We start from the raw sequence: 474,134 nt of genomic DNA on the forward strand, positions 1-474,134 counted from the left end.
AGGTACTGAAATAAACGCCTCTTGGCCGACTATGAATTCTCTGAATGGCAAGATTCAAAAACTCAAAGCAGCTTTCGTATTTGCATTTTTGTTCATTTGCTTGACATGGTTCCAACGTGGATATTTTATCGTTTATATCCTACCCTTCGTCCAAGTCCAGAGAGGCGGTTTCGCTGTGCACAACAACCTTCTGAGGCAAATAGGTTGAGAAATTAGTGAACTGTCCATAAGCTAGTGGGGTTTTGTTTGTTTGTTTTTGGCACGGGCGCCCCACATCGAAGTACAGTACCCAAGCTGAGGGCCACAGAATGACCCACTACCAGAAGTTGATATTGTGTTAGAGAACGTTGGTTGAAGGCATACATCCCTCCTACAAAGGACAACTGCCTATTTGTCACCAGGATGACTGTGTGTCCTGTTCTATGAAAGACAGGCCTCTATCTGAAGGGTTTTCCGATCCAAGCCTAGTTTAAAGATAAAATGAGCACTAGGAGAAAAGAGCAAAAGGAAGCTTGAAGTTGCCCATTAACCATTAGCACTGGGGCTACGTATGGAGCAGGAAAGTTGCATCGTCACAGTCTTCTTCACTAGGGTGTACTTCATTTTTATTTAAATTATAGTCATTATTTCCACATTTGCATGCCTCAATCCATATTAATTAACATAAGCAACCGCACCTTCTTTTGGGGTGGTGATGCATTGCCTCCTTTTTGGCTACTCAGGATGGCAGGCGCTCATTAAATTTTCTGCTTCAGGGCTTAATGATGCAGCTGGCCTTGGGCACTTTGCACTTTGGCTTGGAGCGGGGTGACATTTGTTGCCTCATGTCATGTTTTCAGACAGTCCCAGGAGGAGGAACAGAACTGGGAGACTCCAGGGGTCAGCAGTGAAATGGTGTGGGTTTCAGCAGGTACCCAAGTATGCCAGTCTCTAGTGAAAACGCACAACCATTGCAACATAATCCAATTTGCCTGGAACACAACTTGAGCTGAGCATGTCCCTATATGCCACCAACGGGGTGAAAGAATAGGCTTTCTATTGGTTGGGAGTAGTGCAACAACACTTGCAGTAAGTTACCTGAACCAGTTGGGGGCGATAGACAGAAAGGCAACCTATTTCCCCCTCACTGATTCCTTCTCTTTTAATAACTACTTGTTGGTAAATGGAATCACTTCCTCTCAGATTTCACTTGCTTCCTGCTTCTTCTCCAAGTTGGTCAGTCCAAGTATGAGATAGCATGTGACGGTGTTAATTTATTGACTCCATCTTGGCCACATGTAAAACTTATATTTAGGGAATGGCTTTGTTTGCCATGAATAATAAACCGCAACTTTTCTTTTTCCTTTCAACCAGCAGTCTTACCCAGACTATTTATTTCTGCACATATATATTTACCAAACTCGAACATTATTTAGTTTATGGAGCTAGAGAACAGACTGTACCAGATGCATTATTTCTGGTACTTACCTTCCTCTGGTGCCACCTATTGGCACATTGCAAGAGATTGCATAACTGCATACACCTGTTCTGAGGAAAGGTGCACTGTGCATCTCAGAGAAGGATAAATGGGATGTCCACTTCCACGCTGTAATTTAAACACTCATGCTACGCTCACCAGGAAGAGCACAACCCAATTGTGTATGTTTTCTCAGAAGTCAGCTGTTCTGTGTTTGTTTGGGTTGATTCCCAGGTAAATGTTCTTAGGTCTGAAGACAGCAAGCCCCAATACTTTTGGGACTGCTGTTTCAACACTACAGTCCTAGGCACCCCAGCTTAGGAAGGTACATGTCCGATAATTAATTCTTTATTGACAAAAAACGCATTCACAACAACATCCATGGTGCTCCATATACTTCTCACCTCTAGGCAGCTGCCCACAGGTTTGTGCCCTGCTGAGCAGTTGCCGTAACAGTGGGATCATGCCACACACAAGCTTACGTACCCTCATCTGACGGAGCACACACATGCATCTTGAGGCTCTACCTACATAGAAGCAACTGATGCTGTTGCCCCTTCAAGCCCCTCCTGGTTCTAGGAGATGGCAGGGCGGGGGATGGTGAGTCTACTGGCCCGTCCCTCACCTGAACAGTCTCTTCCTTCACCTCTGAGACTTCCTGCATGCCTCTCTCTGTCTCAGAGTGCTCTGAACCTTCTTCCTCCTCCCCACCTTGGCTCCTGCCTTGCAGGCAGCGCCAAACCCCATAAAACGCTGGCCCCCTCTCCTGGGTCATTCCCCAGGCCCCCTGCCTCTGCCGCACACTCTTCAGATCCCTCCCAGTCCCTGACAACCACACTCGCTAGACCGTAGCAGAAGATCTTCCATTCCCCCTGCCCCCTGAGCTGGAGAAGCAATATTCAGCTGCCGAGTGCAAGGGAGCTCACTGCTTTGGAATGGGCTGACCTCCAGCCAGTTATGGTACAGGGAGTTCCTTCTCAAAAGCTGACATACTTCTGGGATGGTTCCAGATCTCTCTGTCTCAAGCATGTGTATAATTTCTGCCAGGAGAAGCAGCTCTAAGTGGGGAAGCAGCCAAACAGCTTAATCCATGAGCCAGTTAAGACGGAGCGTTTAGAGTTGAATTTATATAATCCAAGGGGCCTTCGCATTACCTAAATGCCATAGAGGCTGGCTAATTTGGGGGTCAGAGTTTGGCCCTAACAGATGGGTAGGGTTGCCAGACTCAATAGTGGACAGGACTTCTGTGCCTTTAATTGCCCTGCTCTCTTTTGAGTCTGGAAACCTTAAAGAGAAACCAGCAGACCCTTTGCTTGGAAATTAAACCAAGGGTCTGCTGGTTTCTCTTTAAGGTTTCCAGACTCAAAAGAGAGCAGGGCAATTAAAGGCACAGAAGTCCTGTCCTCTATTGAGTCTGGCAACCCTACAGATGGGCTTTATTGTTTATTTATTGTTTATCCTTGTAGACACCTCATAAGCAACCATAAAGGTAAAGGTAAAGGGGCCCCTGGCCATCAGGTCCAGTCGTGTCCGACTCTGGGGTTGTGGCGCTCATCTCACTCTATAGGCCGAGGGAGCCAGCGTTTGTCCGCAGACAGCTTCGGGGTCATGTGGAGAGCATGACAAAAATGCTTCTGGCGAACCAGAGCAGCGCACAGAAACACTGTTTACCTTCCCGCCGGAGCGGTCCCTATTTATCTACTTGCACTTGGATGTGCTTTCGAACTGCTAGGTGGGCAGGAGCTGGGACCGAGCAACGGGAGCTCACCCCATTGCAAGGAGTTGAACCGCCGACCTTCTGATCAGCAAGCCCTAGACTCTGTGGTTTAACCCACAGCGCCACCTATGTCCCCATAAGCAACCATAGCTGTTGCTAATGATTAACAAGGGTGGGCAGATGCAAAGGCCAAGTCCTGCTTAGATTCCTAGGGCCACCATATTTGCAGTCCTGGAGGCCTCTCTTCTAGAGCTCTGGGCCAGGGCTGTCTCAAGCAGGTCGGGCGCCCTGGCGCTGAGGCACAGAGATCGCTCTGGCGCCCCCGCCCTCACAACGCGCAGCACAGCTTCCGCACGGCTTCATCACGCAGCGCCCCCCCTGCCGCCCTGGCGCCCTGGCGCCCCGTGCCACCGGGACTACACCTAGAGCCGGGCCTGCTCTGGGCTTTGCTCTTCAAACAGAAGCCATGTGTTCTTCTGAACCCTCTGGTCTGCCCTCAGTTTAAGCCTCCTACTCCCTTCTATTAATTACTTAAAATAGTGTCCTGCCCAGGCTTCACCCGAATATCACAGGGCGGTTCACAACGTAAAAATACAAAATGAGAACAGAAAATACATAGAAGACCATTGAATGTTAATCAGCCCATACACTTTCATCTGGCAACTAATGATATGGAATGAAGGGGCCAGGCGGGCCTCCCTGGGGAGAGCTTTCCACAAATGGGGAGCCATGCAGAAAAGGCCCGTTCTCATGTTGCCACCCTCTGGACCTCTCATGGAAGAGGAACACACAAAGGGCCTCAGATGATGATCGCAGGGTCCAGGTCAGTTTGGTTAGTAACCTGGTTTTTAAGGTAATTGAAAATATTATAGGGGTGTGTGTCATTTTTTATAAAATAAATAAAGGCAAAGATTTAAGTATGGAGTGCAATCCTATGCATGTTTAAAGGTAAAGGTAAAGGGACCCCTGACCATTAGGTCCAGTCGTGACCGACTCTGGGGTTGCAGCGCTCATCTCGCGTTATTGGCCGAGGGAGCCGGCGTACAGCTTCCAGGTCATGTGGCCAACATGACAAAGCCGCTTCTGGCGAACCAGAGCATCACACGGAAACACCGTTTACCATCCCGCTGTAGCGGTACCTATTTATCTACTTGCACTTTGACGTGCTTTCAAACTGCTAGGTGGGCAGGAGTTGGGACCGAGCAACGGGAGCTCACCCTGTCATGGGGATTCGAACCACCGACCTTCTGATCAGCAAGCCCTAGGCTCAGTGGTTTAACCCACAGTGCCACCTGCGTCCCTTATGCATGTTTACTCAGAGGTAAATCCCACTGAATTTAATGGGACTTGAGGTATGATACTGCTGCGGTACCTCACTGGCTGCTAATCTTTCTTTCATATATACTGCAGGATGTATTCCTAGTGGTGTGTAGGATTGATGATTAAGGGGCAGGGTAAGTGGGAATTCGTAACTGGTCTCCTCAGAGTAGACCATGATTTATTTCTGGAGACGGACCCACACAGCACAGTTTTACTCTCAAACTAGCCTCATTGAACCCAGAGTTTTTGCTTCCTGGAAGCACAGAGACAGTCCTGCAAAGTCTTCTGATGTATCATTTAATAGAAAACTAGATAAAAGTTCTAAATGGGGGTGGGGGGGAATGTTCCAACTTTATATTTTATAAATATCATTTTTTACTTGGGTGTCATTAGGAGACAGCAGTTGGGGTGGGAAACTTTGTGTGGCTCTGAAAACTTGCTATATTGTCTACGACCCGATGTACATTCCTTTGGGATATAAATATCAATTTGATTAGCTAGCAGGTCTTGTCAGCTACAGTATCTTATCCCCTGGGGCATTTGAGCAATGACGTGGTCCCAGGACTTCTGTAAAAGGCTTGGGGGTTCTTAACTAAAGCCTATATAAGAAAAGGTCTCTGCCCAAGCAAATACCCTAAGAGAAGAGCTCTTTCTGCCCCCTTTTCTTCTCTCAGCTTTGGGAAACATCCACAAGGTGAGTTTAGCCTTTCAGCCTAGAGATATTTTTTTCCTCCCATTTTTTATTATTTTTGCAGCCATTGGCAACAACCAAACCATTTAAAAAAAATAGCCACCTGCATGGAAACTTATCAAGATTCTCAGACCAAACAAGATGTCAAGCAATGAGAGGTTTATTCTTATTACCACAATTTTTTTTTGCTTGTTTTTGGCGTTTGTGCAAACTGGGGGAGGGGGGGAACAATGATCAGAGAAGAGCAAATTAATCTCCTTCGTGACCATCCTGGTGGAAAAAAAGCACAACCTGGGTGGACAACAGGATTTTGTAAAATAATAATAATAATAATTTTTATTTTTATTTTTTTGGAGAAAGGAACTCTGCTCACTGGTTTTGAATGGCAGCTCCCTTGCCTTGGACTGTAATCATTGCTTTTGCTGCTGCTGCTGCTGTTGCTATTTCCTAGCATACAATGAGAGCTCGTGCCGCTACCCCCCATCTGGTGGCTGCAGAACAGCCAATATCAACTTGAGCTCCGGCAGCTACAGCCGACTACTCTTCAGACCTCCTGCACCTTGTAACCTCTGCTTGAAAATGCTATTCGGATCTCTCTCTGAAACCCTGGATAGCTGCTGCCAGTCAGAGTAGACAATGCTGAGCTAGAAGGGCCCATGGTCTGACTCGGTATAAGGCAGCCTCCCTATTAGCTCATAAATTTCCTTTCTGTCTTTAACCTCAGCTAACTATCTCTCCCTCCTCCCCCTATAGCTTTGATATGGCTTTCGCTGGTATCCTGTCTGATGCGGACATTGAGGCTGCCCTGAAAAGCTGCCAAGGTAATTTCTATCTTTAAAAGTATTTGGTTTCCCTAGCCTCATGCAAACAATATATTTTAAAGAAATCTGTAACTTCCTCCCTGCTCTTCCATTCTCTATTCCTGGAAACAGACACTTTTTCTAAAACACGCTTTCCTAAAAATGCAATGCAAACAAACAACCCTTCCCCAAAAGTTTTCTTCTTCTTCAAAGCAGACAAAATAACATAACCAGTTATTGAAACACAGCCAAGCCACAACATTTTGTAAATTAGAAATTGCGTGTCTATGAACTGAACAAATTCTATCCAAAATCTATTCGGCGGTGAACTTGTCACGACCAATAACTTTGAGTTGTCTGCACCTCATAAAGAAGGCAGACTTAAGACAGATAGAGATGTAGAATATTTAAACAACAAAAAAGAACCCTGTTTCTAAAAGTGTACATCTGGCATTTCAGTTAGATACTTGTACTACAGGAGATGGCAGATCACACAAGCAAAGAAGCTAATACAAAACTAGGTTAGCCCTGGGTGAGGATAACTTTTTTGAAATATGGGGCTGTATCCAATGTGATTTAAATCTGTTAAATCAAATTCATGGTCCTCCTTCTTTGTGTATATTAACCACCACAAAGAGGAGGTGCGTCCTCTGTTTCCCCCAAAATTCATTCTATATGTAATTGATTAAAATTTGTGCTAACCCTGAATGACAACTGTGATAACACTATTTGTAATAATTGCAGATACAAAAAAAAGGTTGTTATTGCTTGTGCTTAGTGGGTAATAATAATAATAATAATAATAATAATAATAATAATAATAGGCTATAAGTGCAAAGAGCAATACAACCAGTGGATGTATTACAGTATAGCCACCCTCTTTGCTGCTATTGTCAGGAATCTTAACAGGAAAAACCCTGATTTCAAAGGCCCAATGTGTGTGGGCATCACTGTGGGAGAATATTGGGTGCCTCCCAAAAATGATCCAGAAGTTTTGCAGAAAAATCAGCAAAGCAGCCTTCCTTTTCTTGTGGTGGCTGTTGGGTGAGCAAAAGGAAATTCCAGAGCTGGGAGCAAATGGCCTCTTGAAACTCCCTACCTTGTTTGCCTGCAGAGAAATTACAGGAACAATTTCACCAAAATTCTCGGGGATGGAGCAGGGAGAAATTTCTAGCAGCTGGAGTAGCACAAGTTCCTTCCCCCCCTCCAAGGGATTTTCCCCACCCCATTAAGCAGCACCCAGAACTGTGCCAGTAGCTTGACATCCTCCTCCTCCTCCTAAAAATTGCCTAGATACGGTGTCATTTCAGGCCAATGCCAAAGGTTACTGCAGACAACAGAGTTTATGATCTTCCTGTATGTACCTGATATGTTTGGAAACCACAGCAAAGTGTGTATGTGCAAGACCAACATGTTGAGTTCGGACGGAAGGATCTGTCATTTTCAGTTCTCACTGTTTCTCATTTACCCAGTCTTAAATTTAGTTCTCCACATTTTGCAACAAGCTGAATATTTATTCATTTTTTTAAAAAATAATCCTGGTTAAAATTTAACAGCATTTATGTGCAAATTTCTCTGAGCGAACACATTTTTATATGTAGCTTTTACTGATGTACACGTTTTTTTGCCAGCAGTTTCCCCTAATATAATGCATTTTTATATGTTATTTCCATTGATGTCTTCGTTTTTATGCCCACTTCCTTCTAATATATGCATTTTTTTGTAAACACTGGTTGGATAACTGCATTGCAAAATTCGAATAAGTGTGAATTTCGAAGGATAGCTGTGTTTCAGTTCACATATCATTTTGGAAAGTGTGGATTTGATAAATCTGGCTTTAAATGCCCATAGAATCAGATTTCACCTTCACCCCTAGTGCCGAGCCTCTCAGAGAGACTATTCCCTAAGCTATAATTGAACTCTGCAATCTTAGCATGATTTAGAGCCAGAGTCGTCAAACTTTTCAGACCCTGGGCCAATAGTGCGGTTAGGTAATTTTAGACTCCGGGTTTAGTGACCTTAAGGAGAGGGAGGGCATTTGTTAGATGACAGCATGTGCTACTTCACCAGCCCTGCTGTGTTTGGGGCTTTTCTGGCTCATTTTGCATAGTGGGACCCCAGACCTCTGCCCCAAAGTCTTGGCCTGATAGCACCTCTACCTGGTGGGACTCACCTTATGTCCAACTTGCAACATGGCATTCACTTATATTTGTTTTGATCTTCTTTAAATATAGATATATATTTATGCATTCAAACAGAACATTCTGCAATCGCCTCCATTGGGGGGCATGATCTGCTTGTTGGTCCCAAACCATTAGCTGAAGGTGGTGATTGGCATTTCCTGATTCCTAAAGGAAGTTCTATCATTGTCCCTTTTTATACCTGTCCAGCCTGGTTTCGAAAACAAGACCAACTTTTGGGTCTCATGACTCCTTTTAGACTGATAATTCCAGCTGCTGAAACCCAACGTGCACAGCCGAAACTATGTGAATTTCAAGTTGCAAATTGCTTTGCATTTTTGTATCAGTGCACATCCAGCTTAAAATGCAACTCTTATTTACTGTGCCTATTCAAGAGGCCCATGGTAATTTGATTTGTCCTGGGCCCTTTGTTGAGTCCTATAATTGATTCGAGCAGGATTGCTACCCCCAAAGGCAAACTTCCCTGAAAACATATGGTAGGGTGGAAAAGCTAAAGATGACATTTTTGGGGAGACAAATCATGCTCATTCATGTACAATGGACAGAGGGTGGGGAATCTATTTCCTTTAACTTCTCCCCTCCTTTTTCTTCCAATATTTCACCATCTCTTTTCATTTTTCTACTTCAAAAGCTCCCGATTCCTTCACTTACAAAAGCTTCTTTGAGAAAACGGGTCTAAGCAAAAAATCTAAGGAAGAACTGGCGAAAGTATTTGGAGTCCTTGACCAGGACAAGAGTGGGTTCATTGAGGAAGAAGAACTGCAGTGAGTAGAAGGAAAAAAATTCCTTTCCCAGAGACAATTTTCAGTTTTACAATCGGTCATTAACCTGCATGCCATTGGGTCAGGTCCAAATATGCCCCCTTGTGCAGAAGGCACCTTATGTTCATGATGAAAAGGTGCGTTCCACTTATGGACAAACTATTTCATACCTGACACTAGATCCAAAATGAAACTAGATCCAAAGAAGTTGATTTGCTTGTTCAACAACTTGTGCAACCTTTTGCACAATCAGAAGCAGAAGAATAGTTATAGAGCTTACCAGTAATAAAAAAGGTAAAGGGACCCCTGACCATTAGGTCCAGTCGTGATCAACCTGGGGTTGCGGCGCTCATCTCATGTTATTGGCCGAGGGAGCCGCCGTACAGCTTCCAGGTCATGTGGCCAGCATGACAAAGCTGCTTCTGGCGAACCAGAGCAGCACACGGAAACACCGTTTACCTTCCCGCTGCAGCGGTACCTATTTATCTACTTGCACTTTGACGTGCTTTCGAACTGCTAGGAGTTCGAACTGCTTGGCAGGAGCTGGGACCGAGCAATGGGAGCTCATCCCGTCACGAACCGCCGACCTTCTGATCGGCAAGCCCTAGGGCTCTGTGGTTTAACCCGCGATACCAGTAATAGCATGGCACAAATTCTTAAGCATAAAGAGAACAGCACTGGTGACTAGGTAAAGGTAAAGGACCCCTGGATGGTTAAGTCCATTCAAAGGTGATTATGGGGTTGCGATGCTCATCTTGCTTTCAGGCCGAGGGAGCCAGCGTTTGTCCACAGACAGCTTTCCGGGTCACGTGGCCAGCATGACTAAACTGCTTCTGGCATAGCGGGACACCGTGATGAGTGTCAGAGTGCACAGAAACACAGTTTACTTTCCTGCCACAGGAGTACCTATTTATCTACTCACACTGGTATGCTTTCGAACTGCTAGGTTGGCAGGAGCTAGCAGAGATCAATGGGAGCTCACCCCGCCACACAGATTCGAACTGCCAACCATCAGATCAGCAAGCCCAAGAGGCTCAGTGGTTTAGACCACAGCGCCACTGTGTCCCTGTAGCACTAGTGACTATTGCCCTTTCATTCACAGTTCTCCGAAACCAACCTATTGAGCATAAATGTTCCTCAAAGTGGAGATGTATGCAAATAGTTCAGACAACTCTCTCTCTCTCTCTCTCTCTCTCTCTCTCTCTCTCTCTCTCTCTCACACACACACACACACACACACACACACACACACACACACACACAAAATAATGCTTTGGGCACAATCCAGCCCAAGTTAAGTACTTTTAAGTTTAATTGGTATCAGTGGGAAAAGTGTGCGTCAGGTAAACACACTGTTTGGGATATGCATGTTTTAAATAAATAGTAAATATATGTTTGTATCTTTCCCACTAAAATAAGGATGCTTCGAAGTGCTTGATTTTCTCTGCACTTTCCCTTAGCATTTGAAAACACTCCATTGTTAGTGATCAGAGTGCTACATATGCATTATTTCAGCACTGTATTATTCCTATGGAAGACGGTGGTGGGTGGTATTCAGGGCTAGTCCTACTCAGAGTAGACCCATTGAAGTTAATGGACATGATTACCGTGTTTCTCATATTATAAGACATGTCTTATATTTATTTTTTCCACACACAAAAAAACACACTATGGCTTATTTTCAAGGGATGTCTTATTTTTTTCCTCCTCCTCCTCCTGCCGCGGCTGGCATTGCTGCTGCGCCTATCACTATGTCTTATTTTCGGGGTATGGCTTATATTCCTTGAATGCTTAAAAATCCTGCTATGGCTTATTTTATGGGTATGTCTTAAAATATGAGAAACAGGGTAGCTTAGAGTCATTAATTTCAGTGGGTCTGTTCTATGTGGGGCTTAGCATCATCACCATCATAACTGTTATTATTAACCATTGCAGTCGTACTGAATGCAAAATTTGTGTATATATGCTAACCACTTATTCATTTCTTGAAATATAAACTGCTACACATGTTACATCCATACATACAATTACCTACAAGAGTACAAAAGGCTAATACATTGCCTGCAGATATTAAGTGACAAAGCTAAGACTTGAAGTAGGGTTTTTTCATAGGGTGGTCGTCACGTGTCTTAAAGAACAGTCCTCTGGTTGAAAGGCTGTCTGGTTTAAAGCTAATGAACCCTCCGAAGAGAGAGCAGGAGGGCACTTGAAGTTGTCCATCAACAGTTAGCAGCATCCGGAAAGCAGACAGAGCAGACAAACACCTGCTCCTGATGTGTCTTCCCCACTAGGGCGAGATCTGCTGCATTTTTATTCCAATTATCCTAAAGCTACACCTATACATATAAAGAAGCAAATGCACATTTTATGCAGATCAGTGCCCTCTTTTCTGGTAATGCCATTTCCTCTCTCTCTCTCTCTTTGGCCACCATTATCTTTCAGAGCTTTCCGAATATAAGACCCCCAGTGGCACCTTTGCAGCATTCCATACGAATTACGGAACCATACTCAGGGCTCAGAGGTTAAGAAACATAGCAGAACAAAGTAGCTGTTTTTGCATTCCTTAGTATAAGCTTCACCTGCCTCTCCCATCAAATTAAAGCACAAGGGCTGTGGAAAGTACAGGAGAATGGAAATGAAGCACTTTGAAGCACAGCAAGAGTGTGGAATTTGTTTTCCGTTTCACCCAGATTGGCAGCCCAAGTGGCAGAAAGCAGATGAGATCTCAATGGCCTGTGAAAGCTTGAATAATAGGACTGTTTTGGTTGGCGGGACGAGTGGGAGGGGAGTGACTTTTGGCATGTGAAAGAATTTGGGGTGGCGCAAGCAGTAACTTATATGAAGCGGGTATTGGAGGTGAGGGGATGCCAGAGGTTAACAAATTATTATGACTATTACAAATATATTTCTTCCTGCCCTATGGCTTTTCTTAGCAAGAGGGGAGACTTTGCATAGGCTTTTCTTTTCAGCAGAAAGGAATGCTTCATGGCTAACGCTGATAAAACCACACTGTAGCCTCACTGCAGCTTGCTAACCTATCACTCATCAATCAATTCTTCTTTGACAGAAAATTCATGCAGAATTTCAAACCAAGTGCCAGAGTGTTGACTGACAAGGAGACCAAGGCTTTCCTGGCGGCAGGTGACACCGATGGAGATGGCAAAATTGGAGTGGAAGGTGAGGATAAATTAGCGGAATGCTTACCCGTTAGTTCACCTGGATCTGACATGTATGCCTTGCATGTCCTATTATCCTTCATATAAGATCAAAATGGTGGTGATGGGGAGTTTATGACAACAAGCAAACTAAAAGCGATCAGGGCTTCTGGAATTTTCTTCCAAGACAAACTAAAATCCAAAAACAGAAAGGTCAGGTTCTATGATTCTATCTTGCAAATTGCCCAGAATTTGATTCTTGTTCCTTGTAAATATGATGTACTTCTTTGGTAAAATGGCAAAGGAGAGGGGCAGAGGGGCAGGGGTTTCTAACCTTCCCCTCTTCCTGGCCCCCAATCTAGAGTTTCCCTTGAAGAGGGGAGCTCAAATTGAAGAAAATAGGAGTCTCCTCCCCAGTGTAAATGGCATGTGGGGAAGGGTCCAGGCAGGGAACAGAGATTGGTAGCACAGTGGGGAGAAAGGGTTTGGTGGCCCATGCTGGCAAATTGTGTTCAAACATACACACAGTGAAAAACCTGGTGGGTAATGGTAGAGAGGTGTATTTATAGCACCATACATTTAAAGCGGGTGGCGCTGTGGGTTAAACCACAGAGCCTAAGGCTCACGATGGGGTGAGCTCCCGTTGCTCGGTCCCTGCTCCTGCCAACCTAGCAGTTCGAAAGCATGTCAAAGTGCAAGTAGATAAATAGGTACCGCTACAGTGGGAAGGTAAACGGCATTTCCGTGTGCTGCTCTGGTTTGCCAGAAGCGGCTTTGTCATGCTGGCCACATGACCCGGAAGCTATACGCCGGCTCCCTCGGCCAATAATGCGAGATGAGCGCCACAACCCCAGAGTTGGTCACGACTGGACCTAATGGTCAGGGGTCCCTTTACCTTTACATTTAAAGCACACCTTTACATTTAAAGCCCCTCCCCTCCCCCCAAATTCAGGAAACCGTAGTTTGCTAAGGGTGTGGGGAATTGTAGCTCTCTGAAGGGTAAACTACAGTTCCCAGGATTCTTTGAGGGGCATTTAAAATGTACAGTGCGTATGCAACCACTGAATTCAGTCTCTGGCAGAACTGTGTGACATCTTTAGAGAGAATCAATATGGATTCTGAAAAAGAAAAGAAAAAGCTGTCCAGTTTTCTCAACAGCAAAATAATTAAATCTGGGTTTTGCTTTTGCTTTTCTAGAGTTCCAAGCACTGGTTACAAGCAAGTGATCAAGTGGAAGACCAAGCTATTGTATTGTAAAACACTATTTCTTATTGCAAATCTACTATTTATTTATACATTTTATACAGTTAAATGGCATTGACAGTTGCCAATATATTGTTTCTTATTGTTAGAGGACTTTGTTAACTCCCAATGCGCTGTTTGATCTTTCTTATTGTCTGGTGTCACAAATTCGTAGTTAAAGGAGGTCTGCATCAAACAGAGACAAAGTTGGAATCTAAGGAGAAGAACTTCGAACTTTCATGTTTCACTTGCAGTAGGCGCTAGTAGGAACACTCAATAAATGTGAGATTTTAAAGAGAACTCTGGATCAAAAGTTAACCAACATCAATCTTCCTTCCAATCAAGGTACAGTATATGAAATGACAATGGGAGAATCATGTTGATTTTTGTTTATGTTTAAACAAAAATGTTGAAAGAGAATGTTTAAACTGGTCCTTGCCTTAACACAATCAGCTTCATTAAATGCCTTGCTGTAGTTAACTCTGGCGGAATTGTTCATTTGTACATATAAAGAGACTTCATCATTCACAAATTAGGGGATTGTTCTTTACTTGTTTAACCTACCGTATGTTGTTGAGTTTCCCTTCTTTCTTTTGTACATTACGAATGTAAAAAACAAACAAACCAGCAGCACAACATGTTAGCTTTGTTATGCTTTGGAAGCATTCATTTTTAGCTGATGGTGTGGATATGGGAAGATGGAAGGCTGAGTGGGGAAGGGAGCCAGAATGGAACTGGCAAGCCCAGCATGGAAATAGCACTCAATAACACACAACAGCAAACATATACTGCATTTTCCTGGACCCAGAGACAAGACCTCCTTCTGCCATGGAGTCACAGAGCCAATATAAGGAAGGCAGGAATTAAGTGTTGATAAAAGGCAAAGGCAGAAGACCCGTTGATCTTTCTGGATGGTGGCAGAGAAGGAACTAGGTCTGAATAGCTCATTTCTTCTCTTTGGCAAAGGAGCCCCCGGGGTGGGAGACATATAATACTGGTCCCAGACTGGATATTTAGACCTCCCACAGCATGGTCAGCTATGGAAGTGCTAGGACAAATTTGAGGGTCAGTTCTGCCTGCTTGGATTCTATTCCTCAAAGCTGCTCTGACCTGACAAGCAACCCCAGCAATTACTTTTGATATAGAGAAATAGGGGTGGTTGGCTTTTGCTGCTCAACTCCCCAAGGGATTGATTCCCCTAAGTCCATGATCGGTCAGAGATGAATGGATGGAGGCAGGGTGCTGTGAAAGTAAGGGAGATCTTTATTTTTCTGTTGCAAAAGAGTTCCCTCCCCTCCTTGCAAGGAGGCAAGAGAGACCCAAAACTAAGAAGAAACGTCTTTTTTAAGGGTTTGCATTTTGGCGTGGAGCAGAAGGACATGCCATCTACAGTCAGAAATTACATCACGCATAAGGTGGGGTTAATGTGGCTCAGGCTGGCCAAGGTGTGATGTTCCTGAGGATTTGGCAAGTTTTACATAGTTCCAGACACAGTTTGCACAAAACATTAGCATTTGATAAGACAATCAGGATGCCGGTCAGACATCCCTCAATGCAGAGCATCTGGGCAAACAATGACAATTAATACAAAGGAGGTTCATAGATAAAAGAGAGGAATCCCTTCAGGAACTTCCCCTGACTGCTATCTGCCTACCTGTTCTCAAGTAAGGGGGGTTAAGGAGGCAGAGGAAATATTGAGAGTCTTTAGGAGACCCAAGATGGCTTTTTGATTGCTCTCCTGTACTGTTTTAGGCATGTGGTTTATATACTTAGGTATGTGCGTTTACCTTGTGCAATTATCAACATTTATGGCCTCGGTCCAGTATACCTGAAGGAGTGTCTCCACCCCCATTGTTCTGCCCGGACACTTGAGGTCCAGTGCCGAGGGCCTTGTGGCGGTTCCCTCACTACGAGAAGCCAAGTTACAGGGGGCCTTCTCGGTAGTGGCGCACGCCCTATGGAACGCCCTCCCACCAGATGTCAAAGAGAAAAACAACTACCAGACTTTTAGAAGACATCTGAAAGCAGCCCTGTTTAGGGAAGCTTTTAATGTTTAATAGATTGTTGCATTTTAATGTTCTGTTGGAAGCCGCCCAGAGTGGCTGGGGAAACTCAGCCAGATGGGTGGGGTATAAATATATTATTATTATTATTATTATTATTATTATTATTATTATTATATTTGAATTCCTATTTAAAAATTTGACATGGCAATATTCTTCAGGATGCCAGAGAAGCCACCCAAGAAACAAAGGAATGGAGTTTATTGAAACACACCATATTGAAACAGACCATAGGTCTACCAGGGTCAATATACTCTGTATCAGGTTTGGGGGATTTCCAGTTCACGCTCCAAATACAGCCTACCAGTCCTCTCAATCTGGTCTGCTGGATTCCCCCCAGGCCATTCCCATAGCTATTGGGCTCTCTGTGTACGTGTGTTTAACTGTGTGTTTGTATACTTTGGCCGCTCCAACCAATGCTATGCGGCTCCCAACCACCTTCCCTCAAAGGAAAGAAAGTCCGTAGCAGTGTTTATGCATGTAGGAAGGAGGGAGGTTCTTCATCCCTGGTCCACAACGACTGCTGTCTCTTCTGTGTTTCAAGCAGAAGCCTTTCCCAGGCTGGAGACTTGAACCCGGGATCTTCCCACATGCAAAGCATCTACTCTACAATTGAGCCACAGCCCTTGTGTACTTCAAAGTACGCAGGTGATGCAGATGGCTCAGCTGCACATGACCATAAGGGTTTTGGCTTTGGCACCTTTGCAGTTTGGGATGCAATGAGATCAGCGAATTGCAAGGAGGACGAGAGAATTGTGCGACGTTAAGACTGATGGACAGGGTGTGGCCTGTGTGGTCGCTTATTTAAGTTCATTTAAAAGCTTGACCAAACTGCAGGAGGCAGTGGAAGACAGGAGTGCCTGGCGTGCTATGGTCCATGGGGTCACGAAGAGTCGGACACGACTAAACAACTAAACAACAACAACAAAAGCAACAAAAATCAAGATGGGCTTAATTTCATTCTGTGTAGTAATAGCTCAGTACAGAAACAAAAATTTGTACGGAGAAAGAATTACCTAGAAATAATCGACCACATGATGGCACTCTTGTTTTGCTCACAACCAAATGTTTGTACCTGGTTCAGAATACCAGGATAAGACAGGATTATTTCCACAAGCCTGTCTTCATTGCATCACTCAACTTTGGCAGCTGCCCACAATAAAGAAAGCTCAACACAAGGAATCCAGAATATTGCTTGCTGATCAGAAGGTTGGCGGTTCAAATCCCTGTGACGGGGTGAGCTCCCGTTGCTTGGTCCCAGCTCCTGCCAACCTAGCAGTTCGAAAGCACGTCAAAATGCAAGTAGATAAATAGGAACCACTACAGCGGGAAGGTAAACGGCGTTTCCATGTGCTGCTCTGGTTTGCCAGAAGCGGCTTTGTCATGCTGGCCACATGACCTGGAAGCTATACGCCGGCTCCCTCGGCCAATAATGCGAGATGAGCGCACAACCCCAGAGTCGGTCACGACTGGACCTAATGGTCAGGGGTCCCTTTACCTTTACCTTTACTCTGCCCTAGGAGGACAAGTTCCAAAAGGCCCAGGGAGATAGCACATCACAACCCTGAACTGACAGAAAAGCTACTTTCTCTCCAGAACTACCTTATCAAATGGCGGTTGCTTAGAGCTGATCAATATTAGCAGCCCCACAGCTTAGTCTGCCCCTGCTGTAATCTATAATTTGCTCTTCCAGGTTAGTTATATATCCACTGCCACCACATATGTAATTGAGTAGCGAGAGGTTGAAATTAAGAGGTATCAACAACAAAAAATCCAAACCACTATAATTCGTGTCGACTGGTTCTTAACCTCATCAGTACTAGCTCCAGCTTTCTGGGGGCCAAGACGTGTTCAGAAAGTGCCCCCCCCAATCTGTGATTCTATTTATCTCTCTTGGGAGACAATAAAGGGTTGTGCCTTTGTCTCAGCAAGGAGTGGGGAAATCAGCAGGGCCAAAAGGCTCCAGAGGTCAATCGATGGCCCCTTGCCGGGTTTAGAAATAACAAAGACCGTGAAAACACTAAATCATATATATATGCAACTGGAGGGAATGGAATACATAACACATATGCAATGTGTGTCTGAAGAGGCGAATAAGACTCAAAAAGTGCCAAGTTCAATGTGCAAAAAGTCCAATGTAATAAGATGCTAAGGTCTCTCAGACGTCCTCGCCTGTCCTGTGGACCTTGGCAAGGGCCTGATGGTGCCAATTGCTGACACCAGCTACGACCCGAGTGCATTTTCAAGAATAATCCCTGTCCCTGCTCCAATAGTTAATGCTGTTTTGCATTTTCTGCTTTTTTGCCTTCTGAAGGTCCAGCAAAATGCATTCCTACCTTAGTTATTACACTGGTAGAAAAGGGGTGCTTTTCTGTGTGCCTGAGGAAGAGTAAGGGGGTGTTTTCAAGTGGGCATGTGCTAGAGGGGTGGCAAGTGCTGAAGAAATGGTGGCATTTTCCTCAGTGGAGGAGAAAACTCAGGAGCAGCTTGAGGCTTGTGTGCACATTATGTTTGCCTTTCAGAAGAAATCGAAAGAGCTTAAAGCTTCGCTAGTAGCTGAGGCTCCAATACTTTGGCCACCTCATGAGAAGAGAAGAATCCTTGGAAAAGACCCTGATGTTGGGAAAGATGGAGGGCACTAGGAGAAGGGGACGACAGAGGACAAGATGGTTGGACAGTGTTCTCGAAGCTACGAACATGAGTTTGACCAAACTGCGGGAGGCAGTGCAAGACAGGAGTGCCTGGCGTGCTATGGTCCATGGGGTCACGAAGAGTCGGACACGACTAAACGACTAAACAACAACAACAACAAGTAGCATCAAAAACATTTCAGTAAGTCTCACTTGCTCTATGCTTATAATATAGATATTATGGAAAGCTTAGATTATGTTCAAAAGAATTTTTAAAAATGTGTTTGTTTTTCATTCAACCGGCATATAAATTTTATTAAGTAAAAAAGGTGAAAATCACTGCAATACCCAATTCAAAAGGAGGAATTTTATGCAAATCTATGCAAATTTTACAGTCGAGATGGCAGCAAAATGAACACATCGAGGTGGACTTTGATTCAAACCACTGAGGTCCAGCGCCAAGGGCCTTCTGGCGGTTCCCTCACTGTGAGAAGTGAGGTTACAGGGAAACAGGCAGAGGGCCTTCTCAGTGGTGGCGCCCACCCTGTGGAATGCCCTCCCATCAGATGTCAAGGAAATAAACAACTGTCTGACTTTTAGAAGACATCTGAAGTCAGCCCTGTTTAGGGAAGTTTTTAATGTTTGATGTTTTGTTCTGTTTTTAGTGTTCTGTTGGGAGCCGCCTAGAGTGACTGGGAAAACCTAGTCAGATGGGTGGGGTATAAATAATAAAGTTGTTGTTGTTGGTTTGTGTGTTGCTGTTGCCCTTTACACTGATCCACTTCAGGCTGCAGGAAAAAAAGAAGTGGGGCTGCATCGGTCTCTAGGTCCTAAACATGTCTTCACCCCCCAAGGCAGGCCATTGGTTCCTCCTTACCTGGGACAGTACTGGAACAACTAATAAACTATTGACAACCACTGTGCTGAAGAACCACCGACCTGACCAGAGTTGCGATTGCCCCCAAATTACAATACCAGGAGGCAATGGGGGCTTCAGGGTAGGCAAAACTGGAAGCAACTATCAAGAAACGGCAGGAGAGAGGTCCAATGACTGGGTAAGGTTAGCATCCCGCAAGAGTTGGCAACAGATCTCCAAAACTCTTGAATTCTGAGCTTGCTATCTAATTTCCAGGCAAACTGTCTCATGGCTTGACACTGAGGCTCCCCCGCTAGCTCAGCAAATCTGAGACACTTTTGACACTTAGCATTACATTAGGGACTATAAAAAATTGATGGTAAGACAGGTGCGGTGTCTGCTTCATTGATCGTTAACAGTAGATAAAAATGGGGGGGGCAATGGGGGGGGGAAACCTGCATCCAGGAAGTCCTTAGAAGCTTTTGTTTTTGTAACAGTCTTGCAGAGGATTTAATGTCAAAAGGGACAGTGCCTTTGCTTGTTTGGAACAGTGCCACTATATTTATAGAGGACATAGGAACTAGGATGTGATCTGGAAGCACAGGAACTTACTGAAGCTAAAAGAGCCTGGATCTTGTCTGTGTCAGGGTAGGAGACTGCCTGGGAATCCCACAAATGCCCTCTTGAGTTCCATGGGGGAAAGGTGGGATATAAATGAAATAGAATCATAGAAGTGTAGTCGGAGGGGACCCCAAGCATCACCTAGCAGGAATCACTCCTAAATAATAAAAGTACCGTATTGGCCCGAATATAAGCCACACCCACAAATAAGCCACACATTTAAAATTCATGGGGGGGGGGACAATACCCAAATATAAGCCGCTCCCTTAAACTTGGGTTACAGGCTGAAAACCGCTGCAGTTGGTTCAGTTGTAACTCCGAGCCAATTTAAGCCTTTGATCTTGCAAGCCCGCAAAAGTTACCGTACAATCCCTAAAATCGCAAATTGCTATTCAGTTGCTACAATTCCGCAGGCGCTCACACCCATAAAGGGCAAATGTAGAAGAAAACCATATGGGTTAATTGCACAACAGTCTCAAGCTCGCAAATCGGCAAGAAAACTTTTTTATTGTTGTTCCCTTTTACCATTTCTGTCTGCTTCAGCAGTGATATTGTAAAAGCCCTTTTTTTGTAAGGTCACAAACTTAAACCACACTTTTACTTTTCATGGTCGGAATTTGGAAAATAAAGTGTGGCTTATATTCGGGCCAATATGGCAAATGCTGAATTGGATTCCGAATTATTCTTGAATTTCATCCTCCAACCTAGATGCCCTTGGGACATGACAATTGGGGCACAGCACGATGAGGACGGCCAATCATTGCCTCTTAGATCTCTTAGGCATGTGGCTCCAGATACGATGACTGATGCCCATTGACGAATCTGCTCTTTGTGAATTTGTCTCCCGTTCTTTTGAAGCCAACTACCTTCCCTCCCATCACCACATCTTGTGGAAATGAGTTAAACATACATCCCATGAATAAATAACTCGTTTTGTTTGTCCTGAATCTATGAGCAATCCATTTGCGATGCAAGGGGACTCATCAGGTCTGCACTTGTTCAGCTCTGACAATGCTGTAGGCATCAGCTTCTTCTAGTCGCTGGGCTCCGAGTTGCTGCACTGATAATTATTTTAAGACAATGATCACAAGCGCTGGAACCTTAGAAGAGGAGCTGGTAACAATATACGCAGCGGACACCCTCTCTTGCCCATAGCTTTTACCGATTCTCGAGATGCATTTTCTAATCATCCTTTAACCTTTAGGGCAGAGTTATTGTTAAAATAACAGAGAAAACCTGAATAATTCAGCAATCCAAAGATCGCCCTCCCTGATTATGCTGCTGACAGCAACCAGAAACATCTTGGACAATTGCATGTAGCATCACGGTCACAAGATAATGTTACTGGGTCATTGACGACACTCAACAATCTGTTTAATGATCATCATAGAGTATATCAAACGGTAGCGACGGCAGCAGAGAACTGAATTGCTTTGAAGCTGTAAGCCAATCACACAGTTAAGGACACAAACTGTTGGAATTGATATGCTATTTACAAAACTACGTTATCTTTCTTTGATGTTTTCTACTGCTGCATGCTCCCCGTTTCCAACCAATGAGAGTTTCTTGGGTCCAAGCTACCCAAGGGCTTTAGTTTCTCTGAACGAACGAGAGAGCACTGGGAATTTATGGCATCTTTGATCACAAGGAAAGGCTCCTACAGCAGGCAGCAGATCCTTGACAAAAGCAAGGACACTCACAGCTTCAGTCAACTCACAGCTCCAACCTGCCTACTGCAAAACTGTTTCCCTGCCTTTCCCACATGCTCTATTCACTAGTATGTTGCTGAATGGAAGTAGCTTTTTACCTGTTCATAAATGACCCGGGGTAAGGGACAGTAGAGAATTTTGGTTCCGTTCACATTTAAAGACAAAGCTACCTGCTTTGCACTTTCCAAAACAATGCAAGAACAATGCAACACCGTAATCCCTTGAAATTTGCACTTCTCTGAAATTTGCAATTCAGTTCTCCAGCCAAGTTCAGTTCTCCCCATTTCAATTTCAGTTTGCTTTTTTTTTTTTTGTTATAATGCAAAGGTCCTCGTGGAAATTTGTCAGCATTTCAATGTGAATTTCTCCCGATATAGACATTTCTGGGGGGAGGGGGGGGACTGGGCTGGAGACCAGTGTGGCAAAATTCATAGAACTGTGAAGTTCTGTGGATGTCGAATTTCTGCCCCATCCCCTGTCAAGCACGACTCCTCTTCTCCTCTTTAGTGTTGCATCGACTGCCTTCTGCTTCTTTACCACCTTACTTTGTGAGCTTTTTGAGCAACAATGCTACTGAAAAGTAAATGGCTTCAGACAAAGAGATGTCATTTAGCATGAAAAAACAAAAACCTGGCATCTCTCAAGAGCCTTTTGGTCCGGTGTATGTAATTAAGATGCCTCTTTTTTTTAATTTGCCCCTGATGATTTCATTCATTCTAATTAAGGTGGACAGAAAGCAATGCTTCAGATAAGAGTGTCATTAATTAATAAATAAATACCAGTAACTGTAGATTACCACCTGTATCGCTATACAGAAGTATTGCCTTCGTTCTGAAATACAGTTCTTTTTGGCTTTTGTAACCAACCTTTCAGCGAGGATTAGTGTCACTTTGGTCCCTGGCGTCCGGTTTCAACCTTAAAGAACCTCTTTCTTAACAGTCACTGATTGGTGACATCTTTTTGGTCTTTTTAGCGGACCTTGTTGCCTCTTCGCTATGCAGTTCACTTATTTAAACATTTCCAAATAATTTTAACTGGAAAGCACTTTGCTAGCCATTCAGTTGTTATTTTTTTTCTGGGTGGGGTGGGGTGGGATTCTTCTTTGCATTTTTAGAAATCCATTTACATGGGATATAGAAGTATCATTAAGCTGGGAGAAGCGGTGGGGTAGTCTGATCCCTGCAGATAGTTAAGATAGGTTCCTCCCTATCTTAGTTCCTTTTCCAGTACAATATTTTCCTTTAGAATATGCTTTTAAAGGAATTTGTCTTAAAATGCATGTCGATGAGAAAGATGGCATGTGGGTCTATTTCATAGCCAAGCGTCCAGAAGAAAATACATTCATTTGTAAACTATTCCTTCTAGCCAGGCATCCCTATGCATCTTAAGCAGTATATATTGGAGACTCCAAAAGTTCTACTCTTACCCCGTTTCCCCTTTTTTTAATACGTAGTGATAAAGTAAGCCATGGCAGGGGTTTTAAGCATTTGAGAAATATAAGACATACCCCGAAAATAAGCCATACTTCCGCTCCGTGGAAACCAACCCCCACAGGCACCTCCACTCACAGAGCCACTCCATGCGGTCGGCACTGCAGGAGCGCGATCAGCTGTGAAGCGGCGCTCCAAGAGCTCTGCTTAACAGCTGATTGCGCTCCCGCCTTGCTGGCTGCATCCCCGCGTTCCGCCTTCTCGTCCACCGCCGTCCCTGCCGCTTCCGTGCTTGCTGCCACCGCTGGGCTCACTGCTTCTTCCTTGCCTGGCCTGGCCAAGGAGTTTGGAGCATGCCCTGCAGCGGCGGACGGAGCGCCTGAGGCAGCAGCCTCCGCCTGGCCCAGCCAAGGACGCCTGCCGCCCCGCCACCCGGAACCGGTGGCTGCTGCAGCGCCAAGCACTCAAGAGAGCCCAGCAGCGCCCTGAGCCGTAAAAACCGTACCGGTAATAAACAAATAAGACATCCCACTGAAAGTAAGCCACCCTGTGTTTTTTTGAGCAAAAAAAGTTATAAGATGGTGTCTTAAAGGGGAAACACGGTACTACATTCTGCTCCTAGTACATAATATTATGTTCTATGCTTAATACATATTCAGTTTGCTAGAAAACTATGTTGGAACAAATATGGTGGCTACATAGCGGCTGTCCTTACACGGCACCTTATAGTATGCCTAGAAGGACTATAAGCAAAGCTGGACAACAACAAACAACAACAACAATGTAATTTTGTGTTATTTTTTTTTAAAAGGGGGGAGGCACAGAATATCCAGGGCCCACTGCAAAAGAATAGGGAGCCAGGCTCCCTAGGTCACTCTCTCTAACAGCCACTCTGCTTCCAATCACAAAGCAGGAGTTCTGCTACAGAGCTCTAGCCCTTCACTGCTTGTTGTCGTATATTTCAACTGCAAATTGCATTCTGTGTTTTACAGTGGGGCATTTTTTTGTATTCAAGTTCCAAAATTGAAGCGCAGATCATCTCTTACACAACTCTGTTTAATAGCAACAACAGTCCTGCCCAAGTTTTCGCTGTCATTAAAAGGGTTTTACACTCTCATTCTTCTTTTTCCCAAGACAGCTGCGGCGTTTTAGGAAATGGCTTTGTGGTAGACGAGAAAGCGAAGCTTGAGAAAGGCCGTTCGCTCCAAACCATATCAAGGTTTCTTCTGTCCGGCTGACAGCTTCTCTTTCATCAGGCTGGCACAAAGTCACTCGGCGTTTTTCACCTCCACGTTCCTCCATAGGATCAGCAAATACGGAAGGATAAAAAACAACAACCAGTGTTTTCTGTACATTTCCCTGCACAATACCTAACTGCCACAGGGGGTTTCCCAAAGAGATGGCAGCTGGGGAGAAAAGGGTTAGCCCTTTCCTCAGTGTATGCAGCCACTCACACCCAACACCTCTAATGCACAGCAATTAAACTTAGGAAGAAACATTTGCACAAAGGTGATTCATTTTCCCAAGTCTAAGTGAACCCAATGGCAGAGCCAGATGCTCCGACACTCGGAGCAGCGTGCACCCGGGGGCGGGGAGAGTGTCCCAGGAGGTGAGGTGAGCATCCCAGGGGTGTGCCGGCCACACCAAGCTTCCTAGGTGGCGTGCCATCCATGCCAAACGTCCCAGGGGGCAGGGGGCAGGGGGCAATGTCACCACCCCTCAGGGATGACACCCAGGGCAGGCCGCACTCACCACACCCACCTTGCTCCACCTCTGAGTGACCCTGAGTCATGGGCAGTGGGGGAAAGGGGCAGCAGAAAGAACAGGGGTGGCCCTCCATGGGGTTTCAGCCCCCCTCATTACTGTCTCCTGCCCTTCTCACCAATGGTATGGCGCTCCCTCTGGCAGCTGAGACAGGGCAAGTGGGGAGAGGCACTGAGCTTACCTTCAGAAGCAGCTCTCTCCAGTAGGCCATTTACTGGGAGATACTAAGCAGCCTGACTGTGCTGGTCCTGTGGATAAGCCGAGAAGCAAGGTCCAAGTCCGCTCCACGGCATACCTGCCAAGTTCCGGCCTGAGAAATAAGGGACTGGACCGGAAGTAGCAGACCGGAAGTAGTGCTGCCGCCATTTTGGAACTGGGCAGAGCATGCTCAAAAGCAACTTTTGATGCTGCTCTGCCCTGTTCCAAAATGGCCACCGCACCAGAAGTCACGCTGCAGCCATTTTGGAACTGGGCAAAGCAGCATCAAAAGTCGCTTCTGAGCATGCTCCGCCCAGTTCCAAAATGGCCACCACACCAGAATAAACCGGGGGGAAACAAAAAAATCTGTTTTTTCGGCTGGTGACAGCCGGAAAAACGGGGGTTTCCCGGGGAATACGGGAGACTTGGCAGCTATGCTCCACAGTCAACGCAGAGTCAGTCCAATGTAGCCAAAGCAGGGTGCAGGGTAGGAAACCAGGCAAGGTCAGAAACAGGAACACAGACAGAGCCTGGCAAACAGCAATATTGCTCCCGCAACCTGGGGTGGGGTCTGACTGCCTTTTATCTCTGATGGGGTAATGGCTGGTCCCGATCCCCTGACGACTCACCACCCTGTCTTGCCTGAAGGCGAGCACTCCTCCTGTGAGTAGTCAGGTCTCTCCTTCTCTCAGACCTGAGTCTCTGCAGCTCGGGAGACACAGGTGGGTTACTAGACCCAAGAGCGGCCTCAGCCTCTCGTGACTCAGCTGTCGGTGATGACCCAGCTGACGGCAAGGAGGTATTCCCCACATCTGGAGCCAGGACAGGCTCAGGCCCCTGACTCGGCTCAGCCGGTGCTTGTTGCAAGGGAATCTGTGCAGGCTGAGGCTCCTCAGAATCAGGCCCCAGACTTGGTTCAGCTGCTGTCCGAGGCAGAGGATCCGGTGCAGACTGAGACTCCTCGGGTTCCAAATCCAAGCCTGAGTCCCAGGCCATCACACAGATTGGGCCCCAATGCGGCTGAATGCCATCTGTCCAACTAGCTGTAGCTGCTCAAGATACGCCCCCCCCCCAAAAAGCATTGCACCTTGCTTTGGTGCTGGGGAGGATATAAGGCAAACTTGCTGGGGTCAGCTGGTGGGGGCAAACCCAAGGAGGATACCCCCAGAGGAGTTTGTCATGTCTTTCAGGTGCAACAAGCTTGTATTACACTTACAAACACAATACATATATATTCTATTCTATTTATTTTCATTCCAAATCACCCCCCTACATATGTACCATCACCTAACAATATTAATTAACAGCCCCTATATTTTGCTTCTGCCTCAGCAAAAAGAACAACAACCAGTGATGGATCCTGCGCATTTTGAAGATCATAGTTATTTTCTATATCTACCACATCAATGGTAGCAAATAGCCACATTTGGAGAGGAGGTGTTAATTTTAAAATGTCTGTTTCACACTTTTGCATTCCCTGTTAAGCAAATTCACTGGGGAACAGACTGAATCCTGACAAACTGTGGCTTGCCTGAATTATGATATGCTGAAACAAGCCAGCCTCAAACTCTGGTTTATAAAGCTGACCATTTCAAAATTTCAAAATCTGACATCAGGAATCACAAGACAGAGAAACCAGTAGGAGAACACTTCAATCTCCCAGGACATTCTATACAAGATCTCAAAGCAGCTGTTTTATTACAGAAAATTTTCAGAAACAGACTGGAAAGAGAAGTTGCTGAATTGCAACTCATTAGCAAGCTTAAAACCATGGAGCCACCTGGAATGAACAGAGACATAGGATTCTTATCTCATTATACATGATCAAGCTTTCCTTAGCACCTCAGCCCTTGCTTCCCCCCCCCCCCCCGCAAGACCAATTGCAGTCGTTAACAGTCGTTAACAGTCATCAACAGGTTTACCACTCCTATCAGCCCATCACCCATTCCCATCACCCCCACCCCCCACCCTCTGAATATACATAAGGGTCTGGTGGCTTCAGTTTCAGTGTACCTGATGAAGTGTGCATGCACACGAAAGCTCATACCAAAATAAAAACTTAGTTGGTCTTTAAGGTGCTACTGAATGAATTTTGTTTATTTTATTTCAAAATAACGTTCTGATTAACCACTGCTTAGGAGTTGGATATAACAATAAAGTGTGGTTAACTAACATTTTAAAGGAAAGAAAGGGGAGATGTAGGAACGGTTTTAGGATCGTGTTGGCAAACCACACAAAAGCATAATTAATAGTCTTGCACTGGCAGGCCATGCAATACATTAATATAAAAGTACAGGTTTCTGGAAAGAGGTTGAAGGGACATAGCAGGGCAGGAGGTCATGACAGATCCAGGGATAGCTGAGTGGGACTTGTCAGATCTGGAAGAAACGGGTTTGAGCAAGGGAAGCAGGACAGAACCAGAGGGGTCAATCATGCCCAAGTCAGAGGGAGAACAATGGAAAGGTGGGGAAACACCAAGAGTCACAAGATGGAGAGGAGGGGGATGTTTAAGGAGTAGGCATGTGACAGGGCAAGGTCTGAGGAGTATGTGAGGACCAGGCACTTCCTGTATGGCGGAGTTTTAGGGTGTTGGCAGGATGTGACATATGTAAGGAGACCACCTCTTTGGGGCTTGACCGATTGTCATTGGATGAAAGATGCACCTCTAGTTAATCATTGATAGTTCTGAAAATTTACAATAAATGGGGTTGCCTGATTTTGTTCTGGGCGACCTTCTGGATATACATTCTGTCTCCCGCTGTGTTCTTTATTGCGCACTCCTCACATCTGGTGACCCGGCGACGTGATAAAGACGTGGCAACGATCCCTTCTCATACGAGACTGGAATAGTCTTTGAGCTCTCAGCATTCATGCTTCTCGTGAGTATGGGATTTTCGATGTCAACTCCAATTAAGCATGCAGAAGAGTTGAATCAGGTTTTGAAAATTTTTAATCAGACAGAAACTGTAACTTGGCAGGAATTACAGGAACTAGTTCAGGAGATTTGGTTACAATGTCCGTGGTATAGTGGAAAGGCATCTGTGGATTTACATGTCTGGGAGAAAATAGGGAAGCAACTGCTTCCCCCGCCACGTGCACCCCTTGCGTTAATCGCAATCTGGAAGAAATGTCGAGGCGCAATTGAAATGTTGGGCGTTCAAGGGAAATGTGACAAATCTAAATTTCAGCTCTCGGGGGAGTTTCCTGACCTCCCATCAGCTTCTAAGGCGATTGCTCCGCCATCGACTTTGAAAGCTCACAACCTGTCTGTCGCCTCTTCCTTGCCCCATGAAAAGGCTGGGAGGAAGGCTTTCAGAATGGGTTTCTTAAAGGGACAGCTGAAGGGAATGCTAGCTGGGGAGGAATTAGAGGCAGGGCTGCTTTCGCTGCCGCTTTGCTTTTGCTTCTTTCTCCTCCTCCTTTTGCTCCAACTTCATCTCTCCTGCTGCCCTCTGGACGGCTTGGTCACAGAAAGCAGTGTAACGGGGAGGGTGGAGCTGGAAGGTTTTTGGATGGCTTTCTTTTCATCCTCCTTGTGTGGGTTTGGTTTTTTTGTTATTGGAACTGCTGTGGGCACCGCATGGCTCCTGCTGTTCCTCCTGCTGCTGCTCCTCGCTCCTTTCGCTGCTTTGGCGGGAGCAGCAGAACCCTCCGTCTCAACAACCGGTGGTGCAGGGGCCTGCACTGGCCTCCCTCTTCCTCCTCCTCCTCCTCCTCCTCCTGCGGTCGCTGCTCAGGTGGCACTCAGAGGCGTAGAAAGGTGGAGGATGTGGACATTGTCTTCAGAATCATACTGAGGAGGAAAGAGGTGGCACACAAACTCAAAGCTTGTAACTCGTGCAAATCTAAACCATGGTTTAGTGTTATGTCCAAACAAAGGCAGGCATTAATTTTGTGAACCTGCTGCATACAACAGTGTTTCTCAACCAGTGTGCCTCCAGATGTTTTGGGACTACAACTCCCATCATCCCTAGCTAGCGAGACCAGTGGTCAGGAATGATGGGAGTTGTAGTCCCAAAACATCTGGAGGCACACTGGTTGAGAAACACTGGCATACAACACACGAATTCTACCACTGAGCTAAAGACTTTCTCCTTGGTACCCAACTTGCCATTACTAACCAAAGCAAATGTTTTTGGTCCTTCACATTGAATTCATGTGGAATTCCAATTTGATAATTGCACTTAAGCTTGACGAAAGCCAGTGCAATAATTTATTGTCAGGTTGAGAGTGTCCGTAATTCTCTCTGCTGGTTGAGTATTACACAGTTGGGAGCTAGGTGCACCCCAGGCCCTGCTGCTTGCTACAAAAAAACTGTTTTGTACGCTTTCTCCCCATTGGCGCAGGCCTAATTAAAGTCAGTGCAAGAACATATTGCCAAGATGGGAGTGTCGGCAATTCTCTCTACTATATTCTCCTTGGGTATAAATAGAAGGGGGGAAAAAACCCAGTTCATTAGTTAAGCAAGACATTTGAGCAGGGTCTCAAATTGAGCATCTAATCCATGAAAGGGTAACCTAAGTCGCTATTGTCACCTTTTGAATCCTATATAAGTTAGGTGGACAACTCCAAGCCAAAGGTACAATTTTGCCTGATATTGATTCGGCTCTTTCCCCCCCTCCCACCTCTTCCCTGCCGAGGGAAACCATAAAGGTGAGCAGCCCGTGAAGAGATTAAAGGGCAGAGACACCTGTGCCTGGCCAACTACATTGTAAGTATACAGCTTTGTCTCTAAGACTGGGCTATTATCTATTTACCTGTGAACTGTTTCCCTGCCTGGAAAAGCCATGAAAGGGACTAAGGGAGCAAAACATCTCTGAGTAGTAAGCATAGTGCTTCTTCTCTAAGATGGACCTGTTATCTATTTATTGGCTATCCTTTTACCTGTTGTTGTCCACAATACTAGGATGGTTAACCATTTTTAGTGAAAATATTCCACCCTTTCCATTTTCAGCCAGGGTGCTTATTTCTCTCTCTCATCATCTCCATCTCTCATATTTGTGCATCTCAAAATACAATGTTGTTTTGCGCAAAAATATGTAAGATACATCAAATAAGGAAGTAGGCCTGAGCCAAAGAGGGGGCCAATGATTTTGACGCTCAGTATGAGGACAAGGTTTATCCAAACATGGGACTCACACTGGTAAAGAAAAAGCAATTTATATGCGTTGTATATGCAATATAGCGTCGTGCCACCAGATGGTGATGCAGAGTCCCATTTTTCTCCACCTGTTTTCCCTGTTTAACTTTCCAACGCTTTAAACTGAACCGCTTCTTTGATGTTTTCTAGATCCAGCCATGGTTATGCTGATTGTGTAGACAATTTTAAAGATACAGATCAATAGGTTTTGTCTTAAAGCCAAATGCAATGCCCCTTGCTTTTTCTTCTCTCGTATATCTTCTGTTCCCTGAGTGAAAGGATGAGCTTGCTTGCCTTGTTATAGGACTTTGCTTTTTTGTCTTTTGGGACAGATTAATATGAGTATCAGCGACATCATCAGCCCTTCTGATATTGCTGCTGCAATCAGAGACTGTCAAGGTAAAATAGTCCGTGTAACTAATCTAAGAGCTGTATCTAAAACACATTTATACCACCCTAGCTCTCACGGCTTACTCACAAAGAATCCTGGGAACTGTAGAGCTATAATTCCTAGCACCCTTGGCAAACCACAGCTCCCAGGATTCTGTGAGTGAAGTGATCGGCTTTAAATGTATGGCAAGAATGTGACCCAAAGGTCCATTAGTCCAGGAATGGGGAATCCATGGCTCTCCAGATGTTGTTGCACTATAGCTCCCCTAATTCCTAACTTGTTGCCCATAGTGGCTGGGGTTGGTTAGGGTTTAATTCCAACAGCTTCTGGACAGCTACACAGGCAGGCACGGTCCAGGAGGTTTTGCCACTATAGCAAAATGCCCTGCTGCCTCCCCCTGCCCAGCACTGTCCCCCCCACCAATCCAGGCACCCTCTCTGCCCCCAACATTGCATCTGCACTGCCTCCCGTTCTGCCGCTGCAACTACAGCCTTGCCTATGGCAGACCCTCCAAGTGTCCCTGTTTTCCAGGGACAGTCCCAGGTTTACAGAAGCCGTCCCGGTTTCTGATTTGATCATGGAATATCCCGGCCCCCTGCTAGAACAGTTTGCTGACTCCCATCTTAAAGGAACCCCTTAAACCGGAACAACTACCGACCAGTCACAAATCTTTCCTTTGGGGGGAAGGTGGTGGAGAGGATTGGGCAGGGGGTATCTCCAAGCATCCTTGGATGCCACAAATTTCTTAGATCCTTCCCAACCAGGATTCGGGGCTGAGTTGATGTTGGTCACCCCGATGGATGACCTTTGAAGAGAGAGGATGGGGGAGTATGGCCCTGTTCCTGCTTCTTGATCTGCTGTTGGTTTTTTTATTACCTTGACCACGGTATCCTCCTGCAGAACTGGCACCGTTACAGGTGCCACACAATACTTGCTTTGCGTTTGTCATAAATTGAACTTTTTGTGTGGCACCATCCCACACTTTGGAATTCCCAGCCTATTGACATCAGGCAGGCCCCTTCATGGTACAGTGGAACCTTGGTTCTCAAACTTAATCTGTTCCGGAAGTCCGTTTGACTCCCGAAGCGTTTGAAAACCAAGGCGTGGCTTCCAAATGGTGCAGCGCGCGCACACACACACACACACACACACAACAATACCCGACAACCGCATCGGACATTCGGCTTCCAAAAAAACGTTCGAAAACTGGAACACTTCTGGGTTTTCAGCATTCGGGAGCTGATTTGTTCGTCAACGTTCAAGAACCAAAGTTTCACTGTACTCTTTTCAGCACCTGCTAAAAACATGTTTGTTTAGGCAGGCTTACCCAGATGTGTAGAACATTGCTGTGTGTTTTAATGTTTTCATCTTATGTTGATTTTAATTATTTTTAAAAAATGTTTTTAACTGTTATTTCAAACTGTTTTTGGCAATGGTTTCGTTGTTTTATTCTTCTTGTAAATGGCTTCGAGGTTTGGTGTTTTTAGTTCTGGGTGGGTTTTTTTTATAGTCAAGCAGTATATAGATTTTATGAAACAATCAAATAAATAAACCATGCCAGAGACAGAACTGCATTAAGACTGATCCACTCGACAAAGTATCCCTCGCAGAGATAATGCAGTGAGAAGCAGGCATGTGTGAAAGAAATCTTAAAACGCCACTTGTAAGCGCACGCATGCACAGAATCCATAAGAGCAGGCATCCCCAAACTGCGGCCCTCCAGATGTTTTGGCCTACAACTCCCATGATCCCTAGCTAACAGGACCAGTGGTCGGGGAAGATGGGAATTGTAGTCCAAAACATCTGGAGGGTCGAAGTTTGGGGATGCCTTCATAAGAGGATCTGAGCAACTTTGGGAGTCAGAATGCATAGGTACAAAAGACATGACTATCTTCATCTGTATTCCAAGCTCCTAGGTAACAGTAGCTTTCTTTTTCTGTCTTAGCTCCAGATAGTTTCAACTACAAAAAATTCTTTCAGATAAGTGGCATGTCCAAAAAGAGCAGCAGCCAACTGAAGGATCTCTTCCGCATCCTAGACAATGATCAAAGTGGCTACATTGAAGAAGATGAACTCAAGTGAGGCTCCACCTCCTCTTTTCTCTCTTTCTCTGACTTTTGAAGTTGCTTAGACATCTCTCTTCCTTTTGTGTTTCTCTCATTTCTTTGGCGCATCCTTGGTGTGAATATAAAATAAGCATGAAGCATATTTAACGGACATCCTGTGCACACTTTCTGGGTACTATGCCTATAAAGCACATTCTTCTCCCTCGAAGAATTACGGGCACTGTGGTTTGTTAAGGGTTGCTGGGAACTGTAACACTGGAAGGGTAAAGTACAGTGCCCAGAATTCTTTGAGGGAGAGAATGTGCTTCAAATGTGCTTCAAAGGCAGCGTCTACACAGCCTAAGCCCAGGGGCAGAGAAACCTGATTGGGCGTCTGGGGCGGCGCATTTTGCCCTGCACCCAGGGGTGGGGCCATCCGCCTGCGGGGAGCCAGGGCAGGGCGCTCTGTGGGGCCTCTGAGGAGGGAGGAGGCGGGCCAACTGTCAGGAGAGACGCATGGCTCAGACACACTGCAGGCCCCGCGGTGAGTGCTGCCCGGCATTCTGTCACCCCCTTCAGTGGTGACACCCGTGGCAGACCGCCCCCACTGCACCCCCTTCCTCTGCCCCTGCCTATGCCCCACTGAACACAGCAGGGTTTATTTTTGAACAAACATGCAAATTATTGAACCGCTCAGAATGATTTCCTGGGGGAATCTGCTAGTAGTCACTTCTACCATAAAAGCTAATCAGCTTGATTTAAAATAGCACTCCTGTTGCGAGAAATCTTTAAAATGTGGGAGGCAAAAAAAATGCCTATTCATTTGCATTCCACCTTATGTAACAACATTTTTAAAACTGGGGGATGAGGAATCTATGGCCCTACATATGTTGCTGGAATCCAATCGCCATCGGACCTGTCTGCTGGCCACATTGGCTCAGGCTGATGGGAGTGGAGTCCTTGAAGACTACAGGTTCTCAATTTCTGCTTAAGTTCCTTGCTCCTGCAACCATTCTCCATCTGATAGACTTGGTTCCCAGTTTTCCCTCCTCTCCACCGCCACCGTCTGTCAGGGAGAAGAAAATCTCCTAGGTAAAGGAGATTAGACAGATTTGTACAGGATAAAGCTATTGATGCCTCCTTGTTCCAATGAATATATTACCTCCAGTTAGTGTTAGGGGAAGTGAACTTCTGAATACCATGTGCTGAGGATCAAAAGCAGGAGAGTGCTTTTGTGTTCCTGTCCTGCTTTTGGACTGCCCTTGTCTGAGGCAGAGAGTGGGGGTTCATCAAGTAGGATTTGTTGCATAGTCTTGTCCCCTCTCCTCACATTGAGAGTCCCTGTCCTCAAATGCCTCCAACTCACGGTCTGATTCAGAAAGCTCAGGGGGAACCACAATTCAAACAGCAGGAAAGGAGCAAAGTGGGTGTGATTTTCCTCCCGAGTTCTTGCACACTTGCCTGTTCACACTTAGCCATGGTTTGGCCATACGTTTAAAGCACTCTGATAGCACTTTAAACGGCCTTGGCTTTCCTCAAAGTAATCTGGAAGTTGTAGTTTGTTGATGGCGCTAAGACATGGGTAGGCAAACTAAGGCCCGGGGGCTGGATCCGGCCCAATCGCCTTCTAAATCCAGCCCTCAAATGGTCTGGGAATCAGCTAGGGTTGCCAGACTCAATAGAGGACAGGACTTCTGTGCCTTTAATTGCCCTGCTCTCTTTTGAGTCTGGAAACCTTAAAGAGAAACCAGCAGACCCTTTGTTTAATTTCCAAGCAAAGGGTCTGCTGGTTTCTCTTTAAGGTTTCCAGACTCAAAAGAGAGCAGGGCAATTAAAGGCACAGAAGTCCTGTCCTCTATTGAGTCTGGCAACCCTAGAATCAGCATGTTTTTACATGAGTAAAATGTGCCCTTTTATTTAAAATGCATCTCTGGAGTATTTGTGGGGCATGGGAATTCGTTCATTTCCCCCCCCCCCAAAAAAATATAGTCCGGCCCCTCACAAGGTCTAAGGGACAGTGGACCGGCCCCCTGCTGAAAAGGTTTGCTGACCCCTGCTCTAAGAGTTGCTATGAGACCCTCACAGAGTTACAATTCCTAGAGTGGTTTAACAGTAAATCCCTTCTCACAAGGAACTCTTGGAAATTGTAGCTCAGTTCGGGGAATAGGGGCCGCTTAGCAAACTCTCAGCACCCTTAACAAACTACAGCTCCCAAAATTCTTTGGGGACTTAATTCCATGACTACTTAAAGCGTTGTCACAGTGCTTTAAAGTTTAAATGTGTGGTGTGAATGTGGTCTTAGTGTTACATGCAAACTAGGTCAGTGTCACTCTGGACTCCTCTTCGGGCGGCTGTAAATTCAATGGCATTCAGTTGTGTGTGCTTCATTCTTTCCTTACTAGGTTTTTCCTCCAGAGGTTTGATAGTGGAGCCCGAGTGTTAACAGCTACAGAAACCAAAACCCTTTTGGCAGCGGGAGACCACGATGGAGATGGGAAGATCGGGGCTGAAGGTACGAATGTGGCTGATATTGAATGGTCCGGCATAGGTTAATCCTGTCACCTTTATCCACTGTTTCTGCTGCCTTCCCTTTCTCCTAGAAACTGGCTGGCTGGCATCCTCTGTGAGATTAGTACTAAGCACAAATGCCCCAACAACCAAATATATGGGCCGGCCTGCATCTCTCCATGAGGGTAGGCTCTTTCACCTATTGGTGATTCCATTCTGCAAGTATTATCCTAGAAACTTGTTCTCTGGGGGGTGGATCTGACTTACCGGACTTTTTCATGTTCTGCTCACTCTCACAGTGAACCAGGTCAAAGAGCCAGGACTAACTGGGTATGTGGCTCTTAAATTCCAGGGAAACTACTGCCCCCATAGTCTCCCTCCCTCAGCCACCCATGCAGTGATTGGACTTCGAAAAGATTCCATTTATGCAAATGAAACTTTTATTTACTAAGCCTACCTAATTGCTGCATTTTCAACATGGACAGCTGGGGAGGGGAGGGCTAATAATCTCCTTGTCCTGGTAAACAACACTTCAACAGAGGCTCTAATGTGTGAATAAGAAAGCGAGCTTTAATCAAGGTTTGCAATGGTACAGGTACAGGAGGCTATAGAGTTCAAGAACAGCACCAGGCACCTGAGGTCAGATGAAACCTATGAGGGGTGTGGGTCTGCTGTCAACAGCAGGGAAATCACCAAGTTCTTGGTGATAGAATGGGGTCGGCCCCTATGGCTCCACCCGCTGCCCAGCCTCCCCTAATGGGACGCGGGTGGAGCTGTGGTCTAAACCACTGAGCCTCTTGGGCTTGTTGATCGGAAGATCGGAGGTGAGCTGCCATTGTTCTGTCCCACCTCCTGCCAACCTAGCAGTTTGAAAGCACAGCAGTGCAAGTAGATAAATAGGTACCACTGCAGCGGGAGGGTGAATGGCTTTTCCATGTGCTCTAGTTTCTGTCATGCTGTTCTGTTGTGGTTTAGTCATCCTGGCCACATGACCTAGAAAGCTGTCTGTGGACAAACGGCGGCTCCCTCAGCCTGAAAGTGAGATGAGCACTGCAACCCCATAGTCGACTTTGACTGGACTTAACCGTCCAGGGGTCCTTTACCCTTACCATGGCTCGTTGGCACCCTTCCCCAGTGCTACGCAATCTCTAGGGGGGGGGGGACAGGATGGGGCAAGATAGAGGCCCTTCTCTGGCCTTTAAAGGCAATGGATTGGGGGACCCATCCTCCTTCTATGATTTCCTCTGCCTCTCCTTCCTCCTCATCTAACAGCAACTGCTGCCGCAGCCTCAAGCCAGTTGGCGATTAACATTACAAAAAGGTTCATTCATAGGAATAGGGCCTCTACACACACACCCAGCGTAATTGTTGCACAAGCAGGATGGGGGGGGGAGAGAAAGGGGGAAAGAAAGAGGTGGCATTAATAAAATGGGTGACCTTTATCAGCTGTGGTTACACCCTTCCCAAAATGATACAGGTATGATCCGAATTGGGTGATGCAGTTCTCTAACAAACAAACACAGAAATGTGCAAACAACACCCCAAGGTGCATTATCTTAGGAGAACTTACTTACATTAGGGAAAATACTGGTACATACCAATATGCTGATAAATTTTCATAAGGAGCATTGCAAACTGATTCAAAGGTCACCTTGAGGCACACGTAAAATGTGGTTCTTAAGTGAATTCTTATTAATCATCATCACAAGTGAGAAACCAAAACTGACAAGAGTCACCTGTTGCTACATTTAGCCCAGTTTCCTGTTTCCAAAAGTGGCTATCCAAATGCTCCTGGAAACATAAGGGCAATAAGCTTCTCCCAGTTGTTCTCCACTCAACTGGCAATTCAGAAGTATACTGCTCCTGAGTTTGGAGGTCTGTACATAGACCCATTCTCCTTGATGAAACCTAGTTTCTGCTCACAGTCTAAAGGTAAAGGGGCCCCTGACCATCAGGTCCAGTTGTGTCCGACTCTGGGGTTGGGGCGCTCATCTCGCTCTATAGGCCGAGGGAGCCGGCGTTTGTCCGCAGACAGCTTCCAGGTCATGTGGCCAGCATGAGAAAGCTGCTTCTGGTGAACCAGAGCAGTGCACGGAAACGCTGTTTACCTTCCCGCCAGAGCGGTCCCTATTTATCTACTTGCACTTTGATGTGCTTTTGATCTGCTAGGTCAGGGATGGCCAACTCCCAAGAGACTGCGATCTACTCTCAGTGTTAAAAACTGGCAATGATCTACCCCCTTTTGGGGGCTCCAGGTCAAAGTTGTTGAGCTTCTTTTAGGGAAGAGGAAGGCCCATTTTTTAGGGGTTCAGGTCTAAATTGCGTAGCTTTTTTTAGGGAGGAGAAGAGCCAGTGATCTTCCAGTGATCTACCACAGACGTCCAGTGATCTACCAGTAGATCACGATCTACCTGTTGGACGTGCCTGTGCTAGGTGGGCAGGAGCTGGGACCGAGCAACGGGAGCTCACCCCATTGCAGAGATTCGAACCACCGACCTTCTGATCAGCAAGCCCTAGATTCTGTGGTTTAACCTACAGCGCCACCTGGGTCTAACCTTGTCCAAATTTGTCAATTTTGTTCCCTGGCACTGCAAAGTCTCACTCTCAAAGCTACAAGACTCACAGTCACCAACCTGTAGCACTTCCACAATTCCAGCCTCTATATTCCAATATTTTTCACACCTATTTCATAACTCCCTCTCTGCCGTATCTTGTGCTGTAACTACATGAGAGATTGCAGTGTAGACAAGCAACTGTCTGAATTATACAAGTCAGCTTTGCAAATGACTTTTTTTTCCCTTTTGGTGCAGAATTCCAGGAAATGGTGCTCTCCTAAGGCATTGAAAATGACCCCACGTGTCAGGAGAACTGATGCATCTACAGGAGATGATCCTCCAAAAGCTTGTAAACCCATGAACCCATTGCTAATTTTCTTTTTCTCTTGACTGTGTGTCAATGGTTGATAGATTTAATGAGGTATTGCTACACTAGTTAATAAAGGCGATGTCATGCTAGTGTAGACCTTGGTCATTGTCTCTTCAGTCACTGCACTGAAAATTATCTATATTTTCTTGTTCTTTTGCCCTAGCCTATCCTTCTGACCTAGAGATGGGGCATAAGGGGCTCTCCAGGTATTGCTGAACTACAACTCCCATCAGCCCTGACCATTGACCATGCTGGCTGGGACTGGTAGAAACTGGGGTACAACAACATCTGGAGGTCATGGGTTCCCCATTCCTGTCCCAAGCAATATTCCAAAATGTATAGTGGCTCTATTATGATGAGTGTCGTTTCTGATACCCAGGCTCAAATCTCAATATCTATTTTGAAAAGCTCGTGGTCTTAGCAAAGGATGTTCCACAAAGTGGGCTTTGTTGGGGACCAATGCTGTAAAATTAAAAAAGCCATTCCCACAACAATTTATGTTTTTGCAGTCATGTCATCGTAGACATTAAGATCAGTCCCTATTTCTGGCCCACGTTTCTGGTAAATTACAGTCCTTGTTTTTGAATGGCCTGTTTAAATTTTGAATGGTTGTCATTCTTCAGTATGTAATTCCCCCCCCGCTAGGGTCCCTAGACGTTAAGTAAGAAATTGCTGGATATAACCCATGCACACTCATTTAATTGCATATGCATGAACAATTAAGGCAGAATGCTGTGCACAGGCTTTTCTCTTGTACAATGTAGCTGCTAAGTTAACTGTTGGCCACACATTGTAGGTAGATATGGGGGAAAGATTTCATTCAGTTCATGTTTAAATGTGACTCTATCAAATTTGCACTTTTCAAAACAATATGAGACCCCCAAGCAAAGCCATCCTTTGAAATTCGCATTCATCCCATTTTTGCAATGCAGTTCTCCAACCAGATGTTTACAAAAAATGCATATGCATGGTTATATAATAATAATAATTTATTATTTATACCCTGTCCATCTGGCTGGGTTTCCCCAGCCACTCAGGATGGCTTCCAACAAAATATTGAAATTACATTAAAGCATCAGTCATTAAAAGCTTCCCTAAACAGGTCTGCCTTCAGATGTTTTCTAAAAGTCAGATACGGTAGTTGTTTATTTCCTTGACATCTGATGGGAGGGCGTTCCACAGGGTGGGCGCCACCACCAAGAAGGCCCTCTGCCTGGTTCCCTGTAAACTCACTTCTCACAGTGAGGGAACCGCCAGAAGGCCCTCAATGCTGGACCTCAGTCTTCTGGGCTGAACGATGTGGGTGGTTGCAATGTGCAGAAAAATTAAGATATCTGTGAAAATACAATACAAAAATGCACTATATTAGGAGAAAGTGCATATAAAATAACATAGAAATGTGCTTATCGGGACAAATTTGCACCAAAATGCTTAAGAATTTTCATGAGGATTATTTCCCCCCAAATTACTGCATTTAAGATTGGAAAAATTAGAAACTTACAGAGCTGAAAGTGAAAGATCCTGCTATCCCTCATTGCAGGACATTTTGCTTGCATGAAGGGGCATCAAATGATGCCCAACAGAGCAATCCACTTGCCCCATCCCTGGTGTCATGTACCTGGCCTAGCCAATCCCTGATGTCCACAGGCTGAGCTCTGAAGAGGAGACCCCACTCACAAGCATCTGCTAATGCACTGGCTTGCTTATGACTGGGCTCCCTGATCGCACTGACATCCTAATTGTATGGAGCCCCTGAGTGAGAGCAGCTGCGCACATATAAGGCAGATATCTCTTCAGATATCTATGCTCAACATGCAGATATCAGAGGCCACGGCTAATCTGGCCATGCAACATGAGAGCTAGCAGTCCAGTCCCACTGCCCAGTCATCATGTGATAACCCTTCACATAAATAACCCTCTTTCATATGTTGCTTATTTCAAATATATCCTTAATCGAATTTGCATCGGGGTTGGGAGCGGTGATGCAGCTTTTTCCTCCTGCACCATTTTCCTATGAGAAACAGCTGCTGCCCCTGGTCCAACTACTATTTGCCGCTGGAGGTGCTATTTGCAGTATATATATCATCACCATGGGGGAACGGCGAGCTTTAGGAGTGCTATTCCACCACGAAAGCAGCACAGGGTGAAAGGTTTAACCCTTCTCTGTGCCACAGCCCTAATTCAGAAGCATGGGGCCATGATTGCTTTTTGGTGAGCCCAGTCCTAAGCACACTGTCTGCTACTGAAAAACTTACAGTTTGACCCTAAGATGTACTATTTCTATTGGATGGTCTTGGTTTTATACCAATATATCTGCCATTTCCTCCACAACAATCCTAGGAATTGTACTTTGGTGATGTGGCTAGGGCTCCTGTGTTAAAGAAACCTAGCTGTCCCCTCTCAGAACTAAAAAGTGCTTCCTGGGGAAAGAGATAACAATTTAAGTAGTTTATGTCTATAGCAGGCATCCCCAAACTGCGGCCTTCCAGATGTTTTGGCCTACAACTCCCATGATCCCTATCTAACAGGACCAGTGGTCGGGGAAGATGGGAATTGTAGTCCAAAACATCTGGAGGGCCGAAGTTTGGGGAAGCCTGGTCTATAGCATGGATATATCTGAGGGTCTTCCTGTTTTTGTGTGTGTGTGCTTCCTTCTCCCCCCACTCTTTTCCAGTCTCTGCTGCAGGACAGGAGAAGAGGTATTGCTATTTAGTTTCCTGTTTGATCACCACTCCTCACCAGCAACAATTGCTCGTTTCTTCAAAACAACAGTGGCAGTGTTGAATATGCTTTTTTTTTAAAAAAAATGTAATAACATTTGACTGTGTATACACTATACCTTTAAAGCACAGAGTTACAATTCCCAGAAACCCTAAACGAAAGCCAGTGTACAGAATTCTTGGAGGGAAAGGATGTGCTTCAGAAATATACTGTGTACATGGCCTTCAAGTTTGACCCTTGCTGCTCCACTTCCTGTTCTGTGTTACCACCACTGCTTTGACCAACATCTGCAGGTCCCCTAAATCGTATCAGCCTGTTCTTGGTCATAGGAATGTAATGTTGTGAGTCTTAACAGTTTATAATGTAGAATGCTAACTCCTGAACCAAAAGGGTAAATATAATCTTCCGCCCTCTTGCTTAAGGAAGTTGTAGCTCTTTGCAAGAAGACTTTGCTGGACTGAGTGCAGGATTACTAAATTTCTGAAACATTTGCATAGGCATCTCTGCCAGGCCAGCAAATGCCTGACACACCCTCCACTGTTAGACCACTGTTTTGATTTTCTACTGGTGGTGCGCTTTTATGACTCAACAAGTTGTCTTGTTGGTTGAACCAAAATGAAAAGATGTGTTCATATGTGACATTAAAATGTGTTTTGAGTCTCCCTTATGCTTCTTTGTGTAGCGATTAAAACAGAAGAGAAATGGCATATACACAATGTCACCCACGCTGGTTTTAGATTTGTGTTGGGATTGGATTAAAACGAAAGAAGTTACAGTCTTTCCAAGGTACCGTAGTAGAAACCGTGGTAGAAAACAATAAAAGCTTTTGGTGTGCTCTTCACATTGAGAACTAAAGGCATTTTGTCAACTAACTGGTGCAATTAACTGATTAACATCTTGTTTCATTTGCATTTCTGTAACTGAAGGTAGAGTCTGATGGTGTAGGCTTAAATTCACCTATCCGTTCACATTAAAAATGCATCCAGAAGTCAGTTCCTTCTTGAATTAAAAAAATGTTCACCAAACTTTGGGGAAAACTGATGACGTGGAGATGCCAGCTTATAAGGGTGATGGGACAGCGGGGACCAAGGTTGTGCGCAAAACGTCAGAAGATGGGAGCAGAGCCAAACACAGCGGCCACGTGGCTCTAATGGTTGGGTGGCCCCTCCTTTGCCTCCTCCTGGCAACACCACCGGTGAGAGGCTACTTTGACCCACCTTCCTCTCCATGGTAGGAGGAGGAGGAGCCTCTGTGTTTTTTGGACATTGGGGGGGACCAGCTCCCACCCAAAAAATATTAGGGAGGCCCAAAAGCTGGCACACCCCTGTCTGGAGAAGAGTTCCATATCAAAAAATCTCTGAAACTCCCCTAGGAAAATCTCCATTACAGCATGCAGCAAAGATAATATGAAGAACCTGATTTATTATCTGACATTTAAGGCCACCCCTGTCTCAGAAAAACAAGATCAAAGATTCGACAGCATCTCCGGTCAAACCTAATGCATGTTTATTCAGAAGTAAGGCCCTCTGTGTTCAATGGGACTTATTCCTAGGCGAGTGGGCCCTACCAAACTCAATGGGGCTTATTTTGGGAAAGACATGTACTGTATAGGATTATGCTGCGATAAGTTTCTCTTACACATTTTCCATGGACATACACATCACTACTATAATGGCCATAATTGCTTTGGGTTAGTTCAACAGAGGTACATTGCTGCCAGTTTTACATATAAACAGAAGGATGATGCTTGAATTTAGGGGGTCTGGACTCAGGCCCAGTGCAAAATAGTTTGAAGAGCAAGGGAGGAGCTCCAGGACTTGATTCTCATTTCTCTAGAGCTGTACCAACTCCAGCTTTTAGGAGTTCTTTGGTCAAGGTACCCTCCTGTAACGTAAGGCCAAGTAAGGCAATATAGAATATAGCTTTGTCCTCTTCTGTGTGACGGCCTTCAAGGTGTTTGAAGAGGGCTGTCATGCCAGTCTATGCAGATGGCTCCTAATCTATTCCTTGTACTTCTCTTAACACATAATCCTTTTAGTAGAGAATGGTGAAGAAATTCAATTCCGTTTGCATTTAAAACGGATGTTATCAAATTCATACTTTCCAAAACAATATGGGAACCAAACCACAGCCATTCTTCAGAATTCACACAAATCCAATTTTTGTGATGCAGTTCTCTAACCAAACATTTACAAAAATGAATCTTTGAGTGGGGAATGTGCATAGAAAAGAGTATACTAGTGAAAATAACATACAGAAATGCATTATGTTAGGAAAAATTGCCTGCAAAAAAATGTGTGTGTTGGTTAAAACAAAATTCAAAAATATGTTTATTATGAAGGAATTCACCCGAAAATCTTTTCATGAAGTTTTTTTTAAAATAAAAAATCACGAATTGCTGCAGAAATGTGAAGAACTGAATTTAATATTGGAAAAAATGATAAACTGGGTGCTGAAACTGACAGCTCCTTCCATCCCTACCGGTACCTTTTGGTATATGAATAGACTGTGTTCTTTATTGCACAACAAGCCAAAGTATACAGAAGAGAAGTATAAAATGAAACAACATATTCAAAAAAAAACATAGGAATACCCTCCAGCAGCCAGTACTCTAAGGCACAGCTCTTCAGCAGCTATCCACAAGCAACCACTAACTTGCAGGCCAGGGCCACACACTGCCCCCTCCTCCGCTCAGGTGAGCTACCAAGAAAGGAGACCACACAGCTCACTGGGATCAAATCAGGCCACAACATTTATTGACAACAGATGAAGTGGTTTGGCATAGCCAATGGGTAAGCATTTATTTTCGGGGCTGCTTACTGGAAATGACATCGGGGTCAACCCGGCAGCAGGGATTCCTATAACTTACCGGTACATCAAATAGGGGGATCCCTGCAGGGATTGCAGCCTCTAAGAGCGCTGACTCCCAAGACCCCCGTCTGGGCAAATGGACAGAGGCAACTCCATCAAGGATCCCTTTAATTGGATAACCTATTTCTGGAGGGGAAAGGGAGGGTATAACCTTGCGGACTGATTTAAATCCCACAGGAGCAGACCCAATCATAGCTGCCAAGTACCCCGTTTTCCCCGGGAAACCCCCGTTTTTACTTACCTTTTCCCGGTGGTCCCCCGTATCACTTCGTCTCCCGTTTTTCTCCGTTATTTTCTCCTGCAGGCGGCCATTTTTTTCTGATTTGCCCTTCTATGGGCACCAAAAATGGCCGCCGCCGGCTTCAAAAGTCGGCTTCAAAAGTCGCATCTACGCATGTCCAGAAGTGCATAGACGCGACTTCTGGTGTTGGTGGCGGCCATTTTTGGTGCCCATAGATGGGCAGAGCGACACCGGAAGTTGCGTCGACGCACTTCCTGATATGCGTAGAAGTGACTTTTGAAGCCGGCGGCGGCCATTTTTGGTGCCCATAGAAGGACAAAATGACACCAGAAGTTACGTCGACGCAACTTCCGGTGTCACACGGCTGCCGGTCCCTGATTCTGCAGCCCGGGACTTGGAAGGTAAGCCCAAGGGATGGGGCAGAGGAAGGGGGTGCGGTGAGGACAGGTCTCCTCAGGTGTCACTACTGAGGGGGGTGACAAAATGCCAGGCGGCACTCACCATGGGGCCTGCAGTGTGCCTGAGCCACGTGTCTCTCCTGGGAGTGATGCAGTGGCTTGGGCGCCCACAGGCTCCACGCTGCCCCAAACGGTCCGCCCGCAGCCTCCCCCTCAGCTGTAGGGCGGCTGAGTGGAAGGAGGCAGGCAGGACTCCTTGGAGGCCTCGTGGAGCGTCCTGCCCTGGCTCGCCCTGCCCCCCCCAGGCACGGCTGGCCCCACCCCGGGCACAGGGCATGCACGCTGCTCAGGCACCAAAACAGCTTGATCCGCCGCTGTCAAGGGAAGTCTGATTGTTCCCTCAATTCGCCATGCTGATGCGGAGCAGGAATTCAAGCTGGGAGCACAAGCCTAAGCTCTCGCCCTGGCAAGAATCAAACCCCAACACACAGCCCTGCATTATTGGGGGGGGGGGCTGGCCATCCCGCATAGCTGTCACACCCCTGTAAGAGGGTAAGCAGACTTATCAACCACGCCTTACCTTTAAAAAGACAGGAATCACTAGACAATTATATTCTAGGCAGGGTTGACCCTAGTGGGAAAATGGCCCACACAGCAGAGAGCTTATGTCCAACTATAAATTTCTTTGGGTTGTTTTTATTTTATCAGACCATAACTGAGAAGATATTATTTCTTGATAATATTTTTTATCCTGACTTACCACAATGCAAAAATATTTTATAAATATACATACATATAAATCAACATATGTATACACCAACAACACTCAAAAAGAAGATCTTAACCAATGCCAGCAGCGGCTAAAAAAACAACCATTACGCAGCAGCAGGTATCCTTAAAAAGGTATTTTAAATATGGTGGCAAGAAAGCGCCTCCTAGGAATCTATTCTGTAGTCTGGGGATTAGCACTGAGAAGGCCTTCCTCCATTATGTAATCATCCACTTGTGGGATGTATCTTCACTGAAGCCGTCAAATACAATATTTCCTGTTTCCTAGAGTAGACACATTGGGGAATGTTGCTCCGGACAGGGAGGAGTTCCTGCTCTGGAGCATCCTTCCGTGTGTGAACAGGTAGATGGGCGTGACCCTAGCAGACCCTACAAAAGGGCTAGCCAAGCAGCCACCTTCCTCATGCAAAGTATCTGCTCTCTCATTAAGGCATGGTCCTTCTCCAGTGGAAAGGCCTGAGGAACTCAGAGCAGGGTTTTGGATGATGATCTCAGTAAAGAGGCACCATAGGAAAAATAATAAAGGATCTCCTCCAAAGATTGTTTCACAGTTCCAGAGATCAAAGCATTGCTATTCTGGACAGGCGTTTTTTTAAGTATGTGTATTGGGGTAAAGGGTAGATAAATCTTTAATTAAGACTGTTTGCCTTTAAGTGACATTACATAGTGAAATATACTTGGAGTTGTGTAGTGATTTCATGCTCTTTGTTGCAGCTCATAAAACAGTGAATGAATTTTCCCCCAAACCTCTGGGTTTATATACATTATTTACACAATGGGTCCCCTCTGATTGGCTGATTCTGCTTCCCTCCTGGAGCCTGATTGGGCTGCTCCAGCAGGCCAATCAGTTGTTGCATTCTAGGATCCTACCTGCCTATTGTTCTAGGATTCAAGCTTAGTACATAACACAGTTTCTCTGAAATCCACCCAGTCACATGAAACCTACCATTTCCAACACAAACATCACAAATGTGAAAGCACGGGATACACTTGAAGCAAACATTCCCAACATTTTTACATACTTCCTCTTGCAGGACATCCAAGACACAAAACAATCTGCTAGGAACTTCTTGTTTGCTGTTTTCCCACCGACTGAACACGCAGAGCAATGTTTGCTGAAACACATTTTTTTTTCCATATTTGAGTTTTGTTCTAATGCAAAACATTTGATATATTCAAATGCCGTTGTTTAGATTTATGTAGCAAGAAAACCACCTGCTAGACACTTGCCAAGCCATTCAACTAGGGTTGCCATATTTCAAAAAATCAAAACCAGGACACCCCAAAAGTTGTTGTGCTTTTTGGGGGCATTTGGCAGCCCTATGCCCTATTTCAGGCATCCCCAAACTGCGGCCCTCCAGATGTTTTGGCCTACAACTCCCATGATTCCTAGCTAACAGGACCAGTGGTCAGGGAAGATGGGAACGGTAGTCCAAAACATCTGGAGGGCTGAAGTTTGGGGATGCCTGCCCTATTTCAACCATCTTCCCAATCCCTGCTAGTTCAGGCGAAGTCAGAATACTAGCCTTGCAACATGCTAAGGCAGTGGCTTGACTTTCAAGTTGTGTTCCTAGGAACCATAGATTCTTCAAAAGCTTTTCAGGGACAGCCCTTAGTACAAAATGTTAGGGAGATTGAGAGATCTGATGGAAACCAGACATTTCCAGGTGGAAAATAGAGGACAGAGGAATTTTAAAAACAGGGATCAAATTACAGATAGCTGGAGAAATAGGGACCTACAGTATACTTAGAAAAGAAAGGTTATTGGAGGTTATTGGAGAACCAGATTCTTCGTTTTGCAACTCTGCTATAAGAAGCAACATCAAACTGCTGACTATAATTTCACACTTTTACCAACGCTTTTAGACCACAGGCTGTCAATGAACTATTTGACCAGTCAACTATATTTGTTTACTGCTGTCATCTCTGACACCCAGAGTGATTTATGGGGTATTTTTCTGTTATGTCTGATATTCTCTAGCTGACGGAAATGCTGCGAATAGTGTCTAGAAACACAGTCAGCAGAACTTAAGTCACAGTGCCCTGCTGTTTATTAAATTATTCCTATTTTTCCCTGAGATCTATGCTTCACCCCTACCGAAAGCTGAAACAGGAATAAAGTTGCTTTTCATTCTGCCAGGTTATCCACTGTCACAATTCATTTTAAATACATCTGACAAGCACTTTAATTTTGTGTAATGGGAAGGCTAAGAATCAAATTTCAGACAGGGGAACTATCTAATATCACTCTGCAAATGTCAAGGTTTGGTGTTACTATGCACACAATTAAGAAGATGGGGTGAAATTGGAACCACAATCATTCTTTCCTCCTAATGCTAATTTGTACACTAGCATTGCAGTAATCTGCCTAACCTTGTAATGGTTTATACAGTAACTGCTTATGAAAAAGCCTGCATCATCCCAGGACATCTTTATTTTATTTTATTTTACTTTTTTAAACACAACGTAATGCCCTCTATCTTGGTATTTACCGTGTAGTTCCTAAACCACAAAAATTATCTTACACCAATATTACCTGATACATGCATGGCCAGAACTGCGTCTCGCATTCTACCATAACTATTGCCCAAATCAGCCCGTTGCCCTAACTGCTCCTCTAAAGGGGGCTTCGGTTTCTGTTCCTGCTCAAAACCATTCCTCTCTTATAACGTTTGTTGATGGTGAGCACTTTAAAGAGCAGCTTGTTCTACATACATAGGGTGCCCCTACGATGCAAACCCTTATACAATTGAGGTTCTGTATCTCAGGAGCAGCATTTGTATGTGCAGCAAACTCACCTGTAAAAACATCCCCACCACCAGGTGTGGATAGCAGGGATGGGACGAGCAGGGACATGATGGCAGGTGCAGTGCCAGCAGGCACAGTCACCCCCTCACATGCTGCGGGACACTATTCCTGCAGAGATGCAGCAGGCATCCTCACTTTTTTTAGGTGTCTCTTGAAGACTTTTTTTTATGCTTGGCTGGCTTTTGCACTTCTTCCACAAGTCAGTTGCTTTATTTGTATTGCTTTCATTGGGTTTTCTATTTTATCATTGTACATAATTATTGGATCGTTTGTTTTTTAATTATGTTTTTTGTGTTGCAGTTTTGTGTTGTGAACTGCCTCATAGGGTATAGGGCAGGCATCCCCAAACCTCAGCCCTCCAGATGTTTTGGACTACAATTCCCATCATCCCTGACCACTGGTCCTCTTAGCTAGGGATCATGGGAGTTGTAGGCCAAAACATCTGGAGGGCCGCAGGTTTGGGGATGCCTGGTATAGGGCGGTATACAACTTTAAGAAATAAAATGAATAAATACCTTATTTTTCCGTGTATAAGACTAGGTTTTTTCCCCTAAAAAAATGACAAAATTTGGGGGGGGCATCTTATACATGGGGGCCATCTCCCCCCCCCATTTTCTTAAATCGGAGTCCCCAAAAATAGGGATCATCTTATACATGGGGGCATCTTATAGACGGGAAAATACGGTAAATTGTATTTTATAATATGCTCGTACAGAGAGGAGGAGCATCCAACCCTTATAGGGCTTACAGGGGGGCAAAAAAATCAGGGCCTATCCCAGATAAATAGCATTCATTGAACTATATAGTTTGGGCCAGTAAGATGGAAGTGTTTAAACCCAAATTCCTGCTTGGCTGTGAAGCTGATAGGGGTGACATTACGTCAGTCACTATCTCAGCCTTCCCTAACCTAAAAGGAACATCCAACTTACCTCATAGGGTTGTTCTGATGAGAAAATAGTAGGAAGGAGAAGCCTTTCACATTGTATTTCCTGCTTGTACTTATGAAAGTTCCCATTCTATCAATTTTACTTGCGCCTTTTCCCAGCAACTTCCCTACAATTGTTCCTCTTCGGTTTCTACAGTATTTCAAGACAAGATTCCTGTCGTGACTGTTGCTGCAGACACAATTACTGACCTGTGATCAGCAGTTAAGAAGCAGGAAATGCTTCCAAGGGGCCCAAGGAGATCTTTGGCTTTTTCAAGGGCTTGAAACTCCAGAGGACTAACAGACTTTAGCTGAGGTGATTTGGCATTAATAATTTTTTTAGAGAAGTTGAAAGAGAGAGGAGTGGCTGCTGAGAAGAAGAAGAAGAAAAACCCTCCTGAGTTGTGAACTGCCCTGAGATCTACAGGTATACGGCAATATATAAATTGAAAAAATGATAATAATAATTATACATGTTTCTGAGGAGAGACCTCTGGAGATGGTGAAGAGAGAACTGGGTAGAATATACTTTCCTACTGTGATACAGAGAAAAGGCACAAAAGTATCTGCTCAAGAGGAGAAGGTATCCACTCTGGCACCTGAACACAGGGGCTACGAAGAATCAGAGAGCCCTCTGTTTCTCCAATGGAAATAATGTCTAATGGGGTTACTTTCTAATAAATAGTTGCAAGCCTGTAGCCTTTCTTTCCTTTCCCCCTCCAGAGCATACAGTGGAACCTCGGTTTATGAACACCTTGGTTTACGAATTTTTAGTTTACGAACGCCGCGAACCCATCTGGAACGGATTAATTCACTTTCCATTACTTTCAATGGGAAAGTTCGCTTCAGTTTATGAACGCTTCAGTTAATGAACAGACATCCGGAACCAATTACACCCATGCTTCGGGTTAAGTACGCTTCAGGCTGAGTACTCCACGGACCCGTCTGGAACGGATTAATTCACTTTCCATTACTTTCAATGGGAAAGTTCGCTTCAGTTTATGAACGCTTCAGTTAATGAACAGACTTCCGGAACCAATTACACCCATGCTTCGGGTTAAGTACGCTTCAGGCTGAGTACTCCACGGACCCGTCTGGAACAGATTAATCCACTTTCCATTATTTTCAATGGGAAAGTTTGCTTCAGTTTATGAACGCTTCAGTTTAAGTACTCCGCGGACCGTCTGGAACAGATTAATCCACTTTCCATTACTTTCAATGGGAAAGTTTGCTTCAGTTTATGAACGCTTCAGTTTATGAACAGACTTCCGGAACCAATTGTGTTCATAAACCGAGGTACCACTGTATTAACAAGATTTTGGCTTTTTGGCCTAGTTCTAAGGTGCTAAATGCTTCCGTCTGCTCATGGCAGGTGCATGCATGCTGTCCTCCAAACCCTCAACTACCTCTAGCCACAGGGCGCAGCATCTTCCAATAGCATCAGACTTAACCAGTTTTTATTTTTGCTAAGACCAGATCTTAAGCAGCATTACCACCTTCCTGTCGCTGGCAGTGACCCTGGTCCAAAGGGAAACCAACAGTCACAGTTCTTAGCACGTCCAGCAAAACATTTCATTATGAAGGGCACCAACAGTAACCGATGTTGCACGAAATCCCTTTGTATCAGCACCAGATTTGCAACATTTTTGTCTTATGACTAAGAACCTGGTTTACTGTTGAGGGGGTGGGGGTAGGGAGGTGTCTGCTGGCCAAATCCTAGGCGATGATAATGCATAGCGAACGATCATCAGACTGAACTGGTATGATTATCCCATTCTGACAAAAGGTGGAAGGGAAACGGAAATTACACATTCGCTGGGACACATTTATGGGAGATAAACACCTACAAATTTCTGTACGTTTCCTCTTTCTAGTTATGCTTGTTTTGCTGCCACTTTTGCGTGCTGGGAAAAACATTTTAAAAACCCGTAAATTTAATAATAATAATAATAATAATAATAATAATAATAATAATAATAATAATAATAATAATAATAGGTGTGCTGGGATTGCAACCTGAGCCCAGCAGAGCTCAACCCTAGGCCACACCAACTAACCAGGGTCCCTCTGAGCCATAGCTGCCAAGTTTTCCCTTTTCTCGCGAGGAAGCCTATTCAGCATAAGGGAAAATCCCTTAAAATAAGGGATAACTTGGCAGCTATGCTCTGCATGTGCAGAGAGTGCCTCTCCTTGGGCTCCTGTGCAGTGTTTGAGTACATTGAGACCACCGGGTATAGGGCGGTATATAATTTCAATAAATAATAAGTAATTTGGGGGAGAAACACAGAGAAAGCCTTTCTCCCCTCTTTCCTCGCTTCTCAGGCGCCTCAGACCTTGGCAGAGAAACCGATTCCCCCACCCTCCAAGGCCGCCTTCTCGGCCTCTGCGCCCCGCGGCCCTCGCGGCGAACGAAGGGAACCGGGAGGCGAAGGGAGCAGGCCCGGGTCGGCGCCGCATCCCTTCCGGGGCGGCCGAAGCGGCGGAAGTGTCGGGGGTTGGCGAGGCGGCGCGGATCGGTGCCCGTGAGGGGAGCTCCTTGGCCGGCACCGGCAGGCGCCTGAGAGCCTCCTCCTCCGATGGTTGGCTGCGGCGGAGGCGGCGGAGTCAGGCGGGCCCAGCAGCAGGCGAGGCTCTCCCGTCAGGCCCAGGATGGCGGCGTCCGGGGGAGCCGGGCAAGAGAAGCAGCTGGCGCCGGCCCTGCTCAGCTTCTTCATCTACAACCCGAGGCTGGGCCCCAAAGAAGGCGAGGTAAGGGGGGCGAATCTGGAGGTGGTGGGGAGAGAGAAAGCGGCCCTTCAGTCTGAGGGGAGAAGGCTGCGAAAGGGGGGGGGCGTGACAGGCTCCGAAGAAGGAGGGGAGGCGTCCTTATTGTTGTCGGTTTTATTGCTAACGTTTACTCTTCTTAGTTTCTCCCTAATAATAATAATAATAATAATAATAATAATAATAATAATAATAATAATAATAATAATCGATTTTTTAAAAATTGGATTTTTCCAAAGATAGCAACGCAACGAGTTGCAAAGCCGGTCTCAGAAAGGAAGTGCAGAGGGGTTTGTTTTCACAGATGCTCAATGCAGTTAAGCCCGGATCGATAGTTAGCACACGGGTAAACATCACGTCGGAAACAAGCGAGGCTAAGACGTAGCGAGGTGGCTTTTCCGGCTGCCAAGTAAACACGGGAGTCGACAGAGGGGGCAAGATCCGAGGAAGGAGACTCTCAGCCCAAAGACTCTAAAATGACAGGCTGCTTGGCAAATAGGTCGAATCATAATGTTTTGTTTTGTTTTTAAACCAGAAAGGCGTTTTAAAATCTTTTATTTTATCTTACAGTGTTGTTTTTTAAAAATAATTTCTGTATTTTTCAGAAAAAGAAAAGAACTCTCGCATTTAAAAAGAACCTCCTCGCAGGCGTAACATAGTGTTTAACAGTGCAAAACACCATTTTTGAAAACTTTTTATAAAGAGTGGCAGGAAGCTGCATCCTTGATTAGGCGCAAGAGGGAAGTAAATTTATTACTTGATTGGTGCTATTTAACAGTTGTTAAAGTGCCTACATTTCTCTCTTTAAGCGCCAAACATAAGTTAAAATGTATTTGCCTCTGCCTGCATGCTCATATGCATTATGCATGCACATATCTTTTAACCACATTCAAATAATTCGAGAATTCCCCCTTCAAAGGATTCTGGGAACTGTAGTTTGTCAAGGATGCTGGGAATTGTAGATTTGTGGAGGATAAAGTCTCCAGAAGTATACAGAATGCCCTTAAAAGTGTTCTAAGTGTATGGTATGTGCTTTATTTCTAATGCAAGCATATCCAATGCAGTACCAGGTTTCGAGACTTTAAGTTGTATTGTAAGGTCGAGATGGCAGTTGGACAAGATCCAGGTATAACATTTACTTAAACCTGGGATCTTTGTGGTGTTGTGCATTATTTATTTAAGATGTTATATATCCTACATTCTAAGAGAGTGCGCTTAGGTGACTAGGAATAAAATCATAAGACAAATTCAAATTACTTTTTTTAAAAAACTTCAATATGTCCATAAAAGAGTACAATGGGCAGATCACTTTCTTTTTTAAAGCATTTCTGAATGGGGGGTGATAATGGAAAATGGAAAGTAAGGAGACCAGATGAACCTCCCATGGCACAGAACGATAGCTATCCTTAGATGTAGTAGCAGTTAACAAGTAGTATTTCTTAACTTTTCTAGGCATTGTTTATACAGTGGACCCTCCAGATATGAATTAAATTCGTTCCAGGGGTCCATACTTAACCTGAAAAGTCCGTAACTGGAGGTGCCGCTTCTGCATACACGTGCTGCACGATAGAGCACTTCTGCGCATGCACACGGTGCGCAGAGCACTTCTGCGCATGCGGGCGCCAAAACCCAGAAGTATACACTTCCGGGTTTGCCGCATTCACAACCCGAAAGTTACGTATCCAGAGTGGTACATAATTCGAGGGTCCACTGTAGAATAAGAAAGGGCATCCTACCCTTGAATCTAAAAGACATACCGTACAAACAGTGCTGCTAACAGGCTTTCTGTAGGGATCTGGTTAGCCACGGTGAGAACAGGATGCTGGACTACATGGGCCATTGGGCTGACACAGAGGGCCGCTCTTACAGCTATGGTCGTACAGATGACCTTCTGACAGCCACAAAAATGGGATGCTTTTGTATCTAAAGAGATTGTATTGGCATTCCACATGGAAGTTTCCTTTCATTTTGACAACTGTGGATGTACCTATACTGTTGTTGTTGTTTAGTCGTTTAGTCGTGTCCGACTCTTCGTGACCCCATGGACCATAGCACGCCAGGCACTCCTGTCTTCCACTGCCTCCCGCAGTTTGGTCAAACTCATGTTCGTAGCTTCGAGAACACTGTCCAACCATCTTGTCCTCTGTCGTCCCCTTCTCCTAGTGCCCTCAATCTTTCCCAACATCAGGGTCTTTTCCAAGGATTCTTCTCTTCTCATGAGGTGGCCAAAGTATTGGAGCCTCAGCTTCACGATCTGTCCTTCCAGGGAGCACTCAGGGCTGATTTCCTTAAGAATGGATAGGTTTGATCTTCTTGCAGTCCATGGGACTCTCAAGAGTCTCCTCCAGCACCACAATTCAAAAGCATCAACTAGTACCTATACTAGTTTGGATAATTTTGTCCTGAATAAATAGCTCCTTGTCATCTTTACCTATGTTATACATGTGCATCTATAAATTCCCAGGGTTCTAAAAAATGTTTCTAATAGATGCACTATAGTAAACAACAAAGTAAAATGCACACTGGATTTGGCAGAAAGGTGTTTTTTAAGGATTTGGCTGAATCCTTAAAGTGGATTACCGCGAAAGGCTTACATACTGCAGTTACAATGTGAGGTATCAGGACTTAATTTAGATAACTTTATTTGAACCTAGTTATTTTGTATTAATTGTTGCTGTTTACTTTTCTAACTTCAGGAAGAAAAGAAGATTCTTTTTTATTACCCCAATGAAGTTGAAAAGAATGAAAAAATTAGAAGTGTTGGTTTATGTGAAGCCATAGTTCAGTTCACAAGGTACTAAGTTCCACATTTTTGCCTATTCCATTTATTTCTGATTTATTTATTTATAAGGCACCAAAAATGTGTTAGGTACATTTGCAAATAAGCTTTAAAATGCACGTTGCTCTGATGGCGCTCAAGCTATGCAATCTGGTATTATACTTTTATTAGTTGTAGGTTGTCACCCAATTTAGAGAAATCTTAGGCAATTAATTGTGTAATTTTTATTTTTTTAGTTCTGAAACAAGAAGCATGCCTTTTTTGTTCTTTGATGATGCACCTATGTGTTTTAGCAGTCACCATTTAAGAAGAAGCAGGTCTTCTGTTCAATTAATTGGAGTACTGTATATATTTAGGCTATTTTAAAATCAATTAATCAATTAAATGTTGCATCCCTAGTTAATAGGTAAGGGTTAGCATTCCAATGTCTAAAGTGTTCATTCATGTAATATTTTTCCCCTTTTAGGACCTTTAGTCCTTCAAAACCGGCAAAATCCCTACACACCCAGAAAAATAGACAGTTCTTCAATGAACCTGAAGAAAATTTCTGGATGGTTATGGTACCTAAGTGCATTATACTGTTCTATTAAGCATTTATTTAGGATTTATCAAAGCTGCTTTGAGTATTCTAAAGCGGGGAGAGGAGCCTTCTGCCTTTACATTGGGAGAGAGCACATCTTCCCCTTTGGGACATGAATGGAAATATGGGGAGGGGAAGCATAATTTGCTTGTGTTTCCCCTCTCACTGCTTATTTGTAATTGTAAATGATTCCCGCAGGGGCAGCCCTACCATTGGGTAATGTGTGGCAGCAAATTTGGGTTGACATGAAAGGCTGGCAGATTGTTGATTATTTAACATATTTTTGCCGTACTTTTAATGGCAAGGAGCAGGAGAGCTGTTTGTGGAATAATTATCTCCGGTACCAAAATAACTTGACTTTCATTGGCTTGAGAAGTGGGAGTGGGGTACAGATGCTCCAGCAAAATGTCTTGATCTGGCCCTGAAAGAACTTTTTCTTCTATCCTTGCACCATAATCCATCTTCATCAGGATTAGCCAAAAGCTGTCTTGTGAACCATATATCTAAGCAAGGATTAAATCTACATCTCTGATATCCAGATATTAAGCATTGCATGCCACTGGCACCTTCTCAAAGATGATATGAAAATATGCTCCTCAAATACTGTAGTGTTTTGGAGATTACATGGTGGAAGGGAAGAACTTGAAACAGCACAATTATTACTATTATTTTATGCTTTTCTATAAATCGTTATACTCAAAAGGCCCTTTGGAATAAAAAAAGAACAAAATCAATTACAATTTGCAACAATAAGGCCTTAATATTCTACACTTTCCTGGGAGATGTAAAACATCAAAATAAACAATAAAACCATGCCATTAAAACAATTAACACAGCATTCAGATAAAACCATTTAAAATGGTTTGAATTAGAAGGTATCCAAAGCCTGTTTAAAAGTGGGACGAGAGGGAGCCCAACAGACTTCCCTTAATAGAGTATGGGGGCACCACCAAAATGCCCTGTGCCTGTAGTGACAATAAAGACAGTCTTTGGGTTCATGCAGATTCCTTTAGGAGAAGGTGGTCCTTGAGGTAACCTGTCCCTAGGCCATTACAAGCACTATGAGCTTTAAAACTTGACACCAGCACTTTAAATTCAGTTTACACTGAGTTTGGAAACAAACGGACAACCACACCTATCAGCCAATCACCCATTCCCACCACCCTTCTGAGTAATACGCCTCCCCACCCTCTCACTATATATAAGAGTCTGGTGACTTCTCTGTTTCAGTGTATCTGAAGAAGTTTGCATGTACATGAAAGCTCATGCCAATGACAAACTTAGTTGGTCTCTAAGGTGCTACTGGAAGGATTTTTTTTACTTTTATTTTTACTACAACAGACCAACACGGCTACCTACCTGTAATAGAATTTTACTGCTGGAGATTTAGTCTCCCTTTTGTATTTGATTCTCCTTTTAGTGTATTGCTGATTCTAAATCAATGAATAACATCTGTTTTGTTTCCACTTTCAAGGTTGTACGAAATCCCATAGTAGAAAAACACAAAGATGGTAAACCGGTTGTTGAGTATCAAGAAGAAGAGTTACTGGTAATTATTAGTATCTCTTGTGCTTTGTGTTTCTCCTTCCCCACCTGTCCACAGTGGGCCCTATTTGGGCACTGGTTGGATGGTGCCTTCCAGCAATTCCTGCAGCCAAGCTGGTGCCTATGTATTGCTCTGCTTTCTTTGGATCACATCAGCAAGGCCGAGAGAGGGGTCTTCTTGTCTCCTACGCTTGTGCCCCAGAGAGGTCACTTTGCTGCTGCTAACACAGCAAAAACAGCGCAGGAGGCAACAGTTACAAGTTTCCGGTCTCTGCAGTCACAGCAGGCTCTCTGATTCTCCAGCAGTTTGACTTCACCCCTGCAGGTGCACTCCATTGTCCCTAGAGACGTATACAGATGCCAATGACAAAGTTAGAGTATTTGTGCCCTCTGCCCAGAATATGACTCAGGTGGCCCTCACCTGAACAGTGATCCACATGCAGCATACCTGCAGCTGGGAAAATATGAGCTAACTCAGATAAGGCTCTCTCAGTAATGGCTATGAACTTTATGCAGCTTTTCTCCAATTACTATATGTTTTCTTGGAGCTGATGTTATCAGTGCTGCAGCATTGTTTTTCTTGATGTCCCTACAGAGAAAAGCAAAGTTAACCTTTTAAATGATGACCTCATAGGATTCTTCTTGTAGTAACTCTTTGATTCTGGCTATCTTACAGGACAAAGTGTATAGCTCAGTGTTACAGCAGTGTTATAACATGTACAAGGTAAGTTAGATATATATGATTTTTGTCAGTTTTCATGCTGGGATGTGAGAAGCAGTCTTCGCACCTCCATAGCAGAACACGATCATACTTTTTGATTCATGGAGTGCCATTCTTTTCCAAAGTTTGGGTAGCAGAAGCATCTCTTCGATGCTGAACACTTGTTTACTACATTCATAAGCCACCTTTCTGACAATTGTACTCATGGAAGTTAAGAAAGACAGCAACTGTTTTAGGCACATCTGATACCTGCTCAACCATGCCAAACCTGGAAGTGACTCAAAAACGTCACAAAAAGGGTCTTTGCAGGCTTTTTCAGTGGTGTTTCAAATATACGCAATTTCACTTAAATGCATGGTGCCTTGGAAAGTAACCCCCATGTAAATTGGGAGTTGCTTGTAATTTAAAAGAGTGGCTTACAGTCTGATGGAGAAGTTAAGAGAAGGGGAAAGGGGTAGGGAGCAAATTCAGGTATTATGGCCTCTGCAGGAAATAGTTCTGGGAAGGGAGATGCCAGATGGTCCCAGTCTGGGTGAGGTATCTCAGTTTCTTAAAAATGGCAGCAAATCAAATTCCTACTTCTGTTTTGGCAAAGGACTGTTGCAATTAGCTGATTATTGACCAGATACAGCATTAACTTTATAATGTGCAGTGTGCATTCCCCCCCCCCTTTTAAACAGTGTTGACACATGGAGAGATAATGTCAATGTGCAAAAACATTTGGTTGTGCCCGGTGGGATTTCTTTCCTTGAAGTGAAGACATCTTCGCATGCCAAAACACTTTGGAAAGTCTCTTCTGTTTTAAAAAAAGCTTCCCACGTGCTCCTGCACAAAACTAAAAAGGTGTGCAGCACCAGATGCAGTGTTCTTTGGATCCCGTTTTGGACCATGGTTTGGCACTGTGTGGATAAGCATTTAAGGACCTTTCAACTCCTGTGATTTCTGTGATTCTCCCTCCCTGGTTTGTGGCAAACCATAGTTTGCAAATTCATTCGAAGCTGCCACAGTTCAGCTTGCCTTGCAAACCAGCCTGCTAGTTGAGCAAATACATGTCTGTCTTGGCTCAAATCAAATCATATAAACTCATCTCTCATAAACCTACATAGATAGTTGTTGCTATTTGTATAATTTGCACAATAGGCTGGTTAAGGTGTGTGCAGGAAATCGCAGAAATCTGGTGCTTCATCTTAATCACCATCGTTCAGTATGTGAATAAACACCTAAGTGCAATGCAAATTTATTGCTCCTAAAGCATCTAAAATTAGGGAACTGGAATTACAGGATTAGCACTTCTACTTCCTTTGTCATTTGATAACATCTTGATTAGTGCATGTGCTTGTAATGACTCAATACTCCCAATTATTCCCTCCCGCCCCCCAATAATCCTTAGCTTTTTAATGGAACATTCCGAAAAGCCATGGAAGATGGAGGTGTAAGAGTTCTAAAAGACAGACTAGAGAAATTCTTCCATCGGGTAAGTTTTTATTATCAAAGCAGCAATAGAGTGTTAGAATTTGGAAGCTTGTTCAGCACTGGTGGCCTAATGATCCATGTTGTCTTGGGTGTAGAATGTTCTGAAAGCAGACATGCCTTGCTGTAAAATCTTTTAAAAAAGAAAAAAAGATGTATGCACCCTCCAACAAAATTTTGAAGAAACCTGCTTGCACTTCTGAAACCTTTGCACCCGCTTATGACTGGGTGTGCTGTAAATCTGTTGCTTTCATGAGTGTTGCTAAAAATGTGTTTTGTCCGTAGTACTTAAAATGTGAATATGACTAAAGACTAATAGGGAACAGCTTTATCTTTAGCCAAATGATAACTGCTAGAACGTAGCTGTTAAATTTGAGTGATGTAGCAGACATGCATAGCTGTCAACCCTCCCTTTTTTTGCGGGAAACTCCTTTATTCCAAGCCACAGTTGTCAAGCTTCCCTTTTTTTGCTGGAAATTCCCTTATTCCAGCGCTGTTTCCCGCTGCTATCCTGGATTGTTAGATATACCGTAGACTGTCCCCGGGACAGGTGAGGCTGCTGATCCCTTATTTTCAAATCCGAAAGTTGACAGCTATGGACATGCACAATCCTGTTCTTAGCATCTTGCCCCCTTATTAAGTTCCATAGAATATGCAGAGCCCCAGAGTCTCCTTTAATTCATAAGCTACTCTCAGAGCTTGGGCAATCCTTTCCTTATAGGATGCTATACTACAATTTTCTGCGTTGTAGTAGTTCCTATCCTATTACTCCTGAATGCATTTTCTTTCATTTCACATGACTCGCCAGCAGGCTCCACAACTCTAGTTTCTCCTCTTACTGTTCCCTTCACCTCTTGTCTTTGCCTCCTCTGAGGCAAAGGCAATTTTCCTGTATTCCTTTCTTCTCCTCTTCCTTTTCCAGCTCTCCTCTGTCCCTCTTCTTCCTCTTGGGACCTGTCTCCTGTACTCCAGAAGCACTTCTTTTATCCAGCTATCTTATCCTCTGAGGCTTCTATTCTGCAATGGCCAGTTGCCTCTCCTGCCGTCCGCTGCCAGCCGGGCTGACAGAGACGCAACACAGTGGTATCACGTGCCACACTGCCTTGACCCATGTCTTTAAAGAATCGCATTGCTGGTTGCTGATTACTGTTTTCACCATAGAGAAATACAGTATCTAGACATGCTTCCCAGGAATTTGTCCACTCGTGTGCTAGAAAAAGGTGGGCTTCATATTTCTGAGAGTCCAAAATATATTTTTCCAATGTTTGTAGTATACGTCAGTGAGAAGTTGTCACACAGATGTGAAAGGTGTCAGTGTCGGTCATGAACCTGCAGTTAGGATTGGCTATTGCAGATGGGGAACCTCTGGCACTCCAGATGTTGGTCGCCAACTCCCATCATTCCTTTTTTAAAAAAAAAACCAACTGTTTTTATTGGTTTTCTTTGTAACTGCCGTTACAAACTCCTAACTGGGCTGAGTTGGAGTCCAACACCATTTGGAAAGAAACTGCATCGCTGGGCCATTGGTTTTGAAAATTGCCTTTGCAAACCATAGCTTGCATGCTGGCTTATTAACGAGGTTTGGGCGAAAGTGGGTAACCTCTGTCTAGAACACAGCAGGAATGGAAGCTTTCAATATCCTTACCTTGCATCTAAACAGGAGAGAGGGCATGAGCCTGAGACTTGTGCCTGATTGTGTTTGTCATATCTTTTCATGCCACTGTTTTTAAACAAAGGCAGTCATTAATACAGATTTTTCTATGTTTATTCTTCAGTACTTGCAAACACTTCATTTACAGTCATGTGACCTGCTGGATGTTTTTTGTGGGATCAGCTTCTTCCCATTGGATAAAATGACTTACTTGAAAATCCAGTCGTTCATCAATAAGATGGAAGAAAGTCTGAGCATAGTCAAATATACTGCCTTTCTCTACAATGATCAACTCATCTGGTAGGTACCTGAGTGAATGGATGTCAGGACAATGCCTCAGATCCATCCCCCTCAAAGGCACCTCGTTTTGTATATCCAATAATTTGTATCTCATTGTTTATCTCCTTGTTAGAGATATGTTGCAGATTTATGTGGTAAAATCAGTGCAAAGCAGTCCAGGAGGCTTTAACATCAGCTGTTCCATGTTGAAATCAGTGGGGCAGGGGAGGAAGGGAAAATGTGGTTTCTACTGAACACTTGTCCAATCTTAGTCATGCTTGAACTGAAGTATTAAAAAAAAGTTCATTGATTTCAATGGGTCTTCTCTGAGTACAACTAACATGGGACATCATCCTCAATCTCTGAGGATCTTGGTAATAATTAGTCCCTTGAGGCACTAAAAATATCATTCTTCAGAGTCTTGTAATTTTGAAGTAAAAGATACGAAGGTGTGTAAATAAATAAAGGAACCCGAAAATTGGAACGGCGGTGTGTTTTCTAGCGACCCACAGCTCTTTTTTGCCATCATGACTTCACTGGTATGAAATGTTGCATTTTAAAAAGAAACAAAGAAATGTCTGCAGTTTGCAGCATCCTTGTAACTTAAACCTGGCAGTTCCCCTTCAGCTGCGTTTCTTTTCAGGGTGTTTATTGACACGGCACAGCTGCACCTAGCATCCAGTTTCATTCGAGAGTCGCAGTTCAAGGGTTTCCTATTCAAAAGTGATTAAGGAGTCAAGAACTAATGTGCTCCAAGCCTAGACAAGAAGTAATCTACGTATGACTGCATAAAATAATTAAATCAGATTAGGGTTTCCTAGGTTTGTTTTTCTTCCTCTCCCTTTTTCACTTTTACAGTAAGCTTATATTAGGAGTTCCACAGTAATGAAATAATAGAATTCATTCAAAAACTTACCAGAGCAACTAAATCATGTGGGCATGCTTTGTACATTCCATTGAGAAAAAGGGAATGAGAACTCCTTCCATTGGGGGCCAGCTAAGCCCTGGACTCACATCAAAAACTTAGGACCAAAGCCTAGGGTGTTTTTTTTCCAAGTTTCTAGGCCTTACGCCTACTGATAATCTGTTTATTAACCAAGGTTGAGACTTTATCAGTGCTTGTGTGTCAAAGCTAGTTATTAAATGTAGTGGTGCTTTATAATTTGGAGACATTCCTTTATTTTGGAAGCTTGGTGAAACTGGAAATGGAGCCATACCTTTCAAGAATGTTGGAACAGAAAGGCTTGAGTCTGCTTTGCAGAACTCTTCCTTATTCTGCAGATTCCAGTGCTCACTCTATGGTTTATATTCATGGATCCAAAACCATTACACTAAACTTGGATGTGTTAGGTGTTCCTGCAAATTATATTAGGCAGCCAGCATCTTACCTGTCATGTTCATACTGTACATAAGACACAAGACTTGAGGCATTGGTGAGGCATTGCCAGCTTGTGGGTCTTCTGTGAGCTATTTCTTTGTGTAGCCTGATTTTATTAATGATGCTCAGAAAGTCAGTCAGGCTGCATCTCTCGATAAACGATGACAGAACTGGGAAAGATCCTTTGACTGAGACCTTGGAGAGCTGCTGTTAAGACAGGCATAGGCAAACTCGGCCCTCCAGATGTTTTGGGACTACAACTCCCATCATCCCTAGCTAACAGGACCAGTGGCCAGGGATGATGGGAGTTGTAGCCCCAAAACATCTGGAGGGCCGCATTTGCCTCCAAGTAAACCTCCCCCAGCTGCTGGGCAAGAAATGTAAGCTTGTTTTGACACAATCTGTGACAGTTTTATGTGTAAGAAATTAACAGTACTTGAATCAGTTGACAGCCTTGTCATCATGTGCTATAATGTTGTCTTTCTTAACATTCCAGGAGTGGATTGGAACAAGAGGACATGAGAATTTTATACAAATATCTCACCACATCCCTGTTTCCAAGGCATATAGAACCAGAGGTGAGTCGTGTGGCTTGGCTTACTTAAACAGGAAACTACTATTATTTCCTGTTTAAATAACTGCTCAATTTTTCGTCTCCTAGGAGTGGGGGGCGGGAAATTTCCTTAACCATGCACTCTTTTGTTTCAGTTGGCAGGGAGAGATTCCCCAATACATACAGAAATGTCCGGAAATCTACAGCACTATGGAAGGTAGCAGTTTTACATCTGTTGTAGTCTTTCTTGCCACTGGGCCAGAGAATCGAAACTTGTGATCCTCCAGGTGTTGTTGGACTACAACTCCCATAATCCCTGACCAGGGGCCATGCTGACTGGGGATGATGGGAGTTGGAGCCCAACAGCATCTGGTGAGCCACAGCTCCCCCTTCCCTGGCTTGAGGCCTTGTTTTTACAAGGTCAGTTATCCAGAGGTAATAATTCAGTTCCTTTCAACCTCTGACTTACTAACGTTAATCGGATGCTGCAGTAAATTAAAGGCAAGGGAAAGGGAAACTTGGTGGATTAGTTCAGTTGTGCATCTCGCCACCTCTAAAAAGGACTGAACCCATAATAGTTTGAAATCAATATCAAACCATTCTGCCTTGAGCTGTAGTCTGTCCAGCTTATGCAGCGTCTATAACTGGCTCGATGCAATATCAAGTGGGCTTGGGCTCAATTCAGACACAATGCCAAATTTTAATGCTATCTTTTGTATTTGTATTGTAAAATTCTAAATGGTATTTTGCCTTCTTGTACACTGCCTGGAGATGCCAGGTGGTATATAGTGGGGGTTTTTTTTAATAAACAAAATAAATAAAGTCCCATCTTTGCCTTTCAGGTTTCTCACTGGACCTTTGAACCTGAATGATCCAGAAGCGAAATGTAGATTCCCCAAAATATTTGTAAACACAGAGGATACTTATGAAGAGCTTCATTTAATTGTTTATAAGGTAACCGCTGCACCTTTCCCTGCTCACTGAAAAATGAAGTTAGACCCCAGTTCTGTAGTTAGTTAGGTATGTATATACAAATCTTGCTGAAAGAGTTCAGCTTCTCTCAGTTCCTGGGCAATATGATCTATAGTGCTGGGGAGGAACCCTGAATTTCCCCCCCGGTTATGTCCTTCTGAGAGCCTTTGTAAGGCCGCAGTCCTGTGCCAACTTACTTTGAAGCAAATTCACATTTCTAAGCATGCATAAAATTTGACTGCAAGTCTGTGTCATCATGCACTGCAGTACTGTTTTGGGAAACACAGAAAAGCCCCTAGTTAACCATAACAATTAGCAATGAGAGTAGCCAGCTGTCATTCATATTTCAGGAGAGGAGCATTTTAATGACACCGGGCTTTGGAGACTTATAATTCCAGCAGATAAGCCACAGCTTGCTGCAAAGAACTGTGAGAGGTCTCTGAGGATGCAAAGAACTCGGACCCAGAGGTAGCCAATGTGGTGCTCTCTGGGTGCTGTTGAACTGCAACTGCCATCTCCCCCCCCCCCCGGTTGTTGTTTTTTTAAGAGGAGCCATGGCTACAAGTGAGTACCAGCTATCCCAGGCACAAAAATTATGCTTTGACAATTGGTTATGCTGGCTGGGGCTGGTGGGAATTGTAGTTGCAGTATGTTGAGGGCACCACGTTGGCCACCCCTGCTCTAACGCAGCTCAGAGTTCATTTCAGATCATGCAGGAACCAAAGTGTAGTGCTAGAGTACCGTATTGGCCTGAATATAAGCCACACCTTTTTTTTCCAAATTCCAACCATGGAATTTAAAGTGTGGCTTATATTCACAACCTTACAAAAAGCCCGATATCGCTGCTGAAACAGACATACAGTGAACCCCACCCCCTTAACTCTTTAACTCCTGCTGGAGCCCTGGCAAGCAGGGCTGGCAGGTGGCCTCTGGTGCCACCACTTCTTGCCCAGCTGGCCCCTGCCACTGTAAGGGAGCGGGGGGTGCCTGCCCAGTGGGGGGGGCAGCCAGTTGCGGGTGCCTGGGCAGGCCGCTGCCTCCACTGTTGCCCTACGCAAACCTCCCCCAGCTGCACCGTGTAGGGCTGATGCTGCAGGGGGGTGTGGGGACGCCTTTGGCAGCCCCTTCAATCATTTCCCAGTGCACCGTACAGGTCCTCTAGGGCCGCAATTTTTTCCTCAGACCACGTGGTCGCCGTCCGTTTTAAGGGAGCAACTTATACAGTGGTACCTCAGTTTGCAACTGCCTCGGGGAGCGACCGCTTCGGTTTCCGACCACCGCGGACCTGGAAGTGTTGACATCCGGGTTTCGTGGCGCTCGCGCAGAAGCGTGCCTCGGGAGCGACCGGCTCCCCGGAACCAATTGTGGTCGCAAACCAAGGTACCACTGTATTCGGGTATTGTCTTCCTTTTTCTTTCCCCCCCCCCTTGAATTTTAAATGTGTGGCTTATATTCAGGCCAATACGGTATATATTTTGCTGTTCACATGAATCTAAGATCCTGGGCCTGGGAAAGCTGAGGCTTGTATGTGGGACCCATTGTCAGTCAGAGACCAGAGATAGCAGACTAGATGACACTCTTCTTCCTCCCCCCCTGTCAGATCTTCATAGGTTTGGGTCAGGCATCCCCAAACTGCGGCCCTCCAGATGTTTTGGCCTACAACTCCCATGATCCCTAGCTAACAGGACCAGTGGTCGGGGAAGATGGGAATTGTAGTCCAAAACATCTGGAGGGCCAAAGTTTGGGGATGCCTGGTTTGGGTCTTAACCAGGGATGGAGAGCCTGTGGCCCTCCTGATATTGTGGGATTCCACTTTTAAAAATCTCTGATCTTTGGCCATGCTGGCTGGTATGGATGGAAACTGGGAGTCCAACTGCATAAGGAAGGCTGCATGTCTTCCAGAAGCTGTGGTCTAAAATATCTCCATGTCCCCATGAGAGCTTCCCCAGAATTACGAATTTAGGAAAGTACAGCAACATTCTTGAACAGAGATTAACTCCCAATAGTCAAGTGTATCCATGAGACAGAAAACGGATTATGATAAACATATTGTTCCTTGCAGGCTATGAGTGCAGCTGTCTGCTTTATGATTGACGGTGAGTATCAAGTAATATTCTTTGAAACAGCTGTGGAAGTTTTTCTCCTTGTTTTTGACAAATCCTGACATTTGAGCATTATCCATGGTTATTTGGGCATTAACTGTAATGATACGTTGTTGTATGTAGCTTTAGTAGCATCTTATAGTTTTCTTTTTGTTTAACTGTGTCAAGTCAAAAGGGTAAAATTTCTGTCCACAGTGATGCCGGCACTCTGCTAATGAGTCATCAAAGGGTAAATATGGATAATGGAGTAGAAGCACAGAGGTAGCCTGATCCAATATATGTTTACTCATAAGTAAGAACAACTGAATTCAGTGAGGATTGCTCATAAGAAACTGCAGAGAACAGGGGATTTAAAAAAATATATATTGTAGGTTCTTAAATATTCTTATGCACAGAATTGTTAGATCATCTGATCTTCCAGCTGTTTCAGTGCTAGCATCACCTCTTGGTCAGGTGGGGCTTCTTAGGTATGAGTTCTTATTCTGCATGTACAGAATCCCAGTGCCTCGTGTGTAACAAACAGTTGAATCTGCTCCATTATCCCTGTAAATCAGGGATGGGGAACGATTGGCCTTCCCAAATGTCGTCGGGACTCCAGCTCCCACCAAGCCCCAGTTGGCATGGCCAGTGTTTGGGAAGGATGGGAGTTGTAGTCCAGCAACACCTTGAGGTTGACAGATTGCCAATTCCTGCTGTAAATATTTGGTGTGATCTTCGAAATGTGATGTAGTTGAGACACAGAGGAGGAAAGTATCATTGGTTTGTTTGTTTTCCAAAACTGTTTCACAGCCTCTACACAGCCTACGTTGGATTTTTGCCGTAAACTTGACAGCATTGTCGGGCCTCAGCTCACAGTATTGGCTTCAGATATATGCGAACAATACAACATCAACAAAAGGATATCAGGGTTGGTCCTCTCTTTATTTCTCTTTCACAACACCAGATTTTTAACAGGGCCGCAGATATTTTAAGAACTGCCTAAAATAGGAGGCAAATCGTATTCATGGCAACATATTGACAATTCTGTGGTTTTTTAAAAGTTTCGAAACATTCCCTCCGCCTGATCTTCAGCTGACAAAGGCCCCTGGAGCTCTTGTCACAATGTGGAAAAAGACAGTCCCTATCCCTGGGCTCACAATCTAAGCAGCTGAGTTCTTCTGGGAATGGAAGCAAGCTACATTAGGCCAAGTGGCAACCACTTTGCATTTTATCCCCAAATAACTTTGCATCTCCAATTTATTACTCCTTACCCAGAAGCCTTCACTGTCTGTCCGAAGAGACAAACGCTCTCACCTACTGAATGAAGAATGTATACAGCACAATAATTCTATAAGATGCCGGTTTTGCAGTGATGGGCAGTGTCTTTAGGGAGGGCCTGCTTACCTCTATTCTCTGTTGCCTTTCGGCTGGCAGCATGTCTGCTACTATTTTCTTGCCCGCTGCATGCAAAGTGATGCTATGCAGCAGGTAGCTGGGTCTACCACTAGTGAGCGAATAAGACAGTTCCTTCACCAGTGGCTACTGCTGGGTGAGGAAATGCTCTATATAATACAGAGATGGGAACGGGATCCTCCCCCCCCCGCCCCCCCGGGCCCTGCAGGGCAACTCTTGGCAGGTAGACAAGGGCAGCTGACAACTTGAAAGGGCCTCACCTTCTGAAGTCTGTTTGAAAGTGATTTCAATACAAACCACTTGGAAATGGACTTCAAAGGTGATGTCTCTCAGCACCCATCAGCTGGTTGGTCCTGAAAGGCGTCAGTGCAAACTGCTTGGAAAATGACTTCAAAGTTATTTTTATTTTGTTTACTTGGAGCATTTGTACCCCGCTCTTCGGCCAAAAGGGCCCCCCGAGAGCGGCTTACACGGAATCAAAACAAGACACTCCCCACCTACAGGCTTGCAGTCTTAATAAGCAAACAAAAATACAATACAGTGGTACCTTGGTTCTCAAACGCCTTGGTACTCAAACAACTTGGAACCCAAACACTCCAAACCCAGAAGTAAGTGATTTGAGTGCCACACTTCCATTCTGAGTGTTACACTAAGGTCTGTCTGTTTTCGCTATTTATTTTGGGTTTTTTGTGGCTTTTTGCTTTGTTTTTGTGACTGTGACTGTGTGGAACCCAGTTCAGCTACTGATTGATCGATTGTGTGACTGCAGTACATTGTTTTTTGCTTTCATTTTATGGATTAGTGGTCCCATTAGATAGCAAAATTCATGTTAAATTGCTCTTTTAGGGGTTGTTTTTAAAAGTCTGGAACAGATCAATCCACTTTCTATGGGGAAGCGCACCTTGGTTTGGGAACGCTTTGGTTTTGGAATGGACTTCTGGAATGGATTAAGTTTGAGAACCAAGGTACCACTGTACAAAGGGGGAATGGCTGCCCTCAGACAACAGCTATGCCTTTAGCTGCCCCACACCTGACACTACACCTGACATCAGGGGTGGGGCATGTGGGTGTGGTTTGGGGGAAAATGCCTAGTGGGCCAAATTAGACCTTTGGGCCGAAGGTTCCCCACCCCCAGGTTATTACATTGTGGCAGTGCAGTATCCTCTTTTCTGTCGTCCTTATTTCTCATCCCCTATAATAAAATGGCCTCCCCAGAAAGAAACAGAGATAAGGAGCCCATTTATACAATTTGTGGCTGTTTGCAGATTGGATAGAAGAGGCATTTCTTTGCAAACTTTGCCCTAGTGTCAAGAAAGAGACCTTATCCTCCAAGGATGACAAAGGTAGAATTGCTTGGTTGGTTTCATTCTCATCCCAGGTTTGGAGGCAAACAGATGAAATACACGGGGAGGGAGCCAGGCCACACAGGTCTGCACTGCCCCATCAGGTCTCCTCTCAGGTGTCCTCTCAGGTATGTTCCCCAGGGAAGCAAAGGAGCATTAAAAAAATGGATATGGTGTTGCCCCAACCCCACTCACCCCTGCATGGTCAAAGCAGTACAGCGGGGCAAGGAGCATGCAGTTTTCACTGGTGTTTTATGGCACACATTGGGGTGTATGAGGAATGGGGCAGGGGAGAGAGGTTAGAACCTTGCCTCCTTGCCCATTTCTGAACAGCCAGGGTGATAAAAGGGCTAGCCTTCTCCTATCCAATGGCTGTGCTTCCTGGGAGAGACACACAGCTGACTCTGCGGCTCCCTGAGGTTAGAGGAACTTATTGGATGGTGAAAATGAATGTGCAGCAGAAATCTGTTCCTGGCAAGGGTCCCTCCAGACTGGTGTTTTGTTGCAGGTTTCTTCTGCAACATATTGTCGAGGTTCAGCCAACCTCTTTAATAAACCTGATCTGTTTGCTTAAGAGATGTTGACTATTGAATGAGCATTCATCCTGATTTGTTTCTGGGGAGGTTAGACAGTGTTACATCAAAGCATTTTCCCGTCACTTGCCTTATTAGAAAAATTCCAATCTTTTGGGGAAGTGAGTTTGTTTTGCAAAAGCTTCAAATTGGCTTTAATTGCAAGGCCTGGTTTTTCCGGGATGTGATTGAAACATGCTCAAAAATAGTGACCACCTGGAAGCACCCTGAGACAATAAAACTGCTTTAGTGGTGGGTTTGTGCTGGACTGTCTACCCATCATTTCCACTTTATGAGTTGCTCTGTGATGCTTCCCCATTGTTACTGCATTCTTGCCATTTGTGGCTTGAAGAGTTACAGGACTTCAGCAGGAGACTAACAGGATAGGCACTTGCTGCAGATGAAGCAGTATGACTGTCCTGAAACCTTTTCAGGCGCAAATGGTGTTGAAAGTGTCCCAGTAACCTCATGAGCACAACTCACCATGAATGCTCAGTAAAAAGGATGGGTTGAGGAGCCCTGAGCTCCAGAGCTCTAAAACCTTGAATCCTTTTAGCCTGCCGCTTGTTTAAACTTGCTGCCTGGTAACTCAAGAAGAAAGTTCCTTTTTGGAGGGGGGATAAGGTTAGCCCTTGTTATTTGCAATAGAATGAAAAAGCAGTTGTACTAAGTCAATTGGACTATGCAAGAAGTCACAAGGTAAGGCTCCTTTTTTAAACAGTAAAAACAGTTAACATTTCTATTTCCTGAGACCCTTTTCTTCAGAAGCCTCAGATCATCCACATTTCCTCTTGTCCTGCTGCTTTCCTCCGGGGAAAACTGCTCTTTAGCGCTCAGTCAGAGCAAAAGGCAATTCAGGTTTTCTCTGGATTGACGATTGCTCCAATTTAGCACTAAATACTGTAGTGGGTTTTCCCTGGGAAATGAGCTGGGCAAGCAAGAAACCTCTCAGAGCATGGGACAAACAGAAATGCAGATATATGCACAGTAATGAGACACCATTTAAATTTTATACAGTAAGTAAAATATAAACAAACCATAAGAGATCTACTGACCAAACAACTATCCCAGCTTCTGTGATTCAAGGTGCTTGTTGCAAAGACATTCTCTGAAAGCTGGGGCCATTAATAGTGCCAAAGCAAGTGATTAACTGGGGGTGTTGGCAGGAGGCTTAAAATATTAGTAAACCAAAAGGCTGTAGTTACTATAGTGGTTGCATATGTACCTTCCCAGACCTTAAGCTCTTCTTCACTCACAGGGCTGCTTTGAATGCCCCACCAAACAAAGTAACCACTAGGGTGGGGGCCTTTTTTGTCTATTAGCTGCTTGTTACTGCTATTCATTACATCACATTTTCATGCACTGGCAGGTCAGGAAAATTGCCCAGTGAACATTTTGTGCTTTCTGTCTATGACCTCTTCTGTTCAGCACATAAAAAAATCAGAAAAACTACAGCCAGCCCTTATGACTTCTGGGATCTTAAAAGACAGATAAACTTCTGTTTCAAAAGCAAAAAAGTCAAACCTTGGGGCTCCTATAAAGGCTTTGCCCAGGAACATGCCCAGGAACCTTTTTCCTGCTCCGTTTCTAAGCTGCTTTTCAGTCTTGTAGCAAAACCCCAACATTTATGGTGTTTACTGACTTTTAAGAGATTCAGCCACAGTTTAAAGTTACGTGTGTGTGTGTTTAGTTAGCTTATTTGTCCTTGGGGACATATGTTGCTCATCATCTTTTAAAAAAACCCTACTGTTGAATCTATCAAAGCTGTCAGTTATGCTTCTAACTGGACCAAACTGCTAGCTTTTATAAAATGGCGCTGGCAGATGAAAGTGATGGAAGCTTATCTGATTAAGCCTGCCTTAAACTTTGATGTGGTGGCATCCTGAGAACCTGTTGCAGCGTCTCTTTGTGCTAATACAGCTGGGTTGATCTCGTGCAGAGCAAGTTAACCAGCTTTAGTTTGAGGTGTCATGTAACATTTATTGCAAGCGGAAGCACCAAGCTGCAAATGTCAAAATACATTTGATTTTCCAGAATAGTAGACAACAGCATCAACCTTAGTATCTGTAGAGTTTAGAATCATCAAACTGACCAGCTCCTGATCTGTGTTTCTCAGATTGCAGTAAATGTGTAAAGGCCTTGGGGCGGGGGGAAGACAGGAAAAGGCGAGGGTGTTTTTTATCTTCTTCAATTTTTCAGAAACAAATGGGGGGGGGAGAACCAGATTTTTTTTCTATTCCCCCCTCCCCAGGCCTGTAAATCTCTAATTACAGGTGCATTTTGTGGCTCAAAGTGCAGTCTGTTTGTATTATATTTTTAAAACTTAAAACAAACATCTACAGTGGTACCTCAGTTTAAGTACACAATTGGTTCCAGAAGTATGTACAGTGGAAACTCGGTTTACGAACGTGATCCATTCCACGGAGGCGTTCGTAAACGGAGGCATTCACTCCCCGAAGGCACGCTTCTGCATGTGCGCGACGCACCAATACAGTGGTACCTCGGGTTACGAACGCGATCCGTTCCGGGTCGCAGTTCGTAACCCAAAAAGTTCATAACCCGAAAAAGGCCTGAACCGCCGTTTTGCACAGGCGCAAAGCGCTATTTTCGCGCTTTGCGCATGCACGGCGAAAACACTTCCGGGTTTGCGCAGTTCGTAACCAGAGTTGTTCGCAACCCGAGGTGTTCGCAACCCGAGGTACGACTGTAGAGCGATTCTGCACACACACATGCTGTCTGCGCATCTGACGCCGCAGAACCCGGATGTAAACACTTCAGGGTCTGCAGTGTTCGTAAATGGAGGCGTTCATAAACAGGACTGTTTATAAACCGAGGTACCACTGTACTTAACCTGAAGCGAACTTTCCCACTGAAAGTAATGAAAAGTGGATTAATCCATTCCAGACGGGTCCGCAGAGTAATTAAACTGAAAGTACTCAAACCCAAGTATGAGTGTAATTGGTTCTGGAAGTCCCTACTTAACCTGAAGCGTACTTAACCTGAAGCGAACTTTCCCATTGAAAGTAATGGAAAGTGGATTAATCTATTCCAGACGGGTCCGCGGAGTACTTAAACTGAAAGTACTCAAACCGAAGCGTACTTAAACTGAGGTATGACTGTATGTAGTTTTGCTTAGCAAATGTTGACCTGTTGAATTTGGACCACGCAGCCATCAGCAGATCTTAGCTGGGGTGTGATTGCAGTGCAACGAGGGACCAGATATGCTTTGCATGCAGAGGGGCCTTGTTTAATACCTGGCATCTCTAGTTAATAGAATCAGGCAGCAGGTGATGTTGAATACCTCTGCCTGAAATTGCGGAGAGCTGTTGTAAGTCAAAGTCAACAGTGCAGGGCTAGACATGATACGAGACTCTCTATGGCTTTCCTAACCTTTCACAAAAATCTTGAACCATTTCCTGACCTTGGTCTGCTGAACAAGAACAAATGCTTCTTGGACTATAGAAGGGGTGGAGAACCTTTTTAGTCCAGGGGGCTACACCTTTATCTCTCCACCTCTGCAGGCCATGATGATGTCAGGTGGCTGATAGGTAAGCAATCCCACCTACCTGTCAAAGTTGAGCCACAGGGCAGGGGAGCGGTTTTGCTTCACCAGTGTGTTCCCTGTAGGATTGAACACTCTGCTTAGCAGCTTAGTCTGGCTGGCTGCAGGGGTCTGCTTCACCAAGGAAATGCAGTGGCAAAGTGGCATGATCAAAGCTCTCCCCCCCCCCAGTGATGTCAGCAGATGGACAGCTAGATGTTGTTTAAGGGCAAGGAATGCCTTGGAGGTCAACCTGAATTTTAGGGTCTTCTAGCCAAAAGAAAACATTCCCCTCAATTTCACCTGGGGCAGCCTTTCTCAACTTGGTGCCTTCCAGGTGTTGCTGGACTATAACATCCGCCACACGCAACCATTGGCCATGCTGGCCCTCCTGATAATTTAGATTACGCCAGGTTGGGGAAGGGCTGATCTCTCAACTCTGGTAGCTTGGTCAGGTAGCTTGGTCACCAGAAATGTATCACAAAATGTGAAGGCCTCGTGTTCTCTGGTGTTGCACTGTAGCACCAGACTTCTTGTCTCTCTTTGTTTCCGGCTCAGCAGTTCTCAGGATCAGCTCCTTAACCATTCTGAATTCCCTGATTCTGAAGTGGCATTAGCAAACTGTAGACATCACTCCGGAGTCTGACAGCTGCTAATATTTTAATGACTTCCGGGAACAATTTTTCGATCCTGACTTAAAAAGTAAAGCATATGGTAATATGGTAGTAAGCCACTCTGGGTAGACGCTCAACCACCTTTGCAAAAATGGCCTTCCTCTTCTTGCTTATTTGACCATTTCCTTCCTTGTTTCCCAGGTCGGAGAAGGAACCTCAATTTAAATTTATCTATTTCAATCACATGAACCTAGCAGAGAAAAGTACAATTCACTTGAGGAGAACACCCAATATCTCGCTCACGTCGGTTCATCCTGACTTGATGAAGATTCTTGGTGATATCAACAGTGACTTCACTAGGTGACGTAGCATTCTTCCCCGCCTTTGTTAAAATCTGAATATCAATCAGTTTGCATAGTTAGATCTGGCAGTGCATACTTGGAAGCAATTTTCTTCTTCCTTAGCCGTAATGCTGTAGTCAAAGTAATACACCGGGAGTGTAAATCTTCTCCATAGTATGATAATAGTCATCTCACTACTACTAAAGATTCTGAGTGAGTAATGTTTCCTTATCTTCTTCATCCTCAGGGAAAAAAACACCTGTAAGGTCTATCATTGTATTATTACCTCTTTTTACAGATAGGGAAAGTGAGGCAGGGAGTGAAGGAATTTCTGAAAGCAAAGCAGTAGATTTATGGGTGAGATGAGATTTGAACAGAGGTCTCCCAGATCCAGGCTCGTTGTCAGATATTTTAACTACAGAATTTTAGATGGAATTTGTGTGGTTTGTAGAATTGGCTGTCTCATGAACAGGCAAATTTCTGTTAGGAGGTGAAGTTGTGTGTAATGTTTTTTTTTGCAGTCCCACTAATTGAAGCTGCTAGATCCTAATATTAGCGAATTCTGTGTCAGTGTGGTACAGATCCTACCACAGATATAAGAATTACTTAATTTATAAGATTTGAGGAAAATCTAAAACAATAAACCAAAGCTCAATCTGCTTGCTGATGTTTAAAATCTGCTTTATATATTAGTTACTGTCTTTTGCTTGGTTTTATTCCTTTGTTACTTATTTGAGGCATCCTAAGATTTGCACATACCAACTTCTTCCTTTTAGGGTTGATGATGATGAGGAAATCATAGTGAAAGCAATGAGTGACTACTGGATTGTTGGCAAGAAATCTGATCAGCGGGAGCTGTATGTAATTTTGAATCAGAAAAATGCAAACCTGATTGAAGTGAATGGTAAGAAACCATTTTTAATTGTTTTTTTAAAAAGTTTTACCACTTTTAAGTGTTTTTAAAACAATTTCATTACTTATACAGTATATAGAACTCATATTTTACAAAACGTAAGGGGACAGCTTTCTGTCCCAAGGAGCTTACAGTTTAAAATTGGCACAGGGGAGGGAAACTGCAGCAGAGCTACACAGGAGTAGAGTTCATTTATTTCAACTATCACCTCCTGGCAAATAGAAGGGGAAGAAATGGAGGCAGTGAGAGATTTTACTTTCTTGGGCTCCATGATCACTGCAGATGGTGACAGCAGTCACAAAATTAAAAGACACCTGCTTCTTGGGAGAAAAGCAATGACAAACCTAGACAGCATCTTAAAAAGCAGAGACATCACCTTCCGTATAGTTAAAGCTATCGTTTTCCCAGTAGTGATGTATGGAAGTGAGAGCTGAACCATAAAGAAAGCTGATCACCGAAGAATTGGTGCTTTTTAATTATGGTGCTGGAGGAGACACTTGAGAGTCCCATGGACTGCAAGAAGATCAAACCTATCCATTCTTAAGGAAATCAGCCCTGAGTGCTCACTGGAAGGAGTTGAGGCTCCAATACTTTGGCCGCCTCATGAGAAGAGAAGACTCCCTGGAAAAGACCCTGATGTTGGGAAAGATTGAGGGCACAAGGGGAAGGGGACGGCAGAGGACGAGATGGTTGGACAGTGTTCTTGAAGCTACGAACATGAGTCTGACCAAACTACGGGAGGCAGTGGAAGACAGGAGTGCCTGGCGTGCTCTGGTCCATGGGGTCACGAAGAGTCGGACATGACTAAGCAACTAAACAACAACAATGTACTTGAGCTGGGTTACAAGAGCCTGGCTCAGACATCACTAAACCAGAGTTTAATGTCATGCCTTGGTGCCCACAGGGCCTCCCCTGGCTCTGAAATTAGTTTTGAAAGAAGCATGTAATTGTAGCCAATCTTCTTCTTTGGCAATCACTTGTAGCTGAGTAATATTGTCTTCCATGAACATGGTCCGTAAGTGACAGTGGAGGCCAATGCTGGACCCACGCGTCCTTCCACAGTGAGGACGTATGTTTCTGGGCGGGAGTTGATCATGGTGAGGGTTTGCCAAGCGTGCCTTCCTCTTAGCACGTTTCTCCCTTTCGTCCTGAGTTCGAGCGTCTTCAGAGCCCATGACACCTTTGGTAAAGGCTGTTCTCCAGTCGGAGCGCTTGCAGGCCACTGTTTCCTGGTTGTCGGTGTTTATACTACATTTTGAAAGATTTGCCTTGAGAGAGTCTTTAAACCTCTTTTGTTGACCACCAGCATTACGCTTTCCGTTTTTAAGTTCAGAATAGAGTAGTTGCTTTGGAAGACAATAATCAGGCATCCGCACAACATGACCAGTCCAACAAAGTTGATTGTAGTCAATAGAATAGGTTGTGGCAGGTATGTGTGGTTTCTCCCGTTTGCAGATGTGCCCATGACTCCAAAAATATTAGTGACCCCTGGTTTAATGTATATGAGCATGTTGCCCAAAAGTCCTCATGCGGTTGCTCCCTTGAGTGTGCCAAGGAGGAAACAAACCAGAGACTAGCTTGTGAATCAGCACTCATGGGTTGTTTATCACTTAACAGTCATAATGGTTTGTTGCTGCGGACTTTTGAACTGCACAGCACACTTCTTACATTACTGTGGTGCATGGAAAGGAAGGGGTTATGCAGAAGGCTTTTAGATTTTATTCTGCCAACAGCGATTTTTAAATTTAAGCTGAACCTTTGAGAAAATGCAAACCTTTTCTAGTCATTTACGGATCACGTCACTGGAAAGCCACACAAGATCAATTTGTAGCTTGTAATTGGTGCCATACTTCTAAGTCTTAAAATAATATTTCCTCTTTTTCCCCTCAGAAGAAGTAAAGAAACTTTGTGCAACACAGTTCAACAATATATTCTTCTTGGATTGATCAGCCGGGGGCTAACTCTTTTGAAGATTGCTTAAAATATCCTGAAGAATTTTGGTTTACTGTGACAGGTTATTAGTCATATTACTGACTGAAATAATGACAGTAGTAGAGCAATACTTGCTTTGTAAGAATCAAATTTCTACTAAAACTCTACATTCTGATCATATGGTTTTTAGATTTTAAAGTATTTATGTGCAAATGAATTAAAATTAGTCTGAATTAAACATGTGTCATTCCATTTCTCAGATAATGTTATGTGAATATTTTACTGGAAAAATAAAATTAGTCATTGTTACAATTTTAATGGATCTTCTTCCTCTTTCTTGACTCTGGAGAAAAGTTTATAAAATCATATCATTCATCTACTGTTAGGGACAAAATGTTTGTAAAGTTGAGGCAATAGTTACCTTCATGAAAACAGAGAGAGATTTGACCACATTAGGAAATTAAGGGCAGCCTATTCATAGGCCATTTTGCACACAGCAACTTCCAAAAAGAAAAAGAAAAAAAGATTGTCTGGATTTGAAACAATGCCAGCATGAATTGCTAGCAGAACTAATACCCAGATAAAGACACCTTGATTGTTCAATCCTCCAAGTTAAACAATTGATTAATTTAAATGAGCATCAATTACATAGTACAAAAAACAGTTCTAAAAGGAAATCATAATTCATCAAAGTTTCATTGCAGTATGCATAATCTCAATGCATTTTTACCATCACATGGGAGGAAAATAGCTTTTCACATTCCAAATATTAAAAACACTTCTGTTAAAAACATTTTAAAGAACTAAAATCGGTTGCCTGATTAACGTGGGGAAAGGCAACATGGTAAACAGATTTAGATGTTTCAGTTTAGATCAGAGCTTTCTGCTGAATGAGGATGTTTTTGCAATGCCTTAAACCAGGCCTGAACTGCAAAGTTGAATGGCAGGCCTCAACCATGAAGTGCTTCACAGCCCCCAGTTACTATTGTTCCGGGCAAGTACCCGGTAGCAGCAGCAACAGAAATCTAACCCTCTTTTGGGGTGCCAGATACATATACTGCAGTTGGCTTGGAGGAGGGAAGAATGATGTGATGCACTCTAATCTTGCCTATTCTGACAGATGGTTCTGTCCAGGGTCTTGGGGGAAAGGGGGCTTCACATCACTCCATACCTGATAGAACCTGGGACCTTCTGCCTTCAAAGCATGTCTTCCGCCACTGAGCTGTGCTCCCCTGAAAAATTGAGTTGCCTTGAATTTAATGACTTTACTGACCCCTTACTGCTTTGTGGTCCTACGTCAAAGGAGCAGTTTGTGCAACAGAAATGCCAGATAGCGAACAAGTTTTTGCCGCGAAGGTGTTTCTTCCCAGATTACCATTCTGCAAACCCTGCTTCTATCTCTCATCTCAAGGTCCTTGTCTTCTATACCTTTTCTCTCTTCCATGGAAACAGATATTCAGGATAGCCAAGTTGTGTGAAATAACAACACATACCCTTTATTTTATTTTAATCTATATACATTGGTTCTACTGAAGTTACAGAAAGCATCGTAAACATCCCATTCTTGAATCAGAGCTAAAATAAACATCTCTATTTTAACAGTGTTGAACTTTTTTTATTAAAAAATGGAGTGGTGTGAGATATTTAAAGTGTGATCTCACCCCTGCACATTTCACTTGGAAATACTGTAAGTGGAAATCCCATTTCTTTCATATATTTTTTCCTAGCTGACCCTACCTGGGCATTACACCAGCAGTTTGGATACTTGCAATTCTATGCCTGTCTCCTTGCAAGCAAGTCCTCTTGACTTATAGTCTCATGTAACTCCACAGTATTGCAACCAAATGAAAGAAAGACTGCTTAAAGCGGTTGTGTTTGAAAGTTCTTTGGAAAAACCTGGCAGCGTCTGGAATTGTCCGTGTGTGGTTTTCTTCACAAAGTTGCTCGGTTTTATTGCTCCGATATTTATTACTCCTGTAATCCAAAGCTAACATGAATTGCAGCATTTGGATTCCGCATGCCTCAGTACAATAACCTGATATACTGTCATTTTATGCCTTCTTCTTCTTCTTCCCACCTTCTTTAGTCTTGGTGCTTGGCGGCGCCTGTGGTGAAACAGGGGATTCTTCCTTTGGCGAAGCCTGCAGCTGTATCGATGCTTCCTCCATCTCTCTGCACAAACTTTCCTCCAGCTCCAGAGCTGCTTGTGCTGCTGCGGCAGCTTCTTCTACCTTTCTGGCTTCTTCTGCCTCCCTCATAGCATTAAGCCTGCGGCCAGAGAAGTTAGGGAATCAGATTATCTTAAACCAAAAAAGTCACAACACAGTTCAGAACATGTGAGCCACGAAACAACAAATCCACAAATGGCACCCGTATAAATGGCAGAACTATATCAATAAGCTATCCCTTATCGAAACAGCCAGCTTCATGCTCAGATGCAAACTTTGCTTAATCATATCAGCCTAAGCAAGGGAAGTAAATTATCCCCTAGTGAAGAAAATGAACTCTTTTGCTAAAAGATGACCAGTGGTACTTGCCGTTGTCTTCTTGATTTGAGCATTTTGAGCTTAAGGGTCAAACCTGGAAGTGGCATGGATAAGTATGTTCTTTCAAGTTTCTTATTTTTCCAGCTACCCTGTTCACTTTGCTTCCTTAGCTCCATAGATATATTTCATTAAAAAATCAAGGCTCACTACAGCTACTTCTAATGCTAAGGCACAGTTAGCCATGTACGTCAACATGTAATCTCAATCTGGCATAATAGAAGGCAGACAATAGCAATGAAGGCCCGGTATTGCCAGCATGTCTCTAATGAAAACAGCCGGGCCATCTAGCAAAGCACCCTGTTTTATGGTGGGATAGCTCAGTTGGTAGAGCACGTGACTCTTAATATCAGGGTCATTGGTCCGAGCCCCACATTGGGCAACAGATTCCTGCATTGCAGGGGTTGGACTAGATGACCCTCATGGTCCCTTCCAACTCTATGATTCTATGGCTACATGTGGCAAGGCTCCTGCCAAATTTGGGAGCAGGTTAGAAGCCATGGCCCAGAAGCAAAAGCTGAAAACTCACTTTGCTTCTTCTTCAGCTTCTTGGATTTTCTTCAGCACAAGGAATTCAGCGTGCCGAATCCTGTTGTCTATAATGGTTTCTTTCACGACTTCCAAGTGTTTGTAGCCGGAAAAGAATTTGTTGACAAAAAAGATGTATATCTGGCTCATCCATAAATCAAGTTTGGCCTTCTGTTCGTTCTTTGCCTTTTCGAGGTCATCTGCAAGATGGCGGGGTGGAGGGGATGGGAAATAAACGGAGTTTTAGTTGTAGGGCAGAGGGCGGCCAGCGAAGCGCCCTCCAGTTATGTGTGATGCCTACAACTGCCATCACCCCTGGCTATTGGCTGTGCTGGCTAAGGATGATGCGGCAGAGCACCCCCTTTGGCCAACCCCTGTTGGAGGGGAAAGACTATAATAGCTTTGTAGCAGGACACACGCTTAGGATGCAGAAGATCCTATGTGGTCCCATCCAGGGGTGGAGGAAGGGGGGGCAGTGGAAGCGGGCCGCCCCGGGTGCCCTCACTGAGGGGGTGACATTTGGCGCTCCGCCCGCCCGCAACTCCCAAGTCTACCCCGGGCCGTCGGGGAAAGGGGCGGAACTGCGTCGCCTTGCCGGCGCCCTTCCCCCTTCCCCTCTTCATTTTGGCAGCTCGGGGGAGGCTTGGGAGTCGCGGACGGGCAGCATACCATTGCCACCTGCTCCCCGGCTGCTTCCGAGGGGGGGGAGCCTCCCCCGAGCTGTCAAAAGGAAGAGAGAAGAAAGGAAGGTTGCTGGCAAAGCACCATGGCTCCATCGTCGTCGTCCCTGCCCAGGAAGCAGCCCACCATGGGTGGCTTGCTCCACCCCCCTGAACAGCTCACCCCCTGGGACAATCGCCGCGGGCGGCTCTCTCCTGGGACGCTGGCCCCGCCCCTGGGTGCACAGCATGTGTGCCGCTCCGGGTGCCGGAGTAGCTAGCTCCGCCTCTGGCCCCATCTCCAGTTAGGAAAGATCAGGTAGGAAGTGAGTAGGCAGGGCCAGAATTAAAAGTGGGCTGAGCAACAAATGTGAATTTTACCTTTTGCATGGTAAGCTAGTTCCTTTCCATCCTCCGCCCAGGCAAGCGAGCAGCATTATCAGAGCCCAGGGAACCATTCCTCGGCGTAGGCAGGAGGGGGCAGTTGCTCCCCCTAGAAGCAGGGCCGCTGGCCAGCCTGCCCTGCTGCCCCCCGCCGCCCAGTGCCGTCTCCCTTCTCCCTTGCTGGCTGTGGGGCGGGCGGAGGGAAATCCAGCCAAACGCTTTGCGTGGCTCTGGGGCTTTCCCTCCACCCGCCCCACAGCCAGCCGGCTAGAAGGGACGTCTCCCTTCTCCCTTGCTGGCTATGGGGCGGGCGGAGGGAAAGCCAGCCAAACGCTTTGCGCGGCTCTGGGGCTTTCCTTCCACCCACCCCACAGCCAGCCCGCCCAGATGTCTCCCTTCTCCCTTGCTGGCTGTGGGGCGGCTTTCCCTCCACCCACCCCGGCAATCGCGGAGGAGGAGGAGGGGATCGGAGCAGCCCGATTTCAGGCTGATCCTGGCGCCCCCTCGCCCCTGAACGACCATGGCTTTCCTTGCCCCACTGTGGCCCCTCCCCCTGTGCCTTGGCCCCGCCCATTGCCCATTGCCCCCCCTAATTTTGATCCTGGCTACGCCCCTGGATCCATTCGAACCAGACAAAAGCACCCAAGGAGGGTGCACAGACCTGACATTTTGCAACAATGCTTTCTTCTAAGGAACCTTCATTTGAATGGTGGTGGGGTGGTGGTTGTGGGGATTGTTATTTTGCTATTTTGAAAAAATCAGTAACATTGCCTTTTCTTCTTTTTTTTAAAGGAGGGTGCAAAGCAGGGGTAGTGAGGGGTGTATCTCATGAGGTGTATGGCCCCGGGGAGAGTCCTGGGGGGCAAAGAAAAATGCATAGAGGGCTGTATTTAGACCCTGGGCCAAAGGCTCCCCATCTGTGCAATATTATTGGCTTATGGCTTATGGTTTGCAATCCACTGCAAAATTCAAGCACGCTTCGTTTGGGACTTAGCTGTGGGGCCGGGGCAACAGTCGACTGTCCTATTGTGAAAGCCTTCGAAAAAGGAAGGGGCAAGTGATTGTGTTCCAGCCTGGTGTTCTTTTACTGCCCTCTTGTGACAGGAGGAAATCTTACAGGGATGTGTACTCAAATACTGCAGCTCAGGGTGACCCTTCCAAAAAGCAGCACCTCTAGTTAGATTAGATAGAGAAGGGAATGCTTTTCAAATAAATAAAGGCCAACTTCTCGTGGATGCCAACACAATCCAGAAGTAAAGAAACAAAACACCCAGAAAAAAGGAAAACAAAGAAATATACTAAAAGGGCAACATCTTTACCTTCCCCAATGGTTAAACGTGAAAGCAAACAAAATAAATCCTAAGAAAGTTTTTGGGAAACTGCATTCTCCTTATGAAATTGTGTGTATGTGTGTGTGCCAAACATCATCATCATCATCATCATTTATTTATTTATTTATACCCCGCCCATCCAATAGAAAAATAAAACACAATAATCGATTAAACATCAAAAGCCAATAATAATATTATATATATACATATTTTAATAACAACTCCAAAAATGATTCTTTACATTGATAAAAAGATGATCCATACCTGATAGCTTGCTATCGGAAAAAGGTCTAGTTTTCTCACCTGCTAATTCCTTCATGTGAGCGCTAAGAATTGAATCTTGTCCTGCTTCCGCGCTTGATAGAGACTGAGCTGCACTTTCTTCATTCTCTTCCACGATAGCAGAGAAGGAGACACTAATGGCTGAAAGGAAAGGAAAGCATCTGCTATATATTTTGGAAAGTCATTTGTCTCTTTGTCTGTTCTCCATGCATTTCGGACACCTCTTAAGTTACCACAACCGAATTTTGCACTATAGTTCTTGAGATTAAGGAGCGAGTTTTTGTCTGTGTTTAGATACTACAACCGGATGCCCTTTTGAATCAAGGTGGTGGTGGGCTGAGCCATTCTGAACTGCACTGCCTTTAAATGCTGGTTACAGGTAGGTAGCCGTGTTGGTCTGGCGTAGTCGAAACAAAATTAAATTTTATTTTTATTTTTAGATACTTCTGCTTCAGTGTATCTGAAGAAGTGTGCATGCACACGAAAGCTCATACCTATGACAAACTTAGTTGGTCTCTAAGGTGCTGCTGGAAGGAATTTTTTTATTTTGTTTTAAACGCTGGTGTTGAAACTGCACCGAAATGTTTGGTTTATTCATCACCCATAGAACTCGGCGCGGTTCTCAACATAAAGACACAAGATGAAAATACAAAAAAATGAAATAACAACAGGAACAAACAAACAAAAAACTACATGGGCCAATAACACACCCACACCCCTGTGCCACAAACACATTTAAAACGTTGTTGTTGTTTAGTCGTTTAGTCGTGTCCGACTCTTCATGACCCCATGGACCAGAGCACGCCAGGCACTCCTGTCTTCCACTGCCTCCCGCAGTTTGGTCAGACTGGTCAGACTCTTGCTCGTAGCTTTGAGAACACTGTCCAACCATCTCGTTTAAAACATTACAGGATGTTAAACTGTCAAAAGCCTAGTTGAACCACATTAATTTCAACGCCAGTTTTTCCCTCAGCAAGAAAAGAGCCTGTAAAACCATGGCCGTCTTAAGCTTATCTGGCGCCGTGGTGCACGGATCCTTCCGGGGGGCCCCACCCCCACCCCCATGTTTCCCTCCGGGCTGGCAGCAGCTTGCTTGCTTCCCGGCCGACCGGCTGGCTGGTCCGTCCCTGCCTCCGCCTGCGCACACCCGCGGAGCGCCCAGGTGGCGAGGGAAAGTGGATCTCGCGCTCGCGGCCGAGTGACTGAGGGGATTCCTGCGGCCGAGGGAGAGGAGGAGGAGGAGGAGGAGCCATAGGGCTTAGTGGCTCATTGCGCCTCGCCAATGCTGGGGCGCCCCTGAGAGGCCAGCGCCCTGGCACAACGAGCCACTAGCCCCTATGGGAAAGACGCCTCTGTGTACAACAACAAGGCTCAGATTGGAAGGACCAGAATTTCTAAGGACCCACCCTGAGGAGAGACCCTTTTTTCTTTACTGGGAGATTTTGAACCGTGCCGGGATCCTTTGCCCTCTTTTCCTCCATCCTTGCCTTTTCCTTTCTGTGGTAATGAGAAAAGAGATAATAAAAAATGAGTTGCTGAGTTAGGAGATTGTGTTATTTTCAAAATCTGGTACCGTAACTAAGATAAAACATAAAGCAAAAATAAATATATGCCCAGATGAGGTTGTTCAAAAACGAGTTCATGGCAAAGACTCAAAAGAACAGTGTTGATGTTCTTTACTCTTCCATTTATTTGTTTAACAAAACTGAAACACTGCTTGACTGTAAAAAAATAAATAAATAAAAGACAACATCTAAGCGGTTTACAAAAACATTACATAAAATTATTCTTAAAAAGTTAACCGAGTATTTAGAAATATCCAGAAGTTGATTTAAAATCAACAGTAGCTAAAAAGAAATGAAATGCATGTAGCTTCTACCTGTCTGAATAGGCTTCCCTAAAGAAAAATGTTTTAAGCAGCACTGAAAAGATTACAGCAAAGGTCCTCTGCCCGGTGTCAAGAGGCAGGGAGTTCCAAAGTGTAGGTGGTGCCACACTGAGGTCATGCCCACAACAAGATTCTGTCTGGAAATTGCTTTTGTGCATGTGCCCAAGTGGGAGGGATAAGAGGTAAACTAACATTGACTGGGAACCAAATCTCAATGCGCCTCAAGTCCAGGCCTAACTGCCAGAACTTCCTACGGCACCCACAGAAAGTCTTGGTAAATATCCCCTCAAAAATCCACATTACCCCATTCTTCCTGCTCGATACCTGTTTGCACCAGCTCGGCCTACATTGAAAATGGCCTCTTCCATATGCCCACATTTCACTGGGCCCCAGGTCTAAACAATTGCCCTTGCATCTACTCTGACCAGAAGAAAGAGTGCAGAGTGCTTTCTCTACGGCTGAGCACGGTGAAGTATTCTATAACTGCCTCCCCAGCTTGAAAGGGGGTATAATAGGGGGTTGTGCCCACACCATGTTGTGTCCCTGTTTCTTTTTCTGCTCTTTTGGGTGTGGTAGTCGTTTTTGTGTTATGTCACGCAACCTCGGTGGCCATTTTGTGACTGGCGCCCACAGCACTCCAAAGGTGCGCAGTGGCCCCAAACGGTTGGTGATCGCCTGCTTCCATCACATGATCATCAGACAACCTACAAGAAAGCAAGTAGCAGTAGCAACATAATAAACAGATAAACAGAATGACAGGCAATTCAACTGCCACAATGCCCAGGAACAGGCACCCCCAAACTGCGGACCTCCCGATGTTTTGGCCTACAACTCCCATGATCCCTAGCTAACAAGACCAGTGGTCGGGGAAGTTGGGAATTGTAGCCCAAAACATCTGGAGGGCCAAAGTTTGGGGTTGCCTGCCCAAGAACCTCCGAAATAACTGTCTTCACCATCATTTGGGAAACTAAAGAGAGGCATGTAGGCGGGCCTTCCAAGGAAGAGACTTGTAGAGTCAGGGGGGCAACCACTGAAAAGGCCCTTTCCTGGGAAAGTGGCTTTAGACCAGGCATCCCCAAACTGCGGCCCTCCAGATGTTTTGGCCTACAACTCCCATGATCCCTAGTTAACAGGACCAGTGGTCGGGGGAGATGGGAATTGTAGTCCAAAACACCTGGAAGGCCGAAGTTTGGGGATGCCTGCTTTAGACTAAGTCAGACAGCAGATCTCTGTGATTTCAAGCAAGAATCTCTCCAAGTCCTTCCTGGAGATGCCGGGGATTGAACCTGGGACCTTGAAACAGCCATTATGCTTCATCAGCCCACTGACCTCAGACTTCTTTCCCTTGCCAACATCCACAAAATGCACGATCTTGCTTGTGGAAGCCTTGACGTGCTGGATTTCTGTGGTCTCCGTGCTTGTTTCGCCACTGCTTATACTTCTGGTTTGAATGGACTGATAATTTTTAAAGAATAGAAGAAAATAAGAGCAATACTGTAGTTAGTTGGAGGTGCTATATGGGGGGGAAATAAAAGACACTTGCACACACACACACACACACACACACACACACACACACACACACACAGAAAACACCCCTCTGAACTCCAGTTAGAGGTATTGTGCCTTACAGATATGCAAGCGCATAGGTCTAGATCAAGGACTCAGCTACATTGGCAAAGAAAAAGCACTTTATGTGTGTGTTGTTTATGCATTTTAACACAGTGGCACCAGATGGCGCTGTGGAGTTCCATTTTTGCTAACCTGATTTCTCATACAAAGTTTACAAACGCGTTTAACTGAAACGCTTCTTTGATGTGTCTAGATCCAGCCCAAGACATTCATTTCTGAGCGTGGTCACATCCACACCATACTTTTAAAGCAAATGGCTTCCCCCAAAGAATTGTGGCAACTGTAGTTTGATAAGTGTGCAGTGAACTGTGGCTCTGTGAGAGTTGAACTATAGTTCCCAGGAGAACCTATTAGCTTTAAATGTGCTTTAAATGAATGGTGCTGATGTGGCCTTTCTCCATCAAGCCCAGCATTGCCTAGAAGTATAATAGAATTACAGAGCTGGGACCATGAGGGTCATCTAGTCCAACCCCCTGCAATGAATGAATCTTTGGCCCAAGGTGGGGCTCAAACCCACGACCCTGAGGTTAAGAGCCTCATGCTCTACTGACTGAGCTTCCAGGTTGACAGGCAGAAGTATTTCCCGTCACCTGATTTTTTTAAAAATCTGAACCTGTGACATCTATATATATATGAATGTAAAAGGGGCATGTGGGTGGGTGTCCACTTTTCGCCAAAACCGCTTGACCGATAGCACTCAAATTTTGACACAACATCACATGCAGATGTCCAAAGGATCACAGAAAGTTACCTAAGACAGATGTCACACCTGTGCCTGGTAAAAAAAACCAAAACCCCTGTTCCAGAAGGCACCGCTCAGCCAAAAGTGCATGCTGGGAAATAGAACGGAGAAGCTGACAGTTCCTTTTCCAAGGGTGGGGGCCAAGGTATGGAGATACAGGGGGAGGGGCCAACACTCCCCGAGGACAACAGAGGGAAGGGTATCCTACCGAATCACAGGGATGAGCCGGGGGGTTGCGGGAAGGAGGGGACAGGATAGTTCACGGTGGGACCACTCACAGGGATGAGCCGGGGGTGGGGGGAGGAGGGGCCGGGATACGTCATGGATCAGGACAGGGTGGGGGGGAATCACAGGAATAAGCCACCGCAACGTGTGGCCGGGTCAACTAGTTCTACATAAAAATCCAGTGTCCTATCACTGAGTTGTTGTTTAGTCGTTTAGTCGTGTCCGACTCTTCGTGACCCCATGGACCATAGCACGCCAGGCACTCCTGTCTTGCACTGCCTCCCGCAGTTTGGTCAAACTCATGTTCATAGCTTCGAGAACACTGTCCAACTATCTCGTCCTCTGTCTTCCCCTTCTCCTAGTGCCCTCAATCTTTCCCAACATCAGGGTCTTTTCCAAGGATTCTTCTCTTCTCATGAGGTGGCCAAAGTATTGGAGCCTCAGCTTCACGACCTGTCCTTCCAGGGAGCACTCAGGGCTGATTTCCTTCAGAATGGATAGGTTTGATCTTCTTGCAGTCCATGGGACTCTCAAGAGTCTCCTCCAGCACCATAATTCAAAAGCATCAATTCTTCGGCGATCAGCCTTCTTTATGGTCCAGCTCTCACTTCCATACATCACTACTGGGAAAACCATAGCTTTAACTATACGGACCTTTGTAGGCAAGGTGATTGATGTCTCTGCTTTTTAAGATGCTGTCTAGGTTTGTCATTGCTTTTCTCCCAAGAAGCAGGCGTCTTTTAATTTCGTGACTGCTGTCACCATCTGCAGTGATCAAGGAGCCCAAGAAAGTAAAACAGTCGCTTTTTAAAAATTAGGACCCTTATGATGTTGCCCCTGTCCTTTGCCCCCACAATGGGCTCATTCCATGAGTCCTTGTGTTCTGTGGCAGAGGAAACTTGCACTGGCCTCGTGTGAACAGATCCCCCGCCCCCCGTTCTCCAGGGCAGCGGTCAGTGCCATTTGGTGTTTATTGATATCGTAGTTCCTCAGAACGGCTAGTGCTTTGGCCCCCAGGAGTCTTACCATCAGAGGAAAATAGGAAGCCCCCTTACCCCTAAAAGCAAGCCACCGGTCAGTCTAAGCTCAGTGTTAACCCTACCCCTGAGCTGCCAGCAACTTCTAACCCTAAGGCCCAGAGAAGTCAAAACAAGATGGTGTCCATGAATACAGCCTAAAACTCCTTTTTGTTCCCAGAAGATGTTGAGTAGTAGAATTCACATAAGGGCACTGTTGATGTTGGCATCTGTCTGTCTCAGGAGACAATGGAATAGTGCGCCTTGGGGGTGAGGTCAAGCTGCTGGAAGGCTGCAGCGCCTGCTGTGGCCGTAGAGACCGATACAGGAGAGACATGTTTTGTTGCAGCTTGGTCAGATGAAGGTGTCCAGTTCTGTTGCCGCAGATGCACCTTGGCGGTTCTTCTCTCTGCGGTCTTCCCAGTGGTCATTTCTCCTATTGTGCACTGCTATGGATACATGGCTTGACTGCCTGTCTCCAGGCACTGCAGTCGTCCGCGAGGGATTCCCACATGGCAGAGCTGATGTTGCCAGCCTTCGTGTCATGTTTGCAGACATCTCTGAAATGCAGAGCAGGCCTGCCAATTGGCCTGGTGCCAGAAGCCAGCTCCCCGTAGAGCACATCCTTGGGGATACTACCACCTTCCATTCTGTGGACAGGACCAAGCCAGCATAGATGTCACTGAGACAGGAGTGCAAATCTGCTGGGAAAGTGGGCTTGAGAGAACACATCATTGTTGGGAATTCTGCCTGGCCATGTGATGCCCCAAATCCTCCTGATGTGGAAGGCATTGAGGCGTTGCTCCTGATGGTTGTAAGGGGCCAACATACCCTGTCAAACCTGCCCCCCTCTTTGAAGATCCTAAGTTTGCTTGATATATCTGGCTTCCGTTCCAGAAAGTGCCCAAAACTCCATTTGGGAGGCCAGCAACCCTCGTGAAAAGCTGCTGCTGCTGCATGTAACTCATCCCTTACCTGTAGCGACGAGAGTCAATGTACACTTGGGCAAAAAAAATGAAAGGCACGAATACAGGATGGGTGACACCTGGCTTGAGAGCAGTACATGTGAAAAGGATCTAGAAGTCCTGGTAGACAACAAACTTGACATGAGTCAGCAGTGTGATGCAGCAGCTAAAAAAGCCAATGCAATTCTGGGCTGCATCAATAGGAGTATAGCATCTAGATCAAGGGAAGTAATAGTACCACTGTATTCTGCTCTGGTCAGACCTCACCTGGAGTACTGTGTCCAGTTCTGGGCACCACAGTTCAAGAAGGATACTGACAAGCTGGAACGTGTCCAGAAGAGGGCAACCAAAATGGTCAAAGGCCAGGAAACGATGCCTTATGAGGAACGGCTTAGGGAGCTGGGTATGTTTAGCCTGGAGAAGAGAAGGTTAAGGGGTGATATGATAGCCATGTTCAAATATATAAAAGGATGTCATATAGAGGAGGGAGAAAGGTTGTTTTCTGCTGCTCCAGAGAAGCGGACATGGAGCAATGGATTCAAACTACAAGAAAGAACATTCCACCTAAACATTAGAAAGAACTTCCTGACAGTAAGAGCTGTTCAGCAGTGGAATTTGCTACCAAGAAGTGTGGTGGAGTCTCCTTCTTTGGAGGTCTTTAAGCAGAGGCTTGACAGGCATATGTCAAGAATGCTTTGATGGTGTTTCCTGCTCGGCAGGGGGTTGGACTGAATGGCCCTTGTGGTCTCTTCCAACTCTACGATTCTATGATTCTAATGTTTACACTCGGAGAACTAACCTGACCAGAGGAAATGTCCTGAGCCAAAGGAGGCCCTGCAGCCGGGTCTATGAACTCATCTGTTCTGTAGGTACTTGTTGAACGACTGGCTTCTTCTGCTTGCTGTTTCAGCATCTCATCGGTGACGTACAACAGGGCACAGTCTAGCAGAGCTTCAAAAAACTCAAGGAAAACAAGCTGTAGCACAACAAAGGAAGACAAGCACAAGTCACTGTTAATTGACAAGATCAAGGGGTCCTCTGGGAAACCTTTTTTATTGATGATTTACGAGTCATGCCCACTTTCAGTACCGTTTGTACCTGCAAAAGTTTTGGAATGGACATGTTGCTTCTTTTTCAACCAGTGCAGGTCTTTCCTGCTGAAACCCAATTACTTTTGAGACCGCAATTGTGCTGGTTTATTTTTGTCCTTCTTCTGTTACACTACGGCCCCTCCAGATAGCAATAATTTGGCTGCACTGGAGAAGCGCTGCAGAACAAGCTAAATCGGAATAACTAATGCACCAAGAACATGTGGCAAAATATTCCTGGAGGGGGGTCCTAACTAGGGATTTGTGGCAGGGCTGAGCTGCAAGCAGCTGTCAGAGAGGAGCCAGGTCAGCAATTGTGTTAGGCGTTCGTACCAGGAGTCAGCGCTGAGGAACACGCCAAAACACACCAGAGGTAGGACAATCATTGCTGCTCAGGGACGCAGGACCAGGGGACCAGGAAATTCTTCATAGCCCTTTCCAACCTAGGAGGGTCCAATGAGAAGCCTGGATGGGTGGGGCCAATCTGGAGTCTGAGACTACTTGACTGTGGGTTCCAGTAATGGACCTCCAAGAGGTCTCACATCACTAAGTTATTGCTTGTTGTCAGTTCTAACAATTAATTGAGGAAGGGGGCTAGTTTGTGTCAGAATAGGACAGAGCCCCCAATCCTGCAATACTGTTTGCAGGATGCAAAATACAGTGGGGGCAGGTTTAGGGGCAAGGCGGTCTCAGGGGTCAGCAAACTTTTACAGCAGGGGACCGGTCCACTGTCCCTCAGACCTTGTGGGGGGTTGGACTATATTTTGAAGAAAAACAAAGAATGAATGAATGAATTCCTATGCCCCACAAATAACCCAGAGATGCATTTTAAATAAAAGGACACTTTCTACTCATGTAAAAACATGCTGATTCCCAGACCGTCCGCAGGCCGGATTGAGAAGGCAATTGGGCCGGATCCGGCACCCAGGCAATGATGCGTGGTGGGCAGTTGTTGCTGGCCGGATCATGGAACAGACGGTAGGAAAAAGCAAATGAGGCAGTTTAATTTCAGTCGCCCAAAGTCCCACTTGGAGTGGCTCAGCTCTGCGTTAGAATCGTATATGACTCACCATATTGATTAATTAGCAAAAGCTCTTTTCTTCTTAAACAAAGTTCCTTCTGGGCAGTCCAAGCCCCAACCAGCTGCTGAAGTGGGTTGGCTCTTTTCAGTGCAGCTGCAGAAATTTACACCCAGACCATATTTCCCCGCACTTTCCCTAAATACATATACCTCATGTTCTAAGTTAGTGTCATCTCCATCACGCACGCAAGGGCTGTCTTTGGCCAGTATATTCACAATTTTGGTTGCGGTTAATTGCTTGCTTACGAGTCTTAAATCCTGGAGATTTAAGCAACAACAACAACAAAAATGGTTAGTGTTACCCAAATTTCTCAATCCTCATTTGGCATGTGCTGCTACCTAGTTCATGTTCTCCCAAATGATACAGTACATGGGGCAAGTTTTTCAGTGTTGTTCTCCAGCTAAGTAATGTGTTAAAAATGCAAAAGCTATGATAAGCTGTAAAACAATGAGGTTGAATCCTGACAAGACAGAAGTACTGTTTTGGGGGGACAGGGGGCGGGCAGGTGTGGAGGACTCCCTGGTCCTGAATGGGGTAACTGTGCCCCTGAAGGACCAGGTGCGCAGCCTGGGAGTCATTTTGGACTCACAGCTGTCCATGGAGGCGCAGGTCAATTCTGTGTCCATGGCAGCTGTCTATCAGCTCCATCTGATACGCAGGCTGAGACCCTACCTGCCCGCGGACTGTCTCGCCAGAGTGGTGCATGCTCTGGTTATCTCCCGCTTGGACTACTGCAATGCGCTCTACGTGGGGCTACCTTTGAAGGTGACCCGGAAACTGCAATTAATTCAGAATGCGGCAGCTAGACTGGTGACTGGGAGTGGCCGCAGAGACCACATAACACCGGTCCTAAGAGACCTACATTGGCTCCCAGTATGTTTCTGAGCACAATTCAAAGTGTTGGTGCTGACCTTTAAAGCCCTAAGCAGCCTCGGTCCTGTATACCTGAAGGAGTGTCTCCACCCCCATCGTTCTGCCCGGACACTGAGATCCAGCACCGAGGGCCTTCTGGCGGTTCCCTCACTGCGAGAAGCAAAGCTACAGGGAACCAGGGAGAGGGCCTTTTCGGTAGTGGCGCCCGCCCTGTGGAACGCCATCCCATCGGAGGTCAGGGAGATGAACAACTACCTGACATTTAGAAAACACGTAAAGGCAGCCCTGTTTAGGGAAGTTTTTAATCTGTGATATTTTAATGTATTTTGGTGTTTATTGGAAGCCGCCCAGAGTGGCAGGGGAAACCCAGCCAGATGGGCGGGGTATAAATAATAAATAATAATAAAAGTAAATACGAAGGCATATATTTGTGAAAGCATGTCGAAATGCATTATGTTAGGTTAAATATGCTTTTTGAAAATGTGTATATTAGGCCGCCATTGCATACAAAAACAGCAAAAATTGTATACAATTGCATAGTATGAGAAATTTGTGCTAAAATGTTGATACATTTTCATGAGGGCTTTTTAAATAAATAACAAATAACAAACTGATGTGGAAATGCAGAGAATTTCAGGAAGTCAGGAAAAATGAGAACCTGAGGTGAACCAACACTGACAGATAACATCCGTCGCTAACAAGACCCGAAATAAATCCTTGAGATGGTGATTACTTTCAGCATCCAGAGGAAGTGCCTCATCTTCATGGTCGGTTCATACGGAGCAACAGGATTTGGTCGACAAAAGGCCCTGAATATCTCCCAACACTTGTCAATGTAATTGATTGCGTAGACTGTTTGTTGCCGTTCGCTGAACAAGATGCCTGCAGAGGCGAGCGGTGGGGTGGGGGTGGGGAGCCAGAGGATGAAATTAGGCCCAAACATCTGTGTGTAAATGACTGAGAAATCTGGGGGAAATGTAGGAAACCAAAATAAACAAAAATGCATAGCCCACCTTTTATTTGGCAGGCGTTAGGACAGATATTCTTGACCATCAACTTGCAGAAGCACTTGAAGAGGCGGGGGCTCGTATTGCTGGAGGTAAAACAGGAATCTGATATAGCAGTCACTACTGCGACATGCGGAGCAAACAGGTTTCAGAAATTCAGATGAGATTGCATTTTAGAGTTATGTGTTGTAGGGCTACAGTTTTTCCACCAGCTAATTGGTTTGGTTAATTTTTATTTTTTTTAAACTATGTTGACTATTCGTGGATCCAAGAACAATTTTTTTAAAAAAAACCATCCCTCCCTAACCCAGAAGATGGTGAAGGGAGGGGTTTGCCAATTGTATTATTGAGCTAAATCTGATCATATAGTTGCATTGTATAAGTCTGATTGTATGGCTTAGCCCCCCCCCCCCATATCCCTGGGATGTCTTGCTTAAAATGCTTTTTTCTTTGCCTCTCTCTGTGTGCCAAAGGGTAATGTAAGCAAGACAGAATGCCCTGCTAAGCTATCAAGGCCGGATGACTGTCTTGTCTGATGCTAGCAGTCTGACGCAAAGAGCAGGCAAGATAGATAGGAATTCAAGCCCCCACTCGAGGATGCTACCGGGGTAGCATGAGTCAGCATATGTTTATGCACAGGACAGGACACGGGTCTTCCTTATATGTACTTGTGACCCCCTTGCGTGCGCACATTTACAGAGGAGGGGGAAGGAGCCCAAGTGTATAAGAAGCTTTGCAAATTTGTGTTTCTTTACTCTAGTCGTGAAGCTTGATCACCAAGAGTCTCTTAAATTTAAGAATTAAATTCTTTCTCTGAACTCAACCTTCGGTGTCTTGTTGACTATCTCTGTCCCTGCCTGGGCGCAACTTAAGGACCCTTATCAGCTAATAAGGCTACAATGGGAGTTAGGCATTGCATCCAAAGTACCGGTAACATCCAAACAACATTATAAGTTCCTGTCATGGTCAACCATTTATATAGAAGGCAGCCAAGGGTTTACATTAAGCAAAAGGTTTTATAATGTCCCTTGTCTTCATTTTAAGAAACACATATAATAAAACCATACCAGTCAGTTTCAAAAGAGTCTTTGTGCTTCAAACCTTGTGCCCATTTTACTTTATTATTATATATTATATTATTATATATATATTTATATATATTATTTTGTGTGTCTCTGTGTGTACATGTTATATATTGGAATAATCAAATTAATCATTTAAAAAACTGAATTGAACATTCATCCCAATTTGCTTGTGCAGTGTTTGTACATCTTCCCACTAATTATTTGCTCAATCAACACTTTTCAATGCAATCACCTGTCACTTTCCAAAATTCTAGAAGTCTATTTTTTCAGAAGTAGGGTTTTTTGTTTTTTTTACCTATGGCAACACAGCACTTTAATCCACTTTTAACTGCACAAATCTAATTATCCAATATACACTTGAACCCCTCCAGCAACCTACTGACAGTCTGGAGGTGCCTTGTGTTGAGATTTTAAACGGGTGACTTTTCAGCAAACTATTCTCAGGTTCGGTGCTACCTTAGCTGATGAACTGGACAAGCCACTTACTCAAACTCTTTATGATAGATGTGGAATGACAAATAGATGAGATATGTCAAAAACATTCGGAGTAGCAAAGTCTCATATGGAGAGTGAATCTCTTCAAGTAATGTTTTATCTGAAAAACAAACAAAACACTGTACTGCATACAATGAGCAATGCAGAGGTAGAGTTCTAACTTGGGTTCTTTCTGCTTTTTAGATCAACTTGTTTTTCATTCCTGACTTTGATTGAAAATCTTGGTGTGTATTTTATGTTTTGTGTAATTAAAAAATTTTTTAAAGGTAAAGACATTCTTAAAACTGACTTATGTCATGCACGTAAAACAGTTATATCCCTTCCATCCAGTATGGATTACCGGCTACAATAACTGAACAGTAGCAAGAGAACTGTACCAAAAGTTAAGTTATAATATTAGGCTCTCCCCCCACAGTGGTGGCTTGTGCCCACTGGGAATGATAGGGCAGAATTAAGCAAGTGAAGTCAGAGCCAATGACAGGCAGGATCCAACCCCCTGATTGGGACATGTGGGGTGACTGTGTGTGTGTGTGTGTGTGTACACACGCAAACCTAAGGCTTTGCTTAAACTTGTGGAGGCTCTTCCATTTACCGCCACGCCATGATTTAGTGACACGTGTGAACTGAGCCAATCATTGCAACTTCAACGCAAAGCATTGGATTCATTAAGTTGCAAACAGGCTATTTACCGTACCCACGTTTACTGATTGCTGCTCTGCCACTACTAAAATAACATGGACAATCTATTATATTAGGAATGCAAACCGTTCAGGATCCTATCCATATCGGCAAGCGTAAGGTTGCAGTGGTGGAATCTGCAGTCCTTTAGAAATCGCCAGAACTGAAGCTTCGTCATCAGGAAGGTGTTATCCAGAGAATGGTCGTATCCTAAGCTGCTGTAGAAGGTGTAGATTCGCCTCAGTTCTGAGATATATCTCAACACAGCAAACTCTGTCTGGAGACATAGAAAATCGGTAATCAAGAAGTATAAGTACCATATATTCTGGCGTATAAGATGACTGGGCGTATAAGACGACCCCCAACTATTCCAGTTAAAATATAGAGTTTGGGATATACTCGCTGTATAAGAAATACGACCCGGTGTATAAGATGACCCCCGACTTTTGAGAAGATTGTCCTGGGTTAAAAAGTAGTCTTATACGCAGGAAGTATTTTGTTGTATTAAATAAGCTAGATATGTGCAATAAAATACGTTTGTACTTATATACCTTTTATTTATTAATATTTGCCAGTCTGATTTATTAATGAAGCTCTTTGGAAATAAGTGTTTTTCTACGCATTAATTGTGTCTGTGTATTATTATTATTATTATTATTATTATTATTATTATTATTATTATTCCTTTTGTATTCTACCTTGAAAACTCTATGATCAGTAACAATAATTAAGACTAAAGGAGGACTTCAATGATGTGCTACATTGAATTTTTCATCAGCTTAGGAATTTCAGTCTGCCAGACCGAATCGACTCCTGCTCCAGTGTGCTGTTCTGGGGGGGGTTTCCTGACCCCATGCAGAGATAATTTTAAGGCGTATTGGGGGGGATGGAGGAAAAGCCATATTGCACAAGCAGAGGTCCTTGTGCATCGTTTCCACCAACATGGCTGGTGGGTGAATCCTGCCCAGATATTAAGAGATGGATGGACTGACAGAGAGGTTGAAGGTTTACATTTCCAACACTGCATGAAGGGAAGACTCACACCTTCTATACCAGGCACGTCCAACTCCCAAGAGACTGCATTCTACTCACAGTACTGTATAATAATACTGCCTGTGACCTACCCATTGTCATTGACAGGCAAAGTTGTTGAACTTTTCTTAGGGGAGCCAAAGTTGTTGGGGTTTTTTTGGGGGGGGGGATCACTAAGGATCATACGATCGACCATGATTGACCATGGACATCCCGCAATCAACCAGTAGATCACCATTGACCTGTTGGACATGCCTGTTCTATACAACCTGGTATCAGTTTATTGATTTTGTTAAGGCAATCAAATACGGTTTTCACCCTCCATCGACTCATGGAACCTTATGGAGAGACGCTTTCATTCCAGTGCCTTTTTTGGTAGGTCTAAAAACTACAACCATCAGCCTCTGTTTTTCTTTCTTTTCTGAACAACTGCCAAGCTCTATTTTTCTTGTATGGGTATGTTTTGTTCCTTGAAATTAAAAATCATTTTTTTAAAAAAAAATAAATCATAAATGTAAAGCCATTTACCTGTTTGATTTCTTCCTCCCTGTTTTCTTCTGGAAATATAGCCAACAAGGTTGATATATCTATTTCTATATTCGTTCCCACTGCAGATGTACTATCTGGGCCATCGACAACTTTGATACTCTCTTCGCAACGGGGCAGGCGGTGGGAGGAAAGAAATCAAACTGATAATTATTTGTTACAAAAATTTAAAGAGCAACATCGGCACAAGCAGACCTGAGGACCCTGCTGGACACCTGGTGGCTGAATCAGGCTGCAATCCTAACCTCATTTACCTGGGAGCAAGCCCCATTGAATTCAATAGGACTGAGCAGATATGGTTAGGATTGTGCTTTTCAAAAATGTATAGAGCAAGTACAAATACCTACTGGAAATGTAAAGAAAAAGAAGGTACCTTTTACTATATGTGGTGGCCGTGTAATGTAATAAAAATCTTTCGGGAGATGATATACAGTGGTACCTCGGTTTATGAACACAATTGGTTCCGGAAGTCTGTTCATAAACTGAAGCGTTCATAAACTGAAGCGAACTTTCCCATTGAAAGTAATGGAAAGTGAATTAATCCGTTCCAGACGGTCCGCGGAGTAAGCATTCATAAACTGAAGCAAACTTTCCTATTGAAAGTAATGGAAAGTGGATTAATCCGTTCCAGACGGGTCCACGGAGTACTTAAACTGAAGCGTTCATAAACTGAAGCATGGGTGTAATTGGTTCCGGAAGTCTGTTCATAAACTGAAGCGTTCATAAACTGAAGCAAACTTTCCCATTGAAAGTAATGGAAAATGAATTAATCCGTTCCAGATGGGTCCGCGGCGTTCATAAACCGAAAATTCATAAACCGAGGTGTTCATAAACCGAGGTTCCACTGTATAATGAAATGGGGGGGGGGTGTTTAAAATAACATTTCTTTGAAAACCAGAAGCTTTTTTATTAGGAATTATAGGTATCAAGATTCCAAAGGGTAAGAAAAAACTATTTATGTATGTTATTAGCCCAATCCTGACCATTGAAGAACGGCAAACCAAGTTGATGAATTATGCTGAAATGGCAAAAACTAACTGGGAAGCTCAGGAACCAAGAGGATAAGAATTTTCAAAAAGAATGGGGGGAAATTTACAATTTATTGAAGAGACCATTGTAAGCAAATGGAAACATGAGCAGGATTTTAATCTCTCTTGTAAAGTAAAAAAAACTATGGATAAACTAGACGGGCAAAAATGTGGAGAACAGATTGATTTGCAGTTGTAAAGGTTGAAATTAGGACCCATGGGGGGGGGGAGTCTTGAGATTCAGAGAAATCTCTTTATATGGATTTGTAATTGATTTTGTTGTAAATTTATATTTGTAAAATCAAATAAAATTTACTTTAAAAAGAAAGAAAAAGGATTGCGCTATTAACCTTTCTCGAGTCCATGTTGTGTTGCCTGTGTTCACCAGTGACTTGTGGTCAGTGGACTAGGGGGACAAGGCCAGTCCCCTAAATGTTCCCCTAGCACCTCCTTCCTAAAGCCCGGGAAGCTTCTGTCCGGCTTAGGGAGGGAGGTGCGATGCTCACGCCTGCAACATCCCCCGTAATCGCCCTCGTAAGCTGGCACCTCTGTCCCTAACCATTCCCCTAAGAAAAAATCCACCACACGACACTGGCGTCTGCCATAATTCCACCCCACACATGCAATACGGAAATCCTCACCAAAAATGTGCATTTCTAAACATATTCACCCTCATAAAATACATTTTTTAATGTATTTTAACTCCAGCTGCCCTCACTTTAGTCCAGGTGCAAGGGGCCTTTAGTCCTTTAGACGTTGCTGAACTACAGCTCCTATCATTCATGGCCGTTGGCCATGCTTACTGGGGCTGTGGGGAGTTGCAGTCCAGCAACTTCTTGGAGGGTCCAAGGTGCTACACACCCAAATCAGCGAATTCATTTCCCGCCACACACACTTCAAGCTCCTCACCATTGCCAAAGGGACACGTCGTCCGAATTCCACTCAGATCTTGGTTATTCATGATGTCAATTTGAAAAGATGGATATTCTGCCATATGGTCATCTATAAACTCGCCTTCATAAACACGGCCATTCTTGAACACAAGCTTACCCTGAAGGGGGAAAAGGGTCGGGAAATTATGTCCCCAATGGCAGAGATTAAAAAACAACAACAGGCCAACTACACACCAGTTAGCATCATTGTAGGCAAGATTCTGTGGGCCACACTGAATTGCAACAGAATGCTGGGAACTAGCTATTGATGGGTAGATATAGTGGTTTTGCAAATGCTCTAATTAAAACTTTATTCTGCAGCATCACTTGTTTTTACAGCTCCAGTGAGCAGGCTGAGGTTTCATGCCATGTTTTTGAGCTTTCCATACACCAAATCTTACCATGCCTTGCTTCTTATTGTAAACCCACTGCCCATCATACATTGCTCCACTGGCAAAGAAGAACTTCCCATGTCCATGGCGGTCCCCACTGACAAAATCTCCCACGTATTCATTCCTTAGGGGGTATTGTGATCCGGGTATTCTCTTCAGGTACCAAGTGTGGGTACCATAGCCGTGCTGAAAAAAAGATTTTAAAAAAACCAACTCTCAGCGAGTGCACTAGAGTTAGGTAAACAACACCAAGGTGCATTGTGGGACAGGTTATTTGTTGCATTGCAACATTGCTTCAAGAAAGCCTTTGGTTGAAGTAATGACAGCCCAACTTCCCAAGAGGCATCTGTTTAACCAGAGAATATGGTAGAACTTGGATGAGGAACCTCAAGATGCCGTTGGACTCCAAATCCCATCAGCCCAAGCCAACATGGCCAATGGTCCATGGATGATTGGAGCTGGGGTCAAAGACCACCAGGAAAGCCAGAAGTGGCCCATCCCTGATTTAGAGTGTGTCAGTTAGGAGCTTTCCTGGTTTCTGTAAAATTCCACTTAAGAAAGATGGCTGCTCTCCATATAGACCAGGGTTTTCCAAACTTGGGTCTCCAGCTGTTTTTGAACCACAACTCCCATCATTTCTAGCTAGCAGGACCAGTGGTCAGGGATGATGGGAACTGTAGTCCAAAAACAAATGGAGACCCAAGTTTGGGAAACCCTGATATATGGACCATGCATAAGTCACACTTCTAAAAGCGGGGTACAATTTAGTCCTATTTTGACAGCCTATGATCCTTGCAAAATTATTAGCCATGGTGATCATCCGTGTAACAAGTAGCTTTCACAAATAATAATAATAATAATAACTCTGGGCGGCTTCCAAAAAAACAGAAATTCTAAAATACAGAAATCCATCAGACATTAAAAGCTTCCCTAAACAGGGCTGCCTTGAGATGCCTTCTAAAGGTCTGGTAATTGTTCTCTTTGACCTCTAGTGGGAGGGCATTCCACAGGGTGGGTGCCACTACCGAGAAGGCCCTCTGCCTGGTTCCCTGTAACTTGGCTTCTCGTAATGAGGGAACCGCCAGAAGGCCCTCGGAGCTGGACCTCAGTGTCCGGGCAGAACGATGGGGGTGGAGACGCTCCTTCAGGTATACCGGACCGAGGCCGTTTAGGGCTTTAAAGGTCAACACCAACACTTTGAATTGTGCTCGGAAACGTACTGGGAGCCAATGTAGGTCTTTTAGGACCAGTGTTATGTGATCTCGGCGGCCGCTCCCAGTCACCAGTCTAGCTGCTGCATTCTGGATTAGTTGTAGCTTCCGGGTCACCTTCAAAGGTAGCCCCACGTAGAGCGCATTGCAGTAGTCCAAGCGAGAGATAACTAGAGCATGCACCACTCTGGAGAGACAGTCAGCGGGCAGGTAGGGACTCAGCCTGCGTACCAGATGGAGCTGATAAACAGCTGCCCTGGACACGGAGTTGACCTGTGCCTCCATGGACAGCTGTGAGTCTAAAATGACTCCCAGGCTGCGCACCTGGTCTTTCAGGGGCACAGTTACCCCATTCAGGACCAGAGAGTCCTCCACACCCGCCCGCCTCCTGTCCCCCACAAACAGTACTTCTGTCTTGTCAGGATTCAATCTCAATCTGTTAGCCGCCATCCATCCTCCAACCGCCTCCAAGCACTCACACAGGACCTTCACCGCCTTCACTGGTTCTGATTTAAAAGAGAGGTAGAGCTGGGTATCATCAGCATACTGATGGACACCCAGCCCAAACCCCCTGATGATCTCTCCCAGCGGCTGCATATAGATGTTAAAAAGCATGGGGGAGAGGACAGAACCCTGAGGCACCCCACAAGTGAGAGCCCAGGGGTCTGAACACTCATCCCCCACCACCACTTTCTGAACACGGCCCAGGAGGAAGGAGTGGAACCACTGCATGACAGTGCCCCCAGCTCCCAAGCCCTCTAGACGGTCCAGAAGGATGTTATGGTCGATGGTGTCAAAAGCCGCTGAGAGATCCAGCAGAACAAGGAAACAGCTCTTACCTTTGTCCCTAGCCCGCCGGAGATCATCGACCAGTGCGACCAAGGCAGTTTCAGTCCCATGATGAGGCCTGAATCCTGACTGGAAGGGATCCAAATGGTCTGCTTCTTCCAGGCGTGCCTGGAGTTGTTCCGCAAGCACTCGCTCAATCACCTTGCCCAAGAATGGAAGATTTGAGACTGGGCGATAGTTGGCCATATTGGCCGGATCTAAAGATGGTTTTTTAAGAAGCGGTTTAATAACCGCCTCTTTCAGCAGGTCTGGGAAGGCTCCCTCATGGAGAGAAGCATTTACCAACCCGCGAAGCCCAAATATGTTAATGAGAGCTTTACTTCTATCGCCAGTTGCTGTATCGGGAGGTAATTGGGTGTTAGAAGAAGGAGATGGATCTCCTACCCCTCCACACTGCAGGCTAATGGAAATTGCCCTCCCACAGAGAGGATTTAAAAAACAAAACCCTGATGTGGCTGCAAGTCACACAATTAATCTAAAGTTTACTTGAGTCCTATCTGGACCACTTTAACACCCAAGCTGTTCAGCCCTACCTGTATGCCATTAACCCACTGCCCGGTATATTCCTGATTTGTCGTGAGCCACCGCATCCTCCCTTCTCCATGACGCATGTCCCTCTCCCACTGGCCTTCATAGATATTCCCAGATTTATAACTATGAAGGGAAAAAACGAACAAGGAAAGCAAAGTGAGTGGCAATTCCAACGAATAGGTGGCTAATACCCCAGAGGACAGGATCACACTTCAAAATGACCTTAACAGATTAGACAACTGGGCCAAAGCAAACAAGATGAATTTTAACAAGGAGAAATGTAAAGTACTACACTGGGGGGGGGAATTGAAAGGCACAAATACAGGATGGATGACACCTGGCTTGAGAGCAGTACATGTGAAAAGGATCTAGGAGTCCTGATAGACCACAAACTTGACATGAGTCAACAGTGTGATGCAGCAGCTAAAAAAGCCAATGCAATTCTGGGCTGCATCAATAGGAGTATAGCATCTAGATCAAGGGAAGTAATAGTACCACTGTATTCTGCTCTGGTCAGACCTCACCTGGAGTACTGTGTCCAGTTCTGGGCACCACAGTTCAAGAAGGATACTGACAAGCTGGAACGTGTCCAGAAGAGGGCAACCAAAATGGTCAAAGGCCTGGAAACGATGCCTTATGAGGATCGGCTTAGGGAGCTGGGTATGTTTAGCCTGGAGAAGAGAAGGTTAAGGGGTGATATGATAGACATGTTCAAATATATAAAAGGATGTCATATAGAGGAGGGAGAAAGGTTGTTTTCTGCTGCTCCAGAGAAGCGGACACGGAGCAATGGATTCAAACTACAGTACAAGAAAGAAGATTCCACCTAAACATTAGGAAGAACTTCCTGACAGTAAGAGCTGTTTGGCAGTGGAATTTGCTACCAAGGAGTGTGGTGGAGTCTCCTTCTTTGGAGGTCTTTAAGCAGAGGCTTGACTGGCATATGCCAAGAATGCTTTGATGGTGTTTCCTGCTTGGCAGGGGGTTGGACTGGAGGGTCCTTGTAGTCTCTTCCAGCTCTATGATTCTATGAATATTGTTTTAAAATAGACTGACATTTCATAAAGTCGCGATGCAAAGTCATTTCCCCAAGATGTGATGCAGCTACTACCGGTAGCAGATGGCTGTAAAGGGGGGAAAGAGAAAATTACGGTGGAGGAGAAGTATATTACCCATAAAAGCTGAACGGAACCTCCATGTTTATAGGAATGTACCTTGGAAGGTGACTAGATTTGCTCCCAATGCGAACAGCAACTTTGGAGGAGTAGTTTTCATTGCAGCAAGGAAGAAAAGGTTAAATACTCCCTCCTCACCTGCTTCAATCCCGATAATTACTGCTCCCCTCAACCAGTAGCTGCTACAGTATTTGCATTTCTTTCTTTTTTTAAAGTGCATATAAAATTAAAAGCTTCCCAAGATGCCACCTTCCCAAACTCTGATGGGTTTTACATTCCAAAGGTGGGAGAGAGGTCTCCAGTATTAGTCCTTGGCAGTATTTGAGATAGCCCAACCAAACACATAACACCATATTTGACTGTTAGTGCATTTCAACTTGATTCATGTTTAGGATACCTAATATGTAATTGTGGAATAGTGACGGATAAGCTCAGCTTGGAATGAGGAAACAATGGATTCTGCTCAGCCATGAAGCTCGCTTTTGGCTAATCTTAGGCCAAATCACAAGTTGCCTTTGTGGTTTGTTTAAGACTGGTCATCATTCTACGTTAGACAAACAAACAAAATCCAGTTGCAAGGGCCACTGTGGATGGTTTCTGTTAAAATAAATGTGTGGCCCGTCATAAATATATTGTTTTGAACATGCAATCATGATAATATGTGGTTTGGTCCTCAATCTCTCAATTTAGCCTACCTCACAGGGCTGTTATGAGGACATAACAGGGGAAACCAACAGAGGGTACCTTGGCTTCCTTGATGCACGTGTAATAAATGAAAATGTGAGTTTCCTGCAGATATGTGTCCTGCTGATATGTGTCCAAAGATCTGCTGAATCAGAAAGGTTCTAAAACTTACCATCTTATTCCCCATCCACATTTTACATTGAATACGAAGTCCCCTTCATACCAGGAAGAACCTTCCTTGTTGTAATAAATGGTGCCCTGAAAGCACATCATACAAGAGCATTAATCAACCAGTGCCTAAGCATTTGCATGTACTAAGGTAAAGTGTGCATTATAAATGCATGTATCCATGAAAATGACACCCAAAAGCGCATTGTATGTACTTACTGTATGTATATCAAGGGAAAAAAATGCACACAAAAAAGTGCAGGTTAGGAGAAAATAGCATTGAAATGGTCATGATTTTTCAGGAGGACTGAAAAGAAACGCAAACTAATGTGGAAATATAGAGCATCAAAGGCTGGGGGGAAATGAGAAACCAAAATAGCTAGATTTGCCCAATTTCAAAACCAGATTGTGAGGTAGTGGTGCTGGGAGGAAGCATGTTGGAATGGAAATCAGTCCTGCAAATATTATTAGTACTGACCATTGTTGCCCCTCAGCCAAAAGAACTATAATTCAAAAACTAGATAACTATGATTTCCATCAAAATATTATTACGGGTGGTAGTACATGTTCCCCGCTGAATCAAGGCATACAGCCCACGCCTCAGATTCCATCTTATCTGTCCTTTCTTTCTGTCGCAGCCCACAGATTCGCCTTCATCAAAGCAAGATTTAATGTCTTCCCATCCAATGTCCTGGGGCACAGGTTTTCCAAAGGCCAAATTTCAGTTTTATGCACGTGTGACAACAGAACAATAGAATCCCTCTACCACATACTGTTCTGTTGCCCCCTGCATATGCCGGCTCGGGCTAGAATCTTGTCTCCTCTAATTCTGGAAATCATGGACAAGCCGCTGGAGTCCCAATTAACATATCTGCTGCAAGATGATGATTCGACCAGAACACTACTTGTAGCAAGATATTTGATTTCAGTTCTTTCTTACAAAAAGAAGCAGCATAATTTACTTTACGTTTACTGATACAAAGTTACATCATTCGAGTAACCTTCAGATCTGATTAATGAAAAATGAAGGCCTGCAATGTACTAATGTTTTAACCATAGCTAAAAGCCCCACAAAATTACTTGAAACATTTAAATATGTTGTACATAAGTTCCTTGTATGAGGGGCTGCCTTATCTGATTGCTCTGATTCTTTTATGTCTTTATTTTGTCTGATTGTTTTTATGTATGACGGTTTTATACTGTTTTATCCTTGTTTGCTGTGTATTATGGGCCTATGGCCGAAATAAAGTTTATCTATCTATGACCATTGTTGCTTTCAGTCCAGGGACAATGTATAACTGATTACGGTTTCCATGTTTGCATTTCCTTTGCATTGAAATGAATGGAATGGGGGTGGAAGCATATTAATTATGTAAAATTCAGCCACAGTGGACAGCAAGAAGAATAACGTCCTTTTTTGTCTAAAGACAACATGCAGCAGAATGGAGACTGCTGTACATTTGAGTGACACAGGTCAGAATGGAAAGCACACATTCATTGGAGCTCAGCTGCTGCTACCTGCCATAATTAAAAGGTAAGTTCTCCCTAACAGGGGGTCCAGAAGAGGCCAAGAGCCCCTTCAAGCCTGGATCTGACCCTGTTTTGTTTGCTTTTTAACTATGACACCAATTGCAAAGTAGAAAACCCATGAAGAGTGAAAGGAGGACAGCTATCAGTCATCTTGTCAATTCCAAACCCCTTTCAGGCAACCCAGCAAATCTTTAATCTGTGTCTAGCAGGGCCGGATTTAGGTTTGATGAAGCCCTAAGCTACTAAGCCTTTACCAAAAGTGTCATGGTCTTTGAAGAAACTCGATCTCAGGAAATGCTAAGAGGAAGGCACGCTTGGCAAATCCACACCGTGATCAACTCCCGCCCGGAAACCAATGCCCCCCCGTGGATGGACGTGTGGATCCAGAATTGGCCTCCACAGTCACTTACGGACCCATTGTTAAAACTGTGTTTGTGGAAGACAATCTCACTCAGCTACGAGTGATTGCCAAAGGAAGATGCTACTGAAGGTAATGGGGCCCTTTATATGTCCAGCTGTCCTTTGTCAACAACAAATTGTCATGGGTATTCTGTGTTGAATATATGCTATATGGGAATTTATGGACCTAATAGGTATCTAAAGCCATTTGCACATAACAAAATATGTATTTTATCAAAGTAATTGTTGAACTGAAATACAATTAAGAAGTATGCAACCAGTCCACGCAGTATGTAGGCACCTGTCAGGGGGCATCCACAGGGTCCGGGATGGATGGATGAGGGAGGCAGGAGATTGGGTCGCAGGGATCCCCACCGGGAGAGCAGTCAAACCTCCAGCGGGGAGGAGAAGGAGGCGATCAGCACCACGGAGAAGGGGCTCCAGGATATTAGCTCGGAGCCCTTGCACCACCTTAGCCCAGAGGGCTCAGAGAGGGAGAAGCTACTTGCTACTTCCATTGCCCCAATTGTGCAGGGGACTCAAATACAAAGAGGGGAGGCGGAGGCTGGGGGTGTCCAAGTTCTTATGCTGGGGTAGAAACCGGAAGGGGGCACTCCTGGATTCTGCTAGTGACTAGGACAGTCATGAAACTGTTTGCTCTTCACTGTACATAGCATGCACAATAAACCTGTAAATAACCAGGTTGGAGTCCTGTGTGGTTACTCGTGAGCAACCACACCATGATTCTTACAGCACCCTATATATAGAAATGAGCAAACCAGTGATATTTTAGGGAGCAGGCTAGCAGGCTTACATCATAGGAGCCTACACAACACAAAACACTGTTGCTGTATGTAGGCTTTATTTTATTTGTTTTTTTATCTTATATTTTGTAAATGTACATCCAGGTAATAATAATAATAATAATAATAATAATAATAATAATAATAATAATAAATTTATACCCCACCCATCTGGCTGGGTTTCCCTAGCCACTCTGGGCGGCTTCCAACAGAAAAATAAAATAAAATAATCTATTAAACATTAAAAGCCTCCCTAAACAGGGCTGCCTTCAGGTGTCTTCTAAAAATCTGGTAGCTGTTTTTCTCTTTGACATCTGATGGGAGGGCGTTCCACAGGGCGGGCGCCACCACCGAGAAGGCCCTCTGCCTGGTTCCCTGCAACTTGGCTTCTCGCAACGAGGGAACTGCCAGAAGGCCCTCGGTACTGGACCTCAGTGTCCGGGCAGAACGATGGGAGTGGAGACGCTCCTTCAGGTTCTTTTCCTTTAATTTTTTTTAGGGCCTCCAAGGGAGTGGGGCCCTAAGCTATAGCTTGTTTAGCCTATACGTAAATCCGGCACTGGTGTCTTGACTTGGTAGCAGCTCTGAGCACAGGACAGGAGAGATCTTCCTGAACCAGAATGCCCCAGCAATCCAGGTGATGCTTCAGCCATGATGCTGTACTTACCTTGCCATGCCTTTTGCCTTCGACCCACTGGCCGATGTACGAAACAGGGTAGGTGCCACACTTGTACATGCCAAAGCCATGCCTGATCCCGCTCTTTACCTCTCCTTCATAGACGCTGCCATCTGGCCAGGTGTAACTGCCATGATGCATTTGTAGGTTCTTTACAAAGTTTCCCTAAAGAGAGGGGTGAGACAAAAGAGATTCACAGCTAGAGGAAGAGATCTATTGTTTTACCTGGAAATTGATGCTGAAGAACATTATACCTTTTCTTTTTTAAAAAAATCGAAAAGTATAGTTTATTAAGGGGTGCTGTTGGCGCTGTAGTCTGAACCACTGAGCCTAGCTTGCCAATTGGAAGGTTGGCAGTTCGAATCCCCGTGACGGGGTGAGCTCCCGTTGTTCAGTCCCAGCTCCTGCCAACCTAGCAGTTCAAAAGCACGTCAAAGTGCAAGTAGATAAATAGGTACCACTCCGGCGGGAAGGTAAACGGTGTTTCTGTGTGCTGTTCAGTTTCGCCAGAAGCGGCTTCGTCATGCTGGCCACATGACTGGGAAGCTGCCTGCGAACAAATGCTGGCTCCCTCAGCCTATAGAGCGAGATGAGCACGCAACCCCAGAATCGTCTGCGACTGGAGCTAAGGGTCAGGGGTACCTTTAACTTTAACTAATGGTTTATTAAGCCCAGGTTCTCGGTTTATCACTACAAACAAGCACAGACATAAGATTTAATATACGCATATGGCAATTTATCCTTGTGGCAAGAGTCTAAGGCATGTACTTGCAAGTTAAGGGCCTCCAAGGCAGTTGTAATGATGCTCCATTTAACACGACACTTTACCTCATATTTCACTCCATCAGCCCATGTGTATGTTCCTTGTCCATGCATGAGGCCTTCAGAAAACATGCCCTTCAAAATGAAACACAGATTTCAATCAATCAATCAATCAATCAGTGTTTATTACAGCAAACGGCCAGCATATTTAAACCAGAATTTCTGCATAATTCTCTACATAAACAATACAGTTATCAATACAGTCATACCTCTTGTTACGAATGCTGCGGGTTGCATAAGACATGGGATACGTACGTGCTGAACCCAGAAGTACCGGGACGGGTTACTTCCGGGTTCGGCAGTTCACACATGCGCTAACGCGATGAATGACGCCATGCGCATGCGCGGAAGCTCCAAATCGCATCGCGCAGATGCGCAGATGCGGCACTTCATGTTGCGTACTGCTCGTGTTGCGTACGGGGCTCCGGAACGGATCCTGTACGCAACATGAGGTACCACTGTATCTTCTTCTTCTTTGACAATCACTCGTATCCAAGTAAGATTTTCTTCCATAAACATGGTTTTAACAATGGGTCCGTAAGTGACTGTGGAGGCCAATTCTGGATCCACACGTCCTTCCACAGTGGTTCCAGAAGTCTGTACTTAACCTGAAGTGTACTTAACCTGAAGCGAACTTTCCCATTGAAAGTAAAGGAAAGTGGATTAATCCGTTCCAGACGGGTCTGCAGAGTACTTAAGCTGAAAGTACTCAAACCGAAGCGTACTTAAACCGAGGTATGACTGTGCTATTTTAACACTCATGTCTTCCTACAAAGAATCCTGGGAACTGTAGTTTGTTAGTGCTGGGAATTGTTAGGTGAGTGTTAAAATAGCATAAGAGTTCTTTAAAGGTATGGTGTGGACATGACCTTAATTGACATTTGCTGCCTGAGGGGCAACTTACCGTATTTTTCGCTCCATAAGATGCACTTTTTTCCTCCTAAAAAGTAAGGGGAAATGTATGTGCATCTTATGGAGCGAATGCGGGGTCGCTGGAGCCGAATTGCCCAGGGGCGAAAAGCAGATCGTGCTTTTTTTAAAAAAGAAAAGAAAGAAAGAGCTAAAGGCTAACAAGAGGGAAAGAAGAAGCCGTTCAGCAGCTGATTGCAAGAGATAGGGGAGGGAGATAAGGGATGCTAGCTTCCTTACAGCCCCGCCCCCTTGCCCAGGCCTCCATTGTTGAATGTTCTGCAGAGGGAGGCTGTTTGTTTCCCCAGCAACATGTGACTGGCTGATTGGATTATCTGGCTGATTAGATTACCAGAAGCTGCAGAACTGTGAGTTGAACAGGATTTTTTTCCCTTTGCAAAGTAAACTCAACAACTTTGAGCTGATCCATTAAAAATGGGGCTTTTCCTCTTTGCAAAAGAAACTACACAACTATGAGATGATCCCCCCAAATGAGGCTTTTCCTCTTTGCAAAAGAAGGGCTTTCCCCCTTTCCTCCTCTGAAAACTAAGCGTGTCTTATGGTCAAGTGCGTCTTATGGCGCGAAAAATACAGTAAATCTAGAGTCTAACACAGGCATCCTCAAACTGTGGCCCTCCAGATGTTTTGGCCTACAACTCCCATGATCCCTAGCTAACAGGACCAGTGGTCAGGGAATATGGGAATTGTAGTCCAAAACATCTGGAGGGCCGAAGTTTGGGGATGCCTGGCCTAACACTAGCAGCTTCTTGGTAATTACACCACTACAGTCACAGAGTAGTAAAAGCAATAATCTGAGCCTATCTCACAGGTTCAGGTCATACCAACACCCCAAAGATATTACACACAGAGCCCACCATCAAATGTTCCCACCTTGTATACATTGCCTCCTTGAAAATGAGCTGTTCCTTCTCCCTCATATAACCCACAGATTTTTTCTCCTTCGTAGCTACAAGAGGGGGGGGGAATACTTAAGATTAAAATTAACTGGTATTGAATAAATCCATATAATGAACAGACAAAATAATTTCGAGCATGAAATAGAAGCATTAATCTATATCAAATTGTAAAACAACTTTTCTCACCAGGGTGCATCAGTGGTGGAGAAGGTGTAACTAGTAAAGTTTTCACCTTTTACACACACACACACACACACACACACACACACACACACACACACGGCCCCCCTTTTTTTACTCTTTGGGGGTTGAGAAACTTCTGCAACAAGTTGTGGTATTCTGCAGAAGGCCAGCCCACTCTCCTTGCTTCCCCAATAAAGGGGGGGGGGAGAAACAAAGCAAAAACAGAGAATGAGTAATTTATTTTAACATTTAGATTCAAAGATAAAACTTGGTACTAATTATTCATTCTAACATCATTGTAGTCTTGGAGGTGTAAGGTTGCAAAATGGAATGGAACCCCCAGCAGATGCAGGGATGAAAAATATTGCTTCATTAAGGTAAGCAAAAGATGTAACAACTCTCACTCAGAAACCAGCAAGGAGTCATCTAATTAAATAGATTCCCAACCTCAAAGTAGGCACAATCTTTTTATATTTGTCTGAAATTTACAAATTGCCCTGAGCCCTTGGATTAAAGTAGGGTAGGTCTGCCATACATCTGGGATTTCAGAGGCAGAATTGACATCCATGGAGAATTTCTGAAATGTGGTGTGCTGGTTTTTCACATTTTGAAATATGGCAACCCTAAAGTAGGGTATATATTAGCAAATAAACTCAAAATAAATATATTATAGTTATTATATTATAATTACCTTACTCTGTTTACACTAGGGTTGCCAGACTCAATAGTGGACAGGACTTCTGTGCCTTTAATTGCCCTGCTTGGAAATTAAACAAAGGGTCTGCTGGTTTCTCTTTAAGGTTTCCAGACTCAAAAGAGAGCAGGGCAATTAAAGGCACAGAAGTCCTGTCCACTATTGAGTCTGGCAACCCTAGTTTACACTGCCAGAAAGAAGAGGACCCAGCCTCTAATTAGCTAGTAAACTGCAAGATTGCATCTTCAATGTAATGTAAACCATCTTTATACTACTTTAACAGTAGTATAAAGTATAAAGTACTACTTTAACAGTCATACCCCCACCAAAGAATCCTGGGAAATGTAGTTTGCTAAGGGTACAAAGTGTTAGGACACCCCTCATAGAGCTATATTTCCCAGGATGCTTTGAAGGAGCTATTAAAGTGGTATGAGAAGCCAGGTGGCGCTGTGGTTAAACCACTGAGCCTAGGGCTTGCTGATCAGAAGGTCGGTGGTTCGAATCCCTGTGACGGGGTGAGCTCCCGTTGCTTGGTCCCAGCTCCTGCCAACCTAGCAGTTCGAAAGCACATCAAAATGCAGGTAGATAAATAGGAACCGCTACAGCGGGAAGGTAAACGGCGTTTCCATGTGCTGCTCTGGTTTGCCAGAAGTGGCTTTGTCATGCTGGCCACATGACCTGGAAGCTATACGCCGGCTCCCTCGGCCAATAATGCAAGATGAGCGCGCAACCCCAGAGTCGATCACGACTGGACCTAATGGTCAGGGGTCCCTTTACCTTTACCTATGCCTTTGCATACATTTAAGCCTGTTATTAACCTTGATAAATTTAAGCCTGTTATTAACCTTAGGTACCAGCCACACATACATAGTCTAAGTCCTCCATCCCCCACCCCAGTCCTTCTAGTTTACCTTTCAACGATGAGCTGAGTCAGAATAGGCTCCTCATACAAAATGGGTTCTGGGGGTGGAAGTGCCACTGCCTCTTTCAACTCTTCTTGGGGAACTGTTTGGGCTGCCTGCTGTTCATCCACTTGATCCAGTGGGATGCTCGGTACAGAAGTAGCAGGTTCTACTGGTGGCTCGTGTGCAGGAGGAGGAGGAGGCAAAGACTTGTCTCCTTTCTTACTGTCTTTCTTCTTTTCTTTACCCATCGCAGCTGAATTATACCAAAATCAGGACTCCCTAGATACGGTATCTTGCCTTCACTTTTCAAACTTTACAGATCCTGTAAAGGGAGAGACGGGGAACATACACATACATATACATATACATAAGCTTCCTCTACCTGAGTCCAACAAAACAATCACATTCTTAAGCACCTGGTCCACAAGGAAGTTGAAGCACAGCTTGCCATCAGCCAACACCAAGGGAAGCATAGCCTTGTCATGGGATGGAGCATCACTAGGAAACAAGAGCTTAACACACTAATCTTAAAACAATAGTGTAAGTCAAGAGACAGAGGCTATGATCCAGCTGTCCCTACCACTCTACAAGGTGGCGTTTACATGGGAAGAGGGTTATCAGAAGAGATATCAAGGGCAATAAAAAAAAATAAGGGAGGGGGAAACAGAGCTCTAAGAATAGAGGGCCTGTCAGCCACTTACTATAGGATTTCCTTGTTTTAATTCAGACAATAACTGAAGTCATAAATAACATTCTTCACATGGGATTGCTACCGGAATTCAGGGAAGGAGGTGAAAATCATTGTTTTTTTGCCAAACCAAACAAGCCTCCTGCCCTTTAAATTTTGTACAAGTCCATTTCATGCTTAAGCAATGAACTTAAAGTGTGTTCATTTTAGTGGGAAAAATAAAAATGAACACACATATGCAATGCGGTTAAGCAGACTTCTGTTTAATAGGGAAATGGCTATCTGGAAAGGAGTCAAAACTTCTCCAGTTGAGTTCACTCATGCCACAACACAGGTGTTTTTGTGTGTGTGTGCCCCCCCCCCACCGCCCTCAATTGTTACTCTGTGGCTTTTTTGGCAGCATAGAACACAGTTGACCATATAGAGGTGCCTTGAGATGAGAGCTTATTGTGTGAACAGTGCTCCTCATGATATTTATTATTATTATTATCATCATCATCATCATCATCCACACACAAAATTGCCAGTCCATATCCCACTCCCTTCAGATTTATCTTTCCAGGGAAAATCCAGTTTAAACACACACACACAGAGAGAGAGAAAGAGAGAGAGAGAGAGAGAGAGAGAGAGAGAGAGAGAGACCTGTTGTGCTCTGTGATCCGTTTAACGGCAATTGAACAAACCTTCTCCAACATCAAGCTCCCTTCTGGAAGCCCGCTGGATCTAGTCCCTTAGTAATGGCATTTCTTTTTTTAAAAAGCTATTTTTTAAAAAAAGCTACAGTATTTTAAAAAGGATTTTATTTTTTTAAAATGAATTGCATCCACATATTTGGAAGACGCAAAAATCTTCAGGCTGGGGCTGCTCAAAGAGTACCTCCCTCAGACTTGGATGGAGCTGTTGGTGTCCATCGCTTACGCACACAAGCAAAAGGACAGAGAATTTCTAGTCTCCAACCTCCAGCAGAAATTCTCTGCAGAGATTTAAGGAGCAGCAGCAGCAGCGGTTGCAGCGTCTTAAGCCCGGACAGTTACCATAGCAACCACTCTCAGGGCGGGAGGGGTGAGAGGAGGACTGGAAGGGAGAGCATTCTTCTTAAAGGGACCATCACCTATTAGCCTGTCGCCACAGCCTCCTTTACAAAAGAAAAGAAGCTCGGTGGTGGGGGTGCCGCCCATACTGGCACTGATGGGGCAGAAGGAAGAGAAGCCAACAGTCCGTGGAGGGAGAGCCAATGGTTGGTTGTGCCAACCAGTCCCAGCCTTGTCCCCATTTTCCTCCCGGCTCAATTCTGTTAAAGGCCACATCCACACCAAACATTTAAAGCGCTATGATACCACTTTAAACAGTCATGGCTCCACCCCGCAAAGGATTCTGGGAGATGTAGTTTGTTAAGGGTTCTGAGAGTCGTTAGGAGAATCCCATTCCCCTCACAAAGTTACAAGTCTCCGAGTTTCCTGTGAAGCACGAATTATTGTTAAATCCACTCTGAGAATTGTTGCTCTGGGAGGGAAATATCTTAACATTTAGAACTTGTAACAACTGCATCTCCCAATAACCTTTGGGGGAAGCCATGGCTGTTTATAAAGCTTTAAATACAATACATTACTGGGGCCTGAGATGGAGGAAGTTGCTAGGCAATGTCACCCTGCTTGGTTATAATAAATCAGGGAGATGGGAGTTGTGAGGGGAGGGCAAGCTGAGGTTGGTGAGGCAAGTCCCTCAGTTGTCCTAATGGACTGTTGTTATTATTTTATTGTTTATTAAATTTCTAAACTGTAGGATAACCAGCCTCATATAGCCAACATGCTTAAGTCTACTTAATGCATGAAGGGGTTAATACCAGAGAGTAAGCCCACTTCCATTTCCTTGGGAGGAAATGGGTAATAAAGCCTACTGTTGTTCCTCCAGTCAACCTGAGCTCAGTGCATAATGTCTGAGCTGGTTGCTCCAAGCTCAGACCGCCTGGCTCTCACAAGCTGCACTTGAGTTCCTATACCAATAATTTAGGCACTTTCACCACTGTAACTAAGCTAAGTTTTGCTGCCTGTTCAACTTTTTCTGAATGCTGTATGGAAAACCACATGAATCTGACCCTGGAGAGTTTGTAAGTAAACCATTTTTAATGTGTGATCTTTTTCTATGCTAGGCGAAGAGGGGAACTTTGGAACTCACTTTAAGGGGCACATATTTTAAAGGTCTAACAGCCTTTAAAACAACATGCCTTACTTTGCTGCATATTTTGTGATTTTAGATCTCTGCTGGGGTTCTCTCACCAGAGTACTTATCCCAAACTGGATTTTGGAATTCTTTCTATATACTGCAACTATTTCTCCCCCCCCTCTTCCCTCCAAATGGATACTGATTATTCTGGAGATATTGGGATGGAAATTGTATCTTGCACTCTATGTTTATAACCCTCTGCAACCCTGAAGTCCAGAAAATGTTGGCATCGTAAAGCATTTACCAAGGCCACAAGCTCCCTGAGTGGGAGCCATGGTGCCAAGTGTTAATGTGCAGAATAATACATTTGAGATTATATATAATTTCAGTATCTGCTCCAGTAACTAGGTACCTGAGAAAAAGCTGGAGACCTCTTTTTGAGGTGTGTGTGAAACTATCAACTTGTGAATTACACACTGCTGCTTTTCAGATAGCTGAAATTTGCACAAGTTGAAGATTTGTTATTTTCTTACCCCAGCACAAGTTAATCTCATAGGTTCTATTCATTCACACAGGCAAATAATAGCATTTCCTGTCTTGCGTTGCTTCATAAATTGAGATTTAGCTACCCTAGCCTCCTTTTGGCATTTCAATTAAGCTCAACCGTTCGCACATATACTTTTAATTAAATTTATATCCCACCACAAAGAAGCTAAAGGCGGCAAACACTCAGGCAATAAAACAATTAGAACATCTAAAATTAACTCCCAACAAATGCAGGCTCCCCTTGAAAGGCTTGCTGAAAGAGGGAGGTGACACTGAAAAGGGAGAGAGACAGCATCTAACATTTAACAGGAGGGAATTCCAAAGGGCAGGTGCCACAAGACAAAAGGCAAGATGTTCCCCAGAGTCAGCTTCTGGTTTTAGCGTCTGGATAAGTGAGGGTACTGAATACACACCACAACGAATTCTTTAAGAAAATCATTTAATGAGAAAGCTGGAGAATGTTCATTTATTTTTTAAAAAAATATTTTAAATATCTATCTGTTATAAAAACAAAGGGCCATCCCTAGTAAGAACGTATGTACACAAATCCTTCCTATATACAGGTTATTTAATAAAAGGAAACTGTTTATAGCAGTGAAGCTACACTAATATAAATGACCAGAAGATCATTCCGTAATAGATTAACCAACCAGGGCAGTGCTGCCCCAACCCAGTGGGCAGAAAATGCAGTTTATTGGGTTCTCAAGATTATTAGGCGTTGGGACTACTTTGGATTAACCACCAAGGGAAACACCACAAATTGCCTCCTACCGTCCCATAATTTTGAGACAATTGTCTGGAGCATAGGACAATGTCAGTCTCCCAAAATGCTCCTTCTCTCTTTGTTCACCTACAGGGCAGGTGAAAAGTAACTGCCGTGGGGGAAAAACCCTGAAGGGAGAAACATATTTTCTCCCTGCCTCACACATAGTTTGATGTAGACCAGGCATCCCCAAACTGCGGCCCTCCAGGTGTTTGGGCCTACAATTCCCATGATCCCTAGCTAAGAGGACCAGTGGTCAGGGATGATGGGAATTGTAGTCCAAAACATCTGGAGGGCCGAAGTTTGGGGATGCCTGATGTAGACCAAAGGCAGCAACATAACTCAGACCAACCCTTAATCCAGAGAAACAGGTGCTGGCTTGATCTTCCGGCCTTTTTTGTTCTAAAAGGGTAGTAAAAGGTGTTGCAGGACTTAATGACAGCTCACCTGCACAGGGATAAGGGGAGACACTGTGGATCTATGCCAGTGTCCTGATAAAACATTTGCAGAGATCCAAGGATCATGGGGTTTGGTGCATTGTGGGAGATGCAAGAGATGGGCAGCTATAACCTCAGTTACACACACTTAATTGCATCAGCGCAGTCGCTTTGCCCATCTAGTCGTTTATTTCTTGAACAAAATGGTAAGCTTGATCTTTTGTGCTGCAAAGAGAGAAAGAGACTTTCGTGATAAATCACAATCCTATGAAAGAAGTCTCAATAGCATCCGCCAATGGAATAAATGCTAAAGATGTCCTAGCGAGCGTGCATAGAGGTTCGTTATTCTTGTGAAATCAGATCTAGATTGGCTATATGCCTTATGGTAGGTCTTCCGTGTGGGCAATTCCAAGGATGCTCAATCTCACCCATGTGGGTGACGAGTTTCTTCATCTCATTTACATTAAGCGCTGTTCCAACCATCACCTGTAGATGAAAAAATAAATTGTTAAAAGTCTCATGAGGGTCAGTACTTCCATTATCTATTTTTGGCCGACATACTTTACTTCCTTAATCTTTAAAAAGGAAGTTCCCTCCTATGTCCCATTACCCAGTAAGCAGCTTTGAGTGTTATTTTAATAGAAAAGCAAGAAATGAATATGAATCCATGGCGTGGGGAACCTCAAGGCCAGCAGATAAATATGTGCATGTTATTGAAAATGACTAGAGGCCATCTGTGAACGCTATTCCCTCCCAGATTCCGCCGCTCTGATCACTTGGGACAATGACAAAATCCGTAAATGGATTCTTGACAGGGACAAAGCGCTGGACCTGGCTCTATCCAATGCAGCCAACCTAGCCACGTGGTTTCCTCGCGTGAAGGGAGTAAGATCTATGGCACACTATCTGAGTGACCTGACGAACCCTACACAAAGAAGAGCCTTCACACTTGCCCGTTTCCACTCCATTCCCACAGCATTCTTACAGGGTATATTTTCCAACACTCCCCCCGGTCTTCGACTCTGCCCGTGTAACAAGGGAAAGATAGAGGATTTTATCCACTTTTTCTTTCACTGCCCCCTATACGACGCAATAAGACCCAAGGCTCCTTATACTAATTCCTCCACTCATTGCCTTGGAAGATGACCGCATGAAATTTCTATTGGTGGACGCTAACCCCAGGGTTACCCGCGCAGTGGCCATCTATATCTTGCAGGCCCTGAAACTCAGAGCTCTTTTGATAGGCTAACTTTCTCTAGACTCGGATTTCTCTAAACATTTTCTAACGGACAAAACACACATGATGCATCCTAGTTTTTACCAAATTCTGTTTTATATAGCATGATTTTATATTTGATGGTTTGTAAGTGTATTTGATACATTCCCTGTATAATAGCGGTAGGTTACCGCTTGGATCTTTTATGTGCTATGGCCAACCGGCTAATGCAATAATTTTTGTTGTTGAAAATGACCTGGATTTTATTTTGGAACAAACAGCAAACTAACTGCATGTTGCACTCTAATAGGAAGTGCAAATGAATGCACACCAATTAGCCGTTCTGAAAATACGGGTTTAGTGTAGTCTTCTTCTTCTTCTTTGGTGATCACTCGTGGCCAAGTAAGATTGTCTTCCATAAACACGGTTTTAACAAAATAAAAAAATTCCTTCAGTAGCACCTTAAAGACCAACTAAGTTTTTATTTTGGTATGAGCTTTCGTGTGCATGCACACTTCATCAGAACAATGATGTTTTAACAATGAGTCTGTGAGTGACTGTGGAGGACAATTCTGGACCCACACGTCCTTCCAGAGTGGGTACATGGGTTTCCGGGCGGGGGTTGATCACGGTGTGGATTTGCCAAACGTGCCTTTCTCATAGCACATTTCTCATTTGTGTCCTGAGTTTGTGTGTCTTCAAACCCCATGACACCTTTGGTAAAGGCTGTTCTCCAACTGGAGTGGTCGCAGGCCAGTGTTTCCCAGTTGTCAGTGTTTATACAGTCAAACCTCGGTTTGCGACCACCTCCGTTTCTGACCACCGCGGACCCGGAAGTGTTTACATCTGGGTTCCGTGGTGCTCAGATGCGCAGAAGTGACCTGCGGAGCACGCATGTGCTCTATCGGCGCTTCGCGCACGCGCAGAAACATGCCTTCGGCGAGCGACCAATTTGGGGAGCGACCGGTTCTGCAGAACGGATTGTGGTCGCAAACCGAGGTACCACTGTACTACATTTTGTAAGATTTGCCTTGAGACAGTCTTTAAACCTCTTTTGTTGACCACCAGCATTACGCTTTCCATTTTTAAGTTCGGAATAGTTGCTTTGGAAGACAATAATCAGGTATCCGCACATGACTAGTCCAACGAAGTTGATGTTGAAGAATCATTGCTTCAACACTGGTGATGTTTGCTTCTTTCAGTACACTGATATTAGTTCACCTGTCTTCCCAAGTGATGTGTAATGTGATGTGATGGATTTAGTGTACGGTCTATTTAGCAATGGATGTATACTTACAGACTTTCTACATGCTCGAGAAGCAAACATCTGTCTTACTCTGGAAGGCCTGCACATCACTCCAGGGCAGTCGCTTAACATGAAGATTAACTCCTCTATATCTTGTGGACCAAAAGTCCAGTTTTTGCTTGTAGGTAAAGAAATGAGTTTAACTCTTTGGGTAACAGGACCTGAAAGGTTTTAAATGAATAATTTAATAGCCCTTTCATCACTGTAAGGATAGAAGGGGGAATTTTCACATTGTTTACACCACACTTTTCATGCTTACATTGTTTAAAATCCAAAAGTAAATGAAAAATTCCTACTTATAATCTAAGACCTGAAATTTAGATGTTTAAATCGTACGTATGCTCTTAATGCAGTAAGAGCATCTGGTGTGGCGCTGCGAATGTAGGTCTTCACATTCAGCTGATTATTGACTGATTGATTGAATTTAAATACCACCCTATACCCGGAGGTCTCAGGGCGGTTCACAGAACAAAATCAAAATATAAAACAAATATATATATAAAATCAAAATAGAAACAACAACCCAATACCACACACACCCCTATTAAGGCAGCTGTTGGAAGATTGAGCGTGTCTCAAAAATAATTTTAAAATTTAATGATTTCTGCTTTCGTGTTACGATTTCTAATTTTTAAAATACAGAGCTGAAAAACGAATGCATGAAGAATTAAGAGAAACAACAGAGGAATTCGTAACAAATGGGTCCTGCTGCAGTTAGGTGTGATTTTCGACATGGCACCAACACAGGACAAACAGGAAGCACAACTGTTTCACTTCCTCTCCATTCTCATCTCTCTCTCATGTCCAAAATAGACCCTTTCACACCCCAGACCTCCAGAGATGAATGCCGCCCCATCTTCACAAGTCTGCATACCTCCCTGCCTCGTAACACTAGAACTCGTGGACGTCCAATTAAGGGTTCAGAACAGACCAAAAGAAAAAGCACTGAAACACATAGGCAAACTATGGGATTTTCCCCCACAGGTGGCAGTGGTGGCCACCAACTTGAATGGCTTTAAAAGAGGATTAGACAAATTCATGGAGAAGGTGATCAGTGGCTATTAGGGTTGTGCTCTGCCTCTAATATCAGAGGCAGTATGTTTCTGAATACCAGTTTCTGGAAACCACAGGAGGAGAGAGTGCTCGTACGCTCAGGTCCTGCTTACGGGCATCCCATAGGCATCTGGTTGGCCACTGTGAACAGAATGATGGACTTTGATGGGCCATCGGCCTGATCCAGCAGGCTCTTCTTATGAGAGTAGGAGATAGAAGCTGTTAACACTAACAGTTTAATTTCTTACCAGCCATTCACCATGAGCTTCCATGGTGGGTTACGATTAAAAAACCCAAGATTGAAGTTCAGACTGATTCAGACAGTAAAGAGAGATGTGAAAAACAGAAAGCACAAGGCAGAACATTTCCTGTTTTCTTTGCATGAATATCACAGTGGAGAGGTTGCACTCCGGACTGTTTTGCACATTACTATAGCAACATGGGAGCTGCTTCCCTAGTCTTGCTTTATTCCATAGCAACATGAAAGGTCTATAACGCTCAGGTTGACAACTGCTCACCAGGAAGGAGAGCACTACTGTGGGAAGGAACCATAGCCGTGGGCCCAGCTACTTGGTTCCTTTGTCTATACTGCATAAACTCTGTGAGAAGAAAACCCCAAGGCATTGCTAAGAATAATTTCTATTAAGATGTAAAGCTGATGAAAGTAAGACCAAGGAGCGTAGCTCCCTGGCTTTTTTTCAGGGCAGGAGCAATGACATTTGCCAGAACACCGTAACTCACAGACTTTTCTTGCTCTGGCAAGTGAAAGGAAACAAGATTTTGAAGTTTCATTTACATGGAGGAAGTTAGAAAAGGAAGGAAACAATGAAGCAGAGGCTAGATACATCTTTCCTTTTCTTTGATGGGGTTCCTGATCTCATGGTAGCGGGTGTAAGTGGTGACACTACCTTTGCAAGATTGCTTGAATTTCAGCTGGGTGAGAAAAGCTCAATGTGTTCTACAAGTTGAACCAATGCAGTCCAAAGCAATCCCTACTTACATGCCACATAGCTGGATGGAGATTACTCCCAAGGACCTATGTAAATGATTGTTGCATACTATACACTGCTGCTGCTTTTCGCTGGGTATTGGTGTTGGAGAGAAAGAGACAGCAAAGGAACTTGGGCAGATCTTTGTACCTTAGATATTAGCATCCCGTTTAGGCAGAAACTCACCATCTTCATCAATAACAAAATCAAATCCATTCTTTCTGAAAATGTCCAGGTTTTCCATTAAAATGCTTTCGCCTACAGCAGTTAAGTTAAGATTCTGAGGCCTGAAATAATGGGGGACATTGAAAAAAGAATAGGGTGTGAAGTTAGTGTGACAAGTGTTTATCTTGATACATTCTGGCAAAAGTTAGCCCCCACCTGATACATTTAAAGCAGTCTCATATCACTTGGGCACTGTAGTTTAAGGGTGCTAGGAATTGTGGGGAGACCATTTTTTAATGAATGGACTGTGGACAAACACGGTAGATAAAAATATCTATACTAGATATCATGTTAGAAAGTTATGTTAAAGTAATCAAGAAAAGATAAAGCAGGATGAGATAAAATTTGAAAAAGGAAAGCGATGTTCAAACAATAGGAAGTCAATTTTTCTTTTTGTGTTTTTTCTTTTTGTATTTTTGGTATAAAAGGTAAAGGGACCCCTGACCATTAGGTCCAGTCGTGACCGACTCTGGGGTTGCGCGCTCATCTCGCATTATTGGCAGAGGGAGCCGGCGTATAGCTTCCAGGTCATGTGGCCAGCATGACAAAGCCGCTTCTGGCAAACCAGAGCAGCACATGGAAACGCCGTTTACCTTCCCGCTGTAGCGGTTCCTATTTATCTACTTGCATTTTGATGTGCTTTCGAACTGCTAGGTTGGCAGGAGCTGGGACCAAGCAACGGGAGCTATTTTGGTATATTTGTACCTTATTCCTTCTTTATATTTGATTTCCTTTGCTATTTTGTATTTTTAGCTCTCCTTTGCATTTCTTCCTTTTGTATTATTTCTCGATTTGTTTTGTAACTTTTAAAGTATGCAAATAAAGATTTATATTATTTAAATAAATAAAAAAGGAATTGTGGGGAGACCCCTGTTCCCACCAACCAATCCCAGACTTCCCTGAAGAGGGCTTGTTAAACCACACTGGTAATTGTAGCTCTTAAACTACAGTTTCCACAATTGTTTAGGGGAAAGCCATGACTCTCCTTAAATGGTATAGTACTGCTTTAAATGAATAAAGCAGATGACGTCCCAAAGTTCCTCCAAAGAGCAGATCGAGATATTTTAATATACATCCAACGAAATGCTTTTTACTACTATCTTTGTTTTCTATTTTTAAAATGAAGTTCAGAGGGGGAAAAGGTTTGAGTAAGCCAAGGCTAACCTCAAATGTATCAAAAGACCTCACATTAAGCTTAGCATTCATAGGATCTTTGACAGCTAAACTTCTTTTTAAAAGTACTTAAAATGCTGTAAAACCTGCCATAACCTGTGGCCAATTTTCAATTCTAGCCCGACTGCTAAGTACTTAAGGCAGGCATCCCCAAACTCGGCCCTCCAGATGTTTTGGGACCACAGTTCCCATCATCCCTGACCACTGGTCCTGCTAGCTAGGGGTGATGGGAGCTGTAGTCCCAAAACATCTGGAGGGCCGAGTTTGGGGATGCCTGACCTAAGGGGTTCAGGACACAGGTTCATGGGATGTGTTTGCATATGCTAATTTATAGATTACCCCTGAGAAATTAAGATGGAGGACTGCTGGTGCCTCAACTTGCAAAGTACTTGGCAGTGGACCCAGACACCCTATAAGCAAAGTAAAGCACAAACTAAGGCTTTAAAAAGTGAGGCAGGAAGAAAAAGAGCTCCAGGGATAGGGTTGCCAGACTCAATAGAGGACAGGACTTCTGTGCTTTTAATTGCCCTGCTCTCTTTTGAGTCTGGAAACCTTAAAGAGAAACCTGCAGACTCTACCGAGTGGCCAGCTGCTCATCTCGGGACACTTACGTGATCAGCTTCTGCCCCTGCAGAACAGTGTGCTCTTGCAACATCTCGAAGTTGTACTTCTCATCTGAAGCATGTTGATCAATGATGAAGAGGTCCGAGTTCAGCTTGGCTATTATAAACCCTAAATTGAACTGGCCGATTATGTCCATTTTAGCAAACATCTCTTTCCTGTATATAGGGAAAGGGTGGGGAGAAAAATGAGCAGGTTAAAAACTGTTATGGTCTGAAGCTCAACATCAAAAAAACCAAGATCATGGCCACTGGTCCCATCACCTCCTGGCAAATAGAAGGGGAAGAAATGGAGGCAGTAAGAGATTTTACTTTCTTGGGCTCCTTGATCACTGCAGATGGTGACAGCAGTCACGAAATTAAAAGACGCCTGCTTCTTGGGAGAAAAGCAATGACAAACCTAGACAGCATCTTAAAAAGCAGAGACATCACCTTGCTGACAAAGGTCCGTATAGTTAAAGCTATGGTTTTCCCAGTAGCGATGTATGGAAGTGAGAGCTGGACCATAAAGAAGGCTGATCGCCGAAGAATTGATTCTTTTGAATTATGGTGCTGGAGGAGACTCTTGAGAGTCCCATGGACTGCAAGAAGATCAAACCTATCCATTCTGAAGGAAATCATCCCTGAATGCTCACTGGAAGGACAGATCGTGAAGCTGAGGCTCCAATACTTTGGCCACCTCATGAGAAGAGAAGAATCCTTGGAAAAGACCCTGATGTTGGGAAAGATTGAGGGCACTAGGAGAAGGGGACGACAGAGGACAAGATGGTTGGACAGTGTTCTCGAAGCTACGAACATGAGTTTGACCAAATTGCGGGAGGCAGTGCAAGACAGGAGTGCCTGGCGTGCTATGGTCCATGGGGTCACGAAGAGTCGGACACGACTAAACGACTAAACAACAACAACAAAAACTGTTATGTGTTTATCTTTAAGGGCAAGGGGAACTAGCAGCCCTTTAAGTTCCCTAAAAAGGTAAAGGACCCCTGACCACTCGCGAACGACTCTGGGGTTGCGGCGCTCATCTCGCTTTACTGGCCGAGGGAGCCGAGGTTTGTCCACGGAGACTTTTTCCGGGCCATGTGGCCAGCTGCCTAAAAGACTAGCAACTCCCTCCAGAAAGTTACAGTGAGAATCACAGTGAGTTGTGAAAAGCTCTCTCTGTCACCTCATGGTCAAGGACAGGTGTGTAAGCCCATACCCCAACAGGCAACATTGCCCTGCTGTCCCTCAAGCAGAGTATATGGGAGCCTGGGAAGAATTTTGCATGGGAGCCTAAGATGGAAAGCTGCGTCTCACAGTGCAAAGCAAAGCAAAGTTTCACCTACTCTACAGCGAGGATTTCCTGGTCACTGCAAATATTCCAGATGTACCACCCCAATTCCTTTCAAGTGAAACAGATACCATTGCCTTGCCAACAGAGGAATTTAAAAGGCACAGTCAAATACCTTATTTCTTTTCTTAATTCGTCTTCTGCCGTTTTATTTTCTCCTGGGCTAATTTTTGCCCTGAATTTCCTGAATTTTAGCGCTGCCTCTCTCTTCTCCTGTTCCTGGCTTAGCTTCTTTACTCTGCCCATCAGTGCGCTCAGAGAAAACTCCAACGGTACGGTTTTCTTCTCCAGTTCTACAGGTATGTCGTACTGCGACATGACAGAAGAACCCTGGTCATTCTCAGTCTTTGACGGAGTGGCCACCTGAGAAAGAGGCTGGCTCATCTTAAAACGTTTCATTTTGGGGGGTGAACTGTCTGCCTGCTGGGAAAATTGACTCTCTTTGCTTCGGTTCAATTTGCATTCAGCTCCACATAAATCCCCCCTCGCCTCAAGACCGCCACTTTGAACTTCTCTGAAAACAGGGAAATCTTCAAGAGGTGAGCCAATTGCGTTTTCACAGCTGGAACAGCTACCATTTTCTGGCGTGCTTAAACCCACTTCCGATTCTGCTGAGGTGCTCCCACAACCAGAATCTCTATCTTCTACCAATTTCTTGAGTTTTTTGCCTGAAAGCATGAATGTACTTTGATCCTCCTCTCTTCCACTCTCTGCCTCTTTGCTGGAGCCAGTCTTCTTCTTTGGAGAATCCAAAATGCTAAAAAATGCCGGAAGTTCTTTCTGCCCAGAGGAACTTGGTTGACGTTTGGCATTTTCAACACCATGAAAATGGGTCTTTTTTGCCTGGTGGAGAGAAAATGATTCCCTAAGTTTGGCAACAGTGATTGTTGTTTTTTCTTTTACGCTCGGATTCTGAGAGGAGGAGCCACGGGAAGTTTCCAAGGCAGGGCTTTCTGCCTCTTCTCGAAGCACTGTGAAATTTCCTAAGAAAGGGTGAAGAGAGGAGAGTTTTAAATTGCAATTTAAAAATCAACCCGCAGGAATAAATCAAGGCCCAATAGTGAACTCTGAAGCTCCATTTAGAGAAAGAACAACGAGAGCAGGGGTGGGGAACTGTTTCTGGCCAGCCAGCTGGATCCTAGATCCCCCCAACCCCAGTGGATCACTCTGACAGTTGGATGGAGGCCCGCCCAATTGTCAATCACCTGGCTTCATAATGACATTGGGTGACAAAATTTTTCTTTGTAGTGTGGCAAGCTATGCTACAAAAGGAAGGCAAGCTATGCTACAAAAGGAAATCCAAGTCAAGTGAGGCTCTGCAGTGTAGCTCTGCAGTGGAGTTTCCTATGGGGAACTTGGTCTTGCAGCAAATCCAGCAGACTGGCAGTCACCATCAATTGACGCTGACAACAAATCTGACATCAGGAACCACAAGACAGAGAAACCAGTAGGAGAACACTTCAATCTCCCAGGACATTCTATACAAGATCTCAAAGCAGCTGTTTTATTACAGAAAAATTTCAGGAACAGATTGGAAAGAGAAGTTGCTGAATTGGAACTCATTACCAAGCTGAAAACCATGGAACCACCTGGGATGAACAAAGACATTGGATTCTTATCTCATTATGCATGATCAAGCTTTCTTTAGTGCCTCAGCCCTTGCTTTTCCCCGCAGGACCAATTGCAGTCATCAGCAGTCGTTAACAGCCATCTGAAGGTTTACCACTCCCATCAGCCCATCACCCATTCCCACCCACCACCCTCTGTATATACATAAGGGTCTGACTTCTGTTTCAAGTGTATCTGAAGAAGTGTGCATGCACACGAAAGCTCATACCAAAATAGAAACTTAGTTGGTCTTTAAGGTGCTACTGAAGGAATTTTTTTATTTTGCTTCGACTCAGACCAACACGGCTACCTACCTGTAACAATTGGGAGTGTACTTTAAGGCTCCAGATTGTGCAATGGCACAATTGTTTACTTGGCCCATAAGACATCAGGTGTGGAGCAAGGAGATGTGATTCAAGGAAATCAGCTTAGCAGGCCAAATTGGGACCCATCTTGTGAAAATGCCAAGCTCCATTTCACAAACAGCAGATGGAACTCATTGATACCTGATGCCTTGTCCGTAATGTCTTAAAACTGGCAAGGCACTGCAGGAAATCACATTAAAACTGTGCCTGAGTTTGTCTAACTAAACAAGGCCACAATTCTAAGTGGAAGCGATTGGCTCCGAGCCCCAGGGAATACAGCTGGGCTGACATGCACTGTGTGTAGCCGAACACCATCAGTTGAACCAGACAGTTAACAATGAACTTTTTAAAAAGCATAATTACCCACTTAGAGAGGGAGTTGGTTTAAATGGCTGCTGTCATTCCTACCTTTAATATCTGGCAATGTATGATTGACGATGAATTTGTTAACGTCACTGCCAAACATTCCCAACATTGAAGTCTTTAGAGTCGCTAATAGAAGTTTCTCCTCCTGCAACATTATTTGCCTTTTGTCGGGTGTCACATTGATGTCAACACATTCTAAAAACAAAGACATAATATTGGCTTGGTTCACATGTAACATTTAGTCATGGTTTTCTTAAGCCAAGCCATGGCATGTTTAACAAATGAATGAACCAAGAGCTGTCCTGCAGACAAAAAGCAAATGAACTATGCCTTGTCTCTCCAAAATCTTCTAGCAACTTTTTGCCTTTGCAATTTGGTGAGCATCTGGATGGACAAACAAACCATGATTAAGGGAGGGTGTTAGGTGAATATGCACCTCCAGGCTCTAGTTAAAATAAGCTAAAGTTCATTAAAGATAAAGGTAAAGGGACCCCTGACTGTTAGGTCCTGTCGCAGACAACTCTGGGGTTGCGGCGCTCATCTCGCTTTACTGGCTGAGGGAGCTGGCATACAGCTTCCATGTCATGTGGCCAGCATGACTAAGCCGCTTCCCGCAAACCAGAGCAGCACACAGAAACGCTGTTTACCTTCCCGCTGGAGTGGTACCTATTTACCTACTTGCACTGCATGCTTTCAAACTGCTAGGTTGGCAGGAGCAGGGACCGAGCAATGGGAGCTCACCCTGTCGCGAGGATTCGAACTGCCAACTTTCCAATCGGCAATCCCTTGGCTCTGTAGTTTAACCCACAGCGCCACCATTAGTAAACAACAAATCATGGCTTCATATTGTGGTTTGTTAGCAGTGAACAAGCCAATTCAGGCACTTCACCCCAGTTTAGAAGAATTTTTATCAACAGGGTAAATTTTAAAACTAATGCACTTCAGAGTGTAAAGATTACCGTATATGCTGGCGTATAAGGCGACTGGGCGTATAAGACGACCCCTTACTTTTCAAGTTAAAATATAGAATTTGGGGTGTACTCCAGCCCTTTTTTGGCGGGGAGGGGAGGGGAGGCTGTCTTCTCCAGCACTCAAGTCTGCAGCCGGGGAAATGGTGGTTTGTTTGTTTGTTTGTTTGTTTGTTTGCTTAGTTATTGAGAGGGGGAAAGAAGCCAGAGAGAGGAGAGATAGAGAAGCAGAGAAATCGAGCAAAAGGGGGGAAAGAAACCATAGAGAGGATAGCGATAGAGGGGCAGAGACATCGGAGGCTCACACAGCCAGCGAAAGACGCTGAGCAGCAGTGAAAGAGAGAGCGGAGAGAGAGACAACGAGGCTGGCTCAGTGAGCAAAAGGGGAATAGAAGCCAGGGAGAGGGAGAGGGAGAGGGAGGCAGAGAAATCGAGCAAAAGGGGGGAAAGAAACCATAGAGAGGATAGCGATAGAGGGGCAGAGACATCGGAAGCTCACACAGCCAGCGAAAGACGCTGAGCAGCAGTGAAAGAGAGAGCGGAGAGAGAGAGAGAGAGAGAGACGGAGAGATCCCTTTGCTTTGCGCTGACAAAAAGAGAAGAGGCAGCAGCTTGACACCAATGAAATACACAAAACTGTATCTCTGCGCTGATCCAGGTGACAAAGCCATGAGGGAGCCATTCTCCCTGGCGGGGAGCAGCCCCCTCCCGAGCACGCTTCTTTGCGTTCATATGGTCACTGCATACAGTGGGGATGCGGCCGTTTTTGAGCTCCCCCCACCGTATGCGGTGACCGCAGATTCTTGGACCCGGCGTATAAGACGGGCCCCCAACTTTTGAAAAAAATTTCCTGGGTTCAAAAGCCGTCTAATACGCCAGTATATACGGTATGTATCAATTTACATCACAATCTGAAAAAAACCCAGCACACATTTACTTGAAGTAGGATTATCAGCTTTTGTACTAGACTTCTTGCTGCTTTTTATCAGCAGCGGGTAGTCAAGCAGCATGCCATGGAAAGCTTCATCTGCTGATTTCTGCTTATCAAACCTCTATTAAAAGGAAAGAAGAAAAACAGGCTCCTTTTAAAAAATGGCCTGGTGGCAACCTGCCTTATGAGTACAGTATTGGAATTGAGATTTACTTCCAACCAAGGGACGGAGAATCAGGATGTTTTATCCCAACTGCTAATCAACAACTGCACACATAAACATACTTAAATCTTCCAAGTTTTTCCTAGAGAAATGTGTGTGACTCACCGGAATTTGCACATATGTTAAGAGCCACAAACGGATACTGGTGTCTGTTGTACATGTGGTACACTTCATTCACAACTTTGGAAACCTGTCCAGAAAAGAAGAAGGCGTTGCAGACAGACTTCTATTTGTGCTCGCTGCGATTCAATCTGCTTTCTTAAAAAGCTTCATTGCACCACTTCCGTGACACAGTGGGTGGAAAGACAAACTACAGCTCAAAGGCTGTAAAAGCGAAGAACAAAGGCATTGTGCATATTGTGAGAGAGAGCCATACCTTGCCTGCATCACAGGGACGCTGGTTGATAAAGAAGAACTGCCTGTCTGTGGTACTTCGCCCGACACCGTGATCGCAACGGGAAACAAAGCCTGTGATACTGATCGAAGTTAATATGTCAAGGATATAGTTCTTCCAAAGGAGAAAAGCACAGAAGCTGCACAATTTGACACACTTTTCTTTCTTCCTTTTTTTTAAAAAAAGACTAAAGCTGAGGTTTGTGAGCTACGGTACCACAGACTCTCACACCAACAAATCTTTCACCAATTCTCAACTAACTTTCATCCTGGGAGAGGGCAACCTTCAGCAAACTCCTCAATCACTGCTGAGCGAGTGAGGAAGCTAAGCAATTATGCCAGGTACGCTGGCTTTAAAAATAAATATGAGCTTTTAATTCCTGGGTCCTTCTTCAAAAGTTCTCAAAGTCTGTCACAGCAGGTCTACCCATATCCAGAAAATAACTATCCACACATCCTTAAATATAAAAGATAAAGGGATTACAATATTTATTTTTTATTATTATTCAGCTGCTCTTAAACTGTGGGGAATGACTATTCCAAGCTGAATATCTTGACATGCTAGACACAGCTGGTACACCTGTCAGAGACACCCAGAACTTCGACCAGGAAGCTTGTGGGACTCATTTCACTTAAGCCTAATTTAGCTTATCTTTGCCCTAAATGCTTAAAATGAGAACACAGCAATTTTCACGCAGTCTCCTAAATTGGTTCCAGGTGGCAATGAAGACTAATAGATGTGACTGACACACCTTAAAATTGTAGAACTGAATGGTTAAGGCCACAATCCTAAACATATCTACTCAGAGGTCCCACTGAATTCAGTGGGCATTACCCTCGTGTAAGGAGGGATTTAGGATTTGCAGCCTAAGCCAATTAAACATAGGGAAGCTGCATAGACTGTGAGGTACGTACAATCTTCTACTTACGTATAAAAATTGGCTGGCATATCAGAAGCATTCAGGCCATATTCTTCACAGACAGCATCACTAGGAGGTAGCTGAACGAAAGGAACCAAGCTCTGCACCTGGAAATAAGTGGTAGTTGATGAAACTCGTTTCTCCTTCTCAGCCACTGCCCTTGGAACCTCCAAAAACCAGAGGTTCACCTACCAGCGCAAGGCTGCTTAGAAACTGTAAATAGTCTCCCACTTCTCTTTAAGCCTCTGGTTTTCGGAGGTTTAAGGAGCAGTGCAGGGCTGCTGACAAAGGGCTTTCAAACAGCTCCATGCTGCTCTTTGAAGGCCCAACATTCTGGGCTTCAAAGCACAGCACCACCCAATGTCACTAGGACAATTTTATTCCTGTCGTTAACTGTAACCAAGCATTAATTATGCAGGAGTAGAAGTACCTGTTGCATTAGTTCACTGTAGCAGCAGCAACCATACTACTAGTGGTTGTAACAATACGGATGATGATAATAATAATAACAGTAATACCTGCTTTTGTCCAAATATTGCTGCAATGTTTTCTTTTAAGTTTGAGCTCCCACTGGTGCACACCACAGCTTGCTTCTTCCCTTGGCCAACCTGATTGGTGCAGTTAATACGAACTCCTGTTGAAATGATACAGTATGCTTGTAACACGTGAACCATTTTTGCATACTCCTGGCAAAAACAAAGAGATAATGATTATTTTCTAGTGAATACGCAATGAAGCTTGCTTACACAGACTATGTGTGATCACTGCCATTTCCCTCCCACTTCAAAACACCTTTTAATTCATGGCTTATTATCCTACCTCATCACATAGAATATAATAACACAATAATGAGGGCTGGTGATTAGAACTGGTTAAAAGACTAAGCTGAGAACCACAAAGCCTCCCACTTACATTAACCTGCGTCTGTCACGAGCTTGCAAGACAGCTTGTCTAAGACTATCATATTCTCAATCTCTGGCCTACAACTGCAACATGGAGAATAGTACTGACCTACCTTAAAGGGTTGTTTTAGGGATTACCGCACTATAAGCACATGTGAAGTACATTGAACACTAAAGCACTAAAATAGTTACTACTATTGCCATTACCAGGCAAAGCCTCTTCTCTTTACCCAGGCTTTTGGCCTCTTTTAGTGTAGGTGGCGCTGTGGGTTAAACCACAGAGTCTAGGGCTTGCTGAGCAGAAGGTTGGCGGTTCGAATCCCTGCAACGGGGTGAGCTCCCGTTGCTCGGTCCCAGCTCCTGCCAACCTAGCAGTTCGAAAGCACTTCAAAGTGCAAGTAGATAAATAGGGACTGCTCCGGCGGGAAGGTAAACGGCGTTTCCGTCCGCTGCTCTGGTTCGCCAGAAGCAGCTTTGTCATGCTGGCCACATGACCCGGAAGCTGTCTGCGGACAAACGCCGGCTCCCTCGGCCTATAGAGCGAGATGAGCGCCGCAACCCCAGAGTCGGACACGACTGGACCTGATGGTCAGGGGCCCCTTTACCGTAGTGGCACCTTTAAGTCCTGCCTTTTATCTGCATAGCTGTGTTTTTAGTTTTTTATTGGAGGTTCTTAATTGGTTTTAATGTAAGTTGCTTTAGGTCACTCTGAGAAAAACGACTAACAAGTGTAATAATAAAAATGATAATGATCAACATTTATTTTTTTATTTTTTGCATCTACTAGACATATCCTTGAAGGAAGGCAGGTGTTTACTCAGAACTAGTTTCATGTTTATTTTTCTATCCTTCCCACTGACTTTACCACCTGGTAAAGGAACACCTTTATTCACTCCCTTCAATGGCCCTTGCCTTTGTTAGGATCTCTTACATTCATTCTTAAAAACGACGTTACTAGTAATCTGCTCCTACCTTCTTAATGTTGCGCTGAAATTCTTTATGTCGTACTGGCAAGGTATAAAATAACTGCTGCACACTGACAGTTGTCCCCTGTTGCCGTGGGCAGGGGGTCCTCAGAGTGATTTTCCCACTGTGGTCAAATACCAAGCGTGTGCCAACCTTTGCAGATTTGTGACAAGTAGTGATGGAAACTTCACTGGAGGAAAAGAACAAGTAAATGCTACAGGGGAACAAAAGCTTCCGGGAGTTAAAATACAAAACCCACCCCACATATAATGCCAACAATTTTAAATTGTAAAAACTTGCTTCTTTTAAACGTGGGCTCCCATTCTGCTCAAAGTTCTTACGGGAATGGGAAAGGACTGTGGTATAAGATGGACCAACCGCTTTGGCCAGAGCTCTGCACTTAAGCAGAGAAGAATCATACCTCAACGCACACAGGGAACTCAGAGCTTCACCTCGAAAGCCAAACGTTTCAACACGTGTAAGGTCAGAAAACTCTTGTATCTTAGAGGTATAGTGTTTCAGAGCTGGAAAAATAAATGGTAAGATAAAACAAGAAGACATTCAGATGTATTTTGTATAATATTACCTAGCATTAAAACAATTGATTCAAGGCTTTATTGCTTTATATCCGTGATGTGGTTTGGCATACGTTTAATTATTGGTTTGCAAATAACACAGCATTCTCAACAGTAAGTTCCATAAGACCATCAAGTCCAGAGTCTAAAACAACTCCCATCACCTATAGCCATTGACTATGCTTGCTGGGGCTGATGGGAGTTGTAGTTCAACAACATCTGTAGGGCCAAAGATCTTCCACACCTGGTTTGAGATTACCTAATTTTAGACTCTGGAATTAATGGACTTGTGCGCCCTGCCTCTTCTTTAAAGATGGCAACATGCATTATTTCAAAATGTGGTAAGTCACCCCTGCTCCGCTTGAGGACCCTCCTGCTTTTTCTTCTGACTGGACCTTGGACTTCTGCCCAAAAATATTCCCTGATGACACTGCCAATTCTCAAGCCACTCAAAAATCAGGTTTGCTTCTTCCTAGTCAACCAATGTCCCACTCACCAGCCCAGACTTCTCTGATCACCCAGAGTGGCAGTGTCAAAAGACAAAGCTGCCTTTACTAAAAAAAACTTAGTCAAGGAAACTGTTATAACTACAATAGTATTGCTCAGGCTTCCTCAACATCAGCCCTCCAGATGTTTTTTGCGTACAACTCCCATGACCCCTAGCTAGCAGGACCAGTGGTCAGGGATGCTGGGAATTGTAGGCTCAAAACATCTGGAGGGCCAAGGTTGAGGAAGCCTGGTATTGCCCATTCAGTTTGCATCTTAAGAGTTAATTCTGCTGTCAGTAAGTGACTATATACATTGTGCCTTGATTGGCTGTGAGTTCTGGGGGAGTTATTCCTCCATATATCTGGTTTAATGTTTCTGTACTGGGTACAAGGACTGAAGAAAGAAGGACAAAACCTCTCCGTTTCTTCCTCTGAACATCACATACACTATTTTTGTCCATTTTTGTTCAGTAAAGTGCTATCAAGATTTCTTTTCTCACTAGACTCTGTCATTTAAGTGACTTTGCTAGCAAAAGCAATGAGGGACAGGAAGTAGTGGAGACAATTTTCTTTCTGCTGCTTCCCCCCAATCCAACTGCTAACCCACAATTCACATAAAAGATACACTGCACAAAACTCCCTGTTCTGTTGAGGTCAAACCTATTCATCTGTGGCTCTCAACTCTCTCGTTACACTATATAGAAGACTTGAATATTGAAATATTTCTAAGGATGACAAAAGTACTGCTGCTAAAGTAAATGGTTTTAAAAATGCGGCTTTGCTGCATATGTGGTATGACCTAGCTGTATGTTTTTTGCTTTTCGCCATAAACATGAATATGGAAAGTAAAATTGGTTCTAAGATTATATTAATAGCTTCTCTTAACCAAACTGATCTGACAGATTTGCATATAGAAAACAAGACATGAAACAAAGCTTACTCAAGCCTGCGAAGTTCTCTTCCTCTACACCACAGCCGTTATCAGAAACTTCAATAAGATCTGCTCCATAATCTTTAAGTTTCACTTCTACAAATTATAAAGAATAATTTGTCACATAACAATTACAAAGCATCACCACATTTTGCCACATACAGGTTTACAGTAATGAAGGAATTTCTATACATTGTCCTTTTAACATTCAAAATGTATGCCAGGGCACTAGGGTGATGACCATAGCTGCCAAGTACACCGTTTTCCCCGGGAAACCCCCGTTTTTACTTATCTTTTCCCGGCGGTCCCCCGTATCACTTTGTCTCCCGTTTTTCTCCGTTATTTTCTCCTGCCGGCGGCCATTTTTTTCTGATTTGCCCTTCTATGGGCACCCAAAATGGCTGCCGCCAGCTTCGAAAGTCGTATCTACGCATGTCCGGTAGTGCGTAGATGCGACTTCCGGTGTCAGCGGTGGCCATTTTTGGTGCCCATAGATGGACAGAGCGACACCGGAAGTTGCGTCTACGCAACTTCCGATGTCACGTGGCTGCCGGTCCCGGATTCTGCAGTCCAGTGATGACTTTTTCATATTTTTTTCTCAAAAAATATTTCCTGTAGCACAAATGGATGAACTTTTGCCTATTAATGACTAAAATGAGGTATATTCCATTGAAATATTTAAAAAGGCCACGCACAAACCGTTTTTAAATTTTTTTGTATGCTGTTTTACCATTTCATAAAATTGTATTAACAATTCTATATATATTTCATACCAAATTTGGACACAACACCACATTCCACAATGGGGAGTGTTCTTAGCAACATAGGGTATACAAACGTCACACCTGCGCAAGGTAAAAGCCCCCTTTTGGGACCTCAAAACTCAGCCAGCAGACCCTGCCGGGCATGCTGGGAAAAGAACCTACAGGAGAGGTAGCAAAACATCATCCTCTAGCGGCGTCTATACTGTTACTGCAGCTAAAAAAAGCTTCCTTGTGTGTTTGATGACCCTATATAATGTTGTATATATGTGACTCTAAAGCAGTGGTTCCCAACAGGTGGTCCGGGGACCCCCAGGGGTCCGCGAGCTATGCCAGAGGGGTCCGCAAGATGCTATTAGAATAAAAAATATATTAAATATATTTCGTATGATAACAGATTTTTTGTTTTGGCCGCTCCCTGCATGAGCAGAGTCTAGCGCAAAACTAGAATTAGATAGAGGCAGTAGTTCTGCTGTATGCCATTAGGTGGCGCTTTACAAACACTACTGTTTTGCAAAGAGGCAGCGCGCGCATTCTACTAACGCTCACCTCCCCAAGATGCTTTGCACGCGTCGGCTTCATTTGTGCGCTACTGCGCAGGTACCCTGTCTTCTCCATTCCCCTCCCTCCTCCCTGGCGCACGCTGCCTCTTTGCAAAACAGTAGTGTTTGTAAACAAAGCGTTGTTTTTCGCGGAAGCTACAGTTCGCGTAGTTAAAAATGGACTGTTGGTTAAAAAGTGGTTCATCTCATTAAGAACTGAAAATTAAAACTAACTGTATACTGATGGAGTACTCTGTTGTAACTGTAAAAAACGTATAAATATAAAATATAAAAAGACTCTTAATTTGGCTCTCACTTTTTAATTTTAGGATTAGGAATTAATGGGGGTCCTTGTCACAATAGCGGCTCGATGAGGGGTCCTCGAGAAAATTTTGTTGGGAACCCCTGCTCTAAAGCTTGGGTTCAATTTTATATCTGCTTACAGTGACTTCAAAAATGGTCAAAAAACTGATAAAAAAATTTTTTAAAATCATTTTGTGCGTGAGGTTTTTTTTTAATCAAATCTCTTTGAAAGTAAGATTTTATCTAATATTTAATGAAAGCTCATCAAATAATGATACAGGGAAATGAGGTTGTAAAAAAGTCATCACCCTACAGGGCACTCTTAGTCAAACGTGTTTTTTTATTACTTCTGTTCTCTTTTCCATTTGTAAAAGCTGCGAGTCTGCAGACATGCCTCCCCCCCCCCCCGCAAGTGCAAACACCAACATAAGCAACATGCTAATAATAAGATTGCTAAACACACACACATTTGACAGTAAGCTTACCAACACTGGTAGCACCAGCATCTATGCTATTTTCCACCAGTTCTTTCACCGCAGTACACAGATTCAGCACCACTTGTCCTGAACAAATCCGATGGACAGATTTCTGGTCTATTGGTTTGATAGCTTTAGCAGGCTGGTCCCTAAAATAAATAAAAAGCAAGAACAAAAAAAACAGAATTGGCTTTCGAGCCCCAAAATTGTTTGCAATAATCCGAAAGGCTGAGACTCATAAATCAGATCATTATTAACCTTGAAATGAAGAGCCTCACGCTCGACTGGCTAAGCTAATCCCGCAGGTTTTTATAGATTGCAATCATTTTGCTGACGGAAGGCCAATTACTTTATACAATTTATGCTGCATTTTTGATGCTCTATTATTATATTTTACTCACGTTATTGCTATTTATTGTTTGCATGCCGCTTCGGGAGTCATGTGAATGAAAAGCGGCATATACAGGTGAAACTCGGAAAATTAGAATATCGTCGAAAAGTGCATTTATTTCAGTAATGCAACTTAAAAGGTGAAACCAATATATGAGATAGATGCATGGCATGCAAAGCAAGATATGTCAAGCCTTTATTTGTTGTAATTGTAATTATTTGTCGTTGGGCGGGAATGTAATTAATGAAATGTAATAGCGATGTTTATTTTTGTATTATTGTAACTATTTCTTTTATTACTGTGGAATTTCCAAAAGAAAGCATTTGTAAAAATTAAAAGAAAAATAAAAAATAATAAGTTGCATTACTGAAATAAATGCACTTTTCGACGATATTCTAATTTTCCGAGTTTCACCTGTAAATGCAACCACAGCCTTGTTACGCGCTTACCTAGGAAAAGCAAGCTCCATGGCGTTGCTTCGGGGCTGCTGTTTTTCTCGTTCTTCCTCGGCGGCGCTGAAGTTATTTTTTGCTAAATGTCCAAAATGCAATATGAAAACGACGCCACCCCGTTCCTCACAGGCCCTTCCGCGGGGAATGAATCAAGAGCAAGCACGCAGGTCTAAGCAGCGCCTCACTCAGAACGTCCCCTTCGGAAGAGGCAACCCAAAGCAGCTCACTTCGCGCCGGCCCTGAACAAACTACAGCTCCCAGAATTCCTTGCGGGAAGCGCCGCTCCTCTCCGCCTCTTTGACCGTACTGCGCAGGCGTAGCCTGCCGTTCCCTCGTTAGCGCCGCACTTGCATCAGATTTTACTCTCCTCAGGCGACGAAGCCAATGGCAGAAAAGAAGCGCCGCCTTTTCCCGCCAGCGGGAGCCAATAAGACCTTCGAGGTGTCACCCACCCGGCGCAGGCCAGTAAGAAGCGAAGACGGGGGCGGGTCACGGACGAACGCCCTCCAATGGGAGAAGAGCAGTGGGTGTGGCGTGCGCACGGGGCGGGGCTGCCTCTGTGCCAGTCAGTCAGTCAGTGAGGATCCGCCGGCAGGGCAGCCACGATGCCGATGTACAAGGTGAGGCCCTTTCACGGGGGGCCTGTCTCGGCGGCGGTCTTGGCTGAGCACCTCCCTGCCTGCATGTACCGGGTTGGAAATATGCACCGTTGCCCCGAGGGCGGCTCCCCGTCAGCCGCCTCGCCGCCGCTGCTTCACGAGGTAGGAAGGAGGCGGCCCAGAGGCGCCGCACTCTGAAGTGGGCAAGGTTCGGGGTGGCGGGCGAGGGCTCTCCTTACTTGGCCTTCCTTCCTAGGCCGCGTGGTGCGGCTCCTGAGCCCGGCCTGGCCGCCTCGGGGAGAGGCGCTCGCCAGCGCTTTCACTTTCCCAACCGGGGCTGAGGGAGGTTGTTGTGCCAAGGCCTGAGGCCGCTTCGCGTTGTACTTCCTGGCGGCTGACAGTCCGGTCATTTAAATCGCAATCCTTACATTACCCAAAAGAGACAAAAACCCACACCAGGAATCCAGGGAACTGTAGCTTTTCCCCTCCCTTCTACATTGTTGTGAACTGCCCTGAGATCTAGAGAGGAAGGGTGGTATACAAATTTAAGCAATAGTAACAATAATATATTATTATTATTGTTACTATTACTATTATTATTATTAAATGTTTCGTGTACACAGCTGAAGCGGGCGTATGTGGCTGCTGTTCTTCCAGGAATCTTGCAGAGCAGCACAAGTCGAGTGTTCCAAGTTCCTTCGTTCGGAATAGGTTTAGGACAGAGCTGCACTTGCCTAAAAGGTTATTTGGGAGTATATGCTACTTCCATATCATGTTCATGATTGCAGTTGGATTAAATGTCTTAATTACATTCGTTTTACCTATGCTAGTGGTGGGGGAAATGACCAGGCCGCAGGCCTAATAAGGCGTGCCTGGCCATTGTACGCAAAAACACACCCACCTGTCAGTTACCTGACAACTTAGGAAATTTTACTTTGTATTTATAGACCACTTGATCACAAATCTCTCTTAAGTGGTGTGCATAATAAAAAAGCCTATGACTGGAGTTCAGGGATATTTTGCTCTTCAGTCTTAGCACTGAGTAGCATAGCACTAAGATTGGATATAAGCCTCTTGCCCTATTGTTTAAAGGCAGCAAGCAGTTTCAAAGCAGGAAAACTCTGAATCACTTAATATCTACTTGTCAAAATGGGCTATGGACAGTGGGCCAGATCCAGCCCTACATCTATATCCAGTTTCTCACGGTTGTATTTCCCACCCTTGACCTGTATTGAACCTTGATATATTGGGAGAGTTCCCATGTGCATGTATGCATGATGATGGATAATACTAGCATGGAAACTTGTAGAGTGTTAAAGCTACAGCACATGCTGAGTTACATGGGAAATAGCCATCTGTTTTACACAATATTAAAACAGCTGAGTGAATACTAATTGAACTTTATTTAGGAGGAAGTTGATCCAGCTCTTCAGGCACTTGAATCCCGCCAGGAGGACATCTTGAAACGTTTGTATGAGTTGAAAGCTGCTGTGGATGGGCTTTCAAAGATGATCCAAACACCAGATGCAGACTTTGATGCAACAAACATAATCCAAGCAGATGAACACATTCCTTTATCTGCTAGTGCTGCAGAGCTTGACAATTTACTTGGGAAGGCAAGTTCAGATTAACTTTCTCTACACCACAATTCCTGTCTATTTGACTTAACCATTGTTGGAGTTTTTATGATGACAAATGCAGTAATTCACATTCAGGCCAACACTCATAATGATTTATCACTAAAGCATAGCTAAAATCCACAGAAGCACCATGTGATAGGTGGGAGGGGTACAGAATTATTTTAAAGCTAAGCTATAATGAGGTTATTAGCATTCAAGCCAGCACTCAAAATGAATTCAGTGAGTGGGGACTCATTGTTTTAAAACTAAGCTTGATAATAGATCTGAAATATTTCTAACAGCAAACCAGAAATGAAGCATTTAACAGTTCTGGAAACAAACAAAAACTCAGCTTAATTCAGTAGCCTGGTTTCCACATAATTTGAAGATATGGTTTGTTTTGTTTAACTGGTTTCTTTGCAGGTCTGAACCCACCCCAGCCAACTAACTGGGTTCTTTGTGTCCAATAAAGCAGAATATGAATCTGTATTTTGAAGCTGATGTATGGCTGTCTCTGCTCCTGTTAACAGTGGTTTCTTGTTATGTCTGTGCCCACCATCTTTGTTTAACCCTGGTTTGCTGGTGTTGCTTTGCTTGTCTAAGATTTATCCTGTTTGGTTCAAAAACTCAAAACAAGCTGTGCCTCACCATTGTATGCAAATCTGGCCTCTGTTTCAAAGTATCAAGAAAATAATTAAATCGTAACTAAATCCAGCCAAATAATGATACAGTATAATATAGGAAGATCTTGTGGGACTTGTAAAGAAATTTGTGCCTAGTTCTTTGATACCTAATGGGGCAAAAATTGGCTTTAAAGTGCAGGTTAAATGTTCCATAACTTAAAAATTGATCTAGTATCTTTTCTTACCTATCAGTTTTGGTTTTGGTGCTTGCTGGTTGCATTTTGCTTTGTTTGGGCATTTTATGGTCATTATGTTGGATGTGGCTCAAGTTGCTAGTTACTGTGCGTTCTGTATTTTAATCTTTTTTTATTTGTTTTATTGTATGATTTTAAAATATATTAAGTTTTTTTAAATAAATGAGAGACTGGTAGATTTGGATTAGAATGGATTTCCTGTAGTTTTTTGTTTCAGGAATAGAGTTGTTTCAAAATTAGTGAAATTAATGTGTCTTTTGGGAAAGTAAACATTTATGGGATGCTACTACTAATCATAGGAGAGGGAAGCCTCCTTTTTCTCTAACTATATATATATTATTTTTAAAAGTGGGACAAGACTTCTCTTCATGAGCCAGTGCATAAAATAGACATCCAATAACTCTACTAAAGGTCTGCGACTCTTTGTAGTTCTCAGCTGAACCATTCATCTGGTGGATGTTAAAGGTCGGCTGCCAATTGTAAAAAGCCTTTTGTAGAACTTCATTGATTTTGTGTGTCCTGCAGTAAATTAATGAGGGTGCTTGTGTGTTGTGCTAAGCAAGAGTGGGATGTGAACCGATGTATGAATGTGTCACTTGAACAACTTACTAATGGTGACTTATTTTCCTACAGGACTATGGAGCTCTGAAGGATATTGTGATCAATGCAAACCCTGATCACCCACCACTGTCATTGTTAATACTCCACAGCTTGCTGTGTGAGCGTTATAAGATACTATCAGCTGTTCATACACACTCATCTGTGAAGAGTGTGCCAGAAAATCTCCTGAAATGCTTTGGTGATCAGCCTAAGAAGCAGTCGCGTCATGAGTATCAGTTGGGATTTACATTAATTTGGAAAGATGGTAAGTCCAGCACATTAGGAAAAGGGGCACATTCATTAATGTTAACATGTTAGAGTACCACACAATTTCTTGATGTCTAATGACAATAAATGTGTATCTGCAGCAGATGGGCCAGCCGCTGGCTATGAATAAATTTGTAACCGGGAAGCTCAGCAACTAGTTTGTCCACAACATGGTCATTCTGTAGACAACAGAATACATTGTGAGAGGAGCTGTAGTAGAGGAGTCACTTCTAGTGCCAATAATAATTCACCTTTAAGCTTCTGTTCTCTTCCTGTATGATGCAGAAGGATCTGATAGGCACACTTATGGTGACATCAAATTATGTCCACCCACCTGCACAATGGGACTCCCTTTTCCCCCTTCCAATGTCCCAAATCTGTTCTGGGTGTCCCCCAAGCACCCACCAGAGGGAACGGAAGAGGAAGAAGCCCTGTTACATGAGTTAACTTGTGCTACATTGGACCTCACTTTTCATTCATGCAGGTTGATAGGTCGATTGCTGTACATTGCAGGGAAGATCATTGGGTCTTTCATTCTTTGCTCTTCAAAGGACTTCTGATAAATTTGAGGAACCTAGTTCCTAGGAATGCAGTTTCAAAAATATTGCTATGAAGCTTCTATTATATAATTGCTACAAGAAAACTATAATTGTGAAATTAACCTTCAACTGAGGAATTACAAAGCATCTTAATCCTAGTGTGTTTACTAACTTGCTCTTAACTGTGCTCAAATAAACTATGTTCCATTGTTAGGCAGCTCTTGGTTTTTAGCTACAAGATGAATTAAGCTATCTGCTCTAGTTAAGATGTTTAATATTTAGCTTAAGTAAAATTGTCAGTTGTGCAAGTAGAAAAGGAGCATTCAGTCTTCAGTGTTTCAAACAATAAAATTACCGTAAGTAGTGCTAGCCTAGGCTGCTTCTGCTCTTATGCTACCTTAACTGTCAAAGCCATTTTAAGTTAACGCTGGCCTATGGTGGTGTGTTTGGAAGAAGAAACTCAAAAGTAGCACTACACACTGCCTACTTTTTGAAGAAAGCGCATAATGCTAAACGTTGAAGCTGGAAATGGCACCAGAGTTATCCCAATTGCCAGGCTTGGATTAGGAGGAATCTGTTAGTATGCCTGTAGTTTGCTGTTCAGTAATCTCTCATGGGGACATTGCCTAGCAGCTATAAGTAAAAGGTAGTTTGGCTGACTATATGCAAGTATTCTATAAAAATCCAGTATCTTATATAGAAAATCTGGCTAGCAATTAATGACATAATGGGACTTGTTATAATTGTGTTTAATGGTTCGAGTGAAATGTATTTGTGTCTTCAAGCTCCTGCTTTTCTTGTCTAATGTTCTGCTGCCTTGTTTGTTTCAGTGCCAAAATCCCAGATGAAGTTCAGTGTTCAAACCATGTGTCCCATTGAAGGAGAAGGTAATATTGCTAGGTTCTTGTTCTCCTTACTTGGTCAGAAGCACAATGCGGTTACAGCAACTCTGATAGACAGCTGGGTTGATACAGCCATCTTCCAACTGCAAGAAGGGAGCAATAAAGAAAAGGCAGCTGTTTTGCGATCTATGAATGCAGCCCTTGGCAAGAGTTCCTGGTTGGTGGGCAATGAACTGACAGTAGCTGACGTTGTGGCCTGGTGTGCACTTCAGCAGACAGGGAGCACCAACGCTGTTCCAGCCAATGTGCAGAAGTGGCTAAAATCTTGTGAGAATTTGGCACCTTTTAACGCGGTTCTCAAGTTGCTGAATTAAACATGTTCTATAGAAAGGGACACAGTTGAAATATTTTCTATATTTACATGTGTGCTGTGAGCCTGGGTTATATAATGCCTGTGAATGAAGTTTTAGAAGGCAACTGTCAAAGGTCTTATGTCAATAAAATGCATCACTTGCCCTTTGTGTATATCTTTTAGTGCTTGGTGCCTCTTTTAGAGACAGTACAGAGGTACCTTGGGTTACAAACACTTCAGGTTACAGACTCCGCTAACCCGGAAGTAGTACCTTGGGTTAAGAACTTTGCTCCAGGATGAGAACAGAAATCGTGCGGCAGCGGGAGGCCCCATTAGCTAAAGTGGTACCTCAGGTTAAGAACGGACCTCCGGAATGAATTAAGTTTGTACACAGAGGTACCACTGTACTGTCAACCCATTCATTTATGTACATGACGCCTACCTCTGCATTTCTTCTTTGTGACAATGGCAAACTACATACGACAAATGTACACAAGCTGCTTTAAGCAATTTTATATAAAAATCATTTATCTTGCATAACATGATATAAATACTTTGTTTTGTTTTTCTACTTAAACAGGAGAGCCAAGTTGCTGAATTCTGTCTCTCTCTCCTTTCTCTTGCAATAGCCTGATTTTTTCTTTAAGCAACTTGATTTCTTCTTCCTGTTGCATCACTTTCTGCTGAAGATTGTAAATAACCTAAAAACAAAACAGGAAACACAAGTATGGTATTTGAACAATGTACAAAGGTAATGCCATTACAATTTCAGTGAAAATGAATGTAGTTCCCAGCAGTAGTCACAATGCCTTCTCCAACTTCGTAACTCTAGATGTTGGGGACTACAGTTTCCATTAGATCTAACCAGCATGGCCAGCAGATGGTGGGAGTTGTAATAGCTCAAAACAGCTGAAGGCCACTAGGGCTGGAGAAGGCTCCAGGAAAAGCTGGACATTAGCTTATCTGTCTCACTCTATAGAAAGGTAAAGGACTCCTGGACGGTTAAGTCCAGCCAAAGTTGACTATGGGATGCAGCACCCATCTCACTTCAGGCTGAGAAGGCCGGTGTTTGTCCGCAGAAAGCTTTCCAGGTCATGTGGCCAGCATGACTAACTACTTCTGGCACAACGGGACACTATGACGAGTACCAGACCACACAGAAACTCTGTTTACCTTTCTGCCGCAGCAGTATCTATTCACTAGCAGTGGTATGCTTTCAAACTGCTAGATTGGCAGGAGCTGGGACAGAGCAACAGGAGCTCACCCCATCCTGTGGATTTGAACCGCTGACCTTCCAATCAGCAAGCCCAAGAGGCTCAGTCGTTTAGACCACAGCGCCAGCAAGTCTCAAAGGACTTACTAATGCTCAGGGAAATAAACCAAGAATACTATACGGTAGTAAAATCATTTCAGTCAAATTGTGATTTATTAAAACAAATCCATGTGAGAAGGGGTTTAAGGAATCTCAGTGGACCCTTCAGATACAAATTGAATTCGTTCCAGGGGTCCGTGCGCACCCCGAAAATTTCATAAGAGGTGCCACTTCTTTATGTATGCGCTGCACGATAGAGTGCTTCTGCTCATGTGCACGTGGCAAAACCCGGAAGTATACACTTCCGGGTTTGCCACGTTCACAACCCGAGGGTCCACTGTACTATGACTAAAAGGACACAGGATTTTTACATCATAAATCTGCCATTCTACATAAAAAACAACTTTTTTTAAAGTAATGAGATGCCAACGCTGGCTATATAGTACGTTTTATCCTTTTGTGTAGGAACATCAGGAAATAATTATCTACCTTCCTTAAATGTTAACCTTGCTAGGAGCAGTTTTGAATGGCCTGCACAATTCCTTTTTTGCAATACAGTGGTATCTTGGTTCCCGAACGGCTTAGTTGTCGAAGAAATCAGCTCCCGGATGCCGCAAACCCAGAAGTAGGTGTTTGCAAACGTTTTTTGGAAGCCCAACGTCCAACATGGCTTCCACAGCTTCCAAATGAATGCAGGAAGCTCCTGCAGCCAACTGGAAGCTGCACTTTGGTTTTTGAACAGTTTCGGGAGTCAAACGGGCTCCCAGAACAGATTAAATTCAGATTAAAGTCTCTGAATAACAAATGCTGGTAACCTGGGGAAAGTGCTTCCAGGACTCTCTTGGGAATATGATTAGTTGTGGGACAGGAAGTTGGAGTAGGTGAGCCTTCAGGCTGATCCAAACAGCAAGTAAATCTCGAAGAATGAAGCTCAGCCTGCAGAAGTCTCCCTCATATCACAGAATGTAGAATCAGAAAGGGCCTTCTTTTACAAAGCCCAATATATAGTAAAAACTTACATTTGCTGAATTATGGAAGAGTTCACTTTCAAGAAGTTGACCTGCAGTTGGTCTGTGTGATGATACCGAACTGGTAAGCAGCTTAATGTATTTAGTTTGTATAGGCCATTTCCTGCTAAAGGAGAGGGGGATGTCGCCATTTCTTAAGCCCATCAAAACTTCAGTTCTTTCCATTTCTGTTCCAAATGGATGGAAGAGTTCTAACAGGATCACACCTAAACTGTACATATCTGACTATTGGCAGAAAAGGGAAATATAAGCATTAGCGCACAAAATAATTACATCTTAAGAGAAATTATGAATGCATTACAAATGGTCTAAAATCACATTCAGTGATACAGCTGTAAAAAATATCAGAAAAGAACCTTCTAATGTTTCAAGAAGCTCGTCCAGAAACAAATGCCTCTTAAAAACCAGGTGTTGGTAATTTTCATGCAACTATACTTAAGCCATGAAATTTCAAACAAACATTGGAGTGCCATTATATTTTTGTTCACCATAAAATCAGGCCACTTGACATACACGGTCCATTTTTACCTCATCTGTGGGCATAAATAATTGTTTGCAGCTGTTCTGTTCCCTCTCATCATTGCAAATAGAACTCTATTTTTACTTTTTGCATTTAGCAGTTTCCATTTTGAATATTACATCACATGACTCTAGTGCCTTCTTTTTGAACTGATTGACTTTGCTCCAGCTCCTGTCCATCAGCTTGCTTTTATTAACACCCAATTATCACAACAGATAAACAGTAAATTCAATAAGGACAAGACACAGAGAGGATTTTTGGATAGACCGTCACTATTGGAAGAACATTTATTACAAAGCAATAATAAGATCATTTCCAAAAATGTATAAGGTTCTACTTAAGTGGGAAGTAAAGGACGAGATAACAAAAGAGACAATGATTAAATGGGCATCTGATCTTGGTAAAACAATCCAAATAGAACAATGGGAAAAATTATGGAACATCTCATGGAAATTCACTGCCTCCGAAGGAATAAAAGAAAACATGATAAAGATGTTTTATAATTGGTACTTGACACCGGTAAAAATACAAAAGCTGTACAAAACAAAAGACAATTTATGTTGGAGATGTCAAAAAGAAACAGAGACTTTTATACATGTGTGGTGGCAATATGAAAACATTAAAATTTATTGGAATCAAATTTTCGAAGAAATTTTAAAAAATTAAAGAATAACAAAGAAAACCCCCGAATATTTCTTATTAGGAATGCTAGATGAAGGTATAAATAAAAATGATGAAAAGATACTACTTTATGCAACACCAGCGGCAATAATTTTGGTTGCCACATATTGGAAAAAACAAGAAATACCAAAAGTTAGTGAGTGGCAGGAGAAATTATTCAGCTATTTAGATCTGGCAAAATTAACAAATTCAATCAGAGGTGGTAGTAAACAGAAATTTCATCAAAGCTGGGAGAAATTTTACTTATTATTTGAAGTTTGTAAATTTATGATTTGTAAATTTTATGTTTTATGTTTTTTGATTATTTTCAATAAGGTTTTTTTTAAAGAACATGTATGCCCAATTATCACAATGCAGGTAAAGTTTTTAAATAAATAAATGGGGGTTGAGTGGCTGTACCTTGAAGTCATAGTGAGAGCCTTGTAGCTGTTCAGGTGAGGCATACAGGCAAGTACCTACCCCAGAAGTATGTATTAGACCTATGCAACAAAAAAAAAGAAAAAAAAGAATTAATTCTTAGGATACCACACTGCCAATTTTTAAGTAAAGGCCAAACTGCTTTGAAATTACCATTTATCTTATTTGCATTTAGCAACTGGGTTGTATCTTCTTGTATAATATCTCTACAGGCCAGTCCAAAATCTCCTATTTTCACATGGTGGTCAGGTCCTTGTAGAAATATGTTTCTGGGCTGTGAAAACAGGATAATGTAAGCTGGTTATATATTTCACAAAATTTGAATGTTTTATGCATGAAACCTTGCATTTCTTACTCATTCATTAGTTACATTTAATCTAAGAACTAAGCTGCACTTGACGCAGAGTCCAGGCTTCTCATCTGCCTTTGTTCTTGGGTCTGCCTCTAGAGATGAGTTGGCAGCAAAGGGACAGACAGACAGACAGACAGACAGACAGACAGACAGACAGACAGACAGACAGACCACTACTGAGCTGACATGCATTTATCAAAGATATAGCTGGGGCACTGGGCAGTTACCATAGCAACTGGCTTGGCTGACCTTGCACCTGTGACAAGCTCATCCATGGGGTGGTTTACGCTCTTGAAGGAAATTAACTCATGTCCAGTTACTCCAACAGCCACACGAGAATAGGCCTTTTCAGCGCTGGGTGGTCTGTCTGTAGATTGTACTCCCAAGGGAAACACACCGGGTCCCATCACTACATTTAGGCACCAGGCTTTGGGGGGGGGGCGCCTCTCGGACCTTTGGTATTTAAGCTTTCTGCATGGTGCTAATCTTTTAGTGGGGTGGGTAGGTTTATTTTGTATTGTTCATTGTTTTACATTTTTACGGTTTTAAATTCATTGCATTTTATCTTGTTCAGTCGCTTTGAGAATTTTTACTTTTGTATAAAGTGATTGACGAAAGAAATAACAATTCCATGCAGGTGTAGGCCAGGATCGACAAACAGGTAAACAGTGCAAAGAGGCAATACATATGCTTCTGCTACGCAAACCCTCCGTTTCTTGCACAGCTTCTTTATGAACTAAGCTCAGCCTTCCCTCTGCCCACACAGGAGAGCCATGGTATCATCTGGCTGGTTCTAGAACCAGGCATTGTGCATAATCACAAAGGAAAGATGGCTCAAGATTCCTTTGCGTTTTCTCCAAACTAAGGGTTCTCAGCTACACATTTTCTCTTGGTAAACATGGGCAATCTGATTAGAGGTTCCTATGGGAAGAAACCACCCCATCAATTAGATGAAAGGCAGAAAATGCTATTGGACGGTGTAATGGACAACGATGGTGCTACACTACAAAGTTTAATGTATTACCTCTTGGTCCATGAACCAACTATTTTCCGGGTAATCATATATCTAAAATTACTTACTGTTCCATTATCAAGAATCCTCAACGTTTGAGGTCAGAGTTAAAGCTACCTTATGATGGTTCAGGCTCCATAAACTCAGGAAATTGGAAGCCAAGGCTGATGCCTTAACAGCCATGCTTGATGATCATCAATGATGCAATATCACAAGCTGCTTGCTTACAACTTGGCCTCCATTCACTTTTCCCGGAACAGGGTGATTTGTGAGAGAAGGTTCAGTGTTGGGTGGGATGCATGCCATCCATGGCAAAGTGGGCGCATGTGAAACATAGGGTCCCCATGACCATTTCTTAGGTTTCCAAATGTATCCACAGAGCCAATAAAACCTCATCTAACTGCTGTATCACACACTTATTTTTCATAAGTAAAGGAATAGGCATTCTACATATAAACCACTAGGTGACTCCCTCTGCAAAAATTGCTCTCCTGGCAAAATTTTAGTTTCCATTTTGTTTTTTGTCATGCCTGACACTATTTTGATAGCACTGTATTTGTTTTAATATATTTTAATGGGGCAGAAAAACCTTAATAACCTTTAAACTGCTGACTAGAACTTCACCTAACCAATGAAAGTGCGTGCTCTGCAGCAGCAAGCCTGAATAAAGTACATCAGTAGTTTTCACCAAAATTGTAAAGAATATGAGATTTCTGAGTACCCTAGGGGGGAATTTTCATCACTTTTTAACTTGCTGTGTCTGTGGCAATTTTTATCAGGTCAGTTAGAAATTGGGCACTTTTTGTAGACCTCAGCAGGTAGTTCATGTATGCCAAGTTTTAAGTCAACAGTCTGACAAATGATATTTTTATAAGCTATAGAATTTTAAGGTTATATGACAGAACTTTGTTTTTGCTATTCTCCTTATAATCTAAATGACTACAGTGTCTGGATACTATAGGACCTTCATACAGAAAGTTCAACATGGCCAGACATAGATTCTATATTAATACCAAACAGAATATTAATGCCTTTGATTAGTTAAGGTGTTCCTCTGATTTCTGAAAAAGCCACCGTTTTTTGGTATTGATACCTAAAAGAACAGGCTGCCTGATAACAGTCTTTTACATGTCTACTCAGAAGTAAGCCCCATTATGTTCAATAACCCAGGAATTCCAAAACTTACTAAGCCCCATTGAGTAGACTTGCATAGAACTGCAGTAAGCACACTTACTGAATTAGTGGGCTTCTTTCAGTTTACAGCATAGGGCTACATGTTGAATGTAGAATAAGATTTGAGAATAAATTTTATGCACTTCTCAGAAAACTGGCCATATTTTAAATAATTACAGATTTATAAAAGCACCTCAAAAACTAGGCGCTTGTGCAAGATATCTTATTGTAACAATGTCTGAACAGTTTTCCATGCATGCAAAATACCGGTAAGTGTAGCTTTTCTTCCACAAAATTTTAGTCATTGTATACAGTCCTCTATAGAAGCACGCACCCTTCAAATCAGAGTGGAAAGACAGTTTTATGGCAGTTGTATATGGGGCCACATGCATCATAATGCATGCAATCTGATATAAGCCGTTCTGATAGGGCTAATAAAAATCCTTAGTTGTACTTCAAACATGCATAAAGGGTTTTCAGATCAACGTCGATACCTATTCTGGATCTCTCTCTCTCTCCCCCCCCCAACCAATATGGCAGCAAAAGTTCAGGAGGAAGCCGCTTGGAAGATATATGAAAAGTACCTTTCAAATTGAACCTCCTGAAATAAGGTAATGTTTAACTATATATTATAGTTAGGTAAGAGATCTGGGAATCCTTTGGTGGGCAGAAGAATTCCCAAATGTCGCCTCCTGGGGACTGTTGCTGTCCAGGCTGAACTGTGCAGAGTTCTTTTCAAAATGTTTTATTTTATTTTTTTTACCATTTTAAACACGTTATGGGGTGGGGGGTGGGTTGGATGTTTATTTGAGTTTGGGAACTTGTTTAATTTTGTTACCTTTGTAATTTTTATTTCTTGGCTAGTATTGTTTTATTGTGGTTTTTGGGTGTTTTATATTGGTTTAAATTTGTTCTTAGGGGGAGGGGTCAGGGCTGCCTGGGAGTGGGTCCCAGCCAACAAAATGGCTGGGGCAGGTTTCACAGGGGGGTGGCACTGGGACAACCGATCTCAGTTATCATGGGTAGGAGGAGGAGTTACGCTAAGACCAGACCATGTCATTACCGAGGAGGCAGGCTTAGTCGTTGTCTGAGGACTATCCCTGCCTCCGGGTCTGGTCTCGACCGGATGGATACTGGAATCAGCAAGGGATACCCACACGACCTGAAGGTACTGCTGTGCAATGCCAAGTCAATGATTCATAAGACCACTGTCATCCATGACTTGATCGTGATCCATGCCATCCAGAGACTTGGTTGGATGAAGCAGATGGGCCTGTTTTAGCTGTTGAGTGTCCACCAGGTTTCTCTTACGCACAGCAACCCAGGCCTTGTGGGCGGGGAGGGAGGGGTTGCAGTGATTTTTTAGGAAGTCACTAGTTTGCAACAGGCATCCTATTGGGAAGACCCAGATCTCTGAGTGCATGTTCTGGAAGTTGGGCAATAGGGGCAGTACAGGATTCCTTCTGGGGAGAGAGATAATCCAGCGGGCTGTGGTGCTAGGGAGGACAGTAGCAGAGGGAAGCAAACCTTTAGTAGCCAAAACCTCAGGTTCAGCTCTATGGTTGCAGCTAATCTAAAATGATGCATGATATGTGCCTTTATCATACTTTTTGCATCCTCATACCCAAACAACATGCACTGATAAAGGTTGGGCAACGCTGACTTTATGGTCTAGAACAGGCATGTCAAACCTGCGGCCCTCCAGATGTTTTGGACTACAATTCCCATCTTCCCCAACCACTGGTCCTGCTAGCTAGGGATCATAGGAGTTGTAGGCCAAAACATCTGGAGGGCCGCAGGTTTGACATGCCTGGTCTAGAAGAAAGAAGAAACTATAAGAAATATAGTTCTTGCTTGATTATTGAAAGGGTAATACTGGACAAATTCTTTAGAGAAAACCACCAGGCGGTTAATAAGGGTAGTGGCTGATGGAAGAGGAATTGTATGGAATTTTATCACCTATTATATCACTTCCCAAATACAGAACTGCAGGATGCCCCTTGAACATGCATCAGAGAATTGGACAGTGCAATGAAGAAAACTACCCTCACATCAAACCAGAGGAAGACTTCCAGGTGAATTCTGATGCAATCATTTACCATGGCCATAGCCTTCTACATTTAGCTGTAGCCAACAGATATCACCAAACTCTAATACACCTGCTGAAGAATGGAGCCAATATAAATGACAGGGATAGGTTAGGCCAAACTGCTCTTCACCTAGCTTCTGAAATCCTCGATCAGCAGGCAATTACCATGTTACTCCTCTGTGGAGCGAACACCAATCTCACAACTCCAGATACCAAAGAAACTCCACTCCACTTCGCTGTCTGGTCTTCAGCCTGCAAGGCTGGCATAGTCTTAGCTGCAGGTGATAAGTGTGTTAAGCTACTGCTGTGCAATGGAGCAGATGTACACATGAAAGACTGGGAAGGGCAAGAAGTTATTCACAGCGCTTGCCGAAGTGGCAGAAGAGATATAATAAACCTCTTGCTTGATAATGACGCAGATGTTAACGCTTTAACACAGGAAGAGGAGTCTGCACTTTTCCTATTTCTTGAAAAAGAGACCAATCTAAGGCAGGGAGACGTACTGAAGAGATTGCTAAGCTTATCATATCCTTTGAAATTAACAAACAGGGAAGGTCGTTTACCCAAAGCACTCAGCCATCCATGCTGTGGACTGCTGAAAGATATGCTCTTGAGAGTGTCTTCAGAGGTCTTGTCTTTGCAGGATATTTGCAAATTCAACATCAGGAAAGTATATCGAGGTAACATGAAATTCTGGCTAAGAGGAGTGATTCCAACCAGCTTGTGGCATTCCATATACATCAATCAAGAGTTCTCCTATGCTTCAAAAATAAATTATTTTTGATTTACTGTGCAACACACATTTTGGAACACTATCAGACAAGAAGAGCAGAAAGAGGGGCCCGTAATGCTTTCAAAAATAAGCTTGCTTATTTAAATTAAATAAAATTTGAAGGAAAAAGTACCGTAGTGAGAAACTTGAATTTGGCTTTATCTTCTGAAGCATTACTAATTCTCTCGAGTGTTAATTGAATAACATCCACTTAAACCAGTCTGTTAGGGTAAAAGATTTGTAAGAATAATGGGAGTGGATTTCTACATACAAAAAGTTCCACTTGTACGGCAGGGTTTCTTGGTCATTATTAAGATTCTGATTATCATAACAATAGCTCCCTTGATGCAATGGAATCAGCTCCCAAAGCTCGGAATGAAATCACAAATGCAAAAGGATTCACCAGGTCAGGGCTATAGGCATCTCAGCTTTATTTTCCATTATTACTTCTTCTTCCTCTTCCTCCTCCTCCTTCCTCCACTTCCTTCTTCTGCCTTCTCATTCTTATCATCGTTATACAATCATACCTTGGGTTGCGAAGTGATCCATGCAGGAGGCAGCCACGACTGCGCATTCACATGACATCATTTTGTGTTTCTGCGCATGCGCCAAAACCCAGAAGTTACCCATTCTGGTATTTCCTGGTTCGGCACGGAGCGCAACCCGAAAACACACAACCTGAAGCGTTTGCAACCCAAGATATGACTGTACAGTACTGCCTTTCCTCAAAGAAGCTCAAGATAGTGTATTTGTTTCTCCCCACTACACACACACAATGTGACCCTCACAATAACCCTGTGAGGTAGGTCAGTTCAAGAGATAGTGGCTTCATTACAGCCTGGGATGATGGGAGCTGGAGTCCCAACTACTTCTGGAGGACCACACCCTGGTGAACAAAACTGCCTCACCTGGCACTGAAAAGAACACATAAGGTGAGAGTAAGTGGAGTAGTTGTTCCATAACCAGGATTCAACCACCAAGAAGGCCCTCTCCCTGGTGGCTACCCACCTTTTTTTCCCAGTGGGGGCACCTGGAACAGTGCCTCTGGAAAGCTCTTAAGGTTCAGGTGGCTACATATGGGAGATGTTGGTATTTTGGTTATCCTCATGGCAAGCGTAAAGGTTAAAATTGGGCCCAGACACTAGACCAACTGTGCCCCAACTGCAGAGATGATCCCTACCTCCTCCACAATTCCAAGCTCCGAGTGAGAATTTTACTTACTTTAATGTCCCTGTGCATGACTCCCATACTGTGGATATAATAGACGCCTTCAAGTAGTTCTTGGAAGATTTTTAACGTCCACTGGTTGTCTACATGGTGATAAGGACCTTTAAAAAAGGGGTGGGGAGTGAAGTATTTTATAAACGACAGTATAATACATCCAGCTATTTTAACAAAGAAGTTCCGCCCTCCTAAGTTCTCTCATATAGTGCTTGAGTCTTGGGAGCTGGCAGATGAAGCCCCTCTCTCTGTCCCTCTGCTGCCAGCTCCAAAACTCCAGAGTGCAACGTGAAAAGCCATTCCTTCCAGTGGGGATTTTCTTTGGTTGTGGTGTGTGCAGATGAGGCAAAACCTTAGCAGTACAAACATGAGAATTCTCTTCTCTACATCCCAGCTGGACAGAGAGAAGGATCATGCAGGTTGAGCAGGTGCACCCGCCCATGGAATATAGCTTTTCGTAAACCTAGCTTTAAAGGTAAAGGGACCCCTGACCATTAGGTCCAGTCGTGACCGACTCTGGGGTTGCGCGCTCATCTCGCATTATTGGCCGAGGGAGCCGGCGTATAGCTTCCAGGTCATGTGGCCAGCATGACAAAGCCGCTTCTGGCAAACCAGAGCAGCACATGGAAACACCGTTTACCTTCCCGCTGTAGCGGTTCCTATTTATCTACTTGCATTTTTTGACATGCTTTCGAACTGCTAGGTTGGCATTTAGGTTTAGGATTTACAAATAAGGAAGAAAACATTTGCAGCTTTCAAATGCAGACTAAGATTCATTGCCTTTATTGTTATGGAAATCAGCTTAAAAAACAACAGGCAAATACTAGAAGCACTTTTTACACCTGCCAAGAGAAGAATATTTATTTATATTTTAAGTCTATCTTAAAGGCAGGAAACCAAGTTAACATTTAATCTCCCCCACCACTCTGCCTTCAAAAACAAAACTTACTGGACGCATCCTCTGATTTCAAACATACTGTGTTTCTGTCAGCAATCCAGTCCCACAATGAAATTTCACACAGTTGCATCTGTATGTGAAGCATTAGGTGATACTCTATCTAGGAAGAAAAATACAAACATTGCAGTGTGTTATACATACACATGCACCCACACACCACTTTATCAAAGGTCATGTACAACTTTCAAAACATTTTAAAATATAAGATTTTATTCATTCGTCCATCCATTTCCCCCAGTCTTTCCATCCTGAGGGGTGGTGGAGCACCAGGGCTGTTACATTTTAGGTGAAAATGTGCATTCATTTCCACCCCTTTTCTGCTCCCAAGAGTAGCAAAGAATTAAAAAAAAAGTAAATATAAAACTAGGATGTGCCTATTCAAGAATGAAGTCAGATGGGACTTGTTTACAAACAGAATAAAGTAAACCAAGAAGGAGGCAGCCTAAAGAAAGAAGCTGCCAATCGTAGCACCGGAAAGCAAAATTAATCAGATATATCAACGTTTATTTAGGCCTGTAAGCCACCTCAATAATAAAAGGCAGTCTATAAACGTTTTAATAAATAACAGGTCTTCCAATAGGACACTTCTGATCTTGCAACATGTCCCTGTGGTTTGGCAGGTCCTACAAGGCAGGCTTAAGCAGTATGTGGACCGAGAACTCCCAGAAGTGCAAGCTGGATTTCGAAGGGGCAGAGAAACCAGAGACCAAATTGCAAACATGTGTGGATTATGGAGGAAGCTAGATAGTTCCAGAAAAACATCTACTTCTGTTTCATTGACTACGCAAAAGCATTTGACTGTGTCGACCACAACAAACTATGGCAAGTTCTTAAAGAGATGGGAGTGCCTGATCACCTCATCTGTCTCCTGAGAAATCTCTATGTGGGATAGAACTGGATATGGAACAACTGATTGGTTCAAAATTGGGAAATGAGTATGACAAGGCTGTATATTGTCTCCCTGCTTATTTAACTTATATGCAGAATTCATCATGCGAAAGGCTGGACTGGATGAATCCCAAACCAGAATTAAGATTGCCGGAAGAAATATCAACGACCTCAGATATGGAGATGACACAACCTTGATGGCAGAAAGTGAGGAGGAATTAAAGAACCTTTTAATGAAGGTGAAAGAGGAAACTGCAAAATATGGTCTGAAGGTCAACCTGAAAAAACTAAGCTCACTGGTCCCATTACCTCCTGGCAAATAGAAGGGGAAGAAATGGAGGCAGTGGGAGATTTTACTTTCTTGGGTTCCATGATCACTGCAGATGGTAGCAGTCACAAAATTAAAAGACACCTGCTTCTTGGGAGAAAAGTGACGACAAACCTAGACAGCATCTTAAAAAGCCGGGACATCACCTGGCTGACAAAGGTCAATACTGTATAGTTAAAGCTATGGTTTTCCCAGTACCTGTAGTGATGTATGGAAGTGAGAGATGGACCATAAAGAAGGCTGATCGCCGAAGAATTAATGCTTTTGAATTATGGTGCTGGGGGAGACTCTTGAGAGTCCCATGAACTGCCAAGATCAAACTTATCAATTCTTAAGGAAATCAGCTCACTGGGTGCTCACTGGAAGGACAGATCCTGAAGCTTAGGCTCCAATACTTTGGCCACATCATGAGAAGACTCGACTCCCTGGAAAAGACCCTGCTGTTGGGAAAGACTGAGGGCACTAGGAGAAGGGGACAACAGGACAAGATGGTTGGACAGGTGTTCTTGAAGCTACTAACATGAGTTTGACCAAACTGTGGGAGGCAGTGGAAGACAGGGGTGCCTGGCGTGCTCTGGTCCATGGGGTCACAAAGAGTCGGACATGACTAAACGACTACATAACAACAACAGCAGCAAATCCTGTGGAACTCCTTGCTGTTAGAGGTTTGGCAGAAGTCATCCCTGCTCACTTTCAGACACCTTCAGAAAACAGTATTATTCAGACAGATCTTTTGAACTTGAGATTCCTTGCCAACCAGCTTCTATTGACACGTTTGATGTTTATACTGCAGGACTTTTTTTAAAGGCTGCATACCACTTTGCGATATTTTATATGAAAGAGCAGCTTTAAAATATTATAAATAAAAACAGTCAAGCAATTCCCAGAGCCATCTCTAGAAATATAGCTAGGTTTTGGATTTATGCTGCACAGTTGCTGAAGATTATTCTCCACATGTGTCAAGGGGTAACTAAGTATGTTTAAGAGAAACCCGCATTTACCTGACACTGATGCCGCAAAGATATCCCCTTCTGGGAGTATTCTTCATCAGCGCAAGAATCATTTGTACTAACACTGCCAAGGCTATCATGATTGCAAGGAGATACAATTGATGGATGATTTTCATTATCTCTTGATCCATCGACTGTGTTATTCGTGCAGCTGCTCTCAGGAAATTCAACTGGTAGCGCACATGCATCCATTTTATTTCCTTTACGGTCTCTGCCACCAGAAGATTCAGCAAAGACAATGGAACTGCTGTCTTCCATATCTTGAATGCTGTACTGATCTCTGCAAGAAATGTAAGGAGAGAGACAAAGAACTGTGAGCAGAAGAGAAAATACCTGCTACTGTTGCTCCTCAAACAATGTGCCAGAGTCATAGGTTAACAAGGTTAACATAGTGTAATTAACAGGGCCTGCTGTCACCTCTCTTCTGCATCAGACCACCCTACTCCAGGAAGTCTCCTGACAGTTGGGGGTGGGAAGGAGAATGGAGTAGTGTGCAGCAGGGTATGGCAGATTGGAGGAGCAAACAGCAGCACTCCACGCTGAAACCTTCTGCTGCAGGACCCACTTCTAGAGTTTCCATGCTTCTGCTTGCACAAACATTTATATAAATAAAACATGTGAAATTAAAATGTTTTGTTTGGATGAACAAGCTGTTAGCTGCTGCACTACAGCAGGTAGGAATGGAATCACTAGCTGCAAAATGTCACTCTCGTGCCTACCAAACATGCAGCCTTTTCCATGCCTGGGATCTAGAAGTGGTATTGGCTTCTATAGGCACAGACCCTTATGTAGGATTTCACAGAGACCATGAAATAGAAAACCTCTGCTCTCCCCTCCAGCAAGTTTAAAAATAACTAGTCATGGAAACATTTTTCAGCAATCAAAAACAAGGTGAAGCAGTATTGTTTTTCAATCTGACAAAAGGAATAGCAACAGTCAAGATATATTTTTATACTACGTGGTTTAAGAAAAGATCCTTGCTATAGGTTAAGACAACATTCTGCTATATTTTTGGCTTTTATTTGAAAAAGACCAAAATAGATTGTTCTTACTAAGGACTAGGATACATACTCGGAACTTCTCTGCCCAGAAGACATTTTGATTTTGAGGGATGGTAAATTCAAAGTTGTCTCGCCTACAAGTTGGATGAAAAGAAACACAGCATTTTACAAAGACAGACTGATTGTACCATTGGATTATAGTAAAATTATACCTTTTAGTTGTCTCCTTTATAAACATGTAGGTGGTTTAAAATCTCAAGTTAATAAGAACAAATTATTATATTAACTAAGATCAGATACTATATTTATGAATGCAAAACCTATAAAAAGACAACCCCACACACAATTTTTATATCTTCAAATCATTTATGGGGTGACCAGAACAGCACACAGCTTTCCCAAAATTGATATACCATGGAGTTGTGCTATAATATATTTATTGCTTTTGTTTTAACCATTCCCGCACCAGAGCTATCTTTTTTTTTTAATGCCACACTAGGGACTGGGGACATTTCAGAAAGCTTTTTATTATGATCCCAAAATATTTCTCTGGGCAGCAACAGCCAGTTTAGGATGTGCCATGTGTCATGTACGACAGAGAGAAGCCACAAAACTAATGTTGTACTCCCCTTTTGGGCTTGCTGGTTGAACATGCTCCATCCAAGCAGTGTGATATCCCACAATATTAGGGTGTTGCAACCCAGCCAACACTTTAACTTCCCGCAACACCTACAAAAAAAAAACACAAGAGGGAATGCATCCTGTTCTTATCATTGGTAAGCCATTGTTTACCAGAATTTCGAGAACTGAGGAACACTTTTCCTGAAATAAAACTGGAGGTGCACTTCATTCTTATACCCCCCCCCAAAAAAACCCCCAAAGGGTGCTATTCTTGTAGTAAGGGGTTCTAAGTCAGTGGTACAGCACTGTATTAGCATGCAAAAGGCCCCAGGTTCAGTCCTCAGCATATCCAGGCAGATGTTTGGGAGCCACTGTGTTGAACCACCCAGCTGTTAGCAGCCTTCATTGTTGTTGTTTAGTCGTTTAGTCGTGTCCGACTCTTCGTGACCCCATGGACCATAGCACGCCAGGCACTCCTGTCTTGCACTGCCTCCCGCAGTTTGGTCAAACTCATGTTCGTAGCTTCGAGAACACTGTCCAACCATCTTGTCCTCTGTCGTCCCCTTCTCCTAGTGCCCTCAATCTTTCCCAACATCAGGGTCTTTTCCAAGGATTCTTCTCTTCTCATGAGGTGGCCAAAGTATTGGAGCCTCAGCTTCACGATCTGTCCTTCCAGGGAGCACTCAGGGCTGATTTCCTTAAGAATGGATAGGTTTGATCTTCTAGCAGTCCATGGGACTCTCAAGAGTCTCCTCCAGCACCATAATTCAAAAGCATCAATTCTTCGACGATCAGCCTTCTTTATGGTCCAGCTCTCACTTCCATACATCACTACTGGGAAAACCATAGCTTTAACTATACGGACCTTTGTCAGCCAGGTGATGTCTCTGCTTTTTAAGATGCTGTCTAGGTTTGTCATTGCTTTTCTCCCAAGAAGCAGGCGTCTTTTAATTTCGTGACTGCTGTCACCATCTGCAGTGATCAAGGAGCCCAAGAAAGTAAAATCTCTCACTGCCTCCATTTCTTCCCCTTCTATTTGCCAGGAGGTGATGGGACCAGTGGCCATGATCTTGGTTTTTTTGATGTTGAGCTTCAGACCATATTTTGCGCTCTCCTCTTTCACCCTCATTAAAAGGTTCTTTAATTCCTCCTCACTTTCTGCCATCAAGGTTGTGTCATCTGCATATCTGAGGTTGTTGATATTTCTTCCGGCAATCTTAATTCCGGCTTGGGATTCATCTAGTCCAGCCTTTCGCATGATGAATTCTGCATATAAGTTAAATAAGCAGGGAGACAATATACAACCTTGTCGTACTCCTTTCCCAATTTTGAACCAATCAGTTGTTCCATATCCAGTTCTAACTGTAGCTTCTTGTCCCACATAGAGATTTCTCAGGAGACAGATGAGGTGATCAGGCACTCCCATTTCTTTAAGAACTTGCCATAGTTTGCTGTGGTCGACACAGTCAAAGGCTTTTGCATAGTCAATGAAGCAGAAGTAGACGTTTTTCTGGAACTCTCTAGCTTTCTCCATAATCCAGCGCATGTTTGCTATTTGGTCTCTGGTTCCTCTGCCCTTTCGAAATCCAGCTTGCACTTCTGGGAGTTCTCGGTCCACATACTGCCTAAGCCTGCCTTGTAGAATTTTAAGCATAACCTTGCTAGCGTGTGAAATGAGCGCAATTGTGCGGTAGTTGGAGCATTCTTTGGCACTGCCCTTCTTTGGAATTGGGATGTAGACTGATCTTCTCCAATCCTCTGGCCATTGCTGAGTTTTCCAAACTTGCTGGCATATTGGGTGTAGCACCTTAACAGCATCATCTTTTAAAATTTTAAATAGTTCAGCTGGAATATCATCACTTCCACTGGCCTTGTTATTAGCAATGCTTTCTAAGGCCCATTTGACTTCACTCTCCAAGATGTCTGGCTCAAGGTCAGCAACCACACTACCTGGGGTGTATGAGACCTCCATATCTTTCTGGTATAATTCCTCTGTGTATTCTTGCCACCTCTTCTTGATGTCTTCTGCTTCTGTTAGGTCCTTACCACTTTTGTCCTTGATTATGGTAATCTTTGTACGAAATGTTCCTTTCATATCTCCAATTTTCTTGAACAGATCTCTGGTTTTCCCCATTCTATTGTTTTCCTCTATTTCTTTGCATTGCTCATTTAAGAAGACCCTCTTGTCTCTCCTTGCTGTTTTTTGGAAATCTGCATTCAGTTTCCTGTATCTTTCCCTATCTCCCTTGCATTTTGCTTGCCTCCTCTCCTCCACTATTTGTAAGGCCTCGTTGGATAGCCATTTTGCTTTCTTGCATTTCCTTTTCCTTGGGATGGTTTTCGTTGCTGCCTCCTGTATAATGTTACGAGCCTCCATCCATAGTTCTTCAGGCACTCTGTCCACCAAATCTAAATCCTTAAACCTGTTCCTCACTTCCACTGTATATTCATAAGGGATTTGATTCAGATTGTATCTTACTGGCCCAGTGGTTTTTCCTACTTTCTTCAGTTTAAGCTGGAATTTTGCTATAAGAAGCTGATGATCTGAGTTACAGTCAGCTCCAGGTCTTGTTTTTGCTGACTGTATAGAGCTTCTCCATCTTTGAATCCTTCATTAGTTGTCTGCAAAGTATTATTTGAATCCTTCATTAGTTGTCTGCAAAGTATTATGCAAGGAGAGGGCTTTGTACTCTTATTTAAGCCTTTCAGATACTAGCAAAAGTCAATTAAGGATTGGGCAGAAAGTAACAGGAAAGACCTCGGCCTGAGCTCTGTAGAAGTGCTGCTGGTCAAATCAGAGAATACTGGACTAAGCGGCTAAATTTAACCTGCACTGAGAAGGCCAGCTATGATCCATTCTTATACCATTTCTTTTTAGAGCAGGGATGGGGAGCTGCGGCCCTCCAGATGTTACAATTATTTAAATATATGTATATATATAAGCTAAATTCTGTATCTTGTGGACCATTGTTTATCTACATAAACAGTAGCTGATTACAGTATCTTTAGAATCATACAGCGACAGATTTTTTTCTTTTCACTATCCTAGTATAATCGCTTTCCTTTAACATTAAATATCAGATCTGAAACCAATTACCCTGAGTCATGAATTTCCACAGGCCAAACAAAACACACGAACAGATGTAAAATAAGTGCATACCTTCATGCAATCTATTTTGGTAGCCTTCTTGATAAGAATTTTCTTAATTGCGTAGAACTGACCATCTAGCTTGTTTCGGACCTGAAAGCAGATACAGCAGCAGAGTTTAGCAACAACTGGCATACAACATTCTTTTATCTGGTCACTCACAACATTAGCAATTGTGCAGTAAACTCCCTTCCGTCTCAGTCCCAGCAGCCACTATGGAGAAATTACCTTAATGCTTTAGATTAAAGTATACCCTGTGGATGTGAGCTTAAACTGTAATGTAAAAGATTTCCCAAGTCTGTTTTAACGCCATGTGGACAACTGCACACAAGATTTAACATCTGTACATGCATTTGTCCTGGAATACAATGCTTTATGCTTGGTAATGACTTTTAAAATGTTCAATAAAGTTTGTTTTTTAAAAAAGAAAATAGTATTGAGCAGGCAGAGGGAAAGATTAACAGGTGGTTGCAGCTTAAAACTAGGGTCAGCAAGAGTAGAGGTTTATCAGCTACCTGACCTTCACCCTGTGACTGTTTGCTACTCATGGATACTCCTCCTTTGTGATTTCCCCTTTCTTCTATTACTTCGTTTGTAATCATTTTTATTAGTTTTCAATTACAGTCCAATAATGTCCTCATTATAACAATACTGATTTATAATACAGTAATTAATACCAATCATTCAATACCGAATTATATAATTTAGTTAAAGTGGTCCCCCGCATGCTTGATTTGATGGTTTCGTTATTTTCTTTTTTTCTGCGTTCCAAAATCTTATTAGTTTCAATTATATTCCAGTCATAATAATAATCCCTTATACAACAACTGCAATATTAATAACGTCTATTTGTGTTGACACATTAAATGATTTCTAAAACTGCATGTGAGGAACTCAAACTATATCCTTGTTCTTCCTGTGTGGGGCAATTATTCTGTCCGTGGTGTTTCTTCTTATCCTTGTAAGATGTTATGTCTTTCTTTCTTTCTCCCAATTGTTGCTGTTATCCATCATGCCTTGGGCGGAGCTTATATCTCATTGTTGTTCCAGAAATTTCTCCATTGCTCTGTCCCGTGCTTTATTGTTTTGCACCGAGAACTTTAACAGCTGCAAAAGTCACTCTGACCCAGTAAATAAACTTGTCACAATTTTTCCTCTCAGCCTGAGAAGAAGAGTGGTCTGTCAAACTGCAGATGACTCAATAAAGAACCTTATCAGTTCCTTAGCAGCTCACAGACTCCTTTCATTCTTCCTTCCAGCTTAAGATATATGAACAATTATACTTCCAATTAAATTAAATTCCAAGTCCTCTTAGTGTTATTTAGTTCACTTTGTAGATAATAAAGGATGGGGAAAAGTCATTTCTAAGTTTCCTTTTTTTTTACACATACGGTTCCATTTGATGTTATATTCCATATTTATAATCCAATTTTTTCCATCCTCGCTTGTACAAATATAATTGAGCTAACATTCAGAGGAGCGTTGCCAAATCATAATTGTAGAGAAGATGACTTTAAATAAAGAAACTGTAGGCTCCCCCCCACTGTCATTTGCACCAAATGAGTTCAAACCTTAAAGTCCTTACAGTTGGTTTGTGATCTCATCTCTTCTAGCACGCACCAGTATTTTAGTCCAATTAAGCTCTAATACACAGGAGAACCTCTGCTTTAAAAAACTCCCATCCATCTTGGACTCCCATCTCTTTGGGTATTTCTTATTATGGAAGCTCACCCAGTAATGTACGTAAACCATTACTACAAAGTTGTTAAAACAAAGAATAAAGAATACCTTGTACACAGTGCCGTACCCTCCTTTTCCTAGCCTTGTAATCTCATCAAATTCATTGATATAGCGAGAAGTCTGTGCTTCAAAGATAATTTCATTTTCCCTAGTTTTTAAAAAGATGGGCATCACTGGTTGTAGCAACAAAATACATCACAAATAAAAAAGGTATTAGAATCACCAACAATATTACTTTCCTTCATGGGCAGGAAAACAATGGGGGGCATGCATTTTTAGCATTCAAATGGTAGGATTTAAGTAGTTTAAGGACCTTCCTGTCCTCCCATGCTTTCAGTCACACTGTCCAAGGCTACTTTTCATTTATAAAAAATGTTAGTAGATATCAAGCAGCTTCATGTGACATGTAGTTTTGGCTCAAAGGTACTACAAAAATATGGAGTGGTGCTACTATATATTAATTTGGAGGTTCCTTCTCCATCCAGACAAATTTTGTGACACTGAAGGAACACAAATCTTTATCACTTAAATCCATAGTGACATAATTTGCTATTCTCAGACACCTTTTTATACACATTCTTTTTTTAAAAAAGAAAGGATTTGTCATAATTGTCAGACCAGCCTTAACCAAGCTGGTTCCCTCCAAATGTTGTGGACCACACCTCTCATCAGATCCAGCCAGCATGGTTAGGGATGGAGGAAGTTGTAGTTTGAAACATTTGGAGAGCACTGAGCTGGGTGAAGGCTGATTGTAGTAGACACTTGGGCAGAAAATTAGGAAGTCCTGCAGGATTGGTCAGGTTTCCTAACTATGGTATGATCCACCTATTTTTGATGAAAAATACCAGTGTAAGCAAGAACGGGGGAGGATCAAACCATGCTTTCATGGTTTCATGATTCCAGTTGGTTCTCAAAAGCAAAGTTCCAACAATCCTAGAGTTTCATGGGAAACTCTAGATATTCTTTTAAAACTTCCACTTTCAATATCAAATCTCCTCTTGTTTTGTTTTTTTAAAACACTTCTAATAACCAACATTTTATATTTGTAATACTGAGGACTCGGGCAGAGAGAGGAAATGAACACATTTACTGAGAAGTAAGCCCCACTGGGCTCAGTGGGACTTACTTTGGAGTTAATGTGTTAAGCAAAACAAGAATTGCCCAACAAGCAATTTTAAACATTTGTTGAAGCACTTTCAACACATACCTGTTTGTGTAAGAATCACTCTTCCCGAACTCCTACAAAAATAAAAAACACAATTTTTATGAAACCAATCAAATCCAGCATCTGAATATGACAGCTACTACAAAATATTCAAAAAGCAACTATTATTTCCCTCATTTAATAGAACTAAATTGTAAACTAAACTGAAACCCAACTTGATCGCAGAAAGGAGCAATCTTCAACTACATTTCTTTATTTTCATTGTATTTATGTAGTGCTGCTTGATCGCTCAGAGGGTGTCATGTGAACACTGGCTTGGATTCAGCAGCATGAGGAGAAGGCATTCCCACTGAAACATGGCAGGTGCCTCTGGTATCTGCCAATTCTTTTTCTTAACAGCTTCAGGGCCCCACAGCACATCAAACACTATTCCCAAACTTGGAAGCAGAGGGATGAAGGGGGCTGCAGAGAAGAAGGTGGGAAACCCCCGTCTATGTCCATGCATGGTTTATATTGATCCAATTCACCATTTATTCAGCAGCCAAGGCCCTCACAGTCCATTCGAATGGAGAAAGCAAAGACACTCCCAGAGGGGCATATAATGTTGTCCAGCAAATGTAAGATCACTTTACCCAAGCTTGCAAATCCTGATGACCATCTGAGAGATGGATGTGCCACCTGCATTTGGAAGTGCTGAACTTAGAATGCTGCTTACTTATCTCATCCCCAAGTAAGTATTGTCTAACTTATGCTTTTAAGTGGTTTAGGACCTGCGTGTGACCACACTTCCTGATGTTTCTAATTAACTGTGCTGAGGGGCTTGACAGCTGGTCATAGACAATGAGGAGGGGCTCCTGCAGCAGTTTTTATGAAGGATGTATTCATTTACTTTAACTTTCTTATGGATTTCCTGCAGACTTTCTTGGCAGAGATAAAGCAAAATTCTTTACTTTTCTAACTTGAAATTTGGCCGCTAAGACAGCTTTTGGTAATTTGGTGTCTTCCAGCTCCCACCAGCCTGAGCCAACAGTTGTGCAATGGCCACACTAGAAGAAAGACTTTGACCGTTCTGTGAAGTGTAGGGACACATTTGGCTGCCACTACAGTGGTGCCTCGCTTAACGAATGCCCTGCTTAACGAAATTTCCGCTTAACGAAAGTATTTTTCGAGCGGAGGTTGCCTCGCTAGACGAATTCGTTTTATGAAAAATTCGTCTAGCGAATCACGGTTTCCCATAGGAATGCATTGAAATTCAATTAATGTGTTCCTATGGGCAAATAAAAAATAAAAAAATTCAATGCATTCCTATGGGATTCGCTAGACGAATTTTTCGTTATAAGAAAAGACCCGTGGAATGAATTAAATTCGTCTAGCGAGGTACCACTGTATTTATTTGTTTTATACATTTATATGTCAGTGTGTCACTCAGATCTTTAACCAAGTCTGTGAACTCCTGGCAAGTACTTTAACAAATGTCCATACTAGACCAGAAACTATGGTTTGGCATGATTTCTAAATTTTAAAAATGCCGTTTGGAATCAGTCAGCTAACCAGAACCAGAAACCATGATTTGAGGTTGATCTGCAAACTATGGGTTGGCATAACGCTCAAAACTATGGCTATAGCTGCAGCTCCACTTCCAAAGATTTCTGAACCATAAAGATGGAAGCAAACATACAAAGCTATGTGCTAAGAGGGAAAATAAAAGCAGACAAACTGTGCTGAACTGTGGTATGGGGTTTTTTAATGCTCAAACCCTGGTTTAGATTCTAAACCATAGTTAGCACAATCCATGGTCTAGCACAATGACCAAACAAGCTGCAATGTATTTTTCTACTTCCATGAAACACTATCGACCTTTAAAAAAAAAGATTTGTTGGCACATGAACAATAGATCTTGCTACACCAACCTCACCATGCTCCTAATGATGTAATCTCCAGATTATTATTAAACACTATAAAGTACCTATAATTTTCTAAGTCCTGTACATACATTAAAACAGTGTTTCTCAACCTTTTTTGGGCCAAGGCACACTTGTTCCATGAAAAAAATCACGAGGCACACCACCATTAAAAAAGTTAAAAAATTTAACTCTGTGCCGCCCTATATTGACTATATAATTATGACTGTAAGAAACACTTGCCAATTGCTGTGTTGGTTGCAATCTCCTGTAATAAGGCTTCACAAGCCGCTGATTTCTCTGCCAGCACAATCCTTTGCTCAGCAAGTTTCAGGTTGAGCTCATCCAGCCAGCTTCTTTAAGTTTGTCTAAAACCACCCCCCGTGGTGGTGGCTGTTGAGAGTTGCGCTCGCCCCGCATCATGACCCGGCCGGCTTCCTTTCCGGCGGGTCAGTGTTAATCATTGGCGGCCGCCAGGCACGTGACAATGCAAATCGCCCTTCTCGTCGCCGCACGTCGCGGCACACCAGCCAGCGTCTCGCGGCACACTAGTGTGCCGCGGAACAGCGGTTGAGAAACGCTGCATTAAAAGATAATGTAGCCCTTGCCCATGTAAAGGAGTGTGAGCAAAGAGGAGAGCACTGCAGTATAATTCTCTCGTCTGTATAAGCATCACAAAAAGAAATCAAAGAACTGAAGTCCTATACTCTTTCCCATGTATTTTTATGCTAGTCATGGGAACTGAGAAGCAGAAAAATGGAATAAAGTTTGAAGTAAGCTTACCTCATTGAGTATTTGTTTGTTGGCTGCTTTCATCAATTCAGTAATGGCTCGATTGTGCTGCAAGCGCAAACTACTGAATTCTTCACGGACAGCAAAATCAGATAGCAAGTGCATTCCAGTAAATGTCTTGCACAGTACTGTACAAAAGGAGGGGAAATATTTGAAAGGAAACCAAACATTTGAACTTTACACAACATTCAAACTATTAAAAACTACTCATAGCCTAGCTGTGTTTAAATTGCACTGACAGTTCATAACATCTGATGCTACCTACAAGGAAATGATCTTTGCAATCTGAAATATTTTGACACCCAACAAAAAATGTTTCAGCCAAATTATGGAACCAGCATTTTATAATTAAGTATTAGAATACACTTTTAAAATAAAAGCTCCCCAAAAACTGCCCCAACTCAAAAGTTGTGGGGTTTTGTTTTTGTATTTTAATGCCAGGCTTGGACTGTGGTGAGTTTCAGCATTCCTCTCTGAACACTCTTGTTGTTCAAATGTAACCATGGGTGGAGCTTCCAGGAGGTTGATTATCTCAAAGAAAAACCCCTCCTGCCCCACCCAAATCAAACGGGATTTAATAATCAGTCTGAATAGCAGATGGTTTGTGGGTAGGTGGAACTGTTCATTAATTTTCACATTTCTGGATAATGTACATGGAAATATGTGCCTGTCTGTATTTAATATATGCATGTCTGTATTTAATAAATGCTGTGCATTTTGTAGTTATTCTTTGGGATTTTATTGGGATTTTTAAATTGCTATAGTGTTTTACTGATACCTTACACCATGTCAGGTATCCACTTGTGCATGTTAACATCCTGCAGTTATACCTCTAGCATTAAGCTCTGGGTTAGTTTTTACATTCAAAATTACACATAAAATTCAGCCTTCATAGAATCATAGACTTTTAGAGTTGGAAGTGACCACAAGGGTCATCTAGTCTAACCCCCTGCAGTGCAGGAATCGTTTGCCCAACGTGGGGCTCAAACCCTGAGATTAAGAGTCATGCTCTACCAACTGAGCTGTCCCAATGTGAACTAAATGAACTACTATGGCTGATTATTATTTTTTACAATATGTCCATTTCAAGAGTAACATCAGAACTCTGAAGAACTTTGAACTGGTTAAGTGATCTAAGACTTTGAACTGGCAGCTAAAATTGTTTACTTTCCTACTTGATGGAGTCTGCCATATGGTATTGAGAAGCACACATGCATCAAGATTTGCAAGCCACGGGCAAATAGCGCAGAGTAGTGCTTGATTAGGTCAGAGTATCTCGTGTACTAGGATTGCTCCATAAATACAGTTATCAAATATAGTTATTTAAAGATGGCTAATTTTCACAACTGTAGCAGGTTGGTGTTGTGAATATCTGAAGTTACCATGCTTGAGTTTCCAGTAAATAAGAGCAAAGATAATAACAACACAACAGAATAGTTAAAGATTAAGTTGAAATTCAGATAAGTTGAGGTGCACCACCGGTAGAGATGTATGGTGAGCTGAAAGCTTATTGACGTTTATTTGTAAGTAAGACCCAATGTGTTCAACGAGGTTTACGACCCTTGAAGTATAGGGTATGGGTTATAGGACTGCAACCTTAATGTGCTCAAATTATTATTATTTACATTCTTACTTAATGTATTTATAAAAATAATAAATTCAGACAAAATAATGCAATTCTTCAGCTGCTGGAACTGAGAACCACCACTCTACCATGCAAAAGTAAGTCAAGCTCTTACTAACATTGAAACAAACGTCTTGAACGTGCTGGATTTTGTGCATACACATGGCAAAGATGCTCTAGCAGAGAAACGAGCAGGAGCTGGTTTGCAAATGAAGTTGTAATGTTCATTAATTTTTGAGGACCATTTGCACCTCGAAGCTCTGCAGGCCAATCAGAATCTGAAATAGACAAGGCAAAAATTAAAGCTGAAAGGCAGGCTTGCTGACCAGCATATTTTCTCATGAGCAGTTGAAAATACCGTGGAATTAAACGACAATTTATGTAATATTTCTATTCTAAGAAATATCAGCGCTGGAATGTTTTACAGTTTTATTGAGAGGGCCACATATTTCCCAGATAAAGGGCAGGACTGACCCAACGAACTCCATCTACAGAATCCCTACGCAAGGGTTTCCACTGTGCAACAGGGTTTTCACCCCCTGCTGCCCTCCCTGAATTTGGCTCTGGAGGAGTTGGATAAACTTCCTGAACAGCACATGGGATAGGGATAGTTCCATCTGGCAGGCTGATATGCAAATGTCTTTGAGGGTGTTTTTTTTTTTTTAAAAAAAAGCAATCAAGCGATGTAACATTTAATGAAATAATATCATTAAAAATAAACTATTCTTATGAGTTGGTGGAAGATTAGTCTGGATGATATCCACATGTCCCTTCCAGGCCTGAGATTCTGCATCAAGTGAGGTTTAGAATCTAGAAGAAGCTGTTGAACCAGTCAGACCAATTTCTTTGAAAGGCAATGACCTTAGCTGGTCTGTTAAACACTAACATTTACATGCCCAAAGAGATTGTTGCCATAGAGACAAATGGGTGGGCCTTTCCCCACCTCCCCTGGCCTGATGCAACCCCACCCCAGGATGCTGAACATATAAGGAGGCTGCTTTTAAGTTAAGTTTTAAGTTTGGAATGATAAAGAACATGGTTTGCATCAGTATAATAAAAAGGGCAGCTGATGCAATTATAGAGTACCCAGAGGCCCTAAAGAGAAAGTCACAAGACAGATCAGTAGGAATGATGAAACTGCCCCCTAACTCTCCCTCAAGGTGAAGAAGAATGATGTAGCTACATAACTGTTCAGTCATGCACATTATTCCATTCCTAACACAAAAACCGTTAAATAATCCAGCTTTGGTGAGATGCTATTGAGATCCCAATTCTCATCAGCCCAAGCCAGCAAGGCCAATGGTCAGGGATTATAGAAATTGTGGTCCGACAAAATCTGGTAGGCCACAGCTACCCCATTCCTGGTTTTTAAGCTTAAAATTTCTCGGGGCTGGGGGGAGGAACTCAACCCAAGGGCAGGCAGGAGAGTAGACTATGTCAAAATATGTTGTTTAACCAGAAACAGTGAGAGCAGCAAAACTAAAATGATTCAAAAGCCCTATGATCTGGATGTCCCCTACGTGTTATAACATGTACAGTACCTGTTAGCTTGTTTTAGTTGCATAACTTTTGGTATATTATTGTCTTCCATGCCGTTAAAATAATTCCAACAGCTAGTCTCCTGTGAGGGCACAAATAATCCCTCTTCCTTACCTACTGTTTTCCTGCAGTGCAAAGCAGCAGAATCTATTCTATTCTATCAATTAATTATTCTAAAGCCTCATTTACCAAGCCTTATCCCAAAGCAAACACAAATATTGACAGAATTCATCCCTACGTCAAATTTATGTGTTGTTTTTAATCCTGAACTCCTTCAGGTAGGATGGGTGGATATTGGCACAATATTCCAGCAGAACAGTTTTTAAATAGGTAAACCCCTTGTCCAAAGTGACGTGGCTCAGGAAACGCTTTACCACTTGTGGTCTGAGTTTATTGTGACATAAACCTTCCCTTTCACCCTTGCTTGATGGCAAGTCCTGTGAATTTCAGCGTGGAGTTACTTCCAAGCACACATGCACTTGGACAGGCCATTAACAGCAGGATCCTAAGCATGTCAACTCTGAAGTCCTATGGAATTCGATGGCGCTTACTCCCAGCTAAGTTGGAGTAGCATTGCAGCCCAAGGTTATGTACACACCATACAATTTACAACACACGGCCCTGCTAAGAAACCCGGGAACTATGGTTTGTTAGCAGTGCTGGGAATTGTAGCTCTGTGGGGGGGGACTACGGTTCCCATTATGCCCCCCAACGGGGAAATGTGTATACACAGTCTAAGCTTCTATTGCCAACAGGACTTGACGAAAAAGGAATTCACACCACCAATTAGATTTTATTATTACGGGTCTTGAAAGGCAAATTGCCCTTTATGGGGTATAATTATTAGCCTCTGTCTCTCCCTCCTTCCCCATAGGTTGGCTCCCTTGTGTCAAATTTTATACTGTCCCTTGAGGCAAAGATCTGCCTCTCTCTTTTTTGGTTCTCTCCAGCACACAGCCAGGCACAACTTATTTAGTCGTTAAGTCCCCACCTCATCTCCCAAGGTGACCTAAAGAACATTAGAAACATCCAGGAGCACGCAATGTAATGTTTTATTATGTTCTTATAGAGGCCTATGTTGGAAGCTGTCCAGAGTGGCTGGGGTACAAATAAATTAATAATAATAATAATAATAATGGCTCCACAATCTGCAGCACTTACCTGGGAGCAAGTCCCACTAGTCCTTCTGAGGAGACACCATACATAATAAAAAAAATAACGATGATGATGGCTTCACAATCTGCAGCACTTACTTGGGAGCAAGTCCCACTAGTCCTTACTTCTGAGGAGACACCATAGCGAGCTATAGGAGGTCCTGCCGCCCTCAGCCGGGAACATAACCTCTCCTAAGCGCTGCACCCAACTGACAGCAGCCCCAGCGAAGTCCATGGCCCCCGAGGCAAGCCGTGCCCCGTCATTTCAACGGGTCTACTCTTGAGTAGGGCTAGCATGACCGGGCTCAGCTTGCTGCACACGTTTTCCCCCTACCGTGCAAGAGAGGAGGCCTTCCCCCCACCCCGCGCTTCCTCCCCTCTCAAAAACATGATTTCCCCCCCCCCCCTTCGGTAACGCACCGTCGAAGGGCAGCTCCGTCCCTTCGTCGCCGTCCTGGGAAAACGCAATGGCTGCGGGAGGCGTCGGCGGAGCCTCCTCAACCCGCCACGGCCGTGGCCGCTGCCCGGAGGAGCCGGCGCCGTCCTCTCGCCACATGGCTGCTTTGCTCCCAGCCGAGGAGGCCCTTCTTCCCACCCGCAGCTTGGAGGGCCTGTACGTGCAGCGCGCTGAGGGAAAGAAGGCGGGGACGGAGCCCGGCTTCCCTCGCTAGGCCGGAGCCTCCTGACAGGGAAGCTCGGCCGCCCCACCGGCGCCCCCTTGCTCTGCCCGGGGACAGGGGGAAAAAGCGCGGCCGCTCTCGAGCGAAAGAGGGCGAGCCCGGGCGGGTCTCCTCAGTGTGCAAGTCGCGCACTCAGTCCCCATAATAATGCCCAGTTAAGGGTGGGGGTGGGTGGGTATTAGGATGGCAGCCACAGATCCTCACTGTGCGGATGGGAGCACAGCCCGATGCTGCCAGGCGTGTTTACTCGGAAGGAAGCCGCCATCGGTTTTAATGGGGCTAACACCCAGCACTTTCCTCCAAGACCCACGGGGCTTTTCTGCTGCAGCGAGGAAGGGTCAACGCAAGATAGGGTTATTTAGCATTGCTGCCCAGGCGTTGCTATTGCTTGTTACTACTATTCCATCTTCCCTCAGAGGAGCTCAAGGTGGTGCACGGAGTTCTCCCTGTTTTACACTCACACAACAACCCTGTGAGGTAGGCGAGGCTGAGTGAGAGTGACTCACCCGAGGTCACCCAATGAACTTCATGGCTGAGTGGGGATCTTAACCTTTGGTCCACCAAACTGCGGCCCTCCAGATGTTTTGGGACTACAATTCCCATCATTCATGACCACTGGTCCTGCTAGCTAGGGATGATGGGAGTTGTAGTCCCAAAACAGCTGGAGGGCCAAGTCTGGGGTTGCCTGCTCTAACCACTACAGTACTTCACACTGGTTGTTACTATCATTATAATAACCTCTATTATGGCCTTTATGGTTGTTGTTGGTCTTATTATGACCTTGATGATGATGATGATTTAGTTTTTTTTAGTTGTTGTTATTGTTAATATTGTTATTGTTATTATAAAGGTAAAGGACCCCTGACAGTTAGGTCCAGTTGTGAACAACTCTAGGGTTGCAGCACTCATCTCACTTTCCTGGCCGAGGGAGACAGTTTTGTCTGCAGACAGTTTTTCCGGGTCACATGGCCAGCATGAGTAAGCTGCTTCTGGCAAAACCAGAGCAGCGCACGGAAACGCCGTTTACCTTCCCGCCAGAGTGGTACCTATTTATCTACTTGCACTTTGATGTGTTTTCGAACTGCTAGGTTGGCAGGAGCTGGGACTGAGTAATGGGAGCTCATCCCGTCGCGAGGATTTGAACCACTGACCTTCCAATCAGCAAGCCCTAAGCTCAGTGGTTTAGACCACAGCACCACCCACATTATTCTTACTGTGCATATGGGGCCAGGGAGTAATGGATCAAGGTCCCTTGGGTGGGAACCAAAGGATAGCTGTGGAGGGAAGCGAGCCCCGTGGAAGAGTTTATTTTAGTATTGTCTACGCACAAGGTAGACAGGAATGGGAGTTGATGTGTATAAAAAACGGCAACTAGAACAGAATGCTGCAGCCAGAGTGCTGACAGGCACATTAAACTCACATACAGCTGGGGTTAAAAGCCGTGCTGGTTGCCAATTCACTTCTGAGCCCAATTCAAGGTGCTTATGGGATCAGGGCTGGCCTAAGACATTTTGGCACCTGAGGTGAACCACAAAATGGTGCCCCCTCCCTCCCAGGGAAGAAGGGGTGAGTGAAGATCTACATCAGAAACAATGGGATAATTAAGATCTCAGTCAGGATCTGCTGCCCCTGTGGAACTTGCCACCTGAGGCAGTCACCTCACCCTGCCTCATGGGCGGGCCAGCCTTGTACCCAAGTATCTGAAGGGATGCCTCTTTCCATACTGACCTGCCCTTTAATTAATGTCTGATGATGATCCCACCACTTGAGGAAAACTTGGGGGACAATGGTACATGGACAGGCTTTCCCTATCTTTAGAACGACCACTTTGAAGTAAGCTGAGCCCTGACATTGTTGACCTTTTGGCAGCAGCTGAAGACTTTACCCAGGCTTTTAGGAGACCTGGCTGAGCACTTCTAAGCACTACACCAGACTGGTTATTGATGTTGTGTGTTTAACTATGGTATTTTATAATACGGTGGTACCTCGGTTTATGAACACAATTGGTTCCGGAAGTCTGTTCATAAACTGAAGCGTTCATAAACTGAAGCGAACTTTCCCATTGAAAGTAATGGAAAGTGGATTAATCTGTTCCAGACGGTCCGCGGAGTACTTAAACTGAAGCATTCATAAACTGAAGCGAACTTTCCCATTGAAAGTAATGGAAAGTGGATTAATCCGTTCCAGACGGGTCCGCGGAGTACTCAACCTGAAGCGTATTTAACCTGAAGCATGGGTATAATTGGTTCCGGAAGTCTGTTCATAAACTGAAGCGTTCATAAACTGAAACAAACTTTCCCATTGAAAGTAATGGAAAGTGAACTAATCCGTTCCAGATGGGTCCGCGGCGTTCGTAAACCGAAAATTCGTAAACCAAGGTGTTCATAAACTGAGGTTCCACTGTATGGTATTTATATTTTATGAGGTTTTATGTGATGCATCTCCACCCTGGGTGGGAACAGATCGTAAAGGGTGGATTGTAAATGAGATGGATAAATAAACAAATGTCCTCATTGTTAAATATGTATTTTTGGATTTGCATTCTTTTAACCAACAAAGAAAAGATGGCCACTGATTTTTGTTTGCCTGTGGTTTTCCCACCACCACCACTAGCAAATCTAAAGACAAGCAGTGATTTACTCAGCATAGACATCTGTGTCAAGCTAATAGGGCCATCAGTTTCACTAGGGGATATTTGGTTCAAGAAATCATCTGATAGCAAACTGAGAAGTGACTAATTAGAACATATCTTTTTCAGGCCCTGGTAATTGAACATTACAGCTAATGGCTTGTGCCTTCTCATGATCCATTATAAAGATTTCATATGGATACTCTTGTTCACCTTGATGTTTCACTCGCCATGGTTTTCCTCGAGATTTTTGTACCCTGTCAAAACCTTTCTGCTTTCAAAGAGTGTGCCTGCTGGGTGCTATTTTTAGACACTTTAGAAGTGCTACGATTTGAAAATGTGAATTTCTCTGTATCCACAAGATACCATTCTACAGCTCAAAATCTTTACCATTTTCCTGCCTGAAAACGAGGTACTTGTGGAGTAGTTGTAGAATATTGAGCCATCTGTAGAGCTGGTTCAGCAGGGTGTCATTTATCTGTGCTAGTCATCAAACATGGTACACCTCCACCTTCTTTATGACCTTATAGTTTTGCATGACCTGCTGAAATAATTGTACAGATTTCTGCTACAAAAATGTGGAAACATTTGCAGCTAAAAAGATTTGCCCTGCTTGTCCCGCACCCTCCTGGGAGTGCTGAGATGGCCTGGACCAGTTACAAGGTAGCTTCCTATGTTTCTTGACGAAGACTAGTGTTTACAACCCCATTGGGTATTTAGAAAATTCCCAGATGCTTAAGAAAACGTACCTGTGCAAATCTCTCCTTGAGCATAATCACAGGCATTGACAGAGCAGCAGGTGTCACCAACATTTTGAAGTAAGGCTGCAATCCTATATTACCATGAGTGGGGAACCTTTGGCTCTCCAGATGTTGCTGAACTACAACTCCCATCAATGGTTTATGGTCCCAAGTTTTTTTTTATAGCTGTAGTTCAGTAGTTGTAGTTCAGAAGTATCTGGAGGTCCAAAGATTCTCGACAGCTGCTGTTGTATTTTCTTTCACATAATAGCAGCTTCAGTGGCGGTGGTGGTGAAGAAATGAGAGAGAGCCTTCTGGGCTACAATCCTAACCCCACTACCCCAATAGACTCAGGTTGCATCCTCACCACCCAAAGCACTCTCGTGCCACTTTTAATAGACATACCTTCCCCCAATGAACCCTGAGAAATGTAGTTTAAGGGCCCTGGGAATTCCAAACTGAGGGGGGTAGGTCAACTACAGTTCCAAGGGATTCTTTGGAGGGAAGCCACGTGTTGCTTTAAATGTGCGGGTGAGACCATGGTTAGGGCTGCACCGTTAAGACTGCAAGGCACACGGAGGAAGCCCCAGTGAGCTCAGCGGGGCTTGCCTCCGAGCAAGGCGTGCGCAGAACCGCCGATCTGCGCGAAAACAAACGACCCAAACACCCCGTTAAACAGCAGCCGCAACCGAACTCCGAATCTGCGTTCCACTCGCGGCTCGCACTTTCGAGACCGCCCCTCACCGCAGCGGCGCCGCCTCCTCCTGCCTCTTTGCCGACCGCCCCTAAACCCGCAGTTCCGCCGAGCCCCTGCCCCGCCCCCATCTCTTTTTTTAAAACAGACGCCGGCGAACGCAGCGCCCCCTGCCGGCCCCCCGTCGAAGCCGCAGGGGCGGCGCTGGTCCCTGTGTGACCCAGAGCCGCGCCGGCCTTCGCCGGGGCCCCGGATGCAAGAGGCCGGGCGGAGCAGGGCACGTCATTGTTCCCCGACGCGGGCAAAGCAGGAGCAGGAGGGGAGGGAGGCGGAGCGGCCGGGCTGAGGCGAAAGGGGAGCCGGCAGCGCCGTCCCAGGTAACTGAAGCGGGAAAGGCTGAGGGGGGACGGCGAGAGCGTGAGGGGGGAAAGCGGGAGAGAGCGAGCGAGGGGGCCGGGTGGGCTGCGCCGGGGAACCGCGCTGGGCTAGGCCGCCCCCTCCGTCCCTCCCCAGGCCGGGGCTGCTTGGCGCGGCCCGTTCCCGCCCCCCTGCTAAGGCGGGAGCGCCCCCTCCATGTCTCCTCAGCCACCGCCTCCTCCGCCCATCTCTTTTTCTCCCGGCGCTTCCCTTCCCGCCTCCCCACTAGGCCCATGCGTGTCCTGGCCCCGCCCCGCCCACTGCCATTTGCCTCCCCTCTCTTTCTCTCTCTCTCTCTCACGACCCCCCCTCCTCAGCCATCTCTGCCCCGGGGTGACCTCCGACCCCCCCGACCCCGTTCTTCTTGCAAACGCCGCCCCGCGTTCACACAGCGCAAGTGGGGGCTGGGTGTGGAGGCATTATGGGGCCCGAGGTTTGGGGCCTTGGAGATATGCGGGGGATGGGCTCTGTGATATGTGCGTGGGCTTGTTTTCTGTGGCTGGGGGAGAAATGGGGGGAGCTTGTGAAATGCTCCCCCCCTTTCAACCCCGCTTTGCTGCTAAAATGGTGGGGGGGGGGAGTGAGAGGGGACTGAAGGGAAGGCATGCCAGTTGGATGGTTTGGAGGGACAGAGGTGTGTATATGTACCTGTGTTTTATGTTTGTGTACTACTGTTACCCGTATGCGTGCATATTTATCCCTGTGTGCATGCACAAGTATTTCTGGTGCACACACACGTCTGCATAAAGTCGGTTTTCTTTCAGTGTGTGTCTGTATACTGGCAAGTGTGTGTATGCATATATACATTCCTATGCACATTTTATATATAGTTGAGGTTTGCAAAGTGTGCGTTTCACACCACTGGTGTACAGAGAGATGTATGCACATTTGGCTTTTAGGGTATTAGTGTGTGCATGTGTGTGTGTGTATTGCATATACATATATAGTCATTTTGCTTTGCCAGAGGAGTATGGGTATACATCCAATTCTTGGTGTGTGCATGCTTCTCTCTGTGTGTATGGTTGTCAGAGGGCTTTTGAATAGTTTGCCCCAATCTTCCATTCTCTGTTTCAGCATGGTTTTCATGTGTGCATCCTATTTGTCTAACTCAGGGGTCAGCAAACTTTTTCAGCAGGGGGCCGGTCCACTGTCCCTCAGACCTGGTGGGGGGGCGGACTATATTTTGGAAAAAAATATGAACGAATTCCTATGCCCCACAAATAACCCAGAGATGCATTTTAAATAAAAGGACACATTCTACTCATGTAAAAACATGCTGATTCCCAGACCAACCTGGGGCCGGATTGAGAAGGCGATTGGGCCGCATCCGGTCCCCGGGCCTTAGTTTGGGGACCCCTGGTCTAACTCCACCTCTAGGAAGGGCTTGAGCTTTAGTGTGGAGCAAGGGCCTTGCTTCCTCTGACCTCCCATTTTTTTGGGGGGGGGGAGGCAGTTACAGAATTCCCTCTTTTCTTGGTCCCATATATACTGCTTTTTCTCCCATTTCCTTCCCAGTTTGTGAGTACCCTACATTGTCTTTCCCCCCACCTTGGCTGTCCACATGGGGTAACGGGGGGCAGTCCCCACACAACAGGCCATGAGCCCCAGATTGCCAGCTTTCATACAGAAAAAAAGAAGGGCAGCCCTTCCAGCAGTTTGAGAGCTTCATCAGCTTCTGTGACAGATCAGCTCCATCAGGCCTCCCTCTCCCCTCAGCTGTCATCTGGGGACAGAAGGCACCTCCTGGCCCAGACTTGAGCCAGCTGGTCATTATAGAAACAACTGTTTAGAAATTGATGTCTTGAGTTTTTATTTTATTTTCCTCTGCCTGCCTGTTCTTTTCTCCTTGTGTGTCATGTGGGTTGTTGTGGGGTTTTTTTGTTTAAGAGAGAGGTAGGTAGGGACTGTCTTGTTTTAATTGTATGTAAATCACTCTGAGGGCCTTTTTGGTTGAAGAGCAAGGATGCAAATGTTTCCAAATAATAAAATATTTGTAGAACCAGAGATATTATCATCTGTTTTGTGAGAAACTTGCCTGCTTCCACCTTTCAATTATGTATATATGTTTATTCCTCTCCCTTGGAAACATTCCTGTGGGTGCCCATATCTTATTTCCCTCTGATTTGTAAGATTGTCTTCACTTTGACATTTCCTTCTGGTGCCCCTGCTCATGCCCCTCCCCCTTGCTGCTGAAGGGGTGGGTGGGTTTGAAAGTCTCCTGTCATTCTCTATATAGTATTACTTCCTTTGCTTGGTTGCCATGGACACTACTTCTCAAATGAGTGATTCCTGTACTTTCCCTTCTTCTCATTCTTCCCCCTGTGTCTGGAAATCGGGCTTTGATGTGGTGGGGATGGGAATTAACAGAGACCCGGGTCCTTTTGCATCTTTTAGATCCATAGCTTACGTGTCCACCTTTTCAGTCCAGTTCATCCCTTTGCCACATCTGATTAGACATGTTGCAGCAGCTGTTGCTTGGTTTGAACAAGGGCGGCGAATCTTGTTTCCCGCATGGACATTTTCTGTATGCACGCTGGCTGTGTGACATGTTGACATCACGGCCGTGTTGCTCTGTATTTGGCATGAATGATATTATAGCGGCAGCACAATAGAATCCCGTGTAGTAGAGCTGGGAGGGAAAGTATCAATACATGCCTCTTCTGTTCCTTGCAAAATCCACCTTCCCCAGGGAGGAATGTATCAAATGCTTCTACCTTCAGTATTAATTTCCAGGGATAGGGGAGATAGACATTTTACAGATATTCTACCTTCTGTGTGTACTGGCTACCACACCCCCTACTCAAAGCCCATTTTATAGCCTCTGTAGCTGGAAACATACAGTACTACTTTAGACTCTCCTGGCATAAATGGTGCTTTGTAAGTATAAAATTGCAGACACAAATGTATCTTGAAGGCACCTTTAAAACACACAGAGCTGCTTCTTTGCAAGTAAATTGCTTCTTTCAGAATGGAATATGTTAGAAGAACCAGTTAACTTTGTTGTAAAAGAACATAGTGAAATTAAATTGAAAGATTTAGGCACAAGGTCGACAATTGTGGGGAGAAAGGAAACAAGAAGCTGGGTAGAATAAATAATTGAGAACAGAAATGGCGGCCAGTGGGGGGAGACAGGGCTTGTGCAGAGAGGTTCTGAATCCAAAAAAAGTAAAACAAAATGGAACTACTGGGGGTAATTGCTGGGACTTTACATTCTTAATGGTTGGTGTTCCTAAAATAATTATAAGTTTTTAATGAGAGACCTGATGTTTCCAATTAAGGTATTTGATTTTATTGTAAGGTGTGCCCTTGTAAGTGTGGTGTACAACATTTCTTCAAACAGACTGAAAATTGGGTAGTTACCTGTTGCTAAATGTTACTGAAGTTTATAGCTGAGCCATCTATCCATCTACCTGCTATGCTATTATAAAATACAATTTCCCATTATTATTATTAAATATGTACCGCCATTCCTCTATAAATATCAGGGCGGTTCACAACATAAAAATACAAGATAAAGAACATAAAATACACAATAAAAACAAAAACAAATAAACCCCTCCTCCAGTCTGCATCTGCCTTAAATTATCGGGAAATAAATTCTAAACACTCGATGCATTGCAATTTATTGAACTTGTAAAAAGCATAAATGATGGCCTCTGTATTTTTCTCAGATTGGTCAGTTTTGTTACAGGAATGGGGACACTGTGCCCTCCAGAAGTGCTGGACTACACTTCCCATAATCCCTGACCATTACCCATTGACTGAAGCTGATGGGAATTGGCATCCAACAACATCAAAAGGGATCCAGGTTTCCGACCCCTGTAGTATTAATTATTTTGTTCAATGTTTATAGCAGCGGTCAGCAAACATTTTCAGCAGGGGGCCGGTCTACTGTCCCTCAGACCTTGTGGGGGGGCAGACTATATTTTTTGGAGGGGGGGGATGAATCAATTCCTATGCCCCACAAATAACCCGGAGATGCATTTTAAATAAAAGCACACATTCTACTCATGTAAAAACACGCTGATTCCCGGACCGTCCACGGGCTGGATTTAGAAGGCAATTGGGCCGGATCTGGCCCCTGGGCCTTAGTTTGCCTACCCATGATTTATAGTAACTGTGGAAGGTCAGTTCACATTTTCATGTGGTGCTTTTAATTCAGGCAGTCTTTAACTTGCGGATTGCTTCAGAATACCAGTGATTAGATTCTTGCACTTTCACAAACCTCTCTGTCTCCCATCTGAAACCATTGACACACACTGACAATTTTCCTAAACGTATATAACCGCAATATGGAACTGGGGTGCAGTTTGGAGATATGGAAGGCAGACTCCTTCACATAGGTCAGGCTGACCAGTGCCCCTGGGTTTGTGTATTTGTTTGTTGTGTACTTTGTGTTATATGTATTTTCTCTGCTGCTATAGTGCATGCAATTTGTCTTACTTGCTTTGAGTCATCAGGAGCTAACTGCTATGCAGCCATCTTCCTGTTCTTTGTATTGTATTCTACATTGGGTTGTTGTTTAGTCATGCCCGACTCTTCGTGACCCCATGGATCAGAGCACGCCAGGCACCCCTAACTTCCACTGCCTCCCACAGTTTGGTCAAACTCATGTTGGTAGCTTCGAGAACACTGTCCAACCATCTCGTCCTCTGTCGTCCCCTTCTCCTTCTGCTCTCCATCTTTCCCAACATCAGGGTCTTTTCCAGGAGTCTTCTCTTCTCATGAGGTGGCCAAAGTATTGGGTTAGATTGACCTAAAGAAGCCGAGAGTCCTGCTATGAAGCAGGTGATTAGACTAGTCCCAGGGCATGGTCTGAGGGCACATGATGCAGCAACTTTGCTGAAGTTAAGCAGGTCTGGTCAGTGCCTCGACTGGTGACTACCTGGGTCAGTGCTGTATAGGCTGAAATTGGGGGGACACAGCATGTGTCATAAGCTGCCTGCCCCCTTCTTGGTTTGTTTGCTGCTCCCAGGGAGCAGTGAACTGGAAGCAGTGCAGTATGGCTTGTTAAGTCAGATCAGAGACCTCTCCCATGAAAGCTGATCTTAGGCCTGTTGTCTTGGAAGCAAGTCTCACTGAATTTATTAAGGCCTCCTTCCCAGTAAGTATGCCCACGTGGAGTAACTCACCATCTAGTCACGTAGGATTGTGTAAGACTTGCAGGTCCCACCCGATTGAAATCAGTGGAAGTTACACAATACTAGTCGTTGATTGGGTGCCATTCAGGCACACGCCATGTTCTGTGGCTTATTGGGAGTCATAAATATTTTCTCTTAATGTGTTGTTGGCAACAGTATTGAGAGCCATGCCATTTTAACAAGAAAGTGCTTGTGTAAAATAGTGAATCACAGCTACTGCGCTGTAGAATTACTTTTCAGTCTTTACTTTTGTGACAATTTCCTCTTTGCCTTTTTTCATTATTGTTCCATTTCCCAAGTGGTGGTGAAGCATCCTTGTTTCCTAGAGGAGAAAAGATGATAAACCTCTTTTTCCCTCCTCCCACCCCCCCTCTGCCCCACCCTGCTGCTTAATGGAATGTACTCTTTGTCTGGATTCGCATCTGTGTTTGTAGGCGGATAATCTTATCTGAGCAGTTGACAGTTTTGGAGTTGTCTCTTATTACTAGGTTTGCTCCAGGCACCTCCGGAATGATGCACTTGGAGTGTGGTTTACTATCTTCCAAATGAATTTTGGCTGCTGTGTTCATTCTCTTCTATAAACAGTTCTCTGAGATGACTTGCAAGTGAACTCCTGCTCAGCAATTGTGTTATTGGCTTATTTGCACATTGAGGGCTCCTTGACCCTCTGCCCCTTCCTCCCTGCGCCCTTTCACATTGTACCGTACCTTTTCCTAGTTAATAGGGGGAAGAGAATTGCGCTTCCGATGTGCTCTTCTTTCATTGCTATTCCAACTAAGAATGAACAGGAACTAGGCACATGCAGGAAATGAGTAAATACTTAAGCATGTTTAGTGTTGGCGCAGAGATGTGCTTCTCAGTATGTTTCTGCTATGTTATTGGGCAATTTTGGTAACCTGAGCCCCGTAATTCCAAAAGGAAGCCAGATTTAATAGGGAGCTCTGAGAATGTGCTGTTTAACATAGCAATGAAAGCTGTTAGATTTACTTTATGTAACCTCATATGTGTGAAACACTTCCTTCCAGTAACCTTCAGTTCTCAGTTACTGTCAAGCCAATCTCTGGGCTTTGTGTTCATCTAGACACCCAGAGAGGTTAGATTTCCTTAAGATCTCTCTGGTTTCAAAATAGGGAGTTAGTATAGTACAGTACATGCTACAGTTAGCCCTCTCCAGCAGTTCCTTTCACTAACATGGGCTCTTCCTGCCTGCTGGATCCTCCCTCTCTCTGCTTCCCTCCCAAACGTAGAATGATATGTACTGGTGGGACATTACTGGCTGCATTACTATAATATTTCCTTTGGTCCAGCCTTGCGTGTGCCATTCTCTTAGCACACGAAGAAATTGTGCATGCCAGCAGTTGAATTGCAAGCTTAAACTAGCACATGCTGCAATTGGTTTCCTCTGCCTGGAGTAGTGTAGCACTACTACTGTACTTTATATTTTAGCCTTTTACAACCGAAAGACAGTGTCACAATCAGAGCTGCTATAGCGCTATTGCAGATGTGTGTACACTCCCCACTTTTCAGCCTTCAAGACAGAAAATATCGTATGGATGGCAGCAGCTCTGGTGCAGCATTTATGTATTTATTTAAATGAGGATATGCAATGCTAGGGTAGCTGTGTGACCATACCCTCTTTTGACATTAATGCCAGAAGGAATTGGGAGAGCCATAAATTTGGCATCTCCTGCAATGCAGCACCGTCTTTCCAAGTTGGGAACTGGGATAATGCAGGCTGCAGTATGTTGCCATGGTCAGGCTCAATTGGTAGGCTGATATGAGACAGATACGTAATTCTGCGACTAATATTAACACAGAGAGCCTTGTGAACATCAGCATCATTAAGTAGATGGATGGTGCTGTTTGGCCCACCATCCACCATGAGCCAGGGTTGGCCAAGGCCCAAGGATGTTGCAACTAAGCTAGTTCCTCCTCTTCCCTTCACCCCCTATATCTAGAGATTGAAGCGGCCATTTAGGGAACTGGAATACAGCCCGGGGGTGGGGGTGGGGAGCATTAATCCAAAGAAACTACCATGCCACACAATCTCATGTGCAATGGCTTCTTACTTATTTGTATGCAACTTGTTTATAAAAAATAACATCAGTATTTAACGTGTTATGAAAACAAGCATGGCCAAAAGAGGTGCTTGTGGTTCTTAAATGCTTGATTAGGGTCAATCCAGTCTTGCAAGGTGGGATTTTTTTTCTTTTCCAATTTGCTGCTGATATTGACACATGCCTTAGGCCGTACTGAATCTTGCAATCTGTCACCGTTTGGGCTTGCAGCGGGCAAAGTCTGCCCTACATGCAAGCCTTGGTGTTGTCTGAAACAATGCACAGGTGCTGAAGCACCTTGTCACTTTATGCAGAACACCTGCTGAGTTGCAAGCAGCTTCCTTGAGAAACCAAGTGAGCCATCATTTCTGACCTTGCAGCAGTGTTAGAAACTCGAATATATAAGCTAGGCACCAAATAGCACCTTAAACCTAGGTTGTGGTCATCACAATGGATTTGTCTATTTGCCAGAGAGGTTGGGGGAACTGGAGAAGCACCAGCAACTGTCTCAAGAGAGATTATGTGGGTGGGTGCTACTTGGGACCATTGTGCTATAGCCAAAGACTAGTGTGTTTCTTTTGTTTGAGGGGTTCACGTTTCTTTGAGTTTCCATCATGCATAAAAAGAACGGTGTGTTGTCTTACTTAGAAAGTGAATCAAGATTTCTACTCCTTTTGCCGTGCATCCACGATGTCTCTCTTTCTCTCTCTCTCTCTCTCTCTCTCTCTCTCTCTCTCTCTCTCTCTCTCGGTTTTACAGAGATGAACAATGACCATAGTTGACAAGACATCTGAGTCCTCAAAGCCTTCGGCTTCTGAGAAACAGCCTTTCAGCTCCGTGGCACCAGCTTCTGGAGAAATGGACTCGGGCTCTGCAGGATGGGGTGCTGTGTCTTCTTCTTTAGAAGCTCCAAAACACAAAATATCTTTGGGGCCAGTGCCAGGAGCTGCAGTGTACTCTAATTCATCAGTACCTGATAAATCCAAGCCCTCGGCTCAGAAGGATCTGTGTAAGCAAAGCTGCTCTATTAACAAAGAGAGAGAAAAGAAAACACACCGAAGCTTCTTACGATTTTATTTTGTTTTGTTTATGAAATTCATATGCTCACCCATCAAATAAACATTCCTTGGTCTGATTACAAACGAGAAAAATACAATGCACAATAATTAAAATCAACACTAAGCAATAAAACACAGCAACCAGAACACTTGGATTTGCAAGCTACTTCCACTGTCAGAAGCAGTATACACCTGAATACCAGTTGCTGGAAACTGCAGGAGGGGGAGATGGCTATTGCACTCAGGCTTCCCAGAAGAGGCATCTGGTTGGCCATTGTGAGAACAGGGTGTTGGACTAGATGGGCCGCTGGCATTTTTTAGCAGTCTCTTCTTACATTCTTAAGCCTATTGTGCAACTCATGCAACCTTAATTTTTGAAAATTTGTTCCACCTGTGGCAAGAGCCAAAGGAGAAAGCCATATTCTACTATTGCAGTAGTTATGCCACAGTTATCTTGGTAACTATAAACAAGGCACAGGTAGCAGCTGGGATGAACCATTAAACACATTAAAAAATAGTATTGATTAAGAAGATTTTTATGTGTCGTAATAGTGTTTTTCGAATATTCATTTTTAAAAAACCTGCAACTGGCAAGCATAATATTGAGAGGCATTCTTTCCTGTGGAGGAAAGAAGAGGGTGCCTCTTCTAAGAAGCTGCCTGCTAAGATACACATGCACATTCTATATAAACAGAGAAAATGCTACTTTTCTTTTGTGATGCTGGTGTGAAGTAGTGGTCAGAGTGTTGGACTAGGAGACCAGAGTTCAAATCCCCACTCAGCTGTAAAGCTTTCTGGGTAACCTTGGATCAGTCAGTCACTCTCGGCCTAGCCTACCTTACAGAGTTGTCAGGGTAAAATGGGAAGGAAGAGAACCATGTACACCACCTTGAGCTCCTTGGAGGAAAGGTGGAATAGAAATGTTAAAAAAAAGAGGAAAAACCTGTGATACGCATACCCAGTATATCAGTAGAACAAAATACACTATTGATCACCTAAGATTTCTTCAATGGAAATCCTATTTAACACTAAAAAGATACAGCGTTCAGATCAGGAAGGTAATTAAAATGGGGTTTTATTTATCTTTACTATTGTAAATTACTTATTTAAAGGTGGTTCCACACATACCCTGGGCCACCTTTTAGCTGGAGCTTCCCAAACATCATTATCCTTTGTTCTGAATTTTTAAATTCTATCTTTCAAAATCTTAAATCGCTTCAGTATATTTAAAATGTGTCTTTGGTCTTCAGCCGCTGTTGGTGACGGCATTACTGCCCCGCAGAAGGTCCTCTTTCCAGCAGAGAAGATATGCTTGAAATGGCAAAAAACACACAGAGTTGGAGCCGGTCTCCAAAACCTTGGCAACACATGCTTCCTCAACTCTGCACTGCAGTGTCTGACCTACACCCCACCTCTTGCCAACTACATGCTTTCCCATGAACACTCCAAAACCTGTGAGTATATTTTAACATTTGTCACAATTTCTCTAAAAATGTGGACAATATTCTATGATTCTAAATATGGCAGGCTTCTTAAGAACATGGTTTGTTAACTTAAAAGCAGTTCTACGCTGTTTTTAATTGTTTTTAATATTGTTTTTTAATACTGTAACCTGACCTGGGACCTTAGGATTAAGGGTGGATAATAAATTAGTAGCAGCAGCAGCAACAACAACAACAATAATAGAGCCATAGCTCTGTGGCAGATCATTTGCTTTTTAGGCAGAAGGTTCCCACGTTCAATCCCCAGCATCTCCAAGTCGGGCTGGAAATGTTCCCTGTCTGATATCGAGGAGAAGTCTCTGTCAGGGATTGTAAACAATGCTGAGCGAGATAGAGCAATGGTCTGCCTCGGTATAAGGCAGTTCCTACAGAATATAAGTTAGTCATGCCTTTTAACTGCAATAGAGCTACTCTGAGTATACACCCCTGTGTTTTTACTATCCTGAGCTGTAAGTGCTGCTCAAATTATAGGTATGAATGAAGGCAGGTGGGTGAGAACAAGCCCATTTTTTTAGGCCTTCTCACACATAGCATATAGAATTGCTTTGCTTACTAAAGCTGCTCAGAATTTGTTAGATGTTGAGAGTGGTGTCTGTTGCTTGTTTTGGAGATAATTGCTTATAATATGTGTCCTTTTAAAAATTCATCCCTTTCCCTCTTGGATGTAAATAATTTTGCCCCTTGAAGCAATTGCAATGACTTATCCTTGAAGCAATGTTTTGTTTAACTGAGTGCTTTTTGTGAGCTGCAAAAAGGTTTGTCCAGTTGTTTGTTTTATAATACAGGATGGGTATTTCTCCCCTGCCCCCCCTTTCTTTTCAGGTCACGAACAAGGATTTTGCATGATGTGCACCATGCAAGGTCACATCACCCAGGCGCTTTCAAACTCCGGCAATGTCATCAAGCCTATGCCTGTCATAAATGATCTTAGACGTAAGCATTTATCTTCTTTGACATCTAGTATGCTTTAAACTACGTAGCTTCTGCATGGCATGTAAACCACAAAGCCCAACACAGCGTGAAGCCATATATTGTAGCCTACCAACTTTCCTAGTTTTGCTGTCTTAGGCAGGCAGCAAAAACAGGAGGGATGTTGTGCCCCTGTTGGGTTTGAGTTCAGTTTGGTAAGTTGCAGGCTGTGTAAGCCTGACTTTTATATTGGGGGGGGGCCGGGGACTATCAGCCCACAGACCAAATTTTGGCCCACAAGGCCGTTTTCCAAAACCATGCCCACACCTGATGTCAGGTGTGACGTCAGGTGTGAGCAGGTAGAGACATGGCTGGATTGACAGCCCCACACAGCCATTGCCTGGGGAAAGCAGGATTGAACTCTGTGCATCAGCTGACATCAGATGGGTTGTTCCACCCACCTGTTAAAGTTGGCCTGCTGGGTGAGGGGAGGTAAAGATCTGGTCTGCTGGGCCAAAATGTTTTGCCACCTCTGGTTTATTTGATATATTCAATGTAACTTCTTTCTTTGCATATTAGGAATAGCAAAGCATTTCCGTTTTGGCAATCAGGAAGATGCACACGAATTTCTACGGTACACCGTTGATGCTATGCAGAAAGCATGTCTGAATGGTAGCAACAAGTAAGTTGTAGCTAGAGTAATACACCTCCACCCCCGAAACTATTATTGTGTTTGTGTCTCTTTTGACATTAAATTATCTACTTCTGTGATTTGTTTTTAGATTGGACAGACATACCCAAGCTACCACATTCATTCATCAAATATTTGGAGGATACCTAAGATCTAGAGGTAGGTTCTTAGCATATTGTTGACATTCTGTCTTGTTTGAATGTTGTTGAACTCTGGCTTCGATCACTGCATATTATTCTAAACTTCTTTTTTCCTGTTTCAGTAAAATGTATGAACTGCAAAGGAGTTTCAGATACTTTTGATCCATACCTAGATATTACATTGGAGATAAAGGTATGCTAATTTGCAAAAAGAAAAAGCTTTGTTTAAGTCTCCAGCAGCAATGCAGTTTGGTTAGATTAGGAATGTGCTTCTCTACTCCAAAATATAAGGAAGCTGCCAATGGGGTTAGTTCCATTCCATTTCAGTAAAGCGGGGGGGGGGGGCAGACGTTTTACAGCCCAGTGGCCACATTCTTTCATGTACAGCTTTCTGGGAGCCACATACAAGTGACGGGTTGGGACCAGAGGCAAAAATTGGATCAGGCAGCTATGTGACACCTTTGCATAACAGATTATGTTGTAGCGATAGTCAGCAGTTTCTGCCCACACAGCTCTTCATATTCCATCCAGGCAAGCAAGAAGCATTGGGTTGTATGGGTTGTAGCCAGTGCTAGTCCTACTCAGAGCAGACCCATTGAAACTAATGGGCGTAGGCAGGCTTTTGTTTGGGGGGGCAGAACCTCAGATTTGTTATGATTTAGAAGGAAGTTGCCCCCTTGGCTATGCCCATGGACACAGCTAACAGATGGCTTAATTTCCATGGGTCTACTCTAAGTAGAGCTTAATTTGATACAACCCATTATCACAGCTCAAGAGCACATTCCAGCCAGACAAAAGCACTTGAGGTGAGCACGCGAGAGTCCCGTGGGTCAGACTTAAATACTTGGAGGGCCGCATTTGGCCCCAAGCCTGAGAGTCCCCATCAATCCTCAGAATGAAGGCTTGAGCTATTATACAGCAAGCCTGTACTGCAAAAACTGTCTTCGTCATTGCGTGCATGAAAAGTAAATGTTTTCCTGTACCACGAGACCTACTTGATTAGACCAAAAGGGCCAAGAAGTTTAGCATCCTACTTCCCACAATGACCAACCAGATTGTTCCAGGAAATCCACAAGCATGGCATGAATGCAAGAAAGCAGTCTCTTGTTGCCTCCCCTGCCAGCAACTGGCAATCAGGGGCATCGCCTCCCTCAACATGGAGGGTTCCATATAGCAGTTGTAATTAATAGCCATTGACAGGTCTTTCCTCTGCGTATGTTAGTGGCCATCAACATACCTTGTGGCCGTGAGTTCCAGCATTCTCTCCATTTCCAGTGTTCTAGGGTGAGCTTTGCTTACAAAGCAAAAATGAAACCATGCACGCACAAGATAGAGCTGTTTTGGGGGAACCCCAAGGTTTGGAGGAGTCCAAAAGTCTTGAAGGGGGAAGGAACTCAGAAATAGCTCAGTGAGGATTGAGCATGCTCATTGGCTGAGGAATGCTGGCTGACTGTTGTGGGAGGGGAAACTGAAAACTGGGAGAATGGACAGGAGCACTCTGCAGTATTTTTGCAGGACCCCTTGGATAATTTAATTTTTTATTGTTTGAAGAAGTATTTTCTTCAAGAAGTACTTCAAGAAGTATTTAGGTGGCAAGCCCCCTGCAAAAATGGTTTTATGCCGTCATTTAAAACCATGGAAATGATTTTACAATGTTTGTGGTCTGGGGGAATGATAGATAGAGTTGACTTTGGAATGCCTTATTCACTGATTTAATGCATTTGGTAGCTGGAAGAGCGTCTCCCTTTAAAATGCATTGTGAAGATAGATAGATGATAATCTTTATTGTCATTGTTCCATGCAAAACAACGAAATTGAAAACATTTAGAAGAGTTTGGATTTGATATCCTTCTTTATCACTACCTGAAGGAGTCTCAAAGTGGCTAACATTCTCCTTTCCCTTCCTCCCCCCACAACAAACACTCTGAGGTGAATGGGGCTGAGAGACTTCAGAGAAGTGTGACTAGCCCAAGGTCACCCAGCAGCTGCATGTGGAGACACGAACCCGGTTCCCCAGTTTACGAGACTACTGCTCTTAACCACTACACCACACGGGCTCTCTATTTGGATAGAGACTGTTTCTCAGGGGGCTAGTCCTAGTCTTCATAACGCTGCCAAGAACTAGAGTTAGCTTGGAATAGTTTTATTTTTATTTGCGAAGCTCACTTCAGTTCTCCTCTTCCTCTTTTTCTAGTCAGCTCAAAGTGTTAACAAAGCTCTGGAGCAGTTTGTCAAGCCGGAACAGCTGGATGGTGAAAATGCCTATAAATGTAGCAAGTAAGAAGAAATAAATTTAACGTATCTTTGTAATAAAATACCAATTTGTCATATGGATCTTAACATGGTTTTTAAAAAGAGTTTGGCTTTCATTTAATGTGCAACTGCAAGGCAAAATGGCATATTTAGTGATATGTAGTGTAGCAAGCTTTATTTTGACACTTGTTTGCGTATTAAAAGCAATCCAAATTCATTGAGGACAACTTGAAGTTGTATTTTCTCCTCCCCACTCTCAGAAACAAATGAATGGGGCATTAGAAGGGCAGTTAAAAGATACTGTTCCTGGCAACCCTGAAACCATTGGAGGAGAAAATATCTTAAACTGTTTTTCATAACACTTTTAAAAATGTTTCCAGAATTTATATCGTTGCTGCCCTGGGCTCCTTTGGGGGTAAGGGTGGGATATAAGCTGAATGAATGAAAAATAAGAGCAGCGCTGGCTCCAGGTTTTCAGAAGCCCATGGGTCTTCCTGCTGTTGTTGGGAGGCATTGCTGCTCCTCTGCATCACGGTTGGTTGCAAGACAGGGCTAATGAATAAGCAAACAGTGGCACCTTTCCTTCTTGCCACTGTTGTTTCCTTGCTTGTCTCCTCTGGCCCGCAGCAGGTGACAAGCAGCTGGCAGTGAAGAGGAGGACAGGAGCCAGGGGGCTTTCGTCAGTGGGCCCCTGCTGTGGTATGGGCCTCCTGTCAAGTGTCCAGTCACGCTGACCTTTAACATTGGCCTGGATCAAAGGGCATGTGGGAGGCGGGAAATGGCAGGGGCATTTTATTTTCTCTTTGCCCCAAAGAGCAACCTTCTTGAATTTGCTGTTGTGAATGGACATTATTTATTTATGAAAATCTAAGCCTGCATATGCTAGTTCAAATAGGGCAGGCAGTTGTTTGAACTTCAGGAAATGGGATAACACAAAGTGAAAATAGCCTCGAAAGCTGAACTTGATGTCCTCTGCTTATGTTTTAGGTGTAAAAAAATGGTTCCTGCATCAAAGAGGTTTACAATACATCGGGCTTCAAACGTACTCACCTTGTCCTTGAAACGGTTCGCAAATTTCAGTGGTGGCAAAATTACAAAGGTAACACAGCGCTACAACTGGATTGGATTTTATAGCCCCAGATATAAATATTGACACGTTAAAATGCATTCTGCAGCCTGGAAGCAAATATTGTGAAGGACGATATAAAAATGGTTTTATATCCTACTAATAATGATACAGCACAGGAACAGCAGAGTATAGGTTTAAAAGCAACACAGAATGTACATATAGGTACCCTGTTTCTCATATTTTAAGACATACCCATAAAATAAGCCATAGCAGGATTTTTAAGCATTCAAGATATATAAGCCATACCCCGAAAATAAGACATAGTGATAGGCGCAGCAGCAATGCCGGCCGTGGCAGGAGGAGGAGGAAAAAAATAAGACATCCCTTGAAAATAAGCCATAGTGGGGGTTTTTGAGGAAAAAATAAATATAAGACATGTCTTATAATATGAGAAACACGGTATACATCTTTTTGTCCAAGTTTCTAGAAACAAAAGTTGCCTTCAGCACAGATAGTGGACACCTTGCCCCACAGAACAGAGGGGGCCACATTAGAAGCCCAGCTCCAACCTGCTACAGATGATACTTTGAAAGGTTGAAAGAGAAAATGTCTTGCAGAACACAGTGAACTACTAGGTATAAAAGGGATAAGGCAGTTTCCCAAGTAACTTGGTCCTGAGCTGTATAGGGCTTTTTATGTTCATACCAAAACCTTGTTCTGCTGAATTGAGAAAAATGTAAGTGTTTTTCCCCCTTTCATTTCTGTTTAGGAGGTGAAATACCCTGAGTATTTGGATATTCGGCCATATATGTCCCAGCCAAATGGAGAGCCAATTATTTATGCATTGTATGCTGTTTTGGTACATACTGGTTTCAGCTGTCATGCAGGACATTACTACTGCTATATAAAGGTAAATATTATTTATAAGAGTAGCGATACAAGAGGAAAAAGGAATGGGGAGGGAAGAGGAATCAACTGTCTGCTACTGGTTACATAAAACTATGTAATGTGGAATTGTCACTGCAGGAGAGAATTCTGGGAGGGGAGGTGCCAACTAGCAGTGGAGGGAACCTTGCAATCACCTCCTCCCTCAGATTCAGCCTAGTGGATTGGCTGCTGGTGGAAACAGTTCTGGGAATGGAAGAACTAATCAGCAGCTGATCCCAGTCCGGCTGATGGAGGGGGCTCCGCTCTGTTGCCTCTCCCTTTAATGCAGCCAGTTTTTTAAAAATAAATTTTTTCCATCTAAGGATTTCTTTTCCTTTTCTTTGCACTGAAGTCTTTGTTCAGTGTGTTTGCAGGCAGGCACTTTTTGTGATATATTCCTCCTTTGGCCCCTTACCGTAAAAAGGTTGTTCTTTATCCCTCTTTTTTTGTCCTTTTGAAAGAGGCCCATTGTTGTTGCTTTCTAGATGGGGCTTCTCTTCTGCACTACTGAGTCTTAGCACTACCCAAAAACCTCCCATTAATTTCACAGCACCATAGAGTTGTAAAGGAGCAAAAGTCCAGCTAGTCCAACCCCCTGACCAAAAGACAAAGACAAGCCTACCTATGCAATCTGGATCACAGTTTGCTGCAAAGGAAAGAAAGTGCTTGTGGAGCCGAGAGCTCCAGAGGACTCCCAGCAAGTAAGTGTGGAGGGACAATGTGTTGGCAATGGACTGTGAAGCCTTGGGTTCAAATCTCCACTCAGCTGTGAGACACTTGCTGATTGGCCCTGGGCAATTTCCTCTTTCTTTCTTTCTTTCTTTCTTTCTTTCTTTCTTTCTTTCTTTCTTTCTTTCTTCTCTCTCTCTCTCTCTCTCTCTCTCTCTCTCTCTCTCTCTCTCTCTGCCTCCCCATCTGAAATCCTGGAGAGCTGCTGCCCGTCAGTGTAGACAATACCAAGGTAGATAGATCATGGCTTGGTATACAGCAGCTTCCTATTTTCCTGTGTACCTGCCTCATAGATTTGTTGAAAGGATAAAATGTGATACCCCCATGTATACCTTTCCCAATTCATTTTCAGAATAAAATCAGGGGCAGACTTACCATTAGGTAGACCCATGCCAGACCACTTAAGCCAGAATTAAGGAGGTGGCAGTGAGGTGTTAGAGGGCAGAGCTGTATCCCCCAAGCTAGTCTGCTGTCCTCAGGTTACTATCCCATTGCCAGTTAGATTCAATTGCCAATGTGGTCAGCTTCGGTATTGGGGGGGCGTGTTTCATCTTTCGCCTCAGCAGCAAAATATCTTAGGCCAGCTCTGGGTGTAACACAAAGGTAACACATGCTAAGCTAGGTAGGGGAGGCAGATTAAAGGATGGACATGTTCTCTTCCTACAGAGACATCTCAACAGTCCTTTTGCAGCCCTCAGCTGCTGCAGAATACTTGCATGTTGTAATTTTAGTTGTTTGCATCTGTACTAGATGCTTTTCCATCCCCCTGGGCTGTTAGGAGGCCATTGCACCAGGACAGAGTGTCAGGGATGGTTTCAGCAACTAAGAAAAATGTTGTCTTCCATGTCATGAGCAAGGCCCCTAGCAAAAGCAAAGGGCTGTTTTTCAGGGTAGTGCTTTTCACGTTATGTTCCGGGGAACTCTAGGGTTCCTTGGAAGTTTATTAGGAGTTCTTGAATGAGAAGTTTATTAGGAGTTCTTGAATGAGGAGCTCAGCAAACAGCGGACAACTAGGACATACTTCCCTGAAAGACAGTTTGTCCACCACTATTTATCTTCTCTTGCAATGTCCAACCACAAGTGTGTGCGGGGCTATACTTTCTGTTGATGCAAGACAACTATGAAGCTCAGTAGGCCTGTGACTTAGAATTTCACATGATCTCTGAAGCAGCACCCAGAAACATTTGTGATGCATGAGGGGTTCCTTGGAGGATGCAGATCTGAGAATCTGCCACCCTGAAAGAAGAGATGGGTGGAAATAAGTGGTGTGGGTTTTCTGGATATATATTTGTATTTACTAAATGTCTTCATGCAAACATAACACAACATTACAGAGAGAAGACAACACAATTTCAGTAGAGTCGAGATACAAGAGTGTTGATTAAGCTATAATGTTGAGGTCATCATACAAGCCAGGGACAAGGTGTTCAACAAACAGTTAAGCATGTGTTTGAGGTGGTATCAAGTTGTTTTCTTTAGTAGGTATGCAGGTTTTCTGGAAAATTTTTGAGTTGGGAAATTTTCCTCTGCAAATTACTGGCCAATTTGAATCAGAAAATGTTCTGATGCCCTAGAATGTGACTTAATTTATCATGCTTATTTTACTTTTACTTAATAAAAGTAAATTTAAATCGCTTTGACTGCGATGCTTGCCTAGTATTTATTTGCATTTTATTTTCCTATTATTTATTTACAATTGGCATCTGTTCATTATTAACATTGAACTTATGAAACAGATTTTATTTTTGGTGGAAAAATGAAGCACGGGGGGGGGATTTCACCCTGCATCTTCATGATGCCAGGAGGTTGTGATTTGTGTTGTTCCCTAGTGTCACTACCATCTTGTGTGTGTTTTTCAGTGGGTTGTATCCACCTAATAAATTGTGTGTGTTTGTGTGTGGAGGGGATGGGACTTCCCCAGCCTCCCTTCCTTCAATCCCTCTGGAAAATATTTAGGGGTGGTGTGCAGGGGGTAGATGGAGAGGAGAAGTTTTGCAGAAGTTGTTTTGTGTGCAGTGATTTAGTTGTATACAGCTCAGTGTAGGCAAGGATCAAGCGGGCTAGAAGATGCTGCAGGCAGGCTGGAGCCCAGTACTGGACCTCTCCAAGAAAGGTTGAGGGCAGGCTGTCCCTTAGAGATCCAACAGCACTGGGAAGGTCAGTGATTCGGATCCCTGCATTACCGGGCTGGGCTGGTAACAAACTGAGCCACAGGGGTGAAAGGTGCCTGAGTGAAAACAAGAGGGCATTCTAAGTAGACTGGTAATGACTTTAAACAAATGTTGTCTGTCCTGATAACAAACACAGCTTATATGTATTCAGATCACTTTGACCACCATGCTTTAGAATACATTTCTGTCTGCGCTGTTGGGGGGTCAGTGTTATCCTAGAACTTCAGAAGCATCCTGCTGTGGCGGTACATGGAGAACAAGGAGCGTAGGTGTTTTGTACTCAACACCTGGCTGGCATGCCAGCAAATCAGACGCTGCTCACGTGGCCTTCTTGTCTCATCGCTTGCCTGCCTGTTGCTGCCATCCCTGTCGCCAACTGGGAAACCCCGCTGCCAAACACTTGAGACATGAAGGGAAAGCTGCACAACCTCTTCTGTCTCGGGCAGTCACCTGCTGGAGGTGGTGGGGCAGCAGCAGCAGTTGCAAGACTCTGCATTCAGTTTGTCAGTGTGCCATGTGCAGTTGGTGTGCAGACATGGAGTGAACATTCTTCTATATCGGGTGGCAGAAGTGGGGTTTGGAGGTACTGGTAGATCTCTGTGTGTTTGATAGTAGGTCAACAAGAGTCTCTTGACTATCAGCAGCAGGCTTCCCCAGCCTAGTGCCGTCCAGTTTGTTTTAAACTACCATGCCCATCAGCCCCAACAAGCATGGCCACTGGTCAGGCGTGATTTAAGTTGTAGTCCAACAACATCTAGAGGACATCAGGTTGGAAAAGCCTGCCCAGTTAACAAAAGCAGGTAGAAATGCACATTTTTAAAAGTTTATTTTAAAGATTTTCTATAAAATATAAATTGTTTGCCGCTCTGGTTTTGTGCTGGGTTTTGTAGTAACTCAAGTGCAGATCCTGGCTTCTTTAATTCATTGTGCGGCTCATGGAGTACACAATGATTCAGATAGTTGGCTGTACTCGCCACCGTTTTACATCTGGTTCTACCACTACAACCCCCAGCCTCTATTTCACACCTGGCTCCAATTTGTGGACCTTGAGATTCTAGTGAAACAAGAATACTAAACAAGGTCGCTAAAGCTTGAAGTCTGGCCACCACTGCTCTATAATTCATTTTCAGCCTGAGCTGTAGCATAAGGAAATTTGACTGTTGTTGAAGTAATACAAGGTTAAGGAATAATTGTAATTGGAAGGTGACTGGGTGAAAAGGGCCCTGTTCATTGTAACTGTGTGTATAATCTTATTGCTTTCTCTCTGAGCAGGAAAAAGAAGCAGCTGTCTGTTGCTTGGATACACAGGAAAATCCTTGTGTTGTGTTCCCCTTAGCCGCTTCCTTGCCTTGAAGCTGGTTGTCATCTCTTATTGATTTTCTGCAGTAGTCTTGCCTCTGCCCAGATTCCACAGCCGCCTCCACAAATTTCAGCTTCACTTGGTTTTCATGTTCCTGGTTCAGTTGAAGGTCGGATTCTACAGAGTGAGGGACCACCTTTCCCAACATGTGCTTCTGTGGGCCAGACCCTACTCCCTTGTATTTTCATTGCATATCAGCCACGTGGAGTTGGGCCTTAATTGTCATAGCCACAGGGCTGTGGAATCTGTCCTTGATGTGGGTTTAGAACTGTTCTTCTGGAAAGGGTATAAAATTCACTTATTCTGGAGTTCATTTGGTTGACTTGGTGGTAGCCGTTTCTAATTTGACAGTTGTTGACTGCTAGATTGCTGTTTTTCTGTGAGCCTCCTCACGGTGTGAAAAACTGGTTCCTTAAGCCAGGAATGGGGAACCTGTGGCCTTTTAGATGGTGCTGGACTCCTATTGATCCCAGCCAGCATGGCCGGTGGTCAGGGAAGATGGAATTGAACAGCTTCTGAAGGACAACCAGTGATGAACGAACTGTTCATACGCAAGGGCTTGCTTTCACACACCAGAGATTAAATGGAAGATTCTACATTTAATATTAAACCACAGTTGCCTGTTATGACCAGACATGGAGAACTCCCATGGTTTGATCCTGGCTTGTTTGAACTAAGTAGACTTCAAACCAGAATACCCTGAATTTGAGCTTGACAAGTAGCTGTGGTTAGTCAATCAGAAATGAATGCCTCTAATCTCTTTCTCCTGATATGTGGTCTTCAGCTTGTACACAGAATCCAAACCAGCTGCATTGTCTTTTTCCTTGACTAATACCAGTCAGTAAAAGCAATAATTCATAAACGTCATTATACAGTTAGCAGGGTATAAAATTAACCTACAACAATCTGTGGTACCAGTCTAAACAGAGTTTAGGAATTCTTGGACTAGCAAGTTGAGAAACTAGGACTAGTTTCTGTGGCAAGAAAAATCAGTAGGTTTTTTTGGACTGGTGGCACTAGGCCATCTGTCTGGCAATAATACCAAGCGAAGTAACCCCCCCCCCCGTTAGCAAAATGGACTCCAATTTAAAATGCTGACATGCTTTAAAATGTACATTTCTTTTTTGGGGGGTGGGGAGGATGATTTATGCCAGACGCCTAGGAACTTCTAAAACAGTCTGAGATGCTGTTTTGTTAGTAAAATTAGTTGTCAACTGCAAGTCCCAGGATGCATTTATTTCAGCTATTGAAATATAGCATCCAGCAGTATCTTGGATGAAAAATATTTTTTGTTTCTTGTGGTGATAAGCCTGAACAGTTTCATCCTGTGTAACTGCCCATGTCTTGCCTTTATACTTGATCATGTTTTTAGCTTAACTGATTGTAGCCTTTAGTTATTTTCCTTTTTTCTGATTACTACTTCGATCATTTCCTACATAGTGACATGCCTTGAGTATCTCATCAATGTGCAATGTGGTGGACTCCATTCTTAGCAATAAAGATCTCTCCTGAGTGGTGTAGTCACTGTAGGCATAGCCACTTGCAGGCACACACACACACACACACACACACACACACACAAACTTGTTCACAACCAGCCTTTCCCCCCTTGTGGTTATAGAATAGAATTATAGAGATGGGAGGGACCCTAAAGGGTCATCTAATCCAACTCCCTGCAGGGTGGCCATCTTTGTTTAGGGAAGTGGCTCAACCTGGGCATGTGAACAGAGGCTGTGAGCAGGGGCTTCCTTGTAGTTACTGCTGTTGCTGGAAAATGTACTGAGGTTTTAAAACTGTGTAAGCTGATAAATACACAATGGGTTTTTATCAAAACAGGAAGGGCAAGGCCTCTGCTATTCCCTCGAATTTTTGGACTCGTTTAAAGGGGCAAAAAACAAGAACTCTGAAGGTATGTTATACCTGGCAGAAATGAATGAAAGAAGCCAGATTTGTCTCAAATGGTGAATTCTTTAAGCTGCTACATCTTAAACATTTTGCACCAAACCTGTCTGAAATGTGGGCAGTGTGTGGCACTTAACACACAAATAACCCTCTCCGCCAAATTTCAGACAGTTGGGACAAATCTTAGTGGTTTTATTAACATAATAATGTCCAGGCTTTATAATGGTAGGATGTGATACTGTCTTGTGCCTGTAGTAATGTGATCCTGCCCTTGTGGCGTGGAATAATTTGGGAGGACTAAATGGCCCCTATGGACTGTGATAACTTCAGAAACGTCCTGTTTTATTTGTTGCACTTAAATTCTTCCTTTTCTCCAGTGAGCTTAAAGCAACGTATGTGATTTTATCCTCCTAAGAATTCTGCAGGTAGGCTGGGCTAAGAGAGAGTGACAGTCACAGCTGACTGAGGATTTGAACCTGGGTCTCCCTAGTCCAAGACATATGTGCACTGCTGCACCCAACTTCCTATGCCTTTCAGTAGGAACATACCATGGACCCTCCAGATGTTGCTGCAGTGCAGTTTCCATCATCCCGTACTGATGGGAGCTGAACCCAGCAACATCTGGACAGCCACAGGTTCTCCATCCCTGCTACGGACTTCTAGCATAGATCTTGCTCAAAAGGAAGCCTTCTCTAAAACATGAATCCTATGGGAAATTGTCTCTCTTCCCACTTCCTCCCATTCCCATTGCTAACCTGCCAAACTTTACATTATCTCCACATTTAACTACTAGTAGTACAGCAATATGGCGTGCTTATTTCACATTTCCTCCACCAGAGGGCAGGCTTTCTCTTGTTGCCTGGTCCCGAGAGTGCCATTTTTCAATTAAGATTGGGACATTTTGTTTCTAAATACCATAAATCCACTTGATGTTTGTGCTTTTCAGTTCCCTGTCCCTATGTTAGAATCTGGAGCATATGAAATCAACCACTTACCTTGCTCAGAAGCGTGAGAATTTATGAATATAAATTATTCAGTGTATACTGCTGGTGGAATTTTGATGCATGAAATTAAGTACATCACACTGGGAGACCTCAGTGGATATGATGTATGGTAATACTAGGTGCACTTAGCAGCTTTGTTTATGTTGATAATAGGGTACAGTTAACAATTATGTCTATTACAAGGTCTTACAAATTATGTGGATGCATGGAGCAAAGAAGTTGGGGCGGAAGTCATGCCAAAACTTGAATGCATTATTTGGGGGCAGAAGAGAGATTATGGTTTCCTGGCATATTATAAACAGTCTACTTATGCTCTTTACTGTCCATTAAAAATATTTAGGAGATTGATGAACTCTTAGCCAGCTTTTAACTTTTCCACTTTCTCTTTCAACTTGGCATTCTGAAAATTGTGGTCTCAAAGTGCCATCAAACACGCAAATTTCTCTTCCTGCTTCTGGGCTTCGTAGAATGTCTGCTGGACATGATACCTACTATGCTTGCGAGATGGAATAATTTGGGGAAACTAGCTGGCCAACATAGGCTGGACTGCTTCAGAATTTGGTCTACCTTCCTCTTGATATCTCCGGAATTAAATCCCTTGCTCCTCAGCTGTGTGAACTTTCCCCAGGACCTCCGTTCCATTTTTCAGGCACTTCTTTTGGTCCTGCCACCATCTGATATGGTGGGCAGGTACCCTGGCAGAAGAAGGCCTTTTCAGTTGTGGCACCAAGTCTTTCATGACCCGCTGGGTTTTTAATGGAAAGGAGATGTAGAACTGTGTTCCATTTGCGATACGGTGACAGGAAATTCCAAAAGTCTGGACGATGCCCCCCCAGCGATTTCACATAGATGTTAAAGACCACAAATGGGTGTGAGCAACACCCGGTGGGAAGGATGGAACCAGAGTCAGAACTGGCACAGGAGCTGAGCCAGGGAGCGCAGGAGATGAATGATCTTGGAAGGGAGCTGTTAACCCAGCAAATGTCCAGAAAAGACATAGAGACTGCCAGCTCCATCTCTACTGTGTCACTGCTTGCAGTGGCGTCTTTTTCCTCCTCCCACATAGACCCTTCTAAATAGACCCCTGGTGATAGAGCTTTCTTGGCAACCAGATGAGTGTTCCTCTGGTGACTTTGGGACTTCCCATTAGCTCTATTGCCACCTTCGCTCCTGAGGTCTAAGTTTGGTGTTGGAGAAATTGGTGATTAAGGCCGGACGTAAAATGGGGAGACAGATGAGGTGTCTCTTAGGCTGCCCTTGAACTACTGTGGGTTCCTGCTGGTCTTCAGCTGGAGTAAGGTTATCTGCCTCTTCCTCTGCAGAGGTCTCTAGGATGTGTGTTAGATGGGATCCTGCCACTAGGGAATAGAATAAAACTTTGTGGGGCAGGCCTAGGAGGCCTGCAGCACCACTTCCAAGAAGTGCCCACCATTCAGTTCCTTTCAGCCACTTCCTAGAAAGGCACTTCTAGAGATATTATTGCCAATGATATTGAAAGTTGCAGAGGTCCATCAAAATAATACTATTTATATGCCGCTCATCTGACTGGGTTGCCCCAGCCACTCTGGGCGGCTTCCAACAATTATAAAACCGTGGTGAGACATCAAACATTAAAAAGTTCCCAATACAAGGCTTATTTCATATGTCTTGTAAAAGTCAGATCTTTGTTTATTTCCTTGACATCTGATGGGAGGGCACTGAGCTCCTAGTCCACCAAATGTTTTCTTATGCTTCTATATTTGTTGGAAGCTGCCCAGAGTGGCTGGGGCAACCCAGTCTGATGGGTGGGGTACAAATAATAAAATTATTATTAGTATTATTAAATGTTCCTGGACTCTAACTTCCATCAGCCTCAGGCAGGGGGTAATGGGAGAGGTAGCCTTTTTTCCTATAAACCGTTTTGAGGTGTGTGTTTGTTTGTTTTACGATCAAGGGGCATATAAATTTCATGAAATAAATAAATATCCAGCAACATCTGGAAGGCTGCCAGTCCCTCATTCCTGATCTAGATAATCACATCGTCCAAAAAATTCCTTGAGATGTCACTGTGTGCTGGACTGCTTCAGAAGCACTGCGTAAAAACTCTGCCATGTTGTAACCAGTTGCAAAGACGACAATAACGTTTTCTTCTTCTTCTTTGCAGGCCAGTAATGGGCAGTGGTACCAGATGAATGACTCCACCGTCTCAAACAGTGACATCAGGACTGTATTGAATCAACAAGCCTACGTGCTTTTTTATATCAGGTAATGCCAAATGCAAGTTGATTTCCCTTGCGCTGTGCTTCCATCATTGTTAGTTAATGCCTAAAGCCTTTTGGTTTTTGAGAAATTATTCCTAATTCAAGGGCTGAAATCTGGGCAGGCAGAAATCTACCGGTAGAAATCTGGGTGGTTTGCCATAGATCGGCAAGTGTCTCCGACTACCAAAGATTGTAGCAACAGCAGGAGCAAGCAAAAATGTGCTGATTTTTAAAAATGTGCTGATTTCTCCTTCCTTACTTGTCTCTAAAACACATGTGCTAACTGCTGTCTTTCTCACCAAGCCTTCCTGTAACTCTGTTGGTATCTGAAGAAGTGTGCATGCACACAAAAGCTCATACCAATGACAAACTTACCGGTAGTTGGTCTCTAAGGTGCTGCTGGAAGGAATTTTTTTATTTTGTTTCTGTTGGCCAGTGTTAGTACGGTATATCCGGTTCAACCACCTTAAAGACCACAATTGTGTACTTGGCTCCAGTTGGTAGACATTGGGTTTCTAGTTTAAAAATAAAGATTTCCACAAAGTTGAAGTTTGCCCACTCTTGGCTTAACTTAAAGCAGGGGTCAGCAACCTTTTCCAGCCATGGGCCAGTCCACTGTTCCTCAGACCATGTGGTGGGCCAGACTATATTTTGAAGGGGGAAAAATGAACGAATTTCTATGACCCACAAATAACCCAGAGATGTATTTTAAATATAAGCACACATTCTACTCATGTAAAAACACCAGGCAGGCCCCACAAATAACCCAAAGATGCATTTTAAATAAAAGGACACATTCTACCCATGTAAAAGCACGCTGATTCCCGGACGTCCACGGGCCGGATTGAGGTGATTCGGCCGCATCCAGCCCACGGGCCTTAGGTTGCCTACCCCTGACTTAAAGCCTTTTAGCCAGACAGTTCTAGTCACTGGATACAAATACCCTTCTGCATCTGGCACACGGATTTGGGGGGAGCTGGTTCAGGCAGAGACACAAACCGACCAGCATTTGCTGTTTAGCCAGTTGGGTAACCTAAATTGGTTGACATCCCTCCTCAGTCATTATGGGGTGTTGCCTTGCAAGGAGTGAAAGCAATCCTGCAAATAAGTCAAAAGCATGTTATCTGTCTTCCCTTTTCTATTCTTTGGGCAACTTCTGTAGCAAGTCTGCTATGGTGTTTTGGCAGCTGCTGCTAGCCATAGCAGTGTGGTGCAGTGGTTAGAACGTTTGACTAGGACTGAAAGCATGAAAGACAAATAAGTCATAGGAGCCCTAGGGAGCATTTCATAGTAGAAATAGGTTTGTGAAAGAAAGAAAAGAAAAGAAAAGAAATTTAGACAACAAATGTGGATCAATATGTCTTTTATTTGTTAGGTCCCATGACATGAAAAATGGCGGCGAACACATTCATTCCGTTCACACTCCTGGGCAGTCTTCTCCTCGACCTGTTATCAATCAGCGGGTGGTCAATAAGCAGACTGCGCCAGGGTTTATTGGACCACAACTACCCCCTCACATGATTAAGGTACTTCTCTCTTCTGAAGCCAACAGCATAAAGGTAGCAGGTTAGGCAACAAGGGTTTACTGAAATCTTGTAGCTCTGAAAGTTATTGTAACTGCTCTGTGCCTCTTTTTGCAATCCAGGTGAAACACCTGGGAAACGTTGCAACATTTACAGAAAGTTTGCTCTCAAACAAGTACAATTGTACCTCGGCTCCCAAACTCCTTAGGAGTCGAACATTCCGGCTCTTGAATGATCAAAAACTGGAAGTGAGTGTTCCGGTTTTTGAACATTCTTTTGGAAGCCGAACTTCCTGCAGACACTCAGAAGTCGAATACTATATTTTGGAAGTCGAACGAACTTCCAGAACGGATTCTGTTCGACTTCCGAGGTACAGCTGTAGTGGAAATCTGGGTTTTTGATACAACAAATTATGTACGTTTGTTGCTCTAATGCAGGGATAGAGGATCTATTTCAGTCTGAGGGCCGCACTCCTTTCTGGGCAGCCTTCCAAGGGCCGCATTACCAGTGGGGTGAAGCCAGATATGAAAGTGGGCGGAGAAACAAATGTAAATTTTGCTGTAAGCTAGTTTCTACACAGGCTTCGCTTTCTCAGAGGATTTCTTTTTCATCATTGTAGAATTCGAATCATTTGAATGGAACGGCATCCCTGAAAGAAACTCCCAGCAGTTCTGTGGCAATTGCTAATAACGTCACCCTCACCAGGCCATCCTCTGCTCCTCCGGCCATGTCTATCCCAAACTGGACGATGAACAGGCCTACAACCGCAGCCACTCCCGACCCTTCCAAGAAGCAAAAAATAACCATCAGTATTCACAACAAGCTGTCCGCTCGCCAAAGTGTCTCTCACGCCAGCTGTACCTTGGACAACCCCAGCAAGCCTGCCCCGTCCTCGACCATTTCCAGCCCTTCTGCTGTGCAATCTACCTCAAGCGCACCTGCCGTGTCGGCTCCTAACCAAGTCCCCAAGCAAATGCCTCCAAGCGAACCTTGCTCCACGTTGGTAGTGAATGGCAAGTCCAAGCTTAACCCGAGCACGTTGGTCCCTTACGGGGCAGAATCTTCTGAAGACTCCGACGAGGAGTCCAAAGGACTGGTGAAAGAGAACGGCCACGCTGCACCTCTCAACGGCATTCTAGCTGAAAATGCAGCCAGCGCATTGGAGGGCACTTGTTTGTCGTGTCACAACGCCGAGAAGGAGGCTCCGCAGCACGAAGCGCCGAAAAACATTACTGTTGTTGTTTCCATTAGTATAAACGATGCCCCTAAACAAAACGGACAGATATGCAACGATTCCACTAGCCAAGCAAAGCCTGCTAAATCAGCCGAAAACCCGTTCTCCAAAGCAAATGGGTTGCCTGGGAAAGTGAGTATTTTTCCACTCCAGCTTCTGTGGCTCAGTGCAGGTGTGGTACCAGCTCCCTTGAAACCATGGCTTGCAAAGTCTAAGGTGTCACCTTGAAGTCCCATGATGCAACAGTGTTGTTGGAGCTAGGAGGGTCTGAGTGTAGTTGGGGCCTGGATGAGAGACGAGACTGCCTGGGAATCCTGTGCACACAGCTTTGTGTTCTATGGAAGGAAGGCTGGATACAAATAAACTTGGAGCTGTTGATAGCAAGACCCATACACTTTTCCTTCTGCACTGTGGCATGAATTCTTTCTCCCCTCTCCTTTTGTAGATATTACCTGTGTTTCGGCATTCCATGATGCTAACAGTGGCGGCTAGCACTAATCAGTTTCCCTCTTAACCGGGGTTTGTAAATCCACTTCATATTCCAGCTGGGATGGGAGTCCTGGTGTAACCTTAACCATGGTTGGCACTGGTGCAGACAACCAAGGCTAATCTAGGACAGACAGAGGTTATTCATGCTTGCTGGGGAATGAGCATTTCTGGGGCCGCTTCCCAGATTCCAAACCACCATTTCATCTGCATCAGACTTGTGGCTTATAAGCATGGCTGTGGGGATACCCCACTCTGTATAAGGCAGCTACTTAAACTCTTTTTGCTTTTTCTAGTAGGTGTTTATTGAGCATGGTTCCTTGGTGGGAGCCAGTCTTAGCTAGTACGCCTCTTACCTGTGTGAGAAAGGAAGGCTCTTTGTTTCTCACAAGCACTTAAAGTAGTTGTTAGCCCTATTGGTTGATACTGCATGCTAACCTTATTTGTTTTCAATAATAGGGTGTGCCTACAACTTTGCCCCCAGTCCCTGAAGACAGGATCTTAGACTCTTTCAGATACAATCAACTGAAAACCTCATCTGGGGAAATAAGGTAAAACACATGTGCTTTTCCCAATACACTTTCTTTCAGACACGTGTGTTTTCACACAGTATATTGCCGATGCCTAGTTCTGTAGGATCTGCAGCCGTTTGGAAATAAGTGCAGGGTTTGTGGAAATCAGAGCTTAATCTTTGGGCTGTGCCTTCTCTTCAGCAACATCTGGTGTTGTGCACCTTATGCTAATATACTCCAGAAAGTGGATCTATATAATGGTCCTGAAATCAGTCTAAATAGGATCTCTCTTGAGATTTCTAAAGCTTGGGCAACATCAAGCATTTAAAACAGGGATGGGGACCTTTGTCTTTCCAGATGTTGATGCACTCCAACTCTCATCAGGCGCAACCGATAATGGGCATTGCAGTCCAGCAACATCTGGAAGGCCACATTCCTGATGTATACTAGTGACCCAAAGACTTCATTTAAAGACAGACTGTATTCCGTGACTAAATAGAATTGTATGAGCTATGGTAGAACAAATTCCTTCTTGATTGTGGCAAGCTACCATCTTCTTTCATTCCCTTAAGAACACAAGTCTTTGGAGCATTATACCTTGTGGGATTTAATGTTCTATCAACAGTCGTGCTCCAAGGCAGATTTCTGAAAATTCTGATTCAGTGTAAGATTGGCCCAGCCAGTTAGCACATCACAGTAAACTTATAAATGGGAACCGGGGGGGGGGGGAGTTAAATGCAGTGTTTATTGGTTTTTCAAAAACAGCATTGTAACAATACGTAGAGCAAACATGAATAATAAAGGAAAATGAAAACATAGAAGCAAAGCATGCAAGTTCATAATATAATCAGAAAATTAGACCTGAACCATAGTTAATAGTTTACCATGATTGCCCCTTTCTGGTTTGTTTTGAGGCTCCCATTTGTTCTGTAAGGAAACAACCCAACCCTCTGGGTTAACATTATGTCCAAAGCAGGGATTGTGTTTGTTCCACTCAATAAACGATGATCAGTAAGCCGGGGGGGGGAATAATCTTTGCTACGTGTTGTGGTTTGTTGAGGCAAAATAAAGCATGATCCCTGGTTTAGACATAACACTAAGGTAGGGATCACAGTTAGACATTACCTGTGGTTTACTGTACATGTGAATGAAGTTACTGTGTCCACGCAATAAAAGAGTTCCTAAAACCATCTTGGTACATGTACTTTATATTGTGACTCTTATTCTGCTTTGAGAGAAGTGTTTTCCAGACGTTGAAAAAAGTGTGAAGGTATATGCAATGTTTGCTATATATTTGTTTTTCTGGTCAGTGGCATCTCTCTCTTTCTCATATGCAGTGGTAGTGGAACAGAAAAAACAGAAGGCCCTTCTGAAGAGGGAGCAGCCAGTACTCTTCCCAACAACATCCAGATTCATTTGGCCCCTTCAGACCCCGAGATCACTTCTACGACAGAAGACCCCTGTGAAAGGACTGTTGCCGAAACAGAGAGCACGCCTCTTGAGAGTGATGGGCAGCATGACCTTAAATCCAGTTTGTTGGGAGCAGAAGAAGACTTCCCTAGGGAAGGTGACGTGGAGGACCATCCTGAAAAGATGAGGGGACCAAAAGAAGGGAAAGCAGCTTGGGAAAAGAGCCCTGACCCTGTCAGGGGAGCAGCAGAAAAAGGGGCGCAAAGCCCCCTCCTTACAAGGTCCGACGGTGAATGTAATTCTCCAAAGCTTGCCACTGTAAACGTGGCAGAAAAATGCCAAGAAACACAAGACAGTGTGGAACGCTACGAGGATGTCCCGCCTCCTGATGAACCTTCCGTTACAAGGCTGGACCCCGTTGGAGGAAGCCAGTGTCTGAGGGACAACGGCAGATTGGGAGAGAGCAGCAGCAGCAAACAGTTCAAAGGAAATACAGAAAGGCAAGAATTGAAATCCCATTCGCCCCTTAAGGAAAAAATATGCACCTCAAAAAAAATAGACAAAGAGCACTACCGTTCCAAAAGGAAGCGCTCTGAAAGTGAGGAGGAGGAAGAGGAGGAGGCAGCAGTGGCCCCCCGGGGCCAGCTGGAAGGGCACCACCCCAAGAAGTGGTGCTCCTACAGCAGGGAGAGAGCCAAGCAGGAGCACTACCGGCGAGAATACTACAATGCAAACTCTTACAGATTCCCATGCAGCCCTGATCCTGAGAGGGGCATGGGGAAATATCCCTCTTACGGGTCTCGCAGCAGAGGCAAAACGGACCCTGAACGGAGCAGGCATTGCTACGGGAAAGGGGAGCAGTCATGGAGCAAGGAGCGGTATTACCAAGATGGCCCAAGGAGATGGGAGAGCTGCAGGCCTTACGGCTACTACTATTCTTCCCACGGCCCCAGGTACAATCAGGATAGGAAATTCACTCACTGCGAGAGAGACTATAGCAAATCAAGTCATGTTTACAGTAGCCCGTATAAATACGATCATCATAAAAGCAGGTGGACTCACGACCAGGAAAGGAAGAAGAGGTGCCAGAGCCCCGAGGGGAGCGCGACCCCCCCGGAAAAGAGGCACTGGAAGCTCTCGCAGAGTGAGTCTCTCGAGGAACAAAGAGGGCGGAAGCACAAGAAGTCAAAGAAGAAGAAGAAGTTGAAAAGCAAACACAGAGAGAGAGATTCCAGGTTAGTGCAAAGTTGGTGGGGGTGGGGGGAAGCCAATGGCAGGAGCCCAGGGCTATACCCAAGTACGTTCTACTTAGAGTTGACCAGCTGAAATTAATGACCCGCCATTAGCCATGTCTACTAATTTCAGCGGGTCTACTCCTTTACTTATTTTAGAGCATTTGTAGTCCTCGTCAGCCAAGAAGGCTCCTAGTGTGGCTTACCTAGCAAGACAGTCCCTCCCCACAGGTTTGCAATCTGGAAAGCACACAAGAGAGGGGGTGGAATCAAACTCAGGAACCAATTCTCAAGGCAGTTCTTACAATGACCGGCTGGCACATTCCAGTGGTAGGAGGTGCTGAGCTTTCCTCTCTCTCCCACAGAGGCAGTCTAATGGAATGGCTGCTTCCCCATGGCTGTTGTCGGGGAGGAGGCTTGAGTATGACTAGCGTTGGGTACACACCCAGCTCTAGTAAAGCTTTATGGTCTCCCCCTCCCCTCACCATTGCTTATGACCTTGGAATGGGATAGTTGGGAACTGATTTGCCACTTCTTGAATTAGCTGGTACCTGTGTAATGTGGTGGTTTCTGAGGTGCCCCGGCATTTTATTATTATTATTTTTAATTCTACTGTTTTTCACTTGGAAGGGGCCATAGCTTCCTTTGCACATGGAAGGGGCTGCGGATTCAATCCCCAAGATCTCTAGTTGAAATGGGTCAAGTAGTGCTAGCTATGGGAAATAGCGCTCTCTCTCTCTCTCTCTCTCTCTCTCTCTCTCTCTCTCTCTCTCTAATCCCAAAGAAGCAATTCTGGCCAGTGCATACAATACTGAGCTAGATGGAGCCAGCGGTACAATTTCGTTGGTGTACAGAAGCATCCTATGTTTCATTCATAAACACTTTAAAATCCACTAATAAAATAAACGAAGCTAATCTCAGGTCCAGAGTGTATTAACAGATCAGCTGCCCAAGGCGGGCTTGAAGAGGAAAAGCTTAAGCTGGCTGTGGCATGAAAGCAAAAAGGGGGCCTTTTCTGCTTCCTCTTGGGTGGGGGGGGCACACTAAGCTCTAGGGCAGGCACCCCCAAACTGCGGCCCTCCAGATGTTTTGGCCTACAACTCCCATTATCCTTAGCTAACAGGACCAGTGGTTGGGGAAGATGGGAATTGTAGTCCAAAACATCTGGAGGGCCGAAGTTTGGGGATGCCTGCTCTAGGGCCACAGCAGGAAAGGTCCTGTTTCTTGAAATGGAATCCTCCACTGGATCTTTAGCAGAGCTTAAATTGCGGTGGGGGAAGAGGATTGATTTAGTACACTATGCTCCAACGTGCAGCCCAAGGGCCACAAGCAGCCCTCAGCAACATTTGACAGTGCTCCCAGCCCTTGTGCTGCCTTCCCAAAGGTGGGTAAGCTTTGGGAAGGAGGCATGAGGGCTCTGGCAGGGTCCTAGAGTCCTCCCGCCTCCTTCCTAAAGCCTAGTTAGCGCTTTCCCAGTTTCAGGAAGGTGGTGTGAGGGCTCTACAACCCTGCCAGAGCCTCGCGCCTCTTTCCGAAAGCCCGCACCTCACTTAGCCGACTTAGGGAAGGCAGTGCGAAAGCTGGTGGGCCTCAGATTTTGGCCTCAGATTCCCTGCCCCGCATGAGAAGGCAGTGTGTGACCCATGGGTTCCATGTTGAAGTACTTGCAACCCACTTGGTAGGAAAAGTTGGGCCACCCTGATTTAGTGCCTTTACTAGGAAAGTGACTAGAACTTTGTGGTGCTAGAAAATTACACTGAGGATCGAGTTGGAAGTTTCACATAAGCCATTATTTATTTGCTTAATAAACAACTCTTCATCTGAAGATTACAGGGCGGTTTACAACATAAGAACACAAAGCGCACAACAACAACAACAACCACCCCCAGTGGAATAACTTTGGATACAGTTATTTCTCAACCCCGGTCCCCCAACTGGAAAATAGGAATAATCATACTCTTCTTCCCCGGGGTGGGAGAACAAAAGCAATAAAGATCATATAGTGTGTCTTTGATCCCAAGGCAGCAAACAACAAGCAGGTCATGTTACAGCAGATTGAGCTGCGTGTGAGCGGTTGCCATGAGCCTCTCCATGGAGGGAATGCCCTCCTCTAGGTGAACAGCAGCAAAGGAAGCTGCCTTATCCTGAGTCAGACCATTGGTTCATCTAGCTCAGTATCGTCACAACTGAGTGACAATGGCTCCTCAGAGTTTCAGACAAGGATCTCTCTGTGCCCAGCCTTGAGATGCCAGGGATGGATGCTGGGACCTTCTGTATTCAAAGCAGTATCCTACCACTGAGTCATGGCCCTTCCCTAAGTTTCCTTGCCCATCCACTAACTTGGATGTCTTTAAAGGAGGATTAGACTACTTGGTGGATCACTGGTCATCTTGCATTCTTAAGGTTGGTTCCCTTTCCACATTACCTAGTGAAAGGTAAAGGTACCCCTGACCATTAGGTCCAGTGGTGACCGACTCTGGGGTTGCGCCGCTCATCTCACGTTATTGGCCGAGGGAACCAGTGTACAGCTTCCGAGTCATGTGGCAAGCATGACAAAGCCGCTTCTGGCGAACCAGAGCAGCACACACAAATGCCGTTTACTGTTTACCTACTGTTTACCTATTTATCTACTAGCACTTTGACATGCTTTCGAACTGCTAGGTTGTAGGGAGGCTCAAAAACCAGTCAGAGCAGAAACTCTGAAATCACTCTGTCATGATGAACTGGGTAGGATTGATGTCTGTGCTCATTTACGTGTGTGTGTGTGTGTGTGTGCGCACACACACACACACACACACACACACACACACACACCAGGATAAGTGGGAGGAGTGACCCACTCAGGACACTTTCCTCTTGGTTGAAGAATCTGTTGCCTTCCAGGAGCCTGCATTGTGGATTTTCCCGTTAACTTGCTTCTGCTTCCTTCAGGTACCACCAGGATTCGGACCCATCTGTATCCAGCTCCGAGGCCGAGACTCACAAGCATAAACATAAGAAGAAAAAGAAGAAGAAGAAGAAACGCGCAAAGAAATCGGAAGAGCGTGCCGAAACGTCAGCTTCTCGTCTTCCCAAGCCGACCGGCTTGGAAACCAAGAATCTCAAAGCATGGGAAATGACTGAGTCTTCTTTGGAGGCATGTAGGAAACAGGGCAAGGGCCCCCAGGATGGAGAGACTGTTTGCCAGAAAACCAAGAGCTTAGAAGGTAGCAACAGAGAGAGCTGCTGCCCACCTACAGATCATAACGTAGGTAAGACGCTTGGAGGGGGATTTCCATGTGGTGTCTGTAGAGCAGCCTTCGCTTCCATGGTTTTGGACAAGCACCCCCAGTGGGGTGGAGCTGATGACAGTAGCCACCCAAAATCCCTGAAGGATCCCCACACTGGCAGAAGTTGCTGTAAAGCAGCTGTCCCTCCCACTCCCTGGTAACCTCTGGTATCCTCTTGTTTTGTTTTATTACATTTCTATCTCATATCCTCTCAGAGGAGTTCAAGACATAGCATGGCACTGTTCCCCTTCCATTTTATCCTTACAAGGATCTGTGTGAAGGTAGGTCAGGCAGAGCTTTCCACTTGGAAATGGCCCTCCCTGGTCCAGCCTTGTAGCCACTATACCACGCTGTCTGTGAGGTAACCTCTAGCAGGCATTCCCACCCATAAGGCTTAGTGGTCCTCCCTTTCGCTTTCATAAACCTAGACAATTCATGACAGCAGTTTGGGAACCCAGAATCATGCCAAGGCTGCTTTGTCTGCGCTGCCTCAGAGCTCCCAGGCCAACCACAGGTCTGTCCCAACATGTCACCAGCTCCCCAACTTCTATATCCAAATAGAAAATGGCTGCCTTCCTGACAAATGATTGCATCAAGGTCCTATTTAACCCGAGAATCAACAATGCATGTTTCATTATGCTGCTAATAACCTGATGTAATCCTGAACTTCCTCAGGTGGCTTCTAGGAACATAGAAAGTTGCTTTATACTGAGTCATACTCTTGGTCCATCTAGCTCAATATTGTCCACACTGACTGGCAGCGCCTGTCCCTGGCTTCAGACAGGAGTCTTTTGCCAGCCAGGAACTGACCCTGGGACCTTCTGCATCCAAAGCAGATGCTGAACCACTGAGTCTGGTGAGCATGGTTTATTAGGGATCGTTTATAAAACCTGCAATGTTTCCTAGGTGCTGTACAAAGAGTTTAAAAAATGAAACAGTCCCTGTCCACAAGCTTGCAGGCCAATGAATATGTCACAAAAAGAGGGAAGGAATGGGAAAACCAGCAAACTCTGGTACTAATATAATTATGATGACAAGCTTGAAAGGAGACATTTCAGGGAGGGGGTGGAGCCAAATGGCAGCTGGTCTCTTAGCCAGATTGATGGAGAGTGGTCCCATTTCACTCTCTGCTGCTGATGGCTCAAGGAAAACAGGAAACAATTCGAGGGTTATTCAGTGCTGGAATTGTCAGTGATGCAGTTGTTACAGCTTGCTTGTGTGACACAGCACCACAATTGTGCTGTGCCAATAAGGAACTAGATAAGAGCTCATCTCGGATCTAGGCATCCAAGAATAACCTGGTTCTTGTCTCTTCTTTCAGATCCAGAGTGTCTGCTGGAAACCATCCCTCCACAGCTCGCAGTATATTTATAAACCGAAAAGCGATTAACTCTTTAATTCATAATTGGTGCTTCAGAAATACTGTACAGAATTTTACCATTGAAAGAAACCCTTTTTTTTAGTTTTTACCTTGAGACTTTTTTTTAAATTACCTGCAATCCAAAAAAACAAAAAAAAACAAAAAAAAAACGGATGGAAACTTTCTACAACTGCTGAACATCATAAAATATACCCTGGAATAGAACATCTCAAATGCTGCTTAGTTACAGACTCAGGTTGATTGTGTTATTCATGTGATGTTGCTCCAAGTCTACACACCTGGTGCAAAGGGGGCGAGGAAACCACAGAATTATCAAGCTGCAACTGATAGTCTCTTATTTAATTTAAAGACTTATTTAAAAATTTCACATACAACTAGAATTTTTGCAAGAGCTTCATCTGTTTTTTCTGTGATGTCTGCTACTAGAAACTCGATCCATTCCCTCCCACCCCGTCGGATTCCAGTCTTGGACTATGTGAAACATGCCGTTCGGACTCTTTACCAGTTTTTGAATGTATCTTAGAACACGTTTGAAGACCCCTCACCTGCTGCGGCCACTCCCATGGATAGGGCTGTCTCTCGGCCCTGCAATGTCGCCAACCACCTGCCAGCTGGCCATTTTCAGGGCGTTTGAATGGGCAGGCTTGTCGTCTCCCCCATGAACTTTTTAAGGCTGGTGCAGGGATGTCTCTGGCAGATGTCTGCCCCCTCTCCTTCTGTCCCTCCCACTACACTCTCTCTTGCTTGGTTTCAGTTTTCCTCCACTGAAGGCTTCTGCCTTTGGCTCTTTTTCACTCTGTGGGGCTTCCTCTTTCCTGTTCTATGCACTTTCTCTCACTCTCCTTCCCCTACTCTCCCTCTCCCCCCCCCCCATGTTTAGCTTCTATTTCCCTTGTCTCCTGTCTCTTTGCCTCTCCTTCATTCCACCTTTGGCTCTTGCAGCTGCCTGCCCCAGCATCTGTTCCACAGCTCTTTCAGGCGCCCACAGATGATGGCAGTGGCGGCACCGGGTCCCCCTGCATCGTTCCAACAACAGCCAGCAGGAGCCATCCTCATACATCCACTATGTTTTTGTGTTTTACTATAGCGTTGCTTGTCTTGACGGGGTCTCAGTTGTCTGGTCCTTGTCCCTTCAAAAGTTTCTAGTTACAGACACATTCATACTGTGATTTAATTTTTTATGATGAATTGCTATCAAACTGTGATACACTTAATTCACTGGTCCTGCATCAGGAGACGGAGTGGGGAAAACTGTATTAAATACAGTTCATCTGAATAATCTGTCTGGTTTATACAAGCTGTGTTGTTCAGAGATGTCTAAAGTTTGATCTTTTGTTTTTTTAAAGATAAAGCACTTGCCCCACTTGTAAATATATGGCATGTAAAATTTATATAGTATATAAATACAACAAGTCAAAACAATGTTGCTCAATGTACACGTTTCCATCTAGTGTGTAGCGTTGTTTTCATTTTGTTCTACACCAATGACTTTTAACGAAGTTTATATTCTTGATGCTCTCTACTCAGGCTGCCTGCTCATGGTGGTATTTGTATATCCCCAGCTAAGGGTAAATCATTTAATGTAATAACTACTCACTTATTGTATAGTGTGTGTGTCCTTTGGTTAAGTGATACAGCAGCTGTATATTTTATTCAAGAAATTACACTCTGGTTGATGTGCCATTGCTGCAGTCGCAGAGAGCTAGCATCTTGGCTGCTACAGGATCAAGTTTTTGAAGCTTGTGTTCTTGAACTACCACTTCATCATCCTTGCCCGCTGGCTGTCTGGGGCTAATGGAAGTTATGGCCCTTCCAGTTGTTGGAGGACTACAGGTTTCCCACCCCCGTTTTAAAATAACCCTTCAAGTGCAGAGCTGAAAATGTGGATGTCGTCAAGATATGCCAAAGGAGTTGGGAGTAAAAAAGATTGTTGAAGAGTTTCAACCCTCAGATGAGACATCACTGCTGAAAAAGAGGGTTGGGGTATATTGTCTGACAGGATGTACATCTGATTTAAGTACAATTACCAGTGCCATGCCTATGTCTGCGTGCTCAGATGTAAGATTGCCAACAGTACACAAGTGACAACCTGCATTTATCAAGGGACACACTTGACGACAAAATGCCTCTGGGTCCAGGCGCTTGGAGTGTGTATATTATAGAAAACACTTGGAACTCAAACTTTTATTTTGGAGAATGAAGTTCCCTCTGCAATGCATTTTGTTAACCAAATACTTGCAGTGGATTTAAAACAGGCATACAAGATTACCATAGATATTTGTATAACAGTTTATAGATACAGAATAATCCATGCAAATTCATTGGCATACGAGAGTAACAAACCTTCAAAATCAATAATACACAGATGTACAGTATATACATTTAACTGTCAATAAGAAACATTCTTCAAGAAAATATAGAAAGAAAGGTGGTGAGCTACAGGTCAGTTTGCAGCATGTGGTCTATAATGGCCTGTGCAGATGTAACACTGGTTCCTTGCTTGCCAACAGCCAGCACACTTTCTCCCCCTCAACCAGAGCAGCATCAGTGTTAATGGAATGCTAACATTTCCACTCTCGAAGAGGAAATTGTGGGCAGAGGAGAGAAAGAGTGCTTATTGCTTCTGAGGATGCATCTTGACTTTGCAAGCAATAGTCAGTAGAGAGTATTACATCTGCACGGGATCCAAGAGACCTTTCTTCCAGCAAGCATATCTAGAAAGATATGTACTACATTTTTAAAAAAATAGGCATTTTTAATACGAAGCACTGTAAATGCTGCTCACTTTATAAAGTACTGCACACTTCAACACATCCAAAACCTTAAGTGAAAGAGCAAAGCAAAATTCTCTCTTCCACCCCCCACCCATCCACCGACAGCCTCCCCCAGGTTAGGTTCAGCACCTGTTAGGCCAGCTGAACTTAAAGTGCTTTTTAAAACTTACCCCTTCAAAAACCAGAGTCCTCAAGGCTTGAAAAGTAGCACTGGGCAAAAGGGAACGGCATTAAGCTTAACTCTCTGTTCTCGTGGGTCTGGTTTGCATGACTATGGCTTAGGGGGGGACCACGCAAACATGCTGACTCCTGAGGGAAAGGAAGCCTGCATTCACTTTGTGCCACCCTGGTCCCTGTGGCTTAGCATGTCTTCTGAACCTGCCTCATGGTTAAGCTCCTTAACTACAAACAATAAGTTGGGAGGGGGGGGGGAGAGAAATGCTACAGCTCATGATTAAGGAGAAGAGTGCATAACCATGAGTCCCAGTTCAGATAACACAATAAGAGAATGGTGGGGGAAATCTTCCTATTCATGGAACAAGGTCAGGGAATGTGAATAGGACGGAAGTGGAGACAACTTCCTGAATAACACCCACAGAAGTACCCAATGCCACTTGCCTCCACTGCTTTCAGCATCTGCGGTTCTCACTGCTTTCAAAAGCTACAATTCCCTAAGACCAAGAGCTAGGTTGAAGAAGAGGTTTATTTTGTATTTTCAAAAAGGTAGTACCTCAACACAGCCAAAAGCTTTCACAAGCCACTCCTGCAAATTAGCTAGTTTCTTTACTGGCCTCTGGAGGTTTTGGCTCAAATTCAATCCCTACTAATACTGTTCTGTACACACATCTGCAACCATTCTATAGCTTTAGCAGGATGCTTATAGAGCATCATGGTTACTCGGTTTACATGTTCTTTGCTGACAGAGGACTCTTAATCAGACAAAAATAAACTAGGGAAGAATCGCTGGCATTGCCAACCCATTTAAATTCAATCCCCTAAATGCACGTGTTAGAAAAAGCAGGGCTGTGCAAAGCCAACAGGGATCGTAGCACATGCTTTTTAAAAGGTCAAAAATTTTACAGTGATTTCTGCAGAACTTCTGGGGTGATCTAGTGAAATTTGACCTAAATGAAATACTGGGCAAATTGATCAGGCCCTTCTAGCATCAGTCTGCACTAGATCTGCCCAGTATAAACCAGGCTCTGGAGGCAAGAGTATTTCCTCAAAAAAGGAAGGAGCACCTGATAGGACCGGTCAGAGGAACCCTACGTCCAGTCTGCTGAGAACAGAATTCCCTCGAGGTGATATAGAGAAAAGACAAAGAGAAGGAAAAGAAGGTTCACCCAAGCAATAGGATGGCACATCACGCTGGCCCTCCTACAAATATTTTTCAGGATTATAAAGAGATGGCAAACAACTGAAAGATATTAATTATCTGGGAAGGGAAAACCCTAGAATTAACTTACACCTAGGTTTAGCGAAAAGAAGAAGAAAAGGGATTTTCACAAGCAGATCTTTGTGAATATTACTAGGTTGTTTGTTAAAGTTGGTAAAGAGCAATCAAAATTCTCTTAGTTTGCTAGAACAAAACTTGCTAGGAGGCCATTAAACCCTACTCTAGATAATGAATTACATAATGGGAGTAGCTGCACCATTACAGTACTGCAAAAAAACAGCAGGATGCTTGGGATAAAAAATCTCCACCCTCAAATATGGACACGGGTGGCACTGTGGGTTAAACCACAGTGCCTAGGGCTTGCCGATCAGAAGGTCGGTGGTTTGAATCCCCGTGACGGGGTGAGCTGTTGTTCGGTTCCTGCTCCTGTCAACCTAGCAGTTTGAAAGCACGTCAAAATGCAAGTAGATAAATAGGTACCGCTACAGCGGGAAGGTAAACGGCGTTTCCGTGTGCTGCTCTGGTTGCCAGAAGCAGCTTTGTCATGCTGGCCACATGACCTGGAAGCTATACGCCGGCTCCCTCGGCCAATAATGCGAGATGAGCGCCACAACCCCAGAGTCAGTCACGACTGGACCTAATGGTCAGGGGTGCCTTTACCTTTACACTCAAATATCTCTCTATATATGGAGTATATAAACTTAAAGATATGATAGAGGTGAACAAAGAAAAATGAACTGAGCAGCTACAAGCAAGATGAGGAAGTGGCAGACCCCACTCTTTGAATACTTTCAAATAAGGCAGTAGTTTTCAACCAGTGTGCCGGGGCATCCTGGGGTACCTTGAATGATGGTCAAGGGTGCCGTGGGCAGCACTGGCCTGTCCTTCTTTCCTTCCCTCCATCCTCTGATGCCCTCTCACATCTCTGCCTCCCAAAGGCTTGCACAGTTATTTGTTGCAGCATCCCTGGCTATAAGCTCCCCAGGTGAACAGTGCCTCTGAGAGGCACCTCTCTTTGGGCCGGGGCTGGGGGAGCTCAGAGACCAGCGGTGGTAGCAGCGGCTGCCCAGAGGACTCCCAAGTAAAGGAGACAGGAGAGGAGGCTGAGGGAACACCCCACAAGGGAGGGTGTTCAAAAAAGGGTGAGAGGCTGCCAGCTCTGCAGGTGAGGGGTGACATAACTGGGTTCCTGAGCCCCACAGGGATGTCACACAAAGAATGTAGTTGGTCAAGGGAGCAGTTGACTAAAAAGGTTGAAAACCTCTGAAACAAGGCATCCTTTAAATATCTGGTAAAGAAACTCAAGCAGTTTGAGGAACAGAATTGAGGCAAGTTACACAATCTGAGAGATTAGCCTTGGAAGAACTCAAAAGACTTATCCAAAGTATGCTGGATAACAGCAGAAGTAAAGACTCAGATGTGTTCAGGAATGGGAAAAGGTCTTTGGAATAAATCTGCCTAAGGAGATTTGGAACAAAATTAGTAGTTACAATCTTTTCGTAAAGGATAAAAAAATATTTGTGCAATCTCCTCGAAGTATTTCCAAAAGATACAAAAGCCTTCCAGTAATCCATCCGAAGTACAGGCAGAAAAGAAATTTTCTCCATTGTTGGTTAAATCGCCATTCAGCAAATGATTTTTGGCAAGGTAGGGGACCAATAACTAAAACTATATTAAAAGTAGACATTTTTTATAACTTCCCCTGCCCCAGGCATTCTACTAACAAATCTGAGGGAATTAATAGATAAAAATAAATTTTAATTTTGAAAGTAATTACAGTATTTGAAAAATACTGGAAAATTACACCTATATAGAAAGCTGTACCTGCAAATTAGGTAATTTCTTTCACTGGCCTCATGGACAAGCAAAAAGGTTTGGCCCAATTTCAATCCCTAATCATTCAGTTACAAGAGAACATCTGCAGCCATGCAAACATTCTCTACCCTTAAGAAGTGTGTTATTTTCCACTTGGAGAAGAAGCTCAAGGAACACTGCAATTACTCCATTTACACAGTATTTGCAAACAGGGTTGCTAATTAGATGGGTTAGAAATGTCAGTAATTTCAACACATTCACTGAGGGATTACATGTGACAAACTGAAACCAGGGAAGCGTAAAGCCAGACCAGACTATGGATCAGATTTCTGTAAAATATTTTTAAAAATAACAATTGCCCACAATCTTGGGGTGAAATGCTGCAAAGCTATGAGTCTTCCAGGTGGTGTTGAACTCCAACCTCCCATTAGTCCCAGCTAGCATGGCCACTGGTCATGATTCTGCAAAGCCACATCTAATTTCAGAGTTCAGCAAACAGAAAAATCTAAATAAAAATGTCTTAATTCGCCCTTTACAAGGCTGCCTCCATTATCTTCTAGAGCCACTGTGCTATTTATATTCAGATTCTCATGAGGCTACAGTGCTGATCCTGTAACACCTTCCCCATCAAGTTTTTACACCTCCCATAATATCTACAGCTCTAACCATAAGAGATGCTGCCACCTGAGAAGACAGCAGTGACTGCTTGCACAGGCCAATGCTTTCCTCCTATCAATATTGCAGGTATTAATTACATACATACAATAAACCAACAGTAGCATACAATATACAAACAGTATCTTAAGGCTTTTGCTTTATGCTTACTAAAACACAAAAATGCAATCCCTGACTGACAGGTGATTACAAAGCTCCAAAGTATCACTGCAGACAAATTTCCTATTCCTGTTATTTATTGGTTGTACTTGGAAGTACAATGGAATCAAATCTGGGTCTTCTTATCCTCAAACCATACAGAGTGGTCATTCTGGCATTTTAGCACAAATCTTGAACATGCCCCAGGCTAGCAGGACCCACCATCCCCTGATCTCCTGCACACCCAGCAGAGGAGTTGATCCTGGCTTATTGTCCTGGTTTGTTAACCAATGTTAAGCTAGAGCAGGGGTCCCCAGACTTACCGCGCGGCGGGCCGGTGCCCGCCGCGCCGACCGCGCAGTAGGCCGGAGGGCAGGGGAGTGCGCGCGCAGCGGGCCGGAGGGCGGGGGAGTGTGCGCCCGTGCGCATGCGCACACGCGCAGGGAAAAAAATCGCCGAAAATCGCTTGTGCGCATGCGTATGGGCCTCCCCCGACCCGGAAGTGCACCAGAAATGACCTCTTCCGGGTCGGGAGAGGCCCATACGCATGCGCACAAAGGATTTTCGGCGATTTTTTGCCGGTTTTTTAGATCGTCGCTGCGCCGCGCGCCGTGAGAGCGGGCGGCGGCAGCGGGCGGCGGGGGTCGTCGCGGGCCGGATTGGAAGGCCGATTGGGCCGCATCCGGCCCGGGGGCCGTAGTTTGGGGACCCCTGAGCTAGAGTTTGCCTATTCAGATGCAACAGGGGACTCTGGTTTAACAGAAACCAGAATCTTCACAAGAAGCTGGCACACAGCAGGAGAATGTGGAAAGTAGGGAAGCAGGAGAATGTGGAAAGTAGGGAGGGCTTGGAGCCAGCTTCATAAACTATGGCTTATGAAAACTTGAATGATCATCCAAACTATATCATCCTCAGTTGGCTATCCCAACCAGCTATATGCACACATCTTCATTAAGAAAGATGCAAAGCCCAGCAAGGATTCAGGCAATTCTGCACACTCTACTAACAATGGATAACTAATATTACACATACACACATATACGCTCTCTTTTTTGGCTTGCTCCCATTTAAAAAGCAAAACAAAAATCTTGCTCGATTTTCCTGTGTGGCAATAAATAAAGAGAACAATTAAAGCTGGTATTTTTGAGTAACTTTGGAGCCCTGCAAACCATTATTAGTACATCCTTACACAAATATAAGATGATGCTGAATGTTACCAGACAGAACTGAGACCTGGGAAAGGCTTTTCAGGCTAACACTTGGAGAGGCAATGCCACGCATCTCCAAAGCATCCAAAAACCAAAGATAAGCTTCACAGATACTGCCAAAACTCATGTTTGTAACCTTTTCATCTTCGAGAACTTCATGTTTTCAGTGCATGACCATCTGTTTATGAGAGGGAGGCCTCTTAATCATACAGCTGCCAGGCTTGTGGCAGTTCTTTCTTTTTCAGTGTAACCTTCCTATCTATCCATAAGCTGGAAGATGGGGATTCTAAATGAAAGCACCAGTGACAGGATGTGAGCTGAATCACGGCTCAAACTCCTCTGCATTGCGAAGGGAAGGGAAGGCTTGAACAAGGGAGAGAGAAATACTTCTGCATACCCAGAAACAAGAGTAATCTGCTAGCTGTGAATGCTAGATTCAGCAGCGGGTCACAATCCAGAACACAGGCTCCTCAAAACAGGAGAGGGACAGGATTACATACCATCACCTCCTGGTTCAATGACACACATTGCCACACACAAAACGGCACATAAGGTTTCCAAATTTTCAGTTCACATAGATCCATGTGCTTGAAACGTCTTCCAGCATCTCCTGGAATATTATAAATGGGCAAAGAGAAGGTAGATGCTGCAGGAAAGTGACTACATTTCCAATACAAGTCTTGTTTTCTTGGAACTTTACCTTGGCTTTATAATGTACTAGCAATTTGGCTAAGGCAGATCCACAAGTGTCCCCTCTTAGTGCTATTTTTTATTAGCAATTCTTCTTTTTCTTGTTGCCAGCATATCATAAAAGGGATCCTTGCTGATACTTGCCCTAAGAGAACAGGAGATGTGAATTAGTTTTTACATTTGCTAGCCACACTGACAAATTTCCAAAGAGATTCGTTTTAGACATCATGGTTTGTGCTAACTATAGACACGTTCTATCTGCTCGCCATATCTATGGTGCAGCAGCCGCCAGAAACAGCTGTAACTAGGTTCTATCAAATTAGGCCTTTCACCAAATCAAAGTGAGCACAAACCATCATCCACAAAACTATGTAAAGCAATGGTCTCTTATTCTGGTTTTCCAGTCAAACACAAGCCATTGCTGTTTCAGAGGCTAAGCTAAATCATATTTTATTTTATTTTTATTCTGCTTAATATAAAAAGACATCTCTAAGCTGAGGAATCCCATTTTGAGAACATTACAGTTCCTTGCAAAAGAGAAAAGAGGCTGAGAAAATTAGTACGGGCTTTCAAGACTTGACTCACTGATTAACAAAAAGAAGTCCCACCTGACAAACACCCCACCTGTTCCTTGTTAAAATGTGAGTTGCTGTTTTTAAAAGACGGAGATATATTTTATGCTCTTAACCTTTTTTTACTTTACTACCACCCCATCCTTCCCTACATTTTCCTGTTTATTTATTCCACCTGTGTTTGTTCTGTTTGTAGCAGGGTTGGCTAATTCAATAACTCAGTAAAACTCAGTAAAACAACCAACAGTTTAAAAGACATAAGTAATTTTGAAATTAGTCTGAATCTGAGCAAAGGGAGCTGCTTTAGACTGAGTCAGATCATTAGTCCATCTTGCTCAGTATTGTCTACACCAGGCACCCCCAACCTGCGGCCCTGCAGATGTTTTGGCCTACAACTCCCATGATCCCTAGCTAACAGGACCAGTGGTAAGGGATGGTGGGAATTGTAGTCCAAAACATCTGGGGGGCCAAAGGTTGGGGGTGCCTGGTCTACACTGACTGGCAGCAGCAGTACAGGGTTTCAGGCAGGGCTCTCTCCCAACCCCATCTGAAGATACCAGGGGCTGATCCTGGGGCCTTCTGTATGCAAGGCAAATGTTCTACTGCTGTACCATGGCCCTCCCCCAATTTGCCATCTTTTAATTTCGCTGCCCCCTTTTTCTTTATTATGGAGGAGGAAAAAAGCTCCTGTTCAATGGCTACAGACTTCCTACACATGTACAAGACCAAGAAGACACACACACACACAGAGAGAGAGAGAGAGAGAGACAGAGAGACAGAGAGACAGACAGAGAGACAGAGAGACCATTGGGGCAGATTAATGAAACACAAGGAAAACTGGAATTTGGGAGCTGGCAGTGTGCCATCCAGCCACTACAGGGAAACTTTAAGCCAGACAAATCAATTATTTAGATCAGTGGTTCCCAACTGGTGGTCTGCGGGACTAATCCAACCAGGGGGTCCATGGCACATACCAATCAACTGTCCCAAGACATCCCGTTTTGGAGGGCCGTGCTCTTGTGCAAGATTGTGGCGCCCCAAAAACGCACAAGATTGAAGCCGGACACACATCTCACACAGGATCACGGTACCAAAAAACATGCCTTCTGGGGGCATCATGCTTTCACACAGATGCTCTGGGACATCTTGGAGGGTACAGTGGCACTATTCATGTGACTACCCCAAAGATATCAACGTTTGCAATAGTAGGGGCTCCACGGCTTGGCTTTTGAAAAAGAGGCAGTCCACAGTACTTAGCTAATTGGGGACCACTGCTTTAGGTGAAAGTTGCACTTCTGTATTAGAGAGAGAACTCACTTGATTGACTTGATCCATTCTTCTTTTTCTTCAGGGGTGGGGGCAGATATCCTGTAAACCACATGGTTGCCTTCTACCACCCTGCCATCTGCTTCCGTCTTACAAGCTTTAATGACTTGTCCTTTATGGCTGGGATTATACAACTCAAAGCAATTCTAGGGAAACAGAAACACATATGGGGTAGTCTTGCAGTAAGGTTAAAAGCTTCCTGGGAAATGATATATAATGAATATATAATGAACTGAAAAAGATGTAAGATCAGCCCCTGTCTTTGAAACTGAGCTTGAAAACAAACTGCAAAATGGGTGTTAAAAGCAGTGTCTGGAAGTTTGGCACACCCCAAACATGGGAAAAGTAACACTAATTAAGAGTAAGCAAGAATCAGACTAGCCTAGGGATTTTTTGTTGCTGTTACTAATCTGGGGATATGGTTTCTTCACTTTACTGAGACACCAAATAAGGCTTTCCCCCCAGCAAATAGTCTATGCTTTATTTATATTAGACCAACCCTGGTTTTTTTGTTATCTTTATGTCATTTCTCTTGTCCTATCCATCCTGTTCTGGTCAAGGGCTTCTTACAGCATACGTGCAATTCTCTCTCTCTAATTTAGTGTTCTTCCAAATCTTTAAACAGAAAAGGAGAGTTGCACAGAATTATAAATTTGCTATAAGGTTGGATTATAGTGCAAAATAATGAGCTTCATTTAAGAGGACATCATATTAGAGAAGCATTCCACCAAGGATGCCTCCAGTACTATCACTATTTAAATGAACAGGAGCTGATTAAGATCAAAGCTGTGCTCTTATGCAGCTCATCTGGATTTTTCCTGTGTTTACAAAGCAGAGGTTCCTGACAGAATGGTATCTCAGGAAGAAGGAGAAGGCCTTACCGGTTTTCTCGGATCCTCAACTTCTCTTATGCTGAGATTTTCCAAAGGGATAATTCCTCTGGGTTCTTTGTCCTACAAGTCCAGGAAAGACAGTGCTCAGTAAACAGCCCCGAGCTTGCGCTTGGAAGAAGTAACATTATGATTGCAACCCAGCATACTCACTGTTGTGTATTCAAAATAATATAGGCAATTATCTGTCAGTATAAACCATCTCCTTTTCCATGTTTTCACTCTTCCACCTGTCAAGACATAAAGCACCTTCAAGTTACACCAAATCATGCCAAGTTTCTGTGCGGCAGACAAACAGGAATTGGGTTAACTTGTTACTTCATTAAATGGTTAGGCTTGTCAAAAGTCAGACTTCGATGAAAGCAAACATATGAGTCAAGGTTGAATGAATGTAAGGGGTTATTGGGAATATCCTTTTGATATTACAAGGTGATGGTGTTGGAATGCCAGCTTCCCCACTGCATCTGAAATGGAAACTCTTGTCCCTTTTCCCCTCCTCCCCCAATCAAAATGGGGCAAGTACACATTCTCTACATTTCTAATTCATTCTCAACGTAGCTCTACGTGGGGCTACCTTTGAAGGTGACCCGGAAACTACAACTAATCCAGAATGCGGCAGCTAGACTGGTGACTGGGAGCGGCCGCCGAGATCACATAACACCGGTCCTAAAAGACCTACATTGGCTCCCAGTACGTTTCCGAGCACAATTCAAAGTGTTGGTGTTGACCTTTAAAGCCCTAAACGGCCTCGGTCCAGTATACCTGAAGGAGCGTCTCCACCCCCATCGTTCTGCCCGGACACTGAGGTCCAGCTCCGAGGGCCTTCTGGCGGTTCCCTCATTACGAGAAGCCAAGTTACAGGGAACCAGGCAGAGGGCCTTCTCGGTAGTGGCACCCACCCTGTGGAATGCCCTCCCACTAGAGGTCAAAGAGAACAATTACCAGACCTTTAGAAGGCATCTCAAGGCAGCCCTGTTTAGGGAAGCTTTTAATGTTTGATGGATTTCTGTATTTTAGAATTTCTGTTTTTTTTGAAGCCGCCCAGAGTGGCTGGGGGAACCCGGCCAGATGGGCGGGGTATAAATAATAAATTATTATTATTATTATTATTATAGAATCAGCAGAACAGAACAGATAATAGAATCATAGAACTGAAGAGCTGGAAGGGACCCCAAGGGCCATCTAGTTCAATCCCTTACAGTGCAGGAATCACAGCTCAAGAATCCCTAACAGATAAGTCATCCAACCTCTGTTTAAAAACCTCCAATGAAAGGAGAGTCCACCCACTTCCAAGGTAGTCCATTCCATGATCAAACAGCTCTTATGTCAAAAAGTTCTTCCTAATACTTAGTCACAATCCCCTTTCTTGTAATTTGAATCCATAGGTCCAGATCCTACTCTCTAGAGTAGCAGAAAAAAAGCTTGCTCCATCTTCCATGTGAATATACTTGAAGATGGCTATCCTATCACCTCTCAGGGATATGATCTTCAAACAGAACAGTTTCTGCTTCAGCAAATGGTGCCAGCTCAGACATTCAGCCTGGCAGAGACATATGTTGTTCTGTGAGTATACCTGATGGCCATGTGAATGATAATATCTGTGATCCAGGCACCTGTGCAAGGATGGAGGGACAGGGAAGAGGAATAAGAGACAATTTTTCATATTCCTCTTTAAGAAACAGAGGAACTCTTCCCATTCAGATCAGCTTATGAAGATATATGAAAGAGTAATTACTTTAAACTCCATATGATGAATCACTGTATGCCCAAACATTTGAAGTGGCTCAAAAATTTTATTTATGTGTTCCTGTTCAGAATGTATAATCTGCTTCACAAAATGCTCAAAGCGATACACTCAATAGACAACTTTAAAAAACACCCCTTAAAATTTATTTATTTATCAAATTTATTTATTTTTATTCAAAAGGAGCTCAGTATTTTTACTACAATATATTACAGCCTGATGCTACAACAAAGCTACAACCCTACACATGCTTGTCTCTGAAGATGCCTCACCGAACACAGTAGGACTTTTTTTGCAGGTACGCCAACTCCTAGGGGCCATAGCTGCCAAGTTATCCCTTTTTTAAAGGGATTTTCTTTTATGCTGAATAGGCTTCCTCGCAAGAAAAGGGAAAACTTGGCAGCTATGCTAGGGGCAGAGGGGTTTCCGGCCACCTCAATATTTGCAGGTAGGAAGCCGAGCCTCCTTGATGTTGAGGGGGCAGAGGAGGCCAAAGCGTGGCACGGTTCAATGGTTGGCTCCTCCTGAGCATGAGAGAGGAGGCCGCACTGTGTTGTGTTCCCTGATCAGCCGCCTCCTGACGACGCATGTTGCGCTTGTGTGACATCATACATGCAACACATGAATGACATTGCAGGAGGAGGCTGAGTGGCGAGTCGAGTGCAGCACAGCTTCCTCTCTTGCACTCAGGAGAAGCCAGCCATTGAACTACACTGCCCTGTGCTCGGCCTCCTTCTGATGTTGTGACGTTGTGCATAATGACATCGCAAGCACCGCCCCCCCAATCTTGGAAACATGCCTACGATTCTACTGTTAGTCTCTTACAGCAAACAGGCTATACAACATTACTTGGTGGTAAGACCTAGTGACCAAAGTACTTTCATGTAGGATCAGGCTGCGCGCACACACACACCCCAATAAGCAAGGGCAGTTCTTGCTTAATATGCAAAAGTCACCTTGAATGGGCGTTGATCAGAGATCACCACCTTTTCCATTTGTCTTCATACACACACATGTAACGTGCAATAATTTAGCCATGTCTTTGAAAAGGAACACAAGACATCCTCAAACTGCAAAATATATCTTACTCAGCATGAAGTGGTGAACCACCAAGACCCCAACTTCCCTTTCTAGCATATGTTAAAAGTAGTGGAGCTCTTCTCCGGAAGCTCATCGTCAGTCAGAAGCTGACACAAAATCACAACATTGTCACAGCCTCAAAACAAGTTTGCTCAGATAATCAAAGGAGCAGTTGAACTTGCTTTATCAGGCTAGTCCAGTTCACATACGCAGCCACCAATTTTCTTCTTGTGCTTGACTATTTTAAAACAGGATACACTACAAAACTGCAAACTATATATCTGTTTGATGGATACAGTCTCTAGGCTCTCACTGAAGGCAGGGGAAACCTGCTTGTACAAAACCTGAATCAAAGCATGCCAACAATTGTCTATATCACAGTATTGCTGGTTTTATTTCGAATCACTACCTTACAACTTAGCCAGTGTGTCTGTGATATTTAAACTGTGAACATTTTTATATTTTTGAGGGTTATATGTGGGTAATACAAATGTATAAAATTTGGGTTGTCTAAAATGTGAAAAGTGGGCTTTATAGTCAGTAAGTCAATATGCACTTTTATTCTTAATGGCAAGCGATCAGACCCTATGAAAGTACCTTGCTTGGACTAACAACAGTTTTGCACTCAAATACCAAAGAACAAAATGAATCTTTGCAGAGTGTCTTTTCCTCACCACTAATTAAACCCCAAACCAACTGGATTTTGGTGGGCTGACAGTCAGCTTGAGGGTGGAGGTGGGATATGCATTTCCCCCCTACCACAAGTAGCCACTGTTCCTTGCTCATAATGTCACTGTACTTTGTGCACTTAAGAACACACACATCAAAGAGAGAAAGAGCGAGAGAAGGTGGCATTGTCTGATAGATTTATTATTCATCTTGTGCCCCCCTTTCCAAAAGCACAAGTTGCTCACTGGATGGTGCCATGAAAGGAAGAGAGACTGATCCATTCTTGGATTCACAAGATATTTACACAAGTTACTTAATCTGAAGGAAGTAAATTATTTTTCCTTTTAAAAGGGGGACATGTAATGGGCAGGGAAATTTAGCATTTTATATTTCTGTTGTAGTTTGTTTGACTCAAAGTTAACTTCTATTGATGTTGTTTTCATTACTTTCATACTGTTAAACTTTTGTTTCATGAGGGTCGGGAGACTAGGCACAAATAAACTAACCTAATCAGTTACAGTAAATCTATAGAATTAGGAGTAAATTCATAAGATTATACTGTATGCTTCTAATTAGAGATTAGTTCACTGATAATAAGACTGCAAACTCAAATCTGTTTTATCACTAACCAATTATCACAGAAACACCACTCAGCACACAAATACGGAGAGGGAGGCTGGGGAGACTGACACACACACCCCATTCACATTTTGGCACCCCTATTTTGTGGTCAACAGGTGATACAAATATAAAGAGAGAGAAAATCAGAAATGTGTTATAACAAGGTCCAGAATATTGGTACTTTTGTGTTCTAAATATCAACAAACCTCAGACAAGAAATCATATGCAGATATGGATTTGGATGTTCTCACTCTGAAGGTTTCATATCTCTGCAGTTAAGAGATTTTAGGAGTTGCATCACCACCTGTGCCTCATCCATTTACCCGTTATTTAATCCCATTAGCCTTCACTCTCAGCACAGCTGATCTTATTACTGAACACAGTGAACATCAGGCTCTCATTAAACAGTATACCGGTAGTTCACCCAAGGATTAATCATTTTAAGTGACTCATGCTGCTCAATCCTGGGCACAGCTATAAAAGCCTCTGCAGCTCTTCCTTGGTCAACAAGGCTTTGTCTCTCTGAGCTTGTTGTTGGCACAATACATTGTAAAAATAAACAAACAATATCTTTAAATGCAGAACAATTACAGGAACATGCTGGATATCCTGGATAGTTTTCTCAAACTGCTCTGCAATGTAAACTCTTAAAGTTAGAGGTTATATTATGTCTAATACGACTTTAAAAGAAAAAGCAATAATAATAATAATTTTATTATTTATACCCCACCCATCTGGCTGGGTTTCCCCAGCCACTCAGGGCTCACAGACATAGCCCAGTGCTGCTTTTACATTCCATTCATGTGTATTTCTAGTTTCCTACCACATGCAAGCCTATGTTTCATAGTTCTAACAAGTCAAAACAACAACATTTTTTCTGTTGGGTGTGGTCAAGGAGCAGAAACAGAGGAAGGCTAAGATGCAGAACTTGATGAAGTCAAGTTGGTGGTGCGCTGCATGTTGACTCAAGAGCCTCTACAAGTTAAACCACATCTTGATCCTTGCATCTTAACTCGGTAAGTTTGTTCAAACTCCTCTTCAAAATTAATGGCAAAGGCTACTAACTTGAACTAGGGCCAAGAGGTGGTGGCATGCAGCTAACAAACAGGAAAAAGCCAACATTCACAAATGTTTATCTCTGTTTGGAATCAGAGAACAGTCAAGTCAATGGAATCCAAGAACAGTCAAGTCAATGGATGGCAGGGCTGAATCAGCCAATACACAAAAACCAAAACACTGGAGAAGAACTTTGCATTCACTCAAGTTGTAAGCCCAGTCTACTCCAATTGATCCATGCCCGACACCTTAGCCAGTCTGTTTCAATATTCATAATACTCTACTTAGATAAATCTCTCTGTTTCTCTCTCTAATGTCTCTCTACATAGAGAGTCCAGACTTCTTTTTCAGAAGAAGGAAACCTGAGCATTACTCACTCTACAGCCATTAATAAAAAATAATAGGGGAGGAGATGAAACAGGTAAAAGACAAAATGAAGCCAAATTTTGTGTGTTCATGTACAGAACAGAGCAGACCTAAGAAGTTAAACTGGAGCCCAAGAGAAGTCCTGCTTTTCAGGGACTATTCTGGCGTAAGGTGTTGCTCTCCCTTCCTATCATCCTCACTCTGACAGCTGAAAAGAAGGAGCATCTCCCAAAGCAATCTGTCTTCCCTCCACAAACAGAGCAAGCATGCTATAAAATTAGTGGATAATTCTAGAGGCAAACATTTAAAGCAAACCAAGTGACAGGTCATCTGGAAATCATATGTAGTAGTTGTACCCCATTCATAGCATTAGGTCAGTTAATAATGGAAAGGGAAAGAAGAGTCAACAAGAAGCATAAAACATCACACACACAAACACACACACCTTGCAGATTGGAGAAGTCACATTATAAGGAAATCAACAAAAGCAGCTAAGTGAAACTTTAGAGCACAGGAAAAAATGAATAATGTCCTTCATTTGTAGGTGTTCAATTAAAAAAAGGTATCTTGTATCAAGGAGACCTAAAAGCTTCACCAAGAGTTATGATGAAAAAAGATGGTAAATGAGGTAGGATTTAACATCTACCATGTCTGTGTAAAAGCATATTCTGCACAGAGGACCTTTCCACAAAATGTTGGTTAAAAAAACTTGCTGGTAAAAAGGACATCCATTTGGACAAGTACAGTAGTTGACTCATTCCCTTACAAGAAAAATAAAAGGCTTTGGGAATCATTACTGACACATCACAACCATCGTCAACCTAGTGCCCTCCATCAGGTCCAGGAAAGCCAAGTCCAAAACATCTGGAAGGCACCAGTTTGTGCGGAAATTGGCACAGTAGAAAGAAGGCAGATGATGCCCCACCCTTCCACATTCTAATTCTCACTGCAAAATAGTTCATCTTCAGTCAAAGCCTCAGAGAGGGCAAAAATAAACCCAAGAAACTAACATATTTACCTCTTGAGCACAAGAGGAAAAAATTAAAGCCAGATCTCAGCTAAGTACAACAAATGCTTTAGTATTAGACAGTTTAGCTGAGCTATTGCCAGCAGACAGTGTTATTAGAAGAAAAAAACAATTCTGGTACAGAAGAATTGCATCCCAGGATCTGTCGCCTGTGAGATCTTTGTCCAGCTGGAATGTCTACTAGAAAGGGCAGAAGTAGGGCTTTTATTACATCCACCGCCCCCTCATTTGGCCCACAATTAATCCTTATGCAATGCCTGCAAACTAACCCAAAATAAACTAGAGTCTGATGCTGCTAGAAAAATCTTTGGTTAGCTTTTCCAAGTCTGCAGTCTCCTTCCAAACACACACACACACACACACACACACACACACACACACACACACACACACATTCCAATACTATCACTGTCATGCTTTATAGAAGGCGGTTGATCTATATAAAGGAAGAAGAAGAAGAAGAAGAAGAAGAAGAAGAAGAAGAAGAAGAAGAAGAAGAAGAAGAAGAAGAAGAAGAAGAAGAAGAAGAAGAAGAAGAAGAAGAAGAAGAAGAAGAGGGATTAAACAATTATAAAGCGATTATATGCTAAACTTCTTAAAATTAGCATGGTGTATTCTTTGACCAGGGCCTATAACAGCTGGGGACTGGGCCCTCCAAAAGTGGATGGGCACTGCCATTCAAAGGGTGTGTGTGCACTGCATCTTGTGATCAATTATGCAGGGCAGGGCTTACCCACCCCTCCCAAAAATTTATTCAAGTTGGCCCCCCTGATTACAAGGAAACTTTACACTAGGAGAATACAAACATCAGACTTTTGGCCAGTCTTTATGGAAAAAGTGTCAAAGGGGTCTCCATGCACCTTATTTTCAACAACAACCCAAAGCTGCCTCTGAACCCGATTGGGATTAGGCCTTTATATCAGCATTTTAAAACAAACAAGGCAGAAGCGAGGTCTAAATTCACTGGTGACCAAACAAAGCCTGATCTTTGGTGAGACTGTCTCATTAAGACCAAGTTTGTAACTAAGCTACCTCACATTTCAAAGGAGCCTGAATGGTCTCTGCACACTTTGGCCCTGAAACACCAAACAGCTGCCAAAAGTTTCAGGTTCCCACTGACTTAGGAGGTCTCCAGCTTTGTTCACATAAACTCTTTAACATACACATAAAAATGTGCACAGAACAAATAGGCTCCCGGACGTACTACGCTATACAGTTCAGATGGAAATACTTATTCAAAAGGGGGGGGCAAACATCTTAACATACTGTTTCCTTACAAGAACAATTCCATTTCTGAAGCACATGAGGGTTGTGTGTGATACTGTCTAAATAATCCTTCCTCTCAGATTTATTTCCTGCAAAATGATTCTAGAGCTTCTCTTCCGAACCGACACTGCTTTTCTCATTCATGTAGACATCTCTGTGTCTGAACAAGCAGCCACAAACATTTCCACTTACTAATCCAAAATCTCTAATTTGGCGTCTTGTGGTAAGTCCATGACACTTAATGTTTTCACATGATTATTTTTAGGGTTTCAGTAGCTTTCTGTAACTGCCCAAGCCTGTCACAGAGGCATCAAGGGTAGAGGGGAAAGTTACAACAAACTTCGTAGGGAAAACAGATAGGGTATGTTTGTTTATACACACATGAATAAAGTGGGGGCACTTTGCTCACCAATCCCATATGGATCAAGCTGCACAGAACTGGTACTGAATATCGAGGTCGTCAACTGCTAAGTGTTGAGCATTTCAAACATGAGTAAGCAGCTAACATTTGTGCTCTTGTGCATGAGCAGAATCCCATTGGCTTCGCCAGACTAAAGTTAGTGGTATTAAAAGACAAGCATGATAATCCCACAAATGCTGTAATAATGGAAACTGAGCAACAAGGAAGACAAGGAGGAAGGTGGGGAGGGTAAAATCAAAGAGAGAATGAGCAACAGAACAAGAGAGAGGGGATAGAAAGCCATCAGTTACGTACCTCCTAATGCAGAATAAGCAGAGACAGCCAGTCACAGAACAGAAAGGTGATAGGTCATAGGCCATAAGGAAAACAAGAAGGCACATTTAAACCACTCATTTAAAAAACCATAGCCAAAAATCAAACCAACAGAAATAAACAAGTACTGGGGTTTGGTGGGGCGTGGGGGACTAAAGACATACAAGAATAACCTTTGGAAGAGAGAGGTGTGTTCTTTTGTGTGTGCGCACAGAAAACCTAATTGTGAATAAACACAACAGCATTATTGGAAAAGGTTTAAAGTTTTTTTTAAAAAACAAACCAAAAAACAACAACAACAACCACCACCCTGTAATCTCTCAGATTCTGCTACCTCTACAAAAGAAAGAGCCGGGACTCAGTTTCGGCTGAGGTTTTCAACCCCAAGAAGCTGGAAATCAAACTTCACTCAAAATTGTGAAGTAGGAGGATAATAAAGTAGTAATAAGACAAAAGAATTATGTAAAGTGGTTGGCAATATTTGAGCAGAAACTAATACCAATTCCATTGCATTAAATTTTCAACATAATTGGGGGGGGGGTGTAACAAAAGCAGCACATGCTAATCCACAAAATAAAGTATCAGGGAAATTATCCATTTACTGACCTAATTTCAGCAGCCAACCTTCTCGGTCTGGGTTAAAAAACGTATGAGTTAAATCATTCCCATCATCTTCTGGGATTTTAAAGGGCTCATTTTTAATGCTTTCATATAAATTCTGGAAGAAAACAGGAGAGGAAAAGTTTAACACCAAGGTCAGGGCTGCAAGGTGCCTCAAAGAGAAACTAAAATCAATTATTTTCGGAGAAACTATTTGCACGGTCATATTTGCAAATAATTTTTCACTTTTCATGGGCAAGGTAAGCATGTATTGTGCTAGTTATGTTAATTGTTCAACAGTCGGTCACAAAAAAGGTAAAAATGGAAGCACTGAAAATTAAATAATCTGCAAACATGTTCAACCATTCAAAACACACCAGGAAACACCTGAATGGGTGTTCAGTACAAATGGGTTTGCATGAATCTCTCACTTTGAGAATCATCCACTTCACAGAAAGCAATAAGGCAAATGAGATTTTTCCTTGGAAAATAGTAGTTCTGCTTTGGAAATCTGCAGGAAGAAGCATCTGCCTGCAAGATACACACTTGTTATATATATATTTAAAAATCATAAACATCTTTCCATATTCAGCAGGACATAGAGGTACTATGGTGAAGGATGTGAAGGAAGAAGCAGAGGCCAGCTTGGTCAACACATCACAACCATAGTTCTAGTTACAGGTAGGTAGCTGTGTTGGTCTGCCGTAGTAGAAACAAAATAAAAAAATTCCTTCCAGTAGCACATTAGAGACCAACTAAGTTTGTTATTGATATGACCTTTCATGGAATTTTTTTATTTTGTTTCTACATAACAATCATGATAGATGAACGAACAGTTAACCATTTGTGTTGGAAGCACTTGTTCGTCTTCAAAGATGGATCTCCTATCCAGGGAAGGTTCCATGGTAGAGCAAAAAGGCCCCAGATTTAATACCTGGCATTTCCAGTTTAGGACTGCCAGAAACTCTGGAGAGCCACTTGCACAGAGCACAGGCAGTTCTGAGCTAGATGGACTAGAGGTCTGACTCAGCTTCTTATGTACCAATGTCAGTTATGTAGATATGTGGAGGATCATCACAGCTTATGGTCCCTTGCTCACACAAGAGAGTTAGTTCAAAATGCTGCATAAAGTATAGACACAACTGAACAAAAGCAAGTGTAAAGTAGTGGCTGGAGTGGTGGACCTAGAGACTGGGGAAACCCCGGTTCAATTCCCAGCACAGTCCCTAAAGACTGATTACTGTCCTTGGGGGCAAGTCAGCTATTCTCAACCTAGCATTACTGAGAGAATTCTTTCTCCAGAGATCCAATGTTACATGATAATAAATCCTACTGTGATGGTTCCCAAAGAGATCAGTGCCAAAATTGATGCACTTGTTTCTTGGCCGCACATCAAAAGCAGAAATTCGGCACACTTGCCATTGTAAAAGCAGCTTACCCGCAGCAGTTCCTCGGGGAGGTCCCCACCCTCGTTAATACCTCGATTCATAGATATAAACCGTTCCACTGTTGGTTTGTCTCTTACATTGTGGTTGTGTAGACTAGTGTTTAACATAATGATTGCAAAAGATAGCACATAGCATGTATCTGAAATGCAACATCAAAATAGAATGATTACTCTTTGTAAAACCAGCCCATGACTAGTTATTAATAAGAATGCAAGGGCATGAGAAGCCCCTTCTCTTTTCCCAAAACCCCAATGGTGATAAGTCACACTTTGCAACCTGAGTTTTGAACCCACCCAAAGTTCTTATGTATGCCAGAAAAGAGATAGCTAAAGTGAACGTATTAAGATTTATTGCTTTTAGAAAAGAGCATGCCTGAACCACTCACAAATTAGTCTCAATTTCCTGTAACTTAATTACCATTAAACAACATTCCAAAGCAGGCTAGACTACAAGAGATGAACAGTTCACCTCTCCCACTTGGGTCTCAGTGGAGACACTGAGCTACAGGAATGAGCCTGGACTTTTGTGCTCTCTCCAGTCAGGTTTCTAGCTTACTTCTTGTCATCCAATTTTTACCCAATATTACTGACACAATAAACACAATCAGGATAAGAAAACCATCACCACTAACCTGTAGACTGAAAGACTCCAGGGTTACAAAGGCAATAACGTGAAGCAAAAGCTTCCATCATACGATCTATTTTTTGAGCCTCTCCCGGAAGCCTGAAACTCCACAGGAACTGCCTGCAAAGATATACATTAACTTGCATGTCAGATATCACCCACTACAGTATCTCTTGCTACAACACTATCAAACACTATGTCTCTGTAGATCAGCACTGATTTCAAGTATTTTTCCAAACATAAAATTGGTAGCCTAGCAGTTTACGTTAATCAGATGCCCCAGTCATGTGTCATAATGAGCCACAGCTGATAGTTTACCACGTCTGTGCCCAAGAGGGCTCTCCACTTGTGCATGGTGGGAGAAAACCATGCTTCCTGGCTTAATATTAAACCCAACCCAGGATCGTGGTATGTGTTCCTCCCTTCCCTCTTGTCCGGTGTGGCCACATGGACAATTTTGGGACCTTTCACTTCTGTTTTAGACTAATCATATCTTGTCATGACTCATAACATCTGAATCAAACAAACCACAGTTAGTACTAACTAGGACTTACTAAACTAAACTGGCTTGCATTAGTAAACTACAGTTAAGATTAACCATGGTTTAGGATTTGGCTACAACACAAAAGTACAGTTTGCAATTTCCTCACTGCACAACCATTCCTGTAATGCTATGGGTTAACATTAAGTCCAAAGGCAACTAGAGTAATCACTCATCTCCACCTGGGTGAGTTCTGACAGAGTTCATTAACACCATTGCCAGCAATGCTGCTCTGCTTATAACACCCCTTTGATCCTTGAAAATACATTATTGAAATCCACCATGAAACAAATTATTTGATGGTAACATTGAATTATTTAGGCAACAAAATTTATATCCTTCATTTAACATCATGCCAAACTTACAAGAGGAGTTATTTACTGTTTTGGGTAAGAGTAAACAATCCCCAATGTTTAGAAAATGACTTTGTGTTATCAGTGGTGAAGGTTCAAACCATAAAAGGTCACGGTAGTCTCTAACACTATTTGCTGTGACTTACCAACACGGCCTGGGATTCTTATTTTCTTTAGCTACATATTTGTAACCTTACATTTCAGTGACACACACACAGTTACTTGTTTTGCTTACCAAATTGAGGCATGGGAGGGGGCAGATTCCGTTATTTTTGTGGCCTCTGCTTAAAAATTGCAAATATATTTAGGAAAAAGTTGTAAGAGAGGGTTTTTTTTTTAGTGTGCTCACCTTAAGGCTTGTACAAGATTGAGATCAGCAAACTCATGGAGTTCAACAAAAGCCTGAAGTACTTTAATATTAAAGTCATCCCTGTGAAAGAAAACATACAGAGTAAAATGGCAGTGGCAATTCATTTTAATATTCTGACTTCTTTTCCCCCCAGCCTGCCTATCCACAAGGTTTGGCCGCTCACATGACCAAAGGGAATCTGGCTTCATCAGGAACAGGTGTCCCAATGGTCCTTTGTCCCTTTTCTTGTTTAGCCTCTGCTACCTAGCTGGCGTTGGTGTGCATAGATGTGTGACTTGAACTGGGGCTTCCCAGAACTCAGGTTCCAGTGACTTATCTCTTATGGCACCAGCACTCAAGTGTCCACTGCAGGACTAAACTCTGGTGCTGCCTTGTAGGTTTTGCTGCACCCACCTGTCCCAGGTCCTATAAAGCCCCAGCCTCCGAGCTTGCTCCTTAAGCCTACAGCACTCATCTCCTTCACAGTGAGACTCTCTGCTGACCCAAGACACTTTGCTGCCTAAAGTGGAGCAGCAAATCCTCCCCTCCACAACCAGGCTGCATGGCCAGTTGAATTATTTTTGCACCTACGGCAGAAAATCTCACAATAATAAATTAAATAACCTAACTATTTGTTGCCCCCAAATTCAGCTGCCTTAAATGGTAGGAATGGCTGCCTACATTCCTGCTCCCTTTGATCCTTTCACTGCTACCTGACCTCTGCCTGTTTCAGACCACACTCACTTCTAGCCCATGAGGGCTGACTGACACCCAAATCCTGGTCTCAGGACCCCATTGCCTAGAACTTGAATCCTGATTGAGGCCCAACACTATTCCCATATCCAGTTCCCCAACCACAGTGAAATACTGGATGCACACCAAGCTGACCCAGTTAAGAGGCATGGCACTGGTGTGTCATATACCAACATTGTTCCTCAGATTATACTGCAAAATAACCCCATGTACACAATGCTTCAGAGGTCCAGAATATGATACCTGAAGCAGGGCTCAAGTTGTGGAGTGACCACTCACTCAACAAGGACATCCATGCTTAGCATAGGCCAGACAACATCCAATTCGAGGTAGTCCAACACAATGTCCTCCTTAACAAATAACCATGCTGTTAGCTGCCCTGAGAGAAGGATTTTTTGCTGAAAACTTCAGGATACGTATTTAACAACAGCACTAAATGCATCAAGTATCCAGCCAGCGCAGAACTCAACTTCTTCTGGCTTGCTTTCAAACAGGGTGCAAATAAGTTCAATTTGCAAGTAGTCACCTGCAAGACCCAAGAGCCCTCTGTATCTGAACTGGCAGTCAAGTTGAACCGAATATGAGCCATGTTTGTTCTCAGTCGCCTGTAGTGGGAGTAAAAAGCTATACAAGCAACTTGTTTGTACATGCAGTTTCCCATCTCAAAGGCATTGGAACAAACATGCAATTCCCAGAATTACAGGCTTCCCAGAATTCCCAGAAGTTAGGAAGAAAGAATGAGCTTGGGCTTCAGTTTGCCATTACATTTTCAAACTTAGCATTACTCATGAGGCCTAGAAACTTTCCCCCCTTTAAGTCAAACCTGGAAATCTCAGGACTAATAAAATCCAGTGCCATTATGAACTATTAAAGCTGTGCAGCAGAAGAGCATCGGTCAATTTAATATTTTAATAAGCAACTTAAATTTTATTCTCCTGTACACTGTACAAAATGTAAACTCAAATAAGGGCATGAATTGTGAACTATGCATATTTTACTCTTTTTTTAAAAAAGAGAAAAATGGTAACACAGTGGTACCTCGGGTTACAAATGCTTTGGGTTACAAATGCTTCAGGTTACAGACTCCGCTAACCCAGAAGTAGTACCTCGGGTTAAGAACTTTACTTCAGGATGAGAACAGAAATCGCGCGGCAGCAGCGGGAGGCCCCATTATCTAAAGTGGTACCTCAGATTAAGAACAGTTTCAGGTTAAGAACGGACCTCCGGAACGAATTAAGTTCTTAACCAGAGGTACCACTGTACAACTAAGGTACTGTAGTTATTCTTTGACTTAGCACCATTTTGAATTTCAATACCATTAGATGCATATGCCCTGTAATCCTTAGGGTGTGTTTGAATCACATCATTAAATGAAAATGTTGCAGATCAGCTTCTAACTCAACAACAGGTAGGCAGGTTTCGAAAGCAAACAGGTGCCTGAATCGCCTCCTTAAGTGTACATAACAAACCTTTTCAAGTATTTTAATTAATATGTTGAAAACTCCACTCATTAAATAGGATGTGAGCAAGTTGTTGCTGTTATAAATACAATAGAAGCTCTTGCCAAGTGGAAATTAGTAGATCAACGCATCAAAAGGAATGTTTTTATCCTCAATGGGAATGGTATAAAGAAAGTAAAAGGGACCCCTGACCATTAGGTCCAGTCGTGACCGACTCTGGGGTTGCGCGCTCATCTCGCATTATTGGCCGAGGGAGCCAGCGTACAGCTTCCAGGTCATGTGGCCAGCATGACAAAGCCGCTTCTGGCAAACCAGAGCAGCACATGGAAACGCCGTTTACCTTCCCGCTGTAGCGGTTCCTATTTATCTACTTGCATTTTGATGTGCTTTCGAACTGCTAGGTTGGCAGGAGCTGGGACCGAGCAACGGGAGCTCACCCCGTCACAGGGATTCGAACCGCCGACCTTCTGATCAGCAAATGGGGTGGCTGGGCATGGAGGAGGAGAAGGAAAGAGGTGGCAGAGGAGGCTGGATCTGCCACCTGAGACAACCACCTCACCTTGCTAATGGGTGGACCAGCTAGTGCCTGCATGCAATGCCTTGCCATCTATGGCAACTGGGCACTATTTGTTATCCTTTTTTTAATAAGCTCCTATTAAAGCTTTTTTTCATGATACAGTAAGATAAAAGAAACTATTCTAAAACAAAAAAACAAAAACAGAGAAAGAGAAAGAGAAAAGAAAACACCTCTCTCAAAGTGGTGGCCATTAAGCCCTGTCTCACACAAAGTGGTGGGCCTTCCCAGCTCTTGCCTGAGAGCTTTCCTTTCTTCTCCCAGTCTTTCACTCTGGGAAGTCCCTGCCTTCTCACTCAGGGTCCTTTCATCCCTCCACCCATGTGTGTGTAATCCTTGGACCCCAATAACGGCCCAGAGCAGAGGATATCAAAGGAAAACAAAAGAAAAGAGAAGAAAGAAGATAAAAAGAAGGAACTTAATAGAAGAAAAGACAGAGAGAAAAGAGAAGAGAGAAGAATAAAAAAGGACTTCCGATTTTCCATCTGTCAGTTACATAAAAAATTATTCAAAACTATTTGTTATCCTGCATGCAAACCTGGTTCATTATAAGAAGCAAATGGAAAATGTAGAAGGTTTAAGACTAGTTCAGAGGGGGGGGAAAGCAGTATTTTCAGCTGAGTGCAAGAACTTTGCCTCTGCACACTACTACAACCAGTACTACCACAGTATTTCTATTCCACCTTTCAAGCACACACATGTAAAGACACTCACAAGATTTCAGACTTTCTTTCTTTTTTTGTTTAATGATCTTTTTTTAAGAAAGTAGTGGTGGTACCACTAGGGTAACCCATATTAGGTCCTGGTATCACCCTTTTGTGGGTCCTGACCCACCAATAAAGAACAGTGCTCTGGAACTGAAATTTAGATGCGGGTGTGAAGACCAATTGTAGCTTAGCCATGGGCTCTTTGGGTGGCTTTTGACATGAAACTCTCCCTAAGGCTCAGTTCATGTATAAAACAGAAATAGTGACAACACAGTTGTCATCCATCTGTAAAATAGAAATAAATAATGACCACATGATTTTGGGAGGATAGATGAAAGGGGGGAAAAAGTTTTGCCTGTCCAGAACCCTAAAGCTATAAAACTTCCCAGTTTGAACTTACCATCTCAAACATTCAAATTATTGCATACATTGTACATTTCTGCACTGCAAGCTGATACTCCCCAAAGACAGATGGGCACGTGAGGATGTCTTTTAAATATATTTTTAGTATACGTATAGCCATTTTACTATCGGAAGAAATGTCGAGAAAGTGTTTGGAAAATTCTCAGACACTAAATAACTTTCTAAAGATAATATGCACTTGGCTAAAACTTATCTCCCCTGAGCTGACATGCTGTGACAAATTGAAGCACTTTTAAAATGTTTATTTCTGCCCGGCTGGCAAAGAGTTAACCCACCTCCAGCCTGACTGGCATAGAACTCTGATGGGGGCGGGACTGTGCCCGGTTTGAAAGGAGGGAGTGTCGGTTTGGTGAGTTAGGAGGGAGAGGGAGGAAGGTGTGGTGTGATGTTATGTGGTGGCTTGTATGAAGACAGTTAAGAGGCTAGGAAAACTTAAAGTTAAATGTTTGACTGAGTTTGTTTTGTACAACTGGAACAAAGCTAATTAATAAATGACATGTTAAAGAATCACTTATGTTTTTAACACAATAAAACTTCATCTTTGTTTTTGCCAACAAGAGGTCCGTCTGTATTTTTCCAGCGAGGTACCAGGACTCACAGCCGTGGTGACTCAAGAGAGGGCAAAACTCACCTCAGGCAGGGAGGTGGTGGTTTGTGTCCTGAAGTTACACGGAGGAGGCTTAGAAGGGTAACCTGAGGTGCCAAGAAGTTGCCAGAGTGCAGAGGGCAAACTTCTACAGTGAGGGAATCCAACTGAGGGAGACCCTTTACTGGAGGCAAGAGGTTATTCCTGGGGGACAGCCTAGAGTTCCTTAAGGTACCAGGTCACGCAGGCTGGAAGGCTCTCCTTACTTAGAAACCCATTAGTAAAAGGGGTTTATTTTTGAGGCGGCAGGAGGAAGAGGGTGGGTGTTTTTCCCTCTGGATTCCTGTGTTGCAGTGATAGTAAGGCAGAGTGGGACCAGGGTCATCACATTTTTGGTGGCAGCGTCGTGATCGAAATTCAAAGCTCACGCGCTTAGTTTGGTTTGAGTCTGTCAGGATTTTCCTGTGAGGAAAATGACTCACGTAAGAAAACCCAGAGAGGCAAAAGGAGATGAAAGAACGGAAGGGGCTGAGGGAAGCCCAGGTTCTGAGGTAGAACTGATGAAACTACGAATTGAGATGGCCCGAATTGAAGCTGAGAGGGAAAAGATAGCATCTGAAAGTGAGAAAGCTAGAATTGAAAGTGAGAGAGAAAAAGCTAGAATTGAAGCTGAGGAGAGAATGCAGTCCGAGAGGTTAAGGGTTCAATTAGAACAGGACAGAATGAAGCTTGAAGAGATACGTTTGCGATCAGAATTAACTAGTAGCCCAGTTAACAATGATAGTACCGCAATTAATTTAAAAAGGTTCCCCAAATTTGGAAAAGACGATAATGTCGAATCGTTTCTATTTACCTTCGAACGCGTTTGTGTGGAATTTCAAATACCTGAGGAGAACTGGATGCTTTATTTAAGACCTCAAATTTGTGGGATACTAAGTGAAATTTATGCTGACCTGAGGGAAGAAGAGCTGTCAAGTTACCAAGTATTTAAGCAAAGGGTCAGGGTTCGATGTGGACTCACGGCTGAACAAAGCAGAAAGGCTTTTCGTGAGGCAAAAAAGGAACATAAAGAGACTTATGCCCAACTAGCTAGCCGCTTAGATAAATTACTTGACAGATGGATTCAAGGGAGTGGAGTGAAGGACTTTGATGAGTTAAAACAATTAATTTGTTTAGAACAATTTTTTAAGCAAATCCCTAGCAATTTACGTTGGTTCTTGAGGGATAAAAAACTGAAAACATGTCGCACAGGTTGCTGAGGTCTTAGACGAACTACAAGGAGATTTCAATGAAATAGCATTCCCAAAACACTCACAGAAGGGTAATCCATGGAGAAACAGAGAAAATAAAGACAGGCAAGAAAATTTTCCTGTCAGGGAATCAGTTTCTGACAAGACAGGGTCTAAGAAAATCACTTGTTTTTTCTGTAATCGTGAGGGACATGTACGTGCCAGGTGCCCCCTGCTGGTTAAGTCGCAAACTACACCTACTGCAGCTAAACAAGTAAAACTGGTAATGCAGTCACAGGAAAATAGCTCGCCTCAGACAGAAGGCTCAGAGAAAGCAGACAGTTCAGCTGAGACTACTTCTAAGGTCTTACAGGTCTGGAGGGCTGAGCAGGAGTGCAACCAAGATTACATGGAACCAATTGAATTAAATGGTCAGTCTTTTTTAGGTTTGAGGGACACAGGAGCAGAAGTCTCACTTGTTAAATCCCAATTTGTTCCAAAGGAGCAGTACCTCAAGGGTCAGTCCTATAGTTTAAAAGGCATATGGGGCCCACATTTTGAAGTACCATTAGCTGAAGTTGATATTACCTACAAAGGATTTTGTGGCAAATGGAGAGTAGGAATCCTAAATGAATTGGAGGTACCCTTTTTAATAGGGAATGACCTAGCTAGTCAGAAGCACCGTATTCAAGTGATAACTAGGTCACAGTCTCAAGTCACTGAGAGTAATCCTCCTGCAGTTATAGAGTCACCCATAGAGCCTGGTGAGGATGAAGGGCTGATTAGCGTGCCAGTGGTCCAGGAGCACGGTGCCCAATTCTTGAGTGATCAAAAAGAGGATGAAACTATAAAAGAGCTGTGGGGTAAAGCACAAAGTCCTAATGCAGAAGTAACTGTGGAGAACCCCTGCTTATTTACCACCATTGAGGGAAGACTGTATAGAATTTCTAGGAGGAGGAAAACTGCTGCTGTTTGGGAAAGGAAGAAACAGTTAGTGTTGCCAAGAGCTTACCGGTTGCAAGTGCTACAAATGGCACACGACGCACCCTCAGCAGCGCATCTAGGCATTAGAAAGACTAGTGATAGAATCCAAGCAAGATTTTACTGGCCTGGGATGGGCAAAGACATCAAAGAGTATTGCAAGTCCTGTGTGATCTGCCAAAAAGCAGGCAAAAGAGCGGACAAAACGCGAGGCTTGTTACAGTCTATTCCCGTAATTACTGAGCCCTTTTCCAGAGTAGGAGTGGACATCCTCGGGCCTATCTCCAGAGTTACAAAAAGGGGGAATAAGTTTATTTTATGCCTCGTGGATTATGCTACGCGCTATCCAGAAGCAATACCTCTAAAGGACATTGATTCCAAGACTGTAGCAAAAGCCCTCATGTCGGTGTTCTTAAGGCTGGGATTCCCCAAAGAAATTATAACAGATTTAGGGACATCCTTCACGTCCAAGACCATGGAAGAGCTTTTAACTCTTTGTGGGATTAAGCATGTTAAAACTACGGCTTATCATCCACAGTCGAATGGCTTGACGGAGAAATTTAATTCGACCCTGAGCCGGATGCTAAAAACCTATTCCATCAATCATCCTAACGACTGGGATGAGAGGCTGCAACACTTCCTATTTGGTTATCGCGAAGTGCCGCAGGAGAGCACAGGGTTCAGTCCTTTTGAACTCCTATTTGGACGACAGCCACGAGGACCCCTAGACTTGATGAAAGCAGCGTGGTCGGGGGAGGAGCAGATCGACAGCCCTGATGTTGTGACGTATCTACAGGAGCTGCAGAGCGACCTTCAAGAGCTACGGGAGCAAGCTGCTCACAACTTGCAACAGGCACAGCGTCGACAGAAGCAGTGGTATGATGCACACGAAAGAGACAGAACTTTCCAGCCTGGTGACAGTGTGCTCGTGTTAAGAACAAGACGTCGAAAGAAGTTGGAGATGTCGTGGGACGGTCCCTTCAAAGTGGTCGAGAGGATATCTGCGGTGAACTATTTGGTAGAGTTAGATGGGGAAGGGAACCGATGTAAAAACTTTCATGTAAATTTACTTAAGCCTTATTTTGACAGAAATAAGTTGGTGTTACAAGTAAAGGGGAAGGTGACCCAAGGGATTCATTTAACTGGGTGGGGAGAGCTGAGTAAGGGCACAACTCTAGCAGAGGTGTCATTCGATGAAAGTCTGACCCCAGAGCAAAAGGAGCAGTTAAAATTAGTCCTTGCTCAGTTTGCCCAGATCTTCTCAAACATCCCAGGGAGGACCAGCCTAGCAACTCATGTAATAGACACAGGGTAAGCACATAAGTGGGAAGGAAAACATCATAGCGGACGCCTTATCCAGGTATTTTTGAGAGGTATAGGATGGTGCAAATTATTATATGAAACGGTGATAACCCTAGCAGAACATTTGTGCTTAGGCGTTATAATCTGACACATGCCAAACATGGTTTATCTGTGTACAAGTTTATGAGATGTTAATTTAGTTGACTTTGTAATATGAATGTTATAGAATGCATTGAAGTATTTTTAACCCCAAGCCCATTGCTTTGGCATTGCTCTAGTTAGTTAAGAGCAAGCCGACGCAATGTCTTTGTGGTGGGGGAGATATGTGACAAATTGAAGCACTTTTAAAATGTTTATTTCTGCCCGGCTGGCAAAGAGTTAACCCACCTCCAGCCTGACTGGCATAGAACTCTGATGGGGGCGGGACTGTGCCCGGTTTGAAAGGAGGGAGTGTCGGTTTGGTGAGTTAGGAGGGAGAGGGAGGAAGGTGTGGTGTGATGTTATGTGGTGGCTTGTATGAAGACAGTTAAGAGGCTAGGAAAACTTAAAGTTAAATGTTTGACTGAGTTTATTTTGTACAACTGGAACAAAGCTAATTAATAAATGACATGTTAAAGAATCACTTATGTTTTTAACACAATAAAACTTCATCTTTGTTTTTGCCAACAAGAGGTCCGTCTGTATTTTTCCAGCGAGGTACCAGGACTCACAGCCGTGGTGACTCAAGAGAGGGCAAAACTCACCTCAGGCAGGGAGGTGGTGGTTTGTGTCCTGAAGTTACACGGAGGAGGCTTAGAAGGGTAACCTGAGGTGCCAAGAAGTTGCCAGAGTGCAGAGGGCAAACTTCTACAGTGAGGGAATCCAACTGAGGGAGACCCTTTACTGGAGGCAAGAGGTTATTCCTGGGGGACAGCCTAGAGTTCCTTAAGGTACCAGGTCACGCAGGCTGGAAGGCTCTCCTTACTTAGAAACCCATTAGTAAAAGGGGTTTATTTTTGAGGCGGCAGGAGGAAGAGGGTGGGTGTTTTTCCCTCTGGATTCCTGTGTCGCAGTGATAGTAAGGCAGAGTGGGACCAGGGTCGTCACACATGCCATTCACAAGTGGTACAGCACAATCCTAAGCTTGTTACTCAGAAGTAAAGGTAAAGGGTAAAGGGACCCCTGACCATTAGGTCCAGTCGTGACCAACTCTGGGGTTGCGCGCTCATCTCGCATTATTGGCCGAGGGAGCCGGCGTATAGCTTCCAGGTCATGTGGCCAGCATGACAAAGCCGCTTCTGGCAAACCAGAGCAGCACATGGAAACGCCGTTTACCTTCCCGCTGTAGCGGTTCCTATTTATCTACTTGCATGTTGATGTGCTTTTGAACTGCTAGGTTGGCAGGAGCTGGGACCAAGCAACGGGAGCTCACCCCGTCACAGGGATTCGAACCGCCGACCTTCTGATCAGCAAGCCCTAGGCTCAGTGGTTTAACCACAGCGCCACCTGGGCCCCTCTCTCTCAGAAGTAAATATTACCAAATTCAATGAGACTTCCTTTCAAGTAAACATGGCTAGGACTGCAGTTCTAAACACTTCCTAGTTCCACCGTGCCTATAAGTATTAAGCTACAAAACTTTCATACAGTCCACACAACTGCCTCATTGGGGCAAGATCTACTGGGGAGAGTTGCTGTGTTCATTGAGTAATTTGTTTCTTTGAATAAAGAGTTAACTTCACTGACACCATGTGAGTTATTACTGACCTGCTCCTGGCACCCACCTCTGACTGCAGTCTATGTTGTCAGGTATAGGCGAGGTGGGCATAGCTTGGCCAGAATGGCCTCACAGGGCAAATATGAAGACCTAGCAGGTTTAATTAGACCCATAGAACACAAGTTCCCCACTCCAGATGTACACAGTTAGCTACACTTTCTTTTTAAAAAATATATTTTATATTAGCTACAGTTTATTGACATGAAGAACAACAAGCAGCTCAGTTCTGTTGCAGCAACTACCTACATTAGAAACACAAGAAAGCCTTACTCCTGAGAAACTCTGAAATACCATGTTAGATATTCACACCCAAAGAGACTGAGAGTATCTACTCCTCCAGTATGAATTACTACTTTTATTCATGCCATTTTGAGACTGCAACAGAGCTTGTGAACGATGCCCCATATTTTCGTTTCCAAGAAGCATTACATCACAATAAGGCATCTGGTGTCTATTAAGATACTCTCTGCCAGAGTCTGTACTATTTTCAGTCACGTATAAGGGAGGAGGGGATGTGAGGGACCTGAAGCTGTTTGCAGACCGGGAAATCCAGGTTTAATTGGATAAAGAAGCTCTCAAGATGATTTAAGTTTGCAGTTTTTGCTATACATTGGTTGCAGTTTGGGTTCTACATTTTAAAAGTCAAATTTGCAGCCAGAATGGCCGTTATGTTTAATATTTGTTCACATTCAAAGCTAGGGGATGCTGCTATCCCTCTGAAGTGCCTCCTTAAACTATAAACTACCACCAATAAGATGTTCACAGAAGACAACATTAAACAGACAAAAATAACTATTATTAGGACAGGCAGTAGCCTTGCTGATAGCTAATAATTATGTAGCCAGCTGTCTCCTAAGATTAGCAGGCTCTTCTTCTCTGGTCTCAACATTAAATGCCACACATGATTGTCAAAAGCTAACTCTGAAACCTCCCAAGGTTTGCATCACAAAACCCAAACATTTAATTATCATTAATCCTATGCACTTATTTTTATAAGTGTTTCCTCTACTCAGGAAAGCATGTGTGAAGAAGATAACCTGTGCCGTGTGTCGTTTTGCTTCTAGTTAGAAGAAACAGTCCCTGCCCAACTACATGCATTCCTATCTAGATTTTTATTTTTAAGATCTCCGAGTTCCAGAAGAAAAGAAATGCAATGGAGAAAATGCCCCTTGGAATTCACAAACCTATATGAGCTGCTTCAAGCTGTGGTAGTTATAAAGAAGACAGGGTCTTCTGTATAGAAGCTGTGGTAGAGCACACACTTTGAACACAGAAGGTTCCACATTCAATCCATGGCATTTCCAGTAAGAAGGATCAGGAAGCACATTATAAGAAAGGCTATGAGTCAATGTTGGAGATCCCCTACAAGGATAGGGAAGGGCCCACAGCTAAATCATAGAACATATACATCATGTGCAGAAGGCCCCAGGTCCAATACACAGCAATTAAAAGGATCAGGCAGCAGGTGAGGTGAACACCTGAGACCCTGGAGAACTACTGGCTAGGGTTGCCAGACTCAATAGAGGACAGGACTTCTGTGCCTTTAATTGCCCTGCTCTCTTTTGAGTCTGGAAACCTTAAAGAGAAACCAGCAGACCCTTTGTTTAATTTCCAAGCAAAGGGTCTGCTGGTTTCTCTTTAAGGTTTCCAGACTCAAAAGAGAGCAGGGCAATTAAAGGCACAGAAGTCCTGTCCTCTATTGAGTCTGGCAACCCTACTACTGGCCAAACAAAGCTGACAATACTGGGATGGTTTGGACAAACAACCTGGTCTCATATATATACAGTGGTACCTCTACTTATGAATTTAATGTGTTCCGAACACACATTTGTAAGTTGAAAAAATTTGTAAGTCGAATCCCATAGGAATGCATTGGGAGAAAAAATTCGTAAGTCAAAGCAACCCTATCTAAAAATTCGTAAGTAGAAAAAATCCTATGTAAACCGCATCCAAGATGGCAGATGGAGCTCCATTTGTAAGTAGAAAAATTCGTAAGTAGAGTTATTTGTAAGTAGAGGTACCACTGTAGCTGCTTCCTTTGTTCCTATCAAAGGAATAAATAATAAATGTGCTTATATAAGGAGGTAAGTTGAATATTGCAAATGACTTAGTAGGGTGGTCACAGTTGGAGCCACCAATGATAGGATATAGTCTGTGCCTATAGACTCTCTGCTTTCTATAGCTGCCCATTAAGATGCACTGCTGGTTTGCTGGACTGTGGTCACCACACTGATTTCAACATGAATATTTAACCATTTTAAAACAAAAGCAAAAGCCTCAAAGTGCATTTTCATTTGTTAGGTGGTGGGGTGATATTTCTGCATCATGTTCATATTGAAAAACTTATCAGATGTTCCTATTTTCCTGCATGGCATATATATTCTTACAGATGTGTATGATACATAGTCATGGTCAAAGAGAACAAGAAGAATCAAAGCAAGGCTCCCCATCAAGCTTAACATAAAAAGACACACAGGTTGTTCTCTACTTACCTTTCACCGAGATAATCTCCAATGACGGTTTTATTTAGCCCTTCCCCTTTATAAAGGAACTGTGCAATGTCCTCAGGAGTATTCTGCAAGAGGTCGTTTTCTATGAGGAACTGGATTCCCTGAAAAGCAGCAGGAGGAAATGAATTCAGTTGCTTTCATCTTCAAAAGATTATATGCTCTGGAAATATTAAGCTGTGGAGTTATTATATCTATTTCATTGATAAATAGGAGTTTGCCTAAATGCAGCCTCATCTGTGCACACCCTCCTCAAAGCTCACCTTTTCTGGGAAGCCTTTGAATCATCCCCCTTACCTTACTGAAACTAAACCAAAATATGTATAATCAAAATAATCAGCTATTATGAACATCCCTGCTAAATTACACAACGTAGTCCTGCATTCTGTTTCCACAGCAGCCTATCAGATGCTTATGGGAAGCCCACAAACAAGACATAAACACAATAGCACTCTTCCCTGCCTAATCATGTATCCATTTCCCCCGTTCTGTTGTTTTCCTGCCTTTATTTAAGATTGTAAACCCTATCATGTAAAGGCCTATCATGCTTCAGGAACAGGAACACACACCCTGAGCAATGTGCCTGCCCCACAGCCCCTGCCATCTACCGCCAGACATCTAACATCCATCTGTTGGTTCAAATAGTCTTGTATCATATAATAAACACAGCATTCCCCTCGACAACACCTCATTTTCTTGCCCAAGTAGCCTAGTCTCCAAGTTTGCCACTGTGATCTACCAAATAATTCATGACTTTGAACTAATAATAAATTCACCCACCTGGTCCAATTCCTTGGCCCAGAGTCTGTCATCTACTTAGAGTCAACTGATCATTTGGGCATAGAACACATTACTTGCTGCTCTTTCCTCTATTTCCCTGCGGCTAGCTGAGGGTTAAATAGGCATTATCCCTCCTTAACCTCCAGAAAGCTCTTCAGCAAGTGTGGGAAACCTTAGACAGACATAATATGGCCCTCCAAGCCTCTCTACCTGACCCTCAAGACACTCACCAGACCACATCCCTAACTGCTCGTCCTTTGCATCCTCCTTAGTGCTTTTGCCTGACTGGAATGTGTTCTTGAAATCTGATAATGCCTCTTCCCTGGTTGGATAGAGGACAGAACAGGGTGTATGTGTGTTTTAGAAAAACTAACCTACTGCCCACAGGTAAAATTTACATTCATTGCCCTGCCTGCTTTTGCCCCTGGTCCCACCCATGTGGTCCTAAAAAGGTTGTTCAGAAGGGAATGTGGCCCTCAGCCTGCAAAAGCTTCCCCAGTCCTGCTCTACAGTCTTCCCTATCTCTCTCCTGTGAACCCCCCCCCCCCCACTTGCACAGCCTAAAACTGCTGCTGGGCGTATTTAGAAATCCCAGGCTCTTACGACAGCAAAGCAGCATTCTGAAGACAGTGGCATGGGATCAAAAGAAGCAGTGTTGTTATCCTGCACATGAGTCTTTCTCCTTGCTCCTTTCTCATACTTGGATCGGCCGATTGAGGGGACTATTTTTTAAGCAAATCATTAACAGCAATAGACTAAACTGTTAGAAGCAAAAAAAACATGGAGCAGTTTAAAGCCTCTTAAGAAGAAGACCAAACAAATATTGATCAATTTAAGAGAGATAGAAAAGTAGAATATAATTAAGAGGGCACAGCTCAGCAACAAAGAATATATGCTTCATATGTATAGCATCCCAATATAAATTCCTTGTACTGTATCACTAGTTAAAAGATTGTAAGTAGTACAAGATGGAAAATACCTCTGCCCAAAGCTTTGGACAACTGCTTTGTATATTGATTAAGGACTTTTTAGCCTGACTAAAGGGCAGCCAAAGCAGTTTACAAAATATAGATATAAAATGTACAATTGCAATTCACCTTAAACCCTCAGAAAAGATAGCAGTGGAAATAAGCAACAGGACAATATCATTAAAAACAAATAAAGCAACTCAGCACCAGATGAAGCATCAGCAGCAGACAAATATGCTTTCAAGGAAAATAAACTGGAAATAAATAGGAGTTCAATACACATTTGAAGACTCATAAAGACGAGGGCTGCATGACCCTAAATTGAAATAGGTAATACCGAGCTAGATGCACCAGTTGTCTGAGTCAGTATAAGAGACCTACGTATGTTTATAAACAGATTAAGGAATTTTAATCTGCCGCATCTTTAATCCCTGCTGTTTTTTTCTTTTTCAATATTTATTAAATGCAGGTATATTGTTGACAAGCAGCTGATGCTTGTTGTTTGCAAGTCTTTTATTATTACATTAAATCATTTTAGAAGATCTAGTAAATAAATAGTAATGATATAAATTATTATCTATTCCATGTTAGCCCTCAGGATGCCAAATTACAGAGATAATCTTCTTATAACTGAATATTTGTCTGTTCATCATGCTAATGACTTGACACACAGCATGATCTGGGAAACTTCAATGTGAGTAGATAGAAAAATAGATAACACCATGTAATTACAACTGTATCGTCAGATAAAGCAGTTAGTTATAGTAATCTGAGCCATGGAGCTAACTGTGGCATTAGCTTTCAGTGCATTTGTATCTATAAAATTATATATAGCCTTATATATTATGCACCCTATTTTTATCTAAACTTGTGTCTTTATTTCAGCTAAGGCTGAAATCTGTAATCTGAACAGAATGGGGTTTACCTCTAAGTAAACATACATAGGATTGAAAATGAGCTACATATAGTAATGGTATGGCACTTGCAACAATGCAACAGAAATGGCAATGGTTCATTTTTAAAATCAACGAGCTCAAATGTGGTTTTTAAAAATAAACTGGAGATAATGAAAAACAATATATGTGAACAAATGGAACTACCATTTGGATGCAAGCAAACAGGTTGCAGAAACAACAGCTGTAAAATATTTTGCTGTCAAGTAAGGACAATTCAATCAACAACTGCAACCTACGGTATTTTATCAGGGCAAACCCAATGCCATTTTATCAGTCTGAGAAGCTATTTTTAGTATAGGAAACTGTATGCTCTCTCTTTCGCCCACCCCACCTTCCTTCTCCTCTACCCAGTCTCCCTCTGAATTGCTTTACCATCTAGAAAACTTCCCTGAACACCCATCTGGAACATGAATACCAACAATCAACTTTCTTTTTTAAAATTGCAAAGAAAGATGCACATTTCACTGCCAAAGGGGAACATGTCTGCCAACCATATTTCCACTCATGCTGGAAACCACTGGAAGCTAAGAAATTAGTTACAATTCAAAATCTCATCAATAGACTCCCTTTTTTAATCTGTATGCTTCTGAAATTACTTTGCTTTAATAAAGCCTGCTTTCTGGAAATTCAGATGCCCCAAGCAAATATTTTGTCATCTTCCGAAACAAACCACTTAGGAAAACAAGACTCCAGACCTATTCAGCTTTTAGAGCAGGAAAAAAAGAACAAGAAAAAGGCAAAGAACTGAAAGAAGAGGCAAATATGTGCTGGTGAAGCTGTCTCTCAAAGATATGAGATAAGGAGAATAAAGTGCTTTATTTTATTAAATAAGGGACCCAGGTGGCGCTGTGGGTTAAACCACTGAGCCTAGGGCTTGCTGATCAGAAGGTCGGCGGTTCGAATCCCTGTGACAGGGTGAGCTCCCGTTGCTTGGTCCCAGCTCCTGCCAACCTAGCAGTTCGAAAGCACGTCAAAGTGCAAGTAGATAAATAGGAACCGCTACAGCAGGAAGGTAAACGGTGTTTCCATGTGCTGCTTTGGTTTGCCAGAAGCGGCTTTGTCATGCTGGCCACATGACCTGGGAGCTATACGCTTGCTCCCTCGGCCAATAATGCGAGATGAGTGCGCAACCCCAGAGTCGGTCACGACTGGACCTAATGGTCAGGGGTCCCTTTACCTTTACCTATTATTAAATATAGTATATGTAAACATTGAGCAGCAACATCTGCTGTGCTCTTTCAGAGGAACGATAACATGGAGAAATACAGAGCCCGGACTAGTCCTGGGTGCAGGGCTGTATCTGTATCAATCCCTGGCATCTCCATGTAGGGATGAGAACATTCCCTGCTGGAGAATCTGGATAGCTGGGTTACTGGCCAGCAGCAACAATACTGAGAAATGTGTCAATGGTGTGACTCAGTATATGCCAAAAACTCTAAGGCAGTTGGCTAGCGTAGCACTTCGCATGTGAGACAGGGAAAGGTGAGCAGTCCCCCTAGATCAACGGTATCAGCTATGAAGCTCCATCTTGGGATCATCCTTGTGAAGTCATCCTTGATTCCCTGGCAGTGGCAGTCTGCTAGCGTTTATGCCAGCACAGGTCTCTAGAAAATCCCCACCAAGGAAGAATACACATGCCTTATATGCGCTGATGAAGCAAACAGAACTAGGCTTTGGGAAGGAAACAGGAGGACTCTAGGACCCTGCCAGAGCCCTCAGGTCTCCTTCCCAGTGCTGCTGCTCCCTGCCTTGCCTGGGGCTGCCAAAGAAAAAAGAAAAAAAGCCTGGCAAGCGGCATGTTGGACCACCCTGCCTTAGGTGAATGGCTGAGACAGTCTTATTTTGCCAATCTTTGGAATCATTTTTTATTTGTACCAACTGCTACAAATGGTTTGATGTTGCTCTGGCTTTTTAACTCTCCATTGTACCTTGGATCCTGAACGCCTTGGTACTCGGATGTTTTGGCTCCTGAACCCTGCAAACCCAGAAGTGGGTGTTCCAGTTTGTGAATGTTCTTTGGAACCCGAATGTCTAACAGGGCTTCCGCAGCTTCCGATTGGCTGCAGGAGCTTCCTACAGCCAATCAGAAGCCGCACTTTGGTTTCCGAACGTTTTGGAAGTCGAACAGACTTCCGGAACAGAACGTACTTCCAAGGTACGACTGTACTTCATTGTGATTTTATTGTATATATGTTTTTAATCTACTTTGCAAGCTGCCTTGGGATCTCTCGTAACTGAAAAGTGGGATATAAAACTCCATAAATAAATAAGAAGCATACATTCTCAAGAACACAAAAGTCCTACCTTCTTGGGATCCATATTGAACTTTTTTCTTCCCATAGCTATTTGTTTATTTCTCTGTGTAGTTTTGCTGTATATTTGTAAGGGGGGGATAAAAGGAAAATATTATTACACAGATGTATTTGGTTAAACATCTTTGATGTTTACATTTTAAATGTTATTTACATGTTCATCTTAGACAGCCAGTATGAACGAATAGGATGGAATGGCTGAGCTTTTACTCCCAAAGTGAAAGGGAAATATTTACCCTCGCAAATAATTCAAAGTAGCTTTGACTTCATGTTAGATTTTTAATACATTATGTTTAAATCCTCCCGACATACATAAGAGGAAGAGCATTAAAGAGGATAATGTGCATGGCTTTAACCCACAAACCAGTTAAACTGGATTATTTCAATCCAAGCCAATTGGCGGGGCAATCTTTGGAGTCTCTGTACTGGCAAATAAGCTTTTAGGTCTGCTGCAACGCTAGCACAAAAGAAGCAGCCTATGATGTTGCAGTGGCTGAACATGCCAGCTGAGGACATTGTGCCAGAGAAGCTGTGGGAGTCTGCACTATGTTAGCTGTATCACACAATGAACTCAGACTTCAAGACAGAAGAAAGTGTTGCAGAAACGAGGACACACTGAGTATTAACTTTAACAAAAGTATTGAAAGTGGCAGACAGCGCAGCAGGCTAGATACACCCTATTTGCTAAGATCAGGATGCTACTTAATTACTTTGGTGTATAAGTAAATTGCAGAGCCCTCTTGGTGGCTGCTTCCCAGACTTTAGAACTCCCTCCCTAGAGAAGCTAGACAGGCTGCCTATTTGCTGTCCTTCTGCCAGCAGGTGAAGACAGCATTTTGGGAAATGACTGCTTTTAACTTAAGGGCGTGTGCCAGGCTGTTTTTATTATAATTATTTATATATTTTAAATATATTTTATATATTTATATAGCTTTAATTCTATCAATGTTTTTATGATGTTTTCCCTATATTTTTAGCAGTTTTTAAGGGAGAAAGGTGGGGTATAGTAAATAAATTAACAACAACACTTTGTGTCCTATAGGATCCAGACACATGCTCCATTGGTTTTAATCTACCAAATAGCAAGTCATCTTAGCAAAGTTTAATACTAAATGTGCAGAACCTACACACATGAACAGCCATCAAGGGGAAGCTTACGATGACACAGGAACAGTGGTATTATGTGCAAGGTAAAAGGGACAGACACATCCCAAAACAGTGCATTCAGTTGCCATTTCTCAACTTTGTAGTGCCCGCAGTGCTGAATATCACAATCATGGCGCTAACTAACGGTAGTTGCTGTACCCCATCCTACATTTGCTAAACTAGCTCTTTGTGGGAATAAGCAGTAAATTTAAATAAAGAGAACTACTTCTAATTATATTCAGCCCTTGAAGACAGGCAGTACATAGGGGCCGACAAGATGATCAAGGCCTCTGCTGGAAGTTAGGCTATTTCTGCAAGGCTCTCAAAAAAGCTGAAGCAACAGAATACAGTACTGCTTTTCCATTAAGCACACATGTGACAAAGTCAGCTTACCTTTCCTCTACACTTGTCAAGTTATCGATTTCAGTCATAACCTCTGCTATTTCAAATTTTAACCGCTGCCAAAATGAGAGAAGAATACAAGTGAACATTAAACAGCTTTTCCAAAAATAGGTGGATTTCACTGGCTTCTTTTTGAATTTAGAAACGGAGCAACAATCCTATCACAAAAGTCTGCTCTGATTTATTTACCTGCAATATCATACTATTCATACAACACTATGACATTTGGGTGTATGAGGTGTATGGGGAGGGGTAGTACCTCTGGTGGGGGACACCTCGTGCTCCTTCTGGGGTAGTTTGTCCACCTTTGGTCCTCACCCTGCACTCAGTTCTCACACGTGGCTCCTAGAAGCTGCATGTAACAACAGCCACACCCAGCAAAATGTTTTAACTGGCTGGCTAAACCAGGGGAGGGTAGCCAATGGGTCTCAAACCCTCAATGAGTCAGGGACTTCCCCTGCATGAGAAGACAGGCTCCGCTGGATTGAGCACATAATACCAATTGCGGGTCCAATGGTCAAGAAGGCAGTTTCTGCACATGTAGAGGGAAGTAGGGGGCAGATGGGGCTTGTGAACCTGGGAAGGTAGCACATGTAGGAGAAGGAAAACTCTGATTCTAAACCTCTGCTGTCTTGTGGGATCTCTTCAAGAGAAGAAAAGAGTAAGGAGTAAACCCTACACAAATCCGGAGTGGAATCCCAAAAAAGTTGGATAGGGCCTTGTATGCCTCCTTCCAGCAACTCCTGCAGCCAAGCTGGTGCCAAACATATTGCTCTGCTTTCCTTTGGACCACACATCAGTGAGACCAAAAGGGAGATCTTATCATCTGGGCAGCCCAGGATCCCCATGCACACTGCCCAGGTTTGTACCACGGGGAGGTCACTATGTGCTATAACGCAGTGGTTTGACTTCACTCCCGGAGCTGCACTCCATTGTCTCTTGAGACAGATGGATGCCAACAACTATGACACCAATTTCTGCAGAGGTACAGCACTTGGAACACCTAATTCTAATAGCAATTATTGGAAATTAATCTCTTCAGACTGTGGTAAAAAGCTACCATAGTGTTTTACAACTCAAACCACAGTTTGCACCATTAATTTCAGAGCAACCAACATTTTGATTTAAGGAAAATGTTTACCTCAATATCATCAATTAATTCTTTTTTTCTACGGCGAATATTGAAAAGTTCTTCTCTCTCTTCTACAGAAAGATCATCAGGCACTGGAGGGGAAAAGACACTGAATTATGTATAATTGCTTTATACTCTGGTACTCCATGTTTCACAAGTAAAAGCCTCATTCACATCAATAGAGTTTGTGCCAAAAAAGCACAGACAATGACCAACTTTGGAGAAAATAGTGATGCCAGTATACAGAACTTGGTATTAACTAACAAATGCAATTGTCTCTCAGGGTTTCAATATGAATGACAGATAGTTTTCACATTATAAAAAATAAACTGCTTTCCATTCTATTGTATATTACATTCATATTACAAGCATCATTCCAGTAATCAAAGGACATTAAAGTCTTCCTTCATCTTGGTTCTCTTGTAAATCTGTTTTATCCTCAGTTGTGCCTCAAGTCAAGCACAGCCAGCAAAGGGATTGCATTAGCACTGTGAACCAGTAGGAGCCAGCAAATGTGTTCAGGAGTTACCCGTATATTCCGGCGTATAAGACGACTGGGCGTATAAGACGACCCCCAGCTTTTCCAGTTAAAATATAGAGTTTGGGATATACTCACTGTATAAGAAATACGACCCGGCGTATAAGACGACCCCTGACTTTTGAGAAGATTTTCCTGGGTTAAAAAGTAGTCTTATACGCAGGAATATACTGTACATTAAGCCATTGTTTTGTGTTGCATGCATGAGCCTGCTTCCCACTCCCCCTACCCCACTGCCCTCATATTCATTAGGCGGTAAAGAGCATATGCTGTTGAGTTGCATCCAAGCATACCCACTGAAATTAATGGAGACAATAAAACTACAGCCCCCCTATTTTTAATTAATTGTTATTTGTCATTATGTCTGAACTGGAAACTGTAATTAGTTTTCACTATACAACCCAGGATTTTAAAATCTTAATCTGAAGTTGGCTCGTCTGAACAAACTATCATTAAAGCTAACCACAGTTTGTGCTACTTCTGACATAACAAAGCATATTTATAATATGTTTTCTTGTGAAGAGAAGCTCTTGTCATTTAGGGGAAGTATTAGTCTAACAGTAAACACCTTCAGGCTGCCACATTTTTCCATACATAATTCAACACTGTCAATTTAACAACTGGACTAACACATCTTTTCAATGAGGAGGTACAGCACAGGGTAATTTGTAAACCGTTTGCTTTTAAAAACTGATAAAAGATGTTCGTGCCTCAGACTTCATGATAGACAAATACTGAAATAATTAGTAACATTACTTTTTCCACATTAACAGTAAAGTGTGATAAATGAAGTCATTTTAAACAGCAAATGCTTTTTGCTTATCTAAAAACACAAACATTTAGAAAACTGGATAAAAAGAAGCAGCAAATGTTACTTTAAAATAAATAAATATTTTTGTCTCTTCTTAAATGTATTTGACCACTACTGAAGTTACTCTCAATACCTAATAAACACCAGTTGGAAGCATTCATAATACTTGGTATTCTGAATATAAATAACAAAAAAATTAGGAATATCAACCATAAAACACACACACACTCTCTCTCTGTCTAGATAGATAGATAGATAGATAGATAGATAGATAGATAGGTCTGCAAACATGGATGCTGCTTCCTTCTCGTGTAATGATATTTAAAATATTCATTCATTAATTCATTGATACCTAGAGGTCTCAGAGCGGTTCCCAAAACAAAATCAAACTTTACACCACATATATACACAAGAACCCAATAAAAAAAACCCAAAAAAAGAACAATTTAAAAGAGCATAGGATGTCAATCAAATCAACCAAAGGCCTGGTTAAAAAGGAACATTTTTGCCTGGTGCCTAAAGATGTATAATGAAGAACTTCCCTGGGGAGAGCATTCCACAGATGGGACATGGAATTTAAAGCTACTATTTTCTGTTATGTTTCATTGAATTGGGGGACGTGTCTGTCACCGTCCTGTAGTCAGCTCTCATATAATTATGGGTAAGATTTCCAGATCATGTAGGTACTTCTCAACCCATCACTGCACCACCATCAAGATCACTGACTCTGGTGTGGGGAAAACCCATACGAAGGAGAGCATTTGCAGATTTGGATTTGGAAACTATAGCCAAAGCAACAAAGAAACTAGGCCAAAGAGCTGAAATTATGAGAAGACATTATGGTATGAGACCCAAATTATGAAACTAAGCTTTAAGCAACAAAGCTTCCAGTCATGGTGCAGTGTAACAAGACAATCCTAAACAAAATCTTAACTCTATTGGTGGTCTGCTCTAGAATTCACTGTTCTGTGGAACAGCACTGTTCCAAATAAATAAATAAATAAAATAAACCAAAAAATAAACCAAACCAGGTGCAATGAGAAGAGGAAATAAAACATGCTAGTGTAGGCATATTTCATCTGAAATTAGGAAGAGGAAAGGTAACCTCCACCCAAGTGGGTCACTGTTTTATTCTGATTCACTTCTGGTTCATATTGCCACTCATTATTTTTAAAATACCGCCACTAAACTATGCTAGCTTCTAGACACAAAACTTGTCCAGCCCTAAGGAATGGAGAAGAGAAAGCTCCCTGAGAAATTCTTTTTTTAAAAGACTAAATACAAAGCAAGTTAGAGGAAACTGATGGAGGATACGACATGTCACAGTGAGGTAGAAAGCCCACTTATTTTGGATGGTGGAGTCAGACAACAGGACTTTCACCCTGCCACAGTCCCTTAAACACGGCAGACATCAGACTACCCTACTCACAAAGTGCTTCCAATTAACTCCTTAACCAAGCTGAAGTCAACTCACTACAGCAGTGTTTCTCAACCGCTGTTTCGCGGCACACTAGAGACGCTGGCTGGTGTGCCGCGACGTGCGGCGACGAGAAGGGCGATTTGCATTGTCACGTGCCTGGCGGCCACCAATAGGCAACACTGACCCGCCGGAAAGCAATATTTCTCCTGCTCTTTCCCAAAGCTCAGTGCAAACGAGCCTGGCGGCCGCCAATATTTAGCAATTGTTTCTTACAGTCATAATTATAATATAGGGCGACACAAAGTTAAATTTTTTAACTTTTTTAATGGTGGTGTGCCTCGTGATTTTTTTCACGGAACAAGTGTGCCGTGGCCCAAAAAAGGTTGAGAAACACTGCACTACAGAACATTTCTTGTTGCATTATTTACATAATCATGAACTCTGAATGGTATGAAAGTGCAGAAAAAGCCAGTATTTCAGATGAGAGGCTTTTGGGTGCTTTCTTTGACAGAACTGAAGACATTCCTATCGTAGATAAATGGCACTGAGAATTACTGAACTTTTCACAGCAAACAGAGGACAAGAGGGTCCCAGGCTACACAGCCAACAGTCACCAGCGGCCGCAACATCCATCCCTGCTGTCATATGTCATTTCTACATACCTTAAATCATCCAGACTTTTTGTGACATGGTACTAAGGATGTGTTCTAAAGAGAACTGCCTCAAGACACCAGAAGGCTACAGCACTGACAGCTTCTTAAAACAATATTGAAATATACACCAATAAATATTTCCATAGTTGAACGAAGTCTCTAGTACCGGTATAATAATAATAATAATAATAATAATAATAATAATAATAATAATAATAATACTGTAACAATAAAGCTAAAAACTGTTTTCTAACTATCAAATTCCTAACATTTCTGTAGTCCACTGCTTTGTGCATGAAGTGCATGGATGGAAAGGTCACTTTTTTTAAGAAAAAGAAAGAAAACAAGAGATTTTCTGCACAGGACAAAAATAAGTTTCAGCTCAACTTAGCAAGCAGCTGAAGCAAACCTTGATGTCATCATGATACAGTTACAAAAGAAGTTTCCATTTCTTTTAGTGCCAGAGCATACAAAAAGTCACAAGGGCACATGAAACAATTTGTTTCAACTTTGTTCTACGCAAGAACATGCAAAATCTATTGGTTAATTCACATTTCCTTAATGATAACCAGAACCACCCACAGTAAGGGCTATTTTTAAAATGGGTTTCAAAGAGTAGTGAGGAAAGGCTAACCTCAGTAAGATGGTTTTAGAAGCAAATTTCTTGAAGACTCTTTTAAAGCTCCCAATGATAATAAATTCTCCCTGAACCACTGACCTTTACTCTTCTTTCCTTAAGTGAACTTTCGCCAGCAGAACAAGCAACACAGATAGCATGGCCCAAGATGTATGCCCCACTCAGTTTCTTTGCATATAAATGCAAATTATATGACTAACAGAACAATGCTTTCATTTTAAAAAAAACATAGTACATCAGTTGGCAGTTTTATTTTCAATCCCATTCCTAAGTATCCTCATTTGGAATACACCTTTTTACAGCCACCACACACTGGGTCAACATCTTCAAGAAGCTATCCATCACAACCCCAAGTTATCATTCTTAGGCAGTCACTGTCAGACCTGCTTGACATAAATTAGGATCTTTTGTCCCAAAGTGAACCACTTTACACTGAATTGCATTTGCCATTTTCCTGCCTATTCATTCAGTCTGAAGATACCCTTTGGAGTGCCTCACAATCCCTTTTTAACAACCCTGAACAATTTGTTACCATCAGCAAATTTTGTTACCTCCCTCATTACCCCTAACTCTAAATCATTTATGAGCAAGATAAAACAACATAGGTTCCAATATTTGAGGGACTCTTTCTACACTATGGGACGCGGGTGGCACTGTGGTCTAAACCACAGAGCCTAGGGCTTGCCGATCAGAAGGTCGGCGGTTCAAATCCCCGCAACGGGGTGAGCTCCTGTTGCTTGGTCCCAGCTCCTACCAACCTAGCAGTTCGAAAGCATGTCAAAGTTCAAATAGATAAATAGGTACCGCTCCAATGGGAAGGTAAATGGCGTTTCCGTGCGCTGCTCTAGTTCGCCAGAAGCGGCTTAGTCATACTCCTAGCTGACCCAGAAGCTGTCTGCGGACAAACGCCGGCTCCCTCGGCCTATAGAGCGAAATGAGAGCTGCAACCCCAGAGTTGTCCGCAACTGGACCTTATGGTCAGGGGTACCTTTACCTTTACCATTACTTTCTACTGCCTACTACTTTTTACTTCCTGTAAAGAATAGATAGAGTACAGCTAGGCAGAAAAAAAATGTCATTATCAGTATTCTCAACCCTCCACCAGACTTTGGACCTTGCACCATCCTAGACAGAGGGTAGGCCACTACACTGCACAGATACCAGAATTAAACCAAGCCAACAGCCTCCCCAGGGTCTCTTCCTCCATGCAAAGTCTGGGTAATTTGCTTGCAGGCCATGTCAGGGTTTTTAAAAGTTAATGTGTAAAGCTAAACTGAGGATAATTTCCATTTATGTCTTTATTAGGAGTTAGTGTACTTCTTTAGCAGACTAAGTTCCAGTCACATAATTTTGTTTGGAACAGTTTCAAAGATGATGCCCATTTGCAAGCCCCAAAGCCCTGCTTTGTGAAAAATTTGGACTAGTACTTCCACCTCAGAAGAGTTGTAAAAACGGCTGCTGTCAACAAGTTTTCTTCTTGTCAAGAGACAAGAATCATGTGGCATTTCCGGCTCGTTGCCACAGAAGATGGATGAAATTCCACCGTCTCCGTTTTGCACGGGCAATTAGGTTAAGAACAGTTTCAGGTTAAGAACAGGCCTCCAGAACGAATTAAGTCCTTAACCTGAGGTACCACTATACTTGTACTTCCAGTTTACTGTACTTGGTAACCCCACTCCCCGGGAAAAGCTAATGTTTGAATAGCAGCTGGTTAAGGAACAACATTGGGCAGACACCATGATTTGATTTTATCTGGACTGTTTGTCAATATGGCAGCTACCTGCAGTGGAAGGCTCCTGGACTGATTCAGCATAAACACCCGTTTGTGAAGAGAGGATGTGAATTTACAGAGGGGAATCTTGGACTACAGATTTGGATTATAAAGAAGAAGAGTAAAGACATAAAATTCACACAGAAACATTTTATTTGGACTTAAACTCACTTGCAGAATGAACACAGAGGCTGTTGAAAATAATGAAGGATTAACATCAGAATGTATTAAAGGAATTATTGTAATATTTTGAAACACAGTAGAAATATGAGATTACAGTACAGTATTAGGATTCCCTCCGATCTCAAAGCATGGGAATGTATAATTTGGTTTTATTGGAAAATTTTAATAAATATTATTAAAATAAAAAAGACAATAAAAGCCGATCACGTCAGTGGAAAAGAAAGAAAGAAATGGTATCATGTGACAATTAAGCACACAATCCCAGTAATAAAGACACTTTAAAAGGTTCCAGACTGTGGTCAGTCATTTTCAGTAAAATACAGAATGGTATTCTGTTTTTTGTTAAGACGCATGTTGTCATTACAAAAATGCCTGCTCTATATTCCAGTAAAGCTTGTATGATATTTGGGGGGCTAGTGGATTGAATTGCATGGTCATTTGCAAGTCAATACCTATTATAAACACAACTGCAAAAACTAAACTGACCGGCCTAGTCCATTATTCCAAACAACTTTTCTTGTGTCCATTGTTCTACACACACACACACACACACACACACACACACACACACACACACACACACCTTTTCTACTTAAGCACTGGAATCTTTCCCAACTTCCATATAACATTTATAAATAAAAAGGTCATCACTTGTAAGCTACTTAAGATCTCACAAAAATTTCCTACACTGATAGAATCGTGGTCAGATTTTTTTGTGGGTCAATATTTTTCAATACAAACAATCCCAACAGGATATTTGTCAAGGTTCACCCCTGTCCAGAACTGAAACCTGGGGACTCCTTGGAGGAAGAGCAGGCAGCAAGACCACCGCCACCCCAACAGATCTCTGTATCTCCCACAATGTTGAAGAGTCATCAGACCTAGACATTTCCACCCCGGGACCTGAAGTTTTCCACACCAATTGCCCTGCCTTTTAAGCTCTCAGACCTCATCCTTCACCTCGAGGTTCACGAAATAAAAATTGGTGAGTCAGGCATTCAGGTGGAGGAGTTAGCAGGTGTCTAGATCAATGACTGGCTGAGAGCAACCAATGGGTAAAACATTCAACTCCTATATGAGACTGAAGTCTGAGCTGCTTCCCTGCTAAAGCAGCAGCTCCCTTGGAGCTTCAAATTCAAGGTGTTCCTGATCAGGATTAATGGGACATATTTAAGCAAATATTAAAGCCTTTTTACTCCCCTGACTCAAATATTCCATGGTGGAAGAAATACAGGATATAAATGTAATAAAATAAAGGGTAAGCTGTTCTAAAAATCAGTGGCTCAGTTCCAGAAATCTCTCTCGCACAAAGCCCATCTATTGCAGTTTACAGCAGATCACAAGTTCATCTTCAGCCACCTACTTTTCTACTACTACAGTATAGGGTTTTAAGCAAACTCTGTATTTATCATTCTTAGCAGAATCAGCAATCCTCTGCACAGTTTCCCTTCTCACAGAGGAGAACAGGAAGTCATGTGTGTAAAAGGTCCACAGACCCTTTGGATGACTGCCATGGTATACAGATGCTACTAGTTACAGAGGGCCTGACATACACAGTCTAATTTTGTAAAGTCCTCTGGAATCCCCTTCAAGCAGGAATTCTCGTATTTTATTTTCCATCTTTTAGAAGCACGCTTTTGGTCTGGGGATGTAAACACACCATGTTGCACTACCAGAAACTATTCAAGTTTTCTACCTTCCAATTTCTGTTTGTTTCAGCTGCCCACACATTCACATCCTTACAGGCTGATTCACAGTATTACATAAGATTGATGCAATTTCCTCCAAGTTTTTCCCACACTCTTCATGTCCCATTCAGAGTTAGTATGGTAATTATTAGATGGGAAGATTTTTACCAAGTAAAACACACACACACACACACACACACACTATTCACTCGCTGTCTTAAGCCTTCTCTCAGATGTTTCTACAGTAAAGGCAGAGCAAATATCACAGATAGGTCATTCTTGGTGGTGACACCCTTTCTCATGTTACTGCCCTCCTAATCTCTGCTCAACTTCTCAACTTCTTCATCCAACTTCTCAACTTCTTCATCCAAATTGTTTAGAAAGACGTTGAACAACAACGGGTCAGGACAAAACCCTGCAGCAAGCCCCCCCCACTTGTCACTTTTTTCCAGGATGACGAGGAACTGAGCACTCTTTGGGTTCGGTCAGGCAACCAACTACAAATCCACCTAACAGTTACCTTGCCTAGCCCACATTTTACCAGCTTCTCTGCAGGAAGATCATGGGGGCTTTGTCAAAAGCCTTACTGAAATCAATATCCATAGCATTCCCCTGATCCACCAAGTTTGTAACTATTGTGTGGGGAAACGAGATTCATCTGGCATGACTTGCTCACAGACCAACTGTTCATCCTAGGACCTTTCCAGGTATCGGCATCAAGCTGACCAGTTGATGGGCTAGACACCCTGTCCCCAAGCAAACCCTGTCAAGCTGCTGCTAAATTAACCACATGAGATTGATATCCCCTATCACAACATTATTCAGAAGATCTACATGCCTGATTATTACACTGCTCCACCTTGCTACAGTTCTGCCTCAACTGCGAAAACTGTCCAACAGGTACATTCCTTTTAATATGTATTGGGTAACTGCTCTCACAATGCAATACTGAATTCCTGTCAGCGAGTTTCATGTATCTACAGACAGCAAGTGAATCCAATTTGACATACTGTACACAATTGTATCCAAGAACGGTTTGGAAAAAGGATCAAAATGACAAGAGAGCAACATGCACATTCATGGGATTATTATTTTTTATTTCTATTATTTATCAAATTTCTATGCCACCCTACATCCAAGGATCACAGGGCAGTTGACAACACAAGAGCACAACATACACAACACTGTAACACTTCATGCCATCATGTTGCTATACAGTGGTGTGCAGGGGCCAAAAATATTCTGTAGCTTTTAGTGAGATTCTATTGCTATGGTAGTGACAAAATTAACTCAAATACAAAATATAGGTCTCTTAAAATCATAGTTCAGATATTTTTTTCTCTTGAGACCTTATTAGGCATGTTTAGTATTTATAATTGGATTAAAGGGATTAGCTGAATGAGAGCATACTAAGAGCTTTCTAATAAAATGAGTTTTGTGGTGGAAAGTTTTCAAATAATCATTTAGGCTAGAATAACCATTAATCCTGCATATGGCAGGATTACTTCCACCAATGAGGCATGAGTGTGCAAGTACCAAAAGCGGTATTACATTAAATTAAAATCTACTTGTATGTGAAGATTTTTTGCTTATCTGGAACAGTAACTCATTATGCTGCCTCTGTAAACTTACTCAAAAGCAATTTTAAGAGTAATGCGTTCCATGCTGCTTTCCAGAACAATTGTCATAACTAGATAGAAGCAAAACATATTGAATAGCAAAAAATGATCTGTGCACTGCAAACCGATCTACGATTATTCCATCAGCTTAAAGACAGATTTTGTAATATTAGAAAACTTACTCTAGAATGATGTGACTTAGCATAAGGCAACTTCATATGTACCACATCTGTGTCTCCAACCAGCAACACCAGCACACTATGTTTCTACACCTGCCCAACAAGATTGCAGGTGGTAGCAAGAGCACAGTCAACATGTCAGGCAATCCATTGGTGGCTGGTGCCCATTGGATAAGATTGGTAAAGCCAAAGGATATAGAAGATGAGCTAGTACAGAGCTCAGAAACTGCTCACATTAATGAAATTTCCTGTCACAAAATGCGCCTAGAACAATGGTAGTTTTGAACGCTACTCTAAGCTCAGGGAGAACAGTCCAGACAAAGCTCCTCTTTAGTGTTAAGTCTTTCTAATCAGATTCAAACAAATAAGCACACAAAAGTCTTCTCTCTCTCTCTCTCTCTGTGTGTGTGTGTACCCCCCCCCCCCACACACACGTACATTAAAACTCACACTTCTGCTTTTAGGCAAAGCTGGAGAAATCCAGGCCCCATTAAAGTCTACAGAAAAGTAATGAACCCACATTGTTCATTCAAGACATATTTTTCCTCAGCCAACTTTTAATCTCTTTTATTTTCAAACACAAAAGAAGCACTTCTCATATTCTTCAGATGAAAGATAAAAAGAAAATATGCCTTTATCTGCATCCGAGAGTTTGCAGCATTAAGGCAACATTCCAGAATTTTTAAAAATGCCCTTCAGCTACTCATGCATTATCAGATCAACATATTATATGCAAAAAGTTATGAGGATTTTGATTTGCAAACCGTGTGACAAGAGCATCCAGAAGTTAACAAATTTGGGAAATCTATGGGTTATGTATCCAATTCTAGTCATACTGAGAGCAGAGCCACTGAAATGAAAATATATAGTTTACTTAGCTTCATTCAGTTCACTGGGTCTATTCCTACAATTTAGTTGGATACAACCGGGGGGGGGGGTGTCCTTGAAAAGTGGGTGCTGTATCAGGGCAAATTATTGAGAAGTTTATAACGCACAGAACCTTTTCCTTTCCAAAAATGAACTTATGATTTCCTGGGTTGCTTTTCTTAAGCTGCATTAGACATTGCTTGTCAAGTTTGTGTCATGGGGTGTGAAATAAAAGAATGGGGAAAATACAGAGAATACAGAGAATACTTTACCAAACAGTGCCCCAAAATATATACCCGGACTTGTTTCGATTAATTTCTACAGGAGACTTTGCAGTTTTTAAAGTCATAATTAGGAAAAATTGTAATAATCACATATAAAAGAAACAGTAAACAAGAAGTAAATAAGGAGGCCATTTACAGGATAAAGGAAGTATTTTATTTTTTATGTTATGCTTTATTTATGTAAGGGGAGTTTAATTTTGATAATTAAATTGTCAATGGTGGTGGGTTTGTTTGTTTGTTTGTTTGTATGTATGTATGAGTTGTTGTGGACTATGTTGTAAATAAATTATTTAAAAAAGAAAAAGAAAAGAAAGAAAATTTTTGATTTATTGAACTACCAAACTAAGAACAAAAGCTACACAGCACAGAAGCAAACAATGAACTTTGCCTGCAAAGCAACACAACTCATTTCAAGAAGGCATTTGACAGTATGCTGTGTAATACAGAAAGCTAGAAAGTTTCATTCAATATAAGACAATTTTTTAAGTAGACGGAATATGGCCTCCAGTGCTGTACTGCAAAGGTAATAATGGGTATAGTCATGTTTCTGTTTGCGGAAGATGCAATATCTGTTTCTACTTCAGATATACATACTACATGAAGAGTAAAAGACACTAAAGCCATTAGTTGCAATTCTGAGCAAAGCCCATTAGTTAAATTGTCATCTGCTGACTTCAGCATGTTAAGCTGCCTGAGATAAAGGCATCACATTGTAAATGATATTACAAAGCATCTAATTCAGAGCCATAACAACCCAAATCTTCCAAAATGAAACATTAATTATATTGCTATGGCAATACAAACTCCATATGGAAAAGAAAATGAAAAATGAAAATAGTCTGGTCCTGTGCCAAGCTTCTCCTCCCCAGGACAAAGAAAATTCAAATGTATTTGAGCATGTAAGATACAATCACCCCAACTGAATTTTACAGTCTGAATAAGGAATGGGAAGATAAGCAATAAAACCCTTTTCATCCAGTTCCAACATAAAGCACCTTTGAGAGATTCCTAGCTGAGCTTCCTTTCTTCAGAAAAGCAAAGAATAAAATAAAAGTAATGTTTCAGCCATGAAAAAGGGAAAAATGCCTTGCAATAATATAAACAGAGGCCAATAGGATATTAGTACCACATGTTACAAAAGGGGGTGGGACCTGCTTCATATCAAAAATAATAATAATTCAAAACAAAAATTGAAACATGAGGGGGGAAATCTTCTGGTATGTTAAACAAAACAAAATAAAAAGAACTTCAGCTCAGTCGAAAACAGAGACTGGCTATAGGAAATCCAGTCCTGCTTAAGATGATTTATATTTATAATGCATCTCAGAGGGAGAAAGGAATGTAAATTTTTGTACCAAAATTAAAAGGACTGTGTGTTGCCATTGGCACATGTTATTTTTCAGCTCCATAAGATGCCTGTAATCTGCTTCCCCCAGGACTCCACTGTTTTTCCATGACATCTTGTTTCTTTCTTGTTCTGTATACTCCAATCCCCAGATGTTTTTCCCCTCAGCACCACAGAACTTTCACAATAGTCACACATACAACTGGAATATCCCTGTTACCAAGTGGAAGTTCCATTTTCTTTATTTATACAGGAAAAAAACTATTCACTTAAAAAAAAATACTCAAGAAACAACACCTGGCACTAAAAAAGGAAGCATCACTAACAACCTCTGTATTGCCGATAGATGAGAGCAATTTCTCTTAAAATTAATTATCACGTTATAATAACACTTCCTTGATGTTTTTTGGTTTTTTTTTGCATCAAGGCATTTGTTGACACCTCTCTAATAAAAGAGTTACTTCCAACTGAATTTGATACCAAATCATCTATCCCTTCTCCCAGTACTGTGGAATGTCTCACCTGCAGAATAGCTTGGAGGGAGTACCATTTTAATCAAGAAGGCACCAACAGACCTGAGACTCAAAGCTAATACCGCATATCAATGCTGGAGTGTGCAGCAACATCTAATTGCTATTTAGATGTGTTAATGGATGTGCTAGCACAGCCTAAAACAAACATGACATTACATAACAACATAATTACACTTGAACTTCAAAAGCAGATATAATGGTGCAATGGCTTAGTATCAGGGTGTTGGACTGTGATCTTAAGCACATTCTGATGCAGACTTGGGGCGGAGTGATCAGTCCAGCCAACACAACACTTTCAGAGGTTGAGGGATGGGAGGGCACAGATCAGTGGCATTATGACACTTGTTAGCACAAATCAAAGCTACAGGTGGCAGCAGCCAGTAAGAATATTGATGACAGAAATAATAGCACATAATCTGCAACTGCAACAGCCTCTGGCCATGATACTACTTAAAAAGGAACCATTGTTATATCTAGAAAGTTTTAAAAAAAGATCTTAACAATTTAAAACTGCTCCGAACTCCTAAAAGATCAGATTTAGACTCCAGAGGCTTTGTGTGTGTGTGTGTATGTGTGTGTGTGTGTGTGTGTGTGTGTGTGTAACATAAGGGAACCCAATAACATAGCTATTAGAACATGATCTAAAGAAAATTGAAGCTAATTTATGTTTTAGGTGGGAAGTGTAAACAAGAAGTGTACTTTTAAAAATTAAATTAAATTATTCTGAGTTTGAATAAATTTTCTAGCACAACACATTGAAGAGTTAGTGTTGGTACAAATGCTCTGGCAGGGGGTTGTAGTAGTTCCAAATAATTTTCTATGCTATACTGAATGGCTTCATATAAAACAGCTAGCACTGTTTCCATAGCAATTAATGGAATTTCAAAGTGACAATTTACAGAGACCCACACAAAACAATTACTTTGGTCGCATTAATGCATGCTATCCCTATCATTTCTATAAGCCAGAAGATCTCAGCAGCCAGCGATGGCAAGAGAGCCCAATGATCTGAGTGAAGAGCTTCAGTAGTCGAGGAGACATTGCATCCATTACTTACTTCAAGCTATAAAACTGCAGTTTCCTATATGGGTGTCCAGGAAGTTTCTCCCAAGGGCAGCGTTTGAAACTCCCATTGTTCTAGGCACGTTTCGTGACAGGGAATTTCATAAACACGAGCAGTTTCTGAGCTCTGGGCGCAGTACTGCACCTAATATTTCATATTAAAATTGTCGCTGTTACTCAGAAGTAAATCCCAACCAAGTTCAATGGGGCTTCCTCCCGAGTAAAAGGTGCATGGATTGGGGACTTGAAAACGCTTGCTTTTCTCTCCTCTCCTCTTCTTTTCTTTTAAACCCAAAATGTTTTGTTTAGGTTTTAGTTGCCTTGTTTAATGTACTTTTAATGTATGATGTGCTTTTAATTTGAAATGTACTAGCCAGTTAGTTACGATAATTTAAGTTTAATTTATATCTACCTCAGACTCTCACAGTGATGCTTAAAATCAAAACAAATTTTGGTGTGGGATCACTGAAGGACCCTTAAGTCTTAGGTTTGCGAACTGGACTCTCAAGGTGTGTGTCACTGCCATCAGTTGTATAGGCCTTTAATATGTGTTAATTGTGGTGCCTCCTGGCAAATAGAAGGGGAAGAAATGGAGACAGTGAGAGATTTTACTTTCTTCGGCTCCTTGATCACTGCAGATGGTGACAGCAGTCACAAAATTAAAAGACGCCTGCTTCTTGGGAGAAAAGCAATGACAAACCTAGACAGCATCTTAAAAAGCAGAGACATCACCTTGCCGATAAAGGTCCGTATAGTTAAAGCTATGGTTTTCCCAGTAGTGATGTATGGGAGTGAGAGCAGAACCATAAAGAAGGCTGATCACCGAAGAATTGATGCTTTTGAATTATGGTGCTGGAGGAGACTCTTGAGAGTCCCATGAACTGCAAGAAGATCAAACCTATCCATTCTAAAGGAAATCAGCCCTGAGTGCTCATTGGAAGGACAGATCCTGAAGCTGAGGCTCCAATACTTTGGCCACCTCATGAGAAGAGAAGACTCCCTGGAAAAGACCCTGATGTTGGGAAAGATGGAGGGCACTATAGGAGAAGAGGACGACAGAGGACGAGATGGTTGGACAGTGTTCTCGAAGCTACGAACATGAGTTTGACCAAACTGCGGGAGGCAGTGGAAGACAGGAGTGCCTGGCGTGCTCTGGTCCATGGGGTCACGAAGAGTCAGAAACAACTAAATAACTAAACAACAACAACAACAAATTGTGGTGCCAAAAAGATATATTTATATGAAGGAAAGGGGGTTTGTCTGCAAATCCAGGGTTTGTCTGCAAAGAGGAAGGGAAGGAAAGGAGGAGCTTTCTCCGCCTCCCCACTTCCAGCCACTCTCTGAAAACTGAAGAAGGGACCCTCTTAAGAAAATTAGGGGGGTGGACAGGGGAAGCATGGCTTTGTTTTTTTGAAGTATTCAGATGAAGACTAAACCATGTGAAAAATGAACATAATATTTTAGCTGCAGTCCATTCATTTTCAGCTTTGTCTTCTTGTTATAAAATAGCATGCCTAGACATTCCGTTGTTGTTCCCATAACCTAGGTTTAAGATGCCATTTAGCTTCTAGCTTTCATATCTCAGTTTCTAACACTGTCCAAGGCCTGAGAAAGACAACTCCATTTATTTGTTCTGTTAAAACTTGGTCACGGGAGCCATGGACTCAAAAAGGTTGAAAACCTCTGCCTTATACCATCAAGGATAGATTGAGTTCTTTAATGATCAATGACAGAAAGGTGGGCTGCTTTCGTGGCACATAGCAAAAGGAAAGCCCCACATTCTGTTTCCCACAATGTTCAAGATGAAGGAATATTTTTTTTTCTCCTTCCCTAGCTGGCAAAGCAGCAAGTTATCACAATTTGGAAAACTGCAAAAGACAGACACTCAACACATTTTCAAATCTATTAAAAATAATTATATCTACTGTCATGTTAACAGTTGTTCAGAAGTTAATTTGCAACAGGTGCAGAGTAACAAACTTGAGACTTAACATAGTAATAATTATTACTGGGAACAAGCCCCCACTTCTAAATTGTATAAATGTCTCCTCAAACTATCATGAGTGCAAGTATCCACAAAGAAGATACACAAAATATAATTGCAGCTATCACCATCACCACTGTTTTCTGTCTACTTTAACCTTATCCAGTTTCCCACATTTTTTCTTCTTTCTTCCCCCCCTTGTTCAAAAAAGTAAAATGTTCATGCATCTTGGAGACTGGGAAACATTTCCATCAAAACACTCAACTCTTAATAATAATAATAATAATAATAATTTATTATTATTATTATTATTAATTTATTATTATTATTATTATTATTATTATTATTATTATTATTAATACCCCACCCATCTGGCTGGGTTTCCCCAGCCACTCTGGGCGGCTTCCAACAGAAAAATGAAATAAAATAATCTATTAAACATTAAAAGCCTCCCTAAACAGGGCTGCCTTCAGATGTCTTCTAAAAATCTGGTAGCTGTTTTTCTCTTTTGACATCTGATGGCAGGGTGTTCCACAGGGCAGGTGCCACTACCGAGAAGGCCCTCTGCCTGGTTCCCTGCAACTTGGCTTCTCGCAACGAGGGAATCGCCAGAAGGCCCTTGGCACTGGACCTCAGTGTCCAGGCAGGACGATGGGGGTGGAGATGCTCCTTCAGGTATACTGGACCGAGGCCATTTAGGGCTTTAAAGGTCAGCACCAACACTTTGAATTGTGCTCGGAAATGTACTGGGAGCCAATGTTTAAAAACCATGTTATTTATTTGATGGCAAAGAAAGAAATGGATCACATGGATTTCAGAATGAGAAGGGCTGGGACAGGAAATGTATCATTTTTATTATCTAAATATGATTTCATTTTGAAGGAAAACATGAAACTTTACAGTCGCCTATTCTTAATCTCAACTAAACTTGAAAGCTTTGGCATTTAATTATTTCAACATGGGGTTTGAAGAACAAGCCTGAAATGGAGGCACCAACTTCCTGTTTCTATTCCTTGAATATTTTTACACAGCGTCATTTTTTCCCCACCCTGCCTTTTTCCTGTAGTGAATTTTTACACCATGACTTAGACTTGACCACCACTGAACCTCCCCCCCCACACACACACAACCACCCATACAGCTGGATCCTGCATTATTCCCAGATGCCCAGTGATCTTGAGCTACATTTATAATGCAAAGAGCCAAGAAAAGTGTGAGAGAAATTTCCCTACATTTTAATCAATTTATTTCTCAATCATGTAATCCAACATTTTCCTGTTTTGTCACATATAAAGGCATGTGCATATTTTCTGAATTTGAGCTTTAAAATACTAGAAGAGCCTTATTTAAAATAAAAGCAAAATAATTACTACAGAAAGCTGAGGAAATAATCAGCTCCATATGGACTTTTAAATATAACACCATGAATGAATGCATGTGCCAAGTCCGTCCACCCACCAAATTTAGAGTTCTGAGAACTATGCATAATTCATTTAGATAACTAGTTTCATCCAGCCTCCAACAACAGTAAAAAGCAATTTAGTATATCAAGCAATTTAACACAGATTTTTTAAAAAAGGTTAGTTATCCCCCAAAACGAAATACAGTAAACTTGATCACAAATTACAATGATATTGCCTTGTTTTATATGTGGGCTTTAACAGTATTAACTTTTCCCTGAAAACGGTCCTTCTTTTTCCAACTTTCTGTTGTGAGAAGCCCTCACACCGGGATGCCTAGTGTTCACACACACAATCCTGAACATCCCCAAGTGTAGGTCAAATAAAGTCACAAAGGATTTACATGGGAACTAGCATGCTGAGACAGTAGTTCGTAAGATGAAACATAAAATACTGACTCAATGGGAATGATACAACCTCTCACACTTACATTGGAAAGCAACCCCAGCTCAACAACTGGCATATGGCACAGTAGCTTGCTTCCCAGTGTGGCCAATCAGATGCTTGTGGGAAGCCCACAAGCAGGACATGAGCAGAGCAGCACTCTGCCACTGTGGTTCCCCAGCAACTGGTATTCAGAGGCATGCTGGCTCTGAACCTGACGTAGCATATAGGTTTAATGATGAGTGGCCATTTATAGCCTTACCCCCTGGGGTTTTTCATATTCAAACAACACCCATCTGCAAGCCTGCTTAATGCTGTCTTGGGACACTCTGTCAAATGTTCCATGTACCGGTAGTAGTCCCAAGGCTTGGAGTAAGAGAGAGGTATAGCAAGTCAGAATCTCTGCACCACTTGCAACAACTAGAATGCTGCTTGATCCGTCACAATGCAACCTACAGACCAGAGATTATCACATGCCATCATGCAATTTCTTGCAAAGTAAAGGAATAACTGGCCAAGCTTCAATCGATTTAACACAGAAAGAGGTTTTAACTTAAACCGTTCACCCCAAGAGTCAGTAACTTCTTTTAAAGAGATGGTACAGTGGAAATTTTGAAGTACATGAGCTAACATTGACAGCACCCATAGCCACGCTCCCAGGGAGAATTCACAGCAACACTGCTAAAGCAGTGAGCTTTAAGAATATTTCCATACCACCATATCAAAAAGTATCAGCTTGCTGTACAACAATTAAAGTCACAGTTAAAAACAATACAAATGATATCAAAATGACTGGCAATTGAAACAGCTGCAAAGGACAGTCTGCATAAAAGAAAGTTTTCAAGGGATTGGCATGAACTGGCAAGACAACAGAGAGAAGGAAGAGGAGGAACAGGATCCTAGCAGCTGGGACTGGGACTAGGACAGCTGGGAATGGGGAAGGAGAGGTTGGGGTAGGAAGTTGACAGTCATGGAAGAGGAATTCCCCTATGCTAACCTGTCACAAACACTAAAGCCCTATTATCAATCAATCACTTGCCTGAGCAAGGAGGGGTGTCAATAAATTACCCTGGTGCTCCCAAGTTGATGTCATCATTTCTGCTCTGAAGAGAAAAGACAAAAAGGCTCAGGGCTACACTCTCCAACATTTCCCCTCCACCACTGGTTTAAAGTTCTGGGGTGGAAACAGGTGAAGCCAAATAAGGGTCCCACCAATTGGCAGCACTCACCACCACAGATTTCACTCTGATTTCTGCTCCAAGCAAGAGACTATCTGTGAAGGGTTTCAGAAGAATGGAAAGTATGAATAACCAATAGGGGAAGTACAATCACTTCTACGAGTAGTTAAGTACAAGCACACCAACCTTTTCAAAGCCAACACATGAGACCCTTCATTAATCAATTCCCAACCAAGTAGTTTATTAAGAACTAGCACAGGGGTCAGCAAACTTTTTCAGCAGGGGGCCGGTCCACTGTCCCTCAGACCTTGGGGGGGGCTGGACAATACTTTTTTTGGGGGGATGAATGAATTCCTATGCCCCACAAATAACCCGGAGATTCATTTTAAATAAAAGGACACATTCTACTCATGTAAAAACACGCTGATTCCCGGACCGTCCACGGGCCAGATTGAGAAGGTGATTGGGCCACATCCAGCCCCCGGGCCTTAGGTTGCCTACCCCTGCTTTAGGTCCTTTTTTCACCTCCAGGGTAGATTTAGGAGCAGAAAACCAACAATGGGAAGATCTAAGATTTTAGCATGGCTGTTACCTTTCGTTTGGGCAGGGACAGACTTTGGTAACCTTTTATAATAAGGTGCTCAAAGTTTTAAAAATATCTAGATTTTCTTTTCCCTCCAATGCATGCACAAACATTTCTGCTGGAAGAATGAAAACATACTATTCAAACAGTGCAACATACTCTTATTTTCTCATCGCCAGCATCTGCTAGTGTCTAAACCTCCATGTATGTTGCTATGGAACAGTCAAGCAGCAGCAATAACTCTGAGGCAAAGCTACATCACATGCAACTTATTATACACATAGAGACACAAATATTTTCCCAGCTACCATCCCACAATAAGATTATTGCTTCAGCCCTGAATTCTCACTTCACTTTAGGAAACTTTAACTAAATAGCTTTACCCCAAAGCAAGGACAAGCTCATGAAAATGATGTGACAGCTACAATGTCTACAATGAGTACAGTGAATAATTATAAACTTGTGAAATTTAAGAAGAGGATGCCCCCTGGCCCTGCCTGCTCCTGCCTAGCCAATTCTTTCCCTGTGCCTCTTTGACCCACCAAACCACGGAGATCCTCACTCCATCTGAAATGCATCCTGATTCTGTTAGCATATCCTTCCTTCTCTCCAACGATAATTGCCACAACTATAATGTAAACTGTCAGGCTTCTTTCAATGGGCTTGTATCCTGTCCTTTCATCAAAGATTCTCAATGTTGGCACAATGTGTTTAAAAAAACCCAGAAAAAGCAGTAATAGTTTAGGGTCCAACACTCCCTTCCATGACGAGAAAGAGCTAATGTATTTGCCTTCTGTTAGCATAAAATGAGGTGACTGCAAGAACCCTCTGAGTGCCAGAATCACTGAAAGACCTTCCAGCAAACATAATTGACAAATAAATTTTTAAATAGATACATACTCCATCATAATAGGAAATCTACCTGCATGATTTAGTACACTGTTTAGGGCCAGGCATATTAAAGCTTTCAGCCATCACGTACAGTACTTCATTTCTTCTCTAACCACGGTTAGACGAAAGAAATAATTTTCAAAAAGTCACAGCTGGGGCTGGGAAGACTTAGGCTGCATACATACTGTATCTTTAAAGCACATTCCCTCGCTCTCCTCACACAAAAAGAACATTGGGAACTGCGGTTTGTTAAGGGTGCTAGGAGTTCATAGAACCATAATTGGAAAGTTGGAAGGGATCGCAAGGCTCATCTAGTCCAACTGCCTGCAATGCAGGAATCTCAACTAAAGCATCCATGACAGATGGCCATCCAACCTCTGCTTAAAAGCCTCCAAATGAAGGAAAGTCCACTTCCTGAGGTAGCCCGTTCCACTGTCAAACAGCTCTTGCTCTCAGAAAGTTATTCCTGATATTTAGTCGCAATCTCCTTTCTTGTAACTTGAATCCATTGGTTCGAGTCCTACCCTCTGGAGCCAGAGAAAACAAGCTTGCTCCGTCTTCCATTTGACAGCCCTTTAGACATATCTCCTGTCAGTCTCCTCTTTTTCAGGATAAACATACCCAGCTTCCTCAACTATTCTTCATAAGGTTAGGTTTCCAGACCCTTGATCATCTTGGCTGTCCTCCTTCTTAAAGTGTGATGCCCAGAGCTGGACAATGTATTCCAGGTGTGGTCTGACCAAGGCAGAATAGTGTGGTACTATTACTTCCTTTGATCTGGACACGAGACTTCTTGTTGCTCTGTGAAAGGTAAGCTACAGTTCTCATGAATATTTGCGGGGGGAGGGGGATGTGCTTAAAAGGTATGGTGCAGAGACAGCCTTAAACGGTCAGGCAGAACAAGCTCTCTTCTCCACAGAGCCAACTCCCTTCCAAATGTCTCATGCACATTACTGTTCCACAGCTGTAGCCTAGATCTCATTCTCTTCCAGGTGCCTTGGCTTCTTTTTCTATAAGAGGATATTACAAAACAATTTGCACAAGTACATCATTAGTGCTTTCAAGACGGGACAAAATACACAATCCTGCTAGGAAAGTTTCATTTCAAGGGTCTGTTGGAGTCAGGAAGCAGACTGGTGGGTCTTATGAGAAAAGTATTCAAAGACTGGCTGAAGAACACACAAGACTTAATACCCCCAATACTTTGTAATTCCCACAATACTTTGTAATTCCCTCATCTGTTCTGCAATGTTAATTCCACAAACAATCATTTTGGAGCTATTTCAAGACATACCATTGCTCTAAATGCAGAGGTCATATTCAGGTCACCTGGTGGTATGCAGTGTCCAAGATTTTAAATGTTTTAAAGCAGGGATGATTAATAGTGTTGGCGTATGAAGTCTTATTTTTGAACCAAACTAACTCTTACTGGGGTCATTTGCCAACTGCAGTCCATCCAACACCCCAATTTTAGGTTTACACCAGAAGCACTAAGACCACAATACAGATTCATCTGCTGGCAGGCCAAGTCATAAGAAATTAGCTGACCTAATTCAGTGCATGGTGCTAAAACTGTCCACTTCCAACCTAGCTAGCTGGAGTCCCAAATATGTATGTTCATATGTGGTCACACATTCAACAAATAACAATTTGTTGATTGAAAGGTAGGCTATTCCAACAGCCGACTTGGCTGACTAACATTCTATTGCCTTTTTAATGTGTCTGCGGGAGGGGGTGTTATTGCTTTTTGTTTTGTTTTTGTTTTATTGTGTATTTTTTGTTTTCATTTTGTATTTTTATGTTGCAAACCACCCTGTGATCTTCAGATGAAGGCCAATACAAAATTTATTTAATTAATAACAACTGTATCAGGTTGTACAATGCTACTTCATATGTTTGTTTCTGATATCACACCCACACTGTTAGGTGGGAATACATTTTTCAAAAAAATTGAGATTGAGGATCCTTTCACATTGCAATGGACTTGATGCTTCTCATGCGTGCAAGTTTTTTTGGTTTTTTTTCAGCATCCACACAAAGTTGCCCGTATCAAAATCCTGTCCCATGTACCACCATCACGTTTCCCCCTGGATTTACCATTTCTGCAAGGTTTTCCACAGAAATAGTAAATCTGGAGTGAATGGGGAAAGCAGTATAGCTTGGTATTTTGATAAGGGATGATGCTGTGTGGATGCTGTGCAAATCTTTCCTGCATAAGTAGTGCTGAGTCCACAATAAACTGCAATGTGGAAGCACCATGAGAAAGACTGTGTTTGTGGCAGTCACTGCCTGACACTAAGCTGGATTCCTAGAGTAGACAGGGATGTGACAGGTCCAAAGAGTCTTGGAGAAGGCTGTGATTCAGTGGTTGAGCATCTGCTTTGCAAGCAGAAGGTCCCAGGTTCAATCCCTGATATCTCCAGGTAGAGCTGGAAATGTTCCCTACCTGAAATCCTGGAGAGCTGCTACCAGTCAACATGGGCAATACTGAACAAAATAGAACAATGGCATGACACAGTACAGTATAAGGGAGCTTTCTACATTCCCAAGTATCACATATATGACACCAGATGCAGCAGTGGCCAGCAGGGTGGCACAGGTAGGGTTATATAATAATAATTTAATAATAATTTATTATTTATACCCCGCCCATCTGGCTGGGTTTCCGCAGCCACTCTGGGCGGCTTCCAACCGAATATTAAAAACAGTACAGCATCAAACAATGGGGTTGTGTTGCTTTCCTGGCTTCCCAACACCATATGTCACTGTCGCTTACCAGGACAGGAAGGAATGGGGCTGGGGTGCAGTGCATCAAATCCAACATTCTTGCATCCACACACGACACCAGGCCCCATGCACCACACACCTCCCACGCTTAGTAAGTGGCAGCAACACACAGTGTTTGGAAGGCAAGAGAGCAATGCAGCTCTACTGTACTGCCACACCAGCCACTACTAACCAGACTGAAAACCAGCTTGATATTGTTTCCTATACAGCTTTTTAAACTTGCAAGATTCTTTTTGCAGAACTGGCATACTAGGAATTTTAAAAAAGCAAAAACGTAAAAAATACTGTCCTTGTTTCCTAGACTTATGATCCATTACCAAGTAACAAAAATCTTTCAAAGAAAGTACCTGGAGGGTACAACAGGTCATGAATAAATTAGCAGGAAATACTCGGCTTCATGCTAAAATGTATTCAGAGAATTAATGACGTGCTGTGTAATGAATCAACTCTATAAATTACAGATGCTCTCATACAGGGCACAGGAGAGATTTATCTTTACAACTGTGCATTCCAAACATTTTCAAAGCCCTCACATTTCCCTCACACATTAAAATTAATAAAGACTAATTTTACATTCAGGATTCAGGATTACAAAAATTATCCTACCCTGCTACACTTTTCAGCCTACACTCCCAAAACTGCACCAGTAAGTTTCTGATTCATAGTTAAACAACATCAAAAGGTGCTGATGTAATTAGTTATGGAAAAAGTTCACAACATATAGCCTGCAGGGGATTACTGAGGCATCCTTGTTAAAAACATACAAACATTAGCTTTCATTGAGAAGTAGATAGGAAAGGGAGTAAGATAAGAAGAAAACACTAAACAATAAGGGGTTGCATCCAGTGGTGGTCCTACTCAAAGAAGATCCACTGAAATCAATGGGCATGACTAACTCACGCCTATTAATTGCAAAGGATCTATCCTGAGTAAAGCAGTTGGATATATAACCCAAGGAAACAAACACAGAAGAGAATGCTTTGATGGTGATTTCAATCTTTCAACTGCTTAGATGGCAGGATGTTTTTAGGAACCACCTTCAAATGGTGCAAGACCTGCTCAGGGATGGGGAAAGTGTCATAAAAATATGATGCTGGCACCAAAACAACCAGCAGTGATTGCACACAGTTTGACTGTGGAATCAGTGCTGCTCATACCCACAAGTTTGTTAACATCACCCACATGATGATGTTGCCATCAAAATGTGAGTCTGCATTTTTAATTTTTTTAATCCGTTTTCCTCTTTACTATGGAAAATCCATTCTGTAAAAAAAAACCTGCAATGCATTACATGTTACAGTGAAGAACATCTGCTTTGTGTACAGAAGGTGCCAAATCAACTCCGGGTAGGGCTGGGAATGCCCCCTGACTGAAACTCTGGAGAACCACTGCCAGTCAGTGTAGACCAGGGTGGTCCAACTTTTCATACCACATGGGCCGCAAGAGTACTTCAACAAAGAACCCACAGGCCACACACTGCTTTGTTGCATGGCGGGGAGAGGCCAAAATTTGATGCCACCACCCAACCCTCACACTGTCTTCCCTAAGTGAGGCACCAGGCTTTTGGAAGGAGGTGCAAGGCTCTGGCAGGGTCCTAGAGCCCTCCCACTTCCTTCCCAAAGCTGGGAAAGTGCTGGGGGGCACACCTTAGTAGTCTTGTTTCCACACACACACTTTGAACAGTACACCCTCTCTGCTTGGCCTGCCTGTGTAATGATACAGTCACATTCTGCAGGGGTTTTTTATTTTTATGAAGGCATGTATCATCAGGGCTACACCTCTGCCCTATCATCTTCCCCTTTTATGAGTATTGTATACCCCTTTGGGAACATGGCTGGGATAGGCAGTTTCAACATCTGGTTAAGCACCACTTAAGACCTGTCTACAAGTAGACATTAGAACTGACTATAGCTGCACCAATGTATTTTTAATGAAACCTTATAACATCATGCTACAGGGTTTTAAGAATCTCCGAAAGGGAATGAAATAAATGCAACACAGATGTTCACAAAAATACAAACAAGAGTGTTTTTACTTCATAGCAACCAAACAGGTCAAACCATTTCCTTCTTCAGACAAATCTCAGGGGTCCACAAAAACACATGGCTTTCTAGCAGATTGTGTGTGTCTGTGCCAAGAAAAAGGAAATGCTGCTGTCCAAAACAACAGTTTGCAGGGCCAGTATTTTATGAAGCATCTGCTGGATTTAAGCTTACAGTCAAAATCTGAATAAGGTAACAATCATGCAAAATATCCAAGTAACTTTGTAGAGATTAAACCAGAAAATAAATAAATAAAAAGCATGTCCAAACTGCAAGGTGAATCACTCAGACACAGGACATGCCAAAACTGAAGCAGCAGGCACAAACTTTTTCTTGATCCAATGTACGTGTGTGTGTTTTACATTAGACTCCAGTTACACAATCAGACTATTCTTACAAAGTTGGGCAATACCTTTATTAGGAGCAACAAAAAAGGGGCAAAAAGGTGGCAAGCTTTTGAGTTCTCTAGAACTCTTTGTTGGGCAAGTTGTTGCACAGAGCAGGAGGTGGCGGGACAAGGGATGAGGGAGTACAAAATTAAGTTCAATGTTGTAGCCATGAGATCATTTGGTAGACTCAATTCCACAATGGAGATTGCAGACTGTACAAATTCCTCCCAGGTGCTACAGATTATCAGGTTACACACCTAGGATTCTGAAATGAAGCAGCAATGGCTGTTTTCCCCATAGTTTTGAGAAAATAATGCCTAGCTTGTAATCCAGATCTCTCCAATACCTTAAGCATAGCATACAGGTTGCTGGGTACGCAGAGAGCAGAACTAAAGAGAAACATGGTAGTTTTTACCTTGGCAAAGCCAGGGCTTAATTTTGGATCTTGTGTAACATAAAAGAGTCAATGGAAGCCAAACAGTGCAGCATTACCTAACAGTTAGGGTCTGAAAAAGCAGAGTCCATCTTCAGATGGTAGAGAATTACCCATCTCTGGTTGCAGATTCTACCCTGAATGGATAGATTATGTATACTTCAGGCATATAAAAAGCAAAGGTAGTATTTTGGGCCCATAGGATAACATTCCCAAGTCTACAGTTGGTAATACAGTAGTATTATTAGGACCATCATGAAGTTATAGCAAAATCCATTTGTTAACATTACACATGGTTTTCCTCTGAGTGAATGGCAGCTATTTGCATTTTGGTACAAGACACAAAACTGGGGGTGGGGGCTAAATTATTCCACCTGCCATTTGCCTCAATTTTTCTCCAGCACTCATTCATCTTTCCTGATGAGAACAAAGATAAGCCACAGCTGTAAGACATTCAAATTATTTTAAAATGCTTAATTTTATTTCCTTCAAAAGCAACCTTGGTTTAGAACCTAAATAGAACTAATTTACACATAGTGCTAAATCTGCATTCTCTCTCCACTCCTCACATTCTCGGTGGAATAGCTTCAGTCCAGTTCTGGAGGAAAAGATGCATTGTGCCAAAATAAGGCAGTGCAAGACAGGAGTGCCTGGCGTGCTATGGTCCATGGGGTCACGAAGAGTCGGACACAACTAAACAACAACAAACAAAATAATAATACCAGACTAGGAACTCTTAGAAAGACATTTGCCACAGAGAGATCAAGAACAGGACAAGCTAGCAACTATTTCTCCCACTCCAAGAAGGCACTCCCAAAATTCAGGGTTAATGTGTAGACATATCGTAGGCAACATTGTAAATGTTTCTGCCATTTTCAGTTTTCCATCACTGCATTTAAATGTTATCTTTTTTAAACATAAAAAGCATGTTATCATTCACAACAGTGCAAAAAACCAGCAACAAACTTATACATAAGTAGAATTCTTATTTTAAAAAAGAAAATTTATAAAGCAGCTGCAGCTTAGACTTTATTTCAAAAGGATGGGAAGCAATAAATCAAGTATGAGCAGTATACAAGATAACTGAAGCTATACTGTACTTTGAATTTGTATTCAAGAAGAGTCCTTACTTAATTTCAGGATAGTATTCTATCCTCAAAACAAACACTCACAATTTTAACAGAACATAAAGCTTGCTATCAAATGCCATACTAGATGCCAGGATTTCAATTACTCAAAGACACCAACACCAAAGAGCTATGATTAATGGGAAGCCTCTTGCAATTGAAGCTGCATAAAAAGATGAGAATTCAAGCCATCAATGGAGAAGGCAGTATCATCTCAAAAATTCAGTTAAATACAGAGATCTTTGTAATTAGAACATAATAGAAGATTAGCACCAATTGTCATATCAACCCTAAAACCACAATGGGAAAGGAAGTTCCAGTGAAATTAGTAGGATATATTTCCAAGTACCTTACTTTAGGACATCAATAGAAATAATTGTCTGTCATAACCTAGCATTATTTAATCTCTACTTAAGTAAAATGATATTTTAGGCCAAAGATAAATTGTATAAAATGGGATCATACAGTCGTGCAAAATAGCTCACATACAACTAACTACGAGGGGCGTTCATTAAAGATATCCCCTGATGTACTTCCTGTGGACTGAGACAAACAAAACTGGGCACAGTTATTAGGCCTTCTCTTTTTTAAAAAAATATACTTTATTGATCTTTTTTTTAAAAAAATTACAAAATCAATAAATCATACAAATCAAAACCACTCATTCAAACATAAAGGTTAATTAACTTAAATAAATCATATAAATCATAAATGTTTCAAAATCAATCATCCAACATAATTCAACTAATGAGTACAAAATCATAATAATTGAATTACCTAGAAAAATAAAAAAGAAGTAATTAAGGAAAAAAACAGTTATTAGTCCTTCTCTAAGTAGCTACCAGCAGGAGTCAAACACTTCTCTCATTGCTTTATGCAGCTGTAGAGACCTCGTCTTTAGAAGTCGGCAGGTTGCGTTAGAACAGGCACCCCCAAACTGCGGCCCTCCAGATGTTTTGGCCTACAACTCCCATGATCCCTAGCTAACAGGACCAGTGGTCAGACATGATGGGAATTGTAGTCCAAAACATCTGGAGGGCCGAAGTTTGGGGATGCCTGCGTTAGAAGTCACGACTTGAACTCAGAAAACAGCATTTCATCACCTGGAAAAATATTGCCCTCCAAAAATAACTTCATGGTTGGAAAGAGGTGGAATTCTGATGGTGCAAGGTCAGGAGAATAAGGGGGGTGAGGAAGGATTTCATAGTCATAGGACCATGCTTCCGTCTGAGCAACGTGCGAGTTGTGAACTGGGGCGTTATCCTGCAGGAGGCGGATACCTTTGGTCAGCATACCATGCCTCTCAATTGTGATGGCCTTCCGCAATTTCTGCAGCAGTGAAGCATAGTATGTCCCAGTAATTGTGGTACCCTTTGTCAGGAAAGCCATCATTACCACTCAGCACTGGTCCCAAAAGACTGTGAGCATGACCCTGCCCACTGACAGTCGGACACATGCCTACTTTGAAGGTGGTGAGGCAGAGTGCTTCCATTGTTTGGACTGGGATTTAGTCTCTGGGTCATAATGATGGACCCATGTTTTGTCCTGAATAATTGGTCTGGCAAATAATGATAATTATTATTATTATTATTATTATTATTATTATTATTATTATTATTATTAGCTATACTGCTATTAGCTTCACTGCTATTGGTGAAGTGTTTGACTAGCTGCAAGTCAGGCTTCAACCAGGCCCTGAGAGAAAGGGGTGGGATGAGGCCTTGGTCTTAGTGGTTTCATTGCTGACGCATTAACTCTCCTTTGAGCTCTAGCCTTCCTGACCTTGGGGAAAGGGACTCCTACTCATGCAGAAGCTTTCTGTTCTCTTTTGTGATGAGACTGTTCCATGTATGCATAGGGATGTTCCATGTATCATTATCATTATTTTGTACCCCGCCCATCTGGCTGGGTTGCCCCAGCCACTCTGGGCAGCTTCCAGCATATATAGAAGCATAGTAAATCATTAAACCTTAAAAAGCTTCCCTATACAGGGCTGCCTTCAGATGTCTCCAAAAAGATATATAATTACTCATCTTTTTAACATCTGATGAGAGGGCGTTCCACAGGGTGGGCGCCACTACCAAGAAGGCCCTCTGTCTAGTTCCCTGCAACTTGGCTTCTCACCGTGCAGGAACTGCCAGAAGGCCCTTGGTGCTGGACCTCAGTGTCCAGGCAGAACGATGGAGGTGGAGATGCTCCTTCAGGTATACTGGACCGAGGCCATTTAGGGCTTTAAAGGTCAGCACCAACACTTTGAACTGTGCTCGGAAACGTACTGGGAGCCAATGTAGATCTTTCAAGACCGGTGTTATGTGGTCTCGGCGGCCGCTCCCAGTCACCAGTCTAGCAAGCGCATTCTGGATTAGTTGTAGTTTCCGAGTCACCTTCAAAGGTAGCCCCACGTAGAGCGCATTGCAGTAGTCCAAGAGGGAGATAACTAGAGCATGCACCACTATGGCGAGACAGTCTGCAGGCAGGTAGGGTCTCAGGCTGCGTACCAGATGGAGCTGATAGACAGCTGCCCTGGACACAGAATTGACCGGCGCCTCCATGGACAGCTGTGAGTCCAAAATGACTCCCAGGCTGTGCACCTGGTCCTTCAGGGGCACAGTTACCCCATTCAGGACCAGGGAGTCCTCCACACCTGCCCGCCTCCTGTCCCCCACAAACAGTACTTCTGTCTTGTCAGGATTCAACCTCAATCTGTTAGCCACCATCCATCCTCCAACCGCCTCCAGGCACTCACACAGGACCTTCACTGCCTTCACTGGTTCTGATTTGAAAGAGAGGTAGAGCTGGGTATCATCCGCATACTGATGAACACCCAGCCCAAACCCCCTGATGATCTCTCCCAGGCACCAGCGGCTGCATGTAGCTGTTAAAAAGCATGGGGGAGAGGACAGAACCCTGAGGCACCCCACAAGTGAGAGCCCAGGGGTCTGAACACTCACCCCCCCCCACCACTTTCTGAACATGGCCCAGGAGGAAGGAGCGGAACCACTGTATAACAGTGCCCCCAGCTCCCAACCCCTCTAGACGGTCCAGAAGGATGTTATGGCCGATGGTGTCAAAAGCCTCTGAGAGATCCAGCAGGAGTAGGAAACAGCTCTCACCTTTGTCCCTAGCCCGCCAGAGATTATCGACCAGTGCGACCAAGGCAGTTTCAGTCCCATGATGAGGCCTGAATCCCGACTGGAAGGGATCAAAATGGTCAGCTTCTTCCAGGCGTGCCTGGAGTTGTTCAGCAACCACTCGCTCAATCACCTTGCCCAAGAATGGAAGATTTGAGACTGGGCGATAGTTGGCCATATTGGCCGCATCTAAAGATGGTTTTTTAAGAAGCGGTTTAATAACCGCCTCTTTCAGCGGGTCTGGAAAGGCTCCCTCATGGAGAGAAGCATTCACCAACCCGCAAAGCCCATTGCCCAGCCCTTCCCGGCTAGCTTTTATAAGCCAGGATGGGCAAGGATCAAGGAGACAGGTGGTTGGTTTCACTCGTCCAAGCAGCCTGTCCACATCTTCGGAGGTAACAGATTGGAATTGATCCCATAGAACATGACTAGACAGGACTCTAGCACTCCCTCGCCCCAGCCCTGCTCCCATGGTGGAGTCTACCTCTTCCCGAATCTGAGCGACTTTATCTGCAAAACACTTTGCAAAATCATTGCAGGAGATCATGTGGCCCGTGCTGGGCCCCGATGGAGCAGGTAGTTCAGCTAAATTGAACCCTAGATTAGCATTGTTGACAGTCTAATGGCAACCATCAATAAGAGTAATGCTTAAAATTTAATATCCTCTATTTTCATACTGTAAATAAATAAATAAAATTAAGTATCTGGATTTCCATTTCTTCTGAACACAGGAGAAGTGATAGAAAATCTTCCCATCTGCAGGCACAGATTACCTGCAGTTCAAATAATCTCTCTGCATGAAAAAGATCACTGCAAGGAAGCTTGACGCAGCCACTGCTCTACTAAATGAAAACATAATACACTTAAAAATACAAAGATGGAAATGTGGTGTCAACACAGAAGAGGTCTTTTTTAAAAGCCAAAATAAATTTGAACTAAAAAAGAGATGAAAGATTTCCAGCTACGCATTCACAGTCTCAGAAAGTCTAATTTGAACAAGTTGTGAATATTAAAAGGAAACCACATTAAAATGTTGATATTTGCTACTTTAGAGGTGTAGTGAGACAAAACATCCTTGGGTTTCATTTTGAATGTTACTTGGCATTTTTAGTTCCATAAACCAACAAGAAGAATGTTGTCTAACAAACATCTTTGGAGTTACAAGCGCTGCTGCCAACCAGAGCCAAATGAGTGACTGTGTGAATATTCAGCTGGCAAAGCATGTTTTAAATATGTGAAGGAAAAGGTCTCAGGGGCCATTCACAAGCTGTGCCTGTATTTGGAGTGTGTGCTTGTTGTTAGTTCCTTACAGATTTGCATATGTTACTGTATATGCAAATTTAGAGTTCAAATGTTGTGGAAGTCAAGCCAACTAATTCCCCATCCAAATCACTCCAGATAAATTAAATTCATTTGCAATCCACCCTATTATTACCCCAAATAAGTTCCTCTTCCATTCATTTATCCCATTAATTGCCCAACAGATCCTGCTCCAAATCAGTTCAACTCCTCTTCAGTTATCCCCTTACCTCCAAATCATCTCTATATTGTCTCCAGTTAATTTATTTCCCCAAATTAAATTTACAGCACAATGCTAGCCTGCTTAGAAAAATAATGAGGGTCTCAAATTCACTGTTTGCAATGCCCATCCTTTCAGACATTACAAGGAAACACCACCAGCTGGATTGCCAATTTTGGGCCCATAATCAGGGCCTGATGAACTACTTACAGTATCCTTGATTAATTTTGCAAGAGATCTTCCAGCAACAGTATAGTTATGAACAGTAAATATAAAACAACCAAAAAAGTGCAAAACCTTAGAAAAGTTCAACACAATAACTAATGTTATTTTGAAGAGTTTCCACTATATTTGTTCAATATATTGCTGTTGTAGCTTTAACACTTTTGTGATTGTTTTTATGCATTCATATCAAACTGGAACACATTAAGGTTCAAGTTTTGGAGAACCTCCAAAGGGAAGTGCTTTAAAGATGGGTGACAATTACCAATAGGGTTCTTTCTAAGTGCCCTTATCATTAATAACTGACACAAAAAGGCAATATTCATCTGAGGCTTTAGATAAAGGAGGAGACAGTCTCAAAAGTTTTTTGTTTAGATAACTGAATGTGGAGCCCATTATTCTTTATAAACATATACTACACCCTACACAAAAGTGTTTTAAATATGGAACGTCTAACTTTGCTCATTTTGTCAGCTTATTTAGCATTTGACCTCCAACCTAGTATGTAGAACACAGGACTGCCAAAAACACATGTTTGCTTTTGAAGGAACAGTCTCAAATACCTACTAAACAGCTCAGGAAACAACTGCTGAGAAATGTTAATGGCAGCATTGCTTGTTTATAGGATGCCTTCCTGCAACATGTCACTGATTAATCCTAGCATTTTTTCCTTATGTCAAGATAAACACACCACACCCACTTGGTTTCAGAATTCTAGCTTCTTAGTCTTAGTGCAAGAGATCATAAAGCAACTATTACTCATGCCACATAACTACGGTAGCTCTTCATATATTTGTACAACATATCTAAATAAAGGAACACAGAACAAATTCAGCTTCCTTATTCTAAACCAGGGATGAGAACATGTGACCCTCCAGATTTTGTTGGGCTCCAATTAACATCAGCTCTGGTCAGCATACCCAAAAGTCAAAGATGATAGGAGCTGCAGTCTAGCATATATACCTGGAGAGAAACAGGGTCCCATGGTTGTTCTAAGGACTTCTTGATAAAATGCCTTGGTCTTGAAATTACGTAAATTACTTGTACAGTTTTATTACCACGTCCTTTGTGTGCTGTTTGATTAGGCAAACCTTGACTCAAATGTCTTAACCCAATCCCTTTTGCTGAAAATCCTATGATGTTCAGACTATGGGCACATCCATTATAATTCAACAGCCTGAAGGAGTACCCAAGGACACTATGAAATACACATCCTAGATTTTAAAGGTATGTGTTTACAAACATTTGAGCAAATGTCTATGGAAACTGTATGCCTGTTCAAACTGGATAAACCACTTAGCAATTACTGCTGCACCTAGAGTGAGGTAGCAACAGTGCCCATGTCAAACTATAAGAAACAATTAACCTTTCTATCACACATTGTTTTCAGCAAAGCGTATACACAATTTCAAGCAGTCTAAAGAACACACAAGGATTTCACTGTGAAAGAACGAACAATTTATCATCGACCTTAACACTACTGGTGGCACAAATCAACCATTTGAAACTGTTCATTGCATCTCCATGTGGCTTCTAATGTCCCCTTAGTCTTCTCCCCTTTCTATAGGATCTTTTATACCCAGGCCTCATCTTGCATCACTAACTTGCCTTTTGCAACCATTGACACAACCCCTAAATACTATGCATTCATTTTTCCTCCTCCAGAAACAGATGACCTTTCAAGGGGGAAAATGGGAAGGGGACATTAATAAGTTAGGGTATGGCATGGCACAGAGTTTGCTATTGTCCTCCATGCTGAATGGAACAGTCCCAATCAGAACAGCATCCCTACATTAGAATTAGCAAAACAGGCAGTGCTTGCTTTGCCTTGCCAGAAAGATTAACCCAGCTTCTCCTTCAACAACGCCCCTCTTTATATAGCAGGCAGCAGCCTGAAAACTACTCACTACTCCTTATTATATTCATGTCTCTCAATCTGCCCCATCCCGAGAGGCACTGATAAATATGTGAAAAAGCAATCCGTGGGCGACAGTGTGGGGGCCGAGAAAAATATACATGAATGGGAGTTGTGTGCAGTTAGGAGATAGGAACAAACCATGTCAAGAGGTACACATGAAGAGAGCTTTTTTTCTTTTTCTTTTTAAGAGTGGAAGTGGTTATAGAGAATGGGAGACATGGTATGAGTAGCTATTGGGGGGTGAGCCTTACTTCAGTTAGGGAAAGGGGTCACTCGCTGCAACAGGATGAAAAAATAGGAGAAGAGGTTATGTTGCCAAAATAAAACTGCAAAGGACAGAAACACTGTGAAACTGTGTACAGCTTCACAAATGTAAAAAAAGGGAAATCCCATTTCGTCTGTGAATCAGTGTAATTTAGAACAAGCGACTAAGCATACATAGGAACACACGGGAATTGGAAATGTAGGGGGAATAGTAATATTTGTGATGGTAAAATGAAAGGAAGAATTGTTGTATAGGGATCAGAGTCACCATGAGGACAGTCACTGCTATATGTCACCTGCAACAGGTTGCTAGCTAGCCCTACACACTGACAGCAGTTGCCAGCTCACAGAGTTCCTCCCTGTCCTGCAAAAAAGTAAAAAGCAACACAGGTCTGAGCTGTCTGGATCAAAACTACCCAACTCAAGCTCTGACATATAGCAAAACTAAATTTGGAAACTGAGAAGTAGGGCAACAAAAGAAGCAAGGGACATGGTGACTGGTGTCATTCAGGAGAACAAGGATCACTCGTCACTCAAATCATTAAAATGGTTAACTTAATTCAGCCTGTCCCTCAAAACCGTGATTACAATTGGGCTGGTCAAAAGCATAGTAAAAGGGGTCAGCTGTTTCCAAAATGCAGTGTATGTTTACGGGTGTTGCAAGGAGGACTTTAATCTTCATTGGTAATGAAGTATAGAAACAGGCCAGTACATGGAAGGGAAGGGTGTGTGATCTTTGTGCCTGGGGTATGTCAGGAGCAGGAGCAGAAGTCCAATGAAGACCGAAAAAATCCTCAAGCGGTGTGCAGACTATTCTGAGAGGGTGGAATATATCTGCATACTTGACCCTGTCAATTCAATTCTTCTCTGAATCAAAATGCACTTCACTGACATGACAATGTAATAATGTGTTGTTGGAAAGGATTTTAAACTCCCTCAAGTGCAGAACTGGGAGAGCGAGAAATGGGTACAGTACTTTGGTTTCATTCCCCACACAGGAATCACACGTACAATTTACCAAAGCAAAACACACACACACACACAGAGAGAGAGAGAGAGAGAGAGAGAGAGAGAGAGAGAGCGCTTCTTTTTTTAAAAAAACTATCAAACTGCACTTCAAGTTTGCTCTGGACCTCGGCAGGAAGGATGCAGCTGATCGCCCAAATCATCTGTGTTCGCTATGGGGACTAACGAAACAAGAGGCATTAAAATTCGCTGAGCCAAAAACAAAGTGGAAGCCAAGTTGCGCTGGTACAGTATAAGAAGCTCTCCGGTTTGTCAGACTCTTGGGACCGACACCGCCCAACTAGTTGGAAACCTACCTCACAGGATTGTTGCAAGGATTAAACAGGGCGACCCAAACCACACACAAACACACATCTCTCCCCTGATCCTCCTTGGTTGAAGCTGACAGACAGCTCCCGAAAATGCCTGATAACCCCTGAGTTAAAAGGGGGAAAACTCTGCACACGCTCAGAGGCACTCTAGTCTCTCTGCGGGTGAGGGCGAGGGGGGAGTCCCCTTCCTCCGTGGTATTCCACGCCGCCGCCGCCGCCGCCGCTGCTGCTGCTACGGCCACCATCGCCGCCTCCTCCTCATAAAGCTCCCAAACCAAACTCCTCTGCCGCCACTACTCACCGTTTCCTCCTCCTCCTCCTCCGTCTTCGTCCATGTTGGGGCTGCTGTCCGAGCACTGGGCGATGTTAGAGGCGTCGCGAGGAGCCCGCGCGGACTCCTGAGGGGGGCGCTTGGCGGCCGGCGGCTCCAGCTCCACTCAGCTCCGAGGCTGCTGCCGAGTGCCGACGTCCTCGTTCGCCTCGCTTCTCCTCAGCGGAGCTTCTCCGACTGTCGCTGCCGCCGCTGCTGCTAAGCGAGGCTCTCCCGCCCCTTCTCATGTGACCCACGCAGGGGAAGGGAGAAAGAAATATTATGTGGGAGGGAGGAGGAGAGGCCGTCTCGAGCTCAGTCAGGCCCTCCTTCGACGCCTCGCTCCGCCACAAGGCAGCAGCGCCGCCACCGCTCCGAAAGGCCAGGTTTCCGTGAGGGGAAATGGGGGGCTGCGGCGGCGGCGGCGGCGGCGGCGGCGGCTTCCCCTCCCCTCAGGCGACCCTCGAGGAAGGGACGCCGCTGCAGAGGCGAGCGCTCCCCTTTCCCCAAGGCTGCCCGGTCGCTCAGGAAACCTCCGTTAAAAATAAAGCGCATCCTTCTTTCTCTGGGAAGGAAGCGAAGCAACCCAGAACCTTCCCCCCCAACTGCCCGAGGAACTCAAAAGAGCGCCCACCGCGAGCGATTCGTTTGGTATTGACAACAGCAGCTATTGGTATTCATTCAGGCCCCTCTCGGGCCTCAGGGCGGGTCAGAGGCGCCAACAACAATAAAATATTTGAGGGTTTTCTCCCAAAGTCGGTGGGCATTGCCATTCAAACAGTGCACCGTGTCATGTGATCTATTATCATAGAATCATAGAGTTGGAAGAGACCACAAGGGCCATCCAGTCCAACCCCCTGCCAAGCAGGAAACACACCATCAAAGCATTCTTGACATATGCCTGTCAAGCCTCTGCTTAAAGACCTCCAAAGAAGGAGACCCCACCACACTCCTTGGTAGCAAATTCCACTGTCGAACAGCTCTTACTGTCAGGAAGTTCTTCCTAATGTTTAGGTGGAATCTTCTTTCTTGTAGTTTGAATCCATTGCTCGATGTCCGCTTCTCTGGAGCAGCATAAAACAATCTTTCTCCCTCCTCTATATGACATCCTTTCATATATTTGAACATGGCTATCAATCTCCCCTTAACCTTCTCTTCTCCAGGCTAAACATACTCAGCTCCCTAAGCTGTTCCTCATAAGGCATCGTTTCCAGGCCTTTGACCATTTTGGTTGCCCTCTTCTGGACACGTTCCAGCTTTTCTGTATCCTTCTTGAACTGTGGTTCACAATACTCCAGGTGAGGTCTGACCAGAGCAGAATGCAGTGGTACGGTACTATTACTTCCCTTGATCTAGATGCTATACTCCTATTGATGCAGCCCAGAATTGCATTGGCTTTTTTAGCTGCTGCATCACACTGCTGACTCATGTCAAGTTTGTGGTCTACCAAGACTCCTAGATTCTTTTCACATGTACTGCTCTCAAGCCAGGTGTCTCCCATCCTATGCAGAGCGGTGCTTGCCTCCAATATTTTATTCAAGTTGGCACCCCTGGGTCGCCTCACGGCAGTTTTAAATTCAAGGTTAAAAACACTTTCCGCTCCGCCTGGGTGTTAACTCAAGCCAGACTAGACGCGAGGTTACTTGCATGGATGTATATGCAAACATTCAGGTCAATAGGAGCAGCCTGGAAGCTGCGAGGATCCAGTTGCCTGGCACTCTAATCTTGGAGCAGTGCGAGATTCCAGGGGATCCCGGAGCTTACTCTGGGTTTATGTTTATTGGAATGAGACACAGCAGAGACTGGTGTCTTTAGGTCAGGGGCTATATAGTTTGTGTACACATATATACTCACCCTGAGCCTGCAGCGGAGGGGTTCACAGCATTAGCATCCCAAAAGAGTCTTGGTTTACCCCATAGCTGCCTGCAGCCAGTGCCAAACTTGGGGCGGTGCAGGCAGTTCCACTGCATAGGGTGCCAAGACAAAGGAGCCACTAAATAATAATTAATAATAATAATAATAATTAAAAGAATAAAAATAAGAACAACAACATCAATACACATACCTACAGAGAAGAAGGCAGTGAGAGGTTTTACTTTCTTGGCTTCCATGATCACTGCAAATGGTGACGAAATTAAAAGACGCCTGCTTCTTGGGAGAAAAGCAATGACAAACCTAGACAGCATATTAAAAAGCAGAGACATCACCTTGCTGACAAAGGTCCATATAGTTAAAGCTATGGTTTTCCCAGTAGTGATGTATGGAAGTGAGAGCTGGACCATAAAGAAGGCTGATCGCCGAAGAATTGATGCTTTTGAATTCTGGTGCTGGAGGAGACTCTTGAGAGTCCCATGGACTGCAAGAAGATAAAACCTATCCATTCTGAAGGAAATCAGCCCTGAGTGCTCACTGGAAGGACAGATCGTGAAGCTGAGGCTCCAATACTTTGGCCACCTCATGAGAAGAGACGAATCCTTGGAAATGACCCTGATGTTGGGAAAGATTGAGGGCACAAGGAGAAGGGGACGACAGAGGACGAGATGGTTGGACACTGTTCTTGAAGCTACCGTATGAACATGAGTCTGACCAAACTGTGGGAGGCAGCGGAAGACAGGAGTGCCTGGCGTGCTCTGGTCCATGGGGTCATGAAGAGTTGGACACGACTAAACAACAACGACAGAGAATAAAGCAACTGTACGGAAAGGAATTACTGTGATAATAAGAAATATTATGGGGGTATTGTGCCAAGAAAATTCCTCACTCAGGATGCAGTATTAGCAAAGTTAGGGCAGCCAATACATACTACTGTATACCTTTAAATAACATTCAACACACACACTTTATGTGAGTTTACCCCTCACATAGATACAAATCCCAGCAACCCTTAACAAAGGACAGTGTCTACAATTTATTTTTTTAGGCAGGAGGTGTCCTCAAAATGTGCTTTAAAGGTATTGTGTGTACACAGTATGGCTGACAAGTCAATCCTATAATGATTATTTCCCCTATATTGAGCTCCTTGAATTGAGAGATTAGCAAATGATGACTGGAAATGAGATGGGGACTATTAGTAACCAAGGTAAGATTGTTGCTGCAGCATTAATCTGAAGCATTTTAGAGTATTTCCACATTTTGTGCTATGTCCAGGATTTCTGTTTTAAGTGCCATAGAATCTCTCTCTCTCTCTCTCTCTCCATACTCTCTCTCTCTCTCTCTCTCTCTGTGTGTGTGTGTGTGTATTTCATTGTTCATAGTTCAGACACTGCTAGGTCTGACCTTCCTCAGAATACCTTTCAAGTTCTCTACTGTCATTTTATTAATCCCTAGAGAGAACTATTTTATGGTTTTTTATATTGCTCTTTCACAAATATTAGCTCTGTGTTGATACTCATGTTTTAGTTCAAAGTGTTCCTCAAATATCACAGTTCAGATTTCGTCTCTGAGGGGCTCAAAGATTTCCTTTCCTTTTTGTTAGGCCCTAGCTTATTCCCCCCCCCCCCAAACAGATCAGATTCCCTACATTCACTATGTTGCTTTTATTGCAGTTTGGGATTATTTGTTCCAGTTAATTTTTTTTTGTTCAGGGGAAAGCTAATAAAGGTTGAGTAAATTGTTTATTACACATGAGGAAATTTAACATGTCATTCAGATTATATTGAGGAATTCCACATGCAATAATATTACAACTCTAATTTTGTGTTGTTTACTTAATAGCTGGTGGTTAAAAACTTGTCATTTATGCAGGAAGAGTGGACGGAATCAGAGGCTGAAGCTGAAGCAGGAGAGTAGGAAGAGGGAGGCCAAGAGGCAAAGATGAGTCAGGCTGGTGAAGAGTCCTGTCCTCCCCACTTGTCTCCCAGAACCAGAAGAGGCATACAAAGGGCGGAGGAGAGGTTGGCTGCATGCAGGGGCAGTCTCTGATTGCTTGGAAAAAACCCTGAGCAGGAGGGGACTTAGACGGATGTGAGGAGGCAGGGACTTTCAGCCTCAGCAACTGATTTTCAAGAGTAAGACCACCGGGAATGAGCTGCTCTGCTCATTAGGCCTGACACTCAACCAAGACTGTGGAGATTGTTCTTTGGCTAATAACAAGTTAATTTCAATTTTGAATTATGTGATTACTGAGTGGCACGCTCCTGTGACACAAATAAATTTATATCTGCTGATGGCTGCAAGCCACATTCATACCGGATCATATCAGATACTCAAAATCTCCACAGCATAAGTGTGGGGGATGACCTGGCTGCGAGACTGCAGCCACAGTACGTCATCAGGCTTAAAATTAATAATAATAATAATAATAATAATAATAATAATAATAATAATAATAATATAGAGGTATTGCATAATATCTCCTGGTAATCAATAAGCAAACAACAAATAAGTAAATACAGTGGTACCTCGGTTTATGAACATAATTGGTTCCGGAAGTCTGTTCATAAACTGAAGCGTTCATAAACTGAAGCGAACTTTCCCATTGAAAGTAATGGAAAGTGGATTAATCCGTTCCAGACGGGTCCGCGGAGTACTCAACCTGAAGCGTACTTAAGCCGAAGCATGGGTGTAATTGGTTCCGGAAGTCTGTTCATAAACTGAAGCATTCATAAACTGAAGCGAACTTTCCCATTGAAAGTAATGGAAAGTGAATTAATCCGTTCCAGATGGGTCCGCGGCGTTCGTAAACCGAAAATTCGTAAACCGAGGTGTTCATAAACCGAGGTTCCACTGTAATAGGAAATGGATATCCCTTCCCCACACCCCTTTATACCCACTGTAAAACCTAATAACTGGCTGGATAAGACTTACTGACCATTTGCTCTTGCAAACTTCCTTGGATTTTTTTTTTAAGGTACACATACACAGCAACAGAATTACCTATGCACATGCCCAGAATGAGAAAAAAGTACTTGAGGGAAGGGACAGAAAAGCACTTGGGGTTGAGTCATAGCTGCCAAGTTATCCCTTTTTTTAAAAAAAAAAAAAAATATTTTTATTAATTTTCCAATTAAAACCAATTATATCACATTCAATATTTCAAATTATACACATATATATATCAATCAAACCGAATGTTATGCCAAATCATCTAAATAATTTATTTTTGGGTTCCCATGCTTCAAGAAATTGGGAATTCCTCGCAACTGTCCACTGCCGTCTTATTTCTAAAGTTCAAATCGTCCTCCAAGCTCATAATATTCCAAATCTTCCCCTTACAGTCACATAGGTGTTTTCCACTTTCATCCGATTGTTCCAGCTGCTGAGATAAATATCAAACGAAGTTTCACAGATGTTCTTTCTCCTGTGTGAGTTAATCAGTCCAGCCTCCCCATAAATCTTCTTAGTGGAGCTCCCTGTTGCGACGAAGTAGCAGCGCCATCTTGAAAGGCTCAAATCACTTTCGTTTTCTCTCATAGCCATGAAGATTTACGATTTATTTATCTTTATAGAATTTACAGCTTTTTCAGGCAGGAGACCCAAACATCCAACCATGAACTCTTGGTAAATTAATGGATCTCCTTGCCCTATAGCTGAACTTAGCTTCAGGTCGCTGCTCCAATTTAAAGTGCGTCACAGCTCATAAATCCTCCGAACGCGTCCAGAGCTCCTTCCGTCTGACTAGGGGGGGGCTTTTCTCATCGGCAACTTCACATCTTTAAGAAATATGCTCAGTAACAACAGCTATAAAGTTCAACTCACACAGTCTTTTGCTTCTCTTTCACTCCAAACAAGCCAGGACATCGCGTCCGGGAAGGTACGAGGCAACAATATGAAGAAAAAATAAAAACTTGCTTCCCTTATCGCTCCGTCCCCATCAATCCTTCTTCCAGATGCCGTACATTCTTTGACTCCTCTCACTCAGCAGCTTAAAATTCTCAGCAGTAAACAGCGCTTCTTCCCCTCCTTCTGAAGTATGTCCATAGATTTAAGCCTAATTATCTTCTTTAACCATGGAAATCCCCGCCATGCAGATTAGCGTCCGGGAGTCCTGGCCGTCGTAAGTGCTCAGCCCAAGCTCCCCCCACTCCAAAAACAGTCGGAGTGGGTCTGGGGGCATCGCGGGCCAGCGGCCCCTCTCCGTAACCCCCGGAGAGGGTAGGGGGTTGCCATTTACTCCCCTAGCAACCGCCAAATTCCTTACGAAGGTCAGAGAGATGGAAAACAGGTCCGCCATTCCTGCAGGCGGAAACCGGAACCTCCAAGTTATCCCTTTTTTAAAGGGATTTTCCCTTATGCTGAATAGGCTTCCTCGTGAGAAAAGGGAAAACTTGGCAGCTATGGGTTGAGTGAGCTCCAACTACTAGTATGGATGGAAGGGGCTGAACACCAGGGAGTATTATGACTGAAAAATGTAAATGTGTGGGTGCTAACCTACCAGATGTGCACAAAGAAAAATCAGACCTGAATGACCAGTTTGTGATATAAGGTAACCTTTTGGGAGTACCCTGAGAGGTTGTTACACTTGGCAAGCCAAACCATCACAAATCCAGCTTTCCCCTTATGGATCCTACAGGTAGGACCGGCCCTATCATTAGGTAGAATGAGGCTGCTTCAGATTCTACAAAGCAACAAACCAATCTGCTACGAGGCTAGCTGACTTGAGCTACACATTTTATATGGCTGTCTTTTCCCAAATCCAAACTTGTTTATAACTTTCTGTTCTGCACCCCCACCCCAAACTCTTTCAGGTGTGTCAAAACCCATAGCCTGGATAGAAATTGCAATCCAGGCAACATTAAGAATCACTGAAGCCCTTTTCTCTTGTCCCAAATCACCCATCAAGTTTGTCAGGCAAAACCCCAGCAAATCTTCTCATTACAGCTAACTGAGTCAGTCAAACTCATAACACCATAAAAAAACTAAATTTCATTAATTAGCCAGATGTCTCACAGTTGGAGGAAGGTTATTGACAATTTAACAAGCCTTCCTTCCTACATACGTAGTTATAAAGAGTAAACACAACTTTTTAGGGTAGATTTTCCAAATGAATATTAAAATATCAACATATAAGCATAAAATATATATGTTATTGAGCAACTGCTTTGTAATGGCAATGTGTATTCAGGGGCTAAGTTTCCAGGAAAACATTTAAAATAATATTGAAAGATCATTAAGCATTCATAGAGAGAGTAATAAAACATTGATTAGCAGCATAGGATAACTGCATCAAAGACTTGCATAGAAGCAAGGATTGGTAACCATTTTAAAAATCTGTATTTTAATTAAGAAAATGGGGTGCAGTATCTCTATTTCCCGTTAATTTTGCATAAGGAGGAGAAAATCTTGTTAATCAGCCCAGCATTTCAGAAGGCAAAGAAGGAATTTTGGAGTGGAAAAAAAACATTAAATAAAGGAATTTTTCCTAGGAAGCTGCAAGCATACAGGAGTCAAATAAATACCTGATGAAATCCCACTGTGGTTTATGGTGCTGGAACTGAGATGGATTTGGCACTTTACATTCCCTTTGTGGCCAGAATAGGATTTACACCATCAGCAGTGTAGGAAAACAATTTACTACGCAGCCCAGAATCTGATATATTTAGCATGTGGGATTCTAACTGCTCCATGGATATTACCCTAAGCAGACAAGAGACCCAACCAAGATTTAAAAACTAGGTTGCCCATCTCATTTTGTACCTGGTATTCTGCAAACATCACTGCGGAATTTATGCTAGCATATTTCTCAGTGATGTTTATTGTTTTTGTTATGATTATGCTTCTAACATTTATATACCATATTTTCCTCCAAAGAGATCAAGGTGGTGTACGTGGCTCTCCCTACCCATTTTATCCTCACAACAACCCGGTGAGGTAGGATAGAGGCTGAGAGACAGTGACTGGACCAAGGTCACCCAGTGAACTTCGTGGCTAAGTGGGGATTTGAACCCTGGTTACTCAGGTCACGGTACCAAGGTGGCGCTGTGGGTTAAACCACAGAGTCTAGGGCTTGCTGACCAGAAGGTCGGCGGTTTGAATCCCTGCAACGGGGTGAGCTCCCATTGCTCGGTCCCAGCTCCTGCCCACCTAGCAGTTCGAAAGCACATCAAAGTGCAAGTACTGTAGATAAATAGGGACCGCTCCGGCGGGAAGGTAAACGGCGTTTCCGTGTGCTGCTCTGGTTCACCAGAAGCGGCTTTGTCATGCTGGCCACATGACCCGGAAGCTGTCTGCGGACAAACGCCGTCTCCCTCGGCCTATAGAGCGAGATGAGCGCCGCAACCCCAAAGTGGGACACGACTGGCCTGATGGTCAGGGGCCCCTTTACCTTTACTCAGGTCACAGTCCAACAATCTATTACAGCACACTGGTTCTCTTTGCAAAAGTGAAACAAGAATGCACTATTCCAGATTATTAATTTTATGTATGCCCTAACCTATTGGCTGCTGATTATTTTATAATTGTAATTTTAATATTTTATTTCATTGTATAGCACCTTGTGATTTCAAATGAAACATTGCTATGTTATGAACCACCTTTTAGTCAAGAAGGCTACAGATCAGGGCTGCAGTGATTAATAATCAACCTCAGTGGTACAGTACAGAGGGATTGCAGAGGAATGCAGCTCCCAATACTTTTTTCCAGAGCAGGAGCAATTAATTCATCTGCCAGAGCACCAGAGTACCAGGATCCTTCTTTCTCTGGCAAGTGAATGAGATGATTATAACCCTTCCCAGTTCATTCGTGACAGATTAGCATAGAGGAAGGCAGATAATGAGTTAAACAATAAAGCAAAGGCTGGATACATCTTAACTTTTATTGGATGGGGTTTCTACTTCATGCCAGCAGTTTAAATGATCAAGGATGTCTGCGTTTCTAGCTGAAAGCTAAAAGCTGTACTTTGGCTGGCTGAAAATATTTCGCTAAAGCTGAACCTGTTTCACAAACTGAACCTGTACAATCAGAAGTAAGTACCGCTGAGCTCAATGGAGCTTATGTCCAGATAACTATGCACAGGATTTTTAATGGTTAAAAAAGATGGAGACAGGAGACAGCAGTCTTTTACGTCCCTTGGCTCTTAAGCCCATTGCATGATTCTTTAATGGCTGACTCATCAGCTGTTGGGGTTAATAACTCAACTTTCATAGGACAATATTAGTACATTATCAGCATAATGTGATTTCACGGCCTCTCTATTCCTGTAAATGTTACTCAACTTACGTCAACTGCATCTTGAAGGAAAGCTGTGTTATTCTGGGGCTCATTCTGACATACAGTCGTACCTTAGATCCCAAACGCCTTGCGAGTCGAATGTTTTGGCTCCCAAACGCCACAAACCCGGAAGTGAGTGTTCCAGTTTGCAAATGTTATTTGGAACCCGGACGTCAGACACAGCTTCTGATTGGCTTCAGGAGCTTCCTGCAGCCAATCGGAAGCCATGACCTGGTTTCCGAAAGGTTTGGAAGTCGGACGGACTTCCGGAACGGATTCCGTTCGACTTCCAAGGTACAACTGTATTCAGCCCCTCAATCCCACTGCAAAAGGAGTCTGGTATCTGAATATCCCAAAACAATCTAAATGCCCATTAAATTTGATAAATACTGGGAACGTCTACCCCCATCTTCTCTTTTCCACTCCAACCATCCTAGCATCTTTTCCTACTTCCCTCCCTAACGTCCCAGTTACTATCCCCTCTCCACAAATCTCACCTCTTTCCTACTCTTCCACCCTGGTTCATGGTGGGTCCAGGTCTCCTATGAGGAAAGGTTGAAGCATTTGGGACTTTTTAGTTAAGAGCATGGAGAAAGTGGATAGAGAAAATCCGCCCCCGTGGTCCCATGATACTAGAACTCATGCCATGATGGCTATGCTCTGCCTCCAACCATGCTTCTGAATAACATTTGCTGGAAACTGCAGAAGGCAAACATGCTCTTGCACTCAGGTCCTGCTTGCAGGCTTCCCACGGGCATCTGGTTGGCCACTGTCAGAACAGGAAGCTGGACTAGATGGGTCATTGGTCTGATCCAGCAAGCTCTTCTTATGTTCTCAATTGCTCCAGGCAGGACAGGACTAGCTGTCATGTGACCACATATGCCTTTTCTCCCTTCCCTGTTCTCAGGTTCTCCACGAGTCAATTTGCTCTTGTCCCCAAAGCAGCATACTGTTCTCCCACCAGCAGTTTGTCCCTTCCGTCACAGCTGAGAACCCAGAAATATAAGAAAACCAGGAAGCAGCCTCAGATTGAGGTAAATAAAATAAAGCACTCAAAACAGAATTGAACCTAACTGAAGGAGCACCATTGGTAAAGAATGCCAGACTTCTAACAAAGAAAACACACTCACCTCCAAAGTTTGTGCGGGGAGAAAGCTTTAATAGAAAAATTAAAATAGGTGGTATATTTTCAAAAATTCTACAGGATGTTGTTCAACAAGATGATCAGGCAAACATTTTATTTTCTAGTTTAAATTTCTTTACGTGCATTTTGATAAGGGCAATTATAGTTTCATTCCCAAACATCTCGGCAAGTTGCAAAGGTGTCAACCCTCCCATGGGACTTTCTACATCAGCGGTGGCATTCAGCAACAAATAGCAAATTCCCAGGTGCCCTAAATAGATTTTAAGAGAGAGAGAGAGAGAGAGAGAGAGAGAGAGAGAGAGAGAGAGAGAGAGAGAGAGAGAGAGAGAGGTGTAAATGTTTTGGCATAGAATATATTTTCTACAACCACCCGAAGCTGCCTCACACAGAGTAAGATCAACAGCTTATCTAGCATGCGCTGCAACAGTTTGACTTCACCCCCAAAGGTGCACGCCTCCCTTGTCTCCGGAGAAAAACGGATGCCAACAAATTCCAAAAATTTAGGACAGGGATGGGGAAGTAGTGACCCTTCAGGTGTAGGTAACTTCCACTATCCCTGTTTGCTGGCTGAGTCTGATGCGAGTTGGGAGTCTCACAACGTTTTGAGGTTCTCCAGTCTTACTCTGGGGTACCAGACAGAGGTCTTATCCATCACCCGCTACTTGGTGTGCATTTTTAAATTGGAGAGACCAGGGAACGGACTTGGAACATTCTGCTTCAAATGTGTACGCTCTGCAACTAAGCCATCCCCCAGCTGTAAAATCAACTTTTATATGTTTGTGAAAATAAACCATTAACAATGGGCTTTCAACTTGATGATTTGTTGTATTGCTCAGATCTCAGGAATTTAATCCAGGTCTTCCAAGACTTTTGATTTTATCTATCTGGTTTAGCAAAGTTTCTTAATCACCTCCTAACTGGCTTAGCAACAGATGTGTGGATTAGAATTTACCAAGTGAAATATTTCAGATTTACCTTTCAGACTTAAAACATGACAATAGGAAGCATCTTAATTATGATGTCTATGTTAACACAACCTTTAGGAATATTAATGCACGTTTTACCGTGTTTCTCATATTTTAAGGCATCCCTACAAAATAAGGCATGGCAGGATTTTCCTGATGTGGAAAAATATAAGGCATACCTCGAAAATAAGCCGTGCCGGGTGGTGGGAGCAGGTCTGTGGCAAAGAAGGGTTGCTGCTGCCGCGTTAACCCCCAGGACCCGGCTGCAGCCTTTGCTTGCCGCGCACGCAGCCCCGGGACCCGGCTGCAGCCTTTGCCTGCCGCGCGCGAAGACCCGGTGGGAGCAGGTCTGTGGTCTGTACAGATACCGGTACTTAATTAAAAAATAAGACATCCCTTGAAAATAAGCCATGGTGTGTTTTTTTCAGGAAAAAATAAATATAAGACGTGTCTTATAATATGAGAAACACGGTAGAATACTTGTGGGGGTTTTTTGTCTTTAAATTTTGTTGTGGTTTAAAACTGTTGGGACTTTAAGATCAGGGCAGGGACAAGACTAGATGTTCTGGATTTTAAAAAAACAACAACAATCTGACAGGTATGTGTGGCATGCATAACAATTTTCCATGTCAGACAGGGCAGACAACAAGTATTTTGAGATCTGCTTAGCACTGTCAATGTAGTCTACTTCTCCCTCCCCTACACCTGAATGATAAAGGAACCCAGCAGATAGAAACTTTTCCAAGAGAGCTCCTCTAAGATGGCAGTGCTGGAGTAGAGTTCCCAGTGCCCCTATTCTGTAGCATATTTAGCACTGCGGTTTATGAAACTGCCCTCTCCACACACACCCTGCTGCCAGGCATGCAGTCACTGTGTATGAATGTGTATTACATCACCTATAACACAATCCTATGCTTACTGAAAAGAAACTCCCACTGAGTCAAGTGGGACTCACTCCCAGGTAAGCAGGTATACTGTATAGGATTGCAGTCTCACCCCAGAGGTGCACTCCATTGTCTCTCGAGACAGATGGATGCTAACAACACGAACTTACTTTAAAAATGTGGTAAGCCTGCATTTGGGTACCTTCCTGTCAATTCTATTCAGTGGGGCCCTGGACATTTTCCCCGATCCCTGCCAGGATGGCACCACTGCCCAAAGCTGTTATTTGCCCCATGAAGACCTATGGATAACGGCATGCATATGCTTTCATTTAAGGAGCAAATGGGTGGGAATGATTTTCTCATCAGGAAAATGGCACAGGTCAGGAACTTTTTGCAAACGGAGGTCCGCATTCCCTTCTGGGCAACCTTCTAAGGGCCACATGCCAGTGGTGGATGCTACCAGGTGCAAAAGTAGGCAGAGCAACACATGTAAAATTTACCTTTGTGCAGTTGGCTAATTTCTACCAACACCCCCTCTCTTAACCTCCATCCAGACATGCAAGATGCATTGTCAGAGTTCAGGAGCACATTCCAGCTACGTAGGTCATGGGTAGGCAAACTAAGGCCCGGGGGCCGGATCCGGCCCAATTGTCTTCTCAATCCGGCCCGTGGATGGTCCGGGAATCAGCACACTTTTACATGAGTAGAATGTGTGCTTTTATTTAAAATGCATCTCTCGGTTATTTGTGGGGCATAGGAATTAGTTCTCTCCCCCTTCTTTTAAATATAGTCTAGCCCCGCATAAGGTCTGAGGGACAGTGGACCGGCCTCCTGCTGAAAAAGATTGCTGAGCCCTGAGCTAGGCAATCTCAGGGCATGAAGCAAGGCCAGGGAGGGGGGGTGGCCTGGAATGAGGGGGTGGTGGAGTAGGGTACTATGACACCCTGTGCAAGGCCAAACCCACCCCCAACCCCACCTTCCCAAAGGCAGGTAAGGCAGTGTGAGGGCTCTGGCAGGGTCCTAGAGCCCTACTAACTCCTTCCCAAAGCTGGGAAAGCACTAACTAGGTTTCCCCCCCTGGTCTTCGGAGAGTTCCGCAGGCCAGGCAGAGACTTGGTCCCAATCCCGAGATTTCCCCACCCCTTGCATAGGGACCAACTCCCAATCCCCCCCCCAACACTGGATTGCTTCTATCTGACCACAATCTCCACTGTTTCCTCTAATTTGGCCGTAAGAAAGCGGGGCAAAACACCTGTATTACCTCCTTGCACTTGTAAAATGGCAGAACTACCTTAAAATCAGAATTTATCAAAAAAAGGTTTGAAGCATTACCGTAAGCAATAGCAAGATGTAACGCAGTCGCCCCATCGCACTGTGGATTTGGGACGTTCACATTAATTCCAGGGTAATGCAAGAGCGAAGACACAAGATGCATTTTTCCAGTGTTTACTGCGGCATGAAGTGCTGTGTTTCCATTTTCTGCTACTTGGTTTATGTTGGGCACAGGAAGAGCCTGGAAAATTAGCAGGAAATACTGCTCACCCACCGAAGCAGAGCTAAGGGCCAGCTAGAATAAAATCAGAAAGCCAGCATTTTGTGCACTTTCCTACATAATCTACTATATATTCGGGGGGAAATGCTGCAAGTTATGCATTTGCACGCCTCCTCTTAAGATATCGTAAGCATATTTTGCATGATGATTCACAAGATCAAGGAGCAGGTTTTCACCTATGTTTGGATACAGTTGGACAACATTTAGAATGAAGATGGCAAACTGAACCTTTCAAAATTGCACTGGTTTTTTGGTTTCTTAGAATTCCTGAGCAGCATTGCTAGTATATTGTATACTACGGTAATAGCAAACTCATTCTGTGAATGTAGAGCCTTATGTAGCCAAAATTGCACACATCCACACCAAAGGAAGTATCAGCAGGCTTTTGAGAATCCTAAGATTTCCAGACGTATAAATCTTTTTTTGGGGGGGGGGAACCCTAAAAGCAGCTCAATAAGGACTGAGCATGCTCAATGGACACAGAATGCTAGACTGGACAAAACCCAGGGAAGGGGAATAAAATAGCTTTCCCAGTAAATAATATGGTTGGTTGTAATCCTAAACAGAGAGACTCCATGCTGCAAAATTTTTGTTGCTGGACCCATTTTGTCAATGCATGAAAATTTTGATTTCTAGATCACTTCCATCTCTAATTCTCATTTGCCTTGAAGTTTTAAAACTAAAGTAATTTCCATTTCCAAACCACCTAGAAAACTCATGGAGAAATAAGTATTTTGTTCTCCAGTTAGCTCTTAATGTAAAAATACACACACACACACCAAAAAAAAAACCCACCTCTCTTCATATAGGCTAGAACCAATGCTGAAATAAATTTAACTACGTAAGTACAGCAGCATCAGAAACCTCATTGATGGTTTTGGAGTTTTACAAAATGCTTGGGGATTTGGGGCGTATAAAGACTTGGATTTTAAAAGACTTACAGAGACATAAATCAAGCCCTTGTGGATCAGACCAAAGGTCCAACTGGTACAGCGTCTCATTTCCTACAGTGCAGAATCAGTACCTTCTGGGAGGTCCACACTAAAGGTAAATGAAGGCAATTGCACACATTTCTTGCTGCCCCTCAGTAACTGTTATTTAACAGTATACTGCCTCTGAACCCGGAGGTTCCACTTCACTATCGCAATGCAGCAACAGAGTGCAGAGTGAGGCACAGCTCTGGAAGATCTGCAGCTTCCCACGCATGAAGGATCAGGTTCAGTTCCTGCAATCTCTAGCTAAAGAACCCGAGACAGGAAAGATCCCTGTTGAAATCGTGGAAAGACAGCAATACCGCAAGGGAAGCAATACTACTCCAGACTGTCGTGACTCAGGGTACGGCAGTTTAAAATAGAACTGTGCATCAGCACGGGAGTTGCAGAATTCCTGCTAATCCAGGCACTAGGAAGCATTGCCTGCTTAGGAGGCAGCAGCAACCTTTTTACCCTTTACCCAAGTGACCTCAGCACAAAGGGAAGTTCATTCCCTTCCCTGTGGAGCACATCTTTCTCCATAGCTTTCTGGACTATCAGGAGTTTAGAAAAAGAAGCCCTCTCTCCCTTTGCAGTTTTATCAAACGAAATGGAAAAGCAAATGCCATATAACAGTGGTTCCCAATTGGTGGCCTGAGGACCCCCGGGAGTAACCCACTCTGTGGCACAATTCACATAACAAAAACTACCATAGAGATGTCCATTGTTTCAATGGCTTGGCTTTTGAAAAACAGGAGGTACACAGTACTTAGCTAATGGGAAACCACTGCCATATAACAAAGATATGGCCCAGCAGGCCAAAAAGGTTTCCCATCTCTATCTCCCACCACCACTGGCAACCTCATGGGCCAACTATGACAGGTGGCGGGCCCACTTGTCAATCACCAGACACCTTAATTACACCAGATGATTTGACAGGTGGGTGTTGGTGCCCACCTGTCAGGGCTGGCCTGTAGAGGAAGGGGGGAGAGGGTTGACTTCTCCACGCACCAGCTGTTGTGCAGAGAGGTCAATCCTGCTTAACACTGGTTTTGGGTGCATGAGAGAAGTCCCAGATTTGTTTTAATTTCCACTTTAGTTATCATTCAGTTATCATTTTGTATGTGAAAAAAAATGTCTTTTCTCCAAGAAGCAACAGAGATCCAATAATGGAGGGGGGGAGGGGTGTTTGCCCCTTTGGTGCTTTCTAGGATAGAACCTCCAAGTTCAGAGGCAGTATACCACCGAGTAGCAAGAGAGGGCCATTGCCTTCATGCCCTGTGCTTTTTGGCTTCCTGGAGGTATCTTGCTGATCACGGTGGGAAGTAAGATGTTGGACTAAGAAGTTAGGTCTCCAGTCTGATCCAGCAGAATTCTTCTCATTTTCTTTAAATGCTCAGCTTTGCACAGCTTTTGTAAGCCACTTATTCAAGCAGTATCTACATTTTGTGATAGATGAATGTAGTTGCATAAAAGAATTGGTGCTGAAATGGAGTAAGCTGGAGGAGGGACCCAAATGCGAGATGCAGGACCCAGAGGAAGAGTGGCTTGGATTTTTCATTCTCCCTGTCACACCATCACCCTGCTCTCGCCGCCGCCCCCGCCCCCCGCCAGCATTCCATGCCAACTGAGCACGCTCAACTTGTATAACCTCATCAGTAATTGTTGTCATCATCATCACCAACGCCACCATTTATGAAGATAATGATGGCTCTTGATCAAGATGATGACCTCTTGGGTGTTAAGAAGAAACAGTACCTCTGCAGAGCCTCTCAATACTTTTGCCATCTATTGTAAGTCTGGTGCCTTATAAACTCTTTTATAAGAATTCCGATTGCAACATTGGACTTTTTATGTTCTGTGCTAATCTTGCCTAGAAATAAGTCCCACTGAGCTCCGTGGAACTTACTTATGAGTGGATAAGCCAAGGAATTCACTGTAAATTACTTCTGAGCTTATTGAGGAGCTCATCTCCCTGTAATTCACGCTTCCAAGGAAAACAATTTCCAAGAGATGCTACTGAGTTTGGGAGGCAGACATCAATTCAAACGTTTCCCTGAACTAATAAAGTTGACACCAGCTTGCTTCTGCAAAAAGACAATTGCAACGCCTTGTGGAATTTGAACAGTCACCACTCCATAAGCCTGCACATTACCCTTGGGGGATAATGAATCAACAGCTGTGCAGTTTTCAGAAGCAGTCTTTTAACTCAGCCTCACATCACTGAAGGTTGCTTTTCACATTGCAGTTTCAGATGTGCACCAAAGACATTTTAGGTTGGATATGGGGATCCTTTGGCCCTCCAGATGTTGCTGAACTACAACTCCCATCACCCCCAGCAAACATGGCCAGTGGCCTGGGATTATAGGAGATGTCACTCAGCAACATCTGGAGGGCCAAATGTTTAAGTAGATGGCAAAACATCTAAAGTGTAAACGTGACATGTTTGCAAATGACGTTATCACAAAAAATGAATCCGAATATTTTAAAATCTGAAGGAATGATAGCGCAGATCAGAATCAAAGTTATACCAAAATAGCAATTTACAGTGCAATCCTAGACGGGCTTACTCAGAAGTAAATGTAATTCTGTCCCACATGGCTTACTCCCAGGTAAATGTGCATAGGTTTGCAGGCGTATCACCTTCCACACCTCCTGCTTTATAATAAGAGTTTCAGAAATCTAAAAAATAAATGTAAATGTAAATCTTCTGAGTGACTGACCATTTCAATGAAATAATCCAAGATCTTTGACTGATCATATATAGTGGCTAAAAATATTAGATTTCTGTTCTTTTCATCAGCAACACTGAGATCAAGCTTCTGGCTTCTAACAAGGTAATCCAAGACATCTGCATATCCCAACTGAACAGTCTGTAAAGCTCTGAGGAAGGAAAAAAGCAAATATGTTAACAGTTAACACTGCTATTTTTATCATTTACATTCCATTCAAACTGATTGGCCACTGTTATGTCCGATCAACAGCCAGACTCCAAAGAACTATGCATTTAATTTGGTACTTTCCCGCCTAAGCCTCCCTCCCTCTGGGAGAGTTTCAACAGCAGTTTGCATTAGGAGAAGGGAGTTCAATGCCCCAAGTAGAGGTGGAGGCAGTGAACCAGCAGGGTATACCAGTATATATGAGCCCTTTGGGTAAACACAAAGTTGGTTTCTGCATCTTGCCTAAAGGTTTTTACATATATCTGAATACATGATCAAAGAAGATCAGAAAATAACCTCTTGAGGGGGAGTGTTCCAAAGCTCTGGGTTCACAAATAAAAAGGCCCTGCTCTTGGCAGAAACAAATTTCATTCATAAAGCCCTAGGGAGAGTCAGGCTTCAGACCCAGTCATCTCACCCACATCACCTAGATCAGGGATGGAGAACCCATGGTTGCTCAGGTGTCATTGAGTTCCACCTCCCATCACTTCAGCCAGCGTGCCCAATGGTAAGGGATGATGGGAGCCAAATCCAAGGGCATCTTGTGGGTCACAGGCTAGTAGCCACCCCTAACCTGTGAAGCAAGTCCCACTGACTTCAGTGGACCTTGCTTCCATGTAAATATGCTTACGATTCACACTAAGAGATGTATTGCCATGTAAGTTCATACCAGTGTTGGCTTGCTCAATGAGTAAACCAACCTTACCTAAAAAGATTGTTTGAAGTACTTAACTGATTTGAGAAAGTCAGCAAATGTTCTTTAATAATAGCAAACGATAAGCAATGTATTGTGTCTTCATTGTATCTTTATTATTATTCCAAAAGGTATTAGGAAATAATTTACAGTTACACTGTATTGTCTCTTTCAATTTGATGGTATATATACAATGGCTAGGTTCTATGTCCACTGTCAGAGCAATTTCGTCTCTGAATTCCAGTTGCTAGGAATCACAGGTGTGGGGAGTGCTGTTGTGCGCAGGCCCAGCTTTCAAGTTTCCCATCAGCATCTGGTTGGCCACTGGGATGCCGGACTAGTTGGGCCATTGGCCTGATCCAGCAGGATCTTCTCATGCTCTTCATCAATATACAGAGTGAATTCAATCCAAAAGCCTGTTTCAGGACAGTATTCATACTGCTGCTGGAGAATGGGTGGAACCAAGGCAAAGAAAGCAGGAAGACCCAATGTCCTCCTTCATTTGAATGAAACTATTAGCAAATATACTGTTTCCAAATCAATGACTAGCCATTATAGCAAGACTTGAAAAAGCAATTTGTCTAGTTCAGGGAAAGGGAACCTGTGTCCCTTGAGATGCTGTTAGATTACAACTCCCATATACTGTATATTCCCATATACCGTACAAGACTGGGTGTATAAGACGACCCCCAACTTTTCCAGTTAAAATATAGAGTTTGGGATATACTTGCCATATAAGAAATATGACCCGGCGTATAAGACCACCCCCAACTTTTGAAAAGATTTTCCTGTGTTAAAAAATAGTCTTATATGCAGGAATATACAGTATATAATTTTTGGGTTACACAGCAATCTCAGCATGTGTGCCTGTATGTTCTCAAACAGCACCCACAGTATTACCGTTCTCTCATATACCGGTAGTTTTCCGTCTACAGGAGAAACTCCTCCTGCATACTTGTTTCCAGGGCAGCTGTCTACCAGTTCCACCTGGTACACCGGCTGAGACCCTACCTACCTGCGCGCTGTCTCACCAGAGTGGTACATGCGCTGGTTATCTCCAGCTTGGACCACTGCAATGCACTCTACGTGGGGCTACCTTTGTAGGTGACTCGGAAACTACAACTAATCCAGAATGCGCTTGCTAGACTGGTGACTGGGAGAGGCCGCTGGGACTATATAACCTGAAAGGCCTACATTGGCTCCCAGTACGTTTCCAAGCACAATTCAAAGTGTTGGTGCTGACCTTTAAAGCCCTAAATGGCCTAGGCCCTGTATACCTGAAAGAGCACCTCCACCCCCATCATTCAGCCCAGACACTGAGATCCAGTACCAAGGGCCTTCTGGCAGTTCCTGCACGGTGAGAAGTGAAGTTACAGGGAACCAGGCAGAGGGCCTTCTCGGTAGTGGCACCCACCCTGTGGAATGCCCTCCTATCAGATGTCAAAAAGATGAGTAATTATATATCTTTTTGGAGACATCTGAAAGCAGCCCTGTATAGGGAAGTTTTTTAAAGTTTAATGATTTACTATGCTTTTATGTATGCTGGAAGCTGCCCAGAGTGGCTGGGGCAACCCAGCCAGATGGGCGGGGAACAAATTAATAATGATAATGATACATGGAACATCCCTATGCATACATGGAACAGTCTCATCACAAAAGAGAACAGGAAGCTTCTGCATGAGTAGGAGTCCCTTTCCCCAAGGTCAGGAAGGCTAGAGCTCGAAGGAGAGTTAATGCGTCAGCAATGAAACCACTAAGACCAAGGCCTCATCCCACCCCTTTCTCTCAGGGCCTGGTTGAAGCCTGACTTGCAGCTAGTCAAACACTTCACCAATAGCAGTGAAGCTGCATGGCTGGTTTGCTGTCACCTCTGCTCCAACGGAAGATGGGGTGTGTGTCTAAGAACCAGCCAGGATCCCAGGCAAATGGTGTGGGGACCGCCAAGGCTATGGCAGGGATGTTCCAATCGGATGGCTCCTCCACATTGGTAATCGTGAGATCTGCTAGAAAGTCCTGCCCCTGAGGAGACCTGAGGTTCAAGGTCTGGGCAGGGCTGAACGCTGACAGAACTCCTGTCTACCTGGCTCTGCATTCTTCTTCAGCAGTACATCTGCTCCTCCTTCACACAGGGACAGGATGCAAACACATTTGAGGATTGAGCAACATCTAGGAATGCCTGTGTATGTCTGCAAACTATGCTGGACAGAAATTGCTAGGGCCGCTCTAATTATGGTCATTTCTGAGCATCGTAGAATAAAGGCTATGCACGTTATATCAAGTGGCCTGAAGGGGCACACAAGTACGCTAGATTGGTAATAGCCTAGAATTAAATAAAATCAGTAGGTCGATGGAAGTACTTCGAAAAACACTGAGATCACAGTGAAATACTCCAGGCTAAACAGCCTGATCTCTGTCAGATCAAAAGAAGCTGGAAAGAAAAACTTCTCTCTCATACAAGGACGGGCCATCTTCACAGCTCTACCTTTAATCCATGGGCGAGCCTACATCAAAGAAGTCTGGGATGACATAATTTCTAGGGACTGATATTAAAATAAGGTCCACGAGGATGCTCTCCAAGTTTTAAATGGTATAAATTTAAATATAGTATGCCAATCTTATATGCATAGGTGTATTTACAGGTGAAACTCGGAAAATTAGCATATCGTCGAAAAGTGCATTTATTTCAGTAATGCAACTTAAAAGGTGAAACCAATATACGAGATAGATGCATGACATGCAAAGCAAGATATGTCACGCCTTTATTTGTTGTAATTGTAATTATTTGTCGTTAGGCGGGTCGATTATAAATGGAATGTAATTAATGAAATGTAATAGCAATGTTTATTTTTGTATTATTGTTACTATTTGTTTTATTAGTGTGGAATTTCCAAAAGAAAGAATTTGTAAAAATTAAAAGAAAAGTAAAAAATAATAAGTTGCATTACTGAAATAAATGCACTTTTTGACGATATTCTAATTTTCCCAAGTTTCACCTGTATATACATTGGCACTTTCTAAGCAAATTGCAATGGTTGGTGGCTGATGCAAATATCTGCCTATGAACCATGGATGAGAATAAATCAACAAACCCGTGATTATTTTAACTTGCAGATGAGAATCCGTACATCAAAGGAAACCAAAGCTGCTGCTGCCGACAGCAATTCTACTCCAATGCAACCTCACCGTCAGCATGTCACAAGGTGGGAGCGATTTAATACATCTGTTGCAGCAATGCTGAGAAATCTGGGGCACTATAGAGACAAACTGATTTATTGCAGCATGAGGTGCCATAGGCAACAACCTGCTTCATCATAGGGAGGAGGAGGGAATCCACACCTTCCTGGTTCTCAGTTGGGCCCTGATCAGAGGTGGTGTTTCCATTTGCTTCTCTCTCTCTCTCTCTCTCTCTCTCTCTCTCTCAAGTAGTCTTACACACAGCCTAATCAGACTCTTCACCAGCAGCAGTAAAGTTTCTGTCTGGCATAAAAACATATGCTTCCTAGGGATGGCCAGCTGAAAACTACTTTGATTTTTAGAGCCTAACTTCCTGTGATGCTATTGGGCAGGCAAGAACTCAACCGTACCAAACTCCTAAAACAAACACAATTACAGTGGTGCCTTGCTAGACGAAATTAATTCGTTCCACGGGTCTTTTCTTATAGCGAAAAAATTGTCTAGCGAATCCCATAGGAATGCATTGAATTTTTTTTTAATTTCCCCCCCCATAGGAACGCATTAATTGAATTCCAATGCATTCCTATGGGAAACCGCGATTCGCTAGATGAATTTTTCGTAAAACGCATTCGTCTAGCGAGGCAACCTCCGCTCGAAAAATCCTTTCGTTAAGCGGAAATTTCGTTAAGCAGGGCATTCGTTAAGCGAGGCACCACTGTAATTGTACTGCTGGATAAGTGTTATTGCATTTGTATTTGTTTAAAAATAAACAAATACAAATGCAATAACAATACAGTACCAAACTCCTGACTACAGCTCTACCTGCATCCTTTCTGCCCCACAGATTTATAGGGTGGAAACCAGATTACCTGCCTTATTCGACAAGACATTCCAGGAGAATATTATTGTGCAGCTGATGAAGTCCCAAAGTCGGGAATAATGGGAGCCAGAGGCATTGTGCTACATTAGGGGTACCCACTGTGATGCTCAATGGATGTTGTGGGACTCCAACTCCCATCAGTCCCCATCAGCATCATGCCCCATGAAATACAGACTAAAATGTGGGGTTTCTGGAAGTTTATTTATGCATTTCTTAACTTTGGTTCAACTGACAGGCCATTCTTTTCTCTTTTGAAGTGCACAGTTAACTATTTGTGGATGATTCTAACTGGGGGCAAGTATGTTTAGCTAACAGGATGTAAGATTTTCATATGAATGTGCAAGGGAGCACAATACATATGGAAGCACGAGCTGTATGGGGACACTGGCCTCTGCCAATGCATAATGTGTGAATGAGTGAGGAGAGGCTTGTGACACAACAGAAAACAGTTGACCAAAAATATCGGTTTGGCAGTTATGTTCCAGTACGTCATACATGAGCTCCATCTAGCGCATTTTGCTAGAAATGGCCTCTTGCACAAAGGAAAAGCAATTAATGTAGTGTTGTTTGTAGCGCTTTCAACACCTTGCACCCACTTTAAATATTTATTCTTTATTAATGCAAAAGGACATGCTATATCACTCCATGGACCTCTGAAATCTTCAGTGAGCAAGGCAACCTCAAATTAAAAGCAAATCATACCAAGACTAGATTTGTTACCCCCCCCCCCGCCCGGTGAAATTTTGATGCATTTCAAGCAAATTCATAATTGCTTTGTAGGGGAGGGAGGGCATTCTCAATCTACCACAAGCGGCTCACTGGGTTGGGTGCAGCACCTATGCCAGCTTTCCAGCAGGTGGGCAGCTGTTGCTTACTGACAGGAAGAGGGGAAGGAAGTGGGGAGGTCTGTGCCATACAAACACATTGGCAGTACCAATCAGGTGTGTTTGCACTGCACTGACCTCTGAGTCGCTTTTGCAATCTACACAGACATATTTCCCCCTTGGTCCACCACATTCAATATTTTATAGCTATTATTACAGTCCCAGGGCAGGTTACAACTACTTAAAATTCAGTACGAAAAACAGTTCTTCTGGGGTGGAGGGGACAAGATAAAAAAAATTTAAAACAGTTTTAAAAACCATCATAGTCACAGGAACAGGGTGGATCCTGAAAATATACATCTCAGATGTCACAGGCCAGGGTAAAGACATACATCTTCAGCATGATAAAGGTTCCAGGTGCATCTCTGTGGAAAGAGAATTCCATAACATGGAATGTTTTCTCCCAAACCACCACCCTGTGCTTCTGAGGGTGGTGAAGCTACCAAGAGCCAGCAGAGCCTGAGGATTATGCTTGTATTTGGTATGCCTTTATCATGTACCTTGATAATTGTCCCATCTCAATGTAGTCTCCCCGCAAGGTATGAATTCATCTGGTAGCAGCTTTAATTAGTATTCCCCCCTATTTGTTTTCCTCATCCATGATTTACCTCATGTGTCTATTCCCCTCCTCACTAAAATTTTTCTTTACAAAATAAAATAAAGTATAATAATAATAATAATAATAATAATAATATATTTATACCCCGCCCATCTGGCAGGGTTTCCGCAACCACTCTGAGCGGCTTCCAGCAAAATATTAAAATACAATTTATATTAAAATACATCTTAGAATTAGATGTTAATGCTCTTTTGTTGGCCTTTTAAAAATAAATATGCATTATTTACCTATTTATTTATTTCAGTATATTAAAATATATACTTATGCTATTTTTCTTCTTCTCTTGTATACCTGCCACATCCACAATGTGCTTTGTTGGTTTTTTAGTCTGTTCATTACCCACTGGACCAAAAATATAGAGTTTAATATATATATATTTTAAAGGAAATAATATGACTGACTGGTAAGATTCCAGTTCAATCCTTGGCATATCCAGTGAAAAGGATCAGGTACCAGGCAGTTCTAAGGATTGGAAAGCTGCCAGTCAGAGTAGACATTACTTGGCTGGCAACTCCCTATGAAACACACACAAGTGGCATTTGATTTTTCCCCTCCGGACTTCTGACTACCATCACTGCAGCCACCACCTATTGCAAACTGATTTTGAAACTCCCCTCAGTATCAAAGGAAGCTCGCCAAGAGGTAAAGGACAAGCAACTATTTGCAGAATGCCCCACAGAACTTGTTCCATAGTTTATCTACTTATTTATTTCATACAATTTATATACCGGTTGATTACGTATAAAAAGCCTCAAAGCGGTTCTTTGGACCCTGGACAGTGTAAGTATACCTGCCCTTTCAACTTTATGTAACAGCAGAAAGACAGATTGAAAAGGATAGCTGACAGCAGTGGTTTCCTGCCAAGACAGAAAGAAGAACGACAAGACTGGAAGAAGACAGTAAAAGCAAACTGGTTCTGAGTTTTCAACCACGACTTTTTATTTCTCTTTTCCCACGCAGCTCAGTACTGTAAAAACCATCCAGCAGCATTTCGTGTTCAGATTTTAAAAACCATCACAATGCATACATATGGTTTTCAGCTTTGATATATTATGCTAATTGCTATGACAACAGTGAGAGAAAAATTCAGCAGATTCGCGGGTGATATATAGATACTTAAAAAGGCTGCAACATTTTTAATAACATTGAATTTGACCTCTATCTCCCTCCTGTGGTGCAAGGATGCAATCCCATCATCAGCTTCTGGAAATTTGTGTACGTATTTTTACAGATACCAATGCACTCCTGGGTTGCAACTCTCTTTTAAACATAGTTTGAATGTGGTACATGAACCCCTTTCATTAAGCTATTTTTTAATAAAATGTGAAAATCTAGAAAGTTGCTGTACCTCTTCAACAGTGGTCCATGCCAAATCTAAATCTAGAGAAACCTGTGAGCAGAAGTTATAAACATTTTCTTGATAGGAAAGCCACTGGCACACAGGCACAGCATGTGCAGAGGAATCCCATAATGCTCAATGGAGCTGTTTTCCCTGTTTTCCCATCCCAGTGCTAAGGCATGGGGAAAACACTTCACACAAAGCACAACAATTAAAGGGTTTGCTGCCACAAGGCATTTTGGAAATGGGCCTCAGGGCAGGCTTAGAGGTTTTGAAAAGGGAATTGGACAAAACTAAAGAGAAGAGACTAGGCCATAAAAACTTCCATACTCCCAGGCAGTGTATGACTAAATGCCAGAGGCTGGGGCGCAACCGTGGGAGAGCGCTGCCATCATCATGCCCGGGAGGGACCAGGCTGGTCACAGAAAGACTCAGGATGCAGGAATGTGTGAACCTTTGATGCAATCCTTCAAGGTTCTTATGTTGTTATGCATACAGACAGTGCCAGGAGGCAGTGGAGAAAATGGGTGGTCTAAGATGGGTGGACGAGATGGTTGGACACTGTTCTCGAAGCTACGAACATGAGTCTGACCAAACTGCGAGAGACAGGAGTGCCTGGCGTGCTCTGGTCCATGGGGTCACAAAGAGTCGGACACGACTAAACCACAACAAGTGCACCTCTTGAGCTCTCATTTAACTGGTGTGCACTGATGGGGCTTGGGCAGATATACTGGAGATGCAAATCTATTTTGTCTTTCATACTGCTTAGATCTGCAGTTCTGTTGAGGGGTTAGGAGGGACAGAGGCCTGCCAGAACTCTCCCACATTTGGGTTCTGTGATCTGATCCGCTGCTGGACTTACTGCTCTCTGAGGAACTCGACCTGATGAGTGGGGGGGGGGCTGTTCCCTATAAGCCTTCCCCCTTACAGGTACTATGCCCATGTTTGACTGATTTGAAAACCTGACATTTTAATATCCCACCCAGTGCTCCACTGTGCATAGAGGGGGGAAACCCAGAAATGCAATTGACTAAGCTGTGCTGAAGAAGAAAGAACATCAATCCATTTCAATGAAGTCCTTGCACAAATTCCATTGATATTAATTAACGCTGCAGATAGGATGCTGATTTTAGAAGTTGCACCCTTGAGGAGGAAGAAAAAGGAAGACACACAGTTTTGCTCTACAGAACAGACAATGCTATGTTAGTTTCTTCTATGAAGCAAGTGAAGCAAGTATTGGTCAGTCACATAACAGCAAATATTTCAGTCATGCAAGGCTTCACTGTGAATTAGATATGTAGCCTCCATAAGCATTACCAACTTATCCACTACATTCTAAAAAGCCTTTCTACATACTTATGTGGTTATAAAAAAATGACTAATAAGCAAGACTATTGACAAACATCAACAAATCATTATTGTGCTGTGATTTTTGGCGTTGCATACAAAATTTAGTACAGGCACATATTCAGTTCAAGCTTATATATATATAAAGCACGACCTAACTTTAAGAAAATGGCCACAATCCACCAGCAACCATCTCGGCTGTGCAAGTTGAAAAATATACATCCTGGTGGGTGGTGCCCAATAACTTCACAAAGCAGTGCAGCTTTTGCATCAGTTCTAGTTTAAACACAATATTAAGTCAGGAAATATACTATTGGAAAGTTTCACTTTCTAAATGCAAGTAATCTTACCTTTCTTTAACCACTTCGCTGGATTGCTTTCTAGTAGCAGAAACAGAACTCTTGACAGGTTGTTCAGAGGAGAGCTGGGTTTTGACCAATGCCTTATAGAACTGAATTTTAAAAAGCACGACATTTAGCGAATAATCTTATAATTTAATTCCAATTCTGTCAATACTCAGGAAATATAAACTCTTCTAGAGAATATATGTCACATGAATAAGGCATGTGAGTTTGCAGAGTGGGCATTCGTCCTCCCTGTCCCCCAGACTTCTCATGATATTTTGCTATTTCACAGTAAACCTTCAAGGACATTTAGAAAGCATTGCAGGGACCATCCATGTTGCCACAACCCGTTTTCAAAAGGGCAAAACTCACTCAGGTGCTAGTATGCAGTTGCTGTTTTGCAAGTACAGAGTTTTAACTGGTAGTTTTAAAAGGGCATTTACAGAGAATAATTCCAAAATCTGCCTCGGCTTTCTAGGAGATAAAACTCTATCTTCAGTTTTAAAGTCTCTTTTCCCACAAAAGTGGACCAAGAAGCCACATACAGTGAAAGTGGTGAACACCCTAATTAGATATTAAACAAGCCCTTCTTTGACTTATACCCATCCCTTACTCCTCACCCCCTCATCAAGAACAAAACATTGTCTTTTTATATAAGCCTTCATTGTCAGCTAAATACACCGTCAGCTAAATAGTGCAAGAAACTTCTTTAAAAATAGATTCATCCCCACCCTAGTATAAAGTGCAGACTCTACAAGTATGTTGTTACAATACAATCGACAGCCTAATTAAGGAGATGTCTTCAAATATTTGCCAATGTAGGCTTCACTTCTAAATGTATGTACTTGAAATGTAAGCCTCTTCAGACTGCATGGGACTTCTGAATAACAAATGTGGTTAGGACTAGGCTGCTAGTCCCTCTGAAATAAAAGGTAAAGTCATATTCCCATGTCTGTGCTTAGCTGAGAGTAAGCCTGGGTACACAAAAGGGGACAAACAGCGTATCAGGCTGAACATTGCCTTAGCTTAACAGAGCTGTTAGTAACTTCACTAAACCCACTTTCTTTTTAGTTCTGCTGCAATGTTTCAACTACCATCCAGGTTTTTAAAAGTCAAAATTCAAGGCAGGTACTGTACACAATTTTCGTTAAAAGTACAAGTGCATTAAATTCACTCGAAACATTTAAAGAGAGATGCTAGAAAGCTAACATACACGCAGATACAGTCATACCTCGGTTTAAGTACGCTTCGGTTTGAGTACTTTCAGTTTAAGTACTCCGCGGACCCGTCTGGAACGGATTAATCCACTTTCCATTACTTTCAATGGGAAAGTTTGCTCCAGGTTAAGTACGCTTCAGGTTAAGTACAGACTTCCGGAACCAATTGTGTACTTAAACTGAGGTACCACTGTACACACATTTTAGGCAGAATCCTATGGCCAGCAGGCTCTTGGAAACTTTCATTTCAAAAAGAACTTTGCCATGAGGCATTGCTATTCAAGAAACCCAAACCCAAAGTCTTCTTGGGCTTGCAGAACTTGTTGCATCGTCCCCCAGATGTCCGTCTGTATCATTAATGTCATGATTATTGCAGCTTGGAGTGATGAGATGTTTACAGCAAAATACTGAGAGCCACCTGTGGCTTTTAAATACACAGAGCTTTAAGATACAACTGTGTCTATCTATTCCCAAAGGTTTCTGATATTTTGCAAAATGCAACTTGGTAGGTGAATGCATGCAGCCTCTTTTAAGTAGAACTGTCATTCAGAGAGGGCAAGGGTACTTCAATTACTACCTGTTTTCAAATATTTTGGACCACTTGTGATAATTTTTCAGAAGCACCTATGCCTCTGGTTATTATGAGGTATGTGGGGAAAGGCGCTCTTGAAAAGTCACTGCTATTTGGGGGGTACCTCTTGAACTGTATAACAATAAGAAGACTCTGAAATCACTTTCCCCCAAAGCTCTACCAAATCACTATAATTCTGCCTCTGTTACCAAATGACACCTAAATGCACCATTATGCCTCTAGATGAGAGTATCAACAGGAGTTGCTGTCAAGCAACTGCTATGGGTAGAAGTAAAACCAACCAACATTTTACACAGAAAAGATTATGGGATCAACATACTACAGAAAGCATACAGGGACACAGTGGTACCTTGGTTTAAGAACAGCTTAGTTTATGAACAACTTGGATTAAGAATGCTGCAAACCCGGAAGTAGGTGTTTTCGTTTGTGAACGTTGCCTTGGAAGCAGAACATGTTGAGTGTGTTCCATTTGTAAATTGAGTCCCCCGCTGCGATGCGAAAGCACGCCTTGGTTTAAGAATGCTTTGGTTTAAGAACGGACTTCCGGAACGGATTAAGTTCATAAACCAAGGTACCACTGTATTTCACAGTAACTAAATGACAGTTAAAATATCCATCTAAATGAGGAAACTGTTTTGGTTCCAGTTCCCATCAGTCTCAGGCAGAATGGCCAATGATCAGGGATGATGGGAGTTGTAGTCCTGTAACACTCAGAGCACCAAATGTTCCCTAGCTCTGATCTAAACAAGAAGCATAGTTAACTAAGATTTCCAGTTAAGATTTATGCTTCCTGCCCTCATAAATGCCTTAAAACATAAGTGCTCCACTGGCTTATTCTGACACTTCAACATGACAAATGCAAAGAAAACCAATGCACACCCAAGTTATGTTAATGCTCCAATGCAGGATGCAAGACTGCAGAAAGAAGCCAGCTAAACACAAAGAAAGTAAAGCTGCCAAAACCTCTGTTAAAAATAAGTGATCTCTAGACAATGAGCCAATATACATTACTTCCATCCCTTAAACATGGCTTGATATTGTTAGCCATTTTACATGAATGTTAGCCATGGTTAACACAAACTAGGATTTGGTTCTAATCCAGGAATTGAAACCAGATTCTAGCTATGACTTCAAATCCAAAGTGTCAGGAGCAAATCCTCATCATTGTTGAATGTTAGCAAAACAATGAAGTATGGCTAAAGGGTTGGGGAGGGAGAAAATAAATATGTGGCACATTTTCAATCCTTTAAACATGGTTCAGGGTTGGGAAACATTATGTCTGCTCTGGGTCAAGGAGATTTTAAAAGGTTTAAAACAAAAGATGATTGCTGAAAGCAGAGCATGACCATCAGGGCCGGCTCTAGGTAGACCCCCGGTGGTGTGGTGTGTCAGGGTGCTGGGCCGGTAGGCAGCGCGCCGCGCGGAAACCATGCTGCGTCCTGTGAGGGCGCCGGAGCGATCTCCGCCCCTCAGCACCAGGACGCGCGACCTGCTCGAGACTGCCCTGATGACCATGCTCTGCAATGATAAAATTCTGCAATGAACCGTTAGGGATAGAACTATAAACAGAATGCTGTTAAAGACATAAGGGCTATACATCTGTAATATATATCTCCTCACAGATCTAGCTGAAAATTGCTAAGTCGTCTATCCAACATGTTTTCTTAATAGCTTAAAATTTCATTTTTAAAATGGAAGACTGTCCTCACAGTCCACAATTTCCTATTAAGGCTTTTATTACAAGCATCCTGATTTAGGGTTGACTGTGTGTGTGAAGGATCTTGCAGTACCTTAAAGACTGCCAGATTTAATATGGTAAAGGTTTGCATGGACCAGGGTCCACTTAATGAAATGCACAAAAAGAGGGAGAATATGGATACTAAATCACTGATTTCCCAAGAAATTATGCTGCAATGTATCTGTCAGTCTTTAGGGTGCCCGATGACATTTGGTTATTGTTCTTCCTGCAAGAAACTAAGCACAGCTATTCCTCTTAGGAAAAATAAAACAAATAAGAAGAGTGTGACACAAGATTCCTATAGCATTCCAACTCTCGTTTATTTAATAAATAGGATGAAGGCTTGCATCCATGGCAATTTTTTTACCCAATATTGAACACCAGTCTTCACCCTGCACCTTGTTTTGAACTACCATCTTCCATGCCCATTCCCCATGATGGCTATGGTCAATGGGAGTTGTAGCCCAAACCATCTGAAAGGGACCAGGTTGGGAAAGGCTGGTGTATATTCACCTTTATTTAACAGCATGCTTTGCCCATGTTCAGCTTAAAGACCTTTGCCTAAAAACAAGTTAAACCACTGTCATGAGTAGCAATGGAACCAGGCTTAGGGATCCCTGACAGCATCATCCATTCTTTTTTCCTCAATGCCAATAGTAGCAAAGGCAAGACGCTCATCTGCATTGCCAAAGTTCAGTTTTTTAAGTGGCTGCTGGCAGGCACCATGGCCAACACTCCATCCCAGAGGAATATAGCTGAGATTAATAATGAAACATTTGTGCTAACTTCTAGACACATTCACTGCCTACAGATAAATTTCACATCTCTAGAGTAACCCACTCTTTTAAAAGAAGCACATGAGTGTGTTCAGTATCAGAGATATGCTTAGAATAAAAAGACCTTACTAACGTTGCTGCAGTAGGAAGACTTCTCGTAGGATTTGTTCAACTGAAATGCCAAACAGGGAAAACATGGGCTTTGCAGCTTCCCCCTTCCACTGTCTTCTCAGAGAATTATCAAACAACAGATTCCAAGAGCAGACGCAATGGTGATTTTTGTTTGGGTGGAATGCCAAACCAGCTTGACCAAACTGCTGTTTGAAAAACAGTTCAAGCCATAGCTTCAGATCCTGGCTCAGTGGCCACTCAAAAATCATGCATCTGTCAGGTGGTGGCAATTTTTGCATTACAGTTGAACTATCTCATAGCGTGAACAAGGGCAAGTGGATTTAGGAAGGCCCAACAGAGACGCTTTAAAAAGGAAATGAACACTCACAATACTTGCATTCAGCTATTATGCACAAGGCAGAAAGTTGGGGTTGTTCGTGACGAGTGTAGATGCAATGAAAAATATAGGTTTGTCACCATAATACATTTGAAACAGCCCAAAGGGGTGCAAAGTTCAGACACGGCAGGTTGTATCCAACTAAGTTATATTCCAAGTAGATACACTGAAATTAATAAACCTAAATTATGCATGTCCATTAATTTCAATAGGTCTAATTGCAGCAGGACTAGTATTGGATACAACCCTGTCCTTATATACTAATTCAGAAGAAATAACAGGATGGGGTCCTTAATGCCTGTTATCAGCCAGCCATTTTACTCAACAGGCCTGAAAATATTGAAATCTTCTCCATCAACATACACCATAATAAAAGGTATGACAGCTAACTAACTCCCTAAAGCTTTTTTTAATGTCGGTTGCCTAAAAGTTATTACTACAACACCTCCTGTTATTATCTCTTGGCCACTGACAGATCTTAAAAGTGCTTTACAAGGAACATTGCAACAAACTGACACTAGCATTTCAAAACTATTGCATTTTTACCTTCACTATTGCATGCCAGAGATTTGCAAGTGCAAATGCTCGTATAGCTAGCAACCACTGAGCTATCTGAGGGTTCTTGGTTGTGTACTGTATAGCTGAAAGCATTTCCTTATATTCAGATGTGTCCGCTGAAGACATAAAGTTTAAATAGTCAAGAAAAACATATGGGTTCTGGTCGTTCACAAGTACGATGGGATATTCACTCAGCGCAGCTGCAAGAATGAAATTCAAATCCGATGGCTGGAACTCCTTGGAGCCTGACCCCTCAAAAGCAAGGCGTACTTCATCCTCAATAACTCCCATTTCCAGTTCTAACAGTTGCTCTTTGTGGTTGTACTGGAGTTCAGACAGCCAGAAATGTGCAAAGCGTACAAAGTTATCTCCACAACAACTCCACGTGCCCATGTCACTAATGAAGTTGTGTGCCTTCTCCAGCCAGCCTGTCACTGCAGTGCTATCAAAGTGTTTAAAGAGCTTTTCAAATATATCTTTTTCAGGAGAAAAAAGTGGACCTAGCGATTCCTTGGAAGATGCAGCTCCATTCGCTGCATCACTCAAGCGTGGTGGCCTTTTTTTGCCAATATGAGGCAATGGGACAGCTTTAAACAGAGTGCAGTTCCTGATCTTAAGAGAGAAGAACTCCTTTTGCAAATGATTATTATCCACGTGAGAGTTGTTCACTAATGACTGGATAGTTGGAAGACGAAGAATTTCATTCTGCTCATTCAGGGTATTTTTACGCAGGTGTTGGTGTCCTACGTCATCTTCCTGTTCCATATTAATATAAGAGATATGCATCACCCGTCTGTCCTCCAAACTCTGCATTGTACTGAACTGCAGTAAATAATGGAATGCCTTTTAGTTGTAGCATAAGACACGATTTAGTGAATCTCAATATGGACCTGAAACAACACAAAAAAACAGAAGTAGTTACTTGTTGTCACTAGGGCTATAAAGCACAACAAAGATTTCTTCTAATGTACTAATCTGTCTTTAGGCAGATTAAAATGAACTGAAAGATTAATTGATTAAATCATTGCACATTACCAAAACCTCAATGCAAGTGTTTTTCTAAGATACTGAAGAAATGGCCCATTTACTGTTATGTACACAAGTGGTCTTTGGCTTGTATGCTGTCCATTTCCCTCTCCAGTGTTCAAAATTAGCCAGGTGCCAGACACATTTTGCACCCTGGCTATTGGGCAGTTGCAACCAGTGAAGATGCCTGGGCTCCAGGATGGCGCCTGACATCTCCACCATCTGGAGGTGCATGCCTGGAGATCCTTGGATTTTGACTGTTTTCACACACTAAAACCACATCCTGTATAATTCTATCAGTTACATTTTATCTGCACCATCAGAATGAATTTCAGGAACCAAAATGCTTTTTTTCTGCGCAGCCTGAGCAGGAGCAGTGAACAACGTTATAGTTAATTGTTGTAGCTTGTCTTCACTCCACTGCCCTGTTCACAATTGTGAAGAATATTCTTACGTTATGAATGGTTTGTGTCACCATTAAGAAAAAAGGTAGAAATATGCCAATATATGTGTGGCCTGTCCCTGGATCAAATGACTTTTCCCCTTCATTTTGGAGCAGGGTGGATTTGATTTAAATCAAACTGATTTAAATCACGATTTAAATCACTAGTCAGTAAGGCTTGATTTAAATCATAGTTTTCTATATAAAGACTAATTCTTGCTGGTATAACTTTAATATGCTGGTAGATGAAGATTTTTAGAATAACAACTTTTCATATTAGTTTTTTTTTATCCCCAGTTTAATAGGTTAATCATTCATACTGTATTTGGACAACTTTTCTGTTGTACTTAGGAAGGAGAAAAATAATCATTACCTTAATAATAACAATTTAAATAATTTATTCAACTGAAACAATAACACTGCAGCATATGTTATTTGCTTAAACAAACATCCATGTTTGTTAGGTAATTTGGCTAAACAAAAACAAAATATATATATTTTAAGAAACTTAGACTGTCAGCCCAGCCTACACATGAAAAACTTAAATACTGTCCACTCCAAACAATCAGAAAAATATTGTTTCTATTCTATTCACTGAACTTCTTGAAACTTAGCACTGAAGGGGTTGATTCTGTATTCTTAGGTTTGTAGAACAATAGGATTAAGGCCTTTTTCTCAACTCTGTTCATGTTATAACATTTTTGCTGTGAAGAAGAGGCATGTGATCTCTGTTGAGTCAAATTCAGTTTTGAGAACTGCAAAAGTAAACCAAGCATCTGTGATAATATCTTGCAGGCAGAGAAACTGCCCAATAATCTTACAAAAACCTCTGGAAGAGCATAACATTGTGAATGGATTAATGGAATTTATTTACCAAAAAAATTAAACATATACAACCACATTCTACATAATTAAAAAACTAATCTTTATTTCATGATGGAATAACCTTTGGATGGTAATATATTTTCCTCAAAAAGCATTTTATTTAAAAAAAATCCGATTTAAATAAAAAAAATCCGATTTTTTATTTTTAAAAAATCATTGATTTTTATCCACCTTGTTTTGGAGGGTGAAAGCAGTCTATTATTATTATTATTATTATTATTATTATTATTATTATTATTATTATTATTATCATCATCATCATCATCACCATAAATCAGTTTGCTACAGTGTTTGAAACTCCCATTGTTCTAGGTGCATTTTGCAACAGAATTTCATTAGCACAGGCAGTTTTTGAGCACTGGGTGCAGCACTGCGCCTGAGATTAAAACTGCAGAGTGGAAAGGAAGGAGGACCATTTTCTGCCTTCCCACTTCCAGCTACTCTCTGGAGACTGGAGAAGAGACTCTCTTAAGAATATTAGGGGGGAAAGGACTAGACCATGTGAAAAATTAACATAATATTTTAGCTGCAGTTCATTCATTTTCAGCTTTGTAGTCTTGCTATTAAAAAAGGTTTGCCTAGACATTCCGTTGTTGCGCCCATAACCTCAGATTAAGGTGCCATCTAGCTCCTAGCTTCCATATTTCAGTTTCTAACACTGGATTGCTAATCTACTGAGTAAACAGATTTGAAGTTGAAACTCTAACCACCATCTCATATTCCAGTATTTGTTTTAAGCAAACAGAAATCCCATTCTAAAGTAAGAGTATCTATCTATACCATATTTTCAGATCTTCTGAACCCACTTACTTTTTACTACAGAAAGGTCTGTCTTTACTTTTTGCTCCTTATCCTCATAAACCACCCTATGGAGTACTCAAATATTATACAAGCGACCCCCCCCCCCACTTATACAGGGGTTATGTTCCAGCATCCTGCGCACGTAAGTGAAAATCACATAAGTGGAGAGAACTCTATAAACACTCTTTAAACGCCCTCTCTACCACTCTCTCTCCAATCCAGATCAAAAATACTGTACCAAAAAACAACTTCAACTGGAATTGAAGCTCTGGGGCCGGCAGGAGGCTGGAGGACAAGCAAAAAAGTAGCTGCTGGTGCGCTACTCCGCACACCAGCTGTTAGGCAGAGAGGCTGCACAGTTTAAACAAGGCCCAGTTGTGCCTTCAGTTACTTCTCTGCCCTCACTGAAGTCCTCTTCAGGCTCCATGGACTCTCCAGCTCTCTCCCTCCATTTCCGGGTATGAATTAAATGATTTAATTATTTCCCACCACCACGTATATTTGCGGTCGTGCGCAAGTCAACCGCAAGTTGGGTGTGTGTGTGCCTGTACTCCTTTTGGAGATCATAAAGAAAGGCAGTTCAAAACACTTCAAAACCAAACATTCCTCTATTCTAGTACACATTACCTTCTGTTTCGCTTTACAACTAGAATACTGTAATTTAGTTTTGCCCTTTTGTGAGCTGATGTAACGCAACTGTCATAACAATTGCTAACTTCAACCAATAAGATTCCAGGAGGTAAATTATGATGTCATAATCCAGAATCATTCTAGAGCACAATTTCTTTAAAAACATTAAGCTAAATGTTGGCGAAGTCTCATTTAAAAAAAATCTGATTTCTGCTGAGACAACAATGGCATGATTTCTCTACTGAACAAGAAATAATTTCCTCTAAACAGAAGAGAGACCAGGAAACTGTAGGAATTTCCATCTTAACATGGCTACAAAAGGACATGTATCAAAATGCAGAGCATCACATTTTCTGTACAACAGTCATTGATCTACATACAGTTTTAAAATCAGGAGATGAAGAGATCATGCTATAGCAAAACTATTTAACACATCAAGACCACCTTTATATAAACAGACCCTTTCACTCATGTAAGCTTGGTCACACAGTGCTTTTTTCTTATTGCAACTTGACAAGCCAGTTTGCAGGTAGCTATATTAATCTTGCTACCAGTGATGTTGGTTTTCTGGAAAAATTTGCAAGCTGCAAATTAGTCTGTTTTGTGGTTTGCATTGGAACATTATCAATCTGCATTGGAACAAAATTCTGATGCCCTAGAGAGTGATCTAATTAATCATGTTTCTTTTACTTCTATTTAAAGAAGTAATTAGGCAATCTGGGAAGTTGCAAAAATTTAAATCAATTAAATTTTTTGCAACTTCCCAGATTGCCCAATTATAAATTTGCTATAGGTACCCACTCATTGTTACTAATCAAAAAATTCCTTCCAGTTAGCACCTTAGAGACCAACTAAGTTTGTTATTGGTATCAGAATTTTTGTGTGCATGCACACAAAAGCTCATACCAGTAACAAACTTAGTTGGTCTCTAAGGTGCTACTGGAAGGAATTTTTTAGATTTTGTTTCGACTACGGCAGACCAACACAGCTACCTGTTACTAATCAAGTTATGAAACAGAAAATTTTCTGCAGAAAAATAAAAGCCATGGAAAATCCCCTCCCCCCACCAACAGCTTGTTCCTGTCACAGCACTCCAGTCAAATATGTGAAACCATACCCATGTCAAGGAACTAAGTACAGTAGGGGTGAAAATAGATTCGAACAGAGATACAGAACACAATGCACTACCTCCCACATTACACCAAGGACAGACTGCCATCAGTGAAGCAATCAATTACCCAAAAAATGTATGTAACCTAGTTACAAGTGACATGATTTATTGAATTACATTTATATCCTACCTTTCTTCCATAGAACACAAGGGATCATACGCAGGGTTCTCTAGTGGTTTCCCATACAGGCAATGACTAGACAATGACTATCTTGGAGTCAGAAGGTTGCTGTATCATGCAACTTCAGACCATAATCTTAGATAGTTGTCAAAAGTGAGGATGCCTGCCAAATCTCTGCTGGAAGAGTCTTCCATAGCATGGGGTCAGTCATTCTAAATGTGCAGCTTTTGGCTGATGCCAGCTGGGTCTCTGTATCATGGGGGACAACTCTCAATACTTCTCCAGATCATATTAGTGATCAAGCTGAAATACAGTGGTACCTCTACTTACGAATAACTCTACTTACGAATGTTTCTACTTACGAACGGAGCTCCATCCGCCATCTTGGATGTGGTTTAGATAAAAAAATTTCTACTTACGAATTTTTAGATAGGGTTGCTTCGACTTACGTTTTTTTTCTCCCAATGCATTCCTATGGGATTTGACTTACAATTTTTTTCGACTTACGAATGTGCATTCGGAACACATTTAATTCGTAAGTAGAGGTACCACTGTATAAGATTCCCAGTGGTCCTTAAGATTACTTGGACCCAAGTCGCTCAGGGTTTTGTATGGTAGTAACACAAGAGCCCTTTTTATGAAACCAACTGCTGGGAAGGTGCCAATATGCTTTGTGCCCTCCTTGATAATGTCCCAGATTCTCTTTGAGACCTCTGGAAAAAACACAGGTGTATAATTTGTGAGGGGAGGGGGCAATACATATTTCTCTTACATTTGATTATAATTTTTTAAGTTACAGACCCATCTACAGCACTAGAAAAAGAGATCAAGAGAATGGTCAGAATCTGAATAATCTTTGACTTTCTTAGCCCAATGGTCATGGTGCCTATTTGCATAAAATGCAAACAACAAAAAAAAAACCAGAAAGATCAAAACATGCAGACACACTGCCCAAAGTTTGGCAAATTAAGTAAAATTTAGCAGTGAGCACACCACTTTCCACAGGTTCAAATATAAAAGCCTACCACATAACTGAGGAAATGGGGCCCTTTATATGTCCAGTTGTCCTTTGTCAGCAACAAATTGTTGCTGTTTTTTGGGTTGAATATATGCTATATGGTAATTTATGGACCTAATACATATCTAAAGTCATTTGCACCTAACAAATAGGAGCCTACACAACACAAAACATGGTTGCTGTATGTAGGTTTTATTTTATTTGTTTATTATCTTATATTTTGGAAATGTACATCGTTTTTTTCTTTAATTTTTTTGGGGGCCCCCAAGAGAGTGGGGCTCTAAGCTATAGCTTGTTTAGCTTATACATAAATCCAACACTGATATGTACAGGGTGAGTCTTTTAAAAGAGGCCCCGTGGAACATGTGTACTCTGTATCCACGGGGCCTCTTTTAAAGGACTCACCTTGTATATCCCCTAAAAGAGGAAGATACAGTACATAAAAACGCGCGCGTGGTTTGTTTTTTTAATTTAAATGTGTTTTTACTTTATAGGAAAGCACCCTCATCCATGAGAGAAGTGTGGGTTGAGGAGAGCACCTTTCCCTCCCCCCTCAAACGCCCCCTCGCCAACCCCCCTCCCTGTCCCTCACAAGGCAGGGTCACCTGTAGCCTGACGTTGAGCATCATGGAGGCCACGATGTAGAGATAGGGGAAGTTGATGCGGAGCTTCCAGGCCAAGTCGAAGAAGATGAGGAGGGTCCGAGTCAGCCCTTTGCAGAAGACCCCGTACGACCTGGCAGCCGCCGACTGAGAGAACCTGGCAACCAGGGCGGACAGCAGCGTCGTCGCCGCCACCGCCATATACACGCACCTGAAGAGCCAGGCCTCATAGGCTCCGCCCCCTCCTCTCCCCTTGCGCCTAAACCCCCTCCCTCCCCGCCTTCCCCGCCGGGCTCGCGCTGACCCCTCGCAAAACCCCGGATGTCGGAGGAGCGAAGGGAAAGGCAGCCCCGGCCGAGCAAGGTGTTTACGTTCGGGCAACAGGGTTTGCCGCCGCGGCCGGCGTCGTCGCGGCGCCTCTACGTCACGGCGCACAGCTCCTGCCTGACCAATCACTTCTTCCCAGAGAGACGGGCGGGGGAAGAGACAACTGGAAGAGATTTGTGGTCCTCCAGATGTGGACGGGTTTCAGCTCCAGCCTGCGAGGTCAGCGGTTCTGGATGCTGTAGTTTAGCGGCATCTGAAGGGCCCAAAAAGGACCGTGGTTTATGGGCAAGGGTTTATGGCTAACCTGTGGCACTTATAACTTGTTGCTAGATGGCAGCTCCTGTCCTTGGCCACAGAAGTTGTCTGGGGCTGATGGGAGCTCTGGTGCAGTATCTGGAGGGGGGCACAACTTAGCAGCTCTAGGGTGTGAGCCACTGTATGTGCTTGTCCAGTTCCGGATTTATGTATAAACTAAGCAAGCTATAACTTGGGGCCCCACTTTCTTAGGGGCCCAAAAAAACTTTAAAGGAAAAAACCCTGGATGTACATTTCCAAAATATAAGATTTAAAAAACACAAATAAAATAAAACCTACATACAGCAACAGTGTTTTGTGTTGTGTAGGCTCCTGTTATGTAAGTAATGGGCCCCGCCTGCTAGCCTGCTCCCTAAAATATCAATGGTTTGCTCATTTCTATATGTAGGGTGCCTACATTCTGCATGTGCAAATGGCTTTAGATACCTATTAGGTTGATAAGTTACCATACAGCATACAGTATACCGGTAAAGGTAAAGGAACCCCTGACCATTAGGTCCAGTTGTGACCAACTCTGGGGTTGCGGCTCTCATCTTGTGTTATTAGCCGAGGCAGCCGGCGTACAGCTTCCAGGTCATGTGGCCAGCATGACAAAGCCACAGCACACGGAAAAGCCGTTTACCTTCCTGCTTGGAGCGGTACCTATTTATCAACTTGCACTTTGGGGTGCTTTTGAACTGCTAGGTTGGCAGGAGCTGGGACCGAGCAACGGGAGCTCACCCCGCCGCAGGGATTTGAACTGCCAACTTTCTGATCAGCAAGCCCTAGGCTCTGTGGTTTAACCCACAGCGCCACCTGCATCCCTATATACGGTAGCAGTGATGGTGAACCTATGACACGTGTCAGACGTGACATGCAGAGCCCTCACTGCTGGCACGCATCCCACCGGCCCATTCGCGCTGTTGTTGTTGTTTTTCCATTTGTTCTCCTGCTCCTTCTCATGCTACAGCTTGTCTCCCGCTGTGAAAACCTGTTAAAACCCCTGTTGTCACTGCTGTTAAAACCCAGATCCTTTTTTGTTGTTGTTGCTGCTGGTAGCCAGAGATTGGTTTTTTTAACCATTTCTGTGCTGTTTTTTTCTGGCACTTTAGCAGACGATGATTGGGTGAAACAGCGTTCATTTTTAACCTGTTCTGTGCTGGGTTTTTTGGCGCTTTGGCAGACTATGTCGGTGCTGCGTGTTAGTTCCAGCGAAGGTATTATTCGTCATTTATTTCTGTTCTCTTCCCCCCCCCCAAAAGACCTCCAAAACTTTGGTCAACAGCTCCTCCAAAAAAGCTCAACAACTCTGGGCACTTTGTGATAAATAAGGGTTTTTTGGTTTGGTTTGGTTAAATAATTAGTTTTTGGTTTATTAAATACAGTTATATATTACAATTATACATTTTTGTTATTTAAATTATAAATATCACGAAATTGTGGTTTTTTTCTCGAAGTGACACCCGAGTTATGCTCGGCTTTTTGGCGAATTTTGACACACCAAGCTCAAAAGGTTGCCCATCACTGCTATGTAGCATATATTCAACACAAAAAAAACAGCGACAATTTGTTTACTGTACAAAGGTCAGCTGGACATATAAAGGGTCCCATTAGGGCCTCATCAAACCTGAATCCGGCCCTGTGTGTGTCATGTGTGCCTTGCTCTTTGGCTGCTTGTCCAAAGGGCATTACATAGCTTATCAGGCATCCCCAAACTGCGGCCCTCCAGATGTTTTGGTCTACAAGTCCCATGATCCCTAGATAACAGGACCAGTGGTCAGGGATGATGGGAATTGTAGTCTAAAACATCTGGAGGGCCAAAATTTGGGGATGCCTGGCTTAAATACAGTCATACCTCGACATCCGAACGCTTCGACTTCCAAAGGTTTTGCCAACCCCTGGAAGTCCTTTCGCCGCGTGCGTTCGGCGTACACGCATAAGTGCGAAATCGCGCTTTGCGCATGCACAGAAGCGGCGCTTCAACATCCGAAAACCTTGACTTACGAAGATGACCGCGGAACGGATAGTCTTCGTAAGTCGAGGTACCACTGTAGTTTTGAGCAGCTACTCAACTCAGCCAACCCACTGGGAAAGGAAATAATCTCCCAACTATATAAAATCCTCACACAATTGGCTTGCCAATCAGAAGGTCAGCGGTTCGAATCTCCGCGACAGGGTGAGCTCCCATTGTTCGATCCCTGCTCCTGCCAACCTAGCAGTTCAAAAGCACGTCAAAGTGCAAGTAGATACTGTAAATAAGTACCGCTCCGGCGGGAAGGTAAATGGCGTTCCCATGTGCTGCTCTGGTTCGTCAGAAGCAGCTTAGTCATGCTGGCCACATGACCCGTAAGCTGTACACTGGCTACCTCGGCCAATAAAGCGAGATGAGCGCCGCAACCCAGAGTCATCCGCGACTGGACCTAATGGTCAGGGGTCCCTTTACCTTTACCTTTACAATGGGAAAAAGGTTTTGGAGAAGAATTAGAGGAACAACTCTGGGAACAAATTTGGAATAAACTACCATGTGCATCCATCTCATTTGGAACTTGAGAAAATGTGTTAAATATAGCACATCACTGGTGCATGTGCCCAGACAGATTATACACACCTAACCCTTGCTGTCAGGAATGCAATTTACCTGGCTCTCTAGTGCAGATGTGGTGGTTTTGCCCCAAAATTATTCCCTTTGGGGGAAAAGCTTTTCAAACAATCAAATGGTGTGACAAATCACTACAACCAGACCCCAAATTAGCTATACTTACTACCATTTACATATTATGTTACTCCTCAGATTTGGAACATAACCAATAAAGACCTCACCCTCCATTTATTAACTGCAGCTAGATTAGTGTTTGCAAAAAAAATTAATTGCAAATCTTTTTAAAACCTGGATTTCACAAGTTTGGGACATTGTGCTTGTGGACAAATTAACAATTTAATTTAACAAAGGGAATTTAATTTAACAAAGGGAATATTAACAATTTAACAAAGGGAATATTGATCTGGGATGGGGGGAATTACACCTTCTATACAACATGGTATCCTTTTATTGACTTTGTTAAGACATGGTTTTTACCTTCCATTGACTCATGGAAGCTTATGAAGAAACTTTCATTTGAGTGCCCTTCTTAGAACATATAAAACTGCAACTATCAGCTGCTATGTTTTCTTTCTTTTCTGTACAACTAAGCTATTTTATAGCCTCAATACTGTACTACAACAGAAAAAAATCTCTAGAAAATTAACTACAATCCTATAAACACCGATTTTAATACTGTATTATTTTATTGCTGTAACCTCTAGGACCTTGTGATAAGGGGTAGGATATCCACTAAAAATAACATTTACTCATGATTTGAATTCAATGGGACTCATTCCCATGTAATTATTATAATACTGCAGCCTTGATGAATTTAATGAATTCTTCTATCAAAACATTCAGCTAACAACTTCTTCCTGATTTGTATTATTATTATTATTATTATTATTATTATTATTATTATTCAGATGTGTGGCAAGAAAGTACAGGTTGGAGCTTAAAGAAAATCTTAAAAGAACAGGGCATGGTAACATAGTCAGGATGGTGAATATTGCTCAACTTATGGGCTACAACCCTCTGCCTACCAGAGGGACATACTTGTGAGTAGAAATGTATATGACAGTGCTGCAAGTAGGTTTTAATATTTAATTCTCCTTTTTGCAGTGAAGATGATAATCAATTCCAAACAATACTGAACATATTTCAATATAAGCAGCCGTTAAACATAAAAAAGCACAGTTCCTTGAAAAACTCAGCATGAACATGATTCCCCTAGCCTTTATAGTCTGTGTCAAATTTTCCAGGATTACATCAGCACGATTATTCTAGCGATCCACACCCACATACAGGAATCATGCTGTACTTCTGCCAACATACACATGCAGTATAAAGTCACATTACACAACTTTTCAAAACTTTTAAATATACTTCCTCTTTGCATCAGTTAGTTAAAGAACTGTTTGTCCACATTTTTAGAGTATTCAGTATCATTTACGCAGGTACTGTACCGGTTTCGGTTTAGTAACTAACTTATTAAGTAAAAAATTAACAGGAAGCAGATTTCCTAAACTTTGTGAGTTGTTTTCCGTGTTTTACAATGGGGCAAAAAGTTAAGCAAAAGAAATACAGTCCACTGAGCTATGGGTGAATGGTGGAGCCTTTGCTTTACATGCAGGAAACCCCGGATTCAATCCCTGGCATTTCTTGGGACTCAGGGAGAAACCCCTGCCTCAAAACCTAGAGAGCTGCTCTTAGTCAGACAATACTGAGCTAGATGAACCCATGGATCAGTATGAAGTAGCTTCCTATGTTCTTAAATGTACTCATCATTAGTGAGTCTTCACAACAGAATGACATGATTTCAGAGTGTTGATCTGGGATAGAAATAACAAAAATAGTTATTATTGGATAAGCAAATCTTGCAGATCACAGCTAGAGGACAGCCCCATGCACATCTACTCAGAAGTAAGTTTCACTGAGTTCAATGGGACTAGCTTCCAGATAAGGGATTGCAGCCAGGAGAGCAATCTTAACCAGACAGATATAACAGGAGGCAGACACTGACATATTTACTGTACAAATTAAGCTGTATCACACCGGTTCCTGGTGGTAGGTTGCTGGGGAGGCAGTGTAAACTCAGTTTATACCCTTCCATTGACTACTGTGGGGTGAATTTTAATTGCAATTGCATCTCTGTTGATGTAAGGGTGTAAGAGCTGCAGGGATGGGACCAGTGAATGAAATTCTGATGCAGCACAACTGTTTATTCCTTTGTGCAACACTCCCATCCCCTTTAGACTTTTTTTGGTCCTTTACACTAGTATAACTTCTGCCAACTTAACTTCAACTTAACTTCTTCCAGCAGGGCTTTCCCTCAGATAGTGCACATCGATACATCAGGACAAGGCATTTACATCAGCTTTAAGGCCTATTTAGCTGTGGGGTGACTAGATTAAGAACTTTGCATTTTTTAAAACAAATTTGCATTGAAATTAATGCACAACCTTATGTGCTAGAATATTTTTATGTACAGGAGTACAGAATACCTCTCTTTCTCAACTCTGATGCCATTTGTCTAGCTCAGGCATCCCCAAACTGCGGCCCTCCAGATGTTTTGGCCCACAACTCCCATGATCCCTAGCTAACAGGACCAGTGGTCAGGGAAGATGGGAATTGTAGTCCAAAACATCTGGAGGGCCGAAGTTTGGGGATGCCTGGTCTAGCCTGTTGCTTCATTCTACAGCATTTATTAATTCGTTTAAAACACAGGTAATAATAATAATAATTTATTTATACCCCGCCCATCTGGGTGGGTTTCCCCTACCTTTCAGCTTGCAATGTCCTCAGAGCAGTTTAACATCCAGAATAAGAGATATTACAGTAAAATCCATGCTGGCGTTTCCTACAGGTTTACAGGGATTTCTGCCATACTCTGCAATTTAGTGCTCTCCAGATGATCAGAGGTGTAGTCTAAAGCAACTAGTGGCCATCAGGTTGGGGGAGGCGGTAGCCCTCAACTAGCATAACTAACTGAAGTGTAAGACTGATCACTGCTTTTCTCCGCGCGCCCCCTGCGCCTGTTGAATTTTGACCTGCTAGTCAGCTGCTAGTCTTAGGAGAGCAAATAGTGTAGTCAAGAGTTGTGTAGTGGTTTTTTTTTAGAGTGCTGGGCTAGGACCTAGGAGAGTTAAAATGCTCACTTTGGCCATGAAGCTCACTGGTCTACCTGGCTGGGCAGTTGCTCACTCTCAACCTATCCTACCTCACAGGGTTGTTGTGAGGATATACTGGGGAGAGCTATGCACACCTTGAGCTCCTTGGTGGAAAAGTGGGACATAAACAAAATAAATAGTGGTGAAGACAATATTGTCATGGCGAGTCGTTTTTAATCATTTTAATGTCCTTTTAGGAACATTGCGTGTTATTTTTACTACAACTAAAAACCACTTTTCCCCGAGATGGTAAGAGATTTAGATGGGGCGCTTTGCTTAAAGAAATTATCAATATTTATTATATTAAATATATAACGAGTAGAGAATACATACACTTAAGTTTACATTTTTATTTTTTAAGAAAAATGGCTACGACGGAGATTGATAGGAAACCGTCACCGGTCCTGACAAGTACCCTCAACTCCCCTCGCGGCTTCTGACTAGGTTAGTAGCACAAAGATGGCGACCCCTCCTCAACCGAAGCCAATGTCCGAATCGGCCGGCAGCGGAAATGTCCGAACAGGAGGCGAGGGGGGGGAGGGAGGGGAAAATACTGTCCGAAGGCGAGGCGCGAGGACGCACATGAAGAGCCGAACGCCGTCGCCCCCTCAACGCCTCCCCCCCCTCCGAACATTCCCGAAAGACCGGCAAAACCGAATGCTGCCTGGAGGGGCGCTCTCCGAATAGTGTCTCTTAAAGAACAACACGACGGCCCACCCCGTCCTACTGACCCGAGTTTCCCCGAAGTCGTTCCGAGCGCGCCCGAAACGTGACGCCATTCCCTACCCTGCCCCCCCTCTCGCCGTCCAACTCCCGTCGGGGCTTGAGTGAGGCCAGGCCCTGCGAGACATTCCCGAAGGCGGTCCCGCCGATGAGGAGGGAAGAGGGCGAGGCCGCGAGGCCGGATGTGAGCGGAGCGGCCGCTTCCTGTTTCCTCACAGGCTCCGCTCGCCCGCCCCGCGCTTTGGGTGGTGGCCGTTGCTCCGGCGGCGCCGTGACCGTTTTCCCTCAGTCAGCTTCCTCTCCTCCCACGGGAAAGAGCCGAGGTCCTTTGGGGATTTCCTCCTCGGTCTCCTCCCCGCCACGACGCCTCGCGGGCTCCTCGACGAGCAACAGGAACCGGCGGCGACGAAGACGACGAAGGAGCAGCAGCCGCCCCGATGCAGGCCATTAAGTGTGTGGTGGTGGGAGACGGGTAAGTCGCCGCGGATCCTGCCCCCGGGATAGGAGCCGCCTCCTCTTCCTTCCGGCCTCCCGTATATTTGGGTTGCCAGGGCCCTTCTTCCTCCCGTTGCCGAGCTCCCCTCCTCGGCAACGGGAGGAAGAAGGGAAAATTCTGACTCAGGCGGGCCTGGATAGCGCAGGCTGAGGGGGCGACTTTTTCCTGCCGAGTGTAGGAAGCGCAGGAGGGGGAAGGTTTGCAGCGGAGTCTAATGCTGGATCTCTGGGATTATGAGAAGGGAATATACTTTTAATATACCCCCCCCCCAAGAACCCCACGGAAATGGGTTTTTTTCTCTGTGCACCTCCAAATACATGCATAAACACAGCCCCAACATAGAAGACATTTCTGTGCCCATACATACACACTCCAGGAAGAATGGGCGTCTTGTGCCAAACCCTAATCTCCACTTTTTGTGCCTTTTGGCTATGTGGGGCTGGGGCACTCTCTTCCTGGACCGAGTATGCTGAGTTTGGCTCTCCTCCCCACCCCCTGCCAGTCTCTTAATTCTCAATATAGTTCTGAGTAAACACAACTAGAATCCAGATGTTGCCACAGTGCTCAGTAGGACCTTACTCCCTTGTAAGAACTGTGAGGGTTGTAGCCCTAGTCGCCATGGTTTGTCCATGCGAGCTGGGCAGAACTTTGCACGTGGGGTGATTTTGTCCTGCAAGGCTATCTTTACTTCAGGGTAACCCCCTTAGAACTTAGTTTCATAACTGAGCATGTGTAACATGCGTAAGTCTTGTGGTACTCCCAAGGAAGTGCATAGGATCGCCTCCCAAGTCTGCCAGACCTGGACTGTTGCTTTCCCCTTCTCGTTTCTCCCCTTTAATAGCTGCTCCTAATATTCTTTCAACATGTAGTACGTGGTTAGTCTTGAGGAATTTCAGCACCCGCCCTCTGATAACGCTGCTTCTACTAGGATGAAACATAGGGTGCTTCCTGATGTTGGGGTGACTGCTGCTAAGTGCCATAGAACTTTACAGTATTCACTAACTCCAGCAGTAAGGAGAGGACTGGGCATAGAGGGGAAATAGCTACAATGCATCCAGCAGTTCTAGATGCAAAGGGAAGGGTTTCCTTCCATGGGAGGTGTGTTGGCAGCAACTGTGCTCCAAGACTTAAGGGGTCAGCATTTGCTTTTGTGGTAAAGGAAGGTAATCTCTGAAGAGATGCTTATGTACAATGAGACTAACATCTGGCTTTGCAAGTTTTGAACTGAGACAATAATGTTATCTGTGTAGATTCCAGTGAGGTGTAGATTTATTGCAATCATTAGATATGATTATGCTTCCAAAATTCAGTGACTAGTCTTGTGGGCTTTGTATGAATTGCTTTTTGCCTGCTGTAGTACTGGTGTCAAACCTCTGCTTTGTTTGGAGGTTTACAAAGGAAACCCACTTCCGAAAATCATTCAGAAGTTGTTCAAGGCTGTGCTACCATGTATATTTTCTACGTAGCAAATCTCATTGAATGAATTGGCTTGTTCCTGATGTTTGCTCAGAAGTAAGACATATTGCTTGCGTGGAGCACTTGGGATGAATTTGATGTAAAATAAAATAATAAATAAGCATTTATTTAGCAATGACTTAAGCTAGTAACTTTCTGTCTCTGAAGTCTTCACTTTTCCCATAACCTTCATACATACATATGTAGTGGTAAGTGATCAACACATTTTTTGAATTTTTCGCTGGGTTTAACTTGATACAAATTAACTTGGAGAAAAAGGGTTGTTTCTGTTTATATTTTGATGGTGTATTTTGTGTTTTTATATTGTTTTTATCTTGTGAACCGCCCTGAGGCTGGGTATAGGGCAGTATATAAATTTAATAATAAAAATCAAACAAACAAACAAATGGATAAACCTATTCTTCCCTCTAAGAACAGAAGAGCCCTGCTGGATCAGCCCAAACGCTTATCTAGACCAGCATTCTGTTTCCTATGGTGATGAACCAGATGCCTTTTGGAAAGCCCACAAACAGGACATGCAGACAGAAACCCTCTCTGCTCCTGCTGTTCCTCAGCAACTTGGCATACAGAAAATATGCTGCTTTGATCATAGACGTAGAAGATAGCCATTGTGACTAGTAGCTGTTGATAGCCTTATTCTCCTCTTTTCTGCTTTGCCACCAATTTAGATGGCTTCAAATTACCAGATGGTTTTAACTTTCCACATCTTGTGGCAGTGAATTTCATAGTTTTAACAATGCGCTATGTGAAGAAGTACTTTATTTCGTGAGTCCTAAGTGTCCCACCCTTCAGCTTCATAGGATGACTTCTTGTGCTCTCTCTGCAATTGAAATTATGCCTACTGTACTTCAGTTTGTTTGTTTATTACTTCTATAGTCAACTCCTAACAATCCTGTGAGTAGAATATATAGAGAGAGAGCTTCTTGGATGAATAGGGATTTAACCCCAAGTTTCTACAGTCCTAGTCAAACATAAGGCTTCTCTTGGTTATTGTAGATTACAAAAACATGGGTACAAGTGTACTGTATATATTTAGGTGATCCTACTTGTATTGGATTACACTGTGGTAATATTTGCTTATCCCATCACATAACATTTAGGAAAATATGTTTATGCATTGATAGTGCTCCACAAAGGTGCCACACACAGAGGAACCCTTTTTTGTTCTCCAAACTGATGTGACACATGACTTCTGTTATAAAGATTATGCCAAAATGTAGTATGTGTTTTTCAGTTATCAAGACAAGGCAGTTTCCATCATTTGTGTGTCTCCCCCCCCCCCCTCTTCTAGACGTCAGCTCAGAGGAGCATTGGAGGCCAGCTGGAAAACAAGACTAGTCTTATCCCGTTAGATTTTTTAAAAAATAGAAACAAAAATCCTGTGTTGTCTATAACTGGGCATTACAACAAATCTGTGCAGCTTCTCTGAGAAGTACAGATAACAGCTCTGCATATCACCATTGCTATCTCCATGTAATATAATGTGTAGTTTAGTCTTCAGGTTACAAATAAATCTGAAGATTCTTGTAAAATAACATCAAGATAACGGATGAAATATAATTCAAAGTATATGTATGAGGGCTGAAAGTCTAAAGATTGATGATAGGTCAGTAATTAATTGAGCTTGATAGTAAGCCAGTCATTTTACCTGTCCGAGGAGATTACTTGGAACCAGTGTTAGAAACTGAGATAGAAAAGCTAGGAGCCAAATGGCTTCTGGGACCTGGGTTGTGGGCACCAAAACAGAATGTCTAGTCGCTAATGTTGGGGGGGGGGGGTTGTCAGCAACACTTTTGATAAACATGAAGTAATATGCAATTCACATAAATGACACATTGTTAATATCACATTTTTAGCAGAAATTGTTGATACATGTTTAATTTGGTGTTTACCATAAAAATATTGGTACCATATTTCAGTTTTCAAAACACTACTCTTTATTGTTAAACTCCTTAACATATTGTCTATGCTTAACTTTGAGGCTTCAAAGCACATAGATTTTAGTAATCCTTGGAGAAATTGGATTATCTAGGCCCATTTTAGGTTGGATTTTGGTGCTGAAACAGCCTTAGTTGCCCTGATTGATAACCTGTATTGGGGGAATGTGATCCTATTGATTCACCTTGATCTCATGTTGACTTTTGGTACCATCAACAATGCACATCGTTCAGGAGCAGTGTGGTGAGGTGGGAATTGGAGGCATAGTGTTATGGTAGTTATGCTCATACCTACAATTCCACTGCCACCCAACAGCATTTCTCTGTCTTCTCCACGCAGAGGATCTACTACAGTCGTACCTCGGGTTGCGTATGCTTCGGGTTGTGTATGCTTCAGGTTACGAACTCCACAAACCTGGAAGCGTTTATTTCTGGGTTCACCGCATGTGCAGAAGCGTTTTGCGCATACGCAGAAGCGCGCTTTCGCGGTTCAGGTTGCGTACTTTTTGGGTTACGTACCGCACCCCGGAATGAATTAGGTACGTAGCCCGAGGTACCACTGTACTTGCTTGTTCTGCCTCTTCCTTCGAACATAGACACAGAAACCTTTAGTATTACTTTTAACCTTATTACTTTTAACCTCTGTTGCAAGCCTGAGCACATTCTGAACTTTGGCCACCTGACCTCCCTGCAACTGTTGGTTACTCGTATACTCCTCCTTCATGATATTTCCCCTTTCTTTCATTTCTTATGCATGCCCTTCTTAAATCTCAGCTCATCTGTAAGCTCCTTATGTAGCCACATCAGTTTCTTTAGATGCCTCCCGCTTTTCTTTCTTGTTGGAATTGTCTGCATTTCTGCATTCAGTATTGCATCTTGGACTCCTCTTTGAGTTTCTGCATTCAGAAACTCGCATCTTGGACTCCTCTTTGAGTATTTCTGACCATGAGATATCAACCAGTGATTTAAGCTTTTTGAAATTGGCCTTCTTAAATTCCAGAATGCATGTCTAACTACATTCTGCTTTCCCTTTCCTCTGTATCATGAAACCCAAGAGGACATAATCACTTCTTCCAGTGTTCCCAGTACTTCCACTTTAATCGATCAGTTTCTCCTTATTGGTGAGGACCAGGTCCAAGATAGATGATCCCCATGTTGCTTCTTCCACCTTCTGGAAAATGAAATGGTCATTGAAGAAATGGAGAAATTTTGGTGGACTTAATATTCTTGGCCGAGTTTGAATCCCAACAGATGTCAGGGTAGTTGAAGTCTCCTATGACTACTATATCTCTCATTTTTGAATGTTTGGTAATCTGCTATAGAAAAACATCATCCAAGTCTTCAGTCTGGCTTGAAGGCCTATAGCAGACACACAGTAAGGTCACTGTTGTTTCCCTCTCCTACGATCTTTACCCATATACTCTCAATTTGCCTTCCATGTTCCAAGTCATGGGTCTCTTCACAAGTGTATGTTTCCTTTACCTATAATGCTGCTACTCCTCCCATCCTGTTTGGTCTATTCCTTTTGAATAGGTTATTCATTTTGAATGTAGGTATAGCCATGTAACAGTTTCTTGGTGAGAATTGGGATAGTGTGGAAAGATGGGTGGATTTGGATAGGAGTAGTTGGGAGAGTATGCAGAAATCCTGATCACTGACACCAGAAGTTCCATTTCTGTTTTTTTTAAATAGTTCTGAGGCTCTATTCTCCAAAAATAAGAGATTACAACTTAAATATGAAAGTGAAATTTTCCGGAAGCTGTTTATTCCCACCAATTTACCATACTGTGCCATAGTCACAAACCTTTTTCATACCACCCATTGGCTCATTGGGGGGGAAATGACTTAATGTATGTAACCCATGCAGAAACATGTTGTTATAATAATATTACTATCAAGAGGCTAATATTTTATAGTGAAATATTTTGTTTTAGGTCTAACTTGTGACACACAACACAGTGCACTTAAGGGTATTTGAATAAACCATATTATGGTAATAAAAAGTGCATGTAAAAGTTTTGTTTTTGTTTTTAATCTGGGGAATACTTTTTAAAACAAAACTAGAAAGTTATAGCAGAGTAGGAAGGAAATGCTATCTTTATTTAAAACTTTCTAATCATGCCATCAAATCATTAATTTGGTTAGTGCAAGTAGGTCAGGCAGAGCATAGCTGAAGCAATGCTCACCTAACTTACAACTTTCTGACTTCATTCTATGCTTTAAAAAGTTGCACATCTAGCACCTACATTTTTCCATAGAGAGGAGTTGGGTTTACTGAGACTATTCAAAGCTTTACATGTACTGTACATGAATTGAGCGAATCATTGCAAAGTCTAAGGAGATGAAACCTTCATTTTGGAGCGGAATATCTGTGCAGAACTGATTCATAGGGCAAAGAGCCAGCAAACTGAGAAGGCAGGAAGCCTGTAGAGCTGAGGCCGGTGGGACCTGTTTGTTCTTGTTGGCATTTCCTTATTAGTTTTAGTGGAATTGCCTGATGTGCTTATAGAGTTCTTGATCCTTCTGTGCTAGACTTGAAAATCTTCCACCACTTCTTTCCAAAATGGGTTTGAGTGGTTTTGTGCTGCTTCAAATTAAAGGTAAAGGATAAAGGGACCCCTGACCATTAGGTCCAGTCGTGACCGACTCTGGGGTTGCGCGCTCATCTCGCATTATTGGCCGAGGGAGCCGGCGTACAGCTTCCAGGTCATGTGGCCAGCATGACAAAGCCGCTTCTGGCAAACCAGAGCAGCACATGGAAACGCCGTTTACCTTCCCGCTGTAGCGGTTCCTATTTATCTACTTGCATTTTGACGTGCTTTCAAACTGCTAGGTTGGCTTCAAATTAAGCCATGGTTTAAAATAAACTGGTTTAATATGACATGCAGATCAACTATTACACATTCAGATTCCTGTGTTTTCTTGATAATAAAATTCAGGCTTTTCTGCCACACTCCCCAACCCTGAAATATATCTGTGCTGTGTGGTACTGTCTTAGATAAAATTAAATTTGTGCACGAATATATGCTACTATACTGGCATTGGTCTCAAGGCGCTGGACCAACTCAGGTACTACTTCACTCTTAGTGTTGTATGCATGCTCTTTCCTGGGTGCTCTTTCCTGATTCTTTGCTGCTGTGGGGAGAAGTTAATAAATAAACCAGAGGCTACTTTAATGTGGCATCTCTCTGATCTCAGAGGATGATATCTGAGAATCTGCATTCACATAAATGAAATGGTGAGATCCTACCATTGATATACTTTGCCCTGTGGTAAGGGATCTTTCTTGGATACAGCTCTGAGGTGAACTATTGTCTGGATAGGTCTGCTATATTCCAAGCTTTGAAATGTGTGGAACAGCTATAACAGGCTGTTCAAGGAGTGCTAAGATACATAACCACACCTGGCAATGCCTGATTTCTCCACAAATGTCTATTATGCTTTGTGCTTACACAGTGACTTTCATCTTCAGAGCACTTTGCAAACACTAGTAATTGCAAAGCAATTACCTCACCACTCAAGTTAAGAAAGCTGAAGAGACTGTGACCTGGAGCTGGGATTGCAAGTTGAAAAGTTCTTCTAGTATTGAATCTAAATTGTTAAACTGTCTTCTGAAAGTTTAACAATTGTTCAAACTGAGATAGTATGTCACTGAATACCAGTTGCAGGTGGGGGAGAGATAATAGTGCAGGAGAGGTATTGCTTTCATGTTCTGCCTGTGGGCTTTCTAGAGTCCTCTTGTTGAGGGGAAAGCTGCTGAACTAGAAGGACCTTTAGTCTGATCTAGCAGGATGTGTATGTTCCCTCTTTCTTACAAATCTGAAGTTTCTAAAGAAACAAAGCTAGAAGAAACTGGAGGAAGGAGCAATAGCCAGTAGATTTCAGAAGACAGTTCAATGATTTAAATTCACTATTAAATATCACCATTGCCAAAACGGGAGCCAAAACGTTAGAGAACTAAGCTGTTTGAAAACTTGTTAACTATTATTTGATGACCAAAATTCAGATATACTATATAGAGAGCTGCAGCTGCAGCTACACAGGTTATAGCAAGAAATTGGAAAGCTGAAGATCAGAGGTAGGCAACCTAAGGCGCATGGGCCACAAGCCACCCAAGGGGGTCGTTTAACCGGCCCACGAGCTGCCCGCTCGGCGAGTCCCCGCGTGCTGCGCTAAACCGGCACAACACAGGGACTTGCTTCCGCAGCACCGGAAATCATAGCCCACAGAGGAATCTCCACTGGAGTGAACCGGCCAAGGCGAGGTAAACCTTGCCGACCCCTGCTGAAGATGGAGGAACATTTCAGTAACGGAAAATTTTAATATGGGAATAAACCTTAATGGGAAGATTAACAGAGTAAAGACTGAATGAGACAAACAAACGTGGAAGATAATTTCATATGGTTGGTGGTACAGATTCATTCTCTAATCAAGAACGAGTGAAATTGGGATCTCAACACCAACTTCACAAAAACGGTCCTGGAGAAACTTGATAGGTTGAGATGATGATGATGTTGTTATTATTTGTACTCCACCCATTTGACTGGGTTGCCCCAGACACTCTGGGCGGATTCCAACAAATATAAAAGCAAAATAAAACATCAAACATTAAAAACTTCCCTGAACAGGGCTGCCTTCAGATGACTTCTAAAAGCCAGATAGTTGTTTATTTCCTTGACATCTGATGGGAGGACGTTGCACAGGGCGGGCGTCATACTGAGAAGGCCCCCGGAGCTGGTTCCCTGTAGCTTCACTTCGCATTCTGAGGGAACCACCAGAAGGCCCTTGGAGCTGGATCTCAGTGTCTAAACCAGAGATGAAACAATGCACTTCTCTTCACATTTCCCCTATATATTATGAAAATAAAGATTATCATGTGATGGGCTCTTATCAGGACTTTTTCTTTCTCTCTTAACAGTGCTGTAGGTAAAACATGCCTACTCATCAGTTATACAACCAATGCATTTCCTGGAGAATATATACCCACTGTGTAAGTATTTCCTTTTGTATCTTTAGCAGTTATTTGTGTCCAAAGGGCTGCAGAGCACTTGACCTGCCTCTTTTTACAATAGTGAAGTAGGTTGAGCTGAAGGAAATTGTATCCTAGGACACCCAATGAGCTTGGTAGCTGAGGATGAGTTGGACTTGCATCTCTGACCACTGGTTCACAGCCATAAACACACAGCTAATTGTTCAAACCTTGTAAGCAGCAGTCTGTGACACCCATGTACTTTGAATTAGTTTGCTCCTAGCTGTGCATGTTACATGTCTAAAAGTCATATATATGTCAGAAGAAAAGGTGTGTTTACCTCAGTCATATTATAGGGTGTATTTGCCAGAGGCTGAGGATATGCATAGGTGATGGAAAATGTGTCTGGCCCTTTGTAACCAGAGAAACAACCCTTTAAATAGTATTTCAGTCCTACTGTCTACAAACAGAAGGGAGTAGTGTTATGATTGCCTGCCTGTGAAAAGCTAGCATATCTGGAAAAAAGTTATTTGGATGCAATATTAAATAGCATGCAAGGTATAGGATTTGGGGGAAGCAACATTGACTGAAGCAAATAACGACTGTAGAAGAGCAAAGTCATGGACTTAGATAAATCCCATTTGCTTTAATGAGACTTGCTCAGGAGTTGTTCCTAGTGGATTAAGCCTCATGTGACAAAACATTTTAAAGTGTTTTATATATGTGAAATACACATACGTGGCACCTAAAACTCAGTGGAGAAGGTGCCACGCAAATCCCTTTAGGTGATAATCCTGCTCTAAAGTGACAGCAGTGTGATGCACAGAGGGATAGGGTTTAAAGAGAATACACTAACTTTCCCTCCTCACTCTGTAGCTTCGACAATTATTCTGCCAATGTGATGGTTGATGGAAAGCCAGTCAATCTGGGCTTGTGGGATACAGCTGGACAAGAGGACTATGACAGACTACGCCCGTTATCTTACCCGCAGACAGTAAGCTTTTATAGTGGAAGATTTGATGTGTGTGTGTGTGTGTGTGTGTCTAATTGCAGGCTTGCAGAAGATTAAGGATGCTTTCACTTTGAGTGTAAAATGTGCTGAACCAACATGCCAAGACACTTAACGAACTGCACAGGGACTATGGTGAAGCCTGCATTAATCCTTGCTAGTCTAAGCAGGGGCTAGTAGCAGCTATGTGAGAAGCAGAGTTCAAAAGAACAATTGTTGAGCAAACTCTTCCCATTAATTGGTGTCTGTCTCTTGGTAACTTTCCGACCAGTTCTAATTTACCGCTGCAATCCCAAGCCAGCTGTGTTAGATGCTGGCATCTGAAGATGATCTCCTGGAAATGCCTCTTGTGTAAGTTCACATCAGGAGCATTTTCAGGTGTAATGTCTTGCACAGCCAGTTGAGCAGGTGGTACCGGATCATCATGTCTGAACAACAACAACATGCCTGCACAAATTTCTTTCCCAGGTTCCTTTCAGACATGATCTCTTGCTGCCAGCCAAACATGAAAGTAACTTCATCTTTACTTGGCTGTGCAGCATTACCATGTCTGAAGCCATCCTGATGTAACTCTTGTGATAAGCTTTTACTTCTGCATGATGATTCATTTGTTTCTATGGGGCTCGTGAAGGTGAGCTTCCGGTGGGTGTCAAAATCTCTAACCCTTAATATGCAGGTTCTGTAATTGCAAACTCCTTATTGCAAAAGCTTTCTGCCTCCTTACTGTTATTTAACCACTGTTGCTAACGTTACATTTTAACATGCAAAAATGCTCTAAAATGTTTAGCTTGCTCATCTTGTGGAGTTGTTGCTCTGCTGCTCCCCCTTTTTTTTTAGAATGGAATTTGAGACTGCATTAGTAGTTTCCCCCTGGAACAATCCATTCCTTCCTTTGGCTGAGCTTGTTGTTTAAGTTTCTGATTTAGCACAGTGTCCATTGGATCTCAAGGCTGAACGGCACTGCCGAAATAGTTACAGTCAATCTGTGCTGTGCTTAGAATATTCCAGAACGCCACTGTTAAATAATCTAGGGTACAAAATAGTTTCATCAGCAAGGCCCTTGATGGGAGGTCAGCAACCCAGCTAAAAAGCAGCCTTTGTTCATTCTTGCTGTTCAGGCACAGTCTGACACTATCATTGCTAAGCACTGATGTTCAGCTTTTCACTGGGGGGGCAAGAGATGAATTGTGACACAGGGGCTCATTTAAATGAAAATGTGAGCAAGGCTATAGCTCTGAAGTGAGTAGATCTGGATGGCATAGTAGGGGCAAAATGTATTGGCAGCATTGGGCATGAAATATATTTGCAGCCTCCTTGCATGTTGCCTTCTGTGCTGCCATTTGTCTGTTCTTGCTGTTGGGGGCAGGGAGTACAGAATGAATGATGTAGTCTGCTCTTAAATTCAGTGAGCGGCTACTGTATCTCAATTCGTCCAAATTCCACTTCCCCAAAGATACTAATTACTCAGGTTAATTCCTTGTTCTTAGTTAGCATTTTTCCCCCCTCCTATATGATAAGATTTCAAGTGAAGAATTTGTCTAATGAATTGGGTTATAACAAAACTTCATTGCACATAGATAAAATCAATAATTAAATAAAACCGCACCCAGAATAAAAGCAAACAAGCAACAGAACAGGGTGTATATAAGTAATCCGTTTGTTTGTAAGCACATCCCAATACCTAGGTACATTTTGATGGGTAACAGCATTTGCTGCATTAAATTTTGATCTTGCGTTCTGTGCAGCTCCAGAAAATCTTGCAGCTCTGAATGGAACATATTGCTCTCCATTAGACAGGAAGCAAATAATTTCCCCTAAATCTTCAGTAATGGCCAAACCTACAGTAGTTCACTGAATTTCTTCCTGATTGTTGTTTGGTTTACACTTTTGCCCTGTGCATAGACTGAGAGTGAAAGTCTCTTTTCTTCATCTCATTCATGCTGTGGAATTGCTTAGGTCACTGATTGTGGAACACAAGTTGAGCAAGAGTGCCTGGCCCAGGGCACCCTCTGCTCCTTATGGCTCAGCAGAAATTCAATCAGAGACTTCTCATATCATAATATCAGCTTTTAAAATGAATAGATAATGGTTCACGGACTTCAGAGAAAGGGAGCAGAGCTTTTTCCTAGTGCTTTCAATTGATGTAAAAAATTAACTCTTGCCATCCAAGAAAGTAAAAAAAAAATGCCAAGCTCTTAGTACTGTGACCTTTCCCAGCTTGGTTCATGAACTACTTTACATTTCTGAAAAAAAACAGATTTTGTTCCTTGTATCTGCTCATGTGCTCTGTGAAATAGCAAAATAGGGTCTTTTCTTTTCAGGGCTTCAGACTAAGGGGCTGGCAATACATTCTCATTGGCTATATTGCTGCTTCCAAGAGAGCTGCCGGAAAAGCCAGAAGGAAAACAAAAAGGGGTTCTTTGTTCCAAGAGAGACTCCAGAGTGCAGAGTGACTCATCTGGGGCAACCACAAAATCATGAGGAAGAAGCACACCTCAAACGTGCAGCTGAGTTACTGTGTTAAGCCTTGATGAAAAGAGATCAGTGACTGTAGCGTCCAAGTGTCTGTCCTACTTGGATTTGCTGGCTTGTCCTCATCTGTTAATAGGCCAGATGCAAATTAAAGATGAATTAAGTGCTATAGCACCTAGAGAACAAATCATCTTTCCAAGGATAAAGTTGCCAAAAGACTTGGATATTGCAAACCTAAATCACCTTTCTGTGCTTTGAAACCAAAATATTTAGCTACTTTCCAGACATGCTCATGCAAATACATACTTGGAAGTTCAGGGAAGGGCATTTCAATGCTTTGGGCCAAATGTGATGAAGCCTATAACATCATGTGCCTCTAGCAATTGGCAGAGCTTTCCTATTGCAATCAAAACAGATTTCTTAGAAAGTTCTGCAAATGCACCATTTTATAATAATTTCTAAATATCCTTTTTTTGAGCCCATTATTTCAGTTGAACTTAACTTCCAAGTAAAGCATGCTTAATGTTGTTGCGCTTGGAGTTACATGTTCAGTTGACTTGTAAAGGCGATCATTTCTGGCAGTGCCCTAGCTCAGAAAACATGTATCTGTGGGGGCATCCCCAAAGGCTTCTCTGCATCAAAAATCAACTCCCCTGAAAATCCATAAAAACATTTTTTTAAAAACTCAACCTCTTCACATATAGAAAAGAACTCAGCTTAGAACACTTCAGAAAACCAACTTCTTTCAGGTAAAGGAGAGATTATTGATTTTTATATAGAGGAAGTTTCATCACGTGCTTCGCTCACATCCAATTCTGACATAGTACATCCCCAGAAGGACTGTACTATGGTGGCCTTATAGGAGTGGAAAATGATGAGCAAAGAGCTTATTTTTCTTTTAAATCTCTCCTAATCTTAAGTTGTTTCATGCTATTACTAGGTTGAAGGAACGAATGGTAAGGAATTAACTCCCAGGGTGAAACGTCAACCGTTCTGCGTATGTAAAACTTTCAACCATTATGCTCCAAGCTCTTTCATCTTCTTTTGCTGCTTCTCCTGCTGCCATAATCCTGGCTCCCCATATTTTGGTGCCCCTATCCACCTTACGGTCCCAAACATCCTTTGAATTTCTGCTTCTCTTAAAAGTAAAACGTGTTATTTAACAAACCACAGCTGTCACATCAGACCAGACTCTTATTGTACCAAGGACATTTACTTCAAAAGGCTTCAGCTAGTCCTTTTTCCTGAACGGGAAAACCACAGAGTGTCTGGGATTGGTGGAAGGAGAAAAGGACAAGAGGCACTTCGATATCTGGCAAGCTGGACGAGCTGCAGAGGGGCTCTGGGAGCACATGAGTTTACAGCACTGCTCTTCACCAGGTGTCCTGCTGCATGGATAATTATTGTTGCAAGCGCTAAACTCTGGAGGTGTCAAGGTGCTGACCTAACAGCCTGGAGCTGCAACCCAATCAACTAACACTCCGAAGGGCCTCTGATTATTTGGTGGCCAAGTTGTTACCTGTACGTGGGGTAAACTGGAAGGGTGTGTGAAGGAGGCTAGAGCAGAAAATAATGACTTTCTCAATGTGAAGAGTTAAGCAGGAGCTTGCAAATGGAACTTGGGTGCTCGAGATTTGTTTGTGTAACTTCCCCAATCAGCATCTAAGACTAGCAGTCACATCAGCAGAGAACTACTTAAGGACGAGGTATACTAATTGCTGCATCCTAAGATGTTATGTTATCCTGAATTTGAGTGCCAGGAATTTCAGAGTACTTGGAGCAATAAGGCAGGGTTGGTCTATTACACAAACAGCAGATGAGATGGCAAGACAGTGGAACCTAGGGTTACGTACTGTCCTCCTTACGAATGCTTCGGGTAACGAGCTCCGCTAACCCGGAAGTAGATGCCCCTAGTTGCGAACTTTGCCCTGGGATGCGAGTGGAAGTCGTATGCTGGTGGCGCGGCAGCAGCGTGAGGCACCATTAGTGAAAGCACGCCTCATGTTAAGAACGGTTTCGGCTTAAGAACGGGCCTCCAGAACGAATTAAGTTAGTAACCGGAGGTACCACTGTACTGTTCCTGGGCTGTACCACGTATAGGTGGTGTTTGAATACTCCCCTGTAGAAAGGGGTGAAACATCATTTCAGGGAAGAAGCCATGCTAGAATTCTTTTTTACTTTCATGCTTATGTCCTACATACAGTGATATTTCCCCCTGCAAAAATCATTCACTCATGCAATTCTTCCACCTGTAGTCCAGGAAAGGTTTTGCCACCATCTGATGTTTGTGTAGAAGAGGGGTGGCAAACCTGTGGCCCTCTAGATACTGTTGGACTTCAGCTCCCATCTTCCCTGACCATGCTAACTAGGTCTTATCGGAGTTTAAGCCAAGCAAATATCTGGAGGGCTGTAGATTAGCCAGTCCTGCTGTAGACCAGACATATGACCTATTGGAGCAGAATGGTCAGGACAGTATCAGTTGCACATAGGCTTAGGCGAGATTTCCCTACAATTCTACAGTCAGCTTTCCTCTGGCTGCTCTTGTCCGTTTCTTGAAATAGGCAATGCCTCTGTTCTAGGTAAATCACCAGCCCCCAACTTCCCCTGGTCTGTAAGAGAAGAACTGGGTTAGTAATTGTAAAAGGAAGTAAGTCCTCATGAACTCTGGGGTGTACTTCTAGGAAAGCATATTTAAATATTATGCTCCTAAGCAGCATAAAAGAGGCATATTATATTTCCAGTCTGTGGCCGGATTAGCAACCTTATTGGGATTTAGAGGAAACGGCAACAATTTCCCCAGAAGATTCCTAAAGTAGTGTGATAGTGAGCCAAATGATGTGAGTGCATAAATTAATAGGTTAGAAGGTAACTGGGATACAGGGGTTAGGATTCAGGTTGCTAAATTCTTCCAGGATTTTCTCGTGTTTTAATATTGCATTGCAGCTTTAACTGGAAAGAAAAAGGAGGTTCTGGGGCTCCTGTGCTGCTGGCTCAGCTTGCTGTCCATTCACAACTGGAAATGTCCACAAGTGGAACTAAAAGTCTGATTATATGGAAAACTCGTTATACCTGGAAAGTAACCACCAGAGACTAAGATTCTTAAAATACTGTTTTTCAGGATGTGTTCTTAATTTGCTTTTCACTTGTGAGTCCTGCATCCTTTGAAAATGTCCGTGCAAAGGTGAGTGAAAAACTTTGGGAGATTTTCCACAAATCTTTAACCTTCATTATTTTACAGCAGTAAAATAAATTAGTGGTTTGTTTTGTTTTGAATAAAATCTTCAAATTAAAACTGCAAGAGTGTTGGTTTCTAAAAGGAATATTTCAAGGTGAATACAGTGGTACCTCGGTTTAAGTACACAATTGGTTCCGGATGTCTGAACTTTCCCATTGAAAGTAATGGAAAGTGGATTAATCTGTTCCAGACGGGTCCGTGGAGTACTTAAACTGAAAGTACTCAAACCGAAGTGTACTTAAACCGAGGTATGACTGTATACATAACTGTTATTTTAAACACAAGTGGTTGGATTTTGTTATTACCGTAGTTCTGCAGCATTTGAGAATATTTTTGGGGGGGAAGTAAAATATGAATGCCCAAAGTGCCAGAATGCCAAATTTTGATACTTTGGGCTGCTGTCATTTGAAAGGCAACTGGAATGCAATAGTCACTTTTTCATCTGCAAAAATCATGTTGGTAGTTCCGTTTTTGTTTTTTTGAAAACAAAATTTGTATCAACCCCCCTGCCATTTTGTGTTAACATCCAATGTGAAAGTTTATGGCAAACCTCATTTTGGGTAAGATATAATAAAGCTATTAGTCAACATTGTTGGACGATGCAACTACCTCCTCAGAGTGTTTCTGGCTTTTGGAACGAAAACCCTTTTGAGAGAATGGCTGGGTAGCCATTCTACCTGGATGCAGCAGGATGAGAGAGAGAGAAACTACACAACTCTCACCCATCAGCTTGGCTAGAACCAACTCATTTGGCTTCTCTCCCTGAACTGTGTCCTTATTTTGTTAACCCCCTAGGGGACATCAATTGTGCTGTAAAATTTATTTTATAAAAATAAAATAAATAATAGTACCAGTCCTCTTTGTTTTTCCAGTCCCCCTTCCATTCCTTTTGTATCATTTCTGTTTGGTTGTAAGCTTCAGGCAGGATCTATGCTTCATCCTAGAAAATGTCAAGTGCATTATAAATAAATCTAGCTGTTCCTGACTGGTGGATTGGGTCTCAGGGCTGTTCTAGCTGACGAAAGGGAAAGGCTGGGTCCTGGAAACTCTTCTGCTCTTTTGGGGGGCTTCTGCTTAGAGGTAGAGGAGGTGGCTCTTAAGCTTGTTTAATGCATTGGAGGCTCATCATTTGGTATACAGTTGGTCATGCCTAATACTTGCAGGCAAATGATGTGAATTTCAACCCAACGAATACCTATATTTTTGTTTTCTATTCTTAATATGCATGTTCTGTCTGCATATACAGAGAAGCTAATCACCCCCTTTTTCCTTCCAGTGGTATCCAGAAGTGAGACACCATTGCCCTAACACTCCCATCATCCTAGTGGGAACCAAACTTGACCTCCGAGATGACAAAGACACCATTGAAAAGCTGAAGGAGAAGAAGCTGACTCCCATCACCTACCCACAAGGCCTTGCCATGGCAAAAGAGATTGGTAGGGCTTTGATCTATCTGTGTGAGCGCTAATAGTTCTTGTAGAACCTAAATTCAGTTGGTTCTCAGTGGGTGGGGTGCGGACTTCAGCCTCCATTTTGACTTGCTATTCCTTGGGGTTGGGGTGTGTGGATTTCTAAGTAGCTCAGATTTGTTCTGTTTTTTCCTGCAGGTGCAGTAAAATACCTAGAATGCTCAGCACTTACACAGCGAGGCCTCAAGACAGTCTTTGACGAAGCTATTCGAGCAGTTCTCTGCCCCCCTCCTGTAAAGAAGAGGAAGAGAAAATGTCTGCTACTCTAATGTAGCCCCCAGCCCCTTCCTCAGAACCTTCTGTGCTTTGCTTGGAACAATGGAGCATTCACAACAATGTCAAGTTCTTCTGTTAAAAAAAATTAGTTCTCTTACATCAAAATTTTTGAACCAATCATCACTTTCTCTTTCCCCTTTGTTTAAAAAGTTAGATTTTGTTTTTCTTCTACTAAAGATATCCTTTTTTAAAAAAGACAAACCTATATAAAGCCTTATCCCCCCCCCCCAAAGTCCCTTTGCTCAGATTAATCGAGTGTTGCCAAATTACCTGCTCATCTATGTTGTATTGTTGTGCTTTGTAGATGGAGCACGCAACCTGTTTGTTTGTTTTTTAAGACGAACAGGTGTCGTTAAAGATACTAATGTTTATTAGGAATTGCAAAACTTTATAGGTTTCCCTTGCGATTTCCTGTTGGTAGGAAAATGCTGCTGTTTAATACACTCATCCAACTGATGGTCTTAGTATCTTTCTTTCATGCCTGAACAACCGCAATAATTGACAGCATACATATTCCCTCTTTTTTAAATTAAAAAAAAAGAAAGTTTTCCTGTTTGTTAAGGACTGTGATTTAAACTTTTCCTTGAAATGTATTGTCTTCCTTGAGAGCAGTATATTGCTTTGATTGGTGAAAGATACCTGGATTAGTCAAGGGAAACTGCCCAACAGTATTTTGACACTGTAAAGATCAATTTACACTACATTGTCCACAAGTTGGTTAAACTCAGTGGATTTCTCTCTTGTGTAATAAAACCAGTAAACTGAAACCCTCTGTTGCAACTAAGCAGTAACTGAAGGGGGAGGTTGGTATTTTTTATAGATCACTTGTTTGCATTTTCCAGTAACACATTCATTTTGCTACAATTTTGAACTGGTCATTCCCTCACATGTTCTTGCTAGACGCTTTATTGTAGAATTTCTTCTTCCTGAGCAATATAACTTGTATTTTAAAATCTTTCTGATATATTTGCTTTTTTTGTAGTTTTAGATATATTCAAGCATAGCCTTGTTTCTGTTCCCCCCCTTCTCCTGTCATAATAGTATACATGCTTTTTTGAAAGGCTTCCTTTAGTCTTCAGGTGACTTGATGTAAAAATCATGTTCAGCAGATTTACCACTTCTAGTACTTTTTTTATATTTCACACCACCTTAATCATCTTCCTTTAATGTCACCATTTGCCAGGTAACCTGATGCTGTAATTTTACTAATGCTGACATCGCCCTTTCGACCTCGCCTCCTGTTGATTGATCTACTAATGGCAGTTGATATGTGAGGTTCTGTAACCTAGTGCTAACCATGTTCCATACATCCCAGATGCTGGCAAGAACACAACATTGAGCTACAACCTTGAACTACTAGAACAAAAAAGTAAAATAAATGGAGTTTGCAAGATTGTGAAGTTTTTACATTGATCTTTTTGGTAATGCAATTTAGCAGTATGTTTTGCATGTATGACTTAATAAATTTCTTGAATCACGCTGGTGGTCGAGCTTGAATTTGTGAGCTGAATTCATATATTGCAGAGGTTTTCAACCTTTTTGAGTCCACGGCTCCCTTTACCAGCTTTCTGTGGCACCGCTGTGGGGCTCAGGAGCCCAGTTATGTCAGCCCTTCTTGCAGAGCTGGCAGCCTCTCACCCTTTTTCAAACACCCTCCCTTGTGGAGTGTTCCCTCAGCCCCCTGATCTCTGAGCTGCCCCCCCCCCACCGCCACAAAGAGAGGTGCCTCCTCATACTGCTCCACAGGGGTCTGGGACTTGTCTGTCCATTCCCTATGTACAGAGTAAGGGCTGGCAGACTGGCTTTCTTACCCACATCAGCTCCTGGCAGCCAGCACCACCTAGCCAGGTGGTACCATTCACCAGAGGCACCATTCACCTGCCAAGGTTGTAGTCAAGGCAGCTGCAACAAACAGCTGTGCGAGCCTTTGGGAGGCAGAGACGCAAGAAGGCATCAGAGAAGGGAGGGAAGGAAAGAGGGACAGAGGCCAGTGTTTCCCACCCACAGCAATCATTCAAGGCACTCCAGGGTGCAACGGCACACTGGTTGAAAACCACTGACAGATTGAATCTATTGACACAGACGGATTAGTTGATCCAGACTATTTTCCACTGAAAACTAACCTAAGACACAACTGAAAGAGCTAAAGGGTACCCCTTGCTCTGGACCAGCTTGATGCGCTCCAGAGGTTTGGACTCTCATTGGCTCCCAACAGAATGGCCCAAGTATGAGGACGTGGCTGCCATTTTGCTCCTTAGGAGGGAAAGTGCTGCTTACAAGACCACTGCTACAGTAGCAACGTTCTTTTGGGAAGATGAAACAAGCCAAAGTATAATGCAACAAGATTGTCCCTTATTTCCATTTTCAGTTGGAACCTAAATCTATGAACAAATACTATCACAAAACACTGATTCTGCTTGGCAAGCAGTTTCTGAAGGACTTGCATTTAGAAAAACATCATTTTAGAGACATCATTTGCTGCACAATCGTTTTAACTACAAGATTGCAAGTAGGAATATTTTAAAATTGCTTTTTTTAACATAGGTAGTCCAAATGTTCTTTCACAATTCTCCTAGAATGGGGCAATGTGGAATAATACCATAAGCAAGGATTTAACCCTTCTATACAATTAAATGCACATTCAACAGCCCTGAATGGTAAGCAAAAGTAGACAAATATTGCACATGAACCCAAGTAGGCAGCCCTGTTTAGGGAAGCTTTTAATGTTTAACAGACCATTGTATTTTAATATTTTTTTGGAAGCTGCCCAGGGTGGCTGGGGAAACCCAGCCAGATGGGCGGGGGTATAAATAATAAATAATAATTATATTATTATAAGTAGCATTTAAGCCTACAAAAGTTATATAAAATGCAGGCTTCCTTCAACAGCAAAGAAAATAAGATTTCTGCCATGAAGGAAAATGCCAATAATAGGCTGAAGTTCAGCTCACCTCTTGGGGGTGGGGGTGTCACTTCTGTATATCCAGAACGGTGGTAAAGTTGTCTTCAATTTAATATTTTCATTTCCCCATGTCTCCTTTTTACAAGTGCTTTGTAAACCTGGCGGTGCGGCCAGCTCTGCTATGTGAAACAGATGTAAGGCAGAGGTAGACAGTAAAGTATGAATGTATATGGTCACTCTAGCTAGTCTTGCCTTCCTTCCCATCAGTCTCGCGGCTCTCTGTACCAGCTGCCACTTTACGCAGCCTTTGCTATAGATGGTTAGAAATCACGACGGGCTCACTTGCATCTGTTAAAAGTGAAACAGCTCACCTTGAAAAAGGACCCCAGAAAAATCTCTGCAATGCAAAGAAGTGTGTCCTCTGCTTTGTCCTGAAAATGTTGAAGACCTGCCCCGTTCAGCTCCTACTTTTGGGGCATGAGTTAAGTACAAAAGGCCTGCCTGTCCAAACACCGTTGATCGGCTGCTGTCCTCTTTGTCTTCAATTATACAATGTTTGTAGAAAAGTCTCCTTGCGCTCGACAAGAAATGCAAGGTGCGTTTTCCTGAGCCAAGCTATTTAGAGCTTTGAGGACGGTGTCTGGCATATGATCAGTTATCATCTTGGGGCTTATTAAAATATTACCAAAGGCGGTTTCTTTTGACCAGCTTGCAGTGTACTTGACGTCTGAAGAACACCACCTGGAAAAAGGACAACGTGTCAGTGGAATACTTGCAGCCCTGATTTCAGCAGCTATTTCGAACACTGATTGATCTTTGTAAGTACATTGTAGCTCCAAGCATGTAGCTCCAAGCACTCGAGCAAGACTTTGATCTCGGCTGTTGGAAGCCTTTCCCTGCCTTGTGGATGGCCGCATTCCGACAGAGACAATCTTATCAGGAGCTGCCTGTCGGCAGTGGATCAGGCTGGGCTCCAACTCCCCAAACCTGACCACCGCCTAGGCTGCCCTCTGTGCCCTGCTATGAGTTGAGAAGCAGGCACCATCTGGACAGGCCCACAAGCTCCACATCCTTGGTGCATGTGATTGTGGAAGTTCTGTTAAGAAAGGCTGCATCCTCTTTCTTAGGGTAGACAGGAAAAGGAAGTTGATTTTTAGAAATAGCTGCAGCAGCCAAGCCAACACGATCTGCCTGAACTACCTGAAAGACAACTTGCCTCCTGTGACTTCTACCTGCAATGCACTGCCAACAGCTGTAGGAGTAATCTCAAGGACAACTTTTTTTGGAGGCAGTGAAACTCCCTTCTCCCATGCCACTCCATCCAGGGGCTGAGACAGGAATGTGAGCTTCTCAAGATATTCTATAAGGAGCAGCTGATAATATTGGGTGGTATGGCACCCCACTTGTGAAACACCCTCTGGACCTAGCAATGACCCTCCACCTTTGAAATTCTTCATACTGTCACACTGCTTTTCCTTTTTGGGACATTACTCTGTTTCACTGATTTTTTCTTCTTTTTGCAACCCCCCCTTTTTTTACAAACTTTCCCTTACTTGCTTTTTAAAAAAAGAAACATACCACCATGTAAACAGATTCAGAAGAGGTGAGGCACAATGCAAGAAATATAACACACAGTAAGAATAGGGACCCAGGTGGCGCTAGGGACCCAGGTGGCGCTGTGGTTAAACCACTGAGCCTAGGGCTTGCTGATCAGAAGGTTGGTGGTTCGAATCCCCGTGATGGGGTGAGCTCCCGTTGCTTGGTCCCAGCTCCTGCCAACCTAGCAGTTCGAAAGCACGTCAAAATGCAAGTAGATAAATAGGAACCGCTACAGCGGGAAGGTAAACGGCGTTTCCATGTGCTGCTCTGGTTTGCCAGAAGCGGCTTTGTCATGCTGGCCACATGACCTGGAAGCGATACCCCGGCTCCTTCGGCCAATAATGCGAGATGAGCGCGCAACCCCAGAGTCGGTCACGGCTGGACCTAATGGTCAGGGGTCCCTTTACCTTTACCTTTTTAAGAATAGCTACCAAATGAGCCTCGATGCCTGAGCACATATTACTTTTTCTTTATTTCCTTTTTTTGCTGTGGAAGGAAACTACAGTAGTGTAAGAAAATCACTTCTATATTGTTCAACTGCAAAATACAGCAAGAGCAGGGGGGGGGTTGGGGGAGGCGGCAGCGGCAGCGGCAGGGTTTTAATAATGTTCTTATCAAAGGTTTTCCAAACCTTGCAGTAATAAATTTGGCAACTATTCAGTGCCAAAAAGCTGCCCTGCTCGAGAAAGCTATTAAAATAGATTCTGTTTCTATGAGGTCAACAAAAATCTGAGACAGGGAAGTTGTGCTGGTTTTATTGCAAATGCAAAAATGGAGCAGGCTGTCTAGGGCGAGAAACCAGTGGACACGAGTCCTCAAGCTCTTCCCCTCAACCCTATCAGTGATTTTAGGTGGTGGTTAAAAATAAAAGTTCCTTTTCTGCTTTAAGCAAAACAGATGGCAAGTTGAAACTGTGCGCCTGGAAAAAGTGCATAATGAAGGCATAAGAAAACTACAATTAGATAGCCCTCTGCTTCTCCCTGAGACAACAACTGGCTAGTATGAAGTGAGCACAGTGCTAGCTTGATAGGCAATCAACACCATATTTACAAAAAACAACACCACGTGAGGTGTTAGTATACACCTATGATGCCCTTCAAAGCCTGGGACCAGTGTTAAGAGAGGTGTCTCCCTGCATTAACTTACATAACTCAGCGCAAAAATCTTTGGGTCAAGCCATGCACCCTTTATGACAGGTAGTCCAATGACCTCGAGCAGAACCTTTATTGCAAGGGCCTCAAGGCTTTGGGAATGATTTCCTTTATCAGAACAACTCCTCTCGGGGACTTCCGAAAAAGCGGCAAACCCAATCTGGGGTGAATTTTGAAGAGGCTGGCTTAATGGGTGAGAGGGTGCTCTGTATTCCTGTATTTTGCCTGCTAAAATGCTTTTGTTGTAATGCTTTATTTTTATGTAAGTTGCCTAGAGTTTGAGAAAAGTGGTATATACCTATGTTCAAGAAACAAAATGCTAGATTTCTAGCATAGTGGCAGGCCACCACACGAAGGAAGGAAAGACCGTTTCATATAGCTTAGGACAGGGGTGGCCAACTCCCAAGAGACTGTGATCTACTCACAGAGATTAAAAAGTGGCAATGATCTACCCATTATTTTGGGGTTCAGGTCAAAGAGCATTTTTTAGGAAGGAGGAAGGCCCTTTTTCCGGGAGGAGGTAAAATGTTGAGCTTTTTTTAGGGGAGCCACAGTTGTTCAGCTTCTTTGGGGGAGCCAATGATCTACCAGTGATCTACCACAGACGTCCAGTGATCTACCAGTAGATCACGATCTACCTGTTGGACATGCCTGGCTTAGGATAATAAATAATTGCAACAACTGAGCTTCTTGGGACACCTGGTCAGATCGAGGGAAACATTCTGCGATCCACACAATACCACTATTAATTATCATCATCATCATCCAAACCTTTCATTCACCCCATTTCCACATCCATGCACCTTTTCTCACTCAATCCTTGCCAAAAGAGTTTTCTGAATGTAAAATGCAGATTCAGGGCAGAGAGAGAGAGCGCTGGGGAGCACGTGGTCACTGATAACAGGTTAGTCGTTTACCTCCTTGTGCTGCTTTCTTCTACAACGTGGATGATTCTCCCAGGGAGAAAGAGGTGTGGAAACTGAGCCGGAGAGCTTAAAGGCGAGTCGTCACCTAGAGTAGTGTAAGAAGGAGACTGATGAACCATTAAGTTTTCTTCAGCTAGAAGAGGCTGAGTCAAAGCATCTTGGTTTCTACCATCCAGTTCCGTTGGAAAGTTATCAGGTTCTCCTCCAAATACTTCATACCAACAGCCATGTAGCAGGATCTGGTACTGTGCGAGGAGAAATTGAAAGACAAAAGGAGAGCATATGAGAAACCGCGAAGCCATTTGGCTAAGTGGGATCATTTCAGCTTATGTAGAGAAGTATTTAAGAACATCGACACCCACAATAATTCTGTGCTCTTATTCCAAAAGTATGATGCCTGGGCAATTACTTCCCTGCTCCCACAATGCAAATCAGAGCAAAAAAGTGAAACCTCAGACATCTCTGACGAACAGCTCCATGATGAAACTAATGGACTTGAGTCAAACAGACTGCCTGCCACCAAAGAGCTTTTGAACTGGGAAGACGCCAGAGCCAACCTAGAACAGAATTTTCTACATCTAATGCACGTGACCTCTAGAATCCCAAATCATTTCACCGCTATATACAACTAACTGCATATGAAAATCCCTACAAGTACACCCGTGCCAGCAATTATTGGGCTTGGTCTAGGGAGGAAGTGAAGACTGGACGACTGCAGCACATTATATCTGGGACCTCCCTTGCACTTGGTCCAGAAACTGCAACATGGTTGCCAACAGGAGTGAGACCCTGAGCCAAAGCTCTTAACAGCTTGGGACCAGTTTATTTGAGGGAGCGCCTTACCCAATACATGGCCAACCCATCAATCTGTGGAACTAGTCTTCTTCTTCTTTGGCGATCACTTGTAGCCGAGTAAGATTGTCTTCCATAAACATGATTTTAACAATGAGTCCGTAAGTGACTGTGGAGGCCAATTCTGGATCCACACGTCCTTCCACAGTGGGGACATTGGTTTCCAGGCGGGAGTTGATCACGGTGTGGATTTGCCAAGCATGCCTTCGTCTTAGCACGTTTCTCCCTTGCGTCCTGAGATCGAGTGTCTTCAAAGCCCATGACACCTTTGATAAAGGCTGTTCTCCAACTGGAGGGCTCGCAGGCCAGTGTTTCCCAGTTGTCAGTGTTTATACTACAGTTTTAAAGATTTGCCTTGAGACAGTCTTTAAACCTCTTTTGTTGACCACCAGCATTACGCTTTCCATTTTAAAGCTCGGGATAGAGTAGTTGCTTTTACAAGGGCCACACAGTGTCTCTTTTGCACTTGTAACGAGTATTTGCACAATGCATTGCTTTTCAGTGCTTGCTTTTAAGAAAAAGGTTTTTCGTTTGCCTGCCCAGCTATACATGGCTGACATGTATCTTAACAGGCAGCTTTATTTTAAGCTTTATTTTACAAAAAGAATGCATATATTTAACAACAGGTTTTATGTATATTTGTTGATAATTTTAACATATACCTTGTGTTCGGAGAGGTTGTGACCATTAAAACAAGCATTCAGATTTTTAGAACAAATAAGAACGGTCTGTATTTTTACCTTGGGTCTGTTACAGTTGGCAACTATCCTAATGATCCTTCTTTTCAGGTCTTCCATGTTGGGCATGCTTAGCCTGTTTGGTACACAACAATGAGGGGGAAGGAGATAAGCATTCGTTAAGCCATCTGACCAAGGACATCACTTTCAAACTGAATCAGCAAGTAATCTGCATCCTTACCTCGGAACAACATCTTTCCCGACAATGACAGATATGATAAACTGCTTAGTATATTCCGCAAGCGATTTGCTTAAAAAGAAAGGGAGGGTGTTAAAGAAAACTGAAACCTACTGTCAGTTCCCTTATACAGACATGCATTACAAGAGTTTTAAATGTGCTCCAAATGGCTTCATTCAAATTACTTCATTCAGAAAAGGCCCTTAAGCAAGAGAGAACTACACTGAGCATCTTCTATCACTGGTAAATAAAATATGACCAAATGTTACCGCTGTTTGCACCACAATCATGTCTCTCCCCCCCCCCTTTAAAAAAGAACAATTGGAATGCTTCCCAGAGTGCAAGACCTTCCCTTTGGAACAGCATTTGGTAGAATTATCTTCCAAGACAACAGTTCCCCTTTTCATGTGCATAATGCGCACATGCACGTAAAGATACAGTATTTGCCCATCGATAGATCTCTGCACATAACTTGTCTGTGCGCCATGCAGGGCTTGCATTTGAGCTCAAGAAGAAAAAGGAACCTTGTGTCGATTACTAAGCCACTCCCACATGTACAGGTCTGTGTACATGTGGAAGCAGATGGGTAGGAGGGATCACATAGGGTGGAAAGCCGTTCTGTTCTTTCATACAGATGATCTATCTGATCTTAGATGCAGAAACCTCACTGCGGATGACCAAGTCTGGAGCAATAATGGTCTCCTTGTGCTTTTAATTCATTTGCTTTTTAAAAAGAGCCATATCATGACCAGAGCCAATTTATTTTTCATTGCTTACCAGTTATTCAAGAACACAATGTTCTTACCCACCCAGATTGTTGTGGATAGAGGGGGATGGACACAGAGCACTTAATAAAAGGAGTCTGAAATATACTAGAGGAATTGTAGTTCATTTTTCAAACCAATCCATCTCTTACAGGTGAGAAATCTATATGCAGAACCAAATCAGTTCAATTCACGTAAGTTCTTCCTAAGCTGACCCAAGTTAAATTTACGTCATTTCATGTCCAAATTCCCCCTGGTTTCTCAAAGCTCACTGTGCTAAGGTAGGTTGGGCTCCCTGCTCTATTTGCCAACGAATTTCTGTCCTGAAATGGAGATAGAAAATTAATATAATTTACCTTAATAAACCACCTGGTGGAGAAAAGGCGTAACATCGCAAATTGGGGAATGTGTTTTTGAGCATGATCGCCAAAATGGAGGCCGTTCCCCCTCCTAAGCTATGGCCAATGACAACTAGTTTATATTCCTAGAGATAAAAAACACAGAAAAAACACAAACAGAAATATTGATGAAATGAGCAGCTCAGCTAAACGCTTGCAACAGAACATGTTAGCGAGTAGGTGGGAGGCAAGGGCGATGCACGCCCAGAGTTTGGAAGCGACAACTTACAGGAGCAATTGTGAAGGCTTGGTTCAGAATCCCGTCATTTATTAGCCTTCTGTAAATATAGTTGGCAGCCTGGGTTATCCCCTAGGAGACAAAAAAACCGGTGTCTCAATTTGAAAGCTCGTTTGTGTTTGCAATATGTGCTAAAATCCATAGCTCAGTCAGTAGAGCATGAGACCCTTTATCTGGATCCCCTGGAGTCTGCACAGCGTCTCACTGTACACACAGAAACAAACAGTTTTCGATCTCCAGGCTTTGCAAAGCTCTCACAGAACTACCTGCTGACCTTATGCACAAAACCGTTTTCCAGAACGTCTTCCAATGTCAAGTGTTCACAGTCTGCCGAGAGATCCGTGAGGACGTCCTGCATGCAAAATAAAGGAAATGTAGTTTTGAGCATTTTGACTGCCTGCCAAACATACACAAAGAACACCACCCACTGCCAGGATCAGGGATACCTTCTTGCAGAGTTGACACAACTGGATATCAGATGGCAGACGATTTTATACTCAAGATATTCTGGAAGGCATGTTAACATCTAGAGCATGGGCTGCCAGCATTGTGAGCTCCAGATGCTGTGGACTACAATTCCCATCATCCCTGACTATTGACCGTGCTTGGTTGGAGCTGATGGGAATTGTAGTCCAACGGCGTCTGCATGGCACCACGTTGGCCACCGCTGATTATCACTCATTTCAGCTTCACAGAAACTGACCGAGAAAGGGGAGGAATCAAATATGCTTGGCTTGGCTTGGCAGTCCAAAAAGAATATGAAAAATTAAATAAGTGTTAGCTTCTTAGGAAAACATGGTGTGTAACTGTTTAAAGTGTATGCATTTGGTTTGCAAAGTCTTAGTTTAATAATGAATGAATTAATGCTGTTCCATCTATGATTTTTTTATCTTCATTAAGATTTAATTGTATTAGTTTATGTAATTTATTTAGATTTCTGCTTTTCTTCTTTCTTTCTTTCTTTTCTTTTCTTTTGTTCTTTTAAAATCTTTTTTCTTCTTTTCACGTTTCAAAGTTTTGATTTGTATGTATTTGCAATATACCTCAATTTTTAAAAAATTAAAAAATACTTGGCTGATTATATAGGCTATGAAGGGCACTGTTTATAATAATATAGCAAGCAAAGGAGAGAGATAGCCCAAATAAGGTATCATAGCTAAAATCAGTCTGTGATATTTTTTTATTATTATTTTATGGAATGCATTTCTCAGCAAAAGAAGTAAATGAGATTAGACTTCTGAGATATATGAAGTGGAAAGACATTGTGGTATTGCTGCATATAACTGATACATTTGATTTGTTGCTTAGTATTTCTTAAGATATTAAATTTTAAAAATTTGTTTTTTAAATGAATAAATAAGTAAATAAATAAGAAGAGGATCCTCATGCCAAGTACTACATCTGGCACTACAGGGTTTTGCATACATGCTGCCGGTTCATCGTGTACACAAAGGGGTCCAAACTATTTTGAAATCCACTGAAAATGCAACCGGTGGAGATAAAAATAAAAGTGCAATATACAGGGATGTGCCACACATTTAGATGATGTACAGACAAGTTATTCCTGTATAAGCTTCCCATTCATACTAGAGCAGCAGCGGCCGACTTTGTCCCTCCAGATGTTGCTGGATGACAACTGTCATAATTCCTGCCTGGGACTGATGGGAGGCTGAAATCCAGTTAACACCAGGAGGGTACCACATTGCTCACCTCTGCCCTAGATGTTAAAAGTCCCAGCTAGAATCCCCAAATGATGTTTGATGACCCAACATGTCAGAACTAATATTTCTGTAACAACTCGCCAGCAATTATCCATGCCAAGGCATAGAAAGCAAAAAGTAATGTAAGCCGTGCTCCCAATTTTTGAATTGTATGAAATAGGTATTACCTCAAATGACAGGGTTCCTCTCACAGCGACGACGATGGCCTCTTTTTTGTGATCCAGTGCAATGTAGAATGGGATCTCATAAATCTAAAAAACACAAGGGCGGGCATGGGAGCATGAGATCTTCCACACTGGGTCATGCCAGTGGTTCCGCTTAGCTCAGCCACTGCGTCATCCAGATTTCTCCGGAAGGCTTGTCAAGCAGGGAGAGGTGAGTCCCTTTGTGAGGATCTCTCTGACTGATAGGTGATGAGGACTGCCTGCAGGATGAGGAGCCAACGAGGTGGGAATTGCATGGAAACCAGTCACACCAGTCTGACCCCCTGCTTGCTCAAAGCAGGATGCAGCTACAGCATCCTTGAGAGATGGTTTCTATGCAATTCCTGCTTCATTGGCTCCTCCTGGTAACTGCTGGTGGATCCAGCCTCTACAGAAGAAGAAGAGTTTGGATTTGATATCACCACCTGAAGGAGTCTCAAAGCAGCTAACATTCTCCTTTCCCTTCCTCCCCCACAACAAACACTCTGTGAGGTGAGTGGGGCTGAGAGACTTCAAAGAAGTGTGACTAGCCCAAGGTCACCCAGCAGCTGCATGTGGAGGAGCGGAGACTCGAACCCGGTTCCCCAGATTACGAGTCTACCGCTCTTAACCACTACACCAAACTGGCTCTCAGAGTTAGGTATCCTTTTAAAAAAGTCTGTTATGGCAATGGCCATTGAACTGTCATGTGGTAGTGGGTCCCACAGGCCAAACATATTTTTATGCAGTGCTTTTTTTCTTTAAAAAATGTTTAAAGGTACTCTCATTTTTACTCAAGAAAACCACCATTTTATCGTTCAAATACGTCGTACCTTGGAAGTCGAACAGAATCCGTTCCGGAAGTCCATTTGACTTCCAAAACGTTCAAAAACCAAAGTGCAGCTTCTGATTGACTGCTGGAAGCTCTGCAGCCAATTGGAAGCCCCGTCGGACATTCGGCTTCCAAAAATAGTATGCAAACCGGAACACTCACTTCCGGGTTTGCGGCGTTCGGGAGCCAAAACGTTCCGAGAACTAAGCTGTTTGAAAACCAAGGTACGGCTGTACAGTAAATGGACAAAAGTACAAAGATTCACGAAATGTTTAGGGGTATGCGTACCCCTGCGTACCCCCAGAAAAAAGCACTGTTTTTATGTACAATGGTACCTCTTAAACCTATCGCTCATTCAACAAACTCATCCCGTCAGCGCAAGGACTTTGGGCTGCGCAACGGAACTTGCCCTCCCCATCCTCTGCCCCCAAGTGCCCCCTAAATATTTTCTGGGGGTTCTCTCAACGCTCCAGAGAAGTTTTGGGGAAGGCACAGGGTATAGGTGGGGAGGTGGGAAGAGAGTTCTGTTGCACAAGTGGAAATCCTTGTGCTAGTGGAAAAGTGCATTGGATGCCACCCTTTGTGTTTTGAAAGAACTCTGTCTGTTCGTCACCATGATAAAGCAGAGAGCGTTCCTGTCGCAACTGCACCAACCTTGTCGAATAGGCTTGCTGTCTATTAAAGGCTGTTTTCTGTTTCAAACTATCTTTCAGCCATCCTGGTTGGGTCTAACCACTGACATCAACGGCCTGAGTGGAAAGCCCCTTGTCATTTCCAGACTTTTTAAAAAATCAAGAAATTACTAAGAACCAACTTGGTTTATTTTTGTTCCAACGGCTTACTTTATTGTGGAAGCTGATGTGAATGAAATCTCTGTACTGAAGTCCTGTGATTTTTAAGATCGCTCCAAAATTCATGTTAAAACGATCTCTGCCGATTATATCAGTCTCCGTTGGGCTGCTTCTACAACTTCATAGATTGAAGACAGAAGAAGAAGAAATGAGACACGCAAAATTCAAATCGGCTTCCCAACACTTCCCAAGTAACAGAAGCCTCTCACAAGCACGCAGTGTATGAAATTTGCTAGCACGTCAGTTTTGTTTATGAATTTATATCCCACTATTTCCTCCAAGGAGCTCAAGGTGGCATGCATACATCTCCTCATTTATTCCCAACCTCACAACAACCCTGCGAGGTAGGTTTGGCTGAGAGACAGTGACTGGCCCAAGGTCACCCAGTGGGCTTCATGGCTGAGTGAGGATTCGAACCCTGGTCCGAGTCTGGCACTCCTAACCACTACACCACACTGGATCTCCTTGTGTTGCGAGTCATAAAGGGAAATGGGGAGTAAGAGCTACTGAACTCAGTGGGGCTTGCTATCGAGTAAAACATGCATAGGTTGCATTACAAATTCTTAAATTGCATAACAGAAGCATAGGAAATCAAGTTAAAATATCATTCCCACCCACCCACCCCGACCCAGTTGTAAGAGGGACGGTCCTCACCTATCAATCCATCTCTGGGTTCTCATCCCTAATGCAGAATGAGGAACCTAAATCCCTCCAGATGTTGCTGGATTACAACTCCCCATCATATAAGGCCATTGGACAAGCTGGCTGGGGGTTATGGGATTTTGAATCTCATGAGGGTGCCACGCTGGCAAGCCCAGGTTGGAGCAACCCAGAAGGACTGGGAGAACAGGGTTCAAATCCCCCACTCAATTGTGCGGGTACATGTTGTTATAAGAATGTAATAGAAAATAGATAAAGATATGCATAGCAAATAAGAGTACATTCATTTGTAATGCAAGAATATACAATGGGGATTGATGGGAAGTCTAATTTGATGATTTATGTAAGATTTGGAGAAACTGGTTTTTCTTTTTTTCTTCTTTTTCTTTCTCTTCTTAGTGGACTTTGTGGTGTGAATTATGTTTTGTATATAGGATAAAAAAGGTAATATAAACTATTGAAGATTATGATTGTATTATAAAAAAATGTTTTATTATTGTAATATATGAAAATCAATAAAGGCAAAAAAAAGTCAAAACAAACCAACAAACAAAAAAACAAATCCCCCACTCAGGCACAAAGCCAGCTAGGTGACCTTGCGCCAGTCGCTCACTCTCTCAAACCGACCCACCTCACAGGGGTGGTGCAAGGATAACAGAGGGCAGGGAGGATAAAAAGGAAGGCAGAAAAACTCCGCAACCAGGGGCAACATGTCTCTGAATACCAGTTTCTGGGAATCACAGGTGCGAAGAGTGCTGTTGCACGCACGTCCAACTTGTGGCCAACGTGGGAACAAAATGCTGGGGTAGCTCCATTGGTTAGAGAGTGGTACTGATAACGCAAAGGTTGCAGGTTCGATCCCTGTAAGGAACAGCTGCATGTTCCTGCACTGCAGGGGGTTGGACTAGATGATCCTCAGGGTCCCTTCCAACTCTCTGATTCTATCTAGGACTAGATGGGATATTCATCTGATCTACCGGGGCTTTTCTTATGTCCACTCCTGTGACTCAGTCCCCCATCCAGGCAAGCAAGAGGCATTGTTGGAGTTTAAGCACACATTCCCCACCGGTTAAAAACATCTGAGATGCTAAGGAGAGCAAGTGAGGGTTGCAGCCTGGGGAAAGACGTAAGGGCCAAGCAGAGAGGCCTAAGGGCCGCATTTGGCCCCTGAGCATCAGGTTCCCTGCCCCTACATTATGAAGATTACCATATTTTTCCATGTATTAGACTAGGGTTTTTTCCCCTAAAAAATAATGTCAAAAATTAGGGGGCATCTTATAGACGGAAAAACACGGTAATTCTATTTTTTAAACAACCCAGTTATACAGCTCAGTATATATCACCCATTCTCTGTTTCCAAGCTTTTGGAGCCTATATAAAAAGCTAGCAATTCTTTGAAAAACAACCATCATATTTTGACATGTTAACAAGTTAACCTCCAGAGTAGAGCCTTCTCAAATGCTACACGGCAAGCAGCAACTTTCTTACACGATGAGCCACCACATTTAATACTCACGTTTAACATGCCATATTAAAGAATTAAATTTGCCAACCTGTTTTTAGACAGCGCATCAACCTACCAGTCTCCTTTAAGCTTACAGAGGCCTGTAAAAGGGTTTGCCATGATGTAGTAGGCCCAGCCATAAGTAGCCACGGCAAACTTCATATAGTGAGCGGCATTTTCTAACTCTGCATCCAAATCGTCAGCCTGGGGAAGGGAGAGAGAGTGACGGTGACTATGGTGATGAACACGGGTATGGTTATGTGCAATTGTGGGAAATTTTAAGAGGTACCCCACCAGACAGGGCCCTCAGAGGTGAGTTACCCTCCCACAGAAGAGCCGCGCATATATGCAGCACCTGAACCCGGACGACGAGTTCAAAACATCCAGCAGTCTTACCGGAGGAGTTAATGGTGACTGAGTAATAATTTCTTCAGGCTCCTTGGGACAATTTTCCACTTTATCTTGCTCTTGGTGGAGCAGAGTCAGCCCCGCTGCAACGTCGCTTGGCACCAAGTCGGTGTCCTGCAGAGAGAAAGTGACAGATACGTTCAGAAGAAAACAAAAACATTTACAGGCAGCGGCTGTATTTGGCACATGCAATATGCGCAGAATCACGCATGCGCACATCGCGCCGAGCCCAAAAGTGACCCAAGAACCTCACGAAAAGCAGTGGAATGGGGTGTTTTCAGGCTTTTCCAATGGCGTTTCAAATATATCTGATTTCACTTAAACATGTGGTCCCTTGGAATGTAACACCCACAGAAATTAGGAGTCGCCTGTACAGAGCACCTCAGTATCACATGCAAAAGGTAAAGGTAAAGGGACCCCTGACCATTAGGTCCAGTCGTGACCGACTCTGGGGCTGCACGCTCATCTCACATTATTGGCCGAGGGAGTCGGCGTATAGCTTCCAGGTCATGTGGCCAGCATGACAAAGCCGCTTCTGGCAAACCAGAGCAGCACATGGAAATGCCGTTTACCTTCCCGCTGTAGCGGTTCCTATTTATCTACTTGCATTTTGACGTGCTTTCAAACTGCAAGGTTGGCAGGAGCTGGGATCAAGCAACGGGAGCTCACCCCGTCACAGGGATTCGAACCACTGACCTTCTGATCAGCAAGCCCTAGGCTCAGTGGTTTAACCACAGCGCCACCTCAGTATCACATGCAAAAGGTACTGAGGAGCAAAAGAAAGACGTGTGATTGGTCCCTTTTCAACATGCTTGATGTCACACACAGCGAATTATTTTTACAAACACATATATAAGAGACGCATCACCATTATGAACAAAGAGCAAACTCTTTGCCCTCTTCCCCAGATATTATTAGTGCTGCTCATGTGGCTTGGCCTATCATCAGAGATGACCCCTTTGTCCATCACCCCTAAGCCCACCTTCGGCCCCTTTTCTCTGAAAAAAACAATAATGGGGGAAAGCAAGCATTTCCTTCTTACCGAGAAGTAGGTGCGGAAAAGCTCAGCAATGGTTGTAAAAGCGACTCGGTGGTCGTCGTCTTGTACGATGCAACAGCACATCAATCGGATTCTTTTCTCCCAGACGCGAGTCGCAGACTTCTTAACATTGTAAAACAGCTGGCCTGACTGGCTGCTCTCCAGGTCGCGACTGGCGCAATCGGGAAGGTACACCGTCTTCCTTCCGCCAAGCGGATCAAAAACGATGACGATGGCCGCCACGGTAAAAACAATGATAATCCAGCTGCCAGGCAGAATGGAAGAATTGCATGAACTCTGGTTGACGAGGACTGTTCACGACACGCCAGCTCAGTTCACATGTTCTAGGAACCTGCGTCAAGAAATTCCAAGTTCCAACAAGCAGGGGGGGGGGGAAACCCCACCCCAATGTTTGTACTGGCAGAGGTTAGTGGTGGATAGAAGCATCTGCAGGAGATACGTTTTGAGAAACGAGCCCTGGGGAACTCCTGCCTGCAACCACCTCAAGTTTTGCCCAGACCAATGGCAATGGAAGAGGCCTCAAGTTAATCCACATCCAAGAACTGTATGTAATTGAACAGAAATATCCAATTACATCAGCTTTTCCTATTCTGGGGTTCTCCAGATGTTGTTGAACTATAAGGGCCACCTCTCCCCAATGAACTAACCCAGACCCTGTGATTGTAATCTGGGGCTCTTCTCTGTGTGCCTCATCCACAAGAATGTGGCAACACAAGAACGGTTGGTTTTTTCAGTGGTGGCTCTTCCGCTTGGGGTATGCTCTCTCTAGGGAGGCTTGCCAGGCACCATCTTTATTTTCAGGTGTCCAGCAAAAACTTTCTTCTTCCCCAGGCTTTTAGTCCTTAAGTACTTTCAAGTACAGTGGTAGCTCGGTTTAAGAACAGTCTGGTTTGCGAACGATTTGGTTTACAAACTCCGCAAAACCAGAAAGTGTCTTGGTTTGAGAACTTTACCTCAGTCTAAGAACAGAATCCGAACAGTGGAAGGGCACTGGCAGCGGGAGGCTTCATTAGGGAAAGGGTTTAATAATGGTTTCGGTTTAAGAACAGACTTCTGGAACGGATTAAGTTCATAAACCGAGGTACCACTGTATTTGCGGCCTCTTTTAGTGGGGCAGGATCTGTAAGACCAGTCTGCTATTTGTAGAGATACATTTTTAAAGGTTTTTGTAGCTATCGTTTGTTGTTATTGGTTTTAGTGTTGTTGTTGTTAACACAACAACAACAACAACAACAACAACAACAACAACAACAACAACATATTTATACCACATCCATCTGGCTGGGTTTCCCCAGCCACTCTGGGCGCTCCCAAAAGAATATTAAAAACATGATAAAACAATAGAGGTCAGATAGTTGTTTATTTCTTTGACATCTGACGGAAGAACGTTCCACAGGGCGGGCACCACTACCGAGATGGCCCTCTGCCTGGTTCCCTGCAACCTTATACTGTATACGTTGTCTTGGGTCACTTTAGTGAGGAAAGCGTCTAATAAATATAAACGATAATATAACTCTCATTATCCCTGACTGGCTGGAGTGCATGAGAGTTGGGAGCCCAACAATATGTGGAAGCCACCAGATTGGGCAAGGATGCTTAGGTATGCTAACACCCAACCCAGACGCTCCTTGGCAGCGGCAGCTGAACATCCTTACCTGGCAATGACTGTTCCAAATATGGCACTTATCATAGCCCCTTCACAATTCACTCTGCGGCCCGACACCCATATTGCTCCGACAACAGCCCAGACCAGCTCTGGCAAGAAGAGGGCCAAGCGCAGATACAGCAATTTAGGAAGAGATTTTCTTGGCCCAGGGTTGGAAATGGTTCCTGAAAGGTACAGTTGAAGTAAGTAGCATAAAATAATTCTCTGGTTTCAAAAGGGACATTGCAAGCATAATTGTGGCCTAAATGTTCATACTGTCCATGCTTCTGAAAAGGGGACGGACGGACAGGAAGACTAACTTTGCAGATAATGACTACGTCACAAGTAATAAAGCAATGTGTTAATACGGATAAAGGGAAGATTTTCACATATGGACATGTCAAACAGATAGCATAAGCTAGCCCTAATAAACACTTCACAGCAGAATAGTGGAACTAAATATGTCTACTCAGACATAGCCTCCACAGAATTCAATGGGGGCTTGCTTTCAGGTTAAGTGGATATAGGGCTGCAGGCTAAGCCTCGCAGCAGCCTTTGAATATTCATCTGAGAGAGAGAGAGAGAGAGAAGAATGTGCATGAAACGAAACTAAGGATCTCGATCTCTCTCCAGTTAGAAGGTATTACTTATAGTACCAGTGTTCACAATGCATAAAGTGTTGAACTACTGTAGGTCTGTACAAATTCCAAGAAAGCAAGCCCATTCAGTTTGTATCACCCAAGACACAAAGGCTGTGCCCACACATAATGCCAAACCAAGGTTTAGTGTTAACAAGGATGGGCTGCAGCTGCTCTCGCCTCACCGAGGCAGAACCTAGGTGTCCACTGTCCTAGTTAACAAACTAAACACAACATTATTCTAGATTTAGGGCTTCGTCTAAATCCTGCAAGGCAAGATACAAAGATGTGTCCAATCACAGAAGGCAACGCATGAACATAAGAAGCCATGGACCAAGCCGTTTAGTCCAGCATCCCGTTTTCACAGTGGCCAACTGTGGAGTTGGAAGGGACCCCCAAGGTTCATCTAGTCCAACCCCCTGCAAGGCAAGGAATCTCAGCTAATCCATCCATGACAGGTGGCCATCCGAACTCTGCTTGAAAACCTCCAAAGAAAAGAGAGTCTGCCCCCTCCCGAGGGAGATGCCTCTGGAAAACCCACAAGCAGGACCGAAGCACAACAGCGCTCTCCGCACTCGTGATTCCCAGCAACCTCCAAAAATTGTGGTGGAACAAAGTCATTGTGGCAACAAGCCGTTGATCGGCTGATTAACAACATACAGTACTGAACCTGACCCTTTGGGATGGGAAACACTATAACAGAGTCGATATGCAATAATTAATTAATTTAATAAATACCTATATTGCCTGTCGATAAGAAAATTATTCCTGGTGGAAATGATTACAATACAGAACACACACTATTATAGATTTTACATGGACTGTGTCCAATGGGACTGTTCTGTCCTCTCCCCCATGAACCCTCAGCCCTCTAGAGCAGATTCTGAGGATGTATGGAGGGCTGTAGGGGGAGAAGTGAGGAGGGCAAAATTCGGCTGCACAAATGGATACAACACACACGTTTGTGCGTGTGTTGTATCCACACACATTTGTGTATATGAGATACACACACACACACACACACACACACACACACACACACCACCTCTAATGGGACATACACACATGTATACATAATATGTTTTGAATAGCACACATTTAATAAATAGTAATATCTTATGACCTTTTATTACCAATAAAAAAATAATTGACACGAACTTCAAAGGTTATTACAGGCATCCCCAAACTTCAGCCCTTTTGGACTACAATTCCCATCATCCCTGACCACTGGTCCTGTTAGCTAGGGATCATGGGAGTTGTAGGCCAAAACATAGAGTTGGAAGAGACCACAAGGGCCATCCAGTCCAACCCCCTGCCAAGCAGGAAACACCATCAAAGCATTCTTTGCATTCCTCTGCTTAAAGACCTCCAAAGAAGGAGACTCCACCACACTCCTTGGGAGCAAATTCCACTGCCGAACAGCTCTTACTGTCAGGAAGTTCTTCCTAATGTTTAGGTGGAATCTTCTTTCTTGTAGTTTGAAATCCATTGCTCCGTGTCCGCTTCTCTGGAGCAGCAAGGCGTTCAGGACAACAACAACAGCAACAACAACATCATACTATTTATACCCTGCCCATCTGGCCGCGCCTCCCCAGCCACCTTTGCTGCATTAATGCTGGATGCCAAGCCTCTTTATTGGCAGTTTGAGAGCAGTTTGGACGGGCATCACTTTGCTTTTCATACAGAAGCCTAAACAATTGTAATGCAACGCTGAATGCCACTCACCTTGCATGCTGACATACAAAATAGAACACAAAACACATATTATGGCTGCCAGGAGAATGAGGAGGACCAGGAGGTAACTGTGCAGCAATGCTCCACCAGCACAGTTAAACTGCCCTTTGTGGATGGAGTACAAAACCAGAATTCCAATCCACCTGCGAGAAAAGGAAAAAAAGGCACAAGACGTCAGCTAGGAAGGAAGCCTGGGCCACGATGCAGATCCTCAGTGAAATCCTATATTAATGCACTTAGAAGAAATATATGGGGTGGGGAACCTCAGGCATGGGGGCAAATGTGGCCCTCCAGGCCTTTCCATTTGGCCCTTCGGACTTTTCCCTAGGGTACACCCCTCCCCAGACAATTCCTTTCACTGGCACTACTCTGCACCCACATCGGGGCTTTTCCTTGTTGGAAAGTGTCCTTGAACTTTGATAATGCCTCCTGCCGGCTGGCTGGCAGATGGAAAAGTACATGTGTGTGTTTACGCAGGAAAACCTCTGGCTTCCGCATGCCTGGAATGCAGCCTATTCCATAAAGGAGCCTGTTCCTTGAGATGCCTGATTTGGCAACGGAGACACACACCTTAGTTACACACCATTTGGATTACTGAAACATGCTCTATGTGGGGGCTGCATTTGAAAAGTGCTCATAAACTTCAAGTGGCTCAAAGAGCTGCAGCCAAATGGTTGACCGGGGGCTGGCTATGGCTTGCTGCAACAGCTCCACAGGTTAGCAGTCTGTTTCCAGGAACAATTCGAAGTGATGGTTATCACCTATAAATCCCTATGTAGTTTAGGTCCAGGCTATCTGAAAGACCATATTCCCTCATATGAACCTGCCTGGGCTTTGAGGCAATGGCCTTCTCTCGATCCCTCCATCCTCACAGGCACGCTTGGCAGGAATGTAGGGAAGGGCCTTCCCGGTGGCTGCTCCCAAACTTTGGAATTCCCTTCCTAGAGAAATTAGACCGCCCCCCTTCTTGTTGTCCTTCCACTGGCAGGTTCATAGAATTGCAGAGTTGGAAGGTCCACGAGGGTCATCTGGTCCAACCCCCTGCAATGCAGGAATATTCTGTCCAGTGTGGGACTCGAACTCATAGCCTTGAGAGTAAGAGTCTCAAGCTCTGGGTGAATACTTTCTTTTGGGAACTTACTGTACAGAAAGGGCTGGTGCTGTCTGTTTTTATTGTAATGGCCTGTACGTTTTGATAGCTCTTTTATATATATAAATTTTAATTCCACTGAAGGTTAATTGTTTTTAATGACTGAGTCCCCCCTCCCCCATATTTTTTGCTGTTCCTATTTTAGCTGTAAGCCACCTTGAGTCCTTTTCAGGTAGAAAAGTAGCATGTAAGCATATTAATAATTGCTCTACCCACTTTTGCGTCAGGCTCCACCAACCACTTGCAAGTGGCCCCCAAAAGGCTTCCCATGATGGAATGTGGCCCCTGGACTGAAAACATTACCCGCCCCTGTTGGACTGCAACTTCGTTTCATCCAAGAGTTGCATTTTCACTAAACTAATTTGCAAGGGTACAGAGAAAAAGAAATTTACTACAATTACTGGTAGTCTAATCTGATAGGTTGCTGCATCTCCCAGTACAACCCAGCAGGGGGGAAATAAGGCATTAGACCAGGCATCCCCAAACTGCGGCCCTCCAGATGTTTTGGCCTACAACTCCCATGATTCCTAGCTAACAGGACCAGTGGTCGGGGAAGATGGGAATTGTAGTTCAAAGCATCTGGAGGGCCGAAGTTTGGGGATGCCTGCATTAAACCGTAATGTCTATTGTTCAAAACAACCATAGCAATTCAAATCAATTAAGTAACCTCATTCAGGGATAGGAAAGCCGAAACCTTCTGTTGTGCTGGAACAAGCAATTAACATTACACAACCACTTAACTCTGCTTGAGCGACAGCATTTTTGTATACCAGAGATTGTCACACAAATAAGATCTGCCGTGCACAACCTTATTTCCGTGGGATAAACTGAACACAAAAGCAAGCAGTGTGCATTTGGTAAAATAGTCATCTTTCTATCTATCTTCTAAAAATATTCTTTTCCAGTGACAAGCATTCTCAAGGAAAGCTTCCCTCTCGTTAAAACCCTAGATATAAAATCACTCATAAATTCAATTTTCCAAATGCCCTTTGCTTCACATCACCAACCTCTGAAGGAAACTGAAAACTGCACTACGGCACTTGCTTTTCCAGGTTGGGCATGCTGTAAAAACAGAACGGTGCATTCAACCCAAAATATGCAATAGTTCCACAGTGCAAGCCTTAACCATTCCTGCTCAGATGGAAATCCAACTGAATTCAATGGAGCTTACTTCTAGATAAGAAGAATTAGGATTGAGCCTAGATTCTTGAGAGTTCGTTAGCTAAAATGTAAGCAGCTTTTGCCCTCAAGCTTGAAGTTGATGGGAAAAGTTGATCATTGGCTGTACCTCCTTCAGCAAGCTGTCAGTGGGGTAGCAGAGCTCACCTGACCTCCCTATCGCCCACATTGCTGCTAGTTACTGAGAGGGAGAAGGGGAGCAGCAAGCTGATGCTCACACAAACTTCAACCCACCCAGGCACCCCCATTTTCCAGGAACCAGCTGCAACACCGGCTATGGATGATCAGGTGAGAGTGTCCTCACTTCACTGACTGCTGCTGTGTGACTTGCCTCGGAAGAATTATGGAAATGAGCTCAGAAGTGCCTGAATATAGGTCCACCTACATCCCACTGCTGATCTAGTAACCTGCTTTCAACTGCTGACAGCTACAGAGAAATTCACTGCTTTGCTCTCAACATGGCTACAGCCCTCAAAAGGCTCAGGTTGCGCTAGAGCTGCCTGCCACTAAATGCAGTTGTGGTCCAACAGGGATCTGAGGAACACACATAGCTAACTTACAGAATTCGGAATTCGCTGCCACAAAGAGGAGTCTGTGGCCGCTAATTTACATGGCTTCAAATGGAGATTGGACCAATTCATGGTGGGGGGAAACTATCAATGGGTATTCTTTCTTCCTTTTTTATTAATTGCTTTCCATTTATGAGGTGCTTCCTATAAAACAGGGGTGGCCAAGTCCCAAGAGACTGCAATCTACTCACAGTGTTAAAAACTGGCAGTGATCTACCCCCTTTTGTGGGGTTCATGTCAAAGTTGTTGAGCTTCTTTGGGGGGGGAGCCAATGAACTACCAGTGATCTACCACAGACATCCAGTGATCTACCTGTTGGACATACAGTATCTGCTATAGAATACCTGGAAGAAATAATACCGTACTCTTTTTTTCATCTCAAGAAGCCAGCAGAAAATTTCTCCTGATCTGCTCTGAAGCCAGGAAAAAAATCGGCAGCACTTTCAGTAACATAGGATACATTACTTAAGTAAAACAATACTGAATCTTTATGGATCTTCCTGCAAGAGCTCTTAGTAGAAGGAGAATCAATTTCTCACTACACTCACCCAATAAATCACAGTGCAGGAGAGCATGTTCAACAGATTTTGTTGCTCCAGCTCCACACAAGCACAGTCGTTCATTTCCTGGGTTTTTTGCTGAATTGTCTTTCTAACAGTGCCAAAGGCAGCAAATTACAATGAGGAAAGTTAAATGCTCTCCTATACTTTGAGACAGTTAATGCACAAAGTATAAAGCTGCCATGATTCTACAGTTTAATGAGTTATTAAGAAGTGGAGAACAATTATTTGTTAGCTGCAGTTATCAGATGCTGTTGATCTAAGTCTACTGTTCTTTGAATAACAACGTTGGCCTTCTTTAGCCCATAAATGCCCAAAATGTCAGGAGAGAAGCCCAGCTTATAAATATTCTACTTATTAACCTCTCTCATCCAATGATGAACAAGCATAGCTGCCAAGTTATCCCTTTTTTACAGGGATTTTCCCTTATGCTGAATAGGCTTCCTCGCGAGAAAAGCGAAAACTTGGCAGCTATGTGAACAAGAGAGCCCAAGAACAAAAAGGAGAGAAAGCCACCAGGAGCTACTGAAAAAGTGTAAATTTCAGGGCACCATGAAAACGAAAGCTTAATGAATTTAGAACAGGGTGTTGCCTCTTCAACATTTTGAAGACAGACTCAGATCATAGGTAAAGCAGTCAGTAAGCAGAGTGTAGAAGGGAAGGCATCCTTGCTTCCACTTGGAGCAGATCACAGATCTTATCCACAGGTTGTTATATCCCCAACAGTCTTTCCCTGGTGAACAACCTGGCTGCTGAATTCTACACCAGCTGAAGTTTCCGAACCATCACGTAAAATGCACTGCGGTAATCTAACCTAGGGGACGTGGGTGGCACTGTGGGTTAAACTACAGAGCCTAGGACTTGCCGATCAGAAGGTCGGCAGTTTGAATCCCTGCGATGGGGTGAGCTGCAGTTGCTCAGTCCCAGCTCCTGCCAACCTAGCAGTTTGAAAGCACGTCAAAGTGCAGGTAGATAAATAGGTACCACTCCAGCGGGAAGGTAAATGGCGTTTCCGTGCGCTGCTCTGGTTCACCAGAAGCAGCTTAGTCATGCTGGCCACATAACCCGGAAGCTGTACGCCAGCTGCCTTGGCCAATAAAGCGAGATGAGTGCCGCAACCCCAGAGTCGGTCACAACTGGACCTAATGGTCAGGGGTCCCTTTACCTTGACAGATGACAGAAGGTAGCCTATCCCTGTCCAGATAGGGGCACAAGCTGGGCCACCAGCCAAAGCTGATGGAAGACACTCTGCACCACTGACGCCACCTGAGCCTCAAGAGACAGCAATGGATCCGGAAGAACCCCCAAGCTGCGAACACGCTCCTTCAGAGGAAGTGGAACCCCATCATCAGCAGGCCACCTCCCATCCATCCCGTCTACGGAACCACCCACTAACAGTGCCTCAATCTTATCTGGACTGAATTCAGTTTATTGGCTCTCATCCACTCATCCATTACTGAGGTGAGACATTGGTCCAGTACATCCATTGTCACACTTGCAGAAGTGAAGGAGAAGTAGAGCTGTGTCCAAAACTCCGGATGACTGCGCTCAGCGGTTTCATGTAGATGTGAAACAGCTTGAGGGATAAGACTGAACCACAAGGAACCCTGCATTGAATGCTCCATGGGACTGAACAGCACTCCCCAAGCATCATATTCTGGAAACAACCATCCAAGTAGGATTGCAACTACCACAAAGCAGTGCTATTCACCCCCAACTCATATAGCTACTCCAGAAGGATACCATGGTTGATGGTATTGAAGGTCACTTGAGAGGTCAAGGAGAATTAACAGGGTAAGATTTCTCTTGTTTTTCTCCCGACAAAGGTCATCATACAGTGCAACTCAAGCAGTTTCTGTGCCAAAACCGGGCCTAAATCCCAACTGAAATGCATCTAGAAAAATCAGTTTCCTCAAAGAGTGCCTGGATCCGATCTGTGACAACTGTATTAAGGCCTTAGAACAGGCATCCCCAAACTCGGCCCTCCAGATGTTTTGGGACTACAACTCCCATCATCCCTAGCTAGCAGGACCAGTGGTCAGAGATGATGGGAATTGTAGTCCCATTTGGAGGGCCAAGTTTGGGGATGCCTGCCTTAAAACTTTATATCCTGCTGCACTCCTTACTGCAGGAGATTTCAATGCATGCAAAGGAGCAATGATTTAAGTTTATAAGTCCATTACCACCCGATATGGGAATCAGATACTTGCATTCATTGGGACGGTTTCCAAAGGTACACAATGTTAATTATGTAGGACTCTGTTTAGTTTCGGGACGCCGGTGGCGCTGTGGGTCGAATCCCCACGACGGGTTGAGCTCCCGCTGCTCGGTCCCAGCTCCTGCCAACCTAGCAGTTCGAAAGCACGTCAAAGTACAAATAGATAAATAGGTAAGGCAGGAAGGTAAACAGCGTTTCCGTGTGCTGCTCTGGTTCGCCAGAAGCGGCTTTGTCATGCTGGCCACATGACCTGGAAGCTGTACGCCGACTCCCTCAGACAATAACGCGAGATGAGCGCTGCAACCCCAGAGTCGGTCACGACTGGGCCTAATGGTCAGGGATCCTTTTACCTTTACCTGTACCTGTTTAGTTTCATTTACAAGGCAGGGGGATTTGAGAATACTAAATGCTACTGCTGATGGAGATCAGCATGGGGAACATACGCATTTTTCAAAATATGGTGGCAACACAATTGATTATGCAGCATTTTCACAATTAGCATATAGATATGCTGCCCATGTTGAGGCCGGCTCCAATATTTACCGCTCTGACACGGACATGCTTAGTTGGCAGTAATGCCAGTTTAGAAACTTCCTCTAATAAAGATCGAGATGAGAACTTTAGTTTTGTGAGGATGCCAGAAAGGTGGTTGCCTGTCCATCTGGCTGTGTTTCCCCAGCCACTCTGGGCGGCTTCCAACAAAAGATTAAAAATACATTAAAACATCAGTCATTCAAAACTTCCCTAAACAGGGCTGCCGTCAGATGACTTCTAAATGTCATATACAGTAGTTGTTTATCTCTTTGACATCTGATGGGAGGGCGTTCCATAGGGTGGGCGCCCCTACCGAGAAGGCCCTCTGCCTGGTTCCCTGTAACATCACTTCTCACAGTGAGGGAACAGTCAGAAGGCCCTTGACAATGGGGCATAGCTGCAAAGTTTTCCCTTTTCTCACGAGGAAGCCTATTCAGCATAAGGGAATTTCCCTTTAAAAAAGGGATAACTTGGCAGCTATGCAATGGGGGTGGAGACGCTCCTTCAGGTATACTGGGCCAAGGCCATTTAGGGCTGAAAAGGTCAGCACCAACACTTTGAATTGTGCCCAGAAATGTACTGGGAGCCAATTTAGGTCTTTCAGGACTGGTCTCAGCAGTCACTCCCAGTTACCAGTGTAGCTGCCACATTCTGGATTAGTTGTAGTTTCCAGGTCACCTTCAAAGGTAGCCCCACGTAGAGCGCATTGCAGTAGTCCAAGCGAGAGATAACTAGAGCATGCACCACTCTGGTGAGACAGTCCGCGGGCAGGTAGGGTCTCAGCCTGTGTACCAGATGGAGCTGGCAGACAGCTGCCCTGGACACAGAATTGACCTGCGCCTCCATGGACAGCTGTGAGTCCAAAATGACTCCCAGGCTGCGCACCTGGTCCTTCAGGGGCACAGTTACCCCATTCAGGACCAGGAAGCCCCCCACACCCACCCGCCCCGTTCCCCAAAAACAATACTTCTGTCTTGTCAGGATTCAACCTCAATCTGTTAGCTGCCATCCGTCCTCCAACCGCCTCCCTAGATTCCTAGCTACCTTACTGAATTATAGAATTCAGCCCACTGGTTGGGAGTTAACCAGTTAGAACAGGAGTGAAACCTCTTTACAGACACACCCTTATTTACAGTCCTTGACTCAAATAGCAGCTCGTTACTGCTTTGCCCCAGAACTTGCTTTAGAATTCCAGACAGGTACGCACAGAAAGGTTTCCTCTTACTTTTAAACCATTACATCCATGGGCGTACCCAGGATCAAAACTAGGGGGGGGGCAAGGGGAGGGGCCAAGGCACAGAAGGGGAGGGGCCACAAAGTGGGCGGGAACGGCGAACTCGCGCTCCGCCGGGCTGTGCCCCTCCCTAGAAGCAGGGCTGGTGGGCGGAGGCGGAGCCCAGCCCAGCGGAGCGCGAGTTCAGAGTTCCCGCCCGCCGCGCTGCGCTCTCTGGTTCCCCGCCGCGCTTGGCCTTGCCAGAGGGCGCGATGGGGAGCTGGAGGGAGGGCGCAGCGCGGCGGGCGGGAACGGCGAACTCGCGCTCCGCCGGGCTGTGCCCCTCCCTAGAAGCAGGGCTGGTGGGCGGAGGCGGAGCCCAGCCCAGCGGAGCGCGAGTTCGGCGTTCCCGCCCACCGCGCCACACTCCCTGGTTCCCCGCCGCGTTTGGCCTTGCCTGAGGGCGCGCCGGGGAGCTGGAGGGAGGGTGCGGCGCAGCACGGCGGGAATGGCGAACTCGCGCTCCGCCGGGCTGTGCTCCGCCTCTGCCCACCAGCCCTGCTTCTAGAGTAGGGCAGCTGCCCTAACTTGCCCCGTGGTGGGTACGCCCTTGATTACATCAGTGCAACACAAGAAAGACCAGAGTTCCCAGGGGAATAAGTACAACTTCTACATGAGCTCAATTGCTAAAAAACCCTTTTTAAAAAAATTAAGCAGTGCTTATTTTCCCCAGGTAGTGCCTAGTTCATTACTGACAACATTAATATGTTGTTTAGCAGCAAATCTTACCAGATCACCCTGATGAAAAGTTCAAAGGCTCCTGGGAAGACAAAGTCGTCACTTCCAATGGCCCAGCGCCTTCCAAACATCACCATCCCAGGCATTGTGGATGCACTGGTGTGGATCCTCAGCTTCTGAAGGAGAACATACAAACACTATAGAATCTTGCGAGTATACATTTCCTGCCCAAATATAAACATCTATTTTGTTGTACGTTGAAACCAATTTGAGTCCACTTTATCAGGATTTGAACCGACTCTCCTCCCTCCCCCAATCAATAGTACTGGTCAATTTTTAGATGTAATGGCATACGGCAGTGGTTTTCAACCAGTGTGTTGTGGCACCCTGGGGTGCCCTGAATGATGGTCAGGGGTGCCGCAGGCAACACTGGCCTCTGTCCTTCCCTCCTCCTCTGGTGCCTTCTTGCGTCTCGGCCTCCCAAAGGCTTGCACAGCTGATCGTTGCAGCAGCCCTGACTACAAGCTCCCCAAGCAAATGGTGCCTCTGGGGCTGATCAGGGGTGCTTCCCAGGCGGCCCCTGTGGGGCAGTGAGGCACCTCTCTTTGGGGCAGAGGGGGGAGCTCAGAGCTGCAGCTGCCCAGAGGACTCCCAAGGAGAGGGGAGAGGAGAGGAGGCTGAGGGAACACTCCACAAGGGAGGGTGTTTGAAAAAGGGCGAGAGGCTGCCAACTCTGCAGGCAAGGGCTGACATAACTGGGCTCCTGATCCCCACAGGGGTGCCACAGAAAGGTCAAGGGAGCCGTGGACTCAGAATGGCATCCTGTACCTGTTCTTTTTTCCTATCCAATCTGCCCCTGTAAAATCACCCAGGCTACTTTCACAGTCTAAAAGCCTTCCTTCCCTTCCATACATTTTGCACTGTCAGGATCACCTTCCCAGGATCACAACATCTTGAATTACCTCTCACTTGCTCTCCTGATCACCATCAACCAAAATCTCCATTAACTGCCTTAATATTACCACACATTTGATTGAAAAAGCTCCAGAGAAGCCCCACTGCTTATAATAATAATATATTTACCGTATACCCCGCCCATCTGGCTGGGTTTCCCCAGCCACTCTGGGCGGCTTCCAACAAAATATTAAAATACAATAGTCCGTCAAACGTGAAAAGTTTCCCTAAAGGGGAGACTTTCTCCAAAACATGAATACATCCCATTTAAGAGAGTCACCTTAAACACCAAGGCCTTATTGTGGCATATGCTTTTCTGGACCAAAGCAGCCTTTAGTCAATGAAAGGTTATAGCAACTCTGTTAGCCTTTAAGGCGCCACAAGACTCTTAGTCTGTTACAGCAAACTCGTCAAAGAGCCTCATAGCATAAGCTTTCAGGGACCAGAGTCCACGTTAAGCCAGTTAATCTTTCATGTCCCACAAGCCTCTTTGTTGCATTTACTGCAACCGATTTACAGTTGCGATTTTGTGTATACACTTGCTTGGCAGCAAGCTCCAGGAAGTGCAATGGGGCTTCCTTTCCTCTCGCAGGCTCAGGCTTGTAGCACAAACTTTCACCGGCAAGAGCAACCTTTCATAAGCCCACAAGTGCTTCTTCTGCCACAATTACACCACTCATTCTCATGCTGCCACAACACACTCTTTTCTTTTTTAATGTGCAGGTGTGCGTTTTAAATGTTATTATATGTTAAGTGTTGTGGTACTGCTTATACAGGGTGAGTCCTTTAAAAGAGGCCCTGTGGAGACAGAGGACACACGTTCCACGGGGTCTCTTTTAAAAGACTCACCCTGTAGATGCCCTCTCCCGTTCCCCAAACCCTCTGCTGGGCCCAGCCCTTGCCACACCAACACCCCTCTGGGGAAATGAAGAAACCACACTTTCACCATGCAAACAAGGGCCCCTGCTTTACTCATGTGATGTGCAGAGATGCTCCTAACCTATTCCCACCTAGAGAGCTCCTTAACCCATTTCCATCTAAACAGCCCCCTGACCTGTTGTTGTTGTTTAGTCATGTAGTCGTGTCCGACTCTTTGTGACCCCATGGACCAGAGCACGCCAGGCATTCCTGTCTTCCACTGCCTCCCGCAGTTTGGTCAAACTGACCTATTCCCGCCTAAAGATTCCCCAAACCCATTCCTGCTTAGAAATTCCCCTAACCTATTCCCAACTAGAGAGCCTGTTAACCCATTCCTGCCTAAAGAGCCCCCTACCAGACTTTTCAAAGACATCTGAAGGCAGCCCTGTTTAGGGAAGCTTTTAATGTTTAATAGATTATTGTATTTTAATATTGTGTTGGAAGCTGCCCAGAGTGGCTAGGGAAACCCAGCCAGATGGGCGGGGTATAAATATTATTTATTATTATTATTATTATTATTATTATTATTATTATTAATCTATTCCTGCCTGGAAAGCCCCCTAACCTATTTTCGCCTAGAGAGCCCCTTAACCCATTCCCACCTAAACAGCCCCCTAACCTATTCCTGCCTAGAAAGCCCCCATACCTATTCCAGTTACATCCGGGGACTGCACCCCACCTCCCGCCAAAAAGCCCCCTTTCAAGTCTCCCTCACCCAAGAAGCTGCCCTTGCCACAGCGCCCCCTACTGCGGCTCCAGAATTACCCGCCTCTTACCTGCTCCCCACCGGCTCCCTCTACGCCTCTCGCTCAAAAGCAGGTCACTTACTGACAACACGGCGTCATGACGCACTGACGTCCGCGCCGCGATTCCGGCTCCTACCTCTTACCGCCCCTGGCCACTTTCATCTACGCACGCGCCCTCCTCGGGCACGTGGGGGTGTTTATTGCTGCTGCTGTTGTCGCGGGCGTTGGAGGACGAGCGTGCGCAGAGAAGAGGGGGCGGGGCTGCCGGGTCTTCATGCCAAAGAGGTACGCATTAAACGGAGAGGGTTCCATGCGGGCACACCGGTTCTGATTAGACGCCTCCATGCGCCGGATAAATATTTGCCCAGGAATTTGTAGTCGACTTTTAAGGACAGCTTTCTCCAACCTGATGTTTTGGAAGACTCTTGAGCGGATGCTCCCAAACATCTGGAGGGCGCAAGGTTGGAAAAGGCTGATTAAAAAGAGGCAGGTTAGGGTTAGATAGACTGAGGCCCCCTTAGGATGCGTTGCTTCGCAAAAAAAAAAAAAGTAATCGCAGGCACCCCACCCCAAAAAATGTAGCAAAGAAGTTTGAGAGAGGAGGATGGCTTTTCAATGGTACGTTTCGCTTTCCGCCTCCCCGACAGCTCTCATGCTGCAGTCCTAGTCGCGCTTTCCTGGGAGTAAGACATCAGTAAGACTCACTTTGGAGTAGGCATGACTTTCACCGTAAATTAACGCCTGCAAAGCGTTGTTGTGAAAAAGAACCGATTGCCTGCTTAAAGTCTTTGAATTAATTCTTTTGCATTTCTGCTGTTTGTGCCCCGCCCATGGGGAAGACTGCCAGCTGCAAATGGGAACCAGACGTTTTACCAGGGAACCGTGGAGAGCGCAACTCTTTGTCTGTATGCCCTTCCTTATTTAGACACATGCGTAGTACCATGGGGCGTCGCTGCAAGGAGAAGCGCCTGGCAAGGAATGGAGGGGAAAGACCCGTTGGGCCGTTTTGCTGCGGCTCCTGGTGGAAACTTCGATCCAGTACTGCCTCTCAGATGTTGCTTTGAGAACTCCACGAGGACTAGCGCCTTGGTTAATCCGCGTGGAGAACAAGATTGCACACTTGACCACTTCTATAACTCAAGCCCCATGTATGTTAACTCAAGTCAGTTCAATGGGACTTGCACTCAACTGTCAACAGGGTGAAAATTTAATACACCTTTAGATGCCAGGCAAAAAGGTTCCTTTTCAACCAGGCCTTTGCCTGACTTGATCTACATCCTATACCCTTTTTAAAAATGCTGGCTCTTTTGGATTTTTTTTATTGAGTTGTTGGTTTTGTTTTGTTTTTATGTATTTGATATTTTATGTGAACCGCCCGGAGACCTTCGGGTATAGGGTGGTATAGAAAATTAAATAAATAGACCTTCCTGTTAACGGATAGGAGTTATTTCGAAATAATCACACTGGGCTGCAACCTAGCATGATTACAGGAAGCAGAGTTGTTTTGCTGTGGGAAAGTTAGGGTGTAGAACTTGGGTGTTTATTCCCCCCATTTCAGTCACTAATTCGGTTATGTCCAAATAGCCTCAAAATTCAGCCCTCTAACAAGTGTTTTGCTATTGGCATGCTTGACAGGTGTTTAACCGTGTCTCGTAAATGCAGGAAGGAGTCACTTAAAATACAAATAAGTTTTGTTCAGCAGCCAGCCCTCAAGGCAGAGCGCGCTTGTGAAAATACAGCACATATCGCAACCCACAACAATATACAAAGGGACATATAATCTGTCACTTTCAATAGAGCAGGCTTTTGAGACAGTTTGTGCTGTCAAAAGTTACTCAGTTTATCTGCAAGGTTGCAATTTCATTTTGCTGCTTCTTCACTCTACTCAGCCCACCAGTCTTTTGACAGATGTTTCTACCTAAACCATACATTTAATAAATGCAACACAGCAGTATAGTCAGAAAATATATTTTAAACAAAAATTAGACATCTACATGAGTAAGGAGGTTTGAGACTCGGGGACTGCATTTTTCCAGATTAGTTTCCAGGTATGATTGAAGCTTTCACATAGTCTTTGCAGCATTTGCCTCCATTCTTTGATTACTTCCAATAATTGATTTCCTTCCCCCATTTTGGAGAAGTCTCGGGGAAAGTATTAATGAGCAAAGTTGGGGAGAGAAGAGAGAAATATGTCTCGATAGTTTGTTTAGACTTCTCCAGCATCTGAGTAGGAAACCCCATTTGGCTAACTATGCCCAAATCCAAATGTCTCATTTATTAGGGAATTCTGTGCTTTAAAAACTGATGATTACAGGTGATTATGCACATATTTAAATAGGCTGGTAATTAACAGTGTAGATGAAATGGCTTGTATATATTTCTCAGGAATTATTTTTTCAATTTCTCTTTTGTGGCTCTTACTAATGCAGTGAAATACTCATAACTGTCAAGATTTGAGGGCATTTGTGTCTTTAGATGCAAAGCTCTTTTGTTTTTATAAGTCAGCACAATCAAATTATTTTAAAGAATTACATTGCTACAACCAATCTTAAAGAAAAGTTGTAGAGACTTAGTTCCAGAACACCACCACAATGTATACCACTTCATAAAATGTTTATTTAGGATGGTAACACAGGATAAGTCATGCAACAGCTCAGTAAAAAAGGGAATCATGTAAAGTTGATGAAGTATAGTACTTGGTGCTGCTGATTCAGGTACAAGTTTATAAAAAATCACACTCATTGTCCAAAACTGGTACATCTAGAACTGCTTAAAGGCTGAACATGGATATTACTTGTAAAAGTATTTGTATTAAAAAAAAGTTGTAGACAGTTAAAAATTGCCACCTAAAGATTACTTCAATTGGACAACTATCACAGGTTCATCCTTACAGCTGCAACACTAAGGCTGCTGTGAATGAAAGTAGAACTTTATGCACTCAAAAAATGAGGAACCATTTTATCCTGAATGGAAAAAAAATGTCTTCTGCTAAACCACAAAAGCAAAGAAATCTATATTAAAAAACCTGCATTGGCACCAAATACTCTCAAGCTGATGTATTCAGAAGGTTAAGAGAAGTATCAGACAATATGCACTGGCAGACACTATAGGAGAATGATTATTATTTTAAAATGGAGTAATTAGAACTAAGGACATTCATGAAATGGTGACATCCTACCATTAGAATTTTGTCATTTATAGTTTGATTTCAGTTGACACACTATGTTCAACTTTTTAGGGGGTAAATAAATACAGTGGGATGAAATTTGAAATCAAGAGAGAAGAACGGTTACCATCCATCAGTCTGCACACACCTGTGTGCACCGAAACAAGTCAGTAATTCAAAAAGAATCATTTGAAAATAAGAAGTGTTTGCACTTATTCCTGGTCATAAACAACCCCACAAAATCTCACTTTTGGAACTATTCCAATTGAAACTACACACTGAATTAAATTCACACAGTATTAAGTTTCTTTATGTAAAAAATCTTTATACATAGTAATAAAAAAAGATAAAGGCAAGATGCATCAAACAGAAGTCAGCTGGTTGTTCTCTGGTCCTATACAGCCCACCAATGATTCTTGCAAGAGACGTGGGAGACTGTCTGTTTCAAGCATCTTCACCTTTCGCTTGTGGTAAGGATTGTTCTGTCTAAGCATCCAGGATGGCAGATGCTGGCGATTAGTTTTGGCACTTACGCTGGCAAACTGAGCTTCTTTCCCTTGAGTACTAAAAAAAAAGAAGAGACAAAACAAGGCATTGTTAAATGTATGCACGCATCTAATTACCAACCACCAAAACACTGTTATTCCGTCATGCATCACCAAGATACACTGGGTTGCACCCAAGTAAGTCATATTCAGAGCAGCCCCACTGAAGTAAAGAGGTCTAGTCAAAGTATGATGAACTTGGATACAAACCAAAGGGTTTAGTGGAATAATATGAACAAAGCATATACAGGGGTACCTCGGTTTACGAACGTAATCCGTTCCGGAAGTCCGTTCTTAAACCGAGGCGCGCTTTCCCTAATGAGGCCTCCCGCCACCAGTGCCCTTCCACCATTCGGATTCCGTTCTTAGACCGAGGTAAAGTTCTCAAACCAAGACACTCTTTCCAGTTTTGTGGAGTTTGTAAACCAAATGGTTCTTAAACTGAGGTACCACTTTACCGCCTTGTTTGATGTATTCCACCTTGCTTTTTTATGAAAGTGCAATTTATAAATATTTAACGAAATAAACAAGGGAGCTTGCTACCCCGAGGAGACAAAAAGGTAAAGGGGGAGATATGGTGAGAAACAGTGACATTTAATATTAGTAGAATTTGTGAAAATTAATCTCTAGCCTTTTATTATTTTATAGGCATTTGTAGCCTACAACCATGCAATCCCAAAGCTGGTTGTATACAGCTCAATACAATTAAACCATGTGACATTTTGCAGCCCAGAGACATATGCAAAAAGGTGAAAAGGCAAAAAACACCTCGGAGGGCATGCTTGGGGCCACCACTGAAAAGGCCTTCTCATGCACTGCTGCCCAATAAACTACATATGGCAGCAGATCTACAAAGAGGACCTTCCCTGCAAATCTCAATACTGCGGCAGGCCTTTATGGGAAGAGGTGCTACCTCTGATATTTTATAATGTTTAAACTCTGATATTCAATAGAAGAATTCCGAAGCAAACTTAAAATACATTTGCTTTGCTTATTTTGGGCTGGTAATGCAGACTCCCGAACCAGGGGCAAGATAAGGAAGAAGTGACAATACTGGATGAACTGCGAAACTTTCATACAGGATTGAGCCTTGAAGGACCACTGGATTCACTTACTCTCCCCTTGTGTGTAACAATTCCACCCTTTTCTGGTTTGCAGCAAAGCTCAGTTTGCCACTCTGTCACTGTGTTTGCACGTCGCTTGTGCCTAAGTATGGCTTTTGCTTGCCCTGCAAACCAGGACTAAAAACCACATTTCAATCCATCCTCATGTTGTTTTGCAGATAATGCTTTATTATAAATATACTCGGATCTTGGCTGCATTTGACTCTATCGCGCTACGCAACAGTGGGAAATCCCAGAGCACACCCACAACCTCCAAAGTACTGAATAGCTGTGCTTATTTAGAAGAGTAACAGAGCTACGATATTATACACAGCAATATACTACAGAAAGCATGTGCAAGGGATCTAGAATACATATAATCTTTAGGGCTACAGAACAGGAAGGCCATGGCCCATGTCTTACCTTTTGTAACATACAAATAGAAGAAGTCACAGTACAGAATAGTCTGGACCACACCAGCAACGACAGCTATAAGGTCAAAGAATCCCTCAAAGTAGTAGCGCCAAATCCAGTTGATAAGGTACAAGGCACGGTACAAGCCCAAGAAGAAAAGATAGTGAGTAGTGATGGTTTCTGCCTCCCCAGTTTTACTGATCATAAAAAGTTGGGGGAGAATAGCAACGGACTCCAAGTAGATGGAGAAGGTCCACAAGATCTGAAAGAGCGAAACAAAAATGTAAAAGTGATACCATCACTTGGCAGCTTCCACGTCTAGTATGTGTTAATCCATATCAAGTGATCCAACTCTTTTACCTCATGCCATCCAATTTTCTTAATATTCTGTACACTTGTTGAATGATCAAAACTAAATTTAAATCTAAAACTTTTTTTTTTTAATCTCATCCCATTTGCGAGTTCTGAAGGTTTGAAATTCATAAAAATTGACAATGTTGGCCTTGCTGGACTACACAAAAACCTTAAAAGCTCAACCCAGACTTGAGATACCTCAAAACTAAAAACACAAATCTCTTCAGAACTTCATGGGCTTTAATGTGGTATGTCACATGATGGATTTACTTTAAATTTTAAATTTAAGAATTTTGAGAGAGATGATGGGAATAACTTTGGTAATAACAAGTTCTTGCCTGCAAACCCCACACATGAAATATTTAAACATCTTTGGGAAAAGACTGAATCATATTGTCCTAGAGAGTAGCTTCTTAGCAAAATAACGGATATTAATAGGTAAACGAGAAGAATCCAAAACATCTATAAACTGATGGCAGGTGCAGGAAAGTCTGGTATGTAATAATGTCTAAGCTATCTGCAAATTTCAAATTGTGATAGCACAATGACTTATATACAGGGCGGAAATTAGTAGTGGCTTGAAATAGTAAAAACCAGAGCAATACCCCTATGGAATTTTGTCCACGTTTAAAGTGTACTATCCTGAAATACTGTAGTATGTAGGGATACTTTTATTAGAAGTATATTATTTCATCTTGCTGTTAAAATAAATGCTCAAAACATCCTACAATTTGATGGACATATTTAAAAGCAATCAACCACGAAAGAATGCTTTGTAGTCTTTATACATATGTAATCTTTGTAATCTTTATACTGTGCTTTTTTGTTTAGCAACAGTATGCCCATTTGGTGTGTTTGTTTTCTTCTTTTGAAAACAAATGAAAAAAAAAGAATATGGGGCTGAGGCTCTCTGAACACTAAAGGAAAAGCAGAATAAAAATGTAGTAAGAAATAAGGTGGGCAATACTGATATATGAAAGTTCTCCTGTGCATATCATGGATCAGCTAAAATATAAGATGTATATTGTTGCCTATATTTTCCATTTTCTCTACTTTTTAACACATCCTTTAAATAATTGTAGTTCTCCTTAAATTACCCAGATGGCACCAAAGACTTCTCAATTTCTATTTGAGGAACTTAAATTACATGAAGTGAAGGTCATAAGAACCAGCCCAATTTTTCAATGTTTTTGTTTAGTGAACTGAACACACCACAAATATTTGAATAACTAATTATGTTTAAATAGTTAGGATTATGGTCACTGCGTTGTTCCTCAGATATAAAGAAAGTCCACCAACACACAATGGTATGAACTGGGATCATCGGATGTACTTCTAACTTCAGTGCTGTATTGCTTCAGTTTAAGATTGCATGAAGTGATGCTAGAGCCACCTTCTCCTGCACTCAGGACTAACACCCATTTATGCCTGAAGACCAAACTGGGCTTGAATTTTAGCATGTACCTATACATCTGCTCTCCACTACGGTTGGCTGAAATCTATCAGGCTCTCCTGAGCTGGAAGGAAGCATGAGGGTCATTCTAGTCCACCCCCTGCAATGAAAGAATCTTTTTGCCCAACATGGGACACGAACCCCCAGTTCTGAAATTAAGAGTTTTGTGCTCCACTGACTGAACTATCCCAGATTCTTCATGCTTACGCTCACCGAGCTATGAAGCACTCAGCTCTCTGTGGTGTACTAAACCTAATCATACCAGCACAGAGGTGCCAATGAGCTCTCACGTGAATAATTTTGGAACCCACAGACTCATTAAACAAAAATCCTTGCCTAAATACAGATAATCAATTTGCACCGAATCACACACAGATTTTGATGACTTTTTACAAGCAAGGCTTTAGGAGAAGTTGATTTCAAAATTCCTAAAGAATTTTGTTGTTAACCCTGGTTGGGATTTTTCAGCAATATATGGGGGAGCAGCCCACCAAAGCAAAATCTAAGCCAGCCAAACAACTAGCGCCAGCTCTTCCAAGCCACTGGACCACACACAAATACTATATCAAACAAACTGTGCAGCTTTGAGTGAAACATCAAGTTTACGATGCAGCATAAAGAACAAAATGTTCTGTTTTATTTCACATTTGCCCAAGTCCTCTTTACATTGTTTCAGAAGCCAACGCTTTGTGAATAAACTAACCTCTAGGGGAGAGAAGTCATGATTGACGAGAAAAGATAGCCCACCAACGGGAACCACAAGGAACTCCACTCTGAATGTATCATGGTTTCCATCATAGGTAGCCTTAAATTTCATGTAGATCAGGTAGACTGTGGCATACGAGCAGGCAACGTAGATAACCTGAAAGGAAAAGACCCAGATGAGTTATCAGGCTTTTAGTCTGTGTTTCCTCCATAAAAAGCATTTTATACATACAACAAGGAACAAAGGGGATCTTTGTTGACCATTGAAGCGTGTTCCCCCTTCCTGCTCCCATTTGCTCAGTTACATTCATCAACATATTGCATTGTCTACAGCAGGAAAGCGATTATTCATTTTCTTGGGACTGGCTCTGTTTTAACATAGAAAACGGGTACCTGGAACATAAGGAAGTGCAATTCCCACCCCCTCCCATACCTACAAACTGATTGATTTGGGTTCCTTCAGAATTTTAAGGAAAGTGGGATCTTCGCCTCAAGTTTTAATGGCTTGAAAGCAACATAAATCTTGTCAATTCTAATGCTGCAGCTTCAACTATAGATGGTTAGTTGTAAAATCTCATTGATTCTGCCCCTCTACCTACTGTAGCTGGAGCATTTGTGTGAGAAAAGGTGCAACTACAGTAAACCTGCAACATGTGCTCGCTTTACTCATGGGATCGCAACTTTAAATAGTCATTAAAACAATCAATCAATGGAGAGCGAGGGAAACCCAGTTCCCCACTGTCCATTTATTTATTTTCCCTCTACTCACACAGTGGGTTTTCATTGCTTATTGAGCTTTGAGAAGGCAGTGTGAGGACTCTGGCAGTGTCCCAAAAGCAGCCCTCTGCCTCACTGGGGGTAGGGGCAGGTGTTTTTTTTAATAAACATTTTTATCAGATTTTCCAATTTAAATATCTAATCCATTTTCAAATTATACAAATATCAATTAAACAATCCAAATCTTCTGCCAAATTATACAAATTTAAATTTGACTTCCCATGCTTCAGACTCAGAAAGCCTAGTCCTCTTATAGTCATTGCTTTCTAATCAATAAATCTAGATCTTATCCAATAGTCAATTAAAATCTTTCTATCTTCTTTCAAGCCCCTGAGATTTTCGAGCAAGCAAGTTTGAGCAAACCATATATATTTCTGTGTGAATTTATGCCTATGATTCCTCTATAAATTAGCACTGTCTCTTCGCACGCTGGTATCTTGCCAAGTCCATCCAGAATCCAGAAATCCTTCTCACAGCCAGCAGCAGCCATCTTTGAGCAGTCCCCATACATCAAATCTTTAATCCTCTGTGATGTTTGCTCCAGATCGCTCCTCAATATAGCCTTTTCAGGGGAGATTTGCCAGATCAGAACTATAAACACACATCTAATGTCTTATTTATGGCTCTCTCCCCCTTTGACTAATATCGTAGCCGGCTTTGTCTCCAGTATGGCGGAATCTAAATTATAGCTGCGTCATAACTCAAAAGTTTCTTGACAGGTTTGCAGCCGCTAATGAGATTGCTTCTCTTTGATGCCCATATTTTGAGGAATCTTTAACCACATTCCAAGCGAATCCAAGAGTACATACTTTGATTATTTATATTTTCAATTCACAGTTTATATATTTTTTTAAAAAACATATTAATTCAATAAATTTCCCACTTTCTGATCTTGCTTGCTTTATAAATGTTTACAGTAGGGGCAGTTTTGGGGGTTCCTGACTTTGCATGATTTTGGCTGTGCGCATTGAAAATATGTGATATTTATATCAGAGGCTGTTAAATAAGCGATAAATTGAAAAGGAAGCAAGGGATATTGGTGATTAGCAGGGGGCTCTGGGAATCTGAGGCATGGGAGTCTGAAAAATTAAGTATAATTGCCTACTACTACTAATAATAATAATAATTTATTATTTATACCCCGCCCATCTGTCTGGGTTCCCCCAGCCACTCTGGGCGGCTTCCAACAAAACATTAAAATACAGAAATCCGTCAAACATTAAAAGCTTCCCTAAACAGGGCTGCCTTAAGATGCCTTCTAAAGGTCTGGTAATTGTTGTTCTCTTTGACCTCTGGTCGGAGGGCGTTCCACAGGGTGGATTTGTTGTAGATGTACGATGGCACATCTATTGTATTAAATATTCATATTGATTTTTATTGCATTTTTATTGCAACTTATATTTTTTATAGCACTTTTTATTGTATTGCAGTTTGTAACCTTTCTACTCACTGGGAGCAATAGGAAGCAGTGCTTATTCCAGGCATAGGCAAACTCAGCCCTCCAGATGTTTTGGGACTACAACTCCCATCGTGCCTGACCACTGGTCCTGTTAGTGAGGGATGATGGGTCCCAAAACATCTGGAGGGCTGAGTTTGCCTATGCCTGGGTTCCGTCTCCTGTCTCCTGCTCCTGAGCTGTTTTTGTGCTAGCTGGTCATTAGAAGAACTACCATTTAAGAATTGGTGCTTGAGTTTGCCTTTCTCCTCTTCACTCCCTGTCCCTTTCCCCTTGTTCTTTATATTGTAAGCTGACAAGGCAGGAAATGTCTTGTTTTAATTGATTTGTATGTCAACCACTCCAAGAGTCTTTTCGGCTAAAGAGTGGGGTACAAATACTCTAAATAAATGAATTAAAAATAAATTAAAAACCACACATCATCTGCACAGCACATTACAATAGCTACAGCAGCCCCACCCCCAAAAAAGCATTCAGTGGTCTGCCAAGACCCTTGGGATTTTCAAGTGGTCCAGGGGGGGGGGGAGTTTAGGAACCGTTGGTATAAAGTGTCCACTCTCAGGAGTTTCATTACACCACTGTAGTGAATATTTAAACTCATGCTGCTCTCTTTATGACTAATGAGGAGAATAGCAACCAACTTGAAATAATGGCCTGGCAACCAGGGCCAGGTAGCAGCAGATGTCATGGTCTCTCAGGGACAGACAGCTTCAGTTAGGCAGCCTGCAGCTCCTGGTTCTTCTAGGTGACATGCATAGATTAGATTGGAAGTGGGCTTAGATCACTATCTAAATTATACACATATTCTGCTTTAGTATATTTGAAGAGTGCATCGTTGGTTAACACAAGAGGCATCCAACATAGTTAATGAGCCTACAGTTAAAGAGGCAGCTCCCAGCTTCTGTTTTCAGGGCTTCATCCAGAAGAGGTTACCTTGAGGAAACTGGGCTTCATTATGTTCATGATAAAAAATACTGTACACAGACTTAATTATCAAGTGGAGAAGGCTAAGGCCAAGAAAAATTTAATGACTTGCTGAAGGTCGCACAAACTGTGTCAGATGTGGAATCCAGGTCACTGCCTAACCAACTAGGCCACAGCAACCCCAGGCGAAATGTTCAAGGTTCTCCGCTCACCATCTGTAAGCATATTCTCAGGGAACTAATACTTAGAACACTTTAACAAGCGGGACCTAGTTTCCATGCACTGTAGCACACAGAAAGGGCAGCATGAGTCACCATCCCAGAGGTGGTATACAAATAGCCAATCAGACACAGAAAAATCCCTAGAAAGCAGTGGCCAGGATGCCAACAACAATAACATCTGGAAAGTGCAAAAGGCAGGATTACAAGTAGCACTAGCCTCCAATACAGAGATTCTGTATTCAGTTTATGACAACCATGTGTCAGGACTAGCCTGGAGAAAACTCACCAATAACAACTGGTTATGATTATTAAGATAAAAAAGAAACATGGTTTGGATAAAGTTACATTTGGGGTGAAGACATAAATTCAAAGCAGTCCTACTAGCAGAGAAAATTAAGAGATGCTGGCTAATTTTACAGGTGAGGGGCCTGCTCGGGCAATGGGGTTCTGTAGTCAATTTGACGTTTAGTGGGCCTGATGGGAGTCCACAACATTTAGAGGGCCACAAGATCCCACCCTTAGGCTAAACCAATTTCTTCACTGGATTTGCTAGCTGCCTTTCATTGAAATGATTGTAGGATGGCACACAATAGCTTAATACAATGAATTATAATAATAAAAGAACGCAATATTGAAATCCATACATTAAAATTGCTACAGAACATACAGTATAGCAGAATTTCGAGCAACAGTAACAGTGCATCAGGGCCTGATCAATTTGGTTACTTGCAAACACTTGCATAAGAGAGGCTTCAGACTACAGCAAAAGCTACAAACAAGGAAGCAAACTGAACCTCCTGGGGTTGCCAAGGTTGTTCCTTGCCGATTCTCTTGTGCCTCCTTTTGGCATTTGCACATGCACTTGCATAAGCAAGCAAAGCACGCGCAGATATCTGGGTGTCATCCCCCCCTGTCCCTGGGTCCACAGATGAGAAAAGGGCAGGCTATACAAAAGATGACACTGCATAGCCTCCCAGGATTTCAAGCTGCATCCCCATCATAAGTAGGGTAGACATTGGATCTTCTTTACCTGCTCCTGTCATTATGGTGGTTCTACTCCGCCAAAGGGGAGGATAATTATTTGGGGTTGGATCCAGACTTAGTCATGCTTGGAGTAGACCCACGGCAATCAATGAAACTTATGTTAGTCAGGACAAGCTTGCCCCATTGATGGGTCTACTCTAAACAATTCTAAGTTTGGAGCCAACCTTTCATCAGTAAAATGGCAGGTTCCTAGTTTTGTCTTTACAGACTACACAACTGGCTAATAGCAATAGATCTAAACGAACATTTGAAAGAGTCTGATTGTGACTAAGCACAGCTCCATAAACATTTCAGTATCATTTACTTCCAAATAGTTAAAGTTGAAGGATTTGTGGCTTCTTTGCACATCATGAATAGAAAAAAAGCTGGGCAAAAGTTTTCTCATAGACCAAATTAAAACTAGAATCAAATAGAGGATCAGCCCTTATTCTAGGGCTCACAGACATGAAGAAAGCTGTGTGAACAAGATGCAATTATGACCATTATGTTTCCCTGACTAGACAGGGAATTTTGGCAGTTATAAGGTAAATGAATTAAGTACAGATAAGCACTCCTCATTGGTAGCAACAAACATTCAATGACAGTTTGAGACAAGCTACTAATCACTTTTTTATTCTATCATGCTCTCATATGGGGTGATCCCAAAACCAGGGGACAGATCAGATCTACATATCTGTTTAGCACCAGTGATTCTGCAGCACCAAGTGCTCCCATACCCCTCACTGGACTGGCTTTTTATCTTTTTGTATTACAGGTGTAACTTTTTACACCAAGTCATTTTACTTAGCTCACAGTTCATATATTGTAAATATTTCATAACACAACCAGCATATATTGGGATCCAATAAAAATTCAGCTGCTTGAGAGGGCATATATATCAGCACAAGTAGGCCAAACTGATCCTCAAGCCCAACCAATACTCATCCCCTTCATGTACTTGTAGTCATGTAGTCAGAATTGCATAAGCAAACATTCACATTAATCTCAAAACGGAGGTCCGTCAGAAACCCAGCCTTGAAAGTGGGTTTGGTTCAAGGTTGGCTTTCTCCACCACACTCTCCCAGCAAGGCTTCCAAGTCAGGATTGCTGCATGCCTGCTTGTGGAGCAGCTGGTGTATTGAATTTATGGAAGTAGACTAAGAGAGCTATAAAAAGGTCATGTGCACCCAATTAAGGCAGGTCAGTTTGAGCACGCTGCCATACATTCAAGGCATCCCAAGCACAGATTTTACCATGTGAAGAATTTCAGTTTCCATTTTAAAGGTATAACCGGGGTGGGGGGTGGGGCATAAGGAGTGCTTCCAGGAGACTACTGCTGTTCCGAACACTGTTCCCACTCCCCTCTAACCTGACTGTCATCCCCATCATCTTTAGTCTTCTTTCATTTCTTGACAAGAAAGTGAAGAAACCTAAAGAGTTAAGAAGGCAGGGACTTCCGCTTGGGGCGCCGCAGAAGATGGCTGAAAATAAAATCTCTCCAGCTATCACGGGGTAACTAGAGGCTGAGATGGGAGTAATCAGCCTCCCTAAATCTTCCCAGGGGGTACGGGAAGACGCAGTCTCATCCGCAGATGCCCATCAACCAGCTTCTACTTCGGAAGGAAGGAGGGGCTGGGGGCACTGGATGGAAGCCCCCGAGATAGTCTGGCTCTCCTGGAAGCTGCTTTTGCAAAGCGAACCAAGTTCCAATTCTTAAGAGGAAAAATTAGATTTAAGTTTTGGACATGCTTCGGGCGGGAAATGAGGTACTACGCTGCAAAAACAACCCAGCCACTGAAGGAAAAGTGAATTGAAGAAGGATTACATCAGAGACAGAGTTAGTACCGTATGTGGGAACGGAATGGAAGTGGGGGGGGAGACTTTTTTATTTGTGCCTTTTTATCTTACTTAACAAAAACCCCTAGAAGAACCGTTTATAACATTTATAGCAAGCGAGACTGGAAAGTGGAATCTGTTGACATAATATGGTTTTTAAAATTAAACTGTGTGGAAATGAAAATATATACAATTAAGGCTTTTATTTTCGGATTTATTTGGAAGATGATCAAAGATTTCCCAAATTACTAATATCAAACAGAAGCAAATCTCAGTAGCTGCTGGAGTTTTGTCAATAAACGTTTTGGACTATATCCTGGAAAGTTTGTGGGTGTGATGCAGTTTTAATTGGGGTTAGCCATGTTGGAATCAAGACCGAGCCACAGATGGAGTCAGAGAGGGAGTTGAGCCTTAAATATATTATTAGATGTGTGCTTCCAGCTTTGATCTGGCAAAACTCTCCTGGAAAAACTGTATTATGTAACCGGTCTTGAGAAACTAATGAACAGATGCTTGGATTTGATTTATTGGAATTACATGAAGATGGCGGCGGCAGCAGTAAAAAGACTCTCAGACTATTGGACTGACTTGGCAGAATACCAGCGTGTGAGAAGATATTGCAAATCTACGGAAGGGAACCATGGACATAAAATCCACACAGAGTCATATATTGCTTTGTTAAACACGTTTGCTGGAACAACTCAGAGGCTGTGAAAAGAAGAGGATAACAACAGAACTATTGGAAATGACTTTGATTATATTGATTAGCAATGCAGTAAATTATAAGATGATCAGATCCTCCGAAGTCGAAGCATGGGAAGTCTGAATAATTTTTTTATAATTTGGCTGAATATTTGGATTAATTGATTGATATTTGTATAATCTGGAATATGATTGGATAGTTAAAGTGGAAAATTAAATAAAAATGATTTATTTTTTAAAAAGAGTTCAGAAGGCAAAGCCAGTTTTGCAAAGCAAATACTAAATACTAATTAGCAAGACACTGGTCTGAGGGCCCTATACACATTTCATGAACCTTTTCTTTTTCTTCACCAAAGGCACTGGGATGATCACATATACACACCTAGTGCTTCTGCTCCAAAACTAAGAAACCCCTCAAGTAAGGCACAGAGTCCTCAGAAGGTGAAGAGTCAGACAGGGGTGGCACATCCCATTTCACCGCTTGAGGCAAAATGGGGAGTGCCACCCTGCCCTGCCGCTGCCACCCTGCAGCTTGCACTGCCTGCCTCACCACCTCCACGCCAAGATCTCTGCAAGATCACACAATTTCGGTGTGATCTTGCCCCAAACCAGCACCAGTGCCGGATGTGGTGGGGCAGGTGAGGCACCTGCAGGGGCACCGCCTTGGGGGCTCCCACTGCCTGAGGCAGCAGCCTCGCCCCACCCAAGGGCTGCATCAGCCCTAGAGTCAGGCATACTCCAGGGACACAAAATAGCGCTGGCTTTGTTGCTGGGCAGATACTTTGTAGGAATTTTAAAGAACATAGTCATAGTGATAATAAAACTGAGAGAACCTGATCAAGCTATCGAAGGACAAACTAAGTTGCAACCATCAGGCAATGCAGCAAACTGCCTCAAGAGCTGACTTCAACCCTTTCAGGCAAAACAGTTTATCCATGTGTAAAAAAGAGAAAGCTGTCATCTAGGAGTGAAACTCGTATGACTCAAGACACTGCAGATGACTGGCAACACAAAGGTAATTTATTGTGACATTTGCAAACCTGCATCTTCCCTACGGCTGGAACACAATGGTTGTTTTTTTAATCAGCAGACCCACATTAACTTTAACATAAACAGGGAGAAGCACATTTGAATTTACTTTCAGCCTTTACTCAAAATTACCATGGAGGTGAATTCATTAAGAGGTATGTGGAGACAATTCAGTAGCCCCTCTTGCATATTGAATGTATCATACCTTCATAGAAGTGTTATAAAAAGAAATGAATGAAGTGAAGAGATCCAGGTAACGAGTGGTAAACACCAGACCAAAGAGAAGCTGGCTTTTCCCAGATATACCTAAAGGAATAAAAAGAAGTAGTGTGAGAAAGGGTATTTAAAAACCCAAGCCATGCGAACTATCTTAGTTCAAACACCAAGATTCACTGCACAACACCACCGCAATGCAACAGAACCGTATGGTAATCTGAGCTCCAGATTGAAAACCCAGAAGTTTCATATATTGCCACCTATTGCTAGCAATTTTCTGCTACTTACCTCTTTTGCTACTATTTGGCTTTTTATTCATAACCAACAATGTACCAGGCACTATACTGAACAGGTCAAATCATAAGAGCATAAGAGCAAAAGGAATATTTATCAGAAAAGTAGCTAGGTTCACTGAATGCTAATCACTAGAGAGCAACAACAACAAAATGCAACAATGAAGAGAACTAGGGATAGTCCTATGGACCACTGTCACTCACAGAATGTCTTCCTATGTTCTACCTCAGAAATGGTTCAGTAGCACTGATCAGGAATCACTGTGTATCAAAGCTGACCACCAGCAGAAAGGATCATAAATTATTTTTACTAGTTGTGGGCATTTTGCCTATAGGATCACTATAGTAAGTTCAGAGATCACATTTTTGTAAAGATTGTCTCACTTCATGTAAAATAGGTGTTGATTACAATACATGCCTCATTACATTGTCATAATGTGGCATCACGTGCAAATTTATTAGCTACGCTCCATTCAGCTCAATGTGAACAAAGCAAGCAATAGAGGTTGCATTTTTCAGCAAGATAAAACAAAAGCATGGATGCACTCTATGACTCAGCCTATTTTGTCATGCTATTTTGTCAAGACAACTGTTTAGATACCACCTTTCTGCCAATGCATTCAAAAAATGGTATACAATCCAATAGACATGTTACAAATGGAAAAGGGAATGGAGGAAAAGGAAATAAAAACCAGGCAGAGAGTGTAATGTAATTGTTGTACAGTGGTACCTCTGGTTATGAACTAAATTCATTCTGTAGGTCCATTCTTAACCCAAAACCGTTCTTAACCTGAGGTACCACTTTAGCTAATGGGGCCTCCCGCTGCCTCCACCATGCAATTTCTGTTCTCATCCTGGGGCAAAGTTCTTAATCCAAGGTACTACTTCCAGATTAAAGTGTCTGTAACCCGAGGTACCACTGTAATGACCAGACACAACCGGCACCAAGGGAGAAAGTTCTGAGGTGGAAGGAGTCAAACAGCAATTGGTGCTGGCTGAGCTAACTGACTTTGCAGTCTCTCATTTTTCCCTCTGATAAGAAAAGGTGCTGATGGAAGCCTGAGAATTAGCTGTCCAATACTAAGGAAGAAGTGTTCAACAACCAAAAACTTACCACAGGTCCCAATTTTTAAGTTACAGTGGTACCTCCGGTTGCGAACGGTATCCATTCTAGAGATCTGGCCGCATCCCAAGGAATTTGCAACCGGAGGACCACGCATGCGCACATGGCGAAACTCAGAAAAAGACTTCCGGTTTACCACGTTCACATCCCAAAGATTACGTATCCAGAGGGATACGTAAGTGGAGGTACGACTGTACTCTTACAGCCCTCTTGTTGCTTATAAGTACTCTTAGTGTCAGATACCGTACCTTTTATTTCAGTAGCCCCATGACAGTTCAAATTTGTATCCTTTTAATTCGTTACAATATCTGATAAGTCTTTTATACAAAAGGGAAGTAGATGGTAATAATTTTCCCTGTTATAATTGTTTTTCTTAACCACCACTTTCCTGTGAAATGTCAGAATGTCATCTACTCTCCCTTTCATCTTGATGCAATTGTTTTCTGTCGATCAACACGGTTTATTTAAAAAAAATTGTGTTAAAGAATAAGCAAATATATTTGTTTTGAACATTACCAGTAGCTTTTAAAGCCTTAAATTTGGAAGCCTGCGTATCTCTGTTGGTTGCCAGCATTCTCTAGAAGTAACACACTTCGATTCAATGTAACTATTTCACATTATACTAGCAATGCTGGTGCTAAACAATTTTTTCTTGTCAGTCTTAGGAGTGATAACACTAAGCCCCTAGAAGAAAAAAACTATTCTCGTTATGAAAGTGTTTGCATTAATTGATTTGCAAAGGTGTTTTCATCATTTATTAAATAAACTAATAGGATCTCTACCCAAACATGATCTCACTACATATACTCTTCCCCCTTTGCAAGGACACCTTGAGGCAGGGGTAGTCAACATGGTGCCCTTCAGATGTTGCTGGATTTCCAACTCCGATAATTTCTGACCATTGCCTATGCTTCCTGAGGCTGATGGGAGTTGTGGTCCAAACAACTTCTGGATGACACCACATTGGTTATCCCTGCTCTGGGGCAAAATAAAAGTCAGAAAGGGTACAACTAATTGTCCCAATGATGCTTTGCTCAAAGGCACAAGAAGCTGTCTCCCAGCTACCCAGATCTCACTTGCTCCTTATGGGCTTCCTAGTGTTGAATACACTATGAATACATAGTGTTATAGGCATTGAAAATAAATATACAATAAGCTGGATGCAGGCTAGGATAGTACATGGAACAAAGTTTAACAATGAATGGGTCATACTCTTAATAGCTATTAAATATATTTAATAGCTATTAACATGCTATTAAAACAGGTCCCTTTGCATATATAACTGCTCAATCCTTTAACGAAATGAAGTTTCAGTTCATTGAGGTTTACTTCCAAGCACACATGATTGCAGCCAGTTTTCAATTCTATATAAGTGACCCCTGACCATTAGGTCCAGTCATGACCGACTCTGGGGTTGCGGCGCTCATCTCGCATTATTGGCCGAGGGAGCCAGCGTACAGCTTCCAGGTCATGTGGCTAGCATGATAGCCGCTTCTGGCAAACCAGAGCAGCACACGGAAACGCCATTTACCTTCCCGCTGTAGTGGTACCTATTTATCTACTTGCACTTACTTTCGAACTGCTAGGTTGGCAGGAGCTGGGACCGAGCAATGGGAGCTCACCCCGTCGCGGGGATTCGAACTGCTGACCTTCTGATCGGCAAGCCTTAGGTTCTATGGTTTAACACACAGCGCCACCCACGTCCCCGAGTATATAACCTTACTAATGACTAAGTAGTAAGTCCTTACAGTAAGGACTGTAGTCAACTGGCCTTACTTTTAAGTAAGCATGCGATAGCGTCAAGCTATAGGGATAATAAGACTGCTTGGTTACAAAACAGAGATATATATTAAGTTAATGAATTCTAACTCTAAACAGTTCTGCATATGAGGGGACCCATGGTTTATTCAAACTCTGGCTACTTTTCTACAATAACTCCAGTCTGCAGCTTTAAAAAGAGCTCTATTAAATTCCCAGGAATTAGTCAACTGTGAATGATGCATTTTGCCACCAGATAGCATTTCTTCTGCCTTACAAAGTTCACAGTTCAAAATCTACTTGGCTTGATCATAAAGACTACAAACAAAATTACCAACACAGAATCAGTCTAGAATAGTATTTAGACATAAGAGCACAGTTCAAAGTCAAACCATCAATGCAGGATAAACAAGGAATGTGTGTCTAAGTGAAATGTACTGAATAGCTGCAGCAGCTTAAAAAAACTTGTGACTGAGCTTGCTTTCCTTTCTTCCCTTCTTTTTCGCTCACCTGTCATGTCTCATCTTTTTAGACTGTGAGCCTAAGGGTGTGCCATCTTAAAGCAACTTACAAAAATCTATTCTGAGACTAAAATCAGGGTGTAAATGCTGTAAACCAGGCATGTCCAACAGGTAGATCGTGATCTACTGGTAGATCACTGGATGTTTGCGGTAGATCATTGGTAGATTATTGGCTCCCTCCAAAGAAGCTGAACAACTGTGGCTCCCCTTAAAAAAAGCTCAACATTTACCTCCTCCCTGAAAAAACTCAACAACTTTCACATGAACTGAAAGGGCCTTCCTCCTTCCTAAAAAAGGGGGTAGATTACTGCCAGTTTTTAACTCTGTGAGTAGATCACCGTCTCTTGGGAGTTGGCCACCCCTGCTGTAAACAAACAGGCACACGGAAGCATCAGAATGAGTAAGTTCTCATTTCTAGATTAAAATAACAAAAATCTATCTTCAAAATAAGAGCTTAAAACAGCCCTTTTGGGAACAAGTTTTGTTTTGCAACACAACCAAGGATTTCTTCAGCTGAATAAATTTCTATTGAGGAAATTACATAGGGGTGCAGCAAGAATACAACTGATCTCTCTCTTCCAGGCAGTTCTGTTTGCCACACCTTCTGTTAGCTGCCACGTCAGACTAGGCCAGGAATCCCAATTGAGAGCCTATTCTCCCAAGCCTTGATTCAGTCATTTGCTTCCAATTTTCAAATGCAGCTGGCAATACAAGCAAAAGAGCTTGCCAAGCTCTCAGATCAAGTCGGATCACAGGTTAACCCTTTCAGTTACAAATAAATAAAGGGTCTAGCATGAAAATCTATAAACAGAAGTTCCAGCAATTCAGAAGAACAACCTTGGGACTTGCAAATTATGCATAAAAACCTGCTGTTTCTGCAAAGCATTCAGAAAAAGCACAACTATTTAGACTATCTTGTAAGGCTTCACTTTCAGAACTACAGTACTGCAAAAAGACAATGTATCTTGATTAGGATGGTAAAACTCATTTTCCCCTGCAAGTCCAGAATCTGAAAGGGAAGTTCTAGCCTCAGGAAAGCAAACTACCATCCCCTTTGCTTTAAATCCATTCATTCTATTTGTGCACAACTGCCTCAGAATGAATAAGATGTCTGAATGGTAGGATGGGGAGAGAGAGAGAAGTCATACCTACTTCCTGCAGCTCCCTTCACATTGTACCATGATTTTGCTTGGGCTGAATGCTGCACCAGGAATTTTCTTTCACCTACTACATCAGGCATCCCCAAACTGCGGCCCTCCAGATGTTTTGGCCTACAACTCCCATGATCCCTAGCTAACAGGACCAGTGGTCAGGGATGATGGGAATTGTAGTCCAAAACATCTGGAGGGCTGAAGTTTGGGGATGCCTGTACTACATCATTGTGTGCTAAGAAGGCAGTTATTCTGTTCATTCATCTCATTTATATTACTGTGCTTTTCTTGAAGCAAGAAAGAGATGACAAAGTTATTTGACCTGAATATTCATCATTATGGAGGAGTTAGCAAATCAGGTTGCCTAGATTTTGACTCATTCAGAGTCTCTGACTTATTACATATTCACTAGCACTATGAAATCTCTCTACCTACAACACTATTAAAAGAAAAAGAAAACCCCCAAACCTTTTCTGCACTCCAATGGGATCTTCATCAACAAATATTTCCCATACAGAATACATAAAGGAACATAAAGCTCTCTTTTCAGGATACCCTTTCAAAGATATTCATAGAGTTGTCCTACCCTCCCCTTTTTGAAAGACAGAGACAGTAACCTCTACGCTCTAGACTTCACATATTCCAGTGCTGTATAGGCTTACCAACTCTTTATTTGATGCAACTGCAGGAGTGGCCCCCAATCAATATATTTTATCACATATTACATCCTTCCTCCAAGGAACTCAGGAACAAAACACACGATCTCTCACATCCTTACCCTAGCAACCTGTGAGGGCGGTTACGGTTCAGAGAGGTCTAAGGCCACCTGACAACCTCCACCAGGAATTTGAACCTGGGTGTACCTGGCCCTAGTTCAACACTCTAGCACTGAACTACACTGGCCCCACTCTGCAAGTACCCCAAAAGTTTTCTCTAGCAGACAGCTCCACTTCTCATAACCTTTAAAAGAAGTCATTTCTCAGATCTCCCCCTTTAGAGGTAGGAGGCATGGCAGGAATACCGTCCCCAAATCAGCATCACAATCCCCCCAAGCATTCCATGAGCTTCCACAATTACGCCAAACCCTTGCCAAATACAAGAGTAAGTAGGGGAACCCACCACTCCCCCCCAAATGAGTACCCCCAAATGCCTAACCTGCTCCAGCCTCCCATAAGCTCCTCACTTACAAGAAATCTCCACCCCATCACCACCCACCCACCTCCACACACCCCAAATTGCCCCTCATCTGACGTTCTTGCCCAACTGGACACACAGGAGACAGCATTTTTTTGTGGGAGGGGGGAGGGTTGGAAACCGCTCCACTTCAACATCCCATAGTCAACCAAGCTTGCTCCGCCAACACACACAGAGGAGAATATGGGGGCACCATCCCCAAAGTAGGCACTCCCTCCTCAGTCAGGCTCCACCACAACTGAAGGAGTGGAACTACCCCCATAAAACAGGAGGGCATAGGGATCACCCCATCCAAATCCCCCCTCCACTAAAGGCAAAGATAAAAGAAAGAGGGGGTGGCAAGAGGGACGCACCCTCCCCACTCCGCACCCCGAAGTCTCTGAAAGGAAACCCCATAGGGAGGAGAGAGTGACGGGGAGAGTCACCCCCCAAAAAATCCTGCACCCCAAAATTTCCCCGCTCGTTTCGCAGTGGGTCGAGGGGGCAGAACAACCAGCCCCCCCACTCCCCCCCCCGAGGCAAGGGGCCGAGGCGGATCCTCCCCCCCCCAATGGCCGGGGGTCGACGTCCCTCGCGCCGCCTCAGCCTCGCCAACCGCGCGCCGAGCCCGACGCACCGGCGCACGAGCGGGTCTTCCAGATCTTGAGGAGGAGGATGATGATGGCCGCCAGGTGGGAGAGGTCCCCGGTGAGGCGGAAAACGTTCATGGCGCCGGCGGCCGCGCTGGAGGAGGAGGAGGAGGTGGAGGAGGAGGAGGAGGAGGAGAAGCGGGGAGAGGAGCCGGCGACCGGACCGAAGATGGCGAGAGCTCAGCGGACACCGAGCGACGTGGCCCGGGGACGTGGCCAGAGTCAGCCAGCGCGGGCGCGGTGCACGCCGGGAGAAGTGGGGGGGAAGCGGAGAAGGCGGAGAGAAAGAGGAAGAACCACGCCCCCTTCTTTCACTTGCTGCCGTTGGGCGGCGCGCGTGAGGGTTCCTTTCCTACGCACGCGCACATTCTCCCACCCACCCACCCCCGCCATCCTCGGAAAGGGCGCACGACGGATTTCTTCTTCTGCGCACGCGCGCACATCTTCCACGCTGTAACACAAGACTCGACCTCTGCCGTGCCGCCCTTAGCAGGTGGAGCTGCGCTTGCGCTATATGGGGAAGGCTTGTAGCGGGAGCGCGAGAGCGCATGCGCCATTTCCCCTGTTATCCACAATAGCGGGTTTTAAAAAGTCAGTTCCAGACGTGCTGCCGCGTTTGAATTGGTTGCTAAACTCGCATATGTTTTTGATCGACTGGCATTGCTCTGGCCTGGCGTATTATTGCGTTATGAGTGCTCGGGCATTGTTTTTATGCTGAAGTCGAAATTGCGTTGGGTGTTTTAAAAAAAAAATAGAAAAGGCGGTGTGCAAATATGTTCTTAAATGTATGCTTTTTTAAGCTGCTTTTCTGGGCATCCGAAGCCGCTCAGGCCTGCTGTTATTTTTACCATAATTATTCAGTTACATTGTAACTGTTAACAAGATGAATGCACAACAAAATCGACTTTAGGGTAGCAAAGTTTTTCTCAGTTTGGAAAAAAGAGAGAATTGCCCAGGGTCAAGTTATTATGGCGCACATATTAGCTCAAATATAAAGTACTCCAATAATAAATATATATTTGTCACTTTCCACACAAAGCACAGTATAAATTGTGTAAGTAGATCATTAGTGTAATTTATCATTAGACCATGCACAACTTATCACAAGGTAGTAACAGTATTACTTAGAATCATAGTATTGTAGAGTTGGGAGGAACCCCAAGGGTCCTCTAGTCCAACCCCCTGAAATGCAGGAATCTCAACTAAAACATCCATGGCTGATGGCCATCCAACCTCTGCTTACAAACCTCCAAGGAAGAAGAGGCCACCACCTTCTGGGTAAGTCCATTCCCCTATCGAACAGTTCTTACCGTCAGAAAGATATTCTTGATGTTTAGTTGGAATCTCTTCTTGTAACTTGAATCCATTGGTTTGGGTCCCACCCTCCAGAGCAAGAGAAAACAAGCTTGCTCCATCTTCCATGTGACAGCCCTATAGATATTTGAAGATGGGTTATCATATCTCATCTCAGCCTCCTCTTTTCCAGGGTAAAAATACCCAACTCCCTCAACTGTTCCTCATAAGGCTTGGTTTCCAGACCCCATGATCATATTGGTTGCTGTCTTCTCAATACTTCAATTCCTTCAAACTTGATAAGCTATTACGGCTGCATCTGCCCCAAAGTTCTGTTTTGATGCCATCAGATGCTTAGAAACTTGAGATAATTTTAATCTGTTTTAGTATTATAAGTTTTGTTTGTTTTAAAATAGGGTTGGAATTTTTTAATTGATCTTATTGTGTGCAGGGCAACAACTGTTTTAGGTGCGTATGTGTGCGTAACACAACCCAGAAGTGGCTGGAACGGGTAGGGCTGGAACGGGCAGGGAGGGAACAGACTTACATGTGCTCCACCGATGTGTGCAGGGGTCAGGAATGCAAACCGCCCACCCCTACCCCCCACCCCGTGCAAAACAGTTGTTGCCTGTTGTATGAATTTAAATAAATAAATGGGGTATGTCTGGCCCAATCTCTTCCAGGTAATTAAGACACAGGTTTTTCAGCAAGTGTTTGGAGGGGAGGCCTGATTAGACAATAAAATGTACTTTGTCTGCCACTACAGTATTAGTAATTGCTATGTAGCATGGGAGTATCCAGAATTTATTTTGGGGGTGGGGGGCAGAACCAAGGTATTTGTGATGCAATTGGTAAGTTAGTTAAGTATTTTTATTTATTTACTTGATTACTTTATTTACTTGATTAGCTGTTCCCCCTGCACCTCTCTGGCTACGCCCATGCTACGTAGTGCTTTTGTTATGAGTTGCTGTGTTTTTATTTAAGGCCCCATCTGCACAGTGCAGTTAAAACGGTATTATACTACATTAAACAGTCATGGCTTTCCCCAAGGAACCCTGAGAACTGTAGTTTATAACAAGTGCTGCTTGTTGTTAGAAGGCTCCTATCCCTGTTCATAGAGCTACACTCTCCAGAATTTCCTGGGAAGAGGAATTTACTGTGCAGTCAATCAGTAGTAATGGGACACAGTCATCTGTTAAGTGTCTAAGCTCCAGGGAGGGCTCTCAGTCGCTGGAGTCTCAATGCAAGGAGGGGAAAGCCTTTTACCAAAACACCCAATAGAGCAGGGTTCAAGGTGCAATGAAGCCTCAACAGGGGGAAGGTAGGTTTGCCATGTGTCCTCTTTTTCAGGTGTAAAATTTCTTTCCAGGTGGATTTTTTTAAAAATTGCCGAAATGTCTCTGGCTATACTTTCTGGATGAGACATAGACGTAACTGGTGGTTAAAGACTTGCTTTCGTCTTCTGTTCTCCTGCCCCCCACCCCAGCAATATATCACAACTTCTATAGCTTGCATATAGTAGGGGTATTTAAAATGAGAGTCGTCATAGCGTCCTCTTTTTTGCTCTTCAAAATATGGCAACCCTACATTTGTTATCACATGGGGGAACGGTTTATATTCTCGTGTTCTTTTGGAAAAACCAGGACAAGAGAGCATTAGCCTTTTCCTCCGGATGTTCCCCAAAGAATGGTATTCACAGAGAGGTATACAGACAAATGGGTGCCATGCCAACAATAACAGTCTCTGAACCTGGAGGAAGCATGTCACCATCCATGATTATGAACCATTCTCCGCTCCCTCCTCATTCTCTCTCTCTGAAACATGTGCTGCAGCTCCTAGCAACAAGCCTTGAGTGGTGGAGGATGGCAAATGACAGGAATGCAAGGAGATTAGCAATGGGCAAAAAAAGCAGCACCTGTCTAATTTTTATTTTCCGATTCCAACAGTGTCTCCACAACAGATGTGAAACATAAATCTATGTTGTGGTTGTTTTTTTAAAAAAACAAACAAACAAACACCAAGCAATCCATAGTTCTAAACTAGGCATTCTAGTTTAGTGGAAGGAGCAAATATAAAGGGCATGAAGCAGGGATTGCCAACTAGGGCCATCTTTACCCAGGGGTGGAAGGGATGCGGGGCACCCGGGCACTGAATTCTGGGGGGCGCCAAATGTATACCGGTCCCTCTCAATCGGCGGCAGTGAAAAGCAATGGAGCGAAAGTCCCTGCCCTCCTCCTCCGTAGCTCTGTTACTCCATAGCGTGAAATATTACTGACGAGTCAGGAAACAAAAGCAGTTTTTCCCGCTGCATCATTGTTACAGGTGAGTGATTCCCCTCCCCCCCAAAAAGCTCAAGAACTTTGAGTTCGCCCTCCCCCAAAGGTAAGCAACTTTGGTTTCACCCCTTCCCCCAAAAGCTCAATAAAAGTTAATTTGGGGGCAGCTAAACTAAATTTGGGGGCACTGGGCGGATCTTTGCACCCCGACGGCGCATATGCTAAAGACGGCCAACCCAGTGCCCACAAGCACTATGGTGCCTGCAGGGCCTTTCCCCTCTAGAAAGTAAATTATAAGGCAAAATGTGCAAGTACCTCCTAAGCAATTTCTGTGAAATGAGAGTGGGTATGATGTGGTCACCTTGTGTATTTTCTGCCCCCTGGCTTTGAGGATTGCGCCCTGCTGCTGTTAGGCAGCAAGGCCGGCTCACCCATGAGGCAAGGTGAGACAACTGCCTCAGACCACAGGATCCACAGGGGCAGCAGATCCTGATACAGATCTTTATTCCCCTTTTGCTCCTGGTGTCAATCTCCACTCCCCCACTCCTTCCCTGGCAGGGAGCGGGGCGTCATTTTGTAGTTCGCCTCAGGTATCAAAATGTCTTGGGCCGGCCTATTCGACATTACCGTGTGTGTGTGTGTGTGTGTGTGTGTGTGTGATCAATATTGTGTGACCTTCATAATAAGGACCAGCAGCACATAGCTGATTCCCCTTGATAGGCATAAGGTTGTTCGGGGTGGATATCTCTCTTGTGTTATGCCACACTCCCCTTTTTGTGTTATGCCATTTTGTGTTATGCCCTTCTAGTCTAAGACTGATGCCTGCAGTACTCTCTCAAAACTTGAAATGAGCCCAACTGGTCCACAAATGTTGGTGACCCCTAGCATAGTGACATAAGTCAGGGATGGAGCAAAGGCAGACTCATCCTTGGTTTAATCAACTCTTTATGAATCCTCGATCTTGAGTTCAAAAGAACAGCACCCAGGATCAAAGAAACACATGTTCCAAAGTAAATAAAGGGGCTTGTATCAGCAAATGAATTAAAACAACAACAACATCCTGTACCGTTTAATCTTCTGGAACAGAAGCAGCAAATGTATTATCTACCATACCAGAAAAGCTGGGAGGTTTTCCAGCAATTTTAATTCTTTTAATACATTTTTCCAGCTCAGTACAGCATGAGACTCTTAATCTCAGGGTCATGGGTTTGAGCCCCAAATTGGGCAAATAAATCCTGCACTGCAGGGGGTTGGACTAGATTACCCTTGGGGTCCCTTCCAACCCTACATTCTATTATTCTATGATAAACTTATCCAAATAAGCTTGTAAGGTTGTTATAAGTAATCACCCCCACCAACTTATATTTGCAGAATACAATTCTGTCGGGATTGTTACGGCTACTCCCGAGTAAACACACCCAAGTCTGTTCTGTCTTTAACGGTTTTATTGTGCATAGTATTTACAGTGCAGAGATAGCAGAAAACATGACCTAGCCACTCTCAGAATCCGGCAATGGCGCCCTTCTGCTTCGGGGCCAGCATAAAAGCTTGGGCACCCCGAAACGCCACCCTCTAACCTTGCGTTTGGGCACGTGCCTCAATTCGGGCGTCGGAAGCAGCTGTGCTCCCTCTCCTACTTGTTGGCTGGCTGGAGTGCTGCAGGGACTCTGATACATCGCTGAGCCGTGCCTCCTCCACTTCGCTCCCATCCTCATTTCCTCCCTCTGACCCGCTGCTGCCGCTTTCGCTGAGCAAAGTGCTGGTCAGGATGGTGGGGGGAGGCTCCCTGTAGGGAGTCCCCCTTACAAATTCAATACAAAATTATTGAAAAAGGTAATTCTGGAGGATTTTTTAATTTTAGAATAGCATACAAATAATTAAAAACACTTTGTAGACCACACAGGGTTTCATCCCTGACAACCAAATTGCAGTTGAAACATTTACTTTGTAAGCATGGTAATTCATTTTGGTTCCACAAGAACTTTTGCCATTAACGAAACAAATGGAATTTTCACAGCATTTCTAACATTAGGTTTCAACTGCTAATCCAAAAGAGAGGGTGAACAAAGAATTTTTTTAAAAAAAGAAAACAATCCTGCAACGTGTTAATTGATCACTTAGCATAATGAACATATTGTAATCCATATTTCAATGAGGCATTTTGGCTTCTTGGAGAAAGTATTGTGCCACCTGCTTGCTTCCTTTTGAAGTATCATATAGATTGCATATATGTTATCAAATGCTGATCATATTTAAGCATAATCTCCATTTTTTGCAATTAAAATAATCAAACGTAGATTAAAAGATTATATCTAACCACAGGTCACCTTTAAAAAAGTGTGCCCTGACTCTTAATAAAGAAGGGGGGAACAATTAAAACACAGAAAAACCACATGGTTGTCTTTTCTGGACTATGGTGTTGGACTGTAAAAGGTAAAGGTAAAGATAAAGGACCCCTGGACGGTTAAGCGCAGTCAAAGGATGGGGTTGTGGCGCTCATCTCGCTTTCAGGCTAAGGGAGCCGGCATTTGTCCACAAACAGCTTTCTGGGTCATGTGGCCAGCAGGACTAAACCGCTTCTGGCACAATGGGACACCATGACGGAAACCAGAGCGCACGGAAACGCCATTTACCTTCCCGCTGCAGCAGTACCTATTTATCTACTTGCACTGGTGTGCTTTTGAACTGCTAGGTTGGCAGGAGCTGGGGCAGAGCAACGGGAGCTCACTCCGTCGCGGGGATTTGAACCGGCGACCTTCTGATCTGGTGGCGCTGTGGTCTAAACCACTGAGCCTCTTGGGCTTGCTGATCAGAAGGTCAGAACCTGGAGTCATCTAGTGAACCTGAATGTTGGGAGATCCAGAACCAATAAGAGGAAGCATTTTTTTACACTATGGAGCTCTCCACTACTCGCTGTAGCAATACCCACCAATTAGATTGGCTTTAAAAGAGGATTGACAAACTTGTGGAGGATAAGGCTACCCATGGCTACTAGTCATCATGATGGCCATGAGGTTCCAGGGTCAGAGGCATTATGTTTCTGAATGCCACTTCCACATTGGGAATGGGATAGCTTCCTCCAGGTAGGGATGGGGCAGAATTTCAATTTAAGTTCACATTTAAAGGCAAACCCACCAAATTTGCACTTCCTGTACCAATGCAGGAACTGAAACCTAGCCGTCCTTCGAAATTCACAGTTCTCCAAATTTTGCAATGCCATTCCCCAGCCAAAGAATGCATACAAATACACAAACTAGCTTAAAGTGTCCATGAAATGCATATAATAGTAAAAAATGACATACCAAAATATTAGGGGAAATCGCTTTGCAAATATTCTCACATTGGGGGAAATTGCATTTAAAAGTGTGTATTCAAAGGAGAAAATCGCACTAAAATGCTGGCCATTTTTTCATCGGACTTTAAAACAAAATCACATACAGCTGCGGAAATGTGGACAATGAGAAATCAAGACAACTGAAATTGACAGATCCATCGTCCTTACCTTCAGTGTACCTGGCAGCAGTATGCTATTTTAGGGAGTGGATGAACAGGCCTGTGGTGTGCACAGCTCTGATCTCCAACAGAAGGGCCCTCAAGAGAAATGGATGCTGGGTTCTGCCTACTTTTGCCCATGTACTGCCCACCACTGGCATATAGCCCTCAGAAGGTTACCCTGAAGTGAGAGCAGCCCCCAAGCTGAAAGGACCACTTACCTTCCAGGGACGCAGTGACTGTGGTCTGTCAAAGCCCCTTGGAGGTTGGGGGACACACCTATGTCCCTTGCGGCTGGCCATTTGCTTTGGCCTCAGTCGGCCACGAGGGGCAATGGGATAACCCACCAAGTTATCAAATTCAAACTGGCCTATGGTGGCCAGGGTTTGGGGCAGGGCTTCAGCGGTGGACCTGGAGGACAAATGCCTCATTCTGGTCTGCCAGTTAATATTTAAGCCAGCTGTGCCAGGTGCCAACGGCACAGTCGGGGAAGCTGAACAACCCACCTACCCACCCTGTAAATTGGCAGTGCCCTAAAGGAATGTGGGCAGTGCGTATGAAGAACCTTATTGTGGAGATAATTGGTCGCCGTATTCATGGCCAGGGAGGGTTCGCCTTCAGACATATTGGGCCAGTGAGGGGTTGTTGGTTTTTTGCCTTTGTTGTTTGTCCCAATCTTTCACAGAAAAGGCATTGGGTTGTTAATCTGTTCCCGGTGGGTGAGATGCTACCTCACCTCCTTGAGCAGGTGTGATATCTCAGAGTACCCTGGTAAAGGGGTCTGGGTGGAAGAATCTGTCTGGAAGTTCATGCAGGGTTGGGGGTGGACGGATGAGCCATAGAACTTCCCATATGGCAGCCCAGGGGGTCACCTTGGTTGACCTGCGTCTGGAGGTGACCCTTAACCTAGGCACAGCCCTGTTCAATGTCAGCCACCCGTCAGGCAGCTGACTAAGGACACATACCCAACGTCAAAGCCTACAGACGTCTGTAATCAATAAAATTCCACAACATGGTTGTGTCAGTTTATTCTGGGAGCTCACTGCGCATGGGCCCATGAAAGATTCCCCACTTCTGTTCCACATAATACACCATGGAGTTTTCGTAAATTAAGAGCATTCGCACCCGGGTCATAGAGCCAACGGTCTGGATAGTGAGCATCTTGTTTCCAGCAGCCGATATCTGTACATTTGAATCATCATTCAACAGCACATTACACTAAATGGGTATTCTGTCCACCATTGGCTCACGTCCCAACACCTAGCAACTGAAGGATTTCAACATGAGTGTGTTCTCCTGGTGATTCATTCTAAAAGCTATGGCTATTATTCTACAAACATTACATCTGGTTTTGTAGTGCCTCGATGGCAATCAATGGCCATTGCTTCTTCTTATGCTCATGGGAAGATGGAAAAGATCACTTGAATGGATTCCTAAGACTCACAGCTACCATACTTCTTAAAGAGCTCCAATGTTTTTATTTTCTCAGTGCCAGAAGGCTTTCCAAAAGACCGTCTCTGTATCCACCCAGGTGAGCTGTAGCCTTCTGAAAATTGTATCAAGGTAGAGTGATATTGGGAGGGAAGAAATAATATACAGAAAAATTAGTGCCTGAGATAGCATTTTTACAGCACAATCCTTTAGATGGCTGTTCAAACCCAATCCCCATTGAGTTCAATGGGACTTGCTCCTAGGGAGCCTTAGATTTAAATCATATACACGCTTCTCTGGGAGCAAGTTCCATTGAACTTAATGGGACTTACTTCTGATTAAACATGCATAGAGTTGCACTGTACATTTCTAAGCAGACAAAGTGGCATTTAAGGGCATCCTTTGATTATTTTATAGATCTTATTTTTTCAGTGTGCTACCTACCTGTGTGGGAAGGGAACACCCTTACAAGAACAGTTTACCAAATACATAAGAATACAACAGCAAAAACCAGTCACAAAAGTATTTCCTGACTTTAAAAGAAACATTTTCAAACTATGTTTTGAAAGCACAAATGTAGCTTTCTTAATAAGCTGCTATCATGGTGTCAAGCGCCCTTAGTGTACAATGTTTTGTTTTAAGAAAGAAAGAAAGAAAGAAAGAAAGAAAGAAAGAAAGAAAGAAAGAAAGAAAGAAAGAAAGAAAGAAAGAAAGAAAGAAAGAAAGAAATTGAAAAAAAGCATGCTTACCATAAACTCTTAACAGTGATAATTTGATTCAGGAAACAGGATGCAGGATGAAAGCCGTAAACACCCAAAGACTTAAACTGCAGGAAATTAGAGCACCTGAAAAGAGAATGTTGTATTGTGAATTAACAGCATCTCTAACTTGCACATATAGTGAATTCAGCTATCTGAGAAAACATAGGGGAAGGATTCAGAGAGGTCATTATCTCGACTGAAATTGGCCTATTAGTAATGCATGCTGCTAGCTATAGCAGTCATCTCTTTGCTCCAGGGGACTCTCCCAGCAGTAAGCACTTTGCTCCAGTTGACTTGCTTCCTGTTCAGCGCAAACCATAGTTTGCTATTACATCGGAACAAAATAAACAATGGTTTGTGATTACCTTCCAAATCAGAAATGGAAACCACGTTCAAGCCACATTGAAAGTTGTTTTGCAAATGCAACCAGTTTCCTGGTTTAGGTGGAATAGCAAACTATAATTTACACTATACAGGAAGTAAATGAATTGCAGTGCTGCTGAGAGTATGGAGTACAAAGAAAAATATTATGGGGTATAGGCAAAGCATTACAGCATTACATCTACACCTCTTACTAGAGTTTGGAGGACATACCTAATGTAATGGGAATTCCAGAAAAACAAAAAAAAGTAGTGTTTTAGACTACTGAGCTTTGTGATGTCACAAGCAATATGTGCCTTATCTACGTTACATAGGTAGAAACGACAAACTAGCTGCAGTGTGTGGTTAAAAGAGCAGGAAATGACTAAGATCCTTTGAGAAGATACAGCAGATATAAAAGGAGCATTGCCAGATCATTTGGGAAATGGGAACTTCTTCAGTGCCTCAATGAAGGAGAGATAATGAAGTTCCACTGTCAGCTGACAGCTGTTTTTGCTCCACGGAAACCCAGAGGGAGGATACTGGTAGCAGCATCTGTGCTCTCTTGAGAGATTATCCCTGAAGAATCAACGAGCTAGTGAATACAAGGAAATTTGATTTACTCTGTTTGTACCAAGCTAGGGGAATAGTAGTCACCTGTAGCAACGCATGACGTCACAGACAGGGATGATGTTGCCAAAGTTGCCATTGAAAAATAAAGAAACCTTGGGATGAACCATTGAGGTCCTACGGATCCCATAACTGGGAAGCTGCTTTATACCGAGTTAACATAGGAACATAGTGTTGTGAGGTTGGCAAGCCCTAGACATCAAAAATTAATACTGTAAATGGTAGGATTTAGATTTTTTTTTAAGATTAAAGGGCAAATTGCTGGCCAGTGGAAAAATTCAGGCTAAGCTTCCTTTCCAAGCCAGGATAGAGGTGTTAAATTGACAAAAGGAATTGGTGGCCCATCTAAGAAGAATCTTGGGTCTGGGCCAGGGGTCAGCAACCTTTTCCAGCCTTGGGTCAGTCCACTGTCCCTCAGACCATGTGTTGGGCTGGACTATATTTTTTTTGGGGGGGGGGAATGCACAAATTCCTACGCCCCACAAATAACCCAGAGATGAATTTTAAATAAAAGCACACGTTCTACTCATGTAAAAACACCAGTCAGGCCCCACAAATAACCCAGAGATGCCTTTTAAATAAAAGCACATGTTCTACTCACGTAAAAACACTAGGCAGGCCCCACAAATAGGGCAATAGGGCAAGCGGGAATTTTTGTGTGTGAGTTTTGGCTACTGCTGGAAGGTGGGGACACAGAGTTTTGTCTTGCTCTGTGCTGGACCTTAAGCTATGGTGTGATGATCTTGCTGGGAACCTAAAGGGGAAGTGAAGCTGCTGGAGTGCTAATGCTGTGAGCCCCTCCATCCTATGCTCAGGTTGCCTATCTGTGTAAATAAACCCATATATCCTAAAGACAACACGGTCTCCACTGACCTTCTTTCCAAGGAAACCAAACATAGTGCTGGAACCCCTCTCACTGCTCAGTGACCGGGATATGCACAACAATATGAATATAGCCTGAGAGTTGTTATGTTATTATTTTAAACTCACTGTTCTGAACCGATGTGTATGTCGGTCTGACTGTGCTCTCATGGAGCGGAAGCTCCTGGATGCTTGTTCTGGCTCCGTCCATCGCCAGCCGAAGACTCTGAAGCTGCAATCCATTGAGATGCTGACACTGCAACTCTGTCACCACAGCGGCATTTTCAGGACCAAGGTTTGCTATTTGATCTGGGGACAGCTCCTGGACAAAGCAAAACCAGAGCTTCATGTTGTTTATTTATGGTGTTCATATCTCAACCTTGTTCACTAAGGAGCTTGGGGTAGTGTGCATGGTTCTCCCCCCATCTCATTTAACCCCCCCCCCCACAAGAACCCAGGGAGGGAGGTTAGCCTGAGAGGCAGTGACTGGCCTGAGGTCACACAGCGAGCTTCATGGCTGAGTGGGGATTTGAACCCTGGTCTGCCAGGTGCTGGTCCAGCACTCTGACGACTACGCCACATCAGCACTCATGAAGGATTTTCCAGTACAGGAGCACTGCACCAGGCGATTGAAAAGTGAGCAGCACACAGGGCATTGCAGAGTAAATGCATTCAGTAAACAGCACCTAGGAGCCAGTGTGGGGCAGTGGTTCATGTGCTGAACTAGATAAAATGGAGAGGGGGTGAAGCTGGCATGCTACCTCGAACAACTTGGAGGAAGAGTTGCAACCAGTATTAGCCCTACTCAAAGTAGACCCATTGAAATAAATGGACATGACCAACATTGGGGGGGATTTAGTTTGTTTCATTTAGTTAATTTGTTAGGGGTTCTGCATATGTTTGCTTGCGGAGTGAGGGAAATATAATAGTGTAATGCAGTTATATCAACATACTTTATTGAACAGATAACATCCTCTGCTTATGTATTTAATTATTCTTGAAAATCCTGTCTGTCTATATCATTTATCATCTATCGTGTGGACAAGAGTCCAAGAGTATCTGTATTTTCATCTATACAACGTAGAAGGTTGTGTATCTCGCTGGTGTGTGCTGCCAAAGCAGATGCAGGAGCTGAAGAAGGCAATACACCTGCCCAAGCAATCTCCCATATATGACAATTTATCCTCCTAGCGGTTTCTGCTCCATCGTTTCACATCAGCAGCTTCGGAGTCAACCGTCTGTCTTCATTTGTGCTTGCAAAATGTTACACCAGAAAAACAATGATGCAATCAATGTGATCTGCAAAACGAAGAGATGTCATCGACTGCCTCGGCTGTCGGATCTTTTCTTCAGGTGCAAAATAATCTGTCGAGTGAGGCCATATTATTAAGCCTTCTTTGAAAACCGGCTACTGTTATAATTGCACAGTAATTATCTTTCCACGTAGAACAAAGATGGCAATTTGTGCGACTGGCACCTATAATAGCACCTCTGAGTTCTCCTTGATTTTGTAGAACATTCTTCATCTTTCAAAAAATTCTCTTTTCCCATTTAGAGTTTACAAAAAAGAAAAGGAAAGGATGAGAGAGCCCAGATACTGACTTTCATCAAGAGGAGAGGAGTTTTTTTTTTTTACTTTCTCAAACAACAACCCTTGCAGTAGAGGTTGCATCACAAAGCTATTTTTCTTCGGTTAAAAAATCAACAAGCAATATGGTGGAGAGGGTGTGACGCCGAAGTTTAGTGAAATAGCTCTGCTACATATATGGAACCCCAAGAGACCAATATGGTGGCAACAGCTTTGCTGTGACCCACCTGGGATGGCCTTGCTACTTACCTGTGGATCCTGCTTAACCGAGTTCTGACCTGTGTATAAGTCCAGGAATTGCAAATTACATTGGGTTCGCTTTTAAAACACAGAGTAAATGAAAATCTCCTCAATCTCTACTTCATGTTATGTGCATAACACATTGCTATCATTCACTGGACTTAAAAAAATCCAGCATGCACATGCTATATGCTGCAAAACCCAGGGGAACTCTTTTATGTCCTTAGCTTCACCACGGAGTAAATGCAACTACAGTATATAGATAGATATCAGCTTTGCTGGAACATGGCCATTGTTACTTATTATTGACTATTTGTTTATGCTGCCCTTTTACTGTCAGAACAACCCTGTGAGATAAGTTGGGCTAAGAGGTAATAATTGGCCCAAGGTCGCACAGTAAGCTTTGTGGCAAAATGGGGATTTGAACCCTAGTCTCCTGAGTCCTCGTCTGAAACGCTAACCAAGTGAATGGAACCTTTGGTACCCCCCAGATGTTGTTGGACTGCAACTCCCATCAGCCCTAGCAAGCATGGCCAATACCCAGGAGTGATGGGAGTTGTAGTGCTGCAGCATCTGGAGGGCCAAAGCTTCCCCACCCCTGCCACTACACCCTGCTTTAATATTTATAGAGACTTGAGAAGAAGCCCTTCTAAGTGTCTTCCGAATAAAGATACACATTCACGTCACCGTTTATAACAAAGCAGAAGTAATGGGGGAAAGAATCAAAACATCCACAACACTTACTTTGAAGATTTCATCAGGGATATATTTTATTGCTGTTGGATGGAAATAGGGCATCAATTCTTTATCAAGAGCTTTTAATTCTTCCCCATTTAAGCCAGCTAGAGAGAAAGGAAAAGATTGAGAGAGTGAGAAAAAGCGATCAGAATGCAGCCTACTTAGTTCACATCACGGTGGATTAGGTTGAATTTGGGGCAAACGTACATTTCAGAGCCTCTGTATGCTTTAGCTGATCAATATTTGATTCTAAAATGTTTTCAGACACCTTTGGGAAATCAGGCCTTTAAGAAAACAAGGAGCTTCTCTGCAGTTAAATGAAAGTTCGATGCGCAACCCTTGTAAAAGTGCACTTTATTAATCCAATTTTCTTTTTCTTTTGTTTCTGTTTTAAGGGCAAAAGTTGCCATTTCTGCTTGTGCTCTTTCCCATCTCCCATTATTCCGCTTGCAGTCTCCCAAAACATCCATATACAGAAGGAACATATAAATAAGCTGTGCTACACATATTATGAGCCAATGTCACACAATCCAACATAGCATAGTTGCCAATGTTAGCCATGCTCAGAGTAGGCCCACTGAAGTTAATGAACACAAGCAAGTCCTGTCCATTCATTTCAATAGGTCTATTCCGAAGGAATGACACAACCCATAGGGTTGTATCCAACAGCAGTCACACTCAGAGCAGACACACTGAAATTAATATCTGTGACTAAGTTAGGTTTCTTCATTTTGGTGGGTCTACTCAGAATAACAGAATTTGTAGAGTTTGAAGGAACAACGGGGGTCTTCTAGTCCAACTCCCTGCAATGCAGGGATATTTTGCCCAACATTGGGCTCAAATCCATGACCTTGAGATTAAGAGTCTCATGCTCTACCGACTGAGCTATCCCAGCTGAGTAAACTTAGTTGGATACAACCCATACTCACCCTGACACATGTCCCATTGAACACAATGGAACATATTTCAAGCAGACATGCATAGGATTGCACTTTAAAACTTTTTTTTATTTCAATGGGTTTAATTGCTCCTAACTTGGTTACATTATAAGCCGCCACTACATCCCACCACTATTGGATCTAAGGTTAATGGTCGCCAGATACAGGCTAGCAGTTGTTATCAGGAACCTCAATTCATCTTTTCCCTATTTCCCCTTCCGTCTTCTGATACAGAGATATAGGCTACAAGGTGGACCACATCCTTGCTACGGATGCGAGCCTCCTTACCTGCAATGTTGCCAGTCTCCTGCAGGATAGATCTGTCCCACCCTGTAGCAATTCCAAACACAGACTCTGCCTTCTTCTTAAACTCTTTCAGAACGTTTGTGCTGCATGGCAGAGAGCCAATTCTCGAAACAACAGCACTGCAGAAAGGGCAAAAGGGGACTGTAATTTTACACAGTTGGAGAAGCCTGAATATTAAAGTAGACTTAGTGGTGCTTCATGCATGAGATTCTTCCTAGACAGCTGTAAGGAATCATAATAATATCACGTTCATTTGCACGATGAGTATCTGTATCTATTTTGCTGCTTCCCACAGCTTCCATATATACATGTGCAATTATCACCTGAAAATTTTGACACTCGTGGGGCGGCGGAAGAAGCTGTGAAGCAGCTCTGTGCATGAGCTGGATATCAAATGAAAAAAGATGAGATAGCAAATAATATTTAATATGTTGATCAAGGCAATCATTTGCACTCTTTCTTTCTTTCTTTCTTTCTTTCTTTCTTTCTTTCTTTCTTTCTTTCTTTCTTTCTTTCTGAGTAGGCTAGCACCTGGCACTAGTTCATGATTCATAGCTTAACATAATAAAAGCCCTGCTTAGGGTTCTCAGGTCAGGAGCATTGCAGACCCTGAGATTGCAGGGCCCAAACCTGCGACTTTGGGGTAGTCCCTGGTGAAGGCATTCCTTGGTGATGTCATAGGGCAACCCCATGAGATGGAGGTTAATTGAAAGAAGGGAGCAGAGGAAGGCAGACACCCCAAAGTGTACCTATGCTGTCATTTGGAGCCAGCCCGTTTGGCTGAAGCTTCAAAGGGAATCTTGCCCACTTGGAGATTCAAGCTCCCCATCCGTCACTTGGAGGGGACCAACCAAACCTGGAGACTTCAGGCGAGACTGGAGGTCTGCCAACCCTAGCCCTGTTGGGTTAGGCCAATGGCCCATCTAGTCCAGCATCCAGCTTTCACGGTGGTCAGTCAGATGGCTCAATGGGAAGCTCATAAGCAAGACTTGAGTGCCACAGTCCTCTCCCTCACTTGTGATTTGCAGAAACTGGCAATCGGAGGCAGACTGCCTGCCACAATAGAGGTAGAACAATACACATCATGGCTATTAGCCTTGTCCTCCATGGATTTGTCAAATCCTCTTTTAAAGTTATCCAATTTGGTGGCCATCACTGCTTGTTGTTGTTGGAGCGAATTCCATAATTCAGTTCTCTGTTGCGTGAAGAGGTCCTCTCCTGAACTTCAGCGTGCATACATATTTCCAGTAGTCCCAAGACCTTTTAGTCTCAGCAGGCTTTTAATGTTCAATTGTCAGGGATTCTTAATGATGATTATTTATTTATTTATTTATTTATACCCCACCCATCTGGCTGGGTTTCCCCAGTCACTCTGGGCAGCTCCCAACAGAATATTAAAAACACGATCAAACATCAAACATTAAAAGCTTCCCAATACAGGGCTGTTTTCAGATGTCTTCTAAAAGTCAGATAGTTGTTTATTTCCTTGACATCTGATGGGAGGGCGTTCCATAGGGCGGGTGACACTACCGAGAAGGCCCTCTCGCAGTGAGGGAACCACCAGAAGGCCCTCTGAGCTGCTAGCTTTTGAGCTAATATGCTTTTACCAATAAAAAAAATTCCTTCAGTAGCACCTTAAAAGACCAACTAAGTTTTTATTTTGGTATGAGCTTTCGTGTGCATGCACACTTCCTCAGATACACTTGAAACACTTGAAGTGTGCATGCACACGAAAGCTCATACCAAAATAAAAACTTAGTTGGTCTTTAAGGTGCTACTGAATGATTTTTTTTTATTTATGCTTTTACTACTGTTGCTAATACTATTAGTATTTCACATATTTGTTTTAACTGTATTCTGTTTTAGTACTCTTTATTGTAAGCTTGGGGATTTTTTTTTGGTAAGGAACATTTCTCAGAAAAGTTTATGACTTTTACTGTTAATATTATTATTTATGTACTCAGTTTATTAGTTGCTTGCTACATGAAGAGTCTCTAAGCAACTTAAAAAAAATAGGAGCTCAACATGCAAAATAAAATCAGAGATCACAATAAAAGCCATACAACATTAACTTTTTTCTAATTTATCTCTCGTAAGTGCATTGTTGATGGAAGAAATGTGGTGTTGTACCTGAACTCAACTGCATTTATAGATTCGATCTCTGTGGAGTTCAGAGCACAAAGATTATGGCCTAGTCCAGCCAAATCAAAGCTTTTCAAGGTGTCCATTCCTTGACCTGAGTCTTCCAGAAAGCCCTGTAAAATTGACCTGGCCTGAAAAACAAACACAACGAAGATCTAACTCAGTTAAAAGCAGTTAAATTAGAAGGTCGCAACAAGACTCTGCACCCCAGGAAGCTATGATGCAACTGATTATCATAGAATCAGGATGTCTGCACACAAAATAATGATAAAAGCGGCTTTTGCATTGAAAGTGAAAAAGAACTTCTTTTAACCCACAATGCATGTTCTAGTCAAATATTGTCCATGAATCAGGATGTCACCGAGGCAAAGAAGGACCTTAAAGGCATCACTGAAACCTGGTGGGATGAGTCTCGTGATTGGAATGTAGTAACAGAGGGATTCCTGCCAACCTAGCAGTTCGAAAGCACGTCAAAATGCAAGTAGATAAATAGGAACCGCTACAGCGGGAAGGTAAACGGCGTTTCCATGGGCTGTTCTGGTTTGCCAGAAGCGGCTTTGTCATGCTGGCCACATGACCCGGAAGCTGTACGCCGGCTCCCTCGGCCAATAATGTGAGATGAGCGCGCAACCCCAGAGTCGGTCACGACTGGACCTAATGGTCAGGGGTCCCTTTACCCTTTAATAGAGGGATACAATCTATTTCAGAGAAATAGACCAAACAGGAAAGGAGTAGGATTAGCGTTATATGTCAGGGATGTGTATACCTGTGAAGAGATCCAGGATTTAAAACTTCAAAGCCAAGTTGAGTGTATCTGGGTCAAAATCAAGGGAGAGAAAAATAACCGTGATCTCATTGTGGGAGTTTACTATAGATCCCCAAGCCAAACTGAGGACACAGATGATGCCTTCCTGGAACTGATGGCCAAGCATTCAAAAAGAAGTGAGATAGTAGTAATGGGGGATTTCAACTATCCTGATATTTGTTGGATGTCAAACTCAGCCAAGAGCATAAGGTCGAACAGATTCCTCACTGCCCTTGCAGACAATTTCATTGTCCAGAAAGTGGGAGAAGCAACAAGAGGATCAGCCATTTTAGATCTGGTCCTAACCAATAGTGATGACCTGGTTACTGGGGTAGAAGTGGCAGGATCATTAGGTGGGAGTGACCATGCTCTTCTGGAGTTTATTATACAGCGGAAAGGAACAACCAAGCATACTAAGACTCAAATCCTAGACTTTAAGAAAGCCGACTTCAGAAAACTTAGAGAAACGCTGGGTGAAATCCCATGGACAGTAATACTAAAAGGGAAGGGAGTTCATGATGGTTGGGAGTTTGTTAAAAGGGAGATATTAAAAGCACAACTTCAGGCAATACCAATGAGACGGAAACATGGAAGGTGCCTAAAGAAGCCAGGGTGGCTATCTAAAGAACTTTTAACTGAGTTAAGATTTAAAAGGGATATGTACAAAAAATGGAAAAAGGAGGAAATCACCAGAGAGGAATTCAAACAAATAGCCAGCACGTGTAGAGACAAAGTCAGAAAAGCTAAAGCACAGAATGAACTCAGGCTTGCTAGAGAGGTAAAAAGCAACAAAAAGGGCTTTTATGGGTAGCAAAAGGAAGAACAAGGAAACAGTGGGGTTACTTAGGGGAGAAGATGGTGAACAGTTTGCCCGCTGCCCTCCCCCCAGCTGTAGGGCGGCTGAGTGGGAGGAGGCAGGCAGACTCCTCGGAGGCCCCGTGGAGCTTCCTGCCCTTATGGGCGACTCGCCCAACCCCTGGCGCCCAAGCGGCTTCCTCCGCCACTGGCCCGTCCCAGCCTTTTCTGCCACACGGAGCTGCTGTAGAGGGGGAAGAGACACTAGCTAGGAATGTGCTTACATCTCTGGCTCAGTAAATGAGAAGCCGCCGTCGCCACCCCATTCCCAATCTGCTGCCAGTTTTTCTATATGGCAACCATCCTACGGTAGATTCCCCTTTAGACACACTCACCTGCGTAGGGCTCCATTCTGTTTGCTGGCTGAGTGCAACAACGGTATCAATAGACCCCAAATCCAGCATTCCAATTTCAGTCTCATTTAGCACTGCAGCAATGTGCCCAAGGGAAACGATGTGGTAGCTTTTCCAGCTAGTCAGGGGGCCCCAAGACTTTAAAACAACAACAACATATTGGGGTTAGCCAGGAATTATCCCAGGGCAGGAGGTGTGACACCTCACTTTTTTTAAAAAAAGAGAACTTTTTAAAAACAAATGATCATTTAAAATCAATAATGCGGCATAAAGTAAACAAAGATCGCAGCCACACATAAGGGGTAAAACAAGTAACATAAGTTTTTATAAAAAAAATTAAAACTAAAACTAAAACAATGGTTACTCCTATCTGCTGGGTTGACATATGGAACGTTAATGGAATTTATTCTAAGAATATAACAAAAAATCTACATCTTTTGAAATATCTGATGAAAACTGCTAAGAATTTAACATGTCAATTATGCACACATGCCCCTTACTTTTATTTGATTTTTGGGGAGGTGTGTGTGTATAATTGTTTTTGCATTATGTATATATATATTTTAAAAAACCCCTGTAATAATAAAATTAAAAACACAAAACAAAATAGTAAAAACTATTTCAGAGCTATGGCTGTCTTTTGGTTTGAGCTTAACAGTGTAGTTTTGCTAAAAATACCTGCTGTCTGAAGGATTATACATGGTTTTAGGACATTACAGAAGCAAGCACGTAGCTTCCAGCTGAGCACAGCTGGTGCATGCTAATCTTGATGGTAATTTCTATGGGCTGGAGAGATCACCCTCTAAGGATTTTTTTCACACAAAAAAAACCCTCAGCAAGCAGCTTTTGACTCATGACAGCAAATCATCGGATCAATCTTGCTGTTAAGATTGAAGTGGCTTTGGCTTGTTCTATGGTTGCAGCGTTCCTCCCCGCATGTAAATGGTGGCAGCCACTGGCTTTTTTTCTTTTCTTTCGCTGGCGTGGGAGCAGAAACTGTCAGATTCTAAGCACTGTGCAGCCCTGGGAATCTGTGGTTTCCTCGGAGGAGGAAGATTAGGACACCCCATCTAGGACCTTCACACTGCCAGTTAGAGATGGGTGAATATGTAAATGTTGGTTTCTCTCAGTTTCTCATCTTTCCAACCTTAAATCCAGCTCTCCACATTTCCGTGTTAATTACATGGGAGTGTAATCTGTTCTGAGGCAAATCACAAATATTTTAAAAAACCGTTGGAGATGCCGGGGATTGAATTTGTGACCTTCTGCATGCAAGGCAAATGTTCCACCACTGAACTACAGCCCTCCCACATCTAGGACTCAGCTACATTAGCCATGTTACAACGCTATAACTGTGTTATAAACATGCAACACCAGATGGCACTGTAGAGCACAAAACTTTGTCTATGCGATTCTACATGGAGTTTTTCTTTTTCTTTTGTTATAACGATTTAATTTATGACTTATTTATAGTGTGCTTTTCCCCCTGGGTGTAGATCCAGCCCTAGTTTGGCCTTAAGTCGACATTCAACCTATTGTCATAGATCTAGGATACCAGAGTCTGTTAGGGAATGGCAGAAATGAATAAATTGTAGTATTCAGATAATATTTGGGATATGGAGGGACAATACAAGCAGCAGAACTGTGCCAGACAAGAAATTCCAGGCCAGGCTAGCTAGTTGAAGAGCCATTAAGGATCACTGGGGAGCCCTAAGAGCAATTGGCAATGCAAAAAGCTATCCTTCCCTGCCTGTTCGAAGGAGTGGACAGAGACAGGAGGTTTGGGAGGCTGCCAAGATGATTGGGGGGGATGTGATGTCACAGGAAAATTTGCCCTTTTTGAAATGTAAAGGTGTTCTGGGAACAGGAAGGAGGAAGGACCATCTTGGCACTGGCTGGAGGAGCCTGCCCCGAGAGACTGGGAGTGATGGCTGGCTGCTGCTATGGGCCCCATGAATCTTGGAGGGGAGAGACTGTGGGAGAGATTCATGAGGTCTGTGAGGGGGAATTCTGTCAGGAGGGTTCGTTCTGACGTGGTAGAGCTGAGGAGAGCCGAGAACTCTCAGTATATGCTCTAAGGTTTTGAATCGCAGAAGACTGTTAAAAATAGACAAGCCACAGTCCCACACGATGTTCACAAGAAAAAGTATCCTCAGAGGGAATACTTTGACAGGAAAGGGCAGTAGTGGTTCCGAGGCAATGAGGATTTTGGGGTCTGTAAGGGACCCAGGTGGCGCTGTGGTTAAACCACTGAGCCTAGGGCTTGCTGATCAGAAGGTCGGCGGTTCAAATCCCTGTGACGGGGTGAGCTCCCGTTGCTTGGTCCCAGCTCCTGCCAACCTAGCAGTTCGAAAGCACGTCAAAATGCAAGTAGATAAATAGGAACCGCTACAGCGGGAAGGTAAACGGCGTTTCCATGTGCTGCTCTGGTTGTCATTCTGGCTACATGACCTGGAAGCTATACGCCAGCTCCCTCGGCCAATAATGCGAGATGAGCGCACAACCCCAGAGTCGGTCACGACTGGACCTAATGGTCAGGGGTCCCTTTACCTTTACCTTTAAGGGAAACAGCCCAATTAAAAACCTAAGTCCCTGAAGTGTGTGTGGAGAAATCTGATCTATGGAAGATGTGTAAAAGTAACCTTAAGCCTGAACCCCTCTGTCGCTCGTGATTCATTCTCCATTGGGGATTTCACCTAAGAGAAAGGGAAACAGAGGCCTGGTGCAGCGGTGCTAGGGAGAGAGAGGGCCAATGCGCCATTGCACCCTCCCTCCATCGAAAGCTTTAGGCATAAATATGTGTCCAATAAATCATATTTCCTAAAGACGCTAGATTCTGGGGTGCCTCGATTTTCCCAGCGGAAACACAACCCTGGGTTAGCGCTGGGAACCCCTGTGGAATCTTGCTGCTGCTCAGCAGAGATTGGGGGTATTTTATGTAACAGTATTTTATGATGCATCAAAGTGGGAATCACTCAACCCCACTAACCACACTCAAGCTCAAGTAAATGCACATCTAAGGAGGTTTGGTTAAAAAAACAACAACAACTCTTCATAGCTACCTCCTTAGCTTTCTCTTTCAGCGCAGCAAGCTGAGAGGTATCGAAATGGACCACGGAGCCAAGGATTTCCACAGTCTTGGCGAAAGTGCCTGGATCCATGCAGGCCAGCTCTTGAGCTGACCAGAACATGTTGGCTTCTGATAATTTCATAATCTCCTCTGAGGAAGGTGCCATGACGTCTGCGCAATCTGGTACCGAAGAAGATATATTTGCAGAGAGGTTAATCACCGACACAAACTCATTGACTGTAATGCTAAGTGGTAATTAGATTGTAATGCTAATCTTTTGCAAGATTACTGCCACGTTGGGTGCAGCCACAACTTCCATTACAAGGCAGGTTACTGCCACAGTGCAGATGTTTCATTTGACACTTCTGTTTCTCTGGGGGGGGGGGGCTCATCACCTTAGACTTCCTGTTACAGGGCTCCATGTGTGAGAGTTTTTGCCTTGGATATCCCAAGCGCATTTGGATTTCACCTATTGCCTACATTGAATAAGTTAGGTTGAGATAGCCTTGGCCAGGAATGGGAGACCTCTGGCCCAGGGGGAAATTTGGCCCTCCAGGCTTTCCTACCTGGCCATTGGGACACTACCCAGGCCACACCATCCTATATAATAAAGTCCTAGTGTCTCTGTGTCCAATCCCTGTGTCCGTGGGTTTGCGCTACTGCACATGTGCCCCACGGGCAGCCGTTGGGACTTGGAGCGCAGAGACACGAGGCATTCGGCTCCCTCCCTCCCTCAGTTCAGTCAATCAGTCCGCCAGTGCGGACGGGACGGTCTGCTCTGGCCGGTTGGTCGGCCGGTGTTGGATGGAGGGTCCCGTCCGCCTCACCTGCTCTCTATGGAATGTACTGGGGGCGGCTGCCGAGTGGGAGCGAGGACTCTATGGGCGCAGGCAGTGCCGCTACTGCCGCTGAGGAAAGGTGAGAAGGAGGGAAGCCGCGGCGCTGGCGGGTGGGTTGGGGGGTGGGGGTGGGTTGGCTGTGGTGGGTGTGTTAAAAGCTGGTGAGGGGATGAAGAGAGGCCAAAGAAGTGCCAGGGCTTTGGGGAGGGAACGTGTGCGTGCGTGCGCGCGCCCTCCCTCCCTCCCACGCGAGCCAGCAAGCGAGAGGCGCGCTCGCGAGGGTTTTTACAAATGTTTGACAACATATGTTCTAGCGCCCGTTTATTTAACGGGCTCAATGACACTAGTTAAGTATAATTGTTTAAGTGTACACTGAAATGGAAAATAACTTTGTATGTGTATTGCACAAGGTGTAACATTGTAAAAGTCCATTGAAGCCAGGCATGCCAAGTAGGAGGGGAGCTAGGGGGGCAGCCCCCCCCAAATTTCCAGGCCCCCCAATTTCAATAATGGGCTGGGCCCCCTCAAAGTTCCGTGGTGGCTGTGCACAAGTGACACTGCGTCATGCGCAAGGGACATCAGCACGCCATGGAGTATGCGAGCATGCTGCAGGGGGTGCTGATGTCCTGTGTGCATGCTGGGGGGGGTGCACACATGGCATGTTGATGTCGCTCAACCCCCGGCCCCCTCAACCACAGGGGCAAGGCAGCACGAGTGATTGAAGCTAAGCAAGGGCAGCAGAGACCCTTACAATTGATAATTAACTAAGAATGTACTTATCTCTGCTCCTCTGTCCTGAGGTGTTTAACTCACACAAAATGGAGATTTGCAACTGAGTATCTTTCTCATCTGATCTAAAGTCAGTCTTTGTTCTCCCTGTGAAAGCAACCAAGGAGGATGGTGTGCTAATGACTCCCTCTCCAGGAACACAGCTTGAGGCTGGAATGCAGGCTGTGTGCAAAAGGACAGAGCTTTGGTTTTTCAGTTCTGGATGAAGTAATTTCATATTTCTAATATGCTGTACCTGTGCTTGCCTGTACCTATGCAACTATTTGGATGTAACGTTGTTTTGAGTGTTTTGGAACAAGTTCCGTTAGTAAAACTTTTGAACCATACTTTTTAGACTGGACAATTTTTATTTCAAGGAGAGTCAGTTTTCATTTATCCTAATGCTTCCAAAAGTGCAATATTAATAGTTACAGGTAGGTAGCCGTGTTGGTCTGAGTCGAAGCAAAATAAAAAAAAATTCTTCAGTATCTGAAGAAGTGTGCATGCACACGAAAGCTCATACCAAAATAAAAACTTAGTTGGTCTTTAAGGTGCTACTGAAGGAATTTTTTTATTTTGCAATATTAATAACTGCACTACACCCTCTCTCCAAGCCACACCCTTCACTGGTCCTGCTTTAGATTAGATTAGATTTATTTATTGTCATTGTGTAATTACAATGAAATTGGATGAATTTGTAACGTACTTCAACATTTTTGCCTGGCTGGAAACGTATCCTTACACTCTGATAATGCTTGTCTGCATGGAAGATAAAGGTGTAGGTGTGTGTGTGTGTGTGTGTGTGTGTGTGTGTGTGTCTGTAAAAATTGGGCTACTGTAAAAAGGTAAAATTTGCATTCCTTGCTCTACTCACTTTTGCCTCTGGTCTCACCTATCACTTGCATATGGCCCCCAGAAGCTTGCTCTGAAGGGAATGTGGCCCTTGAGCTTAAAAAGGTTCCAAGCACTAGCGCCTACTGGGATGCATCAGCCAACATCTTTTTAAAATAAATAAATAAATCAGTTAACGTCTGTCCGAGCCCTTAGAAAAGTGTGGCTTTGCAATTTTACCTAAAAAAGAAAACAACTTTGCATTGGGCTATCTCCTGTAATAAAGTAGAACATCACAGATGCTGGTAAGGAGCCAAGTTTCCCCCCACTAAGCAAATTACAGCGAGGATGTACCAAAGAGATTTGTACTTGGAAAGGAAGCGAAAGGAAGGATTTGCTTCAATCAAATAGAACTACAGAAGCCAGCAAAACATTCTAACAAGATTGTGTCTGCTGAGCCAATGGAGGGAGGGTCAATAATAAACAAACAGTAAATCTGATGTCTACTAGCAAAAATCCATTCATCATCTGTCAAACGGGAATTGCTTCACATTTTTAGAAACAAAACGGGGGTGTTACTCCACATCCTCTCTCTTTGATGTAAACAATACTCATGAAGAGGCAAGGATGGACAAATTTGTCAGTGTTGGTTTCTCACTGACCTGCCTGCTGTCTCACCCCTCTCAGGAAGCAACAGAGCCCCACCTGCTATGAGGCCAATACTGCAGCTTCACCCCACCCGGTGAACCACTTTTCCTTGCTTTGTTTTTTTTTTTTAATGAAACCTAGTACAGTGGTACCTTGGTTCTCAAATGCCTTGGTACTCAAACAACTTGGAACCCAAACATTGCAAACCTGGAAGTAAGTGTTCCAGTCAGACTAAGTCCAGCCCAAAGGCCTGGCGGAACAGCTCTGTCTTGCAGGCCCTGCGGAAAGATGACAAATCCCGCAGGGCCCTGGTCTCCTGGGAAAGAGCGTTCCACCAAGTTGGGGCCAATACTGAAAAGGCCCTGGCCCTAGTTGAGGCCAATCTAGCCACCTTATGGCTCGGGATCTCCAGAATGTTGTTTGTGGACCTTAAGGTCCTCCGCGGGGCATACCAGGAGAAGCGGTCCCGTAGGTACAAGGGTCCCAAGCTGCATAGGGCTTTAAAGGTCAAAACCAGCACCTTAAACCTGATCCTGTACTCCACCGGGAGCCAGTGCAGCTGGTAAAGCACTGGATGAATGTGATCCCGCGGCCAGGACCCCGTAAGGAGCCTCGCCGCGGCATTCTGCACCCGCTGGAGTTTCTGGGTCAGCTTCAAGGGCAGCCCCGTGTAGAGCGAGTTACAATAATCAAGCCTAGAGGTGACCGTTGCATGGATCACTGTGGCCAGATCAGGGCGAGAGAGGTAAGAGACCAACTGCTTGATACGGCGGAGATGGAAAAAATGCCACCTTAGCTGTGGCTGCAACCTGAGCCTCCATGGAAAGGGAGGCGTCGAAGGTTACACCCAAACTCTTGACAGAAGGCGCTGGCACTAATTGAGCCCCTGCAAGAGATGGGAGTTGGCCCCCCAACCCCATGTCGTCCCGACCCAGCCAGAGGACCTCTGTCTTCAAAGGATTTAGCTTCAACTGGCTCCCACGTAGCCATCCATCCACAGCTCTTGTGGGTCTTTTTTTGTTTTTGTGACTGTGTGGAACCTAGTTCAGCTACTGATTGATTGATTGATTGTGTGACTGCAGTACATTGTTTATTGCTTTCATTTTATGGATCAATGGTCTTGTTAGATAGTAAACTCCATGTTAAATTGCTGTTTTAGGGGGGGTTGCATTACTTTCTATGGGAAACTGCGCCTTGGTTTTGGAACGCTTTGGTTTTGGAACGGACTTCCGGAACAGATTAAGTTTAAGAACCAAGGTACCACTGTATAAATATTCATTTGAGACAATAGACAAACAAAGCCAAACTCAGCAGCAGCATCTTTTTCTGCAGCACAAAGCCAGCAGTGCATTCTACCTACCAGAAGTCAAACCAGGTGTTGCCCCTGGGATGCTGGAGTTGTGGATAAATTCGAATTGAGCCAAGAGCAGCTCCTCAGTTGGCAGAACTGGCCCAGTCATCTTTGATGCTATTTCCGAGATGGTATCAGGAAACTTTAAGGAGAGGGAGGGATAAACTAAAGATGGTCATTATTATCATGCAAGGTGCACTGGCTGAAACGACATATTCTGCCAACTATGAAAGGTGAAGGAGCCCTGTCTTCTTTTGCATTAGGCCACCCTAGATAGCAATACGCTGCAACATTTTGTTGCAGGTCCAGCTTGTCACGATTAATAGCCATGAGTTTGTTTGACCTCCTTTTAAAACCATCTAAGTCAGCCGCCACCACTACATCCAAATCCAGTGAATTCCACAAATAAATGGTGTGCTATGGGAAACAGCAACTCCTTACTGTCAATCTCAAATCTATTGGCCACTAATTTTGTTGGGTGATCCCCCACAAGTTCTAATGCAGTTCGAGGGAGAGAATGAGAGAGAGAGAGCGCTACCTCTATCCGCTCTCTTTGCACTATGCATCATTTTATTACAATAAAAAGGCAAGTGTTTTTTTTATTTTCAAGGCAAATGTTGCATCTTGCAAGGACTCTATATATACTACTAAGTGAACTCATCTGAGTGTGGGTCCTTCGGAAGCCAAAATGGCACAACCGAAACACAAGTGTGTGGCAAAGGGTTGTCAAAGGTAGTATCAGTAGCCTTGGGGGAAACCCCAAGGTTTTCAGAAGTACAGGGGTGGGTGGGACTCAAACAATGAAGACAGAACTTGCTCAGTGGCTACAGAACACTGCCTGTTGGGGAAGAGGACAAAAAGTAGAGGGGAGGGGGAATGGAATGGCAGATCCTGGAAAAGGTCGTCACTGGCTAGCTGGAATTGAGAACAGAAGCAAAGCAGAATTGCACATACTTCAGCAAGAATTCTGACAGTACCTTTTCCACAAGGATGTTTAATTCAGCTTTTGGCAGAAGGGCTACGAACGATCCAACGTCCTGCGTGGTTTCAGCCGTCCAGTTTCTTGGGGAACTTGGAAATACATTTTGGAATATGGTGTGAACAAAGAAATATCAGAGCATGCCACAATGCATAAATAAATGATGTAGCAAATGTACCAGTAAAATCCATATGCTGGAACACAGGCAATAGCTATGCAAAAATGCCCTTTTGTCGCTTTCTTTACATACGATCTTTAAAAATTATTACTTAGACCTGTGTTCAATGGACATCACTTCCCCACATGCCTCTACTGTAAATTGTGCGATTCTCCTATGTTCTGATTGATTGAAGAAAGTGATCAACTTTAAGGTGAAAGCCCTTTCCCATTAATGGTTATATACCGTGTGTTAAATGAATACAACATAATTAATTTTTTTAAAGTGTCACGCTGCTGCACCAAGATTATTATTCTCTTACCCGTGCAATTCGATAAGTCTGTGCTTGATTTCCGTCTTCTGATCATCGCTGAGATGATGGCATAGTCCGAACTGGTGAAGGGCTGTTGCCATCGCTTCCCGCGAGATTCCCTCACAAATAAACGCTGGGGGTAGATGGCAAACGAGATTTCCAAGCAAGTCAATGTCATATTCATCGATGGCCGAGCCGTTCTGAAATAAAAAAGCCAGTGCGTGAGCGATTCTGATCAAGCTACGAGATGGAATGAGTTCTGCAGAACCGCTAAAAACATAGAGAAAACAACCATTAAAAACAGTTAAGAAAACCTAAGGGTTTCTTTCCTCTGGGTATTATGTTGAGTTCCTTTTCCCCAGCTTCATTCCTGGTTTTCTTTGTTGTTTGGCTTGCTGCTGCTTTAATGAGCTAGTTTGGGTTGTTTTGTATATTATGTTTTTAAAATTGTTGTTTTGTATGGTGTTGCCCGGGAAAGACTTGGGGAGCCTGTGCGGACCCCGAAGTGGGACATACACCTTTTAACGAAACAAAATAGTGTCATATTCTTACCAGGCAGTCTTGCACTTTTTGCAGAATTGCTTGTTTCTTCTGCCTATTTGAAACAAGACGGTCAAGTTCAAGCTTCCCCAGGCTGGTCACAAAAGGGGCACAGAGAGGTCCTGAAATGGATTCCAGATACTCAGCGCTAAAGGAAAGATTTAAAATGTCGGCTTTAGGGAAGAAGAAACTAGGATCTTTAGAGCACTGCATACTAAAATTCATTTATCCGTGTATCCCACCTTTCCTCTGAAGGGCACTGTATGATATACATTGGGTTCCTATAGCCCAGGGATGAAGAATGTCTGGTTCCGCCAGATGTTGTTGGACTGTATCTCCCATCGATCCTAGCCATTGGTGATGCTGACTAGGCATGATGGGAGATGGAGTCCAGCAACACATGGAGGGCAACAGGTTCCCTCTACCCTGGTGTGTACGTAGATATATAGGATTGTGGCTTCACAGCAGAGAGCAGAAACCTTTACTTCTGTTCTCTGCTTATCCAAGAACCCTTGTGTTTCTTTAGTGTGTGGGAAAGATCTGAGTGACAAGCAAAGCTTACACTCTCTTATAGATGTGGAGCAGCCATTGCTTCATCCCAGAATCCTATGAGTGTAACCTGAAATCTAGCATCTGAGAGGGATTTGTTCAGTCTGCCATTGCCATCTTGGAACTATTTATAATTCATTTATTTATTGCATTTCATAGAATCATAGAAGGTACCCAAGGGTCATCTAGTCCAACCCCCTGCAATGCAGGAATCTCAGCTAAAGCATCCATGGCAGATGGCCATCCACCTCTTCCTAAAAACCTCCAGGAAAGGAGAGACCACCTTCTGGGGAAGTCCGTTTCAATGCCAAAGAGCTCTTACTGTCAGAAAGTTTTTTCGAATGTTTAGTCGGAATCTCCTTTCTTGTAACTTGAAGCAGTTGCCTTGAGTACTATCCTCAGGAGAAAACAAGCATGCTCCCTCTTCCATATGACAGCCCTTAAGATATCTGAAGATGGCTGTTGTATGTCCTCTCAGTCTCCTCTTTCCCAGGCTAAACATACCCAGCTCCTTCAAGTGTTCCTCGTAAGGCTTAGTTTCCAGACCCCTGGCCATCTTGCTTGCCCTCCTCTGCACACCTTCCAGCTTGTCAACATCCTTTTTAAATTGTGGCAGCCAGAACTGGACACTGGACTCCAGGTGTGGTCTGGCCAAGGCAGAATAGAGTGGTACTATTACCTTGATCTGGACACTATACTTCTGTAGATGCAGCCTAGAATAGTTTAGCTTTTTTTGCTGCTGCATCACACTATTGACTCATGTTAAGCTTGTGGTCCATTTATACCCCAACTTTCCCCCCTAGAATCTCAAGGTGGCATACTGTACATGGCTCTCCCGCACCTCATTTAATCCCCCACAACAACCCTGTGTTTTTGCTTTTCAATGGACCAACAAGGGTACCTTTGCTTTTTATTAAAATAGGTGTGTGAGAGAGAGAACTTACGGAAGCACTGATAAGAGAAAGGGTGGCACAGATGCATTGGAGAGTATCCAAAATTTCCAAGCCAGACAATTGATCTGCAAAGAGGACATCCTTAAATCATTTTTAGATATATGTGATTGTCAATGAGCAATGGAAAAAGCAGCAGCAGCAGCAGGAGCAGCAGCTATAATCCTCAATAGGTTAGTTCAGGCATCCCCAAACTTCGGCCCTCCAGAAGTTTTGAGACTACAATTCCCATCTTCCCCGACCACTGGTCCTGTTAGCTGGGGATCATGGGAGTTGTAGGCCAAAACATCTGGAGGTTAGTTGCTCATAACTTCCAGGCAATATCCAGACGTATCTATCCATACCACACCTTCATGCAATGTAACATAACAGCACTTATGACATCCACATAACATAGCAGCACATAACACAACATCCACAAATGTGTAGATGTGCTGCTGTGAAGATGTGGGTCGTAACACCAGACCCCCAGACCCCCATAATATAACATGACACCACATCTCCATAACATACCAGCCAAAGTCACACATCCATATGCAAACTGTGGCCAATCACCGGTTTGCAATTTCTCTTTTTTTTTTTTATTATTTTTTTATGTTTAATCTTTATTAAGTTTAAAATCAATATAAAACAAAACAATTCTCTAAAATAAAAGCAAAATCAATACATACATATATAATCATACAAATTCAAACGAAGCTTATTCCATCTTCTCAAATATATCGTCAACTTGTCTTATATATCTTCCATTCTGTCTTCACATCTTCTTTTGTAATTCGACTTCCCCTTCTCTTCTATCCTGACTATGACATTGTTTATCCTCCTACTGCTTACATTAACTTTCCTCCTTGGAATACTACAAAATATTGGTTTCTAACCCAAGTTCTTTTAAGTATACTCCAAATTTTCCCCAATTGTCAATAAATTTTTTATTGGAACCGCCCCTAATTGAATTCGTCAATCTCGCTAAATCAATATAACCGATTAATTTCTCTTGCCAATCTCTAATAGTGGGTACTTCCTTACTTTTCCATAATTTTGCAATTAAAATTCTCGCCGCCGCTACCGAGTATAAAAATATCTTTTCATCTTTTTTTTCCACTTCCTCTTCAACCATTCCTAATAGGAAAGATTCTGGAGTCTTCTTTATGTTGTATTTGAATATTTTCTTTAACTCTTCTAACACTCCATTCCAGAAAGGTTTAATTTTTGGGCACTGCCACCAGATATGTAGGAACGTACCTACTTCTCTTTCACACCTCCAGCAATGATTATCTTTAACTTTATACATTTTATGGATTTTGACCGGCGTCAGATACCACTTATAGAACATTTTTATTAAATTTTCTCTAATTGTTTCTGACGCCGTGAATTTCCATGTTACACTCCAGAGTTTTTCCCACTTATCCATTTCTATTGCTTTCCCTAGATCCATTGCCCACTTCGTCATTGTCTCCTTCACGACTTCATCCTTCACTTCCCATTCTAGAATGGTGTTATATACTTTGGATATAATTTTCCGTTCACTATGTAGTAGACTTTTTTCAAGTAGGGATGGTTCGGACATAAACCCTCCTTTTTTCATATCCTCTTGAAACCTACTATTTAATTGATAATATTGGAGCCACCCTGCCAATTGCTGCTTAACATCTTCATATTTTTTAATTTTAAATACCCCTTCTTTTTCCTCTATTAAGTCCTTATACTTTATCCATTTTCCATCATTATTTACTTTTTTCACTGTTATTATTTCGATAGGTGACAACCATTTTGGTGTCTTCGGTTCCATCAGAGGTTTATGTCTTTCCCATACCTTCAATAGAGATTTTTTAATAACATGCGTGTTAAACCCTTTATGTATTTTTACCTTTCCATCCTGCAAGTAGGCATGCCAACCCCATCTATTTTGAAATCCCTCTAGATCTAGTAGCTCGTGATTTTCCAAGGTAATCCATTCCTTTATCCAAAGAAGGCTTGCGGCATCATGATAGATTTTTAGGTTAGGAAGCCCCAGTCCTCCTCTCTCTTTTATGTCGGTTAATAATTTAAATTTTACTCTGGCTGGTTTATTGTTCCATATAAATTTGGATAGATCTTTATTCCATTGTTTAAACATTCCACTTCCTGTTCCTAGGATTGGGAGCATTTGAAATATGAACAGCATTCTCGGTAGAACATTCATTTTAATGGTCGCTATTTTGCCCAGAAGTGATAAATTTAGTCTTTCCCATATTTCTAAATCTTTTTTAACCCCATTCCAAATTTTGACGTAATTATCCTTTACCAGATTATTAGTATTATTAGAGACCCAAATTCCTAAATATTTAGCCTTTTTAACCACCTTCAATCCTACTCTCTCTTGTAACCTTTCAATCTCCTCTTTCCTTAAGTTTTTGACCAACATATTCGTTTTATCTTTATTTATGCTAAACCCCGCTAACTCCCCAAATTCTCTAATTTTCTCTAATGCTTGGGGTACACTTTCCTCTGGATCCTCCAATGTAAGAATAATATCATCAGCGAACGCTTTTAATTTATGGGTGTCTCTTCCCCTTGTTATTCCTTTAATCCTCTCATCCTCTCTTATGTTTTTTAGCAGAAATTCTAAGCACAGGATGAATAATAATGGGGAAAGAGGGCAGCCCTGCCTTGTTCCTCTTTGTATCTGGATTTCCTCTGCTAATTCTCCATTTATAATCAGTTTGGCTCTCTGTTTATTATAAATTGCTCCTATACCTTTTACAAATTTTCCTCCAAAACCCAATTTTTCTATTCCTTTTTTCATAAATATCCATAGGACTTTATCAAATGCTTTTTCTGCATCCAATAATAAAAGGGCCGCTTTCTTATTTATTTTCACACTTAGATACTCCAAAATATCTATAATATTCCTCATATTGTTATACATTGATCTCTTTGGTAGGAACCCCGTTTGGTCTTTGTTAATTAATTTTCCTAATATAATTTTCATCCTATTTGCCAATATGTCTGTAAATAATTTGTAATCATTATTTAACAAGGATATAGGGCGGAAATTTTTAATCTGTGTTGTGTCCGAATTTGGTTTGGGAATTACCACAATATAAGCTTCTTCCCACGATTCTGGGATTGTCCCTTTTTCTAGGATGTTATTCATTAATTTCTTTAATGGATCTAATAATACCTTACCAAATTTTTTATAATATAGTGATGGTAACCCATCCATCCCTGGTGATTTTCCACTCTTAGCTCTCTTAATTGCCTCCTGGATTTCTATATTTGAAATACTTTTATTCATTAACTCCATCTCTCCTTCTTCAATTTTAGGTATATTAGTTTTTTCAATATACTCTTCCACTTTTTGGCAATCAATTTTCCCCTCTGTATATAATTTTGAGTAAAATTGTGCAAATGTTTTCGAAATTTCTTTGGGCTCCATTATCGTCCTTCCCCCTTCTACTAATTTCGTTACCAATCTTTCTTTCCTCTTTTCCTTTAATTGCCAGGCTAAATATTTTCCAATTTTATTAGAGTATTCAAAACTTCTTTGTTTCAAATATCTTATCTTATTTTCTATTTCTTTGTCAAGTATGTTCGATACTTGACTTTGCAACACTTTTATATTTCTTTTCAAATCTTCTTTATCCATTTTACTCACTTTCCCTATTTCCAATTCATTTTTCCTAATTTCTTTCAATAAATTGCTTAATTTCTGTTCCTTTTCCTTCTTTTTCCAGCTACTTTGACTTATGAAAAATCCCCTAATCACTGCCTTTCCGGCATCCCACACTGTGTTTATATTTGTTTCTTGATTTAAATTTATTTCCAAATACTCTTTTATTACATTCTCCGCCTTTTTAACCACATTTTCATCTTCCAGTAATAACTCATTCATTTTCCATCGTTTGATTGTCTTTTCTATTCCTGCTATTTCCATCAATACCGGGTTGTGGTCAGATACAGTTTTGGGTAAAATATCAATTTTTTTACATCTTAATAATATATCCTTGGTTGACCAAATCATGTCAATTCTGCTTTCCGAATTTTGTGGGTGGGAAAAGAAAGTGAATTGTTTTTGTGTTGGGTGTAAGCATCTCCATATATCTGTTAGGTCTAATTTATCTACTAATTGGAAGAAGGTTTTTGGGAGTTTCCCTTCTTTTTTCCTTTTTTCTTCATTTGATTTATCATAATCTGGAGTTACAATTCCATTTAAATCCCCCATTACAATATGTTTTTGATCACTATATTCCATTAGGATATTTTCTAATTTTTGATAAAAGACAGCTTTATTTTCATTTGGTGCATATATTCCTGTTATAAATATATTATCCAAATTTTTTTGTATTTTAACAATATTAATTCTGCCATCATTATCTTTATAAATTTGTACTGGGTTCAATTTGGGATTTATATACATTACCACTCCTTTCTTCTTTATTGTATCTGAGGAGATAAATTCCTCCCCTAATTTTTTATTAATCAATAATTTACGGTGCTTTTTGGCAATATGCGTTTCTTGCAGACATATAACATCTAATTTCCTTTTAGCCAATAAATGTTCTACCCTATTCCTTTTCACTTTGCTGTTTAGCCCATTCACGTTCCAAGTAATAATTTTTAGATCCATCCTTCACTCTTGATTTATTTAGTCAAATACCTTTATTTATTCCTATTTCTTGTTTTTTTTTTCTTAAGATAGATTTTGTTTCTTCCACAAGAGGGAGTTTCAATAAGGAAAGAGAAGGTAAAAATAGAGATAATAGAGAGGGAAATAAGAAGAGATAAAAGAAAGAGGAATAGAAGAGCAAATAGGAGTAGAAAAAGAAAAAAAAAGAAATAATAATAATAATAATTGAATTAAAGAAATAAAGAAATGTATTCTACATTTTATCTCTGAAAGGCACTTTCTCAACGACCCACTTGCAAATTAAGTCCCACCTGGAAGCACAATTAGACTAGTGTGCAAAACCCAAAATTGGCTATCCACCAGATTTTTGCATTCCTTCTATTGTTGCAACACGATTCTTGTCCGTTTAAGCACACCAAATTGCGCACTTCTTTCAAAATCTATTTGAATCGCATATTCAAATAGTTTTTGAAAGAAGGCAAACAAATAAACGCTATTTTGAGGACATTAAAAAAAAATGAAAATCTCAGAGTAATGCAGAAATGTAACAGAATTATGGTAAAAGCTTTAGAAGGTGGTGTTGGCCTCAAATGGACCCACCTACGCTGGCGCTAGCTTCTGTTGAACACAGAATAATCATTACGGTGCTTTCAAGTTTTACCTGATATGGCGACAGCAGGTGAAGATTCTTTTCAAAAACTTTGAATGTGTTTAAAAAAGAGACTGTGCTCATACTCTCAAGCTGACTGCACGTTACTCCTTTCACCAATTGGCTGATGCTGATTTGAAGAAAGCATAGATAGTTAAGTGGTTATATGACCCAACATGACTTGGCACCTTTTACAGTGCAATTCTACGTATGTCTACTCATATGTAAGTCCCATAATGTTCAGGAAGTGTGCTGAGAACTGCATCCAGACCATCTCTATTTTGCAGGTGGGACTGAGGTGCATGGTGTAAATTTAGGTTGGGTAATTAGAATTAGTGCTTTTTATCTCTAAATAAATGTTTAGGGGTGCTCTCATTTTCCTATTCATGTTGAAATACTGCCCCTCAATGAGGCCAAACTTAGATTCACAAAATGTTTAGGGGTATGCGGCCCCCCGCGGCCCCCCCAGAAAAATAGCACTGATTAAAATACAGTGGTGCCTCGCTTAACGAATGCCCTGCTTAACGAAAGGTTTTTTCTAGCGGAGGTTGCCTCTCTAGACGAATGCGTTTTACAAAAAATTCGTCTAGCGAATCACGGTTTCCCATAGGAATGCATTGAAATTCAATTAATGCGTTCCTATGGGCAAAAAAAAAATCAATGCATTCCTATGGGATTCGCTAGATGAATTTTTCGTTATAAGAAAAGATCTGTGGAACGAATTAAATTCGTCTAGCGAGGCACCACTGTACATTAAAGTGCTTGGTTGCCCCCAGCTCAACAACTCCACTTTTTAAAAATTGGACATTTTTGTGGTTTGGAAATTAACAGTTAAATGCACTTGAATGGTGTGGGACGAACAAAGGGGAAATTGCTTCCTGCGTGCTGTTACGTCCATGGTGTTGCTCTGCCTTATAGAAATTTCAGGCATCTGAACCTCAAAAGAGCAAGAAAACAAAACTTGCAGTTGTGGCACCATAAGGATGGAAAAGTAAGGGTCAGTGTGAAATTTGCACTCATACCTTAAGAGGTCGGGAGGTGGGGTTTTCTTTGACAACAATTCATACAGAAACAAGGCCTGAAATTAAATTATAAATCGAAATGAAAGTACTGAAATCAAATTAGCTGCGCACACACACATGGGATCTGCAACAAATTGGTGCACAGCCTCCCCAGTTCCTAAAAGGAATGCTACTTTTCATCACTTCAGTCTCCTCTCCCAACTTCAGTTTCCTTCCCTTGCTATACTTAGCTGACATCATGACATTCAGTACCTCCCAGTACCTGGTCTGCATTTAGGAATACCCAGTGCCGGATTTACGTATAAGCTAAACAAGCTATAGCTTAGGGCCCAAAAAAAATTAAAGGAAAAAACCCTGGATGTACATTTCCAAAAAATAAGATAAAAAACAAATACAATAAAACCTACATACAGCAACAGTGTTTTGTGTTGTCTGGGCTCCTATGATGTAAGTAATGGGCCCCGCATGCTAGCCTGCTACCTGAAATATCACTGGTTTTCTCATTTCTGTATATAGGGTACCTACATTCTACATAGACTGGTTGCATGCCAACATGTGCAAATGGCTTTAGATACCTATTAGGTCCATAAATTACCAAATAGCAGACATAGGCTCACTCCAGCCCTCCAGATGTTTGGGACTACAATTCCCGTCATCCCTAGCTAATAGGACCAGCATCTGGAGGGCCAGAGTTTGCCTGTGCCTGCCATATAGCATATATTCAACACAAAAACAGCGACAATTTGTTGTTGACAAAGGACAGCTGGACATATAAAGGGCTATTTTCAGTAGCTTAGGGCCTCATCAAACCTAAATCTGGCCCTGGGAATACCGGAGAGCTATTTGTGTTGTTAGTTACCTGACTTGGCCTTAATTCTTTGTCTTTCACCAGTGAAGAGTTCAGACCTTCCTCCATCCACAAAGTAACAAGTGACACCTCTTTAAAAAAGGCCCCTTGCATATCGGCAATCACTGATATCAGCTCCGTGGATTCGATCATCTACAGAAGAAGCACAAGAAGCAATGCTAAGAAGAGTTCTGCGATGAATAGTAAGAATAATAAAAATAATTTATTATTTATACCCCGCCCATCTGGCTGGGCTTCCCCTGCCACTCTGGGCGGCTTCCAACAAACATTAAAATACATCAAATATCACAGATTAAAAACTTCCCTAAACAGGGCTGCCTTTAGGTATTTTCTAAATGTCAGGTAGTTGTTTATCTCTCTGACCTCTAATGGGAGGGCGTGCCACTACCAAGAAGGTTCCCTGTAGCTTTGCTTCTCGCAGCGAGGGGACCGCCAGAAGGCCCTCGGCGCTGGACCTCAGTGTCCAGGCAGAATCAGGCCAATGGCTGTTCCAGTCCAGCATCCTGTTCTCACAATGGCCAATCAGATGCCTGTGGGAAGCCCGAAAGCACACCAGTGCTCTGCCTACCAACAACTGGTGTTCAGAAGCGTTACAACCTCCAAAAGTGGCGGTAGAACATAGCCATCGTGGCTAGTTGCCTTTGATAGCTTTATGAATCCTCAAAACTTCTTTGAAAGCCATCCAAGATGGTGGCCATCTTCTTGCAGTGGCGAATTCTCCATAGTGTCTTACCCAGGCATCTCCAAACTGCGGCCCTCCAGATGTTTTGGCCTACAACTCCCATGATCCCTAGCTAACAGGACTAATGGTTGGGGAAGATGGGAATTGTAGTCCAAAACATCTGGAGGGCCGAAGTTTGGGGATGCCTGGTCTTACCCCAGTTTACATCACTTGCTTTAACTGAACATTTGCAGCTCCCTCAGGGTTTGACCCAAACCCAAAGGCAACAGTACTAGGTATAGCTTATTTGGAAGTTCTTCTGACTGAACTCAGTGGGACCGAAGCCCCATCTGCAATTAGACAATTACAGCAATATCATACCATTTTAAACATTTGTACTTTCCACCAAAGAATCCTGGGAATAGTAGTTTGTTAAGGGTGCTGGGAGTTGTTAGGGGTATATGTAATCGAATGATCAAAAGACAGAAAAATCAACACATTTACTTTAAAAAATGTACATATTAAAATGCCATGTCTAGGTAGACTTGACTGAACAAAAATGGTGCTTGCTGAGCCTTCAGTACAATTGGACCAGTCCTGTGGAATACACGGGCAACAGAGATTCAGCCAGCATCTTCTCTGCCAACTTTTAAGAGCCTGCTTAAAACTTTTCTATTCCACCATGCCTACAGTTATGTGGGCAGTCGAGTCCATCCCCCCACAAAGGTCTATTGCTGTTTCCTTTTAATTTCTTCTTATGTTTAAGTTGTTTTTAACTTTTTCTCTCTCTTATTGTCCTTATATGTTTATGTTTTTATATTGCTGTAGACTGCTTTGATATATTTTTGTCAGACAGTGGTACATAAATATAATAATAATAATAATAATAATAATAATAATAATAATAGGCAGGGAGTTCCAGAGACTCAACACTACCACACTTAAGGGTTGGCATTGTCAGTGTCTTGATAGTGTTATCAAACAGTTCAAGCACTAGGTCACAGTAGGCTTGGATATATCTGGGTGGAAAGATTCAGAAGTTTCCTAACAATTCTTGTCTAGGTTCCTGACTGCAGTGTCCTCTTCCTGCCTGACACCAACATTAGGAAGAACTTCCTGACAGTAAGAGCTGTTTGGCAGTGGAATTTGCTACCAAGGAGTGTGGTGGAGTCTCCTTCTTTGGAGGTCTTTAAGCAGAGGCTTGACCGGCATATGTCAAGAATGTTTTGATGGTGTTTCCTGCTTGGCAGGGGGTTGGACTGGATGGCCCTCGTGGTCTCTTCCAACTCTATGATTACTTGCACAGCAAACCTGCACAGCTTTCTTAATCCAAAAGCTTGTCCTGAATGGTAGGAAATGTTTGCTTTCTTTCACCTGGCCACAACCTGTAGCCCATGCTTTGTGCTAAGAGTGAGGAACCTCAAGATGTTCAGGACTACAACTGACATCATCCTTGACCATTAGTCATGCTGCCTGTAAGTTGGAATTCAACAACATCTGGAGGGCTATAGGATTCTCACCGCTAAGCTTCTCGCTGATAAAGTCTTGAGAACTTTAATTGAAACTGTTTTTGGAATGTTTTATCTGTTTTAGATCTTTTTATTAAAATAATAATAATATGGGTATGTTTGCTCCCTCAGGAGGTAGGACAGGATATAAATTCAACAACAACAAAAACAACAATAATTTTATTCCCTATTGGGGGGGTTAGAGAACTGCATCACAAAATTCAGACAGAAAGGATAGCCATGTTTCTGTCTGTGTATGGTTTTGGAAAGTGCGAACCCACGTGTGAAATGTCAAGTGAAGATCTGCAAATACCTTCCGGAGGATCCCTTGGTGCTGTGCTGGTGACAAATCTGATGCACGTTGTGCCAGTGCACCTCTGACAACCTGAGAGAGCTCTTTGGGACTCATGTTGTGGAATGCCTGGGTGCTGATCCCAGTCACCAAAGCACCCATTTGACTTACATTATGAAACGACAAAGCCTGCATGAACAGCAAAAGAAATGCACAGCAGCCGATTAACAGAGTATAACACAACATTGGGACAGTATGCATAGGTTACAGTGGTACCTCTACTTACGAATAACTCTACTTACGAATGTTTCTACTTACGAACGGAGCTCCGTCCGCCATCTTGGATGCGGTTTAGATAGGATTTTTTCTACTTACAAATTTTTAGATAGGGTTGCTTCGACTTACGATTTTTTTCTCACAATGCATTCCTATGGGATTCGACTTACAATTTTTTTCGACTTACGAATGTGCATTCGGAACGCATTAAATTCGTAAGTAGAGGTACCACTGTATATGTAAAATCTCCAAGGTTGTTTTTGCACATCATGGGCAGAAGGCTTTTGAGCCACTTGCACTTTATATTGTAAAAAGGTAAAGGGGCCCCTGACCATCAGGTCCAGTTGTGTCCAACTCTGCGGTTGCGGCGCTCATCTCGCTCTATAGGCCGAGGGAGCCGGCATTTGTCCACAGACCGCTTCCGGGTCATGTGGCCAGCATGACAAAGCTGCTTCTGGCGAACCAGAGCAGCACACGGAAACGCCATTTACCTTCCCACCGGAGTGGTCCCTATTTATCTACTTGCACTTTGACATGCTTTCGAACTGCTAGGTGGGCAGGAGCTGGGACCGAGCAACGGGAGCTCACCCCGTTGCAGGGATTCGAACAGCCGACCTTCTCATCAGCAAGCCCTAGACTCTGTGGTTTAACCCACGGCGCCACCTGGGTCCCTTGCACTTTATATTGTACTACCAGTCTTTTACCTGGCATTGCTTGGGTACAATGCAGAGCAGTTCTGAAAAGTTCGTTTTATATTCATTTTACAACAACACCCCCCAAAGTACCTTTTCATACATCAGGTATTTGCTGGATAAAATCATGATCTGGCTCTTGGCCCATCCAGAGACTTGGTTTAAGGTTGGAATAGCACTGTGCACAGCCTCAGGTGAGAGAGACTCCAACTGGCTGATAGTTAGTCCCACGACTGCGTCCGAGAGTGACCCAAGAGTGTCATTCAATGTCTGGTTTTGCATGGCAATGTCAAGAAGTTGGGATTTGAGCTGAAACAGTTTTTTAAAAGTGTGTTAAAGAACTGATCAGAAGCTGATCAGAAGCTAAAACATGTATGCTTTCTGAGGCTAACTTTCCTTTGTTTGTCTGATCAATAGCAACATTTTCTAAACAGACATTCTCAACAGGTGTAAACACATAAAGGCCTGGGTTGCACACCACATTGAACCACAGCAGCTGTAGTTAGCAAAAAGGAATGTTTGCTGTGTGGAAGAGTGCTGGGCGTTCTTGTAGGCAAACTACAAAGTGAAAATAGATATACCCAGTTGTCTTGATAGTAATTAATGGAGCAGCAGAGATATTGCTCCAGAGTAGTGTTGGTGCATTTGGTCTGGCCATTGGTCTATTGGTGATATGCTGTGGAGAGCAGAAGATCAACATCCAGTAGATGGAAGCAGCTGTGCCAGAACCATGGAGTAAACTGGCAACCTCAATCAGATACAATGCTTTCTGACAGCCCATGTAGGTGGAATACATGCTTGATAAACAAGTGAGCTATTTACTTGTCGGACAGGATGCAAGATATGAAATGGGCCATTTCTGCAAACATGTTCACTGCTACCAGGAATGTACTGTGCCCACCTGGTAGGGAAAAATCTGTGACAATATCCAATGACATACTTTTCTAAGTCCCAGAGGGAGTTGGAAAGAGATGTAACAACCTAGGCCAGGCTTCCTCAAACTTGGCCCTCCAGATGTTTTGAGACTACAATCCCCATCATCCCTGGCCACTGGTCCTGCTAGCTAGGGATCATGGGAGTTGTAGCCCGAAAACATCTGGAGGGTTGAGTTTGAGGAAGCCTGACCTAGGCAGTTTGTTGGGTGGATTCTTGGCTTGCCATCAACTATCACATCTGGGCATAGTGCTCCATGTTCTTCGGAACCCACTGCCACCAAAATTCTCAGGTGCCCAAATGGACAGTCTTTTACAGAACCAAGTAACCAGCAGGCTGGCTAGCATGACATGACACTAAGCTCAAATTTCTGTCCCTTCCAAAGTCCTTCCAAAGTGATGCAATCATTCTAGCAAGAATAAAGTCTATACCCACCTTCTGAACATCAGCCTGGAAACCCCTCAGCTGGTTACATTTAATCATTTGATGAAGCAGTACCCGGGCCACATTGGCATCCATCTGTTCCAAACCATTGTAAAAACAAACCAGCAAGCCTAACCTGCATGAAAGAATGTGGAAGTGAGTTGGCAGCCTTCCCCTACTGAATGCCCATCACTACTGTGCAGCTGGGTAGCGCAGTGTAGTGGTTAAGAGACTGAGTTATAAACCAGAAAGTCCCTGGTTTGACTTCTGTTCAAGGGGGTTAATAAGGCTGCCCTCTCTTTTAGAGTTGTTGTAAGGCTCATAAGATGGTAAAATACACACAACATGTCTTCCATACTCTAAGTGCACTGTATATAAGTGGAACTGTTATATCGGGCAACCAATCAAACCAAATTATTTTGAATCAAATTACATGTCCAGAAAAATCACGTGACACAGCCCTTCTGGGACTGTACCACCTCAGTACTGTTGCATTCCCCCCCTTGATTTTCTTGTTTTATCTTTTTGGAAAATACGTTGAGGTTGCTGCTGCTGCTGTTTACAGTCAAGCAGTGTATAGATTTTATGAAATGAAATAAAAATAAGAGGACCCACCATATAACACTGTGGGGTCCAGAAGGAAACAGTTTTCCCATGACTTGATAACAATCCTTGAAACACTTAGCCTCATCTCTCTGCTCCTCACCACCATGCTCAACTTGCAAAAAATACAACCTTGAGAAATATGACTTGCCTATAGAGAGTTGAGGTGTTTCTCATATCAAATCCTGATGCATTTATTCTGTCCAAGAAAGCCAGCGAAAGATCCGGTGTGATATCATACACGGTGTCAAGCTGCTTTGTTGCATTGTCATAACTGATGAACAATCTCATCTAATTAGCAGAGAGATTAAAGGTGTGTTATCAGGACTGAACTCAGCAGTATACACTAAATTCATATTTCATATACCTACCTACATCCCCTCCACTGCCCCCACTTCCCTCAATCTCTGCCCAGCAAAGAAGAGCCTTGCATTTTAGAATGCTCTTGATAAGACCTGTTGCCTTGGCTAATTGGATTTAACAAGTTCTGTGTTCTAAACAGAACACTGTTAATAATAATAATAATAATAATAATAATAATAATAATAATAATAATAACAACAACAATAATAATAACCTAGATTCATATTTTGTTTTCTTAAGGAGATCTTACTTTTGTTCAATACAGTAATGCTTGTTTTATTAAACAATAAAAGTGTGTGAGAGCCAGTTTTGACCTCTTATAACTTCAGGAGCTGTTTTTTAAAAAGTAGAGATCATTGCTGTGGATTTGATTACTGCTAGAATCTTGCTCTCTTTCATGAGAAATCTCTCTCTCTCTCTCTCTCTCTCTCTGTATGTGTTTACTCAGAACTCAAACTGGTACTGTGATTGAAATCCAGAGCAGTATTTGGAGCCATAAGAATGACACCAACTGTGCCTTATATATTCCAAAAACCAATATTCAGGTGAGTACATCATCCTTACTTACCTCATTAGGGTTAATTTTTGTGATTTCTTCCAGTGGGAGGTGAACCATATATCTTCCTAGGATCCACAGGTTGTCTGCACTGACCCACGAAGTAGAATTCTCTGGTTCTGGGACGCCACAAAAGAAAAATGCTCATAGCCAAGTGAGCATCATTACTATTATAAACGAACCGAACAAGTTGGGCTTGCAACAAAATGTTACAGCGAGAAGTGCTTCTGTTCAGGGCTCTAGCCAGCCAGCCATGGCATTTTCAGTGTCCGCTCCTCCCAGTTTTCTGGCCAGCTGTCAGTAAACATTCTGCAACTGCTGTGCATGACCAGCAGTTTCCCTCGGATATTTTTTTTTTGGGGGGGGGAGAGAAAATTTCTTGTACTTTTGCAAACCTTGGGGTCCCCACCAACACAACAAGCCTGCTGATACCCCCCAGACACTCTTGTGCATGGGGATCAGGGCTGGGTTTAGGTCTGATGAGACCCTAAGCTACTGAAGGTAATGGGGCCCTTTATACCGTGTTTCTCCTAAAATAAGACGTGCCTCTAAAATAAGCCATGGCACGATCTTTTAAAGGCAAAAATATATAAGACATCCCCCAAAAATAAGACATGTTGGGGGGTACCGGTACCTACCCGACCCAGCGGGAGCCGGCAAACGCAGCAGCGCGCGCCAAGCCCCAGCCCAGCGGGAGCCCCAGCACAGAGACGCGCCGAGCTCCGACTGAACGGGCCCCAGGACCCGGCAGCGGGCGGCGCACGAAGCCGCAGGAGCCGGCAGGAGCCGGCAGCAGCCCCAGCCGCGCCGCGCCGCACCGCCCGAAGCCCAGGGACCCGGCAGCGGGCTCAGCGGGCGGCGCGTGAAGTCGCAGTAGCTGGCAGGAGCCAGCAGCAGCCCCAGCCACGCCGCGCCGCCCAAAGCCCAGGGACCCGGCAGCGGGCGGCGCGTGAAGTCGCAGGAGCCGGCAGGAGCCGGCAGCAGCCCCAGCCGCGACGCGCCGCACCGCACGAAGCCCAGGGACCCGGCAGCGGGCTCAGCGGGCGGCGCGCGAAGTGGCAGGAGCCGGCAGGAGCCGGCAGCAGCCCCAGCCACGACGCGCCGCACCGCACAAAGCCCAGGGACCCGGCAGCGGGCTCAGCGGGCGGCGCAAGAAAGCCCCGTACCATGCTCAATAAAAAAATAAGACATCCCCCGAAAATAAGCCGCAATGTGTTTTTTTTAGAGAAAAAATAAATATAAGACGTGTCTTATTTTGGGAGAAACACGGTATGTCCAGCTGCCCTTTGTCAACAACAAATTGCAGCTGTTTTTTGTGTTGAATATATGCTATATGGCAATTTATGGACCTAATAGGTATCTAAAGCCATTTGCACATAACAAAAAATATGCATTTTAACAAAGTAATTGTTGAACTGAAATACAATTAAGAAGAAGTGTATTAATGTTGTTGTTTAGTCGTTTAGTCATGTCCGACTCTTCGTGACCCCATGGACCAGAGCACGCCAGGCACTCCTGTATATATTAATAGTGAAATACAATTAAGAGGAAGTATATTAATAGTGAAATAATTATTAAGCTCTAACTTAAAATGATTGGGGGCCCATTACTTACATCATAGGAGCCTACACAACACAAAACACTGTTGCTGTATGTAGGTTTTATTTTATTTGTTTTTTATCTTCTATTTTGTAAATTTAGATCCAGGGGTTTTTTCCTTTAAATTTTCTTGGGGCCCCTAAGAGAGTGGGGCCCTAAGATATAGCTTGTTTAGCTTATCCGTAAATCCGGCACTGATGGGGATGGTGTCATTTTGCCAACATAAGGAACAACCCTTAGATAATTAGTTCACTATTAGTATACAGAATACAAAACCTAAAGTCAAAACTCAAGCAGCTGCATTTTCAACTTCCTTCAAAGGCAGTCCCACAGGATTACAGTAATCCAACTGAGGAGATCTACTCATTTCTTTGGACACAAGGTGATTGATTCCAAGGGCAGATTTCAACCAGCAGTGATCTATAGCTTTTGCTCTGGAGCCCTCTGCTGGATTCAGGTGCAGTTCTTCCTGCAATAACTCCTATCATTGATCTAGATATGCTGTGTAGACAGCTGTATCGATCCTTCCCAGGAATCAGTGTCCAGGATCCATATGTGCATTGGGAAACGCATTTCCCAATAACAGATTATCTTCTACCTCATTGCTATCTTGTAATTCTTAGACAATTGCCTACAATAAAGCATGGCATGAAAGTCACTGTTATTCCCCCAGAAAGATGAACAAGAGGATTTGTCTCTGAGCAGCTGGAAGAGGAGAGGCATGCAGAGGTCAGAGTAAGGATTTTGAGTGGAGGGAGGTCCATTTGCCGTCATTTGGCCACACACACCAAAGGGAAACTCACTACCAGACCCTCCAAGTGCCCTTCTTTTCCAGGGACAGTCCCAGATATACAGAAGCCATCCTAGTTTCTGATTTGATCCCAGAATGTCCCGCTTTTCCTTAGGGCATCTCTACTTTCATCAGAGAAATGTTGAAGGGTATGGAGTTATGCGACCCTTGAGCCAAGGAGATAAGTAACTATACAACCTTTAGAAGACATCTGAAGGCAGCCCTGTATAGGGAAGGTTTTTTAAAAAATATTTAATGCTTGATAATGTTTTTATATATGTTGGAAGCTGCCCAGAGTGGCAGGGGCAACTCAAGTCAGATGGGTGGGGTATAAATCATAAAATTATAATTACCTGTATTATTTTTTTTAAGGAATAGGACGTCCTTATTTCCATCGGAGAAATGTTAGAGGGTGTAGCCTGATGTAGCCTGGAGCAGGGTGTGTGGAGTGTGATTGTTAGGGTTGCCAGGGCTGACCTGAATTCTCCAGGTTTGCCTGCTCCCCCCCCCACCTGCTTGATGGCAGAGGGAGGGGCTTGAATTGCCAAGTGGGCAAGAGTGCCTTTAAAAAGAACAATTAAGAAGGCTGTGCATGCAGCTTGCAAGGAGCTGGCTGAAAATTATTGCATATACCTAGGCTCCAGGGGCGTCTTAGCCATAGAGGCTATTGGCGCAAGGCGCCACGGCGCCAAGTTCTGGAGGCGCTTTGGAAGGCGCCTCTGCTATGCTGCGCTATGCCTGGAGACTCCTTCCTGCCGGAGGAGCAGCACTCAAGCCCCACCGGCAGCGCTGCCCTCGCCCACCTCTTCTTGGGCTGCAGGTGCCGTTGCAGGGAAGCCGGCTGCGAGCCTCCCGTTGGCGCTGTAGCCAGGGCTGCCTGGATGGCAGCGTCGCACAACCGCTTTGGCTGAGGAGGTGGAGGCAGAGGCGGATCACAGCTGGCGGCGTCCCCGCCCGTCAGGCTGCCCCCTCCGGTGGCTTGCCGTGCCTGGCCCTGCCCGATGGAGTGCGAGTCCGGCGTTGCCGTTGCTGGTCCTGCTCACGGCGGGCGAAAAGCAGAAGCCATGGCATGGCGGTGTTGGGGGGGAGTGGCGCCTCGGAGGTTTTCCGACTGGGAAAGGCAGAGGCCGGGCGCCGGAAGGAATCTCTGAACCACGGCGCTGGATAGGCTTAAGACGGCCCTGCTAGGGTCACTGACATGCTATCAGAAACTGTGGTTGATGCTTAGTGTGTCATGCTTAATGACATCGCCAGGAACTGCCTGCCCACCGTGACATCATTGGGGGCTATCCCCTGTGGCATCCCCAGAGGCTGCTCCTAGGTTTCAGGTTTGGGCTCTGAAATCTCAGGGTCTGGGGTGCTCTTGGCCCAGCAACCCTATTGATGGCTGAATGAGAGACAGCTAAACCCTAGAGAGTGAGAGGCTAGGGTGAAGTCTTCAGGTTCAGGGGACAAAATGGCTGCTGTATCTAAAAGAGCAGAGAGAGAGACAAAATGCCCTCTAGTCTAGTCAATCCCCATTGATGGGTAAAAGGCACCTACATCAGTTCCAATATATTCACTTATGGCGAGAAACTTTTTCCATCCCTCCTTTGCTCAGAGAGAGTAAGTGGGAGGGTGGCCAAACTTGGCATCCAATTAAATTTGAGCATGTTCAAGCAGGGTAGGGGGTGTCAAAGCAGAAGAGGCAGGGCCAGTGGAATCAGAAACTCAGGAGCATTATAAATTTTTGAAGGGGTATTTCCTGAGATTTTTGTAAGCACCATATGGGGAACATATGGGGCATATGGGCGACACTCTGGTAAGCCCTTAAAGCAGTAGTTCCCAATTAGTTAAGTACTGTGGACCCCCTGTTTCTCAAGAGTCAAGCCATGGACCCCCTACTTTTGAAAATGTTGATATCTCTCTGGTAGTTTTTGTTATGGGAGGGGTGCCACGGACTGCCTGGGTGGGTTACACAAAACCCCTGGGGTCTGGCAACCACCAGTTGGGAACCACGGCCTTAAGAGATGTATATGGCACCTGTTGGTTGCTGATATTCAACCTACCACTGGTATTGTAGGATTTTTGAAGGATCTGTGTCATCCAGTTGTATAGAGCCTTTTGTGCATTTGCTCCTGTTCTGTCATACAGGTCTCTGAACACGGTTGATCTGAAAGAGAAAACCAGCACATGATGGATGGATTTGATTGACTTTTCTTTCATTAGCCTGTCAGCCAAAATTCTCCCTCCCTCCCCACCCTGCTCTCACCCTTAGTCAAAAGATTCTAAATTTGTGAATTAAATCACCCAGCATATTTTTATAGGAGTGAGGGTTTGCTTTGGTTCATTTGCTATTCATATACAGTGGTACCTCGCAAGACGAATGCCCTGCAAGACGAATTTTTCGCAAAACGAATGCATCTTGCGATCTGTTGGTGACTCGCAAGGCGAATTCGTTTTGTGAAAAATTCGTCTTGCAAATCGCAGTTTCCCATAGGAATGCATTGAAATTTAATTAATGCGTTCCTATGGGCAAAAAAAGAAATTGCAATGCATTCCTATGGGAAACTGCAATTCGCAAGATGAATTTTTCACAAGATGAATTTTTCACAAAATGAATTGACTCGTGGAACGAATTAAATTCGTCTTGCGAGGTACCACTGTAGGTTATTTCTATACTGATGTTGGGTGGAAATGTAGCTTGGATTTGATTCTGTGTTTGGAAGATGAATGCTTTCATGTCCTTATTCACCCGCCTCTGTTATTTCTCTATAAGGAAAGCTTTTGTCCTGTTCGGGACAGACCTTATTCATGGGAAGAGGTAGTGTCATATGATGAAGGGTTTGTTTGGACGATGTCTGTGGGTCCCCCTCCATACCTGTCGTTTTTATATCTGTAAGATGGGTGTTTGTATTAGAAGGGGCTGCTGAACTGGTCAAACCAGTCTCTTAACGGGCCTGGCCAAGTCTGTTAAGCCCTCCATTTACATGTCAAAAGTGTTGCTCAAGTACAGATGTGTTGCCATAGCAATTACTGGCTAGAGTTGCTCCCCTTTCACCTGGCTTGATGCCATGTCATCCAGGAGAACAATACTGTATATCAAGACCTGGTCTTCATTTAGACCTGGTCTGGAAAGCTGGAAGCTGGAAAGAGGCACAGAAGCTTGACTTGCTCACTGTGCTGAAACCAAAACTATGGCTTTGGGGGCCCACCCTGAAAGCCTAATGGGGAGGCAAGATATGTTGGGTTGTTAATGCTGTGAGTCCTACCAGCTTATGCTCAGGTTGTATATATGTGTAAATAAAACTAAATATATTAAAGACTCCAGTTTCCCAAAAAATATAAAAACACACGGAGACATCAGTGAGGCTTATAATGCTGATGCCAGGCAAGCGTCCTTGGTGAGGGTATTCTAGGACCTTCCAAAACAACAGCAAAATAAACAGATATGATAGGTAAAGGTAAAGGGACCCCTGACCATTAGGTCCAGTCATGACCGACTCTGGGGTTGCGCGCTCATCTCGCATTATTGGCCGAGGGAGCCAGCGTATAGCTTCCAGGTCATGTGGCCAGCATGACAAAGCCGCTTCTGGCAAACCAGAGCAGCACATGGAAACGCCGTTTACCTTCCCGCTGTAGCGGTTCCTATTTATCTACTTGCATTTTGACGTGCTTTTGAACTGCTAGGTTGGCAGGAGCTGGGACCAAGCAACGGGAGCTCACCCCGTCACAGGGATTCGAACCGCCGACCTTCTGATCAGCAAGCCCTAGGCTCAGTGGTTTAACCATAGCGCCACCTGGGTCCCTAAACAGATATGATATATCAGTCCAATTTTATAAAATAAAACCACTGGTTGCCTTGAATTATATACAGCCTGAAAAGTAACTTACAGGTTTCGAAAAGCATCTTCTTGCAGATCGTTTGGGAGCCTTGCTATGGTGTGGAGTTGCAGGTAGGTCATTGATGATGCCTGAAGGACCTGGCTTAATATGTCCACACATTCCACAGCGTTCAGCATCAGGAAGCACCTTTCCAGAGTAATAAGGAACAACGTCCTGTTTCCTCCTGGACTTTGGAAAATTCTCTCTCTTATGCCAGCCAGATCGATAACAATATTTCCCAACTCCTGAAATGAAAGAGTGCAGCTGTATCAATGACTAAATAAAAAAATTCCTTCAGTAGCATATTAAAGACCAACTTTATTTTGGTATGAGCTTTCATGTGCATGCACACTTCTTCAGATACACTTGAAACACTTCAAACACTTCTTCAGATACACTTGAAACCTGTAACAGTATCAATGGCTGTTAGTCATAGGACGTGGCCATGCAACAAGCCATTGCAGGTGCTCCAGCTAGTCAAGATCTTATGCCACACACACCTCTTTAGATGGGTAAAAAGGTAAAGGTAAAGGACCTCTGGGCGGTTAAGCCCAGTCAAAGGTGACTCTGGGGTTGCGGCGCTCATCTCGCTTTCAGGCCGAGGGAGCCAGCATTTGTCCACAGACAGCTTCCCGGGTCATGTGGCCAGCATGACTAAATCACTTCTGGTGCAACAGAACACTGTGACGGAAACCAGAGTGCATGGAAACGCCGTTTACCTTCCTTCCACAGTGCTACCTATTTATCTACTTGCACTGGCGTACTGGTAATGATGAGGCTGCCACCAAAAAAAACACAATGACATCAACACTGACTTGCAAGTAAGGAAGAGATCGGGCTAATAATGGCACAGGTTCAGCAGCAAGCACAAGGTCCAGAAGTCAAGGTTCTGAGGTATATGAGCAAGCCAGGAGGTTCATAACTGAATGGAAGCTACAAAGATGTCCCAACAGTTGACATGCCCCCTCCAGCCAAGCTTTTAACGGCCTGTAGACTGAGTGAGCTCAGTCATGGGGCTCTCTCACCTTACGGGTCTACTCCAGGTGGCCACCTGCACTCCCTCTAGGCAGATGCACCTGATCCCACATCCAAAGGCTGTGCCTGCAACTCAGTCACAAGACTGCTCTGCCTCCCTGCCTTCAGCTCTGCTGCCACCTACTGCTGTTCAGACCTCCCTCTGGCTGGTCAAAGCTCTCCTCCTTCCATGCTGAGGCTCCATCTCTGACATGTAGAGGGGAGCACCTCTCTCCTACACCCAGTGATGGCACCACTGTGTGTAAAAGAGAATCTAGGCCAATACTGCTCCAGTGTGCAGCATGCTTTAACCAAAACTGATTTACCAAATGCTCCTGCTTGCTGCTGAAGAGATATTTCATTGCTGTTTGAAAATGTGGATGATTCATCTGTCGAAACTCTGACAGCAGCACTTTGGGGTGGTATAAGAGGTTGCCCAGGTAATTTTTTATAGACACCTGAAAAACAGGGGAGAGGGGTGGGAGAGGTTGGATAAAGCTAATTAAAATACAATTCATCTTGGTTTTTTCATGCACACTTTGCACACTGAAGAGAGACACGGCCATAGATCGGGGTGAGGATCAATTTTTTTCTGCCAAGGCCCAGGTTCACATCTGTCAAGGGCTATATCAGGCATCTCCAAACTGCGGCCCTCCAGATGTTTTGGCCTACAACTCCCATGATCCCTAGCTAACAGGACCAGTGGTCAGGGATGATGGGAATTGTATTCCAAAACATATGGAGGGCCAAAGTTTGGGGGTGCCTGGGCTACATACTAGAGCTAAAAGTGAGGAGGGCACTCCTTCATATATATTTTTCTGCAGTCCTCTCTCTCTCTCTCTCTCTCTCTCTCTCTCTCTCTCTCTCTCTCTCTCTCTCTCTCGGTCAATGGTCTGTCTCAGTATAAAGTAGCTGGCTACCCTCCTTGCTATGCTATGAATTCTCCCAGTGAAGAGTTCTGGAGAACTCAAATGCTTCCTGGAAATTTGGGACATTGCCGTCCGTCATCATATAGGTATTTGCCCAACTTTGAGGTCTGGAGTTTAGGAATGTTTATTTTTTAAAATTTATTCCGCCGCTCACCACCACCACCAGCCCCCCCCCACTGTACTGAAATATTTAGTAGCAGCGATATTAGAGTGATGCAAACCTGTAGGCTGCTAGCAGTAATTTCAATATCCTGAGCATGAAGGCTTGCCATGATTTGGTTAAGCAAGTCAGTTGTCCACATGTTAGTGCTATAGAAGAAAACGGGGGCAAAAAGAAAGTATATTCATTAATTTGTTCTGAAATGATACTGTTTCTTTAACTAGTACATCCTCATACTAACATAGTTATATAGTTTGCATAACTAGGTACTTTTTACCCTTTACAGCAGGCATGCCCAACCTGCGGCCCTCCAGATGTTTTGGCCTACAACTCCCATGATCCCTAGCTAACAGGACCAGTGGTAAGGGATGATGGGAATTGTAGTCCAAAACATCTGGAGGGCCGAAGTTTGGGCATGCCTGCTTTACATCATTGATGTTTGGATGTCAAGTGCCATTTTGAATCCAGGTGGTGGGCCAAAACGTGTCTTTGGTGTGACTTTGCCCCATTTTAACCCAAACTGGGCCAAAGTCACAAACCTCACTATCCATTTAAAATACCACTTTTTTTGTTTGTTTGTTTCTACAAATTCCCAGGTAGCCCAAGACAGTCTCCAATATTCTACTATACAGTAAAGAACACTAATCAGATGTTACCTTTGAAAGTGAAGTATATCAAGGAGAGCTAAAAAAGAAGAGGGGGGGGGGGATAATCCAAAAGGTTAATACTCTCTTTCATATTACTGTATAACGTGGATTTTTAAAATAAATGCAAATATAGTCCGCAATTACCATTTAGATACTTTCCAGCTATGACGTCTTCCTTTAAAAAAAAGAGACAGAAGAGGACACGATGTATGCAATAACAGGGATTATGGAATGTAGCTAAAAATATCAAGTACCATAAAAATACTGACCACGGTTCTTTGCAGCTGTGGAGGCAGCTCTGAAAGAGGAAAACAGTACAAAAAATGTTAATAGAAACTGCTTTGACTGCAGTGCTGTACGCGTACTGACCTGGGAGCAAGTCCCATGAAACTCAATGGAGCTTACTTCTGAGTAGACAGGTATAGAACTGCGCTGCCAGAAACACAGAAACTAATGCTTCATGAACATTGTACATATTAGTGATATCTGCTAATACTGTATTGGCCCAAATATAAGCTGCACTTTTTTTCCAAATTCCCCCCAAGTCGCTGAATTTTAAAGGTGAGGCTTATTTGCGGGTGCGGCTTCTATTCGGGCCAATACGGTATAATGCAATTCAAGTAAAGTTTTGGGAAGGAGTCTAAGGTGGGCCAGAGAAATTAGATCATATCGCAAAAGATTCTGCAAATTTTTTTAATGATAGAAAAAGAACACCCAATCTACTACAGTGGTACCTCAGTTTATGAACACAATTGGTTCTGGAAGTCTGTTCATAAACTGAAGCGTTCATAAACTGAAGCGAACTTTCCCATTAAAAGTAATGGAAAGTGAATTAATCCATTCCAGATGGGTCAACGGCGTTCGTAAACCGAAAATTCATAAACCGAGGTGTTAATAAATTGAGGTTCCACTGTATATATATTTTTGGAAACTAGTTTGTCTGTCTGTCTTCCTGTCCTCTATAAGTTTGTCTGCCTCTCAATATATAATCACCAAACTTGCCACAATGACTCCTGATATGGGGAAGGTGGACTGTTACCATTTGGACACTCGGTGCTATTTTGAAATGTGAATTTGGTATGGTTTCTCCCATTGGCTGGGTCTCTGGACATCGTTGCCAAACTCAGCATGAGGATTCACAAGTTAGGGGTGGCAGCCTTCAGGGTTGCTTGCATGCCGGGCGCCATTTTAAATCAAGATGGCAGACCAAAATGTGACTTTGGTGTGACTTTTGCCTGATTTTTGGCGTGATGGGTCCAAACTCACAAATTATACTGTTAAAAAAAACCACAGTATTTTGGGGGTTTCTACAAATTACTGTGCAGTGCCAGTAATTGCAACTAGCAGGAAATAATTCTTTTGAAAATTAGCTCTGTGAAAAAGACATATAATTTACACATGTAAATATATAATTTACACATGTAAATGTTCCTGCTCAAAAGAACATCTCATCTCTTAAACACTATTCAGCCTTTTAAATGAGGGCAGTTAAACCCTCGGTCTGTTCAGTGGAATTGCCACCATTTATTTATTTGTTTGTTTGTTTCCTAATTCCTGAATAGGATTGCACTGCCCTTATTTTAGTAGGAAACTTGCTTTATTTTCCTCAGTATTACAGGATTCCACTTTAATAGGCCGTAAATTTCTTCATAGACAGAATATCTCTGTGACATGCAAAAGCATTTCATCTTACCTTGACTGATGTTCTGATGACTTGAAGCCTCTATAGGATTTGTTAACATCAAGAAGAAAAATATCCTCAGGGTTGGGGTCATTTTCCCTGTTGCTTTATGGTGTTGAGATAGCCAGAATACAAAAAGAAAGAGGAAGAAAGAGGTTTCGACCAGCTTTGTGATTTGAACAAAATAATATCTGCATTGCTTGTTGCCATTGTAGTGTTGCCTGATTGTAAAATTTTGGTAGTTTTTTAAAATTATTGTAGCAAATTTAAGAGCTTGGACACACACACAGTTTTTTCTTTCGATGCTTGATGTTAATATATGTTACTCAGGCTCCATCTGCACAATACATTTAAAGCGGTATCATACCACTTTCAATAGTCATGGCTTCCCCATGGAATCCTGGGAACTGTAGTTTGTTAAAGGTGCTGGCCATTGTCTGGAGACCCCCTTTCCCCCCACAGAGCTCTAATTCCCAGAGCCGTTTAACAAACCAGTCCCTTTTCTCGTCCTACTAATCCAAGTGGGCACCAGCCACCACAATCCCTTTCTCTCTCAAACTGGAGGGAATATCTATCCTAAAATGGTACTGGCCATCTGCAGCAAGAACTTGTATTACTGCGACCAGGGCCAGCCCAAAACATTTTGGCACCTGAGGTGAACCACAAAATGGCACCTCCCTCCCTGCCAGGGAAGGAAGAGTGAGTGAAAAAATATGTCTGGAACAATTGGCAAATGATGATCTACATCAGGATCTGCTGCCCCTGTGTATCCTGCTGCCTGAGGCGGTTGCCTTACTTTGCCTCATGTGTGGGCTGGCCCAGTCTACAACTAAAAGAATAAAAAAGATATGAAGATCAATTTCCAGCCCAGTTTTCTTTGTGAGTTAATTGTGTTTCAAGGACCTGCCCCTGGCTTTGTATGTGTAGGATCTCAGCCTAAACCAAATTCACCTGGCTTGATCATTTTCCCCAAATGTGGGCTGACCCTATTATTTGTTTATTACATAAATTGCTGCCACAACTCTTCAAACAAATTGCCCAGGGAAGTTTATCTATCTATATCTATCTATCTATCATCTATCTATCTATCATCTATCTATCATCTATCTATCATCTATCTATCTATCTATCTATCTATCTATCTATCTATCTATCTATCTATCTATCTATCTATCATAAAAAAATAAACGGCTGAATAAGACAGTTTTACCATTTCCTGCAAGCCAACCTGAACAGGATCAAAAACATCATGGAGCATAAAGGTAAAGGTAAAGGACCCTTGGATGGTTAAGTCCTGCCAAAGGTGACTATGGGGTTGTGGCGCTCATCTCGCTTTCAGGCCGAGGGAGCCTTTCCGGGTGTCATGTGGCCAGCATGACTAAACTGCTTCTGACGTAATGGGACACCGTGACAGAAGCCAGAGCGCATGGAAACGCCGTTTACCTTCCTGCCACAGCCGTACCTATTTATCTACTTGCACTGGCGTGCTTTGGAGCTGCTAGGTTGGCAGGAGCTGGGACAGAGCAATGGGAGCTCACCTTGTGACAGGGATTCAAACTGCCGACCTTTTGATTGGCAAGCCCAAGAGGCTCAGTGATTTAGACCACAGCTCCCATGCATCATGGAACATAAAATAACATCAACAATACTGTGATTGAAGATTATGAGCATCTGATCTTGGGAACCAGCTTGATTTATTAGACCCATCCATCTTCGCTGTGTGGAAAAACTACCTGCACTACCCTTTCCGCTAGTCCATGGGGAGTTCTCCAGTACATCTGTGTCATTCATAGGTATCCAATTTCCCTTACAAAGAACTCAGTTGTACTTGTTTCTGCTTTTGCCCTATTAATTTGCACGGCATGCCTTACAAATCCAGCTCTCCACTGACAGATTCAGTCCTCTGCCTTTCCTGCTTTTATGCATTTTAAATTTTTATTTAACCAGATTTATATACCACTTAATAAAACAACAATAGCCCTCTAAGTGGTTTACATGAAATCATATAAAATATTCAGAAGGAAGTACCAATAGCATCACCTGACTTGCTTTTAGAAGTCTATTTAGACATTATCGAAATATGGATAAAATCAACAGTTTTGGAAGCAAACGTGGTGTGCTTGCCTAAACCCAAAAGTTTTGAACAGGTATCAAAAATGGTGCAACGAAGGCTAATATCAATAGACTGGGAGTTCCAGAGAATAAGTACTGCCACATTAAATGACCGATTCCTCGCAAGGGCAGCACAAATGTACATGGTGCTCGTGAAAGTTCCAGTTCTGCAGATCAAAGTGGTCAGAGTGGACCTAACTTTCAAAGCAATCCTGCAATCCTATGCATGCTTACTTATAAGATCTCCTGAGTCTAATAAGACTTACTTCCAAGTAGACAAGCCTGGGATTGTAGCCTCCCTTGTTCACTCCTGTATCTACTGTTTTCCTTTATATTTCATTGTATAAAATTTCCAGCGACAATAAATAAATAATGGGCTTGAAATATAATTTTTAGGATTGTAGATGTGACACAATTCCTACAATTAGCATTTAAAAATTTTTATTATAGTAAATAGTCCCTGAACTGGGTAAGGGAGCTTTAACCCTTTGCCTCTTGATGGGGTTTCAAACCCACTTTGACTCCTCTCCAAGCCTGCTGTTTGCATTAGAATGAAAGCTTCTATTGGCACAACAGTGGGAGACAAATACGGTAGTTGTAAGCCATCCAGAAAACTTTATGTTATGGGGGTGGCATTGAATGTCACAAACAAACAAACGATTGACACCTCTAAGATTTCAGCATGCATTGCTCCCCATTCACACACTTGTTTCTTTTACAATGAGGACTAGAATCTTGTTCAAAATAAAAAAAGGAATCCCAAGGCTGTTCCAAATCACAGAATACACAGGGGAAATTCTTGTTTAAAAAAGAAAAGGAAGAAGAAGTAAAAGTACCACACACAATCCAACTTGTATTCAGAAGACCTATCAAGTTTCTTCTCGGTGATTATTTTGATAGCAGATCCTGAAACAAAGAAGGTAAAACTACTGCAAGCTTTTATTTGCCTTTTGAGTTCAAAGCAGCAGCGGGAATGAATTCCTAGCCTTATCACTGGATTGTTTGAGTGAAACAGTGCCCCGGTGGAAGCCTTTGCACTGATCTCCTGTTGGCATTACAACCCAGAAGCAACGATAAAGGTGCACACAGAGAGATACCTGTCCTCAGCATCTCCCAGATGTGATTGCCGGGCACTTTTAAGTTGGAAGGATCTCTCAAAATTCTGCAGGGCTGGGGTGGTGGAGGGTGGGGGGAGAGATAAGATGAGAGGGCTCTTGCTGTGCTTAATAGTAGCAGTTCTGCTTTGCAGCCATGATTTCTGTATCTGTGCCAGGGCAATGTTTCCCAAAATTCCCCATCCACCACGGACCACCTGCAAATTGCTGCAGGTCTTGCCCTAGCACACAGAACGATTTTCCTGCTTCTTGTAGCAATTGCGATGAACTGCGCTACTTTGATTTCTTACACATCGTGTATTGTTGTATTAGAATTCAAACTGCAATGCAATTAAACGCAACCTGGAAGAACCGAAAGGAGCAATAAAAAATATAATGAAAAATATAAATATGAATATTTAATGCGACTGACGTGCCGTCCAGCCTGTCGCCAGCAACGAAACCACAGACACGCCATGGGCCATCTGAATGATGCTTGCAGACCACCCATGGGCCACCGTTCGGGAACTGCTGTGCTAGGGAATTCAAGAGAGCGAGCTGGGAAGGGAGCCCGTGCCATCGCTGTCCTACGTATGTGGTGATGATAAGGTGGCTTGATATCCAGGCACGAAAAAGAGGATTTCTTTCACCCCAAAAATAGGGCATCAATTTGCATGAAATTTGTATATGCATATTGCAAACTGATAATTTCTATAATTTAAGTAGAAATACAGTGCATCTCATCTGAGTGGAAAAGGCACCAGGCGGATTGCATACTCAGTCTGCTGGCTGTAGACAGCCAATTCCGAGGGTTCCTTCTCCTCCTTTTTATGGTCCCTTAGTTTCAAGCGAGGCTTGGACTGGACAACCCTCAGAGGCAGTGTGGTGTAGTGGTTAGAGTGTTCAACCAGGATCCAGGCAACCAGGATTCAAATCCCCACTCAGCCATGAAGCTCACTAGGTAGGTGACCCATAGCTGCCAAGTTTTCCCTTTTCTCACGAGGAAGCCTATTCAGCATAAGGGAATTTCCCTTTAAAAAAGGGATAACTTGGCAGCTATGGGTAGGTGGCCTTAGGCCAGTCACTGCCTCTAGGCCAGGGGTCAGCAAACTTTTTCAGCCGTGGGCCAGTCCACTGTCCCTCAGACCTTGTGGGGTGCCGGACTATATTTTGGGGGGGGGGAGGGGAATATGAACGAATTCCTATGCCCCACAAATAACCCAGAGATGGATTTTAAATAAAAGGACACATTCTGCTCATGTAAAAAAACCGCTGATTCCCTAACCATCCGCGGGCTGGATTTAGAAGGCGATTGGGCCGCTTCCGGCCCCCGGGCCTTAGTTTGAGGACCCCTGCTCTAGGCCTACCCTACCTCACAGGGGTGTTGTGAGGATTAAATGAGGAGAGGGGAGTACTATGTGCATCACCTTGAACTCATTGGAGAAAAAGGTGCGCTAAAAATGCTACAAATAAATAATAAACAAACCAATAAATAAATGATTGTTAGCTGAATTTATGGCATTTTCATGGATTATAAGCATTCCCAGGAAATTTATCGTATGTTCCCAATTTCTCTCCCCAACCACAGGTTTTGTTTCCATCATCTCTGACAAATGAATACCGTTTGGAATTATATTCATTTATGTCACACAGCTTATGTCCTTGTATGTTAGAAAGCCCCTTAATTATTGGATGCCAAATGTCAAAATAAAAATTAAAATAATGGGAAACGGAAGGATTTGATTCTGTTCCTTTTGAGCGGCTCAGCATCAGAGGGGGGAAAGCAACACCTTGTTTTACTTCAGAAACTGACTGAAAGAAACCAAAGCAATAAAGAAGACCATACACAGCAAACCAAATATTATTTGCAAGCATTTAAAAAAGAAGTATTACTCTATTTGCAAGCATTTTTTAAAAGGTAGTGGAATGAAAAGGCAAACTTCACGTTCTGACTTACCTTCTGCAAAATCTGTGAAGGTCAACTTCTGAGAATTGCAAATAGGTAATTTTCTCAGCTCCACCACTAATTCTAAGAGGTTTACTTTTTGGGGAAAAAAGAGATTGCTACGAAACGCCAGTTCTGCGCCTTGGAAGGTGAAGACAGACAAGGAGACTGGGAAAGAGGCTCAGGTATACAGAAGAACAGAAGAGAAAGTCAAAAGGCAGCCGAGAGGCTATAAAAAGAGAGAAAAAGGGAAAGAACATGAGAGGGGTTGGATGTCAAAGAAAAAGTGACTTGAAACAGGAAAACTGACCTGACTCTGTTTGTCTACTGTTCCTTTGGGGTTTGCAGCTCAGTGTCTTGGTAGCTTCCAAGCAAGGCAGTCGGTCACCTGAGAGATGGAAAAGGACTGCAAACAGGAACAAAATATTCTCAAGTACTACTCTCTGCATTTAAGGTTCGAGAGATTTGGGGGCAATGCTAACCCAGAAAGCCCGCTCACAATATCAAATTGCCAGGAAGTGCCCTAACAGTTTCCATCAACAACATATACTTTTATAAACTTATTCTGAAAGGGCACATTAAAAAGAGTTGATTGGTATTCTGTATTTACAAAGCTGTAGTATCTAAGTTGGTTATGGTGTTTGGTTTTCAACAGCAAAGGGCAACATTTGGCACAAATGAGAGCAGAAATAGATTTAGCAGGCAAGCCGCCTTATCGCACAGGTGCAACAACAACAACAACAACAACAACAACAACAACAACAACAACAACACACACACACACACACACACACACCTTTTTGAAATATGGCAACCCTAGTGTAAAGTTGAGAGTTAGGCATTATAATTCCATTTTACTACTTCTAAATGAAGTTTAGAAAAAGTTTAACACCCTTAATGGTTTTTAACTGAGAATCTTAGGATGCAATTCTATACAATACTCATTTGCCTGGAACTATGCTCCATTGAACTCAATGAGCCTTACATCTGACACATATGCCTATTTATTTGGGTGTTAGATCCATTCAGCTGAGCAATTCACACAAATATAATCTCACATGGAGCTGTCCTGTATAAATGAATTTTTTCCTCTCCTTTTTCTTTCTGGTAGCATTTCCAAAATTTGGGGAATTGCCGATGTGCCTTTCCTCTCTCCACTCACAACTCTCATCTGTTTATTTCTTATGAGGTAAATATGCTGAATTCCATCAGTCTTTCTCTTCAAAATCTTGTCATTTTTGTAAGTTTTCTTTTCTCTTAACCCTTTCAAAGTTCAAATGGGAGGCCCAGGCCTGAACAAAGTATCCAGATGAGGACTTGCAATTGCTGAGCATGAGTAATGAAATCAGTAGGACTAGTAGGGAATGCTCCTCTGTAATGTATTTGTATGGACATATTATTATTATTTTGATGATTTTTGTTTTTCCGAGAATTTGTTGGCTTGTCTGCGTGTGGGGATGTTGCAGACTTCAGGTGATCGCTTCCAATCTATTAACAATTATGTGAGGGGAACATAGGAAACGTAAGATGAACTTGATGGATCAGGCCAGAGGCCCATATAGCTCAGCATCCTGTTCTTGCTGTGGTGAACTAGATGCGCATGAGAACCCTTATACTACTTTTACAGACTTTTTCCTCATATGTTTAATAATAATAATAATAATAATAATAATAATAATAATAATAATAATAATTTATTTATACTCCGCCCATCTGGCTAGGTTTCCCCAGCCACTCTGGGCGGCTCCCAACCGAATATTAAAAAACACAATACAGCGTTAAACATTAAAAACTTCCCTAAACAGGGCTGCCTTCAGATGTCTTCTAAAAGTCAGATCGTTATTTATTTCCTTGACATTTGATGGGAGGGCGCCACTACCGAGAAGGCCCTCTGCCTGGTTCCCTGTAACCTCACTTCTCGCAGGGAGGGAACCGCCAGAAGGCCCTCGGAGCTGGACACTGAGTGTCCAGGCTGAACAATGGGGGTGGAGACGCTCCTTCAAGTATAATGGGGCGGGCTGTTTAGGGCTTTAAAGGTCAGCACCAGCACTTTAAATTGTGCTTGGAAACATACTGGGAGCCAATGCAGATCTCTCAGGACCGGTGTTGGATGACAATTGAAAATATAATGGGGAGGCCAATATTGTGTCTGAGGATTCCTGGCTAGGGATGAATGAAAACCAATTTCTCTTCGATGTCAGCAATGCAGACCCTCCAAGTGTCCCTATTTTCTAGGGACGTCCCTAATTTAGAAAAGTCGTCCCAGTTTCTGATTTGATCCTGGAATGTCCCACTTTTCCTTTGGATGTCCCTATTTTCATTGAAGAAATGTTGGAGTGTACAGAGCTATCCAACCCCCTGAGCCGTTTGAAGTGAATCCTGTATAGGGAAGCTTTTTTTAAAAAAATGTTTAATGTTTTATTATGTTTTTAATAAGAAAATTCCTTCCAGCAGCACCTTAGAGACCAACTAAGTTTGTCATAGGTATGAGCTTTCGCGTGCATGCAAACTTAGCTGGTCTCTAAGGTGCTACTGGAAGGAATTTTTTTATTCTTTGTTTCGACTACGTCAGACCAACACGGCTACCTACCTGTAACTATGTTTTTAATGTACGTTTGAAGCTGCCCAGAGTGCTGAGGCAACCCAATAAGATGTGTGTGGTATAAATATAGTAAAATTATCATTATGGAATGGGACGTCCCTATTTTCATCGGAGAAATGTTGGAGGGTATGGCATCGCTTTTGGGTCTTTGCTGTCCTGCAAGCTGAGAATTTTATAAACTAAACAAAAAGAAAGAAAGAAAAGAAAATTCATTACACTTTTACAAGGTAGTCCAAGGGCTGCCTTTCAGAGTTGAAGTTACAGGTAGGTAGCCGTGTTGGTCTGAGTCGAAGCAAAATAAAAAAAATTCCTTCAGTAGCACCTTAAAGACCAACTAAGTTTTTATTTTGGTATGAGCTTTCGTGTGCATGCACACTTCTTCAGAGTTGACATTCTCATCCACCTGCCTCAGGTAACAGTTCCTTGAAGTAGCCTGTGGCAGCCATCTTTTTTGTTTGTTTGTTTCATCCAAGTTCCTGAGAGAATGAGCTATCAGAATGTATTTGCTGTGTTTTCTTCCCACTTAGAGCAGCTGTTGCTACCTGTGAAAACTTGAACGTCACCCCTGGGAAAACGTTTTAAAAACTGTAAGCAATGGAAACATTCAGCAAAAAAGTCCAGACAACTGGAGACTGCGCCACAAAACCACACAGACAGATCCGTGAGGAGCAGACCAGGTCAGTTTGCTCCAAAATGCGTAGCAAATTACTTTCTCAAGCACCCATAGTCCGGATTCCCCCACCCTACCTGTAGCTACAACCCTGGAGTGTTTGCGTGTTTTATTACAAGACTGAAGTGCAAATTCACAGGTTCTGGCAGCCAAAATAATACAAGTTTTCATTCTTTTCAAACTATTTTGTCGAAATGCAGAAGATGCAAGTCTTTTACTCCTGTTCGGTTTAAGAATGCTTCTCCCTTTATTTATGACAACCACCCTTCTTCGAATTCTCTCCCTAGAGATTATCGCATATATGAAAAGGAATTATTGATGTTTGAAATACAGGAAAACGTAACCTTCAAGGAACAAAGATCAGAAAGCATGAGCTGCACTGCCATCTAGGTGGAAGGAAGGGGAACAACAACAAGGTTCCCTTCAGCATTAGGTTGTGTTTTTTTGTTTTGCTTCCGTGCTCATGGTTAACTGATTCATAGAGTAGGCTGCAGTCCAATGTACATCTATTGTATTTGAGAGGAAACTCCATGGAGCACAGTAGCGCTTACTTCTGAGTGAAAATTCAAAGGATTATGCTGCCTTATGTTCTTTGGAGAGAAGCAACTGGAGAATTATATAAAAGTAATGTCCAATTCACTGCAGATGGTGACAGCAGTCACAAAATTAAAAGACGCCTGCTTCTTGGGAGAAAAGCAATGACAAACCTAGACAGCATCTTAAAAAGCAGAGACATCACCTTGCCGACAAAGGTCTGTATAGTTAAAGCTATGGTTTTCCCAGTAGTGATGTATGGAAGTGAGAGCTGGACCATAAAGAAGGCTGATCGCCAAAGAATTGATGCTTTTGAATTATGGTGCTGGAGGAGACTCTTGAGAGTCCCATGGACTGCAAGAAGATCAAACCTATCCATTCTTAAGGAAATCAGCCCTGAATGCTCACTGGAAGGACAGATCGTGAAGCTGAGGCTCCAATACTTTGGCCACCTCATGAGAAGAGAAGAATCCTTGGAAAAGACCCTGATGTTGGGAAAGATTGAGGGCACTAGGAGAAGGGGACGTCAGAGGACAAGATGGTTGGACAGTGTTCTCAAAGCTACGAACATGAGTTTGACCAAACTGCGGGAGGCAGTGCAAGACAGGAGTGCCTGGCGTGCTATGGTCCATGGGGTCACGAAGAGTCGGACACGACTAAACGACTAAACAACAACAACAACAAATGTCCAATTCTGAAAGTTTCTGGCCTCCTTCTCCCCTTAGCATGCTCCCTCCCCTTACATGTGCTCTGTCTGGGCAGATGCACCTGGCTTTGCCTATGAATTTGGCGCCAGGCTTTTGATGGCATGACTATGTCCTGCCCCTCTGCCACCTCCTATTGTTCAGCCTCTCCCTCTTGTTAGTGTAATCTATAAATAGAATTTAAATGATCCTTGCATAGTTTTGCCCCTGGCAACAGGTTTTCTCCCAGCAGCAGGGTTTCCTTAGCAACAGACTTCTTTATTCGACATGCTCCGGAAGAGAGAAAGGAATGGGTGTTACTCTTTTCCAGAGGGGAGGAACGAGTCTCTGTACATAGTTTTACTTTATTTTCCTTAGACCAGTAGTTGTATAAGTTGTAATGTTAATTCTTCAGTAAATAACTTAAGCAGAACTGGAATGGGTGAGGTGTTTATTCCCACATGGGAATTCACTAACAGATGAGCAAAACTGAGGAAAAGGATTCTGGAAGAATTTCTGGGAGAGTCTGCTGACTGTAAAAGGAACCCCAAATGATAGCAATTTGCACAGGCACCTCTGCCTGGTTAGAGTTCTTCCTACTTCCTGATGATCCTCTGCACTCTGGGTAGGAGGGACAGTTGTAGTTTAGTCGTTTAGTCGTGTCCGGCTCTTCGTGACCCCATGGACCAGAGCACGCCAGGCACTCCTGTCTTGCACTGCCTCCCGCAGTTTGGTCAAACTCATGTTCGTAGCTTTGAGAACACTGTCCAACCATCTCGTCCTCTGTCGTCCCCTTCATGGATCAATGCCTTGTCGTGGCAAAGGGGCTTGAATAACTCAGAGAAGCTATGAGCTATGCCATGCAGGGCCACCCAAGATGGACAGGTCATAGTGGAGAGTTTTGACTAAACGTGATCCACCTGGAGAAGGAACTGGCAAGCCACTCCAGTATCCCTGCCAAGATAACTCCATGGACAAAGACAACAGGAGGGACAGTAGAGAGAACCAACAGATCTCGGACATGAGGGGGGTGGTTCACAAGGGGAGGACCTCCCTCCTCCATCTCTGGTTGCCAGCCCTCTAGCTCCTCACCATCTGCTCCTCCTCTGCCTGGAGCTGCCAAACCATGCCAAGCAATCCATGGCGATGAGAACACATGGCAACAGGACTAATGAGAACGATGCTTAACAGGAAAAATGTACTTCTAACGAATGAACAGCGAAACCAACAAGGTCTTTTAATCATAAATGGAAAACAGGGAAATTCCCAGCTTTGCATGCGGGGATGGATCTTTGCAATGCCAGCTCCTCATGTTTCCAACCTTGCAATCCAGTTCTCCACAACGGTTTGTGATGAATCAGCATCTTAGGTGTGCATTTTTCACTGCATAGCAACTACAGCCTTGGCCATGTGTTAGTAGCAGTACACATATTTTGTGGGCACAAACACCCCGGGTTTAATTCCTGACATCTTCAGCTGGGCTGTGGCAACCCAACCAGATGGGTGGGGTGCAATCAATAAAATTATTATTATTATTATTATTATTGGGCTGGAAAGCCCCTACATTCTACCTTGGGGTGCTGTTGGCTGTCAGAATAGACGCTACTGAGCCTACAATCTGATTCTGAATAAGGCAGTGTCGTTTGTTCTTATGCCTTAACTCTGCAGGTAGAGCACCCAAGCTTGGCAGACTGGTGAATATTATGCCTCCTGCACTTCATGCTAAGGAAAGAGGTGGGGAACCTGTGGCTCTCCAGAAGTTTCTGAACTACAATCCTC

General features: G+C 43.3%; 16 protein-coding genes across 33 annotated transcripts; 7 read left to right on the top strand and 9 right to left on the bottom strand.

Moving 5' to 3' along the window:
- The first annotated feature begins 5,045 nt into the window (after nucleotides 1–5,045).
- LOC118093065 (parvalbumin, thymic) lies at nucleotides 5,046–13,823 on the top strand. The gene is made up of 5 exons (XM_060282467.2): nucleotides 5,046–5,187; nucleotides 5,938–6,005; nucleotides 8,817–8,949; nucleotides 12,014–12,123; nucleotides 13,299–13,823. The coding sequence occupies exons 2-5, from the start codon at nucleotides 5,945–5,947 to the stop codon at nucleotides 13,325–13,327; spliced, it is 333 nt and encodes a 110-aa protein (XP_060138450.1). The 5' UTR covers nucleotides 5,046–5,187; nucleotides 5,938–5,944; the 3' UTR covers nucleotides 13,328–13,823.
- A 13,449-nt stretch (nucleotides 13,824–27,272) lies between these two features.
- LOC118092876 (parvalbumin, thymic CPV3) lies at nucleotides 27,273–37,717 on the top strand. Of its 6 annotated transcripts, none has more exons than XM_088656806.1 (6): nucleotides 27,273–27,493; nucleotides 29,255–29,325; nucleotides 30,087–30,153; nucleotides 32,091–32,223; nucleotides 34,593–34,702; nucleotides 37,509–37,717. In XM_088656806.1, exons 3-6 carry the CDS (start codon nucleotides 30,093–30,095, stop codon nucleotides 37,532–37,534), a joined length of 330 nt encoding a protein of 109 aa, XP_088512932.1. In that variant the 5' UTR covers nucleotides 27,273–27,493; nucleotides 29,255–29,325; nucleotides 30,087–30,092; the 3' UTR covers nucleotides 37,535–37,717. The 6 variants fall into 6 exon arrangements, with proteins under 6 accessions (XP_088512932.1, XP_034987415.2, XP_088512930.1 ...); XM_088656804.1 differs by having other exon boundaries at nucleotides 27,274–27,493; nucleotides 29,169–29,325; XM_088656803.1 differs by having other exon boundaries at nucleotides 27,274–27,493; nucleotides 29,173–29,325.
- Nucleotides 37,718–50,860: 13,143 nt separating this feature from the next.
- CCZ1 (CCZ1 vacuolar protein trafficking and biogenesis associated) lies at nucleotides 50,861–76,135 on the top strand. Its single transcript, XM_035131436.3, has 15 exons — nucleotides 50,861–51,124; nucleotides 53,836–53,933; nucleotides 54,385–54,478; nucleotides 55,973–56,047; nucleotides 56,720–56,767; nucleotides 58,155–58,238; nucleotides 60,010–60,185; nucleotides 62,039–62,120; nucleotides 62,251–62,312; nucleotides 62,938–63,049; nucleotides 65,130–65,163; nucleotides 65,959–66,076; nucleotides 72,833–72,991; nucleotides 73,749–73,876; nucleotides 75,776–76,135. Exons 1-15 carry the CDS (start codon nucleotides 51,026–51,028, stop codon nucleotides 75,829–75,831), a joined length of 1,425 nt encoding a protein of 474 aa, XP_034987327.1. The 5' UTR covers nucleotides 50,861–51,025; the 3' UTR covers nucleotides 75,832–76,135.
- Nucleotides 76,136–77,287: 1,152 nt separating this feature from the next.
- Nucleotides 77,288–112,438, bottom strand: LOC118092947 (radial spoke head 10 homolog B-like). Of its 2 annotated transcripts, none has more exons than XM_060282897.2 (21): nucleotides 112,078–112,438; nucleotides 110,713–111,028; nucleotides 108,899–108,974; nucleotides 107,105–107,173; nucleotides 106,268–106,441; nucleotides 102,873–102,958; nucleotides 100,844–100,964; nucleotides 98,260–98,436; nucleotides 97,836–97,977; nucleotides 95,881–96,002; nucleotides 94,408–94,597; nucleotides 93,634–93,742; nucleotides 92,069–92,148; nucleotides 91,789–91,937; nucleotides 90,332–90,439; nucleotides 88,812–88,988; nucleotides 84,762–84,887; nucleotides 82,951–83,041; nucleotides 81,566–81,685; nucleotides 78,890–79,088; nucleotides 77,288–78,085 (listed from the first exon to the last, which is right to left on the bottom strand). In XM_060282897.2, exons 2-21 carry the CDS (start codon nucleotides 110,952–110,954, stop codon nucleotides 77,869–77,871), a joined length of 2,775 nt encoding a protein of 924 aa, XP_060138880.1. In that variant the 5' UTR covers nucleotides 110,955–111,028; nucleotides 112,078–112,438; the 3' UTR covers nucleotides 77,288–77,868. The 2 variants fall into 2 exon arrangements, with proteins under 2 accessions (XP_060138880.1, XP_060138878.1); XM_060282895.2 differs by having other exon boundaries at nucleotides 112,037–112,172.
- Nucleotides 112,439–114,525: 2,087 nt separating this feature from the next.
- Nucleotides 114,526–136,034, bottom strand: PMS2 (PMS1 homolog 2, mismatch repair system component). Its single transcript, XM_035131626.3, has 15 exons — nucleotides 135,774–136,034; nucleotides 134,943–135,082; nucleotides 132,861–132,947; nucleotides 131,279–131,381; nucleotides 130,864–131,047; nucleotides 129,508–129,675; nucleotides 128,999–129,096; nucleotides 128,053–128,152; nucleotides 127,782–127,866; nucleotides 125,597–125,749; nucleotides 123,331–124,198; nucleotides 121,877–122,044; nucleotides 120,054–120,154; nucleotides 117,817–117,986; nucleotides 114,526–115,789 (listed from the first exon to the last, which is right to left on the bottom strand). Exons 1-15 carry the CDS (start codon nucleotides 135,791–135,793, stop codon nucleotides 115,646–115,648), a joined length of 2,589 nt encoding a protein of 862 aa, XP_034987517.2. The 5' UTR covers nucleotides 135,794–136,034; the 3' UTR covers nucleotides 114,526–115,645.
- Nucleotides 136,035–136,344: 310 nt separating this feature from the next.
- Nucleotides 136,345–141,634, top strand: AIMP2 (aminoacyl tRNA synthetase complex interacting multifunctional protein 2). 2 transcript variants are annotated; one of them, XM_035132231.3, is made up of 4 exons: nucleotides 136,345–136,537; nucleotides 137,785–137,991; nucleotides 139,505–139,736; nucleotides 141,108–141,634. In XM_035132231.3, exons 1-4 carry the CDS (start codon nucleotides 136,382–136,384, stop codon nucleotides 141,491–141,493), a joined length of 981 nt encoding a protein of 326 aa, XP_034988122.2. In that variant the 5' UTR covers nucleotides 136,345–136,381; the 3' UTR covers nucleotides 141,494–141,634. The 2 variants fall into 2 exon arrangements, with proteins under 2 accessions (XP_034988122.2, XP_034988123.2); XM_035132232.3 differs by having other exon boundaries at nucleotides 136,345–136,396.
- Nucleotides 141,635–141,969: 335 nt separating this feature from the next.
- On the bottom strand, nucleotides 141,970–171,067 carry EIF2AK1 (eukaryotic translation initiation factor 2 alpha kinase 1). Of its 3 annotated transcripts, XR_015946786.1 has the most exons (16): nucleotides 170,338–171,067; nucleotides 167,344–167,502; nucleotides 165,592–165,728; nucleotides 162,950–162,981; nucleotides 161,791–161,890; nucleotides 160,015–160,095; nucleotides 156,862–156,962; nucleotides 156,304–156,366; nucleotides 155,224–155,512; nucleotides 152,998–153,106; nucleotides 152,049–152,155; nucleotides 150,619–150,811; nucleotides 145,583–145,703; nucleotides 145,412–145,491; nucleotides 143,803–144,036; nucleotides 141,970–142,172 (listed from the first exon to the last, which is right to left on the bottom strand). XR_015946786.1 is itself a non-coding variant. In XM_088656671.1 (15 exons), the coding sequence occupies exons 1-15, from the start codon at nucleotides 170,471–170,473 to the stop codon at nucleotides 142,044–142,046; spliced, it is 1,860 nt and encodes a 619-aa protein (XP_088512797.1). In that variant the 5' UTR covers nucleotides 170,474–171,067; the 3' UTR covers nucleotides 141,970–142,043. The 3 variants fall into 3 exon arrangements, 2 of the variants coding, with proteins under 2 accessions (XP_088512797.1, XP_060138976.1); XM_088656671.1 differs by lacking the exon at nucleotides 150,619–150,811 and having other exon boundaries at nucleotides 152,049–152,137; XM_060282993.2 differs by lacking the exon at nucleotides 150,619–150,811.
- Nucleotides 146,599–150,956, top strand: ANKRD61 (ankyrin repeat domain 61). Its single transcript, XM_035132233.3, has 3 exons — nucleotides 146,599–146,835; nucleotides 148,507–148,577; nucleotides 149,951–150,956. The coding sequence occupies exons 1-3, from the start codon at nucleotides 146,680–146,682 to the stop codon at nucleotides 150,837–150,839; spliced, it is 1,116 nt and encodes a 371-aa protein (XP_034988124.3). The 5' UTR covers nucleotides 146,599–146,679; the 3' UTR covers nucleotides 150,840–150,956.
- A 3,776-nt stretch (nucleotides 171,068–174,843) lies between the features above and the next one.
- On the top strand, nucleotides 174,844–212,703 carry USP42 (ubiquitin specific peptidase 42). 4 transcript variants are annotated; one of them, XR_015946787.1, is made up of 18 exons: nucleotides 174,844–175,037; nucleotides 183,035–183,284; nucleotides 184,584–184,787; nucleotides 185,658–185,768; nucleotides 186,324–186,426; nucleotides 186,527–186,594; nucleotides 186,698–186,768; nucleotides 188,770–188,852; nucleotides 189,816–189,927; nucleotides 190,667–190,807; nucleotides 200,134–200,234; nucleotides 201,606–201,756; nucleotides 202,373–203,119; nucleotides 203,933–204,024; nucleotides 205,323–206,630; nucleotides 209,559–209,878; nucleotides 210,631–210,752; nucleotides 211,218–212,703. XR_015946787.1 is itself a non-coding variant. In XM_060282817.2 (18 exons), the coding sequence occupies exons 2-17, from the start codon at nucleotides 183,044–183,046 to the stop codon at nucleotides 210,703–210,705; spliced, it is 3,924 nt and encodes a 1,307-aa protein (XP_060138800.1). In that variant the 5' UTR covers nucleotides 174,869–175,037; nucleotides 183,035–183,043; the 3' UTR covers nucleotides 210,706–210,752; nucleotides 211,218–211,398. The 4 variants fall into 4 exon arrangements, 3 of the variants coding, with proteins under 3 accessions (XP_034988115.2, XP_060138800.1, XP_034988116.2); XM_060282817.2 differs by having other exon boundaries at nucleotides 174,869–175,037; nucleotides 209,559–209,874; nucleotides 211,218–211,398; XM_035132224.3 differs by lacking the exon at nucleotides 210,631–210,752 and having other exon boundaries at nucleotides 174,847–175,037; nucleotides 209,559–209,874.
- Nucleotides 212,704–218,792: 6,089 nt separating this feature from the next.
- On the bottom strand, nucleotides 218,793–291,134 carry CYTH3 (cytohesin 3). Its single transcript, XM_035130955.3, has 13 exons — nucleotides 290,750–291,134; nucleotides 255,219–255,301; nucleotides 254,069–254,133; nucleotides 252,522–252,588; nucleotides 247,499–247,617; nucleotides 235,239–235,319; nucleotides 234,003–234,115; nucleotides 233,362–233,510; nucleotides 231,930–232,041; nucleotides 222,915–222,991; nucleotides 222,753–222,824; nucleotides 221,863–222,017; nucleotides 218,793–220,118 (listed from the first exon to the last, which is right to left on the bottom strand). Exons 1-13 carry the CDS (start codon nucleotides 290,781–290,783, stop codon nucleotides 220,046–220,048), a joined length of 1,200 nt encoding a protein of 399 aa, XP_034986846.2. The 5' UTR covers nucleotides 290,784–291,134; the 3' UTR covers nucleotides 218,793–220,045.
- Nucleotides 291,135–301,043: 9,909 nt separating this feature from the next.
- FAM220A (family with sequence similarity 220 member A) lies at nucleotides 301,044–323,843 on the bottom strand. 2 transcript variants are annotated; one of them, XM_035130952.3, is made up of 5 exons: nucleotides 323,019–323,843; nucleotides 317,648–317,748; nucleotides 308,145–308,304; nucleotides 304,231–304,411; nucleotides 301,044–301,299 (listed from the first exon to the last, which is right to left on the bottom strand). In XM_035130952.3, the coding sequence occupies exons 1-5, from the start codon at nucleotides 323,841–323,843 to the stop codon at nucleotides 301,130–301,132; spliced, it is 1,437 nt and encodes a 478-aa protein (XP_034986843.1). In that variant the 3' UTR covers nucleotides 301,044–301,129. The 2 variants fall into 2 exon arrangements, with proteins under 2 accessions (XP_034986843.1, XP_088512800.1); XM_088656674.1 differs by having other exon boundaries at nucleotides 304,231–304,465.
- On the bottom strand, nucleotides 321,484–330,152 carry SMIM10L3 (small integral membrane protein 10 like 3). Its single transcript, XM_088656675.1, has 2 exons — nucleotides 329,730–330,152; nucleotides 321,484–323,920 (listed from the first exon to the last, which is right to left on the bottom strand). Exons 1-2 carry the CDS (start codon nucleotides 329,925–329,927, stop codon nucleotides 323,900–323,902), a joined length of 219 nt encoding a protein of 72 aa, XP_088512801.1. The 5' UTR covers nucleotides 329,928–330,152; the 3' UTR covers nucleotides 321,484–323,899.
- A 6,900-nt stretch (nucleotides 330,153–337,052) lies between these two features.
- RAC1 (Rac family small GTPase 1) lies at nucleotides 337,053–355,638 on the top strand. 2 transcript variants are annotated; one of them, XM_035130954.3, is made up of 7 exons: nucleotides 337,053–337,293; nucleotides 345,649–345,720; nucleotides 346,576–346,693; nucleotides 350,121–350,177; nucleotides 352,299–352,361; nucleotides 353,692–353,851; nucleotides 354,023–355,638. In XM_035130954.3, exons 1-7 carry the CDS (start codon nucleotides 337,259–337,261, stop codon nucleotides 354,151–354,153), a joined length of 636 nt encoding a protein of 211 aa, XP_034986845.1. In that variant the 5' UTR covers nucleotides 337,053–337,258; the 3' UTR covers nucleotides 354,154–355,638. The 2 variants fall into 2 exon arrangements, with proteins under 2 accessions (XP_034986845.1, XP_034986844.1); XM_035130953.3 differs by lacking the exon at nucleotides 350,121–350,177.
- Nucleotides 355,639–356,573: 935 nt separating this feature from the next.
- Nucleotides 356,574–386,139, bottom strand: DAGLB (diacylglycerol lipase beta). Of its 4 annotated transcripts, none has more exons than XM_035130947.3 (16): nucleotides 386,002–386,139; nucleotides 383,353–383,477; nucleotides 375,132–375,283; nucleotides 372,779–372,953; nucleotides 371,106–371,367; nucleotides 370,052–370,177; nucleotides 369,732–369,859; nucleotides 367,483–367,609; nucleotides 365,794–365,877; nucleotides 364,180–364,257; nucleotides 363,897–363,977; nucleotides 363,626–363,753; nucleotides 362,509–362,577; nucleotides 362,331–362,403; nucleotides 360,730–360,983; nucleotides 356,574–357,803 (listed from the first exon to the last, which is right to left on the bottom strand). In XM_035130947.3, the coding sequence occupies exons 2-16, from the start codon at nucleotides 383,445–383,447 to the stop codon at nucleotides 357,608–357,610; spliced, it is 2,028 nt and encodes a 675-aa protein (XP_034986838.1). In that variant the 5' UTR covers nucleotides 383,448–383,477; nucleotides 386,002–386,139; the 3' UTR covers nucleotides 356,574–357,607. The 4 variants fall into 4 exon arrangements, with proteins under 4 accessions (XP_034986838.1, XP_034986837.1, XP_034986839.1 ...); XM_035130946.3 differs by having other exon boundaries at nucleotides 385,950–386,082; XM_035130948.3 differs by lacking the exon at nucleotides 386,002–386,139 and adding an exon at nucleotides 385,950–385,998 and having other exon boundaries at nucleotides 383,353–383,474.
- Nucleotides 386,140–388,515: 2,376 nt separating this feature from the next.
- On the bottom strand, nucleotides 388,516–408,717 carry KDELR2 (KDEL endoplasmic reticulum protein retention receptor 2). Its single transcript, XM_035131409.3, has 5 exons — nucleotides 408,500–408,717; nucleotides 401,833–401,933; nucleotides 393,658–393,816; nucleotides 391,157–391,409; nucleotides 388,516–389,649 (listed from the first exon to the last, which is right to left on the bottom strand). The coding sequence occupies exons 1-5, from the start codon at nucleotides 408,588–408,590 to the stop codon at nucleotides 389,615–389,617; spliced, it is 639 nt and encodes a 212-aa protein (XP_034987300.1). The 5' UTR covers nucleotides 408,591–408,717; the 3' UTR covers nucleotides 388,516–389,614.
- An 8,114-nt stretch (nucleotides 408,718–416,831) lies between these two features.
- OTOA (otoancorin) lies at nucleotides 416,832–460,529 on the bottom strand. The gene is made up of 25 exons (XM_088657267.1): nucleotides 460,449–460,529; nucleotides 459,611–459,756; nucleotides 458,294–458,548; nucleotides 456,469–456,572; nucleotides 452,044–452,144; nucleotides 451,264–451,403; nucleotides 450,522–450,645; nucleotides 449,247–449,462; nucleotides 448,207–448,374; nucleotides 445,716–445,856; nucleotides 444,857–444,912; nucleotides 443,847–443,964; nucleotides 438,571–438,644; nucleotides 437,090–437,225; nucleotides 436,547–436,737; nucleotides 436,066–436,159; nucleotides 435,098–435,230; nucleotides 430,644–430,831; nucleotides 427,564–427,719; nucleotides 425,557–425,699; nucleotides 423,409–423,545; nucleotides 422,189–422,286; nucleotides 419,746–419,938; nucleotides 417,754–417,849; nucleotides 416,832–417,119 (listed from the first exon to the last, which is right to left on the bottom strand). Exons 1-24 carry the CDS (start codon nucleotides 460,527–460,529, stop codon nucleotides 417,782–417,784), a joined length of 3,261 nt encoding a protein of 1,086 aa, XP_088513393.1. The 3' UTR covers nucleotides 416,832–417,119; nucleotides 417,754–417,781.
- Between the last annotated feature and the right edge of the window lie 13,605 nt (nucleotides 460,530–474,134).

The sequence above is a fragment of the Zootoca vivipara genome, chromosome 13 (assembly GCF_965207765.1).
Source record: "Zootoca vivipara chromosome 13, rZooViv2.hap1.1, whole genome shotgun sequence".
NCBI classification, from domain to species: Eukaryota; Metazoa; Chordata; class Lepidosauria; order Squamata; family Lacertidae; genus Zootoca; species Zootoca vivipara.

What these genes read in the sequence shown, in the direction of transcription:
- LOC118093065 (XM_060282467.2), top strand. Translation starts at nt 5,945, where the DNA reads ATGGCTTTCGCTGGTATCCTGTCTGATGCGGACATTGAGGCTGCCCTG. An exon ending in TGCCCTGAAAAGCTGCCAAG is followed by an intron (nt 6,006 to 8,816) that starts GTAATTTCTATC and finishes CTACTTCAAAAG; the next exon opens with CTCCCGATTCCTTCACTTAC. An exon ending in ATTGAGGAAGAAGAACTGCA is followed by an intron (nt 8,950 to 12,013) that starts GTGAGTAGAAGG and finishes CTTCTTTGACAG; the next exon opens with AAAATTCATGCAGAATTTCA.
- LOC118092876 (XM_035131524.2), top strand. An exon ending in ATTGAAGAAGATGAACTCAA is followed by an intron (nt 32,224 to 34,592) that starts GTGAGGCTCCAC and finishes TTTCCTTACTAG; the next exon opens with GTTTTTCCTCCAGAGGTTTG. An exon ending in TGGGAAGATCGGGGCTGAAG is followed by an intron (nt 34,703 to 37,508) that starts GTACGAATGTGG and finishes CTTTTGGTGCAG; the next exon opens with AATTCCAGGAAATGGTGCTC.
- LOC118092947 (XM_060282897.2), bottom strand. Translation starts at nt 110,954, where the DNA reads ATGGGTAAAGAAAAGAAGAAAGACAGTAAGAAAGGAGACAAGTCTTTG. An exon ending in AAGGCAAAAGGCATGGCAAG is followed by an intron (nt 102,959 to 106,267) that starts GTAAGTACAGCA and finishes ATGTGCTTTCAG; the next exon opens with GGCACCATTTATTACAACAA. An exon ending in TCACATGAAGGAATTAGCAG is followed by an intron (nt 79,089 to 81,565) that starts GTGAGAAAACTA and finishes GCCATCTTGCAG; the next exon opens with ATGACCTCGAAAAGGCAAAG.
- RAC1 (XM_035130954.3), top strand. Translation starts at nt 337,259, where the DNA reads ATGCAGGCCATTAAGTGTGTGGTGGTGGGAGACGG. An exon ending in GGAGAATATATACCCACTGT is followed by an intron (nt 345,721 to 346,575) that starts GTAAGTATTTCC and finishes CTCACTCTGTAG; the next exon opens with CTTCGACAATTATTCTGCCA. An exon ending in TGCCATGGCAAAAGAGATTG is followed by an intron (nt 353,852 to 354,022) that starts GTAGGGCTTTGA and finishes TTTTTCCTGCAG; the next exon opens with GTGCAGTAAAATACCTAGAA.
- FAM220A (XM_088656674.1), bottom strand. Translation starts at nt 323,843, where the DNA reads ATGCAGAGTTTGGAGGACAGACGGGTGATGCATATCTCTTATATTAAT. An exon ending in AGCGAAGTGGTTAAAGAAAG is followed by an intron (nt 308,305 to 317,647) that starts GTAAGATTACTT and finishes TTCCTTCCTCAG; the next exon opens with AGCTTTACAGACTGTTCAGT. An exon ending in ACATCTTGCTATTGCTTACG is followed by an intron (nt 301,300 to 304,230) that starts GTAATGCTTCAA and finishes AAATCTATTTAG; the next exon opens with GGCACCTGGGAATTTGCTAT.
- SMIM10L3 (XM_088656675.1), bottom strand. Translation starts at nt 329,927, where the DNA reads ATGGCGGTGGCGGCGACGACGCTGCTGTCCGCCCTGGTTGCCAGGTTC. An exon ending in TGCTCAACGTCAGGCTACAG is followed by an intron (nt 323,921 to 329,729) that starts GTGACCCTGCCT and finishes GTGTTGTTTCAG; the next exon opens with GTCCATATTGAGATTCACTA.
- PMS2 (XM_035131626.3), bottom strand. Translation starts at nt 135,793, where the DNA reads ATGGAGCTTGCTTTTCCTAG. An exon ending in AGAGAACTTCGCAGGCTTGA is followed by an intron (nt 131,382 to 132,860) that starts GTAAGCTTTGTT and finishes TTATTTTTCCAG; the next exon opens with CTCTGAAACACTATACCTCT. An exon ending in ATGCCAGCCAATTTTTATAC is followed by an intron (nt 128,153 to 128,998) that starts GTAAGTAGAAGA and finishes AACTTCGATCAG; the next exon opens with TATCACAGGCTTTGTTTCCC.
- DAGLB (XM_035130947.3), bottom strand. Translation starts at nt 383,447, where the DNA reads ATGCCTGGGATGGTGATGTTTGGAAGGCGCTGGGCCATTGGAAGTGAC. An exon ending in TTTGTATGTCAGCATGCAAG is followed by an intron (nt 372,954 to 375,131) that starts GTGAGTGGCATT and finishes TGTACCTTTCAG; the next exon opens with GAACCATTTCCAACCCTGGG. An exon ending in ACATCAGCTTCCACAATAAA is followed by an intron (nt 365,878 to 367,482) that starts GTAAGCCGTTGG and finishes TGTGTTTTTTAG; the next exon opens with ATTTATGAGATCCCATTCTA.
- KDELR2 (XM_035131409.3), bottom strand. Translation starts at nt 408,590, where the DNA reads ATGAACGTTTTCCGCCTCACCGGGGACCTCTCCCACCTGGCGGCCATC. An exon ending in GAAGACCCGCTCGTGCGCCG is followed by an intron (nt 401,934 to 408,499) that starts GTGCGTCGGGCT and finishes TTATTCCTTTAG; the next exon opens with GTATATCTGGGAAAAGCCAG. An exon ending in ATGACTTCTCTCCCCTAGAG is followed by an intron (nt 391,410 to 393,657) that starts GTTAGTTTATTC and finishes TCGCTCTTTCAG; the next exon opens with ATCTTGTGGACCTTCTCCAT.
- OTOA (XM_088657267.1), bottom strand. Translation starts at nt 460,529, where the DNA reads ATGTGGACAACTGACTTGCTTAACCAAATCATGGCAAGCCTTCATGCT. An exon ending in TTACTGCTAGCAGCCTACAG is followed by an intron (nt 459,757 to 460,448) that starts GTTTGCATCACT and finishes CCTGTTTTTCAG; the next exon opens with GTGTCTATAAAAAATTACCT. An exon ending in AAGAATTAAGGCCAAGTCAG is followed by an intron (nt 444,913 to 445,715) that starts GTAACTAACAAC and finishes ATTTAATTTCAG; the next exon opens with GCCTTGTTTCTGTATGAATT.
- USP42 (XM_060282817.2), top strand. Translation starts at nt 183,044, where the DNA reads ATGACCATAGTTGACAAGACATCTGAGTCCTCAAAGCCTTCGGCTTCT. An exon ending in CTCGGCTCAGAAGGATCTGT is followed by an intron (nt 183,285 to 184,583) that starts GTAAGCAAAGCT and finishes TTTGGTCTTCAG; the next exon opens with CCGCTGTTGGTGACGGCATT. An exon ending in CAAATGGGTTGCCTGGGAAA is followed by an intron (nt 203,120 to 203,932) that starts GTGAGTATTTTT and finishes TTTCAATAATAG; the next exon opens with GGTGTGCCTACAACTTTGCC.
- ANKRD61 (XM_035132233.3), top strand. Translation starts at nt 146,680, where the DNA reads ATGGGCAATCTGATTAGAGGTTCCTATGGGAAGAAACCACCCCATCAA. An exon ending in ATGAACCAACTATTTTCCGG is followed by an intron (nt 146,836 to 148,506) that starts GTAATCATATAT and finishes CCAATATGGCAG; the next exon opens with CAAAAGTTCAGGAGGAAGCC. An exon ending in ATTGAACCTCCTGAAATAAG is followed by an intron (nt 148,578 to 149,950) that starts GTAATGTTTAAC and finishes TCCCAAATACAG; the next exon opens with AACTGCAGGATGCCCCTTGA.
- EIF2AK1 (XM_060282993.2), bottom strand. Translation starts at nt 170,473, where the DNA reads ATGTGGCGAGAGGACGGCGCCGGCTCCTCCGGGCAGCGGCCACGGCCG. An exon ending in TTCAAGACGTTTGTTTCAAT is followed by an intron (nt 165,729 to 167,343) that starts GTTAGTAAGAGC and finishes CCTTTTGTACAG; the next exon opens with TACTGTGCAAGACATTTACT. An exon ending in AGTGATTCTTACACAAACAG is followed by an intron (nt 161,891 to 162,949) that starts GTATGTGTTGAA and finishes TTTAAAAACTAG; the next exon opens with GGAAAATGAAATTATCTTTG.
- CYTH3 (XM_035130955.3), bottom strand. Translation starts at nt 290,783, where the DNA reads ATGGACGAAGACGGAGGAGGAGGAGGAGGAAACG. An exon ending in TTGACAAGTGTAGAGGAAAG is followed by an intron (nt 252,589 to 254,068) that starts GTAAGCTGACTT and finishes ACAAATATACAG; the next exon opens with CAAAACTACACAGAGAAATA. An exon ending in ATTATTTTGAATACACAACA is followed by an intron (nt 222,825 to 222,914) that starts GTGAGTATGCTG and finishes CTGGACTTGTAG; the next exon opens with GACAAAGAACCCAGAGGAAT.
- CCZ1 (XM_035131436.3), top strand. Translation starts at nt 51,026, where the DNA reads ATGGCGGCGTCCGGGGGAGCCGGGCAAGAGAAGCAGCTGGCGCCGGCC. An exon ending in GCCATAGTTCAGTTCACAAG is followed by an intron (nt 53,934 to 54,384) that starts GTACTAAGTTCC and finishes TTCCCCTTTTAG; the next exon opens with GACCTTTAGTCCTTCAAAAC. An exon ending in TTCATTTAATTGTTTATAAG is followed by an intron (nt 63,050 to 65,129) that starts GTAACCGCTGCA and finishes TGTTCCTTGCAG; the next exon opens with GCTATGAGTGCAGCTGTCTG.
- AIMP2 (XM_035132231.3), top strand. Translation starts at nt 136,382, where the DNA reads ATGCCGATGTACAAGGTGAGGCCCTTTCACGGGGGGCCTGTCTCGGCG. An exon ending in CGCCGCCGCTGCTTCACGAG is followed by an intron (nt 136,538 to 137,784) that starts GTAGGAAGGAGG and finishes AACTTTATTTAG; the next exon opens with GAGGAAGTTGATCCAGCTCT. An exon ending in TACATTAATTTGGAAAGATG is followed by an intron (nt 139,737 to 141,107) that starts GTAAGTCCAGCA and finishes TGTTTGTTTCAG; the next exon opens with TGCCAAAATCCCAGATGAAG.